Raw genomic sequence first — 565,305 nt, forward strand, 5'->3', positions numbered from 1 at the left:
AATTACCAGCAGCACTCCATGTATTTCAAGTAACTCAAAGCACAGGCTCATCAGGCAGGTGATGAATGGTGTTACTCAAGGTGTGTGTTCAGCAGCCCTGTTAGAGGATGATGGATAGATAGACAGACAGATAAAGTGTCCCATGGACTTGGAGGAGAGTAAGTAGCACATTGACAGGTGAGAAGTGCCTGTCAGTAAAGAGAACCAGTTCACTCACTGAAACAGCCATCGATCCCATCAGTGCCACTGTCTACTCCAAAAGCTAATCCTCCAACATGCATGACAAAAGGTCACAGCCTGGATTTAATTCCCAAATCATGCACTAATAATGCAGAGAGAGATAAAGCTAAAGGTAGAGCAAGACTAAGAGACTTTCAGAGTTACAGCTGAAGCAAAAACAAACATTAAACAAATTGGGTGAAAAGAGCTGTGCCTGCCCTGCCACAGCCACTCTGGCTGAGCAGAGATGCTCTGAATGCTTTTGACCAAATGTCAAAAATCAGGAAATGCTATTTCATCAAGAACAGAAGTGCTCCCTGGGAACGTGGGCAGCTCAACAAAGCTTGAAATAGGAATACTTCTGAACAATTTGTTCCTACATTCTGAACTATATATCCCTATATACTTTATTGTTATATATAATCTCTGACACTAGGAAATTATTTGCAGGTTTTTTCCCCAACTGAAACATTTCAGATATTTTGACTAATATAAATTTTGATTTTAATCAATTTAGGACAAAAAAAAAAATCTGAAATACCAGAATTTCTTGGGGGACCAATATTTTGTTTTCCAAAAAGCCTTATTGCTGAGGAGAAACGAAAAAGTTAGTGTCTTGGGAAGTGATTCAGTGCTGCAACAGCATCTCCGACATGAGAGCACACTGTACTAATAGATGAGGCTGTTGTATGATGCTAATGTGGAAACTGGAGCTCCAGCAAACTGTTCATCTCCCTGGTGAGCAGCTGAGCTCAGTAGCTCACAACTGTTTGCTTTATACTCTCCCTTGTTGTTGCCATGAGGCCAAGAACACATATTCAGTTCCCTCAGCATTCCTGCAAGACTTAATACCCATTCCAGGTTCCCTCTTGGCACAGAGTATTTGCTAGCTTGATCCAAAAGTGAAAGCCTCTTTTCTTGTCTCAATCCCATTGCTTTCAGCAAAGTGGCAACTGGCTTTTCCTAGCAGGCTGGGATTGAAAGAAAGAGCTCCTCACTCCATACCTGTGTGACCCACAGAGGCTGTGCCTGCAAGATTTGCAACGGGAGCCATTCTGCCACCATTATCTCAGAGTTCCTTTTTAGATCTTACAAGGCAGTGATTGATCTGCCCATTGCAATGGGTTTGACTAACATTTCATTACCTGTCCCCACTGAAAATGTTGTTTGATTTAGGTTCAAAGAGCTCATTATGTATGGCTTTTTTTTCCTCAGGAAAAAAAAAATGAAATGGAGAATAAGGGAGTATCGAGTCCTGAGCTAATTACAATTTGCCAAGGTTTGGTTGGTGTATGAGTGTGTCTGAGATTTTGCTCATTACCAGTTGTATAATATGATTTCTACTGCACAGTTAATTAGTACCCAAAAAATAACCTAAGGAATTTACACAAGCCTAGTTGGAGGACAAGAAATAAATCACTGAGGAGTAGGTCTGGGGAAAGTCCCCAGTGAAGACACTTCCACTATTGATGTAAAACACTCAGAGGTTCAACTTTCAAAACAGACATTTTGGGAGAAGCTCCGAAGCCTCTCAAGGAGCACCTCTGTGCCATATTCAGACAGTAGAACTGCACCTCATTCCACAAGCTTGGTGCTTTTATGTGGCTGATGTCAGCAATCTCCAACAGGCCCCAGCCCAGGCTGGGGACCCTGGTGTCCCTTGCCTTGGCAGAGGCACAGAGGTGACGTTCAGCTTGGCTGCAGGCGGCTGCCTCTCATCGCAGCACTGGCTTCCAAGGATCCCCTTCTTTCAACAGTTCTTTCCAAACACCTGAAGCTGACTTAGAGAAACTTGACTTAAGCATTAGCACAGACACCTCTTCCTCCCATCACCACAGTATTTACCCTGAGACAGTGGAAAATGTCATTGATCCTTTGAATTCAAGAGAGCCAAGACAGACCAGCTGACAGATCTGCTCCCCCACCATCAACCAGGCTCCTTTTGGTTACACATAGACACGTGAATTACCTCCCCAGCTGTGCAGTGTGACTGAAGCAGAATCATCTTACTCCCAAAAGGCTTCATCTTGGCTAGTGTTGTTCACCACTGCAGGAACGAGACATACCCGAAAGACGCCGCTTCAGTTCTGAGGCAGATGGGTTTCACTCTATGTGTTTGGTGGATTTGGTTTGTTCTCCACAGTCATTGAGCTATTCTGACCTTTGGGCTGAACCTGAAAGGACCCTCTGTATGTTCCTTCTAAACCAGTTCATTCAGTCCTACTTTATGCCCTTCTCAATTCAAAATGCTTTTGCCCTTTCAAACACGTGCAGTTGTTCTATCATGAGTTCTACCAGCCAAAACAGAAAATAAAATTTACAATGTACACAAGCAGACTCTCAGTGAGCCTCTTCCAGCAGCTTGGCAAGAAATAAAGCCTACTGGGAAGTATGAAAACCAATGACCGTCCCAGACTCTTTAAAAAGAAGTTAGATACCAGTAACCCAATATATGGCTGCAAAATATCTTGGTCTGTCTAGGTCTGTGTTTGTCATCATATCAAAGCATAGAAGTGGTCTCCATTTTGCCTGTATTGGAATTCTTCATTATTCACCACTCCTCCCAAATCTGATGTGATCTGCAAACTAGGAAATCTTGCTTTCTATGTCCTCAGCCAAGTCTTTCATACACTGTAACTATCAGAAAGACCAGGATCTGCCAGTGCAGTCTCCTACAGTACACGCTCCTTTATTAACTTGTCTTTCATCTTGAAAGGCTTCTATTTATGCCTCCTTTCCCCACTCTGCTCCTGTCCTCTGGCCAATTTTCAATCAGTGAGCCAATTCTTCCCCTTTCCAACTCCCCACCTTTAGACATTAACCTCCGACGCGGGACCCTGTCAAACACCGTCTGAAGATCCAAGCCTCTCCTGACTCCTGCTTAGCCTCTTGTCTATGCCGACAGGAGTGTATGTTCTAAAAAAAGAAATTTCCAAAAGTTAGCGAGGCAGAAAAGGTCCTTTCCGGAAACCATACTGGCTATCTTTGGTCAAGCTGTGCGTTTCTCAACAGGCCACCTTTCATCTATTAAAACATTTTCTAAGACTTGTCTTCACCTGAAGGGAAACGAACTTCCCTGCAAGACCCTGGTGCACATCTGGGTCGTTCCTTAAATAATGGTGGGAGGCTGTCCGCCTTCCACCTTTGAGGAATCTCCTGCAAAACACTTCAGCTCTGTGAAGTGCCTGTGAAAACCTTTCCAATTTAGACCCACAGTTCCTTTAACCTCTTTAATAAGAGAGCCATGGAGTAGGGGGTTTGGTACCAACCATCCACTTCACACCCTTCAGCTCCCTGAAAGCTTCATTTTCTGTGCTCTCTTATCCTTTGAGGAATAAAGTCTGGTTTCCACCTTTCTACTTACAACTTTGGTCCAGACAGCTTCTCTCTGACTCAGGTGTATTCTCTCTGCCAGTAGCCAAGCCTGATATTTCTACTTGCCTTTTCTCTACTCTACAACCAATAGATTAAAACAAAATTAGTTTCTGTCTTTGCAGCCAGGCCTTTTCTTCCTGCTGACGAGCAGACTCTGGCAGCTTGTTCTCACCTGCTCAGCTCCAATGCCAAAATGTCCCCAATTACCAAAGAATCCCATATATCCTGCTCTCTGTGTGATCATTCCTACACCATTACCTGCCGCTCAATTCACAGCCTCTCCCAGAAGCAGCAGTAAACCTGTCTCAGTGTGCCACTTTACACCCACATTGAGTCTCCCTGGTCTCCAAGGAGTGTCCCGACTCACAGTCACCTTTCTGCCAAGCCACTTATTGAGATACCTGTGTGCACAAGCAGCTTCCTTCCTTGCATGCCACAGGAGGAGATGAAGATCCTAAGTTGCTTACAAAGCCACAAAACCAGGTTTTTTCCCAGTCCACTAGGTTGTTCTGCATGATTAGAAAGAGCTGATTTAAACACATTACCAGTTTTGTGGGCTTGTTACAGTCCATCGTGGGGAGTGGCTGCAGTTTGTTTTCTCTGTATGTTCTCGTTGCCTTGGACAAAGATGCTACATTTATAAAATGGAAAGGAGCAACTTAATTTGGGCAGTTGTTTTTTTGAGTTTGAGTCGTGGCTGGTGCTTAGTGAGAAGCAATAGAAAGACCAGCTGTAAGTGATTTCTAAGGACTGAACTCTTCACAGACTGCCCAGTCCATCCAAAATGTACTGGTGTAGGGAGAAGTAAAACGGGTTCTGCTCTATCTGCCTGACTCCCATGTTCTTCCCACCAAGGCAAGGCAAGGCAAGGCAAGGCAAGGCAAGGCAAGGCAAGGCAAGGCAAGGCAAGGCAAGGCAACTCTTCCCTTCAGCTTCTCTTTCACTGTCCTGTGTTTAGGTCATCCAAGGCAGAGATGGTCCCTCACCAGGAACCCTTCCAATCTCCAGGTGAAACAGACAAAGCAGTAATTCTTCTGGCAGCTGGTGGAGCAGAGAACTAAGAACCAAGCTTGTCGCTCTTCATGGATCATTCCAGGCAGACACCCTGGCTGACAAAGCTTTACTCTGTGGGCTAGTGTGAGCAGCAGCCATGTGAAGAGCAAAAACAGCTGCTCTCTGGGTTTTCCCAAAGGGCTCCCCAGCCCCATCTGCACAGACCTGTCTAGGCATGGCCTAGGGATGGTTCATTCTCTGGAGAAGAAGATAGGTCAGGCCTCTCACAGGTGCTTTCCAGGCCACCTCTTAGGGCCTTGACGAGACCTTAAAGCATCAGTTGTACAGAGGTGGCAGGAAAGGCTGGAAAGGAGGATTGGCCCTCGGCACAGCCAGGGCTGCAGCAGGAGCAGGACAAGGCATCATCTCCCCTGCTCTGGTGTCCTGGCTGTGAGGTCATCTGCCACTTCAGCTCCAAGCTGTGACTGCAGCAGACTCCCCCTGTCCTCTGGACTGCGCCTCTTTCCCCGCGGCCCCAAAGACAGCCAAGGTCACATTTGCTGAGCTCCAGGCTCCACAGAATCTTTGTTTGTTTCAGACAAGCCAGGGGAGCAGACAAGAGAGAGTCAGTCAGTGTTATCACAACTAATGCAGCTCATTAGAATTGTTTTAAGCTCTGAGAGCAAATGAATATCTAATGAGATTTCCCCCCAGGTGTAATTAGCAATAAGCTTTACATTGCTCTAAAAATACTCTCCAATTTTTTGAAAAACTAAATGCGGATAACTGGAAGCTCTAGTTACACTTAATGAACTGAACAAAGCACATTGAAAACTAAGAATATTTTAATTGTGTTTATTTAGCCTTCAGCAAAGGATCCAAGACATTTTCATAATCATCAAATTAATTTCAAAATGCTCCTTTGTAAGTTGTCCAGCCAGCAATGTCGATGTTGATCATATTCAGAGGACTATTTCCTGATTGGACAGTCCATTTACTAAACAATGCATTATTCAAGAAACTGCAGCCATCTCTTCACCAATTCTTCCTCCCATGGGCAGTTTAGAGTATGAAAAGAATTTATTGATGCAAGAAGAAACACTGTAGTTCTGGTTAGTGAAAATAATTATGATTACATATCTTCTTTCTCCATATTTGTCCCAAAAAGAATGGTGAGGAAAATACTCACTTTCTTTAGAATTTCCAAATATTACTAAAGTAGGTATTACCCTTCACATTCATTTCAGTAAGAAGTTGACTTCATATCACTGAGTATCCCAAATGACCAATTAATTTTGGCAACCATCAGCTAGAGCTGTCTAAAACTCTGACCTTTGAAAGAAAAGAAGCTACAACTTAATACATGTATCATCTTTCCCTAGAAGTGTTTAGGACTCAATCCTGGCTTTGATTAAACCAAGAAAGTACCAGTAAGAGCTCAGGTCATGGTTTCTCTGCCTCTGGTGGCTGCTGCCAGGCTTCCAAGATGGAGTGTGAGGTTGCCACTTGCTGTGAGATACCTCCAACCTCAACCTTCAAACAGAGCTTGAGCCAAAGAAACAAATTCATCAAATGAGAGCAGTGATGAGACCTTTTCTGGTAATTGTCGGTACCGTTCTACTAAAAAATTCAAAATTCCACTCAGTCCCTTAGACACCCCTACACTTCCATCACAGATAACAGGATGGCTGCTTCTTCACAGCTTCCTCCCTGAACATGTCCCTGATCAAGCATGGAAGAGCAGGATACAGGAAGGGACCATGGCAACTCTCCCATCCATTTCTGCCAACTGTGCTCCACGAGTGGCCGCCGGAGCAGGGCTGGGGCCAGCCTGGCCATGCTGCCTCAGCTGGCCCAGGTAGTCACATCCCATCCATGTCCCTTGTCTCCATGCTCGCTGGCTTCCTCTGAAGCATTGCAAAGGAGAGTTAATTAATTCTGATCACTCCTAATAGTCTTCTAGGTCACAAATTGGTGAGTCAGCTTCATTAATTTGATTTCTAACATTTCATCCTTTGCACTCTCTGCCCGATTAGCTTCTTGAAATTTAGTTTCAGTAAATGGGATGAGCAAGGCAGAAACTTCCAAAGAGATTTTCCTCACTGGCATTTGGAGGACACGCCACAGCGCAGAACCCCCGGACTCACAGCCAGGGTGCGGTCACCTCAATTTTGCAAACTTCCTGCTGACAGGGTGGTGTGGCTGGGCTGCAGTCCGAGTCACTTTGCAAAGGAAGCATTCATTGATTCTCCCTCCACTCAGACAGCCCTAAATCAGGAAAAGCACCAGCGCAAATTGCACTAGAGCAAGACTAGCACAGGAGAAAAATCAGACCATCGAATGTCTGAAAAGAACAAAGAATTAATTTTTCTGATTTTTTTTTAAATAAAAGTTGACATTGATTTGTAGGAGTATGTAAGCAAAGATTATGTATACTGAAAAATTCTCTAATCCCTCGGGCATCTACACAGGCAATGTTGGGAAACAAAGTCCATCATGTAAGCCACACTTTGGAGGAGTAAGGACACGGTGAGTCATTGAATGCTGTTCCTGGTCTTAAGGCACTCTCAGACAGGTCACTGCTGTATGACCCCAGAAAGAAATATTGCATGTAGAGCAAGTGAATATATTCTATATTTGGGATCTCGGTGGGGGTTAAAAACTAAAGCATCTTTTTTTAAATGACCCAAAGATCATGATGGCTATGTTTCCTATTTTCAGATGAGAAATCCATATTGTAACATGGTATATTTGTCTCCCTGTAATAAGTTTTTATTGTATTCTACTGTACAGCATAACTCTTCCAACGGGAGACCAAACCCATTTTTTCCTTAGGTAGGACCTGCTCCTCCTTCCCAATAAATAAAAGCTTCAGAATACTAAAACATTCTTGCAACTCAATGCTGCAAACACAAAAATCATTATTTCAGCTTCAGCAGGGAGAAAGAGGGCAAGAATGACATCAGTTGTGTAGAAAAGCAGTGTGTAAGTCTGTGACACTGATAGTTTCATGAGAAGGTCAGAGGAAAACTAGAAAATGTTCCATGGTGTCCAGGCAGAAAAATTGTACCTCTGTCTCCATACAGAGACTCCTGAGAAGCAACGTCTTCTAGCCCTGAAGTTCACAGTGCATGTCAGCCCAAGCCAGGGCTTTTCAGCCAGGTTTGAAGCAGAGAGGTGTGTGTGGTTTTGCTGCAAAGCCATGAGACAATACAAGTTTGGGGATATTCTACCAAACCTAAGCTAAAGTTTATCAGAGCAGAGTCATGTGAAGTCAGGTCCCACCTGCCTGGTGGGTTTCACTGCAAACTTATCACAGAACTCCAGCTGCAAAAGGAAACAGATTTCTGAGGCCAGTGTAAATCTTGGAGTGAACATATTTTCTAGGAAATTAGTTGAAACGTGCAGATGTACACCCAGAGCAGCACAACCTGAGAGAGAAAACAAACCATAGCTGTGGCTGGAAAACCCCCTGCCCTGTCAGCAGCACAGCTTTTCACATCACAGGAGCCAATGAACAAGTGCTGGAGTGTTCTCACTGCTCAGACATGTGCAACCTGGACCCTTCGCTGGGCTTATTGTTCCCTTGCAAAAGGCCCATTTAGAGCAAGCCCAGCAAGCCTGAGAGGGGAAGGAGGACAATGGCAATCTCTCCCATTCAGCAGCACAGGCCTAGGAAATATTTGCTACTCCAGGAGAGCAGCAGAGGCGCCTTTTCAAAGCTCCCTTTGCTGGGAGGTGAGTGACAGCTGAATCACAGTGCTGCTTTCCAAGAGCCAGACCTCAGTAGCACTGCCAAGAGTGGCCCGTTGTATTCAGAGCCCCGACACAGCTGCAGTTACTGGGAGGTCCTGCCATTGTCCTCCCCCAGCAGAAAGATGTTTCTGTCCCCCCTTCACAGACCTCCATCGCTGCCCAGTACAGGCAGGCTGAATGAAAATGTCAGCAGCAAGCACGGAGCAGATGTGAAGGGACCATGCTCTCTGACCTGGATTCACCCATCACGTGGGCTAACGCTGTTCCATTGAGAACCGCTTTGTGGGACAAGTTCAGGGGGATGGGACGCTGCCACCCCCGGCAGCCCCAGCGCAGGGCACAGATCTGACCAGCTCCAGAATGGACTTTAAGGGCAGGCTGAGGGAAATTCTGCCAGGGAGTCATCCAGGGAAACATCAGCACCATAAGAGCTTTGCAGGATTTGTGCACTCGGAGTATACTGAAAACTCTCCCCATCTAATCCCACCCTTAAATTCTGCACAGTACATATGGGTCACAGCTAATACCCCTCTTCTGAACACTGACTGTAGGCTTTGAGTCCAAGCTTTAGCAGAAATAAAACCAATGAACCCCAAAAGTTTTAGAAAGCATTAATAATATAATATCTCCTGGAAGTAAGGCAAACAGTTTGTGGTACCATTCTGCCTCCGGAATAGTAAAAGAAAGTTTATTCAAAACAAACAAACAAAGTTAAAATAACTAGTATAGTTTCACAGTCCAAAGTAAATATGATGCAGAAAAAACAGAGCTGAATAAACTGAGAGAAAAACCCCACAGATGTTCAAAACAAATTTTAAGCAAATTTTGTCCCCATTATGTTTGTGACACTTCTTCAGTGAATGCTAGAACTGCAATTCATTAGCCCAGTGTTCACGGTGAGATCTTAAATATTCATCAGAAGCACATCCAAGTGCCTGCCTACACAGAGACTCATCCCTGGCTGTCCCCGTGCCCCAGCAGAGCACTCGCTGCTCTGGGACCTGCCCATGGCTGCAGCCAAACACATGGGCACAGAGCTACAGCCACTGAGGAGAGCACAAACAGCGCGACTGTGGCTGGGTAAGGAAAGGAAAGGGAAGGGAAAAGACTTGGGAGGTCTGTCAACAGGGCAAGCAGTGTGGTCCAGGGGGGATTTTACTTCATTTGGGAAACAACAGGACACTTACGGAAGAGCCTGTGCTCCTGGGGATAGAACAGGAGAGCAGCTGCTTTACACTGTCAGCCAGATCAGAGACAAGGCTTCATCCAAGGGCTGGATGTGAGCCAGGTGTACTAAATGACTACAGAGATACCTAAGATACAGGGATGGTAATCTCTCACCAGGTTTGAAATGCAGATGAGGGTCTGCAGAAAGGGCAGCAACACAAATATCTTGGAGCTGAGAAAAGCCAACTTTGAAGGGAAATTAGACAAAGCTGAAGGAAATTGGCTGGGATTCAATAAAGCCTGAGAAATGCACAATGGAAAGAGTTGAATGCCGTCAGAAATTATGTTAGAACAATTCTCCTTTACAGCATTTTTTGCCTCATCAGAATTATTTTCTTGTCTCTCTCCATCAGTGGCAGAAGCCAGAGTTTCACAAGGAAAAAGCCTCATGGTCAAAGTACTGAAAATAGGGGTTCCATGGCATCCTCGACTCCTCTCACCCAAAGAAGAAGGACCAGAGCAAGGCAAAGCCGGCTCGGGGAGCGGGAAAGCCTCAGCACTTGGTACCTGCCTTGGAGAGCTCCCAGGTGTGCAGCGGGAACGGCCACTCCGTCAAACAGCTCCCGGCAGGAAGGTCAGTGCCCTGAGTGACAGAATTAAACTGGAGGGACGGAGCAACTTCTTACCCACACTTCAAAGCAAACAAAGTGCCAGTACAGACAGCACAATGGGGCCATTGAAACCGGAGAGTGATAATGGGAGAGGAGGCGGCACCACACAGCTTAAAACCAAAGCAGATTCTTCCCAGAACTCACCCCCAGAGGCATTACAAACTGAAGGGAAAAACAAGAGAGTAAAAATAGATTCAACTCTGATCCACAGTAATTGCACAACAGGGATAATAGAGATCTCAGAGGTGGAGATCGTGAAGTGGTAGGATTTTAGAAATTAAAACTGCGAGCACCAAGAATTAAAGCAGAAGTTGATGAATCTGGAAACCACAACCGAAAACGCTGCTTCAGCTCTGGGCTGGCTGGGACCTTTCTCTAAGTCCAAGAAAAGGGCCTTCAAGATTCCTTCTGCCTTGGCAAAGCTCCTCATCAGGAAAGTGGGGTATGTGCAGTTTGTACAGCCACTAAACCCCAGGGGAGGGAAAACTATTCTGCCCCCGCCCCTGGCTGTAAACAGAGCAGGCATGAACCCTCCACCTCTGTCTTCTCCCCAGATCTGTAGTTATCCTGATGAACTACTGTTTTCCAGCCCAGCAGGATTCTTCCAGCTCTGAGTTCCAGGGGGAGCTCACACTGAACAAACGATGTGTGCTCTAAGCTTACTTGCTCTTCCCATGTATCTTTGTCCTGATTTTATCTGCCTCAAAAGGCAAGGTAATTTTGACTAACAGAAAGTAATTAAAATGAGAGACCTGAGTCTTAAACTACTCAACATTTGAATTTCTTCCAACTTCCTGACTCCTAAGTAGGTTAGACATAGTGATCAGGAGGCCCAAGCCAGGAGGGGTGCAGAGCACATGGGGAGTGGCTGTGGGACCCCAGCCCAGGAACAGCAGCTCCTGAGCATGTTCTCCCATGTCTTGCCAAGAAATTGCCAGTGTCCTCACCTCCCAGGGGAGGGCAGATCAGTTCCACAGAGCCTGGGCAAGTGCTGAGTGCAGCTCCTTTTTTCTGTGCATATCAGCGAGTTTTGGAACAGGGGTAATCACAGCCACTTTTATGTGCTAAAAAATAGTGACTCATTCTTCCTCCCCAAACTAACCACGTGATGGAGAGAAGAGATACACTTTGTTTTCTCTTTCTTTGCCTTCTGGTTTCTGGTCCATTAGCTGAATTCATTTCGTGTTTTAAACTGTTCTCACGAAACCACAAAGATTAGAAATATCTTTCATAATGTAAGAGCTCAAATTGCACAAAAAGCCACTTCTTTCAGCATCTGGATGAAAAAAAAACCCATCAAATATTGCAGGACTTAGTCATACTACCAACAGCATGCAGTGAGCCCTCTTCTAGCAATCCCAGCATGATCTGAGCACCTTGTTCCCAAGAACAGTTCTGCCTCAGGAATAGTTAGACAAAGTCAGGGAGCAAACCTTCTGCTCTCACTGCTGCCTCTACCCAAGATCCTGAGGAACAGAAGTATGGCTTTTCTTGATTGACAGTTCTCTCACCCCTGTAAGAAAATATTTCCAATATTACATGTATTGCTATTTAAAGATAATCTCCAATCTTCCTGCATTTACAGCAGGAGCACAAGCCTGAAGAAGAATGGAGCATTGGGTCTCTCTCAATGTCACTAAATTTATATGGACCTCAGAGTAGAGGCATGTCATTTTTCTCTGATTAACACATTTTAAATGGGATCCAGACTAGTCTGATGGGGAAACAGGGTTTGGAGGGAAATGAGGTGGTTTTGATTCAAACCCTGACTTCCATCAAAATGCTGTGGTCTGCTTAGAATGTCTGCAGACATCATTTTACATGGCACAATTACACAGAATCCCTGGGGGTTTTAAACACTGACTTGCAGCAGGACCCAAACTAGAAACTTGTGCAACCAGACTCTGTGGAGCTCCTGCCTGCACCCCAGAAGATGTCAAGATGCAGTGGCTGCAACACGCCATGCAGGCTGCTGGCAGGAGCAGGCACTGATCCTGTACTCCCACCACAGAACCTGTGCTGTCTCATTCAGACAAGGGGGATTTGTTCTTTCAGGATGTTCTACAAGTGCCTTAGGACTAGATTTCTGAAAGCAAACCCTTGGCCTTGTTGCTGGCCTTAGGCTCCACAGCAGCCACCCTGGAGGAAACGTTTCCTTCATCCTGGCTCCTGCAGCAATGCCCAATGCACAAGGCAGCATCTCCTGTATTTTAACTGTCTAGTAAATCATCACATGCTTCTGGCTCACAGTTCAAGCATTGGAACCAGCCTTGTCCCAGGGTAACAAGCTACCCCGGTGTATAAAGAGCAATGGTTTATGCCTTTCTATCTGAGCACACAAGAGAACAGTAGCAGAGTGTCACTATTCTTAGCTAATTTGGCACTTCAAGCAAGAACGGGGCTTTTATCTCTTCATTACAACATGGTGAGACAAACATTTGATATCAATAAGTAACTAAGCTGGCTGCAGAGGACAAACAAATAACTGCAGATGGTTGTTTGGTAAGTGATGAGCCTTTTTGGGCACGATCACCACCTGTAGGCAAGCTTTGATTCAGACATGAGATCATGGAGGAGAAAGTCAGGCACAAAGCAGACATGCAAGAGAGCAGCACCTCATCTCCTCTGGTACCTGGGACAGCAAACAAGTGCAACTCCTGTAAATGCCAGTGGGGGAAGGGGCAGAGGACATTTCTCCAATGCAGCTCTTTTTTCTACCCAAATTAATATCTATTCTTTGTACAGGTGCTCCTCTCTATTCCCACCCAAACACACAAACTGCACTGTGTGATGATATCAGCAGGGCAAAGGCTGCTCCAAATAAACAATTTCGTGTCACCTCCCCTTAAGAAGGGACTAGAGAGAGAGTCTTTCTCACCTGTGTATACGCATGAGCACACAGCAGGTCACCGGCCTGAAAAGCCTTTCCTTGGCACGGGAGACTTAATGGCAGCAACACAACAGCTTTGCTCTGGTTCACAAAGCCAGGAGGAAAATTACTTGAACCATAACCTGCTGAATCTGTGCAGTGGTGGGGAGAATTTGGTTCTGCTTCAGGGAAGTGTGTCAGCCTGGCACAGCAGGACTGCGTACCTGGCCCTGGAGGACTGAACCTGACACAAATGTTTCCAAATTCCGACTCCAGTCCGGGACTTCTTTGGCCTGACAGCATGTTTCACCTTTAAGCGAAGCTCAAATGTCAGGCAGCCGCTAAGCCAAAGGAGAGCGGAGCTGCCAATATCAAACCCAGTAGCCACTAGATGGCAAACTCACAGCCTGAACTGCACTCACTGACCGCCGCACTCTTCAAGGGCTCTGAAATCAAGGGTGCCAAAAGGCAGCGGGAGGGCGGGGACGTGGGGCTGACAGACACCAAGCACGGCTGTTTCCTCCACCAGGCTCAGTCTCACCGCGTGTTTCTGTCCCGCCACTAAACTGTACAAAGATGAGCCACAAACCTGCTGCCAACTGTGTAAACCAGCTCCTGGTGCTAATTCGGAGGGCCAAACATCCTAGGCACAGCTATGGCAGAAGGGACAAAACAAGATTCCAACACATCCACTAAAAACATATTGCTTAAGCCAAAAAAAAAAAAAAAAAAAAAAAAAAAAAAAATCCTGCAGCCTGCAAATAACATGGCTAAAGAAGCCCAGATTGCAGATGATGTATTATTCATTGCTAACATCACTGTAAGCCTCCAGCCAATCTCGTTTTCTCAGTGCTGGCTGCAGGAGACGTGGGGGCACTATGTAAATCAGCAATATCTTGCAAATGGCTGTTACATATTAGCTGCGTGGCTCTGAAGAGAAATTAATTGCATGGTAGCCAAAGCTCTACACAAGCAATTGTCTTTGTCTAGCAAAGTGGCCATTTGTATTTTATCTCAGCCTGTTATTATCCTGAATCAGTTCTTGAGCAAAGATCAAAGCTAGACTGGGTATAGCAGCCTTCACTCATTACATGCCAATGATTTTTCTAAGCAGAAGTCCTTTCCAGGAGCTGGAATCACAGCAATGGACATGGCAGTGTGCAGGGGGTCTGCAAAACGTCTGGGTCACACTGAGCCAAAATTTCAGCCAAGATAGCTGCCCACCCCACACCCAGAGAGATGGATGGCCAAAATTGCTGTGCATCTGCAGGAATACAAAGGCAGCAACATGATGGTAATTTTACAGAAAGCTCTGAACTTCTCCTTTAGCTACAAGGAGAAATATTCCTTCAAGAATAATAGAAAATAGATACATTTTTATTTCATGTCCAAAAACCTGTGATTTTACCATGCTGCTGTACAGGGCACAACAATCTCTGAGGCAGTTCATTTCCCTTGTATCCTGTAGCACAGTAGTTACAGACTGTAACACAGAGCTGATCAAAACAAATTTCATTTTTATGCCAATTCAAGTTAATGCTCCCCAATAGCAGAGTTGTTTGGGCACTCAAAGTAGTAGCAGTGTACCCAGACTCAAATACTCTCTTCACCCATAATTATTTTCAGAATGTCAGGAAAGAATAAATCCTGCAAACATTACTGAAAATATTTTTCCTCACCTGATGACACTATTTCATGCCCCTTAACAAATTCAGCCAAAATATAGTGGATCATACTGATCCCTGGTTTTGAGTGTGCAAAGTCTGTCAGAAGAATTCATTTCCTTGATTACACTTTCATAGAACTTATCAATACATTTTGCACCATCAGTGCTCAATTACAGAAACTCCAATAGATGGGGGATCACCACAGGCAAGGTGTGCTTTGGTTGTGACACTCACAATAACCATCTGCTCCTCGTGACTGTGAATCTCAGCTCCAGAAAAATATATTTCATTGATCCACTTTCCCAGAATCCAAACTGAGGTGCTCTGAGGTCCATTCATATGGTTCATATATACCCTCTCTGCTCTGCCTTTTTCAAATGCATGGATTTCCACTGGAAAATTTCCCCTGGAAGTGTGCTGTGCAAACTTAACCAACAACACGTTGCTCCCTTTCGCTATCTTGATTCTGCTGTTTCCCTCATTTGCATCTGCTCCTTTAAATTGCTGACCTATGTCATGAGCATGTCCATTACGACCAACATATTTGATCAGTATGTTGCAAACCTGAGCACTGCACTTTGCCTATTCAATGAGCAATATTTTAGACATTTTCCAAACTTCCCGTCACTAGCATTAGCTAACACACAAGCAATCCAGACAGACTCTTTTGTTCTGAGCAGCTGTGCTGTAAAACAAGCTGAGTATCTCTGCGGCCACAAACTGCTCTCCAAGGTCTCCCCATCCCCAGTCTGCCATATGTTGCCCCTATAGCTTGTACAAACTCTTTCATTTCCTCTCTATCCTGTTGCATTTCATCGGGTTTCACTAGAGCACACCCCGGCATCCGAAAGCCTGGCTGTTTGTGGTGCTCTGTGCTCTGCTCTGTTTTGCAAAGGGCACACAGCTTCTTGGTGTTGATGCATACATGGCCTCTCACTGAAGTTCTCTGGTTTTTGGGGTTTTCAAACCCTTCTGTGAGCCTTGGAGTGCTGTGAGCACTGGAGGTGCCACATCCAAAGCAGTCCATAGCAAAGAGAGTGCTGGGTGGCTGCTCTGCAGTGGGACTACCTTAGGTCAAAACCAGGAAGTCAAAGAAACTTAGATAAGGAAAACCACACCACTTGGCTGCCAAATAAACACACAATATCCAGCCCATCCATAACTGTGAAGATAAAGGCTTGTGCCAAGGGGAGATTTCTCCGAACAATCTTACTGAGCTGCAAGCATCAGCAGCACTAAATTCTGCTCTTTTTTGGGAAGGAGCCAAGACTGCCAATGTAAAGCACAGGATGTGATTTCCTGCCCCTCCTGGAAAAGGAAGCTACAGTCCAAAAGGTAGAGAAAGAACTATTAATCCAAGAACAACCATTTTAATGTGGATGATCACATGATGCAGCTGCACAAATACCAGTTCAATTCAAACAGAACTTGTAATGTGCTAAACATGCAGCATTCGTGATACAGAAAAGGAGATACCAGATCCGGGTGCCAAGAAGAGGAACTACTGTTCACAGTCTCTTGAGGAAAGATGCCCCAAACACCACTGCTCTTCTGACACAACTCTTTAATGAAGAAAATACTAAAAAGCCATTAAAAACTAGTGGAGATTCTCTACAGAATTTCCTACAGTTATACTTTATACTGTGTGTATGAGCCGATTAGCAGCAAGGTGCTGGGCTCCCTGGGAAAGGAAAAGCTTATGGAGTGAAAAGAAAACCAGTGAACAGCCTCAGCAGGTTTACTTTCGCACAGGCTTAAAAGAGATGGAGAAATAAGCAGTGCTATTGAGTTGGTGCAGAGATGGCCGGTACAATTCCAGTAGCTACTGCCTGTTTAAGCACAATGAAATAGGATGAATAGAAGCCCTAATGTGGCTGACTCACCCTCATTACCCAACAGCCTAAAATGGGGGGGTGGTCTTCTGAGGAGATCAGAAAGTGTATTTTCAGATATCTGAAAGTGTGAGTGCATATGGATTATGCACCCCGAGCCACGAGTGCCCATTATTTTCCATCTGTATGGCTGTAAGAACTCTCCTGTGTACAACTACTTTTGTTTTCAGAGTGTCTGCAACCATTTGCAAAAGACTGACAGACATGTGTGTGCAGACACACACCCCGTGCTTTCATGGGGACTTGCCTTCTGTTCTTTCTCACTACAGTTTTCCTCAGCCTAAAATAAAAGCATGCTATGTGCAAAAAAAAACATAACACAAGAGTGTTTATTTGCCTATGAACACTATAATCTTCATAGATCGATATTAAAACCCTTCACACTTATTTTCACTGCCTGCTTCAATTGAACTTAGCAATTCCAGTGTATCTTGAAAGAGTGCTGAACAGCTGCAAACTAGTCAATGGATTGCATTCTCACAGATGGTGTTAAGAGTCCAAAGCTCTTCATGTTTGACTGTGGGATATGAACTGGGTCAAATAAGAAGTTACTCTGTCTGGGAACAAGGTCTCACAATCCTTGCAGACTGTTCCTTGTTTTTACACTTCTTTGATTCTATGCTGTTCACTTGCAAACTGTGACGTTAAAGAGGTTTCTGTAGAAGTAGCTCAAGGCCAACTGGCTCCACCAGAGCCCATCATCTGCATAAGTTCAGGTATCTCCCAACTTTGTAGCCTGCTGATCTTTGCTGCTTCATTAAAGGTAAGGTGTGAAGTGATGTTTCCAGCACTGATCTGACAGGTGTCCAGAGAAATGCACCAGGCTGCACAGTGATCCAAGGACAGGATTAGGAACTCAGGCCCATAAACTCCAGATCTGCTCAGTATTGTCCACAGTTCTGTGCTTTGCCAGATCCCCTACCCTCAGTTACCATGTCAGAGACACACAGTGCATTTCCTGGGCTGGGAAGAAGGAGGATGTACCTGGCTGGCTCTGGCAGGCATTGTCAGCGCCACGTGGAAGGTAAGGCTGCCAGCCCTGCCACGGCACCCCTGTCGCCCCGATTCTTTAGCCTCCTGATCCTGCTTACATACTTTCTACTGGAGTCTTTCACACATGTAACATAAACAAAAGTAGATTGTTCTCATCCCTTTTTGTGATGGACTGCTGGTTTGACCACTGGAGTCAGAGGGGTGTTCCTTTCATCTCTCAATCCTTGTTCGCATTCCAAATCCTATTTAAACCTCAAATCATAATAAATTGCCTTTCTTTTCCTCACTTCACCCTGATGGTGAGTGTGGTTCTTTCGTGTAGTGAACAGCGACACATCCCTGCAGCTGCCTCCAGCTTGCAGCTCGTGGGGTGAGTGGCCAGCCCAAGGACAGCCAGTGACAACAGAGATTACTCAGGAGAAGGCAAAGGGATGATGAAAAACACAGCAACTCACCGTTGTTTGTGATTAGTAGCACCAGAAAGGACGTTAACTATGGCCAGAAAGACCAAAAAGGAGGGCACCAGGCCTGTTTTGGAGACAAAATGACTGTGTGCATGTGTATATGAGAGTAGGAGAGAAAACATGAGACAAGGGAGAGAAGAACTGGTGGAAGCACCAGGTGATTTTTCCAAAGCCCTGCCTCCCACAGACAGAGGAATGAGTCACCCCCTCCACAAACTGCTCAAGCAGTTGTGGCCTCCAATGAAAAGTGTCACCTTCCAAACTGAAGGAAAGATGTAAGCACAGAGGCAGAACAAGATCTGCTTGCTGACTGAGTCCTTCCCCAACGCCTGCAATTCACCCATCCCATCTTGTGTTGGTCTGCTCTGGACATCTACAGCCCAGAGCTCATGTGAGTAGATTCCCACTCAGGGCTCTCCCCAAGATGCAGAAAGACAAGGATTATCTAATCACATCTGTATAGAATATATCTGCATTGCAGCAAAATGGGCAATCTCAGAGCTTTCCAGTGGCATTCAGAGAGTCTTTCCTCGTGTGAGCTCCGAGAATTAATCACCAGTGTATGAATTTGGCTTCCCATCCCTTTCCCCAGCTGACAGGAATTGATGGCACCAACTGCCATCACCACGAGAAATAAGTGATTCCTTCACTAGCATGGCAGACATATGCCAGCTAGGAAGAGAAGATCTGATCATCAGACTTGCTTGTTTTGGCTTTTCAATGCACAAAAGGCTGTTTTTCTCAGAATTAGGGTGACTGCGACAATCTGTTTTTAGACAGAGTTAGAACCACAAGATAAAAGAGGCAGAAATCTTCTCATCTGCATATTTATCATCAAAATGCAGCAACTGCATAATTTAAGCTTAGTGTTAAAAATATTGTATGTATATTTTAAGGTTTTCCTACTCAGGTGAAAAGGAGACATGCTTTCACTAAGGAGGTTAATTATTTTCTAATGGTGTGAAAACAACAGAAAAAAAGGAATCAAAAGGAATTTTTTTACCCATCCCCCTACCCTGAGGCACTATAGAGAGGTATCTCTGTCCATATCCTTCACAAACACACACAGTGAACTCACTCAGAACAATAGAGTGGAGGATGTGCTGGTAACGAGGGTGCCACTGAGTCCCACGAGGGTCTGGACATTGGTGCAAAGGTGCAGGTGGCAGGACACTTGTAGAGAGAGCAGGAACATCCCCTCAGCTCATTAGACTTTTCAGCTGAGAACAGGCACCCTCCCACAGGCAGGGAATGGGCACAAAGTGCCTGGAGGGCTGTGCCAGAGGACATGAGGGTCCAAAGGGGCCACCCAGCTGGGTGAGCACGGCACCCAGCTGCCTTCTCTGCAGGGACAGAGCACAGCTGAGCTCAGGATCACCCTCCTCACACCATGCACCCTCTGGGAGAGGGCACGGGTGCTCTTCACTAGGCCAAACCCTGCAGGGAAAATGAACCAAACGCGCTGCCTGTGCGGTTCTCAGCGGTACCATGGCAGTTTCCTCATGGCTCCTCCCTATCTCTGTAGTCCCTGTGGAGCTGAGGGGACTGCCCTAGCTGTGTATGAGATCCCTCTTCTTAGCAGGAGGACTTCTTCACCCACAGGTGCCCTGGTTCATCATTCCCACTGCCTGCCTCCTTAGTAGAGACAGTTCTTACGTGACCTGTGCTGCTGTCCATGCAGCAGACAGGACCTCACTTTCCCACAAGGAAGCATCCTGTCCTCTCCAGCCCTGCCCAGGAACCCTGCAGCACGATCAGTCAGTGCTCAGAAATGTCTCTGGGAGCTTGGTGGTCCCTCCAGCGCGGCAGAGCAGGCCGGCCAGCTGGCCATCTGCTGCTCCCCCAGCTGACACAGCTTTCCCGTGCTCTCTGCTGGCTGTCTGCATCCTCACATGGCCACACCATCCACTCTGCTCTGACAGGCCCATCCCTCAGACCCCGGTCTCTTTAAGTACCTGATATGTACATGTGCTTCTGTTTAAAGAGACATGTTGGAAGGGCAGTGCATGACAACACACCGCAATCTGAAGACAGCCAATCAAACCAATAAATCCCCCCTCGCTCCCCAACAGCTGTAGCCCAATTAAACTCAACAGTTCACAGGTGTTCATGTAATGACTTTAACACAAAAAAAGCACGGCTCCCTTTAGGGGCCTTTAAAAAAATTTAGAGCTCTTTAAATTTTATATACCAACAACATCAAACCAAAGTAGGAAATAATAAAGAAGGAAAGGAGATAGAGCAAAGAAAATACACAGTGTCAGCATCAGCAACAGCCTAATTAAACAATAGCCAACAGTAAAATGCACATTCTGCTCACCCAACCATAGTCCTTCTGGAGTTGTGCTGGATGCAAAAGCAGTTTCCTTATATTCCTTTCAGCATGGATGCACCAGCCCTCTCCATTCATGCAGTCCCTGAGCTTCCTCAGAACAGAGCTGTGAATGAACTCTCACTAGCAGAGCCAGGGCCTGCAGCTATCACTTCTCTCCAATGCTTTGCCTCCCTCCCTCCCACGAGGTCGTGCCTGGGCTGGTCCCCCTGGCATGCAGGGGAGGCAGAGCTGCTCACCTCAGAAGTGACTGATGACCTCACTAAGTCCCGTGGCCTTGCAGCACACGTTGGCTGATCCAGGGAGCCCTGGGGAAGCTGACACCATGGCCGGTCAGATTGTCTGCACCATCTGTTTGCTGTGTGCCAGCAGCAGGCTCTTGCTAGGTGCCTCCTTGTTCAGGGTTTCCTTGCACCTGGCTGGAAGTTCTGGCCACAACATCGTTATTTGCTTTCGTAGTTTTCCCACTGATAGCAAGTGTTCTCTCTCCTTCTCACTCACTTTCATCCCCCTCATTCCCACAGACCTACAGGCACGAGCCCCCAGCAATGTCAGGATCACAGCTAGGAGCTGCCATGTCTACTCACTGCAGGAGGGATGAGGAAACAGGAAACACAATTCTCATAAACTCAGGGAAGGCTGGAAAAGAACCAATTCTTGTGGGACCCTGCAGGGCTCTGAAGAGGCAAAGGGTTTGCAATGCCTCAGCTTTGGGGGAAACCCAGCATAAGGCTTGTTACTGCCCCTGCTTTGATTATGCATTAGTTTCTTGTAGCGAAATACTGAAGCCAAAGTGAATCTGATTCTTCTGCTTTGAAGCAATCCTTGTTTCATCTCTTCATTCTTATGTAAAAACATGAGGTCTTATAAAGGAACATTGGTGTCCAAAAGACATTTTTAAGAGGGGCAGTGAAAAGATACTGCTCTATTATAAGCCAGGAGGTTCTGGGAGGGGAAATCAGTTTCTTTCCATCTTAGGAAAACCCAAGACCCTAAGAAACTGAAATATTTTGAGGCTCCAAAAATCAAGTTACAACGGCAGAACAGTGCAGAAGAAACCTTTTCCAGAGCCTCTAAACAGGGAAAAGGCCATCTTGGCAGGCCTGTGAAGCCAGGAATTTGGACAGGAGCAAAGGGGCAGCCATGGTCTGTCCTCTCTGCTTAGTGGGACTGCCAAATGCGACCTCCATACAAAAGGGAGATTCACAGAGCAGTGTGGAGGTCTGTGCTGCCCACATACCTCAGTCCTGCACCTACAGCACCCAGCACACAGGGCTCAACCTGGGAGATTCCTTTAGGAATTACTGTAATATAAATAGTAAATAAGTATGAATAATTATGTGAGGATGATAACCAGTGATTTAGCTATGAAAAGGCCCCAGGATGCAAGTGCTAATCTCCTGAGATACTTAGCCATCCTTTCAAGATGCATGAAGACATAAGTAGGCTAATTACAAAGGAAAATGTCTCTTGTATATAAATCTCATCTAAATTCAGAAGTGATGCAAAAAACAAACTGAGAAGATACCCAGGAAAAGTTCAATAATGTTGCTGGGAAAGGTTAATTTTTAGAGATTTTTTAAAGATAACCCAGAAGATCCCTAAATACAAAAATAGTTAAACCTTAAATAGCAACCGTAAGTATCACACCAGAAAGGCACTCTAAAATGAATAGAACTATTGAACTGTGGAAGTATCATGGCAAAAAACACAATTTCATTTTCTTAGTTTAGTTTCAATTTATAATTCACACAAGTAGCTTAAACACGTCGATTTGAGATCAAAACAGAACTTCAGGTTACATAGCATCTGTTCTATAGGAGGGTGCTGTGTGCACTGAGATAATTTTAGATGAATGTGTTATAAACAAGATCTGTGGAACATTGCAGAGTAGCAAGTTTTGAGAGAGAAAAACATACCATTAAAATGCATAAATTGTTTAGAATGTTTAGCATGTGGTTGTAAAGCGATCAACCAAGTGATCTGTTTCCCAGAGTAGGACAGCTTGCACAGATGAAACAGCCGCTTCCTCAGTATTTAATGTGAGACTCCTTCAACACTCAGAGGAACAGCTTCTCACTCTGCAAACTTGGTGATCATAAAGATAGAGTTTTTAGCCACTGCTTTTGCTCTTTCCCAACACCTTCCTAAGCTGTGTATCTAGAAATGTAAATTAAATGAACATTGTATATTTCTTTATAGTTGTTTTTTATGCTATGGGAAAAAGAACATGTGTAACCCAGGAATTTCTGACATACTATGCATCAGTTCCTGGATACTAAACTACTCTACATTCCAGCTCTTCCTTTACCCAAAACTAGAAGCAAGTTCATGATAATGGTGTAGTTTTGGTCAGAAAAGGCATTTCATATGTTAACGCAAATGATGATGCATGAAAATATTTCTCCTTTTAGAAAAAAAAAAATTGAGATTTTAAAAAATGGTGTGGAAAAAGCTACAAAGTTTGTCTACAAAATAGAAGACAAAATCCATTCAGCTGGTAATGATAATCCTCTTCAGGCTGCAGTGGAACATTTCCCTGAACCATCTCCTCCTATACTTGGTTATTTCTGGTTTGCTTTCCAGCCTGACTGCAGCAACTGACACCCTGCCCAGAATGAGCATCAGAAGGAGAGCTCCCCCAGAGCCCCACCTTCAGGCATCCCTTCCCCAGCCATGGGCACAGGGCACTAGAGGAGCCCCATCCCGCTGTGGTGCCCCTGAGGAGCTCCAGGTCACACCAGACCCGGGGCCTGTGGGGAGCAGCTCAACACCCTGATCAGGGGCTCTGCTCAGGTCTGAGACACTGGATGAGCTCTCACCTGAGTGAGGCCTGTGCAGAACTGTTACCTCACCTCGAGCAGGTGTTTGCAGGTAGCCACTGGCTCAGAGATCAGGCTGTGGTGAGGGTAAGGAGCCCATCTGCTGTTTGCACTGGCTGCTCACAGGGAATGCCGTGACCTCCTCCCACCTTCCCCAGACGCCACTTCCATACATCCATCTTCTTGCATATTGAGCCAGCATGCTGTCACTCCCAAAGTTTATATTTAAATAAGCCCTTCTGTTGAACTCGAATTAAATATAGCCCTGTTGAATCTGATACCATGAGAGAACCAAGGTTGGAGGCGAGAGAGAGAATGAGGAGGAGATCACAACTGAACAAATACATTTAAAGCTGTGAAGTTAACACCCAGCTGCACATCTGACTCCAACACACACTGGGGTTGTTTCTTTTCAGTTCAGCTATAGTATTAGTTGCAGTGAGGTCACCCTTGCATGTCCTTCTGCTTTATGTCTCTTACTAGGCAGACACACACAAATCTTCAAATTTTACAGACAGAATGAAAATTCAGACCAACATTTGTCTCCCTGACCTGTCAGCACTTACAGCGGTGTCTGACTGACAGAGGTACGAGAGGGCAAGTCAGAACCTCTGAAAAGGCAGGTGTCTCAGGACTAATTTTGGAGCCTACTGACAACAATAACCATCAGCTCTTCGTTAATGTCAGAGAGCAACAACAAAGCCTACGGCAGCCTGTGCTGCAATTCCAGCCAAGGGCTCATTCTGGGCTCTCTCCTGATGTGGGTGGCCCTGCCAGACAGTTTTCAAACGATGCTTAAAATGTGGTTGGGGAGAGTGGCCTGGGTGGCTGGACCTGAGAAAGGATTGGAACGTAGTGTCTGCACTTTACCAAAAATGCAATTAAGGAGCCCAGGCCTTAAAAAAATAACCAGAAAATGTGATCAGAGTAGTAAAGGAGGCAACTTGTACCATTATGGTAAGAGAATTCACAAGAAGTAATACAATAAAGATAAAAAGCAGATCTCCAGGGACTCAGGTGTTCAAATCCACTGAGTTATGTCCTTAATGCCTAAAACTTTTCATTAGGTTTCAGGATGAACAGCTTCTAGCAGCAGAAGAGATTTCATCCAGGTCAGTCAGCCACAAAAAGACTCATAATCATCACATGATAACCCCAGCTGAACCATCTATATATATTTAAGATACCAGTCCCATTAGTTGCACTGTAAGGAACCAAGCCAAGTTGTTCCTATTTCTGTCCCAGTATCCCAAAAGCTAATCCTAAAAGCTAGTCCAGTCCTCCTTTGCTCTGGCTGACTGACTTCCCTTACAGCTTCTCGTTGTCTTTGCCAGCAATGAAATCCACTATGCCAGTTCCAAACTGGGCTGGGGCAGGGAGCAGCAGAGGGAAAAGGTGTGGAGTGAACCAGCTGGGCTGGCAAGAGTTAAAGCTGCTGTGAGCCCTGGTGCCTATGGACTGTCTGCAGCACAGATAAAACACTGCGTGGAAACATAGGACAGGCAAGCCCTGCTTTGTCCTGATGCAATCTCTTCAATTATTTTTTGTGTTGTGTATTTTACAAAGGATAAATCAGGGAACATTTCAAGAAATGTTTTCTCATTCTAAAACTTATCAAAATATTGCTGACACTGATCCATGGCTGGGAATGTCATTCCTGAATAAACATGATGTCATTCTCATTCCATTCATACTTCTCCTGGACAGCTGCTGTCAGCCTCAGTGAAGAAAAATGCCACCTCACTGGTGACAGCTGCCACTTGAGGTACTTTGTATATCAGCCTCCATAGGAGTAGAAAAAAAAAAAAAAGAGTCAGTCATGCACATGCTATTTAAAGTGTGTTGCATCTTGATGAGAAATGCAAAAGTTAATATGGGGCAGGTTGCTCTCTGTCAAAAGTCTGGACAATGAAGAATAAGGAACTTTTCTGGTCTCACCTTCCTAAGGAGCAAAGCTCAAGCAAGGCCCTCACCCCTGTGCTGTATATGCTTTAAAATATATTTATATTCTTATAAATAAAATCACAACAGAATTAATGAAACAATCATAGTAATTCCAGAATGGTTTGGGTTGGAAAATGTCCTAAAAACCATCTCATTCCCCACCCCTGCCATGGGCAGGGACCAGGTTACTCCAAGACCCATCCAGCCTGGACTTGAGCACTTCTAGGGATGGGGCATCAACAATTTCAGTTCCAGCACTGGAACTTCTTGCTTTTTCCAGTACCCCGATCACAGTTGCAATTTGTTGGCACCCAGCTCTCCTGCTATTGCTGTAGGAATTGTTCTGGGCTGGAGTAGCTCTCCAGTTGCTTTCCAAGCATGGAGACAGACAATCCCTGCCCCAAAGAACAGCCCAGACTAAATCTGTTTTCTGTTCCTTCTGGCCTCCAACTTGTGCTGCTGCTTCAGTGTCAAAGGGGCAGATGTATAATCTGGGAAACTTTCCAGATGCATCTTGAGCAAAGCAAAGCATTGTGAATCACTGGTACTAAGCAGGATCTTTCCATCTGTCACAGTACCCCTGGCAGCACTCACCATGCACTCACAGTACACACAGGATGACAAGCACCTCATGGAGGGGACACCAGCATCCACCAGTGCCAGATTCTCAAAGAACAAATAAATAAGTGCTCTTGTCTTGCACGCTGTGGTTTTCATCACACAGACTGTGCCCCAGCAGCACTGCTCTGCCCCCCAAAAGAATGGCAGCAAGCCCACGCAGGGCAGGAGCACCTTTGTAGCCATAAATGTTGCATCGATAAGTTTCTTTCTAGTACTGGGCCATCACTTTAACTTTTATTATTTCCCCTGTCCCATAAATGCTCTCAGGTGCTCTTCCAAGGAATCTGAGCAGATTGCCAAACAGAGAAGAATGACAATGACATGGCCTCTGGCTCTCCCATGAAACAGCAGCTTTTCTGTCATCCCCTGGAAATGCTCCAGTTTCTTTACAGCTCTGGAAACGTGGCTCAAGCAAGGTTGCCAACACATGTTCCTCTGTGTCAGACATGACTCTGATTCTGGAGCTGTGAGGAGCCTGTCAGCTATCATTCTGCCAGGAATACCACAGCCCTGGCTCCTCTGCTTTCAAATTCAGTCTGCTTTAGGTTGAGTAAGAAGAGCTGACAGGTATCTAAAAAAACAATAGCAGCTCTTGCTTTAATTTGCATGCCTAGCCTTGAAATCCTTTGTCACTATCTCAAGTGGTCAGTGGATAAAGACTAAGTGAAATATAATGATGCCATTCATGTAACTGCACGAAGATAACACCTCTGCACCTAACCTCACATTTTACAATGCTCTGGTGCAGACTTTTTGTGTGAAAGCATCAGACAATAAGTGGATATCCAGCATGCTGGAGTCCCCTGGTCAACATGAGGTTTACTGAGTCTCCTGACAGGCTGGAGTGACATGTCACTAGTCCTTTCTTTAACCTGTTCGACCTCAACACCTGAGCACCCCTGAGCCTGCTGGGCCTGGCTCCAGCACTGTCCCACACCACGGACAGTGTCTGTGTCTCTGCCTGGACATAGAGATCCTCTGCTTCTTGCCCAGCTCTTCCTGGCAGCCGGTGCAGGCAGGTGTTTCCCCGTTCCCGGCCGTGCCCCGGGAGCCCCCGCCCGCCCCGGGCAGCCGAACCCGGCCCCTGCCGGCCTCTCCCCCCCTGCGGCGGGAGGGGAACGAGGAGCGCCGGCACCTCCACACGAAACACAGCCAAAGCGCAGAGCACTCACCGATACAGAACCTCCATAAACCCTCGTTTTACATCAGCACTGAAGTACGGCTGGACTCCGCTCCGTCCCTGCGCACAGCCCTGCCCCCGCTGCCGTCTGCCTCCCTGGCAGCCGCCGATATCCCCACGGGGCTCAGGGGTGACACACACCGAACCCACGTCCCTCTTCATAAGGGACCGTGACCCCGCCAGCCCGAGCTCCAGGTGCCTGCGCACCCCCAGCCAGGCCCCACGGCCTCCGCCTGCCCCGAGCAAGGCCGAGCCCGCCTCGGGGAGCCCCCGAGCCACCATCCACAGACGCGTCCGGCCGCTTTCCCCTCCAGCCTTACCTGGTGTCGGCTTCTGGGCGCTGTTTCCTCGCACGGTGCTCACGGCAGGGCCGCCTGCTGCTCCAGTGTCCTCCGGCCCGGCCTGCGCTGCCCGCCGTGCCCTCATGGCCCGGGCGCTCTTCTCAGGGATTCCCGCCACTGCCAAGGGTCACTGTGCTGATTTCCTCCCCTTGAGGATAAACTACAACCTCATCCAAAGCCCCTCGCACCTGAGGAATGCCGCAATTTCTCCCGGCAGCCCCTCAGGGCCCCGAGATCTGTGGGGCGCTGCCCGTCGGAAGGCGATGGCCTGGCCAGGCCGGTGTGGCCTCAGGAGCTGCGCCCACAGCGGGACCCCAATCCCAATCACCGGTAAAGAGAGAAACCACAAATAGGATTTACAGCACAGCACTGGGTGGAAGAGAGGACCGCACTCTAAGGTACAGATTTCCCAAATCCACACAGAGCAGATTGCAGCCCGGGGTTTTGTAGGGTTTTTCGTGTCCTGAGGTGAAACAGGTGCATGGAATAGTTCAGCAAATAGTCCAAATACATCTTTGGATGGGTTTCCCCAGATTTGTCGAACTTTGCAAATAGTATTCCATGGTTATTTCAATGTGTATTCCTCGGCGGAGAATTCTCCTTCGTTCAGGGAGGAATTTCTCTGTCTGGGTATGATGCTGATTCTTATCTGGGTTGGCCAGTGTCTTTGTCCATCCTGATGGCTCCTGTCCTGCTCTTTGTCCCGGGCTGGGAGACAGCAGCAGCCTGGCTTGGAGGAGATTTTCTACAGACTATACCTTTTCACATTTTTATATTAACACCAATCTAACATATATTTCTATATTCTTTTATCACGAATTTTTACCCCAAATGTCACATTTATCACAGTGGGCAACAGCTGCCGGCCCAGCCCCGGCTCCTCACAGCGGGACCCGCTGCGGCTCCACGACCCTCCGGCACCTTCTGCAGGGCAGGGCTGGAGCCGTGCGGGGCTCAACAGTGTAGTGGTGTGGGTTTGGTTTTATCAGTTTTATCTATGTATTTGTTCCTTGTATTAAGTTTGTTTTTATAAGTTGTAATGGTTTGCCCCCATGCCGCCCATGTTCCACCCTCATTGGTTTCATCCCAACCCCAGTTATGTGTCAGTCAGAAGTTATCCAGCCCCTGGGCCTTGTCTGTCACTTTGGGGTCTCTCCCAAAAGTCTGGAAAGTTCCAGGAAAAACTCCAAGTGATTGGACAAGACTTCAGCTGTCTCCCCACCTGAGTTATTAATTTGTTACTATGTCTGTAATTTATCCAGAGAGCCATGCCCCTTTGGCCCCTGATTTGTCCCCAGTTAGACCCATCCCTGAGTTCCTCCCCCCAGTAAAAGGTGTTACATTCGGGGGTTCAAAAAAAAAAAGATTTTTTTTTCCCTCGCTTTTCCCCCACTGCTTCTGCTGAGGGGTGTCTGCTGGGGCAGATCCCCTGATGAATAAAGCCAGCAGTTAACCCAGAACAGCCTCCTCTTTTTTCCTGCCGTCATTGCTTCACTCCTTCAAGCAAGACAAGAACTCAGAGGGGTCGGTGAGGTTCATCCTGCTACCGAGTTGTGCCCTTTACTGTCGGGGTGTCAGGGCTGGCCGAGGCAGAGAAAGACACCTCAACACCCCAGCACCGAGCCCCGAGGGGGGACAGGGCTCCCTGCACCAGCCAGCAGCACAGGGTCTGAAACCTCAACAAAGGAAAGCTCTAGAAAGGAGTTAATTAAAGAGTTCCAGTTCCCTTCGACGCAGCCCCTGGTCCTTTGTGAGCACAAAACGAAGCCTGGGCATTCCCACTGCTAATTATGAATAAGTTGAAGAGCTCTTTGATATTACTGCTATGGTTCAGGCTGGTGCCGTATAGTGCAGATAACACCCACATATAACCTCCGGTGTGTTGGCTGCAGCCTCTCCCCTTCCCTATTCTGGTCATTTACATTGTGTTTTGTTTATTTATGCGTGTTTTGTTCGTTGACTTTGTTTTCTGCTCAGTTATATGTGTTCTGTTCACGTCAGTTGCTTGCAAATTTGAACATCAGTCTGTGTGTTTCTGGAACTAAAGCTGCAACTGTTTTTTCCAGATAATTCTTAAAATTGCTCCAGGTGAAGGCCTGTCCTGGCAACAGGGAAATTACAAAGATATTTTCCTGTAAAAGATTCCTGTATTTTTCTCGTATCCAGGTGATTCTGCAGGTGGTATACAGAGCGTGCAAATCCGTGCAAGGCCATGGCTGCAGCTCATGTTCTGTCTTTGGCCGAGGTTCTCCAGAGGCTCTCCCAGCTCCCGGAGCCGAGTGCTCTGAACAGCCACTTGGGGCTGTGTGACCATGAGGAAAGCTCTGCAGAGCTCAGAAACACGGGCTGTTCTTCCAGAGCTGCCTCTGTTGCGGGGCTTGCTGAGCCATGCTCTGAGTGCTGACACATGTGGCCACCTGCCAGAGAGGGTGGGCAGGTGATGGCAGGTCACACTCACACCGCCTCTGGCTGCTCCTGCCAGGGCATCCAGCATTGCTGCCTGATGCCAGCTCCATATGGGATGTGCAATTACACACACTGCCAGTGGCCTGAGTTGGAGGTCAGCTCAGTACATGGTCAGTGTCACAAAAAAACAGCTTCTGGACTCTAGTTGGACTAAATGTTGCAAACACACAGTAGCCGTCAGCTCCTCTGCAGGCTGTGTGGAACAGCGGGTGAGAAAACCGTGTCACAAAGGGGAGACTGGAGCTGTTTTCTCAGTGCCATCACACTCAGGACTCGCCCCTTGCAGCCAGACTTGTCAGCTTGTCACAGACCTGCCCTCACCCCCTCTGCTGAGGCTGACCAAGGGCATGGCTCGAATTTCCCCCAAAATTCCCCATGAGAAGCCCAGGAGCAGCTGTAAGATGTTCCTCAGGTCTGCTGCAGGGAGGTGACAGTGGCCAGCTGTCCACAGGCCACTCTGGACCTGACCTTCCCAGCTCAGCTAATCAGGGCCAGCTGCCAGCAGCCCCCAGCATGAGGATCCCACCAGAGCAAGGGAAGCAGAGAGAGATATCTGTGCAGGGGAATGACTGCTTCAAACAGGGACAAAATCAGAAAGCAGGAAATTAGAGCTTCAACCATAAAGTTCAAAGAACACGGGGAAAAAAGCATGAAAAATAATTTTGACACTTTGAAGTAGAACTCAATTGTTCCATTAAACTGTATTTTTAATAAAAAATAACAATAACAGCATTCCAAATATCTATTTTATAAGCTTTACTAATGTATATTTTTTTAATACATGTCAGAAATTCTTACTTGAGGCAAATGCAATATTTATAGAAAGCAAGAGACTTCAAAACAGCTCCAGAGACTTTAAGCTCTCGATTTATTCACAGATTTAGAATAACTCAGGAATACAAAATGACAAAATGTACATTTTTTATATTGTTTACTAATGTATTGTCTCTTGTCCCTGATCCGTCATTTTCCTGACTGGAGGAAACACATTCAGCTTCTTCACTCCCTTTAATGCTACACATTTCTGGAGGGAAATATTCCCATTTGGTGAAAATCTATCACAATTCTGTCTTGCAGAATATCACTCCCAGAGAATTATGTGAAGATCATTAATAAATACATTTTTGCAATGACAATCATATCTTCTTTGGTCATGATTTGTATCTATTATTCGCCTCAGCCTCTCCAGTTCCCAGAGAAAGTGCTGCAAGAGCGAGGAAGAGCAGAAGCAGCTGAGCTCTGGGTGAAACCGGCAGGGAGGTTCTACAGAGGTGATAAAGGCAGCGAGGTGTTGGGCAGTAAAGGCCCGAGTGTCCCTAGCCTGTGCTGCTGGCTCCCCACGGAGGAGCCTCTGCCCTCAGGGGCCGCAGCTCCCAGCCCCACACCCGAGGCTCTGCTCCCCTGCCCACAGCCCCGTGACACTGACAGCTGGTCACCAGAGAGTCAGAGTAGCCCTTCTCTCACATTTGTACATCTTTCTTCTTCCAAACCAACGATCCACACGAGCACGTTGTTTAGTAAGTACATGTGTGTACAATAAATACCTCCTTCTGTTTCCTTGAGACGTTCTTCAGTCTGGAAGCACCTCTGAAAATGCAGAATTTCTACTGGTTCCTTCTGCCCTTCCAGCCGGAGGTGACAGGTGACAGTTTCACTGAGCTGCCAGTGCTGCACCCAGCAGTGGCACTGTCTCTTCTCATGTGTTTTTTCATGATGTGACAGTGCACCTACATTTTTACAGCCAAACCTAAACAATGCCAGAATGGAGCACTGAGAAATTTCGGAGCAGCCAGACTCACACCCCACCTGTGCACAGCACAACATCACTGCAAGGAGGATGAAGGGAAAAGCCTCCAGGTGCCTTGCAGCACAAGCTGAACTCTGCTGTCCTGAGCTCTGGTGGAACAAAGTTGTGATGTTCAGTAGCAAATACCTCATCAGTGAAATTTCCTAGCCAACACCATCTTTTGCTCAAAACCCATAAACTCTTTTTACTCACTTCTTTTTATTTCCACACCATGTAAGTTTCAGAACAAAAATTGTCTGATGTTCTTCTAAAAAGTAACCTGGCTGTCTGATTTTGGGGTGTAAATTTATTCTACTTACTTCACTGTGTGCCTACCATAGGACACTGGGAAGCAAAGGAATTTGACCCACATACACAAATAACTTTATGTGCAGCACAACACAGATCTGGGCAGACACAGGGTTATTTTTCTTTTCCAGGAAAATCTTGGATCAGAATTAGTCACAAAGACATGCTACCCTGGCAAGAGATAAGTCCACACTCTCCCAAATGTGCTGCTGCTGCTGAAAGAACAGCGAGAGCACTCGGGCAGCTCCGGGCTGTGCTGGACACACAGCAATAAACGCTGGATGTTTGCTCCACACCCCACGGCAGCCACAAAAGGTGTAACTGCTGAAAGATGAGCAGCACACACTGCAGAGGGTTTTCAGTCTCATTAGACCTTCCCTAATGTTTCTAACTTTTACCACTATGTGAGATTTCTTTTACCATTAGAAATAAGTGCTTTTAAAACTGATGCATTTGCATTCACAAACCCACAAAAGAGTGACTCAAAGCAGTAAATATCAACAACTTGGAACTAAGAATAAGTGCTGGGATTTTTTTTTTTTTTCCCTGCTGTCTCAACTGCAATTCCTCACACAGTGTCTTGAGTCCAGCAGTTGGGCTTTAAGAAAAACCAGAAATTGTCCAATGGCATGTGACAAAATCATGCAAGTTGTTAGAAGTAGAGCCAGAGGCATGGAAGAGACTGGTGAGTCAGCTTGTCACAGAAACATGTCTAGAGTTTAACTGGCTGTAAAACCCAACAAGGGCTGTGTGTTCTGGGGCACCAGGCCAAAACATGCTCAAGAGCCTCCAGCTCTGGATGACAGAAGCCCTATCACGCAAACAAACTGGGACAGTTTCACTGCTGGCACCTGGTACACTTCTTAACCTGAGTTCTTTGATTTCATTTGTCCCAAGATACACAAACCCACTGTCTTTCACAAAACCCAAGGACAAAATCTTGCTGACGCCAAAATCACCCTCCATGTTCCCAGCTGCAGGAGCAGTGCTGTCATCAGCTCTCAGTGCAGCAACTAGATGGGGAAGTGGGAGAAGGCTGCTTGTGCTTTGGTCAAGCTGGATGAGCAGATCCCACCAGCTCCTGGGCCACGGGAGCTCCTGGGCCAGGGGAGCTCCTCTCCTCCCTGCTGCTTTGTCTTAGCAGGATCTCCCATTCTCGCATCTTGCTCCAGCGCTCATTCACAAGGCTGACACGTATGGCTGTACCCTGTGTGGCCCCTGCTAATTCATGACAACACTAGTGACTGACAAGAGCTGGCACCTTCCCCATCAACACACACTCTGGGCCAGCATGAGAAGCAAATCTATGGTTGAGGAGTCTCTTAAAGAAAATGCTGGAGTGAGTGCTTGTGGCTGCATTGTGCAAGCGCTGTTCAAGAGCCTTGGCTCCTGGGGTTGGAGTGTGTGATCTGACGTTAATATTAAAGTACAAATATAATGCTCCAGCTAACGCAGCCAGCTGCTGCTCGAGGCCAAGAGGAGAGTTTAGAGCAGAGAAGTCCCTGCAGCCCATTAGTTCTCTGGGAGGCAGCAGCCTGGTCCTTCCAGATGTGTGCCCTGGCTCGGCTCCACACATGTGAGCAGTGCAGGGCTGGCAGCTCCTCGCACGCCAGACGTGTCACACACTGCTGGGAGCTCTGCACTGCCCACCCTGCCCTGCCCTGTGCTGAGGTGCCACAGAGCCACAGCCAGCAATGCCCCGGAACTGCTAGTGGGGAAAAGAGGTCAAGCAAGAAAAGTCATATTTCTACCTTTTTAAATCAATAATTAGACCTCTTGGTGTGGTATATCTCTGGTGTCACTGTCTGTCCCTAAAGACCAAGGTTTCCTGCTCTTCCTCTCTTTCCACAGAAAGCTGTAAGTGACATCTGTGCAGGTAGGGAACAAATTTTGTTCCACCAACTTCTGACACATCAAACCTGACAAATATACAAGAGATACAAGAGTAGCTAATGCTGTGTGCTCATTGCCTTTGTGCTACATCACCGCTAAGGAGCGTATAGAGGGGGCCAGTCCAGAGCAAAACTATTGTTTGCAATTGGCTTTTCCTTTTGACATTTTCATCGTATGTTCTTTTAGGATTGTAAATCTCCTGCGATGTCTTTACAACGCAGCTGCGAGGAGGCAACATCTAAAAAGCTGAGGAAGAAAATGTCCTGCCACCTGGGAGCAGCACTCTTTATCTCTCCAGTAACATTCAGCAGTCTTGGGCTGCTCTGGCTCTCTTCTCTTCCACTCTGATATTTTTCAGTCAATGCGTGCCTGATTCTTTTTTTGTTCTTTCCTGAATTGCAGGTAGCTTTGAAAAAACACGCATGAACCAGCCCTGCCAGGTGAAAAATAAAGACTCCTGATTGCTATCATTATTATTATACCACTAGACATTTTATTAACACTAAAGTGTGACATTTCCCTCCAAAGAAAGGCCTTCTCCTGCCCTTCTGTATGGCTACTTTATTGAATCCAAACTCAGTTTCCGAGGATCCTCACCTGTTTAAACGCTGCTGTATTTCTGAAAGCAATTTAACCTTTCATCTTTTATGGATGGATCCTTTTTTAACAAAAATCCTATAGGGCCATTTTTCTCCTCATCTCCTTGTGATCTCAGCGATATTACGTGATGTAGCTTTTGAAGAAGAAATGCCGAAACAGCAGCTTCACCACCTGCAGCTAATGCAGCAGGAAGACGGAAAAGGCAACCTGGAAAAATCCCTTTTCAACATTTCTCTCACAAGCTCCTGGTAAGAATCCCCCAAACCGAGAATGTCTCTTGCATAGAAATGAAGGGCAAGAGCTCAGGAAGGCGAGAACAGCCTGGAGATTTGCCACTTTGTAGAACCCATTGGCTTGTTTTCCATCCTCTCAATACATCGATGACTCAGACACTACCCAGCTTTAATTATTTATTTTTGGCAATGGCTGTGTGTTGTCCAAGGTAACAAGAACTCCTGGGATGAAGAACACAACCAATGCCCAAGAGGTGAAGTGTTCAGAGACAGAACAATTTTCAAGGCATTGTTGGATGATTTTAGTGCTTCCTTGCTCACATGGGACCCTTGGTTCAATAAAACACCAAACTACAGACACCAGGACGTATTTTCCTCTACTAAATCCTCTAATCCTGGTTCAGTCCAGAGCATGGGGAGAGATTCAGCCTCTCTCCATGCTCATATGTGTGTCTCCTTCTCTCTGCTGAGGTGTGTGCTCGCTGCAAGCCCAGCTGTCCCTGGGCAGGGATACACCCCAGGCCATGGAGCCAAGGTCCCTTTTCCTGTCCTCACCCGCCTCAGCGCTGGCACTGAGCCCTCGCTGGAGCCCGCGGGGCTTTGCAAAGATCCCCAGCAAATGCCAAACCCTCCCTGGGCTGCTGCCTCTGCTGCCCTCCCGGGACTGCCAGCAGAGCCTGGCAGCTTGTCCTGCTCCTTCCCTCTCCCTTCCCTGGCCCTCTACACAGCAAGTGCCAGTTTGAAGTTTTGGAGCTTTTGCTTCAGTAAAGCTTCCCCAGTCACACCTGGGAACATCCTCTCACCATGGAAAGTGTTACTGTGCCTTTCTCCCCAAAATGAAAGCCTGTGCAGCCTCACAGATGTGCCACCTCTAAGATGCAGTTAAAATCTACATTTATCTGTAATTTACTTTATAAAACACATTAATAAAAGTAATTAAAGCCACATAGCTGGAGCATCCACCAGCCAAAGAGACATCATTAAGATTCCCCGCACCTGAATAACAAGCAAGGAAAAACAACACGGGGATTTAGAGTTCAACTTGCAAAAGATAACACCATGCATTAGAAGCGAATGAGCCTCCCAATGGGAGCAGCACTAGAGAATGGAAAGAAAATAAAGTAGGGCAGTGTGCCAAATTCAGGAGGTTTTAAAAAAATAAGCAGCACAGCCATCACAAAAGAATCCCCATTTCAGCCCAGCATGGGAGGAAGTATGAACTGAAACCCAACGAGGATTTCCATGTTACTGTCTTAATTTGTAAAGGCTTTGAAAAATAACACAATGCTGAGCTGGTCTTTCTTTTTTGGGAAGAGGGGAGAGGGTCAAAGGGAACTGTATTGGTTATCAAATAATGACAGAAAAAGCTATTCTCTCTGGCTCTCCTAAACTCCCAAGTGACTTGAAGGGACACAAAACACATCCAAAGAAACCCTCACACGGGAAGGCAAAGCAAAGCGTGCACCTTTCCCCAGCGTGCTGCTCTTGTGTCGCCGTGCCCGGGCTCCGTGCTGCGCTGACACACAGCGGCTCTTCCCACAGGGACGGGGCTGCACCTTGAAACGGAGCCGGCCGCCTTTCCTCCCGCAGGAACACGGGATTCGAGGTCTACAAAGCACAGGGCAGCCATGGCAGCGTCAGGCCTGGGGCATTCAGAGCCAGCTCTGGCCACTCACCGCCACCGAGGGCTCACACTTATCATTACTGCTCCAAGCTGGAGGGAGTTTTTGCTCCTCACACCCACAGGGACTGGACGTGGAATCTTTTTGTCCATATTGTTGGGGGATGCCACATTCATCTCTAACTTTTTCTTTGCTTCCTGTTTTCAAACCTGTTCAGGGTCTTTGCTTTTCCCCATTCTTACCCTGACGATTTTAATTGTACAAACCTAGCTTTTCACCTTTTGTTACTCCACAGATGTAGGAGAAGGCGAAATGCAGGTAGAGCACCACAAAAGCAAAAGGCAGGTGAGCTTTGAAGGAAAAGGGATCTAGGAAAGGGACAAAAAGGAGCATAGAAATGGAAGGTTGATCTCTGTTGTACTCACAGCATGGAGTAAGCCAAGCAACAGCTACTGTACCTTAACTAGGCAACCGGTAGAAAATCAAACCTTCCCTGTGATCAATAGGATAATGGTGAGAGTTTGATTAGCCTTGGAAAAATTACAATAAAGAGAGAATTTTTTCTCTCCATGGGTTGGGTGATTTCCCTGTGAAAGTTTTTACAAGAATGAGGCTGCATATAATGCGTCTTGTTAACCCAAATTACATGCACTCGAATTCCCTCTCTTTCCCCAAAGAAATCAGAGAAGAAATCAGGCGTGAAATGGCATGTGGGTGGGGCTGAGCCGAGCCAGCACCACTCTCATAATTAAATGAGACTCGCTGAGCCCTCACTCCTCAGAGCCTTTCAGTTCTTCTGCTGGGCTGTGCTCCGTGCCCACAAACACAGGGCTGTACTACTTGTGCACAGGTTTTACACAGCCTGAGCAGACACAAGCAGCCTGTGGGAAAGGGAGAGGCCAGGAACCCTCAGCCTCACCCTTCATGCTGCAGGGGCTGAAGTCTGCAGGAACTCTGCAGAGCCCTGGCCAGCCCTGGCCGAGCACACAGAGGTGTCACCCTGTGTGAGTGTGACACCCGAGTGGGCAGAGCCCCCCGGAGCCTCCCTATTGCAGTGACACACCCAGAGCTTCCCTTCGTGCTTCTCCTTGTCCAATGAGGCTGCAAAAGCCTCTGTGGTGTGGAGGGAGGCAATCCTAGCCTGACTTTCCAGAGAAATGGGGGCATTTTCACCCCCAGGAGGTTCCTGCAGTGCTCAAAACTCCCTGAGGAACAAGGAATGGTGATCAGGAGGCACAGCAGTGAGGCTGTGCTATTCCTGTACCCCACAGCTCCCTGGAGGCTGTGCCCTGAGCTCAGTGTGGGCTCAGTGTCAGGTGTGGTTTTAGCTGGAGAGGCCCCAGCACAGCTGTGACCCCTGTCCCCACTGCTGCAGGTCTGTGAGCTGTCCCTGCCTGTGCCAGGGGATTGGAGCTATGGACTTGGAGGTCCTTCCAACCCAAACCATTCAGTGATTCTGTGATTCTGTGATTCTGTGATTATAGGTTGCACTACAACTTGGTGCACTTGGGAACTGTAATTCCCAATCCCTGGTATAAAATCCTAGGAATGGAATCCCTGTTTCCCAGACAGCACAGAAAACAGTGTATGAGGTTGCTACTATAACTAACAGTAAAGAAGCCCCTACTAATGTAAATAGTACTGATCTGCATGGTGTGGTGTGGTGCCAGCAGCACTGTGCCTCTCTCAGTGGGGACCAGGGGCCCGAGCACACACAGCACAGAAATCTTCACAATCCAAAGACACTCAACCAAATGCAGGTGGAAGGAGCATTTCAGCTCCACTCTTACACTCTTACAGCTGACAACGGAGCTGCCAGTAGAACTGAAAGGCAAGATGGATGTTTGGTTATGAAAAACAAGATGTTGTGCTCTTTGGCTTTGCCATATGTTTCCCTGTGAAGGTGTAGAGAGCTGCCACGGCTTCCAGGCCCCTGCTTGTCCCTGGAGGCCGGCGGGTCCTGCGGGGCTGGTGTGTGTGTCTGTGCTGGCACCCTGCCTGCTGGGGCTCCTTCCCTCCCCGCCGCCTCCTGCCGGCTTTGTCTGCGCCGGGGAGCGCTGCCGGTGCCCTGGTGACGGGAAGCGATGGTTGCAATAACGAGCGAGTAAGAAAAGCCCCTGGGGGAGCAGGCCGGGACAATGCACCCCCGGTGCTGCCTTCCCCAGGGAGCGGCCACACGAACAAAGGAGCCCAAGGCAGAGAGAGAAGCAGGTGGCACCGGGGAGGCGGCAGGTGGGAGCGAGACAGCGGCGCACAAAAGATGAAAAGAGGAATGTAAGGAGAATATGAAGCTCGAAGAGATGCTCGATCTGGGCCAAGGGAACGCTGGAGAAGGAGCCACATTTTAGGCCTTTGCAACAATAGGTTGTGAGGAGGTCTGCTTGAGAGAGGATCAGCTTGCCTCCTTGACTGGCAGCTGCTAAATGTGTCAGTAGCTCAAAAGGAGATATTTTCAGTGCATGCACCTCAGGCTGCCCCTGCTGATCTGCTGCCTCAGGTCAGGTGTATTTTGTACACTATAAAACAGCAGAATTTCCAGCAGTTCCTGAGAGTCTCCCCTCCTCGGCACTCATCAAAATGCACTCCTCATTCACAGTCTCCTTCTGACACTGGGAATATCTCAACCCTTAGCAACAGGTGATGACAGGGCATGACATGTTGTATCAGTGTTTCACTCTCTAGAAGATTAAGATTGGATTTCTCCCACTTTTGCATTAATGTCCTGTGAGATGCACAGCTTGCAAGAAAAGTATTGTGTTTCCTACACGTGGATATGTGGCTGAGCTCTGCAACAACACCACTGACCTGTTGGTAATCCTTTCATGTCATATTCAGACCTTTACTCAGGGTCGACAACGCAATGCTTTGACAATCCAGATGCCATGCCAAGAACACAAAAACTCATTTTTCATTCATGCCCCCTTAAAACAGCAGAGATGGGTCCTGTGGAAAGCACAGGCAAAGCTGCTTCTTTTAAGAGATATTTTGTACAGCAGAGTAGTTGTGAGATGACTCAGGGGTTCCCCAGCCAGCTCCACTTGCCTGGGCTGTGGGTTCCACTGTGCCTGGGGCTGGGGGCTGTGGGCCAGTAGCCACCCCCTGGTAACACAGCCTGGCTACCCCACAGAGCCGAGCAGGGGTCACCTGATGAACCCCCACAATATGTGCTACAGACTACTGCTTTTAGTCTTCATCTGTGTCCAAAAGCAGTAAGGAGAACAAAGCAGGTGTTATTTAGGTATTTACTTCTTGTTCTTCCTATATTCCAAATGTTCCTAGAAATTGTTAGGAAGTCTGAACACGAGCTTGCTTCCTGGTGCAGTACCTCTGCGTAGAGGACTGTAAGCCCAAAGCAGGAACTCTGGGAAAGACTATGTTCAGTAGCAGAAAATCTGGAGATTTAGTGTTAATCCAAAGAAATTGCTGCAGCTGGGCCCCATCAACCCATTTTTGGAAATTTATGGAACAGGTTTGGCACACAGGATCCAGCTGGGGGGGGTTGTGTGTGTCCTAGCACAGGAGTTTTCCCAGGGAGGTGACAGCTCTGCACACACATTCTCCAGCTGCATTCTCCAGCACCACGCATCCCATCCTGCAGAGCCCAGCCCTTGCAGCCTCCCTAATGAATCCGTTAGCTGGATCATTAACAGTGATCAGCCATGCAAATGGCAAAAGAGTAACCAGTTATTAACAGAGGGCTCTTTTATTGTTTCTAAAAATAGGCCTGTGCAGTGAGGTGTGTTCTTGTTCTCTGTGCACACATAAAGAGAAACTGCAGAGCAATAAACATTAGTATTTAAAAACACCCAACTTAAGAAGGGCACTTTCACTATAACTTTCCTCTTTATGGAGGAATAACAAAGGATCCCTAAGCTGCTATGGTTCTACAGAGACTATAAAACGATTGTGAGTTTAACTGAATCTTTCCTGGGTTTGAAGGTATAAGATTAGTGTCTGTCAAGGGAATTGGCTTTGTTAATACTTGAGGTTCAGTCCAGCTGCATTTTCCCTGCATTTTATGACATCTGGTTTTGTCACTTTCAACAGTTTGGTAAAGCACCAAGATAAGAAATATACCCAAAATTAAACTCTGTTAAAGGAGAAATCGGGTTTAGAGCTTCCTGTTCCAGGCTTTGTAGTGTTGGAAACTCAGCAGCCAGAATCGTGCGGCACCCGTGCAGTAAGTGACATTTTCCTTGTCAATTATTCATATGTAACAACAGATCTGCTGCTAAGTAAATACACTTAATGAAGAGAGCCAGCTTACAGCAGCAAAGAGCAGTTTGGGGTATAAAGGCAGCATGTGCAATAGCTGGGTTTGTCTCCTGCACATTTCTGACAGAGCACTCAGCAGTGCGGGAGAGCACACAGCCCTCTGACACTGCCACAGCTCTTCCCTTCCTGGAGCAGCCAGGGGAGGGTGGGATGGTCAGGTATTGTTCCACACACCAAAACCAGAGCCAGTTTTCTCCCTGACCTGTGCAGCAGGACTCTGAAATTGTTCCTCAAACCAAAAACCTTCCTGGAGGCCAGAGGTGCCATCAGCTCTAACACAGTGATTGACTTCTCCTTATCCTGGAATGCTGCACTCCTGACCTCCATGCCCACTCCTCCAGGTGCTCTTCCCAAACACTGCTCAGTGGGTTTTGTACAGAAATGATTCATTGCCTTCTTTCACTTGTAAAGTTCCTCAGCCTTTACCTGTCTGTCAGGGAAGGGAGAGGACAGACTGCTCATGCTCTCAGGCAGACCTGTGCTGGCTGTGTCCAGTTTCCCACAGCCCTGCATCACAGGTCCCTGCTTTCTCATCTCCAGGTACCATACTTATGATCTAGTGCCTCCTTCCTGGAAAACAGAGATCCCCTTCAGTACCTTCCAATCTATTTTCCTCTGAGTCCATAGTGTGGGATTGATTTGTGCCTTCTCACACATCTTGCAAATCCCCAAAGGGAGGTGCAAGTTTCTGGTTTCTGTTCTCCCAAGTAACGTGACCCAGGCCCTCCTGTCGTCAGCAGGGCCGGGTCAGCAGCAGTCAGGACTCAGAGGTGAATCTGGGGGTGCACACTATGGTCACACTCGTCTGCTGCAGAGCCATTTTCTCATGGCCTCCCATGGGAAGTGTAATGACTTCCACCTTGCCTTTTGCCTCACTTTGGCACTGTTCACTCAAGGACTTCAAAGCACTTTCTCAAAATAACAGTAAGTAACCTCTGGCCAGCTTCCCTGTGCTGGCCACAGAGTGTCTGTGGTGGAAGCAGGAGGCAGGAGTGCTGCCCTGGCCTCTGCTCCAGCCAACAGGCAGAAAAAGAAAGAACAGAAATACCTGGAGTCCTGCCAGAAACACATTCTTCCCTCTAATGCCTGGCATCAGCTCCAGTATAATTCTAGAATTAAAATGGATTATATTTTTATGCAGATCTTGTAAAAGCAGCCCAGCTTTTGGTCTGTTCCAAGGCAGCTGATAATGATGGTACCTGTGTGTAAGTGGCTGCAACACTCCTTGTGCTCCCAACACACATCCCCAGGAGCTGGAGCTGTTTTGTGAGGAGAAAGCAGTTCTACAAATAGCTGCCAATGTCTTCTCTGAGACTCCTGTTTTGTGCTGGAATAGCCAGAAGGGACTCGGGAGAATCCTGTCAATGCCAGTGAGTGTTGGTGTGCACAATCTATAATCTCTGGGATAAAACAGAGTGATAGAAAAAGAGAGCATGGACACAAAACATGAGAGTAGGAACCGTCTGCAGTCAGGAAGCTGAAGAGTAAAGAATAACAGAAAATAGCATTGCACAGCTTTTAGATTAATCTAACATGGATTCCTGAATTCCATACACACAATAGGGGCAGAACTGGAAAAGATATACAGAGAAATGAAAGCCACAAATGGCCCTCGTTACATTGAAAAGCCTCTCAGAGTGTGAGTGTAGCATGAGTGACACTGGCTGTGGTGTGGCTTCTGCTATCACTCAGTGTTGGGCGAGGAGTCAGCACCAGCAGGGATGAAATGGAGAAACTCTGGCTCTGCTTTAACTAGAGGTGACTGAACAAGGTGGTAGGAACACCCATGACTGATTATTTTAAGCACAACATCAGCTCCAAAATGCATCAGTCCTGGCAGGGCCCATCCCAAGGACTCTCCTACATGCCCTGGCCAGCTGAAAGTGAGCCCTGCAGCACTGGGGGGAAGAGCTTCCTCTCCAAGAGAAGCACAAGCCCCTGGCTATGAAACCTCTTCTCTCCCCAGTCCATGGCAGCTCACACTTGTCTGCCAGCATCTCAGAAACAGTCAGATCATACAGGAACAAAAGTGGATACAAAAGCTTTTGAGCTACTTCTAAGGGATTTGTGCATGTGAACTAACAAAGGCAAGTCCGTGGTCAGCAGGGTTGAATCCACCAGACACAGCCTGTGCTCCAGCAGAAAGTGAGAAAGAGCTGAAACAGCCTGTCTGGGATAATCATAAAAGCAATGGTAAATAAAATCTCCTTCTGCCTCAAAATATTTCATAGAACCATTAACATATTCTCAGAAGTTCTGGGTTCAAGAGATGAGATACCTTGGGAGACTTGGTCCAAGCAATGGTGTCTCTTTACCCTCTTATCTGTCTCTGGGTGACAGACCAGCCTCTCAAAACTGCTCTTCCTCACATTCCCAGAATCTCTGCCCAGACTTGGGCGAGACCTGGCATCAGCTTCTTGCTTAATCACAGCCTACAAAGTGATATTACAGAGTATCTCTTTTGTTAGTCTTCATTTCCAGAGGAAAGACAGCAAAAATGACTGATGAAACATAAGGAAATTTTGTGGGAAGGCAAAAGAAATAGTTGGTGAAAATGAAGTTTCTGTAGGCTGGAGGTTGAAATCAGAACAGAATACTTGGAACCAGTGCACTCTGATAAGAACATGAATATGTCTCTTGGACTCATCCCTTCCTTGAGTCATCAAGGAGAGCTGGTAAGATCTGTGCCTGGAGAGCTACTGGGAGAGTTTGAGGGTTGGCTCTGTGTAGTGGAGGATTCATCTCTGCTGCCTGCTACAGGCTTCAGCCAACACAAATAGTCCATGGGTTAGAGCTCCTTATCACTGATACCCTGTATCAGACCAATAGCCATGGAAAATCAATACCCTTTTCTAGGAACACTAAATTACCAAAGCCTGAGGATCTTCTCACTGGTATTGAGTAGTAACCAAGGAACATTATATTCACAGTAATTACTGTGCCATGGACAGATAACAGCCTTGGTAGTTTTGTGTCACTGCAAGAAAAATACGTGGTTGGTTGTGTTTGCAGAGCTGCAGATCCATTGTGGCTTTCCAGGACTAATCACCCTGGGCTGTGGATGCACTGGAGAGAGGCATCGCTGAGATTTATCAATTAAAACAGGTCACCAGAGAGTGAAGTCATGCTTTCCAAATATTTGTGTCCCTCTTATTTTGGCTGCTTCCCCCTCCCCATAGCTACTGGGCTAAACTTTGCAGGGGAAAGAACAGATTTCTTTCTTTAACAAAAAGCTTAATTATTTCCTTTTTTCTGGATGTTGTTGCAAAAGTGTAACTTCTTGTTAAGTGCTGAATTTTACAATGTAATAAATTGATAAAGTGGCATGTAAACAAGCTGTGTAAATATATGTGCAGAACCATGCCTTTTACAGGGCAAAGAAGAACTTGCACAGAAGTGGTTTTCTCCAGAAATAATAATTTGCACAGTGTTATGCATTAGTACAATAAATGATATTGCAAGGTCTGAATTTACTGACAGCAGGCTGTGTATTTTAAGTACTATATTTTGCTCAAATTTAAACCCCAAAAATATTTACTGGCCTTAGTTGCTACAAAAATCCAGTTATTAGACCAGAAAGAGCTGCTAACATCATACTAATCTGAGCAGAAATCCATTAAATGCCCAGTGTATCATTTACCCAGTCCTTGAGAAAAGGAATTATCAAATTGATAAATGCCACTCACGGCCCTGGTCCAGCTCAGCTCTGATTTTCCCAGGTGGAATGGTGGTATGGAGCACTTGTTTAATGAGTATGAAAGGCTGGGGGAGAGTACAATTGCAGCAGAAATGGCAGTAATATAAATTTGTCTATTAGGCCTGTCAGTATTTGCTGCTTCAGTGGAGATAATTTTGGGGCTGGGCTCTGTCCCCTGGACATGAACAGTCTGATGCTGGCAGGAATTTGTTTGCTCCCACGGTGTTTCACCTGCAGCCTGTGCAAAGCAGTGAGAGGGAGCTCAGAGAGGCACAGGCCACTCCGTTCACAGGCTGATTTCAGCTATGTATACCAGGGATGGCATCAATCCTCCTTACTCAGGAGGGGTAAATAAATCCCTGAAGGAGCAGGAGAACCTCCAGCCGGGTGTTGAGGTGGTGGAGGGGTGGCAGTGCTGGATAGAGCCGTGGGCAGTGTCACTGTGGGAGGGACAGAAGTGCTGGCCCGTGTCAGCACAGACCCACCAGTAACACCAGCTCAGCCACTGCCAGCAGCCAGAGACCAGCCTGGAGAGGAACCAGGGTTAGAGACATGGCAAGTAGAGAAAAGTGGAAAAAAGTCCTTCCAGACTCTGGGCTTACCTCTTCACACTGGTGTTATAACCCTTTGTAATGGTAATTAATGTCAAATTGCATTTTGAAAGCAGCGGAGTGATGTAATTAGCTCTGGCTTGCTGAGGTCAGAAACAAAAAAAACCAACCTCCCCCCCCCCCCCCCCAAAAAAAAAAAAAAAAAAAAAAAAAAAAAAAAATTGCCTACTTTCAATTAAAATCCCTCCTTCCAAGCATTATTAAGTCCCTGAAGACCATAAGCATATAGACACACAACTTCTTTCAGTCACCTGGGCATCTTTGCCATCATCATACCTAAGTACAAAGCCTGATTCTTGTTTTGATTTGTGTCTTTTTCTCCTTTTCCTTTAGATGAAGATTGTTTTTACAGGTGCCTAAGCCTCCTTCCAAAAGACAAAAAACCAGAAAACACTTACAGGAAAACAGCTTAATTATGTGGGGTTTTTAAACAGCCAGGAGGAAAAGATAGTTTGAAAACCAAAATATCTTGGAGGCCCCTTCTGCATCCATAGTATATTTGATAAATTGACTTTTGCTTCCAGGGTACACATTCAGCTTCTTCATTAGTATAATGATCCTTGGTCTTCTCTTCCCAAACTTAGATAATTTGAATAAAAAATAAGTTTTATGAAATGTAGCCATTAATAGAGTCAATAAATTTTAAGCTGCGATTACACATCACTTGCAGCAATCCCATCCCTCTCTGCTGTAGATCAAAATATATTCTGCATTCTTAAAATACATTGTCCTTTCTCCATTTGACAAGAATAATCCAGTGTGCTGGTGAGTACCAAGGTGACCTGAGTTTTTCTAGTATGTAATCCCCTCATATTCTGTATTATGTATGAACTCAGAGACAGAATATCTGCATTATCTTAAATAAACTAGGTAAAATGTATTTCAAAAAGCTTCTTGAGTCAAAAAGTAGCAAATCATTGTATGTATTTCCATATTTGTATAGTTTCATTATATTCTTGTTCTAAGTTACTATTAAGTTACTCTTTCATATTTAAAAAATGAACTACACACCTATCATGCAAAATGTAAAGAAGTATGTTCAACTAGTTCAAATTAGATATACAGTAAAAATACACTTCCAAAGAAATATCATTTCCATTTTTGTTCATGTTTTTAACAGAATTTCAGACTAATACATCAAATGTAGAACTGTACAAGAATGTGAAGAAACATTAGGATTGCAGTAGTAAAAAAATGTACAGCATTCAAAACCAACAAGCTCTAAACAACCAAACAATACCACAGGATTGAAACAGTCATGGGGACAACATAGGTCATCGGAGCCAGAGTGAATCCTAATGCACCTACATAAAGACCCTACATAGAATATTGTCTCTTATTTATATGCAAAATCCCTGATTTGATTAAACCAGACAATTTCTCTAATTGTCTCGTATAGGTTTCAGATAAGATTAACAGGAGAGTATTCCCCTTCATGAAGGTCAGGTGTTTGAGAAGGCAATATTGAGAATTGATTTGAAAGGTATTTCCATCCACATGGATTCAGGTAGTTAAGATACAAGATCACAAATAACAGCAGTACAATTTTAAAGAACCATTGGAATTGTTCTTCGCTACATTTGCCGTAACACTTCAGATTTCAGGATTCAAAATTTTTGTTCACAGGTTAACACACAGGGTTTTAATTATGGGCTGTAACGACTTAACAGTGGACCAAAATTGCCTTTTAAATCAAGAAAAGATCCAGCTTAGCATGTAAAAAAACAATAAAATCTCCAAGGTGATTGACGATGAACAAAACGTTACAAACAGCAGAGTCTCCGTGTCAGAACAGCTTTGAAAGGCAGATATGTATCTGTTACAGTCCACCAACCAGCACAACATCCTTGTCAGACATTTGAATTATGAGGAAAAATGTCCTGGATAAACCTGTAACATGTATAAATTCAACACAAATCGTCTTTTTTAATGTCTCATCACTTTGCATAAACTCAAAGGACCCTGTCACCCCTGGGTTTGGTGACCAGACCCCAATCCCTCTCACAGATCTCAGCTAGTTCCCATCTTTGAGGATTGTCTTGCTTTACTCATAGCTCACCTGTGGAGTTTTTTCAGCTGAAGTGTAAAAAAGGTTAATAAATGACCTAATTATCTCAGCTTTTCTATCCCATGGTCTTCATGCTCTGAAATCTCTTCCTGATCTCAATAGGAATTTGGCTTGCACAAGAATTGCAAAGTTGCAGCTCAGAAAGCTGAATAAATGTAGCACTTTTAAAACCAAAGCACTGTTAGGAAAGAGTCCGGCCCACAAAATCATCTTCAATGCCCTGAGAAGGGCAAAGAACACAAATCTTGGCATCTGTCTTGCTGTTTATTTGGAATATTCTTTTAGTAGGTCTGATCCAGTGGGAATGAGGGATTAGTTTCAGAGAGCTGGCCAGTAAAACCCAACATCTGACTGAAATAACTGATTGGAACAGGTTTGAAAAGGAACAACCATCTGCATCTTATGTACCACTCCAAACCTCTAAACCTACTGGGCAAACAGCATAGTGTAGACTCGTTCTTATACCTATTGAAACTTTGCTGAGGTATTTCTTTTATTACAGAAAAGCAACTTTAAAAACAATAAGAAAAACAACTCAAAATATGAGTTATATTCTGCAGAGATTTTTGGGGAGAAGGAATTCAATTGTATTGAAAGGTCCATAATCATTTAAGGAATAACCACTTTTAGCGTCAATAATATATTCTTCCTTGGCTTTTTATTCCTTCAAAGCATTACAAAAAATGTAAGGCTGTAACTTCATAAAACATAATTTTGCCTCAACTTTGCCCACCAGTGTTTTAAAATAACCTGAAATACTTCTGCCTTTTTCCTAGGGCAAACCTTTCCCAGTGTCCACCTCCGTGATGGACCGGCTGTAGCCACACAGCTGTGGGACCCCATTGGCCTCCTCCAGGACATGGGACAAGCCACACCTTGCACAAAAGCAAGGTTCATACCAAACCTGGCCAAAGTCAGGTTTCCTTCATGCAGCAAAATGAAACATCATTCTCCTATTTGAGTTTTAACGTTATCTGATAACTTCTACCTCCAACTAACATTATTTCTCTACAATGAAGATACCTAGACGGTTGTACTAGCTGGATTTCTCACCCATACATACTTGGGGAACCAGAGGAATGTGTACATCATATTTAGGGCTTTTCCTAGGCAGACACTGTGTTTGAAGTGCATTTTTCTAACCCTTTTAGATGCAGTCAGCCTACCTCGAGTGTGACACTAATGTTAAACGTAACTGCAGCCATTACCAAGTAGTTTCCATAAGTGGTTTTATTACTGGTTAGATTTTACAAATTCTGGTATTCGAACAGACTTCGACCTTAAAATTCTAAAACAACAAAGCAACCAATGAAAGGCTTAGGACTATTCAAAGTAACAAACTCTTAACATTTTTGCCCTGGTCATAAATATACAGAGAGAAAAAGAGAGAAGTGGACATGGAATCCAAAGAATGTAGATAAAACAGTATATAAGGCACATGGCAGTCTTTGAAAATACAGAAGCTTTAGCCAACTTAAATTAATTGCTGTTTCCCTTGCTCAGTCCACAAAACTGTACAGTTACACAAATGTTGTGTTGCAATAGATCTTCCAAGTTATTCTTCAGTCCATACTCCATAATACCAGAACACTACATTTCCTTCTGTTTTTTTAGGAGAGATCCTAATTGTGGTTAGTCAGTTGCTCAAAGCCTCTATTAAAATACACTTGGAATTTCAGCTAAGAATAATTTCTTTTTTAAAGAAATTATTAAGAAAGAGTCATCAGAAAAGGTTTGTAAGAGTTGTCTGTGAAGGACTTCGAGATTCATGAACCTCAAGACTTCCGGGCACTGATGTCAAGACCGACGTCACAGTTGGCATAGTGGGATTAGTCAAGTCTGTTAAAGTAGTGGGAGTGCTGGATGGACTCATGGAGGCATTGGATATTTCTGAGGCAGGACCTGATGGGGTCCCTGCTTGGAGTGTTGAGTCTGAAGTCTTATCCACCCCTGTGTTTTCTTGACGCAAGAGGTTCCGTCTGAATTTGGCTCGAGCATTTTGAAACCAAACCTGAAATAGTTTAATATAACAGGGTAGCATTTAAAGACCTGAAGTGTTTAAAAACGCAAAAGCATATTCACAAATTCATCAATGCTGGGATTGGGAAAAAGGTTTTTACTGGTAACATGTTGGAAAAGTAGTCTTAGCCATGTGAATTGGCCTCTGCCTGCAAAATATTCCTTCTTCCCTCTCTTTCGATCTGTGCAAACAGCCTGGGCCAGGAATGGACTAAGGACAGAGGCTGCCATTCTGTCTGCACAGGGCATGTGAAAGGATGCTTAGAAATTTGGCAGTGTGCAGAATCCCCTACAGCCCTTGATCCCAGCAGCATTGGTCTGGGGAGGCAAACACCATGCACCTGCTGAACACAAAATCAGGAGTTTCCCCCCTTTATCTCACATCCATCTCCTGCCAAAGTGCTGCAGGCCAGCCCAGAGCACCCTGCCTTCCCACGGGCTCTGCTCCTCCAGGAGCTCCCTCACATGCCTGCAGTGCTCCCCTCTTTGGAAAGGACTGTCCCTCTTTCTTGCTCTTCTCTTGTTCTTTCTCAAATGCTTCAGCTTCCTTCACCTGTTTCTGTTTCCTTTATCAAATGTTTTCAGTACTGGAATAACGTTGGGAAAAGGGGCTGAAAAATTATTAAAGATCTACTTTACATCAAAAACTGTGATTTCAGTAGGAATAACATCCACACAGAATTTTTTTCCAAGGTTTCTACTTCTTGCATTCTTTTCTTATCTGAGTAAAGGACAAGGAAAGTGAGTGTGTGGGACTCCTGAGGACACAGCAGCCCGTGCAGATTCTGCTCCTGGCTCCGGAGCTGCCTGGCCCTGCCGCGGGATGGGCTCTGAGCTGCTCCCACTGCAGTCCCAGCTCATGGACCTGCCTCGGCTGCTTCACCTTCCTGCACCCTTCTTCACATCTAGGGATGCTCCAGCTGCAAATTCCCCCAATCGAGCACTCTTCCTTTCCTGGAAAGCTTTCTCCCCCAGCCAAAGGTCTTTAATGTGCACACCGTGTCTCTCACATTCTCTCCAGGGAATGCCACAAGGAAATAATCCTCAGGCACAAATTCAAGGGCCATGCACAAATCACATCCCTACAGGTCCTTCTTTCTGAAAGCTCAGTATTTTAAACCAGTTTATGTTGGCATTTGCTTTATTAAAACACTTAATTTAAAGGCTATTTATCAGTTTCATAAACAAAAGTTCTCTTAAACCAGCACAGGTAAAAATACTGCCATGATTTTGTAAGAGTCCAGTTATAGCAGTGACCCTCCTAAAGAACAGCAATGTGGTCAAAAAGGGGCAAACCCCAAAAGGATGTTTTTGCCTGACACATTCCCCAGCAGTGTCCTCTGGTGGGACTGCTGAAAGCTCCTCTTGTGCAGGGGCTGTGAGTGAAGCCAATCACTTTGTTCTGGTCATTTAAGCCACAAAGGCTCAAGCGCCAACTGCTCAGAAATGGCAAAAACAGCAGTTGGAACTTTTACAGGATTTTTACCTTTCAGGTAGAGATAATTTCTATTTGTTTCACAAAATAATTTAGTGGTTAGGTTTTTTAAAAATACCTTCTGGTAACTGTGTAAAGGATAACAGCTGTGAAATGGAGTTTGGAACTGTCGCTATGTGTGTTCATGTAGCCATGGCATAATTAAAACAGAACAGACAAACCAGCTACCCAGCTGTAGATACACCTACTTCTACATAATTTCACATTTTCATTAAAATACCCATTTTTTTATATTCAGTTGTCCCAAATATGAGAAACATGACAGTGTTCCTAAATGTCCAACTACTCCTTAACCTTACCAGGGCAAGAGGCTCTATGGAGAGCTTCTTTTTTTGAAACATGTAGTATGCAAAGTGAGCAAGATTCCTGGTGTTTATGGATTTCCCTTCATCTTCCACTAATATGAAAACTTGAGCTCAGCTGCCCTTACCAATGACCTCCCGGGGCTGTTCCTTGGGCTCTGGGTCTGTTCCCCAGGCTGTGGGACTGTTCCCCTGGCCCTGGGGCTGTCCCCACCAGTGGCCCTGGCCATTATCCCAGCAGGGATAGTGCAAGGCTGAGGCCAGGGCTGCCCCGACTCTCCCATGGGCAGCTCAGGCCGTGCACCTGGAAAGGCACAGCAGAAATAACCACCCAGACACACAGAACTGAAAGAATCCTTCCAGAAGGACTTATCTCACATCAATTACACAATTCCTTCAGGACTGAGCAATAAACAAAATCATTGGGAAGTATTTAGTGGGTTTCTGTCCAACTGTATCAGTACAAGGCTGAGCTATTTCAAATCAAAGGGGAAAATGCAGACCAAAACACCCAGTGAAAAATAAAAAGCAGCTGCAAGACCCACCACTGCTGCTCCCACACTCCGGTGAGTGGGGCTGGATGCATGGAGCTGGGCACTCAGCAGTTAGGCAGAATAATACTTACTGAGGTGAAAATAATGCACTCCCTCTTCAGTGATCTGTGGAACAAATTCTTTGTCTCCACCAAGTCAAATAGGAATAAAATAACATCTCCATATGATCAGGGAGTGTTGAAAATAAACACACTAAGTGTTGTGAGGGATTTGGATACTGAAGTTAATGGGATCATCACCTTCGATAACTTTATTTTCTGGTTTGTAACACCTCCACTGCTGCATCTGTTACATATTAGCTGTGTGAACAGCTTCTGCCAAAAAAAAAAAAAAATTCTAAATCCAATTTTGCTCATTCACACAGCTACCTGGAGACATTTAGGTTCTCTGAATTTCCCTAACCAGTAAGTGGAGAAACAAAACACAGAGGATGTAACACCACAAAGCAGACTATGTTCACTCATTGCACACACATTGTGATGACCCTACTGCAATTAGTAACTGTACAGTCAAAGAGATGTTTAATGGATGGGGGCTCAGGAAGAGCCTGCAGCCTAAAGCAAACCTTCACCAAAGGGCAGCACCCGTCCCCACGTGGGATGAAAATATTTTAGGCTTGTTGACTACTGGAAACTGGACCAGCAAAGTCCAAATGCATGCAGTGATCTCTGTAGAGTCCTGGTAGTGATTTTACTGGGGACAGATTCAAGAAAAAATAAGTGGTGTACAAGACACACACTGAAAAAATGATGTTTTATGTTCCTAAAGTGCTTAGGCTGTGAATTATCTTATTCCAGACCCCTGGAGAGAGGAGGTACATATCTATAGCTAACATACCACACCTCCTCAGGGCTATCTATCGTCACCTTCCTTTTCTAAAGTCACAGAAAGAAAGATCAGTTCCCCAAAGAGCAGCATTTATGCCAGTTAGGTTAGTTACCTCACAATTAGCTGGGGCTGTTAATTATGAATGATACCTTACAACAAAGGGCTTGTGTTCCCCAGCTGTAGTACAAGAGATACATTAATTAAATTGCAAACGTAAACTTAAATTGGAAGGAAACAAAATAAAAATAGATGTTAGAAGTATAAATAAGTCTGCTATAGTTTCAATGTGTCTGCTTTGGGAGAACAGTGTGCATAAAAAAGTGTTGAAGGAAATGCATTCTGAGGAGCAGAGTGCTACATTTCCAGGCCATCCCACCACTGGACATGTGCAGCTGGTGACAAATTGTATATAAAGCAAAGACATCAGTCAGGGCTTTCAAGACCACTATCACAGAGCGTTTAGAAATTCCTCAAATTCTCTGCTCATCTACCACGTCCCCTCATTACATGTCCTGTGGGGCTGTCTCTACAGCAAGGGCACCACAGCTGCCCCCTAAATCACCAGGAGCTCTGCTCTGTGTTTAGGAAGTGCACCTTTCTCCTGATCTGCTGCCCTGCATTTCCCCTAAAATAAATTCTATTAAAAGTGTCTTGAGAGCCGGGATCCCTCACCAGGCTGAATGGAGAGCTGAACACACAGAAAATCTCCCAGCTCACAGCTCACCTGTTTGGGAGTGTGGCAGAGTTCTGGCTCCTGTAAGTGTACCTTACACCTGTGAGTCTGAACACCTCTGTGGTGTGGGACAGGCAGGGGCTAACCATGCTTCTTTCCATCACTAGTGTCAGTCAATCACTTTGTGTTCAATAAGTGACATAGATGGAATGCCAGCCTTTCTGGCTCCAAAGAATTAACAAGTGACGCTGTCTCAGTAACCAACATCACGATGAGTTTTCTTAGAAAAAAGCAACCTTAAAACTCATATATATGACCTTAATTGCCACTCACAGGTAGAGATAAACCAACTGGGCATAAAGGTTGTAAAACATGCAAAATAAGAGTTAGTGTTCTCACACCCCAAACTAATTTTCAAACAAAACATCCGTGACTAGAGAGTGCTCATAAGAGGTGGGAAAACTCAAGTGATACCAGACAAAGCATCACTCCATTTTCTGGAATTGCCTCCAACAGCATCATCCTCAGGGAACAATCCTCACCACCAACTATTGTCTTCCACCACTGCAGCTAAAAGAGCCTGGACATAAAGGAGTGTTTAACTGTGAAAGTAAAAGAAGTGAAAAACCAAATACCAAAATGATAACAAAACTTTGGTGGAATTGTAAAGTTCTGCAACAAACAAAGAAGAACCACAAAGCACCTTAAAATCGCAAATTGTGACATTTAAGACAGAAAGAAGAAGCAATGAAGAAACTGAAAGAGGAATAGAAGAGTAATGGGGTAGAGTCCAATTTTGGAGACAAGAAAATATGTTCTGAATAGGAAGAAACAGAGACAATGGAACTTGGAAAAAATATGCAAGGAAAGACCCATTCAGTGAAAAGAAGAAGAGAGAGGTGGAAGTCAAAATTGGTGTGGAATGACAAGGGAGAACAGAAAGATGATGGAGAGAAGGACATTTCCCAGACATTGCTGTGCAGTTTCTCTGGTAATTCAGGTGTGAATGGGCAGACCTGGTATTACAAAAGTGTCTAAATTCTGAGGGTAAAATACAAGGGTCAATCTAAGGATGGACCAATACAGTAAATTATTTCAGCCATGTGTCTGGTTTAAGGATAGTTGCTGTGAGACACCACATCAGGTGCTGGGATGTTCACTCTCTGTCAGAGGAATCTGCTCCTCCACAGCAGAAGAACAAGCCCCGTGCAGCTCTGAGAATGTAGCCACAAGAAGTCATTACGTATGGTTCGTCATTTTACTGGGGAGCCTACAAAACCTCTGTTCCCTCTTCTGGTAGGTGTTAGCTCTGTAAGCTCCAGGCTCCCTCCAGTGAATTCAGTTTTCCTCAGTAGCTGTCTCCTGCCCTCCACTTGCCTGGGACTTGTGAGCTGTCCACGATGCTTCCCAGGATGGGACTCGCAGCCCTACCGGTCTCTAGGAAGGTCACAAATCCTTTTTCTACAATTAAGACCCATTTAAAACTTTCAGCAATAAATCCTGGAATACCATGGCTCCTATATGCCCTACTTTATCTCTAGGTATAGGCATTTGGGTAAGTGCTTATTAAAATTGACTTCTTGAGTCAGAACTATAAATTAAAATGCAGCTGAACCAACTAATATTGTTCCCTTTTCTTCCCACAGTAGCTCAAGTGGAGTGTTTCTTGCTCTTCCCATGAGCAAGAAAAAGTACTTTTAAAATGCAGTTTCGTTACTAAACTATGAGTTAAAATTTTTGAAAAATTTCATTTCCGTCCACTTCAGTTATGAACGAAAAGCCCTCCTCCTTGTCCTGATAAAATTCATTCAAATTGCTGATTAATTTCTTACAAAGGTAAACACTGACATGTTTTCTGAACTTCTAAACTAAAAGCTCTCTATTTACAGTGAGCACACTAACTAAAATAAATCACTTTTTTTTTACAGCAGCCTGGAAGCAAAAACATGCACCAGAATTAAAGAACTCCAGGAAAATAAGCAGGACCCCATGCCTTCACAACTCTCATAAAATTCAGAACCCAAGTGATCTGCTTTAGAGAAACTGAAAAGAAATAACTCTTCTCACACTTTCTGGGAATTAACATAGTCTCAGAGAAGGTACGAATTATTAAGAATATCTTGAAAACGAGCAAAATCAGTGGCTTTTTAAATATAAAATTGATATTTTGATTCCTTTTCAAGGCAAAAGGTGCCTCTTACCTGAAGAACTCTTTTGGTGAGGCCAGTTTTCTGAGCTAGCTGTTTCAAGTCCTTGGCATCAGGATTGTGGTTAATAGCGAAGTATGACTTCATTGTCCGCAGCTGGTGGTGTTTGAAGGATGTCCTCATGCGCTTGGTTTTCTGATTGCTGGGGTATTGCTGGTCTCTGTCCAGGTGGTCACCATCGTTCTCATTGCAACTTAAAGCTTAAAACAACAAGAGGAAAAGGCCTGTAAATCTCTTGCTCCACAACCAATATTGTTCACAATTTCCTTGAGTTGCAGCAATTAAAATAACACACCACAGCATGAACTAGCACGAACCCTACCTGCCTTTGCTCCATTTCATGGATTTGTAGAGCAATTTAGTTTGGAAAAGCCCTCTAAGGTCATTGTGTCCTACCGTTAACACAGCGCTGCCAAGGCCACCACTAACCCATGTCCCCAAGTGCCACATCCACATGGCTTTGAAATCCCTCCAAAGATAGGGGCTTCACCTTGCTTTTGGGGAAGTTTCCTAATATCCACCCTGAACCTCCCCTGGCCCAGCCTGAGGCCGTTCCCTCTCCTCCTGTCCCTGTTCTCTGGGAGCAGAGCCCAACACCCCTGGCTGTCCCCTCCTGGCAGGGACTTGTGCAGAGCTCAAGTCCCCCCTGAGCTCAGGTCCCCCCTGAGCCTCCTTTTCTCCAGGCTCGGCCCCTTTCCCAGCTCCCTCAGCCCCTCCTGGTGCTCCAGCCCCTTCCCAGCTCCATTCCCTGCCCTGGCCACGCTCCAGCCCTCGGTGTCTCTCCTGCCATGAGTGGCCCAGAGCTGCCCCCCAGCAGCTGGAGGTGCCCCAGCAGTGCCAGCACCGGGGCGAGCACAGCCCAGGGGCCATTGGCCTCCTGCCCCCCTGGGCACAGCTGGATCATATTTCTGCACCTTCCAGCCATTCCCTTACAATAACCAGCCTGCAAGGACCCTGGCCTCCCCCTCTGTGGCTTTTAAAATGTCAGCTCTGTTTCCTTTTCCCTCTGCTCCACCTCCACAGAACTTTTTCTCCACTTTCTGTGGGAGGACAGTAGCTGTCCTCAACTCCGTAAAGGGTTTTACTGTACTTGGTATCGCCATAAATTGCACCGTAACACACGAAGAAAGCTGCACAATACACCCCACTTAAATCTCAATGGAACAGACTAGTTAAAATCATAATTATTTCCTCCATCAAACTAAACCCTGTAGAGTACAAGGGAGACCATTAAATGAAACACTATAAAAGAAATAAAGTTTGTGGCTACCAGACAGCAAATTATGACTATAATCTGACTAGCTAAAGAAATAAAGCTGTTAATACAACATATTCACTGGCATGCCAAATGAAAAATCTTTTTAATTATTTATACATTTATACTTCCATTTAAAAGAACTGTTTGCAAATACTAGTTTGAATGATCACTTCTGCCATATCCTTTTGAAATCAAGGAATGGCACTGGTTGATACACTTGCAGAAATCAAGCACAAGAAGAAGGTCTGTGAGAAACGAACACTGTAAAAATGATTAATTAGTGTTAAATGTTGAATGCCAAGCAAAATAATCTTGTAGACCAAAAGTAGTTTTTCATTTATTTGTGCATACAGTAAACCTTAGAAACCCTCTTAAAATGGACTGAGCTTAGATCCAACAAAAAATTAGGAATATCACTGAAAATTAGCTCTGACAAACTGTTGTTAATTAGCTTTTTCTGTCCAAATATCTACAAGTCCCTCTTAATTTCCTACAAATTTTATGCTAAAATTAATGAAAAATCTATATATATCTCTGTTCTACACAGCATGTGAAAAATGACTAAAAAATTCTTTTAAAACATGAATTGTTGTTAAGTTTCTTAAACATATTATCAGGCTTGTTTTCAATTGTCCACTATTGCTGTTTAATTACAACTGATTACATCTCATGCACCTCTCTTTATAGTGTTATTGAATTCATCCCGTCCATCAGTGGGTCTCAGCTCTAGTGAAAACACACACATTCTGGCATGTATTAAAAACAGATTTTAAAAATACACATTAAATGCACTGATTCCTAAGTAAAGATGCATACAGGCTCCCTAAGCAGGTCTGCAGCAGCTACAGTAGCTGCTTTACAAACCTCAGCCTTTCAAAACTCGCTGAAAAGCTGTGATACAATACAGAGCAAGGCCTGCAAAAATTCAGCTCTAAGACCAAAAGCACGTTTGCTTAACAGATATGCCCAAAGTGTCCAAGGGCTCAAACTTTTCTGTGTGTTTCTGTACTCCTATAATTTAAAAGGCAGCTAAAAAAAGGTACTGTACACAAAAATGTGAGTGTCTATGTGCGTGTGTGCATGCATGTGCATATATTTGTATAAATCCTTTCCAGATCTTCCGATCTTGTGCCAAATTTTGGCCATAAGAAGCATTTCTGCTTGTTTTCCTGCAGCATGGAAAACTCCAAGCACCTGAATTTAAAAGGTGTAAGATACTTGAAAGCAGAGAGTAACAACGGAGTAGTAATGGAGCTGTTTGGGATGTAGCCAAATCTTTTGGGGTTTAAGATCTGAGACCTAGTGGCCCATCTGAAGTCATCACATGTGCTCCAGTCTCCTTCATAGCCCCAATTCCTGATATAAAGAGCACTGGGATAAATAACACAACAATGCCCATAGAAAATTCAGTTATGGAAATGTAAAGCCAAATCGTGCTTGTGTTTAAGATGTACCCAAAGAATTTTAGATATTAGTAATGGAAAAGACCTTTGTGCGTCATCTTAGAGGCTTCTGAAGCCTCCAAGAAATAACAAGACAGACATAGGAGGAAATGCAGCAAAATATCTGTCTGCAGAACTGAGGTCTGGTTCCTGTTAATATACAACAAAACAAAGCCTAGGGCTGCAAGGAACTGGATTTTAACATGTCCCATAGAGAGTGAGATACATTCAGAATCCAAGGATATAAAACTGATTCTAAACTCTTCCAGAAGGGAATGAGGGTGTCAGCTTTTCGTCAAGCCCTGATAGGAAAAGGAACAACTTAATCTTGGAATTTCTCATCATTTTACCTCATTATCTACTAAGTAAAAATAATATTAAAATGACAGTAAACAAGTACCATTTAAGAATGGCAAAATGTCCTTGTCTACAATGGAAGTCGCAGAACAGATTTTGAAAATGCACGAGGGCGTGTGCCGTTCGCTGTCTGGTGCAAGTGGTTTGGCTACTCCCAGGCATCACCAATATGACATAAATAGTCCTAGCTGGTGCCAATTCCCCTCTTTGTATTTGGTTGTGGTGCCTGGCACCATCCTCAACAGGCCATTTTATTCAGTCTAATATTATCTGCATCTCTCACAGAATCTGCAACGTCCATGGGTGTTGCAGGCACAGATACACAGAATGGGCCAAGGGTGTAAGTGGAGATTTTAAGAGCTGACGAGTTTCTGCAAAAGGCATCAGGGTGTAAAACTAACACTGTACATGCTCCTCACGCAACCCTCTGTTTTTCAGGCACTGTCTTCCCTGTTCTTTTGTGGTGTCCTGTGTATCTCCCAAAGGAATTGCTGAACTATCCATATGTAACATTTCCATTCCATTGCAGCATCTCAGGCTCCTGCTGGGATTTCAGAAATACAATTGGTAGAATTCCAGTCGAATAGAGGAGCCTTAAGTTAATGAGTGTTTCACTTCTATTTTTTGATAAAACAAATTCTGAGGCAGTGCCAAGTCTCATTTTGACCTTAGAACATTTCTAAGGCCCTGTGCCTTTCCCCAGACCTCACACCCAAGGCATTGCCCTCCCAGCCTCCGCTGGTGCAGCAGTGGCAGCACATCCACCCTCAGCCCCATATGGGCCACCTGGTCACAGGATGGTGATGTCCATGGGCAGCATCACTACATCCTTACAGAGTAGGAGGAAAACATTTTGGTTTGATACTGGTAGCCAAAATACCCTTTGCAGATTAATGCGTAACACCTCCCTAAACCCAACAACAGGAGCATAAAGCAGGCTGTGCTGGGGCTTTTGTAACAAAATCTGTTAGAGGAGGAGAACTTGGAACATTGCTTCACCCTCAGATCACCAGAGCCCCCCATGGCTTGGGATTCTGGGCAAAGTGTGTGCTTAGTAGTTAGTAGGTTGCTAAGGATATGGCACATAAAGATGAGAAAGAAATTTCCTTTGGGGGAAATTTTGTTCTTAGTAGCTTTTGCCTGACATGTTAGATTATGCCAAAAGAAAGAAAACTAATCCTGATTCTGAAAGAGTGATGAAACAGGAGACACGTTGTGTGTGCATTATCTCTCAATACTGGAACATACACCCCTTTCCTCCTGTAATCGGAGTCAAGGGGGTGTTTTAACCTCCTGCTGCCTGGAGAGGGAACTTGTGATTAACTAGACCAGGCGGGGGTGCAGCCACATTTGCTGTTTGGTCGGACGTGTAGAGGACTTCACGGTACCCATATCCCCAAAGGGTACAGAAGTGAGACAGAGCCCTCTGAGTGGTTCTTGGGACAGGAACAGACATAGTCTTCTCTTTGGAGGAAGGAGAAGACACTCAGAGAAGGCAAATTCCTGAACTTCTCACCATAAGAATGAAAAGCGGCGAAGCTGCGGTGCTGGGAGCAGGCAGGGTACCCCTGGCTGCTTCTGGGGTGCCTGGCAGCACTAAAGGGAGCGTGTCCCTGCCAGGCCATGGAGCAACAGACACGACAGCGCTGCCTCAGCCTTGACATTTCAAGAATTGTTTCTGAGGAGATAAAGCCAGTCAGCCTTAAGGAGCCCAGGCCAAGCATCACAAGGCCAGGACGGACAAGAGCAGCATTAGAAGGCCTCTTCCTCCGGCCTCGGACAAAGGAGCTGCGCGTCCCGGTGCCCCCCGAGGGTGCCTGAGGGCCGGGCCCCCGGGCCGGGGCTGCGGGCCGGGAGAACAAAGGGGCCGGCGAGGGGCGGCCGGGCCCGGGCCCTGCGGGAGGAACCGCCGCCAGGGTTTTTCCCCTCAATTAAGCCAATTGAATGGCGCTGAATGGCCGGTGCGAGTGCGCGGTCAGTCCCTGAGCGCCGCGATTAACCCGGGCAGCCCCGGCCGGGCCGGGGGAAGGGGCTGGCGGCGGGCCCCGCTCCCCGGGCCTGCCCGAGGGACCCGCGGCCGCGGGGGGAGCTCCCGGGGCTCCGCTCGTCCTTCGGGCCAGGAGCGATGCCCGTGCCCTGCCCCGGCCCCGACCCCAGCCCCGGCCCCAGAGCCTGCCCCAGCCCCGGCCCGACCCCAGCCCCAGCCCCCCGGGGAGGGGCCAGATGTGCCGGGGACCCGAAAGGTGACCACGGCCCGGGAGGAGGGAGAGAAGGGGGGTGGGGGGGAAGGGATAAACCCTATTTTTTTTCCTAGGAAATCTCTGCAAGGCATCCCATTTTAAGCTGCGATTCCCGTCTGCTCGCTCTGTCACGGTAGTCACAGGGAAGATCCTTGTGAGCTTTTAGTCCCAAAGACGAACGAGAAGGAAAGAGAGATTCGCTCTTCAAAACTTTCCAGACTTTTCGCATTTTTGTCAGGAAAAAAAAAAAAAAAAAAAAAAAAAACCAACACCCAAACCACTTTTGACAGAGCCACTTGAGAGGATGAGCTCCAGGCGTCCCCGGCGCTGTCCCCAGCCCTGTCTGGAGCCTCCCCTCCCCTGCCCCGGCAAAAGCCGCCCCAGCCCCATTCCCGACCGGCCGGGGATGTGTGTCCAGCCTGGATGTTCCTTCAGCCTCTCAGCGAAGCACGAGGCATCTTCCTGCTCGCAAAGGAATGAAGTGTTTCTTAATATCTTGGCCGTTTGCACAGATTATGGGTATTTTATCAGCTCGTCGTGCCCCCAAGTTTGTGCAATGCATCTGTCATTTTTCAGGATATTTTAGTATCTTAAAGCCGGACTAGATACAAATGAATAAAACATTGCTGACTGTGGGAGGTTTGGGGTCTAATTCACAAAGGGAGTATTCAGAATTCTTTACAGGTGCTCCTGTGTTCAGCAAGCTTTCAGCCATTGATTTACTGACCTAAAAAACCCATCAAACTCCATTCCAACAAGTGAAGGAGGAAATTATGATCACAGGAACACACTTAAAAAAAAAAAAAAAAAAAAAAAAAGAAAAAGAAAAAAAAGAAGTGAGAAAAGAAAGAAAAAGAAATCTTTTTGAAGTTTCAGCATCCTTCTAAGCTATTTTCCACTTGTCAGGCTCTATCCACATCTAAACCCATCATCCCCCTGCAAACGGAGTCTCGTTTAAGTAGGAAAGAAAAAAAAAAAGTCAGTCTAATTCGTGTTGCAGATGAATATTTGTTACAATTTACAAAATTATTTCAGTCTCGACTCTGCCAAGTATATGGGTCCCTCTTTTCCCACCACCTCTGGGTGTAGATTTATTTACACAAAATATTCTACACAAATTACCAGGACAGATCCCCTCAGAGCACAACATTGTGTATTTCTAGTGCATTTCCGAGAAGGAAATGACAAGTTCCACTAAAAATAAAAAGAGAAACTATCACATTTTAAAACGGTTTCTCTTTTAAAGCCACAAAATCGAAGGCTTTGCAATAATTCACTCCTTTCTGGAATTTTACATCAACGAGCAACCCAGTCTGATTTCCAAGATCAATGGCACTTATTACCGCATAAATTAGTCGATTACAGGTCTAGTAAATAGTTAAGCAGATAAATAGCTTAAGCAAAGAAGCCAAAGGTTACTCAAAGAAGATCTCTAAAGTTTCACTTGCAGGCTCTAAACAACGATTAAAAGGCAAAGAAGTCGGACGGCAATTATTTTGTAAACGAATTTTTCAAAATGCAGTTAAAGACGGTTTATTTGGGAAGTCAGGGAGCAGTGAGACTTTCTCAGGCTGTGCTCCCATCCAGGACAGATGCCGCTGATTCGGTTTACAGGTCCTTTGAATCTGAACATCTGCGGACGGACAATTAAAAGCTAATCCCTCCGAAAAGGAGACTTTTTTAACGGGAAAGATGCATTTTTGATGCATGTTTTAAAGCTGAACCGTTACTCGCGAGAACACTACATCCACCTTTCATCAACCTTCACCACTGGGACTTACAACTGCTTTTTGCACTACTTCCAAATTATTCAGCAATTAGTTCAATCGATAATAGCCGGCAATTTTGTTCCCGAGGTGCGTTTGCCGGTTCGAGATGCGCTTTTTCTCCCTGCCATTTTCAGTGCGAACCACCCCATCTCGTCACTATTGTTACTCGTTCCCGGGCTGCCTCCCCCGGCCCCAAGCCCGAGCCCCCCCTGCACTTCTGGGTGTCCCCCCGGCCTTTCTCCCCCCGTTCCTCCTCCTCCTCCTCCTCCTCCTGCTCTCGGGGCATCCAGAGATGCGGCTGGAAAACAAACCGCAGCAAACTTGGCCTTTACCGAACGCCCTCTCCGGGAAAGAAAAACATGTTAAAGGCAAATCTGCGCCCTACGGGACACGTCCGAAGCAGGTAGGTTAAAAGAGAAAACAGGCTGGGACGAGCGGAGAAGCACAGAGGGCACCGACGCACAGAAGGACGCGGGGAAACGAGTTCAGTGCCCAGGGTCTGGCTCGGGAAACGCCGGGCTGGGGGGAAGCCCACCTCCGCCTCCTCGAATAAAACCAACATCTAAGAATTTTGTTTTGTCCAAGCATTTTTTTCCCCATTGCATACAAGCAGCAGCGCAGGGAGCCCCCGGGGTGGCAGCCGTCCTGGTGTCAGCTACACGGAGAAGTGGAGCGAGGGGAAGAGGGGAGCAGGGATTGGGGCGGGGGGGGCAAGAGATTGCTCGAATTCCTTTGCCTGTAAAATCACAGCGCTGTGGCTGTGGGGAGGTTAAACGAGGAAACACATCGGAAAGTTTGCTGCTGGATACAGAGAGCTACTGCCAGGTTCGCTCCCGCTCCTCCGGCTGCTGGGCTCGGCTCGGGGGCAGGGCTGTGCCGCGGGGCAGCGATGGGGATGCTGCCACTTTCCCGACTCTTCTCCCAGTCAAGTCTCATGAACAAAACTCCAGCGGAACTTGTCCCCGTGTGAGCAGGCAGTGTGAGTGGAGCAGGCAGTGTGAGTGTGAGCAGGCAGTGTGAGTGTGAGCAGGAAGTGTGAGTGTGAGCAGGCTGTGTGAGCAGGCAGTGAGTGTGAGCAGGCAGTGTGAGCAGGCAGTGTGAGTGGAGCAGGCAGTGTGAGTGGAGCAGGCAGTGTGGGTGTGAGCAGGCAATGTGAGCAGGCAGTGTGGGTGTGAGCAGGCAGTGAGTGTGAGCAGGCAGTGTGAGTGGAGCAGGCAGTGTGAGTGGAGCAGGCAGTGTGAGCAGGCAGTGTGAGTGGAGCAGGCAGTGTGAGCAGGCAGTGTGAGCAGGCAGTGAGTGTGAGCAGGCAGTGTGATGGAGCAGGCAGTGTGAGCAGGCAGTGTGAGCAGGCAGTGTGAGTGTGAGCAGGCAGTGTGAGTGGAGCAGGCAGTGTGAGCAGGCAGTGTGAGTGGAGCAGGCAGTGTGAGCAGGCAGTGTGAGCAGGCAGTGAGTGTGAGCAGGCAGTGTGAGTGTGAGCAGGCAGTGTGAGTGGAGCAGGCAGTGTGAGCAGGCAGTGTGAGTGTGAGCAGGCAGTGTGATGGAGCAGGCAGTGTGAGCAGGCAGTGTGAGTGTGAGCAGGCAGTGTGAGTGGAGCAGGCAGTGTGAGTGGAGCAGGCTCTGTGCTGCCTGCAGACACCTGCTGCCCGCGGCCCCTGCCCGGGCACACTCGGCCCTGCACACCCTTGGGAAAAGGCCACTTCCTCTCTCTCTTTCCTTCCAAAACTTTGGGGTGCAAGAGCTCAGGACAGGGCTGAACAATTCACTCGTCAGCAGCTTTAGAGTGTAGCCACTAAAGAAAATTCACGGGTCTCTGAAGTGCTAACTTACAATCTCTGGTTTCCAGATTTTATTTCAGGCTGTACTCCCCCTTCTCACCCCCCCTTAACCAGATGACCTTGCTTCAAAACATTTTATTTCCAGCTGAAGTGAAAAATGCTAACATATTAGCTTCTGTAATTGCAGTTTGACAGCACTTGATCTCAATAATTATGCTGCAGCTAAACTATTATTAGCAGTTTAAGCTAAAATAAACGGAAATCCCCCTTTGGAAGTGAACAGAAACAAACCATTTGAACTGTTCCGGGGGAAGGTGAGGGTCTCTTACCTGCATTGTAAGCTGCCAGATCTGCTCCAGGCCCCGGGCTTTTTCTTTTCCTGGGTCTCCCCTTCTGGACAGTCCCCACGCCATTGTAATAAGGCAGTCCCAAAGTGTTGGTAGAGCCCGCTCCCAAAGCCGGGCCCTTCCCAGCGGCTACATCCGAGTGATTGAAATGCACCTGGTACTCCCCCTGGATGAGAGTCTCGAAATGGAGGCGGCAGTACACCAGATTGTCCTTCATGCCAAAGTGATCGCCAGTGGTCAGCATCTTGTTGCAAGTGGTGCAAGTGAAGCAATTTAAGTGATATACCAAATCCCTGGCCCTCATGACCATCTCGGAGGCAGAAATCCCCAGGTGACACCTCGCACATCGCTGCACCGAAAACCTCCTGCAGAACAGAAAGGCCAGAGGAGACAGTGAGAGGCGCATTCCCCCCCACCCCGTCCTCCGTGGGTTCTGCCCTGCAAAGGGCTGCGAGCCCCGGGCAGCGGCACAAAGCCGGGACGTTTGCGGAGCCCAGGCGGGCGGGGAGGCTCCGTCCCGCTGCCCAGCTCGCAGCACAGCAGCTCCCGCCCGGCCGGAGCCCACCGGGAAAAGGCACTGACCCCCGGGCCACGGACGGGCCCGCAGCCCCGGGCCGCAGGAGGCACCGCGGGCGGGCGAGGAGCGGCCCAGCACAGGAGGCCGGGCAGGGCACGCCCGGGGAAGGCCCCAGCGGCCAAAGCAGGCTGGGGGAAGCTGTGCCCGGGCCGTGCCCCCCTCCCCGCAACGCGGGACTCATCCACAGCACGAGTGTCCCTTCCCAGGGGAGGTTTCAGGAGCTCAGAGCCTGCCCCAGGTGTGCCCACGGATCCCCTCGGCAGTCTCGGGCGGTGTCCCCGGCCCCGGCTGTACCTGTAATAGTCCTCCTTGCAGTAGATGCTGCCGTCCTTGCTGAAGCAGGTGAGCTCGGACTCCAGGTTGAGTTTACATTCGCAGCACTTCAGGCAGCGCATGTGCCACTGTTTGTCCACAGCCAGGAGGTAATAACGGTCGGAGATTTTACCCCCGCAGCCGGCGCACAGGGCAGCCCTGTCACTGCTGATGGAAGGCATGGTCTGCTGGGGGAAAACAATTACAGACCGTTAGCGAGAGGGAGAAACTCTTGAGCGCGGCCGGGCCGCCCCCTCCCCCTGCTCGGCCGCTCTCCCGGCACAGGAGCGGGGGCTCCGAGCGGCCCCGCGCCCGCTCCCCGGGGTCCCGCCGCATCCCACCCCACCTTCCCGGGAGGAGGCGGGGAAGCGGGCCAGACAAACAGAAAACCACCCTGGATTTTAGGGGAGGCGTCCAGACCAGACCCAGAACTTTTTTTTTTTTTTTTTTTCTTTCTTTTTTTTTTTTTTTTTTTCCTGGTGGATTTTCCAGTCTCAAAGCAAGAAAAGATGCTGTTCGATAAACAGGCGCGATAATAACAGAGTAGAGCAAATCGCAGATAGTTAATTTTAAAATTTATTATTATGGATATGCGGAGAGTGTCTGCATAGTTAATGCTCTGTGAGTGCGGGTATGTGGAGCGTGTCTGTGTGTGTATTTTCCTAGCTATAAAATTCCGAATGAATTACGATCAAACCCCAGTAGTCACAGTGCTGCAGACACAGCTCTCTGCAAGCTGGTTCCAAACAACACGGATCGCGATCTGCTGTGACCCAAAGCGCTAAAGGGATCAGTAAATAAAGCTGCGGAGGAGATGAGCTCTACTAAATCCGAGAATGTTTTATCAGGAAAACGAAATAGTGGGAAACGTGTAGGAATGAGAGCGGGTAAAAACCAACAGAGCACATTAGATTATGCTGGGATAAACTTGGAAGCAATAAAACTAAATATAAGCCCTATATAATTTAATAGTTTAGTGTCAAATCGCAATCCAATCGAAACCCTCAAAAAAAACCTAATTCATACATATCCTGTCAACTTCTACCGAACAAGAAAGAGGGAGAAATATCGGAAGCGTTTAAGCGTCCTTATTTATTTCAGTAGACACCTTAAAACAGCGTTCGGGAGAGGAGGCTCGGTGGATGGAGCAGCGTCTGGGGCAGAGCTCGCAATGTGCTGCTTTCCACTTCGGTCCCAACTTCCTCTTACCCGCTTTGCACAAAAGCCCACGGCAGATCTGTTCTTGTGCACGAGAAGAACCCGAAACATTTCCTTACAGCTGTGCCCAACACGCAGTTTGTTTTGGTTCGGGGCGGGGGAGAAGTTGTTTGTTTGCTTTTACCTCCTCTAGAGCCTTAAATCCTCGCGCAGAGCAAAAGCAAAGACAGCTAATCGGAGGAAATCGAAAGGAACCGAGGCTGATTTTCCAGCACATGCCAAACCCATTCCTTTCATCCTGTGCTTGCGGGGATCACAAAATCCCATCTCTGTGAGCGCTCCCGTTTGCTCACATCATTCCCACCAGGAGAACTCCACACAAATAAAACCCTGGCACTCCACTAGTGTTAGTCACAGGAACCCACCGGTAGCTTGTTTCTTTAAGGCTTTAACTGAGCTCCGAGTAAGGATCGTTTTATAACCAAAGTAGTTTCTTGTAAATCCACTTTAAATGAAATAAAGATTTTTTTTTTTCCTACTTTGCTTTTCCAGTAACAAAAATATTCTGAGATCTAGAAATGGTATTCAAGGATCCAGTATTCCAACCCACTATGTGCTATATACACACACACGGGTGTATCCATATAGTTTATATATAGTTATATAAAACTATCATGCCGCAGTATTTATTCCAGCAAAGATCATTGGATGTTGTTTAACTATACGGAGGAATATTAACTTTTTTAAAGAAAACCAAAACCGTTTAGATGAGACATCGCATCCCACCCTTTTAGTACAAAGGCCGTTTTCCAGCCGGTGTTTCAAGATTAAACAGTCTCACTGTCATCTTTAAGCAAATTTCACATAACATTACAAGAAAGAACACATACTGATGAAGTTTGAAAACCTGAGAACGGATCCTCCTTGCAGATACCTATATCAGTTTACAAGACAGCATTTAACCAGCATACTAGATAATTTCACTTCAGAATTGTAATTTCTTAACACAAAAAAAAAAGTATACATAAATTGTTCAATCACTTAAGACACTTCGTAAATTTCTTCCACTTTGCCAGCCTAACGCTAGTTAGATGGACGCATCCTTTTATTATCTAAATTTATTAATATACAAGGACTATGCATCAACAGACAAGATAAAACGTGGTAAAGTTATAAAAATTCGCATCCATCCGTCTCCCTGAGACATCTCTTCTAGTTCTGTTTGCCTTGTTTACAAACCCACATATGAAAATTATTTTTAAACCCCCATAACTTAAAGACACTCATGTTTGGTTTTTTTTCTTCTTAAATAAAAGCTATAAAGACTATCTCCATGAAGGCATCCTACCTGAAAAATAACACAGAATTGGATTCTTTGGCGGTTGTGTTTCCATTCTGCAGACAAAAAATTCGCTGTGCCAAAATGTTATTGGTATAAAACTACACTTTGCCTCTTCCTAAAAACTTTGGAAGGCCAGACAGGCTGGGGGAAGGGAAGGAGTTCTTGGACGCTACCAAAAGGCTGCTCTATCTGTTTTCTAGCAAGAGCGGTACCGTTCATTTCACCCAAGCCTTACTATTACTATGCATATTATTAATAATTAACAGTTTCATGCCTTTCCCCACGGTTTCGTTTAATTTTTTGGGGGGGTGCCTTTATGCTTAATTTTCTTCTGATTTAGTATTTTGCATCCGTTTCCCCCCGATCTGTTATTTTAGGGGGAAAGCTGTATCTGTGAGAGGTTTGGTATGTTTAGGGGGGTGCATGACTCTCCCATTCCTCCGGCTCCTACCGTTTCCGTCTCTCCCCTGTCTATAGCCGAGCTGATGGCCGGTGCTTCGCTTTTGCTTCTCCGATCCATCTCGTCGATGACCCCGTGCATCTCCGAGCCGGAAAGACTGTGGAAAAGCATCGCTGAGGACGCAGAGGAGGAGGGCCCGAGTTGCTGTTGCTGCTGACAGTTGTCGGGGTCCCTGCAGGAGCCCAGAACTTGCATTAAGCGGAGCCCTCCCCCATGCATCTAGCACGGCCGCCCCGTCTCTCCTCGGGCACCGGGATTTTCCCCCGGCAGACTCTCCGGAGCGCGGCGCAGGCTGATCCGAGCTTTCAAGGGATGGGGTGCAGAAAAGGCGGGTGAAGGGGATCAGGGAGAGGGGATAACTGGTGGTGTAGGCTTCGGGGCTTGGATCTAGTCTGTTGAGCGGCCCCGGCACATCTCTCTAGGAGGCTTCTTCAGTGCAGGGCTCATTGCCCCAGGTGCAGTCCCAGGCTTTATGCTCTGGCCCAGCTGGCAGAAGGCTGGGCACGCTTACGGTTGGGAGGGATTAATAAATAGTAGAAATATTAAAAAAATAATAAACCATCTTCGGTGAGAAATAAATAAGAATTAGGAAAAAAAAAATTACAACAAGCCCCTTACATCGTACTGTGCGAAATTTAGAGGAGGAAGGCAAGGGAGAGGGAGGTTGCAGCAGGCGGAGAGCAGGCTGGTGCTGCAGGGAGCCTGGGGCGGGTGCCCACCGCACGCACTCACAGTCCAGAGGGCTGGCAGCGCCGGCAGCTCAGGGGCAAAGTTTGCTCCTTCCCCCGCTCCTCCCCCAGCCCGCTGGAGCTCATTGGGAAAAGAAAAAGCCAAGGGGAAGGAGGAAGAGTTGGACGGGCACCAGATGGGACGGGCACTAGCGGCCTCCCTGTGTCCTTAAAGCGGCGCGGCCCGCGGGGCCGGGGCGGGAGCGCAGCCGGAGCCGGAGCGGCCGCGGAGCTGCGAGAGGCGCGTCTGCAGCGCGGGCACCGCGCGGGGCTCCGCGCCTTTTCTACAGCCCCTCTGACATCATGTCCTGCCCCGCCGCCATTGGCTGCGCCGCGCCCGGGCCGCCGGCATGTGCTCGGGGCCGGGCGGTGTCCCCGCGCTGTCCCCGCGCTGGCCCCGCTGTCCCCGCCGCCCGCACCTCGGCGTTTGTCGCCCCGGGATCGTCGGCGGCGTGTCCAGGCCGTGAACACCGAAGAGACCGTGGGGCACAACTCCGCCAGCGCGCGAGGAGGAGGCGTTCCAGAGTTTGCTTCCACTCCAACATCACGGATACCCCAAACATTTATGACTAGTTGAATGCACCCAATAACCCTCGTTATGGCAAATATTCACTGTTAGAAAAGGATAACTTGAGTCATTCCAGCTTGTAGAGCCTTCCACAAACCAAGGCCTCTTGTGTTTCGCGTTTTCAAATAGACTGTAAGAAAACCAGGCCAGGAAAGTCTCTGAACTTGAGGAAAAGCTTCAGAAAGTCTCCAGAAAAGACAAAGAGCGCACAGGGAGACTGTTCATGATGTCTAAATATTTATCCAGAAGGTGGGTAGTAAGGAAGGACTAATTACCATTAAAGATGTCAAATATCGCACTTCTAATTATGTTAGCAAAGGTAGCACAACGGAAGGTAAATGTGAATGCACATCTGAGATCATGAGACTCGCTGCCTCATCCGTGCCTATGAATTATTACATCACTCTGCTCATTCCCATCAGGTGTTGTTTTCTGACAGCGATTTGCCTCTTACAGGTGTAGTGCAATTAAGATTATCCTTGCTAAAATTGGAATTATTCTGTTTATAGCCAAACTTTGTTGGTTTATGGATTCCATTCTTACAACAATTGAGGCTTTTTATAATCTTTTTCTTGGCATTGCTCTGAGTAGTTAAAGACATTTGCATGTCACAGAGGAGAACAAAGTGTCTCTTGTAGAAATGCATATGAAATAGCCACAAGACCCCTCAAGAAACCATACAGAATGGAAGCTAACTTGGCATCTGTGGGAACTATCCAAAGTCTGTCCTAAAATCAGACCTTGGAAACAATGGAAGTTCATGTTTGAATTCAGATCAGAATCCCACAACACCATTAGTGGCTCTGTACAGTATTTATCTTGATAAAATCATCTTTCCCTTCCTCCGTACAGTTGCGAGACATTTCCAAGCCCCCTCTGTGCTGAGAGCTTTGCCTCCAGGAGCAGCTGTGGGTCACTGCTCACCAGAGAGCACGGGCCCCGTGGTGGGACAGCACCAGCTCACCTTTGCTCAGGCGATGCTGCAGATATCCTCACTCACAGCTGTGTACCCTACTATGCTCAGATGTTTTCATACCAGACTAATTCCCTAGCACCGAATTGATTACGTACTTTTTTGCAGTTAAGAAAGGTCATGGATTTGTACACTCTGACACTGCTAATTATCAAAAAGATTTTAGGTATTTAACAGAATTAAAATACAGTGTTTTATGCTACAGAATTGTCTCAGTGGATGGAACCAATAATACCAAGAGCACGCTGAAAAAGTATGGCACGGCCTCCAGCTCACAGGGTATCTCTGATTTTCTTCTAATGGATACACAAACACAAGAAGACATCCAACCCTTGCTACCAAAACACAAGGAGACTAACAGAATGTAAACATAAAGCTGCTAATGTACACACTGACACATGAATGACATTTACATTGTTCAGAATAAAATCAAGGATACTTTCAAATAATGAGCCACAGAAAAATTGCTGGAGCAAAATCGTCTTCAGAATGAAACACAGGCTCATTTGAAATGAGAGTGTTTTCATTTAAAAAATGGTGCAGCTAATAATAAAGTCTTTTAACCTGTATTTTGTTATAGGTGACAGGTGAACAAATCACAGGTCTTGAGTTTCTCTACCCTGCCTCTCTTGGTAACGTCATCTCCAGTACCATCTGCTACCTACCAGACAAACAGACCAACCACATAATGAGGTACCAGCTTCCACCCAGCTACCGTGACTAAATCAGAACAAAAGATTCAACGCCTCCTTCAACAAAGGAACACAAGTCTAAACTGTCTTTGCTAATTGCTGGGTTTCAGGTTGTCTGTTACAGATTTTAAGTGAGCTACAAACTTCCATCAAATACTTATAGCTGTTGGATAAAGATACTAAGAATAAAAAATAAAGGAAAGCAAAAGGTAAGAGAGAAGAAAGCTTAGAAAATAAGTAACTACTTATGGTAATTTAAAGACTGTGGAGTAATATAAACATGAAAGACCAGGGGCAGAGTGATTGATATCTCATATGTTTTCGATGCCCCTACGGTTATTAGACTGCAATATATGGGAACATACAATAAACTATGAATTAAAATGTAATTGTAGCTTCAGGCATCTTCTTCATTGTCTGCTGTGGTGTTATGTCTTCATGCACCGTGATTGACAAGGTGTAATTAATCATCTTACTCAGTTGTAAATATGGGCACCCTTCACAGTAGGCATCAGGAAGTGTGTACCAGCAAAAGAAGCAATAGTTGACGCTGAGATACCATTAAATCAAAATCAGAATGCCTATATGTTCAGAAATGTGTGTTTGGTGTGATGTTGTTATCGTTTATTTCTAAAATACTGTACCAACAGATTTACTTGATTTGCAAGTTAACTACAACATTAACTGGTTTTATTTATTTTGTCTCTTCTTCATTTTTATAGGCAATGATGTTGTTCTCCTAAAATGTGAGCCAGTTTGCTTCCTGTCAGCAAGTGGAGCTCAGCTCAGCTCTTCCTCTCCCCAAGTTGCTGCAGACAGACCAGCAGCTCCGTGGACTGACTTGAAATGGTTCGGGCAAATTATTACTCCATTCATGGATCACCTTCCGCACTTCTTATATACTGAGTTAGATACTTGGGGTCATTTTAAAGTGAAAGAGAATAATTAAATTATCTCAACAAGGAACACTGTTCCATTTTAAAATAGGACATTTCTTGCCACCAATGCTGTCCCCAAATTGTAAATCAACGTCTTTTAAAAGGTTTTTTTCAGTATTCAAGGATAGGAAACGTTATATCTGTTTCTTTTTGTAAATTATTGCTATCCTTATCTAGTGAGTATAGAAATGGTATCTGAGTCATGGGAAATTTAAGTGGTTTGTCTCAGGAAAATTTGGTGGTGTGCATGTTTTTGATGCACATAGAGCTGCTGAATGAATAATTGGCCCCTATTTAATGTCCTCTGCATTAAAGCTGTCTAGTACATTTGCTGTTTAAAAAAATGTCTTTCAAAGCTGTTAAATATGTAACAAAAAGAGGTTGCTCTCCCCATTCTGACATGAACAAAGCCATACAGTGAGCTGCCCGAGGTACTTCCAGCATGGGATTAATTACAAACACAATCATAAATGGAAATTTTCAAAGTTTTCCAATTCTTTTTCTTTGCAATACCAGCTGATGAGTGTTTGATAAAAGCATGCAGTAAAAATATCAGTCCAGGAATTAGCTATTAAATATTAAGCCAAGCATTTTTCAGAGAGTATGGGATCTGTTGGATCTATAATTCCACCATTTACCCCTGATGGAGTGAGATCTCTGGCTGTCTTTAGAAGCAAACCGAGCTTAAAACAGGAGCGCACTCTCAAGAAGATGATCGACTAAGAATGTGTTTTATTTTGATTTGAAAAACTGTCAATCACAAATATAAAAGACCAAATACTATTATTATATGTACTCGCTAACTGTATTTGTCTGGTAAACCAGGCATATGCAGGAAAGAGAAATAATACAGTTTAAAAGGAAAATATTCCAAAGGTTTTGCCCAGATGTTGCGCTGAAATTGTTGTTCTGTGGTACAAGCAATTGATTTTAGAGAAAAATACAAGCATGTATCTATAGATGTGAGACAGAAATAAGATGTCCAATGTCTCACATATTTCAGTTTATATAGCCACAGCTATTTAAACAATTCCAAAACTGCCTCTACGGGTGTCAAAGAGGGAGGGAAATCTTCAACCACATGATCTTCTCTCCAGAGTCCTGTTAAATCCACTGAACTTAAAACAGAACAAGAAGTGTGAAATATGGGTTTGAACATGTTATGTCAGAAATGTAAAGGTTGGAAGCCTTTTTAGTAACCGATATTAATATTGTATTAAATGTTATGAAAAGGTAGGTGTTGGAGAGAAGGGCTGGGCTCATGTGCAATTTTGTCAAGGTTTTTATCTGTGATTATGATTCCAGATGTATCTATTCCCTGAGGAGAAAAATGAAGTAAAGTTGGCATGTGACATGTGTTTTAAGGTGTTTGGCACAGTTTCCCAAAGTGATGACAAAATATTCATTTTTATTACAGTGAATTGGTAAAGAAAACACAATTCTGAAGGTCAGTAGCTCTATATTTAAGATAGCTTTGGAGTTTTATTTTGGGGAATGTGCATTTTTGGTGATGTGCTTAGATTTGATTGCCTGACAAGCATCTACTACAATAAATAATGTAAATAGAATGACTTTTACAAACATGAAGTGGTAATTACTAGAAATTCAGTGAATTCATGCACAAGTATGGCAAAGATTACAAAACCATCTCTTCCTTGTGTCTAGGAGTGTAGCTGCTTCTTATTAATTTTTTTAAATCTGTTTACTGCAGACTTATTGCTCTACAGTTAGAGCTCAAATAATTGTAACCAAGTCCTTTGTAGGAAGATGTTTCTTATGCAAATGGACAGATGTTAATTTTTTTAACAAACTAGGGAAGGTTATTTTTTTGGGCGAAGACTGTTTTGCCCAAACACAGGTCAGAGTTGAGATGAGAGCTTCCTGTGGCTGCCCAGCTCCCCCCATGGTGTCCCTGCAGCCCCTGTGAGTGCAGCAGCCCGGCAGCTCCATGCTGGCAGCAGGGCACCCCGGGCTGCAAGACCAGGCAAACACTCCCTCATAAACATTTTACAAGTTCAGCATCGACCAATCCGCGAGGTTTGGGAGCCTGCCCCGATTGGGTGTATCAGGGATTTGGTAAACATGGCTACATTACAAAAACAAGGTTTGTAGAGAAAAGACTCCAATAGTAATGCCTCCTTTGAATATTCAGAGCCTAAGAACTTTATAAGTAAACTTCCCCAGCTCCGTATCCATCTGCAAATATTCAGAGTGATGTGCTCAATGCATTCCTTTCTGTTCTACAACCACATTTCTTTGTGATTTTAACCACATCAGAAAGCACTTCAGATTTCTAACACAAATATTCAATGCACTTAATGTAAGGAAGCTTCTTTTATTGGAGGTGATTGGGAACATTTTGTATTTTATAGGTATATTTAAAAGGTTAGCAGTAGGGGGGAATCGTCTGTGGAAAATCTGTCTACAGCTGAAATTCTTAGATGCAGAGGTGTTGCTGAAATGCATAATACATTTACATTCTTTTGTTAAGTAGCTTACAGGACTATCCTCTTAGCTACCAGATACCCAGATCCTTTTTTTTTTTTTTTTTTTTTTTAAGTCAAATAATATTTCTCCTCTTTTTCTAATTTGTTTTTTTTTCAGAAGTATATACATGATTTGGGGTTTTGTGTGCCATTAGAAGATTTTCATTTCCATGGGCTTTTTTACTTTTTTAATCTACAATTGTGTTGTTCCTTTCAATAATCTTCTGCAACTTTATTTCATCTTTAGTGCATGCAAAGAAACCCCTCATTGGCTAGTACATTACTGAAAATGATTTGCAAGTTTTCCCAGATTAATTTTCCATGGGGCAATTTTTCCCCAATATAACATAGCTCAAATTTTAAAAAAGAATACCAAAGGTTAAGGTGTTTTATAATACAATTTAGAAATTAATTTTTGAAGTAGTTGTGTTTGTATTTTAATTATGATCTCTTTATATTTCAGTATCAGAAAAATAATGTGTAGAATTTAAAAATTAGCAGTCTGGTATTTTCCAGATTTTGAAATGTGCCTGTCTAATGAAGGCAGAAGACTTGCTCACTAGATTTATTTTAAAGCAGTGCTTTTAGATAGTCATAAATTAAAATGGCAGTTTTCAACGGAATACTTATTACTATTTTATTTGATATTTGCGAGATACCTGACCATTTAATATTTATCCTTTATTTCTCTGAGCTGATCTAATTGCACCTCTCTATTTTGCATTTATTTCTCTTTGCAAACACTACATTATTCACTCTCTTCTGTGCTTATTAAACAGTGCCACCTGCACCAAATGAAACAAAGCTTCTCCATCAATCTATCCCAGCTAAAGAACCCTGACTATATATTATAATTAATTGAAGCTCAATTGAACACTTGAGTCTGAACTAGATACAGTAACCTGAAAAAAACATTAAAAAAAATTAGGATGTACTTTAAAGAAATCTTTTAAATGAAAATGTTCACTCAAAACTGAGAACCTAACCTTGCACCAAGCACTCTTCATCAGCTCCGCACACTACCTCAAGTAGCAATTAGCAGGTCCTTTAATTAATTAACTATTCCCTGTACATCACAGGGATTTTTGTGGCACTAACGTCATCCTTCATAAGTGAATACCAAATCCAGTCAATATTTTGTCACTCCAAACCCTTCTCTGGACTACCTGAATGCCACCGCCTGGCTCTGCGGCAGCATTTCCGAGCCCAGGAGCAGGTATGGACACAGAGGAACTTGGCGGTGCAGGCGGGGAGCGGGGACACACGGAGCTGGCACGGGCGGGGACACACGGGGCACCCTGTGTACAAATACTGGCAGCAGCAAGAAGCCAGATAAGATGCAAAGCGAAACAGTGGCAATGAAATCTTATAAATGTACTCGAGTAAGGTGATTTTCTTTAAAAGCTGAATGTACTGTGAACTTTGCAAGTGCTGGAGGCTGTGCTGCTGTGCTGCCTCTCGCTCACACTGCCCGCTCCCAGACAAGAGCAGATTAATTAAGTGGCAGGTCAGACACGAGAAGGTGAGAGGGCATTTCCCACCAATCCGGGACATTTTGCCCATTTTATACTTTGCAAACTTTTTATATAAGCATGGCTGATTCTTTTCAACGCAATTCTCGTTTGGAAAATATTAAGTAATTTTAAGGGATTTACCACCTGAAGATGAGGCACAAAATATGTATTGCTGGGTTTAAGATTTCCAAAGATGCAGTATGTAAATTTATTTGTATAAATATGTATAAGATATATCACAGTATGAGGCTGTGTGTGTGTGGATGAACATATGTGTGTGTAACCATCTATCTATTTGCAGATTCAGACACAGACATATGTTATAATTTTCTTAAAGGCAAATATCTACAGAAATAATTCTTTGTATTCATAGTTTTCTTTAGTGTGTAGTAAGTTTCTCTTCAGAGCTTTCTGTGTTCAGGAAAGGTCTTATGAATTTATGTAATGTATAGTATTAGGAAATAAAATAAAGTATGCCTTGTACGATTTTGCAGAAATTATACATTAGCATTCTCTTTCAACATGTGTAATACTTTGAATTATGAAACCAATTTTATAGATAATTTTAAAAATAAACAATATATGATCAACTTGTAGAAATGCATACTGTAGAAATCTCAAGAAAGAAGGAAGAAGTATTATTCAAATATTTTGAGGTGTTTGCCAAATGACATTATAATTTTAAAAACCCACCACAATTAATTTGAACCCTTCATGAGGAGTAATATGCATTCAATTACCAAAAGATAGTAAAAGATAGTAACTTACTGATCCCAGTAAGATTTGCTATTTCTAAGAAATTTTCATTTTCACCTTATGGTTTCTCCCTCATCACTGTTACTGCAACTTCAGTTAAAAAAAATTTAGCATGAGCAAAATGTAAAGTAAAAGGTAAAGGTGAACTGATAAGCTATGATTGTATCTCTGGTTTTGCTGTGTAAATCTGCTCTTATCAATAATTCACTATTCACATTCTACAAAGACTCTGTTTTTACATTTTTAATTAGCACTTAAAATTTTACAAAGATAATTTTAAAAAGAGAAGTGCTCTGTGCTTGGAGTCTTTATGTCATAATTTACTACACATTTTTTTCCAAGAGATTTGACAAATGAATACTCTGTTTTGATACATCAATCTCAAACAAAGGTGGACTCTGATGCAATTTTTCACTGTTCATTTCCCTGAACCTTTTGGGATATAAAGAATCGTGAACAAATACTTAACAGCCTGATCAATAGCCATTGACCATTTGGAGCCCCTCGTACCCTAACAAGCACAGCTTGATCATGTATATTTGATCATGTAAAATTTCAAAGCACCTTGATACAGCAGAGCAAGGCTTTCTATGGCATCTTTGTGTTATTTCCTAAAGCACATATTTCCCATGATTTAGCTTTACCATTAATGGAAACTTATTGCACATATATTTGATGAAACTCAGGATCATGAATTTCAGTGTTATATATCCACAGTATTTCATATGAATGGCAAATATAAAACACTATCCTAACATTTTAGGATAGGGAACTCTGGATGTGCCTATGGATTCAATGGACCCCAGAGTGCAAATCTAAAAAGCCCTATCGTTATAAATCTTGCATTCCTGTTAAATGTAGACATGCACATTACACTGAGGTGTCTTAAGTTTATTTTAGCGGAAAAATTGCAGTAAAAATCTTTCCCTTGATATTCTTTTAAATATATGTTCACATATGTATAAAATAAAAAATATTAATGTTTGCAGCTGTGTTAGCCCTCAGCCTTATTAATATCATGGAAAGAGATAAAGATCTAAGCAAAAAAAAATTACAGTGAAAAATTTCTTTGCAGAACTTTATTATTGTTCATAATTCCACATCCAATGTTTTTCATACAGGAATTTTGGTTTATCATTAAAATATAGCACTGATGCTACGTTTGTATAGCTGCCTTTTCTGTTTATAATCATAATGTTTATTCTAACTTTCTGGGCTTATTATTTTAGACAGATATCAGTTTAATTAGCTTAAGCTGTCATACTCTAAAAAATACAGACGGGTTGCCTGGTTCGGGAAGAGGAAGGTGGCTGCAGATTTCAGAAGCAGAGACAGTTAATGCCTTGTACATTATCATGTAAACAGCAAAAGGACAAAAATAATTACCTGATAAACTTTCAATTTCTGGCTCTCCTCTATATGCTTTCTGACCAATTTTTCTATAGAAAATCCATTCAAATTAGGCAAGTCCTCTAAATATCTGCAGCATCTGCTGGTTCAGACACCTTCCTTTATGCAGAGTACCATTTTCATATGATAATACATGTAATATGATATAGAATGACAGAATGCATGACAGTTGCCCATAATACATAGAAAGTCACTCAAAGGACAGAAGCGACATTTGGATAATTAGCATCCATTGGGCAGTCAATCATGCGAATAGAAAAAACTGAACAAAACCCACAATGGAGTTAGAAAACAAAAGGGACCCTAGCCAGTCTCAGGATTAACTGCTCTAAAGCGATCTAAATGCTTTTGTATCTAAAGAACTGAGGCTCCCAGGGCTGCCCTGTTCCCCTCTAGATACCCAGGGAACTAATTGTGGCGATCAAAGTTAAAGCATTCTCTCTTCTTTATAGACTGCTAAATACACAGAAAAATTATTTCTCCATTCGTGTTCATTAAACTATTTTAAAGTTAAAAAACTGATGCCATGTTCTTTTGCCAAGTGAAATGAGCTAGAGTATTGAGATTGTCCTGCTTTTATGAGAACACAACAGACCTTTTAATTTAAACTCTGCCTTTGTTTGATTAATATTATTTTGCTGTGTCCAGTCTGCTATCTCTTTCATTTTGGATAATGAAGGCAATTGTCATTACAAAGTCCTGTGTGAGAAAAACATGAAAACAGGAATAGGTATAATAATGATAATAACAAAGCCCATTAACAAAATTATGCAGGAAAGGTCTCAAAATTTCTTAGTAGCTTCCACTTCATGAAATAAATAAAATATTTTGTCACTCAATATATGCAGCTCAAAATACTTCCTTTCCCCAGATTAGGTGGAAGATGAGGGCAGCCTCCTTTAAAGCTCCATCTAACAGAAGAGAAAGAGAAAGAGAAGAGATACAGAGAGAGCCCCAGGATGTGGAAAGTCATGAAAATACCTACCCTGGAGACAGTATTCCCATAGGATCCTTTTCATACAAATTCCAACTTGCCTAATGCCCTTAATGAATGAAATAAAAAGAGAATTCAGAAAGGCCCATGCTGATGGCTCCTGCTGGAAAGTGTGTGGTTTAAGGCATAGCTGCAGCAGTTCTGGGAGGGAATCAGCTCCGGTCCCCATCAGCCAAGCAGACAGGAATCACTGGGGCGAAATCTTCCCCCTCACACATTTGCAATTGACTTGAAATAACATCACGACACCTTTGGATAATTGACGCCTTCTTACCTTTCGTTGTCCTTTGTAATTAATATTTGTAGATCTAGAGGTTTCTGCCAGCCACAGATAACAGGAAGGTGGAAGGGGTGGGGAGACAGAGCGCGTGTGTGTGTGCGTGAGTGTGTGTGTGAGTGTGTGCGAGAGAGACAGAGACAGAGGGAAGGAGAGAGGCAGAGAGAGCCTCTGGTTGTGTCTCTGCTTGGGGAACGGAGTGCTGGTGTATTTGTGTGGATGTGTACTGGGGGCTTTGCAAACCTCTGGAGTTCTAAAGGCAAGACAGAGAGTGAGGAGTAGGATGAGCTGGATGTCCCCTGTCAGTCCTTACAGAGTTTCAGCAGCCGTGACCTTCAACCCTTTTGCTGTGTGTCAGCCCAACTGCAGCCCCCTTGCCCAGCTGCTGTGCCAGCCTCCCAACGCAGAGCAGGGAGAGAGGACAGCAGAGGTAAGGAGGCAGAGAGATTGAGATCAGAAGGGCTTTTCGCCCAGTCAGATGGGCCTCTGGTGACAAATCAATCACGGCCCTTTCAAACCAATGGTGCTGCCAGTCTCCAGCTCACCAAGCCCTCACAGCCTCCCCCGGCTCCTCGGGCTCTCCTACATGACACTCAGCTGATGACAGGGGCTCCAGTCAGAGCAGGGCTGCTTTTTACAGGTTGATTTGGTCATTAGCATCATTTCTTCTCTATCTCCCCCTCTTGCTCTGTCTTTACCTACCATCTATTTATTTATTAAATATTGAAAACTAATATTAGAAGAGGGATTGACATAACCAGAAACATTTGCAAATAAGTTAGTATACTGCCTTACTAAAGGAACCCAGATTTATTTCATTCTGTACTCTTAGGAAGAGCTACCCATTTCAATGTAATGAGTTGATCTGATCAGTATAATCAGGGACAAAGAAAGGAGGCCTTACAAGATGCTCACTTCACTTCCTCCTTCCCTTTATTTACACTAATAAAAAACTGGCTTCAATGATTTTTCCTGCTACACCCATAGGACAAGAATTACTTTTCAATTTTCTTATTTTGCAGACATTTGTTAAAATACAACATTAGGTCCCTTTTAAAGCTATGAGGGAGTTCCTTATCTGGAGCAAATTTGCATTGTCACTGAAATTCTTGTATTTCAAGGAGTGTACACTAATAAAACTCTAATGAGGTAGGAAAAAACCCTCAAAAATACTAAATCATAATAAGCACTTCTTTCAATGCTGACTTTCTTCTGAACATCTGAAAAAAATGTTTTGAAGCAGTTACAAGAGAAACAGTAATACAAGAAGATGGCTTAAAAGTTTAGGGAGAACAAAGTACTCTTTTGCAGATTTTGTGATCGTAGGAATTGCATTCTCTGTTTCCTCCTCTCTTCCTTTTCTCTTCTCTGCTTGCCTCCTCCCGCCCCCCCCTAGTTCTTAGTACATAGGGGGAAAAATTCAAAACAAGGTCTTAACAGAGTATATCTTGCTCTAAGTCTTCTTTAACCTTCATCCCTGGAATAAAAGCCTCCAATATCCACTCCCTGCTCCCACCCACGCCCCCCCCCCCCCCCCCAAAAAAAAAAAAAAAAAAAGCACGTTAAGGAAAAGGGAGCAGCCCCTTCTCATCCTTGCTCATCTCCAGTGCCTGCAACCAGGGATGGCAATGCATGTTTGCCTGACAAATTTACATGTTGGCTGTCTGAGAGCAACTGGCCGGTGTGGTGTGGGGTGGGAAAGAGGGATGATGGAAATGTGAGAAACGGAGCCCAGCTCTTCCAGTCTCTGTAAAGAGAGCCTGGGCCAGACAGAGTGGCATCAAAAATATAGCACAATATACTCAAAAATGTCTCCCCTGTCTCCTTTCTACCACAAGTGAACTGTGCGAAACTGAAGTGAAGTGCATTGCAGGCAGCAGTGTGGGGTGCTGAACAGCCTGTAGCTGGAGAGTGCTTCGGTCTTTATCTTCAAAGCTGTCCTGTCAAATACAAGGTCTTTTAAACATCAGAGGGATAAAGTTTCTGATTCTGAAGGGTTCGTTTTCCTCTTGGTTTTCCTCAATCAGAAGTTAAGCCCATATGACCCCCACAGTAAGCTGGCTCTGGGATTGCTGCCTTGCTACTTGCCCCATGATTTGGAGATGCTTGGATAGAGCAATCTTGATTTGCTCACTGTTTGTTGAGTTCAGTTTTCTTCATGTTAGTTCTTTCTCCCATCTTACATGTCTTGAGGCTGTTGCTGTGTGGCAGTGAATTGAATCTTAGGAACTTAAAAAGAAAATTGTGGCTGGGACCTGGAGAATATTCATCTGTTGCAAAAAATGCTGAAGTCTGAACATGTGAGAATTGAACTAATGAGTTTTCCCCTCATTTCAGTCCCTCAGTCACTTTTTTTACCATACCTTAATTGCAGTGTTTTCTGACAAAATAATCCTAGCTCCTAAAAAAATTTAAAAGTGCATCTTCATTGCATTGCTTGTACTTCCTTCAACCAATATGATAAAAGAAATTAAGATGATTCACAAAATAATGTGCCTTTCTCTCATCTTACTGTCAATACATAAGTACTACACCGAAATCTAGTTGATTTCTAAAATGAAAATTCATCACATTTCTGGAAACTTGAACAATCAACTCCATGCATTTTAATTAGATTGCCTGGTTTTTTTCATTTATTACTAATACAGTCCTCTTAACTATGATTTATTTGTTAAACAAAGTGCCATAATCCGTCACTTATTCATCTTAATTTCAGCAAAATTAAAGTAGTCGCTGTTATATTACACCTAATTGCACTTGCAATGAAAAGAACGGAGATGTTAATCAAAATAAATTGAAGATAAACAATAAAATCATTAAATCTTTGCTGCAGTAAGTGTAACTAATCAGTTTTGACTTGAAGCGACCGAACACAAATAATGAATCTGTCAGTGAAGACGCGCTCATTAAATCCAGCCTGGTCCGCCCGGGTCCCGCAGGCAGGCGGCACCCCCGGCCCCGCAGGCTCCGCGCCGCTCCGAGGGGACCGCCGGGCTCGGGGACACCGCGGCCCGGGCAGGGACAGGGTGCCGCACACCGCCCTGCCAGCGGGCCGGGATGCAAATGCCACAGGTACCCGGGAACTCCGGCAAGCACCGCGCCAGCAACAGAGAAACATTCTTTGTTTTATTCAGCCACCAACAGGGCAGAGATTAGAAAAAGGGGAGAAAGGGAAATGAAACCCAGAAACTCAGAGGTAGGGAGCAGTTGCTTTTAAAACTTATTCCAAGTATTAGTTTCATAGCAGATCAATGAAGTTGACGTTGTGTTAAACAATATATGTTAAATATGTTTTGCAGCAGTAGGAGATACTGATTATAGCCCTCTGCTATCCCCACGGAGTAGGGACAATGCCTGGATTAGCAACAGAAGCTGCTCATGTCCTCATTGTCTTCCCACCAGTTACCACTTCTGGCCTCACTACCTCATTACAAGGGACAAAATGGGCACTCCAGTTATTTCCAAATATGTTCTTACACTTGCAAGGAGTCCTGTATCTGAGCAGCCTGGTGAGCTGAGCTAGAGCAATCAGCACTTTCTACTTCAGCTTTTAAATTGTTTACTTAATGATTTCAGTTTCCCCAATGGAATATTTGTGAGTTATCACTGGTTAACAGGAATTTACATGGCAAGGAGCAATTTCTCCTAAAATAGTTTTGCGTGATTCACCTTTGTCTGATCTGAGCCAGCAACTCAGGGCAGATATAAAATAGACAGTGGTCCTTTCATTCAGTCACACTGAACAAAGTCATTATTTGCTTGAACAGTTATCAGTTCCTAAAGAGAAGATACCATTTTGTATTTTTATGCTTCCCCTTCTTGTATTTTATCAATCATTTTACTTATTTACAAATCTTACTGTGCTTTGTCCTAATAATTTACTTAAGTAATATAATTCAGCTTTTAAGTGTTGATCAGCACAAAGGATGTCTGCCTGGCTCCTGGAATCAACATAACCAATTAACATTTTACAATGCTAATGCTTTCTCCTGTATTTTAAACAGGGGTACAAATAATTGATAGTTAAGAGTTAATATGCTCTAGCTCAAGTATATTTGAGAATTACACACATTTTAAAGCTTATTTTTTACTATCTCTGGATAAGAAATGGACAAGATAACCCAGTGCCCTCTGAGCAGGAGGCTAATTTCAGCTCAGTTTTCTTTCTTTCTCTCTCTCTCTCTGTATTTCTCTTTCTTTCTCTTTCTATATTTCCCATTTGAGTCATACCAAAAGACAATAATCATGGGACAACAACAACCCAAATTCAGGGTTGTGTGACAACTTAGCAATTTTTTCCCTCTGTTTTTCTCATACTAGTGTGATTTGATATCAGTGAATAATTACTCTTCCTTTTTTTAATAAAAAGTCTAGCTGATGGAGCTTTTAGTTTCTGTTCTGCATTTTTTCCAGCATTTATAATGCTTAACTTGGGACTTGACGTCTCTCAAGGTGCTCATTTGGAATGATTTATATGGGCTTTGTTAGTTCAGTGGCAGGTGGGTAATTCTAGAAATTAAATATTACCTGTTTTTTATTGATATAACTATAAGCACTTAACAGAAGTAGTAAACATTACTATTTCCTATTTCTAGGAAAGGTAATAAAAATATAGACTGAAAAGTGGCTATCAGGATAGGAACCAGGTAATGATAAAAAATTACCGAAAGGATGGACCTGATCCTTCATTAGCCAAAAACTCCTACAGACTGCAGTCAAAATCTGCCTTGAATGAAAATGATCAAGGGCTCTGGAGCTGTGGCCTGTGTAAAGTTAATCTGAGAATCTTATTCCAGTTGCTTTCAGCAGGTCTCTAAAAAATATTCCCCAATACAAGTGGCACTAATTGGACCCCATGTTGGGAGGCTTCGTAGAGGAGCTCACGACTGAATGGGCCCTGGCAAGTGAACTCCCTCTCCTGCCTGGCCGCGGCTCCTCCGGGTCACAGGCACAGCCCCCCGGGGGGCAGAGCACAAGGTCGCCTTTCCTTTACTGGGGCTCTGCCTGTGCTCCAGTGAGAATACTGCCATAGTCAGGCTTCTCAATGTATTGACTTCTGCTTGCTCCATATTTCAACTACCCCTTGTGGGCTTCTTTTTTTTTTTTTTTTTTTTTTTTTTTTTTTTTTTTTTTTCTGTTACTGTAAAGTGTTTTGGCACTCTTCAAGTTAAATAAATTCTCAAACCAGAAGCATTGACCATACATGGTGAGAAGGTGAATGACATGCAGTATGTATATAGTGATTAAGGAATTAATGGGGGAAGACTGAGGAGCAGAAAATAGGGAAGGAATTCTGTTTAGTCCCATTCTGAACAGCAGATGATGGTGAGGTATCTACAAAGACATTTCAAAAAGACAAAGTGAGATTTCACTTCAAACAGGAGAAGACAAGTTCAGAATAAATAAGTGGATCTGACAATTTGGAACATAGGGATGATAGCTGAATCTGTTTGTGAGATTACACCAAAATGAGACTGGATTGGAAGGGGGAGAAGGCAGCAAAAATATAATTCCACTAAATATCCTCAGAGAGTTGGAGATGTGATGTCAGGATGAAGGATAAGTGTAGAAATTATTACAGAGGAAACTGAAAAACCATTAAAAGACAAGATCAGGGAAATCAAGGAAGACAAGATGTCAAAATCTAAAATTCAGTCAAAAGTTCTGAATGATGAAATATAAAAGTGGACAAAACTGGAATAGCATTCCTCAGCTTTAACAGAGATGTCTGTGCTGTACACAGATCAGCCTGCTTTAGGTATTCACCTCCCAGAGAGAAGGTTTGTGTACATGCAACACAATTCTCATTCTACATCTCTAACCCGCCTCCCACAGTCAGACTCACCACCTTGTGTTTATGCCTGTGTGCAGCACCCCAGTTCCATGGGCAGCAGGTGACTTCAGAGAGCAGCACAACTGCTACATCAACTCTGACACAAAGTACCAAAGGATGGGAAATCGAAGAGATTCTCTAGAAATAGAAGCATATTCAACTATATCACAATGTAATTTTGAGCATAACAATGTAACATTATAGTATTGACAAAGAAATAGAATTATTTTGAATACCAGGACCTCTCAGTTATGGAAAATTAATTATGCAAACTTGAGCAACTTGTACTCTCCCAAAAGACACTGCAGGTTCCCTTTCCCCAAATGTTTTTCAGAATTTGGTATGCTTTATTCCAATAAACTATCCGACTTATCACTGATTTTTGAATTTTCTGTTTCTTTACTGGTCACTTTATGACATCCTTAGGTTTCTTTCCAACAGTTTTTGGTTATCTAATAGATAGCCAAGTTCATGCAAAAACATCAGTCTCCTAAAGGTTCACTTTACAAACAACAGCATTTTGCCAATTACTTTGCTGATTCTGGAACATTTTAGTCTAGAAGGACGACATTAGATAATGTTCAAACTGTAATCTCAGTTGTGAAAAACAGTATCTTCTACAGCTCCCAGGAGAATATAAAATGCCCCACTCAATCAGTAGCCTAACTTAGTGGGCTGTTCCCAGAAATTACGAGTCCTACCAGAGCCCTCAGAATGTTTCACAGAGAAAACCCTCCTTAGCACCAGGTCGCTGGACATGGCTCATTTCCCCTCCCCTGTGTAGGAGTTAGCAGTAGTTAATACCCTACAACTATACCGAGCTCCCAACCCTATAGAGAGAAAGGCACCTGTAGAAAGGGATTAATCTCCCCGTTTTGGGGTAAGATCCCAGGCCATGAGGGCTGTCTGTTTCTCCCAATAACAGGCTGCCCAGTGAGCCCAGACTGCCCTGGCTCTTTACTACTGCACACCCTGGGTCAGAACAGACCACCCCTACACCTCTAGCACAAGCATGCCTTATATTTACTTCTTATTCTACTACTTGCTTCCCTTGAGACCATTTTTAGTTGGAAACGACTATATTTTAAAACACTGAAGCAGCTTTGTAAATTTGTTGGAGGTCACTATACTCAAGGGCTGGAAAAGCATGTCCTTTCAGAGCAGGTCTCTGAATTCTGATCACATCAGTCTAACTTAAGGGATGGGCATTTATGTTTTAACTAGTTTATATTTCTTATGCATGTGGATCTCTGTGTTGACATTTCCAGAACTACCCTTCACACCTTTTAGGGGATAAATGCTTTCTGCTTTCCTATGTGTACTGATTTTAATCAGATTGTCTGTTCTTGTCAGTAGTTCAGAAATTTCTGTTTGAAATCCCCTTAGAATTTATTTATTTACTTTCCAGTCTTAGGAGCCTGGTTTATTTAAGTTATAAATTTGTTCCAGCACATCTTTTAATTCCTGTGTGTGGCAAAACCTCTTCTATATTACATAACAGGAGAACATTTGGTATGTCTATTTAACCCTAAATTCTGCGTGGAAATGCTAATGCAAACAAGTCATTCACCTTCATTTCAGTGTCACTGTATTCTCATTAGTTTTCTTACTTTTCTACCAAATAGCCCACTGGACTTATAGAATGTCTTGCAGGCTTGCTGCTTCTTAATACTTGGAAAAATCTTATTTTCATGTCAGGCTATCTGCTCCTCAAATCCTCTGTCATCCTTCTAATCTCCACTGGGTATCTTAGCCACTGTGTTTTATCCCTTTTGACTTCACAAGTTATAATTCTACCTCCAGAAAAATACATGTTTGACTATACAATCTTGGTGAACCTTCCTGCAGTCCTATGGCTTGTTTTTGCTTGTCAGAGTCCGTGTTTGTTTGGGATTATGCTTGCCTTCTGCTACCCTGTTATGGTTGCTCAAGTAGCCTCCATGCTGAGTCGAAGGATTTTAATTTCCTCACTTCTGACTTTAGGGTCTTTTTAACTAGCTTCCTCATTTTTTGTACAATCTCTCCCCTGAGGATGTTGAAGTTAATTATATTGTGGTCACTATTACTTAGTGGTTCAGCTTTACTTACTTTATAAACTAACTCCTGTGTATTACTTGAGAGGTTTTCTTGACTTAGTTCTTTATAGCTCTACGATTAAAACAACTAACATATGTATCAAAATATTTTTTAACATCCTACAGGACTAACTGGAAAGTCTAGAAAAAGGCGAGTACTTACAGGGGAATTAATAACAAGGACCAAGAGCATTAACCCTGCTGAAACACCACCCAGTCTTCATTAACTGTAAGAGCAGGACAAATCAAACCACATTTAATGACGGCTCCATTTAGAGGCAGCAGGACAGGAGCATACTGGTATCCCCACCTTATAATTTTAAATTATACCACAAAAGTGTCAGAACTAGACTCAAAAGAGCATTTCCAGCAGGATGTTATCCCCATTTTAGAGAAAGGGAGTATATTTGCTGGCTTGCAGCACTGCCTGTTTAAAGTTTCCCTATTGAATTGAGAGGAGGTTGGTATTTGCTAGCTCATGGTATCACCTCATTATATCTTGATCATGTATAGTTGCAGTAATTACACAAATAAAATTGACTTTTTGTGAAGGATAAAGTTAGTGTCAGTGTTTAAGTAAGTGCACTTTGGGTTGTGTTTGGTTTTTACCCCCCAAAATGTAATGGGATCATTAGCATCAAAGAACTAATTAAAGTAACATCTAGAAATAAAGCACCAGTCTTTTTTTTCTTAAACAATGCCTTCAGGTTCAGAAGAAAACTCTCCTGTACTGTGACACTGAAGAATAATGATACATGTTTAAAAAAATTAAGTAAACTACCAACACCAACTATGACAATATAAAGACAATCCCCAAGTTAGTCAAGAATCCCTGAATTCTTAATATGACCAGGCTTCTTCCCCCACTGCGTACAGGATATCAGACACATTTTATTTGAACTTCTTGGACAAAAGGAGAGTACAAACAAGAATGGACAGATGTGGAACTTACCTTAGTATCAGTCAGGGGTAACATTACTGATGTCTTCTGAACATCAAATCAGGAAAATCAGTAAAAGAAATTTGTAGGCCATCAACTCCATTTTATATATTTAAGTTCAGAACAGCTACTGCCTGCCTAGCACTAGCTGTTGCCAGAAAGGAAAGTTGGAATGTCATGCTTCAGCAATCATATGGAATTACACGAGTATAAATTATATAAGACTCAGACCCCTACTATTCAATCACTGTTACACTTTTGAAGATTTAGAAATTTGAATATTTGATCAATTTTCTACACAGTTACATGAACTAAATCTTGATTTTAACATTAAATAGTTCAATTTTGATATCAACACATTGTTTAAACAAACAGCTTACATTACAGAAGTGCCATTTGATGTTTTCTTAATAACAATTTAAAAATAATAGCTTATGACAACATGTTGTCTGATGACAACTTAATAAGTAGCGAGCCATCAATAGTTATCATGTTCCCCTCATCCTGTGGCAGAAAGGATAAGTGATTTCCTCCTTAGAAGGGCAGTGAAGCTGACACTGCTTGTGGTCTTTTGATTTATGGTGATTGTAGTGATTACATTTGAAGCCTAGCTCAAAGTATGCTTTAATTTTATATAAAAAAGTTCTTTTAATCGCTACTAGAAACTCTGAAATTAGGATCCCATCAACTCTGTGAGATGGGGAAAACACAAAGAAAATAGCACTGCCTACACCAATGCTTCACACCAAGATTTTATTATCCTTATTTCTAGAATGTGTGCAACAAAATATATCATCAATTCAAATAATAAACATCACCTAGTTAGAAACACTGCATTTTATAAATTCCTTGTTCTTTTTCCAAATTCATTCATTTGTTCATGCCTTCCTTTCTCACTTCTTTTATCTCTTTCTTTTTCCTTCCCTCCCTTTCATGCTCCTACCAGCTTAAGCCAGGCACGACTGTACAAGAGTTTAGTATCATCTGAAGTAAGTACTTCCCTCTGCTCCAACAACTTACGTCTTGCTGTTCTGGATTTCTCCTAAGAATCCTTTTTCTTCCAGGCTCATTAGTAACTTAGAGGGACTTGAATATAGCAGTCTGATTTACATCAGTGATCTCATTCCTTTCAGCTCAGGAGGGTTATCTTTTCTGTGACAAAGGCTATCACAGATATGAATAACTATTTTCATACTGGGCTTTTTTCGTCCAGCTGGAATCACGCCATCATAGATTTTGCCTCATAAATCTGACTTCACTTTATAGAGCAATAATGGTAGTCAGCACTCTGCCATCACAGCAAGGTGAACAGAGAAGAGTAACTTAGGTCAGTTGCTTCTTTATTATTGGCAGATGAAATAGTGTCTTCAACAGCTTCAGAGCAAGAACCAGGCAGGCAGTGTTTGTGCTGGGGAGGCAGAGCCAGAGGATTTTTGCAACGTGCAAGGAGGGGTCTACAAGCTGCAGAGAAAAGCAAACCACTGAGTAGGCAACCTACTGTTATTACCTACCTAGTGTTAATTTAAAGCTGCTTGGGTGAAAATTTGCAGAATGAAATATGTGCGAGACAGTATCAGGTAAAAAAACAACACAGGAGTTCTGCTAACTCTGGTAGACTGCAGGAAGAGGAGGATAAACACTGCAAAGTCTATTCCATCTAGTTAGAACAGCATTAAAAGAAAATTTGGGACCAATGCTGCAGAACTTTGTCTGTCCCTTGGAAAGATGGGCATTTCCTGCTTTCCAAAATATTTGAGTGTTTCTTTACCTCTCCTATGTTTTTCCGTAGTTCACCTCCTGGTGTCTTTGGTAGCACACACAGGTATGTTCATAATGAGCTGGATATATTTTGGGTGCAAAACTGCTGGTTTTGGCTGTAGAGTGCTCTGAGGTGAAGGTAAAAGCCTAACACGTTTATAACAGGAAGAATTTCTGAAATTAGAGAAGGGCTGTGTTAGACAATACAGGCAAACAAATCCAGCAGGTGAGAACAAAAGTGATTATGGGGAAGATGCTCGCAGGAGACAGTGTAAAAATGGTCTCTGCACACACCAAACGTGAACCAACCAACAAAAGGTGCCTGCTTTTTTACCATAATACTTCTCTGAGCACTGACTTCCTGATGCCAAATTGGCTACTTTTCTCTTATGCAAACAATGGAATCAGTAAAGGGAAAACCCCCTTTTTTTCTGACAGAAAAATCACTGCACAGTTAAAGACAAAACCCAGATAGTTCTCATAAACATTTTGCTAGTTTCCCCCTAAAATTAAATAACCAATTCTTGTTAATCATAAGAGATTCTGATGAGGAAGATGTCTGTTGAGAGACAGCAGCACAGGGAAATGTTTGCCATATTTAGATCTCCTTTTATTAAAAAATGAGGAGGCCATTTCAGGTCAATCATCTTGAGCTCTTTTCTTTAGGGGAATGACTCTCCAGCATGGCTCATTACATTAAAGGATTTCATGGGTCTGAGTTATAGCTATTGGTATAATCATAGGTATCAGAAATAAGAATAGTTATTTCTTATTTCTTTGTGAATGGAAAATGAAAAGGTCATTCAGTGTATGGTACTTCAAACACTTGAAAGGGAAGGTATTTTACTGCTTGCTTAGCTTTTATGAGGAAGCCTACAGAGGGTAGAAGCAAGGACAGGTAGACTGAGAGGAATACAGAGAAATTGTCTTAACAGCCAGCTGTCAGGTTAGGAAAGCAAAACCCTGACAGAATAAGTTCTAGCCAGGGATGTCAGGGGCATCAAAAAATGCATCTATAGGTACATTGATAGTAGGAAGAACAGGGGAAAAGTGGGTCCTTTCCAGAAAGGGATGGGGGTTCTGGCTACCCAGGACATGGAGAAGGCTGAGATACTTGGTGATGGTTTTACCTTGATCTTCACAGGCACAGATTCTGCCCACACTGCCCACACCACAGAGGAAAGGCAGGGACTGGGAGAATGAAGAACCACCAGCTGTGGCAGGAATCAGGTTTGAGACCAGCTAAAGAATCTGAAGGTGCACAAGCTCATGGGAACTGAGATACACCCACAGTTCCTGCGAGAACTGGTGGATGATGTTGCTGAGCCACTACCCATTGTATCTCAGGAGTTGGGGGAATCCAGCGATGGTCCCACTGATGGGAAGGCAGGATGACCAGTCTCACCTCTGTGCTGGGCAACATCATGGAGCAGAGCTCTTGGAAACTATGCTGAGGCATGTGGGAAATTGGGTGATGATTGGTGACAGTCCACATGGAGCTGTGATCAATGACTAAGATCAATATCCAAGTGGAGCCCAGTGCCTGATCCCACAAAAGCTATTGTTTTAAAGCAGCTTCTGTGGCTGAGAAAACTCACTAATTCATTGGAGGCTCTGAGAGAATTCGACATATTTTCACATTCTTACACTCTTCCTTAAACATCTCCTAGTGTCCAGTTTTGGAGACAGAATGCTTTTGATTTAACTCTTTGCTTATGGTCTTATAATGGAAATTTTGGTAGGGATTTCCCTTTTTTTTTTTTTTCTTTTTTTTTTTTTTCTTTTTTCTTTTTTTTTTTTTTCTTTGTTTTGTTTTGGTGTTTATTTGTTTTTTGGGCTTTTTTGTTTTCTTTGTTTTCTTCTGTATTTTCTAAATATTTGTTTTACTCTGTACAATTACAGATTATCCTTTCTTAACTTGTAATGGAAAACTAGTCACTATTTCCATCCATACAAATAGGTACATAGGCTGATTTAAACATCTCTCTTGTTTCAGGGCATAAGTGAATGTCTCTGAGGGGAACCAGCTATCCTAACAATGCCTGATGAATCCCAGCCTGGGAGCATTAAGAACAGGGTTTTTTTCTCAAGTAACATATGTGAACACTTCTGGAGGCGGTTTGCAATGACCTGATCCATAACTCATGAGGCTTATTGTTTGATAACAACAAGAATTACAAAATTAAGATTGACCAAAAAAGTTCTGCTTCACATCTAAAAAAATATTTTTAATAAGCTTTTCATTGATTTCTAAGCATGGGTAGAGATTTTCCTAATATTTGTCCACTGAGAAATTACCAGAAAGGTACATGAACATTATAATCAATATTAGTCAGATAGCAGGATATTCTCTTCCAAGGCATAACCTTTTAGATGAAGCTTTACTATTGATCTCTAAAGTCAGCATTTTTCCCCTTGCCATTCTCATTGGATGAAATGTAGCAGGGAGACTCTCCTCAGTAAATTCAGGTTACATTGTGCTTCAGCAGGATTGTCAGGGCGGAGCAGAAACAGTAACTGTGTTCTCATATACATTTATCGCTGTGGGTGTGTTACATATTAAAATACAGGCTCAGCCACATTCACCAAATCCATCCAGAGTATCAGACCTCTATTTCTATGGTATTGAACTTAGACTCCCAGGTCAATCTGGAAGCATCCTAAGGCTTTCACCAAGCTTTTAATTCCTGGATTATTTTCTTCTGCCTGAAGTTTCCCTTCTGCTTCCCTTTTGTTTGCTATTAATGCTTCATCTCTTCTGGGAGGGCGATTCACAGTTAATCAGCTCATCTATTCTGAGCCACTCACACCCAGGGCTCGGTGGCCAGGCCAGCAGGCATTGCTGGAACCCCTCGCTCTCCTCGGGGGCTTTGCTGTCCCTGCTGCCCTGTCACTGGGACACAATTACATCAACCATTGGGCCAGCTGCAGACGTGGGGGCCATCGACAATTACAGAAAATGGGATTTGGGGTATCTAATGAGCAGCTTATTTACATAAACACACCAGGTAAAGCACGGGGAAAAGAAATGCTATAGCTTGGAACATAAATTATTATTAGGCAGAGAGAAAAATTTCCTGCACTTAAACAGGAACATCCACATCATCTTTAACACTTTTTTCCCCCCACTTTCTTTTCCACAGAAAAATACAGTTTTCACTATTTGAACAAATATTTAAATATACAGTGTCTGCTCAATTGAGATTTTGAATGAATTTTCCTATTTTATAACCAACATTTGGGAAGGACAAGCATGTTCTGTATCCTGAATTCTAGAATATACCTGACTTTGCTTGTTTCATATATACAAAACACAGTTAGAAAGCACAGTATAAATTCCATATTAGCATCTGTTTTATCCTTTAAGTAGAAGAAGTTCTGGACACTCATCCTGTCCTCGCCTTTCTGGTTTCCTCTGACTTAGCATTACCAGATTTACAAGCTCACACCTATTTTATTAGGCAGTCTTTTAAACCAGAGCTTCCATAGACTGAATTTGCATGTTGCCAATCCCATTAAGAGTGTCTTTTTTAGCAAGGATAGAACCTCACAATTTTCCATACACACGCCCATTTGTTTTTATTAATTAAACTCCTCTTTATTAACTGTGATTTTGAGGTAGGTAATCCTCTTCTTGAAATACACTATAATATTGTTTTTCAAATGTATTGTCTCATGCTTATCACATGAGCCATGTGAGTGTAACACCTCCTGCTCAAAAGTTCAGGCTTACACTTGCACAAGATCCTGGTTGAGAAACTGCTGATGAACAGATACCAACATTAGGTTGCCATTATAATTCTTCCCTGGGGTAGGAGAACACACTCATTACAAATCAGTCACCTACAAAATAGATATCTCACCAAGACATATTTAAATGAAGTTGCCAAACACTGTTTTTCCTGATATTTGATAGCTACCAGTCACGATCAGTTCATCCACCACCTCAATTACCCAGTCCAGTTCATGGAATCCACCTTTTATATTTTGTTTTCCCCAAACTGGGCTGAATACATACTTCCCAACCACCTACTTTCTCTGGGAGAGGGTTTAAATTGCTCATTTGAATCACCCAGACTTTGATTCCTTAGTATGTCCAGTCTAAAAACTATGAAATATAAACCAGTCTATTACTCTTGCATACATGTCCCCATTAAATATTTATTACTTCTGTTCATATTAATAAAGTTTACCTTTAAATCTTTAAAAAACTTACTACACAAAACAGACCAAAACTAAAATTGTGAGTCTGTAGCTCTACCTCTTAAATTTAATGTCAATCCGTGTTCCAAAAAAAGGAACATGTGATGAAATGTTATCAGTGATGAAACGTGAAAAATTCTGTTAGCCACTCCTAAAATGCTGGGCGGTTCCCACATTGTTATTTTACACTGCATCAGCATTGTATTGTATCAGCCTCCTTATTTTTTAACTCATTACTGACCATAGAATTTTTTGCTTTGCAACCGATTTTGACAATATTTCTACAAACTCACCACCACTTGATGGTTATATGTGCAAGCCTCAGTGCACCAGTATGTTTAAAGGGTTAGAATGTCCCTGTCTGAACACAGTAATTTTGGTTACAAAGCTACTTTACATGGATCCATGATTGAAGGAGACAGAGAACAGCACTGTAGATCAGACAGTGACTTGGGACAGGTATATCCAGAGCACAGAACAAGCCAGGGCTGAGTGCTGAGGACTGAGCTTACACAGGCTGTGGGTGGAACCTGAGGTGGAAGCACCTCATCTCAAGTACTCAAATTAGTACTAGAAACACTCCTCCTCATCTCCCCAAACATGTCTTTGACTTACTGTAACTGTGAATAAATCTTCCAGGACTCTTTGCATAGTGTTTAACACATTTTAAATTTATTACTTGAATGAGGGTGGTATGATTTTTCCTACCCAGGCTCTCTGGGGAGCAAACGGGATATTAAAGGATCTCGGATGGGATATACTCTCTCTCCCATCTTTCCAGCTAACTAGGTTCCTCAGCCATGCACTTGGTGTCCACAATGATTTGCACTTTGTAGGCCTTTTAAAGACAAATTTTCAATTCTTTCATTCCTCACTATAGATCATCCTCAACTCTAAAGTTAAAAATTTTGACATTACACTAGAAATGCTCCAAACCTTCCAGAAAACTTCCCATAAACCGTTTAATGAAATAGTTGGGTACCTGTTTGTTCCTGTTTGTCAACTCCAACACAACACGTTTCAAAAGCTGCCTACCTGCAATTTTTGAGTCAATGTACGACATGTTTTCAGCAGACTGCATTCAGTTTCTGAGAAATCTCCAGTCCTTTTTATGACCTATCTTGGCCTTGTGATTCTCTCTAGTCATATTTTATTGTCTTTTCAGCTGCTTTGGTCTCTGTGCCCACAGTGCACGATGTTCTGCCAAGCTCTGCCAGGGCACCTCTTCCAGCCCCTCTCTCTCTGCCTCTTTCCTTTGATTTCTGCAGTGCCTGGACATCGAGTACCTGTTCTGGCCTGTGCCCATGGGGTCAGCTCCTCTTTGCACGGGGGTTTCCAAGATAGGCAGTCCTGCTCCTCATCTGGCCTGGATATCCAGGATACCCCGGGCTCGGGATCAAGCGGTTTGGGCCCGTCAGTCCCGGCCCGCCCTCGCTGTTCGGGGTCATTCCAAGCCGCTCTTCAGTTGCTGATAGCGGCGGGAAGCTGAGGAGCCTGAGGGGAGCGGGGCCGGTCCTGATCCCGCCCGAATCTCCCTGAGGGGAGCGGGGCCGTTCCCGCCTCAATCTCCCTGAGGGGAGCGGGGCCTGTCCCAGTCCCGCCCGAATCTCCCTGAGGGGAGCGGGGCCGTTCCCGCCTGAATGTCCCTGAGGGGAGCGGGGCCGTTCCCGCCCGAATGTCCCTGAGGGGAGCGGGGCCGGTCCTCCTGAATCTCCCTGAGGGGAGCGGGGCCGGTCCCGCCCGAATGTCCCTGAGGGGAGCGGGGCCGGTCCCGCCTGAATCTCTCGCCCACTCGGCGTTGCCATTGCGGACCCCCGGCGCTCCCAGCCGCAGCCACAGAGACACAGGATGGGTTGGGTAGGAAAGGACCTTTTGAGGCATCCGGTCCAACCTCCCTATCCAGACAGTCATGATAGCACATGGTAGAGGATTGTGTCCTGACGCTTCTGGAATATCCCCCGTGAGGGAGACTCCACACCTCTTGGGACAATCTGTTCCAGTGCTCGGTCACTCGCATAGTGAGTGAAGAAATTCCCCCTCGCGTTCGGGTGGAACTTGCTGTGCATCAGTTTCTGCCCTGCGGCTCGGCACCACGAGCAGAGCCCTGTCCTTTCCCCGCCGGCTCCCTCAGCCGCGCACAGGCGGCCGGGCCCCGCCGCACTACAGCTCCCGGCATTCCCCGCGCCGTGACTCGGCCGGGGCGCCGCGGCGCGGGCCGGGATGGAGTGAGGGGCGAGCGGCGGACAGAGCGCGGCCCTGCGGCCCCCGCCCGTGTCTCGCTCCGCCCCGGGTCTATGCGGCCCCCCGGAGACCATGGGATCCAGGATCAAGTGAGTGCCCTCCGCAGCTCTCCAGCTCCGCTTCAGGCCCTCGGGAGAGAGACGGGGATTGACTTCCCTGCCCTCCCTGCGCTCCGTGTGAGGCCGCGCGGGCGGGACCCCGCGGGCCTCGGCTTGGGCGATAAGGAGAGGGAGAAGGAAGGGGAGAGAGCGCTCCCTGCCCCGCGGGCCGGAGGGACGGGCAGGACGGGCCGTCCGACTCCAGCTCCGGCCGAGATCCCGGCGGGACCCTGTGGCCCTGCCCCGGTAGAGGGGCGAGAGCCGACCCTGCCCCACACCAGCCTGCCGCCCCTCCCGATCTCAGCGCCGGGCGGGGAGGGCAGTGCAATGTTATCGCCGCAGGCCTGAGGGAGGGCGGGGGTGCTGTGTTGGGAACATCTTCATTGCCAGCACAGGCGACGCCTCTTCGGGGCTGTGGAGGGGTCGAAGGAGTGCAAATTTCTTAGCCCAGGTTAGAGTGTGCTGACAGAAGGACTACGGTCTGGATAGGAGATAGCCAAAGTGCATCAGCGAAGGGGTTTGGGGGAAGGAGAGTGATGCAAGTGATTGATGTACTGGGCCTGCAGATCCATGCCCTCAATGTTTTGGTGGTTTTTTTTAAATTCTCATAAAGTTGGTGGTTGATTTATTGGTAAGCCTTGTTGGTATGTTTGTTATAGTCACATTAAAATCTCAGTTCATTTGTATGCCATTCCAGGAAAATTCAGTTTCTCAGATACAGGTAGAGGTGTTATAAAGCTATTGCCAAGCAGGGAGTGCTGACATCTCTTATGTGTGAAACGATTATAGAGTGGAGAGACCCAGGTAGATCCTGTTTTATTCAGCAGTTTCAGCTGGTGCTGTTGGGCAATTGTTTTTCCTTCTTGAACACAGTGTTGTTCAGGATTAAATTGGCCTTTAACTTTTCACTTCTTTTGTTTAACTTGAATACAAGACTGGAGGGGACATAATTTGTGTGATGACATATCTTCATGTTCCCAAGCCCATAGGCTGGATATATGAATATGTGTCTTTTCAGCCAGATGTTTTAGGAAAATGTAAGCAGATAATGAGTGTTTGTAATAATAGCACTGTGGCAATTGGTTGGTTCTGATAAGGAATGAACCTTCCATCCTTCCTTAAGCATACTGTGGGCATGAGTTTTGCACCTTTTTGGAGTATGTGTTCTCAACTGTTGCTTGAGAAATTGGTTAAATTCTTACAGTCAAATACAGGTAGAATTGAAAGCTTGTAGGTATTTTGGTAGCAGAGTAGGCTGTAATCTCTCTTTTGCACCTTCAGACCCTGCAGCAGTCACCCTTGCTTGAATCACTTCAAGATTATGATCCAAAGTGACTTCTTATGATGACCTTACCTTAAATCTGTTAAAAGGTTGATGCTTACTTTAAATGCAGTTTCTTTTGTGTGCACACTGAATCCACAAGCTGCTTGCCATCTTTGGGCTTGTGTTTGCTGATTGGACTTCAGTGTCTTTGAGTAGACTTTGCTAAATGAGAATGTCATCAGACAGGTGAGATGCTCCAACTAGAAACTGGTGTCAGGGAGATGTAGCTGTTAGAAATACTTAGTGCAGCCACTGGGGTTAAGTCTTTCAGTGTGAACTTGTCTTTGGAGACTGCAGATAAAACCCATGTCTTTCCCAATCGCCAGAGTAGCAGAGGTGATAAACCCAGGTAAACATTGCTTTTCATTCTTCTTGGACTTTGTGAGAAAGCATTTTGTCCACTGAGTGATTAAGCAACTTTGCCTTGAGCAACACTTAATAAACTGCTTTTTTCCACTTTGGACAGAACACAGTGCTCAGAGTAGCGTAAGGATAAAATTTCAAAACAGTCTTAAAATATATAGAGTGAGAGAGCCTATCTGAGTAAGAGGCTTTTCTGGTCTGCCTTTCTGAGCTGGATGTTTAATCCAGCAAAGACTTTTATGTTGGTAAGTAACTTCCTTATTGGGACAGGTTGGAAGTGTGAGTGAGAGAACTGTTTGGTTACTGGGTAGGGTGAGGCACATCTCCTTTAGGGCTTTAGTATGTGCTGGAGCCCCAGTAAACATCCGGCAGTCAGATCCCTTTGCCCCCAGTAAACATCCGGCAGTCAGATCCCTTGCTTCTTGCAGGAGATTGATAACTGTGAGGGATATTAAACTGCTTGGCACAGGATCCCCAGCACACACTGTGATAGACTCTGCATGAAACCTGGGCATATCTGTCAGTTACATTTCTGATGGGTGTATAATAATGAGTCATTTGAGTGAAAGGTTGCTTAGAGCAAAGTATCAGTAGCTGCATCAGACTGAAGTGAAAGAAATCAAGGAATTGCCGGCAGTCCTGTAAGCTTTTGGCTTCTGTATAGCTGCAGGCAAAAAAAAGCTAAATTGGGTGTTGGGTTACAGTGCTGGGTTAATCTTCTGTCGGGGCACGTCTCAGGGAACGTGCCAGGCACTCTGTGCCAGCCAGGTGAGGTAGGACAGGAGCCTTGTTAACCTGCTGCTGTCACTGCTCAGGAACCTTTGTACTCCATGGTACAAGACAGAAAGGATTTCTTATTTATTTATCTTAAATAATGTGTCAATATCTATGTGTTCAGCAGAATGGCATTGCACTGTAAAAACAGTTAGCATATCCCTTTCCAGAGGTGTTTGTGTTTCACTGGTGACACAATAGATGCCAAGTGTACATCTGGGAAAGCTTTCAGAGATTTAACAGAACATTTGTTATATACTAAGATGAAATATTATCTGCCTAGGGAATACAAGGCAAAAAAAGTTAAATATATGGAAATTAATCAAGGCTTCAGTTGTAGTTTCTGAATTGAATTAGTGATTACAGGTTTCTGCCAATAATTTATTTTCTGCAAGAGTTGAGCAACTAAGCCTCGTTACAAGACAATTAATTATCAGGCAGCGTCAGACTCCTCTCTTATTCCTCAATTCTTAAGCAGAATGATACTTTCTGTCGTAAGTGCTATTGCATTTTCCTATGTGTACAAAAAAATGCTCCTGACAGAATTGAAATAGGCTGTAGATATGTAAAGTATGTATTTCCAGCCATCCAGCTTTGGGGAAGGGCTTGATTTAATTTTATTCTGAATAAATCTCTTACAGTTTGGTAAAAACTACAATTTTTGATCATAAATGGTACATAAATACCTTATTTGAAATATCTTATTTCAGTGTAAAATTGAATTTCGTATTGATTGCTTTGAAACAGAAGCTATTTCTACATCAGAGATTTGAAGTAATTCAGACAACTAGCATTTATCACAGAAGTATTATTTTCTCATACAGCTTCTTCCTAAGTTTATGTTTACAAAGAAGTATTGCATTTCCTTCTGAAATTACCTAATTCTAAAATAAATGAGGTACTGTGTATTTTTGTATTTTGTTTTGCCTTTGTGTCCTATGTATTTTTTTTAACTACATCTTATTGTTCACTTGCTAAGTGACCATGGATCTGTCAGTGATTTTTGGGAGGAGGGAAATCTTGCTCTGTGTGTTCAAGGCTCTTGTGCTGTGGAGGATTGCAGGGGCTGGAGTTTCTGTGTGATGCACAGGTGACATTGGAGTACAGAATACACATTTCTGATCATGTTTATGCTGTATTTGCAAACTGTATGAAGTCTCATAATGACTCGTTTCTGTAATGCCTCTGAAAAGTTGTAAAATATCCACAATCCAACAATGACCTCATTCTCATACTGAGGTGTTGGTTGTTGAATACAGCCTTTAATACTGAGTTTCTCACTTGGGAAGGCTACTTTAATTTCAGTGTTCATAGAAATAAATGGACGTTTGTCATGGAAAATTAAAATACAAAATGTGATGTCTTTTTGTCTGAGAGTTTTGGCATATAGTCTGTGCTCTTGCCAGCTGTGTTTCATGGTGCTTTCACTTAAGAATTTGAACACGGGTTCTAACATAATACTAAAAAGGTGTTTGTTGTTTTAACCATTAGCTGTAAAAATAAAAAGTTTATAAACTTTTAATTAAGGCAACAGGGTGCTAAAAATAAAGACACAAACAAGGAGGGTATGATAAGGCTGCCCTGCAATGTGTATGAAAGGAGAAATACATTTCTGGAGCTCTGTGGGTATCATTCCCTTCTCCCCCAGTCTGGGACTGTTGGAATGGAGCTAAACCCCAGTACTTGCAGGTTTTGTGCTGCAACTTGATTAGCACAGTGAGAATTATGCAACTTTGGTTTATATTGCACAATAATAGCTGACTTTGGATTTCTCATAACTTATGAGTGTAGTTTTCTGAAAAAAACAGCTACTTAAGACAAATCAGTTGGGAACTGGTGGCAAATTAAATTACCATTAACTGAGTTGTGAACCATTGTTGCTCCTGAGAGGTGCTCTGTAAAACTGAGGAGTGTGATCCTGTGCTACTGAAAGCAATGGTGCCTTTTCTATCAGTTTAAATAGGTGTGGGGTTTGGCTTAGAGCCACTCAAGTTAGGCCAAGTGGGCCTGTGGCATGGTTAGAAATGTTTTCCTTAATCCTTTTGGTGTTAAAGTAGGATTAAAAATAATAGAAATTCTCTGAAGAGTTAAGCTGAACTCCTTGACATACTTATATGTTTGGTTTGAAATGTTGGGTAAGATGAGTTTTAATTTTTTTAATCATCATTCAGTTAGGAATTCTAGCACATATATTTATGGGGTTTGTCATTATTTTTGTCCTTAGATGTAAGGCATTTACAAAATTCACAGGTAAATTACACCACTGGAATTTTCTAATGTTAGTTTGCATTAACAAATAGGAGACAATATTATCACTATACAAGCAGTCATAAATTTGGAAGAGTAATTATGCAGTTTTGATTCTTGATTTAACCAGAAAGTCTAAGAATAAAGTGTCACATGTTTAGACCTGCAAAATCCTTATTTCAGGATTACAGTCTCTTTAATCTCAAATATATATATATATATATATATATATATATATATATGGAGTAGCTAAAATTGTTAGTCAGGAATTAACTCAAAATGTTCTTTCTTTTATAATCACTTGCTGCCTTTACATGATCATTACAAGATGTAATTCCAGAGCATCACTTAGAGAGTTAAGTTAATAAGAACTGAAAATATACTCTAAATGGTTTGTATGGTATGGTATACTCTAAATGCTTGTATGTTTTGAAGTAATATCATTAACTTTTTACTGTTACTACTGGTATATTTATAACTCTTGAGCAAAGTAAATCTCTTTTCTCAAGCATCATTTACATCTTGTAGCTCAAACTGATACGGTTTTTGACTGTCACACTTATTTCCACGCATCTGGCAAATTTCTGGATTCAAGGCTCTGGAGTCTCATGAGACCAAACCTTGTGCATTTGTAATATTCTCCAGCATGGCCTTTTTTTTTTGACAAAGAGGTAGAAATATTTTGACAGGTATTAAAAAGGGGCACTGTCTTCACCTAAATACAGCCTCTTAAGTTTTTCAGTAGTGTGTGCAGAAAGTGATTTTGCCCCTTCTTGACTGCAACTACTTTTTTTCCCCTTTTCCTGGGCAAATAGATGTCATGAAGTTGAACTCAAGGGTCACAGTAATGAAAATGTGAGTCTGGGTGCTGTTTGTTCAGTGTTGGACAATGTGACTTTTCAGTTTGGTGAAGTTTCCAAGACTTTTTTTTTTTTTTTTCCTGAGAAAAATCCCTGTATTTAGCACCTTACAAAGGTCTGATGAGAAATCAGCCAGGGCTGTAAACCAGGAAATGGAGATTCTCTAGTTGTCATTGTACTGTGTTCATGCTGAGAACCCTTTCTGACTGCCTCATTGCAGGTGCACTAATACCAAATTCTCAGTGTGTTAAATACCTTCCTTTTGTTTCAGACAAAATCCAGAAACTACCTTTGAGGTGTATGCAGAAGTGACCCACTCAGGAATCAGCTGCATTGGGAAAGGTACTGTTTTGCACTGTAGTTCTACCTATTTATTGGCCAAAATTATTCTTTAAATTATATATTGTGAGATAATGAAGTGTATTTAACATTATGCTGTTCTAGCTTGAAAAAATACCTTAATTACTGGTTCTGTGAATCTTTTACAGTTAGGACTAACAATGAGAAATTTATGTTTCTGTACCTGGTTATGGACAATTTTCAGGTTTCTTTGACTGTTTTATCTTTCTGTCTTTTAAAACAGAAATAACTCTTTTCTTGATTAGGTTGAAAAACTAAGTGCTTTTTTCAGATTGGTATTTGCTGCTTATGTAAAAAAAGGGTAGTTTTAAACCAAAAAAATACTCTTAAAAAATCTTGTTTGGAATTTTACTTCCTCTTTCTTATTTGTCTACAGAAGTGTTTTTATCTGCTCCCAGAATTCTTGCTTTGGTTGTATGACTTTATCTGGAAAGTAGGCGTGGATACAGCTTATGATTTGGTTTACTGTTTTTACTGTTGTTATAAAGTCATAATTACACAAATATTTTTCTATAATATTATTTTTGATAACTATTCCTATGTTTATGGTAGAGAAGTCCCATAACTGCTGAAACCAACATGCAAGTACATTTGGGAATTCTGGATTGCACTTCTGTCTCACCCAAGGAAGTTGATCAAATAAGCAGGAGAAGCAAAGGTTGCAATGCATAATGCCAAAATTTAATTCAAGATACTCTTATGAGAGTTCAATCTCTAGAATGGTACAAAAAGGAACTTTGTCAAAATGAAATAATGATGATTAATCAGCATATACTTAAGTAGTATTTCTTTTGTCTTTCATTAAACAACCACGTGTGTTGTAGATACGGTGTAATGAACCAATAGAAAAGATTTTTATATTTTATAGACTGGAAAGCCACTTTCCTCCTTTTATATCTGATTTGTTACAGTCTGTGAAAGTCAAATAGCTGCAACTCCTTCCTTCTCTGCCAAAGCCTCCATAGGAGTTGTAACTGGAATACAGTTTTGGCTTGTCCTACTGCTCTGTGCCATCACAACTATTTGATGTAACTGCAGGAGCCCTTTTAATAACTGGTCTTTGTTTCGGCACATCTGACCTGGATTCTAGTGCCAGAAAATCTGAACAAATTTGACCATAAACATTACATTGTACAGTACTAGTGTCTGGGTATAATCTTCTCTTTGAAGTTTGTTTGCATCCCCCTGGAGGGATTAATTCCCTGCTGTGGGAAGGTGGGTTAAAAAGCACGGAAACTACTTTACAGGTTTTTAATTGGAGAATTTAGTATACATTTTGTTCTATAAACCAACTGATTCTATGGGAGTTTCACTTAGTTGTGTTTTTAGGTTTGTTGTATGCACTTGTAGGTGCAAAATCTTCAGAAATTCTTTTTAGGGAGTAAAAAAAGTTTTAAAAATTGTTTTTAACTAGTCATATGTTTTGAAGTTACTGTCTCTGAAGAATCTTTTAAGAGACTTTTGCCAACCAATTTTTTTTATACTTGAGGCATACTTTATTCTCAGACACCTTAGATTTGTGCATACCCAAATATTTTGTCCTTCTGTTCTGAATGTTGTCTGGTTCTCTGCAGTGTCAGCTGTATTTAACAGTTGTACTCTATCCCAGGCAAATCACCATTCCAGAAATACACACCTAGAAACCTCCACATGGTCCGCATCCACTTTTTGGCTGTCTATTCCATGTCAACCCCCTAAGAATACAGATTAACTTTTCCTTTTTTTTTGCAGTCAGAGAATGTATGTTACATGGAAAGGAGCAGCTACTGTTGAGAAAAGTAAAATGCATGAAAGTTGTATAAGAAGCAAATTATCAGACAGGTTTAAGCTATTTCTCCCCATTTAATTGACCCCAGAATTAACTAAGGCAGCTGTTTTTGAAGTTTCTGTCTACTATAACAGTGCTCTTGATACTTAAAAAGCTCTTAATTCTGATATCAATCTTCTTGGTCTTGAGGAGCAAGAATTGTTGCAAAGCTGTCACTGTCCTAGTGTGGGGGATTGTCTGTCTTGTGAGGTGGTAAAACTTGCCTCTATTTTGTTATTAAAAAATTTGTGTAGCTGTCATGGATTCACCCCAGCTGGCAGCTCAGCCCCGTGCAGCCGCCTGCTCCCCCAGCCCTGGTGGGATGGGGGAGCAAATTGGAAGAGGAAAAGTGAGAAAGCAGCAAAGGATGTTTGCCATGTGACTGTGAAATATCAACTGGAATTTTAAGCTTCAATATATTTCAAAGTTCACAGTCAACTGCAGAAGGGAAAAATCTCTTCTGGATTCCACGAAAGACACCAATAAACTGGACCAAGCTCAATGGAGGATGGCAAAGATGGTGAGCAAGCTGAAGCACTTCAGTGTGAAGAGACAAGAGTTCTGGAGGAGGCTCCAGGGAACCTGAGCAGCAGCTTTCCATACCCCGGGAGTTCATCGGGAGGAGGTATCCAGGCTTGCCAAGTGATGAAGGAGGAGGACAAGTTTCAGGCTGAATCAAGAGGCATTCTAAGGGAATATGGGGAACCTGTTCACCATGAGGAGTCAAGTATTAGACAAGGTCACAAGAGATGTTGTGCATCTCCATCCTTGGAAGTTTTCAATACTGAACTGCTTCAAAGCCATGAAGAACCTGGTCTGACTTCCCACCTGGCCTCTCTTTGAGCAGGAGGTTGGACTAGAGACCTCCTGAGGTCCCTTGCTGCCTCAATTATCCCATAATCCCAAGATTTGATTCATGGAAGTGTAAGTTTCAGGATCATCTGGGGAATATTTTGTACACTTAATAAGGTACAAAGAGAAAAAATTCATTGAAACCGAAGAAGTTGAAAAAGCAAACATTGTTTTATTCCAGTCCAGGCAGAACTTTGCCAAACCACAGTGAAATTTGTGAACTGAGAGTGAAAATGATCGCTGGATCAGCTTGCTGTGCTCTCACTGTCCTTTCCCCTCAGGATTGTTTAGAAAGAATGATTGTCTGTATATTTTTGGCACATGAAGTCTTTGGTACATTATATAATTCCAGCATTCAGTTGTATTTAAAGGTCGTTTTTGTGCTTTTCTTTGTTGAATTCATAGGTCTTACTCAGAAACTTATGGGTTTTTCTTAATTAAGTAAATGTGATGTCGGGTTTTTTTTGAGAACTGTGAAGCAGGATAGCTGCAACTCTGACTGGCAACATGAAGATGAATATTTCTTACTAAAAATATATTTCCTTAGGAGTAGACAACACCATACCATTTTTTTGCCTAATGATTGGTGTTTCAATGGAAACTGGAAATTCCCCTTTCTGAGAGGGGACATATTTTTCTTGTTCTTTCTTTTATTGCCAACATACCTATAAAAGCTTTTCGTGTTGTCCTTAGTGTCTTTGGCCAGATTTATTTCTGGCAGGGCTTTAGCTTTCCTAACATGATGCCTGACTGTTCGAGCGGTTCCTCTGCATTCCTTCCAGGCCATGTTTCCCTACTTCCACCCTCTGGAAGCTGCCTGTTTGTATTGAGTTTGTCCAGGAGCTCCCTGTTCGTCCTTTGAGGCCTCCTCTCCCCTGATTTCCTCTTTGTAGGGATACATTGCTCCAGAGCCTGGAGCCTTCTCACCAAAAGTGAGAAGCTGCAAACTAGAATAGAAAGAACAGAGTCTGTGTTTTTACAGTGACGGTACATGGAATTTATCTAGTGAGAAATCTGTGTTGTGTGTGTCAGGTATAAGTATGTCAAGCATAGGAACTTTGCAAGTCTAATGCTTCTCACCAGCTCCCACACATTTACTTTCAGAGAAAGAGGGGAAAATAACCATGGTTTTATTGTAAAAATGAAATATTTTAGGGAAATATTGGCTCAGATTAAAACTAATAAGTTTTGTGTCTCTGGTGCATGGCCTTCTCTCATGCATTGGAATTGTTACATGATGTGGATAGTTAAAAGCTTTTTATGAAATACTGCTATTTTACTGTATTTCTTTTCCTATTTTTAATCTTTGTCTAGAGGAAGGAAAAAGCATTTTATAAGGCTGTGAGTTTTGTATTTGTCATGGCACTCCATAATACTGAAACTTCACAGAAGTTGAAGTAATAAATGACAAAGAATTTGTATTGTTATTTTTTTACAGAAGATAACTGCTTAAGCTCACTTAAGTACTCCCGTATATCCAGTTCTATGCTATTGACACATTGTAGAAAAGTGCATTGCAACTATTTCCTATGTTTTTACTCTCAGCCGGAAGATTGTTTTGTGAGGGTTTTTTGAGATGCAGAAGTAGAAAGGATCTCCTAGCAAATTTAGTTTAAATACCTTTATAAAGAAAGTGAAAGCTTACTATTTGTGAAATTTTTCTTTTAACTTTCAAAGCACTTTATGATCTTAAAACTGCTGCAGATCGTTCATCAAAAATAGGATGTGACAAATTTAAGGCTGTTGCTGGACCTCAGCCAAAGATTCTCTCTTGTTAGAAAGGGCTGTGAGGAGAATTGTAGTCTGACTGTCACACTGTTCATATAGCAAAAGAGAATTTGTTAGTCTAAAGTAACCGATCAAAATAGTCTCTGAAGTAAGAGCATTTGAAAGTAAATGCTCACAAGAGTAAAACACCCCCTACACCCCTGTCTGGGAGGACGTACCATGCTTTTGTGTGGGGTTTTTGTGTTCTTGCCAAAGCAGACATTATAAAAGTATGTCAAATCTGTAGCTTTACCATGTAGTGTGCCAAAAGGCCTTTCTCTCCAAGGACCTCATCTTTCATCTTTTTGTGAGTGTAGCATAAATTCTTGCTGTGTGTTCAAGGAAAAAGCTGAAATGGTTTAGTATAGCTAAAGGATTTCTTTCTGAGTGTTTTTTAAAAAACCATGATAAGTTAGAAGCCTAAACGTGACCGCATGGACAAAGTGTAAGTACGTTAGAGTTTAACAAATGTTCACTGGATTAGGAAAGGAAATGTAGTTTATGCTACTTCTTTTATGACAGAATTTAAAAGGTCTTGCTGTAAGACTCTCCATGTGCTTCTTTCTTTTCTCCAAAACATACCGCTAAGTTGAAAAGGGAGATGAATCTTAGAAGGAAACTATTAACTCCGAGGTAGTTTATCATTGTTTGAGTGAAAGGATGAAATTTGCATTTGAATTGGCTCCTAGAGTAGCATGTACTACTAATCTTGTTCCTACTAGAAGCTTGTGAGTAGTTTAAGTACTTCCTTCTTTACTTTTCATGTTCTAGCCTTGGGTTGTAATAGCTCTTTCCCTCCCTGCCCCCCTTCCCAGTAGATCACAAATGTATAACTTAAACTAATACAAGTCCTTAACTCTACTGGGAGAAGTCACAATGTACTTGGGCCTTAAAATTATTCTACAGTTGTCACTGTGGTTTCTGTGGTGGGGCTATCACAGGTAGAGAGAACTAGCAGCTTTCTGACTCTGTCAGACACACTGCTGCTCCTTACCATTATCTTTTGTCATAGATTATGTTACATAGCAGACCAGTGCCTCCTATCCTGATGAAGGATTTTCTTGCATATAAGCAAAGTTACTGGATAAAGATTAAGTTAAGTTAAGGATTAAGTTAATTTAAGAGTTGGTCATTCGAAGGTTTGTAAATCTTACCTATACACCTCTCAGAGCAGCCTTTTTTTTTTTTTTTTTTTTTTTTTTTTTTTTTTTTTTTTTTTTTTTTTTTTTTAAGATGAAAGCATTTTATTGGTTCCAATCTGCCCATTCTGTATTGAGAAATAGGTAAAATGGTGAAGGTTTAGAAATACCAAAGGAAGTGCAGAATTCAGGTTTCTTTCCATTAAATAAGGGCTTTCTGTTAAAGGGCCTGGAATTCCCGTACCAGGAGTTTTCCTATCCCATCTTTACAGTGTTGTGTTGCTACCCCAAACTTCCTAAAGCAGGATTGGAAAAGTAACCAAACCTAAGTAGGTAGGTGGTATTTGGGAATTCTAATTCTCCTAAGCTGCTGCTTTGTTTTTCTGTTTCCATTTGATTGCTTTCCTTCTAAGTACAAACAAGGTGGAAGATTTTAACAAAGAGCTTGCTGGGACTGCAGTGTCCGGGTAAGTCAATAGCACTGTTTGAGCTGTTTTCTGTGAAGACAGTTCACAGTTTGGTTTTTACAGCATAAATGGAATGCAGAACTCAATTTGAAGAGACACTCACGAAAAAAATACTAGAATCTGTCATTTTGCAAGTCATCACACATTTTATCTAACACAGTTTTAGGCATGTTCTTATCTGATAGTACTAGATTTATTAAACCCCCAAACCAGTAATATCAAACCGAATGATTTCAATTTCAAACCTGAGTGTTTCTGTGTTGCTGTGGGCTATTTTGTGGGAAGAGAGTTCTTTGGCCTTTTTGCTTCATGCTTTAACTACTTCTGTCTACAGTCTTTCCTATTTCACAAGTATTTACTAATCTGCAGTATATTGCTATGCTGGCACTGTTTAACTAGACAGAAAAATTCAGCACAGAAAGTCTCACTCACAAGACTTTAAACTCTTTTGTTGATTTATATTTTTTTTAAAGGAGCTTGACATCTTCATCAAGTTCACAGTGGGCTTGCTTTGTTTGCTTTCTCTTGAATGCTTGATAAGATTTTTCTTCTATTGTTTTGTGCAGCAAGGACAGAACTTGCCATGGCTGAGGTGGTTTTTTTGTAAATCCACAATATGGTCATTGTCTGCTGCTGAATAATTGTGACTGCTTTTTGTACAACCAGAACTAAGGCTTTGGCTGTGAACAGATTCCTTCTTAGCGTGAAAAGAGACTAATCCATGTAAATACAGCCCCAAAATAAAGCTTTACAGAAAAAGGGAAAGGCTGCTAAGCAGGAGGGCAGAGGTCAGCAATTTAACCTTTAACCTAACAAATAAGAAGCATGAAAGTTCCCGAATTGGTTTACAAAGGCAAGCTCCTGTGATCTGTCAGTTTTTCTTTTCATGATAGAGTTGGGTGAGAAAACTGACTGACAGCTAGTGCCTTTTTAACTGCAGGTTGGAATTAACTGCTAAACTGAAACTTTCTTAGGGAAGGTTTTTCTAGTGATTTGAACAAATTATTTTCATTCACTAGCTATACTTAAGAGTTTTTCGTGAACTTATAGATGAATTTGAGTGGTTGTTCCTTGTAAAGAGTTCTTGAAAGGCTCGATTTAGATACCCAATACTACTGAAACATTTAAGATTTCAGCATTAGAAGCATTTTAGAATTTGGTGAAGCAGTTGTTGCAATTAACTCTCTCTTACTGTGCTGCTTTAAGAGTAGAGGCTGCTATGTCAGTAACTACAAAGAGATTGTACTTTGAACAGAGTCCAAACGTTGATGTTAAAGAGGGGTGTGTGTGTGTGACTTTATTTAAGGGAGTAGTTTTAGCTTTAGTTCATTCTCAGTCATAACCATTTGCGAGGTGGTTTGTTTTTTGGTTGTTCTCAATCACAACAGGTAATCTCGTTAATGAGTGTTAACTTCTGCTCAAAGCTCAGTGCATCTGCAATCAGCAGTTAACCTAGATACAGACATTGCTGTAAAGAACTCTCAACGCGAGTGTCATTCAGGTGAAAAAGGAACAAAGTAGTAATGACTTTAAAGGAGACTCCCTGTAGATTTAAGAACAGCGACTTTGGGTTGTTCCTTTCCCTGAAGTTAGCGCGGACCTCTAAGTGGCTGACTGGTCCATCCACAGTTGGATGATGCTTCTTATGAATGTTTTCAATAGAAGCACTGGAATTCAGAATTTGTCTCTGTCTTTAGTCTGTTGTCATGTAGGTTGGTAGTTGTAGCCGAGCCCTACAAAGTACTTTAGAGCACTCAGCAGAGCACTGCTTCAAGAGCAGCACTTGGCAAAGCAAGTTTGGGGAAGTAAAAGATAAACTAGATCTATTTTTATTGCTGGCTCTTTTTGTTGTGGGGAGTTCCTTGCAAGAAGAGAATGTAAACTGGAATTCAAAAAGAGGCCTGTCAGAGTGCCCAAGGCAGTACTGGGCTGCCTGCCTTTGGTGTGGTATTTTTTTGTCACAAACAAAAAGTGACATTGTGAGGTTTTCCTGTGGTTTTTTGTTGGTTTTGTTTTGTGTTGGTTTTTTCTGTTTGGTTGTGGTTTGGGTGTTAAGTTTTTTATAAATTGAAATCAAGTTTAAAAGATGATTTGAGGTTAGATTATTATCAAATAAATGTAAAATCAATTCAAGACTATTGTTTTACTTCAGCAGCAATTGTCAAAACCCAAGATCAAATCTAAACAAATCCTAAACTCCACCTTCTGTGCTACCAGAGACAATTTGTATTTTGGTCCTTCCAGGGGTAGCAAGTTTTGGTAAACCATTCGTCAAAATTCCAGATGCTGACAGATTCCAGCTCCTGCGAAGATGGTTTTTATGTCTTTTTAAAAGATGAAGACAGCTTTTTATATACTTTTACGTATTACTTATTTCATGGAAGAGTGAGATAGAAACAAAGGAAGTTGAACTTCCATATTGAGGATGATAACCTTAGTTAGAGGAATGGGAAGAGACAACTGATCCTGATAATCTGTTGTCTGGAATGGATTTTTTTCTGAACACTTTCCTGACTGGAATTTCCACCATTAGAATTTGTGCTGGGATTTTAGGTGGTGGTGAAGGGAATTAGACTCACAACTCCCATTGCATTCTACAGGTGTTAACTCAATCCCATTTTTAGTTCCTTTGAAGAATTGTTTACTTTGAAACTATGTAGTTATGAATATAAATAGTGGTAAAATGACCTCTTCATTAATTGATCCTTACATTGTTACATCCCTTAAGTAAATGACTCTAATTTCTGTCTGTAAGATACTTCGGAGATCCTTGAGATCTTCTGTTTCAAAGATTCTAATACCAGATTATCACTCTGTGGAGAAACACCTATCAAAAATACTTAATGCAGACTCAAGCCAAGTGTGAAAATGTGAAGACAGAATGGCTGATTGAGCAGCACATTGTGGGCAGAAGCAGAGTCAGGTTGCTGGTGTTTCCTGTTGGTAAGATGTATATTTGACTGGGTGTTATTTCAGTGGTGTGCTTTGTGTTGGTGTGAATGTGGCACTAAGAGAGCAGACAAGCAGGGAAGGTCCCAGGAGGGGAGGAGCAGCTCTGGTGGAGCAGAAGCTGCCACTGGCTGTAGAATGGGCTGTACATCTGTAGGATGCAAGGCCTGAGAAATCCTAATAAAACATGGCAGAGGAAAGGAAAAATGCAAAAACCTCAACCTCAAAACAAAGCCCCCAAAACTTGCTTTGAAATAGGTTTGAAATTTTCTCCTGGAGTTGTGCTTCACTTGCATCTAAAGTAGTTTCTGGTTTTATCTGATACTTGTCTGTTGGTCATTGACTCAGTTTAATTTGAAGAGTTTATCAAACATGTAAAAAAGATTCATTAGGGTAAATAACCCTCTCTTAAAGCCATAACCTCTGTCCACAAGTGCATTAACATTCATACTTTTTCTTTTACATTTGCCACAAAATAATATATTGATCTCATCTTACTCCATTTTATCTAGAGGTGGTCCTGGCACACAGAAAAGTGTTATAAATATCCTTATTTTGCTTCATTGTGATTAAATTCCTTCTACACTAAAAATCAGATTATATTTGCCCTGTGTATTTGTGGCTTAAGGCCTTGTGTTTGTGATGATCCATCATCTTCTTTTGTACAGAGCAGTGGTAAAAATTGTTTTTAGTTTGTGTTTGGGAAAATTTACTTGTAAATTATTTGCTAAAAATATCTATCAGTACAGTATATCACAGGTTGCATCAATACTGTGTAATTAAAGATATCTCTTCAAGGTATTTTCTGTTAGAAAGAGTTAGCATGTTAAACAGAAGTGTGCAACTTTGTGTGTACCTTGGCAGTGTTCATAAACAAGAAAAGATGTAGTGAATAAATAGAATTATATAACTTGTTCAATATTTTATTCCTTAATGAACCATAGAGATAAAGAGTAGTAAAATCTCACAATTTGCCATTTCTATTGCATGGATGGCAAAAGTGTGTTTTGTTGCACTTAGACATACTAATTGTGGCATCCAGTAATACAGTAATTACAGCTCTTCATTTTGATGTATTTCTTGATCGCTTTGCTCTACCCTGGCCATGGGATTCTGTCCTTCACTAAGTCATCTTGAAACAGTTCTGTATCTAGACTAAATCCTTAGAATGCAGTGGGTATCAATCACATGGACAATTAAAATTAAGTATTGACATGTTTTTAAAATAGTCATACATCTCAATTTTGTTTATCTCAAAGTTTTAAAAACCTAATGACCTCATTGCAGCTCGACTATAATTACCATGTTTAAACTTCTATGCATTTTTTAGTTTAAACAGCCTTTGTGTTTTTTTAAACCAAAAGAAAATTAATGAGAAGAGACAAAGAGACATCAAAGAGGTTTTCCCTCTGATTGCAGTGTTAGAAGTTTTGCCTGAAAATAGGTTACATTTCTTCTGTTTTCAGCTGAATCCTCATTAACTTTACATTTTAATGATGTCCAGAGCAAATTATACGATTATGGTAGATGCCTTAAAGGGAAGCTTAAAGGACACCTTTTTAATGTTTGTTTCTTTATTGGTGGCAGTATTTGCTCCAGTATTATAAACAGCGTTAGACTGCTGAATTCCAAAACATATCAAAAATATATTCCATTTTTGCCATATATGTAGTATGAGTGTCTTAATTTAATATTTAACACAAATGGAGCATGTTATGGGGAGATCTTCATCTTTGTAGAAGAAAAATGTAAATCAGATCCTTTGAAAGAGTTTACAAATTACTTGTGCATCTTCTATTCAGTTTTATTTATAATGATCAAGTAAAATGGAGACAGTTGATTTAACAAAGTCTTGGAATTGTTTCGTTTTCTTGAACCTTCTATGGAGACAATGGTTGAAATGCTAGTTTGTCTTTTTACAATGACAAAAAGCATTATTGGTGGAATTTCAATTTGTTCTGTCTAGAGGAACTCTAATAACGGCAGTTCTGTCTTCTCATGTACTTCTCCTACTAAAAAATAACATTGCATAATTAACTTTCTAGATGAAGAATTGTGTTGTATCAAATGCAGCAACAAAAGCTTGTATTCAGTGCACCTTAAACGAGGTTAACTGGAATTGGCAATAGCTGGGATGGAATGTGGACAGTTCAGAATGAAGTACATAATTTCTGACTGTACCTCAATGAAAAGTTAGAGCAAAAGATCTTGTGAAAAATGAGGTCTTCTGTTTCCCTGTCCTGACACTTGGTGTCTTTGTGACACTTTGTGAATAGAACCTTTGATTTTCTTGTGCTTGCACTTCAATCAATAAATTTTTGGGAGTTGGGATTATGACAAGGGGATAGGAAGAAGTAGGAGTGTGCTGAAGTGCAAGTGCAAGGTAGGACTAAAAATCCAGTTGACATAGTGAAATGTTTCCATTTGTTTGAATTCTTCATCACTGATTATAGACTACTGTGTCTTGATGGAAGCATTTGATATGCCTGTCATTAATAATCCTTGGATAAAGCAGGAATTGTTTAACAAAAAAAACCCTAAGCTTAGCATTTCCATTTCAGTATGATTTTATGTCTTCTGTTTCATGTTAATTTTCTGCAGAAACTCTCCAGAAGTCTAAATTGTCATGGTTGTCTGGGAGGTATGACAGACCCAAACTCCACATCCAGCTTGGTTGGCTTTAGGTGATTTGTGTTAAAAAATGGGTTTGGGTCTTTCAAAGGTTTGGCACTCTGCAAGTGTGAAAACAGCTGTTGAAAGCTGTGGTTTAAATTCCTAGTTAATCTTAAGTCTTTTAGCTTTGATGCCTGATAATGTAACTTTAATTTGAAGATGGTGCCGCCAAAGTAAATAAAGGTTGAGTTCAATTTCTTGCTTTTTCTCATCTTTATTTTATAATTATCAAAGAATTTGCAATCTTTAGTTGAGATGCAAAATAAAAACACTGATGAATAAACTCAGGAAGATACAGATTACTAACTTCTAGCTGACAGAAAGATGTGCATGTTATTTTTGTTTCTTTGGCAAGAAGGATTTTGTATAGAATCATATTAGCATTGAAAACATGGAATGTTCTTCCTGGTAACTTGTTCTCCAAGTATTTGCAGTGTGGCTGTTTCCAGTCGGTTATGTGTTAATGATAGTGCAAGGCTGAAGCATTCCAATCATTCATATGCCTGTCCTCCCTTTCTCATAAGGGTTTCTTTGCTCAGGGTTTTTGCCTTATTTCTTTTGCTTTGTTGTGGTCAATTCAGTCAGTATAATAGCAGAGACACTGGCTTTTTTTCTCCTTTTTTTTCTTTAATAAAGAGTTATGTTAGAGATATACTATAACAGAGATAAGAGCTATTTATGTCCTAAGCTATTGATTTTTAATTAATGTTGCCTGGGCTCATGCATGTTGGCAGAATTGCTAACAGCTTGTGGCATTTTTTAATTCACATCTTCTTTTTTGGTATTTTGACAGTGTCATTCATATCTCATGAAAAAGTACCTCGTCAGGTTAAATGTGTTAAAACACCGAGCAAAAAAAAAAAGGAGAGAATGGAACATAGGGCTGCCTAGAAACCTTGATCCATTGCCAAAGTATTTAAACAATTTAGTGTTTTGGTTTTCTAGCTCCAAGCTGCTTCTCAAATCCCTTGCTAATTAATCCAGTTAATTCTTTGTAGACTAACTGTATGCAGGGCTTTTTCTTGGGCCTCTATCGCTGAGAACCCTGTTTTGTTTGAAGCAAACCTAAGCTCTGTTATAAAGGTTGTAGTAATAACGTGAGTACTTGCAGATGTAAATACAGTGTTTTGAGCCTTTTTAAAAGGAGTTGTGTTTGTATGGGCAGCTTCTAATTTAATCTTTCATGTTTAAAAATTAAACATATATACTAGTATAAAAAGAGGGAGAGAACTTCATCAGTAGTTTGGTCACTTAGGAAAAGGCTGTGGAGCCTCTATGGAACAATTATGGCATGGAGCATTGGTGTTGTGGTACTAGAGTTAGTGATATATGTTTATTTTTCAACAGGTAAATCGTGGTAAATGTCATTAATTTCTGTTCTTAGAAAAGGGTGCTTGGAGGTAGCACAAGTAAGCGTTAAGCAAAAATGAGAGTTTTTAGAAATGACCTGTTGATGCTTGAAATTCTTCTGGTGAGAGTACAACAGCAGTATGAATTCAGACCTGGAAAAAGCAGCTGGGGAGCAGAGAGCTTAGAAACCCAATTAGCCATGGAATGAGGTAATGAGAGCAGAGTAGGTACTGCTCAAGGTGTGCTGCTGTGTGATGAGAGCCACCCCAGCTCTTGCACTTCTTTCTGGTTTGTCAGATTTGTGGAAACTGTTTCCCCCAGCGTCCCAGTCCCAGAGTCAAGGGCCAGCTGCGCTTCAGCACCGCCGGGATCATCAGCCTGGAGAGAGGTCGTACAAGTGGATTCAAGTTACAGTTTTAGATTACCTTTGGAATTGGTAGTGAAGGAAAAAGATTGTTTTCACCAAATCTGCTGCTAAGGGTGACCAGATTGAAATGAATCTGTAGGGCTTTGAAAAGGGCTGAAAGTTTACCTGGGAGTTTGTGGTTTCTTAAAGCTGGGCGAGGGAAAGAGAAAGGAAATTAGTGACATTGCTGGGTTTATATATGCCTGATTTCCAGGGCTGCAGCATGATTATGAAATGTTCCCGCTCAGAACTGGACTACTCTGCTCTCTCAGGAACATTTTGATAGCTCGATGTATGTTCTCATACATCTTGGAAGTATCAAGTGTCTGAAAACATTTTTTGCGGTTAGAAATCCTTTTGATACCCTTGTCTTTTCTACAGTAGCAAAAATGTTTTAAATTTTTTTAGTGAGATGATAGATTTCCTGTCTAGCTGCACTGAATATCAGCAAACTCCTCTTTATCTAAACCAAATTTTTCTTCAAGCCAACAGCATTGCTTTAAATGTGCTAAACTTCCTTTCACAGAGACCTTCTTTTCCTTACAGCATTGCACACAGCATAGTGAGCTTTGCTAATGGTAACTGAAAGCATTGCAGCCATGAGCTAGGTCAGTCCTGCAAGTGTCAGTATATCCAAGGCTCTGTTGTACTGCCTGATGCTGTCCAGTTAATGAGCTTTCCTCCAAAAGGGAGAAGTCATTCTGAGCAGCTGAACACGCAGTGATTTTGTTTCTCTTTTATCTCATTAGCTCCATGAGATGTATTTTTCCATGTTAGGACCTCCTTCCTCTCACCCTCACTAAGTTTTCAGTGGCGTTTGAGAAGTTCAACTTCTGTCATCAACTTTTCTGACTCCACAGAAATGTTTTGCTGGGGTGCATGTTGGATGCTTTTCCTGTTCTTACAAACTTTCCTCTCATTTAATGCTTTAGTGGAAGGCTTTCATGGGACCTCAGTGATGCTGCAGCCTTAGGTAAGGCTCACTGTGACCGGTCTCTCTTTTTTTTGTTTTTAAACTGGATTCCAGCTTACCTGTTCTTACAGATTTTTACTGTTTTACCATTTTGAAAGAATGGGCAGCACTGATAGGAGTGTTGAGTTGAGATGGGCATGTTGCATGGCTCAAGCTGAAACAAAAAGGCGAGGCTGAGTACTGAAGGGTACAAGGCCAAGTTCTGAAGCGTCCCAATAAAATAATTATTGCTCTCTCTTACGTATGATCATTTAATATATGAACTTGCACACCTCAAAGCTCAGGAATGAGCGTTGTTGACCGTGGAAACTCTTGTTCAGTTCTGTTTCATAGCCCAGCTTTCTGGAGTTGTCAGTGCAGTGAGGGTGAAGCTCCAAGTGTGGCTACACTGGAAAAGCTACAGCCAGAACACCATTATGAAATCAGCTCCCCAGAAATGCTCATGAGGTTTGGCTGTCCTTTGTTGATGAGGACATGCATGAATCAGATTTATGGTATGACAGATAAGCTGTATCTTACTGCACATGCCCAAAAGCTTTTGTGGCGATATCTCCACTGCAGGGACCAATGGAATTGAGAAGGAGGTTTTCAGCGTTTCATCTTTGATAAGAATAGTTCGTTTTGTTTCAGTGCCATACAAATCACTAAAGCATCCTGAACTGAGCAGAGATGCACTAACAGAAGCCACCAAGCCCCAGCTGATGGTTCAGCTCTGTTTCCTCTGTGCTGGAGGTTCCCCTCAGAGAGAATTTGTGCAGCTGGGGACAGAGCAGTGTCTGCAAGCAGTGCTGCTCCACTGCAGTAACACATGGGCACTTGGAGACTGGAAACAGTTGGAGACTATCAATATTGAGAGTATGAAAGTGGGGTCAGAGTTTGAAACGTTAGAAAGTTACATAGCTTGAGGCTTAGAAATCAGTATTCACTGTTGCATGTGTAACAAAGAAGATTTCTCTCTGTAGTTCGGGCAATTATCCAGTTGCTCAAGAGAAGGGTTGTTGGTTTTCCTTTCTTAGTACAACACTTCAAGAACTTATGGTTGGCTGCAACACTTCTGTTCCACGTCCTTTTTCAGTCAGTTCACATTAAACCTGCTGTGTGGCAGTCCATATCGCAGTGAATGCATTTCTGCAGCGCTTTATGTATTTCTCTGACAATATGTCTGTCTGAAGTTATCATGGCTGGTGAAGTTTGGAAAGAAATTGAAAGAAAATTAAACAACTGTAAAATGTTCTCTAAAACATGGAAAATACAGGTTATTACCAAATTTAAATGGCCAAACTATCATTAAAGCTAAACCCAAAAATGACAAAAATAAAGCGGCTTAGAAAATGTTTATAAAACTCAAAGTATTTTCTAGTAGTGAAAAGCCTAGCAGTGTGTTGGAAAATATTTTTTATTTTCATTAGCAATTCCTTTAGGTTTTGTAATGCAGTTGATTGATTGCCATGGCCACATTGTGGTTTTACACAAGTTCCTTTTAATACACTATTGCTAAAAGGCAATATGATGTTAAAATGTTAATTCTGGTTTTCTTCAGAGACACAACCAAGTTAAAAGTTATTTGGTTGACACAGGAAAGTAGAAAATTTAACATTGCATAAAAATTTCTCGTAAAATTAATTGATTAAGGATTTTTTAAAATGAAGGTGCTTAGTACGATAATTAATACTGTTGGATTTTAATTCTGTTGGCTATAAGCTCTGATTTTATCAAATATAGCTTTTATTTTTGCTACTGTACAAAATGAGCTTAGAGAAATTGTTTTGGGTGCATGTGCTTGGCCCTTCAGCAGAAGCAATAATGTCGGGCTAGCAGACAGACATTCAGAAGCCATCTGAAATATATGTCCTGTAAATATTAGAGAAGTGACTGTTTCTTGTAAAGCTGTCAAATCTCTGGTTGCTCTGGACTTAGCCTGAGAATTTGCATTCTGAAAATCTAAGTTAACAGATTTAGACAATCACTGTTTGTGTCTGGTATTGTTAAACCCTACATGATGCCCTAATTTGGATTAATTAATTAATCAGGGCTATTTTTTGCTGCATGTTAGCTAAATGTGATAAAGATCTTTTTATTTTTCTTTCTTTATTGCTTCTGAGACTTTCAGAAAAATCTTAGCTTGTAGGTCCTGCCCTGCATGGTATTGGCACTTCCAGACTGTCACGTTTAAATCAGACCCTGAAATATTAGTTAACTGGTCCTTTCATATTCCCAGGACAAGGAGGGCTTGCCAGCTGCTGTGGAAGTGGGAAGACTGTCACCAGGCAACTCCGCTGTCTTGGAGTATAAATACAAAGAGGCAGGAGAGAAACAAATTCAGTATTCACGGCCTGAGCACTTGAAACACATCTCTATTAAATTTATAGAGTGTCAAAAAGGTTATGAGGAAAAAATACTCTGATCAAACACAAGTAAATTAGAAAAATTATTAAACCCCAAAAAAGCCTGCTTAAAGTAGGTGTTCCCATTCAACTTATGCATTTAAACTCTTTTGTATAATTATTACAGGCAGCCTGTAAAATGTTTCAAAACACTTCGTATTTAATTTTGTAAGCCAGGCTTTGTGGATTTCTTGACCATTGAAGTATGATTTTACCTAATTGTATTTTTTGCAAGTTTTAGCTGCTGTATAATTTGCCAACTAAAATTACAGGGGGAAAAAGAGAATTAAAAATTTAATCCATTCAAAATTTGCAGTTTGCAAGACTCCTGGAGTTTGGCTTCAATTTGCAGAAATACTGCATTTCTGGGTTGGCTGAGGAACAGATGGTTATCAAGAGAAATATCCCCTTAAGTGCACAGTAAAGCAAACTCAAAAGATTCATCAACCGTGCTTTAATGTGGGCTTGAGGTATCACCAAAGTCATTAACCAGTGCAAAGAAAAGATCTGAAGACTTCAAATGAAGATGGGAGAAACATGTAACCGAAATAAGTGCTTATTTTGTCTTCTGGTTTTGATTGCGGTTATTTTAGTTTTTGCTCTATCCTGTGCATCCCTTTCTTTTTGTTCTAACTTTAGTTCTGTCAGTATCAGGAGTTTTAAAATTAATCTGGATGGAAAGCTTCCTGCTTTTCTTTGTAAAGAAATAATTCTGAGTTTGCTGATCGCTGAAGACATCTTATGCTTTCCAATCTCTCCCTACTCTTAGCGGTTTAGGATGTTAGCAATAGACATTAATGTGCACCATTATACAACTGGGTTTTGTAAAACCAGTATTGTGATATGGATGAAAGAAAAGAACCAAAGGATTTAATAGGGAGGTATTTCCCCAATTGTATTTCATATTTTGAACACTCTGCCTGTACCACAAATGTTTCCCAACTTCGGTTAAACGAATTAGTAAAGTTTTGATTAAACCTGGCCCCATTCCATATGAGAGTCTGAGGGAGTAAATAATGGCAGTTAAGATGGAACGTGTTGCCTTATAAGAGAGTCTGACTAAATGCTCTGCACGTGGCAAGCTGGGCAGTTCAACAACTTGACATGACACCGAATAATTGATGAGGAAACCAATGGAGCCTCTTCTGTTTGTAAAAGGCAGCGAGTGTTTTTCCTGTCTTCTTATCCAAGAAGTGAGTGTTGCCTCTGTTTATTTAACAGGATTGTAAAGTGAACCAAGACCCCTTTAGATGGAAAGTTGGTTTGTCTGCTAGAAACAGTGAAACTCTTATATTTAACATTTATTCTGAGTGGCTTATAAAGCTGCTGCTGGTCTCATGCCTGCACTGGAAAGATGGTGTGAGGGGATCAGAAAGCCTAGTGTGCACCTCAGGTGTATGGATATAACTGACAATGGGTGCCAGTTTTTGAGTTGTTGGAGCTGTTGCCTCTCTACATCTCTTCATTCTGGAGACCTGTATATTGCCTAAAGTAAAAATCCGCGAGGAAATCTGTAGCTTAACCTGCTTTTTTTGGAAGGATTTTTTGAAAAACACATATAAGATGTTGCTAAGCACCGCCGAGGAAAGTTTTGTTCCTCACTGCCCCTCTGGCTCTTGATGTGTTAATAATATAAAAACAATTATGGAAATCATAGTGATTTGCCTAATCTGTTCTGGTTTTCTCCCTTCCTTCCTGTTTCCTATGATGTATATTTTATACTGCCTTTGCTCTCAGTCTTTCCTGCTTTCACATCACTTTACTGAAGTCTGAACAGCATATTGTGTGTGAGTTACAAACCTTATATTATGTTTCTAGATTAAACTGTTGTGAAAAGCATTTTCATGTTACCAGTGAGGTTTTTGGCACTTGCAGGGCAGACTTCCAAATGTTCTGTTAAAGAGAGAGAGGCAAACTTGTGAGTCTGTTTTTTGTGCCATGACTGTCGTGGCCTTGTGCACAGCAGCTGAAGCTCCAGTCCTGGCTGGTTCCCTCAGCTGTGCTTGTCAGGGGTGCACAGAACCTTCAGGAGCTGCTGTTACTGCAGGGCCCTGTCCACCCACTGAGGGCCAGACTGGCACAAGGTGCAGCCTGGATCCTGGGGTTGGGATATTTGTTTGCACTGTGATCTGCTGGGTGAAGGGGTTGATTAAAGACTCTTCTCACATGGGTTGTGTGTTCAAGCGGGGAACCTGCTGCGGGTTCTGGCTGTGCTCAGCGACACTTCGGGGTGATGTCGGTCTCACACACCGTGGTGCTGGCAGCGGGTTGTGTGCTGGGGTGTAAGGCTTGATTTTGGAATTTTCTTTCGCATCTCGGTTGTTTTCTGACTTCCATACTTTTAGAATAAAGTGCACTTTAAAAAGAAAAGATGGAAGGCTTAAAGCTGCATATTAAATAAAAATGGAAAATTTTATTCCATATGTGTTTTATGCCAGAACTTGTTCTGAGGTTTTGTGTTTGTCTTCTTGTGTGTGTGTAGGTTTTTTCTTTCCCACATTTCCTCCACCTATCCCCGCCTTTTTCCCTCCTCCCCTGCTTCCCCCTCTCCGAGATGGTGTCTGCAGGCTGAGCTGCAGCAGGTTAGGGGCAAGCAGGAGTGTTCGGCTGTGCTGAGTGCAGGACACCAAGAAGTTTGCAGAGGTTTGGAAAGAAGTTTGCATTGCTTTTCAGTTGTGCTGCATAAGGATGAGATGTAGTGGGTGTTGAAATTTAAAGTTACTCTGAATGGAATTTAGTTAATTTTAGAGGGATTGCAGCTATAAGGACCTTAAAGAAGAGAATGAGGTAAATAATTACTTAGGAGAAAAAATGAAGTAATTTTTGCTATATTTTTCAATTTGGAATTGAAATTAATTATTTGTAGCCAGTATGGATTAAATTGGATGACTTAACAGAAGAAGCAAGTTTGTTTATATTGGGTTTGCATGGTTTACTCTGGGAAGTATTTTGAAAACTTCCCTGGTCTTATAATTTACATACAATTCAAATACAGACCAGTTTGTCCTGTGCTGTTTGTAGAAGAATTAAGCGTGTGTCTTTTAAAAGCAAAACTCCTCACTTTATGACGTAAGAAAAGTCGTGAGTAAAAGAGCAGCATAGTTACACTAATATGCCATTGTAGCATGTTCCCATCCTGTCATCTGGAAAATTAAATCAGGTTCCAGCATGGATTAACATCCAGACTTGTGTGGAGGGGAAAGTACTGTCTTAAATGCCATGAAATTGAACAATGGGATTATACAGTTCACAGCTAATTTCAATATTCTGCTGTACTTGGCTTTTTGTTGGACAAGATTCTGTGAGGAGAAGCAGGGATAGCTTTTGGAACTTTGAAACGTTCACATATTTAATGAAATACTACTAATAATAGCTGGAATATGGCTGAGTAATTAATGCAGTGCTCTACGTAATATGCACAGATGTGATGTGGAATCTCCACTTCCTGAGGGAAAAACTGGGAGTGTTAGCCATGAGAACTTCACTCAGCCAGCGTGGAATCAGTGTTAGCCCTTTGGTGAGTCTGTAAATGCTTCTGTGACAGTGCAGAAAAACCTTGCTATGCAGTCCCCAGGAACGAGCACTGGCTTCTCTCACCCCTTTCCAGAACAACCCCCACGATGTTCCTGTGGGGAGTGATTCAGTCGGTTCCCTCGGAAGAACCCCTTAAAATAGTTGTAAGGAAAGCTGCTGCAGAAATAGCCACAGAACCTATTTCATACAGGATTTTCCAACCCACCCCTCCCTGGGACAGGCTGTCCCTGGGGAGTAACAAGGACTGCTGGAGCTCCAGATCTTTGGCCAGCTGAGATTTTGTGGCAGCAGCTGCTTAGTATGGAGCTGTGTCCTCAGAGAAGAGAGCTTCTAGTGGTGCGTGTCAGGTTGGTAAGTGAGCCCACACTGGCTTCACTGAAGTCACTCATGAATCTTAGGAAATTGATACAATGTGCCATTGGTTAACAAGCTTTTTAAACCTGAGTGGAAGCGTTAGGAATAAAATGGACTTTTTTTCTTGGTACCAGCAGTTTGTGGCATATGTGTAGTTCATTGCACTTGTGCCCCTACAAGAAGGAGAGATTGCAGATGGGATGGTGTATTTTAGCTTTATTTTGGAATGTTATTGCTTGTATTCTTTCTGCTTGACATTTGCAACTTACAGTTTCCAGTGCTGTATTTATTTCAGCATGTATTTATATTCATGGATGGCTGTTTGTTAGCACTTGATTTAGGCATAAACTGTGTGGATCTTGTCATCTTTGTGGGCTGAAACTACAAAACCAGTTGTAATCAAAGATGAACAGGAGATACTAGGTTACCAACAACAGAAAAGTTCAGCGTGTAGCACAATCTGAATTCTTGTTTTGGGCTTTGGGACAAGTTTAGTTTGAGAAGGATCTCCATAATTCCTGTGACTTTCTCCTTTTGGGGTGAACCTGCACTGTGTTTGTTCCTGGTTTGCAAGGTCTCCTGCTCTCAGCTGAGCTTTCAGAGTTCCGTTAAATTATTGGTGACTGCAAAGCTTCAGTTCAGTGCTTTACTGTAGCTGTGCAAGAGGTTGGTTGGGATTTCAGCCTGGCTCTTCCCTTGTTCTGATGTCGGCAAATAGATTCCACTCTCCTGAACTTGAAAAAAGTATTTTACATGTGTTTACTTTGCATCATTTCACTCGAAAGCCTGTTAAGTACCTGGAATAACAGCGTTTCCAATGTTTTGAGTTGCAAAGGGCTTTCTTTACTGTCTACAACTACAATGGAGCTGCATCTAACTGTTTGCATTCGCTGTGCAAAACAAATTACTGCAAGTAAAAGTGTTTGAAGTTCCCAAGTTACTTTAGTTTTACAGGCAGAGTTGACAGTCAGTTCCGTTCATGTGTTTACCAAGTATTTCACACGAGTGCTGAAACAGTTTTCACTGATACTCGTGGTGCTGATTAAAGCTCATTCCTGGGTGCAGGCTTGGCCTGTATCTGTTTGTTTGACTGTCTTCTCTTGTTCAGAATAATTTGGATATCATGTCTGTTTTGATTTTTGGGTGCTTATCCCTTCAGGGGAGAGCCTGGCTGTACTGAGTAATGTAGTAGCAATGTTTGGTGTGGATATATTTATATTTCATTAAGTCGTGTGTCTTGAGGGCCACTATTGTACATATTTGTGTCAGTCCTCTTGCTGTAGTGAGGGTGGTCTGGCTTCCTGAAACTTCATGGCATGAGCATGAAGAATTTAAATATATTTCTGTTGTGTGTAGGTAAGTATGGTTGAAAACACCTTACAAATGCACATTGGGTTAGCAGTGGAGAATGGATGCAGTGATGAAAGCTGTAAGACCTGAAGTAGTTTTTGTGTGGGTTGTTTTTTTTTTTTCCTGTAACCAATGTAGTGTTTTCCAAATAAAGATGCTGTAAGTTTAGTAAATATTCCCAGACCATTTAAAAGGTGAAATGATGAAGCTGACGCAACCGTAAACAGAAATGACTTGTAAAAACATGAGGACCTGTGGCTGCCAGGCATACCTCAGAGTGGTTTTCTTACCTGTAGGGTTCCAGTTTGTCTGGATTAGCCATCCTGATGCTGTTGTGAGATGTGTCATCTCAAGTGGCCCGTGGACAAGCTGTATCCCTGTGTCACACAGGCCCTCAGGTGGGGCCACAGAGCCACTAACAGGGGTATGTTTGTTCAGGGTGAGCTCAGCTGTGTGATCACTGGAGCCTCACAAAGCCCTACACAGACCTCTGTCTCTGGACCAGGAGCTGAGATGGGGCTCTCAGGCTCCACAGAAATAAACTCCAGTACATTTGCCTGGGCTGTCCTTCATGGCAGGGAGCTCAGGATCACAGAAGGGCTTTCAAGATGCTAAGAAAACAGGAAAAATACGTGTTTACACACACACACAATTACTTTATATGGCTGATCTGTTTTGTTGGATTTTTCATGAGTGAGAATGTGGTTTGCCATCTATGGACAAATGTGTTTAGAGCAAATACACTTTGGATTTATGTCAAATTGAGTTCTTAATTTCTCTTAAAAAATGGTAAATGATAGAATGTTGTGTGGCAGTATGTGTATATATATTTATAAAGTTGAGAGCAATGGATCAATAGAAGAGGCGGGAGGAATGTAGGTATCATGTTCAGACACCATTACAGATGTCTGCAGCAATACAAATTTATTTCTTTCATTGATTTGGAGGTTTTTTTCTGTGAAATTCTGAAATCTTGCCCTCTGATAATGAATTTAAAATTTATTTTAAAATGTGCATCTTAATGTGCATCTTAATACTTAATTATTATTAAGTAAAGTGGTTTCATTTAACCACTGATGCTGCACTTGCTGTGCTGAAGTGTGAAGCCATACTGTCCTGTTAATTGCTAACTGTGTGCAGAGGGGGCCCATGCCAGCACAGCTGGTCACATCTTTTTGTGTCTTTGGACACTTTGCTCACTTACCTGCATGTAGACTGAAGATTTTTCAAAGTAAGGCTTTGAAAGGAGATCCCTTGCTCTCTGTTTCTGACTTGCGGTGGTAATGTAGATATGTGTATACGCAGTTTGATATATATTATATTGAAATGTTAAGACCAGGCATCTGATTGTCTGGATAATGTAAAGCTGGAAAGTTTGTGAAGGCCCAGGCTGTTGGATTTCTCATGTGGAAAGAGCACACCTTGAAAAGGAGTTTGCACCTGCTGGCAGTGGAGTCTCCATGGCTGAACTGACACGGCTCCCGGCTCCAGCGCTGTTTCGCAGCAGGGGAGGTGCCTGTGCCACCCTGAGCTGGGTGTGAGTGCCGACCCCAGCCTGGCACTGAAGGGCCATGCTGCCCTGGTACTGTGCATCTCTTCATGCACTGCACTTGGTTTTCAACTCTTGCCTGATTGTTGTATGATTTGGCTTTTGTAATTAAAAAATTATCTTTGTAGAATGGAATGTGGCCTTCTCCGATGTATTCCTTTGAAAAATGGATGGCTTTGAAGAGATCTGTTTTAAATAGGTTGTCGTATAAATAATTTCAATCATGATATTCTGTTGTTTTATGAACATCTCTAATTAAATTTAAGATAACTTCTCAGGGAATACTACCATATTATTTATTCTGACAGCCAAAGGAATAAGGACGTTGCATCAGTCTTGAATGCTTGCTACTCTGAAGTGTTTCACACTTGTTTTCCTGATGAGAGAGGCTCCAGAGCTGTGTTAATTGCCTCTTTCAAATTCTGGATAAATATTTTTAGGTTTCTAGGGAGCGTACCTTAATATAAGTATAAGGTAATTTTGAGGGATTTGTAAACTGGTATCAATGAAAACTGTCTGTGGAGATAAATTAGCACAGTGCCTAGAGCTGAAAAAACTGGTTGTCTGATTTTAACCAAAATGAAGTGCATTCGGTAGCCATTTGCTGGTGACAAGCCCAGGTAGCAAATTGCAGCAGGAAAGATGTTGCCCAAGTACCAGCCTAAAGTTCAGTCTAGCGCCAGGGCTTCTCTTTAAAAGTAATTCATATTTATATATATATGTGTGTGTGTACGTACATACACAGACATTTCTGGTTTCGTGTGTTTTGTGTGTGTTTTATGTACAGTTTTTTTCTGTCTGGAGGAGGGTAAAGGGAGAGCCTTGAAAAGTCCTTCCCTGCTCTTATCAGCATAGCAGCCTCAGCTGCCCTCCTTGGATCCCCTGCCAGGGTTGCTATCATCTTCTGATCAAATATTAATGTGTGATTCTCTGCTTGCTCACTAATCCAAAGCCAATTAATATTATCTGTCAATTATTTACAGATCCTGAGGTGCGGAGGCAATTCCCAGAGGGCTACAGTGACCAGGTTTGGAATGCGTAATTAATTTTTTACATGACAAAATTTATTTCAGGGTTGTTCAACATATTATTGCTGCTCTTTTTACTGAAAGAGATAAATTCATTCTTAGAAAGAAAAAGAAGCTGTAATTAGAAGCAGAAGGATAAAAACATTTTTACATTTAAAGCAGAAAATGGAAGAATTTGGATCTCGTAAGATTGGTTTACAATCTCGTTTTTACAAGCAAACATGAGAGCGAGAAGGAAAATTGATTAATAAATTTCACTTTTTGCCTTCAGGTGCCAGAGCCGCAGTTCATTTGGCAGAGCTCTCTGCATTGTCTGAGGTTTATAGCTGTGTTTAACTGGGCACCTGGCACTACAGCACATTTTTTAAATTCTTGCCTGATCATGCAGTCTCTAGTCTACTTCAAAAAGATGGTATAAAACCCCAAATGTGGGTAGAACACACAGGGATTTATCATTCAGTTTAAACACAGATTGAATTAGGAATTTTTCACAGGATCTCTAGCTGACTTGGGAATTAACACCTCCAGATTGCCTTGTCCTTGGCTGTGCCATGGGGAGTGGCCTGGGCTGGAGCTGGGCTCAGGCAGGGATTGTTCTGGGGTGTCAGGGGGAGCTTTAGTGCTGCTGCTGCCCTGGGCTCAGCTCCTGCACCTCCAGTCCTGGCATGGGGGAGCTGTTTAATGGAACAATAAATTTGGCCTCAATGAGTCTCTGATATTGGGTGATATCAGGTTAGGGTCAGCTCAGCTATTTTAGCTCAGATCCTTTCCCTCTAATTATGTTTTCACACAACATGAAATTTTGTGGCATTTAGACTAAAGCATTTAACAAATTGTTAGCTGTGTTGGCTCATAGGGCCAAGACAAATGGTTTCATATTTGGCTGTAATCACTGTGGGCAGAGGGACCTTGACCATGCCTTCTGGGTGGTTTTGTAGTAATAGTATTTTTTTCAAAGCACTTATTGAACTACCTGTCTGCTTTTCACTGTAGTTCATTGTTAGGACTTGCTGTACACAGGGAGTATAGCATGGAACTAAACCTTTTGGAGGACTGCATCCTTATAGCTACTGTAGGTCTGTAAGTTGTTAATAAACAGCTCTCTGAGGTTGGATTTCCATGAGGAGTAACTGCTTTTCTGCAGTGTTGTGTCTCGGGTTAATCATGAGTGAACGGATGGTCCTTCAGAGCCAAGACGGTCAATTGTGTCCAGGATCAAGGTGTTACAGGAGACTCCTGTAATACAATTGACTTCATAAAATTCCTAAAAATCCCCTTTCTTCTGCTGGAAATGGTTAGACTTGTATTATATTGCTATGAATATGCAAGACTGAATGAAAATCAGAGGAGCCACAAGCTCATAAAAATTCGTAAGATGTTCACTCAGTTCTAGTCAGAATTTCCAATCACTGATGTCAGACCCCCTGAAAACACATAGCTGTGTTTGTGTGGGTTTGGGGTGGGGTTTTACCTTGTCAGATATTTTGCACATGCTAACTTTTACAGGGAAAGCAAAAGAAATGAGACTGAACTTTTCAGATTTTAGTAGATTTCAGAGACTTTTTTGTGTTGATGCACAGAAGGAATATTTTCTGATCCTCGTAGCTGGATGTTCTTAAAGAGGAGAACGTGCCCAGAGCTGACAGATTTAGATTTGAAAAATCACTTACTTGTGAACATTCAAGTAAGCCAGAGAGGAAGACCTACATCCATGTTTGTCCTTACTGATTTAGAGCTCTGAAAATACATAAGTTGCAAATCAGTCAAGTTAGGTTTATTTCATAAAACTTCTGGTTTATTATTCTTTGGAAGAAAAAAAAAAAAAAAGTAGAAATGCCAAGTCACTGCAGATGAAGATCCGCAGTAAAAAAACCTTGATTTTTCTGTGTGTACTCTGTATGCAAAGGAGAGAGATGATCTGCATGTTAGTGCAGGCAAAAATTGTTTCTAGCAATCAAACATTTATGATTTAATCCAGAAGGAATATTTGAGTTATATCAACACAAGGTAAGCACTTATTACGAAGGAAAAAAAAAGGAAAAACACCTCAAGTTTTTTTTTATTCATCTAAACTCTCAGTGCTTGTTTTTACATACACTGTATTTCCCATGTACCAGCACATCTGATCAGAGACCCTCGCTGCTGCTAGATGTTTTATTCTGTGTGTTCTTTGTACCTTACAGTAAAAGAATCTGTCACAAATTATTGTGCCTCACTGCTTTAGAAACTGAGAAAAAAGGGAGGTTAGATTGACATCTGTGACTGAATAATGATGACCAGCCTTTTGGCTCCCCTTGAGCCACAAAGCCAGCATTGCCTTTAGAGAGGAAAAAGGAGTAAGAAGAAAGGGGAGGGATAAAAGAGAGTTACAAATCTGTGGTCCCGGAGATGTATTACTGTTGGGCCAGTTGTCTGCATGGTATGATAATCCATTTTGATCTTCTGTCTTAATTGTCTGCTAAAGACAAATGGGCAGTAAAAGTTCATCAGTTTCATCTTTTGCTTCTCATTTAGAGACAGAATAAATGATCCATGGCTACAGAAGAAACCTTTCTTTCTGACACGGAAGTAATGCAGATCCAACACGTTTTATTAAAATATTTCTCCCTCATTATTTCAGTCTTCTCAGCTCTGATAGATCTTACTGTTTCATGAAAAATGTAATCTGAAATGTAAATAAGGGGTTTGATACAAAGTCAGGAAGTAATGAGCAGGCCAGCCACATTGCAGGAATTTTGATTGTAATTACTGACAAAGTGAATTCTGCGTGTCCTGATTTTTTTTCCCTCAAGTTGTCTTTGACATGTTCAGACCACAATGACACCTATGGTTTAAATCTGTTAAATAACTGTATAAGGGAATATTTTATAGAAAATGTCATAGACAAGGTAACTGAAGAGCCTTACCAAGGGGAGAAAATGCTAATGATTGCTCCAGGCCTCTTGAAATGTGTAAAATGGGGCTTTTTTTGAATGGCAGGAGGGGTGCTGGAGTAGTCTTGAGATACATTTTTAAATGTGAAACTGTTTTAACTTGTTGGGCTGCTTTATAATAGCTTTTAAGAACAAAATGTATATATGTGTGTTTGTGGTTTTACCTAGCATGAAATCAGTAATTGCTGGTATTATAAGCAACAGTTTTCCAGTGCTGGATTTTTAGCATGACCTCAGAATTTAAACCAGATGAGAACTCTTAGTTTTTCTTTATAAAATGCAGTCACTGTAGATAGAAGTGTTCCTTTCAAAAACCAGAAAAATCCTTCTGTATGGCTGTGTTTTCTAGTTTGGGTTCCTAATAAAAAGTCAGTTATGGAGTTACTGTTTTGTAAGTGGAATCCTGTGCTGTTGGGATATTGTAAACACCATCCCTGGCGAGTCACCATGTGAATTTTGGCTGTCCACTGTTATGAAGATTATTCCCAAGATTAACAGCTCTCCTAGGTTAATTTAAAGGCAAGGAAGTTAGAAGCAAAGATACGAACTTCTATCAGAAACAATACAGGAAATAGTTGTTGTATAAATATATAGAAATAGGAAGTAGTAAAACAATCAATGGAAGGTGTAGGAGGAATTACACAACCTTGGAAAATGCAGTACATTTTAAAATACTTTTTTCTTTTGAGTAGTGCAGCATTTGGTTCCTGAGTGTTTTAATCTTTATACCTCATCTGAAAAGGAAAGGAAAAATGCTGTTGTGATGGTTGCTGTTTGTGAGCTGCTCTCAGTGGTATGATGGCTTGTCTGTAATTTGATGAACTATTGTATGTTCAGTTAATTACTCCAGGAATGACTGAGGTATGTGTGCTTGCAAGCTGGTACTTATGCAGATTGCTACTTCTATTCTGCTGGTAATTTTTCTTTCCACTGGCATTGAAACAGAGTTTATAACGAAACCAGCAATCTTTATACATTTATAGATAAACTATAAAACTTTTATGGCAGTCTTTATATAGAAACTAATAGTCTTTCTAGTACAGAGTCTATGAGCATTGTGCAAACATTGCACACATGGAAAAATAAAAAGCACTTTCTTTGTGTCATTGAGAGTTGTGTGATTGGAGAGTCGTTACACAGTGCTGGCCACTAATGGAGCATAAACCCCCTGGCTTGGAAAGTCTGTGTGCACTGAGGGGAGCTTGAACAGGGATGTTTATAATCCAGTTGGATATTTCTGAATTGCATGTAATATTCTGAGTATAAACTTCTTACCTTACAGGATGCATACACAGTATGATAAAACCTGTCTTAAGAGTAATTTAAAATAAGAGCTGTCCTTTGAGGAGCAGATGAAGAAGTTGGGTGGGAAAGGCTGAGCAGTTAGTCATTTAGACAATTTAGAAATGTGGTTCAGGTGTTTTTTGTCTTTAAGCTGGTGGTTGGAAATGTTTGGTTTCCTGTTGGTGCATCACTGATAGCATTAATTGAATGTCTTTCCACTTATGATATGTGTCTCAAAAGTTATGGTGCAGGGCAGGAGTGGTAAAAGTGCAGAAAGCGAATAGTAATTAACTGGCAATTAATGTTTTGAAGGAACTCGTGAGATTGCTTGATTTTAGCCTGAGTACCTCAGGTAGTGTTGGACTCTGGAGTCTGTCTGTGAAAACCATGCTGAAAGCCAGTGTCCAGAAGTCAGAAGAATTCTGAATAGAAAGAGAGGAATAATTGGGTTCAACTGTGAGGAAGTGTGTCCAAGCCACTTTCTAAACCATTTTAGTTCTCTTTCATGAAAAATTTGAATCAATATTGGAAGTTTGCTGAACACGGTTTCACTACAGATGACTCAGTGAGTGCAGATATTACTGGCTACAGTTGTACGGCCTTTGTTATACAAGAGGTCAGACTAGATGATCATAATGGTCCCTTCTGGTCTTAAAAATCTGTGAATATATGAATAATTTAAAACGTGTCCTGCAAACCCTTATTCGTTGAGGTGGTGATATTAAAATCCTGTGGGACTGCTTGTGTGAGTAAAGGTTGTGGGATCAGGCCTAGGGTGAGTAATCATTATCACTTTTATTTAAATTTATTGATAAATGTATAAAATATTCACTGTGGGTAAAGTTGAGTTTTTTTAAAATGGGAGATGCTTCAGGAGTATTATTCTGCTTGGGTTTGGTGAGCCAGTCAGTAGCCAAATAATTTTGGAAGTTTTCTTGTACCGGTCTCCTGAGCAATTCAGTTTTATACTGGTGCTATTGATCAATTCATAAACTATTTCAAAATTATTGTTTAGAGACTTGTAATATATAGAAAGCATCTTTTTTTTGTTTAAGAAGAATATGAAATAACATTCAGGGTCCTGCCAGTGGGAGCTTGGGAATGTTAAAGTACAGCCAGCTCATCTCTCTGCACGTAAAGCTCTTCCTTGCTCTGAGTGCTGGTGGTGTTTGCATGGACAGGGGAAGTGCTGCCCTTGCAAAGGAGGAATTGTTGGTAGTTGATAGATGACAGTCGTTGGTATTCACACACTCAAACCTTCCCATGTGTCTGGACAGCAGCATGGAGCTGGTGGTGTGTTAGAGGGACAAACTGGACATTCCCCTCGTTAAACCAGGGAAGTCCAAAGTTCTTTGCTTCACACTTGGAAAACTTCTGGTTCTGAGTTTGGTCATCTTTGGTCATATCATCTCTCTTCACATAGAAACCACTTTCCAGGGCTAATGAGTCCTTTTATAGCTCTCAGGCTTTGACCACAATTCTCTCTAACATATTCTCGTATTTGAAAATCTGAAAGTTGTAGAACTGCTGATAAATTCTCTTAAAACCTTCAGTTGTCTGAGGTGATCACTGACTCCATCTCATCCCTGCAAAACATGTTAGAAAAATTTGTCTTGCCCTGTGGGCAGGAGTGTCCTCATCATACTCCTCATTTTAATCTTTGTTCTTTAGGGAATTCTCAAACTGGTGCGATGGGAATACAAGCCTGAGAAACAGGGCCTTGGGAAGTTTCAAAGTTGGTCAGCTGTTGCCCCCTTTGGGATGGTTGTTTAGTTTTGTTACACTTCCTCCATGCAACGGGCAGCTATTACCTGGCTGAGGGAGGTGTTAAATAACTTCCTTAGTGGCAGCTTCAAACACCAGAGAGGAGCATCGTGGGCACAGCAGTTGGACACCTGTGAGAAGGCGAGTGCAGGGGTTGTGGCAGCTGCTGGGATTTGATAATATTGTGATAGCTGTGTCCTCAGCAGTCAGATTTCATTTTCAGGTAACAACTCTCAAAGTGTTGTTCTGTTTTCTTCTAAGTCCACTGGCCCTGATGGGCCTGGTTTCCTCAGTATTCATCAGGAATTAGGTGTTTGCTCAGTTGTTGGTTTGGGTTCCCAGTCTGTAGTTTACTCCTGCTGAGGGTGGCACTGATGGGGATTTATGATATGAAATGACAAAGGGAATTCAGGACTCTCTTTAGTAACCAGTGCAGGAAGAAATTGAAGTCTAGTGTTAATCTCTCACAGTTTTTAATGCTTTGAGTTCCGTAAAAGGCCTTTCCAGTGAAATTACTTAGTTTTGCAGTGAGAGATGGTAGAATTTCTGTAATATGGAAATGGCAGAAATGTGATTCCAGAGACCTCCTGTGCACAGAGGCAGAGGTTGGTGACCAATCCTTACCTTGTCCTCTTAAACACAAAATTCTGTTCTTGGCTTTAAAGTGTTCCAAGATTGCAAGTTTCTGCACATCCTTTTTCTTCAGCAAGAGATGGGAGATGATTTTTAATTATATTTACTATTTGTTGAAGTAAGTAGTTTGGTTTTTTTTCTTTCTATTTTTTCTTTTTTTTTTTTTTTTCTCGTTGCTTGTTGATAACATCCTAGGGATTAATTTTTCCTTTAATTCAGTTTCCCATCTGTTGTGCCTGGATGTGGCAGAAGTGTACATGAAAATTTGCACCCAGCTAGAAGAGATTACAATCTTTAAAAAAAGTCAAAACTGTTTGTGGATTTTTTCCTACCTTATGAAAAATTTATCTCTTGTTGGAGCTATAGTGCAGATTTATAAAGGTGTTACGTAGTTATATGGGTGGGATTTGATTTAGGTTTAAATTTTGGTTTAGAGCTCTGGCCCTTCTCTTTTAACATATTATATTAGTGGAATGAATTCCTGTGGTTTGCATTATCTGACTATAGCAAAGATCAGATCTGGTTGTGTATATGACTGAAGATGTAATTGGAACTGTGTTGTCACGATAGTCTCCTGTGATGATAAAGTTTGTATTTGACAGAGCTCTTTTTTGGGTGTTGTGGCAGACAGTGCTCCTGAGTATTTCCTTGCTGTATTTTGGGGAGGCTGCACAGTGGATGGGGCAGTGGTGATTAGCAAAGCCTGATCCTGCCCAGTTATGTAAACAGAGCATTTCTTTCGTGCACGTCTTGTTAACTCTCTGCTGCAGACCTTTATTGGTGCTTCTTCAATAATTTGTTTAAACTATGCAGTACAGATTCCTTATTTTAGCACTAAGACTTACAAAGGCTTCTTTTAGCAGCCTTTAATTTCGTACTTATGTATGTGACATAGCCTGTGGCTGTGATCTCTGCTGTGAATCTGCAGTTGTTTTGGGATGAAAGCAGAAGGCAGCTGGAAACTCAGTAGCTACATCTAGCTGTCTACCTAGAGAAGGCCTTGATTTCAAGTTTATCTAAACAAGCTCGACTAATCCCAACTATCTGGGGGGATCCACTGTCAAAACAAGCAGCATGGCCCTAAGGCAAACACAACCATACAGAAATGAAGGCTGGGACTTCCAATACTCCGATGACTGCATACTGGAGGCTTTTTTTCCTGAAAAGAGAGTAAGAGAGGTACAATTTGCATAATGCCTTTTCATCAGGAACTTTTGGAAAGCTGACAGAGGTCCAGCTTATAGCGCTGTAGCCACAATACAGAGTCTATAGGAGAATCCTTGAATGACCTGACCATATTGAAAGAAAAAATGAAAGCATCGAAGTATAGCCAAGTGAGTGTGGAAAAGAGGGCTGGTGCATTGTCTAACATCTGCTCTACTTCTCGTTAGTTTTGTTCTTCGGTATTCTATGTGGACTTTGGAGAAACCTAAGACAGCCTAACATGAATCCCATAATCTTCCTTCTGAATATTTATGTAGTGTGCCAGCCTCTAAGCTGTCCTTTGCATCTTCCTACTTCCCCCTCATTTTCATGCTCTCAAATGAGGCCAACATTTCAAAAGCTAAATAAATGTTTGTGAATGTTTATAAAAGATTTGCATAAATTTGTCCTTGTTTGACAAAGATCACTTTTTTCTTATGCCAGTTCTGAAATATTTTAAAGGTTTCAGTGCTTGTCTTGACAACAAAGTCGTGCCTCAGAGAACAATGATTGCTGATTAAGTGGGTATGTGCTCGGAGCTGAATAGAGCGATGGAGACGACGGCTGAAAGGGCCACTCATCTTAAGCCAGAATTATAATATTTAACAAATGCTTACCCAAGGATAGATTTAAAGCTTTGCTTTTGGTGCAGTGTACCTGTGCAACTGACTTACGGGCTGAGCAGGATGTGATTATCTTTTCCCAGCTAATAGTTCTCACCTAATTTCTGCTAAATCTGCAAGTGAAAATACTCCTCGTTTAGTCATTAAATGTTTAAAATATATTTAATTGAATCAGTGTTCCAGCTCTCTGCTATTGACGCTTCTTACCTTTACCAATTGATCACTGTTTATGCACATAATTGGACCTGATTTTTTTAATGCCTGTTAGTATAATTTTTCAATTCTTTGTGATTTAAGACTGGAACAATTATTCAACAGTTCAACAGCAGCTGTAGATTTTTTTTTTTTATTAGCTAAAATCTATTTCTCTCAGAATGAAACTATATCTTTGCTTTTACTAAAAGGATTTTAAAAACATTTGTTGAGGATATCTCTTTGAAAAACTGCTTAAATATTTAGTTCAGCTTTACTTTCAGATTTTTTTTTTCTACTGGAGAAAAGTAATAGTCGTTCCTGTTCTTTTGTTCTATGAGTTGAGAGGTTGAAGTTGTCATTAAGGCAAAAACTAGAGCTACTTCTCTGACACAGTTTTTATCACATCTGCTAGGCCTGTGTCCCAAGAGGAGCTGAGCAGAGCCCAGAATTCAGCACAGGCCCATTATCTCCTGGTTTTGTGAGTGTTGTAAAAGGAGTGAGACCTCAGGGAGGCTTGGAGCCTCCTCCCGTGTAATGTCCAAATCAGATTTGAAGGACTGGTGGCAGGAAAGCTTTGGCCTTGGGGTGTGAATTCTAAGAAACAGAGTCACAATTAGGTTTAAAAAATTCAGGGATTTTGAGCTTTATCTTGAAATATGTTTTTAGTAATGCAAGGAGAAAAGTTGCCCATCTGTGCACATATTTTGTACGTTTAAAATATTTAAATGCTAGCAGGCCTCAATATGCTTAGGAAATGTTATTTATGTCCTGGTCTTCCTGTTTCCAGGATTGTGGATATGAGTGTTGAGGTTTTGTTTGTTTGTTTAAAAAGTGTTTTCCTGAGAACAATCAATCACCTTCAGTGCAATGATGTTATTTTGTTTGGCCCTGACCCTCAGAGAGGGGCAGGCGACTTTGGGAGAAAAACCCTCCCCTACTTCAAGCTGGTGTAAGGGCAAGGAAATGAAACATCAATCCACGTTTTTCATCATAGAGTCATCTCTTCTCCATGGAAAACTCCTCTCACTGGCCATGCTCCGTTCTCTTGGAACACATACTTGTGGGGCTTCTGGGGTCCTTCCTTTCTGCCCCCCCTCCAGGATCCACAGCTAAAGGTCTGTCTCTGCTCTGGGTGGTCCTTCCAATTTCATCCAGATTTTCCTCAGGTTTTCCATTACAAGTTCCCAACCTGTTGGTTTGTGTGGTGTGTTGTTTCTCTGCTCTGACTCACATTCCTCTGTAAGTATCACACCCTAATCATTCAGCATTTTTCACACATCTCCTGGTATTTTAATTTCTTTTCTATCCAACTTCTCCCTACACTTCTTGTTCCCCTTTGCATATCCAGTGTCTTGTGCATCTTTCTAGGAGCACATACTTTGCAGCAGATCCTTCTCTAGCCCAGCCATTTGCTCATCATTTATCAGTGCAGTTTTATTTAATTGCAGCTACATGTGGGATATTTGTTAGTGATGTTCATTTGAGCAGAAGTGAGGCAGCCCACTGTATTTGAGAGAATATGAAGTTGGTCTGTTGATTTGGAAGTGGGAGCATATGATGAAGGGTTTAAAAATAAAAAAAGACTTCAGCTACAGCTTGCATATTAAATTCACAAGTGAATGTGCACATTTTTTCAGCATTGTTGAGCTTTCTTTACTGTTTGGTTGCAACAGAGCGATGGTTTGGGACACGAGCCCGGTGTGTATTGTGTGTATTTCCCAGCCTGGCTTTCCAAGTCTGTCCTGTGTGTGTAGGAGAGCCTTGCAGAGCCTGCCTCACCTTCAGAGGTGGCTGTGACACAAAGGGGCTGAGCAGAGTGTTCCTGCCTCATTTATTTTGAAAACTTTGCTGCTGAAACCAAACTTAATCAATGAGCTCTGTGTTGTCTCCGATAAGTTATGTACTGGCTTTATTGATTGGGAAGGATTTTAGAAAACCCATGTGGGGTTTCTAATGTCAGCAGTGTTTTGATTATGAAAAGAGTTGGAACCTTGGGACAGGGAGCCAGGTGGTGCCTGTGCTGCAGCCCCCGGTGCCACGGCTGCGCCGGCTCCCCCGGGACACGGTTCATGCCCTGCACTTTAGCTCTGGTGACTGGCTGCTGGAGATGCACTTTTTGCTCATTAAAATGTTAAAAATCAAACTGCATGTAAAAAGATTTGTGAAAATATAAACTTGGGGATTGATCCAGAAAACTGGCGTGTGGTCCCCTGGAGACCCCGGTGGCAGCTCCCGGGTAATTTACGTTGATCAGCTGCCTGTCCTGGATTGCTGGGGGGGTTCTGCTCTTCTTTTTAGGGGCTTTTGCTTTACAGGCATTTATGCAGCTTTTTCTTTAGGAAAATAGCCATAAGGGAATAAAACAAGAAAACAGACAGACTACTGATACTTCCTCTGTGCTTCATGTTGGGTAAAAAAAAAAAAGATTATTATAAGATGTTGACATGGAGCGATTCTAGGTTTGGTTTTGTTTTGTTTTGTCTTGTCTGAAATCATACAGAAATAAAAAATTTTCTAGGTCATAAGTAATAACCCACGTATAGAGGGTGGGTAGGACATTGTATATGAATGATGTAGGTATTGCTTATCTTTCAAACTGAGGAGTATTTAAAGAATTAAAAAAAAAAGCATTATATTTAGAGTAATGATCTTGCAACTTGAGCAAAAATAAGATAGTTCTCCAGTAATTGTTTTTCTTACATGAAAAGATCAGCAGTTTTGCTAATTAAAAACTAATTCTACATAGGGTATTTATATTCTTTTATTAGTTACCATTGAAAAATAAGTCTGCAGTTAACCTATGCTAGTCTCAGTTTCTTTGGTTGTGAATCGAGCCAGACAAGAATTAGTATATAATGAATGGCAAATTATATCCAATGACATTGCAAAAACCAAATAATAATACCACTGTAAAATCTTTCTTTAAAAGAGAAGGCAGTTTAGAGCAGCACAGAGACAATATATGGCCAGTTTACATGAATATTGCCTTTGCTGCATTTAGGAAGCTGTAAATATCAAGGAGCAAGTGCAGAGTAAGTTCTGAGTAATGCACTTCTCCAGTGACACAATGCTGATGAGATGCTGAATATTTTATTATGTGAATGGTTTTACTTGCAGTTACAGGAATTATTCAAATCATCAAAATAATGGAGAGAATATATTCTGCCATTTTGAGGTGACTTATGGCTTTGTCTTCTAACACTGTTTTGTTTCAGAATTTTATGTATCTGTATGATTTTGTTTCTGAAAAAATAAATGAAGTCATTATTTTGAGGACAATGTGTATTGGTAAGGCCAATAAAGATACAGACACTTTCTTCTCCTGATATTATAATTTCACAATTTTAGAATTATTTTGTGGGGTTTTTTGTTTGTTTGTTTGTTTTTTGGCGTTTTGCACTGTAAGATTTCAGTAGTGGCAAAGCACCACTGTGCAGTAGTTAAAATTTGTCCAGATGCAGTTTTTGTGCCTGAGCAATTGGAGTTGTTCAGCTTGTGAAAGTCAATGAGATTCTGCACCAGGGGAAACTCGATCATATTAATGAGACCTTTACTATCAAGGCATTATTTTGTATCAAAATAGAGATTTCTGCAGAGTTTACTCTGCAATCTGCATAGCTCCTTTCCAAGTTTCCTGCTGCAATTCAAAGGAAGAGACGTCTTTGCTCTACATGGCATTCTTCAATAGATCCTTTCTTGTTCTTTAAAAACAGGAGGTTGTTAAATAATCTATCAATAAACTGTCAAGAAGTCAAAGTTTCCATATCTGTTTTTGCCTGAAATCCTCAGAACTTGCCACGTTTTAGTTGTCAAGAAACCTCCAAAGAAGAGTGTGAGCAGTTGAGCCTGAAACCACGGCTCAGGATGGGCTGTGCTTGTGTGAATTATGCAGGAGGAACATGTTCCTGCAAGGGAGTCAATATGTTTTGTGCTTCACTGGAGAGGTTATTAGATTGATGGCGTTTATTTGGGAATGATGGCATGTGGCTTAGAAATAAATGAAGCGAGAAGCACCTATTTAGTTATTGATGATAATTTATTGCTATTGGTCAGCAAAGTGTTGATTTTATCAGAGGGTTTGTTGTTCAGGGTTCAGAAAGCAGAAATAGAATTTACACTTCAGGATCTGAAATACTGAAGGAGAATGAACAATGAATTGGCTGTAGGAAAGATCTGCAGACTGAGAGACCCTTATGGTGTCTTGTGGGTTATAGAACTCAGGTTTTGAAGATCTAATGGTTTGCTTTTGCCTGTGAACACAACTATTTTGGGACTAACATGTTTTTGGTTTTGCCTCTTTGGTGACTATATTTGTCTGATGTTGTAAAGTTGAAAATGATTAATTTATCTGCTGATCCTGTTTTCACTTTTCATATTCATCCTTTCCTTTGCTCTCATGCTTAAATGATTTTCTGTTTGTGGTGCTGTTTTGCAACTTCCAGAAAATGGTTTGTAGGTTAAACAATCCGTATCAATTTTAGAACACATTATTTTAATCAGTCTTTTAACTCAGAGATTTCCTTTCTAATAGCAGTAGGCAACATTAAACATTCCTGCTATGAGACCTATTGGCTTCATCTTTTGTTATTTATCTTGCTGATGTTAGGAGGTATTCTCTAATCCCCCAGCCCCTGTTCCTAGGTAACAGTCAAAAGCTGTGCCAGCAGAAGTGGTCCTGCCAGGCCAGGCCCATGTGGTTTGGTGTTATTCACTCCATCCATATGGTCAGGGTAGGGACTGTCCCCAGAGAGGTGTTAACACTCAACAACCCAACCTCCTCCTCCTCTTTGGAGAATTGCTGGATGGCTCCTGCTGCCTGCCCATGTGTGAATCTTGATTAATTTTTCATTTTTAATGAAGTTTGATCATGTTTATTATTTCACATGATTGACTGCCTGGTACTACTTCCATGTAATTGATAAAGCCCATATTTCTTCATCTGTCTCTTATTTCTTCAGGGCAAAGTTGTGAAATTGTGTGATGTGGTTAATATTAGATTTATTGGTCCCCATAGATGTATAAATTATCTTTTTTTCTCTCTCTCTCTTTCTCTACAGGAAGTTCTACAGACTCTGACCAAGTTTTGTTTCCCCTTCTATGTGGACAGGTATTGTTAGCTTTTCAAACTTTACAAGAAAATAAGCTTGTCAATAAAACCCCTGTAGAAAATAAAAGCCATACCATTCATAGTGTTCTGTCTGTGTGACTGGGACTTAAAGCACCTGAGTGCAAATTATAGTCTCAGAATTACTTTTTCCTGGGGTTTTTATGGGCACCATGAAACAAAAAGAAGTTTTAAAAGTTGGAGTTGTTTGGTGGCAGCACTGTGAGGGCATTCTGTTTAACTTCTGCACAATGCTTCCATGGAAAATGCTTGGGTAGGAATTGTCAAATATGCATATTAATATCAAAACTTTGTCTGCTTTTGCATTTTATTTCTTAATTGCCAAAATTTGGGTGGAACAATTCATGAAATGCTTTGCATTTAAAGGCCTCTTGATGTTGCTGGAATGTTGGTGCTTTACTTGACAGCTACCTAAGGTGACTTCTGATTTTGAGGAGGAAATTATAAAGTGAATGTGAGAAGATCTGAGAATATTTACTTCCTGTAATTTAGGAAACTATAGAACTTTTTTAGTTTTGTATTAACTGTGAGTTATTTGTGATGGTTTCTTGAAAAGAACAACAACTGAAATTTTGAAACACTGCACCAGTGCTGATATCATCTCTGAGCATCACTTAATTGGTCAGAATGACTTGTCTTCATCAGCTGAGATGCAGAACAGTTTGGGTTGAAGGAATTGACCTTTACTGTGATTAAACTGCTGCAAGTCTTTTTCTCATTTTAGGATTTGGAATCCCTGGTTTACTGCTCATCCTTTTCATTTCCTGAGGGGTGGAAGCAGGGAAATACTCATACATTTTTCTCATGTATTTGTTTCTACTAGAAATATTTATGCTTTCTGTGTGTAGATTTATTGTACCTAGGGGTTTTGTTTGCTTTGTTGTTTTTGGTTTTCCTCAGCAATATAACATTTTGAAAGATAGAACGCTGAAAACCCATATGGGGTGCAAATGAGAACATAATGAAAAATGATTCCCATTTCTGGATCCACTTGTTTGTCTGAATATCACAGACTGTCACTGAAAGACTGTAAGCCAACCAGTTTGAAGATAAAGGAGACATTGTCACCCAGAGCGTACTTAATAATTTCAGGTGGAGAATGGACTTCCCACACTGCTGGAGGCAGAGCACACCCCAGGCTCAGGCTGTGGCAGCTGAGGGAGATGCTTGTGCTCCTTCTGCACGTAAAAACATAGTGGTGGCACTGAAGGTTCTGGCTCTCAGTGGCACAGACACTCCGTTCTGTTCACATTGATTCTATTCATGTCTTGTGGCCACTGGTCAGAACCCCAGGGGCTGGTCGGCCATTCCTGCAGGCAGTGGACCAGGAGTTCTCTGCTCTTGTGGTGGTGGAATGAGGCAGAGACTGTTCTCCAGCTGCAGGAGTGCAGGGCTGCTCCTTGGTCCTGCTCCCTGCCAGGATTGTGTCAGTCAGGTGTAGGTGCTGGGGGGAATTTTATGGAAATCACTTCTCCTCCAGCCCTAACTTCTGTCTGCCCCGTTAGAGATGAGATTTGTGCTGCTTCCATCCCGTGAGGCTCTAAATAGACCTGCTGCCCATTGGAAAGCAGAGCTGTGAATCTGAAGGGTTGATATTAAAATCTTTGGAAGAATACTTTTTATGTTGGGAAGTTTTTCCTTCCCTGTGAAGATCTGGCACCGAAACTGGAGCAAGACCTGTCAGCAAGGTTTGGTTTCTTCAGGTCGCGTGAATGCAGGACTCCCTAGGTTTGCTCTGGAGGAACTCACCAGCTTGTCTGAGTTGTTTAATAAACAAGCTTCTCCCTGCTGCTAATGAAACATGTTTTTTCCCCCATTCCGTAATTTTAATTGTCAGCTCGAGTGCTATTTCTCACACACACTCTGCTCTCAACCTTGTTAAAATTAAGCATATAATCCCCTTTTAAAACACCATACTAAAATCACCATAGTAACATTACATCCAAGCTTTGCAGATAAAACACACCACCGGTGAGGGATTTTTGGGTATCCCCAGCAGCTCAATGTGGTTTATGGAAGTAGTTGCTCTGCTGACATTTAGATTTCAGAAGGATGATAGTACTTACACTGGCTAATTCTCAGACTACTGGAATGCTTTAAATATCTTTTTGTTCGTCACTGCATGTTTTTCCTTTCCTGTTTGGAATCCACTGAAGGATTCTTCTTTCTAAGCTGGACAGTGACATCTTTCCCATTTGGATCCAGTTTTTATTTCTACAAGTCTGTTTTTCCTTTGTTTCCTCTAGGCACTAAGTGTGTACTCTCCCACAAAAAATTGGTTTTTTGCATGTGGCATCATAAAAGAGAATATTTTAAGGCCTGTGACTGTTAGTTATATGGCCTTGAATTTCCCAGGGTATTTGTTGAAGTTGGTAGGAGTGACGTGTAAAGCTGCATGTCAGATTTCTCAGTTCTCAGAAAACCTAAAAAACCCTTAGAACATGACCTGAAATACGTCTTAATTTCCTATAATTAGAAATATTTGGGGTTATATGAGAGAACATGGGGTTGGTTGCTGGTTGATAGTCAGAACCATTTTCTTTTAAAGATAAATTCATTATTAGTATCCTCCCACACTTAAGAAACGGGAAAAAGCCCCCACAACACCCCCTCTCCTCCCTCATCAAGCATATTTAAGGTTCTGGGGGGTGCATACTTTTTAGTTACTTTCTCAAAAAAACTCTGCTGAAAGAGGAAATGTTATAAGTTCAATGACTTGGATGTGATACTTGACACAGAGTTAGCTCAGCAGTAATTTTTCTCTCCTGCTCTCTCTTTGCAGCCATGCCATTAACCAAGTTGGGCAGAACTTCACGTTTGTGCTCACAGACATTGACAGCAAGCAGAGGTTTGGGTTCTGTCGCTTATCTTCGGGGGCCAAGAGCTGCTTCTGTATCTTAAGGTAGGTCTGTGGTTTGGCTTCTGGCTCACTGCAGGAGCAGTGTTTGACTTTGCAGTTACACTGCAATTACCACTTCCAGCTGTTCAGAATTATTTCCCTATCTGGTCCTCAAAGTCACTGCTCTTCTGCACAAGTGGTGCAAAATCCCTTGCACTTGGAGTTCCTCTGTAGATAACTGTATTTGTTTGTATTCAACGTTCTGGAGTTAACAACATAGAAAAAAAGTCTCTCTGCAGTAATTTGATATGACATAGCATGATGGCAGCTGTTATCTTTAGCTGTCACAGCTGATCTTGTTAAGACATTTTGTGGACGTTTGTACATGCAAGTTTTATTAACAAAACATCTGTTGGTAACTGAGAGAATGTCACTGATGCTCTCCACAGCCCCCAAGTTTGTATGTGTGAGCTTTCCTCTGTCCTGTTGAGAGTTTTGTGAAGTTTGGCATAATAAAGACTGTCAGTGGAAGCTGCAAATATGCATTTCACAGAAAACGGGCCAAGAGGCTCTGTCAGAGTAGTTTTTGATAACCTCCCACAGCCATGTTGGAATACAGTCCAGAATTTTTTATTTATATTTGCCACAGGAAATGATGCCAGTAAAATCAATTTTGATGTCTACCAATATTATAGTTCCATTAAGAATTTCCATGGATTGAAGATTTTCATATGGCAAATGTTCTGTCTTGTTTTAAACAAATTTAAGAATTGCCTGTCTTTTACTTCCTGCTTTTTGTGTGTTCACGAGGAATCGGAAGTTTAGGAGCAGTAGGTCAGGTAAAGCCAGCACAGAGGTGACTGACAACAGGCAGGGAGGTGACAGCACAGTTGAGACTGAGGCCTCTCAAATGAGGACACTGCTCTGTGAGCAGCTGGACACGTGTGTCAGGGCCATCCCTGGCTGGCTTTGCATGGGCCGCAACCAGGGTGAGGACAGAGGAACTTCTCTTTGTCTGTGTGGGGCACCCTGGTTGTGTCTGACTGGCTGTGCCCCTCTGCAGCATTCCGGGGGGGATATTGCAAAATACAAGAAAATCACCTCTCCATGCAGAGGGCTGCACACAACAATGCTATGGAATGGGAGCTTAATATTTGGAGAAATTGGTGTAAGATCTACCCAAATTCCTAATGAATTGAGTGGGAGGCAGAGTGACAGGTGTTTGCTCAGTATCTTTCATTCTGTCTTTGCTGTAGCAGTCTCTTGAGCTATTATTAGCTCTGGCAGTCCAGCAGCAGGGCCTGGATCCTGCAGGCAGGAAGGTGTTTCCCAGTTCTTCCCACAGAGCTGCTCCCCTCTGCAGTCAGGTGCTGATTCCCTCAGTCTCATGTGGGCAGTGTCTGCTTACAGAGGGTAGCTTTGTCTGATTAATGTCAAATTAAAGCAGAAACACAGTTTTAAAAAGAAAATCTGAATGAGGAATAGTCTGGGTCCCTTCTTGATCCCTCCTGGATAAGAGTGCTTTGCTGTCAGCTCCCTTATGCTGAGTGAGTGCCAAGAAGAAATGGAGGAGTTCTGTTGTAGTTAAATGCCTTCTGCTTCAACTCATAACCAGAAAAACCCAACCACAATGGATGAATTGGGACTCTTCACTTCCTTCCTGTTGCTTCTTTCTCCTGTGCACTGATGAGAAAAAGAAAGTTCATCATTAATGCAAGTTCATGCAAGTCTTAGAGGATAACAGGCAGTGTAAATCAGCAATACATGAAATCACTTCCTCCATCCCCAGGACTGCAGCTCCCATTATTGATGAGAATTTTCTCAGTGTTCTTTATGTACTAAAGGATGGTGTATGGTGAATAGGTGGGGGGAAACATGCTGAAAATTGGGAGAATGATAAATAAAAGCAAATGGGGATGAAAAGAATGTTTGTTTAATTGTTTTTAAATTACAGATTAGATGGCAGCAAGCTTCAAGTATTCTTTCCTATGCTCAGCAACAGTACAAGAACTAAGTGCTGGTGTTTATTACTAAAGATGATATTCACAGGCTTATCAGGGATTTTATGGGTCTGGCTGTGGTAAAATGGTTTGGAGGTGGAAAATCATCACATATTTAGACCAGTTATTGAAGAGGAACAGCAGAAAAAAAGAAACTCTTTTCACTCAGAGAGTCCTTAAAAAAATTCTGCAATGCTCTGGAAGCAAATTTGGAAGCTGACCCAGGACTCGAGGGCCAGAACTCAGGGTCTGAACTTGAGCTCTGAAGTGACCCAGAGGTTTTCCCTGTGGATGCAGAGCACAGTGAGGCGCCTCTTGGAGTTCAGTAGCAGTGGGGTTATCCTGTGGCCAGCAGAGAGGCAAATTCCATTTGTTAGGGAACTGCTTCGACTGTTTCAACCAACACTGCGTAGAAACCTGCTTTAGAGGTAGTTACCACAGCGTTCTTCTTGCTGTAGTAGCTCACACAGAGTGATGCACTCTCTGATGACTTTGAAACCTGCTGTTCCGGCTGTTCTGTGGTTTTCTTCAATGTAGAGCCGCTCTATTCAGTGTCGAACGTGCCTCTCTTCTCGGGCTCCCCTTCCCTGCCCCGGTGTTGTCTCTCGAGGTGAAGCTGCGGGGCCCGGCTGGGTGACCCCGAGCGGCTGCGCTGCGGCGGCGGCGCCAGCAGAGGGCGCGCGGGGGCGCAGGTACGGCCCAGGTGAGAGACAGAGCCCGCTGGGGTGAGCCCAGGTGAGGAACAGACCGTGCTGGGGTGAGCCCGGGTGAGAGACAGAGCCTGCTGGGGTGAGCCCAGGTGAGGGACAGAGCCCGCTGGGGTGAGCCCAGGTGAGGGATAGACTCTGCTGGGGTGAGCCCAGGTGAGGGACAGAGCCCAGAGGGTTTGAGTTCTGAGCCCAAGTGAGTTCTCATGACACAACCACGTGTCCCAGGGAAATTGGAATTCCAGACTACTGTTTTCAATGAAATGTAGTACAAAACTTAAAGTGTGCTTTTGAATTATTTTCTTTAAAGTAGAGCAAGAGCTGATGTCCAGTCATCAAATTCTGTGTTCTAATTTGGGATTTTCACACCCAAATGTCTTTTCTTTCTGAGACTTTATTTAAGGATTTCAGGATTTCAGCTGTAATGGGATAAATCCTAATAGCTATACATTAAGAGGTCAAATTTTTAGTGTTATACTCATATTTTGCCTCAGATTTCACGTGGGCTTTTGAGAGAGAAAAGTGTAGGTAGTTCTGGGTTTAGTGAAGAGCTCTGGTCTTTTATTTAGAAAGAAAACAAAAGCAAACCCAAGTTTATGTAGTTTTGCTTTGGTTCACAGACTTCTGGGCAAAGTTGATGGTTTGCAAAGATCCCATGTGCAACTGAATTTTACTGAATTTGAAGTTTTTGTTGGGTTATTCAGGTTTTGTACCCAAACTGAAATCATTCTTTTGAAGTGAAATGCAGAAACATTTGTGTGGAAATCCCTCTCGGCCAAAATAGCTGAGCTCTGCACCACTCTTTTTCTAAGATAAAAAGAAATGAATCCATAATAGTTTGTGACAGATGGCAGAAAATGTAACTAACTGAATGTGATTCTGTATGGAGTTATTTGAGGTTTTTGGTGTGATTTGTTGTGAGTTCCTCTCCTCCCCCCTTTCCTTCCCTTTGATTGCAGTCTTTGTCCATTTATTCTTAGGACAGAATAAGATTTCTGAGCAGGGGCCTCTCTTGTGGTGCAAAGTGAGAATTGTTTTTAATTGAGCAGAAACATGTGGAAGGATCAGGAATATCTCAAGGGATTACAGAAAAATTCCAAATTTGTACTACTTACAGCTTGTGTTTAGAGCGGGGTCTGCTGGGAATAAATGTTAGTTAGTGTGACCTGTGACCTTAAAAACTGTTGACATGGATTTCAGCCAGAAACTAGCCACAGAACTCCTTTGTTAGGCTCATTCATAGCTCCTTGAAAACTCCAGTCAGTGAAAGTTGCCAGCTCAAATCTAAGGAAAGCAGAGCCCCCCCCCCCTTTTTTTTTTTTTTTTTTCCCATGCTTTGGAAACAGTGGCCGCCCCTTAACCAGCAAGACTTCTTTAATAGGGCTGCAGGGCCGGGCCCTGATTGGAACTGACAGCTTCCTGGCCCGGGCGTGCCAACTGGCAGGGCCCTGAGCCATGGGACAGACACACAGACACACAGACAGACACACAGACAGCGCCGGGGCTGCCCTGCCCTGCCCAGAGCCCCGGGCAGTGCCGTGCCTGCAGGCCCCCGGGACCGACCTCACAGCCCCCAGGGATTTACTGGGGCAGGGACCGACCCCACAGCCCTGCTGGGGAGGGAAAAATCCCAGCCCCACAGCCCTGCTGGTACCTCCTCTGGGGGAGGAGTGTTTGTGGTGGGGCTTGTTTTATAGTAATTGTCCTGTTGTCTTCTAGAATTTTCCCTTTTCATTGATTTGGCCAAAATCAATGTTTTGTTTCCATATGTATCTATATGATTCTTTGAAGCCTTGCAGAAGATGTTTGGTAATGGCTGGAAATGCTTGGAACACTTTTTGGACAGTCTGTTTGGTCCTTGAGGTGTATCGACCCTGGAATCCCTGTTCTACTTAAAATGCTTGGGAGATGAAAGCAAATGGCAAACTGCTTCTGTTAGACATGGCAAAGGCCACAAAATACATGTATAAATCATGGGCAATTGGATCTCTGATTCAACACTACAACAGAATTGTACCTAATGAAAATGTTGCTGTTGAGCCTCTGATGCCTTCATAGATTTTTTTTTTTCATTATTATTTTTTTAGCAGCGGCTTCAGCACTTGCACTGACTGTCACTGAGAGCTGGAGAGCAGAGATTCCTCAGTTCCTTTGCATGGGCCTTACAGAGAAAAGAGGAGAGGGCAGGCAGGACTCAGAGCTGTGGCCTGACCTTCTTTCACAGAAACTGGTGTTTGTTACAAGCTGTAACTGTAGCAAACCAGGGCGACTTTCCGTGCTGGGTGACAGGAAATTGAGCTGAAGTGGCTCAGAAAATGTGCGAACGCCCCGAGGGCGTGTGCAGGGCCGGAGGGGCTCCGGGTGCTGCAGGCATTCTGCCTTAACTTGACATGTTTATAAAACAGTTTACATCTCAAAAGTTTAGGGTTTTTACCCCTGCTGATTCGCTTAAACAGACACTGGCTCTTATTTTCAGTTGCTTGTCAGAATATATATGGAAAAGTGATGAACCTAGTGAAGAGGGAGCTTGACATCAATTAAATTTAGCTATCTGCTTTGTGTTTCTTCTTCCTGATATGCTGTCTCCAGTATAGCTTTTCTAAACTTCCTGTGGTTTTTCCATTATTGCCCTTACAAGTTTTACAAGATAGGGATGAGCTGTTTGAAACTACTATTCCAGGAAAAGAAGAATAGAATTTTGTATTACATCTGCTCATTTGTTGTCTTCCATTTTCATCTCTGCCATTTACCATTTTGTAGAGTCTAGAAACTTCTTCCAGAAAGCCTGTAAGGCCTAGTATCTTCTCTTGCTCAAGTATCTTTAAATAAGATAATAGTAATTTAAATAAGCTAATAATGCCTTATGACTGGAGTAGGGGATTTGAAGTCTTTGCTACAGAAGCTTTACTCTGTATGACCAGCTGGTGATGTTCAAACCAGATCTCCTGTTTCTATCATTTTTTCTCTTTCTGTCCACTAGAAACAGAAAATATTTATTTCCATCTAGTGAGTTTGAAGTTTTATCTGCAGGCATGGCTGGCTGCACTCAGATGCTGAGTTCATAAGAAGTTATTTGGGTGATATTAGGAAGATGTTTTTTCCCTCAGAACATCTAGATAAACCCAACTGCTCATGAGCTGTACAAAAAAAAATGGTATGTCCTGGGAAGTACTGATATTTTAAATAAATATTAAAAGTCAAATTTTCAATACTCCAACTTTAGTCTCTCCCTGCTTGTAAATTATGGGTTGCAAACAATGCCCATACAGTGCTTGGCATCGCAGTAAAGATGCTGATTTTCTGTTTTACTATGTATGTGCACATACACATCATTATTCTTAGTTGAAAGTTGGAGTGTTGTCCTTTAACACTGGTGTTTATTTATTTCTTTGTTGATTCTGGTACCAAGGCTGAGCTGTGTACTTGCATGAATGTTGTAGTGGGATGAAGTTATCCCACTTGTGAGTTAGTAGCAGGCAGAAGTACAGGGAGTTGTTTACAGGAGCCCATGGATTTTGCCTTTCTGTGGAAGCATTCAAGCAGCAAGGCCTGCACAGTCTGTTTGGCACAGTAGCTGCTCTCAGCTGGCCCCGTGCCCTCCTGCTGTTAGGCAGGGCAGAGGATGTGCCAGATCCCGCCTTGTGCCGGAGCAGAGACTGCCTGCAAATCTGCTTGTAGTTAGCCTGGGGCCTTTTGGCAGCACTCTACAGCCCATTGATTTAGTTGCAATCCTTTTTCCGTAATATTTTCCATCTGGCCAACAATGACCTATAACGACAGACACAAAACAGAGTTTGAATTATGACCAGCGTAATTGTGCAAATGCTTCCAAATCTCACTCTAGAACCTGCACCGATGGGTGCCATGGCTGCTGGGAATTGTTCCACAGGGCTGGGGCTAAAGGAGAAGCCTTGGAGCTCTCGAGTTCCAGCTCTGTCCCAGAGAAATGTGCATTCCAGTTAAACTCGGACTGTGTTTCAGTCTTGCTTTTCCTTGCTGTGTTCCTGAGACTGGGGGCGCAGCTCCTGCAGCTTCCTCACACTCCCTGCACACACTGCCAGGGCCAAACCCTCCCCAGCGGGAGAGAGGGATCCTGAAGCAGGGCAAGAATGTGAATATGGAAATGCTCCATATTCGTGCAGGACATGCAGCAACAGTTTTGGGGCCTTGCACTGTCAGGGATGTTCTGAGCTCCCACCTGCAGCTGTGCTTTCCAGAGGGAGCTGCTTCCAGAGATGGGCTGTTTGTCAGCTCCCCCAGTTCTGGACAAGCAGAATTATTGCTTCCATTACAGTGATCCCAAACGTTTCCAGTCTTCTGTGTCTGTCAAGCCTGTATTCTTGAAGAAAATCTGTGAACTCACTTGTGCAGTTCCACACATTCCAGGGAATACTAATTTAACTGACTTCTAGCAAATGTGAGGAACAGTGAAGCTGCATCACAGAAAGTTTATTGCAGATTTTGTTGAAGCTTTAATCTTGACTGCAAGTCAAAACACTTTTGTAAAATATCAATGAGAAGGATCACAACAAAAATGTCAAGTGTTAGTAATGTATCACAATGGTGCAGTTGGATAAAGGTGATAGTTCTTCATTCAATCCAGTTACTTCACTGGTCTTGCCTTCTGACCAGAAACCAATTTTACTTAATTAATTAGGCCTTCATGTCACGCCTTCCTTCATTGCTGAACAACTGTAACAGAAGTAATTAAATCATGTCACTTTTTATTACCTTTGGCCCTGGCTGACTGGCTTGGAAACTTCATCTTAGAGCTAATACAAACTGAATTAGTGCATCACCTTGGGGAAAACCCCTCCCTGGCATTAAAAAGGCAGCGAGGAAGTAGTTAAAGTACAAGATGGATAGATCCTCTCTTCCACAAATGGATCACTTTTGGGTTGCTGTCTGAAGGCTTACAAATGCATCTGTCAGGAGCCAGAGCATCTTGTCCCTGCTGACAGATGTGTACAACATTCCCAAAGAGATTACATGGCAACTTCCTCCTTCAAAACGGGAGCTGTGGCAGGGCCTTCGGGTTATGCAGAGGTAATTGGAGACGCTGGGGCTGCTCGAGAGGTGGAACTGCCCAGAAAAGCTGCTTGAGTAACTTGTGCATGTTGTTCCAACAGGAACCGTGATCCAGGCACTGGAATCATGGGAGAGAGGCTTTGTGTGGTTCCTAGAGGCAGAGTTCCCTGGGCTATGCAGGGAGCCCAAATAAAACCCTCATTTGTAACCCCGGCTTTTTATGAACATGTTTGATAAGGGGCAGATCTTCCTCCTTCACTGACTGTCCTCAGTGTGTTTTAGAATTTATTAGTGTTAGAGTATTGTGAGAATAAAATGATTGTGGGTAGTTTCCTGCTTTAATCATTTGCTTGAGCTGATGGTTAGACAAGAAGTCTCATAAATAAAAATTGAGCTTGCTGGCCAGAAAATGGGCCAGAAAGACTTTTCTGTTAATTAATGTGTCATACATTTTCAGGAATTATGTGGATAGGTTCATCAGTGGTATTTCTGCAGGTGAGGATCAAATACTGTCATTTTATGTGTCAATTTTACATCTGAATGTTTGCTGCTAATCCTAAATCATTGTACATGGTGGTCATAAACAATCTGAGCTCAAATATCAGACTTGATCTTTGTAGCCTTCCTATTGATATCTTGCTCTGCAAGTGCTTGTTTGCTGTTAGTAAGGTGATTTTTACATCCCAGCCCAGTTCCTTGCATTCTCAAATTATCAGTTGCAAGTACCACAGCACTGACATAATCATGAATTTTTCACTTGGCTCTTTCAGCTCTGCTTGGGTTTGAGTTTAACTTTCATGACTTCCTACCAACTTTGCTTATTATTAGGAGCCATGTGTACTCCCTCTGAGCATGTGAATATTTCTTTACTGTGATGAAGCTCCCTCCCTGTGAAGGGAACAGTAAAACCTCTTGCTTCACTTAACTTTCTTGCCAGTAGGGACCACAAGTGATTTGAGGAATTCAAAGAAAGGTACATGTAATTGATTTCTCCTCTGTTACTGAAGTATCCTCATTCCCTACCCCAAAGTTCTCTGTAGCTAATTTGCCAAAATGCAAGGATTCATCATCGTGTCTCAGAACTCACACACAGGTATCACAAATACACACCTGATGCTCAGCTTTGACTTTTCAGAATGTGGCAAATCCCTTTAGCAGGAGAGCACAGCTGGCTGCTGTGCACTGGGGCTCTTGAACACAGAGGTGTGTAAAATTTTTCTGTATGAGGCACAGCAATGCAGAGTCCCCAGGCAGGTGCAAAGGAGAGCCCCTGTACTGCAAAACCCAGGCCTTTTAAAGCAGTTAGGCCTTTATCAATTACCTAGTTTTAAATCAGAACAAACATAATTCAACCAACCACAATACACCACAATGTGAACATGTAATGCTTATATAACTTGTTTTTCTATGTCTAATTCAGCTGAGTCACTTTCCCATAGTTGTCTTCTACTTAGCCAAAGTAGCAGGTCTGAGCCATGGTTTTAACAGAGTAACAAGGCCCTTATTTTATAAGGCATTACCTTTATGCAACATTTTTCTTCCCTTCAGGAATTTATCTGCATTACAGATGGTGCCACAAGCTCTGTCTCAGAGTGGCTTTGGAGCTCACGCAGCACAGGGCCTGGTGGCTGGGAGGGAGCACTTTTGATTTATAATAAAAAGTTCATAATGCTACTAAAATTTCAGCTGAAACATAGTACTAGAGGGCATAGCTTGACAAGCACATATGATTGGAGTCAGTAATGAAAAGGAGCTGTTTCTCTGGTCAAGGAAAAAGGGTTAATTTGCATTGGGATGAAAAGGCTGTTCAGGATCTACTATTTCAACCTGTGATAGACTTAACAGCAGGCTTTGATCCCCAAATGAAATGTGATGGATTTCAACTGATGCCAGATGTCTCAAACCTAGTGGGATCTCTGATTGTCTGCCACATCTAGAATTCTCTCTTCCAGCACTTTCATGTGTGCTTTTAAACGTGGTTTGAGAAGAGAGATTCCTTGACAAGCTAAGCCTTTGGAATCCTCTCTCTGTATTGTCACTTTGGTGGGGATCTTGAGGCTCTCATGCTGTCTAGTGCATCCTGCTTTTTAAAATCCAGTTTCATGTGCCAAACTGCTCTAACTGCTTCATAACCTTTTTTTTTTTAAAGTCTAAATAATTTAGAGCTGGTATAATTTGTAACTTTTCTCAGTTTAGGGCTGCTTTCTACGCTCTTCATATTTGCTATTTAGAGCATTTTACCCTGGCTGAGTGAAGCCGTTGGTCAATGTGTTTCTGTTGCTGTTGAAGGGAATGTAATTGTTGACTTTTTACTCCAAGGATATATGTTGTTGCATTTCATAAATCTCCCCTATGAAGTACCAAGCCCTTCAGCATGCCCATCTTCTCACCCAGTGGGTGTTCTGGGATATCCCTTGCCCATGGCTTTAGGAAGAGCATACAGATAACTGTCAGTGTGTGCTGTAAATGCAAACCAATGTTCTTCTTATGTATCTTTATTTCCTGTCACTCCTTCAGTCTTTTGCTCTCAAACGTGCTTGAAGTTTCTTTATTGGTCTTAAACTAAAAAACTCCAAAGATCTACAAGTTCCTCTTCTGAAAAGGAATGAGACACCTTATGATCGTGAATGATCTACCTGAGGAAAAACAGACAGTCCCAAAACAGACCAGGCCACGAAGATACTTCTGGAATAAATTGAACACAAATTCATTAAGCTTTCTAAAATTTAAGAGTGATTAGCAGTTCACAAGGAGAAAGCTTGACTATTGAATGTACTTCAAATTTTGCACATTCTAAACCGTGCTGTGCTTGTGTCTGTGAACATCCAGTCCCATGTACAGAGCGGAGAGTGGTGGCCCTGGGAGCCAGAAGGTGTGGGACTCCTGCTGCCCAGGGTGAAGTGTAGTGTTCCAGGCTCCTAAAAGCCATTGGTTTCAGATTAAATGTTTTCCAATGAAAGTCCAAGGCACGTTTTTTGTGAAAAAACTGTTTATTTTTTGGACTGTAAAGTGAAGTTGTTTTGTCCCTTCTCTGCAAGAGGCCGGGAGTTGGCAGTGGGTGCTGCACAGTGCCACTCACTCATGCTAAACTCCTCTGAATTCCTGCTATTTACAGAAATTCCACAGTGCAGCTGCACTGGACTCTTTTCCCCCCACAAGGTCTTAGAGTGACCACGAATAGCCCGGGGGAGGGTGACAGCTTTGTCTCACTCAGCCTGCAGTTCCTGTGTCCATGTCCCAGTTAGATGGCAGGGCACAAACAGAAGCCTCTCTGAATGGGCATCTGGAGCTGCCCTGGCACTTCTTAGCTTGACTAAAATGTAAAATTGTTACATCATAACTGTCTTTGTTGCAGTTTTCTGGCTCGGTGTTGTCCTGGGGGCATTGAGCTGCCTTGAGCTTCTCTGTGAGCTGCAGCTCCAGGGCCGTGGGAGCTCTTTGGGAAGGGCTGGGCCCAGTGCTGGCATTCAGGGAATTTGGGAGGCTTTGAGTGAGAGACTTGCTGGAACTTCTCAGACATGGTCACATTGTTCAGGGAAACAGGAAAGGAAATGTTTTAATTGTTATTGTTAATACACAATGTCAAGTCAGCAAAGTAAGCACTTGCTGTTGACAATTATTTATTGAGATGCTCCGTAAGATGAGATCCAGTTCTGTGGGGTTTACTACTTCAGAAATACGTACATGAGTAATGCTTAAGCTGCATAACTGAAACTGAATCATGGAATGATCACTCATGGGTAATAATCAAAGGGAAGTTTATGACAAAATTGGGGGAAATGCAGGAAGAAAAGAGCTGTGGGAGCAAGGAGAGGCAAGGGTGCAGCTGGCTTTGTGCACTACAGTGGGGCAGGTCTGACACAGAGGCAAACCTGAAATAAAAAAAGAAATAAAAAGCTGATGTTCAAAGGAGGCTGTTGGCTGCTCCTGTGGAAGGTAAGGCTGCATCTCATCCACATGCACAGGGGTTGCTATGGAGATTTGGGGTGTCTGTGCTGAAGCTTCTAAGTGTGAGAAGGTGTCAATAGACTGAGTCTAGAGCGCAGAATAACGAGGCACTGAGGTCCATGAGGTGTAGGGAAGACCCTGGAACATAGAAACAGCTGAACTGAGAATTTAGCCTATGGAAATTCCCAAATGAGCCTAGAGATGCCTTGGTTCTTTCAAAAGCATTTTGTAAAGATGCTGGAAACACTGGGTGACAGAAGGAAAAGAAGATGGGGAAAAGATTTTAATTGTGTATTCGTGCAAGGAAAATAATAGCATGTGGAGAGTCATCCCTCTCTTGAGCAGAGAAATGGGATTAGTTTTAAAAATCTGTAGTTTAATGTAATTTTATTTCATCTTAACTGTTAAAAATTAGGGAAAATTTAGAAATAATTAAAAAGATAAATTAATACTTTTAATGAAGTGAAGGAAAAGGTATTTTGGTAATGTATTTTTGCTATTTAAAATCATGTTTGCACAGAACCCCTGAAGAGTATTGTGGCTTGGCAAACATAGCTTAGTTCATCATTAGAACCATTACTAACTTAAAATAGAATGTGATTCCATGATTAGGAATAATGATGGCTGGGAAGAGAGTCATTAGTTGCCAGGTACAGGAGGATGGAAAGAAGCAATACTGGGTTTAAGTTTAAATTGCAGAGTTTTATCTTTAAATGCAAGAAGTCCTAAGATAACAAGTCGCCAAGAGACTGGAGTAATTTTTGATATGTTTTCCATCTTTACATTTTTTCAAACACAGTCTTGGGATTATCTGCAAAGATCCTTCTGAGTTCCTGCTGAGGAACTGTCATTTGTCCTGCAGGAATTGACAGGCACTGTGAGTCAGAAATGTGTTCTGCTTTACAAGGAACCTTCACTGGGTTCCTACAGTGAAGTGAAAAATGGCAGTAATAATAATAATAACAATAATAATAATAATAATAAGTAGCAATTCCGTCTCTTTTTTTCAATTTGCTGAATCTTCCTTGGAATGTTCAGCTCTCTCCTAACTGTGCTGGAGTTCTCCTGTTGATTACAGTGATGGTTGGAGGGGACACAGGAGAGGAGTAGCTGCCTGCCCTTGTGGCACAGGTCACTCCTGTTGCAGTGTCACCCTGCTGGGCTCCATGGTGACATCACTGCCACAGCCAAGGACCTGGGCACAAGAGGGGGAATTGTTTGTTATTATCTCTTCTTCGGAGTCCTTGAACTGAGGCACTGGGTGTTTTAGTGGCACATGCAGGAGTAGTGCTGGCAGAAGATGCATTTGGCCTGAATTTCCTCTTCCTTACACTTTGTCAGTGAAGTTAGTGATAATCTGTCTACAATTCATATAATAATGAGGTCATGATTGTATTCTGTGTCCTAGGTCACTGTAGATTATTGTGCTGAGGAAAAAGGTCAAGATTTGGGAACTCCATGAAACCAATCCTGGCTAATACAGACAGATTTTGTAAGCCTGTCACCACAGAGAAGTGTGCCCATCTGCAAAATGGAAATGACTGTTCTGTTTTGCAAGGGAGATGGCAGTTGGTTATGCTGTTATCAAAATATATATAGTATGTGTTATAAATAAATACGTGTTAAAAATTCCACTTCTGATCTGTGTGAATGGAAGGAGTAAAAGTTATGTGTGCTTGCAACTCAGTCTAGGAGGAGATGCTGCATGATCTGTGTTGATGTCAGACTAGTTACTGAGTCCCAGTAATTTCAAAGGAGAGCTGTACCTGAGTGCAGCTCAGCCTGGACATGGCCCAGGACCTGCTCTGCTGCTCCAGGAATTGTCAGCCAAGGTGGAACTTCACAGCTCCAGAGGAAACCAGAGGTGCCACAGGTACCCTTCCACAGGTGGCTCTGCTTTTTTATGGTGTCAGCTCACCAGCAAATGGAATGTTGGAGCTGGCAATGTTAAACATGAGTTTTATAAACAGTTGCTATGGTAATTGGCAAATCTTCATAAATAATTTGAAAAAGTCCCCCTTGCCACTGGGGTTTGCTGCTGCTGCACTGGAACATGGAGTGTTTTTGCTAACAAGGTTCCCAAACTCTGGGATGCTCCTTGGAAGTTGGGTTTGATGAGTTCAGCATTCGCAGGTTGGGTATCCTGCTATTGCATCCTCCTTCCTGGTTACCTGCTACAAATAACACTGGAAAATCTCTCCTTTTTGTCTTCACTGAAGATTTACCTTTCTAACAGTAAGCAGAAAGCTAAAAAAGAACAGAGATTTCAACTTGCCCCTTTGTTTTTGTTTACTGTCCACCCCGGTGTGCTGTGTGCTGGCTGAGGCTTTGAAGTGCAGCCCCGCTGGGTGCTGCGCTGTCCCCGTGGCTCTGGGGCTGCCGCAGCGGCTGCTCCGCTCCCGGGGCTCTGGGCAATCTCACCACAGAGCTTCCCTTCCTTTGCTTAACCTCTGACCCGTGAAAACAAGAGTTAATCAAAACTTCTGAGGTAGCTAAGAGGAAGGGGAAGTGTTTGGTTACAAATTAAATATGAGCAAGTCATAAGCCATAAATCTTCGGTAGTGCTACCAGTTGTGCTACTTAAGGTCCGCACGGTACAGAAAATTTTGGGTTATAAACTCAGCCTGTGTTTCTTTGGCTGCCTTGAGGATTTGCTTTCTGTAAGAAAAAAAAAAATCCACTTTTTTTTTCCTTTTTCCTTTCGGCCGACATCTAGAAACAAATTCAGATAACTGCATTTCTTGGGGGATTTTTTAGATTTTTTTTCAACTTTAACTGGTCACAGTTTGGTCTAATAAAAGCAGAACTGTTTTATTCTTGACTAGTCAACACATGGATTAAGTGATGAAGTAAGAGTACTGAAGGTGGCAGGATAAGTTAGCTTTCTAATTTATCCAGAAATTTTGGGATGAGAGAGATCCTGAATTGTGTGGTGACACTGGAGGGAGGTGAAAACTGAAGTGAGATTGTCTGCATAGTTTGCACAATTTTGTGGTGGGTTTGTCTTCATTTGTCTTGCCCCTCTCTTGAGCAAGAGCCACACAGATCCCCATTTCTTGTGGAGGGATGAATTCTGCTTCAAACACCAGCTCATTTCCTCAGATTCCAAAGCATGACACTGTCCTCAAAATGGGACGTTATTCTCAAAACAGAAAAAGAAGCAGTTATGAAGAGATGCTAACCCATCATCTGGAAAACGAGGAGGAGTGAATGTTAAAAAAAGGACAATAGGTTCATCAGAGGATACTGGGGAAGAGGAGGGAAAGCCAGGGAGTCAGAAGTGCAGCAGAAATGGGGCTGTGTCTGTTTCTGTGGGGGTTTGCTGGTGTTTTGACATTGTGTGAATATGGGACATATCTGGGCTATTTTTATTGGAATCACAGAGGCTCTTCCCTAGCTGCCAAGTAAAAAATTTAAAATTGGTGCTGAGTAAAAAATTTACAAGACATGATACACAGACGTTAGAAGCACAGTACTGGTTTTAAGGATTCTCATTTTAACTCTGGAAATGTGTTTTTCTGGCCAAGTCCCTGAGTGATTAGGTAGAACTTTTAATGGTGCCCCCATGGAAGCAGCTTTGGTTTCCCACTGCCAGGGAGCTTTCTGCCTTCCTGCTTTTCTGTCTTCTCAAACTTGTGATAGATGCCTTGCACGGATTTGTTTACCAGCTTCTTAATCTCTACTTAGGAGATATGTTAGGAGAGGATTTCTTGTTACTCCTGTAATGGCTTTTAACTCTGCTGAAGTTTATTTAACTAAACAGAAAGAAAGAAACTTATCTTCTACCTAATCCTTCTGGATTGTTTACAATATAATGTCAAACTTAAATGCTGTTTAAAGTGGTAATTGTCTGTCTTTCTGCTCTATTCGAATACACACTTTGTAAAGATGTTTAGAGCGTATTAATTTAAACGATAATGCTGTCATATAACATGAAAAGTTAAGTTGCTTATCAGTATATTTTGATAAGCTACTTACATTTTACAGTAGCATTTACAGGCTTCAAACAAACGCTAATGATGGAGTGCCAGTCACTTTGTCTGTCTCATAGAGAGCTTCTCACTTCATCTATCACCAGAGCTGCACAGCCAGGGACCACGGGGCACTCCATTCCTTACAGCTGTCAGGATGTAGTCATATTTTATGAAAACTTTAAATCCTGTCTAACTATATCAAAATAGAATCCATTTGCTTCAGAAAGCAGCTGTGATTAAGGAGCATCAGGGAGTGCATCTCTGACTGATTTTGCATTTGCCACAGTCGAGGGAAATTCCTCACTGGTGTTGGGAGAGGGATTGAAATAAAGAACTGTGCCACGAAAACGGGGCACAGAATCCTACCAAAGCTGCATTGAAAAGGAACATCCTCACTGTCTTACTTTGTGGAATGGAGATGTAAAGTAAATGAAAAAAAAGTGATTTTTCTGCATGTTTCCCTTTTAATTTTGTTTCTTCTTCTCTTTTGGAAGTTGCGTGCATGTACCAAAGGTGAAGTTTCGGTTTGACTGAAGCAAGGGCCAGGCTACATACAGTGATGGAATGAGATTTTAAAACAAAAACTGAGATACTAATTATTCCATTTTAAAAGTCTACTTGTATTAGGATTCAAAACCAAAATAACTATCTTTTTTTTTCCTTTTTTTTTTCCCAGTTACCTCCCGTGGTTTGAAGTCTTTTATAAACTACTCAATGTCTTGGCAGATTATTCAGCAAAAGGACAGGTATTACTCTAAAATACTGACCCTCCTTTTCCTATTCCAATATCAAATGAGTGAGGGTGAGAGGATTAAAGAAGCTGTTTTCAGAAGTGCTTCTATCAGAGATGACCATATGAATTATTCATCTGTATGATGCAGTGATACAGAAGATCATATTCAGCTTGGCAAGTGCCTCTGAAAAATAAATACACATTTAATTATCTTTTTGGAAAAGATAAAGTGCAAGCCTGTGGCTGTGGATCCTGCCCAAGTCCCTGCAGTCACCCATGCTGGCCTTCCTGACTCCTGAGCTTGTTCAGCACAATTCCTGTCATCTTGCACTTCCCCTATTGCAGAGTCCCACCAGTCTCTGCCAGGTGTCTGATGCAACTTTGTCGTGGGCAGTAAAAGTAGAACGGATCTTACAAATGCAAAATATTCACCCACCCCTCTGGCCTACCCTGCCCTTCTGCCTCAGCCTGTACCTGGTGACAGCCACACTTGCTCAGTATTCCTGGTTTATTCTTCTCATTTCAGGATAGTCAGAGGAGTGAACTCCTGGAAACATTTCATAAACTTACCATCCCTGAGCCAGGAACCTCTGTTCATCTCGGAGTGGTGAGTGTGGGGGGAGATGTAAACCAAGGTGTTTAATATTCATTCCGTGTCACAGCAGAAGAATGTCACAAGCAATCCTCTCTCCTGGAGCTTGTACACAGGTGTTGTTTCCCTGTGAGGAGCTGTGAAATTCCCTTCTCACAACTGGGGCCCTCTGCCTCCCTCTCCCTAACCTCAGATGTCTTTGAAATACAATTGACTGGAGGAAGGCTGTGTGTGTTCCCCTAGGACTGTCTCACCATACCCTCGGTGACCCGGGGGAGGTCAGCAGCACCAAGGGACATTTATTGCCCACACTTCTGCACAGCTCCTGCCCTGGGAGTTTGAAGGGGGAGCAGGCTGGGAAGCAAACAGGCACTAATGTGTCACAGCAGCCTTGGGAGTATTAACTGCTCATCGCATTTTCTGATTCCTTCTCCTCTTCTTTCCCCCTGCCTCAAAAAACCTCACACAAAAATGAATTTGTTTCATTTTTATATTTTGTGAGGAAATTAAGCAAAGCACAGTCAGTATAGATGTGGGATTTTATTGATAGGATTGTATTTTGAATTCAGTCTTTGGCGTTTTTTATCTTCATTTTTGCAGCACAGCCTTGTGCTCCAGGCTGTGGTGAGCACTGCAGAGGCTCCTTGCTGCTGCTGCCAGCTCAGAGTTCATGTGAACCCTCCTGGGAAGTGTCCCTTGCATCTCCTTTACTCCTCCCAAAGCACTTTCTGGCAAGAAGCAGCTCCTGCCCCTTGCTCCTGCCAAGGCTGGCAGTGCCCAGGGAGCAGCTGTGTGGCCCTGCTGGTCCCAGCTGTCCCTGGACATGTCCCCAGCCCCTCCAAGGTCCCTCTTGAGGAGCAGCATTTCTGTTTAAGGGATGAGCTGTCTCCCAAGGCCGGGGCAGTGGGAATATTCCAGCTTTTTCATACCAGTGGTTCCAAGGAATGCTGCCTGTCTCCCCTTGTCTCAGACATTTCATGGGTGATGGAGCAAGAAAGGATAGAAAAAGCAGCCCAGGGACCGTGTCTTTCTGACTTTGTTTTGGCTGTTTCTGAGCCCATTGCAGGGTGGGAGTGAGGTTCCTCTGTGTGATACAGCTCTGAGTGCTGTTTCTCTGCATTGCCTCTTTGCAGCCAAACCAAACCAAGCCAGACCAAACCAAACCAAACCAAACCAAACCGAACCAAACCAAACCAGTGGTGCATCAGAAAGCAAAACTTGTGTTTCTCATTTAGTGTCTCCATTCAATGGAGCTGTGGTCCCCACCTGCTATTTCAGGTTACAGCCTGATCAGGAAGCCCTGAGATGGCTGAGATTTGTGTGCAAGAGAATTGTGCCAATTGTGGAGCTGTGCCAAGGATGGAACAGCCTTTAAGGCTCCAGCCAGTAATAAGTAGCCCTAAGACAAATTGTGAAAATCTTAACTATTATATGAGTTGTGTACAAGTCACCTTCTCTGCTTTCCAAAGGCCTGACCAAGGATCATGCAAATCATCTGTGGTCAGATTGGGAGCTGGAGTGAACCTAGGCTCCTGGAATGGAGACAATTAAAAACACTGAACAATATAATGAATTATGAACATACGAGAACAGTATGGTGTTTCAAAATATGCTTTTAGTGTGTATAAAAGTGACCTAGAAATTTTCAGTATTTCTCAGGTAAGCAGGCATTGAACCTTAGGAAGAATTTCCCAGAACATTTCCATAACTTCCCTCTTGGCTGGGATGAACCTCTTTGCTGCTGTGAGTCAGAGAAGGCCCAGCCTGCTGCTGCTCCCTGAGGTCCATCCTGCTGTGGGCTGGGAAAAGAGAGCTTGAATTACAGCCTGCCTTGGAGTTTCCTTGGCATCTGTCACAACCAGTGTGAGCAGCACACACATTTGTCTGTAGCAGAGCTCTGAAGGACAAAAACATGGAATATAACTTTCCAGGAGCATTTGATACTTTCTATCTTACTGCATTTCCTATTGCTTCTGTGATCTGGGAACCCAGCCTGTGGAATCCAGGACAGAGAACTCAGGCTGGTCTTGGTAATGAATATTCTGTCATTTTTACTTAGCGTAGAAACTCCTGTACTGCTGATACCAATAACGAGCAATAAATTTAGATTGATTTCGACATTATTGAAATAATTGGTATTTGCTCTTTTTGTAGCACTCTTACTTTACCGTGCCTGACACCAGAGAGCTTCCCAGTATACCTGAAAATGTGAGTATTTGGGAGGACCTTACACTTTATTGTTTCCATTTAATGTTGTCAGCAGCTACACGGATGACAACTATTGCTCTGTTTGGGATGGACTTTATTCTATAAAATACTGAGCATTCAGTAGCTGACAATCTGCATGTGTGATTAAAAGCTGAACTGTCTGAAGGACAAGGTACTGATGGACAGATTGATGTGGGTAAAATAGCAGCTCTGCTAGTCCTTCACTGCCACTGCTCTGGAAGAATGAATGACCTGAGAGAGCAGGGAACATGCTCTGCTTGCTGCATGGCTCCTGAGAATGCCAAGCACCCCTGGGCTCTTTAGAGCCACTTTTTGGGAGACTTTTTAAGCCTTACACAGTGGTGTGTGTTCCAGCCTGGCTCAGCTTTCCAGCCAGATGATAAGTCTGCAGGGAGACAATGCTGGCATTTGCTTCTCTTAAATACTCTTTAATGTGCTCCTGCTCTGTCTCAGCCAAATTCCTGTGCCTGACATCTCAGTTTTCTTTCTCAAACATTTTACAGTCGGTCTCAGCATCATATTCTTCGGCTGATGGCATGAAAGAAAAAAGGGAATCATCAAGACATTCCATCTCATTTGTGGGTGATTTGTATAGCAGATAGTATTCAGGGCTTTTTGTTTGCCTTTCAAAACACTGTTGCTGGTTTTTGTGCGTTGCAGACTCTTCATACTGACACATATTTTGACAGGAAATTTAATAGATGTGTTCTTTCTTCTGAGGTGCTTTATTTTTGTACAAATATGATACACTGGGTGTAATTCAGGAATCAATTCCTGAGTGTAAACCAGCCATCAAATCTTGTCCTAATTCATAGACTCATAAAATCCCAGAATGATTTGGTTAGAAGGGACCTTAAAGCCCATCCAGTGTCACCCCCTGCCATGGGCAGGGACACCTTCCACTATCCCAGGATTGTGTCATTTCTTAGGAGGTTTTATCTATCTGTCAAAGCAACTGTCCTGTGGAAGTGAAGCATATTAGGGAATAATACAAGGAGGTTAAATGAGCATAAGTCTGCTGTATTTTAATCAATTGACCTGATTTATTAAAAATCCCACATATCTTTAAATTGCATTTAAAACCCATATTAGCAAAATTTTTAGTGGTGCCAAACTTGGAAGTTGGATATGATGATGAATGGAGAGCTGCAGAGAGCTCTGTCTGGAATGTCAACAAACCTCTTGGAACTACCTGACTTTGTGTCAGATCAATGTGTTTAATGAGTCACAGAACCATTTAGCATGGGCACTTTTCTGCAACAGCATCTCATTCCCTGCTTCAGGAGATGTGAATTGTGTGAGGGATATGGAAATACAGAGTGACTTCAAAAATAAATGGGGTTGGTTGAGGAAATACAGTGCAAGGCTGAAGTTCCTGTTGCTAGCTGTTGTGTTTCAGAAGTAGCAAGTAGGTTAACAGGCTGAAACGATGGCATTTTCTTGGGGATGATGTCCTGTGTATTTTTGTGTCACTTGGTCCATCTTCCTCTTTAGGTGATGGTAGAAGAGAAGTAGGTGATTTTTAATCTCAAAAGTCAATGCAGTCAGTATGTTGATATTAGATACCAAATGATCAGATGGATGATAGATCTGGGAATGAACTTTCAAAGCAGTGTGAGGGAGCTTTGTAGCACTCTTGGTGAATTTTGAGAGGAGTGGGGATACCTGTTCTGAAAATCCCCCTTTTTACTGCTCCGAGAAAGGTTTAAATCCTAGGAAGCAAAATACATAACAATTACCCTGTGAACTGGAACGTTTTCATTTGTATTTATTTAACTCATTCATGGTTTTGTCACTTACGAGACATGTCTTTCAAAATACATGTGTAAGTCCCAATTTCAGCTTCAGAGCTGACAGCTTTCTTATAAATACAACTTCGAGGGAACACGTGAATCTCCTCAGTACCAATACATTTCCATGCAGCCCACATGGTTCCCAGGTGTCCTTGGCAAATCTCGGAGAGCAGACAAGACTGAAACCTTATAAATCTTTCCATCTGAAGGTACATTTGTGTGTCATGTCATCACAATAAACTTGATGAAAGAACAATTGCAAATCGAGTCCCCACGTCTATTTTCCTCTTGCAGTGGAGGCTGTTGCCTCACAAACAGATCCATGTGGAGCAGGGCTGCATCCCTGGGCTGGATGCAGGGATTGTGTGCTGCTTTTGCTGTGTCCCTGAGTCGGGTGGCATCAAAGGCAGTTCAGGGCTCCTTAAAAATCCTTTGAATTCCCACTATTAGCAGGAATTGTGTCGTCACGAGCTGTGTTTTGGCATGGTGGAGGGGTGGGTGAGAGGGGGAAGAAGAGCCGTAGAGAAGACAGCTTATGTTTAGACAAAAATATCATGTTAATCAGCACAGATGGGATGAGAAATACAGAAAAAGTACATGATAGTTTAATAGGTTTTTGGCACAATGTGTTGGCTTTTTTTTTTCTCCTTTGACTGTACCTGTCTGTGGCTCCAGCTCTGCTGTAACAAAGACCTGAATGATTGTTTTATTTTACATGTTTGAAGCCAACCATAATGAGCTCAGTTTTTATCCCTCTACATACTGGTACCAAAGTCTCCCAAATACAATGCTTAATTTTCCTTCAGTTCTTTGTGTTTGGATGGCAAGCTGGGGAACATATTTTTGCACAGTATGAAGCATCTTGGCAGACTTCTCAGGCCAAGTATCTTGGATCTGTCAAAAGTGCTAATAGGCTTTGTTGAGCTTCTTTAAGTTTCTAAATCATATTTGCTTTTTGCTTTTCTGCACTTTTTTATTTAAGGATGATTAAGATTGCACTTGAATTCATGACTAATCTAATTTTGCTCTCACATGTGCTTTTTGTATAAGGCTGTCTTTATCCTATAGCAACCCTTTCATGCCTGTAAGAAGCTATTTGGAAACAAATTCCCTAATTCAGCATTTTTGGGTAGTACCTTTACTTCCACCTCTCCCCTTTTCTTTAATTTCTATGTTTTAAGAAGTGAAGTGCTCAGAGAGAGAATTCCTTTCCTCCTTCCCTAGCCTCCCCAGGGAGGTGCTCCTGTCTGTCACCCAGAGATGTCCAAATGCCCCAAGTGAGGGTTTCAGTTCAGACAAGTGGATCTGTGTGTGTGAAGTGCCCAGGTATGTTCCCAATAGTCAGAATTGTTCTAGCACAAGCTGAGCTCACAACTGAATTTGCTGTATTAGAATTGGCCTCTGAGAGCTGCTTTTAGTTTTGGGATGTGGGGTTTTGGTACTTTATCAGGCAGCTTTAAAGTCTCCATAAAAGTGACAGAACATTTTCTCAGAGAAGTATCTTATATCCAAAAAACCGTGTGTGAAACATCATCACTTTTATTACCCCAAGACCCAGCTCCCCAAAACTCTGGGGAGGGATACTGCAATTAGAAAGGCCTCTGCCATAAGATGAAATCCTGCTTTCTTTTGTTAAGCCACGTACTGGATGTAACACAATAGAAGGATAAAATCTCTTTGGTTTGGGTTTTTTTTTTTGGTTGGTTTTTTCTTAAAGACACTTGGTTTTGTAATATCATGAGTGAAAAATTATTTTTCTCTCTCCCCAGAGAAATCTGACAGAGTATTTTGTAGCAGTTGATGTCAACAACATGCTGCATCTCTACGCCAGTATGCTGTACGAGCGCCGCATCCTCATTTGCTGTAGTAAGCTGAGCACTGTAAGTTAAATGCACTAGAATTTCTTCTATTCACAATATTTAATTTGTTTTTTAATTACAGTCATATGTAGGAAATTAACTGATTACCTCCAGGTCCATCTTTCAACCTCAGTTATGCAGCCCCAGCTCAGTTTTGTGCCTTATGTGAGGATTTTGTGGAACTTCTGTTGGCCTCTGATGTTCAAAAGAACTTTTTGGATACAGGGATTTTTGTGGCTGTTTGGTACATGAATGTTCAAAGACTTATGCCATAGTAAAGTCCTTTATTCAGAATTTACTTGACAGGGGAAAAAAAAAAAGATAAACGACACTGTCAAATGGATGTTCCGGTGACCTCTTCTCCAGTGACCAGAGGAGTGGGCTAAAGTACATTGACAATGCACAGTTTTGCAGTTGTGTTTGATAAGGTTTAGTCTTAATGCTCCTTAGGCTCCATCAAGTGTCTGAGAGATGAAAGCTGCTGAATATTCTAGAGTACTCTCTTCTAAAAATGGCTGGAGATCAAAACAAGCACAGGGCTTGATTCAGTTCAAAGTTTTGTGTTATGCATTTCAAGGTTTAGCAGTCAATAAGATTGTGATTTTCTTTATGAAAGCAAATGCTCCGTGGTCATCATGTTTGCTCTGTAAATGACTATTGATTGCTTTCCTTTGTGAGTGCTGAAGATGGTTTAACAAATTTTGGTCTCTAGTGCTGTGGGCTGAGCACTGGAGCAGTCTGGCTGAAGTGCAGCTGCCATTTCTATTTCCTGGGGCTGTAGCTGGTGTCTGGTTGTACCACCAGACCTGCTTGGTGTGAGATTCAAACCGCTCCGTGGCATTGTGAGTGCTCTGCAAGGCTGGAGTGATGCCAACAACCTCTCTAAGGATGGTCTGTCAGCACAGGGCACAGAAATGAGGGGACTAAGACCTCAGACTCAATCCCAGAATAACTATTACAATATCATTTTGAAAGGTAAGCAAAAGGAGAATTATAATAGCCTCTGGCACCTAATAACAATTATTAATAATGTTTACAATCAATCCCACATTTAACTGAAAGCATTTAAGTATTGTAAAGTTTAATACCATAGAAAACTTGTAAAATCTTAACTTCTCTATCTGCCACATGTTCTGTGTCCTCACTGCTAAAATAAGGAAAATTCCATCCAGGTCTGGTAATGGAATAAAATGAAGAAGAGGTGTTTATTTCAGCAAACTATGGAATGAAAAGAACAGTAAATGATCAGAGAGGAGGGAAGAAGGGAAGGGCTGCCCAAAGCATTTCAGAGGTTGCGTGGTTGGTTGGTTTAATCTCTTCCTTTGTGACAGAGCCTGGGAAGAGGAATTACTTACCTGTCACTGTGCCTTCCTTAATGAGCCAGTTCACAAGTGGGGCTGGGTTTTTTTTCCTCTCTTTCTGCTATTTCTCTTCCTTTTGCCTCTGTCCAAGATAAAAGCACGTCTGGTTCTTGGGAGGGAGGGGTATTCATACTGTGTGTTCTTAGCTTACAAGTTTCTCTCTAAACTGCTGGCAGATTGGAGTGACAGTGTGAGGCAGGTTTGAGGAGCTGGGCCCGAGCCAGCGGTTGCCGCTCGCCGTTCCAGCCCAGGAACATTCTCTGCTCTCAGCCTGTGCTTGGCACTGCCAAGACCTTGTCCCTGGAAAGGAACCAAACCCCCATTCCCTGAGTGCAGCCAGCCTGGGGGGCTGCTCAGGGGCTGCTGCCTTTGTCTGGAGCTTTTAGCTTTTCAACACAAAAGTGGAGAGGACCTGCTTGCAGTTCATTTCTGTTAGCATTGGGAGACTCAGTTCAGACTTAGGGCTAGAATTTAATACCAGGTAGGAGAGAGAAAATGAAACCACCCTGGGTAGAAAGTCTTTTACGGTGGAATGAATTCTGTGCTACAATACATGATCTCAAATTCAAATTTGGATTTTAAATATCCTTATATCTTTAAGTTGAATAAGATTTAGAAGTAATTGAACAAAGGTGTGTTTGTTAGCTATTTTATAAACCATGTGTACTGAACCTATGGGGAAGTTCTAGCAGTTTGCTTGGATTTTTTGTTCTTCTTCTCTACAAATGGAAATGCATATAATTACTCAAAATGTTATAACAGTTAATCCTGATGGATTTTGTTACATATTCTGTGATCTAACTCCTCAAGAAAAGCCAGATATGAACCAGAATGATAAATCCTCTGTGCCTGGCAGAAGCTCACCTGCTGGTGGGAGCATGCTGCTGCAGAAATGAAACCAGAGCTCTCCTTGCAGCCAGAGTTCTTTTCCTTCAGAACTTGCAGCCTGGCCACCCCAAGGTGTTTCCTGCCTGGGATGGGGCAGCAGCACACTGGCTCTCATTATAAAGTGTCTTACATGAAACTCTGAAATGGCTTAAACTTGGGGATTTCAGGGATGTTTCTGTCTGGCTCCATCAGACTGAGGTGAGTTTCTTTGCTTGATTTTTCTGTGATTTTTGGAATTCTAGCACAAAGCAAAGAAACTCATTGTGACACAGATGCTGCTTTGATCCTGGAGCAGAGCTTCCCGTGCCACTTCTGCCACAGCTCTGCCAGGAGAGCTCTGACACAACCTCTTATTCCCTGCCTGGGATGTGACGGGCCCCAGGGCTCTGAGGGTGAGGAATTAGAACAACATATGAACAGTTTGATACCTCACCCGTGCTAGAATTAATGTCATGATTTGTCTTTCCTTAGTTTGATCTCGGACAGCTTCAGGCCACACAGGGACCCTAGTCTCTTAGAGTTTGTCTCTTCAGGACTTGTAAGCAGTGCTCTCCCTCCTTCCCCCCTGCCCAGGTGGCATTAAATGCTCCATTTCCTCCTGTCTTCCGAGAGCTGGGAGGATTTATGGAGACCTGTGTTCAAAACATCTCTCACAAGTGAAGCTCAGTGTACTGCTTGTGCTGGGTGTCCCTAGAGATTAAAGGGCACTGAACCAGGAACAGGGTGGATGTCACTATCCCCTGTCACCTCCCAGTCTGCCTTGGATGTGTCTGTGTGTGGATGCTCTGATTGATTTCTTTATTTTACTTCCCCAAGTGTGTGCTCATATCCTTTTCTTACAGTGTTTTGCCTATAGCTTTTGTTGAGATTGGCTTATTGGGCATTACCACCTGCTCCATATTAATATCCTTGGTGAATGTGACAAATATCCTGCTTATCTTCTTTTCCAAATTAATAATTATTGTTTGAAATAGGATTGAGCGCAGTAATTTCCTCTGTGAGGATTCTCCCCATGGCTTTGCTGGCACCTCCCTTTGCTATTTCAGTACCTGTCACAGCAAAACTCTCCTGCATGAGTTTTTAACAATATAACTGAGAAACCAATGGATCAGATGATTAGGTGAAGGGCAATTAGATAAAATTCCCTTTTAAATCATTGAGATTTCATCACTGAGTTTAGCATACTGTGTTTTGAAGAAATGCGTGCCGCAGTTTTTTCAGTTGGTGTTATAATTTCAGAGCAGTTTTATGATATTTAATGGATGGTAATTTCCAGGTTTGGGAGATTTGCCATTACTACTATTTCTTAATTCCCTTTGTGTTTTCATTCCCATGTTTCTGTTGCTTTATACAATGCTGGGTGTTCTCTGCAGGTTGGGTTTGGTGAGTGAATCGTGTTCTCAGCTGTGCACAAAGTCATGTGGATGGCAGCCACTCCTGCTCCCCCTGAGCCCCTTGTTTTTACCAGCACTGCTGTGTATTTTCTAATACAGCATTGATAAAAAAGCAGAATTGATTCTTTACTCCAAGTTTACCATTTGAAGCTTGGGGTTTGTCTCATTTATGCTCCGGTTTCTCTGTGTCTTTCAGTTAACTGCCTGCATCCATGGGTCTGCAGCCATGCTCTACCCGATGTTCTGGCAGCACGTTTACATTCCTGTCCTGCCCCCACATCTTCTGGACTACTGCTGGTAAGGCCATCCCTGTGTGTTCATCACCGGGTGTGTTCTGCCCTCAGAGCCACAGCACTGGGCACAGCTCTCAGAGTGAGCCTGAAGCCTCTCCTGCTGCAGCTGTTCCCGGGGATGCAGCTGCATCCAGGCCTGCAGACAGAAGTGTGCAGCTTTAAAGAAAGTTTGCTCCCGTGCAGCTGATTGAAATGTCAGTGTTTAAATGTGCGTGCCTGTGTCGGGGAGCAGAATCTAAAGAGTTATCTGGTGTGGAGGAGCCTTCCCTGGCTCCCTGCGCAGGAAGGGCAGGTCCCAGTCATTTGCAGTGCCAGCAGGTCCCTTTCCCTGGATAATGGGCTTCTCACGTGTAATTAACACTTGCAGAGGCTGCCCCGGCTCCCCTCAGGTACCTGCTGCTGCAGGGCTCAGCACAGGCTTTGCCTTGGGAGATCAGTTATTCATGGACTTCTGACAAAGGCAGGGACAGGGGCCCGCCCAGAGGGTGAAAAAGCAAAGCCTGGGGCAGGAGAGAAACGCAGGATCACTGAGCATCCTTGAGGGGATTCTTTCGTGGCCAACACCCGGCCATGGCAGGAGGGAGCCAGGCTCTGTGCAAAGAACGATTTCAAAATGTACAACTGTTAGGCAGCTCACAAATGCAACAACTGATTTCCTTACCCAGCCAGGAACTTTAATTAGAGAGGTAGCTCCACACTCTGTCATTGTTTGAGTAAGTCAATTTAGCAACAATTTATGTGCCATAAAATATTTCCCAAAATAGAGTCCACCATCTATTTTGTAACCATGTGAACTTGGAGATGTCATTTTTGCCTGGGAGGACTGAGCAATCAGCTCCCTGCTCCCTGCTTTAAGGCAGTATTTCTGCTTCCTGGTGTCTGCCGCTAAAGGGAAATGACCTGAGATTATTTAAAATAGAAGAGTTCCATTTAATTTTAATTATTGCCTGGTTATTTCTTTTTCAAATATGACATAAGAATTTTAGAGAGCTGAAATGGGAACAAAACTTGAAGCAATGAGAATTCTTCAGTTCTTTCAGTTCTTATGAATACAGAATATCTTGTTCATTCAGTTGGCTGTGCTCATTTACTGACTGTGCTGTGATGTTTTGAATTTTCTCCTGCTCTTTTGAAACTCACAGAAGGATGGATAGACTGTGTCACTCGAGATCTTTGAAAGTTCTTTGAAAAAAGTATATTCTACCTGTGATTATTTGCCTTTTGCTTCCCGTTTCCCTCTTGAAAGGGTTTTCTTAAACTTAATATTTCTGTTCCCCTGCATTCCTCACTGAGGTACCTTCCCTCAGAGCTCAAAATGCTGAAATGTGTCTCCCAAATATTTGTTCTCAATGCACTTGCTCAGTGCTGACTCAGTGCTGCTGGTGGATCCTCCAAGCATCTGGAATGACCTCAGTCATCTCGTCCTGTCATGTAGAAGACAAAAGGGCAGGAAGGGAAGCAAAGAGAAGAGTGCTATACTTTATTTTTATTTTTAATTAGGCACAACTCTTTAATGTATTTTCAGCCCAGGGAAACATTTTGGGTGCAGGAGACTGAAATACTGTCACTAGATTCCATACCTTAATGCACAATTGCTTGTTCCTTTGAATACAGAGCAAGAGAGGAAGTACAGAAGCACAGCTACGCTGCTGGTGGCTGGTTTGGGGTTGTCTGGTTGGGGTTTGTTTGTTTAGAGCACATGCCAGCAGATGCCAGAAGTCCTGGGTAGTGAGGTGCTGCCACCAAGCATCGACAGTCAGGCACATACAACTATTTGAATTTGGCTAGATCTTGTCCATCTATTTTATTGAGAATTGAAACATTTGGTGATGTGAAGGCAGCAGTGTATCAGTTTTTCTCACTACTTTTCCCACTTAGTTTGCTGTGTGCCGTAAAACCACTCCCACTGTGTCTGTTTGCTTCCTTCTTGCTCTCAGTGTATGTGTTTAAAAGCAGCCCTTAGAAAAGCCCAGCTTTGCTGAGCTGGATCACAGCTGAATGTGTACTGAGCCCCAGAGCTTTGTCACCAGAAGAAACAGTACGTTTTGTAGGGTGATTATAACAGTCTTTTCTATCAGACAGACAGCTTAGCAGCCAACAGGAATAAATTCTGAGAGCACAACTGCTGAACAAACGCTTCTGTTGGGGCAGTTTTCCCTTTCTCCTGGAGTTTTTTTAACCCCCTTTCTCCTGTTTTCTAAATCTGCATATAGTCAATGTGCTTCTCGAGTAGGTGGAGGCGGAGCTGGAGTCCTCCCACTGCTGGGAACAAAGATTCCTGCCCGGGGAGCTCTGGGTGGACACTGCCACTGAGCCTGGCACACCTGGGCACTCACTGAAGCCTCTTTAGCTGCTCTCCTGGAGTCAGAGCCCTGCCTTCTCTGCATTGTTCCAATTTATGCAGTCAGGTCTCTAATTTGCATCAATTACCCCAATAAATTTCGGGTGGAATTCTGTTGCATTTCAATGAGGAATCTGAAGAGAAGTCAGGAGACTGCCCCAGAGAGGGAAGTACTAGTGGTGGGAGACAGTCAGCCCTTAAGTCAATGTTTGTAGAGCAAGACATGAATGTGGTAAATGTGCTCTCATCCATTTTCCTGGAACAGTGAAGCAAAATGGTGAAATCCCTGTGTAGCTGCAAATAGGAACCTTTTGGAGATCCTTGGGCTTTTACATTACTTTCCTGGTGAATTGCAGTATTTTTTAAGGCTGGGTTTTTTCACTTAAGAAGAAATGTCCCTCTATTTCACCTGCTTCTCTTCCAATTAGTAGTTGCCCACCTCTTGGGAGCATAATTAAGAGGTCTCTAGTTTGCCTCAGAAAACGAATTAAAGAAATTGTAAAAATGCAACTGTAATAAATGGGTAATATATAGCCATTATGTCCCCAAAATCCATATTCATGCTTATGCATTGCTATTTTAATGATTTGATATTTACCTGTATAACTCATTTGATTATAAATAAGGCTGATTGCCTTGGGAGCCAGCATAGCACAAGAGGAGTAATGACCTCTCTCTTTGTTCCAAAAGGCTCACACAGGCACTTTGTTTGAGCAGTAAATACATGTGGTAGAAACTGATACTTCTTAATTTTGCACTTAATGGCTATTGGCTGCCAGCAAACAACTTTGAGTAATTAGTAGTTGTGGCTGTAAGAAGCCCCAGGACTGATGAAGTGTCAAGCAGTGGGGAAGGGCTGCTCTGAAGGGCAGTCTTTAATCTGCCAGGGCTCCCAGAAGGATTAAAGGTTGTGCTGAGTGTTTCTGCCCTTTATGCAAGGGATGTGTCTTGCTGAACTTCACTTGGAAGTCTTGCAAGTACAAATCTACCCTGATAAAATATTAAAATCCGCTGGAGTGCTCCACATCTTGGGACCTGAATGGCAGTGAGGAAGGATTGTTTCAGTGTGCTCTGGGTGGGGAGGGGAGACACACCACAGTGCCTGCACAGGATGCTAAAGGTCTGCTTAAATAATGGCCTATGATTAACTCATGGTCAAGAGAAAAGGTGATAAAAGCAATTTATGAAGCCTGACATGAACTTCGGGCATTTACTTCTAGGTGTGTTTCCTATTCAGCCGTATTGATGAGTGATGATGGAAGAATAGAATCTCTCTGGTAGATTTTATGGGAAATATTTATGCTCTTCACCAGAATTACATTTTATTGAAGTTATTTATGCAGTCCCTGTAGTTGTTTTATGTGCTGTGTTGCATTACATGTAATGTTTATCACTTCAAATTTGAAAAGATGAGCCTTTGCATCCAAAGCTGACCCGTGTATCTTAAGCCATATCTTTTCTTCCTTGGTTTGGAGACGTTAATAAATGGCTGGTTTTCAGGAACACTGCACTCTTCCTGCTTCCTTTCATTACATTAGCCAAGGTTCCACTAGATGAGACATTTGCAGGCTTAAGACTTCCTGCCGAGGTGGGGCAGGGTGGGGATTGAAGCTGTGGCATTGCTGGAAGTCCTTAATTGGAACCACATTGGTGATGGTGGCACTGGAGGGGCTGGGGCAGCCAGAGCCACAGCACTGCTTCATCGCCTCAGTGTAAAATTCCTGCCTGTTCTCCTGCTCCTGGGCTGTGGGCACTGGAGCTGAAGAGATGGCATTTGTCACAAACCAAATGTGCCCCGATGAACCAGAGCTCAGCTGAGCAGCCCCCGTGTGTCACACTGAGTGTCCTGGGCAGTGTTCAGGCCTTCTGCCCATGACTTGGCTGGGTGTTCCAGCTGCCACCTGTGGGATTCCCAGGAAGCAGAAATTCAGGACAATTCTGTGCTGTAGCAGCTCCTCTGGGCTCTGTCCTGAGGGGCTCTGGGGCTGCACTCACTGTATGGGACATGGTGCTGGAGTGTTCTGCCAGTGAACTGGGAAGGGCTCGTGGAAGTTGTATATGTTTAATGTCTCAGAAGGGGAAAAAAATGGTTTCACATGGAATGTTTACTGCAGGGGCTATTTCCACCTCGGCAGAGCATCCTACGGAGTAGCAGTTTGAGGGGGTGTATTAATAAACAAAATAAATATAAATATGCTTATCAGTAAATACAGTTTTGAAGGTATTTCTTAGGAAAAAGAGAAGCAGGGATTTTTGCTGGCCTGGTGTCTCAGGAGCTTTTTCAGCACTGTACTGCTCTTACTGAGCAGTAGGCACCAGCTTAGAGCAGCAATATGGGAGATATTTTAATCCAAGGCAGTACAGTGACATTTCTCTCATTTTTTCATCTGAAATTGAAAATGAGCTCTTTGAGCTTCTGTATCCAAAGCGAGCTGAGGCTCTATTTTAGAAGTTGTGTCTGTCTGTGTGCGCTGCGTTTCGCAGGCAGGATGTGCCATATTTGCAATTAGCAGCTCTGGCAGCCTGGCTGATGGCTCTGCTGTGAGGGGGAGGCTGAGCAGCTCAGTGCTGGAAATCCTGGACAACCAGAGCAGCTCCATCCAGGGCTCTGCTGGGAGTGGAGCCTTCTCAGCCTTTGCTCACACAGGGGAGGGACATGGAGATCAGTGTTCCCTTAAACACTGCCCTTCTGTGGGCTAACAAAGGTGTCACCCCACTGTCCTGGGCTAAAACCTGGCCTAAGAGCCTCTGGGCTCTTTAACTTCTGTGTCCTGAGGGGAATATTGCTATCAGCCCATGTTCCAGGAGCTCTGGAGTTTATCAGGATCTTCAGAAGTGTTTTTTATGTTTTCTTTTACAAATTAAAAGATGCCAAGATTCATAATTAAAAGTAAAACTTAAAAATATGTCTGGACTCATTCAAAGAATTCAAAACTTGTAGTACTGGGTGATGTGTATATATTAACCACTTGACCTACAAGAGGGTCCAGTATTTGAAAGAATACTCTTGGAAAAGTCTGGGTAGGTTTTTTAAAATTGTAATAACACATTTTGTTTGGTTTTCTGACAAAAGACCCCAGTGTTAGGGATATGTTTAATAGCTGTCCTTAGGTACCTGTCTAAACTTAGTCACTTAGAAATTCTGATGTCAAGAAGAAGTGAAGTCTTACAAGAGAGGGAGGATATTGCATACTAAAAAACATCTTTCAGGTATGGTCTAACACTTTGTTCACATGGGATTTGTTTGTGTATATGTATTTTTAAAGCAAAATCGAATCCAGTATTGCAGTGTTTCCCTGTAGCTGATGCTGTAAGTCATGTGTGTTATTCAGTGTTATGAGGATGTAAAGCCATGTTTCTTTTCCTCTCCACAGTGCCCCCATGCCCTACCTCATTGGAATACATTTAAGTTTGATGGAGGTAAGTCTCTCTCACCATTTCTGAAACTATATATAGTGGTATGATTTAGAGCCAGATTCTGCAAGCAATTACGTATTCATTCATATGCTTAAAAATGCAATAATCCTGTTAATTTGGGCGTGCTGGGGGAACTGAGTGAGGCACACACGATAAGGTTGGATCTTGAGGAGCCTCCTTTGCTCCCCTGAGCTCCTTGGGCACGTTTCCCGTTCGCAGCTCGGCAGTGACAGGCTCACGTCGTGCTCCCCTCCCCATTCTGGGGCTTCACTTAATCAGTTCAGTGCCTTGCTTGGACTCAGCCACAAAGGCAGAGTTGATATTAAACCACAATGTTGACAGTTACAGTTCTCTTTTAGGCTTTTGCAGACAGATTGTAATTTTTTTAATGTTCAAAAGATCTGAAAAGAAGGAACTTGCAGTTAATGTTAACACAAAGCTGGCAGAGCACCAGCCCTCACAGAAAGCTTCTCCTATAAACAATTCCCAGTAATTCATGTGACTTTAAAAAAAAAAAAAAACTCTAAAAGTGGAAATAGCACATTTGCTTTTGCTTCCAGTACTAGTGAAACAGTGGATGACTTTCCTCAAAAGTATCTGGGGGATAACAAAAGACACTGACTTAAGGTGCCTCTGAAATGCTCATCCTTCCTGCCTGTGCCCCTTCCCAAGGAGTGCTGTGATGGGCAGAGCCCTTCCTGCCCAGGGAGCTCATTCCTGACCCAGGTGAGCTGGATCTGTGCCCCTGGACAGTAATGGGCCTTTGTCCCTGGGTTACATCCTTGTTTGGAAATGGAGCCCTCGTGTTCAGGGTACAGAACAGTTCAGAAGGCTGAGGGTTACATCACATAAAGGAATTGTTCTTGTATTGTCCATAAAAATGTGCCATTTCTGGAAATACTGATCAATGTTCTTTCACTAGGGCAAATGTGAGTGTTAATGATGCCTTGTGTGTGCTGTGTAACATCCCCTCTTTTTCCAGAATTAATGGGAGGTAATTTTAGAAGTCAGTTTTTTCATGAAAAGATAGATTAAATGTACAGGATGTCTTTTTTTCCTCTTCTTACCATCCTGGATACAGATGACTTTTTATACTGCTAAACCAAGTAAAGAATTGCAGTACAATGTGTTTGTGAATAACCAGTTAGTTTAAAAGTCAACATGTACATTTGTTTGCACATCATATGCTTCTGTTCAAGGGGCTACTCATAACCACCCTTGGTTACTGCACAGGCAGGAGTGAGGGAATATCTAGGAAGAAATGTATTTTTCATTTCAATCAAGAAACTTTCTGCCCCATATCCATCCCAGGCAATCATTGGTGTGATTATTGTGATATCTGTAAAAGATGGAAAAGAGCTGGTAGAGGATGGGAGAATATCTCCATACACACACTTGGCAGCTTTCACAGATATTTGTGCTCAGAATGAGCTCTGTGGTTGGCCTGGGAATGGATATAGAAAAAAAAATTAATAATTACACCTTGGACTTGCTTTGTGTGATGTCTCACTCCTGCCTTGCTCCATAAATCCATTGCCTCTTCCTTTGTCTCTGCGTTTCAGACTGCAGGGCTCTGTGGGCCTTCCAAACTCCATCTGTAAAAACTCAAAAAAGGGAGTTGTTCTTGGAGAAGCCAATTTTCATCCATTTTAGTAACTTGTGAAAAAATCTGTTTAGTACTAAATCCAGTCTGGCTTTTGAATAGCCAGAGATTCTGGAACACAGACATGCTTTGGCAAAGTACAGTTATTCAAAGTGCCTTATCAAATAAATTAAATAAATAAACAAAACTGTTTTCTCTGCTCTTATGGATAAATTGAATACAGACAGAACTGCATCTTGCAGCTAACACTGCTTTTTCCATTGAAAAGTAACATAAAATTCCAGAGTGGCTGCTGGATCTGTCTGGTGGCAAGTGCTGCAGAATTTCTGTGCCCTGGGCAAGGGAAAGATGACATTTGTCACATGAGCTGGACACTTCCTAGGTTACCTCTTGTTTGTGGTGCTGAATGCTAACTCTATTTGTTCCTTCCTTTATTTGTAAAGTTGTGTGCTTTTTTGTTTAGAATAACATTGTAGTTGCAATAGCAGTTCTCTTTCTCATGATCTGGCAGTTGTGTTTGTTTAAAAATACCTTATCTTTTCCATCTCAAAATAATTTTTAAACTAGAATTACAAACTACTGCCATTATTCAGTATTCCTTTTTCTCTAAATGCTGAAATGGCCCAAATAGTACTTTAAAATTGTTGTGTTAATGCACATATTGGAGTGTCAGGATGAGGCGTTCATTCCCACACTTGCAGCTGAGGCAGGTGGAGCCTTGCCCTGTGTGGAGTCCAGGGAGTGCTGCAGGTAGGTCTGGGCTCAAGCTTTTCCCACGCTTGGCTTTATCCTCCTTGTGCCAGCATCAGAGGCAGCCTCATCTTGCCCAGGGAAAGCTGTGGTGTGAAGGCGAGATGGGATTTGGGACATAGGAAACAACTATTTTCTACCTCTAGTCTTGTTTCTGTGGGTTTTGCTGTCCCAGTGTTGGAATGGGGCTTCTGAAAGAAGCAGAAGTGTTGGTGATTTTAAACAAAATCCAGCCTCTCTCAGCTCGACAGATCTTTCCTGAGCTGTTTGGTACCTTAAAGTTAGTTTGCAGTTTCCCGTGTTCCACAGGGGCTCTGTAGAAGGAGCAGTTATTTTAATGGAAAATGACAAATTTTTCTTATGATTAAAATATCAAGCCTATCCATTGACTGTTAAATCTAATTTGCTGTGACTGAAATGTTCTCCAGTGAGATAAGATAATCTCCTGTTATAGGTCAGAGGGCTCCAACTGATTTATGGGGGAAAACCTTGGTAGAAAATACAGAGCTGTGTTTTGTGCTCTTATTTTTCAGCTTTTCTATCATCACCTAGTTAGTCATTCTTTATAAGATTTCCATTTAGCAATCCATAAAGTGACTTCAAAGAAGGCTAAAAGTTTATAAGCTGTTGGATAAGCAAGGCTGGAGCTATCACATGAATAATGGAACATGCTTATGGAACTAATTGAATTCACATTAGATGAAGATAAGTACTTAGTAGTGATAAATAATGAGATAGGAAAATGAAGCTCTGTCAAAAGAACACACCCCTTTCACTATCTTATTTTCTGCCTGTGCACTGTAGACTGTTTTAGTCTTCAGATTATATAAAATTGCTCTATGTGTAGAAGCTGTGGCAAACTCAGCAATGGCCTTTTACGATTTGCCAGAGAAAATGATTCTTTCTGCAACTGTTTGTGTAGGAAGGTTATCGGTGTGATGGTGCTGATGGAGGGGGAATGCCCTTGACCTAGGAGCTCCCTGCTGGAATTTGGGCACATGTGGTTTTGATTGAATACTGGGGATGGTTGTGCTGGGCTCTGAGATGTGGAGCTCTGGCAGCCAACTCCAGCATGCCAGGATCCACTTAGGAGAACATCCACCCTTTCCTGCTCTGTTTGGGGCACAGACCCAGCATTTAGAGATAGAATTAGTGATTGGAAAACTATTTCTTATATTTTTTATTAATATTCCAGTTATTCAATGACTTTTCTTGGGACTTCAGAACTGTAATTCTTGCAAGATTATCCAGGATGAATTTGTGTGTGAAACTGCACATTGCATTTCAAGATGGTCTTCTAACCTTTTTCCCAAGGAAAGAGGACACTGGTGTATATCATAAAAGCTATATGAGCAGATTTTTGTTTTACTTCAACCTGGTATCAGTAAAAATGTTCATGTGAGGAAAGAAACACTCAGTGAACTTCTTGTTGTGTAACACGTGGTAGGACATGGTAGCTGATCTCTCCTGGTGTTGATAATGTCTCCTGTGCAGAGCTGGGGCCCTCAGAACTCCCCACACCTATTTGGGGAGCACTTTTTGGCACATTCCCTACTTCTGTTGGGGGTGAGGACGCCCTGCTCGGGATCCAGTGTGACCACAGCCCAATTAGTGTGCACTGGGTGTGAGCTAATGAGCCCTGAGCGTGGGTTCTGTGAGCCTGGGCTCAGCCCGACCCTGCCATAGGGCTCCTCTTTCTAGAACACACCCTGAGAATTCATTGACCACTGGTACTGTTAATTGTTAATTATATTTTTGATTGGGGTGAGAAGCAGTAATTAGCTTTCCCCACCCATTTATACTTAGTAAATCAATGCTTTTTCTACCTGTAACTGAGCAAGTGCAGCTTTTCCATTGGATTTTAATGAAGGGTTATAGATTAACTTAAATCCGAGTCTTAAACCCCTAAATGCACTTTAGCCACGCACAAATATTCCCAATATGGCTGTACATGGTTTCAGGAGTATTGATAAAAATGCATTTAAAAACATGGCAGATTACTTATGGAATTGACTTTTATCCAGTTATTGGGAAAATGGAAACAAGAACCATGTTTTAATAAGGGATGCTGAGGGGGTGTTTGAGGGTGAGTTCTCAGAAGCCAAGCTCTGCAGTACCAAGCAGGCTTCCCCAGCAGCAGAGAGGTTTTCCACGAGTGCTGTTTGTCACTCAGTTGGCAACAGCTGCTTGTGATAAGGATCTGGGGAATCACCTGTAGAGGCTGGGGGTGCCCGGGCGGAAGGGTGGGAGATGGGCCGGGGGCCAGCCCACCTGCTGTGGCCGGATCAAAGGGCCCCGGGGTCAGGGGGCACATCCCGCTTAAGCAGAGCTGTCTGCTGAATAGCCATTTCAGATTGTAAATCTGGCCATGATTTCATTAAGTCCTTCTGGCTGCTCTTGGGGCATGAAATAATAAAATTTTATATCCGCTGCCTTTCCTGCTTCTGGCAGCCAGATTGACACATTGTTGTCTGCGGCGTTGTGGTGTTTTCCTTAAGAAAATAAATGGACACTATTAATTCAGGAGAGACAAGTCATTAAGCAAATGGATTTTAGACTTGTTGTGAATCATACTTTGTTAACAATTTCAAACCTAGCACACAGGTTAGCTAGAATGTTAGTTTTTGTTAGGAGTTCTGCCTTTCCAAAAGAACTGGTGGAAGGTATGTTCCCCTTTTACTGCTACAAGATTTTTTAAGATGCTGATCACGTTTGTATCTGGTTATAAAACCTCATGATCAACTTGGTTTATGTTTTGGCAGCAATTTAGCCGTGAAGTTACGCAAACCTGGTTTGTGGGAGGAAAGGCAGGGGGTGCTGGTGTTTGATTGTTATGGAGGTTTTTTTGTTTTGTTTTAAATTAAAATATTCAATAAAATTGTTCACCTGAAAGAAGTTTAACTTGGGATTCCTTTATGGCAGAAAATGCAGAGCCTGCCAAGTGTAGCCAGTGCTGATAAAATAACATTTAGTGTAAACTGGTGTTATTGTTATGGATGAATATTGCTTCTAGAGTGGGATGGAGGAGCACCCCTTAATTCTTCTATTAGAATATGGTTTCTGTGTTTTTGTGAACTTCCACATAAAACATTTAAATGACTCAAGTGTTTGGCTGCCTGTGAGCGGGGCAGGCACCCGGACTGCGCTTATTTACCGACCTGGTGTTTAAGGCCCCCCGGAGTTTGTTTGAAAAGTTAAGAGATTTTCACAGTAAAGGTGCCATTTCTGAAATTTAAAGTGCTCTTTTCACCAGGAGATAAGTTCTCTCTGATTAAGTCAGTAATTCTTACTAAGCCATGTTTATAGAGGCCATAAACAATGGGTTCAGTGTGCTTGTTAAAGCAGCTTTCCATACCTCTCCACTCTTTTAAAAAGAGACATTTAAAATAAAAGGCAGGTGTAGATGTTAGTTTGATTTAGATGGATTTTAGGTGATTAATTATGACTACAAGTAATTGGGCCAGGATGGTTAAGAAAATTTTGCAGGAGTGAGATGTGATGCACATTTTCACTGAATCTCTCCTTTTGACTCAGTACATCCCTGACCTGTGGGAAAATGAGATAAGGAATCTGTAATGTTCATGTTTCCTTGTTGGTCCTTGCTTAGCCACATTTCTTTTCAGCAAAATATGAACCTACTGAATACAGTCCAGCCTGTTGCACAGGTATCACTTGTAAAATTTTGTTTAGCTCTTCAGGAAGTTGTGAAATATGGACTGGGCCTGTGTGTAGCTTGTTGCTGTCCCTTCCCATTTCCAGAAAATTATGACAACACACAAACTGTACTTGTGAAAAACGATCTACATGTTTTTGTGATTCATAGAATCCAGTGGGGGTTAATGTGAGAATTGCAGCTGAATGATGGTAATTTTTACTCAAATTCCAACGAGAGTAAATACTGTGATTTCCATGTTGGTTGGGCTGATTTGGTGCCAGGTTTAGTGGAAGAAGTGTGTGATCATTTAACAAAAGCCCTTATAAGTGCCTCATACTAGCTTTATCAAAGGTGATAGTGATAGGTGAGATGATAAAACTAAGGATTAAGATGAACTGGTCAGCCTGCATTTCTGTAGAATGAGCCACAATTGGACCATCAAAAAATTATATGTTTTTGAATGCATTGCAAGACAGATGCTATTAATCAAGTCAGTCTCCAGTGTTTTATTAAATCTGAGGGTTGGTCTCAAGGGAAATCCACTGCCTTTGTACAAATACTGCAAATCTTTACAGTGAGCTTGAGGTCTTGGTGGCGTAAAGGTGCAGCCCAGCAGAGTTTAACATCAGCTTCCATTCGGATACGACAATTTCTGGGCCAGGTGTGGGGTGATGACACTGAGCAGCATTTACAGTCCCTGGACCACGAGGGCATCCTTCTGGGTTATCCCCCTGCTTGGCACAAGGCTGCTGTGTGCTCCAAAAAGCCCTCACTGTGCTGAAGGGGAGGTGCAGATTCACCAGCAGAGGTACAGAAACACCCCTGGCACGTTCACCATGCAGAAGGGTTTCCTTCCTTCTGTCTTGTCCTGCCAGCACTGAGCCTGATTAGCTTCTGGCTTTGGTTAAGTACTTTGCAAGACCTTTTTGTTGGAGGTTTTTCGACTCCTCTGAGTATAAGTGAGATTTTTAATTTTCTGAAACAGGAAGGAGCAAATCAGTTTGTCTGGTGCTTCCGGACTCCTAGAAGGAGCAAGGCTCCTGGATTGCTTTAGAGTTTATCAGATGCAGCCAACAGGGTGACCTTTGGTTCCTGCAAAGTACCTGGTTTGTCAGGCAGTGCTGGTGCTCTTTATATGGAAAGCATTAAATGTAATATTCTTCTGTTTAAGTTAAAGAAATGTCTCATGAAGACCTAAACTTAAATGTCTACAAAGTGGGTTTTATGATTGTTGGAGTTTTTTTCAGCCCTAAGTACACAGCAGTTTGCTTTATAGACAGAGGACTGAGCCTTGAAAACTGAGGGTAATTATTTAGCTGCCTAAGGCTCAACTTTGCCATTGTTTTAGGACTTTAGTTCCTTTCTTTTAAAGGAAACAATTCCCTCCACCCCACAAAACCTTAATTAAAAATTGAGTATGTTTTTGTTCACTTTCCTGCTCAGTAACTTTCATTTGGTCCTGTGTGTAGGTAGATAGATGCTTAAACATTTTTTACAGTGTTGCTGGGAAATTTCCTCAATTACCATATTCTGTAATTCCAGTTTTTCTGATTTTGATTTTTCAAAGCTTTATTTGAAGAGACTAAACCTGTGTGATTAGTCAGCCAGTCAAAAAAAAAAAAAAAAAAAAAAAAAAACCCACAAAAAAAACCAAAACAACATTCAAGCCTCCTGTTAGTGGAAGTGTTAAGTGTTTAAATGCTGCTCTGTTTGGTATCAGTGACTCATTTACTGTTGATTAAGCAGGGAAATCAAGTCTGGCAGTGTTTAAATTTGCTTAGATCACAGATACCTTTAGACACTCAGAGTCACAGGTACTGATGATCATTCTTTTGAGAAATAGGTTCTTCTTTTCTGTGTCGAAGTACTTCAGACTAGATTAGAAACTTTCCCTTGACTATGGGAACAGGAGAGAAAGTTCAGACTTGCTGAGCAGGATATGAAATTAGATTTCTCTTAGCTTTGTTTTTTTCCTCCAATTTAATTATTTACTGATCAGGCTCTCACAGCATCCATTTTACTTAAATGCAGTTGTAAACTTGTCTTTATTAGACTTCCAAAATTCTACCTGAAATTTGGAAACCAGTTCCCATCCCTGACTTAATGCAATTCTCAATTCCTGGAAAATCCACTCTTTATTGTTATTTAAATGAATTTCCAAATATAAATGAAATCCTGACTTGACTAGAAACTGTTAAATGTGCGAACAGGACACCAAGATAAACATTAGTAGAGGTGCTTGAAATAAATCTTTGCTTGAATAATCACAGAGCCTCTGGTTTGACAAATTTCAGTGTGCATGATGTTAAGAGCTTCCTTCTGCCAACTGAAGGTTAATTTTCTAGCATTGTAAAATGAATAAATAAAACAAATGATGACAGGAACTCAAGAATGTTGATTGTTTTTAAAATGGTTGAGATACTATGTTGTTCTGCCATCACCATAAAATTTAGTTCCCCATACTTACATTTTCCTTTCTCTTTTCATAAACTTGCTCACATACAGAAAGTAAGAAGCATGGCCCTGGAAGATGTGGTGATCCTTAACGTAGACACCAACACACTGGAAACCCCTTTTGATGACCTTCAGAGCCTCCCCAATGATGTGGTATGTATGGAGTGACTGATCCAAGGGTTCTGTTCCTGTCAGCAATTCCTGCTCACTGTGACCCAGGGGTCTTACTGGGGGCTCTCGTTGGGAGCACTGAACTACTTTCCCTCAGTTCTTGCTGACCCAAAGTTTTTGGGAATGTTTGTTTCCACATTTGCAGACATCCACTGAAACCTCCAGCAATCCTGCATCTTTAGTTAACTGTTGTTTCCAAATGAAATTCTCTGATTTTTTTTCCTGTGACTGCTCCCAGGTGAGCTTTGAGGAATTTTGTGCATTTTATATCCTGAGATATGATATCATATGAAATGGATGCCTTCACATCTACTTCCATCACTGCTATTGAATTCAGAATTCAGAACTTGTTTTCTTTTTCATTCAACCTTTTTACTGGTAAATTATTTCATGTTTTTAATAACTTGATAGTAATAGTATATAAATACTTGACATTTAATGGGACACAAATACATCCCACTTGCTGCTGCAATCATCTCTACTGAAGGAGCTGAAAGGGGAGAGCAGAGGAGTGAGAGTGTCAGGAGCTGTTTTCAAGGCAGAGATTGAATGTTTAGGAGAACGTGACAGGGGGAAAATCTGGATTTGCTTTGCTAGTTGGAAATATTGTGCTGACAGTCAGATCTGAACATTTTTGTGTGTAGTTGAGAAACAGAATTGATGTGCAGGGAGCTCAGTGTAAGCTGATGGGTGAGGAGGAGCTGCAGTGAGGGTGAATGGCCAGTGCCTCCTCTGTGACACCCTGGCATTCCAGCAGGATCCCTTCTGCAAAAACAGGAGCTCAGGAGGAAAGGGCCATCTTGATTTGGAATATTTTGGCTTCAGTCAAGCATTTAGTCTGTAAAAGCTGATTCTGTGACTTTTTCTGGCTTTATATAGTTTTTAGTTTTGATTTCACTCCCAGTATCCAAATCTGCCAGCTGGTCACTGCTCCTGCCATTATCCACAACCCGGGAATGACAGACTTGTAAATTTCATGGAATTATGTAAGAAATGTCTGGATACGGTGGGCATGGGGCCTCAAACATGTATATGATTTGTCAACAATCAAGTATTATATTAGATTTTATGAGACTTCATTAAAGGAGCTGTTGTGGGCACACTGTAGGACATCAGAAGAGACTTCTCCAATAAACACAGAACTTCAAGCTTTGGAATGTAGTAAATTTTAAGAGACTTCCTTCCTTTCATTATTTACTTTTACTTCACTTTTATAACAGTAGAGAGTTGTGTTTTATTAGTTCAAATTTCTTGATTCAGTTTTCCACAGGTCTATTTAAAAGCTCCATTTTATCTCGGAGGATGTTGAGAGCAGAGCAGAGGAAGTGCTGCCAGCAAATTCAATTAACTGGCAGGGCTCACCAGTAGCATATATGGGGTATTTTTTTTCACAACTGCTATATAAATACAGCTGGGATTAATATTTTTCACAACAAAGCTTTAAGTTGAGTCGCATTGCATTGTGTAATTAATGTTTGGGCTGGGGGTTTATGTGGGATATAGCTCTGGCACTTTGTTGCCGTTACCTGGATGATGCAGTTCCTCCAGGTCTCTCCCTTCACACAGTTCCAGAGTTGGCTTTGACCACTAGAGAGCAGCTGCTCTGCTGTGCAAGAATTGAATTTCTGTCAGTTCTTTCATGCATCATGTGTTTGGAACTGTAAGTGGATCAAGTTGTTCATCTCAGCAGGGAGATGCTAAAGCCAATCCATTATACTTTTTTTTCCCTTTCTTTTTTTTTATTCCTTTTTGCTTCCCTGGGAGATTTTGGGAGTGTATCTCCCCACTGGTCTTAGTCTAAGTAGATGCATTTATGATATATGAAACTAAAAATGACTTCAAGAGTTTCCTGATTATAAATGCCTCTTATGTCAAACTACTCTGCCAGTTTTGCTACTTAATGTGAGCAGTGAGCAATTCATGCACTGCTGAATAGACAAAATTTACTTTGCTAAATTAAATCTATCTATATTCATCAGTGAGCAAAAACATCTTCTCTGTGGTGCATCCACCATCAGGTAATTAATCCAGTGGAAAATTTCTAAAAGCTGTTTTGCCCCTCTCCTTGAACCACTTTTTAAATCAAATCTTACAGTTTTTTTAGAGCCTCAGGTAGTGAGTTGTTCTTGAGTTTCACGATAGTGATGTTGCTACCTAAACTGGTTCTTGCAAGTCAAGAATGAACTGTTCTTTATTCTTTAATTCTTAGGATCCAAACAAACATAGGACCCATTGAAAAGTCTTTCCAGTTAGAATTTGTGTCAGAGGAGCTGGACAGAATTAAGGCAGTTGCAGCAGAGTCAACTCAAGTTGTTGCTTTGCCCCAGTTTACCTCAGCAGTACCTGCTGGCTGTCAGGCTTCTGAAGTGGCCAGGTCAGGTCCCTGAAAATCAAGGTTTGTACTACTGTGTTACTGATTAACTATTTGAAATGTGAAAACCTGCCCCTTCTTCACCTTCTGCTTCTGATGTATTGCTGGAAATCTGGCAGCATGAGAGCACCCTGGGAAGTAACTTTCCTTTTAAAATAATCAATATTAAAAAAAGAGATTTATTAAGGACTGTGATTACAATAAGTGCATCTGCTGCTGACAAGTCTCCTACACCACCGTCTGTGTTGCAACGAATAGCAAAGAGGGAATAGTAATTTTTTTTTAATGCAACCCGTATGGATTTTTCATGTATTTCCAAATAAGTGTCATCTTCTAGTTATAGTTGTAGTCAGAGCCCAGGTTACACAGAATAAAGTGGAAGCTTGCTCTGTCAGGTGGTGGCTGTTGCTCAGTGAAGGGCTGGGTGTGTACTGGGGGTAGCACAGAGCTGGGGCAGCCTGGGGGTCTGTGGGGCTCTGCTGTGGGGTCCTGCTGCCATTCCCCACGCAGCCACCATGGTGAGGAAGCCAGCTCTTCACACAGGGACTGAGCTGCTTCCAGAGCAGCCACAAGTACCAAACTGCAGCTCTGCAACCAAACCATTTTCCTAAAGGTGAATCCAGTTTTATTTCTTACGCTGTGTTTGCAGCAGAGCGTTTCTTGCTTTATTCATGTTGACAACTGAAAAGCCTTGGACCTAATTAAAAGAATTTCCACTAGCACCTTTACTGAACCATTTCATTCTGCTGCATTGCACAGATTGCATTCTGAAACATGGTGAGAGTTGAAATCGGACCTTTAAACCTCAACTGCCAGAAGTATAAAAAATCTTCTTTAAAAACACTCTCAGGGTAGACTGCATGTATATGTATCTGATTGGCTAGAAATAATCCTCATTTTCAGTGGTCACAATTTGAGGGTTTTTTAAAGTATCACTGTCTCTTTAGGCAGGAAACAACCCTAATTCTGCTTGTATAGTCTACTTTGTGTTACAGACTAATTTTGTCCAGAGAGTACACATGAGGGTGTTTTGGGATGGGATTTTTTGCTACTTGTTAGTATATTTAAATATATTGTTGTTAACTGGTTTTTTGTTCAAAAATTGACATGCCTGTTGCAGTAATCCCACATATATATAAAATGAACATCCTACGGTGTTCCAGGAAGTAGCAAAATACCAGCCAATATTCTGCTTCCGTCCCAACCAAAGGAACTGAAGCTGTGACCAGCCCTCTGAACTCCTGGTTTGTTTAAAATGAAGCATAAAGCCTTTTTCCTTCTATATAGATGGAAGGCTCTGTATCTTCACATGAATGTTTAAAGAAAACCTCTTATAACAATGTTGGAGATGGATTTGAATGTTTCAGAGATCTGGATATATTATTACCTTTAAGAACTACCTTTAAATGATTTATATAATTTAATATAGAAAATAAAAGCCTATTTCAACCTTACAAGTCTAGACCCCTTCAAACATGAAGTATGCTGTTTGGGTTTGACAATCTGGTGAAGCTTTTATATTTAGAGGATTACAGAACTCCTTGAGGAACGTTATCTCAGTGAATAGGAGTGAGCTTATTTTACGGGCTTCAGACTAAATCTGGTATGTGTTATGTTAATATGGGTTTGTGGGCTCATTAATGCGTGGATCATTGGCATAAGCATTCAGATTTATAAACAGTGCTGGACACACTTTTGGTTATTTCTGTTATACTAAATAATGAAACGCCTTTTACAGCAGAATCTGCAGAAGATTTAAAAGGAAATGTCTTTGCAACTGTTTTAGTAAACACAAGCGCAAAGATAACATCTAAAAGAAAGGCGAGTAGTGCCCAGCATGGATTCTATATTTAACACCTGTGGAGCACGGCAAGGAGTCACTGTGCCCTCCCCAAATGTAAGACTGCTGCAGGAGGAAGTGAAGTTAGAGATGTGCTGTGGGAGGAATGGAACTGAGGCTCTCACAAGCGCTTCAGGAAAATCAGGCTGCCCTGGGTGACCAAGGCAGGCTGGTGGCAACACCCCAAGGCTAAGAAAACTCGACTCATCTGGTAGGATTTTGGAGATACAGATGAGGCCACAGCAAGCTTTCATTGAGAGCAGGAGGATGGGAAGATCTTGAAAGTTAATTTGAACATTTGAACCATCAGCTTATATTTTTTGAAGTGTAATTCATACTCTCTGAAAACAGTTAGTTATGGTCACTACCAGAGGATCTGCTCACTCTGTCAATAATATTCCTACTACAGTGTTTCTTGCATAGTGTGAAGTACACAGAGCTACCCCATGGAGATTTTCAGTATGGCATTTGGAAAAAGAAGATTTGCTAGTTATCAGCTCTTTCTGTTAAATTCATCATATGGCTATTTATGGAGTCAGTCATGTTCTCCTGCAAATCGGGATAACTAGGGATTTCCTGCCATTCTGCTTTCCCCCGAAATCATGGCTCCTGCCTGTTTTTTTGTGTCAGGTATCTCACTAAACTCGGGCTTTGCGCGTGGCATGGCCTCGGCCTCTAGAAGCACCACCTGAACTCTTTTCCACAACCAGGGCCCCAGGTGTTTGGGTTTGTCTTGCTCTGTGTTGTGTGAGAGCTGTGGCACAACCTCAGCTTGTCCTGGTTCTGTCTGCGGCGCCGAAGGCTGTGAGAGGCTGTGAGGGGCGGCCGGGGCAGGACACAGCAGATCCCGGGCACGGCCGAGCCCTCAGAAAACAACTCCAAAAATGTGTGAGAATAGGCAAAAAGCCCCAAATCCCAGGGAGAAGTGTGAGGAGTAAAGAAGGGCGGGCGGGGCTGTCGGGACTGACATCAGATGAGGGGAGGCAGGGCTGGGGAGGTGCGTTGGGCGGCAGGTGAAGGTGTTTAACTTTCTGTCTTTGTTTCTCACTATCCGCTGTATTTTAATTGCTAATACTTTACATTAATTTTCCACATTGGAGCCTGTGGCTCGTGGGTACACTTCTTGAGCGCCCGAGACTGGTGTGCGTGTACAGCCAGAAACAGCCCTCACGGGGCCATTGCCCCTTCAGGCTTTGAAATGCCAGGGAATACAGCCTTAAAAAACCCTTGTATTCGTGGCAAATAGATTTTTTTCAGACCTTCAGGATTTGTTCCTAGCCTTGGTGGTGATGGATGGCCTGGTTGTGTGGAGCAGTTCTCCTATTAATCTGATGTTTGAATTAATTTAGCTGCGATTCTTTCATGGATTCTAATCAAGAGTGACACAGTTTCATGGACTACCTTTAGAAGAGTACTCAACAGCATGTTAACAGGATTTAAAGTAGGAGGGAAGGTTCAATGAAGCTTTTAGTGTCCTATTGGTTTCAGAATAGAATCCAATCATATCTTAGAGAAGCAAAACAGCTTGAAAAGTAATGCTTTTAGAACTGAAAAATTCATCTCTGAATTCACAATGTCACCTTTTGTCATAACTACTGCTGTGGTTAACACATTTTTCATTTAGCCGTGCCCCAATGTGTTGCGCTTTGTTTGTAATATGAGAGTGATCTAGACCTGCTGTGTGATTTCAGGTTTCTGCACTGAAGAACAGATTGAAGAAAGTCTCTACAACCACTGGAGATGGTGTTGCAAGAGCGTTTCTAAAAGCACAAGCAGCTTTCTTTGGGAGCTACAGAAACGCCCTGAAAATTGAACCTGTAAGTAGGCAATTAGTCGGCATAAGATGTAAATCTGCAGCTGTGGTGGAGAAAAAAACCGAACAATTCAAAGTGTAGTATAACCTGCTTTTCCTAAGGTCAGCATGGTGGCTCTTCGGCTGACTAGTACTGAAAACAGTGTTCAGTCTCCAAAATGAAGGAGGTGCAACAAGCATGATCCATCACACAGGGAAAAACCTTTCCATGGAAGGGTATGGGTGTTGCTTGGTTTTGAAGGCAGTCAAATTGGGGGAGAGATGATAAAAAATAATAAATTAATGATCATAAGAGGCTAGTGCAGAGCTGACCATTCCCTCCTCTACAAAACCCATCTCTTCATCGTGTTTTTGTGTTAAAAGGTGGTGTATTTGGCATTCTCATGTTCTCTGAAGATTAATGAAACAATCTGACCTGCAGACATGTGATAAATTTAATTTTAACCATGATGTTAAATGGTTGCATGGCCAAAAGTTGGACTATGGGTATAGTGTTTCTTGAGGATTTCAGTAGCTAAAGTCTCTGAAGTACTGTAGTTTGTCTTGTTAGTTTTAAAGCCAGGAGGAAAGCATAGCTTAGCCTGACTTTTAAACCTCCCAGTTATCACCATCAAACAAGTATGATTTCAACAGTTCATATTCACGTTTCAAAAATTACTTTTCAAGTCAGTGTAAGTCCTTCCACATCTTACTCTGGGAATCTCTTTGTGTGTGGAAAAAATAAATTGTATTGACTTGTGTGTGTGTCTGGGTGTAAGAACTGGGCTTTCAAACCATCTCAGGTGAAATGATGGAGGTATTTAAAATGGGGACCGTATAAATGACGAAGATGGAAGCAGCAAGGCGCTCTGGCTGTGAGCCTCCTTTATCCCTGCTGGGGAGACACTGACTCCCCTCCATCCCTGCAGGATTCCTTGTTCTCCAGTGCTCCTCCCTGTAGTTGCCAGGCAACTCTGGGAATATTGGTGTATGCTTTGCCTGGATGTGTGTGTGAGATTAACTAGTTAAGGGGTTTATGAAGGAAAATAAAAATTTAAATTGCTGTTCTGGAAATACCATCTGGTATTTTGAAGGCTGAATGTTAAAGATGAACATTTGAAATGAGTTGACAGTGGCACGCCCCTAGAAAGTGCAACTTTGAGGGACAGCTAACCTGAGGAAGTAGCAGAAATGGTTTGGTTTGCTTATCATTCCGTCAAAGAAAACTTGTAAATATAGCTGCACAAATGTGTCGTAAAATTCACTTTAGTAATCAGGAAGTGGAAAATTTCAGGGCTTTCTTTCCTAAAGCTTTTTGTAAATGAATAGTTTGATTTTTAATTATACCTTTCAGCATTAAGATTTAGATAAAGCAAATTTGCAGGTGTTCCATGTTCATGTATCACCTTCATATGGAATAAGTACAGGGCATAAGCAATACCAAGCATAAGATGGTTCTTTGCATTTCGTGTCCTGTAACTCCAGAAACTTGACTGTTCATTTAAAATCATTGATAATTAGAAAACAAATTTGAAGAAGCAGCAGCGTTTCCTCTTCCCATAGTTTCTGTCTCCTAAGATAATGTAATTTCATGGACTATCTCACTGGTATGAGCTGACTTTTTGGGATAAATGGTGTGAATCTCTTTTTCATTATTCTGTATCACCGAGCAGGCTCTACATTCACATTATTATACTTTAGCATAGCAAGAGCTCTTATTCTGTTCAGAGGCTTTTACTCTAGAGATACAAGGTTGTGTAATGTACATATAAACAGAACAATGGCAATGAGTTTCTGTTGCCATGAACTTTCTGAGGCCTTTGGTAACTAGAAATTGCATGAAAAAACATAGCCAGGTATACAGTTGGCAAGCATAATAGTAATTATAATATTTACTTGACAAAATAACTGCTACAGTGCTGTTTCCTACAGTGTTTCCCGTAGCCGCACTAAGCCAGTTTTAAATGCAGAGGAGTATCTGCTGGCTGTGATGTACTTACAGCCCCACAAAGCTCTGTTGCTATTAAGTCAAACTCAGCAGCAGCTGGGTGTTCACTGGGCTGTGCTGAGCCAGACTATCCTGATGCATTTGGCTTAAATGTCTACCAGTGACACCAGTGTGAGCATTTTGTTCACTTGAATGACTTTTTCAAATTCCCAATTTTTTTGTTGATCGCAGAGGGAATGTTTTTATCTCTTCTAAAGATTTAATTCACACAAGTAGGTCACCTTCAGCAGAACGATCTGTGCGAATACGAGGTGTGTGTAAAGGTGCTTGGCGGGACTGAGCAGTTGGGGGATGTTGGGAAGCAAGGCTGATTTTCGGGATGGGAGCCGTGGCCGTGCACTTTCTTCTGCTGACACCTAGTGGTTCCAGGCGCTCCAGTCGGACTCTGTCGGTGTTGGTGAAGAGCAGCACATCCCGCACCTGTGGGCTGAGGTGAGCTCCGGCTGGGCTGGCCCCGAGCACTGGGCTGTGGCTGTGACCCCTCAGGACAGGGGGCTGCAGCGGGGCTGGTGCAGCCTCAGCCCTGTGGGGTTTGTTCCCCCCTCGCTGTGGGAGCTGCACTGCAGGCTCTGCTGGGACCTACAGGCATCCCGAGTGGCAACAATTCTGCCTGTTCTCTGGCACTGCAGCCATTCTGACTTGTAGAAAACCATGGATTACAGCCTGTTACTGTGTTGTGAATACTCCTCCATGAGCTACACCTTCCACATGGAACTGGGACCAAGAGTTCTGATACCTCCCTGCATGCAGTGGGAAGTACTGAGGATAAGTGAAACTCTTCAGTGAAGCATAATTAATTCTCTTTGTCTTCGTGGCTAATTATTCAGCCTTATTCAGGTTTATTTTCCTGAGCAACCATTAGCTGTAAACTGGGTAATTTCTGGTTATTTGAATTGTTCTGGATTGATTTGGTTTAAATGAACCTAAATATTCCTTGGATGCCTCTGCTTATGAGTAAGCAGGAAATCCGAGGCAGAGTCAGTGTGCGTTCTGCTTCCACGCTTTTCGTGTGTTTCCATTGCTGAAGTTACTTTATAATTTGTGAACTGCTGATCTTAATATGAAACTACTTATTGAAACTCACAGATGTTTTATATACTTCAATTTTCACACTGCTTTAGCTGAACTACACTGGTGGAGGATTGTGTGTTTTATGCACATTGTTCTATTGTCCTGTCAAAGCCTGATAATTTAAATTTGGATTTTAAATAGAGAAGACAATGTACTACCAATTTTCATAATTGTAACATTGATACGAATTTTCTCATAATATGATACAATTTGAGCAATGACGGGGGAAGAAACCATTATGAATAGAGTTTCTATTTCTAACATTAGGGTTTCTAATTTCTTTTTCAACATAACGCTCAATTCAACACTCAATTCAACTTAAGGAGATAATGAACGCATTAATTATTTTATAGGAATCCCTTGAACAGACACAACAAATGCCTTCAACGGTTCCAGATTCATGAGATCAGAGTCAGAAAAATAGATGATATTTGGTGCAGAGTGAAAAAGCAAATGCCAGATGAGTCAAAAAGGAAATTCTGTTGGAATATGTGTGCAATAATATAAAGCAAGTGCTTGCTACGTACTGGTGCATAGTTCATTTTGCAAAGGCTTTAACATTCAGTGCTTTATCTACTATGAAGTATGATTGTTGCCATGGTGAATTATTTTTTTAAGTTATTCAGTGGAAGAGTAAATAGTCATTTCCAACTCCCAGTAATTGCCACATCCCAGTTCCTTCCTTTCCATGGCCATCTTCTGCTTAGCTTCTTTTCCTTGCATGTATATTTTAAAGGCACACACAGCATGCAGAGTAGATACTTCCCTGTCACCAGAGCTGTCTCCACAGTTCAGAGCTTTCAGAGTGTTTGTCCATCTGCAGAAAATACGAAGAAGGATGATCCCTAATGCTTATATAACTTGTGCACAGATCTGTTAAAATGAACCCTGAGCTGTAGAGGAAACAGTGAGCAGAAGCTTGTTAAATAGAACTTTTTGTTTTACTTGCAGTTTTGTTGTGTTCTGTTTAAAGTCAGTGCTGATGTATAGCATCAGGAATTTTCTCCCACCCATCTTTACTCTTTCCCTGTTCAAGTGGTTGAGCTCTCAAATCCATGCCTGTAGAGACAGTCTAGGAGTGCCTAAATGACAGTTATTTCTAAATGTCATCCTGGTGACTTTACAGACAGGTAAGAGTAGACAGTGAGAATGGCACTGACAGTGTGTAAAATCTGATTTTTGTGATAAAAATATACATAAATTGAGTTTCTGTATATCCTGGAACTGAAATTTAAGGCTTTTTTCTTCCTACTCTGAAGATTCTGTGTTTTGTGACATTTTAAAGACCCAAGGTTTCAGCAACCTCCCTTAGAAGCCACCTGTAACTATTGCTGTGTTTTACCATCCATGGGAAGTGCTGAATTCACAGTCACTGACTGGAAAAGATTTAGTAGGGAAACACTGGTTTGTTTGTTTTCTATGTGATGTTTGTTTTCATTTCAGTTCTGTTGCTGTTTCCTCTCTGAGCCTTACTGTTGCTATAGACAAATTTCTGCTTTTGCTGTTTTAAACCTTAAAAATGGCTCTTTTTCTAACAAGCAGTTACTGTTCTTCAAAATAGCATTTATTATTCTACATCTAAGTCTGTTGAGATATACATATGTTAATGAACCTGAAAAGACATTTTCTTTAATCTCTTCTAGCAGTCTGGTATGTAGTAAATAGAATGGTTTTGTAATCTCCAAACTGTTATAAGATCCTGTGTTATCTAATTCTGTATGCCACGCTAAGGGGAGGAGGAAGCCAGGATTCTGAGGGGAAGGTAAGAAAAAGTAATATTTGAGACAATTAACATGACCCTCTGCTGACTGTGGTGTTTCTGCCTGGAAAGGTGCAGACAAACTTCCCTGTCCATCACACATGTTAAAGTAAAACTCCAGCAAAACCCAAATCAAAGCAAAAATAGCAAACACACTTCCCCCAAAATCCATTGTGGGAATGGTTTTGGGTGTAGGAACTTTGCCCAAAGTGAGGGATGGGGTGCTATGTATCTCACTGTGCAGTATAGCAGAAACATGAATTTCCTTTGAGTGTGGTGTCAGAATGCCGATGTGCACAGGTCTGCTTTGAGATTATTCATGTTTCTGTGCTTCATGCTGATGTTTAGGGTTTTGTGGTCACTTAGTTTGTGGAACCTTTGAGCAATCTGAGAACTATCTTTGGCCGTGTTGTCTGAGTAACTTTGCAGCCCCCATAGAAGTTGCGTGTTCAGCTGTCAGCCTGGATCAGGTCACTCTGTGTCTTCTGTGGTGGTGCTGCAGAAATAAAAGGAGCTTTGTTCCAAAGCTTCTCAATCTCCCTGTTACAGGGCAGGCTGTGCAGGGAGCAGCAGGCTGTGCTCTGTCAGCTTTGCAGTGTGAGGATTTGGATATTCACTTACTCGGCTGTGCCTCTCACACCTGATTCTGGGGTTTGTGCTATTTGATGCACTTGGTTTTGCTGCTTCTCAATTTGTTTCAAGCCTTTGGTTGTTTGTTTTAGGCTGACTCTTGCCTGTGTTTTCACTGCGTTGTCTCCTGATACTTAGTTCTAATTGTGAGTGCACAGCCTCTTGCAAATGCCTCCATGCAGGAGAACTTGGAGATATTTCCTGAACTAATGAAGCGCAGGGGACTTGAAGGGGAACAACAAGGAACATAAACAAACACCAAGTAGAAAATAACATCACCCTTGAATTCAGCTTCTGTGTGAGGCACTCAGTGACTGTGTGTTTTTTCAAATGAGCTGTTGTATCTGGTATTAGGAAAAACCACCAACACACACAAACCCATGAAAACCCCACCCCTAAGGACCTTTCAGGCAGGTAGGCAAGGAGTGGAGTGAACATTCTCAGTAGTGTGAGCAGCTGTACAACTGAAAAGAAAGTATCACTTCCATTGACAGAGATGGTGGAAGAGATTTTTGGGATTTGGATTTATACAGTAGCTTTCGGTGGCAGATAAAGTTGATGAAAATATTATAAAAATTAAAATATTTAATTGGGTTAGAAACATAATAGAAAAGTCATGGAACTCTGGGTTTTCATGGTGTATATTGTGTATGAATGGGAGTGTACAGTTTGTACTGGTGTGGTACCAAAGGAGGCAGGTGAAAGGCAGTAAATCCCAATGAATTGTAACAATTTGCATACCTGGGTGATAGAGCTCATACAGTGACACCTGGGGTGCAGTGGGGCTCAAGGCAGAAGGAGCCCTTTGCTCGTGAGCCAGGACTGACGGTGGAGTGTGGGAGATTGTGACACTGCCCTGGGGCTCACGGAACCCCATGTGTGCCCTGGGAAACACAGAGGGGACCAAGGCCCCTTTCTGCTTTGGCTCTTGCATGGCATCAGAGCGTTGATGTTGCTATGGGAAGGTGTTAGTGAAAGACAAATTCTGGCTCATGGCCAAAATGCTGTATAGGCAAAACTTAAGTCTCACACTGAGGACCACTTTTTTCTTCTTTATTCTGTTTTGGGGAATACAAAAATGTAAACCCTGCAGAGGGCTGCTAAGTACGTTGTTCCTTAAAAACCACACTACTTCAGCCTGATAAAACGTCAAATGAAAACATTCTGTCCTTTCTTATCTTTTTCTAATTTAATTCATTGTTTTCTGAACCTTTCATTCAGTGAGTAGCAGCTCTGGCAATGAGAGATATTCTATTGTGACTGAAATATGCATTTTGGAAGTCATAACTTTACTTGGTATTTAAATAAACTGTGTGTGTACAGCGTGCAAGATTTATGCAGAGCACAGCTGGAGGTATTCTGCTCAGAATTCCTATGGTTTAAAATGTCTCTTTCAAGTTTGAAAATGTGTTGTGAAGTAGATACCATTATGATAATTGGAAGTTCAGCTTCTCTGTCTTGCTCTATTATTTTTTTTGAATACAATTAACACATCACACACATTTCACCTGGTCTCTCCTCATTTACCTCTGACACTTCCTTGATATTTATTTAGACACATGTGGTGTCTTTGCTTTGAACTCAATAGTTGGTATATTCACTAGATTTTTTTTTTTTAATAAACATTTTTCTCATTTAGAGATATACAATTAGTTTGCACTGTTAGAGAAAGGTATACATATTGATGTCAATTTAAATCTTTTACTTATTTGTTAGATGATCAGGACATAAATTGTATAAAGATTGTAGAGAAAACTGTGATTACTCTCAAATCAAAATACCTGCTGTGAAGTTGCAGAAGCAGCTCATTTATTATAGTTCTCATGAGAAAACAGTACAGAATAGAGATGCACAAAGCTGTCTAGAGAAGAAATTAAAAAAATATATATGAATAATACATTTAATTTAGAATTGCTGTATTTTCTTTCCAGTAGCATAAAGGTGAAGCACAAATCTCGATGTTTAGTTTGAAATAAGCTTTATTCTTCCAGAGTCAGTAGCAATGCTTTTGTTTGTGATGACAAAACAAAGACTAAGTTTTGGTTGTAAAATATAATCAAATTCTTAAACGGGAGTTAATAACTTACTGTTGGCTTAGTTTTTAACTAAAATAATGTATGTGGTGTGCTGTGTTATGTGATATGTATAAAACTGTCAGCAATATAACACCAGATGCCTCCAGAAGACAATTACAAATTATATCAGGTTTACAATTTTGAAGCGGGGGGAGAAAAAAAGGGATCTGACTCATTACATTTTAGTGATCCAGGAGAAAAGAATATGAAAATATCATTAGATATATTTGATTTGTGGAAATAAGGCTTGGAATTTTCTTTATTTCTTCTTTTTTTAATTTAATTTTGGTTTTAGGAACACTTGTAATGCTTGGAGTTTTAATAAGGAGTAAGTCCAAAATCCAGCCTAAGCTTCATCCTCACAATAACACAGGAAATTTTTCTAGATGATTTCAAAAATTTTAGCTGCACTTCTTGAACTGGGGCTGTGATTTTGCAGAGTTCCTGTTCCCTCTCCCCTTCTTTGATAACTGTTTCCATAGGATTTTCAGTAACTATTACTGGAGATGTTTGAGATTTGTAAATTAGTTTATTACAGGAAAGAGGTATCATCTACCAACTAAGAATTCATTTGCTTTGTCTTAAAATTGAAGTGATCAACTGTAAGCTTTTCGGGTACAAGGCTTCTGTATGAAAGTTTAGCAGCTCCTCCCCAAAGGGAGTTTTCTGTTGGTTGGTCAGGGCAGTCAGGGCCCTTCTGCAGCCCTGGCTGTGCACTGCCTGTGCTGGCAGGCTGGGGTGCAGAACCCATCCTAACAGGGGTTTGCACAGGAGATCCTCATCCAGGAGTGCTAAAGGGAATCAGGGATTCTTTCAAGGTACCTTGCACCTAGACTTCCAGTTTTCAAAATGCACTTTCAAAATTATCTCTATCTCTATAAAATACTCCTTGAAAGAGTGTGTGTGTGTATATATTTTTTTTTATTATTATTATTATTTCTAAAATGAAATCATTCTGTAGTAAAATATTTCAAGTCCTGGCTAAGCTGTAAAGCTTAGGGCTGATAAACAAAGCATCTGAAGCCAAATGGCCCCTTAGCTAACCCCAATTAAAATAAAGATTTCATTGCGCTCTGTCCTGACAGAGAAGGAACATATTGTTGCCTTTAAGGGAGTTTGGTTTAGTTAATGGAAGAATTTATTTCGTTTTTTTCAAATACAGAACCTAATTAAATAAGTTTCAACTTGACTTGTAGTTGAGGACATTTTAACTCCTTCAAGGTTACTCTTGTGTCCAAGTGTAACTGTCTTTTGAATAATTCCTGATGCAGTATTTAGGTTAGGGATTTACATAAGAAGAAATGTTATAGAGGAGCTCATGTAAGTGTTTGCCTGTGAAATATGTACCATAAATATATGTTGTTGATTCCTAAAGTGCTAAAGTTGTTACCGACATTACATTATTTTGATGTATTACATTAATTTGGCATCAAGTGTTACTCAGAGCTAGTAACTAATACAGGATTCTTAGAAGCACTGTGGAAACGAAGGTGCCAAGAGTTTGCTTTGAGTGCCCTTTAAAAGCTGTAGATTATATACGTACTTCGCTTACTCCTGGTGCTCAGTGAAAAGAAAAATATATCAAAGAATTGTTTAGGTGAAGCTCTCCAAGCAGTAGTTAAAGTCTGTGTGTCCAGAACATTTTTTCTTAGAGAGGATTAATGGTGAAAATGAACGCAGTTTGTGAGGATTATATGTGTGATTAGTTTGCCTTTCCTTAGGATCTGCCTGTACTTGTATGGTCATCCTCCATTTGGCAACCAATAATTTATTATATATTGTCAACATATTCTCAAGAATATATGAAAAATGAGGACCACTTCTATGTAAAGATGCCTTTTCATTGAAAGCAGTCAAGGATGGGAATGCTGTTGATTACCTGAATTTCTTGCCTAAAACTGGAGAAGTGTTGAATGGTTGCTGTGTGTGTGGCAGTAAAACCAGAGGAGGTACCTGGAATTAACAGCACCTAAGCAGCATTTACACAAAGGGAGGGGGCTTATAAATTATTTGTTACTGAAACTGAGGCTAACCAAGGGAGTCCATGCCTAAAGGAACACTTTTAGTTGTAACAAGAATGTCAATATTTCCCCCAAATGTACCTATCAAACTCTAAATACATTTTGTTCTGGAGCAGTGGCCTCCACTGCATAGGGAGGACTGCTTGATTTAAGAACACCCATATGTGTCCCCTGATGTGGGGATTTTAAGCTGACGTTGGAGTGTGTGTTCTCTTCCAAATGTCACTCCTTTGCATGTTCAATGAATTGCAGTCCAGCTCTTTTACAGTGAGTTTTCAGGGTGAGCAGTGAATCTGTCTCCAGTAAAGGACAATTGATTTCCTTGTGTCAGAGTCATTCCCAAAGCTCTTGACTATTCCTGCTTCAGGTCTGTGTGATTGTTGCCTTCAACTATGGAGGTAAATGATACTCAAAGAATTCCTGCCTCTGAGAGGAAATTAATAGTTTTATTTATGGATAAGTAACAAAATATTAAATTGTTTAGGAGGGGCTTGCAGGGGCTTTTTTGTTGAAAAAGTGTTCTTTGGTGTGAGTGTGAACATGAATGAAATGAAGGGTTAGGTGGTACTGGGGTCCTAAAAATCTCTGGTTTATTTGACATATGTTACAGATCCTGAGGTAACTGCAGTGCAGTGCTGTTCTTTTCTCTTCTGTGAATTTCTGTAGATCATTATAATTAAGTTGTGTTTCAGAAATCTCAGTAGTTGCCAAATGTAACCAAAAATAAAGCATCACATGCAGCCGGAGTTCCAGATATCCTTACTCTGCCCTAAAGCCACGTTTCCCAGCCATTATCTTGTCATAGCTTATTGTGCTCAATTTTAATTAAATGTTAATAGCAATTTTGCAGTCAGAACTGACATGAAAGTTTTCCAAAGATTATTATACCCACAGGATATCTTTATTATGTGTTTTTCTTGTTTCTTCTTTTTTATCTTGTCCAAACCCTGCTCTTTGGAAAAGTCTTTGGTCATGGAGAACATGAAACAGAACATGGTGCCGTGTCTTGACTGACAAGGAATTGAATTTTGTATTCTTCAAGAACATAAAAAACTTATATGTTTGATAAGGATCTTGGGGTTTATTTGATTTTCCTTAGTATGGTGTATACACTCAGTGTTCTACATTTAGGTTTCAACATGCAGATGCTGAATCTTTAAATACAAAAAGGGCTTTTGCAATGCTGCAACCTGTAGTTCTTGTGTCTCTGCCTTTAAGGATGTTGTGTTCACAAATGGTAGGCACAGCTTATACTGTTGGATGTTGGATCACTGGCTCTTATTGGTGTATAGGAAGCCCTGTAGTATTAATTGGTTGTCAAATCCCTAAGAAATAACAGATTAATGTGCTTGATCACAGTGCCCTGTTTAGAAGCTGCAGTTTGCCCCCGTCCCCAGCCTCTCCATGTAACACAATTACAGATGTGCATCCAGGACATTTAGTAGATTGCATTTCATTAATACAATTTGAGCAGACAATACCAAGTTGCTGTCGGGCCGTGCTGACAGCTAATTACTGAAATGAAGGGTGTGCATGGCTAAGGAACAATGGAGCATGTCTCAGGAACAGGAAAGTGGCACAGAAATAGTGCCACATCTTGGAATCACTCCTTTGGACAGTTTGCTGTCTCTGCAGACCAGCTTTTGTCACGTATCTGATCGTGGTGGGGAGCTAGACTTCAGGGAAACAAAGGTTGTTCCTGCTGATGAAAATGCAATGTAGTTCTGGTTTGCCCTTTCCTCTGGTTAATTCAGACACTTGTACATACTTACCCGTCTGCTGGCCACACTTCCCTCCTGCTTACAGACACCACTGCACGTTTTCCCCATAGCATGTCCAGTCAGCTTGTTTTAATACCAGGGATACTGTGAATGTCTGTCAGTTTTGTAGCATTATGCACTGGGAAAGCTCTCGCTGACAGTTTGAAGGAGGAAGATCAGGAGTGACTCCTCGTTGTTTCTTCCAGACTAATAAACCACAGGCAGTCAAGTGGGGTTTGCAGCAGCAAAGGTTCAAAAGAAACGAGTGTTCTATGTAGGATAGGCAATAATCCTGCCAAGCACTTGAACAAGTGATACTGAGGAAGCTTGTGTTGGTTTAGGGGAATTTTGAGAGATACTCAGGAGAAGCCTTGGTTCAGATTTGTTTGATATGCAAGCACACGCTTCACTGAGCTCTTCTGGACCTGTCCAAAGACTCCTTGTGTGTTGTTCTAGAGCAGGGGATGCTGAAGCACAGAGTGCTCACTGCTGGGCAAGGACTTAGCTCAGGGCATTTGTAAAAACCTCTGTTGCCTAATGGGGTTTGGTCTTTACAGTGTATCTGCAGAATTATTAAATATAATGGATGGATGGCTAAAAAGCAGTTTTATCATCCAATTCATTCATCTGACACCTGTTTTGTAAGACAAGGTGCTAGTTATTGTTGGAGATATTTTTTCTGTTGATGCTCAGAGAACTCTCAGATTACCAGTGTGGCTTATCTGTATCCTGATGGAAACAAGAGCCAGTGGGACTTTTGAGCAACTTATGTTATTTAGTCAGTGCATGTCCAAGTCCACAGGTAACATGGAGATAACAAATATTCTATTTCTTGTTGAAATGGAATTCAATCTTAAAAATTTTCAATTCAATTCTGCTGCTTAGTTGGAGAAAAAAAGGTACAGTGAAGTACGGTACAGTTGCCAGTAAAGGGCCTGTTCTGCCTGATGAACTCAAGAATTAGTGTTGAGGTGCTGCAATGGTTTGCTATTTTTGCAATTCATTTTACAATGAAACAAGTTCCAGATTGAGCTCTGCTTCCATGTATTCTCTCTCCATGGAAATTATGTCCTTTTTCTCATTTCAAATTAGGTGAGTACAATGAAATCCATATTTTACATATTTATTAACAAGGCCTTCATCCCTGTGGTATTGTAACTACCCTCAGTACTCTATGCAAAGAAATTACACAGAGAACTCACAAACCTTCAGGAGATGTACGTGGTCATTCTTCTTCAAGCGTTTCTGCTTCTATCTGTGTTATTCTTACGTGTTGCTCTATCAGCCCTTTTTTTGTGCCCTTCCTTTCAAGGAGCTGTCTGTGGCATTGATTTTTTTTTTTTTTTTTTTTTTTTTTTGTTTTGTTTTTTTTTTTGTTTTGTTTTGTTTTTGTTTTTGTTTTTGTTTTTAATTCTGAAATAAATCACATTAAAGGCCTCATGCCAAATTTGAATCTCATTGGATATTTATTGTTAGAAAATTGAGTAGTGAAGAAATTATATCAACTGTGCTGTCTGGCACATAGAGGGTTAAGGGAATTTTTTGTCTCACCAAAAAGTATTTGGTCAGGTACTCAGGTGCTGGAAATTTTCTTAGCAACATCAGTCACCTAGGAACATGATCATCTGCTGTTCTGGGGTAGAGATTACAGAGCTTAATGATTAGCTTCTATAAGCTACAGCTGATGCCAGACTCTACCCCCTTTACACCTAATTAGCCTCATTAATGAGCTCTTCTGCTCTCCACAGAGAGGGCTTCCTCCTCAGAATAGGAGGTAAAAATACTTCACCCAGGTAGATGTGCTGAAACCTTTAATTATTGCCCACACCTGCAAAGCTTGTGTGTCTGACAGCAATATTGCTTACCCGAAACTGCTTATTTGCAGTGACCACAGCACCAAGCATTAACCCTTTAGCACCAGCAGAACTGGTTTGAACCTTTGCCAGCATTTATAGAGGCTGGAAAGATAGGCAGTTGCAAATTTAATGCTTAATCAAATTGGATGTGATCTGGGAGGGGAGGCAGTTTGTATGTGATGAAAATGTTTTAAAAAGTTTCTGAGTATTTTGTATAATCCTGAAAAATGGGCTGAAATTGCTGTTGCATATCAAATGTAGAATAGCAGGACTAAGAGCACTGTTAGGCACGTTCCATTCTTTAAATGAGCAACTTTAGTGTCTGAAGCAATGTAATTTAGTACTGCTAAAATGGAAACATGGAAAAATACACTTGTAGTGATCAATGGAGCAGGCAGTAACTGTGCTAATGAAGTGTTCAGGGTGATTCTGAGCCGTAGCAATTCCTGGTCAATATCTAGTGTTGACTTTGGGAAACTGAGAACATTGTACATTATTGGTCATTAGCTGTGCTGCTGAGGCAGCTCTGTAACATTTTGCGTGCACGTTTGGGTCCCAGCGTTGTCCCCATGGCCACAGTCAGAGTTGGTTGGTTGCTTAGGAACTCTTTCCTCAGTAGCCAGCATTCCTGAAGTTCCTGAGGCAGTGCCTGCTCTGAGCATTCCCAGCAGCCGTGGTGAAGGTTCTCTGTGGTGTTGGCAACAATTGCCATCGGCTCGGTTCCGTGGAGCACTCCACCTTGTGGAAGATGAATGTTGGGCTGCAGGATTCTCTGAGGCTGCAGGCAGCTGCACTCAAAGCTGGGCATCTTTCTGAGGGAGTTTGAGGCAAGAAAAAAATGTTTTCCTGGAAAATTCATCTTCTAAAATGAGTAGAAGATGATGTGCCTCCTGCAAGGCATGGGCAGCACCTGTGTGAATGAACAGACTTTCCAGCCAAAGTGATGAGATTTTGTGCATTTTAGTCAACCCTGTTTCCCTTGAAGATGCTCTTAGCAGGCTGCTGAGCTAATGTGAACAGAAGCCTTTGAGATAAAAAAGGAATTTGGAACAAAAACCGTGTAATTGTGTAACTGAAAATAGGGTCTCGGAGCTGTGAGGTCACTGCAATAAGACACATCATTATTAACAATTCTTTTATTATTATTAACAATTCTTTTGCATGTGTAGGGGAATGTTTGTTTTACTTTATTAATAATTAAAACAGCATCAAACTTCGCCAGCCAAGATGGAATCATGCACTGTGTGAATCACAGAAATTCCTGTGCATTTTTCCAAGAATGCAGTTTGAACTGAATGCCAAAATAAAACATCAAAATGAGTGCTTTTTAAAATATTTGCCTCATGTTTTGTCAGTTGTTGCTGCTTTGCATCATCATTACATCAATGGGATGGATGCACTGCGCATGGACTCTTGTGGTGGAAGCCGTTGGCACATTCAGTTCCGTTTCCTTGGTGGAAGGTGGAGGTTCCAGGGCAGATGAGAAGGACTTGTACAAGCTCCAGCTGATCTCTGAGGGCGCGTGGGTCCGGAGGGGAACAGGCCCCGGCAGTCCCTGCCCATCTGCTCCCTGTCAGAGCACGCAGCTGGCCCCCGTGCCCCGGCCAGCCAGCTCCAGGCGCTCCCGCCTGCTCTCCACGACAACTCCGGGAGCCGCCAAACCGCTGCTCCCAGCCAGATGCTTCCCTGCACATGGGCTCTAATTAGATGGCGTTTCCCCCTCCACAGAGGAGTTGGGAATTTTGCATGGCTTCCATGGCAGAAATGTGTTGCGGTAGGAATGGGAGTTGGGAAGAGCCGCGTGGCCAAACCGGACACGATTGCACTTGCTGCACACCGCGGTATGTGAGCCCTGGGTTGCAGGAATGTGTGCCAATTCCTGGACAGAGCAAAACATGTGGGGAGAGCAGAGAAAGGAGAAGTCTGCCTCCTTTTTTGTCCTCACACTGTATGCGACTTCCTGTTCATGAGTGTACCAAGGTGGAACTGGGGGGCTGAGGCAGTTCACAGATCTGGCACTAACTAACCCAGCATTCCCAGGCTCTCAGAGGCAAGGTTTCCTTTTTTTATTCTTGGTTCTACTTTTTAAAGGATTTAAATAAGAACTGCAAGCTGTGAGCTGTTGTCCAGGAGAGCCTGGGAAAATGAAATCAAACCTAACCTATAAAAATTATACTTTCTAATATGTCTGGATCCTCAGCCTATTGTGAGATGGGTCTTTTAGTGATTGAGGAGCTCTGGTGAAAGTGATAGAAGAGCAGCAGCTTTGATGATTATACTGATGTGGTCTTTTCTGTGTCTTCCCTTCTCATGAGGCAAAATCTGTGCCTCTTTCTGACAATGGGTGAGAAAATGGTAAAAAGAGAGTGAAAAGTTCTCAATTGTTTTAAAAGGGAAATGGTTTCCTTTGCTCTCCTCCATCCCTGAGGAAATGCATCTTGGGCAGTTGTGTCCTGATGGCCCAGCTCTCTCCCTTGAGTGCCTTGGCAGACAGAGCAGACTGATGCTCTGGGACAAGCAGTACAAGTGCAAGTGGCTTTGGAGTGGCAGGTTCCAGCTGTCCCCAAGAGTGGATGCAGTGGCATCTCTAAGAGTGGATGCTGTGGCATCTCTAAGAGTGCAGTGACCAAAGTTTCTGGGTTAAAGTCTCACCTCTGTGATAAATAACAGTGAGCACGTATATGTGTGTGTGTGTATTCATCACTGACCACTTTAGTTTCCCCAGAGACCTGTACGTGACTCAGACAGGAGGGAATGGAAACTTTTCCCAGTGCTCCTAATCCAGGGCCCCTGGGAGCCTCTCTCAGGGGACAGGATGTGCTCTGAGGTGAGTCTTTGCTGGCTGTGTTTTTCCATGGCAGTAGCTGAGGCTTCCTCACCAAGTTATGGAGTGGCATAACACGAGGGCAGATGCACCCTCAGTGAGTTCTGCTGTTCCTTTGCCAGTTACTCTGTGAAGAAGGGGGCACTACAGGCCGTGTTCTTACATCATGTACATCAGTGGATCTACCAGAGGTTGTGTGTGTCTAACTCAGTGCAAAATTAAAGTTTCATTCCATTATACCCATTTTATTTATAGAGGCAGGGGGGTTGTTACTTAGCTAAGAGAGTGATATTTTATGACCTCTCTTTATGACTAAGGCTTCTCTCACATTACTTTAGTGAAGTTAAAAACAGTTTGTTCTCCTTCTGCATCTATAACAGTGTCTAAATCTTATAGGAAAATACCTTGCTCTTCAAAATAGCTGTTTATTGAATATGGTTTTGGGGATCTTGAGAAAAAGGAGTCATTTACATTATGCACAAAAACATATTTTCAAGATATTTATCTGGAAACTTCATTGATATGGAGGATTTTGGACTTTTTACATGTGTCTAAGAAATCAAAAGGAAGCAGAATACTAACATTTGTGATCTTGAGGCATGTTGATAATTTGTAAATCTCAGCCAATAATTTGTTACTTCTACAGAGATTTTTTTTCCTATTTTAACGAAATACTTTGTATTCTATTGAGTTTTAATAAATGAAGTAAAAATAGCTTGTGGTTTATCTGATAGGCAATACTTTGTGTGGATTGTTTTTCCAAGCACACTTTTATATTTTGTCATAGCATAAAATAACTTATATAAAGAATTGCACTGCAATTTTTCTCCTCTTCTGTATTGTCACTAATATTCCACAATAGTTAAAATAGAAAAGGGCCTTTTCATTGCAGGGACCCTGAATTGGCAGCTGCTTTGCATGCCGAACGTCCCAGCTTCAATGGGAGCATTGCTCATGGAATGATTGCAGAACCAGGCCCTGAAATTACCTTGCCAGCTAATGATAAAATCGCATGCGGGCCACAGGGGTTTTTGTGGAATAAATATAAGAGTGGAACAATATCCAGTACACATTATACCAGTAATTTAAAGCATATTCAGGACAAAGAGAGAGTTCCCAGTGCAGGCAGCATCATAGAGATTTGCTGTATCTGATAAAGATTAGGTTTCTCAGCTCATAATACCATACTATTACTTTCCTTTTGTTAGTCTTTCAACACCTACACTCCTGCATTGACACAATATCAAGTAGGAAGAGGAAGAATAGCCTTGTATTTAAGGGACTGAGCAGGGATTAAAGAAATTTCGGTTCTTTTCCCTGGCTCTGCCAGAGACTTTTGTGACCGTGTACAAGTTACTTATTATTTTCATGCCTCAATTCTTGATCTGTGAAATGGAGATCTTTTTTTTCCTTTCTTTTTCCTCCCAGCCCTAAATGCTTTCTTGCTGGCTTCTTTGCACTTCATGTGCCAGGCTCGTTGCTTGAGTTCCAGCTAGGAAGCTGTAGCAGTTGCTTAGGGATAGGAAGTGTCTGGCTGCTGTAGGTGATGAAATCAGGGCAGGCAGTGGCTGGAATTAGCCATATAAACACTTGGAAAGCTGCCTGGCTCCATTACAGTGAAGTACTTCCATTAGTTGTGGGTATTAGTGTGTCATTTTACTTGGTCTAACATGAAAATGTCAGGTATCCTGATGAACTAACAGAGTTTGAAAGAAGAAGCAAAACCATTGCTCTGTCACAGAAGTTTTCTCTGGTTACACCTTTTTTGACAGATTCATCTTTTATTTGAAGTTGGTTTTGTGCCCTCTTGCTGTGTTTCTACCAGAGGCTGTGTCCTGTAGTGAGGAACTGGAAAAAATGTCTGAAATTGGGCTGGTGATAGAGCTGAGCCCTTACATGAGACACTGCATGTTTGGGCTGTGCAGTCTGCATTTGTAATACATGGCTTTAAAATGCTTTTAAGATTGCACTTGGCAATAATAATTTATCACAACTGCTAGTGTCTTTTTGAGCAGAGCCTGAGTGTATTTTTCTCTAGAAGGCGTGTGGTCAAATCTCTGAACACGTGATTTCTTTGTTCCTGAGCTGCATCTTGAGATCCTAATAAAGCTCTGGCATCGTTCACTTAATGCCGGGAGTTTGATCTCTGCTTTCTGGATCCCATTATGACCGAGGTGGATGCAAAGAGCTCTCTTGTGCTGAGCGTATGGACTGGTTATGGGAAGTTATTTGTCAGTGCAGTTGTGAGCTGAATGAGCCAATGTCCTATCAGGTGTCTGTCACCAATTTCAGGTTTTCTTTATGGAATCCTGCTGGCTGGCTGATGATCCTTCTTCACCTGTGATGAGCTAATCTTTCCCTGACATTGCAGACATTGCAGTTCTGGAAAGGTCTGCAGAGCAGTGCCTTGCCTTTGGGTTGCTGCTGTACCTGACATAGGCACAGATCATTCTCCTGTCTGGCTTTATCATTCTGGGTGGAATTAAGGCTGATGAGTCCTAGCATATCCCTGCTGGCTTTACTTTGCCATTTGCAGCATAACCATCAGTACAGGATGTGGTTATTTGCAGCATCTGGTGATAGATAATAAAGGGTGATACATGACTGGCCTGCATGCCCTTGTTTTGCTGTGTCCTGGGGGTGCTGCAGTGGCACTGGACTCAAAGCTGGCCCGCTGTCACATGGACATCTCATAGTGTGCCTTCAGCCCTGTGTTTCACTGTGTGCTGCTGTGCAGAGCTGCTCTCTCTGGGGCTGCTGTGTGGTGGTGAGGCTGTGCCAGAGCAGCCACACACTCCTGAGGCACACATGGCACAGGGTTCATCACTGCACCATGCTACCCATGCTCACACACACAGCTCTCCTGCCTTCTCTGCCACAACTCTGAGAGCTGTCTAAACTGTCTTCAGCTTTGGCTTCTTGGGATTGGTGATCTTCTAGTTGGGTTTTTTTCCCCCTCTTAGAATGAAGTTTTGTGAAATCTTTGTTTGTGTGAGGGATTCTTACTGTTGATCTAATTTGACTCCTGCCTTTGATCTCTGTCTTTGTTACCTTGCTGTTCTGTCCAGCACTCATGTGCTGCCTTCAAAGCACTGTTACCCAGGTGCACACTCCTGCAGGAGTGGGAGTAGTTGGATTTTCATGGCTTCTCTGAGCTCCTCTGTCTTTCCAGAAGCATCCTTTGTATTTGCCTCTGTCCTGTCCTCTGTGTCCTCTCATCTGTGCTGTCTTCTGTCCCACATATTTTAGTCCTTTATACTCACTCTATGGTTCCTGCCATATCCAGTGAGCTGAGGAAAAGTGATTTCCTTAAAATATGAGGGATCACAGTGAAAATTTTTACAGTGTAACTAAACAAAATTGGGCTTTATATTTTAATTTGTATTATGGCTTCTTAAAATAAAACAGCAGGTTTCCTGAAACTCTAGAACAGTCTGAAACAAGTCCTAGACTTCTTTTGTTTTCCAGTTGCTGCCTTAAGTAGTTTTAAGCATTGTTTTAGAATGTGACAGAAAATTCCACTTTAAAAATAGGTCTGGCAGCAGATCAGATATGGGCTGAAACTTTTCAGCTTTTTCAGGGGTCACGAGATGCAGCACTGCCCTGATGAACTTCATTATGCCAGATGAATATAAAATAGTCATATAAAGGGAGATTTGAAAAGACATAAAGAAAAGGCACCTCTTTTTTCATTGCATCTGGGAATCTTAAATCTTACTCTTGTATCTTTAAGATTTTTTCTCTTGTGTTAAGATTGCAGATTAAATGTGTACGTTTTTGTAATAGAAATAATTCTGTGATTCAATCTTGAAATAGATGTGAATTATCTGTAACATTAGAGATCAAGTCAGATTCCTCATCGAGTTGTATTGTGAATACATTAGAGCCTTTGCAGTGCAGTATTTTAGCCTCTGTTTGGCATTTACAGTTGGAAAGGGGATTAATGGATATTTAAGGTATTGATGAATCAAGGCCTAAATTCTAATTGTTGGAACCAGCAAGTTTAGGAGTTGATGAGTTTTTCAGGACTAGCTATTTTAATTATTTCACATGCAAACAAGACCATTCATTTCACACCATATCTGCAGTTCTGCAGGTGTCCCCTCGTGTATAATGTTGTTTGTAAGTAAAGGCTGAGCTGATTAGCTTTATAATTTACAGTTAACCAAATCTGTCAGGAAAATGGTCTTATTGTCCAGCTTGTCTTTTTGTCCTGAAGCTGTGGCTGGGGGTGGAACAGTGTGTGCACCTCAGGAAGGTCAGCGAGGGTGGAAGGCACTAATGCATTCTGAGCTGCAAAGCTCACGCTTGACCTCGATGATTAAAGTTTTTTCTGTTATCCAGCAGCCGTTGAGCCTGAATTGTCTCTCAAGAAGTCAAAAGGTCTAATCAAGCTAATGAACAAACTCAATCATTAGTACTTTGGGAAGGAAGTGTGCTACCACTGCTGGTGCCCCAGCTGCAGGGTGTGTGTTGCTGGAGGCACAGGAGGAGCTGCTGGAGGTGCAGCAGGGCACAGCCACTCTGGTTTATTTTGATCTGCAGTTTTCCAGCATGTTTTTCCATCCTGTGTTGGGACCTACAAATAAAGTAGTTTACTCAGTGCTAGGTAAGGCCTATGTTCCTTACCTGTTTACTTTGGAAGGGAAGAAGGTCAGGTGCAGGCAGTGGATTCAAAGAGGCTCAGTCAAGGCTGTTTGAGTGTTTAATGCTCTGAACTCTGCAGGGTGAACCCATCACTTTCTGTGAGGAAGCATTCGTGTCCCACCGTTCGTCTGTGATGAGGCAGTTCCTGCAGAATGCCATCCAGCTCCAGCTCTTCAAGCAGGTACTGCCTCCAGTGATCCATGGGGAAGCAGATTCTGTAATAATTCAGATGAGGTCTGGGAGACTCCTCCTATATCCCTTGATCCTGTAGTGCAGCACCTCAATTCCCGCTTGCTGCCTTCTCTCAGACTCAGGGGCTGAGGCTTTCTCTATATTGAGAGGTGGATGGGTTTTCCCACTAATGGTCTCTGAGCTCAAGGGTTTTTCTTATCTGAGCATACCTAGACCCAAGATATCTGCTGTAAACTTTGTCCAGGAAGCATATTATTACTGAGCATAGAACTAGTGCTTTAGGGCAGCTGAAAACATGTATGTGTAGCCAAACATGAATGCTGATGTTTAGCTAAGCCACACACCTTTGGGCAGTGATCAACATTCTACCAGTTAGGGTGGTATTTTCATTCTATTTTGCATGCCTACCCAATGCAAACTTGGAGGTTGTTGCAGCTAGTGAAGGATAAAGTCTTTCTGAAAAGATAAAGAATGGGATGGCTGATGTGTTTCTGTCTTTTAATGCTGATGCAGTTCATTGATGGGCGTCTGGATCTGCTGAACTCTGGGGAGGGCTTCAGTGACGTGTTTGAAGAGGAGATAAATATGGGAGAATATGCAGGTAGGAAATATTTTAAGGTAATTTCAGACACTTTTGTTGGCTTACCATTTGTGGGTTATCATGATGTAATTGGTCATTGCTGCTAGGTAAATAACGGAGGCTTAGTGATCCTAGCAGCCTGAAATGTCTTAAGTTTTCGTTCTTTCCTTTGTCAAGAGCTTTGAATAATAATGTATTGTAGTCTGAGTAATTCTTGTTCAGTCATAAAAATCCTCAGCATTACCACTTTATTAAAGTACAACTAAAAGAGTTCTTGCATTGGAGGAAAAAATCTTGGCTTTACCCAGAACCACCTCAGATTTCTTTTAAATGAACTTAAAAACATCTGTGTTCTCAGATGTCTGAGACAACATGGAGAAAACAGGAAAGTGTAAATCTCTCATCAATGTTATGTTTTCTCCTGAAAGAAAAGGCTGGCTGATCTGCTCTGCCCATGCTCCAGAACCACTAAATGTCAACACTTCACATTCTGAGCTTGTTTTCTATTCAGCAGAGGATTACAATTTCTTTGTTTGTGTTTGGTTCTCTGTAGGCAGTGACAAACTGTACCACCAGTGGCTGTCCACAGTGAGGGTAAGCACACAAGATCCTGCCAGACACCCTGAACTGCCCTTGGCTCATTGAAGACTTTCATGTAGTGACAGAGACAGTAAATCTTCAAGCTGTTTACATCTGATTGCATATAATCAAATTTCATGTCTGGAAATGTAATTTTGCATTGAAAGGAGGAAGTACAACATTAGCCAGGGTTTAATTCCTTGGATTTTGCCCTTGTCCTGTGTTTCTCAATAAGGTGCTGTACAGCAATAGTCCATGGGGTGTGGCAGAGGTGTAAAACACCAACCAGATGAACAGATCATTGCAGTTGATGTATCACTGACTAATCACTTTTATTATATTCATCACATGAAATCCAGCTATTCTAGAATTAATGTTTGTGACTGGAGTTAGATTTCATTTTCCCTCAATTTATCCCTTAATCAACTTCTCATACTTTAAAAAGGCACCGTGTGTGATAAACAGGACTGTGGATGAGGGAAAGAAAAAGAGCAAAGTAAAAGCAGATCTCCCCTCTTCAGACTGAACGTACAAGCTGTCCTGAGGCAGAGTCTCGGGCTCAGACATTGAGTTTTGCTCAGGATACTTGTGTCTTAAACTTGGTTAGGGTTTTAGTACAGGACACCCCTGAAGATACAGTGTGTGTCTCACAGTTTGTGAGACAAGGGCACTTGGGAGGCACCCGGATTGTCCCTTGGACAATTGTTGCCTTAACCAGAAGTGGGCAATACCAGAGCGACATTCAGCGTGGTTTTCCTTGGGTCTTTTTCTTTAAATCTGACCTTTTCATACTCAGCTCTGCTAATAAGGATAGTTAATGCTCTGTTATTTTAAGTTAAGAATGGTGGATTTTAGATTGCTGTTTGCTTTAAAGAGCTTTGATAACATTTCTTGCCTTGTTACTGTAATTACAGAAAGGAAGTGGAGCCATTTTAAACACAGTAAAGACCAAGGCTAACCCCGCCATGAAGACTGTCTATAAGTTTGTAAGTATTGAGTACTGGTTTACTACTGAGATAAGAGTCTAATTACAATTCTGTTTTAACCTTTCAAATGAGACTCAAGACTTACATCCATTTTTATTGGACTCACAAAATTACTCAAAATATACATTCATTCAAATTTCAAATTTAAATGAAAAAGTCATTTTGAAATATAAACTCAATTGAAATGCAAAGGACAATGGGAACTTGTGATTTCTTTTGAAAGTACAGATGATAAATTCCATTTATTACACAGAACTCTTTCTGGGAAATAGTGCCTGTGTGCTCTGCTAGGCAGCTCTACCATGTCATCATTGCTCTGTTGGAAATCATTGTTACCTCAGCTTTCCCTGCTTGCAGCTTCATCGAAAGAAGGGAATCCTCTCATTTTCCAAATTGTTTCCATCTTTTCTAAATGTCAATTAATTTTCCCTGGAGATTTCTTATACCTGCTTATTTAGAGCCCAACTTACTGAGTTATTCTTTAAATGGAAGTGTTTTCAGTGCTGTTATCAAACAGCTGGTGTGTTGCTGTGCTATCGTGTGTGGCTGCCAGCTCCACTCTGCCAGATCAAACAGCACAGAAACAAGTGAGGATTTCTTATATGCTCAATTCTGGGAAATAATGCTACAAAAAGCTTGAGATAACCATTCAAACTTTGGTTTTTTCCTGCCTTCCTCCAGCCTGAGAGAGAGGAGTAGGATGAGATTGGCTCCACTAAATGGAACTTGCATCCAGAGCACTGCGAGGAGAGCTTGCAGGTTCACTGCCAGTGTGGAAGAATAGAAGTTTATAGCAAAGATAAATACTTGCTGGGGAACACTGAGGCTGTGCAATGCAAAATGATGAAAGATATCTGTGGCTTCAGAACAGGGAAAACAAAATTTTTACAACAAAGGTGGGGTGGTGGTTTTTGTTTATTTGGATTATTTTTAGCTTTCTGTTTGTTTTAATGTGTTTTCAGTATCCTGTTACATCTTTTTATTGCCATTTTTATTAACTGAAAACAAATTTAGTCACTGCTGGAAATAGAAGGGAATTTTAACGTAAATTAATTTTTCATGCAGGCAAAAGATCATGCAAAAATGGGAATAAAAGAAGTGAAAAACCGCTTGAAGCAAAAGGTACTTGAAGTTCTTATTCAAAATGTATAAGCGCCACGTCTGAAATCCTTAGCCACTGAAAGCATGATGTGATCAATAGGAAGCTGTTTGATACAGTGTTGTTAGCACACTTCAAAATGCATTACCAGCTGTCCTGGATTTTTCACACTTATAAATATTCACAGACAAAAAAAAAAATTGTCTTCAAATACATTAAAGCTCTGACTTAAACCCACAAAAGCCAGAAAATTGAGTGTTCAGCTTGGAGTGGTCCTGCTCCTGTCCTTCCTGCTGGGGCACAGTGTGAGGGGACTGCATGTGGACTGGGAGCACTTCCCTACAGTTCCGTGAACTTTTTGCAAATGGCAAATTGTTGTTATTTTTTCAGTAATCAGTCAGGAAGAATAGCATCATGTTTGTCTGCCATTGGGCAGGGGATTTCTGCATTGCTTGAATGTCTGCTGCAAAGTTCAGACAGGAAGACATTTATTAGAGTTGGTGTCCACTGCTAATTGGAATTATCGCAGGGAAAAATACTCAAACTGTTTGTTGTTTCCCAAATGTGTGTGTGTCTTTGTAAACAGCACCATTCCCAACTGCTCACTGTGCTTGAGGGATGTGTTATCCAGTCCCTGCTGCTCCTTTTGAACCAGAGATACAGTCACACTGGCACACATCTCATGAGTAGATGGGCAGCTCTGCCCTGGCTTATTGCAGATGCTCCCTTTATTCTGTGCATCAGAGCTCTCAGAGTCATGGAGGAAGCCAGGCAGCTGACCTGCTGAGAGAACTGAAGTTCTTATTCAGAAATTTGTATTCGATTTGGGTTGTTTTTCTTTAATCTATGCTCTCTCTGTAAATTTCTTCTCTAAATTTCTAGACTATTCTCTGAAGTTAGGACTACAGATGTTGGTGTGCAGACAGAAATGCACCTGAGCCTGTCACCAGCCTGTTCCTCCAAAGGGGTTTCTGTGCAGCTGGGCTGCCAAGTGAGGAATTGCCTATGTACATTCAAACTGCTGGTGCCTCTCTGAACACTCCAGACATTGCTGCAGAATCTCAGGGAAGAGAAAGTTGGTTCAGATGCTTTTATGTTATTTTATTTTACTGCTCTACCTTATATATGAACACTGTAGGTATAATTTGAAAACAATAGAAACATGAAGCAGTTTTCTTGTAGATGGATTTTTTTTTTGTCATTCCATGTCTTTCACTTCTGGACATAATCTTCCTAAATCATAAAATCTTTGGCCTTCTCATGTGTGTTTCTAAAGCAGTTGGAGCTGTGTAGCATGACCAGATTTTTTCCGACATTTTAAATGCTAATAGAATTGTGTGCTATTGTGTGACATTTGTATACAGGCTGAGAAAAGCCTCATTTAGTCATTGCTTTGTTTTATTATTATTGTTGTCTTCCTGGTCTGTCAAGCAGCAAGCGTCTCTTTAAAAAACACACATAACATTTACAGCTAAATGGCCCAATTTTGTTTCACCTTCCTTATGTGGTGTATCTGCAAGTGAGGTGCTTAAACACGATTGTTCAACATAGGCTTTCACAAGAGAGAGCTGTGAGTAGTTGACACACACTGCTCTACCTCTCCTTCCTTTATTGCTATGTCCTTTTCCATCCCATCCTCTTCTCCGTGTGAATGCAGGTAGGAAGGGAACTAAAATTAGGAATTGCTCTGTTAAAAGTGATAAAAATAGCAAACATTGTTTTGGTCACCCTCATTTTTAATCTGAATGTGCTGTTCCCTTATGGGTCTGTTATGCACAGGTCTATTAATGCATCCTCCCCAGTTTTTATGTTAAGAGCATTGTATTTATCCTGTGTTTCCTCACTAGCATGTGTGAGTGTTAAGTGTCTGACATTCTGGGATCATTAAATACTGACTTTTTGCCAAATTTGGGATGCTAGTCTTTCATCTTCTGAGAGTAACCTAAGGTTATTTTTAAACTGAACTTACTATCCACTGCATTTTAACGTACTATTTTCCATTATTAATACAGAAAGTATGCAGGCCCCTGGTAAGGAAAAGTCAAATATAAACATCCCTTTTCCAGTTTTTGCTGCCAAATCTGAGCAGCTTCTGTACAAGATAGAATTTAAAAATGCAATAAAGCTGGAGGTTCTGCTTCCTCCAACTCTGCATAGCAATGGTGACCTCTTAAATATAATCAAGAGCCCATTTTGCCCTTGGTCTGCTCCAGTCTTGGGTTTGAATTGCAAATGAGAAATGCAGGATTGACCTGTTGAGAGGTCACTGTGGTGTGTGTAAGGTCCTTCTTTAATATGATAGTGGAGATTGAATGGTGCTCCATTTCCATCCCTTGTTCATTTGTGGTGCAGTATTTCAAAGCAACAGAAATAGTTTTCAGAGGATTCTTATGAGTGAGAGCAAATAATTGTTAATAGATACAGCCTGGTAGCTTTATTTTATATCTGATACAGTTCTTTTTTTCTTCTTTTTTTTTTTTCTTCTTTTTTTCTTTATTATTTCCCTTTTTTTTTTTTTTTTTTCTTTTTTGCAAAGGCTGCCTTTTTCCATCTCACAAACCAACCGTGGTGGTCAAGTCCCTCCGTTAGTGGCTCATTTGAAGCTTAACTGCATAGAATTAGGAAGAAGGAGGAATATGAATGGTACCATCCTCAACTTTCAGTCAGGAGAATGGAACTTACTGAAAGCTCTGGCTAAGACAATTTATATAAATGGTTGGGCACTTGGCATTAATATATTCAACATTATTTTAGTTACTAGAGCCCTGTGTGGCTCTAGTTAATGCCTGGTATTCTAGAAACAACTCATTTAGAGCTTTATAACACAACCTGCACAATGTTCAGGACATTCAGAATGTATTTTGCTCCTCTCTAGCCAGTGTTTGCAGTCCATTACAAAATTTAAGGTCAGATTTCACTGTTTTTTTGACTCAAACATGTTTTCATTGAAGATAGAATAGCAACAAACTTTTGTGGAGCAGATTTTGGTTTGATGAGTGAAGCTGTATTGATGATTTGTTTGCCTTTTAGGGGTGTTGAAAAAAATAGAGAGGAATCAAATAATTTAATTCTCATATTTTATTAAGCAGTTTTTAAAAAATATATTGTGGTTTCATTGGAAGTCTGTACACCAAACACAGTGGAAGTAGGCTTTAGGAACATGTTATCTTTTATATGCAATTATATAATCAGAGAAGTAAAGGCAATCTATAGCAATAAAAGCTCAAGGATTTGCAGTGATCGTTACACATCTGAGGGGATTTTGCTTAATGGCTTAATCTCTCTATCTTTTATCTCCTCCCATTCCCCTCATGTCCAAATTTTGCTGTCCTTTTTCTGGTTTTTGGGGATTTGCCTGGGCAGGTGCTTTGCTTTCTGTTGCCTCCCAGCTGTGTGCTGCCTTGGCTGGAGCTCCAGGCAGGGCTGGGAGCAGCCCCTGCTCAGCCCAGGTGAGGTGGCTTTGGCAGCTCCAAGCACCTTCAGCGTGCCTCCACCCCCCAGAAATATGTAAATAGGCTCTGTGTTCAGTGTCATTGCAGGGAATGGTGCTGCCATGGGCTGTGTGAGTTCCAAACTGAGGAGATCCCCTGGAGACTTGGTGCTGTCTGGAGCTGGAGTAGGAGTTTGACAGACACTCGGGTTTCTTGTCAATGCCTTGTTTTGGGGCTCTTTGTTACTAATTCGGAGGACTTTGTTGTACCTTTTCAAGACAAGGTGGCATTGTGCAGCTGAAGGGCGGGGGGAAGAAAAAGTTTTTCTCTCTAGTTTGACCTTAGCAAGTTGTTAATTCCCCAAGATCCTTATGCCTGTTGGGGAACCACTGCTCTACCAGCTGGATCTAAAGAGGGGTCTCATCTTCTCTGTGGAGCAGACAAAGCCCCTTAGAAAGTCCATCCAGCTTTTTGTTTCATTTGACCTAAACACATTAGGTCAGTGTGTGTCCAAAGGAACCATTTCTAATTGGCCATCAGCTTACACGGCTCATTATTGTACCTGAGCGAGCTGGGGGCTCCCAGGGCCGTGTCAGAGGTCAGGGAATCAAAGCCCTGCCGGTGGCAGCAGCCACCCTCAGGTCAGCCTTGCAGAGCTCCAGCCTGTGCAGCCTTCTCTCCATATTTACCCAGCATTATTTCCTTGGCATTGTTGCAGAGATGTAAGGTTTGGGGCCCACCGCGTTAGAGACTGTTTCTCAACTCACTTTCAAACTCTTTGCTCCTTCTCTGAATCCTGGTGTCTTCAAGCCTTTGTCTTTTTCAAAACCTGTGTTACACACCCTGTGCCTGCACTTGCCAAGTCCTCTAACCTGGGCCAGTGGGTCACTTCACTTCTGGAGATGCGAACTAATGTCAAAGCAAACAAAAAGTGTTCTGCCAGGCAGCCCTTGGTGTTGTACCTTCTCCTGGAGGCATATCCAGTGCACACAGACTCCAAGATGAAATGCAAAGCTAACTAAACTCTGAGTTCCATCTCTCCTTGCCACTTCAACCAGTAATTGTTCTGCTATGGATAAATCTGTGCTGTAAGTTAATGGAATTACTGTGTTCATTTAGGTTTACAATAAGCAGAATGCCCTGTCCCTGGGCTTCTGTTGAATTCATTTCTAAAATAGAAAATCTGAGCTATGGCTTTTTTCTCCACATGCACTTCCTGGCTTTTGCGTGTTGAAGTCAGACATTTTATTGAATGTCCTGTTTGCACCACTGGTACTGGGAGGAGAGAGGGGTTGTGTACAAGCTCTGATGGATGAAATGTTTTCTTCTAATGATGTTTTCTTTTCTGTACTTTGGTGTTTTTTTCCCCTAACATCCAAATTGTTAGTCAGCATTATCCTCTAGTGTCTCCTTTGTGCACATTCCCCTCACTCAGGAGTGTTCCTGGCCATGCTATTCACCTTTTCCTACCACACAGGACATTGCCGAGAACGGGTGCTCGGCAGCGCCGGAGGAGCCCCTGCCACGGACAGCACCATCGCCGCTGGGCGACAAGAAGGACCCCAAATTCAGAGAGGACAGAAGACCAATCACAGTACATTTTGGTCAGGTAGGTCTCAGTGTAAAGTTGTTCTCAATCATGTCACTCTGCAAAAGTAGTTCAGAGAAAAGTCACAATAACACAATGTTATCTTTAGTCACTGAACTATGCTATTTTAGTTTTATTTCTGTTGTATCTGTTTCAAGGAGCTTCCAAAACCTGATTTTTCTGGAGTTTGCTGATTCCTTTTGTTCAGACAATGATTTTGAGGAAAATAAACTGTGAGTGAATGGGGGGTGAAGCATAAATATTGTAGAAATTTTATAAACTATTTTGTGGCTGTTTTAGCATACAAGGTGCTACGGCCCTCAGGACTGAGGGTGTAGAATTTAAAACATCCCCTTTTATCTAGCCAGATCATTAGTGTCAATATGGAACGTCCGACTATTAAAGCATTTGAACGTTCTCTGAAAATTAAATGCGATGAATTAAGATGGAAAAATCAATTAATAGCTTGTTAGTGTGCTCCGTATTCAGTATTGACAGCTGAGCTGTTCACATCAGTTACTCGTGTAATGTTTCTTTTGATATGTCTGCAAAACAGAGAGTTTGGAGGGGTTTGAAGAGCTAGCTATTTAGAAAACATTGTAGTTGCTGTGATTTTCATGGAGAAACGTCCAGTATTTATTATCAGTTTGCCAGTGTTCCCCTATTAAGTATAGCCTGATTCAGAAAATAACAAGATTTGTGTTCACAGTTCTCTTTTCTTTTGCTATATCTATTCTTTACACTGTTCTGACTAGAAAACAGGAGGGAATATCTGATTTCTTCTAAGGAAGCAAAGTGTAATTTTAAAGCAACTGTGAAACATTATAAAATGTGAAGCAAACCAGTTTTAGAGATGTGTCTATGAACAGAAACCAGTTGGTGTGGCTGCACTGACTGTTCAGGTATTAGATGGGGCTACCCGAGGTCTGATCAGAGCAATGTTGTCTGCATCCTTTCAGAATTAGATTTATTCTTTCAGTGCTTTCACCAGTGTGCTAAATGTAAGTTCTTGGAGACTTTTTAAAAATCGTTCTCTTCCAATTAAGTATTTTCAGTAGAGATTTATTTTTCCATTACTTTCTGTGCCACTACAGTTGAGAGGAATTGGGGCTACTGGAGGAATGCAGCCATCTAGCTCCAGCAGGGACATGTTACATTTCATTTGAAGCAGTCAGAAATCAGATAATATTAGAATTTATTTTCAGTTTTTCCTTTAGATTTTTGTGAGCGGTGGATGGTTCAAATGTGATAGTAGATTAATGAAATATATATATTTGAGTGGTAAGTGCAAATTTAAATTCATGAGGTTTTTTAACAGTCACTTTCAAATTTTTTAATGATCACTTTTCTGTATCGAAAGAAATACACACATCAGCTTTCCTGACCCCTGGCTGTGGGGAGAGGCTGGCTGAATGCTTATTGCTGCCATCACATTACAAATGTTGGTTTCCAAAACCGATGTGACTTAGCGGTTGTAGAGCTGTCTGACTCCCAGCCTTGGTCCTGGCACGGCTCTGATTTGCCTGGTAGCCCAATGCCAAAACAAAAATGAAATCATACCTTCATCCAAAAGGAAAAGATCTTCAGGTTTATGAAATATAGATTAAGGCTTTGGGGAGGAAAAAAGCAGCAACATTTACTGTATAAATGGGAGATGGCTTCTAACTCGTGATTAAAGGCAGAGATTTTAATGTCACTTTTAACTCTGTCTAGAATACAGAAGGTGGGAACAATTAAAAAGGCACAAGAACTCTGAAATAAGGGCTGTTTGTGCATTCACAGCTCTTCTAAACTGAAGAGGATGAAAGAGGCTTTTTTCTCATTGTCAGGGGCTCTCTCGGAGTGCAGCATTGTGCGGCTGGCAGCGAGGTTTAAAATGCATGCATGCGCCGGGGTCAGCGCCCGGCTCGGGGCGGGCGGTGCAGGGAGCGCGGCCGCAGCGCTGCAGCAGCGCTCCGCCGCCGCGCGGGCCTTTAATTGAGACGTGCTGTCAAAGTGACAAACACATTTGCATACAGTCTATTTATTTTCCTCGGAAAGGTCTGCAGTCTGCTGTTGGTTGAACATTCTTAATCAGCGAGCTGTAAGTGAGCCGGCAGCGAGCTGTCCTGTGCTGGGTGCTTCTCTTCATTACATGACAGATTAGCTAAAGGGGGATGGGCTAGCGAGCCAGCAACAACCTTTAATTTTAACTCATTATCTCTCACCCTAGAGTGAGGGAGTTGCTGGCTTTTCCAAACACAGTTGTGTATCCGCAGTTGTTAGGCTACGAAAAATATCAGTAAAATATCTTGAAATGCCTGTGAAAGCACAGCCAGCCCCTCAGCTGATGGCTCACCAAAATTTGGCAGTAATTAGCTGACTGGGGGAGATTCTGTATGTCCTGGCTCATTTTGGTGAGTGGTGATCAGGCATCACTGCAGAGCCTTGTTTATTGTGGGATTGTTTTAATGATGCTTTTTGTAATACTAAGACATTGTGGGAAAGCTCCCCTTGATGGTGAAAAGAAGGATTTTAGCCAGATAGCCTGGGGCAGTGCAGTAAAGATCTAAACAGAGTGTTCTTAGTAAGACACTACCGTGGGAGGGTGGGAGCACTGCTTTTCCTGGGTGGGACTTCACATGTTTTATCCAGGGTGTACCTTTCTTACTGATCCCTGCATCAGCCAAATACAGGAACTATCACCACGGGCTCTGGGACAATGCAGCTGTACTCAACAAGTAGCTGGAGCAGTACAGGCAGCTCAGGGTTTAATGGGTGGGGAGAAGAGGGAACAATTTTCAAGCCAAGGCCAAGATTCAAATGGAAGGTTTGTAGTACTGAGTAGTGCTCTGTGTTTGGGGGAAGAGCAAGGTTAATTATTATGGAAGATCCAGTACTGCAGAGAACATCTCTTATGGTGCTGGGCTGATGGTTGGACTTGATCTTACCAGTCATTTTCAACCTTAATGATTCTATGAATGTCCTGTTACTTGCTTTCTTCTGGTTTTTGTCTTAAAAGCTGATCAAAATATCCTTAAAGCATCGAACACATGCTGCATATCCAGCTGCCAGAGCTGTCCACAAGATCCTTCCCAGTGTGCCAGGCAGGGCAGGCACTGGGAGCCCAGTAAGCCCTGAGCAGGGCAGAGTGTGGGACATCAGTGCAGGTCATTTGTGACTTGAAGGTTTGGACTCTTATTTCCATGCCCACACTTGTACTTTTTAGGTAGAACACATGTGTCTGTGTTGTCTTAGAGCTGTTTGGAGGATAAACACTACACAGTGTCATGGTGACTGTTTTGGACAGGTTCCTTGTCCAAGCAAGCAGCTGTTGGGGCTACTTTGGCAGGACCCACAGAGTTCAAACAGGATTGGTACCTGTGCCCAGTCTTCCCACCAGTCTGGGAGGGGTGGTGTGAGTACACATGATAAGCCCAAGGGCTTCAAAATCAAACCTACACTTAGGAACATTCTTCCTTAGGAGCTTTTCCACAGTCAGTAGTACCCCCAATTTAGTACAATTAAACCAGCAAACAATAAGCTGCCAGAAACATCATTTGTTGGGAAAGGGAATCATTTCATTAAAAGCAAGTGATCCTGGCAGTTCTGTACAGCTCTCTAATTGTGTCTGTTATAATTAGAATGTCTTTTGTCAGCTTCGCTGGGTTTATGTTTTCTATGGCTTGTTTTTATTTACCAGCAAATAGGATGTTTAATTCCATTTATGTACCAAAAGGTGTAAAGCTTAAGAAAATACAAAAGACTCTTCCACATATATCTTTAGTAGAGAGATTCAGTCATGTTCCACTCTTGATGCAAACTACAGAGAATCAGTGCTCTGGGGAGTAATGTAAATAGCTATGAAACAAATGGAAAATGTACTAATGTACTGAAACAGCTTGTCTGACTGTGGAAAGGCTTCTCTAGGTTCTCTCCCTGGCTCATTCTGACTCCTGTTAAACTCTTGCAGGACACAGCATGGAAATTGTCATCTTATTTGGTGGTTTGAACCTTTTTGCTGTAAACGAACGTGTTCATTTTTCCTAGTCACAGTCTGCACTTGGACACACAGAACAAACTGCTTTGTAGAGCAGTGCTCTTCTTCCAGGAGATTAAATGGCATTAAGAGGTCAGGGGAGAGATGGGGAGAACACCAGCCAGCTACATTCCAGGAATGCAGAACTGGATCACTGAGGCCAGAGGCAGCAGAGGAGGGATTATCTCCAGGGTAAAAGGGATGAAGTAGGGAAGGGAGGAAGGCTCCTTTGCCAGACCCTGTGACTCCCTTCACACCCAGGTGCATCGGAACAATAGCTGATTCCTCTGGATCACAGCAGGCGTTGTGTGGCACTGAGGTAGAAACCAAAGGGGAAAGGGGAAAACAAGTTCATTTGCTAATATTGGTGTAACTGTATGCTCTGGTTGCAGAGCCAGCTCCTCTTCTGGCCACTCTGAGCTGCTTGGACAATAGCAGGACCTTCATTAAGTAAATGAGCCTTCCTTCCATTCTTCCCCACGGATGAGCAATGTGGGTTCCCATTTCCTTTCTTTGGAGCCACATGGGGTTTCCTCCCTCTCTCCATTTGATTCTTTAAGGATTTAGCAAAAGTATAAGTTCTTTAAAATGATTTTGTCTTCAGAAAGCATATCTTCTACCCTCATTTGTTCTCACTCCTTTCTTCGCCTGTTCATTCAGGAAGGAATTCAGTGTTGCTCAGTAGAAGTCACCTCACAAGAAAGACAAAGCACTTGTCCATCTGAGGTCTACTTGAGACCACTCAAATGTCCCATCAGGTTCTCAGGGGACAGTGTTTCTAGTCAGAGGACTATAACCAATGTCAGTGGACAAGACAATGATGCCTTGGACTGAAATTGTGCTTTGTGGTGTGCAGGATTAGCAGAGATGGCAATCCATGGGGTGGGAGTTAGGGAGTGCCTGCACTGGCCATGTGTGCCAATTCAGGATAAGTGTGAGCAGCGCCTGCAGTGTGTGCCCAGGGTCTGTGCCCCTCCTATACCTGCTTCCCAGGGCTTCCCAAGGAGCAGGCACTGCAGCAGGGGTCTGGTGCCATGCCATGCAGGAATTCATACTTTGCACTGAGACTGTGGCCCCAGTCTGCATCCAGCACATGTGTTCAGCCATGAAAAAGCACATTGCAGAGTGGCTGTTAGTGTTTCCCAGCTGTCTGGGTATTGAAGCACTCCTTGCACAGGGGCGTTAGGAATCACTGTGTTGCCCTGTGCACACTGTGTCAGGTGCTGCAGTGCTGGATGTGTGAGAGGAATGCTGGCACAGCCGACCTCCCAGGGCTTGTGACAAGCGACAGCAGCTGTAATGTGTCTCCTTGTTAGTCCTGTTCTGCTGAGGAGCCCATAAATATCTCCTAGAGAGGATCTTGGTCCATCTCTGCTGGCATGTGGAAGGAGAGTTGTGCTTTATAAATAATACATGCATAGAAAATAAATACATCAGTACATGCAAGGCTACCCAAATCACCTAGATTGACAACTTGAGGAGAGCTCACAGTGTCTTATGCATGACTTGCTTCTCTATCAATGTACATCAGCATCCAAAAGCTTCTTATGTATTACTTATGAACTTGATATCTGCAGTTAGGCCAGAACTGTCTGAATTGGCCTCTGGGCCACTGGATTAAACCAAGAGATTAAAGGAGTATGTGAAACATATAATTCTTCTAAATGCTGACCCCACTCTGACTGTTTTTTTGACCAGACATTTTTTAGATTTGCCCTTAAGAGCTGGGCTGATGAATGCCACACAAACCAGTTGTGAGTGCCAGGCTGCAGATTGAGGGTCCGTGTCTCTCTGTTGATGTGTGGGGAGAATGTCCCCCCAGTTTTGCAGCCTGGCTTGGTGCATGATAAGGCTGAGCGAAGAAGAGAGTCATTGCTGTTTATAGAATTCCTTAAATGAGAGACCATGTCTTTTTTCCTTTTTTTTTTTTCTGTGCAAGTATTCCACTTCCTAGAGAGGAATAGCTGTTTAGAAATAATAAGGGATACGTCCATTTTCCAGCATTTTAAATCATGTAGGTTACGTGATCTCTTTGATTTGAATTTCAGCATCAGGACCACAGAAAGCCAACGTAAAGCTGGCAAAATGACCAGTTAAAAAAGAAAACACACACAAACCACTGTGGCTTTTTTCTTTAAATTTGATATTGCATTGCTGGATTTTCTAGTATTTTAAGTGAAAAATATATGTAGTTAGTTCCATGTTGACAATGTCCTTGAGGATTTGACAGTGAGATTTTCCAGCAGTTGCTCTTCGTTAGAATCCTGGTGGTGTTTAATAAGGCAGCCAAACTGCTGGCACCTCGGGCTGGTGTTTGTTCTCCGAGGGCTCGGGGCTGCTGCAGTAAGCACATCGACCAGGGCTGATCATTACAAGGGCGTACGCCACCATGAATAAAAATGTCACACGTTCTCCCATCTCACAGTGGTACAAAATGTCAGTCCTGTCAAACAGACATTGCGAGTAGCACTGAGCAGTCAGTACAAATTGGGAAGCTGAATATTCCCCCAGCTTTCTGATATTCTTCATCTGAAGCAGAAGAAAAGCAGTTGTTAACCTATTAGCTGTGATTTTAAACTCTGCTGAGGTAGTAGATGGATAGGCTTTAACACACGGGGATAAATATATTCCTGGGGTCTGGAATTTTTTGCAACATGTCTCTCCATCTATGTATGTTGAGGAGTAGACAGAATGAAAACAAACCACAGCAAAATGAACCTCATTTTGGAAGAAGTCCTCTGGAAAAATGATCATCTCAATGATATTCTCTTTCAACCTCTTGCCTGTTTTGCCTCTATAAATAGCTGTACAAAACCCCCCTTGCTGGTTTGCTGTAATCCAGAAAGGACCTGCTTCAATGAGTTAAGGGAGTTTTCCTTCATGGCCCTGTCATTATGCAGAGTCACGGAGAGCTGGGGTTTTATTGTCCTTCTAGACAAATGAGGGTTGTGCTGCTTCAGGGTAAGGCCCATTGTGTGGTGCAGAGTCCATAGGATGTGTTCCTTCCTAGTACCAGGAACATCCCTGTGTGTTCACAGTTATCTAGGACTGAGGAGTGGATATTGTCAGTGCAGGATTCTGCCGTTATTACAGGGTCCAGAAAAAAATCCGGCGCGAAAAGTTCAGTGCAAAGTGGTGCCAACATATCAAAGAAATAACAAGAAATTATACAAAGTCACCAATGGTTTCCTGAGGGGACGAGGTGAACGGGTAAAAGGGCTGCAATGTTCTGTGAGTATTTCAAAGAAAGGGGCTCAAAGTCCATTCTTGGTGTCGAAATGTCTTTGGTTTTTCTGACACCTTCTCAGAACAAAAAGCTGGTGTGTGTTTAGAGTAGTGAATCGTGACAAATGAATCCCCTGCCTAAACAGTGGTGAGTGCTGGGGCAAATTGCCAAGGAAGGGCCAATGAGGAGCAGGGACAGCAAAGATCTGCAGGACCAGAGCAGAGCAGGTGGAAAAGGAATCAGCAGAATCCTGGCCTGCTCCTGCCTTATGTGGTTACTGTCTGCAGCATGATCCTTCGTTATCCAGGGCCTCACTACACAGGAGCAAAATGGAAACATGTGAGGTTCTTTGAACCAGAATGACTCTAAATTGAGTTCAATATTTTGTGTTCTGTAGGCACCTGTTTGCCGTGGGCAGAGGTACCTACTGCACATAGCTCAGTGTACAGTGGCTTTCAGACTGTGGTCTGCAGCACCTGGCTCTGTGCCAGGTAAAGAAGAGGCTGTTGACAGGCATCTCCTTTGGAAGATGTCGGGAGTCCTCAAACTGCAAAGTGTCAGATAATATCAGTTTAATGGTTCAGGGGTAGTTTACATTTTTTTAGAACTGAGTGCATGTATAAATGGGAGAAGGTCAGTGCTGATGTTCAGCTGCTCAGCAGACAGAAAGTGAGAGTAGAGCACTAAGTGGTCACAGTCTCAGATTTTACTGATACCACCTTCTGTGGGTTTTACTGCTGGTTTGCATAGGACCAGGATTTTCCAGTCACTGGAGCTGGGGAGTGGTCAGAAGTCCAGACAAGTCTTTAAGCACAGATACCGCCATATTCCTCCTGTCTACATCACAGAACAGCACACGCTCCTTTGGGCATGGCCTGTCTAAGGCTCCTGAACACAGAAAAATAGATCCATATCATTCTCAAAATTATTCCTCTTTTTTTTTTTTTTTTTTTTTGTAATTGCAGGCAAAAGAAATAAAATACCATTCCATTCTACAGCCCAGGACTTTATTGTTTAAGGCATGTGTTTTTAGAATAGCATCAGTTATCAGCAATAATAATCCACAGTGGTGTTCTCATGGTTTTGGGATTTTGGCTTTAGGCATTGCTGCTTTTTTGCCAGATTTGTTCTACCTTCCCAATATACAAATGTGGCTTGAAGAATGAGGCATACTTTAAAACATGGAGATTATTTTTATCACAGGACCCAGCAGATTTCCGTTGAAGTATTTCAGAGTGTAAATTAAAAATATATGCTGTAAAGCATACACTGTTCCTGTCATCCCAGTTTGTGAGCTGTACATATGGGAGCATGTAAAAAGCAGAGTGTGCTGTGCAGGGATCTGGGTGGATAATAAAACAGCTGCCTCATAGATTCCGTCTGCTTTCTCTACTGAATCTTTTTAGGTACCAGACATTTTTCAGTGTTGTTATATTCTATCTTTTTTTTTTTTTTTTTTTTTTTTTTTTTTTTTTTTAAATTGAGTGTTCAGTTGAGGTCCAGCATGTTCTCCCAAAGTCAGCATCTCCTGCAGCCTGGAGTGTGTGAGCCTGACTTCTCCCAGCATCAGGCATCTCTCTCCCATGGCTGATTGACTTTCAAGTATTTTCAAACCAGTCCTTAATTTTGGAAAGAAATAAGATATTCATGTAGGAGAGCTTGTTTTGGAAATTATTGGAAACACCCTTACTGCTAATTGAGAAACACTTCTTTCTTCACATACTGACAAACCAGTTCTCATCTGGTTGTGTTTTCTTTAAGCATTTCCTTCCGCTTGCACTTGTTGCTGCATATGAACTAGCACCTCTAATTTACTCACAAGGCTCTGTTTTGAATACCACTTTAAAAAAATCTCAAAAGACTTCTACGATTAGTTTGAGATAATATTCTGATCACACGCTGTTATCTTGCAGGCCAGAAATTATCCTTTTGTAATGTTTTCTCTGCTATAAAACTCTAAATAGCTGCATTGTGAAAGTTCCTTGGGTATATAATAGCTACTTGAAGAGGTGTGGGATCTATCATTCTTAAATAATATTTTGATAGTGTAAAAGTGAATGTGAGGTTTTTCTTCCTTCAGCATCTCATGGCTTAAAGTCACTTGTCTGATAATTAGTAAAGCAGCGCCAGATCTGCAGTCATAAAAATGGCTTTCTGCAAATTTTCTGTCTTGTTGCTTTAGAAGTATTTAGAACAAGACAATTAAGCAACTATCCAGAGGAAAAAGGTATGCTGGTAAACAGCTATTGGTGAGAAAGTGCTAATTTAGACATTTCTCCCTTTCGCATAAAAAGCTATAATACATATATTTAGGACTATACCTGGAATAGCAATTTAGCAGCTTTTAGCACTGCAGCCCTGTGCTGGTTGGTGCCCATTCCTCCCTACAGCCCAGGTAATTAAGTTGATATTCCAACACAGCTTCACCTGCTGACCTTTTTGAAACAATGTGTTTTGCTGCATTAACAAATTAACTTCTAATCGGTGGCTCTCCCAGCAAACACAGAGAGTTTGAACAGACCTGCTTATCCCACTGTGGTGGCAGACAGGAGCACCAGCACAGGCAGCTCTGGCAAAGCCCCTGCTCACTGCAGGTGCCTCCCCTCCACCCCTGGCCTGCTCCTGCCTGTGTCACAGCCCTGCTTTAAGCCAGGCGTGGCCCTGCTCGGTGCAGAGAGCCCTGCTGGCCCTGGGCAGTTGTGTCTTACCCTGCTCTGAGGTCTCTTGGGGCTCAGCAGTGTGGTGCAGCACATCCCAACCTCCCAACAAACCCCATTGCTGGGAGCACTGCACTGGTAACAGAAATTGGAACTGGAGTGTTGGCTTTGCCTGAGTTGTTACAGGCAGTGAGGTCACAGTTCTGAGAGTTAACACAATGCCTGGTTAGAAGTCCAAGAGACTAAAAAGTTTCTACACCTTTAATCGTTTCCCAAAGCAGCATTTGTATGTGTCTTTATTGTGGAAACACATAGAACTATTTTTTGATCATAGATGAAAGCTTAATCATACGAGATATTTAAATCTCAGCTGGAAAAAATAATCAAGCAACAGGATAAGGGTATGAAAGTATTGCTCCTGCAAAGGAGTAGTTTATTGTAATATAAATATATAGAATATTTGTAATATGTTCATTTTCACTTACACAGAATTAAAATGATACTTGCACAAGGAGTTTTGAGTTCTAGGCCATCATGATGCTTTAAGGTCTGACTTGTAATTGTTGATAACTGAGGAGTGAAATCCAGGACAGGATCTGAACGTAAGCTCACCTTTAAGTGCATGAAAAGTTTAACTGAATTGGGTTTTTTCCATGCTCTTACATGCCTGGTTTGAGGCCTTCTCCATAAGTTTTCACAAGCACTAAAATTGCTGGAGATCTTTGTGAGAGTGTTTTTGAGTATCCTGGTTTCTATTTGCATAAATGTAGCCTGGAACACTTGGACCACGAGGTCCAGGAGTGCAGCCTGAACATCTCTGTTGTGTCACTCCGTTTTGGCTGTCCCTGCTGCCTTTGGCGTGACAGGAGCTGAGTTCAGCCCATGGGTACCTGTGCTGCCGGGGCACCTTGTAGCTCATGGGCTTTGTCACTGCTTTGGAAAAACAAAGTAAGAAAAATGGCATTTGGTGAGGTGAGTATGAAGGTAAATCACGTGCTGTCACATGCTCATGCTACTTTTGCCGGGACCTCAGAGGTGTTTCCATGCAGGTGACTTTAATTTAGTCTCCACTTTGCTGCAGCAGCACAGACTCCGCCCGCCGCGGCCGCCGCCCCCAAAGATCCAGCGCTCCTCCAGGCCCGTGAGTAGCTGGGGATTGTTTCACTGCCACAGCTTAACACTGGCTGAGTTCCGCTCTTTGTAGCACTACTAAACCCTGGTAGTTTGGATTGGCAAACTCTGCACAGAAGCCGTGTGTGAATTATGCTCCTAAACTGCCTTCTCTCTGCTGCGGCACAGCCCTGGGACCCGCGGTTGTTCTGCTTTTCTCTGGCGAGCCCTGCAGCTCTTGGGCGGCTCTGCAGGTAACTGGGGCTGCTCTGGCCACGTCTGGTTTGACTTTTGCAGTGATTTCTTACACACAAAACCCTGCTAGACTGGCTGGCAGAAGTTTTTAGCCAGTGAGCTTTTGAAGACTTGCACTGAACTCAAATCTGAAAGGAAGCAGAAGTCTGAAGACAAAATATTTATTCTCTGCAAGTTATGCTTTTAATTAATTTGGGATGCCTAATTCTTCTCCATGTGTGAATAGTCTCAAAGAAAGCAAGATCGGTCTTTGGTGGTAGAACATTGGTACCATGTTAGGGATGGCATACACTGGGTAATTCCATGGTGTAAAAGAAGGCACAGCAGGTTGGCCAGAGGAGGGAACTCTTTCATGGAAGACCTCCACAGAAATTATTGGTGGTGCAGTGCCTGTACGTGTTAGGTAGGGATACCTTATCTCAGCAGTTTTTCCCCAAAAACACTCCCTGTAGGACAGTTTTTACCTATGGACTATGCAGGATGGCATTAAAACTGGACACCCTGCTGGGTCTGCACCAGATGCTTATTGTTTTTAAAGGCACAGGCAAGAAGTATCAATTTAGAAGGAGTGTTGGGTTTTGGTACAGCATTGGAAGATACCTATGTGTATTCAGGACTTTATGTATATAGTTCCCCCCCCAAATAATCTTACTTCTTGCTTCCTTATCCATACACATACATGCACAAGAAAGAGAGAGATGCAAGTTTTCAAATCTGATCTTGCTAAAACTTGTTAAAATGTGTTTTGGATGAGCAGGTAACTGGTTAACAAGTGCAACTGGGTGTGTGTTTTAACTTTTGATCTCTGGTGCATGTTCCTGTGTGACATTTCAGTGGCATGTGTTTCTTCTCCTCCCTCTTTTTAACTCTGGGTGTTTAGCTTAACAGAGTCATTTTTATGGATTTTTCCCCCTGAAGATTTCTGTTCTCTGTGTTTAAAAAGTAGCATTGACTGTGATTATGTGTGTTCCCCTAAATACAATGGGCATGGGAGACCCTCCCAGATGTGTTTCTCTAGGATCAGACTTTCCATGTACTGTGGGGTCTTGTGGTGCTCCCATGCCCTCATGTTCCATTTTGGCAGGTGTAAGGGGGCATGTTGTGATTCCTCTGTACCAAAGTTGCTGAACTGTATTGTTCAAATGGAGTCATTTATTATGTGGAAGTCTTGTTAAGACTGTTTAATCTACCAGCTGTAGGGTATTAATAGTCCTCACAGTATCATGGTTGGTTCAACTGTCTTTATTCCCAATGTGATTGACAAAAGGTTGGAAATGTAATAATGAAAGCTCCTGTTGCATTCCTCTGGCTGTGTCAGTAAGTGGAATAGAAAGACTTCATTCATCAAGGGAAAATTCAAGATAAATGTAAATTATTATAATCAATCCCAAAAATATGCTTGTATCAAATATACATAAATTTGTTGTTGTTCAGAACTGTTATTTGGCTTTAAGTAGTTGCAACACATTTCTGTATGTGTAAATAATACTTTTTGCAAGCTGCTTTTTCCCTCTCAGGCTTGGCAGCTCCTACAGAGGTGGGTATCAGCAAGTGATTTATCCTGGCCTCGTACACAAGCACTGGAGGGGGAGTCCAGGTCCCTCTGCTCCTCCAGCCAGGGCCACATAAAACCAGAATTCCTGATAAACACTTTTTGCTGCAAGGAGGAATACATGGGCACTAGTGCTTGCAATATGAGTAATAGCTCAATAAAGCCAAAAACACAGACCAAAGAAAGGTTAAGGAAGCAGAACAGAGATGTTCTTTGCATTCTGCTGCTTTGGAAATAAGTGGTGGTGGAATTAAGAAGGAGAAAGGGATGTTGCTTCTAATTAATGGAGGTCTGTTTGGATTAATAGTGGTTGTTTGGAAACTATTCAATTAGAAAAAGTTAAAATATAATAATTATGCATTAAATTGATGGGGACAGTAATAAGCACATTCAACCCTTCTGTCCTGGAAGTTTACCTTTTTTTCTCTTGGCTGTGTGCTCATGTAATTGGATTTTTTTGATACTTTTGCATTTGATAAGCATTTAACCTTGCCTCTGTGGCTATGTGAGACTCAAAATCCAGCACGGAATTGACTTGATTCCTGGCTTTTCCCTGCAGTTCCCTGGGAACAATGCTCTAAATCCCGCTCAGATTTGTCACCTTGCAGCGCTCTGGGCTGGGGGCCCTGCAGCCTCCCCAAACTCTCACCTCTCCCTCCTCGGCAGCACAGCCAGCCCAAAGGTGAAAGTGTTCCCAGCACGCTGACAGGCCAGCTTTACACATCAGCTCCCAGCTCCCATTTAATTAAGCAGCTTGCTTTCTTCCTCTCTTTCCCTCTCTCCTTGGCGCTCTCCTCTCCCCGTTCCTCCTGCGTGTCGCCCCCCTCTCCCCCACTCCTCTCTGCAGTCTCTCCCTGTTTTATCAGCCCTAATGAAGCAGTATTCTTCATCGATCCTGCTGATTGCCAGCCCATTCCTTTTGTTTGTTGGCACCGAGCCATTCTGCTGCGCTCTGACAGCTCAGCTCCTCTAATTAGCTCTGTTGTTCTTTTCCCCATGTTTCACCACGTTGCAAGTTCAGTTGAAGTTGCCACAAACTTAATCCTTCCATTCCTGCCATAAATTCACATTCTTAAGCTGTCTTTATTGTAGAGAGGAGCAGCCTTGTGTGGGGACTGATCTCCAAGACCTTAACATCTGACCTTTTCATAAGCCCTTTTTCCTAAGAAATAGTGGCAATACAACTCTGGATTTCTTCCTCATATCTGCTGTGCACCATTTCCTTTGAAATGAAAATTCAATGTAATAATGCTGCTGCTATTTTCTGCATACTGGTGTGTAGGGCAGAAGCACTACACACAATTTGGTGGCTTTCTCCTGGCAGGAAAATTTAAGGTTTATGTACCTGAGAAGAAAAAATAAAAAAAAACAAAACCAAAACAAACCTGGAAAGCCCCTCTCCTCCAACAAATTATATATATATTTTTAAAACTTTTTTAGTCACTCCAGAGTACTCAGGCTGTAGGACGTGAACAGTTCCTTTCTCTTGTGCCTCTTAAGGGAGCACAAGCTCTGGGAGGTCAGGAACTGAGTTGTATTCCCAGCTTTATTTGGGTGTTGGGGCATTTCTGTTGAGATTAGCACTGAGCTGAGCCAACAGATCCGACTCTTTTTCACGTGCTTAACAAAACATGTGAAGCTGGTGTGTACAGTCTGCCCTGATGCTGCAAATTCCCTCATTTGGGGTGAGCCCAACACAGGATTCCTCAGCAGTGTGGGCTGGTACATACACAAACGTTGAGCACAAGTGCTTATTCCTTTCCTTGAAATAAGGCTTGTTTGCTTGTGGAGATCCTGGTCAGAAATCAAGCTGAAATTCCATACATTAGAAGGTGATGGACATGTGTGTGAAACTGGATTGGCAGCAACATCATCTTACACAGAAAAGCTTTGGATTTTACTGCAGACAGCGGAAGTCTAACTGAATACCAGGAGTGATAATGACAATATGGCTGGTGAGGGTTTGTGTTCGGCTGCTGGAGGGAAGCAAATTTTTAATGAAGAATGAGCTGAGTTTTCATGTTAAAACATTTATCTTAAGTACACATTTCCCAGTGCTCCCTTGAACAGAAGTCCTCACCTGAGAGGTTGGGTTCCTGGGAGCAAGCAGCCAGAAGGGTGGTGGTGTCAGAGCTGAGGCCCACTCCCAGTGCAATGTCCAGGGGACATGGACATCCCCAGCTCTTCTCTCTGCACTGACTGCATAGGGGGACGCTCACTTTTACGGGATCCTTTCTCTGAGATTCAGCCTGTACCAAACAGGACAGAGCAAATAGCAGTTAGTGACAAACATATCTGTTTAATTTGCAAGTTGTGGGGCTGTGTGGTTTATATTCGTCAGATTCACTGGTGTATCCACATTCATGTGTAACCTTGTGGCACGAAAGACAAAGCAGGCCCAGTGGAAGATCCCTGTAGGATGCTGGTGGTTCTCCATTGCTGTCTGTGTCTGCTGTTGGAGCAGGGGCAGTGTTTGATGAGATCTCTCTGTGCATGTCACAGGTTCGCCCCCCAAGACCTCATGTGGTTAAGAGACCCAAGAGCAACATTGGTGTGGAGGGCCGGAGGACCTCAGTTCCCAGCCCAGAACAGTAAGTACTGTGCTGCTCTGCTTCTCTCTGCTTGCACCAGACACTTTGGCACTCACCAAAGGAGACATTAAAAATTACTACAGATCAAAGTTAGGTTTTAACTAAGAAAAAAATAGATTTTTTAAAAAAGTTTTTGGAACATTGTAGAGGAAGTGCGAAAAAGCGAGTAACCAAAGTTTGCTTACGGAAAAATTGGGGTTTGCCAAGTTACACACACTCTGATCAGCCTTTTCAATGAAAGTTTTCAGGTTTTGGAGGTTTGTTAATTTCTTTGTGGTTTTGTTTTGTGTTTTTCTTTCGAGGAAATTGTCAGTTCCAGCCCTGCAGGTGCAGCGTTCTTGCCAGGCTGTAGCTGGAGGGTGTGGAACTGTTTATTTGACAGTGATGGCAGAAGAGGCTGTGTCTCACTGTAGAGTGCATTAACAGGACTGTGGTGTCTGTGTGAGCTCTGTGGTGAGGGCTTGTAGGGCTTCACTTTGTGCAGTACCAGCAAATTTATCCCCCCTTTAGCTGTGGCAGTGAAGGGGGAATGTTCCAAGTCATCTGTGCTGCCACACCCACTGCTCCAGGACAGAAGGTGTTGGTTTCCAGTGTCTCTCCTGTGCATAGCAGTACAGGCATGTTGTGTTACCTCAGGGAAGCTTTTTCAGGCACTTCCACTAATGTCACTTATCCATGGATTTTTGCAAAGGTGATAAGGGGTGTGTGCTGCAGAGTTCTGACAGTGCCAGAGTGGAGTAAGCAGTGGGCCCTCAGGGGTGACCCTGACCAGGGAAATGGGTGTTCTGAGCTATGGATGTTCTGAGTTGTGGATGTATTGAATTGTGGATGTTCTGAACTTGCCAGCACAGCCCAAACACACTGGAAGGGCAGTAGTGGGCATCAGTGCATGGATAGCTCTCTCCAGCCATGCCAGGGTAGGGACATATTCCAGCTTTGGCCTTAACTGAACGATGATTCCTCTCTTGTACAGGAGTATTTGTCCATTTTTCAGTGGAATTTGGTTGCCCTCTTGTGGAACAGATGCAGCTCCTGCAAAGGGCCGTGCTGGCCCTGCACAGAGGTTGAGGGGACTTTTAAACTAAAAGCATTTTCTTAATATTTAATCTAATGGCTTGGTGCATTTAGGTGGAAGATAATTGAACCAATTTGACATTTATGTGTGTTCCTGTGGAGGACTCTGTGTGTTTGGGTTCAAAAGCTGCTGACATCCCAGTGTTGCTCACTGCTAATGTGTATCTTCAATTCCTGCCACTATCAGACCACAGATAAGCATAAACACGAATAGTAAACACTGTACTGATGCTGGAAATATACTGTATTTTAACTTTTATTTGGGTCTGGGTTATTGCTGGTAGTTTTGCTGAGTCTTTACAGCTCAGCTGCTTTCACAAAATACAGAATTTTCATGATGTTTCCCACTTTCTTTTTAATGTCCCACTAAGAATTAATCTTTGTGTAAGTGTTCTGAAATGGAAACAAGAGAGATGCTGTCCTTTTAAAGAATTCACACTGTTTTCTCTCTCTTGGATGACACTAGAATCAGTGAAAATACCATAAAATATTTTTTCCCTTGTTTTACCTGGTAGCATTGAAGGTTAGGAAATGTATGTCTTTAGTTACATGAGTTAATTCTTTTTATGTGTATAAAAGAAACACATTGTTTTGGGGGTGTCTGTGCTCATTTTCTAATCAGTCTTTAGTTAGAGCTCAGGGATCAGGAGCAGTGACTGCAGAGAGCTCATGGCTGGTGTCTGTTGTTAAGGCAGTATGTGTCAATGCTGGGACAGGTCAGTGTGGCCCTGCAGCAGCCCCGGGGGGCTCAGCACGGGAGCTCTGCAGTGCTGGCTCTGCCTGGGCTGTGGGATGGGATGGGACAGGCTCTCGGGACAGGGAAATCCCGCCTGGAACCGGCTCTCAGGGCCCCACCCCGCAGCACTTGGGGCTGCTGAAGGGTTCCCGTGGCCTGGCCGAGCCCGGAGCTCTGACACCGAGTGCAGGAGCTGCAGGGAGGAATTCCAGGGTAGCTCTGTGCCGTGTTCACATGGAAGAGTTGCCAGGTAATCCCCTCACTCCCAAGCCTCCTATCTCATAGCAGCAAGAAAAAGCCTGTGCATCCAAATCCCTCATTCTCTGCATTTTACTGGCTAAGAGAGACAAATTCTTTGATTCCCTAGAGCTCTTGTGTAGCTGTTCTTTAAAAAACTATGTCAACAACAAAAAATTCTTCCTCAAATCTGTGGAGCCCTTTTGAGGAGAATAATGACAAGTCCATACACCCCTTTGTACCATAATCTCAATATTCAGGAAAAAGCAATACCATAATAAAATATACGAATTTAATTTTCTCATAACCAGAACAACCTTTAAAATTATTACAGATTTCTCCTTAGTAATTCTCATATCCTGCACTCCCATTTTCTGTATATATATATATTTTATTTTTTTTCTATCTCAAGTACATTTAGGTGTCAATTAAATTTGAAATATCTACATTTGTCAGCATTTCATTTTTGGCCAGCGTGATGTGCTGCTGATTTTTCCATGCATCCTGACACATGAAAAAAAAGCTCCCAAGATGCAGATCTTCCTCATTAAAACGGAGCCCCCGCTCTGCGCTGCTGCCGGCGCCGTGGAGCGCATCCGGGGCTGGCACGGCATTTACGGGAGCCCTGGCAGCCCTGGGACATGGGAATGGCATTGCCAGAGCCCTGGCAGCCCCGGGACACGGGCACAGCATTTACCAGAGCCCTGGCAGCCCTGGGCTGCAGAGGCCTCACCTCCTTCCCCTGGATACCTGGTACAGAAGGAGAAGGGGAAGCAAGCAGTGCACTGGCTTTAACTGGAACAATGCTGACTGTGATTTACCACAATCAGCTGCAGCCACTGCCACCTGTTAGAGACTTTTTATTAATTATCTCTGACCTGACTGTGAGTAAGTATTCATTGGCAGTGGCAGCTCGATGCCTCTTGAGCTGTTGGGTGCAGTGTCCAACTTCTCTTTTCCTGACCTAATCTTTAAGAACTGATTCTCAGTTAACCACTGAGGAAAGGAACACCTTACTTGACAAACTGCATTTCATACCAATCCTTGGACAGCTTAGGTTTTATTCTAGAGTGAAACAGTTTCAAATGTGCAAAATAGATACAAGTAGGATTTGGTGCCCTGGACTCAGCTCCTCTTGTACATCAGACTAAATGTCTGTAAAGCAGAGAGGGAGATCTAATGTTCGTGAGAGCTCAGGGAGACTGCGGAGCAGAGCTGTGTGAAGAGCAGAGAGGTGCCCAGCTCTGGAGGGAACGTAGTGGGGAAAGGGGGTTTCTGGATTGTCCCCTGCACTGTGGTGTGGCTGCGGTCCCTTCCCTTGGGCACCCCAGGGTGCGTTGCCCTTGGCAGAGAGGCTGTTTTCTGTGCCTGGGCAGCAGAGCTCAGCGTTCCCTGCCGAGCTCTCTGCTGTGCAGTCAGCTGGGCTCAGGATGATCTGGGTCTCTAGAGCCCCTGGTTTCTCTCCTCAGGAGCTGTCACTGTGGCCACTTGATAACTTCCTTTTCTCTTCCTGTTCCCCAGCCTCGTAAAGCCCATGCGACACTATACAGTCTTCCTCTCTGAGGACTCCTCTGATGATGAATTTCAGCAGGAAGAGGATCCTGTCTCTGGCTTCTCTGAAAACTTTTTCTTCTCTGCTCCTTTTGAATGGTCTATCCTTTACTCTTTTGCTGTGTTCATGCCAGCTTCGAACACTGGGGTTTGCATTTCTCAGGGCACCTGCTCCCATACTGAGATTTTGGAAATGCTCCTGGGGTCTCTGTACAGTGCTTGATGAATGACCAACATTTCTCCTGCTTGTTTGTCTTGATGTTGAGCAGCATGAAAAAGCATCCTCCTGCATGAAACACTGCAGTAACACACAGCTTATGGGCTTCCATCGACTCAAGCACTGTGGGATGTCACCCTTCCATTTGTCCTTTGTTCCAACATGCTGCTTGTGCTCCTGTCCAAACCTTTCACATTCATTCTTGTCTGGTGCTACTGTGCTTTTGGGTTGTCCTGTGAGCCTCATTCCAGTGCAGTTCTCAGCCTTTTCCTGTGTCACCTGTTTGATCCCAGCCTCTCTGCTCTGTCAGGTATAACATCCCTGTACGTAAGGGCACTGAGTACAATCTGACAATTACATAAGGAGCAGGAAGTTTGTTTGGTCTATTTGTATCCAGATTTTGAAATTGTAACTTGTACATTCCCAAACCTCTGTAACTCAGTCTTGTAAGATGGTGCTGAGCAGCTGGGCCAAGACTGCTCATTGTTGCTGTGGCTCAGGATTCTGTCCCTGCCCAGGGTGCCCATGTGAGGTGAGGGGAGCCCTGCCAGCTGTGGGTTCAGCTGCACTAAATCCCTCTTGCTGCCTATTTGAATATCCCAATCCTGGCAGGCAGCTCTGAGCTGAGCCCTCACTGAATGGCAGCAGAGGATTTGTTATTTTCCAACCTCCCCCACTTGAGGATTTCTAGAGGATGAAAGGGAGATAAATTGCATGGAGTTGCACTCATTCTAGTAACAAATGCAGTCACTGTTTTGACCAGAACCTGTAGGAAGAGGGGCCAGGGTACTGTGAGCTGCTGCTTCAGAAATCCACGATGCCACATGCAGGTAGTTCAGGAGCTGGGAGGTGGATGATGCCCGTCAGAGCTGAGCAGCTGGAGCTTGGCACCCACAGCTGGGTCAGACCAGGCTGGAGAAAGAGGCTGCCAGGGGCACAGAGAGGTCTGCAGTTGCTAAAATCCATTGTGTGCTGCAGACACAGGTTTGGAGGCTGAGATTGGACTGTGGGCAGGTGGGATGGGGAGGATCAGTAGGAAAGGGCCAGAAAATGTTCCCTCACTCGTGTTTGGGGTGGAGGAGACCAGTTTTGTTTGCAGAATATCCCTTTGGGGTTGCAGTGTGAGCCAGAGTGATTTGAGACTGAAGACAGGAGGTTTGTGAGCTCCCTGCCCTGAGACCGTGTGCTGTCACTGTGTGTCCTGTACCTGCAGTGTCCCTGCCCTGTGTGTGCTGGGGAGGGAAGCAAGCTGGGCTCTCCAATTTGCATGATAGAGGTGCATTATGACAAAATATGGAAAGGGGAGGAGGGTTCTTCCATAGGATGTGTTTTTGCAGGTCTCACAAATATTTTCTTTTAATTGAAAGCTTGTTTAAATGCCACATACAACTGGCTGCCAGTCACGTGCCAATCCCCACAGCCGTGTGTGGCACTCATTGTTATTAATTGGATGCACATTGTGCTGCTGTTCTCTATACACACACCAAAATGCAAATGTGCTGGTTCTGTTTTTTGCTGAGGTATGTGTAAGAGAAGCATCCTGCTAACTCAGCCTTGGCTGGTAACGTAAAGGAGGTGTCTCCATAATGGATTATGGTGTTTCTTGATAAGATGACACGAATGAAATCATTGGAACCTGCACAATGTTCCCAATTATTGCAGGAAAACACTGAGTTATGTTGTGTGCTGAGTTAGCTCGAAGCCCAAAGAGTCAGAGCCTGAAAACATGGGGTGCAGAGACAGTCAGCATGGGGAGCTGGTGTCCCATTATCCCTGCTCCAAGAGCTTCCTCCTCAGCCTGGCTGGGCCTGCATGACCACAGCTTTCCTCTGAGCACTTCCCAGCTCTTGTCCTTCTGAGCGCCCTGGGCTGCCAGGTCCCCTCTGCATGTCCCCCTGCCCTCGGGCACTGCTCACACCCTGCTCTGCACGGGGGGGGGCTCTCTGTATTTGCCACTGGAGAGCTCTTTGTAACTCATCCAGCTCCTTAGGAAATTGTGTTCAAAACAAAGCATTGGAAATCTGGTGATTTACAGTGTGATTTTTGGTTCTGTGGCAGGCCCCAGCCATACCGGGCCCTGAAGGAGTCAGACAGTGCCGATGGAGAGGACGTGGGCAGCCCGGAGAAGGCGAGAGAGCCGCTGCCCCCGAGCCCTCTGCTCTCCAGCAAGGCCTCAGAAGTCAACCTGCTGGAGGACATCTTCCCCAGCCTGGAAGTGGACAGCCAGCCCCAGCCCCTGAGCCAGGCCAAGAGCCTGGAGGACCTGCGGACACCCAAGGAGGAGGCAGAGCAGCGCTGCTCCTTTGAATACCAGGTCAGGGGCTTCCTGTGCCCTGGGGGTGGCACACAGCTCACTCCGAGGAACTTTTTCATATTATTGAGTTGATCCGAATAATAATAATCAGCAGCAGCAGCATGATCTCTTTTCCAGGGATTTGCTTATGTGTTTCAAAATTAATTTCTGAATCAAGAAATGGCTTAAATGGGACTCAGTTATAAGTAACTGTTTCCTCTGAAGCTTTTGCTTCTGAAGGAGAGGATATTTGCCCTGTTCCTCAGAATCTGTTTGGCCAGTGGCTGTCACACAGTTATCTTTGAAGTTTATGGTCAGCAGTAAGAATGAATAGTTTGCAATTTTCAGGTCCCTTCCAAAGTTTTTTTTTCTTTTAATCTGGTTATTTTGGTTTAAGCATCATTTGAACAATCCCCCTCTGAAGAAACAGGATTGTTTGTGAAGGAAAATGACTCAGAAAGTGTTGAACTAAAGCAGTCTCCAAGGTCTTTATCTGACATTAAAGAAGCAAATGTCATTTCTACCTTATAATAATACTGATTTTAGTGTTACATTCAGATATTTCATTTGTCAGGTTATTTCATGCAGCAATTAAGGCTTCTCAGCTTCTGTGCCTTGGACACAGGTGTGTGCTCCTTACTGGGCTGTGACAGATGCACAACATGTCCCAGCTGAACAACCCTGTGGAGGCAGAGCTGGAATTGGAGCTGCAGAGTCCTGGCTGGTCCCTGTCTGTCCTTCCTGGCCACACACTGTTGTCCCTCTGCACTGCTGGCAGCCTGGGGATGGATCCTCTTCCCTCACAGCAGCCTGAACTCACTTCCTGCCCTGTGTTGTGAGAACATCACTGAGAGTTCATGTTTGTTCTGCTCTCTTGCAGAGAATGGATCTTGGTGTGTCCGAGAGGAGCAGGATTGTGCCAAGCATGAAGCTGTCCCACCCTTACAACAAGCTGTGGAGTATGGGGCATGATGATATGGCAATTCCCACCAAATATTCCCAAAGCTCACCCGAGAGACCCTTGGCTGCCCTGGGTAACATGCCCCCCATCACCAGGAGACCCCAGAGCAGAGACAGTGGTCTGGCTCCTGCAGAAAAGGATGAATCCAATCCTGCCATTCAAGGGAACATCACCATTCCTAGGCCACAGGGAAGAAAGACTCCAGAACTGGGGATCGTGCCACCACCACCAGCACCCAGGGCTCCCAAGCACCAGGCTGCAGCCGGGTCAGCAGAAATCCTCACCCCTCATGGGCGCAGCCACCTGGTGTCAGATCTTATCCCGGAGCCCTTTGGGGCTGGCCGTGTGTCCTTAGAGCCCGAAGTGCAGCAGTCTGTCAGTCCCTCCTGCCACCCCTCGCAGCTGCTGGGCGGTGCTGCCAGCAGTGCTGAGCTGCTGCAGCCCGTCAGGGTGAAGACGGAAGGGGCCGGAAAGGAGAGCGAGCTCCTGCTGAGCCTGCTGGACCCGCTGAGAACCGCGGGCTGGCCGGGCCGGGCCCCGCCAGGCTCTGCTCCTGCGCCCGCCTTCGGCGCCCTGCCGAGTGACTTTGTGCCTGCTCCAGCTGCTCCCTTTGCCCAGCCCCTGGGCTACCCTGCCCCAGCTCCACCTCCTTTTCTACAGCCCTCCCCCAATCCCTTCACCCAGACACTGCCAGGAGCTCTGCCCGTGTCCCTGGTCAGACCCCCGAGGGGCTCCTTCACCCCCTCCTTAGGTCACGCATACAGCTCCAGCTTCATCGCCCCCACTGCCACCTTCTACCCAGCACAGAGACCTCAGCATCACATGGCCACACTGTCCATGCCAAACCTGTTCAGCCAGGCTCCAGCTGTGCCAGCAGCTGGCTCCTTGCTCCTGCAGAGCCACAGCCCTTCTCCCACCAGCTCCCTCCAGCCACCATGTCTGGGTGCTCCCTCCAAACCCCGAACGTTACAGGTGGGCCAGCTCAGCACAAAGGTAGATCCCAAGCAAGCCCTGGCTCTTCTGGCCAGTGAACCCCCTCTGGTCCCTGCCAGGCCCGCCAAGGGCTTGGAGTCAGTGTTACTGTCCTCAAAATCTGAGGAGACAAAAGATCCATTTGAAGATCTGTTAAAAAAGACCAAGCAGGATGTGTCACCCACACCAGATAAGGTGGAGCAGCTCAGAAAGCGATGGGAAACGTTTGAGTGACATGCCCCATGGCCTTGGTGTCCTTTTGGAAGTGACACGGGAAGTGACGAGGGATTTTTTGGTTTTTTTGAGCCAGCATAAACCAAGCATTTCTTTTAAGGAAGGCTGAGCCAGGACCGCTGCAGGACCATTGCTGAGCTGCAACTGAACATGAGAGTTTTTTGCCCACAGGTCAGAGTCCCCCACTGTCCCAGTCCCTGACACTGCTCCCTCACTCCCTGCCACCAAACCCTGGGATTCCTGCACTGACCAAAGCGTGAGGGGAGGTGGGTTGGGATTTCCATACACAGCTTTTTGGGCAGCACTACCCATGCACAAGTTCCTCCCTCCCTGTATTTTCAGTCCTTGGCACACCTGGAGCGTGACACAGCCTGCTCTGCTGGGGTTCATTCCTGCCTCTGGGAATGGGCCTTAGTTTTTCTGGCATTACACACAGAGATACAAAATTTTGTTTCCACATGCAAAAAGCAGCAAACCTGACTTGTGGGCTGCACTGGACTGATGATCAGTCCCTGTTTGTGCTGGCTGAACCCCAGCCACTCCCAGGGCTGTGCTGTCAGATGGACTTTGGTGGCACTTCTGAATCCCCCCAGCCCTGAACACCAACAGCCAGGGCAGAGCTGTCACAAGCCTGGAAACCACAGCACAGAGCAGCTGCTCAGGGATTGGTCCTGCATCTCTGTTGGGAAACTGGAAACACCAGCAATTGTTTTCTTTTTTTTTTTCCTTTTTTTTTTTTTTTTACTTTGTTTTGTTAAATACATCAGAAAATAGAGGCCATAAAGAGTATCCTAGTTCTTATATATGTGTATCTTAATATTATCTATCAATATTATAAATTTCAGTATATGAATGGAATGTAACAATATCTTACTTGATTATTACAAACAAAAAAGAGAAAAAACTTGGGGTATCAACGTTCCCAGCTCCTGAGTGCAGGTGAGGGCCGATGTGCTGAGGGGCCGAGGGCAGGAGTGTCCAGGAGGGGGATCTGGGCTCTGTGGCCTCGCTGGAGCCTCGGGCTGGCCCCGCACAGGGGACGCTCAGCTGGGTGTTCTGAGCCCCCTCTGTGTTCTCCAGACATTTCACACCAGCCTCAGCACCTCCCAGGAAAGCTGCTGTCTCTGATCATTTCTGTTTCACTTCAGTGGTGCTTTTTTGGTTTGTTTTGTATCTGGGCACACTCTGGTGTAAAACCTGTCACTCTTGCTGAGGGAATCACATCACCATCGAGCCTTTGATAAAGGAAATCATCTTGGACATACGGGGAAATTGTTGTAAAGCTTTATCTGATTTCCAATGTATCTATTTTATTCATGTTATCTTGGAAGTTTTCTTACTCTGGGGAATGGGAATGGCTGTCTCTGTGTTCGAGTCTGGGCAGTACAAAAGAAAAAATAATATCTGAAATGCTGCCAGTTTTGGGAAGACGACAGTATTCCAGGAATATTCTGTTTCTGTACAGTGCTGTTCCTCTGACAAGCCATTCACTTGGATTTGTATTTTCTTTTTGTGTTGAAAGACAGATGGGTTTAGTATTGAATAGTAAAATATTTAAAGTATAAGATACCAGTTCCATTTTATTTGATAGAGTTCAGAATAAGAATGTTATATATAATTCAATCTGGCACTTCAGAGCTCCTTTGCTATGAGCTGGATGATAAAACTTTCTGGGTTATGGTGGAAGTGAATGAGCACTGGACAACTTCTTAAACTCAGTAATGTCACACAGTGATCAGACACTGAGGAGCCCATCACAGATGCTTTAAACCACTCAGGAAATTCTGTCCCATTGAAGTTCACTTCCATATCTGGTTATTTTGCCCACGTTATGGATGATTTGCTAAGTCAGTTTTGGGGCACTGAAGAGCATTAACACCCATTTATTTACTCTGCTCTTTATTTAGCACCTCTGAGATCCTGGAGGACAAGGAATTTGTGACTTTCCTCACTTTTGGAGCAAGATTTGTAAGCAGGAGCTTTTTCTAGGAGTTTCCTGTAACATAGGAATTGAACTATCCCTAGGACAGCATTTAGGGATTTTTTTTTTTTTTTTTGTCTTATTTAGACTCAGGAATGCCTAACATGATTCACTCCTGATAGTGCCAAGTGGAAACAGTTTGCTTGTGTGAACCAGCTCTGGTTCAGTGCTAAGAAGGAATTTGGATGTTTTTATTAATCCAGTATAAAAAGTGTTCCTGGTCTCACTCAGCAGTGACTATACTTGCCTTTGTCCATGTTCCTGTACTTGCCCTGTGTTTGGTACTGCTTTGCTTATTTGCAGCTGCTTCCTGCCATGAGAAATGAGTTTAAAACAAACAAACAAACAAGAAAAACCTCTTCAAAGTTTGTGATGCATCTGCTGCTGCACAGGAGGTGAAATCAGTTCTGTATCTTGTTTACTCTGGGTGGAGGCGTCCAGTTCACTCCACAGGACAGGGCACTCACTAGACACAGAGTCTCTTTTTCCCACGTTTCAATCTCTTTATTGCCCATAAAGTCCGGGATTAATGGTAAAATGCAGCTCAGAGAGCTGAACAGAGAGCAGAGGTTTCCCCAGCTCCCTCCCTGGGTGTGCAGCAGCTCTGTCCTGCTGCTGGGCAAAGCTCTGCACCTTGGCCTGTGCTCAGGGCTCTGGGCTGGAACAAATCATCACAAAATGAAGCCTTTGACTGTGAAGAGCCATCAAGGTTTGCAGCTGCGCAGGGGGTGTGGCACACACCGTGATCAGCCATCCAGACAGCAAGGTGTTCTTCGGGGAAAAATAGTCACAAGTCAACAACCGGGTCTGTTTTTAACCAAGTTTTATTGTAAATTTCTTTTGAAGGACATTCTAATTATTTACAAATTATAAAATTTACAATTAAAAAAGAAATCAAGATCATGATAATTAACTACAGCAAGTCCAGTTTTGTGAAAAAATATATTCAAAAATTAAATATCAAAAGAAAGTTAAGTTCATTATTGAAAAAAAACAAAACACCTTTCATAAATTATTTGGTAGAAATGCTCAAGACACTGACAAGAGTATTTTAACACCTTTGCTAATACTGGCTTTGGGTGCTTGGAATGCAGCCCTAAGGAGCTGCATGGCCGGACCTGCCGGGGGCTCCAGGGATTTGTACCTTCCAGGGAATTGCAGAAGCTCTGGGAACACGGTCTGTGTTCAGCACCCTGTGGGCTGGAGGAACAGGGGCTCTTCTAGATTCTCTGCTGCCTTATTTCTGTACTGTGTAAACACCAAATGTGGAGTGGAATGAAAAAGCAGAACAGGATCTGCCCTGGGGTGGAGGTGGCAGAGCCCCTGAGCCCCCAGGGAGTGATTGCACCCCCTGGCCTGCAGGAAACCACAGCAGCTTTGCCTGGCAGCACAGGGTCCCCCAAGACTCCTGCCAGGAGCCCCCACTGCCCTTCCCTCACTGTCCTGGCACAGCTCTGCTGCCCTGGAGCCTCCTATGCACAGAGCCATGGGAAAACCCCACTCACCTGCTCCCAAAGCCCCACTGGCACAAGGGGAGCAGGTACTGCCACTGCCTCTGTTCCAGGGTGTGCTGGACCTCCCCAAAGAGCAGCTGGAAAATGCCCAGAGCAAACCAGTGCAGGAACAGTGCCAGCAGTCACTGCTGGTAACCAGAGGAAAGCAGCCACAGGCTCCCACCTGCAGCCAGGGCATCTCTGTCACTGCCAGCTCCAACTGCTGCCCAGACAGCCAGCTGCCATCACACCTTCCATTCTTCTCCACTACTAGAGGGAAAGTGAGCTTAAAGACAAAATATTGTCTCCCACTTCTTTGTTTTCTTGTTTTCTAAAATTTCCACTCTTCTGTCAGCAGCTGCCTGTTCTTACACAGACACACTTGTTCTTAAACGGACACATGTGAGCAGTAGTTCCATGCCCCTCCCTTTGCTTGGAATTACAGAAACATTTACAGCTACAGTAGATAAAAAATAAATCCAGAAAGCAGACCAGAATAAACAGCATTTTCTTGTGGCAATTAGCTACAGTGGGCAGGTTCCCATCCTGATTTTTAATACTATTTTGGAGATTAAAAAGCAGACACTGTTCTAAAATATTCCTCATTGATAGTTGTAGTGATTATCCTGAAACACTAATGACCTTTGACCTTACCTGGCCTGCTGTGCTGCATTTCCTTCCACAGCTTCTGCCACATTACGCTAAAGAAGAAACAGTACATTCAACAGCTAAAACAGTAACACAGAAGTGAAGCCACAAAATCAAACTCCTTTTTAGTGCAGTGGAAAGCAGATGCTGTGTGTCACTTACACCAACCCTGGTTTGGGTTAAAGGTTTGGTTAACTAAATTCCACTCATCTGTACCAACAAGCCCAAACCTTTCACTCCAGAGAGGTCACTTGAAGAACTCTTCTCCCCTCCTCACCCCACAAGTACCCCCTGAGCTCTGCCCCTGGCTCTCACAAGGGTCAGTTCCATGGGCAGCTCCAAGCCCCTGCTTGGGGAGTGGCAGAGCTGGATCAAACAGCATGGAAACATCTTCCTTTAACAAAGGTTAAACTGTAACTGGCACCTCAGGATCAGAAAGGCACTTAAAATATTCCTGTGGTTTGGGCTGGTCTCAGGGAATGCTCCAACAGCCATGTCCAGCACAGCCCAGTGGTGCTTCCTGCCATGCCAGCTCTGGCCCGGCTGGGAGGGCAGCAGCAGCTCTAGGAAAGATTTCCCGCCACTCGCTCACCTGCCTTAGCCTTGCAGAGGAGCCACAGGCACGTATCTTTTTGAAAAAGCCTTGTTTTTCACGATTTCTGAATACAGTGGTTTAATTCCCATTCATTGGACGTGCCTCAGGGTGGTTTTTCTGTTGCCTGCAGGAGCAGGGCCCAGCTGGCTCTGGCTGTGACACAACCCCATCTTCGGTCCGGTTCTGTGTCCCCCTGTGCCACAGCCCCTGCTCCCTGCCCTCCTCCCCTGGCCCTCAGCAGGGAGGTTTTCCCTCCGCAGCGCAGCCGGAGCAGTTTGACAGGAATGCCTGGTGGGATGAGCTGCAGTGAGCAGCTGCCGGGGCAGTGGCGGCGGGCGGTGCCTGAGGCCGTGCAGCAGCTCAGGCTCTCGGGCTCGGCCGTGCAGAGCTGACCCAGCCCACGGCCCCCGGGCAGCTCCTGCAGCGGCTCCGGCCTCACTCCGGGCTCAGATCAGCCGCTCCGTCGGGGGCATCTTGATGACGTTCCACATTTCCACGCGGGCCCCGTCCTTCTCCTGCCGGCTCGGGCTGTACGTTCCCTGAGTCGCTCTCCTCCTCTTCATGGCAATCGCCGTGGCTACAACCACTGCCAGGAGCAGGGCAGCCCCCGCAGCCCCGACTGCTCCCACCACCGAGGAGTGGCTGAGGTGTGCCCACACTCGCTGCTGTGGTAGAACAGGGAGTTACTCAGAGCTTCCAGCGGGAGGCGGCTGCATTTCACACCCCTCAGCCCCCAGGGCCTCCCTCAGCTGTGCTGTGCTTACAGCGGTGCAGGGCAGGAGTTTCCCCTTCCCTGTCCCCTGTCCCACAGAGCCCAGGGAATGCACAGGAGGCTGGTGACCCTTTTCCTGCTCCCTACTCCCCTCCATGCACACCTAAAGTCCAGCATCTGGCAGCTCCAGCACGCCCAAACCCCTGGAGTCTTGCCTGCCCCTTCCCTGCATGGTACCCATGGGAATGTCTAACAGCACCATGTCATCAACATGATTTATACAAGGATTTTGATCATTCCTGACAATTCCCTGTAACACAGGGCTGCCACAGGGAGGTCACAGCTGCTGTTGCTGTTGAAGACTTGGAAAACCTCACACACCTGAGCTGAGTTTGAATGTTTTTCAGCTGTTGACAAAACCAGAGCAGAATATACAAACCAGCCACGACCTTCCCCAGCTCCTGAGTGGGACTCAGGGGGCTGAACCTGCACAGGTGCCTGGGGTCACCCTGCCTTGGAAAGCAGATTGAATGCGCCTCTCCTGCCTGGGAGGAGCCTGGAGCCAGAGGCACTGCAGCTGCTGCTGAGATGAGTCCAGGGCAGGAGGGAGGGCAGAGGCTCCCTTGGAGCCCCTGGGGTGCAGCAGTGCCGGGCCCGGCTGGGGCAGCACTGCCTGGGCGTGATGTCCTCGTCTCCATGAGCAGGTCTGAGGGGAGCTGGGCTGGGGTGGAGCTGCTGCTGCCAGTGCTGGAAGAGCTCCAGGGCCTGGGCAGGGCCTAGATCAGGCGCTCCTCGGGCGGCACCTTTAGGACACTGTCCATCTCCAGCCGAGCTCCGGCCACCTCCTGCTGGCTCGGGCTGTAGGTCCCCTCCGACTGCCGCCTCTTCCTTGCCGTGAGAACCAGGAATAGGAGCCCAATACTGAGGAGCAGCACAGAGCCACAGGCTACAGGGACAGCTACTTCAATTAGTGGGGAGGGGAAGAGAGCACCTGGAGTCCCTTTCTGTAAAAGAAATTAATGGAGAAACAATGAAACTCCAGTGGTTACAGTAACTGCAATAACTGACCAAAATGGTCAGAGGGAAAAAGGTTCCTAGAAAAGCAAAAAAAGCACTTCTTCCCAGCAAGAAAACTCCTTAAGATGTAAATGCCAGTTTACTTAGCATCTACAGTGGGAGTCTTTAAAGGTGCCTTCTTATCAATATCAGACTAAAATTACATAGGTGGCACTGGCAAAGTTGTAACCAATGTTGAAAAAAACCCAAAACCCAACAAGAAAAAAACCCTTTAAAGTTAATGCAAAGTAATGTGAATTTTCAGTAACTCAAAAAAAAATTCCCCAAGCAGGGGAATGATACTAAGAAAAAGTTTAATGATGCCTGTAATGGCAAAGCAGAGAATTGATTAAGCTGTTAAGCTGTGAAACAGAATTGCAGAACTTGCAGTAGGAAGGGGAAGATGTTGAAGAGGTCAGGGCATGGATGGGAGATAGAGATGATAAAAAGCCCAAGTACTGAGGAGAGAAATGAGAATTCCTTAGATTCTGGTGGAATCAAGGATGCCATGGAAGACAACAACATAACTAAAACAACTGTGGACTTTTCTATCATGAAACAAAGCTTTAAAATGACAATAAGCTTAAAAATGAGATATTTCTTATTGCTAACAATGATGTCGGCCACCTTACAGCTAAAACTAAAATAATTCAAGCTGGACTATTTACAGCTTTTGGATGCCATTCAGAGTGTTCATGTCACAGAGCAAAGAAGGAACATTCCCAGGGGATGTGGAAGCTCTTCTGCCCTTTGTAAATGCCTGCAGTCCAGGAGGATTCCCTGAGCGCCGTGCGGGGTTAGTTCCAGACCCTGCAGGTTAGTCCAGCACCACGAGGGCCCAGCGGGGCAGCCCCTGGAGCTGCTGCTGTGGGAGGGGAGAGCAAAGGGAGCCCAGCTGAGCTCCAGCTGCCCCTGCTGCCACCCAGCACCATCCACCAGCCCCTCCCTGCCCAACCAGGGGCCTGGCTGCACAGGGGAAGGAAAGAGTGAAGAAAAGCGAGGGGAGGGTGATGAAAATGAATACAAGAAATCCACAAGAAGTGTCCTGGGACAGAGGAGATAGAGATGCCTGAAGGAGTCTGTGCATGCAAACTGGAAATGTCAGGGTGACCTTGGCACGTGCATTAGAGGCCTGGGTAACAGCAACAGCAGCAAACCCTGCCTGGAACACAGCCTTTTCCATGCAGGATGGGTTAGTACATTCCCAGGTTACCCAATGAGCTGCCTGTCCATGCAACAGCTTCCCAGTGAAAGCAGAGGTATGGATCCCACCTCCCCCCAGGAAGCATCCCAGCCCCACCCTAAACACCTGGATCATGCACACGGGGACAGCTCAGCTGGAGCAGCAGCAGCTCAGGGACAGGACTCAGCTGAACCACTCTTGGCCTGACTTTATCCAACTGCCCTTCTCCAAACATCCATTTCTATTCAGATGATCTTTGGAGAGGGAAGGTGTTTAGTAACTCTTATCCAAGATAAAACACCAAATGAAATTCCATTCTCCGGAAACCTGGGTTAACTGGAGGAGTTGGATTACTGTCTAAAGAGTTGTGAAATCTATGGAAATGTGCAGAGACAGCCCCAAAAGCCATATGGCAGCAGATGCAGATACTGAGGAGCATTTGCTGCAGTTGTTTATATGCTGAAGACTAATACGCAGCAGCACTGCAAAGAAAAAAAAATTTCAGCATTCCCCAACTGTGCTTTAGGCAGGAGGGGAGCAGGGAGAGCCCCAGCAGAGCCCAGAGGGCCAGGCAGGGCCCGGGGCAGAGCTTACGTTGATGTCGCAGCGCTCGCCGGTGAAGCTGGCGCTGCACACACACTCGTATCTGTTCTCCGAGTCCTGGCACGTGCCCCCGTTCTGGCACGGGTTTGGCTCACACTCGTTGATATTGATTTGACAGCTGGAAAGGAAGAGTGGATTAGAATTGTCATATATATTCTTGTGCCATAGAACACAAGATCATCCAGTATAAAAAAGCCTCTTTTGTTTGAAAAGCGCCCATTGCAGCTTCTCCAGGTGCTTTCTCTAGAGTCAAACAACATGAAATTCTCCTCTGTTCACACCAACCCTCCTGTTGTGTTTCCTATGGGACTGAGGCCAGCACAGGTCTCCAGCACAGGTAGTGTGCTTGAAAAAACTTGGAAGCAGTTCTTGCTGCAAAAACTAGTGTTGGCAGCTGCATGATTTGAAGCCTCCCTCTGCTTCAAACAACAGCTTGTGTTCCCATCAGGAGCAGCTGTGTGACTGGCACAAGGACATGGAGGCGGGTGAAGCAGTGGCCCTGCTCTGCCACCCACTGAGATCAGCCCTGGATCCCAAAGCAGCACTTACTTCCTTCCAGTGAAGCCAGGCCTGCAGGAGCAGTTGGCTCCCCAGCTCTCGGTGATGCACCTGCCACCATTCAGGCAGGTGAAGTTCTTGCCACACTGCTGAGGGGGGAACGGCCACCTGGGGAGAACAAGGGACAGCCTTTAGAGCACTCAGCTGTTGGGAGAGGGCAGAGTGTTCTGGGGCTCAGGGGAAATGGAGCTGGCAAGAGTCATAAACACAGTGATCAGTATTTCTAGGAAGGAGTTTGACACAAGTGAAAAAGGGAATAGTCTCAGAAATCATCTGTAACATCAGAGTATTCCTTGGATCATGCCTGGGGAACAGGCAGGAGCTCTATGAGTACTCAGACTTCTCTCAGACAGGCCTGTTCTTGCAATGAAAATATAGGCAGGGACAGGGCAGTGCTGGAACAGAACAGCAAGGCCCCAGGAAGGATAATGCCAGTACCAAGAAACTCTGCACCAGAATGCAGCAGGATCAATGGGAAAATCATCCTGGATAGATCAGATAACTGAAATGCAGCCATGTCAGTATTTGACTCCATTTGAGGAGTCAAATGTTCCATTTGAACTGGCACAAAAGGCTTCATTTTAAATCAGCATAGGAATATGGCAGAGGGGAATCAAGTCACAGAGAAGATGGACTTCTTGGGGAGTGCTAGAGGGAAATAACAGGCCAGAGTATGTGCCCTTCAAACAGGTCTGAAATGTAGCACGAGGATAACCCCCATCAAAAGGAAGGATCCTTATCCTGTATGAGGCTGAGCCCCTGTCAGTGAGAGTCTGGACCTGGACAGCACCTTCCAAGTCCCAGCAGAACTTAGGTTCTTTACCTAAAGAGATGCTTGCAATGAAAAATTTTCCCAAAGCGTCCCAAAGTAAAAAGTCCAGTTTATCTGGAGGCCGCTGTGCCCAGCACTTACTCGCAGCGAGGTCCGGAGTACTGAGGGGGGCACTTGCAGGAGTACCCGTAAACGCCATCGACACAGGTGGCTCCGTTCAGGCACTGGTGCCGCACGCAGTCGTCCACATTGATGTCGCACCTCTTGCCGATGAAGCCCCGGAAGCAGTCGCACTGGAAATCTGCCACGGCGTCCACGCAGTCTCCGTGGACACAGGGACTGGGCTGGCAGTCGTCAATGTTGGTCTCGCAGCGCTGCCCGGCCCAGCCCACGCTACAGGCACAGTGGAAGGAGTTGAACAGGTCCTGGCAGGTGCCGGCGTTGAGGCAGGGGCTGGAGGCGCACACGTCGGCCCCGGAGCAGCCCAGCTGGACACTGCCCGGCCTGGCCCGCTGGAACTGCTCGGGCTGCGGGTACGGCCCGTGGGCCGGGAAGGGCAGGAAGATTCCCCCGATCTGCACCCGGCCCAGGCAGCCAGTGAAATTCTCGGCCAGAATGACCAGTGCATTGTTCTTAAGGAAGTCCAAGCTGCCGGCGCTGCCCTGCAGGGTCACATTCACTGAGCCGTCTAGGCGGAGCAGCCACCGCGAGGAGAGCGCGGCCGGCTCCTCCATGGACACAGACACGCTGTGCCAGGCCCCATCTGTGATGGGCTGCGGGCTCAGGAAGCTGACACCCTCGATGCTGTTCCCACTCCTGATGTCAACAAGCAGGGAGGAATTCTTAATGGCTACCTGCAGGGAATCCACCTCTTCCACAGCCCGAAGCAAAACAGCATCTTCATCTCTGGTTCTGAAGTCCACGTGGAGGCTGCTCAGAGTTCTGGTCACTGATGTGTTGGCGGTAAATTCTAGGGCAGCATAACTATTAAATGTTGCATTAGCCAGACCTATAAATAAAGGGGGAGAGCACAAGGGATTTCAAAGACAGTTGGTGTCCTGTTTGAGCCAGACCAATAGCACACCCCTGGCAGGTTCTCTCCCTAAGAGCCCCTAAGCTTAGTGTGAGCAGGATTACAAGCGAGCTGCTGGCAGCCTTAAAGCTCTTCCTGTTTACAACTGCACCTCCTGTAACAATATCCAGCTCTTAGGCAGCAATTTTTACTCCTCAGCTGTGCTCTGTTGCACCCGAGACAAGCCCAGAGAGCCCGTGCTGCCCGCAGCAGTGTGTACCTGGGCACCACTCTGTGTCCTTCTTGCAGCCTGTGTCTGTATTGTTTCAACAGCACAGACTGTTGCAGGAATATTGATTATAGACAGACAATGGGGGGGATTTTACCCACACACAAGCAGGAGAACAGAACTTACACACATATCCTGCCACAACATCTATGCAGGTGGTGGCTTCAGGACATGGGTCACTTTCACACCAGACTTTCTCTTCACAAAATTTCCCAGTGAAATTTGCTGGACAGCTGCAATGGAAATCATTCCAAGTGACAATGCATCTGCCACCATTCTGACATGGCTCAGACTGAAAAACAAAACACGGGAATTTAGGGGCAGAGCAATTCATCTTGAGGTCTGAGTTTGGTAGAGTTGTGAGGATGAAGATGAGCACAAGCAGCATTTGAATCAGGAGAGGGAAATAGAACAGGGACTCAAGAGCAGTGAGGGAAGCACAAGGGTCTCTGTACAAGAAATTCCTGAGCCCCTACTCCCCACTGTGCACAGAACTGACCAACAGGAACTCCAGCAATTTGGCAAAGAACAAGGCACAAAAGCACAGGTGAGGATCAGATGAAACAAACTGCGATGCTCCCAAGAAGCTGACAAAGTTCTGTCACCAGAAGGACACTCCAAACACCACAGGTGTGACAATACTTCAGAGCACCATAAGCAAAAAGGGCAAGATTAGGGAGTATGGCTTCCCCATCACTGGGTGCGGCACAGAGAAGAGCCAGGCTCTGATCCAAGGGCACATGGAGACAGCTCCTTCAGCTTGTGTTGTGGCAGATTCCTGGGGAAGAGGTGTTGTGCAATTGGAACAGGATGAAGGGAGGGGCTGGCAAGGTTACAGGGTAGGGAGGGGAGTCTGGAACCTATGTGGGGTCAGCAAAGTGGAGATGGGCAGCACAAAAGCCACTGGCCAAGTTCTAAAACCCCAAAAACTACAGGGGAGCTTGAGAAAACTCAGTGTTAAAATCATATGTAGCCTATTGAGTGAGGTGGGAGCACAGACAACCATTGCTCTTCAATATGTAAAAAAAACTTCTCCTCTTTCTGGTATCAGAAGCAGTCAGACTTTTGTGTAATAACAGAACTACAACAAACCCCTGCATACATAGAGACAAACAAGACACAGCACATACCTTGCAGGTGTCATCAGAGATGCAGCCATTCACAAGATTTCCAGTTTGAGTCCTATTGAGTTCCTCTAGCAAAGTGTTGTTCTCCACCTGGAAAAACTGTATCCGGTGGCTGTTGAGTTGGATGTCCTGCAAACAGCCCTTGAAATAGCCCCCCCAGAGTTCTGCACTGTCGGAGTTCGGGTGTCCCCCAATAAACACCTCAGAGCCATCTCCCAGGGCTTGTGCTGGCAGCTGCCCCAGCTCCACGAAGGTGTCTGACTGCAGGGCACTCACAGAGCCTCCCTGGAAAGACAGGGCTACCAAATGTCTTCTCCCATCAACCAGATTCCCTGGCAAGGTCACAGTGTCTGTAGGTGACATCTCTATGCTCAGCTGGCCATCCCTCAGGTACAGAGTGAGGCACGGGCCTGTCCCATTGCACAGCTGCAGTAACAAACCATCGGGCTTCCGGCTCCGCAGGAAAAAGGAGAGGTTGAAGTCTGCACCAAGGCTGTCAGAAAGGGTGAAAGAGGCAAAGCTGGTGGAATTCTCTAGGCCAAATGTTGCTGCTGGGTGCTCTGGAAGAAAAAAGAAACAGACTTCAGCTCAGAGATAAAGGGAATTCAGCTGGCATGGGGATGCAGCTCCTTAGGAGCACAAGTTTCTTCTCAACGTTTTCCATGTGTGCCAGGGTAACAATGCTCCTCCCCGCAGGTCTGTGACACTAAATAGTAGGTGAATGTGTCCTTGCTTTCTCTGGAGGGCACAAATTCAAGCATCCAAGTAGCATGAGAGTGAAATACATGTCTAGCAGAGTCCTTTCCAACCCAGCAGATTTACTCAAGGACTTTTGAGATACAGAGTTGCTTTTAAAATTTGTAGATATGGTAACAGCAGTACATGCCATTTTTAGGGCTCAGAAGAATTGAAAAAAAAACCCCAATACTAATACAAGCCTTGCAGGAGCAAAAAATGCAAATAGATATGATTTTAACTCAAAATTGTCAAAGTGCTTCTGTAGTGGTGTGGCTTTAACACTCTATAGATTATCTATAAAGTAATACATTCCTATTCACCTCAGCTCAGAAGCTCAAGATCAACTTTTCACAGTAAAACAACATCCCTGCTCCCCTGCATTCACACAGATCTGTTACAAAGGTGAAGTCAGAGCCTCTACTAGGAATAACCTGCACCACAAAACTGACTGTTTCACTCCTGCAGGAGGAAACAACAGGAAAGGGATCAATGAGAATTTTATTCACAGAGGCTTTTGCTTTATTTTTCCCCCAGTCAAATAGAAAGTCCTGTTTCCAGAGCTAACATCGAAGCTTCTGCAGTACACTCTGAGAGGTGTCAATGCCATGGCACTTACCATAGGAGCAAGCTGGGCCTCCATAGGGCCTGGCACAGTCACACCTGAAGGTGGCCCAAAGGTCCACACAGAGCCCTCCGTGGGAGCAGGGCTGGGAGAGGCACCACTCGGTGCGGTCACAGCCCGGCCTCGCCGGGGACAACTCCCCCAGTGGCAGATCTGCCGGCAGCACGGCCTCAGCATCCACCTGCAAGTCTTGCAGGCAGCCCACAAAGCCCTGCTGGCTCCGTGTGTTGTTGGCCATTGGATCCTCAGTACCTCCAATATACAGGTTCAGGAAGGCTTGTGGGATCAAAGCAATGCCTGGTGGGACAGGAGAGCTCTGCAGGCAGACCCCAGCCTCACAAGAGCTGTGCCAGAGCTTCAGCTGCACTGTGCTGTGCACAACAACTTCCACTTTATGCCACTGGCCATCGTCCACTCTCAGCCCCTTTAGAAACAGCGGGTACCCAACATCCTCCCTCTTCAGCTCTGCGTGCAGGATGCCATCCAAGAGCTCCAGGAACAAGTACTCAGCTTCATGGCCTTGGTAAAAAAGGACAGCGCTGGGCAGAGTGGTGCGGAAGCGCAGGGACACGTTGGCTCCTCCTGCGCCCCTCCCGTTCTCACTGTCCTCAGGCAGCTCCATGAGGAGATACCCTCTGGAAGCAAAGGAAAACGTTGTTGGTGTTGAGCATGTGGCATCATAGAAACCAGGCTGGCACTGGCACAGGTGGCCATGGCTCTCAGCTTGGTAGGTTGGGATGCACAAGGCCTCGTTTTGGCAGTCGTGCGTCTGGCACCCAGTGAGCTCAACAGAGCAGTTCTTCCCTCCCCACGTAGTGCCATCCTGGCCAGGGACACAGTGGCAGGAATAGTCAGCAATGCCATCCTCACAGACAGCTCCATTCTTGCAGGGACCCTCCTCACACTCATTGATGTTAACAGCACATTCCACACCTGCAAAAGAGATTTAGAGATGGGATCTCACTGTAGGATTGGGACTCCTTCCCAGAGCCTGCCAGGCACAGCCCTCCCCAGTTCTCTCCAGGGCCTCACACTCACTCAGAGGGTCTTGCTGATGGTGCAATAACAAGAAAACCAAACTTCTGTGTCCTCCCAGGTGCTACTTATAGAGCTTTGGCCTGTCAGCCCAAATCCCCCCACCAACTGCTGTCCTGTCTCAAGCTGAAATCCCACAGGCAGTCAACATGCAGAAGGTATGGAAGGACCAAAACAGCACAGACAAGGAATTTATGCTTTTGTCTTAATAGATTTGGTATGTTGAAAGACCAGGTAGGTCTATAGATCTGACTGGAGCATGTTCCAGGCACCAGTGTTGCAGACAGCAGTAAAAAAGGAAGTTACTGAAAGCCCCAGTTAAAAAAATTCAAATTCCAAGACGACCCACCAGTTGTAAAACTCACAAAACCCAATTCATTACCAAACAACAAAGACAACATGCTCCACAGGCACTCTGCCATGCTGGCACTAAGCTGATTTCAGCTCTGCCCAGTCCTGCAGAAATGAACTGGGTGAGGTCCTGCACTGCAGTTGTGTCTCCTGACGGCACATGGATCCCAAAGGGGCTCAAGTAAATTACCAAATCTGGCAAATGAAAATCTGCTGTCATTTTCCTGAGCATCTCCAGACTGACAGAAGAGCCCTGAACCAGTTCACTTTATCTAGCCCATAACATTGGTTTTCACTAATCTTCAGAGACAGTCCCACAGATAAACCAAGCACAGATTATCCCAATCTAATAGCATTACACCCGATCCAGCCAGCAAGCACAACGAGGGCAGCAGGAAGAAAAAGAAGGAATTCACACACAAAGGAGGGGAATCAAAACACAAAGGACATTTGTAAAAAAAAAGCCACTAGACAGAATGTGCATGTCAAAGAGATTAGAGAGCTGCCTGGGGCACAGAGATGAGGGGAGATGGGGCATTAGGAGCACTGGAGCTGGACTTGATGTGTGATTATAAATAAAAACTTAGCAAAGACACAGATTCTTGAATATTTGCAGTGATGGTTTGTCCCCTGAGCTCTGCAGAGGGATGAGCACCAGCTTCTAGCTCCGAACTGTCTGATTGTGCCAGTGTAGGGACAGAGCTCTGGGAAGCACTGAAAGAGAAATGCAAGGCTCTAATTCTGCACTTTCCAGATGTGCCAGGGCTGTTCTGTAAGTAATAGTACCTTCACCACCTCAGCACAGGCCTTTTCCTCTTACTGCTGGGCTTGCTCAGCAAGGAAAGAGCAGGAACATAATTAAGATTGCAGCACAAAGCTATGAAGGAAATGTGTTGGAATAAACAGAGTATAAGGGATATCACTGGGCCTGGAGAATCCCAGTTTGGGAAAAGACTTCAATTGCAACTGGGAAAAATCAGTAGAGCAGTATAACTGTGTGGAGTGGCGTTTCTTGGAGGGCTCTCCAAGCTGCAGGAGGCAAGTCTGCAGTCAGATTTAAGGGGAGAGGCTGTTGAATAAGGAAAGCCAGGTTTGGTTTAGTCCCAACCCCTCAAGATGCTGCTGTTTCAGATCAGAGTTGCTGATATTTACCAGGGCAATGAGGGGAAGATAACATTGGTTTGGATAACAAAAGGAGATGCCGTGAATTTTTGCATTTCTGAGAAGGCTGGGAGGAGAGAGGCCCATGTTCCCATTCCACATTCCCAGGCAGAGCAGGTCTCAGCTCTCTCTGGCACAGCAGCAGGAGCTCCTGCCTGGGCTGTTCCTGCCCTGAACACTCCCAGTGCCTCACACCAGGTGGGGCATTTGTCTCCAGGGTGGGTGCACAGCCCCAGGCTGGTGGCTGATTAAACACCAGGGATGCAGCTGATTTGATTTCTTAGATTTTTTTGTTTGAAGTGGGTGAAAAGGAGATTGCACAAGAGTTCTAAAAATCTGGCTAATGGCAATTTTTTTCCTGGAAGACTTACTAAGCAGTTATCTGGAGCTACATCACTACAGCTTCCAAAAGTACAGATCCTGGATATCCATTATTCCAATCTTCTCCAAGACATGGACAGTTGTGTCTTTGCAGACCCATTGGGAAGTAAATGTTAAGAAGTTGTTCAAAACTAATTGTTTTTTTCTAAGAGCAGCATAGGAATCTCTCTTCAGGTTTATTTAAAAAAAATAAAAAATTGGGAGACATGACTGTTCGACATAAACAAGTAACAAAACCAAGTTATTCTCCTTGTAAACAAGTAGTAGTCTCCTCTGTTCCCTCTAAACTTCATAGCCGAAATGTTTACTTTTATTTGAGCCATCAATAGTAAAAGCAACCAATCTGATTCATTACACCATTAGGAGACTTTCAAACGTTTAATGAGCTCCTTATCTAGTTAAAGACTAACAATAGCAAGGCAGTGGAACTTGTTATCTGAAAATCAGACAAGTGGTATCTGAAAGGTTGCTATCTGGAGTCAAGGATTTCAAACATTCCATTAGTTCAGCGGTGTCTGAGGTAACAGTCCCAAGCCACCAACCCACAGGGGCTGGCTTAGAAACACTCAGAAGTGGCTGAGCTTTCACAGCCTCCAATATATTCAAATATTCGAATACAAATCCTTCACCACGTTCAGAGTGGTGGGAACAGTCCTGTTTTGTAAATGTAAGTGTGATTAAATCCACACAGTTCACCACTGCCTGAATGGAGGGAGTGATTTACTGGCTGGTATTAATAAGCAAAGATTCATTGTATGCAGTGTAAGAATCAGATACTTCAACAGATACATAAAATGTTCAAAGAATAAGCACAAATGAAGTGAAATATTCTAATTTAGCTGTCAGATATCAGAAAACCTTGAAGGACAAGGTCTATTCCTTGAAACACGGCAGTTCAGCAGGGCTGCCCGGCCAGCACCGCCTTGCCCTCTCCGTGAGGCAGCTGAATTCCTAATGACCTTTCCCTGCTGCATCCTAATTAGGGATTGTATTATGATTATCCAAAGGAAAAAGGAGGGGAGGGAGAGGGGGTAGGCAGAGAATTAGCCGCAACAAACGGACCCCGACACAATCATATTTGCACAATTACTGCCATTTCCATGGCAACCCCGGCTCTGCCGCTCTCCCACCGCGCTGCTGGGGCGAGGGAGCGGGGGGAGCTGGGGAAAGCACTGACCACCAAAGGGTTTGTCCTGACTTACAGCCACAAAAGCTATTCCTCAACAAGGCAGCTTTCAATCAATAAAGGAAAAATGAAAACTGCAAAAACATCCGTAGAAAGCAAATCGAACGTTTCCCAGAAGGAGCCGGGAGACACCTGTGTGTCTCCAGAGCTCACCTGGGCACAGTCCCGGTGCCTTGGAATGCCCAGCACTGCAAGGCAGAACTGCAGCACAGGGACTGTGGAGCTGTCAGCCAGACCTGTGCAACAAGGAAATTGCTTGCCTTAAAGTTTCCAAAACAAAACTTTAAGTCTCTTCAAAATAAAAACATTCTTCCTTTCTAATCCATTCAGGTTCCTCCTCATGCCTCCAGCCACCACTCGCCACACAGCCAGCCCCCTACCCTGGGCAGGCACGCACACAGGCAGGACACACTGCAAGCACTGTACACATCTCATTACCTGATAGCAGAAAAATTCCCTTCAGGATCACGCCAATCAGCACAGATTTCATGGCCGACTCCTTGTGGACATTGGTGACAGTAAAGGGAAAAAAAAACTGGGGGTGAAATGGGGGAGGGATGACCAAAAAGGCTGGGCTGACAGGGCAGTGTGTGCAGCACTCGCTGGTGCCAGCCACACGAGAAGGGATTGCAGGAAAGAGCCGGGGGAGCAGAGCCCTGCCCTGCGCCAGGTCTAATCCAGCCCGGCTCTGACCCTCCCAGCTGGCCCCTGTCCGTGCTGACACCAGGAATGTGTGCTCCCAGCATATTCCTGCTCTGTGTCTCCCAGGGCTTGCAGTGCCCACAGCCTCAGCCCAGCAGGGCAAAGCCAAGAGCCAATCTCCTGCCCTTGCTGCGTTCCAGGTGAATCTGCCAAATCCGTGAGTAAGGCCAAAATGTTCTTTTTATAGGCTAAGCCAAAAAGCTGCATTTCCACCATTGTGCAATATCTAAACCATAGAAACAAGGGGAGTTCCAAATGCAGAGTGAACCTGGGCCCTGTTGCACATTCCCCACTGAGGGAATCAGGGTTCATCAGGCAGTTTTCCTCCTCCCTGTGCCCTGTTCCAGGGATCTGTGAGCACAGACATTTCCACTCTGCTGTACTCACTAAGAAAAGTCTCAGGTTTTAATGACCATGACCTGTTTCTCTGGAGTCAAACTGGATGGAAGGAAATTCCCTGCATTATGCTGAATGTACAGGTTCAGATATGGCAGTGCACAATCAAAACTCCCTCTTTCCTCATTAGCTACCTCATTAAATTAGCTGTTGCAATCTCCTTTTTCCTCTATTGTTCTGGGGTTTGGTTTTGTTTTCTTTTTTAATATAGTTACTTTCATATTATAAAATTTCTGGAGGCCAAATTGTATTTTTGTGTTGTAAGGACCCAGAGAAGTTTCCTATTTCTATGAAGAAATGTTATCTGGGAGCTTTTCTCCAAACTTGGGAGTCTCTATTTGTATCAATGTCAGGTCCAAGCAAACAAAACCTCCCACATGTCAGTGTCTGGAATCTCCATTAGCAGTATAACTAAGATATTAAAAAAAGCATTCCAACAACTCCTCTAGTGATTTCACTTTTGTAATTTTACTGAATCCAAACATGCCAGTCACTTTTACAGATACTTGAAGTGAGAGGGATATGGTGAGTGTTAGATTGGAGTCAAAACTTCACAGATAGTCACAGACCTGTGCACACACAGACCTATCCCAGCACAGATTTGGAACATTATCTCTGTTAGCTATTCTGACCCTTCTGTTATTGTTCAGGAGAAAACAAACAGGCAGTTGTGCACATTCAGCCACTACTGCAACAATAAAGTGTAACAACTGTGAAGACTGTAGAACATTCAATGTCTTCAAAATGATGCCCATTTTGGTTTGTGCACCCACACATTTATCTCCACATACACACATAGAGTCTACCTGGACACTACTGCCTGGAAATCCCTCACACCCCAATGCACCCAGCACAGATTCTGCTCTCACCTGGCACCAGGCACAAGCAGCACTCGCAGCCTTCTGATCAGATGACAGGGAAGTCAAAAGGTCTGATTAACATGGAGCTGTGATCCAGCAGAGAGAAGAAACGTGGAGCAGAAGGGAAGGGGGGGAGCCTCACCAAGTGCTGCCTAGCTCCCTTCAGCTATATTTACCAAAAGGGATTTGGTTGAAGGTGGAACAGGCCTCTAATCTCTTTACTATCTTAACCTTTTAGCTGCCCTTGCTCTAGAGGCTCCGTCTCTAAAACAAATTTGACTTAAGAAATACCTGCACAAAAAAATTAAATCTATCCAAAGGTGGTTAGAAGGAAGAAGCATCTCCCATTTATTTCCTGACCCATGACCCAGGAATTCAAGCCCATTTGATCTGGGCTGGCACCCTCACAGAGTCACCATTTATAGCTGCTGCACAGAAGGTTTCTACTTCTTTAAGGAGACAAAGACATTATGGCTGAACAAAGTGAGATGGTCAATAAGCCCTCCAATTACACTGGGACACATTCACACCACATCACCTTGTGATTTCTCATGAAAGTGGAAGTGTTCCTCAGCCTGTGCAGAGGAGCTCAGAATGTTCCCATGATCACAAGGTGCCACAGCCCGGGGCTGGATGTGTGCAATGGCAGCGCTGTGCTCGGCCCCCCTCATCGTGTGCCCAGAGCCTGCTGCAGGCACAGCCTCCTCTGCCTGAGCACAGCTCCAGCTCCAGTGGGATCACTCAGGCCATTTCAAACTTTTTAAACAATCAATCCAAACTTCAGTGATAACATTTTTGCACGTTAAAAATCAGTGTCCATGTCAAATGAAGGTACAGGTCTTTTTCTTGTCCTGCCCTAACCTACTGCCTAATAAATACCTGATGGACTGAAACCATTTCTGAAAAAAAATTAAATTAAGAATTCGTTTTGTTGGATTTCTTTTCCCCCTGAAAGACGGACTTTTCCTAATATGCTTTGTCTCTTGACCACAGTTGACATAATTTCCAAGAGCATGCAAGATTCCCTCTCCTTCTCACTTCATTTTTAGTACCCATGCAATCTTTTGATTCATACTTCTTGTATCCTCTCAGGTACCTGTATCCTCTGCTAAAGCACAAACCATGTGCTGAACAAAGGACCTGTTACGTTGTTCTCAGGAATGAGGCACCACTTTTACAACAACTACGTTTCAGAGAGAAGGTTCACCCGCCTGCACTACACTGAGACAGCACTGAGACAGTTAATTTACAAGGAAAGAATTTCTCCTGACTTTCATTGTTATCCAAACACTCCCCAAATTCCTCAGACTGAAGAAGCAAACACACAGAAGGAGCCTCTGCCACCCCAAGAAAGCATTCTTCATCAGAGTAGCAAGTTCACTTTAATCAGCGGAGGCAGCTTAAACCCAAGTTCATGGCAGACCTGAGCTGCCACAGAAATGTGTTTTGAAGAGAAACATTATGGGAAGCTTCACAGAGTTGTTCTGTGATCCTAATATGAAGTAATAAGCTGTTTACCCAGCATGACTGTACTGAGATTAATTGACAAAGGAGGGGAGATTAATTGCTATTATTTCCCTGTCAGCTTCACTCCTCCACACGCACTCACTGATCCCACAGACCGCTCCCAGCCTTTCGCTGTGTTAATGTGTCAGAACTACCTCAGCTGAGACAAAGTCCTTTACCAAAAGCAATATCCAGAAGAGCAACCTGCTCCTAATCCCCTTCAAGTACTAATGAACCCAAATTTGATGCAACAGAATGAACTCTAGCACTCCTTTGCCCATCAGCCCGTGTTTCTGTCAGCTTTTCTGCCCATGAGCACGCTAAGAATTCGAAAGGATTAAACAGATCTGCAGCTTGGCAAAGCACAATGAAATTCTGAGCTCTGTGAGGGTGCTGGGGCACTGCAGGAGGAAAAGAGAACAGGGCACAAATGTGAGTGGGAATTCTGACAAGAAGGATAAACTTTAAACCATCTCTTTGGACAAGATCTCAGTTCAGAGTACAGCATTGTAACTGCCTGAGAAAGCAGTGATAACGAGCTTAGGTAAAAGCTGATTTTCAAAGGCCTCGTCTGCAAAAGCAAATTTTTCTTGATCTGGCCTAAATTAGCAAACAAGATAGGCCAGAAAACCCCACAAACAATTCAGCTCAGTTACAGAAGGTGTTAACTAGAAGCTGATTTTACATCCTGGGAATGAAAGTAATAGGTCTTCCCAGGAAAGAGCTGGGCAGAATTAAACCAACACAGCTCAACCACTGCAACCACAGAAAGAAAACAGAAAATTTTCCCATGCCATAAAGGCCTGAGAGAGTCTCTGGAATGTTGTTACCTGCCGCTGCCAATTAAGAGGCAGGGTTTTCTTCTGGCTTCTTTTTCCCACGAGATGGCAGCCTGGTAACACTGTAGAGAAGTCACCCACATCTCAAATCCAGAAATGTGCTGGGATCACCTTTCTTATAAACTACCCTGGTGTTAAATTGCCCCACACATATGGAATTTAAAGATGAAGAAGACTGAAAACGACTATTTTAAAGATGAGGTATAGTACCAGTTAGCAGAGGATCTTCCCAGCAGGGCTGACACACCATCTCCTGAGTTCTCAACCAGCAAACTGAACCCTTAGGGTCAGGCAGGGCATTTGGGGAAGAATCCTGACTCCTCATTCCCTTGTAAACAGAGGCGGCTTCCTTTGCTCACATCACAAAGACCTTTTGACCTCTTAACATAGCAGATCACTGCTTTCAGCCAAAAATGGCTGGCTCTTATCATCCAGGGGTGTTAGTGAATGGAGATGTTTTACAGATGCTCATGTGCTGGTGAACCAATCTGTTATAGCCAGTACAATCTGGGACAACGAGAATGTTAAACATCCCTTCTTTTATTTAAAGGCTATATTTTTCCTACATGTATAGAAACCCCCACTGTTCTCCCAGGTAACTTTCACTCCCAGATACAGATGTCCTGGATACTCTGATCTTAGAGACTCTATGCAGTTGAATCTCATGTCTCCAAATCTAGTTCATGGCCTATCAACTCACTTGCCCACACTCACAGAGCTTTTCTGTAGCAATTGAGCCTTTAACTGCAGACATCCTGCTGCACACCCCCAGTCCAGCTCAGTCCTGGAATCCTGCAGCCAGGCAGCAATACAGCAGCTCAGCATTAGGCAGCCAGAAGGATCTGACTCCCCAGGTTACCTGAATAACCAGGCAGGCACTGACAGAGGAAGCCATTGACCAGGTCCTGGCAGCGCCCTCCATTCTGGCAGGGCTGCGACTCACACTCATCGATGTTGGTAAAGCAGGTCTCCCCTGGAAAGTGAAAACACAAACATCTCTAAAGTGCACTTGTGCAGCAGTGAAACAAAAATGACAACTGCAGTCGTAAGTTTTGCACTCCTTTTCTTTCACCTAAAAATGCAAAAGAATTCCTTGAAGTCTAGCATGTCTCTGCAGGTACTGGCACACAAACACCAGCATGGAACAATGCGGGCAAATGAATTATGAAATGATTTTCCAGTGTCAAACACTGGCAAGATAAGAACATCTGAACCATTCCCATCTGTGCAATAGTGGACCAAACACTCATATTTCTCTCATAAAATAATAAAGTATTATTGTTTATGCCTTCCCACAAGGGAATTTTCCTAGCTGTTAAATCCAGCATTTTACACATATCTCCAATCCATGGAAAGGGTGATATTTCAGTGGAACATCCACAGAGCTTCTAGCTCCAAGAGCTCCATACCAAGAAACTCCTCTGATTATATAGTTGCTGCCATAAGAGTAGTCTCACCAAGAAAACACCTGGAATAGTAATGTGTGAGTCCAGGGAATTAGCTTCCTCTGATAAGGAATTTCAGAGATTTCCCTAGGGATGAATCCTGCCATATGCAGAGAGACTGACAAAGGGAAAACACCCTGGCACCTGCACAGCCAGAGGGTATTCATGGCAGCATGAGGAAGTGCACAGGCTGTTGCCTCAGCCTGGAGACAGGCTTGGACAGCGAATGCCATTCAGCTGTCTGCAATGGGAGCAGAAGCACATTCCTGATACATCAGGCTGCCAGTCCCTCTGAAGTACCAGTCTTTAAGAGACTTCTGTAGCAGAGATAACATTGCTCTGTTCCCATCTCCTCAAACAGCAGCACCACCCAGTGCAGACAGGATGAACATTTGAGTGCAGCTCACCTGAGAAGCCTGGCTGGCACTGGCACAGGAAGCCAGCTGCTTGGCTGTAGCTGAAGTTGCTGGGGAAGTGGGGCTGTGTCCCGTAGTGGGCTGGGTTGGAGCGCTCCAGGCACAGGCCACCATTGTGACAGGGCTGTGTCACGCACTCATCCACATCCTCCTCACAGTCCTGCCCGGTGTAACCTGCCACGAGACACTGCTGTCAGCATCCTGCACAACTTCACTGCAGCTCAGCTCCCAAATGCTGTGGCTGACTCAAAGGAGGGAGCAAGGCCCCCAGATCTGCAGTTCATCTGGGAGTCCTCAGGCCCTTTGCTTTCTCCACTATGTCAAATACAAAAGCCAAAATCATCAATTTGCAGGAAAGCATCACCTCATGATAGAGGAACTCATGATGGAAAATGGCAGAAAAGAGAAAGAAAACTGGTTGAGAATCAGGGTGATTTTTGCAGGTCAGTTAGATTTGGGGATGACCTGTAAAGGGCAGCAGTGCAGTCTCACTGTCCCAGACAATGAAATTTCACAGGGGGCCATGCAGTATGAACATTAATTCTCTACTACAACACAGGAATCAAACACATGCTGTCCATGGTCATGTGCCCACACACCCCAGGAGCAGAGAGCCCCCAGCCCACCTGGCCAGCAGGCACAGCTGTAGCCCTTGATTCCCTCCAGGCATGTGGCACTGTTGTGGCAGGGGTCAGAGGCACACTCCAGGATGTCCAGCTCACAGTGGGCCCCCTCGAAGCCGGTGTCACTGCAGTCACAATGGTAGCTGTGGGGCACCAAACACAGCAAGGCATCAGCTCTGCCTTGGCCAGCAAAGCTCCAGTGCAAAAGAGCTCAGCTGTCAGTGCTCACACCCACTTGTGTTCACACATTACCCATGCAAAGGTAAATTCAGACACACAGGTATGTTCTCAGCAGTTGTCTGTGCTGGTCATGCTCTGCAAACCACTTCTCTGTGTTTGTTCCTCCCTTCCTTTAAGCACTCCTGAGTTCTTCTACTGGGAGGAGGCTTTTCCCTTATTGCCACAAATCATTGTTACTGGCACTCAATGTACAAAACACTAAATCCAATTCCCTCCACAGCTTTCTACTCTGATTTTCACAGGGCACACTGTGTACACCTCTAGATCAGTCCTGGTGTCTAATTGCCCCCAGCACTGGTTTCTCACCTGTTAATGAGGTCATGGCATGTCCCATTGCTCTGGCATGGCTGGCTCTCACATTCATTGATGTCCACCTCGCACTGGGTTCCTTCATAACCTGGTGCACAGGTGCAGGTGTAGAACCCAACATGGTCATTGCACAGGGCCCCATTCTGGCAAGGCTCTGAAGCACATTCATCTATTTCAGTATCACAGTTCACACCTTTGTTAAAAAACAGAAAAACACCTGTTACAAATCCACAGAAGTGTGTGTGTACTGCCTGGAAATCTGACATGAAACCACAAGATTCATCTTGTTATGTCATCAGTTATCAACCCCAGCTGGCTACCAGAGTGATCTCAATCTGATTCTCCAAAAATAAATTCCATTTATTTCAATTGTTTGTAACTTGGTTTGTGATACCCAGGAAAAAAAAACACTAAAGCAGTGCAAAACACTGGCTACAGTGATACCTGATGTTAGGAGATGATTTTAGTGGGAAATGCTATTAAAAATACAATGTTAGCTCCACTACTGGTTACAGCAAGTAACACCTGTTTGGTACAAAGTCTCAGCCTCCCTGACAGAACAAGACAAGACCTCATAAAAGATTTCTATGCAATTATCTTATTTCTATTCCACCTCTTCCAGCTGCCTGTGGCCTGGCATCACCTCCAAACCTTACTCATTACAGTGGCACCTATCAATCCATCTAGTCTGCCCTCCTTGGCAAAGGCTCCCCACAGAGTGGGCATGGCCATCCTAATCCTGGCGGAATGTGGGCCCCCTAATCTGGTTCAAACCCCTCAATAGCCACACAGAACTTCCTTCACCCAAATTCCAGCTGCAAGCACCAGGAAACAACCTGGCCTTGCTAGCCAATGGTGCTGAAACCTCTGGATGAAGAACTGAATCCCAAGGCTAAACCTCATGTTTGACATCAGAATAACTGGAAGCACAACAAACTCCTCCAGCTGCCTGGGTATTGCTCCTTTGGCAGGGAATCCCACAATCCTGAATTGAGGATTCAGCATAAAGATAAAAAAAGAAACTGATTTGCAAAGACAGAATTAAGCTTGATACTCAAAATCACCAGTAACCTTAGGGCCCACATAGAAATTCTGTCTTGTTTCTCCTTCATCTCTCCTCATTTTTATCAGAGTGAGTCAGCATCAGGAACTACATTCCTGATGTTGTAACTTCTCATTCCACTGATAATCAGCAGCATTCCTTCACAGCAGCCCAACTCTTTAAACACTTCAGTCTGTGAACAGGAGGAAGGCTGAGAAAGTTCATGTGCAAGGTGGTACCAGGCAGATGTGGACACATTCCACTCCATTCCACTCTGATAAGCAGGGCTGGGGGAAGGAGAGCCCCCCACTGCCTCTCTCACAGACAACTCACAGGTGTGGATTCCTCTCTGAGTCACCATTAGCACAGATGCACAAAGGAGAAACACTTAAATCATATGCCAAATAAACATTCACCAGGCATGAAAGAATTGGAAATCTCCAGCTAAAAGATACTTTTTTCCAAAAGACAAGTACTTCCCTTGGAAAAACTCCTGCTGGACAGGACAAGGAACTACAGGCCAGGTCAGCAGAGCTAAGTTATACCTGGAAACACTAAGTATCCATTTCCTGATGATAAATATCTTGTTACATTATCTCTCTTAATTTCATGCTGAGAACTAATCACAGCTACCTCGTGCCTAGTACGCCAGTCTCAGACACTCCACTCTTGGACCCCTGTCTCTCAACACCCACACCATGCCTCATGCATGGTGAATTCAAGGCCCCAAGCACTGCCTGGAAGCTGCCCTACAGCATTACTCACAGCCATGCCCAGACCCTGGGGGAGTAGAGAGGCTCAGTGAAGCAGCGAGGCAGTGAGGCTGAGAGGCAGCAAGGCAGGGAGACTGGGAGGCAGTGAAGCAGTGAGGTAGGGAGGCTGTGAGGCAGTGAGGCAGGCAGGGAGGCAGCCCAGCAGTGCCCGCCCCGCTGAGGCAGAGCGGCCGTACCTGCGTATCCGGGCGCGCAGTGGCACTGGTAGTGGTCCATGTGGTTGAGGCAGGTGCCGTGGTTGCGGCAGGGCCGGGACGCGCACTCGTCGATGTCGATCTCGCAGTTGGAGCCCTGGAAGCCGGGCACGCAGAAGCAGCTGTACTGGCCCGCGCTGTCCCTGCAGATGGCCCCGTTCCTGCAGGGCCCTGAGGCGCACTCGTCGATGTCGTCCCCGCAGGTGGCCCCGCTGAAGCCGGGCAGGCACAGGCAGCGGAACCCGCCCGCGGCCTCCACACAGGTGCCGTTGTTCAGGCAGGGCTGGCTGGAGCACACGGAGCTTTCTGCCTGGCAGCCTTCCCCATCCAGCTGGCATCTACAGGTGTATCCACTGGGGCTATCCACACATTCAAACCCAGGGGCTGTGCAAGGGCTGCTCTCACACTCATCAACACTGTCACAGTCAGCACCTGCAGAGCCAGGTGTACACACACACTGATATTCCAGGAGTCCTGGAGTCCCGGTGCAGGTCATGTGGGCAGGACACTTATGTTCAATGCAAGCATCATAGAGGAGTTCACAATTTATGCCCATGTAGGCTACAGGCTCCACAGGGCATGTGCACTGGTAACCCACTTCCAAATCCTTACAGGTCCCCCCATTCTCACATGGGGACAAGGAACAGCCACTATCATTTTCAGAATATGAAGTTCCTGATGAGATAAGAGACTTTTTGTTAGTCAGCATTTGTAGCCCTAAAGGAAAAAGTTCTGACAATCCTCACATACAGCTCCAAGATTGCCCACCTAAATTCCACACTCCGAAGGGCTGAGCTAGCCAGGAAATGAGGATGATACTGGAGAATCAAACATTTACTATAAAGAAGACAACAGCCCTTCATTTGGTGGTAATCAAGAATCTCTTGCCATTTTGGCTAACCAGGAACCTGACTTTTCAGGAGACACTCACAAACCAACTATTTTACTTGTGCTTATTCATCCATGAGTCACTTTGAGAGCAGTGACACATATCACCTTAAATCCATTCACAAGATTAACTTAGTGTAAAATTCCATGACCCCTTTCACTGGCAGGGCACAGCATTTGTGCCTGGAAATCCAGAGAGGCAGGATGAGTTCAGGTATTGGCTGCAGCTCTGTATGTCCCAGCTGCTCCTTTCGGGGATACAATTTTTTTCTTAGCTAATCTAGAAATGATTTGAAGATGCTCCCATAAATAACCCAAGGCAAACTCCAAATGGGCACATTTCACAGGGTCTCTGATTACATCAGGCAGCTCAGGTTGATAACCACTGACCCTCACCCTCTCCTCGTGTTAGACATGTAAATTTACACAGCAGGACATTTTTAGCAAGGAGGAGCAGAGACTGCTGAGATCACCGTGCTGATGGCATTTTCAATCAGTACCTGCTGAGCCAAAACACCAGTCTAACAAGACACCAGGAACTAATGTTGGGACCAGGTTCCCCTAAATCTGGGAGCGTTTGGTTGTGATCAGTTAATTGACACTGAGCCACAATGCCTTGCTGTCCACACAAAGACAGTGTTTAAGAGGCTCTTGCCACATTAAAGCAACTCCAGCATCTGTAAATGTGACAGGATGTGCCCACTGAACTGCAAATTTAGTTCCTATAAATGAGATTATGTAGGATACACAACATTAAAAACAATTTTAAAAGTGTTCAACGTAGGTGTTTTAAAATAGAGCAGAATGGAATAATAGGAGGAATCATCATTTCTTTTCCAAAAGAAATTTTAGATTTACTTTGTGAAACGAGGGGCAGATTGGCCAAAGGGCAGGACAGCCCAGGGGACAGGAGATAACGACCTTTATGTTAGAATTAGGATGTATGTCCTGGATTCAATGCCACAATTAAGCACTTTCCAAAAGACATAAACCAACCAAAAATAGAATAAAGGGACAAAAGCAGTGGAAACAGAGAACTTCGCCTTCCACAAAGGCAGCAGTCATTAGCACCTCATCCCACTGTGGCCTTCTGAGATCAGAGCTTTTCCTTCTACTCAATTCCAAGATAAATAAGAGAGAAGCTGTGTGGTAGAGATATCCCAGCCTGATTCCTGCATAAGTGTTATGAAACATCCAAACTTGGAAGTAACTCTGCAAACAACTATATAGCAGATGTTTGGAAAATGTCTATGAAAAATGGTCTCAAAGCAGAGATAAAACTCATGAAGGAGCAAATGGTATCTAAGAAATTGCTACTGGTGAGACAATCCAGACTTCCCTGGTGCTGGAAGTCAAGCCATCACTCGAAGTCTTTGGGCAAGCAGCTCTTCACCCTTTCTGCTGCCCTCTCTAGGTAGCCATGACCCAGGCAGTGACAGGCCTCAGCCTCTGTAAACCCCACAAAGCTGCAGGTGGAGAGACAGGATCCCCAGTCCCTGCAGCTCCCTCAGCCCTCCCTGCTCCATGAGGAATGTTGCTTCACCCTGCCATGCTCCATGCTAACAACTTGCCAGGATCATACACCTCAGCATCACTCCCCAGCTGACCTCCCCGTCCTCTCGCTGGTGCCAGCATTATCCTGGCCCAGTTTTGGTCATGTTTGCCTTGCTCTGGTGCACCTTATCCACCCCCGGTAGTTAATTTGTGTCAGTGGTGCTCTATCGACTCTGCCCGATCAGCTCCTCAGTCTCTTTGTACCTGAAGGTGGAGGCACCGACTTCAGGGCCTGAAAGGGATTTATAGGAAACTTTGGTTTACAAAAGCCTGCCCCTGCCCTGACCTCCCCCAAATTCCTCCCACCAAGGACTGGAGTGTTTCTAAGTCTTCTTTTAAGAGGCCGTGCTGCTGGGGGAGGGAGGGTGCTCAGGGATTTAGGCAGCCCTTTCTCTTCCCAGCATCATCTCCATGGCCCACCCCTCCCTTCCCCTCTCATGTGATGCTGGGGAGGGCTGCTGAGCCCTGCACTGTCCAGCAATCCCATTATTCTGCCATCAACTCTTTTATTCTCAGATTCCCAGTCAGGCAGAAAACAAGGATGACGGAATCTGCCTGGAATCTCTGTGGCAATTAGAGTGGAAGCCCAGGAAACTATTCGCAAAAGAGCTTTACCAGGCAGGAGATATGAGCCTTTGTAGGCTTAATGAGTAACCGGCCCCAGCCTGCACTTTCCGGAGGCCAGGAGCACAGTTTGGGACAAAAAAGGAGCCCGAGTCCGGTGCCTGGTGGGAAGGAGCTGCAGCACACTCCATCTGCAAAGAAATTCCCATTTCCACAGAATCCCCAGGCACTGCTGGCATAGCCAGGCTGAGTCACTGCCAAGGCCCATGCGTGGCTTTCTGCTTCCATGAGAAGAACACAGGCAAAATGCTTTTTGCAAGTAAAGCTAAACATCAAAGCCCTTTGCTATTTCTTGCCTTTCCCGAAGTTCTTTCACAACAGACACACCTTTTTGTACCTTCTCTGGTTTGGTCCATCATACAGCTCAACTACAGATAACACAAAACTTCACTAATAAGTGCAAAGGCCTTCTTGGCTACCAAAGACAGCAGTGAAGTAACAGGGAGAGCTCTGGTCTGCTCAAAACTCACTGTAACCATCAACAGTAGCACCGGTTAAAATATGTCCTTCAGCAGGACAGCATTTTGGAGGAAAATGTTCCTTTTCTGGAACAGATATCCTGAAGTAACACAGCACTCCTCACAGGGCATGCATGGAGCAGGCTGAGGACACTGCAGTGTAAATCACAAAAAATGAAACTTACCTAAATAACTGCAAATTATTCTGTGAACTGCAGCTGGCAGAAAATCCCCCACGTGTTTGACTTACTCAGTGGAGGCTTCAACAACAGCACCAACCCCAAACTGTGTCATACACTCCCCTGTATCCAGCACTCCTGTACTAATATGGAATATTTCCCAAGGACAAAACATGCCCCTGTGTGAATGTATTCTAACCCTAATACTCCTTCCACGGCAGTGCTGAACATCTGGCTTGACAAAGAGCACATCTGATGTTTTTAGTTCTGATTTAGTTCTTTTCAACCATCAGTCCAAGGGCATACACTCACTGCTCTCAGTTTTGGAATGGAAGATTAATATATGAATGTGAATAGCACATGAATATGCACCAAATGCTGGTAGGAAAAAATGAATAAATTATCTTTTCCTGCTGCACAATATAAGAACCATGAAAACGTGTAGTTCAGACTATGCTGTTTCATGGACACAGCAAAAATCAGATGAAGCAAATCACTGAATGACAAGAGTTTATAGTTTTTCACCAAAGTAGATGCTGCTGGATTAACAATGACATTTAGAAGTTTTCCTTTATATTTCACACGAAAAATATAAATTAGTGATATTTGTAAAGGAAAAAAAAAACATTAGAAGTGTACTACAGTCATACCATCCTGCAAGCCTGTGCTGAATTGAAACTGGAGACCACAGCTCCTTTGAAGAACAGTTCCAGGCATTTAGGGATGGATTAGGAGGAACTTCAAAGGCTACCAGAGTCCCATATAAAGCATTCATTGAGGTCTGTCAGGACAGGACTGGTTTTACACTTTAAAGGTAGCTGACAAAGATTTTCCTCAAACGATGAAGTTTGTGACCTTTTGTAACACTTTAAGGCAAATAAGCTGCATTACCAGGCTCTGTTTTAATAAATGACTTTAATAATCTTACACTTTATACCTGAACTGTGTGATCTTGTTGAAGTTGCAATGGTGAGATTTTTGACCATAAAAATCAGAAATTAATGAGAAGTTAGGCAACTACTTCTGTGATTAGAGATGCTGCTTTAGCATTACTCACTGGCTTCTATTTTGGGGGTTTGCTTTTCACAAGTTTGCTTTCTCAAAGTCTTGGGTAACTCTGATGGAGGATGAATGTTGTCAATCTGCAAACACTCCTGACCTTGTAGAAGCTGCTCAGTTCTGCTATGATAACTACCTTAAAGGTGTCTTAATGATCACTTAAAATTCCAGCAGGGAAGAGGCAGCATCGGGGTTCTCAGCTCACAGTTTCCTTTGTACTGAAGGACAAAGAAAAATCCAGGCAGAGGCAGTGGGACCTACTGAAAATCCCCATCCCTGAATACCTGTTCACGAACATGCCCTGTACTGGGTGAAAAATGAAAATGGATGAAATGTATGAAAAATGAAAATGAAAATGTTGTGCACAACTTGTGCAAAATGGTCATAACCACAGACACAGCTCCCAGAAGACTCAGGCTGCCAGAATGTTATTTCCTGGCCTAGCAAAAACTGATCATGAGCTTGGACAAGCCAGATCCACCTCAAGTGGAAAGAAGCTTCCTTCAAATGTTTTTCACCTGCCCTACTCACTACAACAACTGAAAAAACCTCGGTTTACAACCAAGAACAGGATTCTCAGAGTACCACAGGTCCCAGCTGCACCACAACAGTAACGGAGCTTGAGGGATATCCAATTTCCAAAACCTCGACTGGTTAAACCCCAGCCTGGGGCAATTCTCACCAGGCTGTGCTCCTGCTGCTCTGTCCCAGCACACCTCCCACTGGAGAAAGATCCTGAGGCCAAGGGTAGAAAGGGAACCCACCCACCAGAAGGAATTCAGAGCAACACAACTACTAAATAAACTCTGAATAAAGGAATGGAGAGTTAGGTCTCCATGACAACAGGAAGGCATGTGCTTATATTAGTAAATCCCTGCTGACCTCTGCTGATCTTTCCCTATCCTGGTCAGTGTAAAGGATTAGTGAAAGGGGACACACTTTGGCCTGTTCCCAAGATCCACACAACCAGAAAGGGAAATGGACAGGCTTGAAAAGGGACTTTCACATTCACCCTCTCTGTTCCCCACCCCTGCTCACTTTGGAAGGACAGCTATGGAAGGGAATGTCAGGATAAAACCAAATCCTTCCTCAGGAAGCCCCTTCCATGTACCTGTTCAGGGAGGGTACAAGGCCTCTTCAGGTGGCTTCACACATCCCTTTAGAAGCCCCATTTCTTTCTTGACACATAGAGATTAAAACCTTTCTATCCAGACCTGAACTAAGCATCTGCTCTGAGTAATACCAGCACCAGAAAACACAGCCTGAAACTCTCTGAGACTGCTGACAAGCTCATGATGTGCCAATAATTGGCAGTGATATTTCACCTAGCCCAAAATATTCCACAACCTGCACTCCCTGTCCTGTTTAACACAGTAGTGGCACTTGTGACAGCTGCTTTAACAGCAGGCTTTTCTATTTAGCCTCAGAAAAGGGGATGTGGGAATGGGAAACCCTCCAAAATACCAATATTTGATCACAATTGCTAGGCCCCTGGGCTGCAGCAGCTTCCCACCACCCAGCTCTGCTGGAGTAACTTGGCGACTCTGGGGCCCAGAGTCAAGTTCTTCCACCCCATTTTTTAAAAGGGAAAAAGGATTCTGAGATATAACTGCTGGTTGAAACTAAACATTATTGTTATTGTCTCAGGTTATCAGCTTATCAGATCTGATAATTTATATGATGCAGGACATGGCACTATGACCAAAAAAAAAACCCAGACCCTGAAAATAAAGATTAGCTAAGCCAAAAGCAGCATTGGCAATCAGCAGGCAGGACTTCTAAGACAATACTGAATAAGTGGCCTGACAAAATGCCAGGCATCCCAGCAATGCCAAGAGGAGTGTCTTTTGGAAGAGTCAGTTTTAAAAAAAGCCTCGCTATTCATGACTTTGATGTCTCTTGAAGAGTTTTGGTAGGCTAAACACCAGCCCAGTGTCTCAGCCAAATACCACCTTGGATACCAAGGTGACATATTTAAGACATCTCCTCACATCCCTGCCAGATTACAATTTTAACCAGATATTTTGTGTCCATCACTTCTCAGACTGCTTCTGACATTGTTTCTCTTGGTTACTGGAGACCAACAAATTTCACACCACATTTGTACACGAGGTTTTTGGTGTGACAGAGTTTTTCTGCCAGATATATGTACACAGTCGACTGGTGTAAAATATTTATATAGGATTTACAAAGGCCTAGACTTAGACTTTCATTCATCCAGGCGTGAGAGGTATAGCTCAAGTTCTTCTTGTGAAATATGCAGAATATTTACCCCCTCCAAGAAGGACGATGGTGATTCCTGGCTCTCTGCCCCCCAGCTTGCCCAGTGAATTGCTAAAAGGTGCCAAACAGTGGGCACCAATCCATGGGGCCCAGTAGTGCCAACATCATGGGCCAAGGCATTAACAGTATTAGTCAGAAATACCACTTCAGGGAATTGAACTCATTCTTACCACAGAACAAGAAGCCAGCCAGCCTGTGTTCATTATCTGCTCACTGTTTTACTGCAGATTTGAAGGTGTAACTTCTATTATCATGTCTCTAGGATGGGGAGGAAGACAGGAGCTGTGAATCCCTGGGTTTTAACAGCATTGAATGTATTGCCACAGTAACTCTTTGATCTTCTGTGCTCAGGACATCCCAGTACTTTCCCTTAATGAAGACTCCTCCAAGCTGACCTTCATGTTTCTCATATACTCTGATCTCTCAGCCATTTCCACAGATCAAACACTGAGAGAGGGACTTTCCTGTGTATTCAGTTCACCAGAGTGAGTCACAGGCTTTAATTTCCAATTCTTATTTAAATACATTGACAATAAACAAAACAGCTGGAAAGATTGGTTTTGTTTGTTCCCCAGTTTTGAAGTAAGCCTTAAACTGTCCCTATGTCCGGTCTAATCTCCAGAGCTGGCATTAGAGCTGATAGCAAAAAAAGGTTTGTCTTGCACATGCTCTCCCTCAGCAAGCGTCCAAAGCATCTTCCAGGCCAAAGGTATGTGAATTCTTGTGCCTGCTGATGGCTGGAGCTGTGGGAACAGAAGTGAGAAGACACTCCTTCTGCCCTCCAGAATCTCTTTAAAGACAAGGAATTAGCTGGGAGCTATTCTATTGTGTTCCCATTACAGGCAGGAGCAGTAAAAGGGGAGTCACAGGCAGAGCCTGCCCCATTGCGCCTCGGGGGGGGTTCTTTTAAACAACTGGAGATAGTGAGGATCTGCCTGCAGGATGCTCTCATGGTACAGATTGCACCCGGCCAACTGCATTCTCAGAATTTCCACAAAAATTTTGAACAAGTAGCTTAGGCACTCTCTGCTCCAATGACATTTAGACTCAGTCATTAGAAATAAAATAAGTAGTTATATGGTTTATAAGGGCAAGAAAAGACATTTCTTTATGGCCTTATAAACCTACAAGTGCTACCTAAATAGCACCATTCACTCCAGTTAAAATCTGGCAGAATTCGCCTTGCAAAATAGGAGTAGGTGGAAAGACTATGAAAATCAGCACTTCCCTCGAGCTCTGCCGCTCCAGCAAGAAGAGTCATCCACCTGCACTCAACAGAATGCCACGTTCTCAGTAAATCAGTGCTCCAGAGAAAGCTTTCTCCAGGAGTGAAAAGTCACAAGTGCAGTGGGCAGAGAGCACAAACCCTGGGAGCCACAGACGGGCCATCCCTCCACGCAGCCGGCCCTGCCTCTGCCCAACACAAAGCTGCCATAATTGCTTCACACTCCAAACCAGTAGCTATGGTTACTAGATACAAAAGACAGTCCTGCTGCTTCCCTGTGGCCAGAAGAATTCCAGGCACTTGGAGCAAACGCACCAGACAAAGAAGCTGGTACAAAGAAGAGAAAGAAAGAAAGAAAAAAAAAAGACAAAAATCACAACATATTTTGACATTCATGGTCTGAGGTGGTCAGAGCAACGGAAATCTTGGGAGGTTTCTTTCAGAAGCAAAAAAAAAAGAGACTGTTGAGGAGTCAGAGGAAAAGCTGAAAACTTTCTCCAAATCTCAAAAATTACATAAACATCACCCACTAATGCCAGAAAATGCGAAGTGCCACATTCAGCAAACACAAGCAGAGAAAAGGCTCTGACTGTATTTTCTCAACATTCTTCATATTTTACACCCATTTCTCCATGTCATGGATCATACTTGAAGTTGCTCAGTAGAAACTAAACCTGACTTGCACCTACAGGTAAGTGGGCTGGCAGTGCTGAGGGCAGGATAAGGAGACCAGTTCAATCCCAATCATACTTTCCAGTAAAAGGCTGGACGTGTTCCTGACATGACCTTATAATCCTTAGATGACTAAAACAGATGTCTAGGCCCAGCAGATCTCTAGGCATCTATTCCAGAAAAAACAGAGATACCTATTTTTCAGGGAACATAAAACATTGTAAACAAGGGTGTCAATGGAACTCAAAGACATGGTCTTGGGAACTCTGAGAATCCCAGTGTACTCAAGTAGATTCTTTGGCTATAAAAAAAGTTTTCAGCGTGGAAAAAAATACAAACCAAAACAACCCCCCCACCAGTGTGATAGGCTCTTTTGTTACCTCATTGCTTCTCGCACTTTGAGGATGGATCTGCTTTATTCAAAATTTCTAAGTGGAGACACTCCTGTGCTGTGATTACCCTCCACATACTCTACCAGATGTATCTGGCACTACACTCCCCTGGGTACCATCCTCTTGTGCCCAGATGTCTTTCTAAATCATATAGGATGGAAATAAAAGTCTGTGTTTCTTCTGTGTAGGCACAACCATAATATTCAAACCTTTCCAATGAAGAAAATGGTTTCTATAATAGCTGAATACTTAATTACATGAATACTTAATTACTTTTAGTTCTTGTGAATAAATGCATACATACATGTGCACAGGGAGAAAGATGAGACAAGAAACAAATAGAAGGAAAAACATGTCTAGAATGAAACGCCTATTTATCTTCCAGACAAAAGTTTTCAGGCTACAAATCCAACTGTAAGATGCCAATTTGTTCAATATAAGGGCAGGTCATAGATTTGATCCAAAGTTACTGCATAGCAGCTGGGTAAGAATCAGGCACAGAAGACAAACACTTACCCCAAAACAAGAGGAAAAGTGGCAGCAGGAGAGCAGCATGGTACGGCCTGGAGGTAGTTTTCTTTAATTCCATGACAAGTGTAAGAGTGGCCGTTCTAAAGCCCTCCGGGGAGAGACAGGAGCTGGAGCCCAGCAAGCCCCTCCTGTGGCCACATCACGGTGCGGGGCGGGCTCTCCCCACGCCGGCCGCTGGCCCCGCGCTCCCCGGGCCGCAGCAGCAGCAGCAGCAGCAGCAGCAGGAGCAGCCAGCACTGAGCCCGCGGACAGAGCCCCGCAGCCGCCCCGGAGCGCCGGCAAAGCCTGCCTGGATCGCGCGGAGCGGACTGCGCTGCACCGCGCCCGCGCCCGCCGGGGAACGGGCCGGGGGGGCTCTGCCCCTCCGGAATGCCCAGAACACACCTGGGGGGTTCCCCACCGCCGGGACGGGCCTCAGAACCTCCGGCTGTTTGGAGGATGCAGGGCTCTCTATCGGCTCACGTTTACACACTCCACAAGAGTTTGTAAACGAATCGAACACGGTTTTCTGAGAGAAGCTGCTTTGTTCAAAGAGAAATAAGACAAAAGCACTCTGTTAACCTCAAAAAGCAGAGTTAGTCCACATTAGTCTTTACTACTGTCTCACCATGAGGTGGGTGATCCCACAGAACAGGTGAACTCATAAAATGTACAGGAACCTCTTCCGAACTGAGGAACAGTTACAGAGATCAACAGAGGTGCAAAACACAGGCACCAAATCACACCACCTTTGGATACATGGGTTCAGTTTTAGAAGTGGAAAAGGTTATCAGTGTGCATTGTTTAATAACAGTAACTGGAAAAAGACAGCCCACGCTCAGCCGAGACTACTAAGTCTCTCTAAATCCACATCACAATTGGATTAAACTAACTGCAATGAGAATTAAGTACATTGCCTCACCCTTCACTAACAACTAAAAATAGAACACAGGTAAGATGCCAGACAAATTCCTAGTTTAAACAAGAAATAGGCAAGATAGCAAGGAATTGGTGTGGACAGACCTAGGTTGCACATGAAGAAAACAGGAGCATTCTTACAGTGAATAATCTGCATTATCCCAGCATCCTTGCAGGACAGCAGAGGCTGGTGGGATTTATGCACAGAAATGGGATAGTTACTGCAGGGGTTTTACCTTCAGTGCAGAAGCAGAACAGCCACAGCAAGAGCCTTTCCACCACCCAGACTCTGCAGTTTAGGAACAAATGGTTCATCTCACTGTCCTGCCTTGGAATGCTCCGAAGATGATATATCATGTGTTATCAACCTTATCTGGACCACCCTGCCCCCTCTTTCATCTCTGGTGTCCTGTCTGTTTTCTCAAGATCAGCCTCAGTATTAGTTTCTTGCCAGTTACCACAACCATCTGGAACTCATTTCTGTCTCTTAGAGTCTGGTTTTGCCGTCAGAGGATGTAACCAAACACTGACGTGTTCAGAATCTTTCTGCTCAGAATATTTTTGCCTCACCTGTGTGAATTACGCTCTCAACAATCCACCTTCTCCAAATCCCAGCAAATACATATGAATCATTGCACAATTAACATGGCAACAAAGCACCATTTTTAGCCAGGCACTGCTCTAAGTCAAGTAGTGCAACACTTCACAACACCTGGAAAATACCTAATCCATGGTAATTTATGGCTTCCAGGACTACCTGAAGGACCTACTCAGCTTTCATGAAACAGAATGAGTATGACAAAACCCCCCCCACAGAAAGTGGAGGTCATTCCACAGAGGCTGAGGTCTTGTGCAGCCCTGCTGTTCCTGCTGTGCTGTGTAGCCTGTGACAACCCAGTCCCTGGACAGAGCCATGGTTTGTGGCACACTAGCCAGACTGAGGGAAGAGGAAAGCAGTTACATCCAACTTCCTTATAATAATCAAAATACCTTAATCCACTGTCTACCTGTGAGTACGTTAGAAATTAATTTTATCAATGCTCATGGTTGCAATTTTATGAGATTTTTCCAGCATAAAGAGCAAACCATTCCTGTGCTGGACCCCTGGGCATACAAAAGCCACTGCAGGTATTAACCAGCTTAGTCCAATTAAAGGACCCTAATGCAACTCTGTTAAGGCCCTGATTTGTTAGGCTTGACTACATTTCCAAAGGAGCACAATTGGGTGGATTTGTTATCTAAAGCATAAGCTCCAAGTCCTTAGTCATCCTTGCTAAAGCCTTCCCCAAACTGGTCATGGTTTGTGCTACCTCTGCACCGCTGTCGTCCAACGTCACCATAATCTGCTCTTTAACATAGTATTAAAACTGGAGCCAAAGGACACAGCTGCTTTCCTTGCTGTAACACTCATTATGAGAGATTTAAGGACAGCATAACAGCAAGGCTTCTATTCTCAGCCTGAAGCAGGAACCTTCGCAAGCCGGAAATGCATGCCATGGAAATGGGGCAGCAGTGGGCAAGCTGGATTAGAGGAAAAAGGAGAAAGTAGGTCTGGGGTACTCAGGGAACCTTCCTGTCCACTTATTCTATACTTTTCTGTACACTTGTCACAAAACAGTCCTATACATCTTTCTACAAAAAGTTCAGAGAACCATACACCGAAGTAACTCAGTGAAAGTCTGCTTTTCATTCAAAGAACAATGTACATTCGCATGAGTTTCACAATCCTTCCTCACACAGGGCTTAAAATAATCCTAATACTGCAGATTGGATACTGGAGACGTGTGACAGGCCGGCAAATATCACTGGTGCAAATAAAGCCATTCCTCTCTCCTGTCACATGCACGCTGGAACTGCCACAGAGGGCAGAGCCTCAGCTTCCCTCCTCACCATCCCAGAACCACTGGGCACAAACCTGCTTTACTGAATTGAACAATGGAAGCCAACAACATCAGTCATGATGTTTTTCCCAACTTTGTCCTCTAAGGGTCATTAGCACAACATTACACAAAGCAGTCCATACTAACTTTGTGTGTGGCTGCAGGCCTGGGAAGTTGAGTCAGTGAGGAAAAAAACTTCCAGTTCCACTCAAAAACTGTGCCAAACCTGACTGCTTCCATACACTCTCCTGTTTTCTGAGACTGCTGAAAAGTGCCAGGAATGTTTTTTAAAACTTCAGCTTTTGGAATTTCAAGCCTCCAGACAGGCCAATTCTGTACATTGAAATGTTTAAATACAATTTGGTGCTGTAACACTCAAGGGCTCCCCAGAGTCCAATCTCTGGCCGTGAATTGGCTCTCTCCTGCTGCCCTGAACAGGCACTGTCCCCACTCTCCCATTAGCCCACTAGATGTCCCTTCTGCACTGCCAAAGTCACCAAAGGCCCCCGTGTGAAAACAGGAGAGCTGGAAAGAAATGAATGTTACAGCAGCACTGGGGAACCAGAGCAACTGGACACATCCTGAACTGTTGCAGGACTGTGCCAGCAGCACCCTGGACACTGCAAGACCTATTGCAACACCCTCACAGCACAGCAGCCAAGGCAGAGTTTTGGCTGTGAGCCAAAACTTTAAAGTTGCTATTAAAAGCTGGCAAAACCACACAAAATTTCCAGTCTTGAGACATCCTAATTGTATTTTTATAGACACAATAAATTTAGTTTCCTATCATTGCTAATCAGAATTGCTGGCAAGCAAATCATGCTGCCTGATAAATGCCAAAGTCCTGAGCCTGTGACATTGGTCAGTCCTGGGCAATGGCAGTGGAAAAAAGGGGGCTGACAAAGCAGAGCAGGAGAGTTGTTGTTTGGGCACTGCTGAGCAGAGTTCTGGCACAGCCTTGCTTTCCTGGAGCAAAATCATCAATTTCAGATAAAATTGCAGTGCTGAGGAAGAGGAGGGCGGCAGTCCAGAGGACAAGAGCAGAATGATCATGTTTGCATGAGGTCTGGAATCATCTCTTCTGCCTTGCAGCGTTGGCTGCTTGTTCAGAGATCTCCATGACGCCTCATCCCAAAAAAGAGCTAACTGTAAGGACCATAACAAAGATATTCAGGATGTGCACAGCAGCCATACCTTCCTCTCCAAGAGATAAACGATTCAAACACACACAGATGAGGCTGTGGTGAACACAGGGCCACACTCCTAGCAAGTTATCTCTCAAAGAAGTCACAGAAGTCAGGCTGTGACCATGGATGTACCCTTTGATCTATGTGAGACCCTGCTGGACTGCTGCAGGTCAACTTCATATCCTTTGATCCTCTTCCCTGCTTACAGCTGTCTGGTGGAGGTGAATCCCTTCCAAGGGGCCTCTCGGGAAGATGAGAATGTTGATCACCTAACAGGAGGCAGCCAAAATGGTGTAAAAAGGGTCTCAGGCAAGATTTTCTGCAGTAAAATGTTATAGCAGGAAAGATGTGCCCAACACATTGCCAGGATCTGAGGGTGTTTTGAAGGCGTGTTGACTGTTGAAAAGCCTTTATGCCGCTGTTTTTGTCACAAACGATCCAACCCGTCTTTAAATAGCCACTTTCCAGAGGGGCTCAGGGAGGCTGTGGTGCCGCTGGAGGGCAGGTCTGTGCTCCCGGCCTCAAAGCAGCCTGCACAGGTTGGATTAGCAGCGTTACTGCAGAGCTCCGCATCGCCAGAGCCCTGGAGCCAGGCTGGGCTTCGGGGGAAAATCAAAGGGGCTGAGATCGGAGCCAGAGGAGGGGAGGCTGCCCTGCAGCACAGCCAGGCTGAAGGAGCCTCCTCCTGCTGAAGTTTGTATTCTGGGAAGGCCAGACAGAGCAGTGGCAGAACTTTGGACCTGGGAAACAAACACATCCAGCTGCACCGTGTGAGCTGTGAGCTCTGAAGATGAGTGTAGCCTCCAAGTCCTGTCTGACAAGTCATCTCTGCCATGGAAATGACACCGTTGGATTCTGCATAAAACCAGCAAGCTCTGCTTCATTTTCCTTCCAGCTGCAATCTCTGCTTTCCCTCACAGACTTCATGCACACTCTGCTCAGTAATGAGGCCTCTGGGAAAACTGGACATCACCACCACAGTAGGTGGCAGGAAGTAAAATGGATGTAGATCAAGAATGTGCCAAATGTTGTGAAATGAGTAATGTTCTCCAAGATGCCAAAGATGTGGGGCTCATTTTTGTGTATTTGCACCTTAATGAACACTAAACACTTCTGTTATCTCCAAATCTAATCCAGGTAACTAAAGACAGATTTGTCAGTATGAAGACAAGGGACAACTGTAAAGGAAGAGTCCCACATTCACTTTCCTGACTCAAAGGTGGGGATATTGTCCAGCACCTTCAGTATTCTGGGCTGGCACACTCCTGCCTTTCTAGGAAATACTAGAAAAATACTGAAAGGACTGTTTCACACCAGTATTAGCATTATTACTTTGCAGATTGAAGCTCCCATGTGAATCAATTGTTTCTACTTCACAGGTGCTCCAGAACAGTGGCCCTACCTAAACTGGGTGTGCACAAGTTGCTGGATCTGCTCTGCTTGCATGAGAGAGTCTGGCAGGGATTACCACAGCACACACTACTGTCTTGCTGGGATGCTAAATCCTGGTGCCTCCATCGCCAGCCATTTGTCAGATTGCTTGACAAACCTCTAAGAATGACCAATACAGATCTTCACAAAAATGTTAACAGCATTCAAGCTTGTTCTCATGGTCTTCAAATAAGTATTTTGTTTGCTTCTACTTGCAGAACCAGACCAGAGACAAGGGCTTCAGCACCTCCCTCTGCCCTGAGGGAAGCTCTGTTCCACTCCTCTTAGCAAGCATGGTTTATGCACATTTTCTACTTCATGTCTCGCAACAGCAGGCAAACTGAGCTCCTGCTGGGCTTCTGTCAGAGGAGATATTGATTTGCAGCACAAATGCTTGAAACTCTTGCTCTGCTAACCTGTGTGCTGAATGTGCACAGGGGCTCATCAATATGTCTGAAACAAAACCTGCTCGATGGCTTAAAAAAAAAACAAAAACAAAAAAACCCAAAAAAAACAGGTTTCTGATGAGGTTGTATACAAATATTCAAGTGGATGGATCTAGAAACTTTCCAAGAACTGGTTCATCTGATTTACAACCATTTCAGTAAGAGCAAGAATAAGCACCAAAGCATCTCTCTGATGAGAAAAATGTAAGGTTTTTTATGAGGCTGTACACAAAATATTGAAGTGGATGGATCTAGAATCCTCCCAAGAACTATGGGGAAAAACATAAAAAGAATTATAATACTTTAAATCAACTATTTAATACCAATCCAGCCTTGCCATTCACCAATTATATATATCATTTCTGTAAAGAAACATAATTGACAGCTTGTTGGAACACTATCCATTTTATCCCCAAGAAACTTCATTGCATCTGAGCCAACTTTATATATACCACAGCAAGAAGCAGCATCTTGTATATTTAAAGAAGTTTTCCATGCCAAGGCCAGTGTGTCAGCACCATTTGTTATGCTTTAATGCTTTATGAGACAGAAGTCACAAACCTGACAATTTAACTCTCATTAGCTTTGGGAGTGACTCCATATGCCAGCCTAGCTACATTCTCTGGGCAAATGATGAACCTTTTTGCTTCCAACTCAGCTTTTGGTCCCTATCTATTACAGGACTTTAGCAAAATTTCCTCTGCTGTCTCTGGGAGCAGAAGGGAAGCCAAAGTACAGATGGCAGAGCTTCCCAGAATCACAGAGAGCAGCAGAAGCTCAGCTTTGCCCTGTAGTGTCCCAATGGATCTGGGGCTCCTTGGCTCTGCCAACCCACACCTTCAGCGAGGCATTGGAGGGTCATGAGGGCCCATCAGTGATTTTCAAAGAAAACTTTTGGCTCAAGATTCAAACTCCATTTGATCCAAACCCTTTTTTAGTGCATGACTGAACCAGGGCACTTTGCATATTTCTGCTGGTCTCCCTTTGCAGGAGGTCACTGTGGCAAGCATGCTGGAGAAAATAGAATCCAAGAAGCAAGAAAATCTATTTGGGGTGTGTGTGTGTCTGTGTGTGTTCTGAGAAAATAACAAACCACTGCCACTTGTAATATACAAGACTAAGTAAAGACTTCTTCAATTCTGTTTCTGCCTCCTTAAAGCTTGCTAAAACACAGGTTCCCTTGCTTCTGCATTTCCTTTGATTCAGGCCAGGCAGTGGAGATTAATCAGGGCCCAGTACCCAGTATTTCTGAGATTTCACAGCTTCCTTTCACTTAGGAAGGTAAAAAGTCAACTTACATGGTCTGTTATAACAGTTCCTCTTTTAACTTGGGAATCATACAGACAGACATTTCCCAGAAATCTTGGGAAATGAGCAAATGATTAATTTCAATTTTATTTTGTTGGTCAGAGTTAACCCTAAGTAATCTTGTGTGCATTACAATCTGAACAAACCTCTTATTATAGCAACCAACTTCTGGGAGAGCACCAATGAGAAAACCAAAGCAACCAAAATGCAGGGGGGAAAGCCAGGAATGGCAACACATCGTTTTTTCACCTTGAAATAGTTTCTTCCCATTCATAAGAGCTCACATCCTTCAGACAGGATTTTAAAACAGTGAATCCCACTGGTGGCTACTACGTTCCACACTGATAGACACTTAGCTCCAGTTTCCTTGTTTCTTTCCCTCCTAACTTAACCCTATTGTCAGGATCTGTTACAGAAAGCTGACATTGTATTCCCACCACCAACATCCACAGAGTTACCATTGAAATCAAAGCCACAGTTCATCCCCTTTCCATGACTTCAAAGCTCACAGTCCTCTGTTACATCATCCATAAGGACAGTGATCTGTTGAATCTGCCCAGCAGACTCTTGTCTTTCTCTATTGCTTTGCAGAGATGGTGCCTCCATTACAGGCACATCCTCGAGGGCTGCTGGAATCTCGCTGCTAGGTCAGAACCGGCCCCTACAATGTAGGAACTAAATAACTTATCTGGGCAGTAACACAGAGGAATTGCCACAGCAGCAGTTGACACAATATTTCCCAGTTCATTCATCCAGCTCCAGCCGAAACGGAGCTTCCAGGGGTGAAATGAGGTCAAAACTAAGTAAAAAAGGGAAGTGGAATCTGTCCAACAATAAACCAGGTGTCAACATCCATCACACAGAGCCTGACCAAGGACAACACGGTCATTCTCTGTTAGCTGTGCTGGGATGTTGGGAATTTTGAGCAGATGTTAATAGGATGAATACATACCAGTGGTACAGTCTCAGAATAATAATGCCTGTGAATGCCAAAAGCATATTGATCTCCTGAAGTGCATAGTCAGAGCATGTAATGGCTCTGGAGAGAGCAGGGAAACACTCAGAAGGGAAGAGAAATTTAAAAAAAAAAAAAGAAAAAGAAAAAGAGAGATGCTTCAGATTGGAGAGTTCTATCAGCTAAAAGAGCCTTGGGGCACTCAGGGTTGTAAAACTGCTGCTGCACAGACACATTCTGAGGGACACAAGAACACATAGTTTGTGCACAGGAATGGAAGAATGAATTTACAGAACTTGTATAATTACAACAGGTCTAAACCACCTCTTCTAGGTAGAATGTTAGAACCAGGAAGAACTTTAAGAGGAAAATAAATCCTTACTGTCCTGCTAGACCAGAACTGTGGGAAAAGAAAAGCTAACACCAGTGACACAGAGAATGCAGATACTGTTCAAAAGAAATTCAAAGGGAAATTCCTTCTATTTAAATGAGCTCAGCTGTTATTAGTGATGCAGATCAGGGCTTTGTTCTAAAAGGAAATCTCATAGCTAACCTGTGGTGTCTTTTTCAAGTGGGAGACATTGAAAGCTCCTTTTTACACCAGGTCTGTGTAACTGGGAAATTCAATTCCTTCTTTTTGCTTTGATATCTATTTAGTTTAGCACTACACACACTGTCAAAAGCAAAATGTTATTCTCCACTGCACCTGAGGGCCAAGTGGTCCAATGGCATATGCTCCAAGGAACTGATCCAGTGTTTTCACCCTCTCACAAAGACATGCAGGTCTTTGAGGGAGGACAAGAATCCAGGACAAAAGGACTGCAAATTATCAGCTTGGTCAGAGGGGTTTTTCTTTTTTATGAGCTACAAACCAGACCAGAATATACTAACAGAGATATCCTTGTAAAGTTCACTCCAAGCAGTGCCACCATAGGAGCATATCAGAATTCTAGCAACTCTGGCCAATAGTTTTATATATCCCCTGAATCACTAAGGACATTATGCAATCACACTGAAGAGATGAGAAAGGATTCCAGCTATCCTGAGCTTCCCACTCTCTGACCACAAAACCACACTCTCACATCAAATGGGGAATGCAACTCAAGGGACATTTTAATCCCACACCTCTATTCTAATTAATAATCCTACTTTATCAATATTTGATGGATCTGTTATTGTGTCTGCTCTGGCCATTGCACTTTTTAGAGAATGCTCTGAATTACACTGCTCAAGAGCAATGCAAGAGCAATGCACTCCTTTCAAGGCAGTACAGATTGGAACCACGGCACGTCCTCTCCTCAGGCAGTGCTTCTGCAGAATAATGGCTATTCATGGGACAGAGTCAGAGTGCCAGAAGAAGCCAGACAGATCCCTGATTACTATGTGTCTTCTACACTTAGCATCTGACTCAAAGCCCAAAGAACCAATTAAAGACAGCTAACAATTACAGGAGGCTTTGGTTCAGGCTAATGGAGAACCTACGTCTAGGGAGCTCTGTCCTTCCACATGCCAGCAGGTTGTGATGGTCACAAGACTGTCATTGGTCAGCAAATCTATGTAGAGAGGGAATAAGTCCTGAATAACAGCTGTCTAGTGAGTCAAAACCACTGGATCATGCAAGCTTTGAGGGAAAATTTATGTCATCTCTTCTGTCTTTAGGGAGAAGAAAAGATGCAATAGCATTCTTTTTTTCGCAGGAATGATACCAGCACAGAACAGCAAACAGATGGAAGTGTCATAACAAAGTGTGAAACAGAAAAAAGATTAAAGTGAGAGACCCTCTGCTTGAGATCCTCATGCTGTGAAATCCTGTTTGTAGTGACCTGTCAGAAAAATACCTCAATTACTACAGGCTGGGATAAGCACAGGTTCTTGATCTCAGAGACAGAGGGTCTGACATTCCCCAAGGATGGGCTGGGGATCCACACCATGGAGCAGGGCAGGTCTGGTACTGGGCCCAGTGAGGGCTACAGCAGACCCATGGCTTGGTGTTGGAAGCAGCCCTGGAATTAAACTGCTTGCAGGAGTATTCATGCAAATTGTCAGTAGTCAAGCTCCTGAGAGGTGCCAAGTGACAGAATAATGCTTTGGGTTGTTTGTTTCCAGAAGGAGAAAAAAAGAACAGGAAAGTACAGAAGAGCAACATCCCAAAAGCAGAAGGAACTAAATGTTACCAAGATAAAATGGAAAAGGCTTAATACAGTCTATCAAAGACTATGTATCCTCCACATGCTAGCAAGGTTTAACTGAGCAGTGTGGATTTTGAAGGACACTGTTTCATCTATAAAAGGTTTGGAGATGTTACAATTTAGTCTTTTTGCCAGGAGATACTGTATTAAAATTGCTGTAAACAGTAACTTGTTCAAGCAAAGAGGATCTTCCTGCCACCAGCTTGAAAGGATGTTAGCCTTCAATTCTGTTTTTGAAGAATGTTTCAGATATTGATTTGTACCTCATACTCAACATAAGTTATGTTTTCTTTGCAGTTCTGATGCTCAGAGCAGAATGCAGCAGCATTTTCCTGAATCTCCTGAATCTTTAAACATATCTACAACACCACTGTTGAAGATATCTGTTGAAATATCTGTTCTCTGAACAGATCTTCCTGATACTTCTCCAGCAGCTGTAGCAAACCAAAGAATTTGGCAATACTGAATTACTCAAAGAAATCTGAGCCTTCTCTCTGTTCATGGGTCTCCCTCAGGGCCCTGAGTGGGCTGCAATAGCACAGACAGTTGCTCTAAATAGCTTGGATCCAAAAACTCTACTTGATGGTGATTAAATATATAAAATGTTACACATCCAATGTTTGAAATGCAAAGGCCCAGGGCACCTCAGCAATGCTTTCCACACAGAGCAATTATAGCACTGGAAGTACTGGAAATACCACCATGTGATCCAGTCACAAACTACTGATCTGAAGAGAAGGAATCTACAACAGAAAGGAACAGGGAGAAAGTTCAAGATGTATGACTGATGCTTTCCCTTTTAATTCCATGTGTAAGCCAGTCTTTACTGCAGACCTGTATGAGAAAACAGATGTTGTACACACTCAGCTCCCACACAGACACTATTCCTAGGAAGGATGATAGTCTAGGTCATTCAAGGCAGAGCTTTTTTGCTGCAACTGTGAGATCTGTACCCTTCAAAAGTTAGGGTTTTTTACTTTGAAAAGGCTGTACTTTAAAAAGATGTTGCTAACAGAGGAAGTGAATATATGATACTGCAAATTAATTAGACTTTGTTATATAGTTACACTTTTTTTCTAACAGAATACAAATCCTGACAGTTGGCACTGATTAGTATTTTATAAGTGGTTCTCAGGAGCTGCTGACTCACTGGGCTGTAGTTCCCACTGTTTCAACAAACTACAGAAACAGGCAAAGCAAAATCACAGACAGGGCAAAAACCATCTATGGCTCATCAAGGAATTTAAATACATGAAAGTAAGTGTGGCTTTATAGTCCTTTAATTATGCATTTCACCTGAATTATGTATGGAGCAGAGGGCACGCAGGAATTCTGGTGGAAGGAAGCAGCACCATGCACTGCACTTCCACCCCAGGATAAGACGTGACTGTGCTCTGCACCAGGCTCTCTGCAGTTTAATGGAAGCCTCCTGTCATTCCCAGACATTTTGCACACCCATTCTCATGGCCAGGAGCTGTCTCATCCTGCTCAGCAATCCCTGCTGCCCCCTCAGAGGAGCACATTTCCATTGCTGGTGAGCAAACACTTCCCCTAGATCCTGCTGTGCTCTTATTTAGCCCAAGTACTCTTCAAGAATAATGTAATCCATAAGTACTTTAAAGCTATAAAACCTAACTTATTTAATGCCAAGTGTTTAAATACAGATCACGCCTTTCATATCAGTCAGTGCTTTGTAATGTATGGCATTTGTCTAATCTGCAGTTTTACCATTCTGTTGACTGTAATGACTGGTTTTGCTACTCTAAGTCAATATTTACCCCTTCACCATTTTTGTGAGGCACAGACATTAACCTCCTCCTATAATGCCATATAATCTATCTGTAAGGTCCCCTGGAAACAAAAGTCAACTTTAATCATTATATCATCAGTCAACACTAACCATTATCTCAAGTTCTGCCATTGTTACTTATAGTGCATCTATAATGAATGCAAACATACACAAATCATGCATGAGTACAAAAACTACACATTCAGTCCTTGCTTCCACACTCTCCTTTCCATTTGCTTTTGTTTTCTATTTACTGTCTTTCACTTTAAATGCACAATTGTGTATTACACATGAATAAAAACAGACTATTTAGAGAAGTGATAGTGGATAAAGGATTAATCCTCTGAGACAGTTTTACAGGTTGGTCTGTCCTTATACATTTCCACAGCCAGACATCAACAAAGAATATCTCTCCACCTCCACCCCACCTCCTCCTCAGACTGTGCCTTGCACCAGGCAAAACACTAAACTCTGCTCCCTGAAGCAACATTCGAGCAGAAAACAGACACCGTCAACTTCACATACAGCCCCACACACAGGCTGACATTTGGTTTGTGCAGGGAAAACTTCTGAAACTCCAGGTGCGATTCTGCAGAAGAAATTTTTGTGCTTTTGTCTTTCCCTGAGGCACAATGACCTTCCCTTGAGCGGGAGCAGTGCAGCTCTGCAGCCCGCCCCGGCCCGGCACTGAGCTGCAGCTGCCACGCGGTGGCAGAGGTTGGGTACCTTCACCACCGCGCTGCTTCCCAGGAATGCACTGGGAAAGCTTATCCTCTGCTCAAGGTGACTCTCAAGATGATTTCTTGCCTCCTCAGTAATTACTGTACGTATTTATAGACAAATTAAAGACTCAAACAAACGTTTATTCAATTAATAGCTTCAAGTTCTAGTGGAATAAACAGTATCAAACCAATTCATCAGCTCAGGGGCTTATGACAATTTAACACAATTTAATTTTTTTCTGTTCCTCTCTGTGGTATCATGTCTCACACAAGAGTTAAAACACCAAACACTGGCAGAGTTCTTTGTAACAGAAGGAGCATAAGGAGTTCTGAACCAGCAACTATTTGCTTCAACTCACAATGAAGAGAAAATTGATTTGATGCAATAATCAGGTTAGGCTTGCTTCTCCCTCTCCCAAAGACAGGGTGTCTAATCTTTCAGTATTTAGCTGATAATTCAATTATTGAGAGCAACTACAAAGACAGTGCATACTACTCACTGTGATTTGGATCATGTGAATGAACAGTATTCCACACAAGGTGCTTCTGAATGCCTGCTTTGTGAGACCCTGCCATCCTCCCACTTCAGAGGAAGCTGCATATTTTATCCTTTAAAGATGCTACAGCAGCTATGACTGTATAGCATATTCGATGTATTTTTAGATCACATCGGGTCAACCCAGCCCCTTTTCCCCTCTCTGCCACACCATTCATGGATCTGCTAATAATGCAGCACAGCTTCGTTCTGCCCTCAGTATTCCCGCCTTGCCTTCACAGTTTGGCCCATTTCCTCTATTCAAACCCTGTACAGTCTTGTGCTTTTCAAGTAATTTAGCACTTTAGCTGTGCTATTGCGTGTTTTTATTTGCAGTTCTCCCTGCAACCCGGCACGCAGCTTTAAGGCCGGCCTGCAATGGCCTGGGCAGGGCTGTGGGAGCGGCCCCCGCCCCTGCCCAGCCCCGGACAATGGCAGGACCGGCAGGGAGCTCAGTGAGTGACACACCGCGGCACTGCCACACTCACAGCCTGCTGCTGGTGCTGGGCCAGGTTTTTTAATTCCAAATTTCCATCACCTTTCTAATGGTAAAGCACCTGAACTAATCAAGAGTCAGCTCGGGGAAAGCAACATGAATGATTTCATGCACTTTTGCAAAAAGAAAACAAAACCCAAAGACATGACTGCCTTTCAAGGCCAGCACGACAAACCTCTTGCAAAGAAAAAATGGAGAAGATCACTAGACTTGCTTAGGAATCATTTTGCCTTTACAGGATCTGAATAGGAATATTCATGCTGTGTTCTAATAAAAATAGAAGTGGAATTACAAAGTGAGAAAAGAGCAATTTGCAGGATAGGGCTCACTCACAAATTGCAGGAACAGGCCACAATGGACAATCGTCTGCTCTCAGTCCTTTCTGCATTTCAGACTCCTGCAGAAACAAAATAGAACATCCAACAAATTGTTTATGAATTTAAAGAAAAAATATTATAATCCCATCCAAGGTACTTCTACTCTTCCCCTTTAAATTTTCCACAGAACAATGTTTTCTGTAGCTGCCAGTTCTGTGACCTTGCTGGAAGTGGCCAAGCCAGAGATCAATTAGTGAGCACAGAAGAGAGGAGCAGCTTTGCCTGCGTTGTGCTGTCCCTTGGGAGGAGGGCAGATCGTTATCCAGCAGGAGTGCTAACACGGGTTGGGACTAACTGCAAGATGCACAATGCAGCAAAACCGAAAGGAAACGACAGAACTCTTTTTGTCTTTGGCTTTCACATTTTACATTTCCCTATAATTTAAAAGTACTTTAATTTTGCAGATAACAAAACCTTGTTACACTAAACAATATCTATAACAAACACAGCATGCTGGCTTCAAACACAAATTAGGAAGCAAGCTCTGTAAACCCTCAGAAAATCCCCTCTATCCCCCATTTCATAGCCAGGAGGAACTAAAGCACAGAAGAATTTAGAGATTTTAGTGTTACACACTACAAACCACAGTGACAGAGAAGGCTAAAAGCCCCAGCACCTGAGCTTCCAGATTTCTAGCAAAGGACCCCAACTGCTGAATGCCCTCAGAACACAAGTGGGGGGCTTTCCATGAAGGACACAACTGCTGCCTGACATACAACTGTGCACGGCAGGAACCCCAGCTCTTTAGCATTTAAATGAGTACATAAATATTTCAGATAAAACAGCCTAAAATAAGCAACCTAAAATAAGCTGGTTACTACAGCATTACTACAGTCTGTCTGCTTGTCTTAATTTGCAGGCAACTATAATGCTGCTTGTGAGACACACTATTCCTTAAGTCCTCCCACAAAAAAACCTGAGAGATCAATAGTTTTTAAATAAGTAATTAGACCAGCTGAAATAATTTAGGTCATCAAAGAACAAGCAGGATAAATAAAAAGTTATAGTGCTCTGGATACTTGCATCTAATAGAATTTTTAAATTTCTTTGAGTTAACTGATAGAAAGGTTGAACACCAGAACAGGAGGCAGAACTGCTGCACAGCATCTGTAACAGAAAAGCCAAATAGGATAGCGCTACATGCACACATTAACATTAAAACTATTTGGCAGGTTAATTAAAAAAAGAACAACCAGGATACAAGATACACCAATAGTGTTCAACTTCCCACTCTTAATGCAAGCAAACTTAGATCAAATATTTGATGGGAAACTTCTAATGTAAGGTAGGAAGCTAAGACAACATTCTGTGTAAAGAGGCATTTCCACACTGACGGGTGTATTACACCGAACATGGGAAAGTACATGTAAAATATACTCTCCCCAAAATACAGGTACATTTCTGTTCAAATGCCTAATCTGACCATTCTGGACCATTGCACTGGCGTGAGAAAACCATGGGAGATCCTTTACTGTAAATGCTCATCACAAGGAAAACTATTTGTCCAAACATTTGGGCTGTCCACCATCTTTACAGACTGGGTTCAATTTTCTCTTTGGGAGAAATGTGATAACTTCAAAACTGACAGTCAGCATTGCAGTCTCCATACCTCCTACGACACAGGCATCCAAATCTTTCTCAGTGTTTCAGCAGACACACAGCTCATTTGCTAGTCACAGCTCACTGACATCTCCAGCTACTAAATATCCACACTTAGATAACATTTTGGCATATCAAAGTTGATGAAATTTTGAGGGACATGCCTAAAGTCTGGAATATGACTTGTATCTGTTGCAGATCTGTTTTCCATCTATCACATTATGTGACAAAACTAGTTAGGTCAGCAGCAGCTTCATGGGTACACGGAGTGAAGAGTCTCCAATATAGAAAGGTTACTTCTAGTTTGTGGAGCATGGGGGGACAGCACATCATCAGAGAGGAGACAAAGCAGACTGCAAAGAGTCCATGGTGCTGGTCAACACCCATTTGTCACCTGCAGGCTTTGGCATGCTGGACCGTCTCTGTTTTCTCTGGAGCTTCAGCCTCTTGGGGATGAACCAACATGAGGCTGACAATCTGTTCTGAGCCATGTTCTGTGCTGGGTTTGGATACTGTGCCTTCAGGAAACACCCTCACCAGCTTCAGCAAGGTCAGTGTTTGATCCCAAGGGTACAGCCTGGGAACAGTTTCCAAATGCCATTGAATTCTGGCTCTAGTATCACAAATTTCTGATGAACTTATAACACTACTTCATTAGAACCAAAATCCTCATTGTAGCAAGATTTTTAGACTGTATTTCTGACCACAGTTCAAAGCGAGACAATTACAATTATTCCTAAGAGTACCCCACTGTCTGTTGATGAAAAAATTAATCTTGGTAAAGCTTTTTTTTTCTTTAAATTATTATGACTGTGCTGCCAGCTGCACTCAAACAAACTCTGATTCAAGTTCTAGGCTTCAGGGTCATTGATAGATATTCAGCTACTGCTTCCACCAGAAAAATACTGATTGCCAAGACAGAAACAGATATGGGAAGGAGAAAACATGCAGTTAAAAATACCAAAGAGGGAAGAAACCAAACCCACTGAAAACAAAATTTGATTGTACCAGAAACAGATTGAAAACAGAAAGGAAATTAGCATTTAGGAATGAAAAAGGCTATTCACTGTTGATGTTGAATACAACACCCGGGGAGACAGAAGCTGGGTTTATTTTTGATAGCAGCATAAACATTAAAGATAAGCCAACAGCACTTAGAAAATATGGGTGCAGTACAAAGGCTCATGTGATGAGAGCTGTTTTGCTTTTAATCTTGACCTGGAAAACCTCTTGTATGACAGAGCCTCTTTTCAGTGGAGTCAGTCCTGCCTAGTTGCTCTGCCTATTAGTGATAAAAAGGCCACCCAAGTTGTTTCTGCTTTGGAATGATGGCAAGTTTTCAATCTTAAACTTCAAAGGAAAAGGAAAAAACCCATCCTAATATATCTGTCTAAGGACCTGCACCAAACTCCTGTCATCCTTTATCTGGTCCAATCACACTCTTCCCTAAAACAACAATCCTTACAACTGTATCTCTGTTCTTCTAGAAAGGACATACACATACCTCCAAATATTTATCTCCTTGCCACTGATATAAATGAAAATACTTATCTCATATTGATATGAGATAAACACATATCATGTCCTACCCACAAATGTAAAAAAACAGCTGATTTCCAGATTGGTTCAGCATGTCTACAAGCATAGCAACACAGAAGTGCAAACCACATCAACCCCAGGCACTGGGAGGGCTCAGCAATCACAGAATCACATCTCAAATGTGTATTACAAAGTAGAAAGACTGAAAACTGTGAAGCTCTGTGATGTTCAGTCCTGCTTTGGATGTCTGTTCGCATGGCCCAGACATGTCCAGAGAGCAGAGCTGCAGACCACTGCTCAGTCTTGGCAACTTCACACCCTTAAATTGCAGCGCACAAGTTGCTGCATACGATGCTGCCAACCCCACAGGCTCAGTGACAACAGGAGCCTAGAACTTTCTTTCTGCCCCTTTTTCCTCAGTGCCCACACAGCAGAGCTGCCCTGCAGGCAGCTGCAGTCCTCCATCCCCATGGGCACAACAGGCACATGCGCTTTCATTCACAACAAAAACGCTGATGTCCAGACAAAGTACCAACATCCCATGTTGATATGTCATATTACACCACGTTACAGATCAGGAGACTTCACATGACCATTTAGGGCATCATCTTAATTAGAAACTGTAATTAAATGCCCACTGAAGGTTGGTAATATAATTTGCTTCCAGGCCTTCCTACTTCATGAGGAATGCTCTGTTGGGTCAGATCAATTCTGCCTTGGAGCGTGGTACTGTCCCTCAAAGCTGTGTTTACTGCTGTGAGTTTTGCCATGGCCACCAGAAGAAAAGTTTTACACATTCAGCAGTTGCCAGATGAGGTGAGAACACAACCAGAGCACTGAGGGCAGCACAGACTACACAACAACTGAGCTGTCAGGAATGCCGAGCCATGCTGCACTCTGTCCTAAACAGCACCTATAAAAGGAAGATTAAAGCATCCACACCTCTACACTCAAATTTGTTTACAAATGTTTCGGGAAGCTGCTGGCCTGCAGGTCACCACAGACACTGCCCTGTGGCTGGCATGGGCCAAAGCAGGTAAGTGTGGGATGGTGTGACAGGGGATGGCAGGTGATGCTGCTTCACTCAAAAACAATTCACGTGCTGGTTCAAGGAACACTCTGTACCACGACTCTGCAAAGCTGACACACCTCAAAACAAGAAAATGAAATCAGAAAATTAACAAGTAGAGCCGCACATATTGAGACATGCACTCCTTCTTTTAACCTAGACCTTTGTTGTTTTTAATAATTGATATAAAGTAAAGATGACTCACTAATTGCACTTCTAAACTGTAACCCAACCTGGAATCAATCACACATGGCAAAACTTCTGTTCTTATTTGAAACTAAATCCACCACAGTTCTTGCAGTAGCCACTCTAATAATTGCATTAGTCATAACCTGAAAGTATTTCTCATTTCCTTAGTTCCAGTTTTGCTTGCTTTTCAAGCTGATCCTCATCTCTGTTGCTTAAAAGATTTCTGAAATGTTACTCTGCAGAGCCTGCTCTGGGAACTGAGGAGCCCTGTGCAAGATTTCGTGGTGTGATTCCTCCTTTCCTGGTGTCTTACTTTCCTCCAGTACCATTTTATCTCCTTTGCTCTAGCTCAAAGTCAGAGAATCTTTCAGGGTTGCAACGGATACTAGCAAGCATTGTGTAAAACTTGGTAGAGTTAGGTACACAAATGACTGTCAGCATAAATCATATAATTTTCAGTTCTGCAGTACAAATTTTCAGGTTTTAAAAATCATCTACACTGGATACTTACCTGCCTGATTCTCTCCCTTCTTATGCCTGAGCTACACTTCAGAATAAAAATTAATACAGATCTTGAAAGGATTTTTCAAAATAAAACTCTTTGCCATATCAATCTTATGAGACTAATTTCCCATGTAAAGACAGCTTCTTCTATGAAGATTTTTAAAAGACATGCACATAGTTACTTTTTGCAATTCAAAGTCTGCCCTCAGCTATCTTTGCAGAAATCCCATTAACTTTAGTATATGTCTAAAGGCAGAATTTGAAACACATAAAGAACTGGGTCACTGGACAATGGTAAGTCTCAAACAGAGATTTCTGAGTTATAACAAGAAAACAAGTGCTCTTCCCTTGGGCACTACAGGAGCATTCCCATTTGTCTGTAAACAATACCAAACACTTGAAATTTGACAGGCTGCATTTCATCCTTGCTCACTTAGGGGTTTCCCGTGTCCTGTAGCTAATGGCCATTTAGTGCTCAGAGCAGCATTTGGGACACTGCATCCCCCAGTGGCACCAACCAGCAACTCCTTATAGAGGGCCCTCATTTTTCTCTGGGGTGCAGGTAACATTCAAGCACACCTGACAATATCCTAACTACTTCTATGAAAAGATCTGTAGGAAACACACATTATTTCCATTGTAGTTATATAATTAAAAAACCCCCCAAAAACCAACACCTTTCTATGCCAGTATTTTGTCACAAGAAAGAGCATAATTATTGTTAATTACTTCAACTTTCACCAAGGTAACTCTTAATTCCTTGTTGCTTTTGGTAAAATTCAATCCCCATCTTTTATTGATTATACTTAGAGCTATAAATTCAATTTTCTTCCTTCTTATTCCATGAAGCCTAAAGACAGATGTTAACTTTTTTCCAAGCCTCAGATGTTCTTTTCCTTGTTAAATGTATATTCTTGTACTGCAGTGCCAAAGCTCTTCCAATCCCCTGTATTCCAAATTAATCCATCAATCCCCTTTCCTCTGTGTTTTTGCCCTTGGCAAATCATTAGCTCAAGGGAGAACTCAACAGAAAAATTCAAGATTTCACTCAGACCACAGCTGAAAACCTCTTTATTGTACCTCTGCAATAACTTCACTACCTGAGGTGCCATCTCTTGCAGATTTTTCCCTCCTCACTACATTTCCAGCTGCACTGCACAGCCACTCATTTCACAGCTGCCCCTTCTCATCCCACCATCCCTCCAGCAGCCTTTCTCCAGGCTGTATTTGTGCTGCGTCTCTATTTGATGAAATCAATTTCAAATAAAACTGTCCTCATGTTAAGCCCTTGGACCAGTCCTTGATTTCCAGCTATTATCTTCTGCCTCTTTTCAAGGCCCACACTAATATTTTAAGGTCACACAGGAGATTTGGCTAAACTTATTCATCGCTTTGAAATCTCTTGATTCAAGACATGAAAGCAGTAACTGAGATTCCTCATATTTGTTTCTCCTTTCAATCCTCAAATATGATAAGATAAAAGTCTGTTACAAAGGCAGAGCAATGTCTGACTGTTCACAACCAGGGTGACACTTCAGCCACAGGCTTGCAAAGGAGTACACAAAATAGAAGTCTAATTGGGACAGGGTGGACCTCTCCCTGCATGTAAAATTATTAATGCACACATGCTTTCCACTCCCACTCTAATGCTGAAATCACTCTTTTGAATGAAAGGTACTGTTTTGCCTCAGCACCACAAATCTCCTGATCCTACAGCCTTTGGTCAAAGTTCTCTCAGGGGCTGCTTCAGCACAGCACGTTGTGTACTGATTATTTTGGAATAGAGCTCTCCAGTCTTTCATCGTCACAGCCCGTATAAAATCAATTTTGAAAAGTATAAAAAGTGATATTGAATATGACTGCCATGTACTTGTGCACTGGAAACTGAGTTCGAAAAGGCACTTAACCTAGAAAATCTGGCAGAAATTCTGAAGCGCTCAAGTGACTATATTGGCCATTTGAGTGTTGAAGCACATGGAATGCTGAAGGCTTATGAAGTTCTATAACTGTTCTATGTAACACTTATACAGAGAAGAAAGAAAATCCATCAGACTCAACCCTCTCTCCTCACACCTAAAGGTTCTGCTCATCAGGGCTGCTCTGGAGCACGATGACCATCAGCTCTGGGAGCTCTCTCACCTCCACTGCAGTGCCCTCTGCTCTAGAACCTGTCTGGGACTGGGAAGATCATTGCAGGGAGCTGAAAACTAACTCAAACCCACTTGTCTTGATCTCTAGAAGAGAAAGATGGAAACCATGGACCACCACATACCCTGCGCAGCCCAACCTGCCAAAACAGACCATGAAGGTGCCTCGATTTGTCCTCAGCCACTGAGGATTCCACAAGGAGCTCACATGGAAACCCTATTCCTCGCCTCAGTTTAGGAACCTGCTCTTTGGATTTGGCAGGGGGATATTAAGCCCATCGAGGCCGCGCGCTGTGTGAGGGGCCGAGGCCCTGCCCTGGCCCCCTGTCCCGGCCCCCTCCCCTCGGCCCTGCCCCGGGCCCGCCCGGTGCCCCCTCAGCCGCCGGGGCCGGGGCTGCCGGAGCGATTTGCGGTGCACTGCCGGTGCATTGCCGGTGCATTGCCGGTGCATTGCCGGTGCCCGCCGCGGCTCCCCGGGCGGCCCTGCCCTCACACACCTGCCCGGCCCGGCCCGCGCCCTCAGCGCTGCGCACTCTGCGCCCGGCCCGCTCGCGCTACGCCGTTTGCGCGGCGGGAGCCCTCAGGTGCGGCGCCCGCGCTGACGACACTACGGAGAGTCCGTAACACACACCGACCTCTCGGAGGGGCTCTACGCAAGCGGCGTTTCCAGGTGCGGCTCGGCCGCTCCCGCTCCGCGCGGCCGCGGGGCGCTCCGAGCGGCGGCGCCGCTCCCCGGGCGGCGGGCGCACCGGTGCGGGCTCCGCGGGGAGCGGCGGCCGCAGGTAGGGGGCCGGGCGGGCCGAGCCGCCCTACGCCGATTCCGTAAGGCTGCGGCGGCCTGCAGGAAACGGCCGGGTCGGCGGCGCTACGGAGCCGGCGCAGGGCGGCGCGGGCCCCGTACGCAGTTGGCGTAGGGCGCTCTCAGGTGCAGGGAAGGGGCGGGCGCGCGTTGCCCGGCAGCCGCAGCCTATGGGGGCGCGGGGCGCGGTCACGTGCGCAGCCCCGCTCGGCGCTGCGGAGCCGGAGGAGCCGGACGGGGCCGCGGAGCCGGGACGGGGCCGCGGGGCAGCGCCGGGGCCGGCGCCGAGCGGGGTGAGACGGGCGGGCGGCGGGGAGGGGTCGGGGCGGCGGGCGGCCCGTCCCCGGGCACCGCTCCTCCCACTGCACCGGGCACTGCGGGCAGGAGGCAAGGGCAGGACACGGCGCGGGGAGCGGCGCGGGAGGGGGAGGCGCTGCTGCGCGCGCGGAGGGGCGCGGTGGGGCGGGAGGGGGCTCGGCGGGCGGCGGGAGGGGCGCGGGGCTCGGCGGCGCCGGGCGCGGGCGGCCGCCCCTCGGCCGGCGGCGGGGCGCGTTACCTGCTCGCGGGGCGCGCACCTGTCGGCGGGGCGCGTTACCTGTCCGCGGGGCGCGCAGGTGGCCAGGGCGCAGCCGCGCCGCTGTGCGCGCTGTCCCCGGGCGGTCCCGGCCAGGTGCGGGCTGGGCGGCTCCCTCCCGCCTGGGCTCGGCCCGAAGTTCGCTCCGGTTCGGTCCGTGCGGCGCCCTCCGCGCCCCGGCCCCGCGGGGCAGCCCAGTCCCTCCGGGCCCCAGGCGGGCTCCTGGCTCCGAGCTCGGCATCAGTGTTATGGTCGATGCTTGTTTGGGTTTCCCCCCGTCTTTCATTCTGTATTTGCTTTGCACTGGATTTTGTAATCATTAACCCGCTATTCCTTCTGGAAGTGAGAGCGTGAAAGGGATAACCAAGGAGTCACATGCCTGCCACCGAGTAGAGCAAAACTCGAGTTTTGAGACAAAGTGGAAATATGCATTAACTGGCTAAATGTCTTATTATTTATTTACATGGCTCTGAAAATGGTGCCTTGTGATTTACAGAAAGAAGAGTGAGCATTCCAAGCAGCTCCTGCACAGGGTATGATAGAAGAGAAAATTTATAATGTGAGGGGTCCTAGATACACTGGAATTAACTTTTTTCTATATCTCTGTCCTCTAGTTTGTTAACAGTTTTTAAAAGTTTTATTGTACTTTGTCGTGACGACTCAGAAATGCTAAATGTGGTCAAAGCAAAGAAAGATTTAAGTGGGGATTAATGTGAAGAATATCACAGATCTCCAGTTCCAAAAAATGTTTATGAAACTAGAAGTTAATTAAAATAGCTGTTAATAGCTGTTAATAGTTAATTAAAATACTTGTGTTCTAGCAAACATTTGAAGCCTGGCCTTCTAGGGTAAAGACAGAAAATTATTTTAATTTTCTCCATTCATGCAGAATACTTTAACATCTTTAGAACGAATGGAGAAGAAAGAACTGTTTGGAAACTTGGTCTAGTTTTGTTTGATTTTTAAAGACATGGTAACCATTTTTGAGACCCAAAGGAAGCAGCAGTGGTGGCAGAGAGGAAGGAAGGAAGGAGTATGGAGCAGTGCTGGCTACTTGGAGGGGAGGCCTTAAAACTTTTGGAATGGGAAGCGAGGAAGGCCTGGCATGTCTCTGGAGAGGTTGTATTGCTGTACTCCTGTATTTGCTCAAGGTCGTTGTTCACTCTCCGAACAGCAAAAGCATTTCCCAAGAATTTAATGAGCCCACCTCTTCCATGGAAGGTGTACAAGCTGGGCTGTAGTTATTTCCTGCCGGTGTTGAGAGGAAGGAGAAATCTGTGTCAGCAGACTGCAGCTGGCCGTAGCTTCTGCTAAATTCCTGGTCATGTTTTAGGAAGTTAGACTTGTCTCTGGAAGTTCTTGACATGTATAATTTTCATCTGTCTGGAGCTTTCCAACCATTTTCCTTTGCTTCATGTTGTGTAGAATCCAGGGAGATGTGGCGAAGAGGAGGTAGGATTGCTAACAATGAGGGTTTAATGTTTTCAGTTCTCTGTTCCTCAGAATGTCATCATTGATGGTGCCAGTCTGGTGCTGCTTTGGCATTTGTAGCTGGAAGACAATCTTTATTCTTGTGAGTTTGGTTAGTCCGGGTTTTATAAAGGGCTTGATTTGCATGGGGTGTTCATCCAGACTCATTTCTGCTGAACTATTGGCAGTATTTTTCATCTCTGCACAGAGAAGATGCTAATAAAGTTCTTGCTCTATGTGGCTGACAGGCTAAATAGAGGTGGAAATCTAGGAGTTGATTTCTTGAGGAACTGGAGAAAGATTCCACATAGAAACACTTGCGTGTTGGGGCTGGGGGAGCCCTAGGGGTAACTGGTGTCAATGTTGCTGAGGAAGTGACCAAACCTGGCTTTCTGGCTTGTCCTAAAAGGAATTTCAGACACAGCTGATTTCAAACCAAAGGCTCGGAAGTAAATGAGAAGACAGTAACAGTTGGAAAGGTACAACAGAAGATGGCATAAGGCAAACCATGCTAGACCTAAACATGGGAGTAGTTTAAACTCTGGTGGATATGTGGCATTTAGTGACTTCTTGTTTCTGACTTGTACAGTTTTTCCATGGATGTTCATTCAGAATGCAATGCTTAAGGTCGCAGAGCCCTCTTCTTTTGAAGTCCCTCTGTTAATGTTCCTCAAAAGCCTGTGGGTGGACTGAGATTTTTTTTTTTTTTTTTTTTTTTTTTTTTTTTTTTTTTTTTTTTTAACTGTGAAATCTTGTTTGGAAATTAAAAAAAAAAAAGTAAAAAAAAAATAGAGTAGTCTAAGAAGCTGCTTCATGTTGTGAAAAACCTCACTGTAGAATCATAAAAGCTGCAGTTTTTCCACGTTGCTTTGTAGCTTGGCATGTAAATAGAGCTCTTTGAAGAGCATATCCATGGCTAGTAAGGGGGAGTGGGAAAGGCTCTGGCTGGTTAACAAGCTTCTGAGTGTGTGAAAAGCCACCGTGAACATGCTTGGTGAAGTGTCTGTTAAAACAGGGAACTCTGGGCTGAGGTGAGGTACATAGACCTAGAAGTGTCAAAGTATCAATATGGAAAGAGTGGAATAGTGGCAGTTTGTGTATTTTGCAGAGGAGCACTTGGGGCAGGTAGGAGGGAGGTGCTGGATGTTCTGGTTGCTGAGGGAGATGCTGGGGGGATGAGGATGCAGAGGGTGAGTCTGCACCTCTGGGCTCCCCTCCAGCTCTTGGTGAGTTCAGGTTTAGGGTGTCTCTCACCATGCCAACAGCAGACTTCAGCACTTTGGGGTCTGTGCCTTACTTTGTATTGGGCGAGGACTTTTCTGACAACGGCCACATGAGGAGCACTCGGCTGGTGCTGTGTTCTGAATTTGCTGTAGCCCAGCAGTATTGGCAAGTGAAGATTGCTTTGCTGCTGAATATGCTGCAGTGAGGAAATCAAAAGGAAAATTCCCGTTTAAAGCAATAGGAAAAATCTGTTAAAAGATTTAAAGAACAGAAAAATGCAAGTCTCAAACCTTTCTGTAGAAAACATAGTTTGACTACATTTGTTACAGTGTGCTTTGACAAACAGAAACTTTGTACTTGATGTTTAAGGAAGGAGAAGCCTTACCTGAAAGGCATTGCTGGTATCTTTTGTTTAAACCAGTAACTGATATAAGCTACAAGGCCAAAGACAGCATTTTTTCCAGCTGTACTTCTGCAGTTCTTGGCACTTGTGTAGTTTTTCCTTCTTATGTGCAAGTTTTTCACTGAGCACTGATGACAGAAAACAGTGTCACAGTTTGTGTCTGTGTCAGCTCACAGAGGAACAGTGTTCCTATTTAATTTCTTTGAAAACCTCAATTCATGTCCCTTAACAAAAAACCTGCAGAGGAATTCTTACAAATGATACGAGGGAGTAAACATCTCGCACTCTGGATTTTTAGACTTTATTTAGTAGCTAAATTACCTTATGTTTCTGGCCATGTTACTCTAGTCATCTTGGAATAGGAGGGGACAGAATTCTTGGAGCCCACCTCATGTTGGTCTGTTGCCTTTTGCTCCCAGCTCTGCCGGGCAACGCACATCCTGACCTTTCTGCTAATTTCCTGTGCGGTGTCAGAATGTGGACGAGGTGCTGGCTATAGGGGAAGCCCAGAACAAATTCAGAGTATGTAATTTATTCTGCTGTGAGTGAAGGGAATGTAAAGCATGACCCTGGGCTGCTGTCCCTCCTCTGCTGCTAAACCCAAGAACTCTGGGACTAACCCAAGGCTGGATTTTCCATGCAACTGAGCCAGGCTGCTGTTTCTCTGAGCCACCTGCACATCTGCCCCTTGGCTTCTTCCAGTAATAAAGGTCAGAGATTAATTAGTAAACCCTATGCCCTTGTGGTCTTATGGTCGTTGATTTTTCTATGACTATGCAAAACTTTATAACTCTTCTGTAGTGAAATACTGTCATAACCTGCTGGTAACTTAAAAGGTGCAAGTGGATGTTGAAGAGGAATAATCTTATGAAATCCATTTTAGGGATCTTTTGGATTGTGGAAAGCGAAGTGATACTGTCACATGTGTTGATTTACATTAATTCCCTTATGTTGCGGTTTGGTGTGCTATTTAAGAGCCCATAGATGCTCCTGGTGATTGACATAACAAAATGTAAATTATATGCTGTTTTCCTAAGGTCTAATTTATCTGTCGTAAGGTTTGTGTACCAACAGTACTGAGCTCTTCTTACAATAATGTTTCTCTTTCATGTAATGCCTACACAGGGGAATTAAATTACCCTTAATTGTATGCTTAAAAAGAAAATAAAATTGGGGGGTGTGTGGCTATGCCAGTAAATTAAATTTTGCTGCTTCTTGTTCTTTTTGTGCATTTAGTTTAAATTGTCTTTATTGAAAAATTTTATGTTTGAGTGTCTGGTTGGTAAGAACAGTCTTACTCGTGGGTTGCTGTGAGATGTCACAGAACTTGAAGAAATCTTATGAACCAGAATGCATTTAGGTTTTAAAGTAGAACTTGGCATTTGGCTTGGCAGTAAATGAACTCAATGGTGAGAAACTGGTGTTGCCCCATAGAAATTGCCCCCTGGTAGGAGCAGAAAATGGCAGTCTGAGTTTAGGGCCTTGTACTTTTCTCTTTTTCCTTTGATTCTTGGGAGGGAAGACACTTTGACTCAACACATTTCTTGTTTGACTTGCAACACAGCAGATTGGAGTGTTGGCACAGCGTCTTAAGTGTTGGGCCCTCAAGAGTCTTTAGTGTTCCCTGAGACACGGGATGACGTTCCATGGGGGAATGTTCCTCCAGAGCTATAGAACTGAGTTGATAATGACCCTAAACCAAATGTTCCCTAATCCCAGTTCTCAGCCAGCAGGATCTGCCTTGTGGAGAGGCTGGCACAGCCCATGGGTGTGTGGGAAGCCCAGCCCCACAACCTCTGTGCAGCTGCTTTGTGCTTCCAGAAATGAGCTTTGGCACAACGCTCCCTCGAGAGGCTGAGGAGGCCTGAGGCTGTGGGCAGGGGCCTTTTGGGCAAACAACAACTGATTCCTTCCAGCAAGATTTTGCCAAAAAATGGCTTACCATAGTTCCCCTGACACTGTGAAATTAATGCATCTTTTTTAGTCTATATTTTGCAGGGGATGATCCCATAACAGGATTGTGGTAAGTCATGGTTGATCTTGAGGGAGGCATAAAATTTTCTTCACTTGTTGCAGGGCTTTGTTTTTTTGCTAGGACCTAGCAGCCAAAGCATGGGTCCCAATTTAACCCTCTCCATAAACATGGTATCTTCCTTCATAACATGAGTTAACATGGAATCATAAATGTGATATCTCACTCACTAAAGAGGCTGTACAAAATTCAGCAAGGAAACAAGCTGACATGGACTCCACTGAATTTAGTTGCCACTGTTGAAATAGGTGATGTTTTAAAATTGCCAGCTGGTATAGACCTGAATAAAGGTGTTTGATTTACAAGGCTTTTTTACAGCTTGCTTAGCAAGACACTGACCAGCTGGACCAAACACATCACCTGGAGACTACATGTCAGGACAGAATAGATTCAACAAACAAATTACAGCTTGTATTAAAAAAGAAAATAAAAAGCACTTGAGTTAGCTGCCCCATGGCAGTCAGCTGGTGCTGTGTTTCTGACAGAGTAGGAGCATGATCATCAAGGGTCCAATGGTGGTACCTTGTGTGGGGAAGGTCTATGGGCCTGGGCTGTGGGTGTTTTCATTATCTGTAAAACAAATAACATCAGTGAATGTGGAAGTGCTGACTAACATGTGTTAAGGTTTGATCAGTTTTGAAGCTGAATGCACATAACAGCTATAGTTACATGGTGTTCATTCCCTGGCCGTGGTGGGAGTGGTGGCAGTGGCCCAACCTGCGTGGCTGGTTTTCCCAGCTGAGAAAGCTGTGTGATGTTTTGACAGGTGTGACTGATGCTGGGGTTGGCTGAAGCCATTTTCCAGTATGAAGACAAGGAGACAGATTACTAATTTATTCCTATTTTTGATACAGCTGTGCTGAAAGGGGCAGCTCTTTGCATATGGAACCTTCTTTTTCTCCAGGTATGGGGGGTTGAGTTTGCTCTGTGACCCTCCTTGGCACTCTTCTACTTTTACTTCTCTGCTCAATTGCTGTATGTCTGATGTGACAATCTGGGGGGATTTACTTTAATGGAAAAGACTCTGGAATAGAAGGGGAAGCTGTAGGTGTACAGCCTGTGACTCCAGGGAGTGAAGTACCAGGGAACAGACACAGCCACTGGAAAGCTGAGGTATGATGGAACAAGTAGCAAACATGGATCTCCAAGTAGGATACTTGATGGGATTTCAAGGAAACAGATACAGAGACTTAGAACATGTGGATTCCTATTGCTCTTCCAGTACTAATCTCTTCCCCTTTACTCTGATAGCTGGTATAGCTCAACAGAAGATAAGGGGAGAACATGAATGTCCAAGAACTGATTTCTCCCCACCTCTGCTTTGAAGGATGCCTTTTCCATGTCACATGCTCTCAGTGACTGTCATCTTTTTAGAGAGCTAAAACTGGTGAGCAGTTATTCCACGTCCTAATGCTTCATGATCTCTTGATTCCATGGCTAGGTAATTGGACTTGGCAAATAGATTAGGGCTTCTTTGGTTACCCAGTCATGCTGTCCAAGTCTTCAATCATGCAGAGACTTAATCTGTTCCTTTAAAGTGCTCAGCTGTGCCATTTGGGTGACCTTAAAGAGCATCACCGGGGCTGAACTGCAGTGTGTGGTAAGCAGCGATGGGGTGTAGGAGAACTGGGAGCACTGCTTCCAAAACTGGAAATGGGTAAAACTCTTCAACAGCAGGCACTGAGCAACACTGTGTTCCAGTGAAGAATGTCTGGCAATTAACCTGCAAGTATTGATTAGGGCAGCATTTGGCCCCTTTTCAGGTTCTGCCACTGACTTACCACACAATTTCATTTCTTTGTGTCTGAAGTTCCCGCTATAACGATCTGAAATGTGTTCCTGTCTCACAAAAACTGTTATTTTAAAACCAGTAATAAATGTATTCTGGTAGATATGGTGACAAGTGTTCTAGAAAAGCCAGGAAGAAAGGCAAATACTGGGAAAGGGTGGGGAAGCAAAACTGATAACTTCTTTGCTTCTAGTGGGTGAGGGTGAAATTGGTGAGTGCCAAAAATATGAGCTCAGAGAAGTAGCTTGTTCTGCTCTGAGCCCACATCTGTACACACCTCCTCATCTCTACAGATGGCCAGAAGGCTGAAGAGAGAACACAGTTGTCTAAATTTGTGTAAGAGAAAAGAATCATGACTCCCACCTTGGAGGCACTTAAGAACCTCCTGTAACTGGGGAGTTTTTGACAATTTAAAATATTTGGTTGAATTTTCAATCTTGGCAAATTTTGTGGAACCTGACACTGTTCATAGTTGCTAAATAAATAACTTTTTAAATTTGTGGTAAAAAATGGTTGTCTGGAACTGCAGTCTTTATTCCTTCAAAACCGGCCAGCTATGGAATATATTTGATCCAGAAGTCATCTTTGTGTGCTTATACTTTAGCAACTTACACAATGCTTTTCCACTTCAGATTTCATAATTGTTCATATTTTAGAAATAACAGCTGTTACAGTCACAATAGTCATGGTGCTATTTGGATAAATCATGATAAAAGAATGAAGATAAAACAAAAATATTTTTGCTTTCATGCTTTTTTTCTCCTACCATTACTGTAGGAATGAGATTGTCATTTACATTGAATATATTCACATGGTCTACTTTGTCTTTTGGGGGAATTCAGTAACTTTCCTTTTGTTAGCTCAGGAGATAAAGGATATTTTTAAAAGCACATAGTTGGGAGTCAGTACTATATAAGTAGTGATCTCTTGACCAAAAACCTGGTTTTGTGGACGTGGCCTTATCTAATAAACTAATAAAAGAGCAGCTTACAAAGTGCATCTTTGATGGGTCTCTGATCAAGCCCATTCTTTGCAGAGGGGTTGAATACAGAATGTCCCTGAGTTGTGACTGTAGATACTGTTCCCTTCCACCCTGATCACTGAGGAGCCTGAAACTGAAAACCTCCTGACCCTTTTAAAAACAAACGAGCAATTTTGTTTAACTTTTTGCTGTGGGTCAGGAGCCTGAGCTTCATGCCAAGTTTCAGTGTGATTCAAAGTAATACTGCAGACTTAAGGGGACAACTCCTGCAATATGGAACTGATGAAGCTATGACTGTTGAGGTGCTGTGATTTATTACAGCAGATTCTTAAAAGGGGAATAAGAGGTGTCCTGCCCTAAACATCCTTCAGTAAATGACAATTCTTAGGTGAGAATTCACCAAGTGAATAGGTGAAATATTTTGTGTTCCTTAATGTGGCTTCTACATTAGTTTTAAAATAGTCACATTACAAATGGATCTGCCCTTTCTGTGCAGTTGGGTGGTAACTGGCCTCTGTTTTGGTTCCCCTTGAGATGCTTCCAAGTGTGCTTTTAGTGGTGCAGCAGTAGCCCAGTACCTCTGTCATAACAGCATTCCACCCTCTGTGAGGAGTTGCAGGAGCACCACACATGGCTGCATTGGTCTCTCTCTTGCAAGATGAGGACACTCATCCTTCCAGCACTGTGTCTACAAAACTTTCTCTGGTGGCTGTTCCGTGAAATTTTGAAAGGGAGCAAGTGTGCTGAAAGAATATTAAGGGTAAAGAGGATTCAGAAGCATTTGCAGAGGAATGGGCAACTCCAGAGTGGAACTAAGCTGATTGGGATCAATGGATTGCCCAGGAGGCAGAGGGAGTCCAGGAGAAACTGTCAAATGTTCCTTCTGGAGTATCCATTTACTGATGCTTCTGCAGTTACTGCAGGGTTTGAGTATCATTGAACTGGTGCTTCTGCAGTTGCTGTAGAAACTGTTGGCTCAGGCTATCTCCTTGCAGCTCTCCTTCAGAGGAAGGACTGCTCTGGGAGAGCTTGGCTGGGCATGGGACTCACTGGTATGATCTCTGTTTCTTTCACACTGTGATCTGCAATCTTTATTTTAATACAAATCCCTTGGCTAGCTTCTTTTCTTTTGCTTATAAATGTTTGATTTGTATGTGGTACTCACAGTAAAGGAGTCCTCTTGTGCCAGAAGAATAAAGACTTGCTTTCTGTTGGTGCTGGGCACCACTGATTTGCAGTAGCTGCCTGTTTTAGTGCCAGTTTTAGCAGGTGCACCTTGTCTCAATGAGTTCTCTTTGCCCCCATCACACAGCACAGTAGCAAGTCTCATGCACAGTCTATAGAAGACTGAATTTTGGCTCAGAGCTGAGGAGTTCAGGCTTTACTGTACTTCCCCTCTCCTTTCTTTTCCTTGCTCTGCTTTCATTATTTGTGCTCCTCTTGTTACGGTTGGACTAGGTGATCGATGTAGCTCCTTCCAGCTGACAATATTTTAACAAAGTTTGAAATATCTCCTGAAAAGATCAAAGTAGCAATCCTGAATGAACTCACAGGAGTTATAAACTGCTGTTGGATGGCTGGAGCTCAGTGTGGAGCAGCCTGAAGGGATCCTGTTTGAGGGGTGTGGTTTGGGTGTGGGCAGGGGAAGCCATGACAAGGGCACTTCTGGTCATCTGGGAGTTCCTAGTGGTTTTTCTGATTTGTGAGAGAGATGCTCTCCATCCTTTACATCTGATTGGGGGTGTTTTACATGGCCACTCAGTATCTAATGTGAAAGCTGGGGTTTGACTGGTTGATTATTTTGTTGTTTTTTTAAGAGAGAGAGAAGAAACTCCCTTATCCTCCACAGCCTGCTCCTATGTCAGCTGGAGCTTTAGAAAAACCAAGTGGCAAAGAGAGCCTTTGGGTTCTTTCTTCAAAGGCAGTGCTAGAATGTGGTGTGCAGAGTGTTCAGTGCTGAGGAGCTGCCTGCAAAGCTTCCCCTTATCTTGCACAATGGCTCAGGTCCCTCGATAGTGTTCTGAAGTGTTCTTGTTTTTTGGCTCGTTCTTCCTGAGAACAGACTCTGTGCGTCCTGCTATCTGACAAAAGAGGGGCTCCATTGGCCTCTTTTGAAAAAGACACAGGGTTCCTGAGTCCTCATCAGTTTGACTTTCAAAAGAACACAGTGCTCAAAAAATTTGATGCCTGAAAGTAGGACACATTGTGAATTAGGTTCCTGAGCTTCATCATACCATATTCAGATATTGAATCGCTAATTTGACTCTCATGAATGGACAGGTAATTGTTGTCAAGCGTTTCTTGTGACAGTTTGCCAAGCTGACCTGTGAGGAACCCATGATCCTGCAAGAGAGATTGAATAACAAAAGCAGCCAGGAATGCAGTGTCTGTTCAAATTAAACTAATGAAGCCTAAGGAGCTGGAAAGTTAGAAATGGGAAGAGGATGCTCCATGCTTGGTGTGTGCAGCAAATGAAAAACTTACACTGTACCAAGTGCTACCACTGAGTTACTGTGGCTCTGAGCAAATCACTTGAATTTTTGGGCAGTGGTGTCTCTTCCATGCAAACAACACAACATTTACACCTATCACACCAATTAGAGAAGTGATGTTTGAAGAGCTGTGAAATTCTTGTGTATCTAAGGTCCAATTTTGGGTTTTTTGCTAATAAAAGTACATTGAAACTTGATAACTGCAATCAAAACAGGAAAGAGTGAGTAGTGTTTTTTCAGTCTCTTGTAAAGTCCAGCATGGAGGTTGCCATCTCCCCCAGGTTAGCAAGGGGAGGGTGGGCAGTACTGTCTGGTTACTGAGACAGAGAAGTAATTTCTAGGATTTCTTTAGTTTGTTATCTCTGAGCTGTTTCATTCAAATAATTTTTCATGGTGTTGAAAAACACACTTTATCTCTTGAGTGGCTGCAGAAACTTTGCAGGGTTTGTCAGTTCCACAAAGCACCTTGGTGACATCTGCATGCTTTGATATCTCATTGCAGTATTTAGGAATGAGATCAGCCTAGAAATGCAGTATATTCTCCCCATGGTAAATGGGAAAAAATGGCCACAACCACTTGGACTGCAGTTGGGTAAGTGGTGTTATTCACCAAACTGTGCTTATCTTTCAGTGGGGAGAACGTTGGTTCCTCTATTAGCTTTTAACTTTCATGGCAATATTCCAAGAGGAAAAAACAGTACTTAAGTTTCATTCTTAGCACAGAGATAAATGAAATGTCTCTGTCATTTGTCTGAAACCATGTGGTGAAAGGCATGACTTTTTTTTCCTAACAGTTTTGCAGAGTAATAGGACAGACCATGATTTGGATTGCACAAGACACGTGCTGGGTTACTTTAAAGTCTGCCAAGTTCTAATTTGCAATTTCTAGAAAATTTAGAACAGAAACATCTGACTGTCTGCAGAAATCATGCTTCTAAATTTAACTTCTGGATTTTGTGTTGGTTAAGCATGAGATTGCCTGGTAGTATTTGTCCACTGAATTTCAGGGATAGCTTTTCCTTGTGTTGACAGTGTTGCACTGGTGATTCTGCTGTTCTGTTCCTGGTCCTGCAGTGTGTGAATTATAAATGCTTTAGAGCAAAATGCTCAGTGAAAAGGTGTTAGCTAGGTTCAATTACTTCTTGTTTCTGTCAAAACAAACAGCAAGCCTTCGCAAGAATGTTCTTTTACCTTGTTATTGTTTTCATCAATGTATTTCTGCAGTTAATAAACAATGACCTAACTTTCCCTGGCCAGTAAGAACTGTTTCTGAACACCCTGTTACACCAAGTGTAGGAGTTTGCAAATATCACTGAGAAAGGCCAACACAAGGACTTTTGTTTCCACAACAGAGAAGCTGTGCAAAGTGAAGAACCAGCAGAACTAAGTTCTCTTTCAGTGCACAAAGTATTTATGTACTTGTTTTTAAAAAAATGATTTTTTTCACTGACACAGAATTGTCAGGTTATAGAGATGAATTTTGTTTAACTATGGAATAAGATAGATTGATGGCATTATAATTTGACATTCTTATATTGCTAAAAGTATAGTTCTGGACTGAAAACCAGGCAGCTTTTTTGTGCTGACAAGAGCAGAGTTCAATACAATTATGGTCTTGACATGGACACAGATTTCCACAAGTGGCTAAGCAGGCAATAAAAACATTTACAGTCAAATCTGGACTGAGGGATGAAAGGGTTTCTATCTCACTGCCCACCTGAGGAGAGCACCCTCAGTCTGTGGCAGCTGGTTTGTAATCCTGGTTTTGATCCTGCCTCTGCATCCGGAACTGTGTGCTCTCCTACCCTGGCAGGTTGTGGCTTCCCAAGTGCAACTCCTTTTGAGAAATAAAATAAACCCCATCAGTGCTGCATTTAGGCACAGCAGGTTTCCTGTTATCGGGGGAACTGAAGTGCACAAACTGCAGCTAATGGCCCAAAATAAACCAACTTTGATTGTTTTTCTCTAGTCTTTCCCTGGACAGTAATTCCATGTTACTTTTAGCAACTCTAGTATACGAAGGGAGCTTTGGGGAGATAGAGTTCTGTTGTTGTGAGCTGATGTCCCTGCAAGGCTGAGAGCACTTGGAACGCTGCTATTGATTGGCCAGGCTGTTTGCTCCTCCCGGAGAAAGTGGGGTTTGCCCCTGTTCCAGGAGCTGCAGCAGCTGTGCCACACTCCCGTGCCTGGCTGGGGTGTTACTGACCTGCCCAAGGGGTTACTGACCTACCCAAGGGGCTTCCTGGGGCTCTTGGCAAGTGTGCTGCCTTGCCAAGATCTTGATCCTGTTTTGCTGTTCAGAGATTTGATGCTGGTGGGAGGACAGGGTGTGACATCTGGTGGACAATGCAAAGCCTGAGGAAGTTTCTTTAGCAAATGAAGAGCTGCAAGTGTCTTTGGTGCTTGTGAGTGGCACAATGGAGATGACATCATTATCTATAAAGAGAAATTAAACTAATTCATAGCCCTGTAGGAAATGTAAAGAAAGAGGCCAAGCCAGCAAAGTTGTGTCTGTGGTTTAAAAACACCATCCACCTGGGACTGGTGCATTTATCCTGAGAGCTCTTTTTTCTCCCCCCAGATTTTATTTGAAATTCAAAAGATAAGAAAAGATTAACTGTAGCTTCTCAAGTTGGAGATCAATTACTTAGCAGAGTTCTGTTCTCCAAAGATACTGGAGAATGCAGTGTTACAGACACCTAATTTAGCTATTTTTTTATTTTTAATTTCAATGACCTATTAAAAATAAGCAAACAAAAGGCTGTGGAATTCATTACTCATCTCAGGATGTTCCTATGGATAAGACTAATAGATAGAACTAATGGTGAGAAATTAATTTTGTAACCTAGCTTGTGGTCTACAAACTGAGCATTTCCCCCAGTGATGGTCCCTGCTAAAGCCATCCTTTTTTTCATTCCATGGCTGTGCTGTGCCGTGTGAACTGGAGAGAGGAATAATAAATGAATTTTGCAAGTGGAGTTGGCAGATCTGACAGCACATGCATGCACTGGAGACCTGCTGAGGCAAGAGGATGCTGGATTGAGCCCATCTAAAATATTTTTACTCATGATTTTCCAGGGAAACAGGACTTTTGGTTTTATTTACTAATTCTGTATATTTCTAAATATGTTTGTGGCTCTTTTTCTTCCTCTTAGCCAAGCTGGGACTTTCTACTACAAGATCTTGTCCAACGTAAACGTAAATGGTGGATGTGGGTCACAAATGACAGTTCTTTCTCTGCCATCTCAGGCTGGTGTGGTGTTTTACTTTGATGGATATTGTTGCTAGCTTTTATGACTAAGTAACCTAATTCAAATCTTTTGGTAGGGTTATAGTGCATTTGAAGCAAGTAATTGTGTTCTGAGGCTGAAAATGGATGGCAGCCAGGGTACCCTTCCCCAGAGAGAAACCCCAGTGCTCTCTGAACGGGTGCTGGGTTCTAAAGGATTTCAAAAGACTCAATTTTGTTCCCTAAACAACCCAAGATTTTAGTTACAAATTCTGTTTCAGACCTCTCTGTGGCATTGCACGTTGTGACATTGAATCAAGCTTAAAATAACGTGATTGGATGGGCAAGACATGGCAAGAGAAAACACTTAAAATCTTAAGCTTTTAGTAACCCAGAAACTTTGTCAATGTGTTCTTTGACAAAACAGCCAATTAATCACCAAGTAAAAATTTAACCTGAACTTGTTCAGGAGTCAGAGTGGAACTAAAACATGGGAAAAGTCTGATGGAGGATGTGCACTGATTGGGAGCATAAGAGCTTTTTATACAATGCTCACAGAGTCTAGTTATCTTCCAGTCCAAATCCCTTTAAATCTTCTTTCTTTAATTAAAAGAAAAAAAAAAAAAAAGAAAAAAGAAGTCACTGAGGCAGCAAGACTGACATACTAGAAAATGCATTTCAGGGGAGAGTCATGAATGTTTAAACTGGCTGAAATGCAGGCAGGCACAGTAACCAGGGGCGTTTGCAACACTGAAAACACAGGGTCTGTATAACTGACATCAGGGAAGAAATTCTGGGAAAAAAACTTCCTTAAACTTTGCCATTGAGAGTTGGTGAAATTTTAGTCAGAAGGAGAGCATTTATTCTTAAAAACTTCTTAGTGCTTTGACACTTCATGTAAACACTGGGAAAACGCAACTCTCAAAGATATATTTTCATTGCGTTATTTGTAAGAATCACTAAATTTGCTTTGTTTACAACCAGAGCTGTAGAATCCATGCTGCTTTTTCTCTTTCCTAATTCCTAGGATATGCATTAGCCTGGGCTGCAGAGCAGGGGTCAGACAGTAGAGCCAAAGTGTTTGGCTGTTGCCTCATGGAACTGATGAAAAGTGCAAACCACCAGTACAAGCAGATCCAGTGTTACTGCAGGACAGTTTGGGCTCCAGCCTCCTTCTCTTTGTTGAAATTGTATTTTATTTATTGCCAGCACAGAGGGAATGCCATGCTTTCCAGCCTTTTCCATGCATTTGCCTTTGCTTCCTTGGCGGCAGTTCCCCCATCCTGGCTGAGTCTCTAGGCTGCACCTCAGGTCCACCTGCAGAATCCCATATTCTGTGGGATATGAATCACAGCAGCAAAGAAACTGGGGCACTGCAGCTATTTCAGTGAAGCTGAAGGGTGCTGGAGAAGCAACGTCCCTGTTCTCAGTCTCCTCAACACTGTGGCTGCTTCCTGTGCTGGTTTCTGGACCAGCGAAAGGCTTGCAGGTAAAGGCAGTGCTCACAAATCCAGGGACATGGGGAGTCTCTGGAGTTTGAGATGTGCAAGGCTTTAGTGCTGGGCTGTGCTGCAGGACAGGACTGGTGTGGTGAGGACCCAGCATGGCACAAACTGGGTGGAGGAGGTAGAACTGTGATTCTCTTTTGGAGAATGTGATGTCATTTCAGGCATTGATCCAGAATTTTGCTTAAACCAGCTCTGTCTCTGAGAAAATGACATTGCAGATGGTGAGTGTCATTTCAGTGTAATGTAATCCTGTTATTAATTTAGTTAATTTTTCAACTGTAAATGAATGCAGTCTGAGTTAAGAATTTCAGATGATTTTGAGTGTGGATGTCACACTATGACTGCAAAGTACCTTCATGTTTCCTCTGACCAGTTTAGCCAGGAAAGCAGGAATGCAACATTAGGATATGTCAAGTCACAAATCAATTCAGTATTTCACAGAATCCAGTGGTGGTTTCTGCCTCGTCTCAAATGAATACTTTGCTATTCATTATTTATGTACTATCTAATCTGTGACTTTTTATTTAAGACATCTGCCAAGAAATGCACCCTTTAAGATATTTTGTCTTCTGCAGTGCTGTTTTTACGTATTACGCAATTCAGTTTTGCGTATTTCTTACTGTTTGAACAGGAAAAACATTAAACTGTTCACGTGTCAATTTGCTATTTAAATGTCAGCAGCCAGTTTTTAAAACTTTTTGCACTTGGTCTGTCTCTAGTCAGTCTTGCATCTTGCACCCATACCAGGAGGTGAAGGCAGTTTCAGAATTATTTCATTAGAGACCCTGTGTAGCCCTGGCTCTCCTGGGGGTCGTGCAGGTTTCAGGGAACGTGAAACCAAAAAAATCTAGAGGGAGAAGTAAAAAAATCTATGTAAAAAATACCTCAAGGTCTGCAGGTGGTGTGCTGCTCTGAAGACCACCTGGTGAGTGTGGTGAATACCTTTCTGTCCTCAGGAGTCAGTAGTAGGTTCAGTCCCAGGAGGATTTATATTCTTTCCAAAACTGTTATCTTTCTTATACAATTCAATAGCTGCAGTTATTTCTACTAATGTCTATTTCTTTCTGAGACTAGATGGTGTGATTCTATCTAAAATAGAGCATTTTTCTTTCCTCAAATGATTGCAGATGTGCTCACACAGTGCCTCTGTTGTTCCTTTTTTAACCTTCCTGTTAGGCTGGTAATGATTTCCCTTTAGACCATCTTTTCACCTTCTTTCCAGGAGCTAAAAATATGAGCTACACTCTGCACATCCCTGTTTCCTTTACCTTAATGCATTAATTTAGATTAAGCAATTGCTTGCCTTTGATTCTCCAACTTCTTTAATTACTGCAGCAGTGTGATTTCTTTTGGCTCTTTTTTCATTCCTTGCTCCTCAGTGGAGGGGAATCCATGTGTTCACTGGTTTTCAGTTGCATCTCTGACCTGAGGGTCGTGCCTTGGCACAGATGGATTCTCTCCAGGAGCTCTGCAGTGACTTCCTGCACGCTGACAAGTGGGCAGCTGTGCTCCTTGCACTGTGAGCGTTGTCACAGCTCTGGACCCTGGAAGGTGACTTTGATTTCTCTCTTCTGATGGTTACATGTGCCGTGTTTCCAGATCTGGTTATCAAGTTTGTGCCTACCCTGTCTCTGCCACTTAAAGCTGGGTGTGGGGGCTGCCTGGCAGGGGCTGCTCCCAAGAGATCTCCGAGCACAGGAGCCTTTGATAGAAATATTCTGAGAACTGAACAGGCAGGAGTAATCCCAGAGTCCAGTATTTGTTGTATAAAGTGTAAGAGTTTGCCAGAGGAAGTACCTTTTCAGCTTCTAACTATAGTGTTGCTTTGTAATTATTCATTTGGATGGAAATTTCCAGCCTTCTAAAGGTTATCCCAGATGCAACTTTGCCAGGAAATCCATTACATGAAAAATAATAAAACTCCTATGCATACACAGTCTCCAGGTGAAATTGGATGCTCAGCATACTGCTGGAAGCAGTCTGAGCTTTGTTAAATATGTGTCCCAGTGTTACAGGGCACTGCTCTCCACAATGCTGCTGGCCAGGATTTCTCTTTATGTGGTGGGGAAGGAGGAAGTTCCAAACAAGGAGCTGGGATTTTAAATAGTGAATATCTGCAAAAGGCACAGGTCAGTCATATTTTGCAGATTTCTCTGCCCTGTGGTCCTCTCTGAATCCTCATGTATTGTATTTCTTATCAGTTCCCCCCAATTTGTTGATACTTTTAACATGAGGGAAAACTATTTTGATATTTCTCTGTCAGTTATTTTGACATTAATCAACACTGCAGATCTTGTTTTGTTTGGTGTCTGGGTACATCATAAAGAGAGTTGCTGAAAGAGTTCAATTACAATATCAGCATCTCTGCCAAATGTATTGAGCTGTTCTGAAAAGCGGCTTGTCTTTTCTGACCCAGATACACAGTTTCCAACTGTGGGAGATGCTGCCAGAAAGGCTCTTGGCAGAAGGCCAGTAATAAAATTCTACTGCAGAAAAACACAACATATTTTCAGCAGCACTTTGTGTGGTGTGATGAAAAATTACCTGTCTCCTGAATGCAAAGCAGAGGCTAAAATAAACTTCCAATCTGAAGTTGCAAGCCTCTCATTCTGACTTTTGAAGGTAACAAAAACCAGTATAAATTCCAGTTATTTTCTATTACTGTGTGATACACCTTGGGCTGTGTTAGATACTCATTGCTTTGTTATTAGCAACTTCTGTTGGTCTTGCTACCCTGTCATTATAAACTCTGTCTGCTCTTAGGGTGCTACACACTGCAAAATGCAGTTCTCCTGGGCAGATACAGGTGTGGGGTTGATTCAGAAAGTAGAGGGTGTTTTTAATGCTTCGGCTGAATATTGTTAGCATGTGCCTTCTTGATGGAGCATTTAAAACCAATTTTCATGGTGTTCTACTTGGCCTGGCCAGGAGCCTGGAGAGCAGCTCACTGAAGTGAGGGGTTTGGAGCTCTGGTATCCAGTGACCCCAATTTCTTCCTCTCTGTTGCACCCATAAGCACCTGTGCAAGGTCCTGCTGCAAGGGGATACTGAGGTGCCAGACACAGTTCATGTCTTATTTCTAGAGGCTCAGAGCACCCTAATTCTGGTATTTAAGTCCCTGTGGAATGCAAGTACCTGTTTCTCCTGCCTTGTCACCTGTCTGTTCACAGGCACTCAGAGGTAGCTGAGCATATTCATCACCCCTGGCTGTTTATCTGTCTGTCCCCTGGGAATGCAGCTGCAGGAATATCTCCTACTACAAAAGCCTCATCTGAAATTCTTTTCGCTTGTCTTGAGCCAAAGCATAAACTTCCTCTGTGAAGGATGGGATGTTTAATGGAAACGTTGCTACACTGTCATGGTGTTTTAATAACATTTCTAATGTGTCAAATCCCCAGTGATTTTAAACCACACTGCAGACTCAGCACAGCTCCACTGTGACCTGGTTTGGAGACAGATTATTTACTCTTGTTTTACATGTTAGGGCATATGATGCAGACCAGAAATGACTTTTTCAAGGTCACCAAGGTCTCACTGGTGCAAGGAGCTTCCTGTACAAGTTTCCTTGCAAGTGTGGGTGGCTGCCCCTAAGTAAGACAGCCACACATTTAAATATTGTGCTTTTTAGTCTGAGCATCAATTGTTACTTTCCTGAGGGTGCAGGAGCAAATATCCTGCTACAGTCTGGTAGTGGAATGAGGCTGTTGGATTTATGGAATTGCTGCTCACTTCACATAATGCTTTCTGATGTATTTGGTGCTGAGCTATGTTATGCTGCCTTAGTCCATATGGTTGGAGCAGATTTGATTTTGGTTTTCCTTAATTTAATTCTGTGTGCTGTCAAATGTACTTTATTCTGTATATTGTGTCTGCACTTTTATAGTAAACTCCCTCCTGTTTAGTGCTTTTGTTGAAAATGTTCTCTCAAAGTCTGAACTAAATTAGGGTTTCACTCCTATGCGTGTTTCTGAAATATTCGTAGGATGTTAATGACTTGGAAGACATCGTGTATCAGCTTTGACTCAATTTTCAGGATTTTTTTCCAGCTTTCTGGATTTTATAATAAAAATCCCTTTGTAATTAATCTGTCTGTGCCCTGACTTCAGCCATGCACTGGCTGAAAAAAAGGGCAAGGTAAAGAGCTCATAAATACCTTCATCCAACAGCCTTTACTTGTCACTGAAAACTGAACCTGTCTTGAAAACAAGAAAACAGGTCACTGCTCCACACAGTGCTAAGGAGAGGTGTTAGTGTTTTCACTTCATCAACCCAGCAGAGATTAACCCCCATTGTGGCTGTGACATTCATTTCCAGCCTGTTTGGGATATTCCAGGAACCCGAGAAGCCCTAGGCACAGACGGGGCTGCCCCTGAGGAGTGAGTGAGTGCAGAGCCCGGGGAGGCTCTCACAGACTTGTCCTCTGAACAGCAGCCTGCTCAGCACTTACTGAGCACCAGAACTTGCTCAGCCAGCTATCTCTGTCCATCTGCTTGCCACAGCCTGGGCGAGCTGATAAGCAGCACCTTGCAGTAGTCCTGGGAGAGAGGCTGGGCTGGAGTCTGGAGACATTGTACTGGGCATATGCTGAAGTCAGCAACACATTCCAGTGCCCTTCTCTCTGCCTGGAATTGCCAAGTTACAGCTACCACAGAAGATAACAAACCAAAAATGTGAAATGTGGGAGTGACAGGGAAGAAGAGTAGGTGAAGATAGCTGGAATTCAGTTTGGAGAGAGAAATAATTTGAAATAGATTATCTAGAAATGTGTCTCATAAAAGTCTCTCTAGTTTGCTATCTGCTGACTCAAGTTATTATTATTATTATTATTAAAAAGCAGAATGACTTTGTAAAGAGTCTGGCTGGTTCTGGAGATAGTGAAAGGCTGTTGAATGTGGAGGAGCTTATGACTAGTTCACAAAATAAATACTGCCAAAACAATGATCTTTGCTTAGTTTTCCTCCCAGCTGCCCGTCTGACTTCCAGAATCTCTTAAGAGAAAGAACATCCCGTTCATTGATTGCTTCTGGGAACCAGTTTGGTAGAGTGTTAATATACCTTGGTGGGCACAGAGCCTCTGTAATGAGAAGTGGGGTCAGTCAGGGTTTTCATTAGCTTGCTTTTCCCAAGTATTTTTAGTATGACTGCACTTAACTCCCTTGAGGTTTCTTCCTTGGCAATTTTCAGCTGCTGGAGCAGAACAGGTCCCTGCACAGTGTCTTGTCTGGCTTTTTGTTTTACCCAATTTTACATCCTCAGTTCAGTGGTGTGACATACAAACAACCATCAGGCCCTTGCTGCCAAAGCTACTGGTCCTGTAAACCTGCTTAATTTGTTCCTAACCAGGGAAATAGGGAAGCAGGATCTGCTGTTACCTTTTCCCCTGTCACATTCAAATCTCTGTGGGATGCAACCAACATTTTATTTATTCCCTGTCACATCACAGGTTTAAGTATCTCCTCAGCTTTCAAGTCATCTCACCTATCTCTCTGCTGTTGCCAAACATGCTTTTAATCTCTAACAATGTCAGGCTTCTCTGATACACAATATGCAAAGCATTGCTGGAGAAGGGGGGTCAGCATACAGGAGAAAAGGAAAACATTTTGTGTGTGTGTGTCAATCTGCAGAAATTTACTGACTGGGTTTCCAATTGCTTCAAAACCTTGCTGGAGAGCTGATGCAACAATGTGTAGTGAAAGGAAAACAGGAATTTTCTGCAAGGACTGGAGTGTCTCGCTGTGCAGTGAGCTTATGCTTCCCTCTCTCACATTACCTGCTCTGTTATTCTGCTCTTCTCTCTCACAGAGCATTTCTTTGCAGTTTTCTGCTGCCAGTGCTGGTGTTGTTTCCCAGTTTAGTACAAGAAGGCTGCTCTTGCAGAATCTTTTCGGTGCTGTGTGCTGGGAAAGGCAGTGCATGGGCAGCACAGGCGGTGTGGGTGATTTCAGCTCCTCACAAGTCTGACGTCTGCAGTTTGTTAGAATGTGCTTGTCTGTCTTTAAATAACAACTTGCAGTTATTGCAACCCGAAGCCTTGGTTCTTGTGCAGCATCTGATGCAGGATCGAGGGCTGCACTGAGGATTTCCACAGAGAATTACTTTTTGGTGGTTAAATGTAGTGTGTTTGATTCCTAACGTGCATGTGACACAAAAATAGACTTTATGAGCTGGTTTCACACAGAGCATGTTTGCCATGTTGGATTTCCTGTCTTCCTCATCTCAGAAGCTGGGATTGCCAGGTGGCTGACAAAGCTCCCTGGGATCAGCTCTAACTGGCATGAGAAAGTCGTTACATGTGTGTGGGCACATCACAAAAAGTTGCTTTCCACAATGACATCTGTTTGCTCAGATATAAATGGATCAGTGACCGTCTCATCTGGAAGCTGGGGTGCTCTGATCCGTGGTTTGCCTCATGTGCTGCATCCAGCACTTCTGGAATCAACACACCACCACTGCTGATTTCAAGTTGTTTCTCTCTTTTTGCAGGTGAATTAGAGAAAGTGACTCCCAGAGCATCTTGGCTGTATGAACTCTTGAGCTGTCAAGGGACTGAGAGGCTTATGAAGAGGTTCTGTCAGGCAAAACAGTGCTTAGCAAAGACACCAAGGAGAAGGGAAAAGGAGAAAGGGAGGGAGAGAGAGCTGAAACACTAACAAACCATGGTAGGTATTTGTTGTTTTTCACAGGGGTGCCTTAAAAGTGTTTTCTGCAGCCAGGCTTGCATGGGGCCTGATCAAACCCAAGAGAGGGGATTTTCTGACCTTGCACTAACTGAGGGATGGTACTGTGTGCTTTGAGCAAAGCAAGTGAGGTTTGATGTATTGTCAGCCTCTTAAAGCCAGAGAGTGTTCTTGTGAGCCTGCAGTACATGAATTATTAAATATGAACGAAGGGGATGCTCATAAGGTTTTCTAATAAAACTGGCATTAGCAGGCTGTAGCAAACAGCATCAGTGACCTTGAACTTGCAGATTTCATTACCAAATGCTCACATTCCCCTTCCACCTCTACCTCACAAAAGCAAGTTCTGATTATTGACATCCATGTGTGTGATTGAAGGTGCCTCTGTGCACACTTTGTGACAGTGTATATGAAATGTGTGTAGCCGAATATACCTGGTATGTATGGTTTAAGTGAGGAGTCATTTCTCATTTGCCTGGGTTTGGCTGCAAATAGCAATGCCTGAGATGTGGGATTTGTGAAGATCTGCAAGTATGAAGTATTGTGACGGTGAGATTCTGAAATGTGTTCACAAAAAGGCAATAAACCTACTCAGTTCCTGAGCAATATGAGTGGAGAGCAGTTTAAACATATTTATACATTTTTAAGCCCTCTAAGGTTATTACTGGGAGAATGAAAATGAGAATAAATGCAATAAATTTTAAATAGAATTACTAACAATTTTGTGGCTGGTTGCTGCAGGTAGCCTGTGTGTTATATTTGTATTTTTAAAAAAGACCTAAACCAAGACTTTTACCAGTTACAGAGTGAAAGAGAAAGAACACTTTGCAAAGCAGAGTTGTTAATATATTATATTTTAAATAGTGTCCCACTCTGTCATTCTTTTCGGCCTGACTTGTAAAGAGGAGTTGATCTTGTCAGCCCCTCTTCATTAGAAAAGAAAATGTGTCTCATAATTAGGACTTACCAATTTGTTTTTGTTGCACTGTTGTAACTGACATTTCATAGGGGAGAAGATGGTGGGTGAGTAGTTAAATGCAGCTTGGCCATTTCCCTGCAGCCCGGCTGCATCCATGTTGTGGATAACCACAAGAGGGACCTCCTGGAAGCATTTTGCAGCCTATCAAACTGCAGGGGATAAAACCAGCCCCTGACAGATGAATTGTTACTGCCCAAATTATCCATCTGGGTAGGAACACAAAAATTAGGAAGGGAATGATGTCATGACCTTCAATGGAAGAGACACAGGGAGTGCAATAAACCAGGAAATCACGGACAGTTCCTTAATAAGGATCCAGCCCAGAGGCCTCTGAGGTTCTTCAAAGGCCCTTTGTGTCCTTTGGAATGGGTACACTTACAAACCCATGCAGTAGGGGTGAAAATGACACCTAATTAAGGTGCTTAACGTATAGGAGGAACAGAGGGGTTTGGTTGGTGATTCCGCTCTGGGAGGCTTTCGGCAATGACTGAGGAGTCTGTAGAGATCAAGACTTATTGCTGCCCTTGCCACAGGTCTGTGCTGTGATCACAGCTGGTCTGGGGCACTGTTCAGATCAAAAAACTCTCACCTGAACAGTCTGCGGCAAACCCAAAACTTCCTAGCACAGGTTACCCAGCTAGCGAAGTTTACCTCCCTCAGCAGTACCATTCATGACTCTTGAGTTTCACTGCAGACTTTTAAAATTAGCACTCTAATATCTTCCTATTCATTTGAATATTTTTAAAAAAGAACTTTCAGTTTCTTACCGTTTATCTTGATTCTTATCTTCATTCATGCCTTTGTAAATCCCTATGCAGTGGCTGAGCCTCTCACGGTTCTGTATTGCCTGTGACTTCATCTGCTGCAGCAGCAAACCCGTGAGGGATTGGCTCTTTGCCTGTTCCAAGGTGTGCAGCTCTTGTCCCTGGCATAAACAGAGGAGAGGTTGCTGCACTCAGCCCTTCCAGAATACGCAAAATTGTATTTGGGAGAGTATCAATGCCTTTTACAAAATAGGAATTATCTCTCCTTGCCTGCCCTCCTTTCCACATGCTATGCCCAGTCTGCACCCTCCCTGCCAGGCAGGATTCCCATTCAGGCAATGTCCTATGTCCTATCAATAATCCAATAACTTTGTTCTCTTTTCTTCCTGTTTCCCACTCTGCCACAGAGATCGATCCGATCCTTTGCTAACGATGACCGCCATGTAATGGTGAAACATTCAACCATTTATCCATCTCCAGAGGAGCTTGAAGCTGTCCAGAACATGGTGTCAACAGTGGAATGTGCCCTTAAGCATGTGTCTGACTGGATGGATGAAAAAAACAAGTCTGCGAAGTGTGAGGGTGATGTGGAAGCCAAGGAGGAAGCTGCAGAAGGCACTGCCAAGTGAGTGAAGCCTCAGCTCACAACATGTCCCTGTGCTGCTCTCAGTGGCTCCTTTCCTCCAAATAAGAGTTGTAGTGTTACCTGGGTCTGCTGCAGATGAATGTTCATAGAAGAAGGGGGATATATCTGGACTTCTTGAGGTGGGAGCATGCGGGAGGTGTGCAGGGAATGGCTATAAGCCCAGTGTTGGTAGCAGCTGCTCTCCATTTCTTTGCTTTTTTTACTGTGATGTTGTGCAGTTGCATTTAGCAGACAAGCTTTTCAGCAGTTTGAAGCAAATACAGTTCCCTGGAACACAGCAGTGCAAATCAACAGCCATGTGCTTGGAGGCTCCTGCAGTCTGATACACAAAATAAGTTTTTATAATCCAGCATACAAAGTTTCCTGAGCCTCCATTACTTTCCATTATTGCCATAGTTTGACCCCAGCTGGCAACTCAGCCCCACATAGATGCTGATTTTTTATAAAAAAATAATCCAAGTGTGCAGTAAATGCTTTGGAGACAACTGGATGAGACAAGAACTGGTGCTGGCCTGTCAAAGAAGCATTTCTTGCATTTTATTCCATGCTTTTAAACAAACCCTAGTCTACAAAACTGGCTTTTGTGACAGTGTTCCTGTATTGCTTTGAAAATTATTTACTGTGGCTCTGAAATATTCCCCTAAACTGTAGCTGGAGAGTAAAACCCCCTCTTAATTACCCTAAATTGTTTCAATTCCAGGGATCAAGGTGGTCGGACATTATGTGGCGTTATGAGAATTGGTTTGGTTGCAAAGGGCTTGCTTATCAAAGATGATATGGATCTGGAGCTGGTTCTCATGTGCAAAGAAAAACCCACAAAGACCTTGTTAAGTCTCGTTAAAGACAATCTCCCAGCTCAAATTCAGGTGAGTTCGTTTTGAGCAGTCCTCCCACAATGGCTGATAGCACTTGCAAGGGCTATTTGGGGAAAGGCTGGAATTTATTCCAACAAGAAAGACAAGTGATATAAAGGAATATACTCTGAATCTAGGACAGCATCTGGGGCATGTGACATGTTTAATGTGGTGACATGAAGTCCTTACTCACCAAATGTGACCTCTTAGTGCTGTTGTTGCCCTACTCCTGTTTGTGCTGTCAGTTCTCTGGGAAGGCAGCTGGCCTCTGTGTGTGTAACTAACCCAGGGTGGGTTTGGGCGCTCTGCTCCACCCAACATGAGCTGAACTGCAGAAATCTTCCCTGCTCAAGTGTGTCACTCAGTGCCTGTTATTGTCCCCTGCCTGAACCTGCAGTTCCCCATTGCAGCTGCTTTGCTTGGGCTGTTCCCACATAAACCCCTCTGTGCTGCCAAGGTGAGGACATGTCACTTCAGGTGGTCACTTATTTGGGCTCATGTTAATCATGAGCTCACATTATTTTTATTTATTGCTGCTTAATCCTGATGGTGGCATCCAGCAGGCAGCAGTTGCAGCTTGTTTAGGGATACCACCTCTGTGACAGAGCTCTGAGGCTGACAAATCAGTCCAGCTTCCAGACTCACCAACACTGGTGCCAAGGAACTACACTCAAATGTTCCACTGCAAGTGCCTCTCTCCAAACCACAACCAAACTCAATCTGCTTTTCTCCTGATCTGTTTTTTTCCCCTTGTTTTACCATTCTTGACAGCTGTTAGTTCTCACCATTTATTTTCTCACACAAAGGGCTTGTTTTAGTGAGCTAATATTGTTCCTAGAGATGTGGCCTATCCATAGCTAAAAATGCAAAGGATCTTTTAAGTAGTAAAGAGTAAATATTACTTGTTTGAAAATTATAGGGGTGTATTGAGTATTAAAGAATAAACCTTGTAGTTGAGGCATGAAATGAGGAGGGTTGAAAGTGAGAAGTTAATATGTGCTTCAAAAGGAGTGAGATAAAATAAGAGAATAGACATAATTAAAATATGTGAATATTTTAAATAAATAAATTACTGAATGAGTTGAAGGGACAGGCAGGTAAGATGCTGTGGGGAAGGACTGTGAGGGATTACAGAAAAGATGAGGGAAGAGGACTCTGACTCATGAAATGCTCCAACTGTTGTGGGCATGGAGGATGAGGAGAGGTTCTGCAGAGGGATCAAATGCTGGAGATGAAGGAGTGTTTAGGCCCATTAGTGGACAAAAGGAGCAAGTGAGGCACAGAGACTCAGGAGCTTCTGCTTTGCTGCTTTGAAGGCTCATGGTGAGCAGATGCTCAGCCATTTCCATCCCAACAATAAAGGAGCTGCAGAGCAGATTGCAGCAGGGAAGGGGTCTGAATAGACATCCTAACCACGGTCTGCTGAACTAGACTCCACACAGAAGGAGTGGCTGGAGGCCTCTGAACCATCTGTGGCTGCCCTTCTGCTTCTGAAGGGTGAGAGAGGTCCCAAAGGGCTGCTGAAAGACCTGCAGAGAACTCTGATACAGTGCACATTAATGGAGCAAACTGTAAGGCAGTTGTAGCACTGGCTACAAAAAGAAATGTTTTAAATTGTTTCTAATGAGGGAGGCAAGGCTGCCTTTGTTATTGCAATGCCCTGTAGCCTTCTCATTAGCTGAGGCACATACACAGATTCTTCACTTTTTCAATCGATTGGGAGAGTCTTGAAATCTTTCTTGGTGACTTTCAGAAACTTACAGAAGAGAAGTATCTGGTGGAGGAGCATGTAAATGAGGCAGCTATTGTTATCCATAACACAAAGGAGCCCAAGCTCACTTTGAAGGTGATACTCACATCCCCTCTCATCCGAGATGAAGCAGAGAAGAAGGAAGGAGGTACACAGAGCGTTTTAACTTGGTTTTAAGACTGTCCTAGCTAAATGTCCTGACTGTGCAGCACAGGGTTAATTGGGAAGTAGGTTTTTAATTGTGCATCATGTACGGACTAGACTGCTATTGCCACCATGAATTATATTATTTGTAATTTTAGAAGACAGCAGTCACTTAATTCTCTTGCAAATATGTGTAGTTTTCCTTTGTAAGCAATATTCCCACCATGTTAACTTTGACATACAATTAGATCTTATTTCCCCTTTCTTTCAGACTTGCTATTTAATTCTTGAGCACCTGGCGCTGCACAGTCTTGTTTGCAAATTAAGTCAGTCAAGTGGGATTGGTTCACAGTTTCTTGAAAAATGCATAAAAATGTTTCTCTTTATGTAAAAGACCTTTCCTGCAAAGCTTGCCAGTGTGTCGTCCTGGCCTTCAGTTTTTATTGATTGATGATGTGTATGTTTCTGGCTTTAAGAATTTCCTAACTGGGATACAATTGAAGTTATGGTGCTGTGATACAGCACTTTTGCTTCTGAATTGAACGTTGTACCTCATGTCCTTAGAGCAAAATAGTTCTAGAAAACTGTCACTTAGTCCTTTCCGCTCCTTCTCCCTCACCGCGGTGTCCTACACAGTTCCGTGCCCGTGCTGCAGGAATGGTGTCTGTAGTACCAGTGAGGCTGGAAACAGACTGTGAGCAATAGAGAAGAGCAAATGTAGCTATACTTTGTTGTATTTAAAAAATCTTTTCAGTAATTTCTGCTTCTGCTTCCCAAACCTATCCCTAGAAACTTTGCCACTGGATGATGTCAGACCTTTGACCAACTGGCCACTCTCTGTCATGACAACTGAGGCAGCTGGGCCCGTGTGGGCTAGGGAACTCCCTGTCGCTCTCTTCCCATTTCTAGACTTGCCACAAGTCCTTTGCTTCCTCCCTCTCCCACATGGAATACCGATGGGATGAGAAATGTTGGTCAGTTTCTCCTCATTTTGTTGGAGGCTATGGCAGGAAGGATCCCTTTCCAAGTGACATGTAACACTTTGGCAGCAGTTGAATGCAGAAAAATCTTACAGAACAGATGAATGGCAAAGATCCCTTAATTACACTGGCTGTTTACTCTCAAATTAGCAACAATACTGTTTCCAAGACCATTAAAAATAAACTGCATATTGCTTTAGCTGTTCAGCTTCCCACAAGATGCTGAGACCAGCCCCGGGGCTGCTGCAGCTCATCCATGTTCATGAGAGAGCACAAAGTGCAGGACAAATCCCAACAAAGGATTTGTGAGATTCCCATAAGGGGATACAGTTTTACACAAAGGCTTCTGCCCAAGTATTTTCTTGTAAAAATTGATGCTGTTATGCCAGCAAAGTCCAGGAATTTCTGAATTAATCTCAGACTAAAGGAGGATTGGAATTTTTATGCTTTCTCATGCTTAAAACTAGGTGGTCTATTTTCTTTTGCAGTAAATTTTCAAAAGTCTCTACTATATTTTTGAAATTTAAAATGATTTTACCACCTCTCCTGAAGTGGTTATACACTGTCACTCTGTGCAGCTGCTGAGGACAGGGAATAGGGTTGTGGATCTCATTTTAAAGTCCACGTGGACTCATTTTAAAGTCACTTAAGGTTCACACCAAAAAAGTTTCATGTTTAGTATCAAGGGAGAATAACTGGAGAAACTGGTGAAAGCACCTTGATCTCCACAGCACTGCCATATTTTTTATACCACCACTGAACAGTATCAGCCAAATGTAAACACACTTCCTATGCAGTTTTAAAAACCTGTCAGTTGGCTCCATGCATTCTTTTGACTGAAGGAGCTTAAAGTACTGCTGAACTTGCCTTTCATCTTCCATGTAAGATAGGCCCAGGCTTTCTGGAGCCTTCGGAAAACTGACCAAGGTTTCTGTGGTGGGATTAGCACTAATCTGTCCTCTAACAACCCAGGTCAGGCCAATGGCCCTTGTTACCAGTGCTCCCATTGTTCTGTAGGAATGCTGTGTGTGCCTTCATGCCCTGATGTCAGAATGTATCAAAAAACATTCCTGGATTTCTCTTCAGTCCCCACCTCTTTGGAAAAGTGTTCATGTTTAAGATGTGGTGTTTGTCCTATTTGTTTTTGCTGCTCCTTAGCAAAAATAAATAGTGGCCCAGTGTGTGTGTGCATTTTGGTGTTTCTCACAAATAGCTACCTTTAAAGCTCTGCTTTCTCATGTTGAGAAGTCAAGCACCCAAATTTGCCTGCATTTTGCATCAGTTTAAATTTTGAACTTCCTAATAAACTGAATTTTTAGTCACAGCATCAAATATAAATTGGGCTTTCCAGATCAGAACCTTGTATCCTAAAAACCAGTTGTTGTTACTGAGCATACAGAAACAACAAATTATGTAACTACAAACAAGCTGGTTCACCAAAGTGGGGCTGAAGTCCTGTTGCTCCTGGAGCAGGACATGGCCAGTGATGCTCCCAAGGGGCCAAGTGCCTCTGAAGGGCAGCAAGCCCCAGACTGCCCTCCCCTCTCTGGAGAAGACAAGGCTCCTCATATGGCTCAAATGAATGGAGTTGGCAGCTCCTGTGTGAAGAGAATGCTACAGCAGTGGGGAGAGAATTCCTGAGGGATTGATTCTGCGTTGCATAGTGTGAGCTAATGTCAGGGCTTTAGAATTTACTCTTTACTGAACTCCTTGGATCACTGCCCTTGTTAAAACTACAAGGAAAAAAGGAAAGCTTTGCAATCCCGTTTGAAAATTTTGATTTGGTCTCACTTTCCTGACTGGCAGAGCATGAAGAAACATGCCATTCTCCCGAGGGGGTCTGAAGGGAGCCCGCTGCAAGCCGCTCGCCCTCTTCACTGCCTGTTCTCTTCATCTTTTTGTTTAATAGAATCTTGCATCCAAAAGTTGGCAGACTGCAACATCAAGACACTGAGGCTGAACAAGCAATTGGCAAAATTCTCCAAGATATTTGTAAATTAGACCTTGGAAAATGGTCTGTAAGAAAAAGTACGGTTCTAAATCCTTGAAACAAATCTTAGGAGGTTTTAGATTCACCTGAATGACAGGTGACATGTATTCCGTTTGCTTTGTAGTTTAAAAGAAAAATTAATTTACTTTATCAGTGGCTGCAACACTCTAGCAAAGCCTCATAAAACACTGAGCCCTAGTTCATCGCAAAAAATTAATGATTTTGCAGTCAGTCACCTTTACCATTTCTAACGTTTTAAAATAAGATTCTGATCATTCATTGACAGTACTTGTTTGATACAATACTTGAGCTTTAAGCAGATGTTTATATTGTCTGCAGTGAAGTTTTCTCAGAGAACTACCCAGATGGATGTTGAGTAATTCTGTGCCACAAATGTCACTCCTGAAACAATGAAACTGCAAAGGAAATTTAGAAGCAAATCTTGTATTCCAAAGTGACCTTTTGTGCTCAAAGAAAGCCAGAGCTTTGAGACTTTGCAGCTTTCATTTGGAAAACAGACAAGAGGAGTGATTAATCCCAATCCTGGAATGCTGTTGATGAGGGCAATAACAAACAATGCAAATATCTGCTGTGAAGTTCACAGGGGTTAGAAAAGCAGCTTATAGCACTTAATTCAGCAGCTGTGAACTGCAACCATCACCTGTTAGACAAGATACTGGTCCTGTTCAGTTTTACACTGGTGTGGGTTTTTTTGCTTTGGGCTCTTTTATTCATCATAACATCAAGTGCTTTTAGCAGAGTAACCTTCCCAGGAAATGGCTTAGGAGAGGCAGCCTTAACATTAAAGATGCAATTGCTTACACAGCCAATCCCATTCAAAGGAACCCATGAAAATATCTTTGGAGATGGCACTAACAAACTGATGGTTACTTTTTCCTCCTAACTTGTCCTGGTATTTTAGAGGTTGTCTTGGATTTTGTTCATCTAGCACAGTCTTTGGTTTGAAATGGATTTAGTATTTCATTCAGCTCTGCAAAGGTCTCTAAAGACCTGGAGAATTAACCATTATGAATAATGAAGAGAGTGTATTTCCAAATAATTTATTTTTAAGTCAAGAGTAATTATGTATTCATAGGAAAATGTCATATTCAAGGTTTTACCTAAGCCATGGATTCATTTTGTTATTCCAGTTGTTCTCAACATCAGCTAAAACTAGTATCTTTGTAACGTGATTTCACAGAAATGTAGAATATGTTTTTTATATAGAGTTTCCAGAGAACCTGGATTTTACAAACTCCTTTGGATTAAAATAAAATAAATACAGAAGAAAGGAGTGATAGAGAATTCCCCTTAATGTAGACTTGGATGTGGCTGCTAAAAGCTGTCATTACAAGTTGGTTGATAAAGGGGGGGAAGGCAAAAAAGTGTAAACCTGGACAGAAAATACCAGTGTCTTGTCTCTCAAATCCTTCTTTGAATTTCCTCTGTTGGTTTCAGTTGCTGTTGGGAAGCTTTCACATGAGGGCACTTCCTCTCAAATACATGAATGACCTGGAAGTTACCATACCCACTCTTTCATATGCTCTGGTTATATGAAAGGCGAACCAAACTAAAGTATTGTACTAGCATTTCCTGTATATTTCTTTCATTGAATTATACTGGCTAGTACTGTTCATGCAATAATATTTCAAATATATTCAATATTTTTCTTTGGAATTCTCAACAATTGCATGGATGTAATTTTTCTACCTATTATGTTTTTTTTATTACCCCCTGAGAATATTTTCCTCTTGTCCAAAGAAGCTTTGAAATTCTGTGCCACCTTTGTGGAACAGAAGTCACAAAGAAGAGGAGGAAAAAAAAGCCCAATATATCCCAACAGAAAAAAAAAAAAAAAAAAAAAAAAAAGGAAAAGTGCTATAGAGCTATTTTCTGCCCTGAAATGTGTTCTACATTTTAATAAGATCCCAGATTGTCTGTAGCAGTGGCCATCTTTATTATTACTATTATTTTACAAGGAGTGAATGCCTTTGCTTCTGTTGCACACGTGCACATTTACTACCTTTAATGGCTTGTTTAAATTAAATAACACCGTGCACTTAAATTCTGGGAGTCTTATTATCTCATTGAGATGCTGCCGCTCTTTTTGTATTGTGACAGAAACCCCTTGGTCAAATTGTATCTGTCTCTTTTTATCCCATTTTTACCAGTAGATAATGTTGCGATGAAAGATCCTCCGGACTTATTGGACAGGCAGAAATGCCTGGAGGCCTTGGCGTCTCTGCGGCACGCCAAATGGTTTCAGGTTGGCTCTTTGTTCTTACCTTGTTGTTATTGTAGCCTTGTGAGGTTTAATTTGAGACAGTTTTAATTTTAATGCCTCTTTAATTTCTGACTAGTCCCTCCTAGAGTGAAGGTCTAGAATTCCAACCCAGTGCTGTACTGTGCGAGGGCAAACGTGACAGGGAGACAGTCAGCTGGTCCAGAGTTGTCATGAGGCTACAAAAGCAATCTTGACATTTCACTACCTTTTTTATACATCTCTCTAAATTCAAGGTTACTATTATATAAGTGTTTTTATTTTGCATGAAGCTGATTAAGTATTAAGTAATAATAATTTAAAACAAAATCTATCCCAGGACTCTGTGCATTTAAAAAGAAAAGCAAAATTGAAGACCAGGCTTTTGCAGGTGTATTGGAATCATTTTGTTTATTTTAGGCCAGGGCAAATGGACTAAAATCATGTGTAATTGTCCTTCGTATTCTGCGGGATTTGTGCAACAGAGTCCCCACATGGGCACCACTGAAAGGCTGGGTAAGTACAAAAAGAACTGAAGGCCACAAGGTCATGTCTCAGATCTCCTGAGAGCTGTAGCAGTGTCTGCACTGGAGAAAGCATAGTCTTGTATGAGACTCCTCCTTCCACCCCTGTTCCTTTGCTCCCTATTAACTGCTCCTTGTGTAGGGGAGAGAAGGCAAGTAGTCCTCGAGTCTGTGACACACTGATCCCATGGAAAGGGACATATTCCATGGAAAGGGACATGCTGATCCCATGAAAAGGGATACTGATCCCATGGAAAGGGACATGCTGCTGTGGGCCTTGCATACATATCCCCAGAGGACTGGCAATAGACTCCCACTTTGTTGCCTTCCATCCCTCGTTTAGTCTTCCAAAACTATCCTTCTCCCGTGACAATGCCACTTCTGCCAGCAGCTGTTGCCCTTTCCTGGGGCAGGTTTGCTCTGCATGCCTAGAGAGGAACACTCTGTAGGGCAGCAGAGGTGGTGCTTCTGTTGTGTGGAACTGAAAACCCTCTAAGAGGAGAACATTCATCTGGCTTGACTTTAGAGACCCCTCCTTTTTGACTTTTTGGGCAGCCACTGGAGAGCAGCTGGTGTCCTCAAAAGGTGACTCAAAGGAGGGGACAAAGACATGTGCCCTGCACGAGGCCATGGCTTCCTCTCATGCAAGTCTCTGTCCCTTAGACCTGCAGTGGATTACAAAGTGACCTGATGTAAATGTCCATCCCCTCTGCTCCCCCATTTTTAACAGCAGTCACAGTTACCCTTGTATCCATACTAATCATAATTTAATGTCTTCTAGCCACTCGAGCTTATATGTGAAAAATCTATAGGTACTTGTAATAGACCTTTGGGCGCTGGGGAAGCCTTGCGACGAGTGATGGAGTGTTTGGCATCTGGAATTCTACTTCCTGGTAAGGGGCCAAATGAACTCCAGGAACACAAAGGGATGGGCAGCCCACCTCAGCATTTAGCTGTTGCTCTAGGATTGTATCAGAAATGCCTGCCATGAACGCTGAACCTGCCATGGAGTGCAATTAATGTTTTTTTCTCTAAAATTAAAAGAAAGGATTTTGCATAGTGGTCACTGTGTGAATGATACTGCCACTGCAAGAGAAGTTAAGGGGGAATGTTAGATATGTTATAAATTAACCCCTACCTCATTAAGAGGTTGCAGGTAAATAGACTTAATGATTATCGGTTTCTACAGATTCCTTGAAATCTATGTATCTGTGTTTTCTTCCAGACCCACTGATTTCAGTTAATGTTATCACCCATGTGCAGTGTTTACCCTGATAAGGTCTGTGGCCACTGCAAGGGTGTAAAACCTTGGGTCAGTTTGCGTTGTGTGAGGCCTGACTCACTGCTGGAGAAGAGGTGCTGCCCACTCTGCAGCAGCTGGGCTCAGCTGCTCTGTCAATCCTTGTTTGCACACTCTGCTCTTCCCCTCAATAATCCCCATTCCTCTCCCTGCCAGGGGGCCCAGGGCTGCACGACCCCTGCGAGCGCGAGCCCACGGACGCTTTGTCTTACATGACAGTTCAGCAAAAAGAAGCCATTACACATAGTGCTCAGGTAGGGAACTCTGTGTGTGCTGCAACAGTGAGGAATTCAGCTCATTAGCACTATTTATTCTCTTGCCAGGATGACTTGTTTTCATGGCAGTCCTGACAGTTCTTGGGCTGTGCTACCCTGGAAAGGTTAAACCGTAGTTCAGGAGTGCAAGAATTAAATGTATGAAATCTTATCCTTGCAGAGGCAGTGGGATGTCTGTGCACTCACCTCTGCTCCCAGCACAGAGCCCCTGGGTGGGCTCCCTGTCAGTGTGCCCTGCACTCTGTGTTATAGAAATTCATGAGTTTTATGTTTTTAGACATTAGCATTTTCCACAGCTATTGCTGAGGCCAGCTGTAAAAGCTGTCTTCTTATCTGTCAAAACCACAGAATTAGTTTTGGTGTCTAAAGACTTACTAAAAAACTTGGGCAACTGAGGTGAAATCCTGCTGTGATTAATTTGTTTCTACTGTCCCTTTCAGCATGCACTCAGATTATCAGCCTTTGGGCAGATCTATAAAGTTTTGGAAATGGATCCCCTCCCATCAAATAAGTCATTTCAGAAATATTCCTGGTCAGTAACTGACAAAGAAGGTAGGTATTATTTGTTCCAAAAGTCACAATTGGGCAGTAAACTAGGAGTTAATTTAAAATGAGTGAAGTTCTGAATTATGTGCTGTGAATGTGAAGTAGAAGCTTTTCTTTGTTATATGTGGGGTGATTTTTTTTAAAAAAAATTTCATTGTGAGAATAAAATCTGGAAGTTCTGTTTTCTAGAAATACCAAGAGACAAGAGGCAGAACAGCTGTAATATAGCTGATCATTATCTTTAAGCACAAAGTCCCTTGGCATCCGAAATAGTGTTTGACTCTTATGCTGGCAAGGAGAGACTGTAGACATGTCAAACACTATATAATGTGTCCATAATAACAATTAGTCAAAAATTCTTCCTAGAAAACGATCTATATCTAATTTTAAAAAATTCTATGTGTATTTTTTTATAAAAATAATACTGTTGGAGGTCTTGCTTAAACTAAATGTGGAAAACAGCACTGCAGGTTTGCAGTCCTTATCCCACACCTGGTATTGGATGGACACAGAGATCCCACCAGGCCTAGTAGAATGAGCAGTAAACCAGTATTGGCTTTCATGTAGCAATAAGAAAGCTGTGACTGATGGATGAGTTCTTTTCTCTATAAACAAGCAAGGAACAGTGTGGGACTAATAAGACTCCTGCTGTGGGATCGTGTTTTCCTAATGGCATATCCATATTACAAGGAACCTTATACCCTAGGTACAGGCTCATCTGCTCTGAAGAGACCGTTTGAAGACAGTGTTGGAGATGATAAAGATCCAAATAAAAAGATGAAGCGTAATCTGAGGAAAAGTAAGTGCAGCACTTCTTCATTCTGTTTTCAAAGATCTATTGTACACGGGGAGCTGCTTTAAAAGCTTCTCTGTTGGTGTGGTAGAGCATGTGAAAAAGTCTTTGGAACAAAATTGTTGTCGCTATTACCCCACATTTGGAATGTCAAACACATCTATGTGCATCTGAATTTCCCCTGACATGCTTTACTAACTGAATGATTTGCATTTTTAAATGGGATTACCCATCAAGCTACACCAGAACTTAAGTTGCCCAAGCAGCTGAGGTATTTTATTGGTAACATCCCTGTATTGTGGGGTCTTTTTAAAGTACTGCAGTGACTTTGCTGAGTGAAGATTAAATTCTCTTCACTCTTCCTCTTCCTGAGTTAGGTGTTGGTCTCTCAAGATCTCCCACAAGGAAAATATAATGTGTAATCTGCAAAACATTAATGCTGCACATATGCACAAGACTAGAAGTCTCTTGGCATTGTGGGATGCAGTCATTCTGGGGGCTATTTTCATTGTGCTACTTGGATGCCAGTTCTGGATCTAGTTCCCCATTAGCTATAAAACTTGCTACTCCTTTTACAGCAGCCAGGAGGAATACAGCTAGCTGCAACACAACGGTGTTAATATAAAACCAGGTCATTATAGTTGTTTCCCCAAATTAGAATGGCTTATTAAAGACTTAAAAGTGTTATGGCTCTCTATCACCCTGTGAGAGGTTGAGGGGTGGTTTTGCTCCTTGATACAGACAGAAGGCACTGAAATGCAAACTGTTTCATTTTTCTGTTCATCTTGTTTTGTTCATTTTCCTTTCCCCTCCTTCCCCTACCCTTCTACTATCTTGTACTAGTACTAGATAGTAAAGCAATAGATCTCATGAATGCTCTGATGAGGCTGAACCAAATCAGGCCAGGGCTTCAGTATAAGCTGCTGTCACAGTCTGGTCCAGTCCATGCCCCAGTCTTCACAATGTCTGTAGATGTTGATGGTACGACTTATGAAGCATCAGGACCTTCTAAGAAAACAGCCAAGCTCCATGTGGCAGTGAAGGTAAGGCAGCCTGAAGTAATCTGCTAACCCCAGATCCTCGGGATGGAGTATAAAATGTGCTTAGAACTAGTAATATGCAAGCTCAAAATTAAAAAAAAAAAAAAAAAAAAAAAAAATTAAGCTGAGCTGCACGCTGTGTGCTCTAAAGACAGCTGGGCATGGTTCAAAGAGCGTCACTGGTTTTGTGCTAGCAAGGCGGAAGAATTTCCCAGGACTCTACAGGTCAGCTCATGTTGCAGTGGACTGAATGTGGTGGTCAAATTCTAGATGGGAGGGGTTTAGTTGTGTTCTGTTCTGCTCCTTCCTCCTGTTGGCTTGGAAAAGCATGCTGGAGGCTGCTTCTTTCTCCCCCTCCTTCTCTGTGTCCATTCCTGGCCTGTAAGCTCCTGGAAATAGAATTCTGTCCTCAGTGCCTGAAGAGTACCTCTGTACTGGCTAAACCATGTCAATCATTTATCCAGTAAAATTTCCAGTAGGACATTGGTATCATTCAGAGAGTGGTCAAGCTGCTGTTGCTTCCTCTAGGTGCCCTACATGACAGCAGGACAGACACTGCCCAATGAGAGCATCTCCTAGATGTGGTGCTTGGGGATGTGGCTTAGTGGTGGACAGGGCTGGGGTAATGGACGGTTGGACTCAGTGACCTTAAAGGTCTTTCCCAACCTAAATGAGTCTATGAAAGAACATCTGTTCATAGAACTGCTCTTCTGATAGGAACAGGCCCATCTGTCATTCTCTGCCTCATTTTGTTTTGAACAAGAATCTCCTTTTTAGAATCTTCATCTGGCAACTTTCTGCTTTCCTTTGATTTCAGTTTTGAAAATCCCATTGTCCTACATGCTTTCAAGTTCAAAGTGTCCAGAAGTATCTGAGGGCATGTGTTATTCCTCCAGGAAAAGTAGCTCTCTGCATGTGTGTCCTTCCAGACCTTCTGCCTCATTCTTTTATTTTGTCTTCCTCCCTGCAGTTTAAAGAATAACAAAAAAACCCCAAAAATCCCCCTTGCCCTGAAAAACTGACTGCTCTGCCCTTGAACTTCTCTGCGTCAGCCAGATCTGTGCTGGTGCCGACCCAGCTCTGTTTTCTCTAAATTTACACATCAAAACATCTGCGATTCAAGCCAAGAGGAAATGGGTGGTGTGCTTGAGACTTGCTTTTTTTTCTTTCTTTCTTTCCCTTCTCAACAGACCCAGACCCTGCCTTCCCAGTCTTATAGGAGGGCATAATGTGAGATTTCACTTTCTAATCTGACCTTTTAAAAATGCAGAAGCCCTGAAAACAGAGCCAGATGTACCCCAACTGCATGGGAGCTGAGCTGGGGGTTACCCAGGTAGTTCTCAGCTCAGGGTTAGAACAGAGTCGTTTTTGCAGACTTTGTTCTTGGCCCTAAATTTTCAGCAGAGCTTCAGGTTCCTTTCAGTTTCCTTTGCCCTTGTGGTAGCTCTATGCAGCTGGATCAGGAAGCTGGTTAAAGGAGAGGCTGGCCTTGCTCATGGAGGATGTTTTTGAAAGAACTGAGCTCCAGAAGTACCATCTTGTACAAGGCTTTAATTCTCACAAGACTGTTTGTCACGCTTGCCCCACAGTCCATCTCTTCATCTGTCCATAGACACAGCGAGGGGGGAAATCGTGCATGAAGCTATTTCCTTATAAGGCCATTAGCCAGTGTCTTTAATTTCTTACTTTACAAGGAATTCCCAAGATGATGAATGTTGCTCATGAGTATCTTTCAGACTAAAATTCTGCTTTGTATTGATTCCACCTTTGGAAACCTGAAATTATTTTCCCCATTGATACTGTATTCCCTACTGATAACCACTAAAATGGGTATCTCCATTTCCATTAGGGGAAAACTAATATTCTAAGCAATCTGCCTTTTTTAGGTGTATGGTGGATTGTTTCTTGTGTTGTGATCAGCTTTTTGTTCATTCCTGTTCTGATGCCTCTGTCACAGTTCATTTCATGGGGCTTTGTTGTAGGTTTTACAAGCGATGGGGTATCCAACAGGTTTTGATGCAGATGTGGAGTGTGTAAGTTCTGACGAAAAATCAGATACCGAAGGCAAAAATGAAACAACGTCTTCAATCTCAAGCAATAATAATACTGGAAATTCCACAGCTGACACCTCAGCTACCCTAGAGGTGAGGATTGCATTGAAAGTACAAAAGAGGTGTGGGGTTTGAGGTTTCACTTTTCATTAGGGTTGTTTTTTTCTGTTCTACTTGTCAGAATGGTAAAACATACATTTCTTCAGTTGGGAGACAATTTCCAGAGAGTGTGTAATCATGAGTAACTCAAACCACATACATGTTTAGCCCACTGAGAAATTTCCAGGGAAATAGAAATGGAGTATTTTTAATGGAACTGCCCTGTTTTTATCCATAGCTGAGAGAATTCTATTGCAGACTGATCTGGTGTGCTGAGATCTCAGCTTTACCTTGCTTTCCAAACAGTTACAGACATTTCTACTGAAACACGTGACTCAGGGCATGTCTTCACTCTGAGCTTGGTAGTGCCTGGATATAATGAGATGGAACAGCAGAGACATGTGCAGGGCTGGAAAGGCCAGTCTCTCCTTTCGGTGTGAAAGCCTTCGATTTCAAGGAACTTGACACCACAGCCCCACCTTCAGCTTCAGATTCTCTAAGGGTTGCAATTCCAAGTGCAGCTGGTGTCATGTTTAGTTTGTGCAGGCACCAGACCAGGCCGCGAGGACAGTAGCCCTCACCAACAGAAATAAATGGGTGTGACTTCTGTGACACTATTGTTTGTCCTCCTGCCCTTCTTTAGAGTCTTGCCCTTTGCTGTGCCAGCATCACCAGTTGTGCTGTAGCCAGGGCAGTGTTAGCTGTGATACAGGTGTGCGGAGGTTTGGCTGCCTCTTTAAGAGAGGCTAACACCCTGCATGTCTCTCTAGGTAAGAACTCAGGGTCCCATACTCACAGCAAGTGGCAAAAACCCGGTGATGGAGCTCAATGAAAAGAGAAGAGGTCTGAAGTACGAGCTCATTTCTGAGACAGGGGGAAGCCACGACAAGCGCTTTGTGATGGAGGTGAGTGGAGCAGAGGTGCAGCTGATGAGGGGTTACTGATGGTGTAGCAGAGTCATTTGCTGCTGCAGCTCAGAATTTTCTATTTTGCCTTTAGGAATGCATATCTGTAGTGGTGATTTCTTAGGTTATGTATCTCATTGCTTTTGTGATGATTCAGCTGAGGAAAGAAATAGCCTTTCTACTTTAGGAAAATATAGTGAGAATTAAAACTGAATTCCTGCAGCCCCAACCTTCATGACAAGGAGGACTCCAGGGTATGGGCTAAATCCAGTATCCGAGAGCTATGCTGGTCCTCTTTGAGTTGTGCTTGTTGTTTCCAGATTCCCGGCATCTGTGACACACTGGTTTCCCAGGATCACCTTGGTATCCTTTACCAGTTTCAAATCTAGAATCAAGAGAAATTTGTCACATAAAACACTAAGGATATTTTTTCCTACTTAAGTTCTTTATGGGTGGTACATCAGCTGTGTGGGTGCAGCATGGTGTTCCTGTGGATCAATATTACGCATAAATTCATGTCTTAATTTTCAGGTAGAAGTAGATGGGCAGAAGTTCAGAGGTGCAGGCCCAAACAAGAAAGTAGCAAAAGCAAGTGCTGCATTAGCAGCACTTGAAAAACTGTTTTCTGGGCCTAATGCGGCAAATAACAAGAAAAAGAAGATTCTTCCTCAGGTAAGAACTGCCACTTGCTTTTTGGATCATTATCCCAGCTCTGGGTTGGTTCTTGATACAAAAGGCAGCATTTTAGTAAAGTGAGGTTAACACAGGCTGGTGTTGTCGTGAGCTGGTTGGTTGGAGGGAAGTCCTGACTCTGTTGCAGTTACGTGGGTTCAGGAGGGTAAGGGAGATGTAAAACCATTGCTGTAGGCTGGGGAGAGGAAAGTTTTAAGGAGGTGGAAAAGACAGCAGAGAGAGGCTCAGACGCCAGCAGTATTCAATCACACCCAAATCCAAGGTAAATAAGGCACAGTCTGAGGGAAGGGACTGCCAGGGCTGAGCACGGGGAACGCACTGGGTTCTGCAGGCAGTGACAGGGCCAGGGACCTGCTGTGTCCCTGTCACTCACATCCTTTGGCACAGCACTCTCCAGTCTGTGCTCAGCCAGCCTGGCACATCAGGCATGTTTACAGAGCCCTCTCAAAGGGGGCGAGTTAATGCAGATGGCCTTGTATTCCAGCAACACTTTCACTCTCTGAACTGCTATTTTTTGTCACTCTGGGCAGACTAAAGGGGTTGTCAATACAGCTGTTTCTGCAGCAGTCCAGGCTGTTCGAGGCAGAGGACGAGGTGCTTTAACACGAGGGGCATTTGTTGGGGCAGCTGCTGCTACTGGATACATAACACCAGGTAAAGCACCACACTCATAGCTAATAGTTTAGTATTTGTCTGATGAGGTGTTCTTTTTCATGTTCTTTTTCATGTGTTATTCACTTGTGCAAGTGATTTCTTTAACCATCTGAGATGGAGCAGAGGGCTTCATGGGGGTTTAAATAAATCAAAGAGCTGGAAAGCTGGCAGAGTGTATCCTTTATGAGTGTGCAGCTCAAAGCTGTGTGTGCACAGAGTTATGGGCATAATGGCTTTCCTGACTTTATTATTTTATGATTTGCCTTCATAGTTCACTGCCATGGCACAATTCCCAAAATCCTCTTCCTACCTAAGAACGTTCTGGATGATGTGCTGGTTATCATTAGGAGTGCCTTTTCCAAGAATCCTTTGTGAACATGAAGTCAGCAGGCTCAAGAGTCCCTGAGCTCCCAAAAACCCTCTACATGAATTCCACCTGGCAGCATCTCTTAGTAGCTTCTGTGGTGGCCAGAAATGAAAGAAATTCTTTTCATATTCTGGCTGATGGAAGTCATCATCCACACTGCATTGTTCCGATTAGCAGAAACAGCTTCTGAAGTCCAAGGGCTTCTGGTTCCCATTTCACATTTTCACAAGAAAATGTTCATTAAATGGTCACTTTCTCCATCCTCAAAATACTTTACTAAGTCCTTTTTTTTTTGTGATGCTACAGCATGTCTGAGGTTTGTGGGTGACATGCGAAAAGAATCCAGGCATTTTTTTCAGTTGTTGTAAGAACCACAGATTTGTAAGAATGAGATGCTGAAGATGCCTTAGTCAAAGCAAATCCAGTTGTAGCTTCCAAAAAATAACACTTTAAGTCCTCATGCTCAGGTTTTCAGATTACAGCATGAGCTCTAATTACACCCTCCAGCAGCTCACACGTGCAAATAGCACAGGCCTGTTGTTTGGGAGCCTTCCTGCCTGGCACCGTTGGCAGCATGTCATCTTCATTGTTCCTGTATGGTCATGTCATTTCAAATATTAAAACCCAGTAATTCATTTTTAATGGCTGTTAACATTGTTTTTGGAACTGTCTGTCTGCCTGAGGAGTCATTTAAGAGACACTTTAACCTGCCAAGGGCATGCTTCTTGCCAGTGTGGAATTATTCCAGAAGTAAGTTTAATTTCCCAGTCGCCGTAGTTAAGCTTTATTGGCCTTGGCCTTCACAGATTATTTCCCTCCATCCCCTATTCTCCTCAGAAATCTCTTACTTTTTGGAGTGACACTAGCAGTCTCACCAGAAAAAAAAACCCTATAAAGCCTCCATGAACTACTGACATGTAGAAACCAATGCTTTTGTTACCTGTGTTGCTTTTCCTCTCAAGTACTTCAGAGTCAAACTCTGGTCTGTGGGGAAAAATCATCTGTTTGTGTGGAGGTGTTCACATGTCTCCTGTGGAACTCTGTCTGTTAGAAATGGCAGAGAAAGCAGAATTCACAGGAGCTTTACTGAGGGGGGCGTGACATCTGCCACCAGCATCCAGCATTCTCTTTTTAAAGGAAATTTATGAAAATTACTCTTCTCTGCATAGACTGCATTTGTTTTTTAAGAAGAACATAAGCAAATATGGGATATCTGTATCATGCTAAATCTATGCTCTGGTAGTACAGACTTGAGGGATTCGGTGGAAAAGAAAATGCTGAGGAAATAAAATAGGGAATTTTAACTCTTTGATGCTGAGGCTTGAGAAGGTCCCTGGCAGCTTGTTCTTCAGGCCACTGCATAGGAACTTTTCAGTGTTTTCAGCAATATTTGTATGTATTGGTGTGAGTTTGGTTTTGCTGTGCTCCTACTTCAGGTACAGGTCCCTGCCCATGTGCAAGTGTGCAAACAGTGACAGGCAGTGCAGAGAATGACCCCCTCCCTCCTCTGTTTCTCTGCAGGCTATGGAGCACCATACGGATACAGCACAGCAGCACCAGCCTACGGTACGTACAGCCCTGTAATTAACACTTTAGAAATTATGCAGAAATTGTTGTGGCAGTCCAAATGTGGCAGTCCAAGGAGAAATTCAAAGAGATTTAAGCTCTTAAACCATGACAACAACACCACTTTTATGCCATAACCTTGTGGTTCTTTTTTGGTTGGAGTAGCTTTTTGCCTCTGCTTTGCCTGGTCTGTGGAAGGACTGCTTGTTCTAGTTGCCTGTTCCCTTCATACTGGAACCCAGTCAAAGTAGTTCCCTTACTTTTTACAGCCAGTCTGTGCTCCATTCAAAGACTACCGAAGGGCCTATTTCAGCACCTCTGACACAGATTTAACTAAATGGCATTACAGTAACATTGGTGAAATGTTTGTCCCCAAGTGTAAATGACTTGTGGACAAAGCTCCCTTAATGCTGTCAACTCTTTGAAGTCTATGGGCAAATATCCCCCACCCCTGCAGGGCTAAAACACCACTGCTTGGGACACCAGGATGGGTTTTGGATAGTTGGTACTGGTAGCAATCAGTCTGTGAGGCAGCCAGGACACGGTCATTTGCCACAATGCTTTTCACTATGAAACATGTTCTACTAGGCTGGCAAAGCACTGGTTTCATGGAGATTGTAAAATGAGCTGATAACCAGAGAGCTGTGATGGAAGTTTTTCTTAACTTGGCTTCTCCCTCCCCACTGGCTTGTTTTACGCTGGACTAACAATGCATTCCTCTAACCGGCCCTTTTGGTTACTTTGAATGAGGTTTATGTGGCAATGGGAGCAGGGCCGCTTGGAGTCAGTGATATGTCCTGGCACACACAACGTGAGCCCACCAGGACCAGTCCCACCCGCGTTTCCTGTGGCAGTCTGCTGCTGAAATGACCAGCAGTTTTAAGCCTAGAGTTTTTCATATGGGAAACTTCTGCTTTTTAGCATTTGTGATAAGTCATTCCTCCCAAATCTAACTTAGGCAATACCAACTCCCCTGATATCATTATAAAAGTTAAAAATATTTTGATATGTCAATTACATGACTTTTCTAGAAGTATGAGCTCTAACAGGGCAAAAATGCTGCTGCTTTATGGCAAGTGTTTGCTTTGCCTGACTGGGACCAGCTGGTCCGTTCTGTACTGAGAGGGAGAATGGGCCCACAGGCTGTGCTCAGTGTGGAATTCTGCCCGCAGAATTGGAGCAAACCTCTCTAGTTTTACACCTGCTGACTGGCCCTGTGCTCTGACAGAAGGGCAGCTGGCAGCAGGGCTGTCCCATGGAGTGTTGTCCTTTGTGGTGCATCACACAAGGAACAGCAACATGTTTTCTCAGAGAAAAATGGAAGGAAATTTAGTGTGGGGTATGGATTTTTTTTAAAAAAACCCTTAGTTCTTTTCAAACAACAGTCTCAGAGTATAACTAGGACTAGTGGTATCTGCATGTCTGTGTTTTTACAAGCAGTGACACACTGTGACATGAGTAATCTTTTCCCTGCTGAAGGCAGGAATACTACTGTTACCAAGTTTCCATACAGCTTTTTTTGCTTTTTTCATTCATTCCTTCTGTTTTGTGGGGTTTTTCCCTCGTTATGCACATTTTGGGAGCTGGATTTTAAGCACTTAGCTGTATATATGTGACATATCACTGACTTCAAAGCATTGTGGAATTGGATGCCCCCATTTTTCACATAAAGAGTTTCTGTTCTTAATGTCTTATGATTGTGATGCGAAGTTCTGGGATAATGCTTTTTGGCTGTAAGGTAAACATGTCTCTTCGCCTTTGTAAGCTGTTGCATGTTGGGAAACTTCACTTTGATCATCTGGTGCTCTGGAATACCTGCTGTTGCTGCTTTGTGATTTCTAAATGGATACATAGGTTAAATACTAGAATTTAAATAGGCAAGATGAAAAAAACAAACAAATGCTTAATTATGCAGAAGTTTGTGAGGCCACAAGAACTCTAAAATAATAATGAAATCAGGCAGATGTCAATCCTTACAGATTTACTACTTCAACACAGGAGAGGAAGTGCAGAATAAGGAAGCAGATGCAGAATTTGCTGTAGGTGCTTGGTTTTTGGCTGACCTACCTGGATGCTGGTCAAAACTGCCGAACAGTTTCCCTGTGAGTTGTGTTTTATGCACAGCAGTGCTTGTCTAGTATATCTGCAATTGCGACTGGCCTGTGAAATTATCTCAATGTAGAACAAGCTAGTAGAGATTAATTACCATAAAGATTATGAAATAGAGCTTCAAGTCCAAATACACATTCTGCTTTTGAGAATATCACTTCCTTTAAATTTATCAAACACCAGGACAAAAATAAAGCAGACTTTAAGCTATAACCATCTGTCTGAAATAGTGCAAAGTGGTGAAGTGTTACTGTTTATGGGACTCTGCACCCTGACGTCACATTGACTGACTGATCTGGAAAAGGTTAATGAGAACACTACTGTAAGCTCTTATTTGACTTTCTTGGATTGCTGAACTTATTTGGAGTCCTCTCCCTTTCTTCTCTCTGTAGGTTTACCCAAGAGAATGGTTCTGTTACCAGTTATGAAATTCCCAACTTACCCCGTTCCCCACTACTCATTCTTTTAGCAAATGGCAGAAGCTAATTCCTATTGATTGAACAACACAGTACAGTACAGAATGTTAGAAGAAAAAAAGCCTTTTTATCCTGTTTTCTTTGAACACATACTTGAGCAAAGTCATTTGTAAAGAAACATCTTTTTCCTACTTTTTGATTTTAACAAAATGCAAATTTAGTTCTCTAAAACTTGAAAAAAATGTTCTGTGAAATGTTACCTCATTTTCAAATAACTTATACCAGCCTTCTGTTATAGGGAAGAACTAGAAGCTTAAATCTTACGTTTTAAATGAAGTATCCGATTATGTAAAATTAAATTTGTGAAGGATGTATAGAATATAAAACACTGATCACAAATAAACTGTTTTGTTGTAACACAAGAGTACTGCCTGTTTCCTAATGCAGTCACACAGACTCAGTTAATGACCTGTATTTGCTGTAGGGTTATTAAATGCAGGGCATAGCTCTTTAAAAACAAAAATAAAAAATAAAAAAAAAACAAACCACGATAGAAACTTTACAGTTAACATTTAACTTTGTAAATATTATGGTGTGTAATAAACTTAGTAAAAGATGGGTTAAAATATTGTTTTATCTTATTTTTTATAGTTAAGCATCAGTACCTGAGTTTCCTTATAGATCAGCATACTGTAACTGTGATTTTAGACACAGTCTTAATTATCCAAGAAGACTTTTCACTCATGCACAAAATGCTAAAAAACAAATGAAACAAAGGGAATTAGTCTGTCTCTGTATAAGGCTGCATTCTGTGAAACAAGTATTAAACAAGTATTAAAGGAAGTTCCTACAGAAGGATGCAATTCCAGGGATACACTTTACACCCGTATTGCCCAGAGAAAGGACAACAATAATGTTACAATCAGGTTCTTTAGAGCTCAAAAGCTACATGTTTTCCTTTCTTTTGTTTTTACAAAAAAAAAAAAACCAAACCAAACCAAAACAAACCACAAAAAACCAACAAAACAAAACAAAAACCAGAAAAAAAAAAAAAAATTCCGCTTGTTCTTGTGGCCTTCTTCACTTTTAAGATTGTCTGCCCACCCTTGATTTTCCATCCACCATTTCTATAGAAAGCATTTTATTTGTCAATTGTATATTAAACTAAAGGTTCTCCTTTTCCCCCTTACATTTAAAAGAATCTAAAGCAGCAACAAGGTCCCCATGAAAACTTGCTATTTAATTGTCCCAGTTCTTGTTGAGTGCTGCTGTGAAAAGTGACACACTTCAGCCATAGGCCAGTAGTTTTTTAAGAGTTGGTGCTCAAACCCAGAGTCCTCTTTTTGCTGAGGAGTGTCTGCACCTCTCTGAAATTCCAGGATAGGCCCCAGCTCCAAGATTGGAGTCTCCATGGCTTGTGGACTGCTAACAAGGGATTCCAGTGGTCTTTATTAAGGTATCACCCCACAAATAAGCAGCATTGTTGTTGCACTCTCTCCTCAGCCCTTGCCCGTTGCTTTTCCATAGGCTGGCTTTAGTTCCTGCTCTTCCAAAGATTTGCCTTTATCCCCTGTTCTCTTAACAGACACTGCTGCTGAGGCAAGGGGAGCTGTATCTGTGTTGAGGGTGTTGAAAGAGTGGTGCTTAAAGGAACATAAAGTTCCTCCTCCTCACAGCCCCCTTAGAGGGAGAGAAATATTAGAAAAACTGAGTAAAGGGTGGCTTATAGAACAAGCTGCTTTCCCTGGAATTAACTGCAGCTGTTATTCTTAAGCTAAGTATTTGTGCTTTGGAATGTGTTTACATTTCCATGGCTCTCCTTCTGCCGTAGCTCTCGCTTCCGTTTGGTGTCGGTGGTACTTTAATAAAACGTAGATGACGGCCCAGGAGGGTGAGCCTGGTGTCACCCACGGAACACAGAGCAGGGGCTGGGGATGGAGCCAAATTGAGAGGTGCTCAGAAATCACTGATCTGTTTTGCTGGCCTATGGATGAAAGGAAGCCATCACGGAGCAGAAAAAGCATGGCTGATCAGAGCCCATTTTTGTTAATCAAATATTCATTAAAGGAATCTTTCCTCCGCACACATTTCCCTCCCCCCCCCCCCCCCCCCCCCCTTTTGGAGTTCCCTTGATTGGCAACTGTTTGTAGTTTCCTTTTTTTTTTTTTTTCCTGAATCCCCAGTTTTGTAAAATTCCAAACAAAATATTCTGTGAACTAATTCCATACAATGAACATTTTATAAGCAAAAAACTTGTTCTTATTTCAAAGACAAGAAGGGCGCTATGCTCTTTTCCAACATGATGGCAGTCATTTCAGATGATTTATAGAAGTCATTTTTTATTTTTTGTCATTTGTTGGGAGTTACTAACCACATTGTAAACTTGCCCCCTTGCTGCATATTTTACATTTCTCTGCTTTACTGAAAATATGAATGAGCTGTCAGTTCTTTGTTTAGAAAGTGGTAACCTTGGAAGTGTTAGATGTTTCAATACCTTCAAAGAATTCAAAGTGCCCATTTTACAATGAAAACTCCACTTGCAGCTGAAAGAGCAGAGAAATTTAAATGGAGCTTTAGCTTCAGCCAGTCTCAGAAATTAACGTGAGGTTTTTGCTTCTCTGCTCTTCTCCCACTGTAGGTGGTTTTTTCATTGACAGTCCCTATTGCCAGCCTCTCAGCATCGCACCTTTTATTATTCACTTGGGCCCTCAAGATTTCTTCTCTGACTTCTAGAACCATCAGGTTGTCTGGCTCCAAATGGCATTTTGTACATGTCTTAAAAGCAAGAAAAACGTGGCTCGTTTTGAGATTTCTCAACTTCAGACATGGAATCTGAGCTTTTTTCCTTTTTTTTTTTTTTTTTTTTTGAAAGTGTTTTTCTCACTTCTTGAACTTTGCTCCATGTAATGAAAAGCAATACTTAGTCCAAGCCACAGTCCTCTCTTTGGGTACATAGCAATAGATGTGTATATACTCCTGGTTATTTCTTTACACTAGAAGGGGAGGACTGGTGTGTCAAGGGGGGAAAACCAAACACCAAACCAAGGCACAACCCGGGTCGAGTGCTGCTTCAAGCAGTGAAATCTGCCTTTACTTTGAAGTCCTTCAGAATTTTAATACTACACTGTATTTGCATGTTTCCTATAAAAGTTGCTACAGAGCCGTGCAATGGTCACTCCTGAAGCAGCAGTGCTTTGTACCATTGTGCATGTCAGCAGACATGAAATGTAGCAAAATGGCAGAAGAAAAAAAACCAGAACATATATTTTTTTCCAAAATGTAACTGAATGATATATTCTCTCTTCCCCACATCACTGATAAGAGGCACAAAAATGGTAGGCCTGAACTTGAAAATCAAGTGGATTACTTTTGTGTCTCTTAAAATCATCACCAAATGATAGGAAAACACAGTATTTGGGAAACATCCCAATTCAAAAACCTTTGCTGCTCTAAATTTACTGAGGTTTTTTTTCCCTCTTTAATATTTGTATGTTGATATTTTGAGATTGTCAATCAGCAATAACTGAAAGGTGAATGTTTTTTAAATGGTATTGGAACATCTATATGTTGCAGCTTAAGACTTATAAGCAGTTTTCAGCAGGTTAATTCCACTTTATTCTCATTCTCTCCGGACCTTCATAGCCATATGCACTTGTATAAAATAAGCAGAAATGTAGTGACTGTAAGCTGAGATCGTGATATAAAAGGTAAGAGATTTTATTTTCAGCTTAAAGAATATTTTTATTGCTTTTTTTCTAAAAATCTCATATATCTGTGACAATCTTGTATATGGCGCATTTTTATTATGTCTTGTTAACTCAGTGTTTAAAGAGGTAATACATAGGCCTGAATCCCAACTTTGTATTTCTCAAGGCCAATTCAAATACTCCGTTTCAGTTAAAAAAGAAAATATTAACTAACACTTAAGAAATTGTTTGGTTTTATCAACAGACTGTTCTCCTTCAAATATTTTTCTCCCGTGTAGCATAAAAAGCTGTGTTGATACTGCTGTGTCAGGCACTGCATTCCTTGCATCCCTGTGGACACGTTTGGGTAGGTACCAAAGCCAGGCCATGGCCTGCTCTGAATGAATGCCACACATTATTTTTATATGCGATGGGTGACACTAATAACTAGAGAAATTATTTCCCTAAACTATTAAATCTAAACTCCAAATGAAGAATGAAAAACCTTGATGATATTGCAGTTAAAATCTGCAGAGATCAAATGACATTAGGCCAAATTAATTCAGGAAGCAGCCAGGTTTGCTTCCCTCCTGCGGGTGCAGTGCAGGACAGGAGGGCAGGCAGGGATTTATCTCTGCGTGAATCCTTTGCTTAAGCTGTGGTTTTCTACAGCTGGCAATTAGGATACAGCCATCCATAAATAATTGTTTTCAGTTCTGTAGTAAATGTTTTAACAATATTTTACTTAGATTAAAATGGGTTTGGATTATGACCTATTGGTGCACACGATATATGTAGTTTTAAAATACTATTTTTTTATTTGTCTTTTAAACCTTGCGTTATGCAAAGTTGCACAGTACAGTACTCCAGAAGTGCAGTACTTGCAGTACTTGAAGTTGCTGGAAACAACTCTTTTTATATAAAAATGGTTAAAAAATAAAAAAGCAAAAGGGAGCAAGCTGATTATGTATTAGCATTTTAGGGTCTCAATTCAGAGATGAAAACATGAACAACCCCTGACTGGTAACAGCTGACACAGGTGTCAAACAGAAAACCACTTGGTACAGAACATGTAGTGGTGTATCAAGCCCAAAGGTCTGCATCAAAACACCAACAGCAAATATAAACTATATTTGATTTTAATATTGAATCATCAAATTCACTAAGTAACTGCATGTGTAGGTTATCCATTCCTCAGGATATTTCTGGATGTAATTCACAGGCTGGTAAGAGAAAAAGTGCTGTTTAATAGTGTCAGCTTTACTCCTGTGGGCAGGAACTTGCACCTGGGAAATGAACTGAGGAGCTGTGCCAGGGGCTGGCCCTGGAAGCCCATAACCCTTCCATGACATCTGCAAGACAACTGATGAGCAGTCAGAATGTCCTTCCTGTTCAGGTGGCAGGTTTCCATCTGCTGTTATCTTCAAGGTGCAAACTCAGGGCTGGATCTGCAGCTCACCTACAGTTCAGTCCCTTTTTGAGCCTGGCAGGCCCAGCAGTGCTGATCCTGGAGCAGCAGGCTGCTCTGCTCCTTCAGATAGGTATTATATGCATCAAAGTCCATTAAAATGAACTTCTCCTGAATACTCCTTTCTTAGGCTTAACAGCTGTCAGCCTGACAAGCACTGTCCACTTCAAGGACTGATAAATAGAACATCTTGCTGACTCTCACTCAATCTGCTTCTTTGTGGATGGTGCTTGGCAGCTTAATCCATCTGTATTTCTCTCCATCAGAATTGCTTTAACTGTGACTTTCTGTATTTTTCTGTCATCACTCTTTTAACTCTTAAAATCCTAAGCTTTCCACTCTCCTGCTGTGTTTTTTAAATGATCTCAACTTCGTTGCATCTTTTTTCTCTAGATTTCTCTAATACCCTGTTTGTAATGCAGTAAAGCATTGCAGTGTTTATGTCTGAGATGGCCCCTTGCCTTTGCTCCCTCCCTTTTCAGTAGGAGAAAACCATTTTCTGATATGTGAAACACACTAAGACTCCTAAATCCTGGATTCTGCCACCACCAGGAATCAGAGATAAGACCATAAGGTTGCCTGGGAACCCCTCTCATTGATACGGAACTTGGGCAAAATAGCCCCATGTATTGAAAGGTCACAGAGCAGGCTCTCAAGTGAAGTGCCTGATGTATTTGTGTTTGAGAGAGCAGCCAATTCTAGCAGTAAGTTTTAGCCTAATATCAGGCTATTATCTGAAGAGTAATTTGGTGAACATGTTTCATAAATGTTGCAACAAGCATGGTTTTGCTAAGGCAGAACTAGAAACCTTTTTCTTCTGCAGAATACTTGCAAGGTTTCCTTTTAAAAGCCTCCTCACAGGAGCTTAGTCTGAATTGCCTTTTCTGTGAGGTTGGGGGGTCTGTGTTACAGCTTCTGAGCTTTGTATTTCTGCATGTACCAAGAGCCAAACACATAAATCTGGTTCTGTATGCTCTGTGCAGCATTACCAATTCTGGAGTACCTTTTCAGTGGAGCAGAAATGGTATTTTACAGTTTGAATTTCTGGTTCATGGAAAAGAATTCTGAAAAAGTTCCTTTCAATTAGTACATCTATAAATAGCAGACCAGGGAAAGTCTGTGCCTATACACTACCCACCTTAACACTAGTTTTAGCTAACCAGATGATCGTGTGTATTTTGGGAGATGGTGTCTGGCACTTAAAGGATTAAAAGCCAGAGATTTACAATAAAGAACCTGTTTAATGTGTTCTCTATACTGGAAATGACTGGCATCATCACTGACTTTGGAATAACACCCATGAGCTTTAGGAGTCTGCTTCAGTCCTACTTTGCCACATGATATTCCTCCAGGCATGCTCTATCTAGAGAAGGGTTTAGAGTAACCAGGCTGGTTAGGAGGGCTTGGCTAGCTCAAAGCATGATATGTGGTGCTTCCTGTCATGGTGTTCTCCCTCTGCCAGTGCTTGCTGTCTTCCTAAAGCACACATTCAGGAGCTGGAACATGGTGACCTTATTCCTGGGCGTTTCGCCAGTTGGATGGAGGGAGGCCAGCCTATGCTCCTGAAGGGAATGTGTAACACGAGGCCTCGGTTGCCCAAGCAATTTCTGTTGGACACAGTGCACAATCCAACCCTCACAAAGGCAATTTAGTGCCTGGGTAGGTGGTTCCTAATCTGTCTAATTTGCTGTCGTGTAGCCAGTGTGAGCTAATTAGATGATTCAGCAATTGTCATGGCTCCCCACTTAATGTGCTGTAAATGCTGCTGCCAGGACTTTCACTGATGTTAAATACCTTTGCTTCTGTGAATTCTGTTCTCCTGCCCTGCCTTTTCTGATCAACTTCTAGTATCCCAGTAAATAACTGATTCTCTCAAATTATGAAATTGTTATATAGAAGTATCTAGATTCTTAAAAACTTTTAATCAGACTGTGAAGCACTTCAGAGAAACTAGTTTTCCTACAAATATTTCAACTTATTCATGTGCCAGAGGACTATTTCTACTCATTAACAAAGATCTGAAAACTGCTCCAGTATCTCTCATCTCTGGAGACAAGGATTCTTTCTTTGAGAACGCTTGCCTTCTGGTGGGAAAAAAAGATTTAAACTGTGTCTTAATAAAAGACTGTGCCCTCAAGCCCCTGAAAGAACTTAATTGGGGAAAAGTGCACAAATCTAAAATTATTTGAGGCTTTTTGCTTTCACTGAGCTATTGAGAACAATTTCCCTGGCAACAAGTTCCTCAGATTATTAGGATGTAGAAAATGCAGGAGGAGGGGCATGAAGATTTTTCAAGTAGTCTAGGAAAAAAATCTTCTGTTTGCTGGCTCTTCAGCTATGGGACATCATTCTCTCGCACTTCTTTATCTCCAAGACAGCAATAAATGTGAGCAGCTTTAACGTACCATCTCTGATCCAGTCCTGGTAATGTCCCTTGGAGAGTGAGCGTGGCACTCTGGCACTCCATGCTTTTTCTGCCACCAACTCCCTGAAATAAAATCCCTTGCTTCATCTGTAATTCTGCATCTGTGCTTCTGAGCCAGTCTAGAGGTGGGATTGCTGAACATCTCTCCAAATCCATATAAACAATGAGACAATATTTCAGTCTTTACTCAGACAAAATTACAAGTTTCTTTCTGCCTCTTGTGCTTGGTATACCAAGATATGCTCCCTCAGTATTAGAACTTCTTACCTTTAGCTAAATGCTAAGACAGTTGCCTGTTATTTAATGAAGGGAAAACTATGTCCCAGCCTCCCTGAGTTCCAAGTCACAAAGCAGCTTACAAAAACAGCTCCTATTTCCGGTGGTTCTGGGAAACAGCACAGGAGCTCTGCTGCTGTGGATTCCTTTGGATACATGATGAGATGTGTAAACATGAAATTCAGATTGTTGTTCTCAGTCATGAAGCTGGCTAGGACCTCGCCTCTCTAGCATCAAAAGAATGAAAATGAGCTCTGTGCTGGGCACACTGAGGAGCTCTGTTAGGAACGGCTGTTCTGTCTCAACAAACAGTAACTCAGCTTGAATGTTCAGCACACAGACCCTCTTGGGCTTCCTGCTGAATAATCCAGTGAAAAATGAGATATTTTATTGACTTGTTTAAAGCAGAGCGGAGGGATAGGGTAGCTGAATCCGCTGTCTTAGTACAGGAGACAGCTTGTCTAATGGCTTGTTGGTTTCATTCCACTGGAAGTGGAAATTCTGCTAAAGTCATTTTAGAGCACTTCACCAGAGAAACCCAGCACTGAGGTCCTGTGCCTGTGGGCCACAGCAGCATTTTCACATGCACATTCTTTTGAACATGAACCATTTAAGCTAGTGGTTAAGTATTTAGCATGAAGAGAATTGTCACCACTAAACTGTTTTATTACTTAGCCCCAGAGTGATGTCTCCTTAGCTTTATTTGTGTCATCTGAATCCGTACCTATTTATGTCCAGGTATTCTGGTGTTTGCTTTTTCTGCTCACAGGTATGGGATTCACCTGTTGATTTGTAACTGATATGTGAGATAATACAAAAGCACAAGTAGGACACATCTGCCTGTTCCTCTGTCTGCTCCTCTCTCTGGGGTTTCCTAGGAGAAAGGGGGCTCTTCCTCACACACCAGTCTGTGTAGGCAGTGCTTTACTGTGAACTGCTGTGAGTTAGGTAAGAGAAAAGTTCATCAGACAGTAAGGTTTAAATTCAGTAAAGTGGAGGTTTTTTCTCCAGTTCCTGAGACTGCATGAAACATTCAGACCACAGTGTTTACCTTGATGTTTTTGAGGAGCTGAATGTCCAAAAGTGGTGAGTGGAGATGTGCAGTTCTAAAGCATATCTCTTATTTTGGATGTTGTTTTATCTTGTACTTGGTGCCTTAACTCTGTACAATTTAAGGTCATATATACTGTCCCACAGGTAGTTTAGTAGTTGTGTACTTGAAAAGAACCCATTCAGCCTAGTATATAGAAACTCTTGTACAGAATGAAGCCTTCTCAGGGGGTGTACTCTTCCATGTTTAATTAATAATCCACCAAGAAGTGAGAAGTTATGAGAATGTAAAGAGCATTTAAAAATTTTAACTGCAGAGACTAAATTTATCCAAGACTGAATTTATATGATTTCTAACTTCAAAGGTTTGGGCCAGTAAGATAATTAAAGCTGCAGTCTCTTCTATGCTGTGTAAGTAACCAACTTCAAAATGTTTTCTCACCAGCCAGAACTGCATGTTTGTGAAAACCTCTGGACTGTTATCTCTACTAGAATAAATAACACTTAATTTTAAAAGGCATTAATTGAATGTAACTGGCTATCTTGCATTAGTTAGTGCAATAGAGTTGGAATGAGTAAGAGCTGCAGTTAATTTTTAATTAATTAAACTTAAGCTTCATTCATACCTCTGACTAGGACCTAGAAGCTCCAGCTGCCTTATGCTGCTTTGCAGTTCATGAGGTGTAGTGCAGCATCAGCTTGAACACAGGATTTCTGAATGCATCTGGTTCTGGCAAAATACACTGAGGCAAGAGAGAGAAAATATAACAATGGCAGTAGAATGTCCTTCTCCAGTTTTAGATGTAGAGCATCACAGATAGAAGTTGGAGGGAAAGTTGCACTGCCTTTTCCAAGTCCATTAAGAGAGTCTGTGGTAAAACCAGGAGGTTTATGTGTGCTGTGGAAAGCCAGCAGCCTTGTGTCCTATGAGCAGGGGGAGCTGGGACTGCTTTTTCAATAGTTAGTGAGAAATTAGGTAAAAGGTTTAAGCTATCCATACAGCAGGCTAGAAGCTGCTGCTGATGTTGCTACAGGAGATGAATTTATTTTTTCTCAGTAAACAAGTCCAGGATTACTGGTTTTCCAGAGGAGGAATGCGAGAAATCCAGTGGACTAATTTTGTTTCCTGATGCAGCCCTACCCAAAAGAGGGAGATAGTTCCAGGCAGTGTACAGAGCAGGCAGTTGAATTTTGGGAGGTAAAGGAATAATAGTAATTTCCTCAGAAGGAATAGTAGTTATTTCTGCAATGCCCACAGTATTCCAGACAAGCTGCCTTTCACAAAGGAGCATGGCAACAAGGGAAAGCAGATACTGCTCCCACAATGACCGGTGTAATGAACACATTTCACCAATATTGGTGTAACTCCTTATGACAAAGTAGGTTCATTTTACCAGCAAAGTGTATTTTGACATTCTATCCACTTCTATTTTTTAAGCTAAAGGAGAGTTAATCATAGCACTCATCTGTTTCGAAGGGAGTAGAGCAGAAGGTAAGTTTTAACTTCATACTTTGAAGCTGCTATGAATAGATTAACAGTGTTCCATGGAAACAACCTGATGTACTTCTTTATTTTCTTTGAGTTTAATTTCTGTGTTCTTGCAAAAGCACAAGCTTGCGTAAGCATAATCAATACAAAGTTACTCAGGGTACTGCATCATCTCAGCAGTGGACACTAACTGCATCTTAAGTCAACAGGCACACATAAATCAAGCTTAATTAAGAGGAACAGGACATCTTGGCAAGTTTTGCTTTACTACTGGCACTGCTACAATTTAATGATCTATGCATACTGAAATGTGTGTATTGTTGCACTCCCAACAGAATGCGAGTCTTGTAAGGGTGTCCTGTAAAGTAACAAAGTCAGAGTAAGAGAGACAGCATTTATTCTTCTGTCACTATTTTCACAAAGAACTGTTTCTAAGCAGATGGAAAGCCGTTCTGCTCAAAGGAGAATAACGGTGGGCTAGAGAACTGCCTTCAGAGCAGTACAGCTTTTGAAAAGTTAGTGATCCTATGAATTTAATTATGAAAATTCTGATTTGCAGTACAGATTCTTTCCTGTGTTTTTAAACTCATATCACTGTTTCCCTGCTCAAAATAACAGGATAAAGACAAGTGTAGTTTTCTAATAACATCTATTGTGTGGAAATCCACATACACTGGAAGAAAAGGGAGGCTGTACTGCAGAGAGCACATTCAACTACAGAGCCATTCTCTGGGCAATGCTGCATAATTTAGGAGTGGGTAACCATGCCTTCAGGGACAACATGACACAGAGCAGATGGTTGAAAAACAAAAATCACAGAAAAAAAGCCTCCAAGCTTTGTCCAGTCATACATTTACCCCTCCCTGCAAAAGGGGACAGGTACATTCATACACGCAAAATTAGTTGTCTGTCAGGCATCACAGAGGTCCTTAAGGACAAATGTTTTGTGGAGCCAGTCTCCTTTTGGACAGAAAAAGGAGGAAGTTGACTCTGTCTTCCAGTTCCAAGGTGCAGTGTCTTATTTCTCATCCTAACCCTATGTCAATATTTATTGATCAAACTGACTAAGCTTTTTAGGCCAACCAGCTCTCTACGAAGCAATTCTGTTCTCTTGAGCCTCTGCAGGGGCCAGTAACTGGTGCTTAACTACTGCTTCCACTGCGGAATGTCACCGTCCTCCAGCTGCCCCAGAGCCAGGCTGGGACACTTGCACTTCTCAGAGAGCAACACTGCTGGGGGTGGGTCTCTCCAAAGCACTGAAGTAAATACAGCAGAGCAATCCCAGTGGGCTGTTTGCTTCTTAAAGTCCTGTCCAGTTCTTAGTGACAAAGTTGAGCATGAAACCTGTACTGCCAAAGGTACTGGCCCCTTGCTGAGCAGGGCATCAATGGGAAGCAGTCTCAGAAGTGGAGATTTTGAGGAAAGGCTGGTGCTTTCCAAGGCCAACTCACAGGCTTTTTTAACTGGTTCAATTTCCACCCACCAAAACTCACCATCAACCAAATCAATTAAAATTGCTGCTAATTTGGGGTAAATATCACCTTTGTGTAACCCAAACCAACACCATCCATGCACCTTAAGAATTCCTAAGCAAACACTCCTCAGGAGGCAGAGCCCTTCTGACAGGAAATCTGGCAGTGCAGTCTGATGTGACTTTTCTGATGATAATTACTTCTTCAAGACAAGGAAAGACAGAGGCAGTGCTTTGGGGCAGTGTTTCATGCTCAGCAAGTTTGTAGAGGGAAGGAATGCATTTCTATAAATCACTTGTACTGTATTTGTTTCTAGACTTGAATGAATTTCACTTTTCCTTTGTGAGTCAGCGTATTAAACGTTAAAGAAAAGGTCTATTTTTCTAAATCTCTTTCACCAATAGAGGTCTGACCTGCAGCCAAGAGATGGATTTATTTATCCACAGAGGACGGAGTGTTTTATTTTTGAACTAAGATTGGATATAGCATTGAATAAAAAGAAGTACAACCTATCAACTACCTAAACCTTAAATACTATGAACGAATTCCACAAATGAGTAATATGGTGGACGATTCCATCTTTCTTCCCAATAAATCTCTCTCAAAGAAGTTACCCAGAATTAAACTTCCAAATGAAGTACGAGAGATCCTTGTGGTCTAATTACAGACTACTTTCAAATGCTTCCGTTTTCTCCCAATTTGTAATCAGTAGAGAACAATGATGACTGAACTATTCCCAACTATAAATAAAGCAATTTCAAATAAAGTAATTTGGCAACAACCATGGCTATTTATAGCACTAAAAATGTAATTTGAACATTCCAATTTTCTTAATTTGGTAGCAGTTGAGTGGGAAGAAAAATAACTGCACAGTGGTTTTTAAATTGAGCTGTATCTACTCACTGGCCAAAAAAGCCTGCAAATGTAAAGGGAACGCTCTTTGTACCTTCAGTTGCTTCCTCCTGTGCTGCTGTACCCCATACACTTGGCTTCATTTGGCTTCTGTGCTGTGGTTTGTACGCCAGCCACTGTTACTGACTGTACACAACACGATCTGCACTGTAATCTCGGGTCATTTCCACTGGTTGTAACCCAACGCTACAGACTTCTCTGTATATAAAACCAGAACCATGTCCCATTTGCTTCCAATATCTCCAATAAAGACTTATCTCTGTAAACAGGAATTATGGCCTAATGATTGGTTGGGGGATTGGTTACAGTGAGCAAACTGCCTTCAAGGGGTTCCTGAAGCCTGGGATGCCAAACCACAGAGGTCCATTGTGCCTGAGCCAGGTGACAGCTCAGCAGAAAGGAGAGACAGGCTCCCGAAGGCTGCAGTGTTAGCAGAGACGACTTGGAGATGCAAACATAAAGCACATTTATGCTGGAACAAGCAGAATGCATTCCTTCACAGAGGTGAAAGTGAATAGAGCATTACCAGACTGCAGCTAGCGAGGGCTGCTGCACACAACTACCGCTGGGGGTTCCCCTTGGAAGCAGTACCAAAAAAGCCCAGAGAAGGCTGTGATGGCTGTCATCAGCCAGGAAGGCAAATTTCACTCCAAAAAGAAATCTAGACAATTCCTAGTATTTAGCTAATTAGAAAAATGGGATGTTTGTTTTCTTAAAAGACAAATTACACAAATAAAGAACAAGTAAGGTCCTTTCAAAGTTCTCTCCATCCCTCTCATTTCACTGTGTTTCTTAAACATTAAATTCCTGTGGTCCCAGTTTGTCCTCTGAGGTCCAAAGCAAATCCAAGCAATTTCCTTGTCCAGAGCCACTGAGGGCAGGAGTTGGGGATACCATGACAATTGTATGGCTGGTGTTGTTTGTCTGAGGTTGCAACTCATGGTAACTCATGGTATTTACTGAAATATGCACGTATGTCCAGTTGCCCCGAGTTACAAGAGCAGTCAGTGAACACATAGTCTTACTTTTCTTAGAAGTGTTTTTCTAGTCCTGAAATGCTGAATTGAAATCTGAGTGCAGAGGTCATTAATCAAATTCAGAGGAGATCAGACTTGAAAAGGGATTAGAAACCGTTATGAGCTTGCTATAATTGAGATTGATCGTAATGAAATGAGCTGTATGAAATCCCACAGCTTAGAATGTGTGATAACTGGACCAGGATTTGGTGTGAGACTTTTGCCCTCAACAGGCCAGTGTGCAGCCAGCCCAGTCTGCCGGTGTACCGCAAACAAGTCAGTTACGCACAAAGAGCTGCTCAGGGACAACTGTACCAAACCCAACAAAACCATGCATCACTTAAAACTTAGAGCTGTATCAAATATTTAGCAAGTAAGATCCACAAAGAATTGAACAGTCATTAACTAAAACATCATTAACACTTAACTGAAACTGAAGTCAATCTTACCTAGTGCATCAGCATAACCCGTGTCAGTGCTCATGCCTGATGTTAGCTGGCTCACTAAGAGTCATTCCAAAAGCTCCCTCGGGATTATCATCTCTGAGGTGCTGAGAAGGCTGACAGCTCTTTCAGCAGCAGCCTGGCAACTGCTGGTCAGTGACAGCTCAAAGCGAGCTGGGACCACTCCAGGAGCTGCCAGGCATTCTGTGGCCTCCCAGGAAAGGGAGAGGGGCACATATGGGAGCGGGGCATGGCAGAAGCCACGCAGCACTGGCCTAGACTCGTAAAAGAGGTTGGCACATCCTTGTCATTGTGAAAATGCCTGGTATCTCCTACTCAGTTTTACTCCTATCCTGCTGTAGCTAAGCTAACTTTGCCGAGGCAGTTACAGGGTATCTTACTTGGAAGAACAGGGAAGCTGTGATTTGTGGCCCCTGTCCTCCCCACACCCCCTGCAAACAAAGAAATACCCAAGTCCATCTACTTTTCCTTGGAAACCTGCAGTGCCTCTCACTATGAATCTGCAGCTGAATGCACACAGTGAAATCTGCAGCAGAAAGCTCCTTCATTTCAGACCCTCCCCAACACTGCTTGGCTGCCCCATCCCCTGCTGGCACAGCAGTGAAGGGATCCATGCAGAAGGAACCATCTGCTTAACAACCAACATGCCCAGTCCATCTTGCTGCAATCAGCATCACCTTGGAAAAGTGTATTTGATTACAGAGGAAGCAGGGAAAAAAAATTGATTGACTGATGTCAAGCAACTAACAAGCCAGCCTGTAACTTCCATGAGCAAAGAACTGCTGCATCTATAAACCTGCCCAAAACAGCACCCTTCTTTCTGTGAGAAGTGTCACCTCACTTAATTGCTCACGACACAATGCTGACTTGGGTGGTTTGCTGCAGGGTTGAGTTCCAGCAAGTCAGCTAGAAAGAGTTTTTCCCATTTGCTAAGCTGTAAATTATCCTTCTCTTTTATGACCCCAATCCTTGGCACAATCAACTGAAAGAAACGGGAGCTGCCACTGCTTTCAGGGCCCTGAATTCATCTTCACTTTGGGCTATACGTTCCAGCACATTTATTTGTGATGCTGTAAAAAGCCTCTGTGTACTCTTGTTACAGTTGCAACAAAAGGCCCTTTCTTGCTCCAGGCATGAACACGAGGCAAAATCCTAAAAAGGCCTTTAGAGCTCAAAAAAGGGTCACATACCCAGCACAAATAACACTTCCCTCTTCCCCTTTGCTTAGGTGCTGGCACACACTAAAGGTGGGATTTCCTGCCTGCAATAAAGGCAGGCTCAGCACTCTGCTGGTTCTGATTCATTCAAAGGGACTTTTTTTTTTTTTTTTTAAATCTGGGTAACTTTGGATAACAGTAGAAGGGGGAAGGCTAAACCAGGGCAAGATGACAAAATACAGCTCAGTAAATCCAATTATGTTGCCCTGGAAAGCAATTCCACACAAATTCCTATACTGCAAGTCTTGAGGTAGCCACAGGACTTGTGCATCCAGCACAAATCAAGCATATGGACAGGGGTTTGAACTTTTCAAGTCAGTTCTCCTGGGTTTAAAGAACTATGTGGTTTTGAGAAAATGCTGTTACATGTAGAAGACATGTAACTTCTGCCTGTACATGAAACTATTCTCTCTGAGATCAAATGAATGAAAACTTGAACAGAATTCAGAATTTTCCAGTTACAGTAATTACTGGCCTCTTCACTCTGTCCTAACCATGGGAATGTGCAGCACCTATAGCTTCTAAAGACATTCAGAGTTCAGGCTACTCCTGTAATGCTGAATCTGGGGGCACCCAGGAGCTCTAATCTGCTGTTCATGTCGACAAGCAGCAGCCATGTCACCCGCAATTCACAGCAGTCCAACACAGGCTCCCACAGCCCCTCTGGCTGTGGGTTTGCCTTGTTGCACACATAAATCACCTCAGGGAGACGCACACTCGTCATCATACGAAACACCATCCCTTCCCATCTGTGCTGGATGAGATCTTGTTCCTCAAGTGACTCCCTATGGTATTATGCAGCCATGTCCTGAGTAGGTGGCGAGCTCTGATGTACATTGCTCTGCAAGCCTCCTCCTCTTTCCCACACATTCTCTCTGGTGCACCAGTATTAATTACCACCAAACCACTTCTCTGATCTAGCAGAGCCTCCAGGTCACAGAAGGCGTTAGATCACTCTCCTGTTTTCCAGGCAGCCAAGACTTGGGCCAAAACCACAGTGGTTTGCTGTGGTGGTCTCAAAAGAACTGATAAACCCCTTTCACTAACACCGTGACAGCTGACAGTGACACAGCATTGCCATCTCAGCGAGTCCTTTATTACCTTTTCTCAGGCACAGCAGTTGAATAAAATCTGCACAGCACTTTTCTTTTCCCTGTGTGGCATAAACTGACCAGCTACATCAGAAAACTGCATCAGGAGTCATTCCAGTGTCCCCTCCTAAATGACATTCAAATGTGGCTCCAAGGCCCCCTTTCCCCATCACACTGCCAGCTCTGAGCATGAACAGACGCTCACAGCAGGGAGTTTAAACACACAGCTTGGATGTTTTCATGGCACATGCTAACTGTGCTCAGCATGAGGAGGGCTTCTGCTCAGAGCTGGCAGCCTGTAAGTCTCATCTCTTGTGCACCTTCTGGAGCCCCAGAGCCCAGTGCGGCTGCGATTCCACCTTAAACACTGCAGCACTTTCCTAAAAATCATTACTTTTGCCACACAGGCTGTTAATTAATATGGACACCTGCAACTCCATAACTGAAGGAGCCTGCTCGTTGCCATAAAACAACCTGCACTCGGACTCCTGATCCCCCCCAGTGACCACGAGGGCCCATGAGGTGAGATCTTGAGCCCAACTCATGTCACCCTCAGCTGTAACTCAAGTCACTAAAGCCGATTAAAAAATACTTTTGCCTTAACATTTTATCCAATGAACATTTAAAGCTTTTTGTATTCTGAAAAACTTCTGTGATAAACTTTCGCTATAAAGTTTGCTACATCTCCTATCTCAACCATTATTAATAAACAGAGGATCAGAACGATTTACTCGTAAATTCAAAGTGTATTAGAAACACATCCCATAGATTTACTTCAAGACATTTCAATTTTACTACACATCCTCCTAGAAGATCATTTTTGTACATGGACATAACACAACTTTCTGATCAGGTTTGTAGGAGGAACCCATGAATTACTTATCCAGCAGCCAGTGGTGTGATCCTGCTTTCATGCAGGTTCTCCACGGGGAGAACAGCCCACGGCAGCCACTCATGACATTACAGATCAAACAGCTCCACTTTATTAGCTCTCACAGCCTATTTCAAAGGTTTCCACCTCAGGAGACCTCAGCTCAGACCTGCCTGTGACAGGCTGCTATGAACATCACCCACCTCCTGCTGCAGGGCTGCTGCTGCATGGGAAATACTCACTGCCTGCCTCAGCCTGAGGGGCCTGGGGGCTGTCTGCAAGGGGAAAAGAACTGACCAGGCTAGTTAAACCCCATGCAAATTAAGGCGAAAATTTTACACCTTCTCTACAAAGGCCATTAATGCACTACAAGTTCTGTACAGGTTTCCCCCAAAATATCACTCAGCTCCAGCGATTATTGTTTGGATCTAAAGCTCTGCTGTCCTCCGCGCTGCCCTGGTGCTCTTCTAACACCCGCAGACTCTGGAAGAGCTCTGGGAGGATCTGCATGGTTCCCTCAGGAAGCACCGCCCCTCCCGAAGGCCGCTGCTCCCCTCCAGCCTAGCAGCTCAGCGGTGTGCCCGCGCTCCGCACCTTCTTCCCGCCGGGCGGCCCCTGCTCGGGCCCCGCTCCAGGGCTCCTTCTCCCGGCACGGCGCCTCGGCCTCCCCGGCCCTCACGGCGAACAAAATGGCGCCGTTGGCGCCCTCACGCCCAAGGGCTGCTCCTACCGCCAATCACCCGCCAGCCTATCAGAGCTCGCCCCCAGGAAAAGCGCGGGAAGCCGTGAGGGCGCTGAGGGGGCGCCCGGCGGGGTTTGAGGAGCCGCAGGGTCTGGGGTGGTCTTCGAGCCCCTCCTCGGCTAAAGACGCCTCAAACAGCCCGATTCTACTTCAGTTAGCGCGGTTCCATTCATCCCCCATTCAGCAGGAACTTGCACCACCATGAGGAAACACTTGACTTCAATGCTAACAAACATGCCTCCCGAGCAGGAGGGCTCTGCTCGCCTCACAGCCCGAGTTTCCTACTGTGCCTGTGGCCAGACTATCCTGAGGGAAAGCCCTCAGTCCTGGATTACACTGTGCTCATTAGTAGGCACAAAACACAGCAAAACCAAGCCTGTGTTACTTAAATGCATCAGGATGTGCAGTGGTAAATTCTAGCAAAATCTCTAGAAGAGACCTTGATAGTCTTTGGCAATAGAGAACGAAAAATACTGCACAATAAAGTGATGGGAAAAGGAGGAAAAATTAAAATAGAAAGCAACCCTCTGAGCGTCCACCAGTGGCTTATTTCCAGGTTGTTGGGTTTTTTTTAATTTAGGGAGGACTCTCAGTTCAGTTTGTGGGCTGGCAGGAGCTTTCCCTGATCCATCAGGGCTGCGGGCACAGGGCCGGGTGAGCCGCCCGCCTGCAGTGCTGCCCCCGCACCCGCCGAGGCTGGAAAACCTCCCTGGATTAAACTCTTATGTTAGGCACCTCCAAAGTGTCTAAAGTTAGGCTGGATGAATGTGAGCCAAGCTGTTGAACAGATGGAGTGAAATCCTCCTCTTGATAACAGGAACTTTATATCACTGCCACAGATAAGAAGGGCAGCTAAAAAAAGTCAGGGAGGTAGTTATATAAATTTCAAGACGGCTTACCAGCAATGCTTAAAGGTAAAACTTTCCGATAGATCCTGAATATCCACTTCCAGCTGCGGACCCTGAGCTGCCAAGAAGTTCTGCAACACAAATGAGATTGTGACACTCGAGCTCCCACACTGAGACCATTGGAACTTAATGATACAGCACAAACACGCAAAGCATTTGGAAGCGGGAGCCTGGGGCACAGGAGATTAATCCCAGCATCAGCAGACTGGCACTGAGCTGGAGTTCAGTACTCAAACCCAGCTGAGGCATATGTGAACAGAAAGGTGATTGACTACCAGAAAATAACCATCTCATTAATGCCCCAAATGCTACGAAACACACTCATTCCTTTTCTCTTACAGGGCTGTAAAATAGTTGTGCTTACAGCAGCTCTGACTCAATGTGGTTTTCTACCTTCCTTATTCATAGTTTTGAAGATCTGCAAATTCAATTTCCTCATCTTAAAACTGACCTGCTTCCTTGCCTTCACATGGAATTCTGCCTCCAAAGATGCACATCTCAGCCCTGGATCCATTTTTCTTAATTAGATGTGGATATTTTAGATGGAGTTGGATGTGAAATACATTGTTAATATTTATTTCTGAGCATCAAAAAACATCAGGTAGGCATCTAAAATAGTCCATGACTGGAAACTGACTATAAAGTGTTTTAGATGAAATGCTGTGAAACAATTATGCCTGTTCTGCATCCATACTAAAAGGGGAGTATATGCTGCATGCAATTTGAAGGTAATGTTTATTTAGGGAGTGGAAGAAATCTGAACAATAAAGCAGCTTTTTCTCTTTCTTTAAGTACCCCATTTTTGGAGGAAAGTACACTATAACACTATTTCTCAGTTCCCTGAGGAAGACAAGGGGGTGAAGCGTTCTTGGATTGCTTCCTCCCGTCCCCTACTTACCTTTAAACTTCTAAAGGTCGCAATTATCGAGAAACTGCAGAGCTGACCTTACCGAGGGATGCAGCTCTGAGAAGACAAAAGCAGCAGAGACCACACACAACCACATAATGCCATTCTCTTAAAGCAAAATATGGCTGGAAAAGTGACATCAGAGAAGCCTCCTAGAGCAGGGCTGCTTTCTGAGCCACCTTTGGTGGTTTTGGTGGCAAGAATCCATTTGTTCTCTTGGTTATCTCTGCAGAACAAGGGCTGGGGAGCAGAGCTGCCCCGTGACCCAGTTAGTGCAGCCCTGAAGTCATGAGGGCTCAGCCACGGCTACAAAACCCTGCTGAAGATGACATGAACCACACTTGACCCCACAGAATTTGTTACTGATGGTGATAAGCAGAGATAGCCTACATTTATTTTGCAGATTCAAGCAGAATTTGGAGGGCCATGGAAAAAAAAATGTTCTAAATTGGACATGTTTGAGAAATACTGAGTCACAAGTTTCAAGCGCACAAGGTCATTTTTGCAGTTTCTTTTTTCAAAGCAAACCCTAGATTTTATTATATAAAACCAGTGTTGGCAGCACTCAGAACATGCAGTCTTTTTTAGCAAAGCCCTTTGCAGCATGACTGTGGTTTCAGTCTTGGAGAAGCCTGCAGATGCTACTGCTTCTACTTTAAGAAGAGCATTAGCTTTATATTGCAAAATATTTAATAATTTTCTGTTCAAATGAAATGAAACAACAAAATAGTTATACAATTTTACTAGTTTATATTTCAATTCATAAAGTATACACACTGCAACTATGCTACCACAATGTCCACGCATCTAATATTGATGGAGTTACAGTATTTTTTTTTTTTTTTGGTATTAAACAATAGAGATAATGTATGCAGTTAAGGAAAAAAGCTTGGACATAGCATGTTCTATCCTGTAGTTACAGAGTACATTAGCTAGCATTAGTACAGTAAACAAGAAAAAGTTAGAAATACAAAATAAACCAAATATCTTTATATACAAACCAGTGCCTCTTATTGTTACCAGCTTATACTCACACTGCACACAAAATTTATCCACTGATGCAATAGATACTTCAGCATAACACAAACCATTATAAATTAAAAAAATTACAAGGTGCAAAACTCCATTCTACAGCTTTCTGGTGAAAACTCAATACAATCCAAGGAATGAGAACTCCAAGCATGTTTAGCACCTATTAGTGCAACTGTATCGAGCATGAAAAATGACCTACACCACCTCAGAACGCTACCAGGGAAGCGAGTTGGACAGCTAGAGATGCTCGCAGCTACACTCACGCTGTGATTTTTGCCTCATATATATCTCAGTTTATTGTTTCTTTGTCCCATTCATACCTATGTGCAAAACTAAAACCTGGGAGCTCTGTGCTCCACAGAAGGCCTGCTACAGCCGGGTAAAAACAAACAAACAAAAACAAAACAGAAACCTGACAAAACCCAGACAGACTCCATTGAATGTCAGACCATCCACATAATTCATTATTATCAGCACTCCTGGTGCCGGGGATTTGAACGCTGTTGATATGTGGATCAAACAATATGACACAAGTGAAACGGAAATTTGCCCACAATTCCAATTATTCTTGCCTAGCACTTCGACAAGTCTCCCAGCCTCCGGTGGCGAATTTGTTTGGCAGCCCATGCCAAAAAAGCCCAGAGTTGCATAGAATTGATTAGTAACAGAAAGAAATGCCAAACACAGAGAGATGGATGCTGCATCTACTAAAACAAAGTGGGGTTGCTCGACAGGAATGCTGAAATCATCCCCATTCATAAAGCAAAACATGTCACCTCCTACTCTCCATTTCCTACCTCTGGGGACTGCTTTCTGGCACTGATGTAGTTCTTGATAAACTTGTATTTTTTGTTGCTTTTTTTTCCTTTTTTTTTTTTTCCTTTTTTTTTTTTTTTTTACTTTGTTAGTGACACTTTTCCTTTCAAATAAAATATTAAAAAAGGTTATAACTGTAAAAAAACCTATCATATGTAAACTTAACAATTAGGGTTTGGTAAGTTCTCGTACCTAGTCTGTGAAAAGCCTCCAGCCAGACGCAGAATGGAGTGTTTCTCTGAAGAGCTTCAATCTAGCTACATCACCTGTTAAATATCAGTAGTATGAACATCCCATGTCTAGCAATAAAACCTCTCTTGTGTTTCCATCCTCTTTATCACTGACCTATTGAAATCCTGACATGCTGTGTTTCTATTATATTTACATTCTGGTCCTCTCATGTCACAGAATTAAACATCTGGCCAAGGAAGGCAACAAAAGGTGTTGTGTTAAGAAGGTGTGTTTGACAGAACTGCTTTTCAACAAGTCTCTTTTCCTTGGACTCCAGTCACTGTTTTTATAGAGCTTATTGTTCTGTTGAACCATGTTTTCTTTGCAGCTTGTACTTCATTCAGGGCCAAACCCAAATGGTGCTCCAAATCCTGCAAACAGAAAAGTGATTTCATTAATTTGTTACATATTCACAGCACAAGGTTATAGAAGTTTAACCTAGAAGGGTCTAGAGCATTTACAAACTCTTGGCCACTTCAGAAGTTTAAGTCTTACATAAATTAAAAGCAGCACAATAAGCTGACAAAGAGAAAAAAAAAGCTTTGAATAGCAAAACAAGACTTGTGTCATTGCCCTTAGTGAAACATTCCACTTTCTTCAGTACATCCAAACTCTTTAATTCTCTTCCATCTGAGGAGGAGCTACTCCCACAGGAAGTGGACTTTCTACAAACCAATTTTTACCTTTCTGTGAACAAGGCACACTGACATATCAGTTTTAGGCTAAAAGCACAATGTTGTCATATTTTACAGAAATACTTAGGTACCTGGAGTGCTTTGCAATCATGTTTTAAGAAACATGTCTAACATTTGTCAATGTTACTTCTTCATTTAGCACTGATTGTGAGATAAAGACATGCATGATTCAGTGCTCTGTCAGAGCTTGGGCTCCTTCCAAGCAGTTGCAGGAGATCAGGCAGCCGGCACTGCACTGCAGACAGGCAGATGTCTGGAAGCTGTAGTGGCTGCTAAATACAGTTCATGCAATTTCAATTATATCGTCTGCATACAGCAAGTTTCAGACGCAGTGTTTGGTTAAATAACCCATGCAGGAAATAGCAGGTTACGGTTTCAACCAACAGGATCTGTTCCAATCCCTCTACAACTCACACACACATTTTTCTAGGAATGAACACACGCTGTACAGACTACAAAACAAACTCCCAGAGCATTACCTGTATTTTACATTCCGCCTCCACAAGCTGCAGCTTGGTCTGGGCCAGCTCAAGCTCCATTTCCCTCAGCTGGTTCTTCAGTGTTTCCTTCTCCTCATCCGTGTCCTCGTCTGAACCATCCTTGGCAGTGCTGGCAACCTTCACACGGCCTTCCTTATTGAAGAACTCGCGGCAGTGCTCGCAGTCATCCACCTTTTGCTAAAGTAAACACCTGGCTGTGAGCAACGTGCTGGGGATGTGATCAAAGCTTCTTCCTGCCTCTGCTCTGCGAGAGCAGCTCAGCACCAGAGGAACCACTAATGGGAGCTTTTTGGGAGGCACAGCCAAGCAGGAGCTCCTGCCAGCCCCAGACTCAGGGCTTTGGAAACACTGCTGTGTTATTTTGCTACAATAATGGGCTCTGTCCCTCCCCTCTGTTACTTTAAGATAAAATTCAGTCCGACAATCTCTTCCAGAAAAAAAAAGACCCCCTCAAAAAACTCCCAGGATCAACATTAGCATGTAACCACTATGGCATGAGAGGGCTCACCTTTTCTCCCAGATCTCCCCCTTATAATCTTTTCTTTTATCTATGGGGACTCCCAGCCAGCATTTTACTAATGCAATAAATTGTGTGTTTGCTGCTAGGATTTTGCAAAGAGATTGAAAGGTTGTAGATTGTGGATCTATCTGGTCTCTTACCCGTATTTTCTCAATTTCAGCTTTATTTGCTGTTTGTTGCTTTTCCAGTCGCTCACTCAGCTGGGAACAAATCTGACAAGCAAAATTACGTTACCAGACCATTTATAAATGTAAATTCCCTCCCAAATGAATGCTAAAGCACAAATACATGCTGCTGCAATATTAACATGGATAGTCTAAGGACTCTTAGAAAACTAGAAAAATTAGGATGCTGCATTAAGCTGTCTCATTGTACATTTTCCCATTCTCTATATATTCTTCTATCCCCACAAGAAAAGGTGCAGTTCCAACATAAGTTATTAACAGTTTGGCCTTGCTAAAGGAGCCAGAAAAGGTTAGGAATAGCATGGCCCTTTTGTTGCCTTTGGGAGAAAAAACCAGGCAAGACAGAGTAGTAAAACAACCCTAATTCATTCCCTGAGACCTGATATGGGCCTACTAAAGAGACACATGAATTTGCTCCCTTGATACCTTGTGATCAGGAGCCTGAATGCCAAAGCAAAGCCTTGAAAGGAAAAAGGCATCTTTTCTTTTTATTTCTGAGGTGCATTTGGTTTGGCATAAGGTGAACCTTTGATATCCAGGAGCCCATCTGAAGAAGGTTTGGGTGTAACTGAGGCTGTGGTGACTGCTGATGTACAAATACCCACATCAGGGGCAAACAGGACTGACCACTTCGGGATCTCTGCCAAAGAAAATGCACACCCAGCTGCAGGCTTTCCATTTAGAACAGGTAAACTGTGCCCTCAAATGCATGGCACAGGTGACATTGATTTCCAGAAATCTCCTAAAATACCTGAAAGTTTTGTACTTTGAAAGCAAACCACATCATCATGGAGTTGTACTTACCTGTTTGTAGTCACCAATAATAGAGCTGTTCTTTTTGATTTCTGACTCTGCCTTATCTAGTTCCCTACGACACATTTCCTTCAGCTGTAAGGGAAAAAAAAAAGGAAAAAAAAGGGTTTAGGTAGTTGTAGTCTCAAAAATACCCAGGTGGTATTTCTTCCCTGTCCTTAACCTCACTGCTCTGCCCTACCCAGGGACCCAGAGTCCAGCTCAGCTCCATGCAGGCAGGGAAAAGCCAGGCTTTGGTGGCCATCACTGACAGAACAGTGGGCTGGCCAAGGAAAGGAAGGATTCAGAAAGTGCTGACAGCTGAAGTCCTGCACTGCTCTCTGTGCAGCATCTGGCACAGGCTGTGACTTTGTGATTTCAAGTTAAAAATTCCCCACCCTATGAAGCACCTGGCAGGAAAATGCCAAATTCTGCTTTGCTGACGTCCTTTACACCACAGAGGAGAGACAAACATGACTTAGAACATTAAGCCCTTCCCACACTTGTCACTTTTTATTTTTATAATTTCCGTACTGTACGGAACAGTGAGAATGACAGAAATGCCCCAACCTGAGCAGATTCTTCCTCTAGGCGCCTCTTTTCTTCTTCTGCATCAATCAGCTTCTGTTTGGTCATTAGCAGCTCCTTATTGAGGGCATCTGCCTTCTCCTCTGCCTGAAACAGAGTGGAGGCTGAGCAGAGGCTTCCCTGCTGTGCCTCCACCAGGACAGAGCCAAGAGTGCAGCCATCCCAGTCTTATTAAGGTTTGGTTCATTGTTATTAAAAACAATAAAACTTTCTTCTGAAAATTATTTTTCTAAAACTTCCCATCTGCAATAGCAAAGCAGCAACACATCAAAATTAATGGCATGTACCACTATATTCCACCTCTCCAAAACGCCCCCTTGAATTCAGTGATTAATTTTAGCAAAACTGGTGTAGGGATTGCTCCAAAGAAATCCAATACCAGAAATAAGTATCATTTTCTTGTCCAGTCTGGAAGTTGATCAATACATTCTGAAGACAATCAAAGGCACAGAACAGCTCACAATGAGCAAGATCAATAAAAGACTATAACCAGCTTAGACCTAAGTTTAATTTGCAAACATTCAATAAAAACAGAATTAATGCAAAATGCCTCTAGAACATTTAAAAACCCCAGAACTCTATGACACTTCCCAATGGATATGATACCAGAAAATACTGCATGAAAAAACTGAGCTGCCAAAGCAAATATAAGTCAAGCCCCTCTCTCCTTTCTCCTTAAGGGAAAGACAGGTTCACCAGAAACCAACAATCCCTTTTTACAGCAGTTTTTAAAGTATAAAAATATATTGTTGAAAAATTTCAAGTGCTTTGTAAACCACTAAACCCGCAAAGTTAATACATCTTTTCCTGTCTCATACACACAACACAGCACTTCCTAATAGGTGTATGGATTCTACATAAAAATAGATCAATAACTCAACTGATATATAAAATCTTCAGAAAGTATCTGCACTGATTCCCTTCAAAGAAAGAAAATCAAAAAGTGAATTTTAGTCCCTTAAAGTCCTGCTGATCCTTTAAAACAGACAGCAAAGGCAAAGAGAACATCTTTTCATTACAGATGGGATTTAAGCTGTTTTAAAGTTAAAGAACACTGGGATGTAGGAGCCCAACAACAGTAGAAAAATGAAGCCTATTTTCTGGTCTAGTGAAAGGATATTAAGGAAATTCTGGTGTTTCCAAATGCTTTGTTTTGATCTTTTAGGTTGCAGATTTCAGACATGCCATGTAGCTATCACAAAAGGTGTGTTAAACAATGTCCTTTGGTACTTTCCTTTCAGGACCTCAGGCTGGCAGAATCAAACTTGTCACTCCAGGATCCAATCAGAAGAATTAATCATGTCCTAAAGTAGGATCAAACCTACCTATCTCCTCCCAGGGGATAACCCAAATGCTGCCAACATCATTTGCCATCTTTGAATACAAGACTATTATATATCATATTAAGCATTTCAATTTTGCCTAATTTTTTCCTCTTCCAGCTCTCCATTAAAAAAAAAAAAAAAGCAAAAGTATAACCATGTGTCATGCAGGCTCAAGCAGCCACAAACAACAGTTAAAAACTGACAGAAAAAGCTTCTTCAGGACAACTTTTGCTGGAGTCCACCTCCTGAGTGCCACTGCTGGGCTATCACCAGTGGGAAGCTTCTGGAAACTTCACTAATGAAGGAAAAAAGCCCAGGTTAAGAGGAGGTGAACATACCAATGTGTGGGAAAAACCTGCTTCTAGAACATTCTTCGATGATCCACATCCTAACACCTAACAGGAGATGTAATAAACCCAAAAATCATGAACCAAACCTCATTAAAGCAATAGTCACCCATTGGCATCAACATTTACTATGAATAGTTTTCCAACAGCAAGTTTCCAGGAGGCCGTGGGAAACCTTAAATTGTCTGAGGCAGATGCAATGAAACATTTTAAAGCCTGTCAGCTCCTGCACTGGGCAACTTTCAGAAGTCATTTTCCTTTGAGATTTCAGAAATGCACTTATCTTGGTACAGAACAAGAATGGCAAAACATGAGCACTTGAACTCTTCCCCTCATCTCCCCAAGCAGACAGAGTAAATGTGTTGTAGCCTCCCCTGTGCTAGAAATGCCAGTACCTTTCTGTCTCTGCATGTCCTGGAAAAAAAAGAAAAAGCATATCCTAATAAAATCTCCCACAATTGAATATGTAAAGAAGGGAGTGGGACAGGCAAGCTGAAAAAACCTCCTGTTACACAAAGCAAACCTGAAGTTTCCTCCTGAGAGCTCTACTCATCTGGAAACAGCCCAAGATGAGGAGTTTACACGGGCAGATTCCAACAAGCCAAATGGAAACCACAACAACATTTTCAGAGTTGCCTGAGGTACCTGAGAACCTGATCCATGCAGAGCCAGACAGACTCAAACTTTCAAGTTTATCAGGCACTTTGCAAAGCCCGTCTGCTGTGAAATGGTATTCATAAAAATCCCAGCAAAACACAAACCAACATCCATGTTATGATCTCTGTGATGGTTCAAAGACTTGACACACCTCCTGCTAGACTTCCTTAGAGAAAACAACTACTCAAGTACAGGCTGTCCTTTCCCTCCAGTCACTGTGAATGCTTTTCAGAGTTATAAGTATTTCAGTCAGCACTCCCATTTCCCATGGACCTCTGTCACAGGCCTGTACATTGACAGTGTGCAACACAGACATGGAGGAAGGAATCCTGTCCCACACACAAAAAGTACTCCATGTACCTCCTCTCCAGTGAGAGAAAGAACAAGGAGTTCGCTCTTGTCTGGCCTGGACAGCCTGAGGCCATGACTTACATTGTCCAAGTCCTTCCTCAGTGCAATCTTGCTGGTGACCAGCTCGTGGGCGAGGTCGTCGTTCTCCTGCTCCAGTCTCATGTTGGCCTCCTGCAGGCGCCGGTTCTCGCGCTGCGGGGACACAGAGGGGCTGTCAGGGACAGGGCTGCCACACACACAGAGCCTCCTGGGCTACACACAACGCACACCTTCCATCTCCAGTATGCACAGACAACTCTACCTGCAAGAAATTCCCTGGGACAAAGCTACAGCCAGAGTGTAAATGGAAATAAACACAGGATTAGCCTTGAGAAGACACCAGGTATAAATAACTCTGCTCAGCCATTCCTTGTTGAGCTACAGAAATGTTTTTGAAGTCTGCAATAGTAGGGGTATCATTGTGCCATTGATACCTTGCCAGGAGTTTCCTACAAGAACTGCTTTTCTTGCTCAAAATTGAATTTGTATGCTAGAAACAGGTAAGAGAGGAGAATCTTGGAAAAAATACTCTATTTTCTCTCTCTTGTTACAACTCTCAGCGCACGGATACCAAAGAAAGTTTACATAAAACTTCTCTGATTAAAATACATTAATTTATTTTATGTATGTCTCTGTGTGTGTTACTGTGGTATGTGTATGCACATGTAACTTTATGTGTAATTTATCCCTGTATTACATTTATTTGATAAATAAACTATTTATAAAATTATATGCTTGCTGCAGTATACATCATTTGAAATTAGGAAGAGGAGCATAACCATGGGAGGCAGAGTTAGCACTAGTCAGGCATTTCCTTTCTGTTCATGTCTTGTGGTGCAGCCAGCACATTAAACAGGCTCTACCGAACCAGTTCTATAAGCCCAAATAAAAATTCATACTATTCCTTTCCTTGCACAGCTGGGCTCACAACAACCCCATCCTGATCAACATTGCCAACAGAGAGACATCCCCTTCATGTTCATGGAGCTGATTCCCCTGTTGCATCCAAATTAGTCAGAAAACAAAACCAGCTCAAAAAAGAGCCGAAGTAGCAACTTGCTGTTTGTTAAACCAGACTGGAGAAGGTAAAGCATTACCTCAAATCTTTCTATAGGATCCTCCTGTTGAGCCTGCTGCTCTCTCATGGCATGATATTCCTTTTCATATTTCTTCAGCTTCTTCTGGCTAATCTAAATTAAAGCAGCCCATTAGTTCCTGCCCAGAACACTGATAAAATAACATAACACACACAGGGTTATGGAATAAGCTTCAGGCAACTCCTGCCTTCTACAGAGTACAGCTCATGGCTTCACCCAGTTCTGAGTGTGAAACGCTCAGGTGTGGTCAAAAATTCAGTTCCACTCAATATAATAACAGCAGCCTCTTCCTGTTGAATACAGGGAAGGTTTCAGAAGACACCCAGAGCATCTTTCCTGAGCTCCCCCTTGGTGCTGCACAGCTCCCTGGTGCTCCACACACACTGCAGAGCTTCAGCAGAACAGACATGGTTTGTTTTTGGACTGGCCTGATGCTGAGCCTTCTTCAGCTGCTTTTACAGCTGTAACATTTATCATCACACAGAAGCATTTGGTTTACTTTACATGAGACTGTAAATGCTGAAAGGGCAAGTGCAGGCTCAGCTGACATTTCTGCCAGTGTCACTCAAGGCCAGCAGAAAACAGCCCCGTGCTGAGGTGTCTGGGCAGGCAGCAGCACCTCAGAGGCACAAGGGGTCTGTCCCTGGCTCTGACACACACAGCACCAGCAAAGCCACTCTCACAGGCCCCCAGATTCCCCTTCTGGGAGAAGGGACAGACAGGTGATGCCAAAGTCAGTATTTGTGCACAGAGTTCAAGTACTGCAGGGACAAGGAACACAAGGGAAGCTGTAAAAGATCCTGACCAGCACTTTCCCGGTGTCACCTGTGCCAGAGGTTACAATGGTTCAGCAACACAGATGATGCCAAAATCACTGTGAGCATTTCACACACAAGACATTATGCATCTAAATGAAATCTCTAGCATTAAACGCTGCACTTGAACATTTATTATTGTCCCAGTACACGAAATAAATTTAAAAGCTATGGCTAAGATTTCCTCTTTAACAAGTTGAATTTTACATGCATAAATGACAGGCAGAGTGGAAAAGGTGTTTGGTTTTCCTGAAGTCTGGTTTTCCCACTAACAACCTTCCTGGGAAGAAGGTGCAGAAAGCGGTGGCCAAGCTCCCTCTAGTGAGAGCTGACCAGAAACGCCTCTCTGCACTCAGGGGACGTTTCTTTGGAGATGCCAACCATTACCCGGAGTCGGTCCAGCCACACCACAACTGCGGGAGTTACTTATTCCTGCACCCCACACACCCACCTAGAGAGTTAACCCTTCACTGACAATGGAGCCAGTAACTCGAGGAGATTATTTCACTGCTCTGCCCTTGCTCAAACACTGCCCAAAATTTTGGGGTTTCACAGCCCAGATTTCCCACAATGTTAAGTTAGATCCTGACAAGTGAGGCATCCACTATGCCAGAGGAAAGGAAGGCAGGCACACCACTGTATTTTCATCTTCTACTTTTCAAGTGCATTAAGCCAGTTTTGCTTTTTTTAGGTGATATTTGTCATTGTCATAAATTCTGGGCACGGGAGGTCTGAGGAAGTCAGTGGGGATTCTGGGGTTGCAGAAATGAACACTGATATCCTACCACATTTTTTCAGGGGCACAGGAGGCAGCAGCAGCTCTGCTAACATCTGTTGCCCAGAGAAGTGAACTCCCCATCCCTGGAAGTGCCCAAGGCCAGGATGGACAGGGCTTGGAGCAACCTGGGATAGTGGAAGCTGTTCCTGTCCATGGCAGGGGTGGAATGAGATGGGCCTTAAAAGGTCACCTCCAACCCAAACCATTCTGGGATTCTATGACTTGAAGGCAACACTGAAGAGTGACTTTTAGAATCTGCTGCTGTCTCCAGCTGATGACTTCCTGACCTCCTTTCCAGCAGAATGCTGTTCTAATCACAATGCCTTAGCCAGGCTACTTCTCCCTTCCTATAAATTATTTATTTTGATATCAGGCCCTTTTCTGCTCAAAGAAACACTTCCAAATACAGAGTTGGAGATTTCTACCGACAGCAAAGGACTCATATTTTAGGTCAAGGAAAGCAATTACATCCAGCACTCCCATCAAGGAGGTGGTACAGAAGGGTTCTGTGCTGAGCCCAGCAGTGCTTCCTCCACAACCTCCCCTTTATTGCCCCCAAAACACTCCAGGACACCACGGGCAGCCTTGCCATGTCCACTCAGAGATTGCTTGTGCCACTCCACACAGCACTGGGAACACAGGGAATTTTGGCAGAGTGAGAAGAGGAACAAGTTTTTATTTGGAAACATAAAAGGTAGATGCACTCATTAGGATGATGTGAACCAGATGCATGTGGAACATTTAATCTGTGGCTAATGCTAAATTATTAGAGAGATAAAATAGCTTTATTCTTGATTATTCTGTAATTTCTACATTAGTTTCACACAAGATATGCTTGAACTCTGTGCAGAATACTGGTATCCACACTGCTACTCCACCTGGATCACAAAACACCTCAAATGTTAACACTCCAGGGAGTCAGTACTTCCACACTGACACTACAAAGAATTCCTCTAGGGAATTTAAGGAAAAAGGACACCCTGAACCATGTCAGTGTATTAGACTCCAAATTAATCTCCATGATCACAGCTACTGAAGCTGAATTTGCCCATGGAGCAGGAGGCTGAGGCTGCAGCCCCCTCCCAGCTCACCTTCATGTTGCAGGCCAGCTCCATCAGCTTCTTGGCGTTCTCCTCGGAGCGGTACCGCTTGGGCAGCTGCACCCGGAAGAACTTTAAAGCCCCTTCAAAGTCAGTCAGCAACAAATCATCCTTGGTAGTCTGGAGACAAGGAAAGAAACACCAGGAAAAGTCAGGTTTTTACAGTTACTGAATCCCAGAGACAATATAGCCACAACAGCTTTGGAAAGCTGCAGTAACATCGCTGCTTCTTAACCTTCTGCAGAGAGTGTTTGTTTCTATTTCTGCAACCTTCTATTCCACCCCCCAAAAAAAGCACTGTGCTCACAGGACATGCAAGATTACAGCACGTGTGCCACAGGCAGTTGTTAGCTTCTCAAAAAAACCCACTATATTTTTGTAACAGGCATCTTAATTTTTATATGGTGCATGAAGATGGAAAAACCACAGTGTAATGTTGTATACTCACTTTTAATAATCCCAGTGCAACATTGAAGATAACACTTATTCCCTGGAAAGAAAAAAATGACAAAATAATTTAATTTCTCAGTATTTAGAAGACTGAATAGGAATTTATTTCGTGGGTTTTGTTGGCTGTCTAGTTTCTGTGAAATGGAGAACCAGGATACTTGAGTAACCAGGTGCTATATAATTCAAAGGCACAAATGACTTTGTAAACAACTGGCAAAATATCTTTACTGTAGAGGCATTATAGAGAGCAAAACACTCAACACTGGTTTTACTGCCTCCTTAGTAGTCTGAAACTCTAAAATTATGTTGTGCATTTTATTTTATTTCTTAATGAGTAGTTGGTCAGCTGAAGATAATTTAGCTTTCATACTGCTACTTCTAAAATTCAAATACAGTAATATATACACCAATATATTAAATTCTGGTCTTCACAAGCTGGGATAATTCATGTAATGAAAAGGAAAGTGACTCACTTTAGGACAGAGTCCCACGGCATCTATTCTGCCTCTACTCCTTGGAAGAGTTCTATTCATATTGTCCAATTAAATTAAATGCAAACAGTTCTGTAGTCAGGAGCAGCTCACACCTTCTTCAGGGGTCCCACTCATAATCATGACACATTGTTCATCTTATTTCAAGATCCTGCTTTTTTTCTTCCCACCAAGTTATTCTTTCACTATTACTTTAAAATTATGAAAAACCCCTTAAAACTTCTCTGTGAGCACATTTACTATTTCTGAATTGAAAATATGTTTCTAAACAAACAGAAGTGATTTTCTCCATACCATCTGCTCTGTCTATTCCACTGGCACAGGGACAAAGCAAGCAAGAGACACAAGAAAAGGGCAAAAACACTGACCAGGAGGTTTGTGAATACTGAAAGCCTTCACTAAAGGAAAGGCAGGAAACCAGCCACTTTGCAGGAACAAGTACAGATCCAAGAAGAATGGATGCATAAAGTTACCCAGCAAATCATTAAATAACTCAAGAATGCTTCAGTACAAAATGGGATTTGTTCACTGGTGGTAACAGTGCTGACTGTAATTACACTGTTTACCCACACACCACTACATTCTAAACATGATTACAGACAATGTCTTAATATAAAGAATTTTGCTCTCTAACTATAAGTTGTGAAATATAGAGAGACTTCAAGTTTTCCAGGAGAAAGAGCTTCAAACTTGTTAGTTTACCAACATGAGAGTTAGCTGGGCCATTTTATACACAATGGCCTCCATGCAATAATATGATAGGAAAAAAAAGTCATCATTGTGTATAATGTCTCCTTACATAGATTCACCAGTGCCACAGGGAATAGGAGGTTATAATCTTTTATATAGATATTGATTCCTAATTTGTTGCTTTAAAATGCTGAGAATCTTTATCATTGCAGAAATGTAACACTTCTACATAAAAATATCACACGCCTTGCTCTGAGAGAACAGATAGTAACAAGGACATGAACCAAGATAGTGACAAACTGTCAAAAGCTGGGAGCTATGCAAGCCTCCAATTACAACACATACCTCACATAGGAGTAAGTCAATAATATGGAAGACCATGTAGAGAGGGAATTTTGCAGTGAACAGGGTCAGGAACCACTGGGAAGCATACATGTGTGCTTCAAGGCTGATGTCCAGAAAGTGGTTATACAGATCAGGAATGTATTCCTAAGAGTAAAACACACAGAAGCACTGAAAGTTAATTTAGGCTATTTTGGAACTGTAGCTGAACCCCCAAACTACAGAAGGAAGTTGGGCAGAGTGTCCATCAGTGCAGGGTCCTGCATCCACCTGGCGTGACAGGAATGGGCCTGGGGCCCTCCTAAGGACGCCAAAGGCTTGTCCTGGGGTGGATGCCCAGCAGTGGCATCCCAAATCCTGGGATTTGCCTCAGCAGGGCCCAGCAGTGGCTGTGCTGACACCAGAGCCACTCCAGCTGTCAGGCACATCTGCCTTCAGCAGCACGACACTGCTCCCAAGACCTCTGCTGGAACACCTGTGACAGTCCTTGCTCACCACCCTTCCTCATGGCTTACTAACACCATCCACCCTTCCTCACGGTTTACAAACACCATCCACCCTTCCTCACGGCTTACTAACACCATTCATCCCACCAGAAACAGCCGGAGCTGAATTGCAGGCTCGGGTCCCTTCATCCTCCCTGTGTGAGCCCCCACCTGCATGAGGCGCTCCAGCTGATAGAACTTGCAGTGCAAATCTTCAAAGTTCTGTTTGAAAAGTTCCCTGAGTCCATAATCAAACATGATTTTGACCAGAACACTGAAAGCTTGCTCCTCAGGCATCTGTGAGACAGGAAAGTGGATTCAGCACTGAGCATTAAAACCTTTCACATCAGGTCAATCTGCCTGAACCCTCCTTCTACTCTGAAAGGCTGAATTGCCACTTTTTTTAATCCAGTTTAAATGTAAACAAGAGTACTACCACACAAAATAAGGTTTAGTGTTGCAAATTGCATTTCAGTGGAATAAGCCACCTCTCAATCACCCAACTAAAAATACATCTTCCAGACACAAACACCAAAGCAGTTTCTCAGTGTCTTTGTTCCAGAACTTACCAGAATCTGAATCTTACCGATTTTGACCAGCCTAAACCTTTGTCACCCATGTAAAATAAGGCAGAGGCAGTGTTACTAGAGGATGCTAAACAGGATTTTTCCCTTATTCTTAACAATATATTTCCCCTTTTCAATGACATTATTACACTTGATGTTTATTTATTAGATGACATGAATAAGTGAGACTGGTAACTGCTAACAGGACTTCCACACTTCACAACTCAGCACTGGCTTGGGAAGGTTCAGTGTCCCTTTCCTGCCAAAAACTGAAGGAAAACTCAAAGCTCATCAGTGTTTTGACATTTTTCCCTGCCCTTAAAATTTCAGTTTTAATATTTCTGTAGAAAAGTCTTGACTTCAGGTCAGTTGCTGGTTTCTGTAAAGGACAGAACATCCGTCTCAAGTGTTCTATTATTAATCTGCAGATGGAGTTTATTAAAACAGAAAACTTTGCTGAAACATTCCAAACCGGTAGTGAAGGACTCGCAGAAACTTCTGCAACATTTGCTTTTATTATTTATTTTCCCTAGCAGCCACACTCCAAAGGCTGACTTCAAAGAGAATCAAATAAAAAAGAAACTTATTTGAAATTTAGCATTTCTTTAAATGCATACATTATTCCCAGTAGCCACAAGTATTGTTAAAGAAAGAACTCTGGAATAACACATGGTCAGTCGTGAGAGTGAATTTCTCTAAGGCAACGGACCTATGACAATGAAAATCTACAAGCAAGCACATCTGTGTCAGTAAAAGTGTTCAGTTCTCGTAGCAGGAAGCATTGCCCTTCTCTAGCTGATTCAGTGAGCAAATAAAGAATTAATGGCTCATCTAGGAAATATTTCAGATTACAGTAACAAAGAACTAAAAGGTTGTTATCATTAATCATTTGGCTTTTGTTTCACAAGAATGGACTTTACAATCTCTTCTGTATCCTCCCCTGATGTTACAACAGTATGGAAAATCCTCCCCTGAAGGCCAGAGTTCCTCTTCCACCAAAAACTGCAGAGAACTCTTCATGTTCAGCCTCTATGGCAGCAACAGCTGGGGAAAAGGAACCTCAAAGCACTGCTGGGCTCAGGAGCTCTGCAGTTCCAACTACCCTTGCAACAGAAACACTGACAAAAAGCAGACTTTGAAACAGAACAGTCTATAAATACACAAATACAGATTTCTAATGCTCTTTTATTTCCCAAGTGTGAGTGAATCTAAAGCTTTTGCTCCTGACAACCATAAATCTCTCTCTAGCTTCTGAACACATCAGCAATTAAGGGATATTACACTGATGAGATCACTTCTATCAACAGCAATTAAGTTTAAAAAAGCATACTACAGTTTCTTTTAAAAATATGAAGGTATTATTGTATCCTTCCCTAACCTCTCAAACCAAGAAGCACAGGACAACAGCCCACAGGCAGCACAGCCTGCACTGAGACCTAATGAACTGACATCCCTTCAGTGTCCTAAATTCTCCTTTGTGTACACAGGACATGGCAAACACCATCTGTATTTCTGGCTGATTCCAATAGAAACATCTCATAAAAAGCTTAAATCTGACCTTGAAACCCTGTAACAAAAACATTTACAGTGTTGCCTTATACACAAATTCCATGCCTACTACTGCTCCTGAGTGCAAGCCTGAATGGAAGGAACACAAGGGCATGAACACAGTCCTTACAACCATCACAGCAAGTTTTAAACAATGTACTCTTCCCTGTCTAAAATCACTTTCTTACTGACCAACACAGAAGTGGATGTGTGCCCTACAGCCCTATTAGCTCAGAAGTCCGTTCTAGACAAGTGGAGCAATACTTATTCTTAAGTCTAAAAGAGCTGAGGGTAAAGGCACCACTCACATGTAACAGCAGCACAGCAGCGAGGAATGACTGGCCTTGGCAGTAGCCAATCTCTTCATCATACACAGAATAGGCCTAAAAGAGGAATCAAGACTTTACTGGTACCTGTCTCAAGGTAACAAACACAAATAAAACAGAACACTGCATTGAACACAGCTCCATACAATTCCCATGGATGGAATGCAGCCATTGTCATTCTAGAAAGGGAAAATCGGTGTGACAACCAAACTCGGAGGCAGTGGCTGGTTCCAGTGATGCACCAACGTTGCTGCAGCCTATTAAATCACTTATCTGAGTGCTCTTATCTCTAAACTGGTCCCAGAGGGATGTTAGGAAAAAGGAGAAACTAGGAATTCAAAAGGAAGTGCTTGAAGCTTAAACTATACACTGAGCTGTCCATTTTTGCTTATTTCTTCCTTTTAATAACCAGCTTCAGTGCATGCCTATGGCTTTATAACCTTTATGGAGGTACATATTCATCTCCAGTTACATAATTTGTCCAGCTTGATCCAGGCTGACAGGTCAGGAATGATGTGAAGTCTTTGCACCAAACACTTCAGGGCAGAGGAATCCAGAAGGGCTTTGGTCTCCTGTGTGAATAACCAGAAGCAGCCCAACAGCTGATATGGGGAACAGCCTGATCCTGGTGCCAGAGGCTTTCCCCGTGACAGACAATAGCAACACATCCCCCTTCTTCTCAGCCAACACTCACACTGCTGATGATGTTGAATACAAATTACCAAAAGCAGGCCAGAAGAATTTAAAGAATACCTTGCATATTTTGTACAGGGAGTCCTGGCCATCTCCCCCAGTATCTTTAAAATAATCATGAGCAGGGAACGTTCGATTGATGTCCCGAGTGATGGCACTGTCTTGTGGAGACTCCTATCAGAAAAAGAAAATAACATGCAAATTAAAACACATCAAAAGAATATAAATTACAATATGCTAGGATTGAGACTTGGGAAATTAGCACTGGGTTCTGTGCACTGTTCTAAATTTAACAAAACCCAGTGTACCCCAGCAGAGCTGGCAGCTGCAGATAGCAACTGGGATAAATTTGGGTAGCTCAGCACATCTGGGGAGGTCAGGGGGTGGCAGAAGGAGCTCACACACACACACTCTATTTGTGTTCCAGGCCAGGGCAGTGCAGAGGCAGCCACCCCTCAGAGATTCCTGGATGCCAGCACTGCCCGGGCACACTCCTGGTATCTCACGAGTGCACGAGTCCCAGTCAGCTGGAAGCAGCAGCTGCCCAAAATGCTGTCCCTGAGGTTCAGCTTGAGGAACCACTCCTCATCCCCTCCTCAGAAGTCAATTAGAGAAAATAGATGAGTATGAGCCCTAGGGAGTGTCATTCAGGAAAACATGAGGGAATGCAGGGACAGGTCCTGTATGAGCTGGGATTTCAGCACGAGGAGGATGGAACTTTGTTCTTTACACCACTCTGACACCATCAGTTTAAGGCGCCTTGGACATTTGGAAAGCTGAACAGTAAAACCAAAAGGGGTTTAATCTATCCAAATAAGCCATGTTTCTGCCAGGCAAATGGAAAAAGGTTAGAAGTGCAAGATGGTTAAAAAGTACACGATGTAATCAGTATAAGGAACATCCAATACAGCTTGTAGTTCTTTTTCTTCACAAAATGATTTTTCATACAACAACAACAAAATTACCACAGTGTGCTTCATTTTCTCTTCTGATTTTAATCCAAGGTTAATGCTCCTCTCTGGGGCTTAACACAGACATTTGATTAGGAAAGCATTATGCTGCTATTAGAATGAAGACCAGATTGTTTTGGAAATTATACCAAAAGTACTGTTCAGCATTCCAATTTGATAATAATTAACATGGTAAAGAGGCCTGTCTCATTATAAGTGAATCAGAAACAAACAAAATCCAATGCTCAATAAATTTCATATAAATAAACACCTCTTAAGTCAAAGACAATTATGCTAATGGCTGCCTGTCAACTTAGGCAGGCTTCGCAAGCAGGGAAAGACAAAGCTCAGAAACAATTCTGCAAACTTTAAACATGTGAATACAGACTTAGTGATATATTTTAGTTTCTTACAAGTTTGCAAGACTGAATTGCAGTGAAGTACTCCCAGGAGCACAGGTTCTGGCCATTGCCAGCAGCATCTGTGGTACCACACAAGTGCCTTTCCTGAGAGTCACCTGTGTTCTCCAATGGCAAAATAATCTCAAATCCACTTGCCTTTTAATCCACTTATTTAACAGCAGAGACCAAAGCATCTGGTTGGAAACTCTTAAACAAATCACTCATTATGGCTAAAGAGAACTAATTAGTGGCCTCTCTGGCTTTGCGTGACTTGCTCAGCTCTTGACTCCTGTGTCTCAGTACAATTCCTCAAGCAATCCAACGTGAGTTCCTGCAGCTGAAACACAGCTTGGGGAGAGAAAAATCAACGGAAATGATAAGGTTTAAAAAATGTTTTTCAAACCATGGCTTTGAAATCTCCCCATTAGTACAAACTGCTGCAATCCAAGCATTGTGTAACCTTTTCTTTACTCCTATTTTTATACCTTGCTGTGAGAATTGGCTCAATGGGCAATTTCTCATGCTTTCAGGGGACTGGGAACTGAAGGAAACCCTTCTGAACCCACACCCTTCACAATCTGGGATTGAAAAATAGAAAGCTAAGAATGACAGGAAGAAAAAGAAAGTAATAAAGAAAACAGAGTGGAAACCAGCCATGAGAACTAAGGCAAGTATAGTGAAGATTAAAATTCTCATAACAGTTTGCTGCCTTGAAGGAAAGCAGGAAAATGTAGATGCTCAGATTCAGAATGTGCCTTTCCTCCCCCTCTTCATGCACTTTAACGTATTAGGGCACTTATATCAAAACCTTCCTGTCCAGTTGATTTAAACAGAAACTACGTGTGTAATTATGGAAACCAGGATGCAGTCCAGCTGGGAAAAGCCCATTTATTCTGTCAGGCTGCACATAAAAGCATATTGGTTCCCACCTCCCATACCTGACACATTTAAAAGATATTTTCCAGGTATTTTCATGATCTTGCAGGGAGCATCTTAGAATCTGCAAACCGTATCATGAAGTTACAGCCTCAACATATTCAGGCTGAGACTGTGTTACTTTAGAAGCTTTTTCTGTAGCTTAGGGCACAATTAAAGACATAGAAGAGCTGGAGTTCCCTCTTCCTGCGACTGATCTACTTGCAGTTTTCAGCAGCTCAGGTTTAGTCCTCCTAATCCCCTACATAAACCCAAGAGGATGAAGAAGCTGCAGCAAAGAATTGCTAAAGGACAAGATTTGTGATGAAAAGAATGAAATAAGAAACCTCCAGAGAACAGAGGAAGCTGCCTGCTAGAAATGGCTCATCACCCAAAGATCAGCTCCTGGAGAAAATCCTCTGGGGGTATAAAACAAACCCTGACCTGGACACAGGCTGGCTTCAGAACCACCACACCAATGGAGAAATGTGAAAAAACTTTAGGCTCCCCCTGCCCCAACCCCCAGAATGATTCCAAGTGTGGAATTTTTCTCACTGGTGAGTTATCTGACATACCCACCACCAACCCAAACTGTGCCTGACTCTCACTCTTGCCACAATGGCTCCATTTCCACATTCCAGTTATTCCTTAGGAAGGCCCCACTGGCTGCAAGAATTCTGCCACACGGTCAGAGATTACTGTGGGAAGGGTCTGGAGTCTCAGTCCACCACTGGAATTTTCCTTGCTCTGCCAGGGTGGGAGCAGCACGTGGTGTGTTGCTGCAAGGCATGAACAAGCCATCCTGGAGTCCACCAAGCCAGGGACAGATTCCAGCAGATCCAACACTCAGAGAGAGCCAAAATTCTGTGCAGCTTTCATGGGCAGCAGCAGGGTAATATTACACGATGGGAAGAAGTTATTTTGAGCAGATCTGCACGTTTTAAGTACATTCAAATACATTAAATGTTTTTTTGACAACTATTTTCAGTGTTAGCAGGATCCCGTGCCACCACAACTATTTTGCAGGCTGATGGCATTCCCACAATTACTTTTATTAAGCAGTATTTACATTCATTTTTACACAGGGTGCACTTCCTGCATGTGTCTTTGCCCAAACCACTGGAGAAGCTTTTGGTAAGAGGAATTACACCTGTTACTGAGACCTCAAGGAAGTGACACAAACCACACTTTTGGAGTAATGTACTTGTTAACTTCCCACAAGGAATGCTGCCTGCAGAATGTGTTACCTGGAGTCAGCACCAGCCCGGAACATTCACAGATAAAGAGTATTTGTGGAAAAAACTTGAATAATTTAGACAAATTTGGACTGGTTAGACACTGCAATTGGATACAATAGTGCATTGATACAGCATAGTTTCAGGCCAAATATGGCAATATAGTGCAATTCTAAAAATAAAAGTGAATCCCTTGTGATATCCAGCCCTTTCGCTCTGTTCGTTTCCTTTTAGGGCTCAAGTTTCCCACAGGAAAATCAAAGCGAGGAGTTTGCCCACAGTGCCCTGCAGCATGTATGGATAAAGCAGAAACAGCAGCCAGGCTGGAAGCTTCTCCTGCCCTGCACTCGCTACAAGACTATTTAGAGCAATCGAGATAAGGGAACAAGCCCCAGCCGGTGCCAAGGAACACACCTTTAGCAGGTCAGTAACAGAAAAGTCATTGAGACAAGCCGTGAAAACATGTGATGTATCATTTATTTCTTAAATGTATTTATGATCCATTCAGACCTTTCAAATAAAGTGTACAAGTGCATTTCAGAATAAAAAACTACACTCTTCACACAGCTCTGTAGAACACTACATTTTATCAAGAAACTTGAAGCAAAAACTTCCTATTAAACCACCCATGCATCCTTTGGCTACAATAATATCACCGATCAACAAGTACTGCTAGTCAATTCCGAGTTTCCCTTTAAAGAGAAGGAGCATCCTAAAATATGCCACCCCTTCCAGAGACCTCTCTTTAAAGAGAGAATATTAAATAAATTAGCTAGGCTTTTAGGCAAAACAGTAAGGCTACTTAGTACTGTTGATGCATGATCCATATATTTGGAGAACAGGCAATCCCAGGCTATGTGAAATGCGTCAACAGCCCTTGAAATTTTAGTAGTTTAGAAGATTACATCAATCCAGAACAAATGGCAGACAAAAATGTAACCAGTGGAACAATCACTGAAAAATGTGCAGTTTCTTGTAGGATGGGAAGTGCTGATAACAGATTCAGAGAAGTGTTTATAAAATCTGCTAAGAACCACATTGACATTCTTAAAATTACATATTATACAAAGCCCTAAACTCTGTGGCTGTACAACCACTGCCCTGTTAAACTGCTTGTTTGGGGATACATATACACACATATGTAAAATACACAGGTATACTCATTGGAAAGCAATCAATTTAACATGGCAGTGACTGTACAACTGCACAGCACACAAATATATATATATGTATGTACATCTACAGCAAAAAGGAAACAAGCCAAGAGATGTATGACACAGCTGGGGTACACACCATGTCAAAAGGGAATAATACATTTCTTGGGAGTTTTAATAGCTCATAGCAAAATTACCTCTTGGAAATAATTATGCAAAGATTTAGAATCAGATATTTACATGCTTCCGATTTATCTAGCTCCATTTAACAGTTAAAAATATGCAAGTATTATTTTAACTCAGTAACATTTGTCATTTTTGGCTCAACTGTAGTTTTTCTTATTATTAGTCTTAGTTGAAAAATTAGCTACAGAAATGTCTATTAAAATCATGGGGTGGAAGAACCCCTCTCCCCTGTATTTTAACAACAGTTCTGAATTGGCACAAAGCAGGTAATTCTGGAGCCCCAACATCAACTCCTCCTCAGCTGCCTTGTGCATGAGAACACCCTTCCCTTGTCTGAGCCAGAGCAGACCCAGCAGAGCCAAGGATCGTCGAGGAGCCCACCCAAACAGCCCCCACTGTGTCAGAACTAAACCAGAATTGGAGTCTCGAGGGTCAGGCTGCCTCTAATTCACCTCTTTGCTTTTCTAATCTGCTTTGGTGGAGGTTTCCCCACAGTCCTTCCTAGCAGGGGTTCCACACTCACAGCTCTTTCTCATCTTTTAATACAAAACAATTTCCAGCATTAAAAGGTGCACAAAGTTCCTACAAACACACACATACACATTCTCACCTGTGATTTCATCTACTCTTGGCCTTTTCACTGACATTCAGGAAAAAACTATCGGTTGGAACACTACTTGTGTAAGGAGCTGGATTGTCTCCCAAACAAAACTCCTTATAACAACCTCTGATGATGTCAGATGTCCACAGAAGACACCATAATAACCCTACTGGTGCCTTCTGCTGTACCAGGTACTGGGAAAGGTGCAAGGAGACAGGCGGGACACAAGGAAAAATGAGCATCACAGAGCCACGGAGTGGTGTGGGTTGGAATGGACCTTAAACATCATCCAGTTCCATCCCCTGCCATGGGCAGGGACACTTTCCACTCTCCCAGGTTGCTCCAAGCCTGTCCAGCCTGGCCCCGGGCACTTCCAGGGATCCAGGGGATCTCAGCTTCTCTGGGCAACAGAGAGGTTTTAAAGTAAGATCACTCCACTGTATTTCATTCAGCAAAGCAACCTAAAAGCACATGCACGCACAGCCTCCCATGCTCGTGGTTTAATTGTAAACAGCATGTGAAGAAAACAATTTAAAAAGGTACGAATACAATTCTGAAATCCCTGAAGAAAAGACATACCCACGAGTATTAAGAACAGTAAAAAAGCTCATCATTAGCAATTGCAAACGTGTTTCCATCCTGTTGCATTCATTAGAGGAATACAAAATTGAATCTAGTGTTTACATGCTAGAATTACAATAGAAACTAGATTTCAAAGGTTACATATGGAGAGAAATGTATCAGCATAAGAACTTGCAAAAGACTGTGCTGTACAGCATTTCTAAAGACATGAGTCTGTCAAGACAATACAACGATTGCAAATCCTTTCAGACAGTTCAAAAGCGTGGCTGGAGGTAATGCTGCTTTCTGTCCTCTGAAAGGATTAACTGCACCAGTATTTTTAGTAAGTTTTAAAGACAATTTAACCTCAAGAAATACCTAACCCCTCAAAAACTGAGGTGATCAGAAACATACGGTACCTTACAGCCCTCAGGTTTTATTTCTTTGTACACTAAACATCAATTCATTCGACAGCATCTACAGAAAACGTTTTAAAAAATGGTTTTATGAAATACTTTTAATACTCAGTAATGCTAATATTTAAAAATACTTCACAGTGTGGTACTAATGTAACTTCATAAAACGAGCAACTTGAGTTTGCTAAAGCTCAAAGCCTTACATTATATTAAAATAGTCCAAAGATCCCACACACACACACAGAATCACTAGCACTATAAATATACCTAAGCCACTTTAGTGCAAAGTCTGGTTTTGCTTCCCCTGACAAATCCCTCTATATTCCTGCCAGCATATTAAAACGTCATCCTTTACTAATCTAATTATTGATTTTCAAGGATTCATTTACAGTTGAAATCCCAGAAGAACTTTTTTTCAATTTACCATAAAAGTAATGACTTGGTTTATTAAGCATTTGATTGCTTGGTTCACGTGGTCTGTGTAACACTGAGAATGACTTGCATATGCACAGCAAGATTTGAGTTCATCTTTATGAGGAGCCACTCAAATTTATTTTACCTTTCAATGGAAGGATCTCCAGCAATGACCATCAGAAAGAAGCCAAAGCTTTGAATTACAAAATTGCTATCTTCATCTTACGAATTCATAAATGTAAGTCAGAACAGAAAGTCTGGACTGCCTGCTCTGTTCCAACCCCCCTGGGCTGCACCTCAGGCCTCACACACAGGCAGGTGGAGCCTTCCAATCCCTCCCTTCCAAACACAGGTCTATCTCTAAACCCCTACTCTAAATATTAACCAATGAATGTGCATCCCCTCAGCACTTGTTAAAATTTCTCAGCCAACGAAGCTACTGGTTACCAACCCACCAACAGGTTTGTCCCACAGAGACCTGGTGTCTCCTGGGCCCTCCTGGAGCACAGCCTGAACATCCTGGGATCAGCTCAGGGATTGCAGCACTTCCCCAAAACAGCTTCAGGACAAAACTAAGATGACTTTAACAACTTCTGTTTCTCAGCAGAAACAACCACGAAATCACCAGCGTGAGGATCAGTTCTGACTGCACAGATTGCTGAAGGACATCTGAGATGTAAAGAAACAATGTGGACCAGGACACAGGAACATCACTTCTCTTAATGTTTTCATTAACTACTAAAGCTCAGGAGATGCAAATGGGGTATAGGTGAGACCCACAAACACTTCCATCTGCAGCCACACTGAATGTCTGCAGAGCAGACAGACTGGGGCTTGTTTTCTGTTCTGCAACTGGATGAGAACTGACAGATGACAGAACACAATACTCAACCACCAGCAAAGCTGCCTCTACAAAAAACAAACATTTCACCTGTCTAGAAAACAATGTCACATGAAAAAAACCTGAAAAGCTGGCCAAACACAATATATCCCATCAGATTAACTTCCTGTGGCTGGAACAGCTCAGAAAGACAAGTGTGACACACACTGACATTACCTGAACTCAAATGAGGAGCTGAGCATCACTCCAGGTCTGCAGGGAATCCCTCTGGGCTGGGTGTGGGAGACCCCAGGCTCAGAGGAGCTGCCTCCAGGGAGCAGCAAAGCAAAAGCAAGAGGTTAAACTCCATATTTAAAAGAAGTGTGTATTGTAAAGAAAACGACCCACATTAAATACTCCATTGTTTTGACCTGCTCCAGCAGGTTTCCTCTCTTTGTTTCCATCGGCCACAACTTTCAGTTTCTTTCTCTAAACACAACTGCACCTGGTCCTACACTTACTAAATTTTCATTTTGAAGACCTACTCCCTTCCAAAAATGCAACTTTAGTATTAAATGCCTTTGCTCATGTGCAGAAATACCTTTGGAAGCAGTATCTCTCCTCTGCAAAGCACAGGCAATAATGGAAATTCCAACTGGAAGTAAGACATGGGCCTAGAAGCCAGGAGAACGCCTGTGGTGAAAATGGGACATTCTCCCACCATCCTAAAACAGGGGCCCTTTGCTTTGATGGAGACAATCTGTAAAACCTGACAGCTGCAGCTTCCCCAGGTCTGGCCTGACCACAGCCCCATCCACACAAAAGCATTCACTGTATAGGGAATATTAGAGATAACATTTGGATAAACTTGGATTAAAATCTGAGTTTATCTTGAATGACACCACAGGAAGGATGTGTTGTGTTCTGCAAAGTCATGGAAGGGAAGAAGAAACATTTCTAAATCAAACAATAAAATAAGGGCCAAGTCAGGCAAAAGTTCCAGCAGGTGTTTCAAAAACTCAGAACCAAACGTGCTAAAACAACAACAAAAAACCAACCTTCCAAAACCTCCACCTCCTCTTATTAAAATATCTAAAACAGACGAATCATAAAAATTTTAGAAGGGTCTTTTGTTTGTAAAATCTGAAGCCAGATTCCTGTTCCTAAGATATCTTAGGATATCTAAGGTATCTTTTAAAGCACCAACCTGACTTAGAAGTTCTGTCGGCTTCAAACTCTGATGTGAAGTAAGATCAGACTGAAATGTTTCAGACTTCCTGACTCATGGAGTTACTGCCTTGATCCTCACAGCACTTGGGAACACCACAATAAATAGCAAAAAAATCTGCATATTGAATTAGCACACTGAATGTTTCCACCTTGTATCACATCCAGGCCTTGGAAGTGTCCTTTTTCAGAACAGACAAACTGAAATTGAGGGTTCTCACATATAGAGCCTTTCTATGAGCAGGAGAGAACAATGCCATTGGGAATACTCTGCCTCTTGCAATTCTCTGTGCCTCGGTACTTTCTACCCCTTTCTTCCTGTCAAAGACTTGTGACAAATACCCAAAACTGCCCCTTGGCACTCTGACACTGAGCCATGTTGGAATTCCAAGTAGTAGAAACATATTTCTGAGTGATAAGAAGCTTAAAAACAAGTACGAAGTCCCCAACAACAAATAAAGACTGGTAGGAACTGTTAACATTTAATAAAATAAAATTAACATAGATAATAGCAAAACTTTTGTTTGACACAAAAGATTTCTGTTGATTTTAAAAATACTGTCCCTTGATTGAGATAAAAAAATAATATTTCACAGTTATTTTCCCAGTATATTTGGAAAATGACAACATAATCACAACCTAAACTTCCAGTAATTTTTTAAAACAAACAAACAAACAAAAAGACTTCTACATGAAGCAAATTATCATCATCTGGGAAGCTGTGAGTATAGAAATCCTTCCCATGGCATTATAAAAAGCCACTGAATTGCATCTTGCAAATTGAACCTTCCAGCAGCTTAATTTGAAAGTGAGGCAGATAACTCTAATAAAAAATAAATTTATAGTCTGAGATGGAACTTCAAAATTAGTTCATTTAATCATATCACAACCCCATTGTTATGAAGATGCAATTTGATTTCTGTCCTCTCCTCAGCGTGGCATTTATCTGTGCAGTGCTCTCACCACTGATTCCCAAAGCACCCAGACACAAACAGAGCCAGAAGTGGATTCATGTCACACGTGGAGGATGAAAATGATCCAGCTGCAAAATTTGCTGCCTGACCACTCCCAGCAGGGATGGTGATGGGAAGGACCCCTGTGCCTGTGCTGGGTGCATGGCAAAAGGTGTTCAATGCACTGCTGAGAAACAAAGTCATGTTTGTCAAAATTACTTTTCCCACCATTAGCACAGTGAACAGAATTCACCCCCTGCAATTTCACTGAAGACAACAGACTCAAATGTTATAAATACTTAAAACAGCTAAACACATACTACACATACTACATCAATATTAACTTAATAGGGAAAAATGTAATTTAAATTTTTAAAATATCAATAAATTAACACTGACAAAAAGAGAAATATTTGACACTAAAACTAAGCTACTGAGGCAACACTAGAAGTGTCTGTACAGTGGATGAAACTTGAATGCACCAACTGGCTGCAACTCCCCTCCATCCTTATCTCCTGGAGACTTCCAAATCCTGATTTTCACCTCTTACAGAAAAGATTGAGCTGAGGAAGACTTGGAGATGAGTAAGGCAACCGAAAACAGCCTGGCTGTCAGGAATGTTAGAACTGAACCTTTGCTGCAAAGCAGCAACAGCTGCAGGAATGCATCTGCATCTGGATCAGCCACCACGCTCCAAGTGCAATTCCAGGCTCAGGGCTGAAGGAGCAACTGCTCTAGCTCCAGTTAAATCTCTGTGCCATTATTTAGACCTCTTACCAGTTTCAAAAACTTTCAAAATTCTCAAAAACTAGCACACAATACTCCTATTCAAACCCTCCATTTAGCCATAAAAAAACCCTAAAAGCTTTCTAGCTTTGCTTTCCAGCTTCCACCTAAACCTGAAACTGCCATTTCTAGGGTTTTATGCCCCAGCAGATTCTTCTCTTCTATTAAGTTTAATCAAATGCTATTTCAATGATACACTGCATAATTTCAAAGACTTGGAAATGTTAGATAAGGTGAAGAATCAGAGAAAGGCTACGGGGAGTTTACCTGAGAGGCTGTTCCAAAAATACCACACACACACACTTTGATATTAGTGACTAAAGCCCTTGAATTGTTCCCTAAAGCCCACCTTTGCCATCATACCCACAGAGCGCCTGAGACAATCAGCCACCATGTGCTGTGAGCTTATTATCCCACTTCTTTCCCAAGTGAGTCACTCCAGGGCTGTGCTCCCCCCACGGCTGTCTGTGCATAACCAAAATTCCCACTGCCAGGGCTCCCAGAGCAAAGCACCCTGGGCGTGTCTGTGAGGATCCAGCACAAGCTCCTCTCTGCCCTTTACTACAAAGAGAGCAGCAAATGGTGGTGTGAAGGCAGCAGTGTTTAGACAACCTGTGCTCTTAAAATTTCAGATGAACCAAAGAGGATGTTTATCTTGAGAGGTTTAGACTGACTATGGATGCAATATGCTGGAAGCTGACCAAGATGCCACTTAAATGCTTTGCCCTGGGGCCCTCCAACAGAAGGAGGCAGCAGTAGCAGGGGGCTCTGCCCCATCCTCCCCTGAACAGGTACACACACACGGAGAGGAACTCAAGTGTACCAGCACTGAGTGCTGACAAATACATGCCATGCCAGGAATGCTTCATCCTGCTGCTCTCTCTCTCCTTCCCCATTTCCTCACTGGCAGCCCCACGAGACTGTACTGGAGCAAATGTGGATGGGCAGCAGGGCTGGGCTGTAGCAATCGTGGCATGTGATGGGGCAGAGACAAGCTGGTATCCTCCAGGGCAAGGCATAGAGAGGAGAGGCCAGGGCTCACAGCACAGCAGAGAGGAGGGGGGCGTTTGCAGGAGGGACAGGGCAGAGTATTAAAATATGATCTTGATCTAGAACAACACAGACTTGAAACCATTTACCAAAACAGAGCCTTCCCTTGGGCCAAGAGAATTACCCCAATTCTAAAAATATCATATTATTTTTCCCTATCCTTTTTTCATTCCCACTGTGACTAAGAGCACACCAGCTGTACCAGAGGAGCTCAGGGAATTCCCCACTCAGCAGCCCAAGGCAGTGACGGGAAGCACAAGGAAGGGCACAGAGGGTGGATGGTTGGGGGCACAACCTACTCTCAGAGCAGGAAAGACAGAAGGACAGCCCTGCACCAGGGACAGGGTGACACTGCAATCCACCACCACAGTAACACTTGCTTCACTTTCATTTCCAAAATGGCATCAGTAAAAAGACAAGGATATTCTTTAGGAAAAATTCAACAATTTGAGGGCCATTCTGCCTTTTTAACAGCATCACAGTACTCAAAACATTTAACCTAGGCTAGCTGTGGTCAATGAGATTTGGTTCCTCAGATATTGCCTTTGTCTGACCAGTTAGATATGCTTTTGCCAGCAGGATTTAGCTCCTGCTATATTTGAACCATCTTTAATCCCATGAAGGCTAAAGAAAAATGTCTCTGATTTAGCTCTGCGCACTTATGAATAACTCAAATACTACAGTTAAATTTACAACATAGTTCCCTTAGCTGTTTAGAAGACAATTGTTTTCTTTCCTTTCCCCTTAAGTTCCAGTATGTAAAATATCAGAAGAATTTAGATTAAAAAAAAAAAAGGGGACATGTTATTTTTAAAGTTGTTCTTGAGAAAATTTCCACATACAAACCCGTGGCATTTCTCCACTGGTTTGAGAACAATTTTCACATGCTGGCATCATCCTTGAGTGGCTGCCACAACTCTGGTATCATAAAGCAACACGTATTATCTCTCAGCTTATCAAAACACATTTTATTTAACTGCTAAATTTGGTCTGATCCAAGTTTTTCTTCTTACTTCACAACAAACATGAAAACACAGATGCCGCACTCTGATCCAAACATGCATCCTACCAGGGAACCAGGGCATGGAGGCCAGATCAGCCCTAAGAGTATGACTGCCCAGACCACAGGGCTGCACTCACGGCTCGTTAACAGAGTTCACACAGAAATGTTCACATTGTGTACTCCTGTTCTACAAGTCCTGTCTAGGTAGCACTGAAAAACAAATTGTTTGGCCCCTTCTGTTCTGATGCTGGAACATTGTGTCAATATACTTTGGCATATATTTAAAAAATCCCTGTAATATACCATAGACTGTGACATTTCCACTTCAGATCTATCATTTACATGTGAAGCACGAATCTCCAAAGAACCCAGTAAAGCTGTAAGAAAGACTACATTTTGCTGAAGCTCTCAGACACCCACTCCATTCAGTCACACCAGCTGGAGAGGTAAGTGTCAAGATACAGCTTTATTCTTTAAAATGAATGTGGAGGTGAAACTCCACAGCCTCCTCCACAGCAATCATTTTTTAAAGTGAAACCACAACGATATGTGCTCCTGATCCTCCTATGTCAGCAGCATTTCTCAGAAACCTTTTTGCAAATCTGGGTATCTTAAAATCGTATCTAAGTTATTTTGCAATCCCCGCAGCTGTCCCTGTACTTCCCAGTCCAGCTGACGGGCGTCCTAGACATGACATCCATTGGAAGATCTTTTGCTCCTAGAGGTAGAGGAGTCCTTAGCTACCCTCTGTCTAGCACATGAGGCACAGATGGCCCCCGAGAGACGCTTCAGCCCCTTCTGAAAGACACTGTTGGAGAGACTGTAAATGACACAGTTGCAGAAACTGTTGCTAATGGCAAGCCAAGTGGTCAAGAAGGACGCGACACGGTTACTATAGACATTGGAGCTCTCCAGGAGGAAATAGATGATGTAGGGCAACCAGAGGATGTAGAAGACACTGGTGATGCGGAACAGGACCATGGCATAGCGCTTGTCTGGGCAGGGCTGGGCCTCCCCAGCCTCCCCGTCCTGCGAGCTGAAGCGCACCCGCCGCTCGTTGATCTCCTTGGTGTGCTGCTGGCAGATGCGGAAGATGTTGAAGTAGGTGAAGCAGACGATGAAAGCGGCCGGGGCGTAGAGCATCACCACAATGAAGAGGGTGAAATAGGGATCGGTGTTCCAGGAGTTGGCGCACCACTGGAACACGTCCCCGTGATATCCAGGCTTTCCCCAGTGAAAGGAGGGTAAGAAGACCAGGCAGGAGTAGAGCCAAATGGTCAATATGCAGATTCGCAGCCTCCACGGGGTAACCAGCGTGTTGTAGGTCAGGGGCTTGGTGATGGCAATGTATCTGTCAATGCTGATGCAGGCCAGGGAGGCCATGGAGACGCTCTTCAGCACTGATACCACATAACCAAAGATTTGGCAAACCAAGGACTCGCTCAAAACAATAGGATAGTGCAGCAGAGACAAAGAAGGCACCAGACAGCTCACGCCCACCAGGAGGTCAGCATACGCCATAGTCTGGATGAAGTAGCTGGTGGTGTGGTGGTTCAGCAGAGGTGCACAGTGAAAAACAAATATCACGATAATGTTGCCCGAAATAATCAGCACCATGAGGAACACAATAATAACCACTTCCAGGAGGCAAAAATTGATGGTCTCCAAATAGCTAATGGCCAGGAGACAGAAGGGCCGGCCACTCTGGTTGCCAACCAAAGAGGAGTTCATCTTGAGCACTGCAGTGATCTCTCTACTTCATGCTCCTGCCTGCTGCCTGCAGCCACTCCAGGCAGCTGCTGTCATTGCGGCTGGTGCTGTGTGTGCAGCAATGTCAAAACCGGAGCTCCAGTCCCCAGGGCTGCTCCAGATGCTGCTGCTGTGCATTGTCTGCAGCACAATTCCCCTTTAAATCCTGCTCCCAGCCGCTGCCGGTGCACCGGGACCCAGCGGCAGGCATGTTAGCAACTTCCCCGGCACCGGAGAGGGCTGATACCGATGCCCTCCTGGGTGGGCTGCCGCGCCGAGGAGGGATGAGGGGCTGGGGGAAGAGGGAGAGGAACCTCCACCGAGTCAGGACGAGAGTCCTCCCAAAGGCTGACAGAGAGAAGGGGAAAGTATTTTACAGAACCGCCTCTCCCCCGCGCTGCCACCTCCGCCGCTCCCCTCCTTCCCCACGCCCTGCTCGGCGCTCCCCGCCGGCCCCGGCTCCGGCTGCAGCCCCGCTCCCTCCCCACGCCCCGCCGGCGGCACCGGAGGCGATGCCGGCTCCCCGGAGCCCCGGCAGCCGGGCGGGGGGATGCGCGCCGGGGAGGGCGGGGGTCCAGCCCTTCTCGGCTGGCTCCATTTTGCACGGCGCTTTTGTTCGCCGCCTCTCCCGGCCCCGCCGCCGCCGCCCCGGCCCCGCCGCCGCCCCGGCCCCACCGCCCCCCGGCCGGCCCGGCCCCGCCGCCCCCCGGCCCTACCTGCGGCGGGGGAACAAAAGCGCGGAGCATCCTCGGGCGGGCGGCGTGCGCTCCGCTCCGGCCGCGGCGATGCGGAGCCGGGGGCGGGGAGGCGGGAGGAAGGGGAGGGAGGCGGCGGGAGCGCGGGGGAGGGCGCGGCGCGGCGGGGACCCGGCGGGGAGCGGGGCCGCAGCCCCGGCCCCATCCGCCCGCCCCGGGAGCCGGGCAGCGCCGGCCGCGGCTCGGCAGGGCGGGCTCGCACTACGGGGGCGCTCGGCCAGGCGGGTCCGCCGAGGGGCGGCCGGGGGCGGTGGGAGCCTCACCCGGCGCGACCCCGGCCCTGCCCGGCCCCGCCGCAGGGACACACACCCAGCGCAGCCCCCGCTCCTCCTCCCGCAGCCCGCACGGCCAGCGCCGGCCGCCCATCACCGCCCTCAATTCACGCGCTTCGTCCTCACTTAAAGGCTTCTCCATCCCAGCCTTTTCGGGGAAATACCTATTCTGGAATAAACGTGCCTTTCCTGGTGTAGCGTGTGTTGTTCAGGAAACACCTGAAAGCAAGGGCAAAGCTGAGAACCACGTCCCACCATTAAATCCAGATGCTGCTCCAGGTGGGCAGGCGCCTCCCTCCATACACAGAGACACACAGAACGCAAAGGCATCGCTGTCCCTGACAGCCCCTGGGACACCTAAACAGAAGCCCAGCGACATTCCAGCCAGCAAACACGCCAGAGATTCACAGCACAGCGCTTCAACTTGGATTCACACCCTAAAGTTAATGCCATCTCGCTCTTTTACCAGAAAAACCTCTTTGAAGGCAGAGAGACATAACAAGGTACAGCTCTCGTTTATTGTTTGTCAAGAGCTTCAAGTGACAGGCTGGAAAACGTTCCCGGGTATGTGGGAGCTCATTCTCTGACCCTGACACCAGACTGCTCCACTGCCACTGCTTAGGACAGGCCCTTGATACAGGAATTTGTATTTGAGTGGATCAAACCAGTAAAAAACTGAAGTGAAGCTCTTTGGCAATCAAAATCATTTAGTCCAACATGAAAGTGTACAACTGGGATCCTTACAAGCTTAAGTCCACACTCTGAATTCAACCAATACCAACAAAGCCAAAGTTTTGGTTAACCTAAGCTAAACGTTGGTCATTCTGTGGAATACCTAATGGGAAATTAATTGAGGCCAAAGGGATAGAGGTCAAAGCAATTGAGCTGCAACTCTCAGGTTTTTAGCTGACCACTAAGTACAAAAAACATTTCATTATACACTTGTGTTGGCCAAAAATCTGTGCTGGACAAGAGCATGACTTGGCAGATTTTTAGTCTCATACAAATGCCTGAAAACAAAAATTTGGGGGTTCTGCCCTATCTTTAACCCAAAAAAGGATCTCTTTACTATTGTCCACCCTTTTTTTTTTTTTTTTTTTTTTTTTAATGTATGGTGCTTCTACTCATGGCAACTGAGGTACTAGAACTGTAGCTAGGAAACATAAACTTTGAATTAAATTTAGGCCAGGGTATTGTGGATTTACAAAAAACAAGCTATGATTGAATTACTGCTGGAGAAATGATCTCCTATCTTTCCAAAGCTGAGAATGATTTACATACCGATTGATTCAAACAGTATTTCTGGATCCTTGGGCATGAATAGACACATTATAAACAGCCCCAAGAAAATGTATGTTGATACATTCAACTTTCTCTGTCAGATACATAAAAACAAGGTAGCAATGGAAATACTAACCCCAACCAAAACAACATCTGGCTGCTGAAATTTTTAAACAGAAGATGCACCATGAAATCAAGAACTCCCCAGTGTTCAGGTTTTTATGAAAAGCTTAACGCCCTTAGAGCTGAGGTATTTTCTGTAGAAGAGCCACGTCTGTTTTTTCCTTTAACTGACATTCTATTGTTTCTCTGAAGCTGAGAGCAGTGCTCAGTGCTCTTGCCAGCTCACTCCTGCTTGCTTAAAACATCCAAAGCAGTAATAGCTGCACCTCCTCCTGCCCCTGCACCACAGCTCAGAAGGTGAAGCAAAACTGCACTTGGAAGGTAACTGGGGTACAGTGGCTGCTCCCCAGCTCTCTGCTGGGTGCAGAACCTCTCCTAAAGACACCAAAACGTGTGCCTGAGGTCTGTGAGACTGAAAATGCTGCTGTGGTGTAGAGACTTCCCCCCACTCCACTATGGTACAGCACCACCTCGTCCAAGGCAATGAAAAGTACTCCAGAAATTATTCAAAGTTACAATGACAACTCCTGGGAAAATTGCTGCTGGTAAAAGATAATTAAACTTTTATCACATGTGATCAAAACTAATCAAACAAGGAATCTCAAGGTTCAGGCACACTGACAAGGCTACACTGTGATGCAGAGATGCAGGGTAGGTTCCATTTCAGTTGATTGTACACAGTCATGGCCCTCTGTCCTCTTGAAAATTCAATGTATTCTTTTTAATTTAAAGGAACATATGGAAATATGATTGTGATACAAGTGGAAAATAAGTGTTAACCACCCACAGCTAAGGTTCTGTCACATTTTAAGCTACTGATGACAACACTTTCAGTCAAATAACGGTAGTGACATTTTAATCTATTTCTTCATTAAAAACTAGCATCATTTGCACCAAGACAGACAAGTATATTTGGTAGAACGTCTGTGTTCTATAATCCTCGTCTCATGGAGACAAAAAGGTGGGAAGATGAGAAAGTGGGTAGCAGTATAAGAAAGACTAGAACAAATTAATCTCTTACCAGGCCTAGGATTTCTCCCAGAAATGGTGACCCCAGGGTAACATTCCAGGATGCTCCTCCTGACACTGGACTATTATTTTTTATTTTATTTGTGCCACAAGATGTCCCTCTCACGTTGTAATTTTCTTAATATAGTGTATTTATCTGGTACAACAGTTCATGGTTTTTTCCTTTCGACATTACTTCCTCCCACACAGACCTATATCCACAAGCTTTTTATTTTCTCCTCAATATTGTAAATGTCAGGTTTTAATGCTGATATTATGAAGAACTTCTCCACTGACAGATGCAGTAGTTGTATTAATCCTTTCTAAAATTGGTCTGAGAAGTGGCTGTTGTCTCCTTCACTTTCTACCATGATTATTTATCTTTTTTAGTCTGTCTGGCTTGCTTTACACATTTTCTACTCAACAACACTTTCCATCCACCTAGGCCTGTCAAGAATATGCAGTATTTTTCTTGCAGGTGTCTGTTAATACCTAGAGTGAGTCCCCACATGTCTTCTGCTGCCTTCAGTGGCTGAAGATTAACAGCCAGAACTGTGATTGCCAAAGTGCAACCAGGACCAGCTGCCTCTCCCAGGGATTGTCTAGATCGTTTTACCTACAGCTTGCTTTCTGTCCTCAGTACGGACATGACCTTAATTCACTGGGCTGGCCTTCATCCACGCTCCCCACCACGAGCGTGGCAATCTGGAGCTGCTAAAAGCTTTATTATTGCACACAGATGGTGTGCAAATTCTCAAAAGTAATTCACGGAAGCACCATGATGGTGAAACTTCAACCTTCCTGCAATAACAAAAGCGCAGAGAACAAAACCCCAGCCAGCGTGTGGCAAAGAAAACCAGAGCAAACCATTAATATGTGCTGTCATGATGACTAAAACACAAGGAGCACACTTTGAAACACAGTTTCAATGCCATTTTTAAGTCATATTCAAGAAGAGAGCCAGACACTGCTCTTCTCTGTAGTAGAGCACAACAGGAGATATTTCCTTTTCAAGCCTTCAGTAGCCACAATTCAACAGTAAACAAACTGTCCTTGCAGCAATTAATTTGCAAAGGAAAGCAAAAACCAGAGATTACCTGAGCCTGCCCAGGAAAGCAACCACCAGAAGAAATCCTGGGGTGCAGCATCCAACATCTTGTGCAGAAGGGAAAAAAATCCCTGAAACAGGGCAGGAGGTTTTGAGGCAGCTGTCAACACAGATCCTTATTAATTTGGGACTGTGCTGCTGCATGGGGTCATGAAAAGCCTGGCAAAAATCAAATGCAGCTACAGGAACAGAGGGCAACATGAAGACAGAAGGGATTATGAGCATTATGAGCACTCACACAGGTTTCCTGCATCTCCTGCTCACATTCCAGGGCATAGGTTTTCCATGGACTCCTTGTGCTCCTGCACTACACCACAGCAGTTATTCTCACATAAAGCCCCTTCAAGGCATGGTAATACAAATAACTGCAGGCTTGCCAGAGAAGAATTGGAATTAGTGACATGCAAAACATGGCAAAGCATTACAAAGATGGGAAAGCAATGTAATATAATGGACCCTTGTCTTCATATAATTAACTTTTTTTTCCCAGGAACATTTACTCCTATGCAGTGTGCATACTGACTGTAACTGAGCTGCTATTTAAAGAGCAGTAAGAATTAGTCACATTAGAACTCCAAAATTATCACATTTATGCCTAAGAAAGGCATGAAAACAAAAATTTAAGGCCAAAGTGCAGCCCAGCATTATTATATTCTTGGCATAGACTACATGCAAAGGGTCTCTAAATGTTATATTGCTGGGCCATGTTCTCCTCAGCCTCCCTAACAATCCTTGCATTTTTTGCTCGTTCTCCTCTTCAGTACCTCCACACAGCCACTGAGAGATAACCCTATTTAAAACCCTGCACGTCTTCCACTGCCTGCAGACTGAAGAAATCCCAATTCCCCTGTGAACCATGCACATATTTCTGTTCTCAAACACCAACCTCTGTCCCTTCTAGAGGAACAGTCCCAGACTGTTTCCATATTTAAGTCACAACAGAACAAACAGCCATGGCATTGGACTAACATGGCACCTCCAGATTAGGGAAATCTCATTTTCATTTGCTTGAGCTGGCTAAGGCAGCATGCTGGTGATAAACTACAGACCTCATGAGACTACAGCAGGGCCTGAAAATGGTCAGTCAGGACCCATTCTCTCTAATTTGTTAATTAGTTTCTGTGCTGAATGGCCACTGCAGGTATAGCCAATGCTTTTGAGCAGAACACAGTACACCAGCAGCCTACCCTCCTTTATACTTGGACTACTGTGATGCTTCCAATACACGAGATTACAGGTTACTTTCTTTGTCTCAGCCAAATGCAAAGGAGTGGAAAGGTTTCACAGGTTTAAAAATGAAATGTTACACTATCCCCTTCCAGCTGACAAAGATAGTAGCAGAACGTGTCACCAACTGTGCCACAAAGACATCATCTTTTGCATTCTGATACCAAAACACTGAAACAAGTGAGGCTGACAACTACTCACCAGGCAATTAAAATAACACAACAGGATAGGTGTGATCACTCCTTGCCAGAGGACTCAACCTCCACATTACTTATGTGATTTATTCACCATAAAATTCAACTTACAGCTCTACAATGCATAAACCAGTATTAAGGAATTTGGATCAAGTTTTTTCTATATTCACCAAGTATATGAAAATACTTATGGCAGAACATTTTTAGCTGATCTAAAATGATTCATTCTCATCATGTAGGATCCTTCCTGCATGACTCTAACAGAAACTGAGTTTAATTTCAGAAGCCCTCCTGCCCTCAGAATAAGGTCTTTAATTGCTCCTTCTGAATCTGTGCCATCAGAATATAGATATACAAAGTCTGATTCACTTGTTTTGCTTTTTAACTGGTGAATAATTAATTTCTGTTATATTTGTACTAAAGCTGCATCATTAATAATTTCTAATACAGTCCTTCTAGACTTGCATGTTTGATGAAAGCAATAAAATCCAACGTAGCTATACAGATAATGGTCAAATCCAAATTAACACATCAGTTTTCTGGATAAGAAAGTGACATTTCATTTTGTGACCCATTTGTTCCGTGAACTTTGAGAACCCCGAGTGATGTCTGTATGTACAATTGTTAAATCCTCTTCCTACCTTACTGAGGTCAGCATTCAAAATAAGAAGTCACAAAACTGCTGTCTAATGCAAAAACATCCACATTGTTCTGTTTTCTTTCTACCCAGAAAGGCTGCAATTTCTACTACTGTTGGATTTTTAGCATAAACACTGAGACAACACAACAAAATTCAGCTTCTATTTGGAAAAGCCAAACCAGCAAAGAAAATTAATTTGTCCATTATGAAAGCAATTAATAGGATACTTATTTTTCACAAACTCAGAACTCAGCTGAGTGAAACAGGACTGTAAAAAGAAAGCAGTGTAATGCCACCAGCAGCTCTCTGTCAGGGGTTTTGTTGGAGGACTGAATCACAGTCACTCCTTGATACATTCAGGTACACTCAGGGCCCCCTCAGGCAAGAGTACACTTGAAGCCGCTGCCTTCCCATTCTTTAAGAAATGGAGGAGAGGAAAGAGCTGGGAAAAGCCGCGGTACCTTAGTGATGAGGATCCTGTACTTCTCCACGAGGTGGTCGTTGTTGTGACACCCTGCCAGCAGCTGCCACACCTCTCCCCGCAGCGCCTCGGGGACGCCGCTCCGCACCAGCGCCGACAGCGTCTTGGGCCGCACGCTCAGGTTCAGGTGCCTGCGTTGGGAGGGCTCCGTTAGTGCCACCAGCACCCCTGGGGACACCGCACACGGCACAACTGCCGGGCAGTCCCCACCTCGGAGTGAAATTCAAGTCAGGAAAAAGAAATAACGTTTGGAGAACTACTTCCCAAACTGTTTTCTCAATTCCCGTTAAATTTATATATATATATACACACATATATATGTATGTGGATACGTGTGTGGATATACGTATATGCACATAAATATATATATAATAATAAATATAATAAATAATAATTGTAATATAATAACATATAATAAATAATATAAACTAATATAATAATAAATACAATATACATCATAATATACATCATATATATAACATATATGTGGTTTATATATATACATATATATGTATGTGGATATACGTATATGCACATAAGTATATATTATAATAATAAATAATAAAAGTAATATAATAAATATAATAAATAATAATAAATAATAATAAATACAATATACATCATATATATTACATATGTGGTTTTTATATATATACATATATATGTATGTGGATATACGTATGTGTACATAAATATATATATTATAAAAATAAATATAATAAATAATAAGTGTAATATAATAACACATAATAAATCATATATACTAGTATAATAATAATAAATACAACATACATCATATATAACATATATGTGGTTTTTATATATATACATATATATGTATGTGGATATACGTATATGCACATAAATATATATATTATAATAATAAATAAAATAATAAATGTAATATAATAACATATAATAAATAATATATACTAATATAAGAATAATAAATACAATATACATCATATATATAACATATATGTGGTTTCTATATATGTACATATATATGTATGTATAGATATTATATTCAACAAACAGAAGCACTCCATTAAATATTAAAGGACAGAGGTCACATTATGTAAATTCCAAGTTCAAACTACCCCAAAATGAGCAGTTTGCAGAAGGCTACACTGCTCAGCTGCTCACAGCCCAGCAGGAGGTGAGGGAGGGACAGAGCTCTGAAAATCATCTCTCATGGTTATCTAACTGCACCTCTGCATTGGAGCAGCCTCCACTGCACCAGCCAGCCCCAACTGAGCTGCTCCTTCCAGTGAGACCACTGACAGCTCTTAAATTACAGCACTGTAAGTTGTAAAAACTAAACCTACATGTAATTTATGCACTTACAGCATGTTAAGCTGAACAGCTCATTTGTGGCTTATATATAAAAATCCCCAAAAGACACAGGCCTTAAATCATAGAAATTACAATTTTTCTGCAGTTACTAAAAGACAAACTTCTGGATAAAATTATCAAGAGAACTGACAGACAAAGCCAGGCAGAAAAATGAACTTGTGTCACATTAACTGCATTATGTTCCTGATAAACTGACATTTATTAATGTTTGTAACAGTCTAACAGATACGTGAATGATAATTTTACACAGATTGGTACTCCCTATTGCCTTTCTCAAGTCTACAGTGTTCTGACACAATAATCTAGAGACTAACAAGAGAGGCATTTAAATCAGTATTTACTGCACAGAACCCAGGACTATCATGTCCTCCTTCACTGTGCTTTCTCTAAAAGAAATCAACTAAAATAAAAATAATATTTCTATAGTAGTTACATTTATATCAATATATAGTCACACCTACAGACAGGTTTATAGAGCATTTATTATGCTTTTATAATATGTAAGTATTTTTATATAAAATACTTCCTATATACAAAATACTCAATGTTTTTGTAAAGACCTATAAAACTGCTTTATTTTAATCTCAGATCAGAGGAAGTACAACAGGAATTCCAATGAATACAGTCATAAAGGCTGTAGACTAAAGGCTACACACTGGATTCTTCCAAACTATTTTTTAAATGAGAAAATTGTGTGACTCAGCAGTTATCATCAGCCAAATATTCGTTGGTATCACAAAATACCAAATATTTAATTATTATACAAATCTAATTACACAGTTCTGAAAAATTAGCGTGAAACTACCTGAAGCTTGATTTTTATGATTTTCAATCCTCTTATGTTAAAAGCTGGAGGATCATTGCTTCCAAATACACATTTTTAGTTAAGAAGGAAAGCCCTTTAACACATATTAAAGTTGTTGCCAGCATTAGCACAGAAGCATTTCATATCCTCTTAGAGCTGCCAAAACATTTCCAATGGGAGTCAGGTGGCTTAATTATCTCTGAGCCCTTGGAAGAGTTACAAAAAAATTCAAGTTGAAAGAAACTTTCTCACAGCAGCAGATGCAGAGAGCTCATCTGGGAAAGACATTTCTCTCAATCTAGGAGAGGGAAAAGGGATCATGCATTATTTTACCACAGCCTTCCCCTCTTACAAATGTGTCCACTTAGTGCAAAATCAAACTGGAAGGAAAACTACTTATTCAAATAAACAATAACTGCAGAAAATACTAAATAGTTATGATCTTAATTTAAAGAGATTCCTGTCTAAGTGGTCACATAAACACTTTTTCTCATTTAAGCTGCATAACTGACTCCAATCTCTGCTCTCTTGCTCCTTAGATCCAATACCCCACTCAACCTTTGACTCACTGCACAGTCCTCGCCCTGCTCTCATTGACTTCAGGAAGCAAAAGGCCACAATTATAGCCAGAGTCAAACTGAAACCTATTTGAGCTCAATCTCATGCTGCCCATCATCCTCTTTTGTGAGGAAAAAAAACAACCTAACAAAACCCCTGAATTTTACAACAATCAGCATCAACTTTGGAACTGCTCAGGCTACTTCAAGATGAATAAAAAATCCCTCATTAAAGCAGGATTGTGTTGCATTAGCAATTGGACTGTCAAGAAACACTCTTCTTGAACACTGACATTTTCCAGGGAGAAAACAGCAGAGCTCTTGTACTTCCTTCTTGGCAGACTCTGGAGCCTTCCTTTAGATAAGGGAAGAAAAACATCATCTCTATCCAAGTCCAAATCTCCCATTTCTTAAGCTACAGTCACTAAGATGTGACAGCTGCAGGAAAAATTGGCTGTGAACCCAGTCAGAATTACAAAGAGGAATGGAAGTGATCTGTGCAAAATAGACAAAGTAAGAGCTGCATTTTCTTTATACTATTTAGTTTAGGTTTTCCTTTAACCAAATCCCAAGGAATCTCAAGATAGGTAGAATAATCATTTTAAGACAGGACCAACTAAAGACATAGCATAAGTGAATTTCTATACATTAAGCATGCAGTCAAAAATTAAAGTATTTAAAACACCCTCTAAAGAAATCAGAAAACATCAAGCCAGAGAATGAGGGGTGCTGTGGGGATGTATAGAGAACTAAATCCAATCTTATAAATCTTATATCAAATGGCCTCTGAAAATAAAAACTCCATGCAGAAGGAGCAGAGATAATGAGAATATTCAGAATTGTAACTTTCAGAATGTGATTTTGCCACTTACCACTTGGACAGCAGCTCTCCCCACGTTTCAAGGATTTTTTCTGCACACTCTTTGGAAACATCTCCAGAACCACTCAAGAGTGGTTCATCATTGTCTGCCAAGAGAACAGAAGGGACATTTCAGCCAAGGCCAGCAGGAAAAGTGGAAAAGCAGAAACCCAATTTATCTGCATTTCAGCTCAGAGCCATAAGGCCAGATGTTTCTATACTCAGAAGTGGTCACGGTTTGCTTTAGAAGAATTTTTTAAAAGCAGAAAGAAGCTCTTGAAAATGCATTAAGTTACAAGCTGGGCAGGTCCTGGTATAGTTTCATCTCTCACAGATGTCTGACTCTGCACTAAAACATTGCCTGCAGACACTTCCAAATAACACCAGTTTGCCTTTTGCTCTCAAACCTGCTCAGAGCTGCTCAGGGAGAGGCAGCAGCTACATGATAATCCCCAGTTTCTAGGAGTCCTTTTTCACATTGTCCCAAGTACACCACACAGGAGGCCTGGGCTGAGAAAAGCAAGGACACTGAAGTGCAAAACGAGGGAGAGGCTGACTAAAAATGCCAGGACAGTGGGTATTGAATCTTGCAGTAAGATATTCCAGCAAGAAATAACCCGTCAGTCAGGCAGATTCTGACTGGAAAGGATCCTATATCTTTTGTAACCATGTTATTCACCATCTGCCCTTTCTCAAAGTCCACAAAAGCACAGGAGCTTCTTACCTTCCTCTTCATCATCCTCAGGAGGAGATGGGATCATGGAGCCCTGTGACCCCGACTGGGGCAGGCGGAGAGAGGGGCTGGCTGTGGTTTTCCTTCTCTCCCTCTCAGATTCACTTTCCAGGCACACAACCTCATACAATGTGTCCGAGTTGTTCTTCCTGTCCTTTTGCTTGATCTAGGAAACAAGATTTCACTGAGGAAATGCCAGATCACAAATGCCAGATCACTTCCTAAGGCTCTGCCTTCTCTTTCTGGACTAACAGAGCTGAGGAACAGCTTCCATCCCACTCTCTAGTGAGGAATGTTCATATCTGGAACACACCTAATGCAAGGTGCAGGCTGTCAGTGCTTCTGATGCCATGAAATGGGCTGGGAGTGTGCTGCACCCAAAGGCACAGGCAGAAGTGTCACTTGGATCTGCCATCCTCGAGGAGCTCATCTTTCCAACCATAAATGAATGGGACACAAATGCACTGATTTTTAAAGCTATAAATGCATCTCAGGTCTAAGAGATGAAGGTTCCTCAACATGCAGCAACTTGGCTTTTATTTAAACAGCAGTGGTAAATTGAAAGCAAAACCTTTAAAATCATGTCAAATTGCCCTTCAAAGAGAATTTATAAGATGAGTCAAAATAGAAAAGGTTTCTGGGGATACTGATAGTGGCCAAAAAAAAAAAAATGTTCCTATTTATTTGAACAAGATGAGATGAGCTTTAAGGTCTCTTCCAAACCAAACCAGTCAGGGATTCCATGATTTTCCCATGGTAGTGGCTTTAGCAAAGCTTCCAACTCTGTGTATACATTGCTGCAACAACACAAATTGTGGAGTCCCAAAGTCTACGTGTGGCCCAGTTTCTCCATAATTTTCAACACTTTAGTACCTTCTTTTCCTTTAAAGAAGGATTTTTCTTTGTGAAGTAGATCTAAAGTTCTAATACATTATAAGGACTTAGAATTCTTTTTCTTAAATGAATAAAAATAGAGAGCAGAAAAGAGAAGGTGAAGAAAAGAGGGAAATAAGATTTATACTTATACTCCACACTAAGCTCCCAGTGCTCAATTTTATTCTTTGGAGCATTAAAAATGAAGAGAAATGCATCAAAACTAAAAATGACTAAATCACTAAATGTAATCGGAGCAATAAAATCCCTCTGCTTTCACTATTTCCGAATAAAGAAACACTGCCAAAGTAAGATAAGCCAATTCTACACAGCTGTATTTTTAATAGGCTAATCATGACTCCACAGAAACAGGTTTCCCTTCCAGGCTTATCAGGCAGTACATTCTATATTTGTTGCTTCCACTATGAGTTTTGATAATCTTCCATTAGTAAACACTGGAAGCTGGATAACCCAACAGTGTCTGTGGAAAAAGAGAATTGGCCAAGATAAGTCAGAATGTCTGTGAATTTGGTAAAACAAAAGATCCAGAATTAGCTCAGTAAGATAAGCTTCCTTTAAACTGCCAAACAGAAAAGGCACCTTTTGGAGGCTGTAGAATATTTATAGCCCAACAGCCTCTACTGTTCAACATCTCCATGTTCTACCTCAAAAATATTCTATATAAAAAGGCTAAGCTCATCCATGAAGAATTTTTCCACCTTATATTTTGAAGGAAAGGTTGTGGGTTTTTTAACATAGAAAAAGAATCCTTGGTGAACTTCATCTTTGTTACTACCCAGATGCCATTCTTTGTTAGCACTTAAAGGCAAGTGTAAAAAGAATGAAGAAAAGCCTCTTGCTTAACTGAAAACCTCTTTAAATAAGAACACTTATCAAGAAATCAGGACTCCAACACTGCTTTCTTTTTGGGTTGCAGCCAGAATTGCTAAGCCTAGAGAGAGCACGTACATCCACATTGTTATTTGCTTTTATACATTTCCAGTTCTTCAAAAAGGACTTTCATTTCAGAACAATAATTTCTAGAGCAGAAGAACAGCAGCTATTTCAAGTACATGGTCTCTTTAGTGACTTGAACCTTCAACTTACCAGCCTTATTTTGAGACTAAGTTATTGCCTTGTACTGTTATCAGGAATATTCTGGACAGAAATAATGCTTCCATTTTTAGTAGATGGGTAAAAAAGTAAGTTGGAAAAGACAGCAAAATTTTTTAACAAGTTCTAGGGATTTTTGGTGGTTGCTTGGATTTTTTTCCCCCAGGGCAAACTTGGGGTATGTGTGAAATCTCTGTTTCCAACAATGCAGAAGGAGAAAACAGACTTTGACAAAAAATAATTTCCTTTGGAATTTCATGTGGATGTTTGCTCACCTAAAAAAACTTTAAAAGAAATGTTCAGTTTGTATGACAAAATAAGTTTAGAGATATATCAGATACCATGTCACCAGGATTACAGTAAGGACTTTTTTTTTTTTTCCCTCTTAACCCTTAATTTTACACCATTACCCCTCTACACCCTTAAGGCAGCAAGTGTCAGCATAGCTTCAGTTTGCAGATAAATCCTCTGCTCCTTTTCTTGCTGTGGTTTGGCAGGAAAATCCATAAGCCTCTCTGTAACTTCGCAGACTCATCAAAGCTATCAAAAAAGCTATTTCAGGCTCTTTATGGAACTGCAGATAGCCAGCAACAATCAGCACAATAAAGGGTAGCTTTCCTAAAAGTGAAGTGCATTTATTTTATCTCTTTGACTCAGAAGGAAAATGTTGCATCATGAACATTATATTAGTAAAGGTTTTGGCCATCATAGACAGAAACAGCCTATTAATTGTTAATTTTATTTCTTTATTTTTTAATGCATTACCTGCTTTAATTTTAAGAAAAAATTTTCAGTTGAGCTCCGTTTGCTGAAGGGCCAGAACAGCCTCTCATTAGGTGAGCAAACTCTGACTTTAGTCTCCAGAATGAATCGAACTGGCTCCTGCACCTCAGTTATCACCAAGTCCACAGCAGTGGTCATGAACAACACTTTATCTAGAGAGAGGAAATGAAGCCACAATATGAAAACAAATATTTCAAATAAAATATTCCATAACCCCTTTCCCAGTAAAATGGAAGAACAAAGGAAACTCCCCTTTTCAGAATCGATTTTCCCCCTAATTTAACATTTAAAAACCTTTTAAGTTTCAAAATACGGAAATTGGATCACTATTTACTAGAGGCTAAAGAAACTGCAGTCTTTAAGCCAAGAAAATGATCCTGTTCAAGAGAATAAAAATTCTGCTTTTTCAAATCCCACTGAAATGGATCCAAAACCTTCATTAAACATTATAGAGGATGTGTGCACTTAACTACACAGTGCAGATCTCTTGCCATCCAGCCTAATAACACTTCAATTCTTTTTAGGTTTAGAAGTTACTTAAGTGTTTAATACCATGATATTAAAGGCATTTAAGACCATCTCAGCTGTGACATTCCAAAAATTGACTACACACTCTGAATCTCCAACAGGAGGCAACAGGGCTCAGTGACCTATGAGATCTCTCTGGCGGGGAATGATAAATTGTGTCCTTCAGGCAGGATGGCATCCACTCCAGCACCAGATTGTGTCCAGCAGCTGACTTTTATGACTTTGCCCAGTCAATTCCCATTAACTTCCCAACCTTTGGCACACAGCAGCAACAAGAGATTGAAAAGATGGTAATTCAGCTGACATCTTAAGAGAAGTAACAACAGTTTCTTTCAGGACTCAAGAGAGCAGTGCAATATCAGCTATTTTTGGATGACAGTTGGAGTGGTTTACTTTCATTTTCACAGGTATAGGAATCCTTCTGTTTAATTAAAAACTTGGGTTTGGAAAAATCTGAACTGACCACAAGATACTGAACAAAGCAAGTGCCTGAAAAAATAATTTAGTGCAATTCTCAACAGGATTCGTAAAAAGCTTCAGTGGTGCACAGAGCACCTGCATCCTGCCCCACACCTGCAGAGCCTCCTACTAGGACACAGCTCCTACAACATATTACTGAACACAGTTATTTGTCTTTTTTTAAAATTTTATATGGCATTTAGCACCCTACTTTCTGAGAATCTATCCCATCCTGTGAAAGTCTTTTGTGGGATTCTTCTGAAGAGAAAAGAGAATTGATCCAATGCCCACTACAGAAGTAATTTCCCTGCCTAGGGATAACACCTGGCAATGCTCATACCTTTTGGTGTTTCTTCATTTACAAACTGGAAGTGTGGAGACTTTTGATTCCAGCTCCCAGTTATCACGTATGATTTCCCATCAGAACTTTTACCCATGGACTCCTGGAAACAAGGTAAGTTTATGTAATTTTTTATATATTAAAGAAGTTTCTACATTATATAGTGCCAGCCCCATGAAAGAGTTACTGCATTGGCAAGGAAAGGGCAAGTCCCCAAGATCACCTCTGAAGGAAAGAACAGAGTTCCCCTGCAATCCTTGGTGTCCATGCTGATAACACAGAAAGGCAAATTAATATTAATTATTCTATTAGTACATGGCATGACCAGTAGTTTTGGAGGTGGCCATTTGACAGCAACTTTCAGCTCCCAGAAGTGTAGATGAGAATACAACATATGTTAGTCATTGAGAACCAAACCAGTATTTTATCTAATGTTCACCTTGACTGTCTTCCCAACAACCTTATTTTCTGGACAATCTAAAGCCTGGTAGAAAGCAGTAGTATTCATGCAGTATTATTGAGTACTCACTATGTACTGCATAAACACTAGCAAATTTGCTGTCACTTCACACTTGTAAAGTCAAGTGATCTCTATCATTTCTTTATAGAGAAAAGTGAGTCATAAGAACAAAGCACCCACTAGTTCTCAGTGTTACATTTGAAGCTTCTCAGGCCTCGATTCTCACACTGATAACTATGCTGTAAAACTTTCCGTGTCCCGAGCACAGCACTTTAATATGCAGCATGTCTAAAAATAAGGTTCCATGTTTCTTATTTCAGGCCCCTGAATGAGAACAGTCATGACTGTAAAACTGGGCAAGTCCCTTGACCAAGCAGAGGTCACGTTCTAACTGAGCAGCAGAGACAGGGATTCAACTGCCCAGAGCCTCACCCTCAACAGTGGAACCTCCAGCATCAATTCCCCTCAACTGCAGAAGTGCTCTCTGTCCATCCTGAGATCATGCACAATCACAAGCAAAATTCTTCCTGAATTTTGGTAGGAAAGATCCTTACCAAATCCAAAAGGTGCATGTCGCCACTCCGAACATCTTTCCCACGGCTAAGGAGAAGGCCAAAACATCTGCAAAGCCAGGCAAAAAAAAAAATGTAACTGCAAAAATTAGACATTCTCATAAACAAACCATTAACATTTCTTATCTAAGTGTTTGCTGTCATACATCACAAACAGCCCATGAATCTACTGACAAACATCAACAAATCTTGACATTTGAAAGCAGCATCAAGCATGTCCAGCAAAACAACATCAAGCCAACATCAAAAATGTCAAGCAAGATTTCAGACACATATTTACAATACGGTTTTACCCTGTTTACAGCAGCCTGGAAATTGTTCCATTACCTTTGTTTTGAAGAACAGTGTAATAAAGTCACAGCTAACAAGGGTTCCTTATACCACAACACCTGGCCTGCAGTTTTCTGCCCTTCCTTTGGTGGCTTTTTTTTTGGTTTTTTTGACATATTTGCATAGAATTTATCATTCAGCAGAGACAAGGATCACATGAAATACAAGGACCTTTTTTACTACTTCATTTGGACTTTTCACAAGGACTGCTGGCCCACACAGGTATGTCCCACCTCATCCTCTGGTTTACCACACTCGAAAATTGTGGCACTAAATCACACATATGGAGCATCCACAGAATAATTACTAACCTGCTCCCTCAGAGGCAAAATGCTAATAATAAACAGATAAGGAAGCTTTTAAAAACTGATGACATTACCTTTCAATAGCAAGTTCTTTATTCGTTGTCTGTTGCACATAAATCACTATCTTCTTATCAATCCCCTGGCGGAGTTTGAAGCATTGCCTGTCCTTGTCTTTGGGAACTGCACTGTTATTCATCAGGAAAGGAAAAAAAAAATCTCAGGGGATCATTTCTCTGCATTCCTTGCATATACCAAACCCAGCATCAGACACTGCTGCAGCACCAAAGCAGTCATTGCAGTCAGCAACAGTGCTCAGTTCAACAAAGCAAGATTATCTATTTCAGAGGGTAATCATTGTATTATTTTCCCAAAATACTTATGTCTCGGCTTAATTTAAACTAGAATAAGAAACTTTCAAAAAGGGAATTTAGTGACCACCTCATCCTCACGCTCTCCATTCACTCACTTTCCAACCGAACCGTACGCTGCACAAAAGAAGAATCTGTACCTGAAATAACCTTTCCCATCATCTTCTTTGATTTCCAGGGACACAGAGAAGGTGAAGATGTCACTGTCTGGAGTGGGGGGGGTGGCAGTGGCTGAGAGCGGGGTCTGTTTGGCAGAGCGCCGGAAGGCAGTGGCAAAGCTGTACAGGATTCGGCTCACCTGCAGCCACAGGGCACAAACATCAGCTGAAACCCACCTGCATTTTCACTAACACACAACAAACTGTATACAAAAATAATTTATGTTTAGCATCTAATTAACTGTTTTTCTATGCTTTTTAGGATAAACTGTTAACTGTGCATTATCCCATAACTAACATTTGTTGATGGATGAATTACATTACCTCTGAAGTGCCTGAAAAACTTCACTTAAATGTCAGTAATAGCATTTACATGAACATAATTACCATTTGACAAAAAGCTTGCACTTACAGCCTCTTGGATTTCACATCGGAAGACATGAATCCTGAAGAGTTCTGCATTGTAGTGGCTTTCAGTGAAAGCAAAGCAATCACTTTCAGGGGTCCCATCGTGCCCTCGTACACAGAAAAGGATTTTATAGATTGGATAATTTGCTATTTCTGTGTTTGTCTGAGGATCTAAAAGTCTGTTAAAATAGAGAGAGGGAGGAAAAAAAGCAAGCTTGCACCTTTAGAAGAATTATTTCAGCCAGACATAACTTGCAAGCTTTAACAATTTCACACCTCCTAGAGAAAGTACATCACAAAAACTAGCTCCTGACTGTCATTTACTGCACAGCAAGACTACAATAATGATATTTAAATTGAACAGCACAAAAAAGTACAGTGCAACATATGTTTCTACCAATAATTTCCCCATGGTTTTCAGGAATCAGTCTTCAGAAAGTTACACTAATATTTGGAGGTGGACAGACCTACCTCTGTTAAACTTTGTGTATCAGACATTTTCTAGCTCTACAAACTACTTTCCAGGCTATTTCTAAAGTGTTCATCACTAACCAATCTCCCTATGGCTTTGGGGACAGCTTGGATCATCACAGTACTTCTTGGTAGAGTGTTTGGTAAACAACTTCAAAGGGCCACTTTTCCCAGATGTCTATAAAACCCCCTTCTCCCACTAAGGATAATCCAAGCTGCTCAAGCCTCCTCAAGCCAGGTAAACCATCGGCTAGTTTGCTTTCCAAAGGAGCTAAGATGAAGGGCCAGCCCCAGAGTACCTGACAGTCCCCTCAGAGACGTTGGGCACGGACAGGGTGACGTCCAGGGAGATCTGGCCCTGGCCACGCAGGATGGACATCATGCGCAGCGCCTCCACCTCGCTGCGCGGGGCGTTCACCGAGGCGCAGCCCAGGTACGTCAGCTTGCTGAACACCACGCTGTCCTCGTCCGTCACCGGCGTGAACGGGCTCAAGTCCTCACAGTCTAGGGCACCACACCAGGGGCAACGTGAGAAACAAGGCAAGGACCCTCAAGGGGAGTGTCAGACACTGACTCCCCACTGAACAGAAGACAAAAGAGGCTAAGAACAGAAAAAACGCTGTAGGAAAGCCCTGTACTTATATTTTATACAGCCAGGCAAATAAGCTTAATATTTGTGCACACATCTCAGGGCTGGTACAGCAGCCTGGTATGTTTTCAGAAGACAGGACAGTTCAGCAGACATTAACTCCTGCATTACATACATAACCTGGAATTTACTGCACTAAGTGATTATAATGTGAGACATGGGGAAAGGCTAGTGTCCACACCTGCATCTAAATTCTCTTCACTTTCCCCACAAAAAAAAAAAGTTCATAAGATATGACCAGTCGTTTCCCCCCTTTTTTTCTAACCTCCTTGAGATGGTTTCACTGGCAAGCTCATTTCTGGCTTCTGGAGTCCTGCCACCGACACTGGGTTAATGGTAGAGGATGCTGACGCTTCAAGGACAACAGGTTCTTCCCCATCTCCATCAGTTCTGACTTCTTCTCCATGGTCCCGGTCACTGGACTGATCTTCCATGGGTGGATCCATCAGCACGTCCTCGAGCTCCCGCTGCAGCTGCTGTTCGCTTCCATTCCCCACAATCTGAGAGCCACACAGTTGGGACACAAAAAAGAAGAAAAGACTGTTCAAACAACAAAAAACACCCCTCAGGCACAGGGTCATTCATACGGCTTTTTATTTACCAGCCAAAGCAGCAGTGAACAAATTTAACCCAGTTACAACCATAAACACAAACTGCAGGGTGCAAATACTCACCAGCACAGATTATATCCTCCCTGCTCTAACAAATCTACAAGCTCAAAGCAGGAATTTTCTAGCACCAGAAAAAGCAAGGAGACTACTTTCAAACTAGTCTTTAATCACCAACTACAAAGACTACCTTTGACAGAGAAACTTACAGACACCCACAATATGGGCTATAACAATTCTCAGATTAGTACCAGAAAGAGGCAAATATAATTAAATATGTTACATGGTTCATGGGCAAGACAGCAAGGTTTCATGGAAGAGAAGCATCTGGAATAAGATTGTGCCATCATGCTGAGGAGAGGTAACAGCATTGCTTTGTCTCCTAATGCTCAGCTGCAGCCTGACTTTGAGCTCATTGAAGTCAACATGAAAGCATGAAGCCACCTCAACAGTGTGAAATTGGACAGGGAACGAAGGCATTCACTTCAGGAAACTCTCAGATACTGCTTCTAAGGAAACTCTTTGTCCATTCCTCTGCAATTATTAGGGATGTGACTGAGTTTACAGAGCATTTACCAGATGCCATCAGCATAAAGTACTTGCTTCTAACACTTCAGCTGCTGCTGGTTATTCCTGCTGACACCACACTCAATCCTAGGAGCACTTCCATATTCTTACCTCTGTAAATTTACTGATTTAAGATGCTACACATCAGTTAATAAAATCCAAATTATGCAACAACCCCAAAAAGTAATAACCTAGTGATTGTTTTGCTACAGAATCTAAAAAACAACAACAAGAGACATTTATGCTCCTGAAACTGACGCAAAAAGAATGTCATTTTTTGTACAGATTAAAATACACTCCTGTGCTGTGATCAGTTGCCAGGATTAGGACAGGGGAACTGCCTTACTCAGCTGTACACCCACAGAGGGAGGCATCTGTAACCTGCAACTAGCTACAGAAATCCACAGATTTCCATTTTCCTCTCAACAATTTTGGTATTAATTTGCATGATTCATTGTGGAAAAATCTTGCACAAGCATGGGGTCATCAAAGGCAGAAGGCTTTCAAGCATCAAGTTTATTATTCAGGTCTTTGCAGGCATTCATCAGAAAGATGATGATGATGATGGAAGATGCACCATGTTCCTTTCCTGCATGGAGTTTTGCAATGAAATAGAATTAATTAATTACAGTGTCCTGTCAGCCCCTTTAAAGGTTATATATTAAAAAACCTAGAGTAACTTTTCGTTTACAGAACCTGTTCTCCATGACACCTGAAGTTAAAATTCATTCTGGTAAAAAACTGCATCTGATACAACTTTCCTCATAGTCAACAAGCTTTGGTTTGAAAAAGAAAGGTAAAAAATTGACATCCCATGAGAACTACATGTTGTAATAGTATCAATATAAAATGCACATGAAAAAGTTCTATTCTATCAAGATTAAAAACCAAAAAACTGAATGGTGATCTACTCTATTTGGTAAAATAATCAGTATGAATAACATATTTAGATGTTACTTCTATAAAACGTGATCTTGAAAATAAAATATCCCAAAAATACTAGTGACAGGTAAAACACAAATTCAAGTTGTTTACAGAAAATAGGCATAAATAAATTAAAAGAAATAGGCATAAGAAAAAAAAAAAAATCTCATTGATATTCTAAAACATCATAATCAAAGCCCTATTTTAAAAGCAATTTAAACTTATTTCTCCAAGAAAGCTTTCCTTCTCAGCCCAGACTACCCTCAAAAAAAAAAATTTAAGTGCCACAATAACTACACTTCAGGACTAGAGGAGCCCTGCTGTTCTCATAGCCCCAAAAATCAAGTGCAACAAACCAGCTGCCTGCAAACCCAGGCCTAAAGCACAAACCAAGGTTAATTTCACGACAAACACAGTTTCTTAAACAACTGTATGGATTCCCCACAACAAGGGAACAGGGAACATGAAGGTGTAAAGGTGCCTGGAACCCTACAGCAGCCCCAAAACCAGAGCCAGCCTGCCAGCATGGTGAAGAACCAAGGGCAGAAGAGGAAAATAAACAGGTGCACCTGATAAATGCTTGAGGCTGAGCAAAAAACACATTAGCTTAATCATGGCTTTCTCCATTTCTCACAAAACTCAAAACTGATTTTACTTAACCTTTAACTAGGAGGTAGCAAACTTCCTTTAGCACACCAGGGGATTTATCAGAACTGTGATTTATTCCCTTCTCCTGACGCATGTGCTGCCGGTCTCTACTGGGAGAGGTCTCACAGTGCTGGAGAGTTCAGAACTCCTGCTCCACACTCTGCTCCAGGAGCAAACCTTTCCTAAATCCAGCCCAAGGCCACTGCCAGTGGCCACGAGTAGATACAGGAACAATACTGGAAAGCGGGGACAGCTGGAAAACTGTGTTTCATGAAAACATTCACTGACAACCCCTTTTTAAACTGCACCAAGTATTTCAGCACTGACAAAAAGCAAAAACACAGTTACAAATTACGATCAACTGAAGAAAAATATGGTTCCTAATTGTATTAAAAATAAATATTTCTCTGTCTGGATTTGAGGAAGAAGTGCCAAACAAAAACTCAGTCCACAGCACTATTACTTAGAACTACACCATTATCAGCAAATTTGAAACGAGAGCCTTAGGCCCCATGTACAAATTTCAGAGCCTGTCACATTCAGAGAACACAAACATGAACTGCCAGCACCATCCTCAGACTGTGCTCATTAGCAAATGAAACATCCTCAAACTGCCTTTCTAAAGAAACAGAACACCAGAAAGACACCTGCTGAAACAAAAACCTGAACTCAGTTTTTGTTTTCCTTAGAGGGCACATGAAAGAAAATGGGGTTTGACACATACAAATCAACTTAGTTAGAAGAACCAAAACAATTGCTTCTGCCTGAAAAAAATCTCATTTGTTCCTATGAAATACATAACCTCAGCTCCCATGATGTAACATTAACATTAATTTTTCATGAACTACTGAAACACTTTCAGATATCACAGTGACAACACACCTCTGACAACCTCCACTACTCCACTTCACTGGCAACTGAATGGCTATTTACAAGCTGAGGAAAAAAAATACCAAGAACAAAGCCATAAGCTATGACAGAACGTTTCTTTTCTTGTAAACAGATTTTTATCCCTAAGAACAGCTAAAAAGTCTTCCCATTTCCTCTGCTAAGTTTCCTCCTCCTTAGCAGAAGGAGGTTAACAGGAAGGTCCCTCAAGGGAGAATTTAGACTGCACACTGAGTGCTTTTTTAAGGTAGAAAATTCCCATTAATCACTCAGATTGCAGCCAATAACCAACAGCACATGCTCTCCATGCTGGAATACTGAAAGCTCAAGGTGAATCACTTTGTTCAAGGCTTGTGCTCAGTCCTGGCACCAAATTCATAAAGAAGCTTAAGACCTGCAAAGCTCTGTGGCATTCAGTGCCAAATCAGAGAACAGCATAACTATTTTACAACTGATGATCAGGAGGCAGCAGAGCTCGTGTTCTTCCTTCCTCATCAAGAGAAACAGCACACCTGTAGCCAGGACTTCATAAACCACTTTGGAAGCAAACAGTAATACAAATAGCTCCCATGTGGAGCAAGAACTGTTGCAGACTATGACATTTCAGGCTTCCAAATTTTCGTTGGGGATAACAGGATGGAACGGAGAATCTGGTTGACAGTGTTTGTCTCCTGGGATCTTCAGGAGCTGATTACAGACAATGCTAAAGAAGCATCCTCAAGGTAAGCACCACTATGACACTGCTCTGAATTCCTAAGTATTGATGCTGATACTGATCTTGATGCTTGCTGGTATTTGCAGCATTGAGAAAGACAAGCATGAGGCTACAGCCTTTCAGCAGGTTTCACAGATCACCAGGCTCCGTGCTCAAGAAATGTTCACATTTTTTAGACTATTCTGTGATGTGAAGCAACATCTTCTGCAACAACCAAAAGTGAACTTCTTTGTCAGATTAAGCAAAAGATCAGTCTTGAGATTCTGAACTGACAGAATTTATTTGAAGTCTTGTATAAAAGAAAAGGGCCACTATAACAGCATGTCTTGCCCAGGACTCAAAGGAACACAAGAAAAACAAACAAAGCAGTTGGGAGGTAAAAGCAAGATGAGCAAAAGCATCAAGAAATGTTCAATAAAGTCTCTGTTACAACTACTTCAAAGGAAAAGAGGAGCACCCAGTCCAACAGGCAGAACATAGGATTTCTTATCATCTTTAAAGACACAGATGCAGCTGTAGACAGACATCAGTTTCTTCCAATGGTGGAATATCTCTTTCCATCTCCCACAAAGAACACAATAACTTGACTCAATCTAGGGAAGATCCAGTTTTTAACACATTAAAGTGATGGAATTTGGAGTAATTATCTTACTTGTGCCACTTTTCTTAGAAACTGCGGAAATACAAATTGGGATGAATGTTGCTTTAAGTAGCAAAAAACCCAAAAAGTAGAGGGTGACAAGGGTCTCTTTTCAGAACAGCACTTTTACAAGTAAGAAGATGTCAGTGCCTTTCCAACTCTCACAAGCCTTTCACACAGAGCTCGTGTTCTCTGATTCATGCCAAGTTGTTAGTTATAACTACTCTTCTACGTTTCTTAAAGAGAACATTTCACATTGGGGAAAACTTCAACGTATCTTTGATCAAATCCATGTATGTTAAAATTGCTTTCCACCTGAAAGCTGTGATAAAATCACAGTTCCATGTTCTTGACAATCAGTCTGCTTCATCCTAAGCACTCCAGGAAGGGTTCTGCAAAGTGGGAAAAAACCCACAGCTAGTGATGGAGAGAACTCTTACTCAAAACCTAATTACCACCTCTCACATCAGCAGTGAAGAAACTACTGACAAAACTGGTTCTTGAATAAGTTCTCCCTTCTGTCAAGTTTTCCACAATAAAGAAGTCCCTCTTTAAGCTATCTATTGTTAGTTTGGTTTAGAAGAACAGGGAACAAACTCAGGTTATCGGTTCTTACCTTCAGTCCTGTTTTTTCATCATCACTACCATTATTTGTAGATGGTGTTTCATCCCCTTGCCTGGAAACCAAGACAAAATCTTCACTGTTAAGAGTGGATACCGAGTCTGAAGAGACACTGATTTTTCCAACAGAAGCCTTGTCATCCATGACTTAAAAAGGAAGTTCGATTCATGAATGAGATTAAATATGTTATAAACTCCTGAAAAACAAAAATCATAAAAATACTTATATAAAACTTCATGCTAAAATGCTCAAATGTTTCTTTTCAGAAACCTGCTAACTAATTATAAAAACTAACTCATCTGACAACACAACCAAGCTCGAGCTCCTCTCTCAGTGCACACTCAAAGTCCTGCCTTCATTTTGCTAAGGAGCACATGCTATTACAGCACTAGTTTCCACAGCTCACAAAAGGGAAGTTAATAAAACCCTTTGCAGCATCTCATGGTTATGTCAGTCATCACTTTCTACACACCACACAAAACAGGGCCCTGGAACATACACTGCACTTGCTGACAATTAAGGCCAGCACAATAAAGTCCATTTACTTCCTTCAGTTAATACTGGCCTTCACCTATGTTCATGCAAAAATTACTTTTATCTATCAGAGCTCACTGTATGCTGCAGTCACATTCTTTTCCCCCAAACAAGAGTTTGATCTAACTCTTGATATTTTGCTCTGAAACCTTGGGACATAGAGCATTTTATGAATCTGTGCTGAATCTTCTGTACTATAAGGAGCAATAAAAGCAAAGACTTCCAAGAAGCAGGAAGAACAGCGTAGGCTGGATCAGTACTGAGAAGCAGAGCCAACAGAGGATTTTAAAAAGCTGGAACTGGCACTGAGAGGCATTTGAAGAAAGGAACAAAAGGTGAAGTTCAGCTGCACACCTTGAACTCTACAGCATAGATTCCCAGAATCCACGGCTCAAAACAGACTCCCGTGATAAAAATGGGGGATTAAATTTCCCAGATATCCAAATATACCCTTATCTCAAAGGCTCGGGCCTTTACAAACTCCCAAGCACAACCAAACTCAAGTGCTTTTTCAGCCTCCAGTTCTGCCTTCCAACCTGGAAGCACCATCCCAACCTGACTTCCAACAGTGCAGCCAAACGACAGAGACCTGGCACAGCCACGGGAACAGCTCATGGCATTCCTGCCTGAAGCAGGAACAATGCATCAGAAATAGCAAAGCCTGCTTTTATTCCTATCAATGCCCTCCCCACAGCCACCAATACAACATAAAGTCTGCCAGCAGGACAACTTCTAACCAATTACCAATCAAGTCACTTCATGGTCCTGGAACACATTTCAGAGAACAACTGAAGCAGAGTGTAAGAGGAAGAATGGATGTGATCTGTTCATGAATGACAACACGCCTGTGGTTATTTGATTTCATTTTCAAAATCATGTGTGGTACTTACATACTCTTTTCAAAACCATTTTAAGATCCACTGACTTTCAGTGGGAATTACAGGCTGGGAAATGTAGGAATTTTGAGAAGTTCTGCACACTGTATGTGTCTGTCTGGTATTACTCACATGTGTCTTAAAGGTAGGACAGAGTTCTTATTTTTAAAGATGCTTTTGTTTTAAGCATTCATATTAAAACACTTCCATAGAAGTTCCATATTGCACCATCTATATAACACCCAGATCTCTGAAAATACCTAAGTCAAAGATCTTGAAACACAGATTTAAAATAAGCATCAAACACTAAGTACCCCTTTGGCTCTACTGTTTTCATTCAAACAGAGCAAACTCATCTTCCACACTGACAGCAGGAGTAGAGGAGCAGGCTTTGATCACAAGCAGCTGTAAAGATCATCCAGGCAAGGATCAATTTAGCACTTTATTTTGGTACAGTGTATATGTCTTGAAGTGCTAATTTCTCCTATTTCCCAAGTGTTTCAATCCGACACCTTTCCCCAGCATTCCCTTCAATTCAATAACAAGCTCCCCGTGCTTTTCCACGCTCCGTGTCTGGTGTAGCGTGGTGTAAACAAACCCCACACGGATCCTGGGGCACGGCCAGCCCAGCCTAACCCCACAGCAGTGTCACAACACAGGATTGCAACACCAAGACGTCCCAATCAGCCCAACTTTGCCAGTCTAACAGCGAGCAGAACTCTCATGAAATTACACAAGATAGGAGAGCAAAGGGACAGTGGAGCAGGCAATTGAGAGAAGCTTTTGATGTAGCAGCAAGGAAAGCTCAGATATCCAACTGTGCTGGAATCAGCCACAGAGGTTCGGTGGATCAATGCTCAAACACCAAGGAGCAAAAGTAATCTTCAAATATTAAAATATTGCCTGAAGTTAAACAAAATTTCTATATTCTCACGCTTTGCTTTGCATGGATTTAATTTCCTCCGTTCACTGCTATCACTTTGTTCCACATAGGCTACCACATGGATCATTTTACCTGAATCAGAAAGCTCACAGTGGCAGAATCAGCACCAGAAAGCCTCCAAGCCCATTAAAATATGGGCCAGCCTAGAAGGGCACACATCAAAGACCAGCAGAGCAATTACATGTGGCTTAGGACTGCTCTGGAATCAAACCCCAAGAACAAAGAGCAGCAGTGACAGTTCTCTTTAGCAATACCTGCAACTGGTCTCAGACCCAAAGCTTCCTGCTCTCACGGCTTAGGACCAAAGACCTCAGCCAAGCACAGAGCTCAAGTTTTGATGTTCCTCAGAAAGCCAGTGTCTCATCCCTTACAGGGAAAGAGGCTTTGGTTTGTTTCAGCATAAATAAAATACAAGATTTTGAATTCGGCACAATTTAGCTCCTGACACAAAACTACACCACAATAATGTAGTGTTTGCCTGAAGGTGTCTTTACTCCTCCACAGGAGACACAGTGTCTGGGTAAAACACATATGAAGAGGCAAATTTCTACCAACCTCTTTCCTTGCTCATCTGTGTAATTAAATGGGTGTCCTGGCCTCTCCTCACACAACAAACTATTGGAGAAAAAGAGAAAGTCAACACAGCTGGCTCTTGGGTCATTGCTTTAAATTTTACTTAAAACTCTATCTCTCCATGAAATTGCCCTTCACTGCTGTTACACCTTACTCTCTACTCAAGATAATGTGCAGAGAACAGCAGAGACCCCATTCACCATGCTAAAATCTTAAACAACTGGAAAGCAAACCTACTAAAAGTCCAGATTCGTTACACACACTCATAAAACATTTCTTTTACTTTCCCTCTCTTTCCCAAATATTTGACACCTGACCTGCAACTTGTGATCAAAGTTTTCCTTCTAAGTTCTGCCAGAATGAATTTAAAAGAGCTTAAAGCAAACAGTATATAGAAAAAAGAAAATCAGAAAACCTTCACTTCTACATTACTGGAAGAGGCTGAGGCTTGAATGCCATCTTGAAACACATGCAACAAGTGAAGCAAGGAATACCCATTTTCTGGTGCTTAGAACAACCATAACCATGCAAAAAGACAGAGGGTGAATGGAAAAATCAGTATTTCAGGCATGAACTTCTTCAACTGGAGAGTCAACAGCAGATGTAGCATCCTTAGCACAGAATTTACAGGGAAATACTACACAAAAATAAGTTCTGGGTTTCCAGGGCAGAAAAGAGAATAAGCATGAGAACAGGTATGCAAAGCCAGAGAGGAAAAGAGACATTTTTCCCCATTCATATCTTTCTGAGCTTTTGTCCTTCAGCTGCAGTTCCTAAAGTGATTCCACCAAGTTCCAATATGTCTGGTGCAGAATGCATCAGATAAAGAACAATACAGCAATATCAACTAAATTACTGAAGAACAGTAATTCATTTGCCTTTGAAAGGCAAAGTCAGAAAGCTTGGCATGCAAAATAAACTTATATCCTCTATCCTCCAAAATATAAAACCACTAAGTATAGGGTTAAAAAGCATGGAAAACAAGAAGGTGACATGCAGAAAAGACACTGAGGTGGCTGAAATACCTAAATACAATGTATTTCCTGTTTCTATTCCTCTGGCTCTATGCACAGCTTAATGACAAATCCAGTACGGTTCAATTTAAAGACACAAAGTTCTGCTGTCCGAGTATTCATCATTAGCATCTTAGTGTGGGTGAACAGTGGAATTTGTGGCAGAGTTCAGAGGCTTTACAGTGCACTTTGCAGAGCTGTGTTATGACAAAGAACCCAGCATTCTGTAAGACTCTGAGCTCCTACTGACTTGGCCAGCTGTGGGTTTTTCTACCTGTACAATTCACCTAAGGCACACTTGTTTTAAAATACATTGGAACTCCTGAAAGAAGCCTGGAAAATGCTCCAGGTAAATGCCTGTATTTTATCACAGCTCTGGGAAAAAAACCACCAGACAGCATACAAGCAATCACTAGCAATCTTTTTTCTTTTCACGTATCTGCTTAATCATGTCTGATCTTTACCCACCTTCCCTGTGCAACACATACTCTCAAATGCAACAAGAAGTCCTTGGCACTCAAAATGAAGCAGGAAAGCCAGAGGAATACTGCACGTGAAAATACAGATTTAGGACGACTAAAGAGTAATTAATAAAAAAAAAACCAACTGCAAGTCTAACTTTTCCGTTCATTTTACAACACACTGACAACCACAGATGTTCCCAGTAATTTCAAGAGCCAGAAAGAAAACAGATACTGTTATTTGGAGATAATGGTGTCTCTAATTCCAGCCCTCTCCTCACAGATCTCTGGAAGAGGAGTGAATCATGAGACACCATATGCAAAACTAGGCATCAGACAAAACACAAGAGTTAATGTAGTCTTTGTTAACAATCCTTAACAGGTTGATAGCTATTACCAACATCATTTTGCTTCCAATTTGAATTCGAACTATCTGCTCAGAGAACAAAATTCTAATTAATTGTAATCAGTAAACTCCCCATCCCAGAAACAAGCAGCCTGTCCTGGGAAACTGCAGTTTATAAAAGAAATGCTGACACTGCCCTAGCCAGCCCAGCAGAGGAATGCTGCTGGAATGAATTAACTATGAACAGTTGGTTCATCCACGCGCCGCAGCTGACGCTCCCCCAGCACCAGCACAACTCGGTGCTGTGCAGGCAGGACACAGCACGGGCTGCAGGCTGGGAGGAAGGCAGTGCAGCCAGCAGCTAAACAAACTCTGGGGATGATGCTCTACGTACTGCTGGAGCTGCTCTCTCATTAGGATTCAAATACAAACAGGGAGCTACGCTCAGCAGACAACCAGAGCGCTTTAAAAATACGCAGTCAAAGAACCGAGAAAAAAGGAGTTACATTTGGTGTGTGCTACTAAACGCTGTCTGCACTTAGGGCTGGAAATTGGAAGGAAACCCAAATGCCGAGCTCCATTTGTTAATTTGTTTACTGTGTACACAAACGTAAGTTTGCTCAGGTCCTTGACCTTTTAAGTCAGGGCCTTTAAAAAGAATACAGTATTTCTTCAAGTTAATCAGCAGTGGGTAGCTCCTGTAATGACACATTTTCTAAGTAATCAGAAGTCTCAAGAATCCTATTGAGCCAGGCTTTAACAAAACCCAACGGAGTAAGTAAAACAAAATTCGGAATACAGATCAAGCCATACCTGTATGCCCTACCTGTTCTTCAGCTTGTATTCAAAAAACAAACACAATCTTTTTCCCCTGCAAACCTCTCAGGATCTTTTTCTCCTCTCCAAACCTGAATACTTTTTCTACTTCTCCTTCTCTCCCCTAAAATGATCAGGCAAATCTATACAGAGATAAACCACCAAGTTCACTTCCAGCAGTTCAATTTCCACTTAATTTTTGCTTATGTTTTTAAACCAACTTAGCACAATCTGTTTATACTTGATTTTCACCCCTAACTGACACCACCAGTCCTTAAAAATTATCTACTGGGACGTTTTAACTGAAAGAAACACTTCCTTGACAACAAGAAGGATAAAACCCGCAAAAAAACACACCGAGGTTATGGTATATGAACCAAATAAAGATGCCAGCACGCAACGAAATGCCACATTTTGGGATCCACCTGGAAGCGACAGGCAACAACCCCCAGCCCGCGACACGAAGAGGGAAAGCGGGTGCCCGAAAGTCAGCCCCGCACGGCCCGGGGTGGGAGGCGGGGAAAGCCGGCGGGGTCCCCGGGACACCGACACGGGTCGAGGCGGCTCGTCCCCGTCTCCTACCCCCGCAGCCGGGGAGGACGGGCCCGGCCCGGCGCCCGCCGCCTGTCCCAGGGCTCGGCCCGGCCCTGAGGGACCCGGAGCGGCCTCACGGCCCCGCTCCGGCCGAGGCCCGCGGCCCTGGCGGGCAGAGGGGACGGGGAGGCACCGCGCCGGGCGGGAGACACGGCCCCGGGGGCGGAGGAGGGACCCGGCGGTGGCGGAACGCGGGACAGCCCCGGCTCCCGCACGGCAGGAGGGAGCGCGGCGGGGACGGGACGGGGCGGAGGCGCCCCCGCGGGGGCAGCGGGAACCGCACCTACCCCGGGCCGCCGCCGCCGCCGCTGCCGGTGCCGGGCCTGGGCCGCCGCCGCCCCACGTGACCGGGCGGAGGGGCGGCCCCGCCGGTCCTTCCGGGCGCGGCTCTTCCGGCGGGCGGACAATGCGGTTCCGAGTCGCGGTGCTGGGCTGCGGTGGCGCCTGTAGGTCCCGGCGGGCCGGCGGGGCGCGGGCGGCGGCCCCGGAGCGCGGCGCGGAGCGGCCCGCGGCTCCCGCTGCCCCCGCGGGCCGCGCTCGGAGGGCGGCCCGGCCCGGCCGGGGGCGCGGCGGGGCGAGAGGCCGCCCGGGGGGCGCGGCGGGCGGACGGGCCCGGCCCGGCGCTGGGGCGGCGGCTCACGGCGGGTCTCCTCCCCTCTCTAGGTCCGTAGCCGGAGGCAGGAGCGGCCGCGGGTGCCAGCGCGGGGACGCGGCCCGACGCTACAGGTACCTGCCCCTTCTCTCCCTCCCTCCCTCCCGCGGGGCCGGGCCCGGGCCCGGCGCGGACAGCGGCTTTCCCCGCTCTCGCAAAGGCACCGCGTTCACATTGTTCGGGGATGCTGCGCGGGCTCCCGGCTGAGCTGAGCTGAAATATCCTTCTCCCGGAGCCCAGGAAGTAGATGAGAGGGGCCGGGGCGGTTCGCGGTCGGTAAAGGCCAGGGAAGCACGTGTTTCCAGCGGGACTTGCCTTGGTTTGCCACCCTCCCCAGATAACGGGGTTGCGGTTCAGTTGATGCTCTCTTCTCCTGGCCATCAGTGGTAGTTGTGAAACTGAACGTGTGCCGAGGGAAGTCACAACTTTTCGATCCACAGTTTGGCTATTGTAGTCCGCCAGAGAGCGGCTGGATGGCTGGAATAGCTGTGGTTAACAATGTAACTTTAGCGTGGGGGCTTTGAGTGCATTCCTATTATATGAATTTCCAAGGAGGAAAAAACGGACTCACAACTGGACTTCCCTCATCACTGTCCAGAGAAAACACAAAAATAAACAGTTTGATAATGCCTAAAATTGACTGAAGATACATGGAGATGATCTGTTCCTGTTGTTTATATTTGCCAAAGGCTGTTGCGTCTTAAAGTTGAACTTTCAGTCCTAGAAATGGGGTCAGTCAGGCAGAGCTGAAGGTTACTGAGAGACTGGGTTCTGCATATTCAGCAGAACTGGGTGTACTGCAGAATGATGTCCCCCCCTGCTTCCAAACTTTCCCTGGTCCATGGTTTTTGGAAGTCTTCTGAAACCCTTTCCTAATTTTTGCATGCCATACACTGGAAGATATGCTTGATGGGTGTGATCAATGAGGAGGTCATATCTCCTAATGCTGTCTGAGCTGCAAACTGAAAAGACCCTGATTATTGACAGATGCCTCTGAAAATATTCTTTGAACAGTTGTCTTGTGTGTTCATTCATTTCACTGGGCACAACGCCATTCCTGTGTGTACACTCAGCTGACACTTCATGCCCCAAGAGAGTAGTATCTGCTTTTATCTATAAACTTCAAAGCTTCCTTTTGAGCTTTATGTGGTGTTTGTAATAGTTGGGAAGTGTAAGTTTTGCTTTGTTTTGTAATTTTATCTAACCAAATCTTGCATCATTTGGTCTCCTCTTATTTCTTCACTTCCTGCAATCCTAGTGCTTTGGCATGATTGTGTGAGCAGTGTTTCATCCAGAATCAGTGTAGTCTTATAAATTTTTAAAGCAACTGTTGAAAGACAGAAGAACGGTACTTGGTTTATAGAAGATCCACTGCTCTTCATTCCAAGTCCTATCAAAACAAGAACAAACTTCAGTTTCCCTTTACATCCTAATTCTTTAGGATATTGCTTCAGGAGAATTTCTGTCACAGCAGTTCTACTTAATATTCAGGCTTCATTACATTAAAAAAAGGTAAAAGTTATTGTAATGTGAGATGTAAACTTGAATTTGTTTTTACTTGTAATGGACTTCAGTGTGTACCTAGGATAAAAAGCATAATGGCTGATAAACACTCACTTTATGTTATTATTTTAAATCTTTCTAACCTGCCTTTTAGAAAACAAAAAGTGCTCATTGTCTGTTTTTTTTTTTCCTGCTGCTTTTCCTTAGGTGTGCCAAAATGTCAGAAAGATCAGATATTCTTCATTTCAAGTTTGACAACTATGGAGATTCAATGTTACAGAAAATGAACAAACTGAGGGAAGAAAACAAATTTTGTGATGTCGTGGTCCATATAGATGACGTTGAAGTTCACGGGCATAAAATTGTGTTTGCTGCTGGCTCTCCTTTTTTAAGAGATCAGTTCTTACTGAACGACTCCAGAGATGTAAAAATCTCGATCCTGCAGAGTTCGGAAGTGGGGAGGCAGCTGCTTCTCTCCTGTTACAGTGGCACTCTGGAGTTCCCTGAAATGGAACTGGTGAATTACTTGACTGCTGCGAGCTTTCTGCAGATGAGCCACATCGTGGAACGGTGCACTCAGGCCCTGTGGAAGTTCATCAAGCCCAAGCAGCCGCTGGAGAGCAAAGAGTGCGAACAGCAAAGCGACTCTTCTGAGCTGAAGGAACATCAGGGGGATGATGACTCTCTGCAGCAAGACTCACCTTGTATTCAGCCTTCAGAAGACAGCATGGACATGGAGGATAGTGATATTCAGATCATTAAGGTGGAGTCCATTGGGGAGGTAACAGAAGTTAGGAATAAGAAGGATCAGAACCAGTTTATTTCTTCTGAACAAACTGCACTGCATTCCTCAGAGCCTCAACACTTTCTTATCAACTCCACTGTTGAGAACAGAGCAAGTGAAATAGAGCAAAACCACCTCCACAACTATGCCCTTTCATATGCTGGCAGCGATAACATCATTCTGGCCTCTAAAGATATGTTTGGGCCTAACAACCGAGGGATAGACAAAGGCCTCCAGTGGCACCATCAGTGCCCAAAGTGCACAAGAGTATTTCGGCATCTGGAAAACTATGCTAACCACTTAAAGATGCATAAACTCTTTATGTGTCTGCTCTGTGGCAAGACATTCACTCAGAAGGGCAATCTCCACCGGCACATGAGAGTGCACGCAGGCATCAAACCATTCCAATGTAAGATCTGTGGGAAAACGTTCTCCCAGAAATGTTCCCTACAGGACCACCTCAACCTGCACAGTGGGGACAAGCCCCACAAGTGTAACTACTGTGACATGGTCTTTGCGCATAAGCCCGTTCTGAGGAAACATCTGAAACAGCTGCACGGTAAAAATAGCTTTGACAATGCCAATGAAAGAAACGTGCAAGACATAACAGTGGACTTCGATTCATTCACGTGTAGCGCTGCTACAGACAGTAAGGTCTGTCAGCAGGCTGATGCTGGCCAGGTACTGGATGCAGGAAAGCTGCCTCAGGCTGTGCTCAGTTTAAGAAATGATAGTACCTGCGTCAATTAAGCAATTAAAACTCGCCCTGTGTAGGGATCGTGACTGAGAGAAGCAAACCGTTGGTTGGGCTTCTTCCCTAAACTAGTGGTGTACCCCGAAAGGCTACAGATGGTTGAATTGCAAAAGCTGGCAGGTCTTCAGCCATCGCTGTTAGTCTTACTTGATATTTTCTGTGAATAGCAATCCTCCTTCAGGTTTCTGTCTATGTCTCTACAGTGGATTAAGGGGTTAATTGTTTCATTTCTCTCTGATTAGGAGACTCAAGACTAACACCTTTTGAAAGACTGTTGCTGTGGGCTGCAAGTAAACCATCTGCTGTGCAGTTAGAGGCCTCTCTGTGTCTGGGCAGATGGAGGAAAGCAAAGAGGACAAGTGTGTGAGATAACCCAATATTTTTTTTTAAAGCACTGGATAACTGAAAACACTCCATATACTTAAATTTAAACTTACCTCTTCAACTTACCTTTCTCTGATCTCACCCCTAGACTCCTGCAGTTGAAATGAAGTATTTTTGTGTCACTTTTTTGCTCTTTCTAAACTTATTTCAAGAAACTTCTGTTGCCAATCAACGCTCTCTTAAAAACTCTCAGGGTTTTTAACCTCAACATGCATTATGAAAAGATGAAACCCTAAATGATTTGGCAGGGTTACCTGATCATTGCATAGAGCTGTTTAAACCGAGGATAAATTGCAGCTCTGGAATGTGAGAGGCTGGTGCCTGGAGTGCAAATGTGACCTGTTCTTATGCTGGCACACCTGGGATTTTTAAAGGGCACTTACCAGTGCATGTACTGAGACAAGCTAAACACTTCAAAGCTAAAAGTTATCCTCCATCTTCCATAAGTTTTGCATTACAAACCACAACAGTTGTTGGGTTTAGAGCAAAGCTGGAGTGGAGAAATACTGCTTTTTGACACTGTGAAAAGAATCTTTTTAAAGCTGCAATGTGTAACAACCCCATGACTTTTTTTTTTCTTTCCCCCCCTTAGTTCTTGTATGTCTCTCCTTGATATTTTATAAGGGCCACGTGTCACTTAACTTCAAACAAAAATACCTGCTATAAGAACTTAACAAAGTTTTTTGATTTCTTGGACTTTTTTTGAAGTGACCATTAGTATTTTACAGATTTTAGGATGAGGTATAGGTAGCACAATTTCTATAGGTTAATATATCAGCTATTGACTGTACTCAGCAATACCTCTTGTATACCGCCTTAAACATCAAATGTAGCGGGAATGGCATGTTAATTGGGATTCTGGGATTATACCATACTGGTTTTCAAAAGTGCTGTGGAATTACCCACATCCCAGTCAGGCTGAAAGAAGCTTAATTTATCTGAGGCACACCATTCCCAGTAGAACAGCACTCTTAGTACTGAAGTGTAGCATAGACTAATAATCAAATGGCTGATCTTTGGCAAAGAACTGCTGTTTGTGTTTGGAATAAGGATTTCTTCCAATGCAGCTCTTTTCCACAAGGTTTGCCGTGAGGCTGAGATTATGCTTCCTACCTAAACGTAGTACTGTTGGTGTGTTTGAATGAGGGGTGGGGGTGAAAGGCTGCTATTGTGTGGTTAAAAATGTTAAACAGGTATGACCAAAGGTGTGTTAGAGCAAAAAGTGTTGTGTATGTGCTTATCAAAAGTTGGTCTTGCTCTTCAGTTCTGTGTATGTAGAAGTCAGGATTTCCTTACACAGACATTACACTGATGGATGTTAAAACACGTTAATGTTGCAGAACGTTTTCAGAAAACCACGTACTTTGAAGTAGAAAAAGAAGGTGATTCTGTGAATCAGTTTTTGCAATTGAGTTCTTGAACTACTGTACTTGACTGTTACATGAACTCTTACATGGACAGCTATGAAGTAAGCAATGGAAATTACATCAGGGCATTCATCTTGCAAGTTGTAGCAAATATATTTAGGCCTAAAGTCTAACTATTTGAAGCTTTTTAAATTATTGTTCAGGTTGCTGGGGTAGAAGATAGGTTTGCATGGGAAGAACTTTTTCCTCTTGAAGCCACCCACTTTCAGAGTTGTTTTGAACCAAATTTGACCCTGACAGTTGCATCTGACACTTGCAGTCTGTCTTCAGGCAGAATCTTCTGTATTGTTCAAACATTTTGATCATCTATTATTCGCTAAATGGAAATAAGTTATGATGCTATGTCAAAATGAAGATAGACCTGGAGAACAAGAGCTTGCAGAGCCAGGTCAACGTGCTGTAAGGTGCTATTGAACAATCCAAGGCAATATGAACATAGACACGAAAAAGAAAATGGTCTTCTGCCACAGAAAGGAATAAAACTGCACAAGTGCTAGAACACGTGGCAGCAAAATGGACAGTATTGAAAGTTTTGTCTATCTGGAAAGTTTTGGTTTTTGTGAAATTATGAAGGTGTAATGTTACTGTAAGGAGAATACAGCTTGTTGAAGTAGCTGTGGGTGACTTGAAGCTGATATGAAGAGACAAGGGGTCTCCCAAGAAACAGAAAAAAATCATTTGGTCAAGATACAGATGTGTTCAGTCCACTCTGTGCTGTGGTGATTTGGACGTCTGAGAAGGCCAAGACTACTGGGCTGCACAATTAAAGGCTGCTGTGGTTGTTTGGCAAGAGCACGGCACAAATAAATAGGAAAAAGCAGAAATGCAGAAGACTTTCTTCACTGAAAATGGACACATCTGATGAAAAGTGACTTTTACTAATGTCTGTGCTTTTGGCCTGGCAAAAGGGTGCAGACCAAAAGATTTATGCAGGAGATGGCTGCATGACTCCAGAACACTGGAGCCCTGAGGGCAATATGCCAATGCAAAGTGCACTGGTGGTAGAGTTCATCTAAAATTTGCCCCTATATGGAAAGACAAGTCAAGAGTATAGAAGAGGTATTAGAAAAGCAAAATCTGGCTAATGCTGCTTCTCTGAATTACAGATTAAAGTGGAGAATTATGATAAATGGAATATGCAGAGGCAGCTCAATTATAGAATAAGATAAACTTAATTGTCCATGTATGTAAAATGTTGTCTTCATTGCAATGTCCCGAGTAGTGAAAGATTAGATCCATTGGTTGTTGCTACTGATGCTGCATATTCAGATGAGGACTATGGCAGTTATCATAATCTGTGTGTTACTGTGTAGAATACCATTTGCTGGTAAGTGGATAGTCTCACAACTTAATGTGCTGTACAACTTCCTGCATATCCTAAAAATAACTGAAATCTATTACAAAAGTATTTTAATAACTCCTCAATATATTAGGATTTTTTTTTTAATGTTGGCATTTTATTTATTTATATTCTATAGAAGAAGGAATTTTTTAGAATTTAGGTTTGCCAGAGGTTTGGGTTCACCACTTCTTTGAGTGTTGGTAGCTTGTGTAGCATGTGTTCCTGCACCACATGCTGCAACTGCACAGCCTCCTGCATAGATCAGGGATGAGTCTTTCCTTAATTTATTTTTCTTTTAGAAGACATGTTTTGCAAGTTAGTAACTGATGAATTTGAAGTGTCAGTCTTTCTCTCCCCTAGCTTTTTGGCAAAACTTAGCTGCCGCTGAATTTTTGTTGAAATAACATAGAAATTAATTGTGTGGGGCTGATTATGGTTTTGGAGTCACTGGGAGGAATAAGAGTGAGGAGGGAGAATCAAAACGTGGTACAAATTGAAACTGTTGAGAGAACTGTAAAGTCACGTTAAATGTTAATTTTTAAAAACAAAGAGGGGGACATAGTGGTGCCTCCCGACTTGGTAAGGGGTGAGAAAGCAGGACGGACGCCTTTCCTTTGAGATTGTATAATCGATGGACTGAGCATTAGCTACCTCTTCACTGACTGGGCAAAAGTCTTACACTACGTGTGATAACCAAAGCAGGCGGGTCGGCGGCTGCCGGGCGATGTCCCGTGGCCGTGAAGAAGCCAGCAGCTGGTCCCGGCGGCGTTGGGGGCCGCGGTTCGCCGTTCCCGGCTGATGGCGAGGAGGAGCCCCGGCAGCCGCTCCCCGGGATGCCTTACTGGGGCGGACACGTCGCTACCTCTACCGAACGGTGGGCGAGGCGCGCCCCGGTGCCGGTGCGGTTTCCCCCAGCGGCAGCCGCTGTAGCAGTGCCAAGTCTTCTAATAAACGTGCTGCTAACTCTGTCTGCCGCCGCCTCTCATTTCCAGCGCGGTCACGGCGCGCCGGGGGCGGGCGGGCGGAAGGGGCGGGCGGGGAAGCGGTTCCGGGGCGCTGCGGCAGCGGCGGCGGAGCGGCTCCGGTGGCGGGGAGCGGTCCGGGAGCGGGGCGGAGCGGGATCGCGGGCGGCCCGGGAGCCCCGGGACGGGACAGCGGGTCCTGCCGGCGCCGGGGGTGGGCTGAGCCCGGTGAGACGATCCGGCCGTGCCCGCGGGTCCCGCCATGGCGGCGGACTCGGAGGTGCTGCACTTCCAGTTCGAGCAGCAGGGCGATGCCGTGCTGCAAAAGATGAACCTCCTGCGGCAGCAGAACCTCTTCTGCGACGTGTCCATCTACATCAACGACACCGAGTTCCAGGGGCACAAGGTGATCTTCGCCGCCTGCTCCACCTTCATGCGGGATCAGTTCCTGCTCAACCAGTCCAGGCAGGTGCGGATCACCATCCTGCAGAGCGCCGAGGTGGGCAGGAAGCTGCTGCTGTCCTGCTACACGGGCGCGCTGGAAGTCAAGAAGAAGGAGCTGCTGAAGTACCTGACGGCCGCGAGTTACCTGCAGATGGTTCACATTGTGGAGAAGTGCACCGAGGCTTTGTCCAAGTACTTGGAGATCGACGCTTCCATGGAGAGCGGTGCCCAGGCTGGTGAGGGGTGCCACTCCTCGGATGCTGAACTGAGGGGCGGGGATGAGGTTTTAGATAAAGATTGTGAAATAATCGAGATTTCTGAAGACAGCCCAGAGAATGAAGAATATCCCGTGAAACAGGAGGATGGGGATGGCCCACACCCTGAAGCAGAGAGCTTGGTGTCGGAAAGGAAGGACACAAAATCCCCAGAAATATCAACGGTGGAAATCGGGTATAAGGATGATGAAATCTGTATCTTCAGAATGGACTCCATGAGTGTGGCGAATGTAGAAAATGATCATTTTCCTCAGCCTTGCACTTCCTCTAAAACAAATTTATATTTCCCAGAAACCCAGCACTCCTTGATAAACTCTACAGTTGAAAGCAGGAATACAGAAATGTCAGGAAATCACTTTCAGCCTTTTGTCGGTGACAACCCAGAAGGAACTTCTAGTGGGGCAAATGGTTTCCAGAGCCTGGAGGATTCTGGCAGCTCATGGCGGCACCAGTGTCCAAAGTGTCCCAGGGGCTTTCTGCACCTCGAGAACTATCTCAGACATCTGAAAATGCACAAACTCTTCCTGTGCTTGCAATGCGGAAAAACATTTACGCAAAAAAAGAATCTCAACAGGCACATCCGGGGGCACATGGGCATCCGGCCCTTCCAGTGCATGGTGTGCTTGAAGACCTTCACGGCCAAGAGCACGCTCCAGGATCACCTCAACATCCACAGCGGGGACAGGCCCTACAAGTGCCACTGCTGCGACATGGACTTTAAACACAAGTCTGCTCTTAAAAAGCATTTGACTTCTGTTCATGGAAGGAGCAGCAGCGAAAAGGCAAACCTGAACACTATTACAAAAGTTAAAATAGACTATGATTGATAGCTGGGCGACTGTGGAGTCAGACTCCACAAAAAGCTCCTGGCTAGTGAAATTCTAGATGCAATTCCAGTTCCAGATCTCTGTCTAAGGGAGAGAAGCACAAACAGGTGGCTGGTGATCCAAGACAGGCCTTGGAGCAGGAAACATACCTGCTCTGTTAAGGTTGCTATTGCCGTCAGTAAAAAAAGATATTTTCTAGTTCAAAGTAAACTGCAAAATACGAGAAATTATTTCATGCTTCTCTTCTGTTATACTGAGCATATCCTGGTCCCTCAATGATGTTTTATATTTTGTTTCAAGGGCAGGCACTGCTGACTTTCAGACTATTACTGATACTGCAATAAGCTGAAGCCTGAGCCATGGTGTTGGTGACAACTGAAGGAAGGGGGTGTTTGGATTTATTCAGCGAGTCAGTTGTTCCCATCCAGTTCCTGGATCTTTCATGGTGAAATCATCTCCTTCCTTGCCCAAACTTTGCTAGATCTTCCAACAGAAAGAAGGTGTGTTTTCATACTCAAGGCTGTGATGTTTAAGGACACACAACAAACTGAAACTAATCAAGGAACCTTTCAAATTGTCTCTTGCAAATTGAGAATTCGTAAAAGAGAAAGAAACAAACAGTCTTGCCTTGCAGTTTATCTGTAACTGGACAGTCCCATGAAAAGGACTTGCTTTTAGTTTTATCAAGTTCTGAATTTTTATAAACTTCTTTCTTATAATACTGGGTTTTTTTTCTGTCATACCAATGTTTTGGACCTGTATTTGATAAGTTTAGTCCTGCTTGTTGCATCATAACATTTACCTTCATTTTTTTACAGATCTTAGCTATATGCATTCGTGTGAAATTCAGCTGTGTGCTGTTGGGTAATCACAGTTTCAATGCTACTTTTGAAAAACAGGTATTTCTGTCTGACTAGCAATGGCTTAGACACAGAGGTCTCATACCCTGATTCTGTGACACGGTAACACAGTAATGATGTGTGTTTGCAGAAGTGTGTTTGTGCTTTGTCAAAGGTCATTTTAGTTTCATCATGAGCATCGAGTGCCCTGTGATGCAGTCTGTGTCTTTGGCTGGTTCTTCCACTTAATGTGATATGAAAAAAGAGTCATTTTAGTTGTTCATATGAGGGAATGGTACTTACAACTAGCAAAAAGCTGTAATTCTCACTCCTACCTGTATCACACTTTCCCTCAAGTTTCAGAAGTGCTGTTCCAAGTTCTTGCTCTGAGTCCAGAAGTCTGGCCCAAACGCTTCAGAATCGGGCTGGCTCTGAAATCTAAGAATAGTTTTTAATGTCAGTTCACTTTCCTTCCCTGTGTCTGTGAGTGCACCAGCCCGTTTGGGATTTTATTGATCAGCTACGTGAGGGGTTGGGTGTGTACAATGTCTACCGTGCACTTTCCTGTTACTGCTTGTTACAGGCATGGTCAGGTGTATGAGTGGGTATTTCCCTCATGAGCACTTCCCTGTGTGCCAAAGGGAAACAGACTGATCTTTTCAAGTGTATCTTCTGTGGGAGCAGGTTCTGAGTTATTTTGGTTGTGCATGTAAACATGAGAGGGAGTTGTGTTGTGTGACAGGCCACCAGCATGTTCTGTTCAGTGGCTGCAGTGTGTCTCAGTAAGCTTTGTGAACAAACCCTGGTCTTGTGCACATATTCACCTTAGAGGTGTTGCCTCTCCCGTCCGTACACGTAACCATGTCCTAACACAATAAATGAAATGCAAACAAGGCGTTGTGTCAGAAAAATATCTCGTTTTTTCTGATCACAGTTAATAATTCTGTGCATACCTTAACAGTTAGTATTTTGGCTTGCTGTGCTGAGTAAACAAGATGTTGTAAACAAAACACGGTGTTCCAGTGGCGGTCATTTAGTAACGCGTTTTTCTGCCCTTCAGAGGGGTCTGTCTGACCATGAATTCTTCCCCCTCAGGAGTCGCAGCTCTGCACCGCCGTGACCTTGGCTAAGGCTGTGTTATCTGTGGGGGACCGGAGAAGCGGCTGCAGCTCCCGGGTGTTGCTCCAGCAGGGCCGGGGCCCCCCACACCTCACCGGGCCCGCCGGCCTCAGGTGGGCCAGAGGCCGCCTCCAATCCCCTCCTCCTCCTCAGCGCCAGCAATAAAAAAGTCATCAATTGCAATTTAGAACGCGAATAAATAATCGACGAAATCGCTAGCGGCGAAAGTTACCGATTAAAATTCAAAAGGACCATTAATAATCGACGCCAGAGGCGAACGCTGCGCACCGAGCCACCGCTGTGGCGGCTCTGGCGTGGGCGCGCCACAAGGGGGCGCTGGCGGCGCCGGCCGTCTCTATGACCCTCGGTTCCCCCTGGCGGCGGGGCCCGTGCGGGTGGGGGGGCGCACCTTGCACCGCCGTCTCTATGGTAACTCCCTCCCGCCCTCCCTGCGCGCGGTCACGTGCGGCGCGCGGGTCTCGCGAGAGCGGCGCGGCGGGGCGTGGCGGCGGTGCCGCTGTCAGCGCGATGAGGCGGCGCCGCCGGGGCTCCCGCCGCTGCCTCCGCCGGGCCGCGCGCCCGCCCCATGGCGCCTGAGGCCGGCACCGCCCGACCGCGCTCCGGCCGCCGCCCCCGCCCCGCAGGTACGGACCGCACCGCACCGCACCGCGCGGCTCGGACCGGGCTGGGCGGGGGCGGCCGCCGCGGGGGACGCGCTGACCCGCCGGGGCCCCGCCCGCCCCCCCGCCATCACCCAGCCCGGTCCTTCCTCTGCCTCCCGGCGCTGCGGGAGCCGAGCGGGAGCGGCGGCGGGCTGAGCCCGTCCGGTGCGGCCCGGCGGGGACCGCAGGGGTGTCGGCGCCCGGCGGGGCCCGCCAGGCCGCGGGGCCGGCCCAGGGACCCGGGCAGCCATTTGGTGGCGGCTCCGAAATGACGGCGGGAGCGGGGCCGGGCAGCGGGAGCGGGGAGCCAGGCCCGGGCCTGGGAGCGGGAGCCGGGCCCAGGAACGGGAGTCGGGCCCTGGAGCAGCAGCCGGGCCTGGCGCGGGAGCGGGGCCGGGCTCGGGTGCGGCTGACAGCGGCCTGCGGACGGGGCGACGCTGCGGGGGCACTGCCGGGGCCGCCCCGCGTTCCTGCACCGGCCAACGGAGGCGGGAGCTCCGGTCCCCTCCCGGGCAGCCCCCTGGGGAGCCGCAGCACCGGGCAGTCCACGGCACCGGGGAGAATCGCACCGGAGCCATGAATATTCCCAGTCTGGAATACTCATGGAGCTGCGCCTTGGGGTGATGGAGAAGAGTCGTGGTGGGAGACAGGTCCTAGGACTGCACCCACCGTGTCATGTTTTAAGTGTCTTAAACCAAAAAAAACCACAACAAAACACGAAACAACTGAGCAGGAAAAGCATGTCCCGGTTCTGCTGATGCTCGAGGTGCACGGAGGGTTTCCAGTTTAAGTGTAGGAGTCAGCACAAAGCGCAGGAAAGGCAGCGGCGTGGTGGGAGAGTGATGAGTATTCAGTTCATCCAGGGTTCAGAGAGGAATGGCATGGATTTGTAACGATAGAAAATAATGACAAAGTTTAAACAGGCAAACAGGAAAATTTCTGATCTAGGCCTGTTTCATTTCCATGCAAACTTAGAATTTTGTTTGGGTTTAATTGTAGTTCCTGTAGCTTCTCTTGTGGTTTTTCTCTCACGGCCATTAGAGCTACGTCTTAATAATGAAACTAAAATTAAAGACAGTACTTTGGATTACAAGGGTGTAAATTTGCAATTGTGGCAGAAAAAATACCTAATTTTAAATGAGAAGCAACACCACAGCTGTAAATCTTCTGAATCAAAATACTATTCTTTGACCTTTGGTCTGTCCTAAACATCCATGGAAATACTAGAAATTGAAACTTCTGTTGCTGGTATAAGTGTTATTCCATGAAACACTGAAGTCTTAATTTTTGTAATGAATCACTTTCCCAAGACCTTCATGCCTTTTTAGCGAACTTTTTCTTGTTCCTGCATTATAACCAAAGCTTTCCCCAACAAAAGCTGGTTTTATTATCTTGTATTTCTGTCTTGTTTGAGGTTGTGGCCATTTCTTTCAAAGACACTAAATTCCAGCAAATTGTAATATCAGTGCTTTTAGATATCCCCAAGTCAACTTCTGGTCTTGAACTTCTAATCTCATTTATTTAAGGCTTTGTTGCTTTAAAATAGATAAAAATATTTACAATATCCAGATGGTAATAGCTGATAGCATTTTCTAGGAGTATGTTACATTTCCTTTGGTGATATTTTATATACCTTTGATGGGATGAATGTACAGGGTCTCTTCTTGCTGACTGGACAACCCTAAGGAAAGGAAAAAATTGTCTGAGGCATCTTAAAACATACTGTACAACCTTTAAAAAGGCTTTCCAGCTCCTATGGAGCCCTATGTTTTCTTGCCTACATCTCAGAATGGAATTGGTATGTAATTAAAAATGTTTAAAAAATATTAAAATACAGAAATTGTCATCTAAAAAATTATAATTTAAACATGGAGGTCAGATTAAAAAAAAAAAAAAAAAAAAAAAAAAAAAGCTTGGAGAGCTAGACCATACGTGAGAGTCCTTATTCACTGAAAATATTACCAAAAAGTTAGGAGTTCTACACTGTATCTCTTCTTGGAGTAACTGTGTCGAAGTACATCTGTTTAGAAATGGATTGCCTTTCTCTGCATTCAGAGAGAGTTCAACTGATTTGGGTGGCAAAAAAAAAAATTAATTTATTTGCCCTTCAGTTAGTCCTGAAAAGTCAATACTGTTACAGAAGCTGAGTTGGTATCAGGCTGGTGGCAAGGACAGGCTCTCCTTTCAGGGACACCTAGGAAACACAAGGAGAAACCCACAGTGGCATTACATAAGTATTTAGGAAACTTTTAAAATCTACTAAAGGGATTTGTGGGAGCAAGAGTGGAGCGGGGAGGAGCAGGTGTGAGCTGCTGAGGATACACTGGCTCTGGTGTTGGTTTGGGGGGAGTTAACCCTGAATTGAGTGAACTTTGGCTGTCACTGAACAGCCACGAGCATGAATTTATATTGTACCTCTGTTGATAGGAATTACTCTTCAGCCAGTGTTTTGATGATGCAAAGGGGATTCAAGCTTTGATTTTTTTTAACTTGTTAACAAAAGAATCTCATAGGTGCTTCAGCAAAACATAGTCTGGGTACATGTAAATGTTCACATCTATATTTAGGGCACAAGGAAATGGAGTGAAGCTATCAGGGAAGTTCAGGTTGGACATTGGTAAAAAGGCTCTTCCCCCAGGGGGTGGCCAGGCACTGGAACATGCTCCCCAGGGAAGTGGTTGTGGCACCAAGTCTGCCAGAGCGCCAGGGATGTGTGGCTGATGCTCCTGGACACGGGGTGTAATGTCAGATATTCCTGCAAAATGCAGAGTTGGGCATGATGTGTCCCTTCCCACTTGAGGTTTGTCTCTGATTCTCATATGTCCCCAGGATTTCTATTGATGACTTTTCTGGAGTTTGAATTGGGCTGCAGATACTCGCAAGAGCATTAATGTTCAGTGAAAGAATTGTGTTGAAATAGTGTATTTAATGGTCATTAAAGACTTTACATACAGAATTTTCACATGATGTAAAGAGATTTGCATGTGACAGGTATTATGAAGTGTAGAAATAAGCAAGTCTGCTCAGTGAAGAGGATTTATTTTAATTTCAAGCCATCATAGCTGAATGATGCAAAGCTGTTACGGGGATGGCCCTTCCCTAAGCCTTTAATGAAGCCAGTTTTTTAGATCTGTGGATTATGGGTGTTGAAGAGCAATTAATAAAAAAATCTACCCTTTCCAGAGAATACATTAATACTGATAATTATATTATGTGATATGTAAGTTTTTGACCCAGTCAGGATGCTTTCAGGAACTACATATCTTAGGAAGGAAAGCTTGAAAAAGCTGCCTCCTTGTAGTGCAAACCGACCATCACTCTGCATAAATGAAAAATTTTAATGGAGATCACTTTTAAAAAGGAAAGGAAATACCGTGATCTCTGCAGTCAGCATTAACAGCAAGTCAATATCAAGGACTCCTTAATTTAGTGATTAAAAATCAATTGAATTCTAAGATTTAGGCTTAAATCCACAGCAGGTTTGTAATTGAACCTCAGTTGTGAAAATACCATATAATTTCACAAGTTTTCCAAGCGTTTCCTTCATCTCTAGAGAAGCCTTTCCTTTGTTCAGCACTGACAGAATTATTCCCTGTCTCATTCTCACCCAAGCTCTGCTTATTTGTCTTTGCTACGGCCCACAAGGGACCTGATGGAGTCAGCCTGAGCAGAGCTGATGCTGTGGGGGAACTGAGTTAAGCCTTCAAGCCTTTCTTTGAATAAGGGTGAAACTTGCCTGTCTGCATTGTGGCAAATGCCCTGACAGAGCAGTGTGGGAGAGGAACAGACTAAGAGCACAGCATCATCACCTAAGCTTGGTTTCTTCAGGAAATCAGAATTGAATTATATTTATCATGTCCAGAGATTATTGAGTAAGCATAATGATTTAGATTAGTTGTAAAGAACGTCTTGGGATTAGGTAGCTAAAAGTTAACGTAAGATTTAGATGTCCGTAATAATTTTATAACTTCCATCATTTGTACATAGTACAGCTGTTTGAGGAAGGTTTTGAGGTTTTGCCTATCTTCCCTTCCACCCAACCTTCCAATTTCATCAGATATTCTGTTCTAAAATGAGAAAATCAGTCAGTTACTGTTACTCTGATCCATTGCAGCCATTACTGCAATAGAAAAATACTACTGTTTTAAAAACACAAAATTACTCAGCTTCACTGATTTTTATTATTACATGATTTCTGAACTTAGGCTTGTACATCTGTTTGCCATCTGAAGTATTGCTCCTGGTAGTAATACTGCAAAACTGATAGGAACTTCACAATGTAATGGTCTTTTAAGTAGCAACTGCCATGACTTTTCAGATGCTTCCTTGTATGTTTGGCCAGTTTCTGTATCAGCCCTTTCTTTGGGATTTTTTTTTTTTTTTTTTTTTTTTTGCAGGATGCTTCTACTTTGACAGGGAAGAAGAGCCCTGTGTGGTGTAGAGATAGATAACACATCTGCCAGAATGAACAGACCAAGGGTATTTGTCCTAATGGAATGTACTGCCTGTTAAAAACAGGATCCAAAGGATTTCTAGTTTACCTTCTTTCTTTTTATTTTTTTCTCTCCTCCTTTGTTTTCTCAGTTTAGAGTGCTGGAGCAATTTGTTGTTCAAGAGGACATCCCTGAAATACATTGTTTCTGACAAGGAGCAAGAATCCATTAAACATTTGGCTTATGTTTTTTGTAGGAGTTGACATGGTAATTAGGAGATGTGAGATTGTTTTCCTACACACTGGGGTGCAAGAGTGGCAGGAGAGCTGGCAGGCTCAATAAAGTATGGAGATTCCTCCCTGTATGGCTGCTTGAAGTTTTGGGGGTTGAGAGCTTTTCCCAGCTGTTTGCTGGCTTAATTAGATTTTTCTTTTCCTGTCAAGAAATCTGAAGGTCAACACATGCTTAGTAGAATCTGTCATTTAGGATGATTAAACACCCAGAGATAGATCTTTAAAAACCAGCGGTGCAGACTTGAAGAATCAGTTGTGTTCATTTCTATGCTGGTCAGGAAAGCAACTGTATTTTAAAAGCTTGTAAACAGAGGTGGTTTCTTGCAAGTCTCTGAAGCACCTGTGGAAACCAAACGTGGATATTGTCTCAGAGCAGAGATCCCTGAGATAATTAATGAGCAGTGTGGACACAGGAACTGTTTATTAGGAGCTCGTTAGTGACCAGCAGTTGAGCTCTCTGTGTACCAGCCTCTTCTTAAACTTTTCCTGTGTGAGTCATGACAGTCACACACTTCCCAGAGTGGTCTAGTTTGTGCTGTTACCTGTGTCTTGCAGGTGAAAAAAACACCACTATCAGCCTTAGGTCAGCAGTAATGTTGGTGTTGGTATCTTAATGTTTCTGGTAGTGCTGCAAAAAGCTTTAAGGAAAGTGTTTACAGACAGGCTTTGCAGTTCTGTGAATCTCTTGTCCGGCTGTTTTGGAAGGGAAGCAGATGTGCTAAAGGAAATGGTGGGATTCTTAACAGAGAAACCAAAAGTCTTTCTGGGCCTGTTGGCTCAGTGTTTGGCTTTATTCTTATTTGTTTCGCTTTTAAATTTCCTTGGTTAAAAGACACATGTAGCAATAACATGTTAAAGATGACTGGGTTTGTTCATCCCTGCTAGAGCTTTGATTGTGCTTTCATAGAAGCCAGAGGAAAATTTGATTTGTCCAATACATGGGAATTTTCTGGGTTATGTTGGAAGTGTAACCTCAGCAGTTTGGTTTTGAGAGGTTCAGCTTCCAGTTTGGTGTGTTTTACTATGGGAATTTATTTGAGGTAAAAATTGCTACATAATATTGAAACACTTGCTGAGGTAAGGACATCTTGTACAAGTCCTGTTACTTAAAGGGCACAGAATGTTCATAGTACTAAATAGGATTTCTAAACAGATGGTCACAATTAACATAAAATACATCCACAGATAAGAGTCTATTTGGTCTTCTAGTAATTCTTTCAATGGTCTGGTACTTCACCATTAATTAAACCATAGCACAGCCAACAATGGAACCTCAATAAGGAGTTTCTGAATTTGAACACAGAGGGGAGATCTCAGCTTCCTCAGAACAATTACCTTTTTTCTGTCATCAAAATAAAAAAATAGAATGCTAAACATGTAATTAAAACATCTTTGTATTTGCATTTGTAACAAGCTTGCTCGTAGCCTTGAAGTGACCCAACTGGTCTGTAGGTTGCCTAGAGAGCAAACACAGTGGCACATCACAGCCCAGGGTGGGGCTGTTCCCTCCGGGGTGGAGCTCTGAATGTAAATCGTGATGACGAAAGCTTGGATGAGAACGGTTTCAATGAACTTCTTAAGGCTGGTACCTTTTTCAGGAATGTGACTTAACATAAGATACAACAACAATCTCCATAAAGCCATATTTTCTTTGAAATACACTTAGATAAGCGATTCATTTAGTACTACTGCACAGAGTGAGACATTTCAAGAGACAAAGAAGCCAGCTGAAGTTATTGCTTGCCTTATCATAGGTTTTGTCCTAAATACCTGGATTTTACATACATCGAAGATTTTCTTGCTGTGAGTTCATGGACCTAGTTATATGTAAGGTAGAGACATGAAAAGCAAAATTGCACACAGCAATCTCTGCCCTTGAGTGCTCCACTTCTTGCAAGAAAAGGCGGAAGTAATGCGAGAATCATAAAACTAAAAACTAGTCTCTCATTCTTTTAGTGTTTTCTTATGGCTCTTGATATTTGCTATCAACAGTGTTGATTTGTATTTTACAGAAAAAGAAAAGTGTTTTTAAAAAAGCAAAGCTTGGTTTAGTTTGGTGTCTGATTAAGTCTGAATAAAATCTGCAGAAGGAAGACATTCTACATCATTGCAAATGAAAATAACATTTTAAACCACCCTCCCCCCCTAAAAAAAATTAATGCCATTTATTGTGAATAAGTTAAACTTATGGCAGTCTGCATTAATTTAATTCATGAGCCCTTTTTGGTACAGTTGTTAAACTAACAGAGAGTTGGGGTTTTTGAGTATTTCAGCATAAGGATTTGGTTTTGTTCTTTGTCATATTGAAATTGCGGTCTGTTTTTTTAATTAAAAAATATTCTAAATTGCTGGAAAGCATGTTTTAAATACTCTGTTATTCACTTACAGCTGCCAAAACATAGTACAGTGAAATAATGGTCTGCTAGCCTGCTAAACAAGTGTCCAGCTTCCACAATGCCTGTGCAGGCAGCTCAGTGGACAGAATTTCTGTCCTGCCCAATCTGCTACAATGAGTTTGATGAGAATGTGCACAAACCCATCAGCTTAGGTTGCTCTCACACCGTGTGCAAGACCTGCCTGAACAAGCTCCATCGCAAGGCATGTCCTTTTGACCAGACTGCCATCAACACAGACATCGATGTGCTTCCTGTAAACTTTGCACTCCTCCAGCTGGTTGGAGCCCAGGTATGATTGAAGCAGCTCTTTGTTTTGCCACTTTGTGTTGTTGCCTTCTCTGTGCTAGTCGCAATATGTGTGCAGCTCTTTCTTCCTCATTTTAACCCAAATAATTGGTAAGGCTTAACTTCGGACTCTCTAGGAGTCCATGCATACTCTAAAAGCAGCTGCACCATTTCAGGGCCATCTTCATCTTCTTCAGGGCCATGAAAACATGTTCTAGTTGTAACCTGAATTCTGATTTAAAAAGGCTCTTGAACTGTGACTACAGAAAAATCCCCACTGGGAAACAGACAATTCTCTGTCCCAATTGTCAGTAGAATGAGTGAACCTGCAGACTGCACTCGTTCATCTTAGCCTTGTGAGAAATCTTATTCCTAAATGTTGCATGTTTGGAAGTGGCTTTTTAACCAAGTTCCAGAAGTGTGTGTGTGTGTATAATTTTTTAAAAATATGCCTGATGATGGCTTTTCAGTTGGGTTTGCAGACACTGGCTGATCAGGCCAGGAATGTTCCCTGCGCTGTCTTGTAGCAGTGGCAAAACAGTGATTATATAATCAGTGCTGCACTTTATGGGGATTGAATAAGTCTGTTCCCCTTATGCTGATTCATGTGCTTTTTCATGTTACTCTCTCTCTAATACCTTGGTGAGGCAGTAAGATGATGTTATTTATTTCACTTTCTAACATCCTATTACATGCCTTGACACAGCTATTGGTAATGATGCTATGTCTGAGGGGTTTTGTTTATCAAGTTCACGTGTTCCTTTCATTTTTTGTGTGTCAGATCACTGCCTTCATCTTACAACATTTATTTTCATGGTCTCCTAACTTCTTGCAATGTATTTCAAACAATTAATTTATTATGACTAACACTCTCTGTTTTCTGTATCTGACCTTGTTACTCTATTTCGATTTTTTTTCCACCAAGTTTGGTTTCCTACTTCTTCTCTTGGACAATTTCAGCATGCCCAAATGATGCTTAAATGATTTTAACTTTGCTTTGTTATATTCTTGCTAGTTCATTTTGTCTTATAGCTTCTTTTGTGTGTCTGTAGGAAATCATGCTGGTCTGGTGTACTAATCACCTTCTCAGATATTGTGTTCTTCATCTTTTAGACCTTGGTTATTATTCTCTACCCTACTTCTGTTTTTAAAGTGTTGAGTAATAACAAAACCCCTCTTTCATCACCCTAATCCTCATCTTGGGCCCTTTTTGTTGTTCCTTATGCCATGTACATGCCCTGGGTGGGTCCTGTGTTTCCCTGCTCTCAGAGCAGTGCACATCTGCAGTGTTATGTAATTAATGGTGATGTGGGTACTGTCGGAGAGGTCAGCCAGGTGTATCTAATGCTTCTCCCCCTTCCTCCCCCTGGCATTTTTTTAGGTACCTGATCATCAGACAGTAAAGTTGAGTAATGTAGGAGAGAACAAACATTATGAAGTAGCAAAGAAATGTGTTGAGGATTTGGCACTCTACTTAAAGCCATTAAGTGGAGGAAAAGGTGAGTTTGCTGAACAGTGGAATTTTGATGTAGCTTGCTTTTAACAGCATTGGGTTTTCAGCACTGATTGTAAATGTCAGTGAGATAATACTCTCATTTTTCTAATAAAATTGCCTTGTGTCTTTAAAAGCTTATTCACACTTGTGACACTTGTTTGTGGTTTTTTTATTTTCAGTTTACAAAATATTCTATTTAATAATACTGCCTTGGGGCCAACTTTGTACTAAAGCTGAACTTTCCCCAAAGGATGGCTTTGATGTCAGTTTAAGATTTTAATTAAAGTTCTTTTTGATAAAAAATTACGCAGAGTTGTCTAAGAGAAGGGAAGGTACCTGTGACTGATATCCAAGTCCTAGAGAAAGACATACACTGTTAGGCATTTTTTTGTCTCACTTGGATGAATTTATAAGAAGCACTGCTTTGCCTTTTCTCCCTTTCTCTGAAGGTGTTGCAAGCTTGAATCAGAGTGCCCTGAGCCGTCCCATGCAGAGGAAGCTTGTGACACTGGTGAATTGTCAGCTGGTGGAGGAGGAGGGTCGGGTCAGAGCCATGAGAGCAGCTCGGTCGCTGGGAGAGAGAACTGTCACAGAGCTCATCCTGCAGCACCAAAATCCTCAGCAGCTTTCTGCCAATCTTTGGGCTGCTGTCAGGGCACGAGGGTGCCAGTTTCTAGGACCAGGTAAGGGACCTGTACATCTGCAACAGAATACCTTTAGCTTCACCTTTTCTTTACAAAAGTGTTTTGAAATTTCTTCTGTTCAGTTGAAGCTGCTCTGCCAGGAAGAGAGGAAAAGAGGGGAAAAAACCCCCAAATAGTAGTAAAATCTTCTGGCTTAAAATTTTTGGTTGTTTCCCCTGCCGCTCCATTAAATGTTCTTTGAAATTGGGAGGAAGTATTTGAAAAATCCTGGCAAAGAGGAGTCAATAAGCACACGCTGTGCAGAGTTTGTAATGGAGTGTAGCAGGCTGGCTGTACTGCTGCCTGTGATTGGAATTGAATAGCTGTCAATACAATCAGCCTAACCTCAGCTGCAGCATACTTCTGAAATTTATAACAATTTATATCTCTGATAGAAAACAATTTCATAGTTAAGAACGCAGCTAAAGCAAGCACAGAAACAAGGAACTTCTCTTTAAAATAGAAGTTGTCCTCTCTTGATTCCAGTAACTGTTGATAGCATTGCAGTTCTGTTCCCATATTTATTTTGTTGTTTCATGGTGTGACATTGGTGAGGTGGACAATGGCTACAAGACTGCACAGTGGAGAAAAGTACAAAAACTGCACTACTGATGTGTTTATTGCTAAAAGTTAGTCTTAGCTCTAAGTTTGCTGGGCTTAGAGTAGTTCTAAATATTTCTTTTAAATTAGCAACTTTCTTTGAAAGTTTTTTTTTAGTAGAATAAAAAGCAGTAAGGAATTACATTCATGATTATTTACATGCTCCTGCTTATCTGTTCAAATACAGTAGCCTTGCTGTTTTCTGGAATATATTTAACTTCCATTTTTGTGTGTTAAAGCTATGCAAGAGGAGGCACTGAAACTTGTATTACTGGCACTGGAAGATGGCTCTGCACTCTCAAGAAAAGTTCTGGTACTTTTTGTTGTGCAAAGGCTGGAACCAAGATTTCCTCAGGCCTCTAAAACAAGCATTGGTCATGTTGTGCAGCTACTGTATAGAGCATCATGCTTTAAGGTAAAAGACCACTGTTGTGGTTTGTACTATGCTGCTGTTATTTATGATGGACATGGAGATTTTTGGTTAAAGAATGAGTGTTTAACTATTACTATTTATTAGGTCACTAAAAGGGATGAAGATTCTTCTCTGATGCAACTTAAAGAAGAGTTCCGGAGTTACGAGGCTTTGCGGAGAGAGCACGATGCCCAAATTGTTCACATTGCCATGGAAGCAGGACTTAGAATATCGCCAGAACAGTGGTCTTCCCTTCTTTATGGAGACCTGGCACATAAATCACACATGCAATCCATTATTGACAAGGTTTGTCAAAGGGATGATTTTAGTATCTTCGTAGGATTAGTTTTGACTATTAAATGTTACAATAAAAATCAAAGAACTCCATGAATTAACTTTTTGTTCGTAGTGTCATCAAACATTAATTAAAACTAGATTGAATTTTTTTCCCTGATGTAGCATATTCATCATATGTAGTACTTTAATTAACTTTTTTGGTGTCTTATGATGAAGCTTCATAGGGCAGATTCTGAGTTGAGAAATAAAATTTCTCTCCACTGATCCTCTCTATATGCCATCTGAAGACACTGTATATTGCATTTAGGAACCAATGTCACAAATATCTTTTTAAGACTGGTAATTGACAGTTGTAAGATGCAGCACACTAATTTTCTCTTTATTTTCAGCTTCAATCTCCAGAATCTTTTGCTAAGAGTGTACAAGAATTGACAATTGTCTTGCAGCGCACGGGGGATCCTGCAAACTTAAACAGGCTGAGGCCTCATTTAGAGCTCCTGGCAAACATAGATCCAAATCCAGGTATGCAAATCAAGCTTTTTAAACTTTCCTTGGTATTCTTCATATCTAGCAAAAGAAATTAAGATGATAATCTCCATTCCTCGTTTCAAAATTCCTATTAATGAACTCCTCTTCAGGGCTCTCCGAGTTCTGTCCTAGTGTACCTGGTGTTGTAAAGTAATACAAAATATGCCTCCTTTTTATGATACTGGAATTATTGACAGATTGAAAACCCTGCTTTTCATAATTTTAGATGCAGCATCTCCGACATGGGAGCAGCTGGAAAATGCAATGGTTGCTGTAAAGACTGTGGTCCACGGGCTGGTGGATTTCATTCAGAATTACAGTAGAAAAGGCCATGAAACTCCACAGGTAACCAGACTTGATCGTTGTATTATGTCCTAATGTACATTTACTGGGAGATGCAACTTTGAAAAATTACTGTTGATTTGAAATATTTATGGCCTTTCCTGTTGGATAATTGATGATACTTTTATTTACTGCATTCAGATTTTGAGAACCTGACATTTGTGAATATGGAATGCAGCAGAGCTGGCTGTAGTGAAATCCATACAAGGACAACTTAGCCCCTCAACAAGGATTGTCCTTGGTTTTCTGATTAAAAATGCAAAAACATACCATGGATGTATTTTCTGTATTTTAAGCCTACTTTTATGAGAATATCTGATAGATGGTAAGAGGAATGTCTTTGGTTTTTTGTTTGTTGTTCTTTTTTAAGCCACAACCAAATAGCAAATACAAAACAAGTATGTGCCGAGACCTTCGACAGCAAGGGGGGTGTCCAAGAGGAACAAATTGTACATTTGCTCATTCTCAGGAAGAGCTTGAAAAGTGAGTGTGGGAGACTTTTTTCTTTTTCTTTTTCTTTCCTTTTTTTTTTTCCTCCATGTAATTTAAATCCAAGCAATCTACAGAGATTTTTGAAAACATTCTCTTCTATACATTCATTAATTTGGAGGGATTTATGACTCCTGACATGACAATTCTTTATATGAAATTAAATACAGCAAAACAGTGTCTGCAGACTAATTCCAGTTTTATTTTTTTATTTTACCCCATATGAGATAAGATTTCCTTTCCTGCAACTGGGTCTAAGCTCAGTGTCTTTCAAAGATTGATTATATTACCTACAAGAGATAATGTTAATTACATTTTAATTGATTAAGGAGTGAACTGAGTTATTGAACAGTATGCAGCTCTGCATTTTTGAAGCTGTTTTCACCCAAATGCATTTTCAGAAAACTGCAGAATGGGTCTTACAAGAAGAGAGATGATTTTGGGTTCTAATTGTTGAAAATAAGTGTATAATTTTTTGGTGTCATGTTCCTCTAAATCCCTTATTTTTGCTAGTTTTGCAAATCCACTGAACTTCACAATAAGTACTTTTTATACCTCCTTGTCTTTTGTGTGTTTGCACATGTTTGTTTGTAGATATCGCTTGAGGAACAAAAAAATCAGCGCCACAGTGAGAACATTCCCCCTTCTAAATAAAGTTGGCGTCAACAGCACTGTCTCAACCACAGCAGGGAACGTGATCTCTGTCATAGGAAGCCCTGAGGCAACGGGCAAGATGGTGCCAAGTACTAATGGAATAGCTAATTTAGAAACTGGGGTGCCCCAGCTGATCCCCCGCTGTGCAGACACCTCCCTGAGAGCTCTGGAAAACACCAAGAAGGGAGGGAAGACTGGAGCCAATGGCCAGAACGCTTCTGGATCCCCCACAGAATCACTTCCTGAAAAGTAGGTGACTTCTTTTGACCTCAAGACAATTTAACAGAACATTCTGCTTTTAGAATATCTAAAATAATAGAGTTTGTGGGGGGCCAACAGATACTGAAGCGTGGTCCTGATTTGTGGTAATTGCTGGTGCTCAGTGGCTGCAAAGCTGTGTAAGGTCTTGCACTGCAGTGCAGTTACAGTCACACAAAGCCTGTGGGTTCTGGGTGTAAGAGCCAGCACCTGTTGTTTTAGCTGTTCAATATTCATGTGAAATGTAGACAAATCTCTCCCTTTATCTCTTACTCAGTTGTTCTCAGCCTGATATCTTAATTACTGTTGGGTTATTACATAAAAATAAAAAGTTATGGCATACAAATAAATTATATACATATTACATATTATTGGGTTATTACATGCAATAAATTGTACTCAAATTTTGACGTTTCCTAAAACTGAGAAGGTTGCACAGAGCATGCACTTCCTTGAAACCTTCTAGTTTTGGGGTTTTCACTTAAAACTTCTTAGATAATTCTGCAGGAAGCACTGTCTCTAAACAGCTTTTCAAAGCCTTTGTGTTGACCAGAATACACTTACAAAGGCTATCAAAACATTTATGCCCACTTTTGAGTTCTCCTAGGAGAAGGTCTAAAATGTAGCATCAGTTTGGGGTATGAAAAACAAAATTCCAGAGGAAATGACAAGGCCCAGATTTCCATGTTACACAATGTACACAAAGAGGTGATTGACTGAAATAAGTGAAGATCTGCTTAATGATTTCTTGGTAATCCTTTTCAGTAAAATTGGTTCTCCACCCAAGACTCCTGTAAGCCAGGCAGCAGCTACCTCAGCTGGTCCTCCTAATATTGGAACAGAAGTTAATTCTGTACCTCCAAAATCCAGCCCGTTTGTTCCCAGAGTACCTGTCTACCCTCCACATTCTGATAATGTTCAATATTTCCAAGATCCCAGGACTCAGCTGTCATATGAAGTTCCACAGTACCCACAGACAGGTGAGTGAGATGAGCATTGATTAAAAAATAGCTCTGAACTTTTCTCTGGAAAAATAATTTCTATGTCTGTTTTGTCAATGTCTGTTTTATTTTATATTTGTTAAATATCAGCTGAATCTTCACTTAAGGGAATACTAATCTTGTTAATTGCTGGGTATGCGAGGGACTTGCAGTTTGCTCCCAGTGTTGGTGGTTCTTGCCTTTGTGTGCTGTATGTTATGCAGCTTATACTTCAGCCTCCAGAAAAGCTTGAACCTCAAGGTCTTTCATCTACTTTTTCCTTTTGTTAGCATTTAACTGTTTTTATTTAGGTTTGCTCTTGCCATGGCCTATCCATGAGGGTATCCATGGGCAGGATTCAGAGGCAGAGCATGCTTCTGCTGGGAGGCTTACACATCTTAGTGCTTGCTCAAATGTTTTCTAAAGGTTCCAGTTATCTTTTTAGGTTGCACTGTGCATGTTTATACTCAGGCAAACAATTGTGGTTTACAGCACTGTCATTCACAAGCTCTCAAAAGGTAGAGATGTTCAGGCAATCCTCTTGAAAGAACAATAAGTCATGTGTGAAATGGTTATTTATAGATGTTTTACTTCTTAGCAATATAGATTCTTATTTTAGAGAGAACAATTTTAACTTCCTATATAAAGAATTGCTGAAGAGCCTGTGTTTTCAGTTACACAGTTACACCACAGCACATAGGAGCAATATTTTCCAAACTGGGTCCAGTTGGTGAAGGGCCAGCACTGCAAGTGTGGTTGTCATACGTGAAATGATACTTAACAGAAACATGGTAGGGTCAGTAAGAGGTTTGTCGAGTGTGACTCCTCCTTCTCTAAAGGTACTTGCTATTTACAATGCTATATACAGTTTTAGAAGGTGAAAGATTTGGGGTCATTTGTGGCTGCATTAAATATGCCTTTTTTCTAATTTTTAAGGGTATTATCCAGCACCTCCAACAGTACCAGCTGGTGTGGCTCCCTGTGTTCCTCGTTTTGTGAGGTCCAATAACGTTCCAGAATCCTCCCTCCCACCTGCTTCCGTGCCATATGCCGATCATTACAGTACATTTCCCCCTCGAGATCGACTGAATTCTCCCTACCAGCCTCCTCCTCCACAGCCCTATGGACCAGTCCCTCCTGTCCCCTCTGGAATGTATGCTCCAGTCTACGACAGCAGGCGCATCTGGCGCCCACAGATGTACCCACGGGATGATATTATTAGGAGCAATTCTTTACCTCCCATGGATGTGATGCACTCATCTGTCTATCAGACATCGTTACGGGAGAGGTACAACTCTCTGGATGGGTATTACTCTGTGGCTTGTCAACCTCCAAACGAGCAGAGGACTGTGCCTTTACCAAGGGTAAGTGAGAGCCAGGAAGGGAAAGCTCTATGCAGAGTTGGTTCTGAAGGTCATTACTGGAAAGTTGGTAAATAATTAGCATAGACCTATTTATTACAGTGATCAAGACGTGTGACCTGGACAAAGTTCATGTTTTGTTTTTAACCTTAAAATGGGCTTGCAAAACAGACCACCGTAATCTGCATCAGGACCAGATGCCCTTTGCTTCTTTAATGCCCATGTATGTTGCTTGAATTTAATGCATATCTACGATTTGAGTTGCCATACATGGGCCTACAAATTCTTCTGAAATTCGTCAAGTGATATTAGTGGAAGGTTACAGACCCAAGGAAATCTGGGGATCTACGTGTGTCCTGTGCAAGTCTTTGCCTTCTGATTCGAGTGCGATGGGATATCCAGTCCTGTATTTATTCTTTCTAGGAGCCTTGTGGTCATTTGAAGACTGGTTATGATGAGCAGCTGAGACGGAAGCCAGAGCAATGGGCACAGTACCACACACAGAAAACTCCTCTGGTATCGTCAACCCTTCCTATGGCAACACCATCTCCAACACCTCCTTCTCCTCTCTTCAGTGTAGATTTCAGCACAGAGGTGGGAGGCCAAAGAACCTCTTTGTTTTCCGTTCCTGTTTCTGTAAGATGCCATTTAATATTTCTAGTAAAGATTTTCTACCTGCCATTTATTATTCATAAAATTAAGTTAATCTTCTAGAAAAAGGAAAGTGATATCTAATAATGATGCAATTCAGTTTGGTATTAAGATGACACTAAACATGACTGCAGAAAAAAGGTCAAGAAGTGAAGGGATTCAATTCAGCCTCACTAAATTAAATGTAATTTTATTGAACTCCTTTTGTGAACCTCCAGGTTTTTGCGTTGGGAGCAGCAGTTGTGTTTTCCATTAAAAATCCATTGTCTTTGATACTCCAAATGGCTTTGATTTGAAGTTTGATTCTCATCAAGTACTTATCAAGTCCCAAAGAATGCATTCCCTTAAAAGTGGCAAGAGGCATTGGTAGGACATTGTGTACTTCTGTGATAAGTCCTGTAAAGGAGAAGGGGAGCTCAATAAATAGCTACAGTGTGCTTTTGAAGAAAACAAAAACCTTAAAATATTGTATTCTATCCTCTAAATTAGATGCATCCAAGAAACTAGTTTGAAAACCACTGTTCCAAGCACTCTTAGCTGTGGTTTGACAATTTTGTTGGTGATATTTGAGATGTTAAGAATGATTATTTAGATCGGATCTTGTAAATGCCTTATGCATGCATTCAAGGGGGATCAGGATTTAATAATTTTCACCCAGTTGTAAGTTGTATTTCCATTTACCACTGGCTGATACATGAAAGGAAAATGCACGGCTTCCTCTCAGTTAAGTTACTGTAGATATTTGCCTAAAGAAACCTGACACTAACACAAATTCCAATCTCTCATCCTGGCAGGCCAGGCAGTTATTTGTATGGCAGAGTTTGCCCTCTGACAGTCGCCAGAGGCACTGGTTTAAAATTTGACAAAACAGCTTATCTTGTCCCCAGCTTAAGTCTTGAATATGGCTTGAACTCCTTGATTGACTTTTGAGATACATTTACTGCTATTTAATTAAATTATCTTCTCATTTTAAGACTGATTTCCCTGTTTTTATTATTTACTGCTTATTTATTCCCTTTTCTGTAGTTCTCAGAGAGTGTCAGTGATTTGAGTGGAACTAAATTTGAGGAAGACCATCTCTCTCACTATTCACCGTGGTCTTGTGGCACTATTGGCTCTTGTATAAATGCTATCGACTCAGAGCCCAAGGATGTGATTGCCAATTCCAATGCTGTGTTAATGGTAGGGGTTTTCTGCATGTTCTCTCATTAGTGTGATGATCCTTACATGCTGAAGTGTCTTCTGTTTGGTTAAACCAGCCTTTTTTATTTAAAAAAAAAAAAAAAAAAGTGATAGCTTCCATTATTAGTATTTTAAAGTAGCAGTGCTCATTTGAAGTTGTTTGGAATATTGTTTCCCAGTTTTCTAAATAGGCTACAATAAAGAGAAAGTTACTGGCCAACTGAAGAATGTGCATAACCTCAAAGGAGTCCATTTATCTCGTGTCTCCTAAATGTGCAGGATTTGGACAGTGGGGATGTTAAGAGGAGAGTGCATTTATTTGAAACGCAGAGAAGGGCAAAGGAGGAAGATCCTATAATCCCGTTCAGCGATGGACCCATCATCTCCAAGTGGGGTGCAATCTCCAGGTCATCCCGCACAGGTTATCACACAACAGATCCAATCCAGGCCACTGCTTCCCAAGGAAGTGCTACTAAGCCCATCAGTGTATCAGGTACAAGTTCAGGCTTTGTGTGACAAGAATTCATAATTTATACACACAATGAGCATTTCATTCCCTTTGTGCTTACTGCAGCTATGAAATGCAAAGAGCTAAAGAATGTGCATATCCCACTGAAGAGCAGAGGAGATAGTGAATGCTGTCTTAATTCTTTTGCAGATTATGTCCCTTATGTCAATGCTGTAGACTCAAGATGGAGTGCCTATGGCTCAGATTCTGCCTCCTCAGCACGTTATGCGGAACGGTACGGACTCCTTCCCAAGCTCTGTTCACAGCTTTTTCTGTAGCTTGCAGTTCTTCAAAGTCCTCAGTGTGTGTGGGGGGAATCTGGAATGTCTATTAATAGACATTCTTAATTTTAAAGTAAAAGATTTTTTACCTATCCAGCATAAAACCTTGGAAAAAACTAGGTTAAAACTTGTGTAGTCTTTAATACTTAATGCAGTTAATAGTGCACAATTACTAGCAGTGTATCCCTTGAGAGAGCCATCAAAGAACTGAAGTCAGGTACTGCCAAGTTGTCACGTCAAAATCTTGAGTAACTTCAGGTTTTTTTGCCACATCTTACCCATGTGTAAAATAAGGATGTTTGCTGCATACAATGCCTTGAAGTATTATGAGCCACAGTGAAGATGAAGAACACATTGTCTAATTCACATCTAGTTTTTGTCCAAAAATCTAACATTGATAGACTAATGAAGTTATGAGATGTTTGATTTAGAGAACTTGTTTTTAATTCCTTCTTTTGCCTTCTGTCTTTTAAAGGGACAGGTTCATAGTTACAGATTTGTCTGGTCACAGAAAGCATTCCAGCACCGGAGATCTTCTGAGTATTGAATTACAGCAGGTAAGACCTGTTATTGTACCATAAGGGTTTTTAAATTTAAAATAAATTGTTTGGTAAAGTGCTTTTAAATAAATTTCCTTAGTGTAGCTGTCTGACTGCACATGGTTTAGAGGTGATGTTTGGTAACTGAGGTGTTTCTTTCCATAGGCCAAAAGCAACTCCTTACTCCTTCAGAGAGAGGCAAATGCACTTGCCATGCAGCAGAAGTGGAATTCTCTAGATGAAGGCAGTCGTCTTACCTTAAACCTTTTAAGCAAGGAAATTGATTTGAGGAATGGTGAGGTAAAGAAAGGGGTAATTGGGATGAAACAAATCTTGGAGGGTGTTTATATATATACAGAAGCGCATGAATTTTAACTAAGAGTTGAAACTTAGCTTTAACACTCCCAAATATTTATACCACATTCTGCAAGTTAAGTCGCTGTTGTTGCACTCAGTTATTTCCAGATTAGGCAGGTGCACCTGCTAGGCTGCTGCTCCAAACATTCATTTACCAAGTGGGAAGAATGTGACAATCATTTTCATGCAATCATTAGTTTTTGTCTACTTGTACATGTTATAAATCTAAACATTTTGTCAGTGGACTTAAACTACTTTAGTATCCATTTTATCTCTCTGTTTCAGTACTTTATTGTGATTTGATTTAGCCTTGTATCCTATGTTGTCTGTGCCTGAAATTAATTTTTGTCTGACTAGCTGTCTTGTATTGTAGACATGTTGTGTGCTGGAAATGCATCTTCTGTTTTCACTTCAATACTCCAGTGTTGTGTGAAGCCAGTGAAAAGCCAACTTGATATTTAGAGAACATATTAATTCTTTTTTAGACTGATTATCCTGAAGACTGTGCAGACACAAAGCCAGACCGAGACATTGAATTGGAGCTGTCAGCCCTCGATACGGACGAACCTGATGGGCAAGGTGAACAGATAGAAGTGAGTACAAAAATCTGTGTCTAAAGAGGTCACTGGGTCTTTCCATTAGTCTTTATGGATTAGTATGTTGTTAGCAAAGCTTTTGGGTTTAGTCCTAGTAATGGCATCCATTATTTAGCACCTGGGGTCTTGTACTTCTCACTCAAATACCTGGCAGGTAATACTAGTGAAGTTAAAAACAGCTCACAGTTTATACTGTTCTTGTCACTCACAGCTATCTTTGAATAATTGGCTTTTCCTTTAGTGAAATGTGGCAGACATTCCAATAGTATTCCATAAAATAAAGGAGTTTTACAACCAGACTCCCATTTCCATTAGCATAGTGTAGTGGAACTTAATAGGAAAATATAAAGCTGGTAGGGACAGAATTAATGGGCATTTCTCCTTTTCTCTTGTAGGAGATTCTGGACATACAGCTAGGGATTAGCACCCAAGAGGATCAGCTGCTCAATGGAACAACTGTGGAGAATGGGCACCTGCTAAAGCCACACCAGAAAGAATCTATGGAACAGAAGAGACAAAGTTTAGGTGAAGACCTTGTGATTCTGTGAGTGTTAGACAAAACAGCAGTGTCTGCCAGTGTTAGACAAACAGAAGCATCAGAATAGTGGAAGCATGATTGTGTAAGGATGAACTACGTACCTGCTCAGACTTGGATTAGACATCTGCATTGTTTGTACATGGTGGAGTGAGAAGAACCTGTTAAGAAATAGAATTAGGCCACAAAGCTGAAAGTCCCAGGCTGGTACCATTGTTCGTATACATCGTTGTACTCGTACACACTGAAACGTGTCACAGCTGTTCAAAATACCTTTCACAGTCAGTAAGCAAAAAATGCAGAATATTTTTATAGTTAACAGAAATTAAGAAAAACTTCAAAAGGTTAAATGGCAGACTGTTTGCACAAATCTCCATGGAGAGGTAGATTTTGAAATACACTAATTTAGGTTTATATGTTCTGTAGTCTTTAATGAGTAAAGCAGCCTTTGAAAATGAGGCAGACTACTTTAACACCTCGAGCGTACCATTCCAGAGGAAGATGTTTAGCCTGTTGCTAAAAATGAGTTTGTCAGTATTTATTTAATGCACACAATTCAGTTCCGGATACTTGTGCATGTCCTTGTTTAATATTTGTGTAACTTATTTTTCTCCTCAGGGAGGAGCAGAAAACAATCCTGCCCGTAACTTCTTGCTTCAGTCAGCCGATCACAACATCTGTTAGCAATGCAAGCTGCCTGCCCATCAGCACATCAGTCAGTGTTGGCAGCCTCATTTTGAAAACTGCTCACATTATGTCTGAGGATAAAAATGACTTTTTAAAGCCTGTTGCAAATGGCAGGATGGTTAACAGCTGAAAGGCATTCATCTTTCCAGCTTGTGACCACACCATGGAAGCATTTACACTAGCTTTTTATATATATAATATATATTATATAATGTATATTTTTTTTAAAAAAAATAATATTGGGGTCATGCATTTCCTGTGGACTCTTTGATACTTCAAGCCCCTCTCGCATTAGCATTCTGAAGAAAAAAAAAAAACTTACTTTAGTAGGGTAAGGCGTTCACTTTCCACAAATGAATGGAATTTGGACATTGTTTTACTTAAGCTTAAAGCAGCTTTTTATGAGTTTGTAGCAATCCGGTGCGGTATCTGAGCCATTCTTGTTGAAAATGGCTTCTGTAGAAAACTAACAACTCAGTTATTTAAACTAGCAGGATCCTACGATGATACATCTAGTGAAAGGAAGACTAACTTATTTGTCTCTATTTTGTTTCACGAGAGAAGAACTTTTGTCTTGTTGCAGCTGCTTTTTCTTTAGTTGTGGAACTTTGCATGGAGTCTTGTTTCCTGTTGGAAGACTGAGAGGTGGAGATTTGGACTTGAGGCTTTTACAGGGTTATCACACCATTAGCTTTGCACTGCTGCGTTATTTGCAGGTCTGTGGGGCAGTGCTTTGATGCAGCTTTTGGTTTCCATTCCCCCCAGTTTATGCTTTAGTACTGTAGATACACAAACACAGGCTACTTGTCCAAGTAAAGTTATCAGAAGTAAATCAAGTGCCTAAGTCCTCCAGCTAATGTACTAGGTATTGCTTTCCCCAAGCTATACATGAGACAATTTTCAACGATTTTGAGAGGTTATGCACTAATGTAATGGCAATTTTAGGTTTTTTTTTCTTCTTCTTTTTCTTTTTTTCATTAATAGTTCTCAACTTGGAGATTATAGGATCCAGATGACTTGGCAAAAAGTATCAGGTGCTCTTGGCTTTCCTTTGAAAACCCTGTATCTAGTGTTTGCACTGACTAACAAGATGGTATTGCTGTTTTTTGTACTGTTTTGTTTTAATTTAAACTAAATATTGGGAATTTAAGGTGGTTGTAATTACCTTTGTTAAATGTTGTTAATCATAATCTTGTATTCAGGTTTAATTTTTGTTTATTCAGTGGCAACTTATTTTCAAAGACCTTGAAAATACAATGAGATAGCATTATCTGACCTTCAGAGTGCTGAAAACTGTATGAATTTATGCCCTGTTAAGAGGTGACTGAGAATCATGTTAGACATGTCAACTGAAAATTGGTTTTCATAAATACACATGAACTAGAGCCCTGGGCATATCTTTTTGAGAAGCTTAAAAATCCACTTTTTTTTTTTTTTTTTCTTTTAAGAAAGCAGGACTCTCCCTCCTGATGATTACTATCTTTCTTTTATGTCCTCTTACTTTTCTTTGTGACAAGTTTTACATTTTTTTATGTTTTTATTAACTTCTGTGAAGTTGTTTACTCTGAAAATTGTACTGGAATATTTTAAGCCAAGCTGATCTTTCACCAGGTGTACTGCATGTAAGGGCTTTTCCTGCTAGCAAAATGCTTAAAGAGGATCATGTTACTGGTCGTCTGAGTTGTTATTTTACAAAATCACAGCTATGTGGTCGGGTAAGATTTTGATAACTGTTTTGTGCACGCTTCTGGGGGGTGGGGGTTGGCATTTCCCTGAGGGTTACTGATTAGACTAAGTAAATATTGGTGTTTGATATCTCTCCTAACGAACCTGTCCATGAAATAATTATGTTGTAAATATACCTGCAAATCCAAGGGTTAGTTTTGATATTCTGGTGTCAGTATGGAAGATCTTACACATCTATTTAATACTCCAATGTCAAGGAATGTATGTAGAAAAACAGTCAAGTAGTCTTTTCTTAGTTTCCTTTGGCTGTTGCTGTACCTTCTCCAGCCAGTGCCACCTCACTCTAGGGTTAGACTGACGCTTCTTTCACTCGCTACGTGAAGTGAATGATTACAAGAACCAGACCACCTTTGTCACCTTAACTTATTTCCTATTGATGTTAACTTAGAATGTTAGACATAAATATGATTGTTGTATATTTTATACCAAGACCATTCTGTAAATACGAATTTATATTACTTTTGAAATGCTTCTGAGATACTATTATTTGCTGTACAATGTAATTCCAAAACAGATATGCAAACAAGTATGTCTCTTTCATGGATATTTAAACAGTGAGATCTTCCATGTTGAAGGTGATGTAATTTTTTTAAAAGATTTTTAAATTTTAAATTGCTATTTTGTTACAAAAATAGAGAAAATATAAAGGTTTGAGAAGTCCTTATTTGCCCTCAGGGAAAGAGCCCTCTGTGCACCAGAACTCCACAGAACATCTTCAGCATGATCTGAGGGTGAATATATACTACATAAATTGATTGTGTATTTACCTTAACTTTTTAATTTTAAAATGGCAATTTTAAAAACTTGGTTGTGCTCTGCTGGAGGGGGTTGGGATAAGCTGCTTACACACATTTGCCTGTTTGTCCAGTGAAATAACATAAGCCTGACATATTCCTGCCAAGGTCTTGGCATATTTAAGAACAAATGTATCTCTAGACTCTTGTCTGCAGCAGGAGGTCCCGTGATAGAGCAGTTCTCTAGGATGACCATAAACTTGATATGGAAAGTTGATTCTCAACTGAGGCTAGAGTTTTCTAGTTGAATTTTTAACCTATAATGGCAGGCAAAAGAATTATTTGGGAGTTTAATAGCATGCTGGCTTTGTCTTACAGTTTTGACACTGACTGTGTGGTTTTTGCCATGAAACTAATGCCCTCCAGTGCCCTGACAGGGAGAAGAAGCTGCAGGTGGGAACACCTGCCTCTGGCTTCCTTCTTTGTTGAAGTTTCAGCCCTTGACCCTTTACAAACAAGTATGTATTCATTTGTTAGTTGCAAATCAGGTGCCTTTGGGCTATGGAAGGGCTTATTTTCTGACGCTGAGAGAGTGACTTACCTTTGTGTGTCCATAGCAGTGATGCCCATTTAGGTTTTGGCCTAATTTACTGTGCTGTCAGAAAAGAAGGCCCGGAGCAGATCGGGGAAAGAGATTGGCTCTTTTGCTTTGCTTGGACAAGCATTTTGGGTTGGTTTAGTTTGGTTTGGTTATTTTTTATTTTTTTTCCCCATTCGGGGTACAGCAGGGATTTCACATGCAAGAGAGACGGGAATTATTAGTATCTAAGTTAATTGTGTTGCCTCACTACCTGGATTCATTCCTTGGTTTGCCTCATTTCCCACATAGGTCTTAATAGAGACTAATGCTTGTGCTGGGAGAATGCTTGTGTGAGAAAGTAACTATCTGTACATTCTTAACATATACTTAGAGCAGAGTGATTGCCCTGCTACTGATACTTTGTTCCTGTAAACAGGTGACAAGAAATGAATCTTAGTGTTTATGCAGATTTTGCATTGTAGAATGTATACTAGACCCTTCAAAGGCAAGGTTAGACTCTTTGCAAAGCAAACTGGCGTTGGTTCTTGGTAGTCTAGTACAGGGACACTAAAGTTTGGCATTTGATTTAGGAAAAAGAAAAACAGTTGTACACAGCTGATTATGTTAAATAAGCTCTTAATTAAGCTCTTTGTAGAAGTCTAATTTGGAAGGTTTTAGTGCTTTGATAACTCAATTGAAATTTTAATTTCTCCTGTACTCAAGAGCTGAATGCTGTTCTTGTATAATAGTGTACTAGGCTGGATGAGGTACAAAATAATGCACAGTGGTCAGAAACAGCTGAGGAAAGAACGCTTAAAATAACTCAATCTAAACTCAGAATAGTTCCAAACATTGGTTTTGTTTGCTTTTTTAAAGCACAAGTTGTCAAGTTGTACCTGTTGCTGTACATAAACACTGTATGCCAGCAGCTCCTTGATCATATTTGTGAACAGACTTTTCATTAATTATTAGACTGGTATTAAAGGAAGGTGATGAATTTGAGAGTGTAACAAAATGAGAAATGATCAGATGATCTATAGGATGTAAAAGTTCATTTTTATGTTGTAGTTTAAACCCTTTGTTAGGAAGTTCCCTCTCATTGAGGGACCTCTTCTGCAAGCAGAACACAATAAATGTGCTTTTTTAAATGGCCCAATTTCCCAGGATAAATGAACAGCTGACTTTGGCAGTAGTCATCCCCCTGCATCTCTTTGCTGGCAAGGGAGCAGGACAAGGGGGCAAAAAAACACCCTGTCACTGTCACTGATGAGATGAAACAAATCTGAATAATCATAGTGCCCAATGCCCAAACATAACTCTACACCCCATTATTTCAGGATGCTTGTGGAAGCTTTTAAGTCACTCAAGATTTTGCTGTAAAAGCTGAAATAAAGCAGAGCCTGGCTGCGTTTCTTACTGCCAAAAGCCAAGGTCATTTGCACATAGCCCATGGATTTCTCCAGAGTAGATCTCCGTTACCCAAGGCATGGGAATGCATGCGTTTTCTTAGCTGGGCAAACAAGTACATTATACAGTAGTTGTGATACAACACACGTGGCTTTGATTTGTACTGCACATACCCACTGTACAGCCACTCCGAAGTATTGTGGTTAGCTTGCAGCATCTGCTGTCGCATTGATACTGTTTACTGCGTATTCTTTTCCCTGGAAGTTTTAAAGAAAATTTTTTTTTCTTGTTGCATTGATTACATTTTATAAATTTGCTTAGCTGGAAAGTTTGGGAAAAGAGGCCTGTTTGTCAATTGTACAACCGATTGTGAAGCTCTAGTGTGAATATTTTTACGTCTGTATTAGACATTTTCTTTGCAAATCTATTGTTCGATTGAAATGTAAATGAAATAAAAGATGGTGTACACCCATCATGTATAAAGCAGGCACCATCGCTACGATGGATTTAATGCTCATTTTTATGGCGCATTCTCAGCTTCTATTTAAAACTATAATTTAAAGAAAAAAAAAATCTGTAAAATGAAATGGGGATATATGGGGGAGTAAATTCTATTCCGTTTATTTCGGTTTTGATTCCCAATGGTAATGTTTCCCTTCGTGTTAGAGTAGGGGGGCCCCGGCGGGGCCCGTGTGTCGCTGTAGCACTGACGTGCAGAGGTTGTAGCTTTGGCTGGGCACGGATAGAGCATCCCGGTTCGGTGTTTGAGAGACTCGATGGAAGAAGTTTGCAGTATTGACATGTATTTGCATGCACGAATAAAAATTATTTGTCCACCTTAACAGGGCTCTTTGTCTGTCGTCAGCGGGGGCTGGGGAGGGCCGGGGGGAGCGGGAGGGAACGGAGACACTGCGGGGCGGGGCGATCCGGCCGGGGCCGGTGCCGTTCCCGTTCCCTGGGCGGGCGGTCCCGCCGTGCCGTTCCCGTTCCCATTGCGGGGCCGGGCCCGTCTCCGCCCCCGGCCGCCTCCTTCCCGCCGTGCCCCGCGCGGCGGCCCCGGAAGGCGGCGGGAGCGAGAGGGGAGCGGAGAGGCGGCGGGCCCCGGAGCGGTGAGGGGAGCGGAGAGGGGAGCGGAGAGGCGGCGGGGCCGGGAGCGGAGAGGGGAGCGGAGAGGCGGCGGGGCCGGGAGCGGTGAGGGGAGCGGAGAGGCGGCGGGGCCGGGAGCGGTGAGGCAGTCGGGTCGGGCCGGGTCGGGTCGGGCCGGGCCGGGCGGGGGGCAGCGGGGCCGTTTCGCTCCCCTCGGGAGGCGCCGCTCGGGCCGGTGCTCCCGGGCCCCGCAGAATCCTGGGTCGGGCCGAGGGGAAGGCGCGGGGCCGGGCCCGGCCGGGATGGGCGGTGGGAGCCGAGCCGGTTCGCTCAGGGCCCGCGGGAATCACCGCCCCAGGCCCGGCCCCGCTGCGGGGCGGTCCCGGTAATCCCGGGCCATCTGGCGCTGTAATCCGCTGAATCTGGGGTTGGCTCCCTCAGAACCTGCAGCGTCCGGCAGGAAAACCGGCTGTGTCCATGGGCTGATAGCGGGGTCTGTGTCACGGCCTGGGCTGGCTGCCTGGGAGACCCTGCACAGTCAAGAGTGAGCCCATATCAACTGATTTGACTAAAATTTCTTCTTCCAGGTCTTGGTAGAAGCTTGTCTCTGAAAGACTGGAAGGGAATACAGGTCAGAACGCTTTGATTTGTTTCGTTATATTGATAGTTTTTCAGCTCAAGTAAATTGTTGCTAAATAATGCAAATAGTAGTCAGTAGCTGGGAATCAGCCTGATGGAGCTGTCCAGTGAGGCTCTAAGGCTTAAAATTGAGTTTTAAATTGTGTTTTAAGAATTAACTCGGGTGACTGACTGCATCAAGGGCTGTTTGAGAATGGACTGTGTTCTCCTGGAGTTAAAAACTGCCCTGAGGAAGTAAAGAACCATCGTGATACATGTTTGATCAGAAACACATCCTCTGTTTTGTTAATTTATTTTTAGAGCATAATGACTTCTACGGATGATAAACTGCTTGGTGAGAAGCTGCAGTATTATTACAGCAGCAGTGAGGGTGAGGATGAAGACAGTGAGAAGGAGGATAAAGAAGAAGGGGAGAGCAGCATTCCTGAAAGCGTGGGCGAGGTGGAGCTCAGCAGCGATGGCAGCGCTGTCAACACAGGTATCATCATCTCAATGTACTTCTTTTGTAAATCCTTTGTTTTTTGGAAATTTTGTATGTGCTTCTAAAAATAATTTTTTGAAATGAAACTCCTGGGTTTATGCATATTTGAGTCAGAGGGTGATCAATTCTTGGCTGTTGTCTAACCTTATTATTAATAGCTGTTCGTTTTTTAATGTCTAACTTCTCCTCTGAGAGAATTCAAATTCAGCATTGTATCTCAAGCAGTCAGGCTTTGGATAGAAAGCTGAGAGAAGGCTGATTTGTACAGTTTGGTTGATAATATATCATTATTTTTGTCCTGATGAAAGCCATGCTAACAGTAGGGGAACTCTTGTGGGCTGGTGGTTCTATTTCAAGAGCACAGATATTAATCTTTGGGACAATTATAAGAATAACCTAGTTAAATAAATGTAGCCTTCGTATTAAAAAAAAAATAGACATGCAAATGGCAAATGACTTATTTCAGTGGTTTTCATAGTTACAGAAACGTTTGTGACAGGGTCAGTATTTTTCTGATTTATAAATTATTCCTTGATTGTAAACGGTAGGTGAAATTGTGTTGTCTTTTTAATACAAAATGCCTCCACATTTAATTCCAGGTCCCAAGGGAGTCATTAATGACTGGAGGAGGTTTAAGCAGCTGGAAACGGAGCAGCGGCAGGAGCAGCGCAGGGAGATGGAGAGGCTCATCAAGAAGCTGTCCATGACCTGCAGGTCTCACCTGGATGACGAGGCTGATAAGCAGAAGCAGAAAGAGCTTCAGGAAAAAATTAATGGAAAGGTAGGATCTGTTGGTCAAGTGAGTCAACTTCAGGGGATCAATGTGAAGAGTTGTACAGCAAAACTATGAATGCTGTCTCCCCTGCCTGAAACTAGGAGCCCTTATTAATTTAGTATTTAATAAGTGGGTGTTTAGAATTCAACTCTGAGCTCCAGAAATTGGAGGTAGTGAATGGTTTTAATCAGCTGGGCTATAAACTAGCCCTGAGTTGTAGTCAGAAAAGTTACTAATTTGCAGACATGTTTGTGCCTTCAGATGATGAAAGTTGGCTGTGGTCTCCTGTATCTTGAGTGATGCAGATAAGTTTAATGAAGCAAGTGAACAGATATGAAATACATAAAATCCTGTTAATTTTAGTTCTACAGACACAATGGTGCCACAAAATGTTAACTGCAAAGTTAAATGAAAAGCTGATGAGAAAGAAGCTTGTCTTAGGTCTGGCAGTTTCCAAATCAGCACTCCCAGCTCAGTGAAAGCACATGGCCACCATTAACCTGGATTAAAGTGGGAGCATGGAGCAGCCACTTGTGTTATTAGTGCAGCTTGTGGAAACTGGAATACTCAGGGCTGAAATCGCTGTTCCCACTGGACACGGTTTCTAATTAGATCAGAATGGAGTGTAATACACAGGGTGCTTGAGCCTTCATGGGTTGTACTTTGCTGTTATTAAAGATGAATGACCCACATTAATCCTCTTGATTTACATTCTCATTATGTAAGTGACCCATATAGTGGTGCAGATGTTTTTCAGGAATCTGTGTGTGTGTTTTTTAGATGACTTTACAAGAATACAACATGATCCACAATGATGAGGACGACGAGGAGTTCCTGCAGCGCTACAGGAAGCAGCGGATGGAAGAGATGAGGCAGCAGTTGTACAGTGGGCAGCAGTTCAAGCAGGTGTTTGAGATCACCAGTGGAGAAGCATTCCTGGACACCGTGGACAAAGAGCACAAGAGCACGCTGATCATGATCCATATTTATGAAGATGATATCCCTGGCACTGAATCCCTGAATGGGTGCATGATCTGCCTGGCTGCTGAGTACCCAACAGTGAAATTCTGCAGAGTGAAGAGTTCCCTCATTGGTGCCAGCACTCGTTTCACTAACAATGCCCTGCCAGCTCTGCTGGTCTACAAGGCAGGGGAGCTCATTGGCAACTTCGTGCGTATCACTGACCAGCTTGGAGAAGATTTTTTTGCTGTAGACCTGGAGGCTTTTCTGCAGGAATGTGGTTTGCTGCCAGAAAAAGACGTACTGCTCCTGACTTCTATACATAATCCATCTGCATGCTACAGTGAAGACAGTGATCTGGAAATAGACTGAGGCATTGATGCCAAGGGCCCGTAGGTGTAGTTGTGCTGTGGGATGTTCTTGTGCTAGGGATTGTTCTCTCTATCCTCCATCGTGTGGGTATGTATTCCTCCCCTTCATGCACTTTGACTTTTGCTCATTAAAAATAGCAACGAGTTCCTAACATTTTCTTAAATTAATTCCATATCTACAATTATAACAGTCTCATTTCTATGCAAGTCAAATGTGTTTTACTTACCACGAAGTTCTAACACAATTCAGTCATTTTAGGAAATTGTCTGTTGTCATGTCTCAGAGTCCTTGCACATTTCAATTGAGATGTGGCCACCAACTCCCTAAAATAAGAACTGAGACTGCAAATAAAAGAGATTTTAAAATTCAAGACTACTTAACCTGGTGCTGAACTGCTCCAGTTAAAAGTGTGAGGTCCCATGTTCCATTCCACAATTTGCAGTCTCCTTCCTGGGAGTATCTTGTTCTAACACTTGGCCTTAAATTTTTATTCCTTTCTCGCTTACAAATAACAACAACCCCTGGCTTCATCCTGAAAATTGCTTTTCAGCCTGGAGAGAGTTCTTCTTCCTTAACCTTCCCTGAGACATAAATGCAATTCCACCTCTTAATACATTCTTGGGTTTTAAAATACCCATCCTTGGAGTTCATAGTAGTCACTTGATCAGAAAATGAGCTCTGCCTCTTCAGAGAGACTGTCTGCTACAAAGAGTTCCAATGTGTCCTGAACAGCAGCAAGGAGAATTTTGTTGACAAAATGCAGAATTAGGACTTGAATAACCTCAGAATTTCATCTCATGCTAAAATTACTAAATCAGTGCTAAAGTTCTTTTCTGTCTGCCTTCAGTAGTAAGTAGACTATCATTACCTAAATACATGACCCAGTGTAATGCCATGTTTAATGATTAAATTTAATTGCAATTTTTATGTAAAGCACTTTGGAACACCAGGAAGAATTGCAAATGTGTCTGTGGATCTTAATAGGATCTTAATAAGAATGGATCTTGGGCTAGAAAAAGGAGAATTTCTAACTGTATCTATTTAAACTGTGTTTTAAAAAGTAGTATGAGCAGAAAAATAAATAATCTGTAATTTAAAATGACTGAGTTGGCACAGATTGCAGCTGTTTTAAGCAAAAACCTGGCAAAAATCCAGGTTTTCAAATGTGGTGAGAGATTATTTCTTTTCATCTGAGAATTGCAGAAAAAAAAACCCTGTATAAGTTATATGAAATTAAATCATTCAGTGTGGATATCAGCACATTTAAGGAAAATATCAAAGTAACTGTAACTCATATCTAGGATGAGATTCAGTAAAGTCCGTTGTGCAGACAGGGTGCATTTTAGCATCATCATAAAACCTGTCTTGGAGAGGGGATCAAGGCAGAGCTGTTTGCTTGAGTTGCTTTGAAGTTTTATTTTTATAAAGTGCTGTCTTTTTTTGCCCTCTATGGCAGCAAAACTGTAACAAGATCAAACCTTCTCCTGCTGCTCTGTGTCCAATGGCCTGGAGCAAGGTGACTCCTGGTGAGGAACCTCCTGTGCTCAGGTGTGGGAGAAATGGTTTGCTGTGCCAGTAGCAAAAAAGGAGGAGAAAAAAGGTCTAAATCCAATTAATCATTGATCTGGAAGAATGTAACAAGCACAAGGGAGTGAGGGGAGAGGAGCTGTGCCCTAACCCTGCTGCTCCTTCATGCACAGGCCACACAGCTGTGAGCAGGGAGAGGAGGCTGAGCTGGGAAAAAGCTGCTGCTGTTTTTGCCCTTTCTTCAAGCTGAATTTTCAAGGAGTTCTATAAATAGGAGTTGAAAAAGCACTTGTCAGGTAGGTCTGTTGCCTCTGAGAAATGTTTTGTTTTGGAAGGAGCAGCGCAGTGCGAGGAGGCAGCCAGGAATGACAGGTAATACAGGCCCTTGTGGCATCACCTGGGTTTGCTCACAGTTAATGATGTTCCAACACAAACAGCAGGGCTTGGGCACGGAATGTGAGTGCACAGGAAAGGACGGATGGTTGCTTGGTGAGGGCAAGAAGGAAATCCCAGGATGAGCTCAACATGGACATTTAATCGTGGTGCCAGCATGGATGCCAGGCAGTGCAGGACAAGATTTAGCAAAGAAAAGATTACACTGAGTTTTTCTGGCCTCCCATCTGCCTCTTTGTAAAATGTTCAAAAGATGCCTTTTCTGAAAATCCAAACAGGGTTTCCTGTGCAGTCACTGGCCTGACTCCTGCAGCAGAGAGGCCTGCTGGGAGAGTCTGGAGACTCCCTCCAACAGGGGATTGCTTTTCTCCTCCTGCTCAGTCAGTCGTCGCCTCTGAGGCCACACAACCCCAGATGGATGTTTTCATTGCTGCTGCAGGAACCCAGACAGCCCCATCCTCCTGTCCCTGTCCATCCCCACCGCAGGCAAGCCACAGCTGGGCTCCTCAGAGGCCTGTTTGAAAATACAGAGGGTGTCCTACGAGCTTTGTTTACCAAGAGCTCAAATAGAGGGTACTTCTGGCAGGGCTCCCCTCTGCACCAGCCCCACAGCACAGCAGGGAGCCCTTGCCATGGTTGGGTGATGCTAGTGGTCACACTAAACATCACCATGTGAGGATGCAAACACTGCCATGGCTGGAAAACCAGCACAGAAAACAGAAAAACTCAGCAGTGCTGGGCTGGGGGAAGGTCTGTGTGTGGGGCTGTGGGTGCCTGGGCTCCTGGGGGAGATTTCAGTAATGTGTTGGATGCTGTTCCTGGGGTTGGTATGTGTTGGCCCTTCAAAGAAACAATTTCAAAGTTTTCCCTGCTAGCAGGAGAGAGATGCTCTGCTGTCCTGGACTGGTTGGAAGAGGTGCCAGGTTTGCCAGTGGTTGCTCAGCTGAGCTAGTTCCCAGTGGACCATTCCTGCTTGCTGGCAGAGAGTGCCCAGGCCGCTCTCCCAGGGGCTCTGGTGCAGTTATCAGCTGGTCCCACGGCAGCGCTGGCAGCCGGCGATAGCCACGAGCACACACAGGATATTTGTGGTTTAACTGAAACGAGCCGAGCTCGTGCCTCTCACCAGATGGATGGGAAGGATGCTTGGGGCTGGAGCAGCTCCTGGCCAGGAAGGGCAGTCACACGCACAGCTGGAAGTGTTCTGGGCCAGCTGCAGGCACGTGTGGGCGGGGAAGGAGCCAGTCCTGCTCTTGGATTGCTGCTCAGCACTTCTGCACGACATGGGAGCACTGGGCTGTTCATGTGCCAGGACTGGGCAGGGCCAGCCCAGGGGAGCACAGAGCAGGTGAAGCTGCCTGCTGTGCCTTTGGGGGTCCTGTTGGCCTCTCTGCTTCCTCACATCCCATAGGAAACTAAAATCCAGATGATATCCTGATAATGCTGTCCCATTTCTGAAGGGCTAAAGAGAGTGTGTGAGAAGGCCCGTGCCTTGGGAGTCTGCTTGCAGATGTTCCCTTGCTACGACGTTCTCCTATCACATCCCTGCCAAGGCACCAGCCCTTTAAACCTCCCTGGTTTAAAATTCCTGTAACACCTCCCTGGGAATCCTGCCGGGATGGAGCAGAGTCTCAGGAGTGCTCCCATCCTCCAGGACAGCACAGGAAGGAGCTACAGCTGCATGTTCTCTTACAGACTGTGGCTGTTTCAAGTCTACAAAACACCCAGGCTGTCAGATTTACATGTGGATAGTTTTTATGGAATAGAAATACACAATGCTGGTCTAAGTGCTGTGTCACCATGGAATTACAGAATATCCTGAATTGGAAGAGACCCACGAACATCTTCACAGTCCAACTCCTGGCCCTGCCCAGGACAACCCCAACAATCCCACCCTGTGCCTGAGAGCATTGTCCTAACACTGAACAGTGCCATTGGAGTAGGACAGAGCTGGGGCCAGAGAGGAACAAAGTTCAAACCACCTCAGGACACTCAGAGACCTCCATGGAAGCAGCTACGGGAGGGTGATTGCTTCATTTATTTCTTAAGGTGCAGTCAGCAATGACCCAGCACGATGCTGGTGAGCACAGCCAGAAATAGAGGAGTTTTTAAATCGTTTATTATTTTAAATATCCTTTTTCCTGGAGCTTAACCAGGATCTGATGGGGATTAAGGCCAACGACAGTGGCTGCCAGCTACCATGTGGCCTGGCTGGGCAAGAGAAGGACAGAAGCAGGCTGTGTGTGTTGTGAGATGTGTTTGCTGAGCTGTTAGTGCAGAGAAGGGTGATGATTTTGGGATGGAAGAGACTCCATCCCTTTGTGTGCAGAGGTAACATCTCTCTGTGAGCAGCTCTGGGTTGGCAGCCAGTGACACATGCCAGGGTCCAAGCCAGCATGACACAGGAGATCTGGGGATGTGACCTCATGATTCTCTCTGGTCTCCTCCAGGAGAGACTGCTTTGGTTCCTCCTCCCAGCTGTGCATGTGTACTGGACAGGCTGTTGCAGGAGAATTGGATCAGAACAGGCTTCTACTGCAAGCTCAGCTACTACTGCGCAGTATAAACACTGTCCTCCCTGTTCCTTTGCATGTTGCCACCTCCTCTGCATCCCTCAGGCAGCTCATTGCTTCACCAGGTGCAGCAGGGGAGGAGGGAGTGCTCCCTGGGTTCTGGGCTCCTGTTCTGAGCAGGAAGGAGAGTGTCTACTGGAAATAGATGTTGTGTGAAGAAAAACTGGACTCCTAGTGAGTAAGAGTTAAGTCAGTGCTAACCAGTTAACTAAAATTAAATTTTTCCAGTTTTATGCTTTTCACTAATTCTGAAAATGGTTTTCAGGCATAATGTGGATATGACCCCTCTGGAAGAGGGGCAGCTGGTGGCCCAGTGCTGGGAGGCAGCAGGGATGGAAGGTGACAAAGCACTGGGGAGTCCAGAGTGTCCACTGGGGAATTCCAAAGCTGTTTCGTGCAAGGTATTCACTATCGAGAACTGAGTCTGCTGGGGACAGAGCTGGCAGCCCAAGGCACTCAAGTTTTTCAGAGAGCAGGGAGCAGCCTCTCCTCGAGGGCTGGCACGAGGACACCCAGGGTGGGAGCGTGTCCTGTTCTGTTTCTGTTGGGCACAGGAGTGGCATGTTCCTGTGTCCCCACCATTCACTGCAGGAAGGAACAGGACACTCAGCACTGGGCTGGGAGCTCAGCTCAGCCTGCACCAGGACAAGGACAGTCCCTACCTGGGCAGGTCATCCCTGCTAGAGCTCTGTAGATGATCCACCAGCCCGAGGGCTGCCGTGCTCCGCGGCGTCCGGTGCGTGGAACGCCACATACGGGCACTTCTTCACGTTGAGGCACACGAGCTTCTCCAGGGATGCTGTCTTAACAATCTCAAAGCCAGTTGCTCCACCAAATGTACTGGGTTTCCAGTACTCCGGGGAGCAGATGGGATTTCCAAAAAGCCCCTTCAGGGAAAATGGAGCTCCGATCTCCACCATGCTTTCCCCAAAAATGCCGTTGGGTTGGGGTTTCTCGAGCAACAAGCCTGGGTAAAACTCCAGAGCATCGATGTCTCCATACAGCTCTTCCAGCTCTGCTGCCTTCTCTTCCTCTCCTGCACCAAGTGAAGATCAGAGTGCTTTAGCAAGAGAATCACACCTTACAAGGACTGGCCTTGCAGTGGGCAAAGGGAGGGTGGCTCCCTTGCAGGCAGTGGCAAGCCTGACTTCCAGGCCAATGACTGTCCTCTGGACTGTCCTCTGTCCTCCAGCCCCCAGGAGGAAGGACCCCTGCATCCCCTGCATCATCCCACTGTGGGGCTATGAGCAGGCAGGGCAGGGATGGGCAGGAGCAGCTGCTGTGCTGGACAAGCCCAGTGCCAGAGGGGCAGCTCATGGCCTCGTACTCACCCATGGGCACAGAGCACCTGCCCTGCCTCAGCCAAGCCCCAGGAGCAGCACTGCAGCCCTACCTGTCAGCTCCTGGAAGGACTTGTAGGGCTTCATGCCAAACCTTTTCCGATACTCATTGAAGGGTTGGAGCCTCAGCTGCCGGGACTCCTTGATGACTCCAACAGCCACGTGCAAGACATTGGCATTGATGGTCTGTCCCCCACCGATCTGGAGGGGAGAGCACAAGGAGGAGCACACATCAGGCACAAGGCAGCACCAACATCACCATCACACTAAAGCATCCATGTCCTGGGTTTGTGCTGTGGACACCAGCACATCATTGCAGCAGCAAGAGGAGGAGCAGCCAGTGGACAGTGCAAAAACCAGCTGTAGAGCAGCCTGGTCAGGTCAGGAGAAGTCCAGGATGGACAGTCATCCAGTGACCTGTGAGGATGAGAGAGAATTCAGGCTCACTGGGAGAACCCAAAGGGCCTCAGCCTCAGCTCGGCTGCTTGGCACAAGCAAAGAGGGTCAGGAATGGAGCCGCAATCGCTTGGAAGAAAACATCCATGCGATGGCAGCAAAGAACAGCGCCAGACGCTGCTGCACTGCCGGGCGGGGAGATCCCGCCTTCCACAGGCTCCTGGCATCACCAGAATGTTTACTACAGAGCACCGAGGGCAACCAACGGGCGCTGCCAGGGCCAGCCTCGCCACGGTGCTGGTGGGGAGGACTCCTGGTGTGCCCATCAGGTGCTGCCCTGGGCAGACTCGGTGTCCCTCCTGAGGAGGACAGAGCAGGACTTTACCCTTCCTGCTATCTGCTTGGAGAAGGACTCCACCAGTGCCTCCACACCGTAGTCCATGAGCATGGAGGTGTTGTAGAGGAACTGCTCGTAGCTGTACTCTTGTCCCTGGATGATGAAGGAGTCGGGCATCAGCCCGTGCCAGTGATAGAGCTGGTTGAACTCCACCGCGATGCGATTCCGGTACTGGAACTGTGACCCAAACAACAGCTCGGGGTCGAACTTGAGGCTCAGGTAGTACCCACTGAGGTGCTGGACATAGTCTTCAACAACGATCTTAATGGTCTCCCCTGGGCAGGAGAAAAGAAGCAGCTGGCAGCAGCAGGAGCCACCAGCTCTGTACCTGAGATGTTACCCACATCTCCCACAGCAGCCGTTCATCTCCTCCTCACCATTTTTGAGGGACCAAAGCCAATTTTTTTGCTCTATGGACCAAAACAAATGATTGCCAGGAGGATGCCAGAGGAAATGCCTCAAAGGCAGTTTGGCTATTACCCTCAAAAAGGGGCTGGCCAGCGTGTGAGTCCCCGGGGGCCGCCCAGAGGAGTGGGGCAGGCCGGTGCCTGTTCCTCACCGATGAGGATGAGCCGCGCCGTCTGGAAGAGCTGCTCGTCGCTCCAGGTGGGATGGTCCCGCTTGAGCAGGTCGCAGACGCGGTTGTGCTCACGCAGCCACAGCGTGGCGTACACGCAGAGCCCCGGCAGCAGCCCGAACACCTCCTGCCCCACGGCCAGCTGCTGCTCCTTGGGCACGCCCGGCGGGTACACCATGTGAACAGGAGCCTCGGTGACCATGGGCGGGTACACCTCTCCATTCACCACCTAGGGACACAACAACGAGAGGGCAGAAAGGGCGGAAGGGACAGAAATATCCCAGTAAAAGCCCACCCAGCCAGGAGCTGCCTCCCTAAGGGGGCACCTCATCTGCTCTCCTGCAAGAGATGAGTGAAATGGAAACACCTCCCTCACACAGCCCCAAACACCTGCTGCAGTCAGAGTAGCTGCACCCCAAAGGTTGTCCCCCAGCCAGCAGCTACACAGGGCATCAGGGCTGGGGTCTCCCAGGAGCTGCCAGAGAAAGATGGGCTTCAAACAACCCTGGCTCGCAGGGCTGGGATATGTTTCAGTTGTTCTGGGTGGTACCTGGAATTTCAGCTTCCCATCTCGGAAGAGTCTCAGCTGGTGCTGCCGCTGCAGGTTGTCCCCGTACAAATGTCCCAGGTCCACCTGTGGAGGGCACAGGGCATTGAGGCTGCTCTGAGAGGGACAGGGACCCCAGCACCTCTCACTCCTGCTGCCCTTATGCCCTCACCCCATGCCCCAGTGCCTTGGTAAAGCCGCGTCCCATCTTCCCAGATGTCTTGAAGAACTGGTGGGTGAAATGCTGGGCGAAGAAGGCAAACATCATGTTGGTGCCTCGAGGATCAGCTTCAAACTTCTGCCGCAGCAGGAACCTCTCCGCCAGGAGCTGGGGGTCAGGGAGCTGCAGCTTCCCTGCAAAGGATGGAGGTTGAGGGCAGATGCCTAGTGCCAGCCCAATTGGGTACTGGTGCTGTTTGCAGGGCTGCTGGTGGAATCTGCTGTAGCATCAGGCACAGACTCATCTGCACAGACACTTTGCAGCCCTCTCACACAGGCCATGACATGTCCCAGCAGCTCAGCCTGAGCTGTCCCAGAAGCAATCTGGATGCCATCAGGCTCCTCCTGCTGCAGAGCCAGCCTGGGCAGGACAGTGATAGCACGTAGCACTGCCAGTGGTGCCTTGCAGATGGCAGCAAAAGCTTGGCCACGGCTGGGTGGGAAACACTCAAGGTGTGGGTCCCCTGGACCAGCCACGTACCTTTGGTGCCCATGGGCGTGGGACAGTCGTCTGGCACGGGCGGGAGGACACGGGTGTAATAGCTGACGTTGGCATAGGCCTCCCAGCTGATGTAGCCATAGTCAGAGTTGAAAGTGGGGGGGCTGGGGATGAGATTGGCACGAACTGAAAGGAGAGAGGGGGAGGGAGATCGCCACTGTGGGGCTTGAGGCAGCAATTCACAGGTTCTGCCTCTGGTCCCTGCCTGCCTGTCTGTGCTGCCAGACATGCCCCCCCACCACCCCAAAACCAGAAAGGTACCAGCAGGGGAGGCACGTGGGTGTCCTGGGCTTTGCTGCAAGCCTTTTAAAGGCTGCAATTCCCTGCAGCAAAGGAGGGCTTGGGCTAATGTGCTAAGTGGATTCTTGGATGATGAATGAGATGACAAACCCATAGAAATGGTGAAGCCAACAGCCGGAGCCTTGTGAGCATGTCGCTACGGCTCCAAGAGCTGGAACCTAAATATTTATGCAAAGTGATGAATATGGGGACATGAGTAACAAGGGCCGTATTTCCACAGCCTGCTTTCTGTGCAGCTGTGAAAGAGCTCCTTGGCCTGGGGCGTGCAGCATGCCAAGAACTGCTCATGCTTTCCAGCCAGCTGGCAGCTTGGCACAGTGCTGGGGACCCCCTACACCCCACTGCAATCAGGGTGGGCAGCCCCCCAGGCACAGTGACAGGGTGACAGGGAAGGACAGGGTGACCTTCTGGGTCTCCTGGTGAGGTGACTCAAGTCCGATGCTCACTCTGCTCACAGGAACTCCTCAGCATTGCTGCAGCCCTGCTATCCCCACCCACACCTCTGTCCATGCCAGGGGCTTCTCGAGTCCTGCTGAAGCCCCTCTCCAACCCCTCACCTGTCAGCACAAGCCTCATGAGCGTGTCCCTGATGAAGGTGCTGTTGATAATGTCCCAAAACCACTTGAAGTGGGTGAGGATGAAGTGGTAGAAGGCAGGACTGGGCTTCAGCAGGTTGTGGAGACGTGTCCAGAACTCAGCTGGGGGAAACAGACCAGTCACTCTCCCTGCTGAGGAGCCAGCCCAGCCACACCTGCTGTCAGTGAGTGCTGTGGGCACAGTGCTGCCCTGGCACTCACTGTGGTGCCAGATCACGGGGAGAGGCACTTACGGGAGGTGCAGTTGACCCCGTAGTACCCCGTCCTTGTGCAGTCACACTCGTATCCTCTCAGGCCGACCCTCACACACACCCCTTGGTTCTGGCAGGGGAAATAGCAACAAGGATTCACTGCAGGGAGAGAGAGAGGGAGAGACATCACCATCCAGCCACCACATCACTGCCTCTGGTGGTTCCCTGCTCCTCAGGGGGGGACACTGCCTTGAGCACAGCCCGGCCAGGTCCAGCTCAGGAGGTTCTGTGCTGCAGGAGCCAAGCACTGCCCTGTTATGGTGCTCTTCCCCAGGCCTGGGGGGCTGCTGTGCCCCCGGAGCCCCAGCACAGGATAAAGCCGTGCAAATAGCAACCATGTTAATAACAACAGCCATTGTCAGGGCAGTTTGCTTTGGCAGGGGCCCCTCAGCCCCCAGCGGATGGAAAGGGCCTCTCTGGGCTCGCTCCCGGCTCCCGCCCGGCCCCTTCCTCCGCCACCTTCATGCCCAGCCTGCAGGGATGAGATAAGGGCCCCTTCCAGTCCTGCCCAGGGTGGTGGGATCACAGGGCACAGGGAGACCCCCTGGCACAGAGCAGCTCCCACGCTGAGCCAGCACCATCCACACCAAGCCTCTCCACTTTGTCCTTGTAACTCCACCATCCGCAGCCCCTCCAAGAGCAGAAAACCTCAGGAGAAAGAGAAACACAGTCCACGGTGGCCAGAGACTCATCTGCTTTCCATCAGCCCAAGGAATGCTCTGGAAATTGGGATGTTCTCTGTCACAGCTGCCTCTTGAAATCCTCACCAGTGGCATCCTCAACTCACCAAGCCAGGTCTGTCCCCACAGACCCTGGACAGAGCCTTTGTGCCAGGAGGAGGGAAGTGCCCAAAGCCCAGACCTCCTGGAGCACACCTGGCTTTGTCAGAGCACACTGTGGGCCACCAGCCCCACCAGGACACACAGCAGTCGTGGACAAAGGTGCCACCAACACAATGGCCAGCTCTGGCGCTGCTGGCCGCAGGAATGGGGACAGCCATGGCCTGGGTCACATCTTATGGAGGAAGGTCTCCTGAGTCTATCAGCTGCTCCATGTGGTTTGTGAGCTCACCAGATCCCTGCCAGACCTGCTTCAGGTTCTTCTGGAATTTGGGAACAAGTTCCATTGCTGGGGTGGTGGGTTGGGCACGCAGAACAGAAACCACATTTTTCCATAGGAAATTGCAGGTAAAAGTTAACATCTTTGGAAAATAAAGTTGATTTTATACTCAGTTGCTCAGCCTCCTAACAGCCACATACTCGGGGCAGGGCAGGGGCTGCCTGGGAGCCCAAGGCTCAGTCCTGTGGTCCCAAATCCCTCAGGGAACAGGGCCCGACTTGCAAAGACACGTTCAGCTCCCAGCAGTTCCATCAGGCTCCCTTTCATCTCAGATCTTTTCATGTCTCCAGACGGGAGGCAGCAGGCAGGATCTTATTTATCTCAGACAAATTAAGGTCAGACCACCCGTTCAGAGTTTTGCAAGATGGAAATTTTTGGAAAGGGGAAGGTGTTGCAGCACAGCTGGAGCATCCTCTGGGCTATTCCCACGCCGGTAACTCCGCACATGGCTCTGCTGCAGAGCCGGGAAAAGCCCCGAAGAGCAAAAAGGGCAGGCTGGGAGGATGCTCCGTGGCACAGCAGGTCGTGTCCTGCCCTGTCTCTCCAGCTGATCTGGGGAGTCAGGAGGAGTTCGCTTGGCCGGGCCCTCCTCCCACGGTTCAGCCCGGTGTCAGTGCCGCGGGGTCCCGGAGGTGGGGTGGGACCAGCATGTTCCAGCCAAAAGGGTGGGAAGGGGATGGAGCGTGTCCTGGCCCGCGACACCAACCCCCTCACATCCTCCCTGTGCAGCAGCTCCTGCCTCTCCACGCCCCGGGCAGGAATCCTGTGCCGGCCTTGCCAGCGCGGCTCCAGGTATGGGGAAAGCCGCTGGCAGCGTGCACAGGGAGAGAGGCCCCTCCGTGCCGCCAGGGCCGGGGCACAAGCTCCATCACCGCGGAAAAATGCCACATTTCAGCGACAACATCCGCTCTGCAAACCGCAGCCAAAGCAACCTGGGGTGAATCATGGCCGGGATGGAGCCGGGCTCGCTCCGCTGGCTTTGAAGACGATGGAGCTCTTACGCACTTGTTTTTCTGATCCAGAAAGGTTTCCTCGGGCCCACGAACTATTCACAGTACACACACCACAGCCAGATTGTCATCTGCAACCACTTCTGGCAGCACCATGAGCAGGAGCAGAGTGCCAGGGCCACAGCTGTGTTCCACGTGGGCTCATTGATCCTCCCCCTGCACCTGAGCCAGGCTGCCTGCCCGGGGTGGGCTGGGGGGGTGGCACAGCCCCAGGGCTCTCTGCCTTCGCTCTGCAGCCCTGGCTGACTCTGGGAGCCCCACTGCAGAGGGGATGTGCTGGGAGGAGGTGCAGACCAGGGCAATGTAAACAGACATGGATGCAAAGCAGCTCTGCCAGAGGTCCCCACCATGGTTCACACAGCAGGCCCTGTGCCCGACCTGCCCCGTGCCTGGGGCTTGGCCACACGGGTGGGGTGTGTGGCCACTGTTGGGGTGCTGCCACTGCCCCTGTTTGGCAGCCTGAGTTGTGCAATGGCCACTGAGAGGATGGTCAGGTTTACTTTGCAAAGAACACTTGAACAAAACTGCACCCCTGAAGGCAAGTTAGCAGCCAAGGGCAATATCTGCAGGGAAAACTGAGAAACACCTTGGGACCAGCCTGGCTCTGCTCACAGCCAGAGGAGAAGTCTACAAAGAACAAACACCATGGCCCAGAGCCAAGGTGCAGCCTGTGAGGAGTCAAGTGGAGTGCTCTGGGCAGCAAATATCAAGTGAGCAGGAGATCCCAGCCTCAGCCCAACATCCTGTTATTTGGTCTTTGAGAGCAGATCCGAGGACTAGATTAGGGCTTTGGTCCTCCTGGTGCAACGCTGGGGAGAAGCAGAGCCCAGCTGCTCAGCTGACAGCACCTCAGGGCACACCACAGTTCCCCTAATTTCTCAATCAGATATCTCCCTCCCTAATTAAGGCTTGGACAAAAGCCTTCCTTTCATGTATATCATGTATCCCAGGTATTTTTTTTCCCCTCTACATAATGAAATTGGCTTTGATCGTGCTGTGCAGCTCCAGGACTGCACCATTCCAGCTGCTTCAGGCATATGGGTCCCCAGCATGTCCCCAGGCCCTGTCCTGTGCTCAGCAGGACACACAGGTGCTGGCCCCAGAGGAACTTCTCAGGAAGATAAGACACATGTAAAGAGATGGCCAAGCCAGAGGAGCAGCACAGAGGCTGTCCCTTATCTGTCCCCACCACCTGTGGTCCAGGCCAGCCAGTGACAGCCAGGTCCATCCCCTGAGGGCCCTCCTTTCATCAGATGTGGTTGATGTGTCCTGCAGTGGCATGCTTGCCACACTGAGGTCATCCAGCCCCACTGTTTCTGGGGGTTGGGCCTGTCACATCCTGCCAGGTCACAGCCCAGCTCCTGGAGTCCCCTGCAGAGCTGACATGGCTGCCCTCTGCACAGCCATGGGATCCATGCAGCCATGGGTCATGTTCCCTTTCTGGAATGTTCACGGCCAAAACAGGAAAGTCCGCACCTTGAGGTCACTGGTTTTACAGAGGACCAGCTGCTCCAGCACAGAGAAATCCCTGCTCTCCTGGCAGGATGGGGTGGGAAGGGCAACACCCCCTGCTCTGCACCAGCTCTGCTCAGCCCAAGCCCACTCGATTTGGATCACTTCTGCCATGGTCCTGCTCCCCCTGCAATGGGGGTGCCTCCTGCACTCCACATGCTCAGCCTGTGCATGTTCTGGGGACTCTGGGTATGGACACCTCACCTCCCACAGCAGAAGGTTATCCTGGGCAGGCTGCTGGAGATGGGGTCACCACTGGCACCATTTGAACACAGGTGGGCAGAGACCCTTGAGAGATGCAGCCCATGTGCCCAGGCTCATTTTGCTGAGAATGTTACTTTAGAGAGGAATTGTAAAATCTCACAAGGGCCCCAAGTTCATGCTGGTTTTCTTCAGGGAATAAGGTAATTTCACAGAAGAGGGACTGGAATCAATGCCCTGGGTAAGGATCTGGGGAAATCTGCCTTGTGGGGGCTGGGCTGATGGAGCTGATGGGGTTTGAGCAATGGTTTTATTTAACCACACGCTCCATGGGTGCCTGCCATAATCAGCATTATTCCTCGACATCTCCCGGTGTGCCTGAGGTTGGGCAGCACGCGGTGAACTCCTACAGCACATGGGAACGAAAGGATGGCTGAGCCACCAGAGCCATCCCTGCTGTCCCCAGCCCTCCATCCCCACTCCCAGCCTCAGTGTCACCGGGCGTGTGTTTGGGGACAGCGGGAAGGGCCCTGGCTGGCGGCACGGACGGGGATTGTCGCCCTTTCCTCGGAGAAGCCCATCCCGGAGCGGAGGCTGCCGGCAGCCGCCGGGCCCTGGCGCTCAGCCCGCAGGGGGGGCCGGCCCGGGGTGGCCGCGGTCCTGGCCGGGCTCCAGCCCTGTCGTGCGTCCCGGGCCGCCTCGGGCCGGCCGTGTCCCCCCCGGGCCCCGCGTGTGGTCCCTGCGGGAGGCGGAGGGGAAGTTTGTTCTGCCCGGGCGCGTTTGGTCCCAGCCAGGCGTGATGGGCCGAAAGCCGCGGCTCCGGGGGCTGCGGGCGCCCTGACCCGGCGGTGGTCGTGTCGTGGGGCTCCTGCCCGCCCTGCCCGCCCTGCCCGCCCTCGGCCCATTCGGCACCGCCGGGCGAGGGAGGAGCAGCCGGGGGTGAGGATGCGATCCCGCCCGGGTCCCGCAGCGCTCCCCCGGGACTCCCGGTACCGGACCCTGCGGGACCGGGTCCCCCTGGCGCCCCCCGGCCGAATGTCCCCTGTTCGGGATGTCGCCGCTCCCACGTCTCCCTCCCTCCCTCCCTCCCTCCCGGCGCGGTCCCGCGTACCGGAGCCGGTGCCGGCGGCGCTCCCGGCGGCGCAGAGCAGCAGCAGCACGGCGTGGGCGAGCAGCAGGCGCAGCCCCGCGGCCGGGGGGGCCCGGGCCCGGCACCCACCGCCCATGGCGAGAGGCAGCTCCGCGCGTCCCGCACCCGGCGCGGCCCCGCCGCCCCCGCCCCCGCCGCGCCGCCTCCCGCCCCCGACGGGACGGGACGGGACGGGACGGTTCGGGACGGGGCTGCCCCGGCTGCGCTCCCCTCCCCTGGTCCCCTCGGCCACGCCCGCGTCCTCAGCCCTGCCCCGATCCGTGCCTGTCCCGGGAACACCAAATTCCCTCCTTTCCCACTCAGTTCCCACCTATGTCCATACCCCCACATCCCGCTGCATCCCCACGCCCTGCCCTGTCCCTGCATCCCTGTCCCACACTCAGGTCCCCCAGGACTCCACCCCGATCTCCCCTGGCCTGGCTCTGCTCCTCTGGCTGCCCTGGCGGTGCTGCCCGGCTGTGCCAGGGGCCAGGCTGCCCGCAGCCGCCAGCGGCCAGAAAAGCTGAATTAATCGGTGAAAGCATCGCTGGGTGTTTCCTGCCGGATGCTTTTGTTCCCGGCACCAACCGCTGGCAGCAGCGACAGGATCCAGCCAGCCCAGCCCGGGCAGGCACCGGCCACCCCACAGGAACCGTGTGGGGCTGGGAGAGGCTCTGCAGGACTCTGGGCTGGGCCGGAGGATGGTGGGCTGCAGACCTTGCTGGGATGTCCCCAGACTGGCGGAACGCTGAGCTCAGAGCCTCTTCTGTGCTGAGCTGTGGGAGTGGCAGAGACCCCAGCAGGGGCCTGGCTGAGGGTGAGGATTATCGCGGGTTTTGCTGAGCTGCAGGAAGCCCTGGCAGGCTGGGGGAGCACAGTTCCTGTGTGGATCCTGCTTGATTCCTCTGCGGGGTTTCAGCAGCTGGGAGGGAGTGTCCTGACAGGACAAGTGGCTTTCATAGGTGTCCAAAAATGAACACGGGCCTCAGATCCAGCTTCATCAGGCAAATGCACCACCCATGACATAAACATGAGCTCAGTGGGCTCTCGATGCTCTCACACAGGGTGGGGACACTATCTCTGCTTCTCACTGAGGAGCTCATGCAGGGAATTGGGGCAGGTTTTGCTGGATGTGTGCAGTTGATGCAGTCGGTGTGTGCTGGGCTCACCGCTGCTCCTGCCCCCTTCCAGCCTCCCCAGGGGGCCACAGCCCTAAGCCCTATTTCCCCTCCATTCCCTCTCGCAGCACAACCAGCCCAGCTCTGGCCTGTCCCCCTCCCATCCTGCACCCGACGCTTGACCCTGTTGACACAGCACAGCCTGACCCCTCTCCCTCTGTGGGCCAGCCCAGCAGCCCTTGGGGATGTCCTGCTCCAGCAGTGCTCCTGTTCTCACTGTCCCCTCCTTTCCCTCTCATCAGGTTTTAATAACCACTCTCTTGCACAATATAGGAAGTGGTTGCAACAGCCCGGGGACAGCTGTCTCGCCAGGGCTGCCCAGGGGCTGCCTTGGAGGGGCTGTCCCGGCACTGCTGGGTGAGGGAGGGGGATCTGCTGCCGGCTGCACGGTGTCCTGCACACTCCTGGTGTCTCCTGAGTGCCCAGACACCTCACTGCCGTGCTGAGCTCTGAACCAGCAGGCACTGAACTCCCTGGTGCCAGCCCTGGCTGCCAACAGACCTCCCGTGGCTCTGTCTGAGCTGCTGCCCACGATGTCTGACCCCAAGTCCCAGGGTGGCAGCCAGCCCTGCATGCCCAGATGGGCTCCTGTCCCCAGCCAGGGCAAAGGAAGGTGAGTTGTGCTGTGTGACACTGTGCTCTCACAGCCTTGGGGCAAGGCCAGGGCCACCTGAGGCACAGAGGGCACATCTGGGGATTTGCCACAGCCTTGGCAAACTGGGCACTGGGTCTGGCCAGCAAATGCCCTGACACCACTCTGGAGTAGAAAGGGGATCTCCAGTGTGGTGCTGCCGAATCCCACTGCCGTGTCCTGGGGGAAAGCAGGAGGGAAGCAGCCCCCAGGCGGGCCCTGGCTGTTCCAGGGCTGTTGGTGCTGCCCCGGGGATGAGCCGGGGCCAGACCCCCGGGATGGCTGCGGGAAGGGCTGCGGCCCTTCGACTGCAGCGTCGGACAGGAAGGAGAAGGCACTTTCAGAGCCGTGCTGGGATGCACAAGAGCCTCGCCTGAGGCTCCGGTGAGAGGTCACCGCCCCGGTCACGGCACGGCGGGTCTGGCCCGGAGGTGCTGCCGGCGCCTCCTCCGTAGGGAGGCAGCAGAACTCCGCCGATGGCAGCGCGGCCGCGGCGGCGGGAGGCGCTGGGAGGCGCTGGGAGACACGGAGCATCATCGCTGGTCCTGTGCTGCTCTGCCTTGGGCCGCCCCGCATCTCCCCTTGGGTCCCCTGAGCTCCTCATTCCGCTGCCCCCGGAATCCGAAACCCAACTAGAGCAGGAGAGCGGGACACAAGAACCTGCGTTGGATCAGCCTCCAAAATCCTTCCCCTCATCTTCCCAAGGATGCTGGAGACATGGGAACACCTGTGCCCTGGGGATACCTGGTGCTGTGGCCCCACAGCCGTGAGACAAGGGGCGAAGGAGCAGCTCAGGGAGAGCACCCACTCTGAGCCCCACACAGGGAGCAGAGCTGTGGGGAACCAGGCAGGGGCACCCCCCAACTCCCCACTCCGGGCCTGTCAGGGCTGTGTCCCTCTAATCCCGGGGGATCTGCATGGCCGTGGAGCATCCCGGGGCTGTCCCATCCTTGTCCATCTCTGGGCAGCTCCTCTGTGGGCAGCGTTGAGTGTGGGCTGCAGGGGATGGCAGTGAACACAGGCTGACCCCCTACATTTTTCTGCTGTGAAGTTAAGAGGGGACTGGTGGGGAAGGTCCCCAACAGGCACAGAAACAAGGGCACAGCAGATGCTGGTGGCCAGAAACCCCTCACGGGGCCTTGCTCAGGGTTAGTCCCCTCTGGCTGGGCTCAGGGGGGTTTTTTGGGCACAGGGCCAAGCGGGGCAGCCCGGGGGGACAAACCCTCCCCGATGGCTGAGCAGGGCACAGCAGCAGAGGACCCAGCACTTCCTCCAGCGTGGGGAGCTGACAGACACTTTGGGGGGCTGCAAATCAGAATTGAAAAGCCGGAGCTGGACAGGCTGTCTGGGAACTCGTAACCTGAGCCCCAGGAAAGGAGGACTCAGGAAAGCGCTTTCAGCAATCATATTCATCATCTTCAGCTCAGGCCGGCCCCGCCACCGCCAACGCCTCCCGCACGCAGATAGAGCCGCCGGCTCAGACAAATAAATGCTTCCAGCTTCCCGGTGGATGCGGCAGGTCAGGGAGCATCTGATGCCAATTACCCGCGGTGTAGGGTTCCCTGGGCAGCCCCTCGCTCAACCTCCCAGCTCTGCCCAGCTCTGCCCCAGCCGCGGCCTGCTCGTCCCCTCCTGTTTGGGGTGGCCCCACGGGTCACCCTCTGCTCCCAGAGCCAGGAGAGATGGGGGCAACCAAGGGGAGAGTTTCAGCCTCTTGGTACAGGGGGAAGAACAGCCCCGTGCCCCTTCCCGGATCAGGGACCGGCGCTGGGATTGATCACCCGAGCACCTCAGGGGATGGTTGAAGGCCACCTCACCATGTGGGCAACATGGTGTCCCTGCTGCCACTGCCCCTGAGGCTGTCCCCACACACGGGCTCACAACAGGGGCAGAGGGTGGTACAGCAGGTTTGGAGCCGTCCTGGCCAAGGGGCTCCCCGGGCACTGGGCAGCCCTTCCCCAAGCAGTGGGAAGCGTGTTGGGGCTGTGCATGGCTGAGTCCCCTGCACCCCCCTGTGCCCACCTGGGGCACCTCATCCCCACATCAGGCCCTGAGCAAAGGACAGCTGTGGAAGTCCCTGTCAGATTCAGCTCCAACATCACGATGGAACATGAAAACCCACGGACAGGGCTGGGGAGGGTCCAGGTGTCCATCCCCAGGGATGATGGCAGGCAGCACAGCACTCAGCCTCGCCGGGCGTGGTGGGGAAATGGGCACAGGTGGCTCTGCTCACCCCGTGCCTCATGGGGACAGCTGCATGTTCCCACTTCCCCAGGCCCAGGCTGGCCTGGATGTCCTTAATTGCCCAAAGGTCACTGTCCCCGAGCCCGGGGCCACGTGTCTGAGGGACCACGGGCAGGAACCTGACACGGACACAAGTCATTGGGGATCAACGCTGGGGGTCAGGAAATTACAACGGACACGAACCTAAATACGCTGCACGTCCCCCCCAGGTAATCAGGGACCAGGCCAGATTCCAGCTGACAGCTTAAATGCCTTAATTCCTCAGCCGCCCTGGTTTGAGGGGGTCCCCAGTGCCGTGGGCTTCTCCCAAATGGTCTCTGAGCTGGAGATTTGGCTGTAATTGGAGGCGTGTTGCATTCCCCTGAAAGTAGCCAGGTCCCGCTGGAGGGGGGCTGCGGGAAGGCAGCAATTTCCCTCATGGAATTATTTACCTGATTAGAGAGTTTATTTTATCAAAATTGCTTCAGAATGGGGCTGCTCAGTGTGTCCAGCGCAGGGAGCTCCCCGGTGGGGCTGGCGGCCTGGAGACAGGTAATTTGTGTGGTTAATGGGACTAATCCACCAGGCAATTACACCAATAGATTTCCCGGCTGCAAAGTGCTCTGTTCCCATTAATTAAAAATCTGTTAAGAAGATTAGCACGTAAAGGTATCAAAAGAAACCCACGAGTTTCTTTCCCCACAGGCCCCCCGAAGGAGAGTGTGGGAGTGCTGGATTGCTCACATTAGCACAAAAATTATTCTTTTAAAGGTAAGGGCTTCACATCCAAAGTAACCGCTGACAGTTTACCCCGACTTCTTTACCAAGAGGTCCTTTATTTTTAATTACAGTTTTTTAAAATTAGCCCTGATTGTTCGTGTGGAGTGTTGGTTTAAATATCTTTGGAACGGTGGTTCCCCCGTGTGCTGTAGCACAGGGTGAGGAGGGCAGCCCTGGCCCAGCCCTGCAGGTGCCCCCATTGCCAGGCTGGTGCTCGGGACTGCCCAGGAGGGCTCAGGGGTCCCAGGGCTCTGAACTCAGCATCCCATCGAGATGGTCCCACCAGGGCAGGAGTGGGGATGGCAGTGCCACCATCGGTACCACCACTGCTAGAGCCACCAAACCCGGGCAAATGGGCACCTTCCCACAAGACTCCACCAGTGGCTTCTCTGTGGCAGGAGACTTGTGCCACCACCACATCCACCCCATGGACATCCCACTGCCATCCCCAAACCATCACTGCCATCCCCAAACCATCACTGCCAGCCAGCCCAGCTCTGCTCGGCCCCTCGCTTGGCCACTGGTGCCGCTCCTGGTCTTTGTCCACAGCCAGACACGAGCAAAACAAAAGCAAATTCCCCAGCAGCTGAAGGTGCCATTTTTACGGCTGGGCTGAACGAGGAAGTATTTTTTGATCTCTTAAAAAATCCTGAATATTATCTGACAGTTTATCTTGTTTCTCGAATCCGTGTCTTTGCAGCAACGCCAGCTCATTTACATGTGTATTGCGCCTGCCTCCACGGGTGCTGAGGTCAATTGAAACTCAAGAAAAGAGGAGAAATTTATGCAAAACTGTTGATTGCATTTGTATGTAATGAAATCATCCAATATTCATCTGACTATAGACTCTAATCTGAAAGGAGAAGTGAAGGACATAAGAGTCACTGGAAAGCAATAATGAGCTTCTGTAGTGATTAAAAAAGCACTTGAGCTTTCTGAAAATCCAGCCAGAAATCGTGTCTAATCAACACGGAATATAGGAGGCAGAGATTACATTGATACATTTTGCAAAGCTCACTGTTGAAAATGTATGCGAGCTGTAAACTCTGACATGCCATCCAGGGTCTGTTGGATACAAATCCGGGCGGCACAATCAGCGCCCGGCTCGTCCCTGGCACAAAGCAATCTTGGTGTCTCTGCTCGATGACTCACAAGGAGCGCAATCACATCTATTTTGAAGAGCAATGTTGTTTTTTAACTATGTCGAGAGCTTCCAGCTCCCTTGGAGTTTTTCCTTCCCTTTGCCTCCGTTTTGCGCGTCCCTGCGGCCGCGGGGCCGGGTCCAGGAGCTGGCAGGAGCCTGGTGTGTCTGCCCGGTTGTTGTCCAGCTGCCTGGAGCATTGGAACATCCTGGTGGAGATCAGAGTGGCTTTGGTCAGCCTGGGAAGGGCACAGGTGTGTCCTGAGCAGGGGTGAGCACAGGGATGTGCTCTTCGTGTTGGGAGTGTGACCCCTTGGGGACCCCCAGGCCGCAGCAGTGCCCACCAGGTGGAACCTGCCAGTGCCCCAGGTTGGCAGGTGCTGTTAGGAGAGGGCTCTCTGCGAGGGCAGCAGGGTGTGGACAGCCCAGGGCACAGCAGAGGGTCCAGCCATGGCCCTCCCTCACCCTCTGCCCTGCCAAGGCCAAACTATTAGGTGGCTGATGTGGCATCACTGACACCGACCCACATTAAAGCAGCCCAGCCGCTTTCTGGCACTTCCCTTCCCCTCCTGGGTTATTTGGCACAGCTGGAACTCCTTTCCCACCCGCCAACAGCATCAGCTGCAGCTTCTTATCAGCTCTGGGTGCAATCCAGGCTGGAACCAAGTGAGAGGTTCCCGCTGGTGCCAGTGGAGGAGTGTTTGGAACAGGCAGAGCTGGTGCTGCAGCTCCTGATGTGGAGCAGCAGGTGATCTGTGCTGCAAAGGGAAAGTGGGACCTCTCCAGGGCCGCCCTGTGAGCCAGCTGCTGGTGAGTGCCCATCCTCTCTTTTCCTGGGTGGTTCTGTGTGACTGGGAGGTGCTGGGGCTGTGCTTTTTTTCTACTTGTCCCACAGGGGTGGGAGCAGGATGGACTGTGGGGGCACAGCTCCCCAGGTTCATGTGCTATCTGCCCTGCCTTGATGGTACCAGGGCTGAGAGCAATTTCTATGACCCTTGGGGCTGTTCCTGGCTGATGCAGGACAGAGAGGTGGGAGGGAGGTGAACGTAAATGGGCTCCCCAGCCATCCAGGCAGCTCTGTCCCCAGCCCAGCACCAGGCTGCTTTTACCACAGGTTTTATTCCCTGTGTAGTAGTGGTAAATATTTGGGAAATTCCCATGTGTATGACCCCCTGTAGCTACACTGCCTTCCTCCACCAGCCCACTGCCACCACCCCAAGGGCTGGGAGAATGGGAAGAGGCTCCATGAGCAGCAGTTCTCCACCTGCCCTGGCTCTGTGGAACTCCCAGCCCAGCAGCTGCTGCTCCTGGGCAGGTATCAGGGAAACCTTTCCAACCCAGGCTGCTGTGTGGATGCTGAGGCTGCAACAATGGCAAAAAAAAAGAAAAAAAAAAAAAAGAAAAAAAAAAAAAAAAAAAGGCCAGTTGATAAATGTCAAAAGAAATCCAGTAATCGGCTGAAAGCAATTTCCCGAGCTGTGGAACCGCCCTGGGCTCGCCATCTTCCTTTATTCATTTATCATGGTAAGGGCTTTGGCCAAAATACACAAAGCAGAGAAATTGTTGACATGTGGGGCCCTAGCAGAGCAAATCCTTCATCCTCTTCCCCCTCCTCGTGGCACACAAACTAACTTTTGGGGAGTTGTTTATTTAAGGAGTGCAGAGCACTTGGTGCTCTTTGAACCCAAATGCCTTGGGAGAAGGGCTGGGGGCTGCCACCACTTTCCTGCCACTGCTGAGGCTGTCTGCTGCCCAGGGGAAGTACCTGCTCACAGTGAGGAGCTGAGCTGTGTGATGTGCTCAGGACCTGCTCTGCCTGTACCTCCCCCAGCCCCTAAACTGTGGTGCCAGAGGCTCGCAGGCCTTTTGTAAATGGCTGGGGAGGCAGATGCTGCTTTTGGGAAGTTCCTGTGTTGGCTTTAGGTCTCAGTCCTGGCTAAAGCAGCCGTGCTGACAGCACTGGTTTGAGTTCCCTCCCCACAGAGCTCCTGCCCTGTCTGTGCTGAGCTCCCCCATCCCTTTCCACTCTGCTGGCAGCTGCCAGTCATGGCACAGGGCAAGTGCTTGCTTTGGAACACCTGAAGACAAGGGAACACACCAAACAGGATCTGGCTGTTACCGGGCTGCTGCTCCACACCTCATTTTGACTTGATTTCAAGCAAAAATAAATGCTGAGGTTTGCAGCAGGACAGGCAGGTTCCCCTCGTGGGTGGTCCTGGCTCCAGGGGGCTGATGGTGTGGGGCAAAGATGGGGAACAAAGTGAGCAGGGCACTCCCTCCTCTGTGCCTCCAGCAGTTTCCAGTTCTCCTTCCTGATACTTTATTTTTCATCTCAGTTCATCCAATTCTGTTCCCACCTGGATAAAGGACAGCAAGGAGAGCTCTCCCCTCCCTTCAGCACACCCCAAGGTGGGCAATGGGAGCAGCCAAGGCACAGAGCTGCCCCTGCCCATCCCTGAGGCTGCTGTCTCCAGGCAGGGGTGGGTGGCAGTCCATTCCTGCTCCAGGGGGAGTGTGCCCCTTGGGATGGTGTCTATCCAAGCAGCTCCTTGGTCTTTGCTGCCAGCAGCTTGTCCATCTCCGTGGAAGCCTCGTCTGCCATTTGCTGGATCTGTGGCAAGACAGTACAAATCAGAGTTCTGTGTGAGGTGATGCCACAGTTTAAAGGGAAAGGAGGGACCAAATCACCCTTTAGAACAAAGCTGAAAGTGCCAATAAAACCCCACTAGTGCTGGGGCAATAATTGGCTCTTCCTGGGGGTTCCCACCAGCCCTCAGGGAATTTGTGCCAGTGTGGCACCCTGACCATGAGAGCAGGGACTGCTCAAAAGCTCTGGAAAGAGATGCCCACATTAAAACTCCTGCCTGAGCTGCATGAGTGGCTTTGTCAGGTTTAACAGAGAGACTCAGGGCAGAGACAGAGACCTGCTGGTGCTGGCACCAAGGCAGAGGGGCTGTTACCTCCAGCAGCACTGCAGGAACACACAGGGAATGTTCTGTGCACATGCCAGGAATTCACACATCACACAACCACCTGTTTATTTCTTGTAAAAAAAAACAAAATGGAGATTGCTCAAACCCTGCCCAGGGATCAGCTCTCTTGGTAACAAGAGATGGACGTGGCCAGTGTGCAAGAGATGAAAATGTGCAGACAGGTAAAGACTGGAGCACAGTGTGTATTGTGCACTGATCTCACAGGATTCAGATCTGCTTGTCCCAAGGTCTGACAATGACCTTTGCTCAAAATGAAAAATTTAGGTACAAGGGGAAAATTCCACTGGAGATGTTACCTCTACCAGTGCAGAAAACCATCTGTGTGCTGTGGGAGAGCTGCTTCCCCCCAGGATTCGGTTACACCAGCATGGCCATTTTTCTGCTTGCACAAACGCTCTGTATATCCATGTTTATTTTTGTGAGCACACACAGAACTGTCCCAGAGCATTTGCAATGTATCTAACTTTAGCTGTTAATAAACAAACAGCTAAGAAGTAATGGCCTGCCTTCAGAGGCATCAATTCAGCAGAACACTTAGGCTTGTGCCTGAGTTTATGCCCAAGTAATTGACTTTAGTGACATCTGCTCTTAGGGAATTAGGCTGTGCTTAAGTATTTTCCTGAATTGGAGCCAAAAACTCTGAACAGAGATAATCTTGCAAGCCTTTTCATTAACAGCAACTGGAGCAATGCTCATCAACACATTTGCAGTGGCCAGGCACAGCATGAGTGGTGGTACAGCCACGGTCATGGATTGTCTCACTCCATAAATTCTGCTGGTTAGTGCAACAATCCCTTGTAGTACAAAAGCTTTTGGGGAATTCTTTTTCCCTGTGTCACCTTAGAGCGGCTCATATCTGGCTTTGAGATTGAAGCCCCAAATCTCACAAAGAAAAAGCAGAGAAAAATGTCATAGCCAGCTCCAAAAATTCAGCCCAGGGTTGTCCATTGCCCCTCTGGGTTCTCACTCCTGAGGATTTGTCAGCAAGGGCTGGGACAAACCACTGAGCTGTGGGACACCATCACATGGCAGAAGGAAAGAAAAATTACCTGCTTTTCTAGCAGTCTGATGGTATCTTCTGACACACTGTTCTTGAACTTCTTTACTTGGGTGATGCTTTTGCTTCTCACCTTTCTCAGGGCCTCTTTGGACTTGTTGGTGGACTGCTTGGCCAGCTTGGCCAGGCTCTCCCTGTGCTCTCTTGTGACCCTAGGAGACAGAGGAGAGGGGAAAAAAGGAAAAGCAGTGTCATGTGTAGCACAGCCAGATTTATTTTCCATGGAGGACTCTGGGTAAATGAGTGATCCTCTCCAACTGCTGCTGTCCTGCCCAGGGACACATAAAAGCTGCTGGTTTTAGATGGAGCTGGCTCTGTGTGGAGACACTGTGACTCAGGACAGAGGGACTGAACAGCTCAGGGCACGTTTTTATTCTCGTTTGGTCCACCTGAGAAAATCTGCCAGCTCTGCACAGCATCCCAGGGAAGCAAGTCTTGAGCCTGGAATGGAAAATTTCCAGCCCAACCCTAAGCTGGGGATCTTGGATTGAATCTTGCTTTATAGTTGTTGCTGCAGTGCCTGAATGTCATCTTGAAATGTTCAGACTTTCCTTACTTCCTGCTGCCAAAGCATGTGTGGGAAAGAGGAAAAATCCAGCTCCAGACTTGAAAGATGGAACTGAAAAGTGTCATCCTGAAAAGCACAAAACTGCAAAGCCAGGAGGAAATGTCTGTTCTTGAAGCTTGGATTTGCCTCCCTGCAGCTGAAGAGCCTGAATTATGTACCTGGAAGCTGAGGACCTTATCTTTCAATCTTATTCCAGCTCAGCATGACCAGGATTTCCCACCAAGATGATATGAACACCTGGGTTAAGAGAATGGACAGGGTAAGCCACAGGTAACTCAGCTCAGAAGAATTTCTGGTGAACTTTCCCCCTGATGTGGGGTCAGCTGCTGCTGTGGTGTCACAAAAAAATGTTCAACTTTCTGTCCTAAACTAAAAACTGGTGGTGAGGGGGGTCTGGCCATCAAAAAGGCTCAGGAATGGCTGATGTGTCCCCTCAGCTCAGGTCATGCTGCAGCACCTACAGCTGACCACTGTCAACTGCTAGTGCTTAACAATAATATTTTAATTATTTTCACAGCTCTTGGAGTTTCCAGACTGCCTGGAGAAGGAAAAACCCTGGTGCACTCCCTGAGACTCACTAGCAGGAGAATGCGTGGGGGTGATACTGCAAAATAAACATTTCACAGGAGTATTTAGAAATTGGCTGCAGCAGCCTGGGTCACCAAAACCCTGGGGCCAGGACTCTTTCCACAGAGAGCTCAGGAAATGTGGGGTGAGAGTCCCTGGGCTCTGCCCTGCAGTGAGTGTGGGTTATGGGGGCTCTGGGGGCACAGCTGGACCCTCAGCCTGGTCTCTGGCAGCCACCCCCACTTCAGTGCCAGAGGGAAGAGGTTTCCCAGAACCAGTCAGTATTTACAGGAATTCAGGATTGCCAGGAGAGCTGGGAGAGCCACAGAGCAGTGCCCCAGCCCTGGCATCCTGGGCACCCCGGCCTGTCCCCTCCCTGCTGAGGCCAGGGAACGTCACATGGAATCTCAGAATACCCTGAGCTGGAAGAGTCCAACTCCTGGTCCTGCACAGGACAACCTCAAAATCCCACGCAGTGCTGAGAGCATTTTCCAAAGGCTCTTGGAGCTCTGGCAGCCCTGGGGCTGTGCCCATTCCTTGGGCAGTGCCTCCTCTGGAGGAAGAACCTTTCCCTGACCTCCAGCCTAACTCACCACACATGACAGGAGGCTCCTGGTCAGCACAGACTCAAGCCTGGCCTAAATGCCTGTCCAGGAGGGAGCAGGGATCCTCGTGGTTCCCCTGCATGCTAAGACTGATGCTCTGGGGCTCCTCACCTCAGCCTCCCCATCCAGAGCCCTGCGGCACATCTGGAACCCCCAAATCTCACAGCCACAGGTCTGTGCAAGGCCACATTCTCAGGCAGCTTTTTTGGGGGGAAGCAGGGAGTCAATCCTGGAGGAAGGAGCTGGGAATCTCTCCCATGTCCTGCAGGGTGGGAGGGAGGGAGGAGCTGCTGAGCTGTGGGAGCCCGAGCTCGGCGTGCCGAGGGTATCGCTCGCCTGCCCGGGGCTGCCGAGCCTTGAAGGAAATGTTTTTGTTTATGCAGGGCTGCCAGATTTCCTCTGCTTCTTGGCACCAGGTCACAGCTCTCATGCCTCCTTGTCTGTCTTTATTAACACCAATTTCTTTTTATCACCGCGCAGTGCCGGGGAGTTTCTCAGTGGGTTTTATGTTCCAGCCAGACTGTGTGTAAATTCTCAGCAATGCTACCAATAATGCCAGAAATGGACACTTTTCCAAGCAGATGCTGTTTCTGGTTAAGGAATCCATCAACACGAGCCAGGCCCGAGGTTTCTAAGGACAGTTGTTTTAATCCTGCCCCGAGATCTCTGGGACTTTTAAGCTGTTCTTAGGTATGTTTTCTTTTCTGTCTAGTAACCACCATCCCTACCCCCTCCTAAAGCCAAAACAAAGTGTGAAGTGAACTTGGGGAAAGGGGGTCAGATGGGGAATGAGGACAAGGTCCCACCCAGCTGCCCTCCCCTGCAGCCCATGGAGCACCAGGGTCAATCCCTGCCATTCCCCAGGGACAGCCTTGTCCTGCCTGGACCAGGGCAAGGCCTGGTGAGTGACATGTCGGGGAGGGTCACATCTTTTTTTCTGATGAACATTTTCTTTTTTTCTGCCTCCCTCAGCCCTTGATGTCCCACCCCTGATATGTGGCAGAACACACTCTCAGAGAGGGCAACCCAGCTCAGCTCAACACAAGACATTTCTCTGGGTAAGAACGATTTCTGTACCTCCAACACCAGGAATTTCCTGTGAAGGAGAGGGATCAGTTAAAGGAAAGCAGGCTGAACTAAACACTCTGCATTTGTAATTGCAGATAAACACAGGGTGCAACATTTACTGCTCAATAAAATGCAGGCAAGATGTTCCTGATGATGAGCAGGAGCAGCTCAGAACAGCTTTGGGGTGTTTTCAAGTGAATTTTTTTGGTCCTTTCTGCCCATAGTAGGTATTTTTGCTTATTTCTTAAAGGGCAAAAGGAAAAAAAAAGGCTCACAATGAGTCATTAAACTTTCAAATGAGTCATCTGGCTTTCAGTAAAGCATGTGTAAAAATATTACTGATTTACAAACAATATCCAGTGTAACACAATAGGTCCAAAAAAGATGAATCTAAAAATGAGGCAATACCATAAAAGACACAAGGTCAGGTCAAATTCGGCCAAGAGATTAACCAATACAAATGTTCCCATGGATGGTTTTCTTTCTTCTTATATTTTTTTTTGTAATTTTTATTTTTAAACCCTCAGAGGCTGCTTTTTATACAAATAAATATTGGCTATGCAGGGCTAGCCACACAAACAGGAGAATGCCTTGGGGAGCAGAGGGATCCTGGCAGGCAGCAGAAGTAAACACCAACGACACGAGTGTATTTTTTCTGTTAAAATTGCACTGCAAAAACTAAACTGAAAGAATAAATACTGAAAAGCAAATTCCATTTTTAAAGGCTCTGTTGAAACACTCTGGAGCACAGCTGGACCTGCACAAGGCAAAATATGACACACATGTGTCCAGCTGACAGGTCAGACTAAAGAGTGGTCATAATAACAGGTAAGGCCAATTTGGATTTGGTTTTATTTTTCTTGTGCCTCCCTTCATGAAAGAACCAAAGCCTGCAGAACCAATATTAATATTGTCTCTTCATTTCTGATTTGCTGCTTCTTTTGCACACCTGACATAATTCTGCAATTTCACTGCATCTGTCATATATTCTTTCATGAACTACTGGAAATAATGCAAAATTAAAAAAAAAATTAAACTAGGGATATCATTATTTCTGCTCTGCCTTTTTCATTAGGTGGTTTTAAGAGACTGGAACTGTTTGTCTTTTTCTAAGTGGCTGAAATTCCCACAGCCCCAGACATGGAGCCAGAGAGCAAAAGGGACTGGAGGTGCCAGTGAGGGCAGACCCACAGGGCACAGCTCCCAAGCCAAAATCCTTCACTCAGGATTTCCCAGGCTCCCAGGAAAGGGACCAAGAGCTGCAACCCTGACACAGGAGAGGAACAGAGGAGCACATGAGACAGAGCTTCCCTGGGAAGAGGAGAAGCCTTGTTTTCACTCTGCAGCACCACCGAAGATAGTAACAGACCGTGCACATTTGTTTAAAAACACAGTATTTTGTTAAAGCTTGGGATTTGCAGTTTTGGAGTTTCCTCCCCTGCAATTCGTATTCAAGGATGACCCAAGTGCCCATTAACAATCAAACCACTGTGCAGCAACCCGGGAGCCTCAGCAATTACAAAGATAATGGTGCCCTCCTCCTCCTCTGCCTCCTCTCCTGAGGAATGGGGGAAGGGCGTGGAGCACAGGGAAGGAAAATCAGCAAATAGAATGATAATGTCATTCCCTCTCACCGACAGCAACGGAAAGGTGCAATTAGGCTTCTCTGATCAAAATGCTGGGTAAAATTCCACAGAATTTTTAAAGGAGATTCACAGCAAAAGGAATACCTGGTTCATCTTCACCAAGAAGTCACCTGCCTGTGCAAGGGGTTTATGCACGCCCTGTGTGGGAGCTGTTTGGCTTTACCATGGTGTGAAACCATGCCCAGCCACACCTGCCCAGGGAATTCAGGTGCTCCATAAGGCCTGAGCACCCACAGGAATTGATGAATTTTCCTTGTGCCATCTAGCCCTATGACAGGCCCTGTGTGTGTCAGAGGTCTCTGAGTTTTATCTGAATGGACCCCATTCCCAGGCAGAGCCAGGATCACTTCTCCTGATCCAAACTGAAGCATGGATGCAGCAGCACCTCCTGCCTTGTCCAAGGTCTGGGGGATACTTGTGTTGGGTGAGGGAAGTGATGCTCAGCCCTTGCCCAGGGGCAACCTGCCTTTCCAGCCCTATACCAAATTTTCCATACAACCACCAGTTACACACCGTGCATTACACAAAAGAGTGAGCAGATTTTTCTGTCAAAGCTATATATTTCCTTCCTCTCACTTTCATCAGTTCCTCCTAGTGCTCTCTGCAGCAAGGTGCTACTCTCTCCTAATTCTACTGGTTCAACACTGCTGTTCTGTGCTGGTGTAATTCCAGGAATTCAGAGCAGGGCAGCAAAGGATCTGCCCCTGAATTAAAGCAATACAGTTTCAAAAGCCTTTGTCTCTCTCTTTCAAAGTGCTGCAGCCAGCTAGGACCAAGCTTCCTCTGCAGAGGGAAGATGAAAAATAAGAACCAATCATCAGATGCCAAGATGTGGTGACTTAGAGCTCCAACACTCCAAAGAGGATTCACAAGATGCTTCTGAGGGCTCAGATTCTTCCCCAAACCCAAACTACAGCTCTTTGGAAAGCAGCTGTGTAGGGGTATACAGCAATCATGCGTGTCTGCCCCCCGAAGGGCACTCACTGCAGTGTTCTGTGTTATCCTGCATGATGAGGAGCTCAGGCATGGACACTCACTTGGGAACTGGCACCCGAATCACGGTCCCGTCCACCTCTGGGTTCAGGTTCATGCCACTCTCCCTTATTGCCTTCGCAGCTGCAGCTGTGCTCTGTAAAACAGATCAAAAGGTAAAGGGAATTAGGAAATAATCATTCCCATATGCCAGAACTCTGTCAATAGTTGGCAATCCATCTCCATGGAACATGGAAACATTTACTTCTGTTACCAGTAAGATCAGGAAGTTACATTGGTGCAGAGAGCTTTGATCAAACCGAATGGGAAACCAGGGCCGCTCGTATTGGGGTAGGGGGGCACGGAGGGAGGAGAGGGGAAGGGAAGCAGCAACAAAAGAAAACTGTTTTGCTTCTCTGAAACTATTTGAATGGTTTGAGGCAACGCAGAGTGAAACCACAATAAATTCCCAAGGCAGGGCCTGACTGTGGCAAAGGAGATGAAAGATTCTGAGCATTTAAAAATTCCAGCTGAATGTTTCCCCCTAGAAATCACCCAGTGCCAATTCTGAAACCTTAATGAACTTAACCACTTCAGCACTACAACATGACCACAGGACAGCAGGGTAGTAACAGATGGCTGAGAACCAGTGCCTGTGCCCAGCTCTGTTTATTTTACAGCTTATTACTGAGCCCACTATAGGCTGACACTCAGTTCTGCTTAGAAGGTAGGGTGGCAGGTTTTCTTGGCGACTGCAAGGTGATTAAAAGGATTCACCCCCATCACAGGGTGTGGGTGCACCTCTACAGAGTGCCAGGCTTTGGGGTTAAAGCAGAGTTTGGCAAAGAACACCCACAGGACTCTGCCAGGTCACTTCATTCTTGACTCTGACAAACCCCAGGAGTCTTTTTTCCTGTGGCACTCACATTTCTTACCAGGCACGATGCTATTTCTGATACTCTTTGCCATTATTAACTTTAGCTCTAGGCTGCTGCAGTATTTATGTAGCTCAGACTGTATTTATAAAGCTCAGCTTTTGCCAACTGAGGCACAAACTAAAGCTCTGCAGATTTGTTCAGGTCCCTCGTGTGTGACATCACTGAATGAAATGAATGCTCTGCTGGTGTTCTGCAGGAGACAACTGCTGTCCCCTGAAACTACAAAGGCAGAGAAAATGCAACCAAAATGATCTCAGCACGTTAGGAATGTCAGTGTGTTATTCCATGGACAGCGCCTGTTCTGCAGGAAAGAAATGCTCAGTAAAAACTGTGCTGTTTAACATAGATATTGGAGGAGATAGAAGTAGAGGAGAATAATGAGAGAAGGTTAAATATTGCAATATTGCCCCCATCCTCTTGTAGCCTGTGAAAAAAATAACTGTATTTTAATAAACAGCATTGTTTGGTTTTGTAACTCTTGGGAAAACAGACTTTGGTTCTGCAAGTCCTTTTCTATGATTATTTTATTTCTCAGACTCTTCAGGCAATTATTTTCCTCTCAATGTCACAAACTACTGACTGTATGCCGTAAATAATGGCACGAAGTGATCGTGTCTCTAATGGTTTTAGTTCAATCCATCACAAAACAGGTATGGGTATAAAGCAACTGTAGTGAGAAAAACGGTTCAAGTGGTCCTTTAGCATAGAAAGCAAACTAAGGCAATGCTATCTAGAGCATTATTAATTTCTCACATGGCCATTTCTCAGCCTGAGCTCCTGCCTGGACATGGGATAAGCCATGGAAGGACTTCCCTGGCCCTCTCAGCGCCGACACTCCGTGGGACCTTGCTGATGAGGGGCCTCCATTCTTCAGAGCCTTGCTACACACAGGATACACTCCAAGAAACACTTAGGCATCAAGAGTCTTACACTGACCTCCTCTGAGACTTTGCTGACTTAATTAATTGGGGAAAGCCTTTGCAAAATAAATAGAGATAAGCGCTGGCAAAGCTCCAGCCCTGGAGCGGGATGAATCGTTAACCTCGCGCTCGCTCCTGCTCCCCTGTGCCCGGCTCTGTCTCAGACCTGCTGCAGGGCACCACAAGGGCTTGATCCTGAGCTGGGCTTTGGATTTGCTGTCTCATTCAGGGGCAGGTCTAAGGCTCCTGCAGAAAATTAAAAGAACTTGTCTCCCACAGAAGATAAACCAGAGCCCCTAATTCGGGTTCTGACCTGGAGGTGCCGCTAAGGGAGGAGCTGGCCAAGCTCAGCAGTGCCCAAGTCGAGCTCTGTGACAGCACTCAGCATGAGCCAGCTGAGTCCCACCAGGGAAGCTGTTCAGAAGGTCACAGGCTCCGTCAGCAGCTTCTCTCATGAACTCTCAGGGGTATCACCAGTCCTGGTAATACATAAGCAAGTTTCAGGCATATCTGATGAAGTCTCCAACACAAATTCCAACTATACTGTGCATGGCCACATATTGTCAAGGAACTGAAGTGAACACAATGGGGGCTGATACAGCCTTGCAGCCATGTGTGCAATTGAGGTGAGTGTGTATGTGTTCAGACTTCTCATCAATGCATGGGAAATGGGGAGGGCTGGAAGGGCACAGTGAATCCAGGCATCCAGTCCACGATGCCTCATGCTGTTTTGCAGATCCAACTGAGAGGAAAGTGCCTGCAAAACAAACTCCTGTAACTGTGGCACTCCTTGGGTACAACCCTGAGAGCAACCACAGCACTCAGTAACTCTCCTCTGACCCTGTGCTGCTGCAGGTGAGCTGCTCTGGGAGCCACATGGGGCTGGGGAGTTGCTGTCAGCACCAAAATGCCCCTTCTGTTCTGTGTCAGCACAAAGTGACACAGCCCAGCCTGATCTGCAGCCCTGCCACGTTTGACTGATTTTGTCTAAATGCTCCTTTGCTCAGCATCAACCTGTTTGTTCCCCTGGCAATTATCTCCCCTCCCAATGTGTGCTCACCTCAGGAAAATTGGTCATGTTCACTATCATGAGCTGCGGTGACTTCTGTGAGATCTGCCCCAGCTGGTTCAGCGGAAACTTCCCATCTTTTGTCATCACAGTTATGTGATCCAGGGCCCCTCAAAAGAACCAAACACAGGGAGGTTCAGTGTGATAAAACAGTGTGCAGTGATGCTGAAGAAAAACGTGTCCACATTGTCCCACTTCCCTTCTGCTGTGCAAAATACAGAGCTTACAAAGGAAAAAATGGTGTTTATTCAGACTTCAGGTGCTGTTTGTGTTCAGGCACCCCCTGTGTATCCACAAGTTAAATATTTCAAAGCTGCTCTAAAGCACAAAAACATGAAAACAAATCTCTTGTTTGTTTTTGCTACTAGAATAGGAAAACTAAGCAGGATTGTTAAGAATTAAAGGGAAATGGTTATTTTCTAATTCTTACAACTTAAAGAAAATCAAAATGTTGCTATAAAAATCAAGCAACATATTTTGTTTAACTTAGCAGTTAAGACAGTGCTGTCTTAAACCCCTGGGTTTTTTTTTTCCAGGCCCCCAGAGGGGTGTTGTACACTGCCTAATTTCAAGTATTCAGTTTCTCCCTGAGCTACTCTTAATCTGCTCTCTACTTTCTGCTGCAAAATGTTAACAGGCCAAAAGGCACATGGGACAGGAGGTACTTTATCAGTGCAATTAAAAAAAATACCTATGGTTAAAATAAATAGTTAAGAGACTGAGCTACGTTTTCCAGTTCCATTAAAGACAGAACTGCTCCTGCCAGAGCTGGGGTGGTGAATGATTCAAATTTGGTCATTGTTTAACGTTAAATTTTATCCCTGAAACTTGATACCCTTACAAGTTCAGAGTGTTATAGTAACTGTGGCTTAGTCAAACACATTCACATTTCTTCCTAAAACACAAAATCCATGAAGTGAACGAGGCCTGTACAGGTTGCTACCCACAAAGATGCACAGCAGAAAAAAAGTTTGTATATGCCAGACACCAGCCCAATGGCAATTTCCAAAAGGCTAATTTAATGGCAATTGGATTTTTCCTGCCCTACTGCACCATTAGCTGACAACCTGCTTCTCCATCACATCTGCAAACAGTTCAGTTAGACACTTTTGACATCTCCCACTTAAAAAAGCTATTTCCAGGAAGCTATTAACAAAAATGGATCCTTCCTGGTCAAGCTCAGGGTGAAGAAAGCCTCTAGCTGGGGATGTCAGGGTTGTAGGGACTGAATGCCCAGCGGAAAAGAACTCCAGAAAAAGAAAATCGATTTTGAAAAAAATTGAGCTGTCCATTACTAGGATTTGTATCCCAATTATAGGCTACAGGGCATCTCTCAAGGAAGTTACCAACCTGGTGAGGTTCTAACATTGAGGTTTCTGCTGAAATCTTCTTTCAGAGCGTCTATGACTGCCTGCATATCTTCACTGGTTTCCTCCAAATTGATAATATCCTCAACTAGGGCAGCACTGATATTCACTTTGGCTTGACTCTGCCCTTTACCTTTAGCTGCAGATTACACACAAAAAAAAATTAGTTTCTACTTCTGACACGATAGAAAGTAGAAAGAAGGTATTAAAATCCTGGTCAGATTTAGAATTGAGTCTAAGATAAACTGAAATAAAACTAAAATAGCTGTATTTTTTTAATGAGTAAAGAGCTCACCACTTAGGCACAGCAGCATAAAATAAATAAATATTAAAAATAATATAAATATTAAGAGAGATTACAAAACCACGAAAAAAGCTGCCATTTTTACCTTTTTTGGTAGCCAGCTGCCTGCTCAGCAGCATCTGCTGGACACACTGCCTGCAGCCCTCCAGGAGTGGGGCTGGGCAGCCTCTGGGAGCCTGGGGCAGCCCCCTGCCCATGGCAAAGGAGGGACGGAGCAGCAGGGACGGGACAGGGCGGAGGCACCTCAGCGCCAGAGCCATCGCTCACTGCTCCTCTCTGATCCACCTGCAGGAGAGAAAGGCGGGTGGGCGCCCTGGGGGGCTAAAACCAGACAGGTTCAGGTCCTGGTGGCAGCCCTGGGGGCAGGTGACAGCTCGGGGATGTGGGCAGCAGGTCTGGGGATCTGCAGTGACCACCGGGCAAATGCAGGGGGAAGGGCTCGGTGGCTCCAGCCCGTGCCCAGGTACCAGCACATCTGGCCTTTGCACATCTGCCCAGATGTGCCTCTGACACCAAACCCACGGCTGTGAGCAGGACCAGCTCACCCCGGGATCGGGTGTGCGCACATCAGCTGGGCTGGGACTTTAATTTCTGTCTCACGAGCTCGGAAACCCCCACATTCGCAGGGTTTATTCCACGCTGGGCCGTTCGAGGCGGCGGGGAGTTTCAGCAGCGGGAGATGTGCTGCGGCCGCACGGACGGGACTCGGGCCCCGCGGAGCCGGCGGCGCGGGGGGAACCGGCCCTCCCTGTGCCGGGGACACCCGACCCCCGACCCCCTGGTCCTGGTCCTGGGCAGGTGCGCACCGGCCCCGCCCATTTAGACCCCGCCCACTCAGACCCCGCCCAGCAAATACCGCCCCATGACCACGCCCCTCGCATAAGCCCCACCCCCTGTACCCTCAGCCCCGCCCACACCGCTCCCGCTGCTCAGGCCGCTCCGGTCCCGGCCCGCTCGCCCCGGTGCGCCCCGGAAAGCTGTGCCGAGGACCGGGGATCGGGGATCGGGAGTCGGGGGCAGGGATCGGGGGCCAGGGGCGGCGGAGGGGAGGGGAAGGAAGGCGGGGAAGGGCGGGCGCCGGCGCCTCGCTCACCGTGGCGCGGCCCCGCGCGTCCCACAGATCGTCATCGGCCGCACCGCCGCGTGACGTCAGAGAGCGGCGCCGAGGGCGGGGCGAGGCCTGCGCGGGTCGGAGCGGCCCCGGGGCACGGCGAGAGCGGCCCGGGCCGGCCCCCGCGCCCCCCACGCAGCCATGGAGCCGGGCCGCCAGGCGCTGCCGCTGGAGAACGCCTCCATCCTCTCCGAGGGCGCGCTGCAGGACGGGCACCGCCTCTGGATCGGCAACCTGGACCCCAAGATCACCGAGTGAGTGACCGCGCGGCACCGGCGGCAGCGGGACCCCCCCCCCGGGCTCCGCCCTCACAGCGGCACCGCCCCGGACGGGGCCGTGATCCCGCAGCGGCACCGAACCCTCCCGGGCCTGCCCTGCCCCTCCCCGGCCCCGGCAGCCCGCAGGGACCGCCCGAGCCCCGGTGCCCGCAGCTCTCCGGGGTGTCGGGGTGCCCCGGGCCCGGTACAGGCCGGTACAGCACTCCCCGCTCCTGCCGCTGCCCCACAGCGAGGGGTGACGGTCCCTGAGGAGCGGCCCGAGCCTGCTGCGGGCAGGGAATCGCTTAAACCACAGCGGGTGTGTCTGTGTGTGGGGTGTCCTGCACGGACAGGTTCTGAACTCCTGCAGACAGGAGGCAGCGCTCGGCTGGGAGCCCAGGCACTGAAAACATCCCTGTTCTCTCAACTAGGGAAATGTAGAATATCAGCCTGGAGACTTTCAGGGTACAAATAATGGTAAAATAAGGCACAGCCCTGGAAATTGTACCCAGAGTAGTTGGGATCTGTAGAGAAATGAGGGTGAGCAGGGGAGATCTGACAGGCAGGCATCTGTGTCAAACAACAGCCTTGTTTTGGTATTTTGCTGGGTGTGATTTAAGCAGAGAGTGGCTGCAGCAACGGATGGTGAGGAGGTGGGAGTGATGGGGCTGGCTGCTGTGGTGGGTAAATGCATGAATCAAATATGTGTGTGAGCATTTTGTGTTTTCTCCAGGCTATGGATAATTATCTCCTGAGCAAACATAACATTTGAACAGCTAAATTGTCAAGGGAATACGATGTGCTGTCCAATATTTGGATAGGGTGCTGTGAAATCACTAGGTTGTATAAAACGGAAAGCAAACCAAAACAAATTGGGCTTTACACACTCATAACAAACAAGCATTTTTGATTAACTATTGTGTGTGCCTGTCGTGGAATACTTTTTCTTCCTGGGTCTTTTTGTGTGTGTGCAGGTGCTGGGGTTTTATTCTAAGTGTGGTTCATCTGAACAGAGCGGCTCCCTAATAGCCTCTAAATGGAATCATTAATGCATTGTGATTTCAGCCATTCAGCTTGGGGAGGTTTCTGCATTAATTACCACTTCTATCCCACGGCTCTGTTGCTGTGGTTTGTCCACATTCACTGACCACGTGAAATTAGATATAGGCATTCTTGAGTGTTGTTTGCTGGGTCCTCAGGGATTCAGGAGCTGAGTTTGTGTGAGGGCAGGAGTGGAGGGTGTGTGTGCGTTGGATCCTTCTCTTCCCAGGGTGATCCTCAGTGCTGTTAAAGTGTAGGTTGTTCCTTTTAATGTTGGCCAGATAAGTAATAGGTTTATATGGCAAAATTAACTGTTTTTATCAGTTGGATGAAGTGAGTTTGGTGGTTTCTCCAGGGTTCTCAAACCTAGAGTGCTTCCGTGCTCCTGAATGTTTAAAGTTTGCCCAGTGATGAGTGACAGTGCTTGCTGCTTATTTCAGGCTTCATAATTCTGTGTCTTGCTTTTTTGTTTTGCTTTGAAATGGCTCTTCTCTCCTGCAAATTATGTATCTCCATTTCCTTGTGAACAAAAGAAGAGGAAGCTCCTTTTAGCACATTGTCAGTGTAGAGAAAGTGTGTGGTCAGTAAATTTCTATAAATCATCTTGACCCTTATTCTCTCATATGCTAAGGGCTTACATCTCTAGTTCTAGTTATTCCTCTGATTTATTCCTGTTGAGGATACTACTCACATGACTAAATCAAACCCCTGAAAATGAAATGTTTCTGCACTTGCTGCTTTTATCTGTTTTTTAAAGAGTTTCCTTTGTTATTTTTATGTTGGGTTTGTTTAAGACAGAGTAAGGTTGATTGAGTTGTTGGCAGAGTTAATAAGTGGTTGTGACACTCTCGAGCAGAAATGAGATCAGAAAGTCTTGAATCAATCCAAGACTTCCATTTAAAGAGCAAACTACAGCTGCAGTCAAGTGCTGGGGAGTTAATAGGTAACGTACACACTGGAGCACAAGCTGCAGGAACAGGCATTTATAAATGTAGGGCTGCCCACAAATTGCAGGCTGGGAGCTGATGCTTTTGGAAGGTTATTGCACACACCGAGTGTGACTCAGCTGGGGCTGCTGACATGCCCTGTGCACTGGGTTGTGGTGGCTCTTCAGCTGGGCATTCCTCCTTGCTGGTAGAGTTTGTGGGTGACTTCTCCTCTCCAGCATCCTTAAAGCATTGTCTGCCTGTGGAAGCAGGTGGTGTTGGGAGTCTCCTGAGCGTGTTCCCCGCAGCTGGAAGGAGGACAGCTGGCACCAGGGCACCTCACAGCTGCTTGTGGCAGAGGATGGTTCTCCAGGCACTCTGGAAGCTGTGAGATCCCTGCCCTGCGATGGCAGCAGGTGGTTCCTTGTGGTTTGGTGTCACCACCATCATTTGTGCCCCAGCTGCCCAGCAGGGCAGGGGATGTGCTGTGTGGTCTCATCACCCCTCAGTGCTCCCCCCCCATGGGGCAAAACCACATAGTTCAGTTACATCTCAGTGTGGCAGGTGGGGTAGAATTGCCTCCTCTGCCCCTTCCTGTTCGTAAATCCTGAGACTTTCCAGCCTTTTGGACAGGCAGAGATTTCATTTTCAGCTCCCAGGCTCACATGATCTGGTTTCCCGGAGCCTTTCAATGCCCATTCATTTTCCACGGGTATGAAGTAGCGGGTGTTCGACTTCCTCAGCTGCTGTGCTGCTTGTCGAGGATCCCATCTCGATGAGTCTCACCTAGAAAACAATGTGTGCACGAGTTGTTGTTACAGCCCCCCGCTGGCTCCCAGTGGGGCAGAATTCCTCGCAATAATAGTTTTAGCATGTGGCCCGGTCCCCGCGCGGGATCCTTGGGACAGCATTGTTCAGAGGAAGCCTTGCCTGCGTCTGAATAGCGCTCGGGGTGCCAGGAGGAAGAGAGGAGGAAAAGGAAATGGGGGAGCTGCAGGTTTGTCTCGCATTCACATCAGATGACAGGAAGTGGAGATGGAGGTTGGCCGCGGATCCGCGGGGCCGTGGCCGTGCCAACGACTTCCAAGCTCTGGGTGACCCACGTTGTTGCCATAGTAAAGCTTTTTACATCTTCTCACCTTTTTGTGTTTTTTATAAGGCTTCAGGTTTTCCATGACAGTCTTCTTCTTCCGTACCTCTTGGACTGAAGGACTACTTGACAAGTTACTGTTAATGCCCTCAGTATTTTAACAATAGCAAACCATAATCACAGCCTAAAACATTAATTATACGGGATTTCTGAGCTGTTCCACAGAGTGGAGGTGATCTGCAGCTGTAGAATTACAGGCACGGTTGGAGAAAGGATTCTAAACAAAATAGATGACATAAGTTGCTTCTAGACTATTGATGAAAATTGTTTTAAAGAAGCAACTATCACCTCACTGCTAAGAAAGTAGTATTGGAATACAGATGCTCTCAGGAAAAAAAAAAATTGAGACCCCCGAAAGAGTTCCTTTTGGCAAAGCAGCTTTAGGGTTTTTAATGCAGAATACAGGGAGAATACTCCTTGCCCTTCCCCTGCCTCTGTAATGGCCAGAAGGGGAACAGCATCCTGGTGGTAAGGACTTTATTTCCATACTGCTGAAATTCCGAGGGCTTTCTGTAGCAGCGTGTTTACAGAAACAAACCTGAGGTGCGTTTACATATTTTGGAGGCTCTGGAAGTCCAACATGTGGAGTTTTTTATACATCACGGCTCCAAAGTCAGTGTTTTCACTTGTACATCTGTGTCTGCTTGTTGGAAGTGTGAGGTGGTGAAATTTGACTACTGTGTAATCAGCTCCTTTTCTTCACCCTGCTCTTTTCAGTTCACCTTGCTTTTCAGAGCAGAGTTTGAGAGCTCATAGGCTTCTTGGAAGACCATGCACTTCATCTGTATTCCAAAGGATGTAGGAAGCCTTCCATAATCAATGACAATGTGTGTGTTCCCCTGGGGGGTAACTTGGCCCTTGTGCACTGCTCGTCTGTACACACACTGCACCTTCACCTCTTTAAAAGTGCACATCCTGAATGTCCACTGTGACCCATCCTGTGGGATGACTCACATTCCTGGAACTTTCTTGCCTGGCTTCTGAGGCTTAACAAAGGGCTAAGGCCCTTTTCAGACATCCTATCAGGCTTTATTAGGAAAAATGTTGTCTGCCCTTCCCATCTGGACAGTCCCTGGTGCACTTGGCTGTCCTGGGCCACTACTGACCGTTCATGTCTGGACATGGGAAGTTTCATCCGGTGCCTGGTGTTATCCTGCTTGGCTCTCTGAGCACTGAGTGTTACTTTAAGCACTGAAAACTTGGGTTAGACTGCGTGGCTTGCTAGCAAACAGTGTACAGCTGCCCGGGAGATGAGTCCTGACTAAGACACACTTATTAAACACTTAAATAATTCTTAAATGTCAGAGATGGGGTCAGGCAGTGAAGGAGCAGTGAGTGTCACTTTTCTCCTAGGTCAGCCAGTGTTGTTAAACACTTCAATCCCAGAGAACCAAAAAAAGCTGCAAAGAACTTTCAGGATTAGTTGTGGCCTGTACAGCATATGTGCTGCTTGTTTTAAGTTGCTCAATACACCAGATACTGAGCAGACAGATATACTCTGGCTTTCCCCAGTTTTATTGGAAACAGCACACTCCCCGCTGGATGGCAGGAAGATAATTGGCTAAAAAAGTGTCTGACTTCCATGAACATGTCACTGAAAATCTGTCTGAGCCAGAAGCACTGGCAGATTTAGGCTGGGTGATACTGAGGGCTGGCTGGTGCCTTTTTTTGTTGAGGTCTGCTGGCAGTTCCTGGTTGCAGGTTGTTCTGTTTATTCTTCTGTCTTCCTGCATCCCCATCTTTTCCAGGCAAGTGTCTGTGTGCCCTGGGGTGTCCTTGCCAGAGCACTGACACTGGTTTGCACAGGGGAGGGGTGGGTTTGTTCTGGGCAGCAGGAGGAGCAGGATCCTGGGGGATGCAGGGTGCTGTGAGCTCAGAGTGCTTGTGCTGGAAGAGGAGTACAGGGGATGGAGCTTCAGGTGGTCACATCAGGGCTAGAGAGGGGGAGACAGGAGGGTTATGCCTAAGTAGGAGTGATTTAATGAGGCAGGAGGAGGCAGAGCCCTCCCAAACCCCTTGGGAGCCATTGCATAATTGTCCAACAGGCAGCTATTAATAGATCTCTGTGCCCTTCAGCTGGCACTGCTGGGAGGGATACCTCTGTACCTTGGGATTTTGGAAAGTCACTGGTAATGCTGCTCAGAGCTGTGGATGCTGAAGGAGTGCTGCACAGGGCACCCACCTCTGCAGAGATTTTGGGATCTGTGTGTGACACAGCTGAATGTGTTTGTTACTGAGTGTGAGGTGTGTGTTTGTGTGTCAGTGGTTCCTCTCTATCTTCTCACTGTCAGTGGGGTGAAACATCATAAATGTTTTCTCTTCCCTTCAGATATCACCTTCTCAAACTCCTTCAGAAGTTTGGCAAAGTAAAGCAATTTGACTTTCTCTTCCACAAGTCTGGTGCTCTGGAAGGGCAGCCCAGGGGTTACTGTTTTGTGAACTTTGAAACCAAACAGGTAAGTTGCTTTTTATCTAAAGTTATAAATGGCTGACTTTGCTTCTATTTTTTAAATGCTAATTCAAAACTACAGCAGGAAAGGATAAATTCAGTACTTAGTCTACACAAACCCACAGATTCTAACGGCTCCTCTCTGTCACAGCCACTTTGTGACTGCTGCTGGAAGTAGCAATAGTGATTTCCTTTCTCTTCTGCTGTCTTTTCCTGAATCCTGCTTTTTAATGCTAACCAGAAAGGGCCAGTTCTTTGCAGCTGGTGATAAGGATGTCAGAAGAGCCCTAACACTGTGCACTGGCTCTAGAAAATTATTTATAGCAAAGTGGAGCAGCAAGGCAGATAAAATGTGGTTACTGTGAGTCTTTCAAAGGTATCCCTGAATTGGGATACAGTGGGATAAACCTTCTGTGCTGTCACTGAGCTGTACTTACAGTAGGCTAAATAACAAAGAAAAAAAGGGCTCTTTGCATGTGAGTGGGTTTTGACTAGAGGCTTGGTTTGTTTATGGAGTTGTCTTCCTGTGCAGGAAGCAGAGAAGGCGATCCAGTGTCTCAATGGGAAGCTGGCCCTTTCCAAGAAATTGGTGGTGCGGTGGGCACACGCACAAGTCAAGGTAAGCTGCCTGCTGAAAGAGGAATTGCTTTTAATTTGCAAAATCAAAAACCTTCATTATTAAAGCCTTCTTATCGAGGCAATCTTGGCCTGGCAAAATACTTTCAGTCTGTTCTAGGGAATAACTTGTAGAGTTGATGTTTACGATTTACAGCTTCTCCTGTCTACCCAAACTGTGCTGGATTATCTGTGAGTGTGGACAGGCCCTTTAACCTGGGCTTCTTTGGGAGGGGATTTCTGCTCAGAGCAGTGTGAACAGATTACTTCTATAAATGCCCATGTTTCAACTTTTCCCAAACTTAGTGAGTAATTGGCTGGAAGTCTGAATCCTTCCCCTTGTGGTTTTTTTGCATAGGAGAGATATGGAAATTCCCAATTACCGGTTACTGTGTTACTTTGTTCCACTTCTGAAAGCACTTATGTGGCAGCAGCTCTAATTAGTTTTGACTTTAAAGTAACATACTCTGCATCTAAGCTAAATATCCTTTTATTCTTTGCTCCATCACATAAACAATCAAGTTTTTAAGATTGACTTAGGCAGTACCTTCTGGAACATCCTTATTTTAATTTTTAAAAAATTCTTGTCGTGTTTCTCCTACAGTTATTTACTATCTTGTATTTGATAAAGCAGTTTATTTTTAATAACTTTTTTTGCAGATAAACAGATTTTGGGGGAAGCAGAGACAAGATGCTTGTTGCTATTTTCCTTTGGGTAGTTTTCTTTTAGTTGATTATCCTCCCAGCAGCTTTCTGCTTTGTCTTATCAAGTGTATTAGTGCATCTGTTTTGGATGCTTAAAAAACCAAACTAGGTATGTTTATTAAAGGAGACCACATTGTTTTAATTACTGACTTCAAGGGCTCTTGTCAGCACATCCATTTGTGCAAATCCAGTCTCCATTTTCTGTATCTGTGGAGCTACTGGAGTGCCACGTGCCTGAGGATGCCTGAGGAATGATCAGGCCACAAAAGGAGTCTGAGCTGGAGGAGTGAGTGTCTACCCAGCTGCTCAGGGTCTGGGGAGGAAGATGCATAAATAATCACCTTACTTTACATGGCATTTTCCAATCCCTGAATGGAAAGACTTAACAGCACAAAACTTTGGCTTATTGTAACAAGAGTTTGTTTTAGACAAGGCCAGCGTGGTGGGAAGCAGCTCTGAGATGAGTGGCCAGGGCTCACCAGACACTGTCGGTTTGAGCAGCTCTGCTGAAAAACAAACCTGACTCTGTGCCAAGCGAAATAAGGAAGCAGAACACTGCAAATAGTTCAGGAGGCCTGTTGCCCACAGAGATGACAGACTCACTGTCAGAAGCTGCCTTCTGCAGAAAGGAGGTGGTTCCTAACTGATCTTTTTTCTTTTTTCCCCCATCTTCTCTCCCAGGACTGCCCAGTTCTGTGCAGTTATGTGCTTGGGTTACCTTCTGGCTCTGCACATAAAGAGCACAGCAAACAGTACAGTAGTTACCTTCAAATTTACCATCTGTGCTTCCTGCCTTGTGTAGAGGGGAACAAGAAGTGACAGGATAAGGTTTAAGGATCCACAGTACAATGCATATAACTGTTCAGTATCCAGCCTGCATTCCATGTTGGTACTAACCAAATATTGTGGTTGGGATTTGTTTCAGTGTTTGGCCACCAAAATCTTTCCTAGCAAGAGCTCCACAAAACCTGAGGCGATGTTAATCCAGCTTTAAAGTCCATCTGTGGGAAATGTTTCTTTGGTCCTAATTGCAGCTGACTCAGTCCTTGCTCTCTTGCTTGCAGAGATATGACCACAATAAAAATGAGAAGATCCTTCCAATCAGTCTGGAGCCGTCTTCCAGCACGGAGCCACCCCAGTCTAACCTAAGGTAGGAGATGGGTTGGGTGAGAGGTGACCCAGCTGTGGGACTGGCAGGGAACCAACTTGTTCCATGTCAGTAGGACTCAGAGTTGTTGGCATTGTTTGTGTTGAAAATCTAGCACAGCAAAAAAGCTGGTTTTGAAAGGGCAGTGCCTGTGAAGTCACTCACTTCAGGCTGGGAGTTCATTTTCTAATGTGCAAAGTCAATGGGTAGTAGAAAGGGAATGAGGTGAGGTGGGGAGTTGGGAATGGGTAGCACTCCAGCTCCTTTGGCCAGAGTTTCTGCACTTCATGTGGGTTGGGTTTTTACTGGACTAATTTGGTTCAGCAAAAATGCTTATGAGCAAGAAGTTCTACAATAGCGGCAGAAGATGAAAACAAAGTCACAGGTAGTACTCCACATAGAACGATTTTTTTTTCTGGTGTTTTTTGCCTATAGGTCTTGTCTGTGGGATGTGGTTAAATTCTCCAACCACTGCATTTACCTAAAGCACATATCTGCTTTGCTAATTCACAGTTTGTTTGAAAGGGTGCATGGTTTTCCTCTGTGTTCTGTCAGTGGAACCCTATGAGGAGCCAGGACCAGATTAATGCATTCGCCCAGAGATAAAATGAGCTTGGAATTCAGAAGTAAAGAGCAGAGGGGTTTGAGTCATGCAGATTGTTTAACTGCATGAGTGGCACAAAGGGGTTGTTCTAGTCAGGATGGATGGTGCAAGAAGCCACAGTGGGGAAGGGAACATTCCTCCCCATCCATACCCTATTCACTATGGAGGATAGTGAATAACAAAAGTCCTAGGAATTTGGGGTGTAACCTAGGATAGCTTCTCCCTTTGGGATAAACCCTGCTAATGCTGAAATAATGTTTCTTCCTGACCTAATTAGAGTCTGGGGTTTTCCCATCCCGAGCGGGCTGTAGCTGGGAGGAAGTCTGGCTTTCATTTCTCTGCTGTTCCCAGCAGCCTGCTCTGAGCTGTGCTCTGCTGCACATGCTCAGACCTCCTGAAATGACATCATTTCACATGAAGTGGGAAGCCTTGTCGTGTTCTTGTCTCACTCAGCGTCTTCAAGAAAGGGCTGAGTAGGTGCAAGGGCTGTTATTTTGGGGTGCTGAGGTGTCTCTTGGAGGAGCAAACCCGTGCAGAGGTTGGAATGCAGCAGTGTGGGCTCTGGGCTGTGCATTCCTGCCTTGCCATGGATGCAGCACTGGGGGCTGCCTGGCCCCTCCTCGTGCAGGGAGGATTCACAGATGTCAGCAGAATCTCTGGATTTCTGTAGTTGGGTTTCATGCGAAGATCAAGCTCAATTTCCCTTCTGCTATTTCTCTTTCCAGTGTCAGTGCAAAAATAAAGGCCATTGAAGCCAAGCTGAAAATGATGGCAGAAAATCCAGATGCAGAATATCCTGCAGCACCTGTTTATTCTTACTTCAAACCACCGGATAAGAAAAGGACTACTCCTTACTCCAGAGCTGCCTGGAAATCCAGAAGATGATGCTTATGAATGGATGATGGTAGCAAGAAACACTGCTTTGTATACCTGGAGTCCTCCAATGCTTTTGTACTTTTGTAGAGTGGGAAGGACGGTGCCACCTGAGCAGGGCACGGCCAGCACAGCCCTCTGTCACACCTGAGGGTCTGCAGGCTCCTGCCTGTGCAGCTCACAGCTGAAGGCTGTTCAGAGAAATAGGTTCCCTTCAAAGCCAATGATGAACACACAGAGGCAACCTCTTGTTAGTGTGCATTCATTAGCCAGATTAGAAACAGTAACCAGCGTTCGGAGTAAAGCACATCCAAAAATACTCCATTTAACTGATTACTTTTTAAAGTATTTTTGAACAAAATGTATTCCAATTCATGTTTTGATGGAAGGGGAAGCACTTGGTTTTGATTAACATGCTGTAGTTATAATGGAAAAACTTTTTCATCTCAATAAAGCTCATTTTAAATAGATCTTGCAACACCTTTAGTTACTGTGCATGCAATATTTTATATGCACCAAAGCCAATTGATTTTGCATTTTGATTTGCACACTCTACAATGATACTTTAGGATATGGTAATGACACAGCACAGGTATTTTCAGTGTCATTTAGCCTGTAGGTGTGTGCCTGCATGCAGGAATTAGTGTATTTACCCCCCACTGAGGTCTGTGCTGTGCCCTGAGCTTTGGCATTTGTGTCAGTGATCCCTGATGGTGCAGCTCCTCATGAGCCAGATGTGGCAGTGTGAGGGTAACTGCAGCCTCGGAGACATCTGCCAAGCCATGAACTTGGTGTTTGCCCCTGCCCTGCCCAGCTTTGGTTTCCATGGGCTGTTAGAGGTGGTCAGCTGCCTCTTGGTGGGAGGTGCACCAGTGTTTGTGGTGAACTGGGATTGCCCCATGGACCAAATCCACAGATCTGATGGAAGGCATTGCTCTGAACCATGTGGTCTGCAGCACATTTTCTCCCTAAATGTCTGCAGAATAGAAATCTGAGGAAAAAATATTTTCTGGCAGCATTTTCTTCTTTGTGCACACAGTGCTGCGACTACCTGTGCCAGGGGGATGTCAGAGAGCTCACGTGCTTGGGTCCAGGTGACACTGGTCTGATGTTCCCTCCCCAGTCCTGTCAGACCTCATCAGTCACTTGAGCTGCTCCCCCAAACTGGTTAATGGTGGTCTCAAACAGGAGGAGGAAAACAATTTGGAAAGAGCCCTGGTTTGTGCAGGCAGGAGTTGCTCAGTGGCACAGCCCAGGGCGGTTTGTATTCCTGCAGCAGCAGCACACCTCCCTCCAGGCAGAGCTCGCTTCCTGCTGCTGAACCAAGCACCTGGAACGGAGCCGTGCCTGTCTGTGGCGGAGGATTGTTGAAAGCCTCAATTGTTCTAAAGTAGGTCTCGTGCTGTTAATGTTTGTTTCCTAGTTTTTGGGTACCTGAGTAGAGGGAGAAATGGTACTCTTGGGAGTTTGTACCCCTCTGAATGTCAGTGACATCCGTTTGCATTCCTCTGTGCACAGCCTGTGTTTGTTTCCTGCGTGCTCTAACATTTGTAGCTTTCCGGGTCTGTATGTCGTTGTTTAGAACAGCTCTGAATTCTGCTCCTGTTAGGAATTCAGAAGATACCTGGTTTCAAATGGGTGTGTGGCCATGCTCCCACCAGAAACATACTTTGATATTTATTTGTATTTAAATACAATTTGTTGAAATTCTTACAGCTCTAAATAAACATTTAAAATGCATGTTTTCCTCCAGGAAAGCCGAGGGTGGCAAGCAGGAAGTGAGTGAGGGTGGTAAATGCTTGGCATCAGCTGAAGTCCACTGACAGAACCCGGGTACAATAGCATCAGTCTTTTTTTTTTTTTTTTTTAATTATTATTTCTTTGCACTGCCACGGTGGCTAACAGAAGTGCCTTGTCTGTGGCTCGGCCAGACCCAGACCTGGGGGAGCTTTATTGCAGGTCGGTGCTCGTGTTGGTCATTCCTGCTGCCGCCGGCCTGGCAGGCGCTGAGGCTGCCCGCGCTCCCCGGGAACACTGCGGCTCCACGCCAGCACTGGGAGTGCAGCGAGCCCAGAGCTCCTAACTCTGGAGCTGGGAGGAGGGAAATGCTCAGAAACAGTTTTTTTTTTCATGAGCATCAACCCTGGGACTTTGCATAAGACCATCGTAAAAGAGATTTGAAGAGCACCGGGGAGCGCGGCATTGCCACGGCCGGCGCTGGAGCCGTAAGTGGGGAGGTTGGCAGCTGGTGGTGGGAAGGAGAGCTGGGCTTGGTGCCTGGCTCCCATGAAGAGGAATTGGGGTGTCTCACCTCCAGCGTACACTCCTGCCCTCTCAGAGGGTGCCTTGCTTCCCCTGTATTTCCAGCAGATCCATGGGAGCAAGGTGGGTTACTGAGGGCAATGTTCACCTTGGCCACAGTGTGGGTTTTTCTGTGGTATTTGAACCATTCTGTCTGTGGTGACAGTCCCTCACTTGGGACAGGCATGGAATCTTCACTCTGGGAACATACAACATTCCCAACCCCAGATTCTGGGATTCTGGCCGAGCTGCTGCTTGACACGCTGCCACCTTGTTGCTGTACAAACTCCAGCGCTGGTGGAGGGAGCAGATGGGGGTAAGAACAGGGATGGACTCAGTGCTGATACCCGTTTGCTCCAGTGCTTTGCTTTCCCAGTCACTGCCCAGGGCCTGCTCCTGGTGCAAGATGCACGTGTGAGATCTGTCTGCTCTCAGCAGACAGCGAGAGGAGCAGGACACCCTGCACAGCCAAGACACTCCCAAGGCTAGAGAAGGGCAGAAGCTGGGCTTGAGTCCATTCCTGAGCCTGTTCTGGCTTTGTGGGGGTCCAGAGAGCCTGGTCTGTGTCATGAGAGCAGTGCAAGCATCTGCCTGGCTCCGTGGTGCTGAGCCATGGCTTCCAACCCAGCATCACTCTGGGGCTGCAAATAAACCCCACAGGGCCCTGCCTCGAGCAGTGCTGCGTAGGGGGACAGGACAGACAGCTTTGGCCGTGTCCATGAAAACTCCTACGTGTTTCTTCTGGAGCAGCCGGAGCTAATTCAGAGCCCACCAGTGAGAAGGAAGGGTTTAAATTGTCCTTTCTCAGCATCTCGCCTCTGCACTTGTCCGTGTCCCCCCGCACTCGCCTCTGGAGCTGGGGACAGGGGAGGACGAGCTGGCAGGCCTTGGCCTCCGTTTCCTGGGGGTTTCTCGGGCTTTCCTGCAACCTCGATGTTTAAACCTAATGCCTTGTATTTATTCTAAAATGGCTTTCATCTGATTTCCCTCTCGGTTAACAATTTAGCTGTCACAATCAATAACGGCGAGGATCCATCCCCGGCCGCCATCAGCTCACGTTACCGTCCTGCAATTACCCGGCGGTGGCACCGCTGCCGGGGCTTTGCTGGGGAATTATCAGGTTACTAATGAAGGCCGGGCGGGCAGACGCGGCGGCGGTGGGCGCGATCCGAGGGGGGCTGCGGCCCGTGCGCCCCGTCGGGGCAGGGCAGGGCAGCGGCGGGGGAGGACCGGGCCGGGTCTGGCCGGGCCGTCCCCTCCCCTCCCCGCAGGTAGCGGGGCCCGGCGGGGCGGGCGGCCCCCGGGGCTCGGCGGGGGGGAGCCGTTTCCTGCCCGGCCCTCCCGCGGCCGCCCCCGGCGGGGGAGCGGGGCCGGCGCGGTTCCCCGCCCGGCTCCCCGCCCTTCCTGCCGCGGCCGCGGGACGCGCCGCCCGCGGGCACGGAGCGCGGCGGCGGCGGCGGGCGGAGCGGGGCGCGCCCGCCCCATGCACCGGAGCCATGGGGGCGGGCAGCCCCGGGGCCCCGGCCGCCGCGCCCCGGCCGGCGCCCAGGCGGGCAAGGTGAGCGCTGCCGCCGCCGCCGCCGCTGCCGTCGGGGCCGGGAGAGGTACCGGGGCTGGGGCCGGGCCGGGAGAGGGGCCGCTCGCCGCCTCCCGCGCCAGAGGGGTGGATTTTTCCATCCCGGCGTTTTCTGGGGCGTTTTGTGCTCGGCGGAGGGAGAGGGGGAAGAATTTCGATTTTTAATTACTACCATTAAAAAAATCAAATTTGCAATTCTTTGGGTGGCCTGATGGATTCCCTGATTGACAGCCGGAATTGACACTCTGGTACCTCTTATCTCGGGCATTTACGGCAATTTCTAATTGCAGGTAGTTTGGGGGGTTTTTCAGCGCCTTGGCTCGCATGGGAACCGAGCGATTACTTCAAGAGGCCCGGGTTAAGTGCAGGCAGGGGGAGAATTCAATCCACATTCAAATTGCTTCATTAAAGAGACGCAGCTTTTGTTGCGAAGGATTTAAATGGCCACTAGAAAGTTCTTATTTATTGTTTTGAGGCGGTTTATATAGGGTGCCCCGCGCTCGCCCGGCGCATGGAGCCGCAGCCTCCCTCTCCCGCTCTCTCCATCAAGGTGATGCCGCCGGAGCCGCTGCCCAAGGGGAGCGCCCGCTGTCTCGACCCGCACTCCCGAGCCATGGTAAGCGGGGCCGGGGCTGCCGGGATCCGCCGGGATGGGGCGGTGGGGACACGCCGGGATCCGCCGGGATGGGGCGGTGGGGACACGCCGGAGCGGGGATTACGGGATCCCGCCGGGGATGGCAGGGGTTGGTTTGTCCGCACCCCGGGCGGGGATGGCGGGGGTTTGTCTGTCCGCACCCCGGGCCGGGGATGGCGGGGGTTTGTCTGTCCGCACCCCGGGCCGGGGATGCCGAGGACTGCGGGGACCCCCGGCTGACGGCTCTGCCCGCAGTCTCAGCCCGACGGGGAGCCTCTGCCCGGAGCCCTGGAGAAGGAGGACGCCCGCTCAGCGCCCAGCACCCCCTCCACGCCGTCCGTCTGCTCCCCGCCGTCCTCCTCCTCCTCCTCCACGCCGTCCGCTGGCAAAAACGTCTGTTCCAGCTGCGGGCTGGAGATCCTGGACCGGTACCTGCTGAAGGTGAGCGGGGCCGAGGGCGGCGGGGGCGGCGGGGGGCCCGGCTCTCACTCAGCCCCTTCTCTGCCGCAGGTCAACAACCTCATCTGGCACGTCCGGTGCCTGGAGTGCTCCGTGTGCCGCACCTCGCTGCGCCAGCAGCACAGCTGCTACATCAAGAATAAGGAGATCTTCTGCAAGATGGATTACTTCAGGTAAGGACCGGGACGGGGCCGGGGCCGCTCCGGTGTTGCCCTTGGGGAAGGTTTGGAAAAGCCGCCGCGGCTCCCTGGAGTAGCCGGGTGGGAGGCGACCCTCGGAAAACGGGGAGAAAAGAAGGAAAGGAGTTTGAGGTGCAGCTCCAGGGGGATTGCTGCCCTCTGTTTGCGCTGTGCGGGCCGGCCCGAGCCCCAGCTCCTCCCGGCGATGCGGCCGGGAAAAGGGGCTCGAACGGGCTCGTCCCGGCTGTGCCGGAGGGTGAATTGGTGCTGCCAGGTTTTCGGGGAGCCCTGTGAGCGCTGTGAGCCCACAATGCCCGGAGCGCGTCTCCAGCCCGACCCGAGCGCCCGGGACAACCTGTTCTGGCTCCGGCAATGTTTCTGTTCTAAATCTTAAACCCTATTTCCCCCCCCAAGTTTGACTCGAATTAGGGAATTGAATATTTTGAGCTCCTCGCCGGGGTTTAACTAAGCATTGGAAGCCCCGCTCTGAGTTTCCCCGTGTGTTCAGGATGAGGGAACGCTGTTTGAGCCGAGGGGAAGGGAATAGCGGGCAGGAAACGGGAATGAGCCCGGCAAGGGGCTCGGAGCATCCTCCGCCCGCGGCAGCGCCCAGGGCAGCGCGAGGGCACCTCAGAGATCGCTGCTCCGATGGTTTTTTATATTAAAGAGTCTGAGATCACCCGATTTTTCTCAGCTCAGCCCCTGCCCCCGCCGGGCTCGGTGCGGGGCTCCGAGAACAGTTTCAGTCCCGAGGCTGCAGTGTCTGCGCCCTGCCCTGTGCTGGCTTTTGTTGTTGTTATTACTATTATTATTATTGTTGTTGTTATTATTTTCAAATAACATCCACCGCAATTTCCGGTGGTTTCAGTGACATTTTCCACGCCAAACACAGAAAGGCACAAGGGGGTTTCGGGGTCGCGATGCTGTTTTGGGGCACTTTGAGCGTTTTCATTCATTTATCGCCGTTCTGGTGCCGTTGATGTTTGGTTTCTTTTTGGTTTGTTTTTTTAAAAGCGGACCTTTCCGTTTTAAAGTAGCGCCGGGATCTCGAAATGACCTTGGAGCAAATATGGCAAATAACAGCGTTAGAATAAATCCGTTTGGCGAAGCCCCGGCCGAGAAGCGCCGAGCCCCGTCCCCGCTGGGAGCAGCCCGGTCCCGGCGGGGCCGAGGGAAATAAAACGAAAATCGCGGAAGGCGCGGCAGGACGCGCCCGGTTCCTGCGGCACCAGCTCGGGGGGCGCGGGGGCTCCTAACCCGCGCTCCGCATTTGTCTTTTGCAAAGAAATTAAGGGGTTTGGAGAGATTATTTTATTTTATTTTATTTTGGGGAATCTCTCAGCGAGGGCATTGTCGGCGTTTGGAGCGCGGAGCTGCCTCGCTGTCCCTGGCAAAGTCCCCTCGTTGTGCCCGCTCTCTGAGCCCCTCCTGCACCCACCCAGCCCTGGGAGTTCCCTAGCTGGCATTTTGTTGGCTCCAGGCAGTGGTACCTGGTGCTTGGCACGGGCTAAACCTGATCCTTGCTCGGGATGGATTTTGAAAATTTTATTTATTATTTGAGGCGGATTAAATGTGTGGGTTTTTCTTTTTAAAGCAAAGCAGAAAGCCCTTCCTAAGGCGTGTGCTCCTCGGAGCCAAGGCAGAGGGAAGGGCAGAGAGATGCTCGGCACGGGGCACACGGATGCTCTGCTGCTGCAGTGCTGATTCCTCCGACACCGGGGCTCTTGGGGGATGCTGAGGATGAAGGCTGTCATGTCACAGCCCCTCTGCCCACGGGGAATGCAGTTATGCCTGCTCTGTCCAAGTGTCCCTTCTCTGTCCCCGTGAGGGGCTGTGTAGGTGCTGGCTCTGCCGTGACTCCACGGCCCCGTGTGCATTTTTAAGCAAATGCTGCTGTTTCCTGTGTCTTGTCAAATAATTACATTTGGCATCTAAGGCTTCAGCGCTTCAAGGAGAACCAAATTAAAATTGGAGCTCATTGAGCAGAACACTGTGTTCCCGGGCCAGGCAAGGGCTGCTCACAGCCAGGCTCCCACGGCCCAGCACGATCCTGGTGGGATTCCTGCTGTGCCCTGCTGTGCCCACGGTGGGCAGTCTGCAGGAATGTGACCTTAGGGACACTGGCAGTGGCTCAGGTGGCCTTCACCCCTGGCAGCTCTGTCCCTCTGGGATGATGCTCCTGCTCGGGCATGGCACAGTGTGAAGATCCTGCTGAGGCACCGCGGCTGCTCTGCTGCGAGACTGGGGAGATGTCAGCTGGAGCTGACCTTGAGGGCTGTGTTAGAGACTTCCTACAGAGGGGACAGGAATATTTGGAGCTGTGCATAACCCTGAGGCTGGGTGTCCCTTGCCCTGTCCCCACAGGCTGGGATGGACAGGAGGGCTGAGGGAGCTGCAGCACCTGGGTACAAGCAGCGTGGGAGAGACAGGATGCACCAGGGCATCCTCCCGCCTCTGCTCTTCCTCCACCCCAGATGATGCAGCCGCCCCTGGGGGAGGTGGGATGAGTCTTCCTGGGATGAATCTTTCTTGGTAACGTTGTTGTCAGTTTCCATCTCCCAGAGTTAACCTTTGGGGAGAGCATCTGCTCACCTGAGCACAAACCATGCAAGCAGGGCATGAGCCCATGGCTCTGGTAGCATTTCGTGACACTCCAACTTGTGCCACCGTTTTGGGCTTGGACAAATCCTCTTGCTTGTGTCTCTTGCTACAAGTGTGGCCCAGTCCCTGTTCCCATCCCTGTCCCTGCCAGGCAGGTGGCAGGAGTCCTGTGGAGCCTCTCTCCTGGTTCTCTACTGCCCGGGCAGATGAGGCTCTTTGGGCTCTCACTGCCCTGTGAGCTCAGTGAGCTAAATCCTGTTAAGTTTGAGCTGTTATTTGCAGCACTTATGGGTCAGAGTAGATTTCTTGCAGGCATTTCTCTCCCCATTCCTGTGTCCCTGACAGGGGTGGTCCCACAGTGGTTGTCCCTGCAGTGACAGTCTGCTGGGTGACAGTGGGTGCTGGTGCTGGCCCCAGCTCTGTCTCTGGTCACTGCAGCAGTGCCGCGGGCAGGAGCTGGCTGAGAGCTGCAGGCACAGCGTCAGTGGTTGCTGGTGCTGCAGGCTGTGCAGGTGCTGCAGGCTGTGCAGCCCCGTGCCTGCATTGCTGCTGAGCCTCAGCCTCTCTCTGGGTTCTGCTCACGCTGTGGCTCTGCAGGGACAGTGGCATCAGCCCCTGCCTGTGCTGCTGCCACGGCCACACGAGCCCTCGCGCCTTTCAGCAAACCCTGTCCTGCTCCCTGGGCACTGCTGCTTACCTGGGGGTGCTGCCTGGTCCTCAGGAAGTGCCTGGGTGTCTCCTCCAGATCCCAGCTGATGTGTGATGGGGTGGTGCCTCAGTTTTTGTGTGGTGCCTCAGTTTCCCCGTGGCCGTGCTGTGCTCCCCCTGCCTGGGCCGGGATTCGAGCGGCGATCACCACGTGCCATTAGCTCTGTGCGCCTGCCCCTCGCCTGATACTGCTCAGCAAGTACGACTGTTTACATAGCACATTGTTCAAAGTAATTCAATTTACAGGAATGATCTTTATTTCTAAATAAAAAATTAATACAGTTCTTTTGTTTGTGCGTTTATATAAACGAGCTGGCACAAAGTCAGTTTACAATGTTCCCATCTGAAGTAAATTAGTGAAGTCTCTTAGCTAAGTCTCTGTATAATTTCAGCACAGAAATGTCCTCTTTTTTTTCTTTTTCTTTTTTGGTCAGCTATGGTCAGGCTGAAAAATTTAGACCCTTCTTTTCCTCCCAAATAGTTTTGCTATTAGTAATCCCAGCACAGGACAGCATTTCCACATCTTGCTGGGCCCACGGTGGGCAGCAGTTCCTCGGTGTGGGATCAGGCACGGGCAGCACATTGGCCTTGGTGGCCTGGCCTGGGCTCTGTCTCTGCCTGTCTGCAGAGCCTGGGGCTGCTCTGGCCACTGAACCGAAGAGTTTGTGGTGTGGGGTCTCTCCTGTCGCTTGCTGTGGTTGTTTCTTGTTGTTGTTTTGTGCCTGCACTGGGAGATGGTGGAGCTGCTCGGGCACGGCTCTGCTTCGCACCATGGTGAGGGGCTGGCAGGAGCCCTCGGGAGCTTGAGGTGGCAGAGGCAATGCTGGGGCTGTGTGGGGAAGAGCAGTGACTGTGTTGGAGCCAGTGTCACCTCTGGGGTGGCAGAGGAGGTGCTCCCTTCTCTCCTGATGCTCTCACTGCTGCTCATTGCATTTATTATTTTAAGCAGCAGTAATACTAAAATACTAAAATCAAACAAAGGCCGTGTCTGGCACCTCATGTCATACACTGACCTGGGGGTTCAGGACAGTGAGGGCCTGTGAATCACCTGCCCTTGACCATCAGCATCCTGAATGGGGGTTTTCACACATTGGTGAGGGGGTTCTGGCTGTCTTGTTGCCTCGTCATTCTGCTGAGGTACCTTCCAGCACAGTCATCATCCTCTTGCAGTGAGGAGACCTCCTCCACGGGGGAAAAAGCAGATGTGTGTGCCTGTACGTGTGAGGAGAACACACATGGTTTGATTTATGGCAGCGGGAGAGAACCAGCCCTGACACAATTTCCATCCCAGTGTCACACTGGCTGTTATCAAAATAAAAAACCCACGGGCTTGGAAGCTGATTCACGGCACTGCGTCACCTCAGCCCCTCGGCCGCGTCTGGTGCTGCAGGGCTGCAGCGAGTTACACCCCAGTGCTGCCCACACCACTGCACAGCAAGGGCACTGCTGGGGCAGCTCCACTGCATCTCTCCATGCATGGGGGTTCTGGGAGCTGGGGTGGAAGGAGTGAGCAACTGGGTCAGCAGCAGGACCTGAATCCTGGTGGGGTGGGCAAGGTGCAGGACCTGCACCCTGGCATTGTGCTGCCTGCCCTCCCCTGCCTGCCCTCACCTCCCTGCCCTCCCCTGCCTGCCCTCACCTGTCTCCTCTCCCCCGCAGCCGGTTCGGTACGAAGTGTGCCCGCTGTGGGAGGCAGATCTACGCCAGCGACTGGGTGCGGCGGGCACGGGGCAACGCCTACCACCTGGCCTGCTTCGCCTGCTTCTCCTGCAAGAGGCAGCTCTCCACCGGAGAGGAGTTCGGCCTGGTGGAGGAGAAGGTGCTGTGCCGGATCCACTACGACACCATGATAGAGAACCTCAAGCGAGCGGCAGAGAACGGTACGGAGCGCCAGCGGTCACGGCCTCGCCCCTGCAGGGTGTCACTGTCCCCTGTGCTTAGCACAGTGTGTTTGGGTTGGTTTTATCTTTGCTGTAAAGGGGTGATGGGTGGCCCTGGGCTGGCACAGGGCTCATGGGGTGCCCGATGTGCTGGCAGCACCTGTGGCTCACGGCAGATCTGTTGTACTGTGGGCAATGCCAGGGATAAGTGCCTGGTCCTGCACAGCCTGGAGTGCAGAGCGTGAGGAAACTGCTGGGAATTTGAGGCTGTGAGTCATAAATGTAGAAGGTGGGATTGGCGATTTGACAAAACTTTCCCATAATTTTCCACCCACCCTGCCCATCTGGGGTCGTGCCACTCCCAGCTGGACAGCACTGCTCCAAGGCCAGCCAGCCTCCCCTGTCCCAATCCAGCCAGTGACACCGAGGTCACACAGCACTGCAGCTCCTGTCCCTTCCTCATCCTCCTGCATGGCACTGCCCAGAGACATGCTCAGAGGAACAAAATTGTGGTGTTAGTCCAGTCTGGGCAGTGCCAGGGCCTGTCCTGTGGTGGAAAGTACTTCAGCACATGGTGGGCACAGGGAGTGACATGCCGTGTCCTGGCCCGTGCAGCATGTGGGAACCATTAACAACCTGACAGGAAGATAATATGTTTCTGTTTACTGTGTTTGACTAAGAGGATGAAAACAGAGTGCCCAGTTGGGCTGGGAGGGTCCTGGCTCGGGACGTGGCTCATGGTGTGTTGGTCCATATGGTCAGCTGCTGTGGGGCCGTCAGGGAGGTGATGGGGAGCAAGGAGGGAGGGGGAGAAGCCACGTGTCCTGGGGGAGCAGAAGGGTGTGAGAAGAGCAGGGTCTGGCACCAGGGAGTCCTGCAGAGCTGTTGCCCAAGCTGGGGGCTGGGAGGGTGGGTTTGCTGCAGCTGCTGCTGCTGCTCAGAACAACCTGCTGGTGTGGGCTGAGCACCGGTGTTAGCCAGTGCTGGGGCACCTGGTGAGTGTCAGGTGTCACTACCTGTGTCCAGGGGGTTTTGAGAAGGGGGTGGGATCACTTTGGAGAGCTGTAGTTGCAGCGGAGTTGGAGGGCCACACTTCCCCCTCCAGTAATTACCCAGCAATTTCTTCTGCACATGAGGTTTTACATACAAGAAAAATAAACAGATGTTGCTGAAGTCAGAGTCCCATTCATCATCCGAAAAGAACAAGTCAAACTATATGAGAAAGTCCTTCAACTCCAGCCAAGACAATCACAGCCTGGTCCAGCTTGTGGAGCACTCCCCGGGCTGTGCAGGCGCATCCTGGGAGCGGGGCGAGCGCCAGCCCTGCTCTGCTGCCCTCCCTCACCCATCCCTCACCCATCCCTCACCCACCCCTCAGAGCTGCTTCACCCACACTGCCAGGAGCAGCCAGGTGTGGCACGGGCTGCAGCAGAGCCCTGGTGAGGAGTGAGGCTCTGGCCACCCTCCCTGGAGGGTGAGCACGGCTGGGCTCACCCCAACACTATGCTGGGCAAGGGGGAAGTCAGTGTGTCCCCATTAGTGTGGCTGCTGCTCAGGGCACAGCCACCCCCAAGCCATGGGGATGGTGTTGCTCCTGCTGCTGCTCTGGGAGCCAGGAGGAAGAGGAGATCGGGGTGCTGGGACAATTTGAGGCTGGGGAAAGGAGCAAAGAGCTCACTAAAATGCTCTGAGCAAATGAAAGGACTGATGGAGGTGGCGCCCACGAGGGAGAACAGGGTCACAGGGAGCAGCAAGGGGCAGGAGTGATGGATGTTGGTGAGCCTGGCAGAGACAGGGTCCCTTCCCAGCCACTCCCTGGAGAATGTGGCCAAATGGTGACGGCAAGTCAGGGCCACAGGGACATCAGTGCTTGCTCTCACACACCACCTTGACCCTCCTCCTGCTGCTGTCTCCCCTTATTCCCTGTGGCTTCCAACACTTACTGCATTTTTCTTAATTCCACAGTAAACTCTTGGGGAATTGTTGTTTCTCCTTCCATTTGTGTGGAGGGGCTCAGCAGCCCAGGGCACTCCTGAGTGGCAGTGCTGGCTCCACTCTTTCTGCTCCCACTGCAGCAAGGGATGCTCTGGGTGTCCCAGGCTGTGATGCCCCCAGGTGTGGTGTCCCCCGAGACAAGCAGTGGTGGGGGCAGGTGGGTTTCTGAGCTGTGGCTCACAGGGCTCCTCTCCTGCAGGCAATGGGATCACGCTGGAGGGGGCTGTGCCCTCGGAGCAGGACAGCCAGCCGAAGCCAGCCAAGAGAGCCCGCACCTCCTTCACCGCCGAGCAGCTGCAGGTGGGGCAGGAGCCCGGGGGGAGGATTGGGGGGTGTGTGGCTGTGACTCCCCAGCCTCATACCGAGCCTCTCTCCTCTCTCCACAGGTCATGCAGGCACAGTTTGCTCAGGACAACAACCCCGACGCACAAACGCTTCAGAAGCTGGCGGACATGACGGGGCTGAGCCGGAGGGTCATTCAGGTGAGGGCAGGGACGGGCAGGGGGTGGCCGAGCAGCCCCAGGCAGGGCAGGGAGGGGGCACTGAAGGCTGGCACCAGGCAGGGCTCACAGCCCCTTGGCAGCATCCAGCAGCTCCTGCTGCCTCCCCTGCGTGTCGGCTCCTCTGCTCGTTCTCTGTCTCGCTCGTGGGTTTTCTGTTTGTTTTTCCCCTCTCATGATGCAATGAATCAAAAGCCCAACAGCCCCAGCCATTGGCAATAAATCACTGTGTGGAAAGCCGCCGTTAGCACAAGGTCCTGGAGCGCTGTGCTCTGTCCCAGCCGCTGACAGGGAGTGCTGCCGTCCCTGCCACCAGCAGGCGAAGTTCTCCAGCGCCAGGAGGCATCGGGATTGAGAAATTTAAAGAGAAAGGGGTTTTGCAGCCACAGGGGACACGGTGGCAGGGAAGTCCCCACTCCTGATCTGGGAGGGGAGAGCGAGTGGTGCAGTAAGGACTGAGAAATGTCCCCTCTGCAACTCCCAGCTCACAGACAGCCCAGCTTTGCCTCTTGGTGACATTTGTACTCATCACTTTACTGTTCTGCTTGCATACTTTCTACATACAATAAAAACACGGGCAATTGAAATGAATTCGGAGCTTTCATCCAAGATTGTTTTGCCAATGACACATTTAAATTTTGTGTGTGAAAATTTGGCTTGAGCCTCTGTTACTGTGATTCTTCGTTTAGCTAAAGATCAAGCAGGCTGCACACCGGGTGATTTTTAACGTGGATCTTTTTAAAGGCCCTTTGGACAGGAAATAATTTATCAAATGCTTATGACTCTTTCCTTCTCTGTGGTCCAGTGTGCTCTGCCTTGGAGAGCTGATCTTCACTCAGTCTTGGAGAAGGTTTTACTCCCAGCTATCTTTCAAAAATTAAATCATAAGGAACAGATCACCTTTTTTTAGCATAAAAAACCTCCTTCCATACATGTTTTATCTCTAGGATGGAATTCCCTAACTACTCCTTTGATTAGAAGCAGTGAGATGTGATCAGAGACCTCATACCTGCTGCTCGCACAGATTTATGGTTGTATCCCACCACAGTACCCTTCTTTCTCAGCTTTAATGGGGTTTTAGAATATGATAAACCACAAGTGATCAAAACAATATTGTTTTCATAATTCTTAAAGTCACATCTTATCCCAGTTTAAGCTTCTACTCATTTTTGTCTCCTCTTGTTTCTCTTTGCCAATGCTCAAGTGTCCCAACTGATCTCAGCTGCGCTTTTAGGCTGGGTGAGCTGGGATTTCTGATTAAAATTTAAATAAGACCTTGAAAGGAGCTCCCACCATTTGCAGGGAAGCTGTGCAGGGACAAAGCTTTGCACATGCAGCTTCACTCTTGCTCTGGTGAGTGCAACACAAACCTGTAGAAGCTGGTGAGGTGCAGATTTTTTATTTCATTCCTTTTATAAACCCATCCAGGGACCCTGGCGAAGGACCACGCTTTAACCCAATGGTCTCTCAGCTATCACAGCGTTCTCTGCTCTCGTTTCAGGTTTGGTTTCAAAACTGCAGAGCCCGCCATAAAAAACACACCCCGCAGCACACGGTGCCGCCGTCGGGAGCGCCCCCGTCCCGCATCCCCTCCTCGCTGTCCGATGACATTCACTACTCGCCCTTCAGCAGCCCGGAGCGGGCCCGGATGGTGACTCTGCACGGATACATCGAAAGTAAGAGACGGCAGGGCTGGGGCAGGGCAGGGAGAGGCGCTGGCAAATCCCTCCTGGTGCTGCGGGTGCGGGGATGGTGCCCCTGCTGCTGCTGCTGCTCCTCGTGTCTGATAAACTTCACCCTTGGGGTTAACTCGTCCCCAGGAAATTGGTGCTTGGGTTTTACCTGGCTGGTCCTCGGCCCTCTTGAGCTCTCTGTGTCATGGAGAAGAGGTGTGAGTGTGGTCAGTGGTCTCCTTCCTGCTCAGGACAGCAGAGTTGCTTTCTCTGACAGTTCCCAGCGCCCATGAATGATTTGTGAGTGATGGCAGCTTTGGTCATGCCTGGACAGAGGTTTTGGCTCTGTGGCTCTTGTGAGGCTCTGGCTGTGGCCCTGCCTGTCCTGGCAGGCACCTCCTGCTCCTGCAGGAAACCCAGGATGGAGGGCGGGTGTTGTTTGCAGTAATAGAAGCTGAAGCCTCTTCTCATCCACAGGTCAGGTACAGTGTGGACAAGTGCACTGTAGACTTCCCTACACTGCTCCACCAGTGCACCTCAAAGCAGACATGGAAGGACCACTATCTAATAGGGGTGAGAAGGTAAATGTAGTCCCTGTTCCAGGCTCTGGGGCCCACCCTCCGCTGTAGCAAAGATTTGTGTGTAACCTCATTGCCACTGCTGTCTCTCATCAGCATCACTGCTTCTCCATGACCTCTGGCAGCTGCCACCCACCCATGTGTGTTCCCTTAGTTTTGGGGGCCCTAAGGTTGATGTACCCACTTGTTGGTCAAAATGGCATCGCTGTGTTTTCCCCTCACTGTTGTGGCGTGCTGGGGCTCTGTGCCTGCATCCCCAGAAGGCTCTCACATCCTCCTGCCTGAATCCTCCCTGGTTTCCCTTTCCTGGGCACCCTGAGCTCTGTCCTGCTCCATTCCTCAGACACCTGCAGCTGTGGTCAGTGTGAACAGAACCTGGCTGTTAACAACAGAGCAGAGGGGACCTCCAGCATGTACTAACTTCCCAGTTTTCCACGAGTTAACAAAAAAGGTTCATTTCTTGCAGATTGCAGTGTTGCTTAAAAATAACAACAACTGGCTGTTACAATAGCTGAAGTAGGAATGCTATTTCACAATGTCTGGCCAGGAGACAATATTGCATGTTGATATTTTTCTATTCAGCTCTTACAGTATCTGTTCTAACACACAGCTTATTGGGGGCAAGACTTCTCAGATATGCTTAGGTTTGGAAGATTTATTTAGGACCCTAGTTTCAGTGACTTCCTTTTGAGGGAACACTGAGCCTTTGGCAACTCCAAGTGGTTTTAGCTTTTGTCTTTACTCTTAGAAGTTCTCAGCATTTCTCTTTTCAGATTTCTCTCTTCTCAGTGCAGCATCTTATTGAGCTCTGTTTCAATGGGCAGAAGCAGAGGCACAGCAAAGATACTTTTTCAGTCTAAATTCTACCATTTTGTCATATCTCCCCAGCAAGCTGCAGAGTTTTCAGAAAATACTATACACTCCTGGTGCTGCTGTTAGAGAGGCTTCACTGCAGCAAGCAGCTTCTGATTTAAATGCAATTACTGGCTCGCAGCTGTTGCAGAACAGGGTTCTCAGGACATGGATCTGCCCCCCAACCAGCTCCTTTTCTAAACAACCATTTGCATGTTGAATTCCTGAAAACTGAAGTAGCTTTTTTCCCCCACATCCGAAAATTTTTAAAAGCAGAGATAGCTGAGATCCTGGGAAAGCACATTTAAACGCTGAGTGTGCATTTCCCTCTGCGTGTGGGGCATTTCCCACCCTCCTCTCGGGATGCCCAGTGCAGTGGCTGGTGAGAACTGAGCTGTGACTGGCTCAGCAGCAGCTGGACCTGCAGAGCAGCGAGGTGCAGTGTTTGAGGGGAGTGAGGAGCACAGTTAGGACCGCCGGTCATGGTCTTTGTCTTTCTTGGTAGCTGCTGTATCACGGAGCAGATGAAAGAACAGCTGGTTTTGAGGCGCTGCCCGGGTTGGTTTGGTTTCACAGCCGAAGTTGTGGTGCACCTCTGCCACGGTCCTGTCCCACCTGGGCTCCTCAGTGGCTGCTCCTTCCCTAGGCAGGGCTAGGGGCTTCCAGAGAGGGTTTTCCTTCAGAGGCCGTGTGTGTCCTGCTCCCCCCTGCAAACACCACCGTGGCGAGGGCTCTGTCTCTGCAAACCACTGACACTCCCATTTTCCCCGCAGGTCATCCTCTTTCAGTACTGACTGCGCGGGCTCTTCCTCACCTGCCCATGGCCCTACCAGCACCACTGCCCCTCAGCCGCTGACACAGCCCTCGGCGGGAGAAGCTCAGACCCAGCACTCTCAGTTCTTTCCATTGACCAGCACCTCGCGTCCGCTCTGATTTCTCCGGCGACACTCTGTGTATGTGTGTGTTGAGTGCAGAGTTACATTTTACACTTGTTTCTTGTGGACTTGTAGAATGACCGTGAGTCTCTCCGAGGCAGTGCCAGACACAGTCAAAACTGGTGACTCTACTGTGCTTGCAAGTCTTGCTCCCAAACCCATGGGAATATGAACAACCCAGAACACGCTGAGTCTCGGGGGGATCGATGATCACCTCTGAACACAAAGGAAGGAGGAATTTACGTGGTTTGGCCTGATTCTCTTTTTGCACCAGTGAAGCAGTTCCTGGACATCCCTCCTTCTTTCCACTCGCATGTGTGAAATCTGAAATTGGCTTTTTGGCTCAGCAACTCGATATATAGACAGACCTTCCTGAGCCAAACTCACAGGTAGCTGAGACTCCACTGAGTGGAAAACATGATGCCAGCTGGAAATAGGCAGTTTTTCTTCCTCCTCAAAGTGCTTTAGAATCACATGTCCTTTGATCACTCAAAGGTAAGTAAATCTTAGTGTTTTTCCCCCCGTTTTATAGGAGGGGAAGCAGAGATGTCCTAACCTGAGAGGAACCATGAGGGTTGGTGGCAGAGCCAGGTTTAGCACCCTGAAGTTTTTGATTGCTGACTTGTTCTTAGAACACTAAATATCTCTCTCCTCTCACAGCCATCTGCCAAATCTCTTTTTTTTTTTTTTTTTTTTTTTTTTTTTTTAAGTTTTTTACTCTCGTTCTTTATTAACAAACTACTTTATTTCCTTGGAGTCATATTGGATCACAAATGGGTGATTTCAGAATGTACCTACAGAAAACTCTCAGACAATCCATACTCTGGGACTGGGAAACACTCAATGGAAGGTGACCATAAAGGTGTAGAAATGCCCTGCCCTGCTGTGGACTCAAGTGCAGTCAGTGGAAAGAGCTGGGTAGAAACTGGAGACCAGTTAAAAAGGTGAAAGGCACAGTAAGGCCAGCAGGAACCGTTGCTAGCCAAGTGGACAGCAAGGGGATGGCATCTTCCTTTTTCTGGCAGCATTGCTCTGATCCCCTCTGCCCTCCTGTTCTCCCTTGCTGGGGTACAGCTTTCAGTCCTGTCAGGCCCCGGGATGAGGGTGCATCCCAGGAGAACGGCTGGGCTCGTGGCAACAGCAAAGGAAGTGCTCAGCAGTCTGGCCCCAAGTCAGGAAAAGGACTCCAAAATGATCCTTCATTGATGGGAATAATGAGAAGTAAACAAGTGACCTCTGCCAGCCATTCTCAGTTTGCACCGAGCCAAGAGCAGGTCTGTAACAAAACCTCTCTCCACGCAAGCACATGGGTCTGTCCTGCTGTGAAATGTCTGTGAGGCCACTCTTCCAAGAATGTGAAAGCCTACCCTGAGCCACAGCTAGTGAGGGATATGACTGAGCCATGCCCAAAGAGCAGGAGATGGGAATCCATCTGTTACATAACTTGTTTTTAATTGGAACTGTAGATACACGTGTTCTCCTCTCCCGGAGATCCTGGATCAATCTGTGGCATGGGCTGGGTGGGCAACCATCCCACTGCTCTGGCCAGCCCATACTGCACACGTGGGGAGCCTTCTCCTGCCCGTGTCCCTGAACTCCGTGTGACACCAGCAGCCAGACACGTGGCTCCAGCTAAACCACGAGGAATGCTCTGGGAGTGGGGAGATGGGGATGTCTGCTGAAGTGGCCATCAAGATCTCTTGGCTTGAGAAAGAACTGAGTACAAGCACACATTGATACTGGTTGGAAAAAAATCCATGCACACACACTCTTCTGTGTGTGTGTAAATGTATTAAGAGAGTGATGGTACTACCTCGGACAGTTAGGCCAGTATGTCAAATTGCAGCCAGCAGCCCTATTCCCAATTCAAAATAACATTTGAAAGGAGAGAGAGGATTTAAGTCCACAAAATGTTATTGTCACCTGCTGATGTGTGAGTGACCATTTCCAGAGTGTGAGCAGTGACAAGGCGCTCCCGCACGCCTGACCTGACTGGAACCACCTCTGCAGAGAGAGGTGTCCCCTTGGGGAGGGGACAGTCACCAGTTGCTCCAGTTGCACCAGGTGCAGTCCTTTTTGTCCTTGGCCGTAGCAATGAAGGATGAGTGTTCCCTTGGCTGGCTGTTGGTGAGTGTTTGTCATCACCCCTGATGAGGTTGAGGTGGTTGCTGTGTCCATGTACCAGCCTTGAGATGCTCGTGGGGGCTGGGGGGTCACCGGGGCCTGACTTTGTTCTCCATTTGTGCTTGCACATCCTAATGACCATTAGTGCATATCTTTAGTTGTGGAATTAGTGCCATAAAGAAATGGGTAGTTATTCCATTTGACGCTGAAGGAGAGACTTCAGGCTGTAACTTGCCCTGACATCCCACAGTCTCTGAGATTGCCACAACTGTTCTGTTGAAGGAGAAAATGTGTTTCTCCCTTCTATCTTGGCAATGCAATGAAAGGAAAATTATGAAATATGTATCTGCTAAATACCAACTTGATCAGAAAAACCTCACTTGTGAAATGTCCTGGATATCCAAGGGTTTGTAAGTGATACCACGGCAGGGCCGGACTGGAGGCAGGGGCCGAGGGAATGTAGGTGTTTCTCTCCAGGGACGTGGGCTCGCCACAGACTGTGCTCGGGGCACTTCCCCCCATAAGTAGCCAGGAGCAGCTTTGCTAATTCAGAAATCAGGCTCTGTTTATATTAAGCCCAAATTGTTTGCAAAAACTGGAAGCAATTCAGCTTGTGCAGTTTTAGAGCTAATTATGTGTATGGAAAATACTCAACTGTACCAAGAATGTAAGAAATCTTCTAATTTATTCAATACATTGTTTCACAACATATTTCACACTGACTGTTGCCACTGAACCAAACCTTATCTCAGGTCATTTGCATTCATCTCCTGTCTGTGGATTTAAAAAAAAAAAATAAAATTAAAGTCATTCTCATTTTCTTAGTTTATTCAGTAATTGCCAGATGGGTTCTGGTGCAGCAATGCAGACTCCACGCACTAAACTTTTCCAGTTGCTATTTACAAACCCTTTTGCAGACAGAATCCACTGAAGACAGCCAGTGAAAGGCTCTTCACTCCAGTTTAATAAGGTGACTAACAGAGCTCGGCTCTGGAGGTGGGATGGTTTCAGGTTTTATCACCAGTGATTTTTTCTGGCTCATGCTGGTTAACCCAATGCCCGAGCTAAAGGTGCTTACAGAACTCACTTGTTGGGACAGGGAGTGGGAACCAATCCTGCACTACTATCAGTGATTAATCTATAGGATGCCAACTAAACACCAGTTTTATTTCATCTGCCAATCATTTTGTTGTAGCATGTTGCAATTCTGCATGTCTTGGCTACAATGGTTAAAATTTTTTTTCTCTGAATGAGTGGACAGTCAAGACTAATATTTATTTTAAAAAAGTAAAACAAAATTGTAAGCACTTTTTGTAAAACCAATGTCTGTTTTGTTACATACTTTTAATGTTGTGCTTTGTAAATGTCTTATTTGTGTAATAAATAAAGTTAATGCAAGTAGAAGTGCTGGCACTTACATCCAGAAAATGATGTAATTCCATTTTATTTTATTTTTAAATACTTTCTGGCTTACTAATCAAGCAGCAACCCACCCAGTTTTCCTCTTTTATTATTTTGTTAAACTCTGGCTTCAGGAGAGTTCAACAAACGTTCGTAGTAAATGGATATAATTTCCTAGTTAGCAAACCAGTCATTAAAGAATACCTCTGGTGTACATTATTACAATGATCAATCAATATCAAAGTACTGAGCAAAAAGAGAGGAAAGGAATTCACCAGGACAGCTAACTAAAATCTGGGAAAATAATGTTGATTAAGATGGATTTGAATGACTTCAACACCGAATCTGAGGCACTCTTTTTAACAAATTGTTTTCAGGCTTAATAATGTTTATACATACTACACTGCACACCTCTCAGGAATATTATTGTGAGTACAGTCGGCTTTTTTGCCGTGGCTTTTGCTCAGCATGACTGATTAAATGATTATTTCCATTTTTCTTTGAGCTGACAAAGATGACAGAAAGATTATATTCCTGTCGAGGGAAAGGGTGAGACAAATCCGCGAGGACAAATTGCATTTATTGTGAATCAGATTACCTGCTTTGCTGGAATATTGTCTAGGAAAAACTGTTTTCTGGTTTCGGTTTGTGCTCAGTTGTTATAACCCAGGCTTTCCGGCAGGTCCGAAGGATCCATTCATGCTCCTCATCGTCTGCAAGGCAGAGAAAGAGAATGTTAAATATCCCCGTGTCAGACCTGCTCTTTGCATCCCTGAGGTCCAGCTCAGACAAGCAATTTTTCCTTTGAAAAATAAATCCATTTTTTAGCCATTGGTATCTCTTAGAACACTTTTTGTTTGTTTAAAAGGTCGTGTGTTGTTGTGTGGGAATTTATCAAGGCAGGAGGTACTGGGTCTGTGGCAAGAACTGAGATTATTTATCTGTTTAATAAGCTTAGCTTGGTTGAACCACGAGATTTACATGTATAGATTTTATAGTTTGCCTTTTTGGGCAAAATATCCAGGAGAAATGTTGAAACTATCAGAAATTAAGATAGGCATTTTTAAAATACTCTGGCTGTGTTGCTTGTCAGTTTATAAAAAGTGAAGGTAAAGAAGAATTTACAGTAGAATCCCAGGTTTCTTGTCTTGCAGCTTTTCTTTCCATGCTGTTTTTGAGATGTATGTTGTGGCAGGTATTGATAAGCTGATGTAGTGGCTGAGAGATATTTTAGACCAACTCCTGTGTCCCTTGTTAGTATTCATGTCTGTCGTATTTATTCTGAGAGCATAATGACAGTGTGGAAAGAAAATAAAAGCAAAGACAATGTAGGAAAAAACAACTGACCAGCAAAGTTTGAATAGTAATTTTCTGCATGATTTACAAAAAAATAGCTTGGCGAACGTTAAGTTGTGGCTTCTTAATTTCGGGGATTTAAATAGTCTTGTCTTCAAAAACTGTTCTGCAGCCTTTTCCTTTGTGTTTGTGCAGGAGAAAAGAGATGTGTCTGTCTAGAAAACCAGGGAAAACAAACTTCAAAAAGCCTTGGGGAAAAAAAAAAATCAAAGTATTACTTATAACAGTACCTGTATTTATTTTTATATAAATGAAATATATTCGAGCTGCTTCTTGTGTTTACCACTGTCTTAACAAATTCATATTAAGTGCTTGTAATGTGTGCAGAAATTTAAATTTTGATGGTTTGTGGCAGCTCTTGTTATGTACAAAAAGAGATGATTGGGTGGAGGATGGAACTGAGGGGGTGTAACCCCAGTGCTGTGACTATCACGGTTCCATTTCTTCATTCTGCTGAGCTCCCTCCTTAGGCAGGAAAAAAAAATTTAAAAAAAAAAAAAAAAAAAAAAAAAAAAAAAAAAAAATAAAAAAAAAAAGGGAAAAAGAAAAAGAAGCATGTTGCTTCTTTAGGGGTCACATTTTCATGGAGATCTTTTGATTATGGAGTTGTACCTTTATGTTAAAGCAACAGAGGAGCATTTGAAATGCAAAAGATAGGAAGGTCCTGGGTCTGAAGTGTTAAGCTAAGAAGTTCCCAGAGGGGTCTGTGACAATATGCACAAGTCGTCAAGCTTGGGGATGAATCCAATTGACTGTGGTGGCTTGTGAATCAAGTTTCGTGGTGGTTTTTTTTTTTTTTTTTTTTTTTTTTTTTTTTTTTTTTTGTTTGTTTGTTTTTGTTTTTGTTTTGTTTTGTTTTGTTTTGTTTTTTTTATGCTGCCGTCCCTTTTCTCTCATTGCTGGCCGAGCCAGTGAGGTGCTGCTCACACCCAGCCCTGCTGGCATCCTGGTGAGGGCAGGAAAGGTGCCAAGTTTCTTGCTCTAATGACTGCAAAATAGTCATAATTTGGATGAAATAGCTAAGTTCAGCCCTTTCTGTGTTTCACTGATCTCTTTTTTATTCCTTAGAGATCCACAGATCCATAATAAAATACCCTGTTAATGGCACATTTCTAATTCGGGTGTAAAGTAGGAGAAAATAGATGCTGAAAAAATATGCTAAAAGGGAAATTAAAAACATGAGCACAGAATCTTCCTTAAAGACCATGCAATCCTCACAGGCAGATTCCACTGAGGGCTGCAACAGGAATGCAAATGTGGTCCTTAAGCTTTCTTAAAAACAACATCCAAGCCATAATCAGTGTGCTGGCTTTTGTTCTATGCACTAGGTGTTGTGATTACATGAGCCTCGCCTGTGACAGATATTGTCCAGTCTCTGTGGTTTTAGCTGGAATTGCCTTAGCTAAAAAAACCCCAAAAAACAACAAACAAACCTTAATCTGAGCTGGTAATAACTGCATGAAAAGGAAACTTTTGTCTGTTTCTGCCATGGTGAAGGAATAAGAAAACTTAGAGATGCTGTGCATCACCATGTGTGGCTGGTAGCTGGGCTCACCTGAGTGCTAGAAATAACCAGGCAGAGTCTGTCTGAGCCTTTGACAGCACTCACTCAGCTGAGCATCAAGGGTATAAGCACAAAGAAAGGCAGATGCTAACTTGACTTCACAGGTTTCCAACATACCCTGGATTTGCCCAAATTGATTCTGCACTCTGGGATTTCCTGGTATCCTAGGAAAGCACCCAGGATCTTAGCCCTGCCAGACTGATTCCAAAATGTCTTGGTTTGTGCAGTGATCTGAGCCCATGCAAATGAAATACATTTTCATAGGCCCTGCTTAACCAGCGTGGAGTTTAACCAGATGTAAAAACTGAACAAGCGATGCAAATTTCAACTTTGTTGAAAAAATAGATGTAATGACTCAACATGAAGTAAACCCCTACAACTGCCATCCAGCCCAGTGTGATGTACAACTGGTCCTTGGTCTAGGGAAGAGGAAATGAAAGAATTGATCCAGGATAGGAAGAAGAACCACAGAATGGCTCCAGGGCTGACTATGGGAGAGGAGGCAGGAAAATATTAGAATGTAAAGAGTTAAGCTATGGTAAAACATACTTTTGCTACACTAAAGAAGACTGGTTGATAATTACTGTAGTTTTAGGGCTATTTGAATCAGTGCAGCTGCAACCTCTTCAGTAGTAACCCCTGAAACAAGACAAACTGGGTTTATTGTACTGAACAAGTCTTAAAGCTCCTCCCTGATTGTTAGTAATTGGCAGCAATGGACTTAACAGCCTCTTGACTACCCTTTTTACACTCTACCTGACTGTGCAGCTAACAATTTAAATCACAGATGCCGATCCTTCTTTGTGGCAGCTGCTTGTTAACTACACGTTCCTCTTTTTCTGCCACTGGCTGCTTCCATAACCCTGCAACACCAGGGTTAGATTGGAGAATCACATTTCATCAATATTTAAAATGGAATTAAACCTTGAGGTTTGATTAATGCTACCGATAGTGAGTTGTAATTACTATTTTGCAAATTGCAATTGTTTGAATATGTTAATATGATTGTCTAAGCACATCTTCACCTTCAGAAGTAATTTTCCTTTTAAAAAAGATTTGAAAAAAATACAAACTCTTTAATCAGTGCTAAATTATCACCCTGTGCACAATTAGGTAGAATGGGCTTCTTCGTGTGGTGTGCTGAATTTTGTGTCAGCATATTTGTCTTTAAAAGTTTATCCATTTTTTTAGATTTTCCTCAGTAGAATAAACAGTGATGGAACAGACTTTCCTGAAAGAGGACTAACCATGCTGGTGTTTTGAAGGTAAAGGAAAAAAAGCTTTGTCTGAGCATTTCACTGCAATCTGGTGTATCCCTGTGCAGTTAGTAAATGTTACCCAGTTATTTCTTCCAAAGTCAGTGAAATATTATTATTATTATCATCATGACATGTTATTGGGATCTTGAAACTGAAACAGCAAAAGATTGTAATGGACGAGCTCTTGAATTATTTCCTTGTGTCTCAATCGAAAATGAGATCAGTTTCTAGCACCCACTAAATATATCTTGAGTATTGTGGGTGAGATCCTCAGCCAGCCCACACTGGGACAGCTCTCTGTTATTTTTGTTATTAATTCAGGCTGTTTCCATTAGGCAGGCAGAGGCACAGGGAGCCAACCCTGGCAGCCACCTGCACGACTGGGCCCCAAAAACAGCATCTGCCCACAACAGATGATTAAGCAGGGGTGCAAGTCCTCCTGATCTCCTGTGGGACACTGTCCACACAGCCAACGGGTCACTCTGCAGAGTCTCTTTAGGTAAATAAGACTCAGCTAAAGCTGTTGGCTGTAATGTGTTCCTATAAGTAGCCCATTTCAAAATTGGCTCTTCTCATCAAATACTGCCTGGCAACTTTCTGCCTTGTTTTGGGGGGCTTTAGGGGAAGGTATAAATGGCAGCAAAGTTCAAACAGGTGTCACAACCAGTGTTAGGTGTATTCCACAGTGAGCTCAAACTGCAGCCCACTTAAATCAGTGGATTTCTGCTCTCTGCAAAACGAAACCACTTGCCTTCCTTCCAATGTTCAGGCTAAAAGTAGTGGCAGAAGAGATTTCCCCAAATACCACACTCCAGATTTATCTCTCAACTGGGATTAGAAACAGCTGAATATTCAGGGTGGCCTTGCTTCAGGGTGCTTCCAAGGGATGACATGAAAACACACTGTAATTTAGGTGCGTTTAATCTTGCTATATTAAATGCATATTGCAAAGTTTAGAATTATTTGCCTCTAACTATCGTGTTTCTGTGTGTTGCTCATGGAAACCTCAGCTGTGAGAGACTTCTGAGGACTCTGCATGGTTAGGTGCCTGCCATGGCACAGAGCTGAGACTGACAGCACTGCCAGTACTGTCATGGAGGCTTCTCTTAACTATTGCATTCCCAGGAAACCACCTAGAAGTCCAGTGGGTTGAACAGGGGAAAAAATATATTATTCACCTTAAAACCCTTGCCTGACTGTGTTAGGTCTTTGTGGCTGTATGTGTTCCAGAGGCTGTGTCTGCACTGGGGGCCTGGTGCACTCTGAAATTCAGATCCATGGCTTCCTCCCCTGCTCAAGGGCAAGTTGGGACCTGATGGTGAGTGGGTGTCATCCCTTTGCGTGCCTTGTAAGGAGGGGAGTCGGTGTCCCTGGGATGTGCCAGCACCAGGACAGGGAGCACTGGAAGGGCGTTTTTACAACAGACCATCCTCAAGCAGCAGCTGAGCTTCCTCCCCGTTTGCAGAGGGCCAAGCACACGCAGCTCATTGTAAACAACAATATCACTGAATTCTTTCACATCCCTGACTCCTCCCAGCACCCGCAGCGCAGTTTATCATGTTCTTCCACTGCACAATCACAATGATATGTGATAGCATCTCAGCCATGGGTTCTGCCTGGCACACCCCTTCCATTTCCACTGCCCCCTCCGGGTCCCTACCACCCCTTTCCTTACTGCACCTGACCCCACCAACATCAAGGTTGGCAAGAAAACGGAAAATATGGTTTCAATTAACCTTTGCTTCCACCCACAAATTCTCACTCTTCCATTCTCTTTTAATTACTGTCATTCCAAAATGGCCCCCAAATGAACTTTCCATCTCTTGTAAAAGTTGTTTTCACACGAGCTGTATGTTGGATGTAAGTGCCTATAAGAACTTGTGTGTAACCTATTTAATGGATTCACAATAGGATGGTTAGCACCCAAACAAAGGTGTTATTCTTGGCATGCCCCTCTTTGGAACTGTAACTTCCACAGTTTTCAAAGAGATAAGGCCAGGAAACCAGAAGGAACAATATATCTGCAAAAGCTATAGCTACTGAAATTACCGTAGTAACTTACATCATGATGCAAATGTTAACATTATCACTGCTGGCTATAGCCTGGAATATAAATTATGTTGGTTCATAATCTATTTTGCTGAATGGAGGATGTTTCAGATTAAAACATGTCAGCCAAATTTAATCTAAAAATATTCTTGGTCGCTCAGATGAGAAGTCTCCAAGTATCTCTGTCTGTCACCTGAGCAGACTTTGACACTGTGAAAGACATATGTATGAATTTTGCAATGGCATCCAAACTGTGCTTGATCTTCACACATTTCTGTATAAAAAGATTCAAAAAGAGCATATGATGGGTAGCAAAATTGGTCCAACATTTTAAAAAGTGTTCAGGGGAGAGTAAGAAAAAAAAAAAAAAAAGGATAAGAAACTCCCCACCCCAACTCCTTGTAGGAGTCTGGGATCTTCATTTTAAATGAAGTGGACTCAGTTTCTCTCCGCTATCTTCACTGCTCAGCCATTTGCCTTGCCCACTCAGCAGTCCCACTGTGATACCTGCCAGGGTTCTGCCTCTCCTCCTGCTAAGATGTGGCTCCTCAATTAATTTATTTGTTAAGCATTGGGGATTATTTAGAACCAGAGCTCTGACATTGGGACAAAAGCTATCTAACTAAAAAAAACCAGGAAGAGGTAGATAAGTGACAATTTGGACATCCAGATCAAAGAGTTATAGTACGATTTCTGCCCTGCCTCTGGATGTAATATTTTTCAAAGCTTTTGACTACCACAGAGTCTGGAAAGCAAGTACCAGAAAACTGGAATTGTATGAATGTGGCTAAAAACCTATGTCCTGGAATTAGATGCAAGGGAAAAAAAGTATGTGGGAGATGGAGAAGACAAGACCAGAAGAAGAATTTGAAGGTAGCTCTGTAGAGCTTTGTGGGCAAAGAGAAGAAGCTGAATGCCATGGCAGAGAGAGAAAACATTTTTTGCAGTGGTATTTTGGAGGAATATGAATCAAAGAGGCTACAAAGAGGAATTAGCAGTAAAAAGGACAAGCACTCCAGCTGTTGCAAGAAAAGCAAAGGGCTACTCGCATTCGTATGTTCTACTTGTGTAAACGGAGAGCAGTATTGGCTCTCTGCTTTACAATCCTGCTTTCAGAAAGAAGTTTGTCAGCCAAAGTAAAGAGAAAAAGATCAATGGATGGCAATAAACGGCATTTAACATAAAAATGAGTAAAATTTACAATCCAGTTAACTTGTTAAATGTTACAAAATCAGCAAACAATAGACACAATTTGTTTTGTTCAGAGCCCAGAGGTAGAGACCAAATCCTCTAAATTAATTTCTGCAAAAGCTGGGGGTTTTTTCCAAACAGGTCTGGATCCTATTCGTCGTAGAATATACTGATTACCAACTATTTTTAAGAGCTTTACACAAACATTATTTCTTTTGTTGTGTGAAATGCAGAATCAGCCATCTGGCAAATGCCCCAGAGCTAAAATCTTTTACATGACATATAATTCAAAATGATTAAATATACAACAGAAAATAGCTATAGCATTGCACTTAAAATAGCATGAACTTTTACTGCCGATCAAAACTGATTTCTTTAGCCTAACAAGTATCCAAAGAACAATTATTTGAAGAGCTTTTAAGAGTTTCAATATGTAGGAACTAAACCTCATCTAAATTCAGTATCTTAAGTCAAATAAAAAAGAAACAAATGTACAAAAGATTAAATGGTCCTGCCTCGTAAGTAGACATTTAAATCTATGGGAAGCTAAATTCATTCGAACAAAAATACTGTATTCCCTCTGTATGTGTATTGCTGGGGCTTTCCTCTCCTTGCTCAGGGCATCTGCCAAAAGAACTCGTACATTCTTAGGCAATGACTAGGGGACTAGCCTGGAATCAGGCTGTTCATCCACTCCCTCCATCATCAGAACGGGCAATTTCAAAGAAGGACGGGGAATAAAGCTCCGTGCGTGATCCCTCAGTGCAGGCAATCTTTTTTCCTGCACCACAGTCGACTCGAAGTTAAATTTGCTGTCTTTTTTCCAGAAATACTCCAGGCCTGAAAAATTGCCAGGTCCTCATCCCACACCCAATTCTCCAGTAGTTTCTGAGAAAGAGCACGCAAACATCTGCATGTATTTGGGGTACATGAGGGTAGGTATAGAAATATTACCCTGAGCGATTATTGAGTGGTTATGGCTGTTTCTCAACTGCATTTTTCAGACAAGTCAAAGTCTACATTCCCCAAAAAGCACTTGGTGCAAGTCAGAGCTGACTTGTGAGGAAAAAAAGTCCAAACGTAAGAGATTTCTCTCATGGATTTGTGTACTTGGATAAACCTGAAATGGTTGAACATGTTGTTGCTGACTGTCCAAAATATTTGTGCTTCTTAGTTCTTTCAGAACAAGCATGAGAGTCTCCATCCCAAGGTAACAATGTGAGGAAACCGTAAGTCTGTGATTATTAAGGCTCAGAATTAAAATGGCTTTGCCCCCTTGCCTGGGGAGTTGGGCCAGCCTCACAACCAAGGAACCTCAAATGTTCTAACCCCAGACTTCCCTAAACTATACAAAAATAATGTTCTTGAATCTTGACCTTTTCAGCTCATAATGATTCCCGAAGCAGCAGGATTTTTCCTGCTGCTTTTCACAAGACTTTCAGGCTTGTAGAATGCTGATTGCTGGCCAGCTTGGGACTGCAGTAACACCAAACCCCCTCTTAATAAGACACTTGACCTGGTCTTCTGGGCCTAATCCTGCTCTTAATTCAGTTCCCTGACTGAGCTGTGAATGAACAGGCAGATTTTGTGTCTTTCTGCTCTTGATTTATAGGAAGAGGTACAAATATATTTCAGGTAATATAGACTGTACTACAGGAAGCTCCCCTATGCACCATACTAATTAAACCTGAAGAAAAAAAAATGAAAATAGTAGAACAGATATTCTCATGTTAGAACAAGGAAAAGCATGTTTTATATTATGGAACCCATCCCTGTGAAAACCACAGGAGAAACAAGGCAATTTTCATCAGAAATATCTTTGCTTTTCATCAAGACAGGTGACCCAGGCAATCTCCTGAGATCTTTTCCATCTCACTGTAAAAATTTCCTGGTTTTGATGGTATTTTCTATGTGAAAGTTTTGGGGTTTTCTGATAGTCAGAGGGCCTAAAACCTGACTGTCACAGCTCTTCATGTACCTCCCTGCTTTGCATTAAAAATAACATATTGTACTTTCTACTTTTCACTGAAAAACTGGGAAATCTTCCGATCTTTCTGTGGACCAAACTCTGTTACAAAGGTGCCAGGAGTCCTATTTCTGGGGGAGGAAAAAAAAGAGGAATACTCCTGGTGAAACAGGAGCCTGGTCCCGGTATCTATTAAAAATAAACAACGTATCTTCTTACAAATGAGCCTTCCCATTCTTATTTATGTGCTCAATTTTGCGTACTTTGCAATACTGGGAAAAAAGGAAAGCTTGAAGAACACATGGAGAATCAAGAGAAATTTGAGCATCCCCAAGGAAACAGAGGTTTAGGGACGGAGTAATAACAGCAAGGCTGTAATGAGAATTTGGAAAACTTTGCTAGATAAAAACGTATAACAAAGCTGTTGCTGTCATTTCATTCCCTGGGCCTGATTAAGTTTGCATGATGGGCTTTTGCGCTGCTCTTGCAGCGAGAGCTCCCCGAGTAAATGAGTATCAGACCTCCGAGCTAGCAAAGTGCAGGGCTTGCCAGACTCCTCAGGAGCCTCTTGGTGCTTGACATCCTCTCATCTCCAGAGAGAAGTGCTGGAAGCAAACTCAGGGGTTTCAGATTGTGGCTGCTCTCCTCTGCTCTGGAGCTGTACCTGGGTACTGCCAGGCTGGGTCAAGGCTCAGGGATTCCTCGCTCTCCTCCACAAACAGCCCAGAAACAATCAGGAATTGCTTCATAATAGGGCCGGGGTGAAAGGTGAGGGCTGGAGTATTCTTCAGCCTGCTGCCAGGGCTGAGGAAGATAGTGTCATTTTGGTAAACCTGTCAAGCTGTTGTAAGAACTTCCTGAATGCTTCCTACCATCTGCTTTTGATGCTTTCAAGACTTGGCTGGAAGCCTGGAGGTTTTCCTGCTCTTTCCTGCCCAACCTATAATGGAGTAATTCTGGATCTGTTCCCTGTCATCTCAGCCTCTTCCTCAGTTTCTTCTGCTTACAGCTGGGGTTTTTTTTTTTTTAATTTTTTTTCCTCTTTACTTCAGTGGCCTTGTGCCCTGAATCATCTCTCCTGGGGCGGCAAGAGTTCCTCTGATGTTGAACAAGTGCCGGGTGTTTCAATTGTGTTCATGTTCTTGAGAGGAAGGGTCTGGCCTACATGACACATTCCTTCTTCACACTCACATCAACAAGTTTAACTTTGTGTCCACTTTGTGGCTGGAAGGGCCACACAAAGCCCATCTCCACGGCTCTGTCAGGCTGCACGCTGTGCTGGGCTGCTGGGCCAATATTGATTGATATAATTTGTAGGGGTTTGAGATAAATGTCATAAAGGACAATGAGTTCAAAGAACAGATTAAAAAACAATAAATTGAATTCCAAGGCGTTCCCTCCTGTACTAATCTGTGTAGGTTCCTGTGTTTTTGGAAAGCATGTTGCTTATCTTCCTCATCAGTAGGCCCACTGCATTCCAGTATTTTGGATCAATGCCATTTGTAATAATCTAGATCAGTTTTTATTCAACGTTTATAAAACAGGCTATGTATCACAGGGTATATTTTATAGCAGATGGTATCTCCAATTCATTTAAACCCCCCCTCCACTTCCCTCCTCCAATATCACAGTGTACACTCACAAAAGCTCTTGAAAGTAGAGCAGAATTTTTTTTACAACAAATAGTAAATTTGCTGAAAAATGGAGTTTCCAAGCAACAAAACTGTTAAACTGTAGCACACTGAAAATTAAATGTTCTATTTCCCAGGGAAAAAAGAAAAAAAAAAAAAAAAAAAAAAAAAAAAAAGAGGTTTTGCAATTTGGACATTAGAGGGGGAAAAAATAGCAGGGTGGGTGGTTGCTTTCAGAAATCAGTTTCATTTTAAAACCCTCTGCACTGCAAAGGTGATAAACACAAAAACTAAACAGCCAGAACACAAAGTAGGTTTTTTTTCAGGTCAGATTACATTTTTTAAGTTACTCCAGTATCAACTGTTTGAGGATCTTCTGTGGCTTTTAATTTGAAAAGTTTCTCTTCTGGCTTGGTAAGAACTAACTTTCCCCAAGGCTTATTAATTTGGGGACCTCTCTGTGTATTTGCCAGACTCTACTCCAAACACAGCTCTCCAAGGTGAAGGTTTCCTGTTCAGGAAGGTAGGACCCAGACTTATTTTAATAAACTGGACTATTCCAACATGTAGAGATAAACACTTTGCTGGTTCACAACATGGAGCTTTTCAGCTTTCAGGATCAGTGATGTGCCCCTCACAACCACTCCCTTGCTTGAGATCATAACAGGAGAGACTGAAGATTTTTCTGAGATTAACATACCAAACCGTAATAAAATATATTTATTCACATGTGCTTGGGAATACTTCATTGTAATTCTGCAAAATATGATTTGTACAGCTCTGGGGATACATAAATCACTGATAAAATAAATAAGTTAAAGATATTTCAGCTCAGTGATAATAGAATCAAGTCATGGCATTGCTTATATTTTGGCTTTAATCAGGCAACCTAGAAGATATTAGAAATAAATTCTTCTTAGTTTACCTTGCAGAAGAAGTTAAATCATACCTGCATTTCTCAGAAACTTGCGTTTGTAGTCAACAACTACTCTGGTTTGGGGGTCATAGAATCCATCACCACAGTCGTAACAACCTTCTGGGATTATTTTGGGAGGATCCAGATTTGTAAGCTGAGGAATGCCTGAAGGGGAAATACCAGGTTTGATTTTTTAAAAAAATTTATGTCTTCAATCAAGATAACTAACATACACCTCAGTGGCGTTTGCTAAAAAAATAACATGGTTACCTCACAATAAATTTTGTAAAACATTTCATCAGTTTTGCAGATGGGGAAAATGAAAATGGAAAAATGCACACATGAAGATTGTGTGATAAAAAGCAATCACTTTGATTTCCTCATTCACAGTCCTGTGATTCAGCCTACCAAGTTAACATTACAAGTCCAACCCTAAAACCCAAAATGGGGCCAGGAGAGACTCACTGGCTTCACAGAACTCCATGTCATCACTAAAATATTCTCTGTATTGTGTGTATCATGTTACAGATTTTACTCCTTATAAACCCACCTTTTGACTACAATAAATAATAACATTATAAAAGCCTTTATCAAAAACATAGACTGAACACAAACGTCTATTTTGGTATCTACTAAAAATCTACGTGGGGCAGATTGAAACTTCATTTGGTGTCCTGGATGCAAACTAATTGCTTTTTGTCCAGCTTCTCTGTATCAAAAGCACCCTGCTCATGCAGCGAGGGGTGAAAGGTATAAAAGGGTTAATTAGGATGTCAAAAGCTGCAGATAATAAAGCCCTGTCCTGGGGGTCATGGCTCTGTGGATGCAGAGCTGCATCCCAGGCTGTGCTGCTGGAAGGTGCTGTCCACATTCTCCTGGCAGCATCTCAGGGTTGTATGAAATTAGCCAGAGCATTTCTGCTCCACGTTACTCATGTAGCTGAATTAATCTTTATTAAGCAAAGCTGTTAGTTTAATTCCTTCCAGACTCTCAGGATCGCAAAAGGCAATTTAGTACCTGGTGGTTTAAAACCAGAGCGGATTTCTGTATAAAATCTTCTGTCGTAGCCATCGCAGTAACGCCATTTTTCCTCGTCGTATTCGAGACCATCTGCAAAAGTGTATTTCCCCTGCAAAACGCGTTTGAGTGCAGAGTTAATAAACATGATGGATGGACGGGACGCCAAGGGCAGGTTGCACCGGCAGGGCCAGGCTTTTGTCGGGAATCCTGTCTGCGGTGCCTTAGGCCAGCAGCCTCCCCCCGACCCCGAGGGGTCAGACAAGGCCTTGGCTGGGAAGTCTGGGCATTGACCCTCCAGGCCTCCCTGGGGCGGGTCTGTCCCCCCGGCCGTACCTGCGTGGCCACCCCGCGGTGCCAGAGCGCCCTGTAGCCGCCGCCCGTGGGGAGCAGCAGCTCGCCCTTCCCGTGGAACATCCCGTCCCACAGCGAGCCCCGGTACTCGGTGCCCGTCGGCAGCGTGTAGTAACCGTATCCTTCCATCCTGGAAGAGACGGCGGGGTGGATGGCGGCAACCCCGGCTGCCCTCCGGTTCCACCGGCCCCCCGCGGCCCTCCCCTTGCCCCCCATGGCCCATCTTCCACCCGCGGCCCCCCTGCCCTCCCAATGCCCCTTTACCCTCCCCAGTCCCCCCCTTCCCGGCCCCCCAGCTTCCAGCTGCCCCCAGACCCCCCGTGTCCCTTCCCGGTCCCCTCGTGTCCCCTCGTGTCCCCTGTTGTCCCTCGGCCCCACCTGCCTCGCATGACGCCCCCCAGGTACCGGTCCCCGATCAGCTCCATGGCGGCCCCGACGGCGCGTCCCGGTCACCGCGGCAACGGCGCCGCCTTGGCCCCGCCCCCTGCCCGCCGTGGCCCCGCCCCTGCCCGCTGTGGCCCCGCCCCCTGCCGGCGGCGCATGCGCGGGGCGGGGCGGGCGCTGAGGGCGCTCAAGGAGAGCCGCCATGCCCGGGGTGCTGCGGGTGCCCCCGCTTGAGGAGCTTGATGTGCCCGAGGTGAGTGCGTGAGGGCCGACGGGGCATTCCCTGCCCTGCCTTCCCCGCCCGCCCGCCCGCCCTCACGGCCGCTGTGTCCCGCCGCAGGTGGCGGTGAGCTCGTCCGTGCTGAAGGCCGCGGCGCACCACTACGGCTCGCAGTGCGACCGGCCCAACAAGGAGTTCATGCTGTGCCGCTGGGAGGAGAAGGACCCGCGCAAGTGCCTGAAGGAGGGCCGGCAGGTGAACCAGTGCGCCCTCGACTTCTTCAGGTGAGCGGCCGCCGGCCGGGAGGCGCCGCCGCAGCCGCACGGGCCTGGAGGGGACGGCGCTGCGGGGCCGTGCCCGGCAGTGACACTCGAGCGCTGCCGGTCACTCCTTCCAGCGGAGCACCGATGCTGCAGAGCCGGGCTGGGAGAGCTGCGGCTCTTCAGCCTGGGAACAGAAGGCTCCGGGGTGACCCTAGTGCAGCTTTCAATACCAGCAGGGGCTACAACAGAGCTGGAGAGGGACTTGTGACAAGGGTATGATGTGACACAACAAGGCGGGATGGCTTCACACTGACAGAGGGCAGGTTTGGATTAGGTCTTAGGTAGGAATCTTGCCCTGTGAGGGTGGTGAGGCCCTGGCACAGGGTGCCCAGAGAAGCAGTGGCTGCTCCATCTCGGGAAGTGTCCAGGGCCAGGCTGGATGGGGCTTGGAGCAACCTGGGATAGTGGAAGGTGTCCCTGCCCATGGCCATGCTCATGGCATGAGATGAGCTTTAAGATTTCTGCCAACCCAAACTATTCTGTAATTCCATTATTCTAATTAAAAATGCTGCCGCCATCATCGCCTTCAAAACTTTTATACTTGCTTCTGAAACTTTAACTCCTGGGGATAGAGGCCATGTGCTTTGTCTTGCTTATTTATACATGAATTTATCCCGTCACTTGAAGCTCTTTTGCCTTTGTTCCAGAGCAGGCAGCCTGGGTTTTTGTTGGGAACTCAGGGCAGTGGTGTGGGGCTGCTGCACCTCACAGCTGTGTGATGAGCTCCAGGCCACCAACCTGAGCATTGCATTGTTTGTCCTCCCTGTCTCACAGCAGGTGAACTACTGAGAAAGCATGAGCAGGTGCACCCCCTGCCTCTCCTGACCGAACACGTAGATCCAAGACATGTGCCAGCACTGTTTGTAAAGAACCTAATTTAATTACCTCAAGGCGTGTCCACCTCCAGTGCAGCAGCTGAAACCTCTGTTCTAAGCATGACACAAAATTATTTGGAAGCATTAGGGCGCCATATAACATAACTAAATTACTTGGCAAAACAAAGGTGTCTTGTGGAGGAGCTGTGAACATCCATCTACCCAGCAAAAATCTCTTCCACATATCAGTTAAGTTATTGCTGTCATTAACTGTAGCTGCAGCGATGGAAATTTCACAGGTGTTTGCATCAAACACTGACTCGACAGAAGGTTTCGATATTCCTGAGACCTTAAAGCTGCAAAGCCCACTTTATCCCCGAGCTGAGGTCACTGTGAGCGGGGGAGAGGAGCTCTGAGTGGGGTTTTCTGAGGGGTTTGTGCCTGTGGTGTCCCCAGGAGCATCCGGACGCACTGCGCCGAGCCCTTCACCGCGTACTGGACGTGCATCGACTACACCAACCAGCAGGAGCTGCGCCGCTGCCGCAAGCAGCAGGCTGCCTTCGACTCCTGTGTGCTGGACAAGCTGGGCTGGGTCAGGCCTGACCTGGGAGACCTCTCCAAGGTAACTTCTTATCATTCGGGGCACGTCCTGCTCTCCCTCCTGTATGCAGGTTTTGTCCACTTCAGGTCTTCGGCGTCTCTTGGGCTGATGGTGGTTCGTGAACGCGGCGCTGGAAGTTTGTGGGATAATGGAAGTCAAGACTGGCAGCGTTTTCCAGGATTGCTTTTCCAGAAGACTTGTGCTTTTCTTAGACAGTGAAATTCTTGCTTTTTTGCTTTTCCTGGTGTAGAGGCTTTTCCTTTAGGAATGAAGCTGGTGGTCATGTGGAGCTTCTCTGTAGTTGTGATGAAACACCCCTCCCTTCCCTTCTCTTAAAAGTATTGAGGAGCTCTCAGCAGCTGAACAATGTGTCCCTTCTATTGTTTGGTTCTTCTTGGTAGTTCTCCCTTGAAGTTCTGACTCAACCTGGCTATTAAATGCTGTGAGAAGTTGTATCACTTCTTTGCATTTCTTTCCAGGTTACGAAGGTGAAGACAGACCGTCCTCTGCCTGAGAATGCCTATCACTCTAGACCCAGACCAGAGCCAAACCCACCTATTGAAGGGGAGCTGAAGCCCTCTCCCTTGGGCAGCAGGCTCTTTTTCTGGTCCTGGTGAAGTGGGCTGGCTGTGCTGTGACTCAAGTGCAGAGATGTGGCACTTGCACATGTAAATTGTGTGGTGTATGCTGGATGTTACTAATAATTAAAGAGCCCCAAACCATTACATGGCTGAGCAGACTTCTTTAAACTCATAGCAACAAGAACAATGCATTTCCCTGTTTTGCTCAGAGCTCTCTGCCGTCACACAGCCCTTGGGACCCTCTGGGCACCAGTAACATCAGCTGATTACCAGGATCATGATTACCAGGATTGTCTGTGATGTGTGCAGACGTAGTTCCAGTCTTTGACTGCTGTCCCATCAATCACAAACTGGCGTGAGACTTGATTTACTTACTGAGAACATTGCCTCATGGATCAAGGAAACTCTGGGAACAAACAAGTCATTAATGTTTTCCCTTTGTCTTGCAACTGATAATTGTGCATTCTTTCCAAGAGACTCCTGTTGAGGTTTAACCTAAAATCTGTCTTGGAGCAAGGGGTTAGGGGAATCTGGCATTTGCTAAGTGTGGGGGCAATGCTGTTTCTGCCATAAAGAACATCCCTGCTGGGCTTCCGAGCTGCTCATACAACAGTGGTTAGGGACTTCCACTTTTTGGACTCTTCTACTGGGGGAACTCAAGCTCCTTTATCAGAAAAATCATATTAAATTTCAAACACCTTTCAGGAAAAACTTTCTCCTAAAGGATTTTGGGTCCCACTAAGCAGTGTAGCAAAGGAACTTGTATTGTGCTTCAAGGCCTTGACTTAAAGGGTTTGGGGCAAATCCTTCCCATTTTTTCACTGTAATGCTCTTTTTGATAGAGGAGTTAGTGAGCTTTTTAAAATTTATCTTTTCTACAATATCCAAAAGTCACATCCTTTATAGGAGTTGGATCTAGTCTTTCATTCATCTCCACTCATTAGCAAAAACCTTTTTAAAAAGGTCAGAAAAAATATCCAATGAACTTGTTTTTCCAAAGCAATATGCAGTTTAACTTGCTCTGGGTGAGACTGTCTCACCTGAACCATGGCAAAGAGTGGAACTGTGCTCTGCTCCTTGAGTAGCCTGCTGGTAGTAGGATCTGAAGATTTACCATCTCCTTGTGTGAGATGGGATTAAACTGTAATGGTTCTATAGCTGTAGCATATGTTTCTGATCCATGGAGCTAGAGGGAAAATTGTATAACATTTATCTAAAAATAGCTTGTGTACTGTGTGGCTTCTGGGTTCTTGCTACTTTCTGCTGGGGTGCATTGAGTGAAACTCAAAGCAGGTGCTGTGTTTGCATTTTAATGTACATACCAGGCTGTTTTAGCAGATTTGCCTAAATCTGGTGCTGCACCTTTGCAGTTTCTCCTTGCTGATCGCTGCCACTATCTCAGAGCAGCCACATCTTGCTGAAGAAAGAGAACCTTTCTCTGCAGAGACTGAAATTAGGACAAGCTTGGGGTCTATTTACATTCAGCTGAGTGAGTGAGATGAGGCTTGGCCGAGCAGAGGATAAATTGTCTGGGTTGTTAACACGTATCACATCAGATCTTTGTTGACCCACTCCAACAGTTGATCAGGAGTTTCTAGATCTTACTATATTCTGTTAATAACTTACTATTGTCAGCATATTGTATGAACCATTGCTCTGCTGAACATCTGCTTTGGAATAAACAGGCATGGGCATTCCAGTAGTCAGCCCCTAATCACAATTAAAGAGTATTTTTTCCCAGATTGCTTCTGAAAAGAAAGATACTCGTAAGTAGGGGGGCTCGTCTTTTCAACAGCCTAATAGGAGCCCCACCCTTAAGTTGGCTAGTACTCTAAGGAAAAAAAAAAAAAAAAAAGAAAAAAAAAAGAAAAAAAAAAAAAAAAAAAAAAAAAAAAAAAAAGAAAAAAAAGCTGAAGCCTCAAAGGTTTAAGATCGTTTGTCTGTTTCTTGACAGTAGAATCTACAGCCTCTTGGGTCAGAGCTGTGGGATCCAGTAATGATACACTGATTATGGTTTAAATGTCAGAATTAACTCTCTGCTGGCCTAGATTCCCTCTTCAGTTTCAAGCAGGAGTGGGCAGGTGAAAGTACAAAAGAAATCAGCAGAGGAGGACAATGAAATTATAAAGTCAAGTAGAATTCAGCTGTACTCTGAGCATTTCCTTCATTAACCTCTCTGTAATAATTGTTTCTTGTCTTTATCTTTCGGCTCAATCTCTGGAAAAGTGTTGCCAGAGGCTTTTCATGGTGTGATTCAGTGCCTGAATGCAGCTATTTCTGCTCAAAAATCCTGTGGCTTTACTCAAACCTAGATGCCCCTTTGGAGCTGTAATGGAAACTAGAACAAGTGGATGTCGAGATTCAGAAAAGACCATAAAAGTATTTTTGAGGAATGTGTCTTGACAATTTTTTGGCAGATGTAGAGCAGACACAGATTCAACACAGATATTTCCCTGGTCCTGTGAGAAGTGTTATTTGTTGTGCTGTGGGCTCTCAGCTTTGCCAGAGTTCCTAATCGCATGTTAAATTAACAAAATGTTAAGCCAGTGTTGTAGCTTGTTCCACTGCAGAAGCTGTTCCATTCTTTCAGACTGTGGGTGGGAAGAATAAACTCTGAGCATAATTTCAAATCTCAGTAAGGTGGGACTGTGCATTTCTGGTGCAGCAGACTTGTGTGGCACTAGCACGACAACATATTTCTGAGGAGAATGTCTCTCTCCAAAACATCTGGCAGTTAGAGATGCCCTGGTTTTAAATGGTTCTGCTCAATTCAGGATTGTACAATCCTTTTGAAGCTCTCTGTGCTCATTTACTGGAAGAGTTTGGACTCCAGAATCCATCTGGGCAGTAACAGATTTCAGACTCCCTCTTGTGGCTGCGTTAAGCTGATTTTGGGCATCTTGGTGAAGATTTTGCCATCGTGAAAATCCAAAGGCTACTTAAATACAGAAACTTGATTAGATCCTTTCTTTGCTATAAAATTCACATTGTCTCAGCTTGATTTTTCCTACATATAAAAACTCTTGAGTATGAAGAGAGAAGAGGAAGAAAAATGATTTGAAAACAATTGCCTCAGTTGCATTTGATGTGGTTTAAGGAAGTTAAGGTAGAGTCCAAGTGGGTGGAGGTGGCTGGGGAGTCACAGTGTACATTGTAAGTCCTTCTCTGAATCCAGGAAGGAGGTGACCCTGGTGCTGCAGAGAGGAGGATGGTTCTGCACCTCTGGGTCTGGTGTAAAAGGAGCAGGACAGGCAAGGATGGGGAATAGGTTAATTGCAATATTTAGCTTTGTATGAAAGCACATTATTTCTCTTTGTTAGGAACAGACATGGCCTCACCAAATGGTCTTACTAATGTTAATAACTCTGTTAATAATTTTCTGGGTTTTTATGTGAGCCCTTCTACCTGGGGACTTGATCTGAATCTAAGGCACCATTCTGCATGACTGAGTGTGGTGCAAATAGTACTTTGGCAGAGGGAGGAGGTCTGAGGAAACACAGCACAGCAAACTAGAAGCAAATAGTCCATGGTGTGAATTTGGCTTTAAAGCAGTAAATCAGCACTGCAAGCAGAAGCAGATGCTGGAGGAGGGGTGGCTCCCAGACCCCCAAAGCAGGCCAGCAACAGCTCACTTGCTGGTGCAGGAGTTATTCCTGGGCTTGGTTTCTGCTTCAACAAATTTCTCCACTCCCACGTGCTGTCGGAGTCTTGGCAAGCCCCACACAGGCACAGTGCAGGTTCCTCTGTGCTTGGCAAGGGCAGGCAGTGAGGGAGGAGAGCCCCATTCCCCTGTGCCCCAGGCTGTGCCTGGCTGTGAAGAGCTGCTCCAGGCTGTCCCAGGGCTGGGACACAAGCACCAGCTGCTGGAACATAAAGAGTTTTGCTGTACCTCATATATCCAGGAATAGGGGCTCAAAGACGAGAGCATTTAATGGGGTGAAAGCTCTTTTACCTTGCCTGCATCCCCATTGCTGCTGCCTGAGAAATATCTTAGATCACATTTGTCTGTTGCTGGTGCCTGAAAAAAAGGATTCCAATCTGCAAGTTCCTGTGCTCTTGGCTGGGCTTGGCAAGTGCAGGTGGTTAAAGGGAGTGTTTGGTTCACACTGTGTTCTGCAGCACAAAATGGCAAACAGCTTTTGCACTTTTGATAGGGTTTAAATTAATTTTTCCCTTCTCACCAGGTAAATGAGGGCTGGGAAGAATGGCCATGCCTGTTGCTTTGTTAAGCTCGGCTTTGGCTCCAATTCTGGCACCAAGAAAGAAAATAAAATACAGGGAAGGGGAGGTCTATAAAAGAGCTATGGATCTGCTCCCAAGTTGATAGGTTAAACCACAAAAAACCCCGAATCTGAGGCATTGCTCTAATATTTGTAAAATCAGCATGGCAGCTCTCTTAAGGGCTGTGAGTCAGCCTGAGGGTGGTTCAGCTCTTTATAAGTAGTAGCACAGCCTTCTGCTTCCATGCGAACAGGAGCGAGGATTTTAATGGAGCCAGAATTACCCCTTTGGTTAGAGCACTGTCTGACCTCTGCTTTGTTCTCGCTGCCTCCCGTGTGCAGCTGTGGCGAGACAGGAACCTGACCCGGCTTGGGGAGAAAAGGGCTGGATGGATCTCCTAAATGTGGGCTCAATGCATCCCTCTGTCCCCTCTGCCCCTCCCTGCCCAGCCCGGGCTCTCTCCAGGCTGTGCGCTCCCGTGTGCGCTCAGCGGGAGCCTCTGCCCGTCCCCTGGCGTGGCCTCCGGCGCTCGTGGCCAGCCTGCGCTCCAGCTTAAACAGAGGAAGGTGAGGGTCAGCCGCCGAGAGCTCTGCCCAAGGCTCAAGAAGCACATTTTGGCAGAGGAAAGAAATACAATACAAGCAGGGAGGGAAACTCGACTTCCATCCAACCCCCTCCAAGAAGTGTTTGGCTCGCTACAGCTGCTGGAGTCTTTACTACCAGTTACTGGGCTCTTTATTTTTACAGGCTTTCATGTGTTTGTTTTCTGTCTCTTAGACCGGTGTTGCAGAGGGGACAGAGCAGAGCAGAGACTGGAGGGTACAGCCCTGCACAGGGGGACAGGCAGCCCAGCTTCCCTTTCCTTCCTGTCACTATCTCATTGTGTGGCCTTGGGGCACTGTCACTTCCCTCTCTGCCTTGGCTCCTCTGCGATGGGGTGGTTCCACCCAGCACAGCTCTCTGCTTGTTTACCATCTTTGTCCTTGAGAAGTTTTGGAGGAGTCTTGGGGGAAGCTCTGCCTGGGCAGGGCAGGCACAGCCCAGGCCCAGTGCTGTTCTCCTTCCCCAAAGCAGCAGGAGCCGCAGGGTCGCAGGGTGTGGGTGGGTAGAGAAGTGGCTGTCACCTGCCCTAGAGCCTCTGCCCTCTGTGGGTGCCCAGCTCTGTGATCAGAGAGGCAGCTGGAGACCTCCCTGCAGGGTGGAAGATGAGAAATGTCTCTCTCAGCATCCTTGGAGGGATACTTCCCAATTCTGAACTCCGACCTTTCAGAGATCACAATGGCAGCACCCTGCCTCCTGCTCAGAGCCGTCCTCTGCTGGTGTTGGGAATGGCTTTGTGCAGGGAGCCAAGGAGCAAGGGAGGAGGTTACAGGAGAGACAACCCTCAGAACATGTGTAGCATCCAGTTCTTGCACACCCCTCTCTGCTGTCCATCACTGCTTGCTCCAGAGCCTTTGTTTCTTCTAACCATGAGTGAAACCAGTTGTGGGAGGTTGTGCTCAGGCATGACATAATCTTAGTCTGGGACTCCACTGGAGGAATCCTTTTGAAGATTTACTAGTCTGGCTAATTACAATAAAACTATGAAGGTGCTGTTCTCTCTAAATCATCAGAAATTAATAAGTGGAGGTTTCTGCTTTCTTGTGATTTTTGCTAGGATACAAACCAGAACAATTCTGGCTTCATCAGCAGTGTTTTCTTTCAGGAAGGTCTGTCAGAGGCACATTAATGTGTTCACAGAGCCATTGTCCATCTTTGGTTTTGGTAGCAGATAATTTGATTAAAAAGATGTCACTTCCTTGCTCCTTTCTCTGTGTTGCCTTTCTGTGTTTGTTTCAGCTTGAGAAGCAACAAAGGCCTGAAGGATTTATCTGCTGTTTATTGACATTTTCCCTTTCTGAAGCACATCCTTACGTTACCCCACAGAGTTCAGCTTGTGTCAGCCACAAATAGTGATTTAAGGAAAGGCAGCTTTAGTTGGAAATGCCCCTTCCAGCCTCATTCCCTCACAAAATACCCCCATTAGCAATGCACTTAACTCTGAATTTGAAAATCTACTTCCCTTTTAGCTGTTGTTGATCTTAAAATACATATTTGCTATCCATTTTCATCTGTATCCTACTTCTGAGAGGGTGTGTCATTCCTTGTCATCTGGAGTAAGCCTATGGTGTCTCATTCTCTGCTGGGAATAAGTCTGCTCCCTCCTGGTGTCCCTGCCAGGCTGTTCCTGACTGGTCACTGCTATTTCCTCTCCTTTTTTGCCCTGGGGTTGTAGCTGGAGTCACACAGGTTGGTATCTCACCTGGAGCTTTCCCATCCATGTTCACAGGTGAAATCTTGTGTTAAACCAAGACTCTGGAGCCGTGGAGAGCCTTGGGGACTTCAAGCCCCATCTTGGTATTTCTTTCTGCCGCCACACGCCACCTGCCCCGTGGATCTGGGGGAAGAGAGGCTGAGCCCCACAAGCACTGCTGGAGCTCTGTGTCCACCTGTCTCCAATGTTTCCAGAGCACCTGGAGCAGCCCAAGCTCCCGGGTCCTGGCGCCGGGCCGAGCACATCGGTGGGATGTGGGTGGCTGGGCCCTGGTGGGCAGGCAAAGTGCTGTCGGAACAAAACTGAATTGAAGTGATTCTTTTCCTCTCCCCTTGGCCTGCGAGGAAATCTTTTTCCATTTACTATAAAACATGGTCCTTAATAGTGCTGAAGTGTTCTACATATTTTAAATAAACATGAGTGGATTTGAGCCCAGGAGGACATGAAAGAATGCAGCATTTGCGGGGTACCGGCCCGGCACACATGTCAGCAATTTGGCTGCCTTGTGTACTTTGGCTTTTAAAAAAGCATTTAAAAGTAAACAAATGAAGGAAAATCTGGCAGCTGGATTTCAAAGTAAATTGCTTTCAGCTGATATACCCTGTTTCCAGCTTGCTTGGGTAGTATCAAGCCATACACATCCAGCAAGAAGAGCGAGCGGCCAAGGAGAAGAGCGGGGGTGGGAGAGAGAACAAAAGCAGGGAAGTTCTGTGGATTTAATTCTTCCATTTCCTTCCTTTGCACCAAACCCTCCCTGCCTGTCAGTGCCCTCTCATCAGCCAGGCAGGTTCATGCTTCAGACAGCAAACTGTGCTCCATCTTCCCCTGGGCTCTGTTCTGCCAGGTTCTACCTCCCTTCCCTCACTCCTGGAGCAGGAATGGGATGATGTAGGATGGGATGGGAGTAGCATCCATAGAATGCTGCTCAGCTGTGATGTGTAGTGCTGCTTGAGGTGCTCTATCAAACCTTCATCTCAGCCACTGCCCCACCAAGCGTGAGGACAGCCCAGACCAGCAGGATGAATCCATCCATGAGGGGTTTGGGAAGTATGGGCTGGGATGCTGCTCCTTTGGGACTGCCAGGCTGGGGGGGGCATCGCCACTCTGCCGGTGGAGGGAAACAGAGGTGGAAGTGACAGAGATAACAAAAGATAATAGAGTCATTAGAGGAGCAGGGCTGTGGGGAGGCCCCACTCCTACGGAAGAGCCTGGAGTGTCCCCAAAGGAGGAGATTCAGCAAATGCTGACAGATGACAGTGAGGTCCCGGGCTGGACAAAGGGAAGGTTGCTGAGGTCACACTTTGGCTCAGCTTTGGGCTCCTTCTGCTTTGACTTGCGTTTCCTCAAGTTTATAAAACTTTCCACGGGTTGGTTCAGTGGAAAGGGCAGAGGAAACTGGTGGGTCTGGAATTGTGGTGGTGTGGGGCCGGGGCAGGGCTGCTCCAAGGCAGCCCCTGTACACACAGCACTTATTGCTGGGCCGAGCCACCGAGTGTCCCCAGCGGCTCCCAGAGGTGACACAAGGAGGGTGCAATGCTGTGGGCAGGAGCCCTGGCTCAACACCCCTCTGGAGCCCCCCAGGCCCGAGCAGAGCACTGACACCTGGGGTGACTGTGGTCCGGGTGTGGTGGCCCCATGGGCAGAGTGTGAAGGTGTTGTGCCTGCACGAGGAGCTGTGGTATTTGTCCAGTCCCTTGGGGACTGCAGCCATGCCACAGGCAATGCCAGGCTGGCAGGTGATGGCAGGGTCACAGGTGATGCCACACTGGCAGCGTGCCCCTGGTGCTGCAGTGCCCCTGGAGCACCCAGGAGCCAGGAGAGAAGCAGCCAGAGCAGAGGGACAGTGTCCCTACGGCTCCCTGAGGCAGCTGGGACTGGCCCAGTCCGGGTCAGGATTTGCATTTCCTGCTGCAGCACCCCACACGCCCCGTGGTGCTGGCACAGGAGCAGCCTGATTGTGCTGACCCTTGTGCCACTGTCACATCCCCAGCACAAGCAGGGGACAGTGATCCCCTTTGGCACCAGCTGCCCCATAGCAGCACGACCTGAGCACTGCAGCCTCTCACCAATATGGGTGCACCCCCAGCCTGGTGAAGGGGTCCCCTGGGAGAAAACACCATCACAGGAGGGATGTCCCTCAGGTCCCCATGTCAGGTCTTGTCATGCAGCAGCAGAAAGCAGCAGCTGGATGAGGATGGGTGTGGGAATCCCCAATGTGCCTATGACCCACCCCAAGTGGGCAAACCCCCTGCCCATCTCCCACCAAACCAAGTAGGAGGCCCTCCCCAGCAGCTCATTTTTGGTTGATTCCATAAAGCTAGGAAGGAAAAAGGCCTTTCTCTGTGTGGAGCATGTGGAGCCTCCCTGCCTGCAGCTCTGGTGAGTGCTGTGGGTGCAGGGTTTTGGTGGGGTAGGTTGTGTTGTGGCTCAGGCTGTGTCACCCATCAGTGTGGCTGTCACAAGTCCTGGCAGGAGCCCTTGTTGGGCATCTCAGCTGCTGTTGGGAAGTGCTTGTGTCTGTGCTCTGTCCCTGGGATCTGCCAAGTGGCTGCAGCCAGAGTGGAAAGGTGAAACTCACTGGTGTCCAAGTGCTCATAACCCAAAAGTTCCTGGTGACCTGTTGTGTGCCCATCTCCTCCTCTGTGGGATGGGCAAAGGGGATTTAAGGCTCTGTAGAAGAGACAAGTTGCTCCTATAAACCAAGAAATGAGGGGAGGAGAACTGAGCCTGCTCCTGGTGTCCCTTGGCTGTGAGCAGCACTGCCAGCCCCAGCCTTTCTGGGTCCCTGACCCTCTGGGGCACAGGGACCCCTGGTCCCACAGCCTCTCCCTGCCCATTCCTGGGTCTCTCCACCGTGCAAGGGCTTGGTGTGCAGGGCCAGACTCTGTCTGCTGTTTCCTTATAATTTAAAAGCCTTCCTCACATTAATCTTTTTATTTTTATTTTGACAAATGTATGTTTCCAGGAAGTTGCTGAGGTCAAAGCAGCATCTGTTGCTCGTTATTTTGGGGGATGCAGAGGGTCTTTGTGAGGGTTTCCAAAGCAACAAGGAATTAAGTGGTTTGTAAAGTGGAGAGCAGGAATGAGGAGCAGGCTGGGGCTTCCCGAAAGGCGGCTGAAGATGCTGATGAAAATCAGATCAACTCGGCTCTATTTTCTTGGAAACTTGATCTATTTTTCTTGTACAACTGTCAGCCTGACTCCCGTATTCCAAGTGCTTGGCCACCGCCAGCTCCACGTTTCAGCGCTGGGATTAGCGTGGCCCCGGTCAGACTCACTTTCCCCGGCTCGTGCCGGGCGCTGCGGGATGGGAGTGGAGCTTTTGGGAGTGGCAGTGCGTGTCCTTTGGTGTGGCCCTGCCTGGGGACCACAGAGACCCCCTGGGATGGGCACCAGGCCATTGTCCCCTGCCCCAGGATTGTCCCTCACCTCTCAAACTCGCACCGTGAATTGCCCAGTGCGCCCCACAGGGGGCCTGTAGCCAAAAGTGCTTTTTCTTTCAAAACAAGCTGAGGAGAGTCTGGTGCCAAGGCGAGGGCTGCAAGGAGCCCAGGAGATTTATCGCTGAGGAAATACTTTCTCCAGCGAGGGCTGACGGCCGCAGCAGGAACAATGGGAGATTCGCAACGTGAACAAAGCTGATTTCGTTCTTCTTTTTATCAATGCTTTTTCCTTGCGGATCCTCCCTTCCTGGAAGTGGGAGATGCAGCTTCCCCCGCGCGCCGGCCGTGTAATCAGCAGGAATGGCCATATCCTGGCTGGGAAGAGAGCTGTGAAACGCTGTCGCCCGCAG

At 44.4% G+C, this 565,305-nt stretch overlaps 16 protein-coding genes and 1 long non-coding RNA gene across 37 annotated transcripts; 9 read left to right on the forward strand and 8 right to left on the reverse strand.

Annotated features, from left to right (window-relative positions):
- Window positions 1–48,589: 48,589 nt before the first annotated feature.
- On the reverse strand, window positions 48,590–68,107 carry LHX2 (LIM homeobox 2; the record flags this gene model as incomplete). Its single annotated transcript, XM_083875960.1, has 5 exons — window positions 67,973–68,107; window positions 65,004–65,206; window positions 64,115–64,497; window positions 54,939–55,144; window positions 48,590–48,877 (listed from the first exon to the last, which is right to left on the reverse strand). The coding sequence occupies exons 1-5, from the start codon at window positions 68,090–68,092 to the stop codon at window positions 48,590–48,592; spliced, it is 1,200 nt and encodes a 399-aa protein (XP_083732086.1). The 5' UTR covers window positions 68,093–68,107.
- A 28,234-nt stretch (window positions 68,108–96,341) lies between these two features.
- On the forward strand, window positions 96,342–246,432 carry DENND1A (DENN domain containing 1A). 3 transcript variants are annotated; one of them, XM_083875634.1, is made up of 23 exons: window positions 96,342–96,456; window positions 102,305–102,375; window positions 126,931–126,974; window positions 140,668–140,717; window positions 143,518–143,637; window positions 159,908–159,977; window positions 160,491–160,571; window positions 162,711–162,764; window positions 166,348–166,458; window positions 170,277–170,377; window positions 176,089–176,134; window positions 184,645–184,746; window positions 190,667–190,792; window positions 211,498–211,599; window positions 212,124–212,211; window positions 212,744–212,784; window positions 213,684–213,755; window positions 214,821–214,877; window positions 219,763–219,894; window positions 230,856–230,915; window positions 235,194–235,282; window positions 241,156–241,411; window positions 242,271–246,432. In XM_083875634.1, the coding sequence occupies exons 1-23, from the start codon at window positions 96,440–96,442 to the stop codon at window positions 243,555–243,557; spliced, it is 3,177 nt and encodes a 1,058-aa protein (XP_083731760.1). In that variant the 5' UTR covers window positions 96,342–96,439; the 3' UTR covers window positions 243,558–246,432. The 3 variants fall into 3 exon arrangements, with proteins under 3 accessions (XP_083731760.1, XP_083731758.1, XP_083731759.1); XM_083875632.1 differs by lacking the exon at window positions 230,856–230,915; XM_083875633.1 differs by lacking the exons at window positions 230,856–230,915; window positions 235,194–235,282; window positions 241,156–241,411; window positions 242,271–246,432 and adding an exon at window positions 220,032–220,114.
- A 230-nt stretch (window positions 246,433–246,662) lies between these two features.
- Window positions 246,663–302,070, reverse strand: CRB2 (crumbs cell polarity complex component 2; the record flags this gene model as incomplete). 3 transcript variants are annotated; one of them, XM_083875629.1, is made up of 14 exons in its annotated part: window positions 248,849–249,990; window positions 251,820–251,946; window positions 252,378–252,494; window positions 253,300–254,167; window positions 254,586–254,751; window positions 255,590–256,146; window positions 256,941–257,879; window positions 266,223–266,336; window positions 267,216–267,398; window positions 267,851–267,990; window positions 268,394–268,589; window positions 270,388–271,080; window positions 294,439–294,502; window positions 302,027–302,070. In XM_083875629.1, the coding sequence occupies 12 exons, from the start codon at window positions 270,959–270,961 to the stop codon at window positions 249,763–249,765; spliced, it is 4,209 nt and encodes a 1,402-aa protein (XP_083731755.1). In that variant the 3' UTR covers window positions 248,849–249,762. The 3 variants fall into 3 exon arrangements, with proteins under 3 accessions (XP_083731754.1, XP_083731755.1, XP_083731753.1); XM_083875628.1 differs by lacking the exons at window positions 294,439–294,502; window positions 302,027–302,070 and adding an exon at window positions 280,256–280,328 and having other exon boundaries at window positions 246,663–248,939; XM_083875627.1 differs by lacking the exons at window positions 294,439–294,502; window positions 302,027–302,070 and adding an exon at window positions 280,256–280,328.
- Window positions 302,071–302,179: 109 nt separating this feature from the next.
- Window positions 302,180–361,438, forward strand: STRBP (spermatid perinuclear RNA binding protein). Of its 12 annotated transcripts, none has more exons than XR_014591449.1 (20): window positions 302,532–302,621; window positions 324,515–324,690; window positions 326,859–327,076; window positions 327,798–327,963; window positions 329,705–329,849; window positions 334,987–335,081; window positions 335,496–335,591; window positions 336,381–336,492; window positions 337,056–337,153; window positions 337,615–337,726; window positions 338,427–338,519; window positions 339,357–339,556; window positions 341,536–341,697; window positions 342,474–342,608; window positions 343,140–343,280; window positions 343,832–343,955; window positions 345,844–345,888; window positions 352,056–352,120; window positions 358,757–358,810; window positions 360,596–361,438. XR_014591449.1 is itself a non-coding variant. In XM_083875666.1 (19 exons), exons 2-18 carry the CDS (start codon window positions 324,688–324,690, stop codon window positions 352,076–352,078), a joined length of 1,968 nt encoding a protein of 655 aa, XP_083731792.1. In that variant the 5' UTR covers window positions 302,532–302,621; window positions 324,515–324,687; the 3' UTR covers window positions 352,079–352,120; window positions 357,280–359,665. The 12 variants fall into 12 exon arrangements, 8 of the variants coding, with proteins under 8 accessions (XP_083731787.1, XP_083731792.1, XP_083731793.1 ...); XR_014591450.1 differs by having other exon boundaries at window positions 360,684–361,438; XR_014591451.1 differs by lacking the exon at window positions 360,596–361,438 and adding an exon at window positions 352,399–352,466 and having other exon boundaries at window positions 358,757–359,665.
- LOC310917438 lies at window positions 342,632–367,603 on the reverse strand. Its single transcript, XR_014591453.1, has 3 exons — window positions 367,492–367,603; window positions 349,079–349,168; window positions 342,632–342,993 (listed from the first exon to the last, which is right to left on the reverse strand). It is a non-coding gene; the product is annotated as an uncharacterized lncRNA (long non-coding RNA).
- A 1,602-nt stretch (window positions 367,604–369,205) lies between these two features.
- RABGAP1 (RAB GTPase activating protein 1) lies at window positions 369,206–431,600 on the reverse strand. 2 transcript variants are annotated; one of them, XM_083875698.1, is made up of 26 exons: window positions 431,558–431,600; window positions 425,110–425,311; window positions 419,769–420,003; window positions 419,154–419,358; window positions 418,388–418,562; window positions 417,958–418,115; window positions 417,524–417,634; window positions 416,797–416,863; window positions 415,783–415,885; window positions 414,438–414,607; window positions 411,678–411,852; window positions 410,967–411,060; window positions 407,357–407,507; window positions 385,927–386,040; window positions 385,156–385,230; window positions 382,905–383,030; window positions 382,252–382,395; window positions 380,724–380,765; window positions 380,267–380,395; window positions 377,583–377,675; window positions 376,528–376,638; window positions 373,749–373,853; window positions 373,191–373,274; window positions 372,342–372,413; window positions 371,661–371,858; window positions 369,206–370,857 (listed from the first exon to the last, which is right to left on the reverse strand). In XM_083875698.1, the coding sequence occupies exons 2-26, from the start codon at window positions 425,257–425,259 to the stop codon at window positions 370,735–370,737; spliced, it is 3,210 nt and encodes a 1,069-aa protein (XP_083731824.1). In that variant the 5' UTR covers window positions 425,260–425,311; window positions 431,558–431,600; the 3' UTR covers window positions 369,206–370,734. The 2 variants fall into 2 exon arrangements, with proteins under 2 accessions (XP_083731824.1, XP_083731825.1); XM_083875699.1 differs by having other exon boundaries at window positions 425,110–425,308; window positions 431,549–431,588.
- Window positions 398,480–400,269, reverse strand: GPR21 (G protein-coupled receptor 21; the record flags this gene model as incomplete). Its single annotated transcript, XM_083875679.1, has 1 exon — window positions 398,480–400,269. One exon carries the CDS (start codon window positions 400,267–400,269, stop codon window positions 399,223–399,225), a length of 1,047 nt encoding a protein of 348 aa, XP_083731805.1. The 3' UTR covers window positions 398,480–399,222.
- Window positions 431,601–431,676: 76 nt separating the features above from the next.
- On the forward strand, window positions 431,677–439,047 carry ZBTB26 (zinc finger and BTB domain containing 26). Its single transcript, XM_083875742.1, has 3 exons — window positions 431,677–431,716; window positions 431,934–431,996; window positions 433,633–439,047. Exon 3 carries the CDS (start codon window positions 433,643–433,645, stop codon window positions 434,957–434,959), a length of 1,317 nt encoding a protein of 438 aa, XP_083731868.1. The 5' UTR covers window positions 431,677–431,716; window positions 431,934–431,996; window positions 433,633–433,642; the 3' UTR covers window positions 434,960–439,047.
- A 285-nt stretch (window positions 439,048–439,332) lies between these two features.
- Window positions 439,333–442,356, forward strand: ZBTB6 (zinc finger and BTB domain containing 6). The gene has a single exon (XM_083876191.1). It carries the CDS (start codon window positions 439,341–439,343, stop codon window positions 440,622–440,624), a length of 1,284 nt encoding a protein of 427 aa, XP_083732317.1. The 5' UTR covers window positions 439,333–439,340; the 3' UTR covers window positions 440,625–442,356.
- Window positions 442,357–450,270: 7,914 nt separating this feature from the next.
- Window positions 450,271–465,754, forward strand: RC3H2 (ring finger and CCCH-type domains 2). Of its 3 annotated transcripts, none has more exons than XM_083875944.1 (20): window positions 450,276–450,655; window positions 452,033–452,150; window positions 452,596–452,829; window positions 453,669–453,844; window positions 453,947–454,147; window positions 454,528–454,660; window positions 454,893–455,011; window positions 455,379–455,491; window positions 456,092–456,400; window positions 457,175–457,389; window positions 458,326–458,753; window positions 459,174–459,344; window positions 460,428–460,583; window positions 460,863–461,076; window positions 461,242–461,326; window positions 461,848–461,929; window positions 462,077–462,211; window positions 462,754–462,861; window positions 463,260–463,408; window positions 464,018–465,754. In XM_083875944.1, exons 1-20 carry the CDS (start codon window positions 450,425–450,427, stop codon window positions 464,214–464,216), a joined length of 3,576 nt encoding a protein of 1,191 aa, XP_083732070.1. In that variant the 5' UTR covers window positions 450,276–450,424; the 3' UTR covers window positions 464,217–465,754. The 3 variants fall into 3 exon arrangements, with proteins under 3 accessions (XP_083732071.1, XP_083732070.1, XP_083732072.1); XM_083875946.1 differs by having other exon boundaries at window positions 450,277–450,655; window positions 463,260–463,389; window positions 464,018–464,158; XM_083875945.1 differs by lacking the exon at window positions 460,428–460,583 and having other exon boundaries at window positions 450,271–450,655.
- A 4,471-nt stretch (window positions 465,755–470,225) lies between these two features.
- On the forward strand, window positions 470,226–473,965 carry PDCL (phosducin like). Its single transcript, XM_083876163.1, has 4 exons — window positions 470,226–470,270; window positions 470,579–470,756; window positions 471,359–471,540; window positions 472,315–473,965. Exons 2-4 carry the CDS (start codon window positions 470,585–470,587, stop codon window positions 472,864–472,866), a joined length of 906 nt encoding a protein of 301 aa, XP_083732289.1. The 5' UTR covers window positions 470,226–470,270; window positions 470,579–470,584; the 3' UTR covers window positions 472,867–473,965.
- A 2,439-nt stretch (window positions 473,966–476,404) lies between these two features.
- PTGS1 (prostaglandin-endoperoxide synthase 1) lies at window positions 476,405–487,546 on the reverse strand (the record flags this gene model as incomplete). Its single annotated transcript, XM_083876037.1, has 11 exons — window positions 476,405–477,941; window positions 478,019–478,392; window positions 478,750–478,897; window positions 479,478–479,764; window positions 480,049–480,295; window positions 480,617–480,700; window positions 480,786–480,967; window positions 481,314–481,457; window positions 482,189–482,329; window positions 482,461–482,577; window positions 487,432–487,546. The coding sequence occupies 10 exons, from the start codon at window positions 487,544–487,546 to the stop codon at window positions 478,037–478,039; spliced, it is 1,821 nt and encodes a 606-aa protein (XP_083732163.1). The 3' UTR covers window positions 476,405–477,941; window positions 478,019–478,036.
- A 7,017-nt stretch (window positions 487,547–494,563) lies between these two features.
- MRRF (mitochondrial ribosome recycling factor) lies at window positions 494,564–508,622 on the reverse strand. Of its 2 annotated transcripts, none has more exons than XM_083876165.1 (7): window positions 508,022–508,087; window positions 507,562–507,761; window positions 507,156–507,311; window positions 505,797–505,915; window positions 502,944–503,035; window positions 497,445–497,604; window positions 494,564–496,013 (listed from the first exon to the last, which is right to left on the reverse strand). In XM_083876165.1, the coding sequence occupies exons 2-7, from the start codon at window positions 507,734–507,736 to the stop codon at window positions 495,936–495,938; spliced, it is 780 nt and encodes a 259-aa protein (XP_083732291.1). In that variant the 5' UTR covers window positions 507,737–507,761; window positions 508,022–508,087; the 3' UTR covers window positions 494,564–495,935. The 2 variants fall into 2 exon arrangements, with proteins under 2 accessions (XP_083732291.1, XP_083732290.1); XM_083876164.1 differs by lacking the exon at window positions 508,022–508,087 and adding an exon at window positions 508,570–508,622 and having other exon boundaries at window positions 494,565–496,013.
- Window positions 508,623–508,627: 5 nt separating this feature from the next.
- On the forward strand, window positions 508,628–518,824 carry RBM18 (RNA binding motif protein 18). The gene is made up of 5 exons (XM_083876166.1): window positions 508,628–508,841; window positions 514,291–514,417; window positions 514,943–515,029; window positions 516,795–516,880; window positions 518,207–518,824. The coding sequence occupies exons 1-5, from the start codon at window positions 508,729–508,731 to the stop codon at window positions 518,364–518,366; spliced, it is 573 nt and encodes a 190-aa protein (XP_083732292.1). The 5' UTR covers window positions 508,628–508,728; the 3' UTR covers window positions 518,367–518,824.
- Window positions 518,825–522,138: 3,314 nt separating this feature from the next.
- On the forward strand, window positions 522,139–535,155 carry LHX6 (LIM homeobox 6; the record flags this gene model as incomplete). Of its 2 annotated transcripts, XM_083875818.1 has the most annotated exons (10): window positions 522,139–522,213; window positions 522,707–522,847; window positions 523,121–523,306; window positions 523,376–523,497; window positions 528,472–528,692; window positions 530,887–530,987; window positions 531,074–531,169; window positions 532,689–532,863; window positions 533,338–533,441; window positions 535,064–535,155. In XM_083875818.1, the coding sequence occupies 10 exons, from the start codon at window positions 522,139–522,141 to the stop codon at window positions 535,082–535,084; spliced, it is 1,242 nt and encodes a 413-aa protein (XP_083731944.1). In that variant the 3' UTR covers window positions 535,085–535,155. The 2 variants fall into 2 exon arrangements, with proteins under 2 accessions (XP_083731944.1, XP_083731943.1); XM_083875817.1 differs by having other exon boundaries at window positions 523,121–523,497.
- Window positions 535,156–538,063: 2,908 nt separating this feature from the next.
- Window positions 538,064–552,490, reverse strand: MORN5 (MORN repeat containing 5). The gene is made up of 6 exons (XM_083875819.1): window positions 552,432–552,490; window positions 552,036–552,183; window positions 551,700–551,811; window positions 550,716–550,847; window positions 539,349–539,463; window positions 538,064–538,123 (listed from the first exon to the last, which is right to left on the reverse strand). Exons 1-5 carry the CDS (start codon window positions 552,476–552,478, stop codon window positions 539,369–539,371), a joined length of 534 nt encoding a protein of 177 aa, XP_083731945.1. The 5' UTR covers window positions 552,479–552,490; the 3' UTR covers window positions 538,064–538,123; window positions 539,349–539,368.
- A 99-nt stretch (window positions 552,491–552,589) lies between these two features.
- NDUFA8 (NADH:ubiquinone oxidoreductase subunit A8) lies at window positions 552,590–555,121 on the forward strand. The gene is made up of 4 exons (XM_083875530.1): window positions 552,590–552,690; window positions 552,778–552,941; window positions 554,252–554,417; window positions 554,876–555,121. Exons 1-4 carry the CDS (start codon window positions 552,640–552,642, stop codon window positions 555,011–555,013), a joined length of 519 nt encoding a protein of 172 aa, XP_083731656.1. The 5' UTR covers window positions 552,590–552,639; the 3' UTR covers window positions 555,014–555,121.
- Window positions 555,122–565,305: the final 10,184 nt, after the last annotated feature.

The sequence above is a fragment of the Zosterops lateralis genome, assembly GCF_965231275.1.
Source record: "Zosterops lateralis genome assembly, chromosome: 20".
NCBI classification, from domain to species: Eukaryota; Metazoa; Chordata; class Aves; order Passeriformes; family Zosteropidae; genus Zosterops; species Zosterops lateralis.

Bases quoted from the DNA above. Each gene is read 5' to 3' on its own strand.
- DENND1A (XM_083875634.1), top strand. The intron at 126,975-140,667 runs GTTTGGAATGCG...CTTTCTCTACAG, and splicing joins CAGAGGGCTACAGTGACCAG to GAAGTTCTACAGACTCTGAC. The intron at 162,765-166,347 runs GTGAGTATTTGG...CTCTCTCCCCAG, and splicing joins TTCCCAGTATACCTGAAAAT to AGAAATCTGACAGAGTATTT.
- STRBP (XM_083875661.1), top strand. The intron at 337,727-338,426 runs GTAGGTATTATT...CTTATACCCTAG, and splicing joins GTCAGTAACTGACAAAGAAG to GTACAGGCTCATCTGCTCTG. The intron at 341,698-342,473 runs GTGAGGATTGCA...ATGTCTCTCTAG, and splicing joins ACACCTCAGCTACCCTAGAG to GTAAGAACTCAGGGTCCCAT.
- RABGAP1 (XM_083875698.1), bottom strand. From the start codon at position 425,259: ATGGATGACAAGGCTTCTGTTGGAAAAATCAGTGTCTCTTCAGACTCG. The intron at 418,116-418,387 runs GTAAGTGCAAGC...CTGTGGCTGCAG, and splicing joins GATGTGAAATCCAAGAGGCT to GTGAGCCGAATCCTGTACAG. The intron at 376,639-377,582 runs GTAATGCTTTAC...GTGTCCCCGCAG, and splicing joins ATCCTATAGAAAGATTTGAG to CGCGAGAACCGGCGCCTGCA.
- ZBTB26 (XM_083875742.1), top strand. From the start codon at position 433,643: ATGTCAGAAAGATCAGATATTCTTCATTTCAAGTTTGACAACTATGGA.
- ZBTB6 (XM_083876191.1), top strand. From the start codon at position 439,341: ATGGCGGCGGACTCGGAGGTGCTGCACTTCCAGTTCGAGCAGCAGGGC.
- RC3H2 (XM_083875944.1), top strand. From the start codon at position 450,425: ATGCCTGTGCAGGCAGCTCAGTGGACAGAATTTCTGTCCTGCCCAATC. The intron at 457,390-458,325 runs GTGAGTGAGATG...CTAATTTTTAAG, and splicing joins TCCACAGTACCCACAGACAG to GGTATTATCCAGCACCTCCA. The intron at 460,584-460,862 runs GTAGGGGTTTTC...CTAAATGTGCAG, and splicing joins ATTCCAATGCTGTGTTAATG to GATTTGGACAGTGGGGATGT.
- PDCL (XM_083876163.1), top strand. From the start codon at position 470,585: ATGACTTCTACGGATGATAAACTGCTTGGTGAGAAGCTGCAGTATTAT. The intron at 470,757-471,358 runs GTATCATCATCT...ATTTAATTCCAG, and splicing joins TGGCAGCGCTGTCAACACAG to GTCCCAAGGGAGTCATTAAT. The intron at 471,541-472,314 runs GTAGGATCTGTT...TGTGTTTTTTAG, and splicing joins AGGAAAAAATTAATGGAAAG to ATGACTTTACAAGAATACAA.
- MRRF (XM_083876165.1), bottom strand. From the start codon at position 507,736: ATGGCTCTGGCGCTGAGGTGCCTCCGCCCTGTCCCGTCCCTGCTGCTC. The intron at 505,916-507,155 runs GTTGGTAACTTC...GGTTCTTTTGAG, and splicing joins CAATGTTAGAACCTCACCAG to GGGCCCTGGATCACATAACT. The intron at 496,014-497,444 runs GTAATTTTTCTT...GTCTTGCCACAG, and splicing joins TCAGACTGCTAGAAAAGCAG to ATCCAGCAAATGGCAGACGA.
- RBM18 (XM_083876166.1), top strand. From the start codon at position 508,729: ATGGAGCCGGGCCGCCAGGCGCTGCCGCTGGAGAACGCCTCCATCCTC. The intron at 514,418-514,942 runs GTAAGTTGCTTT...CTTCCTGTGCAG, and splicing joins TGAACTTTGAAACCAAACAG to GAAGCAGAGAAGGCGATCCA. The intron at 515,030-516,794 runs GTAAGCTGCCTG...TCTTGCTTGCAG, and splicing joins GGGCACACGCACAAGTCAAG to AGATATGACCACAATAAAAA.
- MORN5 (XM_083875819.1), bottom strand. From the start codon at position 552,478: ATGGAGCTGATCGGGGACCGGTACCTGGGGGGCGTCATGCGAGGCAG. The intron at 552,184-552,431 runs GTGGGGCCGAGG...CGTCTCTTCCAG, and splicing joins GGGGGCGTCATGCGAGGCAG to GATGGAAGGATACGGTTACT. The intron at 551,812-552,035 runs GTACGGCCGGGG...CGCGTTTTGCAG, and splicing joins ACCGCGGGGTGGCCACGCAG to GGGAAATACACTTTTGCAGA.
- NDUFA8 (XM_083875530.1), top strand. From the start codon at position 552,640: ATGCCCGGGGTGCTGCGGGTGCCCCCGCTTGAGGAGCTTGATGTGCCC. The intron at 552,691-552,777 runs GTGAGTGCGTGA...GTCCCGCCGCAG, and splicing joins AGGAGCTTGATGTGCCCGAG to GTGGCGGTGAGCTCGTCCGT. The intron at 552,942-554,251 runs GTGAGCGGCCGC...TGGTGTCCCCAG, and splicing joins TGCGCCCTCGACTTCTTCAG to GAGCATCCGGACGCACTGCG.